Here is a 498,248-nt window from a genome sequence, read left to right as displayed (position 1 = left end):
CACCAGTAACAGTGTTACACACATTAGTAGCTGTAAACACTCAGCATTAGAAAAATACATACGTTGGTTTGGTGCTTACATAAGGAGTAAACATTTATAATCATCACTTAAAAGTTACATACGCTGTTTTTGGTGCCTGTTTGTTTCCCAGATATATTAGTGTGTGTGTGAATGGGTACATAAGAGACATTAACTTAAAGGACTTTGTAGAAAGGCGCTTTATGAAGTTCAGTCCATTTCCTTTATTAGTTTACGGCAGATCTGCCTTATCCATATGGCGGAACCGTTGACGTATCCGACCAACGACCAACCCGCTCAATGCGGCGTCTATGTATATATGTCTATGCTAACGCTGGCCCGGCTCGGTTACTCACAGTCTGGACAGCAGCCATTGAACGGCATCCTGCAGATCCCACAGTTTTCATCATTGGCCACCCACAACCAAGAGGCCACTCCGCTCCACTGGCGGATCTTCACCTTCATCCTCCTCCGAGTCTAAGAGAGCAGACACACGAACAACAACTCCACATGAACCACGGGAGCTAATGTCGACAGATGACTGCTGCAGCTTACAAGAACTTACAAGGCAGCGCCTCCTTCAGATATGCAACAGAGTTCAGTTAAAAATGTTTCCCTGTCAAATATAAATCATGTTATGGCCGCTTTGCTGGTAGTCAGCAACATTAAGCTAACGTTCAGCGAACATTTCAGTAACCTGGGGAAAAATCTGTCTTCTTCTTCTACTACTGAAAGTCCGGCTGTCTGTATGCTGGGAGGAGAAACACTGCCATCTACAGTCCGTTTAGGTAAAAGACTAAAGTTTAAAAATAAATAATGTTCTAATATCTGTAATGTCTCACAGTTATTATCAATAAATTAAAGTATTTATTTTGAACAAGTCAGAGAATTTATATCATTTACAGTTTACATATCATTAATATGAACCCCAAAATGTTGAGAACCCTAAAGTTATATCAAAGATGCCTTTCAAGACCGTGTCCGGTTTTATATCAGAAATTAACATATGGGTTCCCAGTATTAGCATTATTGCACAATAACATATGGACAACCTTTCATCACATTTTTGGGGTTTTAGAGGATGCTGAATCCATTTCTGTTATTTTGGCCAGGATGATATCGATGAAATTATTCAATTTAGAATGTCATATCTTAATTTCAGAGTCTCTACCTCAAATACTCACGTCTTCACACAGTTTAGCCTATTTTCTGGTTATAAAATTAACTGGATATAATCCATCCTTGCTTCTTTAAATGCCCCTGCAAAACACCTAATTTTACCAGTCATCGAACATATTCAATGGCATAACTTCGCATTTACATATCTGGGCATAACTGTAACCAGTTTCTCAGATATATCACAGGCAAATTACAATAAACTTAAAACAGAGATTGTATCGGACATTCATAGGTGGTCTGATCTCAAGATGTCACTGCAAGGCAGAATAGCGATACTGAAAATGAATGTACTCGGCCGACTGAATTTCCTGTTTTCTATGATCCCTATGCCTCCACCACCTAACTACTTTGATGAACTACAGTCGCTGACTTTAAATTCTATGGAATTAAAAGAGCTCGTTTTTGCCTACGCACATTACAGCGACCAAAACACTCTGGAGGCTTGGCAGTACCTGGTGTAAAGAAAACGTTGTCACACCCTGGCGTCAGATAGAGGAAGAGATGGTAAAACCACATAGGATGAAAGACATACTATTTTGTGGATTGAAGCCTAGATCTGTATGTAGAAAGTTTAGGCCAATTATAGGCAACTCCTTGAGAATTTGGTCTGCTGTCCAGAAACATGGGATGTAATGTAAAGCTCTGTGACCGCTCTCCTATTTGGCACAACTACAATTTATTACAGCATGGTGGTCCCTATTTCAATGACAGGTGGGCTTCTGGAGGAATTCACACCCTCCAAGATCTGTATGACAGAAATGGTTTGATTTCACTCCAAGAGCTTAAAGAACGTTATTCTCTGCCTGGGTTTCCTTGGTTCTTGTATTTCCAGTTGAGATCTGCAATCCGTGCCCATGGAGTTCCATGGGATTTACCTTTACCTTCTCATCCGTTGGACACTTGGATTTCCGCTCGACACCCGCTACAGGTTTAGTGTCCGTTATTACAATGAACTGCTATCTAAAGGTGTTGAACCCTTGGGAGTAATCAGTTCTTGGAATCGTGAACTTGAGGGACAAGGTTATGATCTGGACTGGGACAATATTCGGACCAACACACCATCTCATCAAGGAACCCAGCACATCAACTTATTCATTATAAGTTTGTGCACAAATTTTATGACACACCATACAGGCGCTTTACAATGAAACTGACGGACAATCCCAACTGTACAAAATGTGTTCAGAACATTGTTGGCACATACCTTCATATTTTTTGGGAATGTCCCTCTGTGTCTGGTCTCTGGTCCAGGGTGCATAGATGCCTCGAAAATATTTTAGGATTTCCCATTCCTATGCACCCCCCCTATTTCTATTCAATGATGACTCCGCTATTAGTGGCAATATCAGATTGGCACAGAAGAAAGTTATATTTGCAGGACTGCCCCTAAGAAGACTATAATACATTCATGGTTTTCCCCGGACATCCCATCGGCAAAGGAATGGCTAATCATTTTAGGACATGTCTGTTTTAGAAAGGTCATTGGCTGTCATACATAAAGCACGAGCATCTACTGTGCAGGCCTGGGATGCTCTTATTGGTTTTCATTATGACATAACATTGCTTGCTCGTATATAAGGTGTTACTGGGAATTATGCTGTCTGACTGCAAAACACTCTGACTTCTAATGCAATGAGTCCTGAAAATGCCCCTCCTTACTTTAGCTTTGTAGTCAGCATATCTCCTATCCTTTATATCTCCTTTTGCTATTTACCGAGGTGTACTATGTATATGAATATATGTGTGTATGTATATATATATCTTATTTTTTATATTTTTCCTTTAAAGGTCCTTATGGCAAGACAATGGTGCTATGTTTGTAATAATGTTCAAATTGTTCATAAAAAGTTTGTCACAAAAAAAAAAAGAATGTCATATCTTATTATCTTTGCATAACATTGTCCATGAGAAAAGGTGCTGAAATTAGTGCAACTAGAAAGTGACTACATATGAGTAGATGAGACACATAGTTTTAGGTACCTGTACTTTACTAGTGTAGGTTGTTTCCAATAGATTTAGGGGAAAATATTATATATATATATTATTTTTTATTCACTACAGATCATGACTGCAGGTTGCTTTATATTTATTTACCTATACATACTGAATCATGACATCTATTACATCACGTCAGTAACTTCAAATGAATGGCATACAGCTTCATACAGTATACAGTTTATCTTCAATTCAGATAACTAAGACTGATAACATAAAGTTTGGTTATTTAACATAACCTTATTTCTTAGACTAATATAAGCGAGGTGTCTCGCTATGGGATGCAGCCTCCTGCAGCCCTGATAGAAGCATTTATCTCAATCCGCCAATCTTGATTGGCCGGTGAAGGTGTTCATCCACGCCACACCCAGTAGCCCCACCTACTATATACAGTGCGCACAGATAAAATTCCCTCAATTCAATAAGCAAACCTCTTCTCCCCGCCCAGCAAGAAGGGTCGTCTGGCAAGACACCTCGCTCATATTATTCTAAGAACTGAGGTTATGTTAGATAACCAAACATTCTTCTTCATAATATTCTCTCGTGTCTCGCTATGGGATTGGTACTCCCGTATTGCCAGACAGCTTCTCGAACAGTACTGGCCAATGGAGAGGGTCCATGGGTTCCAGTTAGGCTCCAGGACCATGCTTGCCACGCACGGCCCTGACACGTCAAGCATGTAGAACCGGACAAAATCAGGGCGGGACCAACTCGATGCTGAACAAATGACCTGAACACACACTCCCCTAAATAAAGACCAGTTTAGTCCCTTTTGGGGTTCAGCCCAGGAGACAAACAGCTGATCGCTCCTCCTGATGTTCTGTGTCCTGTCCATATAAGAGCGCACAGCTCAAACTGGACACAGCCATGTGCGCTCGTGCTCCACGGGAGCGGTGAACGCTGCGAGCTCAATCGGGGAACACAAACCCACCACCTTAGTACAAAGACCGGTTGGGCTTCGGGACCATATGCGGATTCCCTGGGGCGAACTGAGTGTACCAGAGATGTATAGTAACGAAGTGGAACCACTTAAGTACTGTACTTAAGTACTAAAATGCAGTATCTGTACTTTTTTGGAGTATTATTTTTTCCCCCAACTTCTACTTTTACTGCACTACATATTTTTGATGAATTTATTACTTTTACTCCGATACATTTTTCATGTGCTGAATCGTTACTGTAGCGTCCAGCCGGACGCGTGATGAATGACAAGGCGATATTGAACAAACCTGCATTTATTGCTGAACGGTTTGGTTCCAGGACTCGGAGACTGTCGGCCGTAACCACACCAAAAAAACAGGTACGCGCTCTCTCACCTGCTCCCCCGACCCCTCGCTCTAGCATTCATTCAGACGCATTCACAGACCATGGGAAATCATAGAACTTTACAATGAACATTGTAACACTGTAACTTAGAAGTTGTGCCTTAATAAATATTTGAAATAATAAACAACAGTACTTGTACTTGTACTTTTACTTTTACTTTCAGTACTTGAGTAGCAATTTTTTACATACTTCTACTTGCAATACTTAAGTACAAAACATTTTGAATACTTTAGTACTTTCACTTAAGTATGGTGTTTAAAGAACACTTCAACTTCTACTCAAGTCAGTTTTTGATATATAGCATATGTACTTCTACGCCACTCCTTTACTCCAGTACTTTATACATCTCTGGAGTGTACGCAGGGCTCACAGAGAGTGCACGCAGGGCTCACAGAGAGCGCATGGATATCACTCAACTGCTATGCAGAGGCGAAAGCCACGTAACAGCACTGTCTTAAGGGACAGGTGTTTGAGACTCGCTCGCAGCAATGGCTTAAATGGGGGGCCTTTAGGCCCCTCGAGAACCACCGCTAAATCCCGAGGTATTAGTGGTCTCGAGACAGGGAGCCTGCACATGCCCCTCATAAACCGGCACACCAAAGGGTGTTGGCCTGCTGTTTTGTCCCCAAATCCTATATGGCAGGCCACTACAGCGCCCGTAAGTTACTGTGATGATAAATATTGAAATATTTATATTTAACATGTAATCTGTGTCTATAATAACCAGATCCTGAAATGTAGATGTGACATGAGGGTTTCTGAATAAAGAGCATTACACGTTAACATATATATATATACACACACACACACACACACGCATATATATGTGTGTGTGTGTGTGTGTGTGTGTGTGTATGTGTGTGTATGTATGTATGTATGTATGTACACGTTAGTGCTCTTTATTCAGAAACATAAGGAGTAAACATTTATAATCATCACTTTAAAAGTTACATACGTTGTTTTTGGTGCCTGTTTGTTTCCCAGATATATTAGTGTGTGTGTGAATGGGTGTATAAGACATTAACTTAAAGAACTTTGTAGAAAGGCTCTTTATGAAGTTTCAGTCCATTTCCTTGTATTAGTTTACGGGCAGACCTGCCATTTCCAATATGGCGGCGACGTCGACGTACGATTCAGCGCTCAATGCGGTGTCTATGTATATATGTCTATGAGTGTTAGCCTTCATACAACACAGGTGTTATCAATGATACTAATTAAGGTCCCGTTCCATTCAGCTCAAACAGGGTCAGCGTGCTGCTGTGTTGCTCACTGCAAAGTCTCTGCTGCAATGAATGGAACTGAACCTTATTTAGTATCATTGGAAACACCTGCTGTGAAAAGGGTCTATTTATATTAAAATAGAATTACCACCACTCACATAGCCATTAAAAAGGTGCATACTGTACGTTCCCCATCTCCATTCTTCTACTATGTTTGTCACAGGCTGAGGTTTTTGGAGTTTTAGTTTGCAGTAACCTGAACACATCATGTGTTTAATGACTGAATTTTAATCCTTGTGCATTTCGTCAAAGGTTATATACACAGGGTATAAATAACAGTTAAATAAAACCAAAACAGTGAGATAAAAGCCAAGTAACAGTAAACTATATGATATATAAATCTAAAACCTTCAAAGAATTTAGTGTTAGAGAAATAGACACTGATTGTTTAAAGTTAAAAATTACACTTATGTATTGCACAAGCAATTACGATAGCTACTGGACTTGGAGTGTCTGATATTTTGAGGTGCCAGCAGTCTCTGACTGAAGGTGCTTCTAAGTCTGTCCAGCACCTCATGGAGTGGGTGGGAGTCATTGTCCAAAATAGCCTGCACCTTAGACAGCATCCTTCTTTCAGCGAGTCCACCTGCACCCCCACATCACTGGCCTTACGAACAAGTCTATTAATCCTGTTGGCTTCGGCTACCTTCAAACCGCTGCCCCAGCACACAACGGCAAAGAAGATAGCGCTGGCCACCACGACTCATAGTCATAGCTATCTTCTTTGCCGTTGTTGGCTCAACTCAACACTAATACAGTAATACTGTCATCTTGGAAAGCACATAATGTTAAACCACAATTAACAGGACTGTAACACATACTCAACACATTTCATTTTGACAGTAAACAAACAGAACAGTAAAATAAATGAGCAGTTCCACTGCTAACCAGGATAATGTTGTTAAAACTAAGAGAGAAGAGAGAGTTAGTGTGTGAGGAAAGAATTAAGCAAGTCACTTTGGCTCCTTGCATCATCAGTAATCTTGAAGTTTTGCTAAATCTTTTGAAAGCTGAGCTGCAACTGTCGCAAAGTGATGCAACTCCAGTTAATTTAGTTAGCAGTTAGTTTGTTACCTATCATTTTATAACTGTTATTTTCAAATCTAATAAATATTTTCTTTTCATTGCATTTAGTACATTGAACTGTAATAGTTAAACTAATATGATGCAGAAATGAAGTCATAATACACAGTATAGTAACAATTAAAGTCCATATATGTATTGATGGTCTTTTCTCAGTATGTCTTCCAGTAAATAAGTAAGAAACACTGAGTTGTAGCTGAGATACAATTTTAAACTTCTTCTCCAGGTAAAGTGCCTGGCGATGACTGCCCGCTGGTCTGGGGTCAGTGCTCCCACTGTTTCCACATGCACTGCATCTTGAAATGGCTGAACTCGCAGCAGGTCCAGCAGCAGTGTCCAATGTGCCGACAGGAGTGGAAGTTCAAGGAGTGAACCTGTGGAGGCGGCGCTGCTGTACGCCTGCAGACCCTAACAGAGAGAGAGATGCCTGTGAATGGACTACTTTTTTATATGAGCTGTAAATAACTGTTTTTGTATTTCTCCATCTGGTGTAATGCAGAGGAACCTGTTGTATTATGTTATTAAATTAAAAAGAAAAAACTACATCCCATGCACTGTATGCCTCTTGCTTTGCATGGTACATGTGAGTGACATGTCGATTAACCAGAAGACTCTGTGGAAGCAGTTCTGCAGCATGTGACCTGAATTTCAATGTACGGTTGACTGATTCTGACTTTAATCTCTCTTAATGAGGTTATACAGTTTGTTTTGTGTGTCCAGTAATGGGCCTCAAGAGGCTCTTAATAAGAAGTTTATACCCGAGTCCAATGATTCCTTTGAAATGGAAAGTTTCTATATTTGATGTTTCTGGCTCATATTTCTATTCAGACTAATCTTTTGTATCTTTAAAGCAGCAATAGTTGTTTTGGTTTTTTTTGTTTGCCACAAACACAACACTGACATTTTCACCTCATCAAGCGGATCTTGGCAAACAGTGATTTGCTAACACACTTTAATAATCCAGCAGACACAGTAACATGAGCATTAATTAATTTGAAGCCGTGTTTCTGACTGCCTAATGAAATGAAAGTCAAATATTCACACTCCCCTTAGCTCTGTTTTAGCCTCTATCTGAGGAAAAAAGCGAATAGATTCAGCACTATGTTTAGGTAGTTGCTGCCGGTTTTGATGCTGGATAGTGTACCATGTTTTGGAGCCTTTTCTTATGTTGGAAACAAGGTTTATGAAAGAGGTGTTTGTGGACAGAAAAACAAAAAGTTGCTAAAAAAATACGGAAGCTCTAAGCGGCCATACATTCATATATTTTATTTACTCAGTTTTCTCATGGTAACAAGTTAATTTGATTTATTTATGTCATTATATCCAGAAAACCGCTTTATTACCACTTATTGACCTGACATCATGCCACACTGTCCTGACGCTGATTGATGGATATGATCAATAAAGTCCTGATCCTCTGTTGTTATTCTGATGTGCTCGACCACGGTCTGACAGCCGACCAGGAAAGGTTAAGATAAAATTGACTCTACACTCTACACTGGGGAAATTCACTTGTTACTGCAGCTCACAATATACAAGGTGGATAAAAAAATACTAATAAATGTCCTCGGTGAGTTCATTCAGCCACGTCTGCCTAACTTAGTGATAGCTCGTCCATGCTTTCCATGTCCATGTTTTCACAAAATGAATGAAGACCCCAAAAAATTACTAAAAACACAGAGCTACTGAACTGGCAGCCAACTACACGACGCCATGACAACAGAGCAAACACCAGGCAAAGTCTTGTTATCTCCAGATCTTGAGAAAATTAACTTGGGAAATAAAAATAAAATGTATGAATACATGACTGCTCAAGGGGTTCTGTAAAATAAGGATCTGCAGACAACAATTTGCCCCTTTTCACATTGCTCATAATTGTCCTCAAAAAATGTGTGCAGTTCATCATTTCTTCTGCACAGCTGGTCCACTTAAACAGAAAGGATTTGAGAGCGTTCAGAATTTTGTGTCAAAGATTTACTTTAGAGAGCTTTTCAATGACTTTGAGTGTTTGAGGATGAAACCTAGCCTTTGCAGCATGGACCAACATATTGGCCACCAGTTAAGTTAACCCCTTTATAAATATGGTGGAAGGTTCTGTGTTTAAGTCTGTTTACTTTGAGTTTGACCAGGAGCTGAAAGTGATTCTCACTCAGATGTTTATTCTTTGATTGCTCTGAAACTGTTGGGACATAAAGGAAGTGGAAGACAAACTTAAAAAAATATTGTCTATTGATAAACTTTATTTCAAAAAGTATAAAAATAGTAATGTACAAAACAAGTCATGAGTACAGGTAACTAATAATTATAGATATATGATGGAATACAAAAACTTCTGATCAACTGGCAGTCAACACTGTTTCATCAACACAAAGCCATATCATAGAAAACCTTGCAACACAATACATGGTTTTTCTAATTTTAGCTGTCAGAGAGGTGCTAATAAGCTGAGTAGTTTTAAGTTTCACAACATTCAGAAGCCCTTCTGATCTCAGCGACATGCCAAATAAACTCAACACCTTCAAATCAAATAATTCATTCAGTTCACTGCAGTATAAAAAGATCTGTAGCTCTTGCAGGATAAATCTATACTGCTGGAGATGAGAGGCCAGCCCCCACCAGCAAACTTTCACTCCAATCGGGGGGGAAGCCAACAGGCTCCGTCAGCTCTCCTTTCACCACACATCCATGACGCTTTACCTCAAGAGCTGAGGCAACTCACAAAATCTGGATGCTGGACTGGATGTGGCCGTTTCTGTCCTTCCCTGCAAAACAGTCTGGGCAGTAGGCTTCATAGTTGTGTGTCTGTTAAAGAAAGCCACATGTTCTCAGTCATTGACAGCCAGCCCGAAGAGCTCCTGCAGCTCCTTGTTGTCTGTGTCAATGAGGTCAGCCGGTTTCTCCCCGCAGTCGTTCTCCAGTTCGGGGTCGGCACCCAGCGAGAGAAGGTAGCTGGAAAAAAAGCAATAAATCCTTGTTTACTAAAGGGGGTTAAATCTCGCTGGTTTGCCACTTTGGCAAACATGTTATGTCAGCTGCGTCCTACCAGCTATACTTTGAAAGAAATTATAAGTAGGATTGTCAGTTGTTGTAACAGTTATATAGTCTCACTCTGAAGTGAAATATAGCATTGATCATCCGGTCCAGTTTGTGTAATAGAAAAATGAAAGAGCAGATGCTCACCGTGCAATATGAGGGAAGCCGTCACTGCAGGCCATGTGCAGAGGGGTCCATCCCTCCTCGTCCCTCTGGTGGATATCTGCTCCGGACTGGACCAACAGCTTCACACACTCCAAGTTCCCAGACAGGACAGCTTCATGGATGGCAGCCATGCCTATGCAGAGAGGCAATGAGAAATAAGTACAGCACATTATAATGTTTGTGGTTCAGTAAACAAGATTTGCATCTGCAGAAGCGTTTCTAGAGTCAGGGTGATGCAAAAGTTTGAGCAGCTCTCACCAGAGTGGTAAATGGTGTCCAGATTGACTCTTCTGGCTCGGATGAAAAGTGCAATCCTCTCCAGCTCGCCCTGTCGTACATAGTCCTGGAAAACAATGTCATTTGGGAAGTGCACGCTGCGGATTGGCTTCAGAGAAGCAGAGCTCTTGCAGCTGACTGGGACACTACAGTCCTCGGTGTAAGCCTTGATTCCCATGGTCTGGGACATGGGGCACTGATAGTACTTCATCCTGGTCAAAGTTGAAATTTCCTCTGTTCTTGCAGAAAAAATGGTGAAAACAAGCAAGCACCCTTAAAAAGATTAAGTCTGTCCTCAAGTCTTAAAAATCAGAACAGATTTCTGTTCTCCTGCAGCAAGATTGGGAAGCTCTTCTTAGTGTGGTACCCCCTGTGCATCAACAGTGGATCTGTTCCTCTGAAGACCAAGCCTCCCTGTCTGCCTCTTTATACTCTCTGTCAGGCTATTTTAAGACACAACACCTCACAGATCCAGTGGCAAGATTTGGAAGATGAGTAGCTCTCTGGTCACCTCCCTTCCCACTAGCCTGTCACAAACCTCTGGTACAGCCCACGTCTCCAGACATGACAGCCAGTAACCTCTGCCTCTGTTGTCACCCACACGTACCCAGATGCTTGTTGCTTAAAGATAGCAGTGACATCCCAAGGGGGGGTGGGTGGTTTGTTGGAGGCTTCTAGTAAACACCGGGCTATTTAAAAGTGGACAGGATAAAAGTGGTTTACTGCTGGAGTGTGTCAGTGCCAAATGCAGGGGCATGGAGAGGTGAAGTGCCAAGTGTAGGCTGTTGACCATTAAGTGCTCTGACATAAACAGTCAAGACTGGCTGCTGTCTTCATAGTTATACTCTGTCTTCATCATTCACATCAGTGAGTAATAATCATTTCCGAATGACTGCATGGTTTTCATCATCCTCTAATACTGGTAGGAAATCAATTGCACTTTAAAGATTGTTTGAAAAGCAGGAATATTAAACACCATCTGGTCCAAGGCTTCTCAGACATTAAGATTTATTTCATTATGTTCTTTTTCATTCTTGAAAATTTTGATTGATGGTAATTCTTCAGTATTTTCTGACATTTTATGTACTGATGGTTGAAAAAAGATCTAAACATTAACTGAAAAATTACTGTCTCAGCCCTAAAGTGTCATGTCCCACATGGCCACTGTAATCTTATACCCATATAACAGTAACATTAAAGAAGGCCTTGTTGTTCCTGCAAGTGAGGACAGTTAGGTCACGTCCTAATCATGCCTGTTGGGATCTTTTGAGGGTTTTCCCACCCAACTGTTGCGTGGGAGAGTTACATGGCAACTATTTTATGGCTGCTCTGAGTATTTTTAGATTAATTATCTTTAAATTTTGCACATTTTAAGCCAGTATATAAATGACGTATTCAGTGTTTCTTCACTATAAATTTACTCCTGGCATTTTGGAGCTGGAGTGAATATTCAAAAACATCCAAATAATTACAACATTTTAGAAACCTTTTTGGTGTTTGGCAAACCATTTCTGAAGTAGTTATGATTGCATTTGGAGGCACTTTGTTGCATAAATTTCAGAAAAATCTAAGATCATGGGTCAATCTTTAAGCTGCTAACTGCTAATGTCAATGTGCTAATATACTGATGTTTCACAGGTTTTAAGTTTACCATGTGGAACATCTTAGTTTTTAGTATGCAGAGGATGATGAGAAGACATCATTATTAGTCCTGCAGGTATTTGGTCACAAATCGATGTATTGGACAAATAAAGTAAGAGATCACAAAAGGCAGAAAGGTTCATACTCTGGGCACTATGAATGTCTGTACAAGGTTTGCATCCATGAACTTGGTTGAGTTTTGGTCTCGACCAGCATGGACCAGCAAGCTTTCCATGCTTTGGGCTCTGGGAACTTTGCATGGTCATTTTTTGACAGTTTCATTACATGTTATACATTAAATATTAAGGAGTAAAAGTTTAAAGTAATAAGAGCCCTGCAGAATTGTGTTTGAGACAATTTAGATCTTCTGTAGTCTCCATTTATAGCTGCAACATGGTAGTGTACACATACTAAATGCAATGGCAAGCTTCCTTGTAAAGGCTGATGCATTTTGACAACAAAAAAGGATGAAGGCATTTATATTTTTATATTTTTTTGTTTATTGGCCACCATTTCACGTTTTCCACATCAATTTGGATATGATGGAATGCTTTGTTAAGTTTCCCCCACCGCTGTACAGCTGTCAAACCCATCACCTTGCTCTACTCAAGCCTCCCTTCCCTGCCAAACACACAGTACATTCACTCTTCCTGTTCATGGACAACCAGAAAACATGAACATTTCTTTTTTTTAATCCAACATTCAGACAAAACTATTCACTCACACAACAAACACACATTCACACAACTGCTGTGGCAACGAGGGTGTTGGGTAGAGCTAAAAGGGATGCAGGAGGTACAGTATGGATCGAGGGGTGGGGCTGTGCAACGGTTCCCTCCACGCTTCAGATATAATAGACACTTCTCTCAGACCAACCTGACCATAAGACTGTACCAATCTCTGGGTCCTTTAGTAACCACAATGAATCTCTGAATTAGGCATGAATGCAGTGCAACCTATCAGAACTGGCTCCAATAAGAAAAGAAGAAAAAAAATAATAAATCATCCCAGGTCTGAGAGTGTGTCCAAGGGCCAACTCTGCCCCAACAGGGCCAACTGGCTACAGCTGGGCACAACGGTACATCATTAAAAATGACAAGTCCTACGTTAAAAAAACAAAAAGAACCTAATATTGAAAGCAATTAAATAAAATAGGATTTTCCCCCCAAAAAACGTTAACCTTTGTTCCTTTCAGAAAATAGTCAGTAGCCGTGCTGAAATGAAGAGCCTGAACTGAAAAATTGGGAATGAAATCTCCCACCACCCCTCCCACCCACACCAAAAGAAAGAAAACAATTGGTCTCAGCTACAGATGAGGGGGGCCCCTTTGTGCTACACTGGATGAGCTCTGTGGGGTTTACTTTAGTGAAGACATTACAAAATAAACACATCTATAGGATGGCCCCTTGTCCCCTGAGAGATCAGTCCTTACAAAACCACCACACAAGACTCTGCTCCTCTGGATTTCTATCAGAGGGAGAAGAACATTGGCAGCCCCCCCTTACCTGCAAATACAGTTTACAACACTCATTTAGCTCATACCCACAGTGAACAATGGCAAGAGGAGGGGAGCAAGAATCATCAGGGAAAGACAAACATGGTTTCAAAACTGGATCTCAATGCCATTTTTTTTTTTACATTTGGTTTAAAATATACAAGGCAAACAGTTGATGTGGAGCTTTGTAGAGAAGGCATTGAGGTCTCCCATAGAGGTGGTGTGCTGTTCCACAGAGTCCCCCCAAGGTGGGACAAGACCAGTCTGACCAGAAGTTGTGAGGTTGGACATGTGGCTGGCAAAAAAACAAAAGGCTCTGCCACGCCACTGATGGACTGACTTGACTAACTGGCGGGCTGGCTAGCAGGCCGGCTGACTGACTGAGAGGCAGTTAAAGGGGAAGTATTAATGTTCACAGGACAAGGAAGGTCCACAAGGGAAGTGAAGGTGGTAATGGTGACTGGTTGGAAGGGTTGGGGCGGGACTCGTCTCCTCTCTCTCCTCCTTTCTCTCCTCTGCCGGCTCTTACAACTCGTCATGTCCATCGTCATCCTCACCATCAGAGTCCTCGTCCTGCCCTTCTTCCACATCATCTAAATCCTGGTGAGCAGAGGAGGAGAGGGTCGGTTATTAACACAGAACATTTCACATCTGACAAGCATGCATACTGTGAATACAGCCTCAAGACTGGCTGCATTACAATGTTCATAATGGTAGCACAGGAGAAGTAAAATCTCGGCTTGAGGTTCTTGAGGTTGTGAACAAATCATTTGTCACTCAGCAGATCGGCATACAGATGACGTCTTTGTTCTGCGTGGCCATTCCTTCATGTCTACTTCGGAAGGCCGGTGGGGTGAGGGGATGGGTCAGATACTACCCTAATGTTGACTGCAGCGCTGCACGTGCCACTCTTCATCTGGAGCCCCCAGGGCAAAGCCCAGTAAAGAGCTACGGCAGCTGCAGACGGCTTTAGCAGGCAGCATTTGACTGGGCTGCAATTAGACTTCTGAGAAGAGGTGTGTGTGTGTGTGGTGGCAATAATGGAGTGGAAAGGTGCTACTAAAGAGGATGGATAGATGGATGGAGGATAGCAGAGCTGCAGCCCACTAGAAGGTCTGGGAGAACTTGTCATGCAGCCTCTGCATCTTTAATACAACACTTGCTTGGTTTTTAACATTAAGCAATAAGTTTAGGAAACGTTTAACTTTAGTTTCTAAAAATAGCATGGGCATTTTCTTAGCTTGGCTGCTACATTCTGGGTTATGCCCCCCCACAAAGAAAAAAAGCCAAGTGGGTCACCTCTAAGGTTACAGCCTTGAATCCTCACAGGAGTAGGTCCTGTGGACCTATCCTGAGTACAGACATGATGTAAAATACGCCTCCAAAAAACGGTTTCAGTGAGAGATGTGCGCATGCACCGGGATCTGATGACTTGACTGTCAGAATATCCAAATAATGTTAAGAATAAAGCTGCACATTGAATAACACCTAAGTTTAACACATTTTAGGGAGTTTTTTTGCAATATACTGTGGGCTCAAAATGTTGCTTTGTTGTCCATGATTACTGAAGTGCAACAGATTGGGGAGCAAACATCCCCTCAACACCAGTGATTCATCAAACGCCTCGAAATCCTCACACTGCAGCAGCCGTTGTTCTGGTTTCAGTTTCTGCCATTTCCAGTTTACCTTATTTGTGGCTATCTCTTTAATATGTCTGTCCTCACTGGAGACCAGCAGAGCACTGCATACACAGATTTGTTTGTTTTGTGGTCTCCAAAAGGAAACTAGAAGGAGAGCCACTACATCAAGATGATTAGTCTCAGCCTGAGGGAGTTTAATGAGCAATTTGTGTGCAACTGTTGGGTAAGGGGGCAACAGGGGCAGCCCTTTCTATTCTCTCATTGTGAGGCTACAACTGTGCTGTAAGTGTAAACTGTAAGCATTGCTCTCAGCTGAGATGATCTTACATCTGCGTCCAGTTCCTCCTCGTCATCTCCTGCAGGGGCGCCGCCCTCCTTACCGCCACTCTCCAGGAACTTGGTAAAACCTTCCAGTGTTCTCTCACCGTTGTAATCAATCACCTGTTGATCAAACATCAAATTTGATTAAAATAAATAAAACATTTTTTTTGTCTTGGGGCAAGTGTCTTATCCCCACCATTAAAAAAAAAAAAAAAAAAAGTGCACGCCTGCATGAATGCATGTGTTAAAAACAAAAATATGACTGAGCGTGTGACACCTGACTACACCAGCCAATAAAATTTGGCGCTACGTCTTCAAAAGGTTGCCAATAAGTTGTCCAGGGGGTGATCTATGAGCAGTGACACAGCAACAGGCCAGTGGGATGATAGCTAAAATAAGGTTGCATATAATATGTACAATCAGAAGGATCTCTGCAAAGCAACTAATTAAATTTTTAGTAATTTAATCCGGCAATAACGACCTGCTGCACAGCCCCTGACACTGCAGCTCCATCCTTTTCTTGACCTCCTCCTGGGTCTTCTGCATGCTTCAGCTAAGGATCATGGGCTAATCCTTCGACTTATATCACTTATTTAAGATCCCTAAAGTGAAGGCTGGCACATGAAGGCCTGGTCAATAAAGAGCTATGGAGTGCAGGCTGAGCAAAGAGTGTGAGTGAAGTCATCGAGTGGGAATCTATAAAGAACCAAACGCCTACATAATGGTGCAGAGCCGTGCAAGGCCAGCGAGCTCAGGTTTCTGCACATAGTTAACGCTGCTAAATCAAGAGGCCGTAATGATACTTGGGAAACCAGTATGGCATGAATTTGGATCCAAATAACCACCCAGATCACTATAACTCACAACTGCAGAGACGTGTAATGAATAAGAAGGTGAAAGCAATTATCACAGGCGAAGAAGAGACCCAAGGACCACACACACACACACACACACACACACACACACACACACACCAAAAATTAAGATGTTCACCTCAAGATAAGAGAGAGGATACTATCATGGATCAAATGAGAAGAGACTAAAACTGAAAAAACACTCACCTTGCGCTCATCTCCTGCAGGGAAAAATTTAAGAGTGGGGAAGCTGTGGACTTTGACTGTCTCGATCTCGTTGGCTGTGGAGTCCATCTTTGCAACAATGGTGTCAGCGCTGTCCTTGTATTTCTCTCCCAGCTTCTCCCAGATGGGAGTCAGCTGTTTGCAGTGTCCACACCAAGGTGCATCTGGAATACAACATAAAAGTTTAGTGTATATAGGTTTTGCGTTGACTTTAACTGACTTAGAGACTGACCAAAGAACACACTTGAAAACACAACATCATGTTTTCTTTTATTCCATTAAATGATGCTCTAGATGTATGCATGTACTGGAAGACAGAAAAAGCAAAAGTCCACTATCATGTCACGTGCAGCCTTTGTCTGGCTCGGAAACCCGTCCCCCCTTAAGTGTCAGGGAATATGGGCCTATCCCGCTGTGCACGACTGGCCGTAAGCTGCATTTAACAGCCAGCGATGGAAAATTCCTTAGAATAGAGCTGTGCGAACGTATGAAAATAATCCAGTGGCTATATTTAACCGATTGTTTCAGCTTCAGTAACAAACTAATCTGCAGAGAGTCGACTGAGAGGACACGAGTGAGCCCCTGGCATCAACTCTTAGGTATTTGAAACGGGATTAGCACGGGCAAAGTAAGGAAGGGGAAGATTAGAGTTTCAAATACTGAAACTAGAGGCTTTACCAACTCTCACCTATGTGTAACTGAATTTTGACAAGAAAACACAGGTGAACCTCTTTACCACCTCAAAAAGATTCTTCAGAAATGTCTGCTGATAAGGAGGCTCTTACAGAATTCCACAAAGACGTTCTTAGAGGAATCGAAGGCAACTTCCTCGAAGTTCTTGCCGACCAAAACCTTGACAGGGTTTTTGTCCCAGTCTTTAGGGATGTCCTGACTCATGAGGTGGGGCTGTGAAAGAACAAAGTAAACACAGAAAATGTGTCAAATCATTTAACACGCACGATCAAGGGTTACATTACTCAAATCGACAGCAGGAACGTTCAAATACATCTATGACACACCTTGAGTTTGCCCTCAGTGAACAGTGTGCAGAAACTGGTGATGCTTTCTGCTGTGATGGCGTCGCTCTCTGGCTTGTACTTGGTCATCTCGTCTTCCAGGGTGATGAGGCGGATGGCGGGGCACTCCTCTTTCTTCAGGCCAAAGAACTCCAGGATGCGCTGGTTGTCGTCAATGTCGCTGTCGATGAAAATGAACAGGATCTAGAGAGGGGAGACGACGGAAGAGGTCAATATTTGATTTGGTCTTAACAGGATTTTTACAATATCCTGGCTGAGCAAAGTTCAAGACTTACAGCTGTGCGTTTAATTTATAAAGAAGTGAAAGTACGTGTGACAGTTTAAAAGAAAAAAAAGGTGTTTTCAGACAGTTCACCTACCCGACCCTTGAATCCCTCTGCGGCTTTCTTAAACTGGTCCATTTTGTCCTGGAAGTCTGAAGCAGCTTTGGGCAGGAACATCAGGATGTGGGACTTGATGTCTCCACCAAAGATTTTAGGGGCGGTCTGCAGAAAAAAAGAAACATACAGTTTGATCACTTGTTGTGAACAGAAGTGTGGAGTGGGGAAAAGAGCCATAATGGTCTCATTGAAGTGCACGGCCTCAGTCATTACCTGCTCAGTGAACTCGATGACCAGAGGCAGCTGGTTGGCCTTGACAAAAGCCAGGAGTGCTTCTTTCGTCAGCTCTCCATCAAAGGTATTGCGCCCTTCATCAAACTGCAGAAAAAAAACATGGGGACATTTGGATACCGATATTATTCACCCTTCTAGTCTGCCTGTGAACACTAAACACAGATTTACCAAACAAACCACTTTGAAACAGCCCCGGTAACCCCCGGCTGACAAACGAGCCAGCAGCCCCAAAGGACTTTTATGAAGTGTTAAGAATAGCACTGCCAAGCAGTTCTTACTGGCACACAATAGGAGAAAAAAGAAGGGCATTTGACTAGTGGCATGCCGCCAGTCTTGCGGCCACTGACTGTATCTATGAAACCTCAACCCCCCTGTTGCAATAAACAAGTGAAAGACCTCAGCTGTTTATCAAGACTGAGCCCCTGCTCAGGGAGAGTTTGCCTAGCTGTAGGAGACGAGCCCACATGTCAGCCGTGTTTGTGTCGGGGTAAAGTTACCAACACGGCTCAAAAGCCTGACAATGGCAGAGGACTGAATCTTGGTTCATGTGCCAGAATGAAAGAAGATCATCCGTAACTCAGAGATATTTAGAGTTTGTTGTTTCTTTCTGAAGCAGCTGGTGCTGCATAATCTATTGCAAACATATGATGTTAAAGAATGAAGCTCATCACAGGGTACCACAACAGAAAGTTGTGTTTTGTTGTCATTCTGATGCTTGATACATTTCACAAAACTGACAAATCATCCTGTTCATATGGCGAATTTCTTGGCAAACTGCTGCTCAGTTATACATCTAGCAGATATGGAGCAAAACGAGCTCTGCTGTTGGTACTGAGCTGGTAATGTACAGAAGGTTTTCAAGCTTTTTTTTCTGGAAGCATCTGCCTGCTGTGGACAAATGATGCCATGAGAGCGGGAACAGTGAACCAAAACTGAAACTCACTATAGATCCAAAGAGAGCTTCAACTGATAACTGGAAAATGTGCGAGATGTATAGTTAGGAGTTGAAAACCCTTGAGCTCTTACAAGAACATTAAGAGATGTGATCATATTTAAGCATCTCTCTGTAGGCACAGAGAGCAAACAGTAGCAAAAGTAAATCCAAAAAGAGCTTGGAGAATGAGAGGGTATTTGCTGTCTTAGGACTTAAGAGTTAAAATAATTGAATCACCTTCACATGACTCGGTGGGTTTTTTTATTTTATTGACAAAAGAGAAAGCTAATTGATCTCTGGCCTGTTCTGGTTGTGGGCAATAACTCGGACACAGGACAAGCATCACCTCTGTGAGAGTAGACAGCAAACATCTGAAGGAAAGAAAGAAGGAAAGATGGCCTACACAGAGAGCACACAGCTAGCCAATGGGGCTACTCCAAAGACTTACCATCACCTAATACAGCTCTTTACCATTCACCAGCTCAACATGCTGAAGTCATTCACCATGTGGGTTGAGCAACAGGGCCCGAAGGCAGGCACACCTCAGACGAGCCGAGATTAGCAACGGAGAGCGGATACTGTGAGGTTGGCAGCATCACATTACCAAGGTGTAGATCAAAAACACCAGGTTGTCTTCAGCAGCCTGTCTGCAAATGCTTACACATGTGACAGTGTGTTTCATAAGCTGAGCAAGGCCACTAATGACCTATTTACTATAAAGTTTAATTAGACCAATTTGGACCTGTACCTTATCAGGAATGAGCTGTAATTACAGGACATCTCATCTTGTGCCATCTAAATGACTTATTATGGACTAGTGAAGAAACAAATTTAAGAACGTGAAGTCACCTTTTTAAAGAGGACAACGCTGTCCTTGGACACCTCAAACTTGGAGTAAACAGCATCATCGGAGGTGATGGCGAAGGGAATGTCATCTACGGCTTCAGCAGCTTTTTCGTAGGCCTTGGCACCGGCAGACTCTGCGTCCTACAGACATGAAAACTTCTTTAAATATAAAGCACTGCAAATGATCAACAAAGAGTAAATTCTCCGTTTAAACATTTATACTGCAGCGTGGCTCCTTGGATGCTTTGAAAGCAATAAAGCGTAATGACAATGCTTACTCGACAGCTTAAAATGTATTGATTTGCTGTTGACATGACAAATCGTTAGAGCTTCAGGATGATGATGCCAGGCAACAAAACAAACTGAGCAAATGCACTGCATATAGAAATATAAACAAAAGGAAGGACGCTTTATTACCAAAAAAAAAAAAAAAAAAAAAAAAAAAAAAAAGAGCGAGAGAGATCAGAATCATACCTTAAAGAATCCGATAACTGCCACTTCATTGTCAGCGATCAGGGACTCCGCCTCGGTGACTCCAGCCAGGGGAGTGACGGCCGGGCCTGTGCGCTTCTTCAGCCAGTTGACGATGTCATCGGCCTGCCTGCCAGCTGCAAGACAACAAAACAGAATAACTCAAGTGCTTCTGTATTCACTGATGGAGTTGTAAAACGCAAATCTTTCACAATTTAAATAAAACACAGACAACGTGCCATCAGTTACCAGGCTTTGTGCGCGTTAGGAAAGTAGGAAATATTTTTCTCAGTATTTGAAGAGAGCCAGCTAGAGATGTACCTGACCTCAATTTCAATACTACAGTGCCTCAGGTGGATGTGCTCTGCGTCTACTGTGACAAATTGAAACTTCATACATTTTCTGGTGTGAAAGTTTTTCTGGGAGGTGAAAATATGTCAACAGCAAAAACAGACCACTTCTGCATTTCTGAAACCTCAGGCCAACAGCTTATAAACTGCAGTTTAAAGAAGCAGCTCATTTGATTTCACGCTCAAATTCAAGCATGTATTAAACATAAATTAAAATTAAAAAAGTATTCCAGTTTTGCAAGGTTGCCAGAACATGTTTAACTTTCTTTGGACTAAAACTGCAATTAAACTGGCCTTAAGATAGACCTGGCTGTCAGACTGAACCAGTGATGCAACTCGGTAGCAACTTCACTGAGAAACACATGTTGATGATACAGCACGTAGTCTTGGTGCACTGCGTGTCTGACGGGTGTTTCTAGAAGCTGGACTCAAGTCAGAGTAGTAATTTCCTCCAAAAAAATAACCATCTTCCCAACCCACCCTTTCCAAACCGAGCCTCCCCCAAGAAGAGGCGACGTGAGGAACTGCACATATCTCCGCTGGTTTAGAGTCAGCATGAGAGGAACGTGCAGGGAAAGGCCCAGCCCACATTTAGTCACAGGCATGTTGTTGAAAGCTGATTGGCTGACTCACTGTTTATGCTGCTGTGCTGATCATGTTACTGGGCTGAAGAACGTCTATATGACTTGCCTCTGGATGTTAGATCTGATTCTTTGGAGCATTTCATAACATAATTAAAACTATATTCACTCTCTCCACTACAACAAGAAATTACTCAAGATTACATCACTGTGAAAAAAAAAAATCCCATTCATTAAAAAGCTGCACTGGGTAGAGAAAAACAGAGTTGTGCGAAAGAAAAAAGAATGTTATAGGATGTAACTCAGGACATGAAGAGTATAATAATAATAATAATAATAATAATAATAATAATAATAATAATAATAATAATAATAATAATAATAAACAGAAACACTCCATGGACAGACACCTGTCTGGAGTATATAAATAGAGCCAATTCCCCTCCACCGGCTCTATTGTCTAAGCAAACTCTATCTCACGCATGCACCTCTTAATGAATGAAAATCATCACTGATGCTCACCAGAGTACTCTTTGGGTGACTCCTTCTCTCCACCCTTGAAGAACTTGATGGTGGGGTATCCTCGGACACCGTACTCTTGGGCCAGTTCGGTCTCCTCTGTGGCGTCCACCTTACCCAGACGGACAGCTGATCCCTCGGCCTTCAGCATGCCAGCGGCCTTGGCAAACTCTGGAGCCAGGGCCTTGCAGTGACCGCACCATGGGGCATCTGTAGGAGAGTCAGGGAGGAAATTTAGCAGTTGCAGGAGGTCTGAATTGTTGCTGGTGATGAGTACACCTGATAAGGGGAGTTCAAAATCCATTAGGATTTTCTCTTATAAAACAGTTGGGGGTGGAAACAGCAACATGACAAAGACAGGACAATTCTGACAATGTGATGAAAATATTGATATTAACGATTACTCTTTACATTTCTTGATTTGTCTGGACAACCAAAAAAAACAACCAAAAAAAACAACAAAAAACAAAACAAAACAACCTTATGAAACTAAACCTTTTGCATTTGTACAAAAATAAATGACTGAAATTAGTTTTTAATCATCAAATTAAACACATTTTCCAAACCTATTCAAAAAGACACTGCCCTGCTGTACCACAGAGCAGAATATATTTGTATGGAAATTAATTGAATAAATGATTAACCGTTCAACCAGTCGCTGCCACTTAAACGTGAGGATCTGCTGCTTGTATTCAACTGTAGTTTTAAAAATGTTTGTGGTCAGGAGGAACAAGCGGTTTTAAGGAAGGGAGGTTTATATAAAAACTCAGCAATATCTACACACTGATGATGACAATAACTAAGTTAAAGCCACATTTTGATATGTTCAGGACAACTTGTGGAAGTTTGAAAGAACTCCTTTGAGGGTTATGGACACATGTCCTAATGTCTGGAGCAGACTGCAGTAAAACTCGGCATCATGTCATTTACAGATGTTAATTTGTAAACCATGGTGTCCAATTGCACATGTACAGATAATCAAGCTTATTGGCAATGACACGTCACATATAACGACCTGCATTGCATCACCTTGACTTCTTAACAAAGAACAAAACTTCCTTGTTCCACGACGGTCAATACAAAAGGCACAGATGAACTTTTGTAAAGTACACGTCAACCTAGCTCCACATACCAACTGAGAGATCCCGCCCAGCTGAGAAATACGTGAGCAAACCAGCCTCTCATCCCTCCCCCTCCTGAGCTCATTGGAGGGTCTTGCCCCCACGACCATCTCTGACTGGTTCATTGATTTGTCACACAGTATGCGAACAGGTCAACAATCTGACAAAAAGTGTAGCGGGATGGGCCTGCAGGCTACGAAGAAGAGGCTCCTGAAAGCTTTCGATAGCGCATGAAACTCAGTCCTGCTTTTAAAATGGAGAAAATAAACGACCACAAGACGAAAGCTGCTTTAATATGCCAGTTAATAAAACGTCTGGGCTTTACCAGAAATGAAAGTTACGATGTGAAACTGCAACATGCTATCGAAACTTAATAAGCCCGCACTTTTACTGATCCACTCACGGCCATTAGTGGCGTTAATAGCGGGGTTATTACAGCGTCAGCCCCGCGGTGAAAGAGTTTACGCACGGCTCGGCCGACTTCAACATAAGCAACATAAAGCGCTGCTGTAAGCTAATCAAAAACACGACGGAGATGCAGCTAACGCAGGAATAACGCCAAACACAAGCTGCAATATGTTAAAGGTTACTTCTACAACTAGTCGGGGGTTGCTGAGTTGCATATCCTGGTCACAAGCAGTCAACACTTCCGAGGATACTCGGTGCTAGCTAGTCCAATTTAATAGGAAAGAGTGTGACAAAGAGAAAACGCAGCTCCAGTTTGAACTGCGGTGAAATAGCTGGAGGGCAACTAAGTGAAACGGAGTCACGGGTGGATGCAAAATGAAGCCCGACATCAGCAACTTGTCAGAAGTGTCAAAGTTTAATGCTAACATTAACCCAGGCTTAATTTAGCTAGCTAGCCGGGCAGCAGTGGAGCTCCTGAAGCAGCTCGCGTTAGCCGGAGAAGTTTTCTAGATGTTGTTACTTACAAAATTCAACCAGGATGTGAGGGTGAGCTTTGAGAGCCTCGTCGAAGTTACTTTTCTTCAGCACCAGGACATCTTCTTCCTCAGTGATCTCAGCCCGGCTGGCCACAGCCAGTGTGCAGATGAGCAGAAACTTCAACATAGTTGCCGTCGAGTCTTCTTCTTGACAGAGAAAACGAGAGCTGCAGATACGGTCGGCTACGGCTCAGCTGGGGGAAATAGCTCTTGGTTTTGGTCTGTTTTTCTTGTTAAGGGCTGGGAGAGTAGCTGGTATTTTGTGTCTACCGCTACTAACGTGGCATTGCACGCAGAAACCGGAGGGGTCAGCCCTAGTGCGCATGCGCATTTATCAGGCCGAAAGCGTTCGTGTTGAAATGTGACTGGACCGCAGCAGACTGCACCTGGAAGTGAAAGAGCGGCGCTCCCTGCTCCCTGCTCTGTGATGGCACGTCTGTCTGCACATCAGCCCCGAGTGATAACACACAGAGGAACACTCGGATCATGGAAAACACCATTTTCAAGCACCCACGCCTCGTTTAAATCATATTGTAGCTACATCATGAAATATGATTTTTGATGAGCCCGATGTGTAAAATCTTTAATAAGTGGATTATGTAAACTCTGTTGTAGCATGGTGCATTTTCCTGACTCTTGGCTGCGGGGTGTATGTATGTGTAACTGATGCAACTAGGGGAGGTGTTTGGAAATATTGGTGTTTTTTTGTTTGCAAAAGAGACAACGGCCAATGTCTGAATGATAAGTAACACTCATACCGTATGTCACATGTTTTTCTAACAGCCCTGCTCACACTCCAGTAAGAAGCTTATCATCTTATCATATATTAATTATTGCTATTGATATGTCCTGGTGAAGTATGAGTTAAAGGATGGGTCACCCAAATGACCAAAAATTAAACCTTTTCTCTGTTCCTTCCTTTTTGTCTGGTAGGGTGTTGTCATAGATGAATTTATTTCTAGATTTTTTTCACCTTTTTTGGTGTATTCAAAAACATAATTCCCAAAATATCCCTGTTACTCTGAAAAATCCCCAGAACACTCATAAAATATGTTAAAACTCTAAAGTAAATGTTAGTGAGAGTGAAAAGAGTCATAGTGACTGACAGAGACATGTTAATTATGGGAGTTATTTGACATATTTTGGCTTTCTTTTTTTCCTCCACTCTGTTGGTGTTGTGCCTCGTCACATTTCACTGTGGTGTGCTTGTTCTTACTGACTTACTTTAGTAAAGGCAGGAAGTGAGTCTAACCTGAAACTGCTTGGAAAAACAGTTAAGAGGACATTTATTTCCGCAGGAGTCACAAACACAAGTTGCTACCTGATGAAGATAAAGAGACTTAGACTTCGTGTGACATGAGGTGAGGACCTATTTGAATTGAACATTGATCTTGTGGTGTCAGGGTAATGTGAGGGATTAAGCGACCTACATCTTTTATTAGCTCACTTTATCTTGACAGAAGAATTCTGCTGAACAAGTAAATCTGGTTCTGTGTGAGTGCAGGGATGTGTGCAGACATTTTGAGAGGCTGTTGTTTTAACCTGAACTTGAAAATAAGGAAATTTAACTAACTGCAGATCATTTTTATGTGAAAACATGATGCAGTCCTGTCAAAAATAACTTTAACAGTTATCAGTTACTCATATTTATGTAGCCGCAACAGCAAAAATCAAACTTTTCCAAAGAGAGCAAATGGGCTGTTGCTCAGGCTACTTTCGACCAGCCTTGAGAATGTCCTTATGTAAGTGCCATTCATCATTTGATGTATCAAGAGGTGAATAAGGAACCCAGGAAGCAATTCAGCAGTTACAGTCAGTGCTCACATCCAGTAATTTTGCATAGCAGGTGCAACCGGTGCAGGAAAGTCAAGGAACCAACAAGGAAATAAAACTAGTTCATCTGACCACATGTAAATGAGTGATGTCTGTAGGTGTTAGGTGTAGGCTAGTCAAATCATAGCCCAGGACCTCTAAAAATATCCAGACATACATACTCAATTGCCAATGAGGTACACCTCTGAAAGTAATGCTCTACATTATGAAGGTTATAATACTGTAGAGAGGTGTTAATTAAACTGTATGGTCATTAGGAGGCTGCAGATTGTGGCACTGTTGACTTGTATTATACTGACAGGTGTTCAATCAATGGTGGTTTAGGCTAAATAGCAAAAACACCTCTCTGAGGCTCTCAAGAGTTCGACAGTCCTGTAAACCACGGCCTCCGAAATTATCATAAAGTGTTCTGGTAATAATCAGCTACTTAAATGATTTCTAACATGATAACATTCATGAGACAGATTCAAAAAGTACAGTTAAAATGTAGCCGAGGACAGAGATATCCTGACTTTTAGTCTCTATATAAGTCACTAGACACCTTTAAAAACATTTAGACAAAATACAGATTGCTTCTCACTTAAAGTAGAGTAGAAGATTATAGTGTGGAGATGCAACCAGCTTTTTTAGACTTTTTAAGGGATAAACGCACAACCAAGGTCAGAACTCACAGCTCACTCTGGATGTTTTAGTCAGAAGGTTATCCTCACACACAACTAAATCCAGTAAGGTTTGTTTGGTCAAATTTCATGCAAAGTGAGATTCAGGATCAAAAGTTGGTTCGGTTTCCTGGCAACAAGCTCCTCGAACCGAGGCAACAACATTAGGGCAAATTAGTATTCATCCTCAGCTCTCTTTTACATGTTCACCATCTCTGATGTTGAAACTAAATTAGAACGTGTGATATGATATGGTTGCCATAGACTCATATTACCTAATCAGTCCAGGTTGCTAATATTACGTTAACAGTCTCTGTACACAAGGTGTTCAGGAAATGGCAGCAATACTCTGTGGATTGGTGTTTGCTTTAGTTCGACTCTATCAATATTTCACAGAGCACAACAGATTTGTTGTGTGCTTATGCAGTAATAATGTTTGTAAAACAAACACTGTTTTACTACAGGGCTTTAATATTTCAAGATTTATGTTTTCTTTCCAACAAGAACAAAAAGTCAAATGCACCTGCCCCCTAGAATATTAAGCATACGTGTCACAAACTTTGAGCACTTCTCAGTTTGACAAAGCACTGAGCTGTGTGAGCTGATAGCCTGAAGCAGTTTGACAGTTTGTCACTTGGTTTGGCCACATCCTCAAAATCTGTCACAGAAAGAGAAACCAAAATATCTTCATGCCAAACTAATACAGTTTAAATTATAGCCGGTAATTCTGGTGAATGATGAAGACAAAGTCACAATGTTGTATCTCCACACACCCCGTTTGCAGCTGCGCCTTACATATTAACAGTTTCTGCAAGATATGAAACAATTAAGCCGCTGGTGAAAGGAGAGGCTATCTGTTTATTTTATCAAGGGCAGTATTTAAATGCAAATATTGCTGACTGCCGTTCTGCCAATTCCATGTCATTATTTGTTTAACTTTTATATAATCAGGCAGGTCGACTCAGTGCTGTGCTCTGTGCTGTGTAATGATGGCAGATTAATTAAAAACAGATTCAAATAAAATGGCCGTATGTTTTTTACACGTTAAATGTTTCATACAAGGTGCATGGAGAAGACAAACCTTGATGTGACCTAAAGCCAAAAGCCAAAGATGTCAGACTCACAATAAAGTTGGGTTTTTAAAGTGCTGCTGGAGTCTTGTCAGAGTGGTCTGCATGTTCAAGTGAAGGCCGTTATCCTAATTATGTCTATTTACCTCAGTAAATCTAAAATAACAAAAGATATGTAGTGTTTTTTTCCAGCTTTGAAGCTACTCGGTTGCTCAACCCCATGTCAGAAAAATGTCTACCAGTCATTGACGGAGAAGTACTCAGATTGATTAATCAAAAGTAATATGTTATTAAAAACTCACTTACTCATTAGCAAACAGTTCACTATTAAAGCATCCAGCATATATTTTGAGTCCAATATTTACTCTCCTTTTAGCTCTGTTTCTCCATCCAACTCCTGAGGAAAATATATTGCTCATCATTAACTTTGTTTCTCTGCTGTTTGGCGCTGAATAGGTAGTGTGCAGACAGTGCAACAGAGGCTGATGTGAATGCCATTTGCTTTGCAGGATTTCAGTCACAAAGCAAATAAATGAATTTTTAATTGATGATGGCACAAGATGAAAAGTTAAGTTCATCCAGAGAGGGGAAATAAAGTCAATAAAGGGATCACCAAAGTTCGTAGGATTCATCTTCTTGGGCCATGAATTTCAATCCATGCGCTAGCTGTTGAAACATTTTGGTCTTGTGTTGTGGACAGACTGACAAACAGACCAACTGACGTTACCCTTCCTAGAGTCATGCTGCTGAAAATGCAACATATTTTATAACATAATTATATGTTTTTCAGGTAAAATCTTAATCTCCAAAGTAACTAGTAACTACATCTGATTTTAAAGTATAATGACATAAAATGGAAATACTCAAGTACTAGACCAATGCAGTACTCGAGGAATGTACTTAGTTACCTTCAACCAGTGTGTACTGTAGATAATAACACCAGAAGAAGTATTTATTCTGTATTAACTGTTGTCATTTAAAAATTATGAAAAACAAAAATGACAAAAAATGATAATGAAGAACACATCTCTATATATTAAGAATGATTCATCAGCTCTCTGTTTTTTTCTCACTGTGGATGAACAGCAATGAACAAGGCGGACGTAAAAAAATGACAAAGAGGACATCTAATTGTTCATATGAATGACGAGGAAGTTCAGTAATAAGCGGGATGAATTCAGAGCAGGAGGACAGAATGAAAGATGAAGACACGTTGATTGACGTACTCTGAGCTTGAGCTCATGTTTTGCCATTTGGATGAATTCCAGTCATTAAAGCTTAATGGGATTTTAATAAGGATGAGAGAGGGAGAGAGAGAGAGAGAGAGAGAGAGAAAACATTCACCTTTAAATACATTTATTGAAGAAAAAAAAAAGAGTCTAAGTGCAGTTGCCATGCCAACGCTACCAGTGCAGACCACTGGAGTCCTTGAAAGCAGGACATTCAATTAGATGAAGCTCTGTGAGTTCATAATAAACAATGTGGATGCTGATGTCATAGCCGATAATAAATGCCCGCTGTTTTCCATTCATAATATACACAATGTGAGGGGGTACCATTTAAATGTATCTTTAAAAAGAACAGTGGTAATCAATGTGTCCTTATAGGATGAGCTGTTTTCAGTACTGTAGTACCCTAGTAGTACTAAGTATTAATGTTTTTTTTTTGTTTTGTTGAAATATTAATATATTTATAAATGAAATTTCTGACAGAAAACAGACACAACACAATGGCGGCATGAGTATACACTGTGTTGGAAAGCATCAGAGGTTGTGTTTTCACAAATTAGACATACAGAGAACACCATGTGGAGTCTCAGTCATGTTGTACTGTACACTATATATATATATATATATATATATATATATATAGATCTATATATATATATATATATCTCAGTATAGTATCAGTGTATCAGTATATATTCATTTAGTCATTTGACCATCACTATATACTGATGTATATCTTTGGGCTTCTTCTACTTTTTGCCTTGCGTTTGCTTAATGGCCTTGCGTAAATAACAGAACAGTGACATGGCAACGTGGCAGTGTTAGCGTCCTCTGTTAGTGACGTATCAGCCTTCTGCTACATTACCACTAAAGTTTCTTTGTTAACAGCCATTTTACCATCATCTTCTCACTTTTACTATCACACAGATTGTCCTCTGTGTGTCTGTGTCACCTACAGTAATATTGTATTTATACCTTAATTGCTATGTTCAAGTAGGACAACCAAATCCCAAAACATATAGACATATTATCACATTATAAAGTTGTTTTGGTGAATGTGCTAGCCAACAGAGCAGCATTAGAATTCATCTGAGTCATGTTTTTGGGCACCAGGAGATTGCAAGGCAAATATTTACCCTCCATTTGGCTTTGTTTTGAGTTCCACCACCCACTGGCTCTTTACTGCTAAATGTTCCACTATGTTAACCAGATAGTTGTTAGATTGATGGAAATAGAGCTGGAAAGCCAAAACAGTGAGCTAAAAGCCACTAAAAGGCTTTGTACAGCTACAGAGTTGGGTGATAACTCTACTTTTTACGTTACTCTACAGAGGAACTCTACAGAATTACTCCATCTTGCAGTAAAAAAATTGGCCACAAGATGGATCCCTGCTCAAACCATAGAAACACTGACAATAACGCTGACGTGAAGGGGAAGAAGATCGACTTGTTCTATATTATTGGTGCAATGACTCCCCCTAGTGGTGAATACTGGAGACATAAGACTGTTGAAATATACAGAAATGCTTAATGTCTTGATCACAAAATATATATCCTATTAAAGTTGTGTTCTTTAAGCAGTTACCATGACTCGTCAAATTCTCTCCAACATAAGACACATTTGGATGGACAGGTTGTGACCACAATGAACAGAGCAGATGGTCCAGAGCAGCTCCTTTAATCATGAGTGATTCAACAGCAGGATATGAGTTTAAGCATGACGTGTTTATTGACCAGTCACACGTGTGCCACGTGTAACACACAGCATTATGAAAGATAAGATTTTGATCAAAGCTTAGGAACTTTTACACATTTACTCATGACCACTCTCTATGTGTCATTTTTCCATGAGGTGTCAAATATACTGCCCTGTATGTTTTGACTTTTATTATTTTTATTTCTTATTTCCCAAGTTTCCTTTAATGCCATTCAACATTTAAAAACACTGGATGTAAAACAGCCTTTCATTTGGTCTATTGAGTCTATTATACCAGCACAAACTTCTATTTCTGCTTATTTTATATTGGATTTCTCCCTGTAACATTATGAGCTAAGTTCTCAAACTATAATAGATCTTTACCTAAATACTGATGTATTTACATGATGGTAGATAGCATTTGGATAATTGTATTTTTCCATACTATACTGTGTATATCATCCACTATCCATTGTAATTAATAACATAGAAATGATGAAGGCAACTGCAAATGTCAAGGCAGTACAAAATGTATAATGCATAAATATATTCATGACCCACTGTGCAGTCTTTGTGGTGTCACGGAGCATGACAGCATGTTAATTGCTTAATTATAGCAGTGCACCTGTGTGTTTTGCAAGCTTTTCTTTTGATTGTCACCCTTCTGCATATTTACATAACTTCAGGAAATGGAATCAACTACAATGGTCTAAGATACAAGATTTGAACACACACACACACACACACACACACACACACACACACACACCAAAGGCACTTCATATATACTATACATAAAGGTATATCTATTTCAGAGGCATCTTTCTTACTGCATCTTTCACTGGTTGTTGAGAGAAAATGTCCCATAAACTTCTCAACATAATGGACAACAATTCACACACCCTGTATGACCTTCTGATCAAACAACAGAGCGTATTCAGTTTGAGGCTCCTGCAGCTCCACTGTTCAAAGGGCCGCTACAGGAAGTCATGCCCACTGCCATTAGTTTCTATAAAGAATCCCCTCTGTGCAGGGAAATATTTGGATATGGACTTATAATAACTAAGGAACCAACACTGAAAAGATGATTGACTCAATACACTACAGTGAACACAATAAGGATATAGGACGTGCGTTTATTGAGATACAAAGTATTTACACCTTAGCAGTCAATTATTTGACTGCATGAATGTAGAGCTGACCAACAAACAGAGCAAAACTGAACTGTGTGAAGGTAAGAAGGCTGCAGTCACTAATCCACTGGCTCCGGCAGGTCGTGGAAGCTGTTGACTTCTGGACGGTAGTGATTGATCTCTGGGTGTTCACCGTTGAGCTCAGCGTACTCTACCGAACCCTGCTGACACACACAAAGCAGAGCCATTAAACATACGGCTGATTCATTTAGTATTGTGCTCCTTAAACCCTGGCACACAATACAAAGCAGTTAAGACTGAAACAATGCTATGAACGTGAATCATCGCTACGTACGAGGACTGGAAGGATGATATTTAAAAGCATTTAAATAGGATAGGGTTAAAATAAATTAGTAACAAGTAATACCAAGTAATAATTCCCCATGAATTAGTTCTGTCAGACCAAATTGTCCGTAATCTGTCATCAAGAAGATACACTGATGAAAGAATCAGTCGTTTTTAGATCATGATGTCACATCCTTAGTTTATTATTTCAAATTCCTTTCTTCAGTTGACTCCAGCACCATGTAGGGATAAACAGTGCATTCATGAGCAGCAGTGATTAAGGCATGCTGAGGGACAGTATTTTGGCTGAGATGGGCTTGGAGGTAATTTGACTGGGCCATGGCCCTGATCTGAGTGAGCGATAGGGAAGGAAGCCCCAACCCAAATGCCTTTGTTCTTGTGTGGAAACTCTGACAGACATTTCCCTCTCACAGGATTATCGGCCTGCAAACGGTCACTGTGAATGGGAGGCAGCTAATGCAGGGACACCAGGAACGTTTTTATTAATTTAGTACACAAATAAAATACATGCTCATGGATACCACTGTATAAAACTTTATTTAAGTCATTGTTTAAGTTAAATTGAATTAAATTAACAGCTTGGTCAAAGGGCTTTTATATTATGTACCATTCTACATACAGGAGAAGTTAAACAGAAAACTTGTGACAATGTATGACAAATGTATGACAAGCTATGAAAACATTTCCTGTAGAAAAGGCTGCAATTGGCATGGCACAAATATGGACTAGCAGGATTTCTTTTATAAGTTTATAATATACATAAATACCCCTTGAAGTATTGTCATACTCAAGATTGGTCTTGGACTCAAGACCACTTTTTGAAGATTTAGGTCTTGCCTTTTATTCCGTCTTGTCTCGATCTCAAGGACTGAGATTGGATGTAAAACTTCCTGCTTCAGATGCAACCAATAGATATAATGTCTTGGTTTTGGCACACTCTGGTATTGGACTTTTAAGTCATCTTGATTACAACACTGGCACATTGACTTTAATGTATTAGTTTAGTTATATATGACTAATAGTAGTATATATAGTTATATAGACTAACAGAGTAACAGTACATGCCATTACATTTTAAAAGGTGTAGTTTTTAACAAAAGCTGTGTTGTTTTTTTTGACTTATCAATACAATGAGACAGGGCAGACTTATATTAAATAATATATCATTAGACTGTGAATTGTGTAATCTTAATAAAATTTGCACTGCATAAAATAGCTTAGATATCTACTGTCAGTGGGATTGATTTTAAAACATAATTATTTGAAAAGTTATCAATAAGAAAAGTCATCGTAACCATCTAAGAAAATAGGCAAATTTTATATGCATTGTTTTGATGACATTAAACAAGTGTTCTTGGAAAAATTAAATCTCAATGAATCTATTATCTTGTGAAATGCAGAAAATTTTATAACATTGTTCGTATATATCAGGAATATGCATACAGTATATGAACAATATATAAAGTGCACAGGCGATCAAAAAGGAGCACAGAGGTATGATGATGAACATGAGTGTGATAGTGCTGCTAATTACTCACATAGTCATGATGATCAGCAGCACCTGAAGGGAAAAGCATCACAGGTTAAACATGTGTCGAGTGTGTACCCTGCTCACTCGCTGGCTGACCTCAGAGTTATTCATTAGTCATTTGACAATTAGGAAGGCGTGGCCGACTTTGCTGACTCACTTGTTCTGCAGAGACCTTTGTTTTAGCCAGTCCCTGATTGTTTAAGTCCTGTCCCTGATGTCTGATTTCAATATTTATAATATTCCCTCTCACTCTTACAAATGTTTCTATCAACAACACAACAAGGATTCTTTCGTCAGTGTTGAACAGGAAGCATTAGGACTCTGATGGACTGCTTGATAGAGACATCCACTGTCTGGCTGCTGTTCTAATAACAGGAAGTTCCTGCCAAGAGTAACAAGATATGGTCATGGTTCTCTAGCTGGCCTGGGTAAACTATCCTTCCATCCGTAATCTTTCCTTAGAAATCACATCTGGTGTAATCTCGTCCTGATACCAACAAGTTGCCATAAAAGTATTTAAAGCTGTAATAACTTTTTTCTTGCCACTAGGGGGCAATGCAACAAGTGACATATTATCGCTTTGTAGGGTTGAGTTGGAGAACATAGCAAGGCGTATTTCTGACCACCAGTCTTAGTCCTGTTTTGACTCTCCTTTTAGCTCTGTTTAGGTTTCCACCGACTCTTAAAGAAATTATTGGACTGCTAAATGTTCCACTATGTTCATTAGCTAGTCGCTAACTTTGTGGGCAAGTAGTGTACGTAAGTAAGTTTTATCATAGCATTTTCACAGAATATAGCTGCCCGTTGTGGCTAGAAATGCAGCTGATGAGACCAATGTGACTGAACCAAAACAGTAAAGCTCTGGGCTGGAAAACCAAAACAATGAGCTGAAAGATGCTAAAACACTCTGCAGCGCGTGTGGTGTTGTCACTGTGAGCATTTAAAAGTAGTCATTTAATCCATTTATGATGAAAAATATTCACCAGTGCAGCTTTAAAGATGTTAAACTCACCATGTGGAGAGTTTTGGAGCTCGCTGTACACTGTGTCTGTGCCTTTTCTGACTGGGACTGTTAATGTAAGAAGCAACACATTAGCCTGCTTGAACATCAAAAGACAAAGTTTAGTAGATACTGTCTGTTTGATCTGTCAATAACACAAAACTCAAATTAGGCAGGTTGCGTTACATTCTGTAACCGCCATCTGCGGCCCGTTGGGACCTTGAGCAGAGGACCATAACAAGAAGGGGCCAGTATCAGAAACCAGCCTGGCAATTAGCTCAACCCTTCCTGTTTATAAGGTTTGTGATGGCTGTGGAAATCCCAGCAGTTATGCCTGCAAACTTGGAGATGTGTTAATTATGGGTAATTAGGCCCCTCCCAGGATGTGTTGGTCTGTTTTATCAACTATAAAGGAATATGGGCAAAGCGGAGAAAAATGGTTTTGGTGAGGATGTTGAAAATAGAAATGGAGAATGTACAGAATCAAAAAAGATGGACTCCAAACAATATAAAGTTACTGTACATGTGAGTGTTTTTACCTCTGTTAGGATCTACTGGCTGGGGATGCACCACCTCTGTGTACTCCACATCAGGCTCGCTGTTCACCACGCTGCTTTCCTCATCATCGACTACATCTACAAACATGAACAAAAGCCTCTGTAAAACAGCCTAGACATTCCATCTGCATGGCTTCAGATTATTTTAATGAGGGTATTGTTTTCCTGAACATTCACAAAAGCTACTCTGACTTGCTTTAAGTAAAAAAACATGAAACTCTCTGAGGTTATGTGCTCAGTTCTCACTCGTTCCACTAATGGTAAATGCTCATGACAGGACAATGTACTGTATGACATTTTCAGGAAAAGCATAAATATATTGGTACAAGCCCAGCTCACCATCTTCAGGTGGTCGCTTGCTCCACACACTGACTGTAGCTTTGTCCACTTTCACTGTGAAGCACACAAAGACACACATCATGACATAAGGCAGCTACCAAACTCAGATTTTTTAATTAAGTTGTAAAAATCTGCTCTAATTAGAATAAAAAACATACCTTAACAGATAACTAGCATTAAAATCACACATTATGTATGAATATCAGCTACGTTTGAGTAATTTCTAAAGGAACAATTCCACTTTTGGGAAAAATACTTATTCGCTTCCTTGCTGAGAGTTGTATGAGACAAATAACACCACTCATAAACTCACAAAGACTGGAAACAGCTAGTCTGCGTCAATCCAAAGGAAGACAACATAGCCTCTACACTTGCTAATTAACATGGGTTAATTACAGTGATTAAGCTTGTTTTTTTAAGTCATGCAAAAAAAAGAGGAAAGGTTGCATTGTTACAGGAGGGTCATTTCTCATTTTTATACTTAGAATTTTTTTAAACTTCTGGACAGAGCCAGGGTAACAGTTCCCCTTCCAGTGTGTATGTTAAGCTACTCAAACTCTTAGCAAGAAAGGAACAAGTGTATTTTTCAAACTGCTAAATAATGTCTGGATATCTGACCAAAAGTCAGATATCCAGACATTAAAGTCAGATATCACTATAAAAGCAATAACAGAGAGACGGGAGACACTTTTTGTGCCACATCTCTACAATTTGGCCTTCAGTGGATGCTTTATTACTCTTAAAATAAAACCAGAAACAAAGGAGCGGATTTCAAGTCTTCATCTGGTACATACAGAAATCTTCCGCTGCCTTGTGCACAATGGGCAGTTAATTCAGCAGCGGCGGCACAATAAGTTCTGGCAAAAACAACTTCCCAGTTGGTAATGTAATCTCATACACAGCTCAACCAGGCTCATGTGATTAATTTCCTCCACCTGCTGCACCCTTCCAAACACCACCAGTTTTATCAACATTGACCCCCCCCCTCTCTTCCACCAACATAGGAAGTTTCTTGTAGTCTCTGTTGTTTCAACTTTTCACGGAAGTCTCTGCTGCGTGTTCCGTTTTAGGAAATGAAATGACTTCATGTTATGTTGGTATTATTATTATTATGTTGGACCTGCGCTTAGAATGGTTGCACCATCCAGCATACACTATGAAGGGAAAATGAATGCAGGCATGATAATGATAAACACATTCTCGAACATTTTGTGCACCATGAAATAATTTAGTATAGCCTAAGATACAACAGCTGCAAAATGAATGGTACTGACACACTTCTAAATAAAACCAATGCCTTTATTCTATATATGTCTCTTTCAATCAGTCAAGGGATCAACCAAAAATATATACACACATTTCCTGCTATGGTGATAAAATGTATATGCAAATCAATCTGTCACCAAGCCCAGTTAAACATGCACATCAGACAAATGAGCAGTGGCAACAATAAAGGACATGAGATCACACAGACATGGTGAACGAAGAAACAAAGGACAAAGACAGTAACGTCAAAGATAAAATCAGAGGCCATCTAGATAGCAGGAGGAGGGGAGAGGGAGCAGCGGGTTTATACAGTTTCCTCCTTTTCACTGAGAAAATGTCCAAGTCCTACATCACAAACAGGATTACTGCTCTCAAAAGTCCTTTCTTAGAGCTTCCTTTCCTTTGAAAGTTATTCTATAAATTTAAATCAAGTCCCGCCCACTGTGGGGCATCTCTACACTGTGGCTGGAATACTGTAGCTGCTCCTGTTGCTGAAGTCAGCGGGAAGCGATGCCGCGCTATCTCGCACCCCATTGGTCACTCTCCCCTCTGTGCCATCATAGAGTGGCGCTGCGTCTGGAAGAAGATGATAATGGCTCTCTAAGCAGTTTGCAACAATTGACAATTAATGTCATGTACTATGCTTGAACTACTTAAGCAGCTTCTTCCTGCATAAGCACAACTTGTACCTCAGAGAATTCACTTCCTACAACACTTGTATCAAAAACATCCTACTTTTCTGCCTCAGCAATATATACTTGGACACAATGTACATGCAAAAAAAGACAAACGAAGACAATATGCTCAAATGTTTGAGGTGCATGCACATAAACACTAAACAGGATATCTACAACTGGAAAGCGACATAGAAAGTTACATAAACAAAGGTAGCCAGGTCACAACAATATGAGTCCTGCATGCATTTTAGAACATAGATCATGGGATGAAAATGGATTGCTGTGGCTACATCAGGAAACATGTTATGACTGTAGAGGCAAGAGAAATGACTGATGGTGGTTAAGAAGGTCGTGAATGAAGACAGTCAGTGAGGAATATAGTAAAACCAAGCTACCTGTGTCTGCGTTATAAACCTCTGTGTCGTGGGTTAGATTCACTGTTAAAGAGTCATCTGATTTAGGGCTTGAAGGCTTTCTGAGAAATGGTGAAAATAAAGTCAACCTGTGCAGCGGTAAAGTCAAGAAAAAAATCTACTAAATGCCAAAATGTTCTGAAGCAATTCTGATACAAACTAAAACTGCTCCTCAATAAACATACTGGTGGTTTTGCATGTTCTATAATATGTAGTAGCAGCCTGCTGCAGCAGCTTGTGTTAAAGGCCTCCTCATGTTCCGGTGAGAAGTTTAATTTGTTTTGAAGAAACCACAGTGTGTGTGTCACCCACTAACAAATATGCTGAGTGAATTACCTTCCACAAAAAACATTTGCAAAGGATTTTTTTAAGGCTAAAACATGCATTGTTTAAACCATGTTTGCTAGCTTGCAGTCTTCTTCCCTGTATTTTACTGGGAAATCAGGTTCATTCAGGGCACCTTTAACCTTTTTTATTAAATGTGTTTTTTTTATTATATGCATTTTATTTTTTATTCTTCCAACTTTTTATGTATGATACATTACACCCCTCTACCAGTGAATATATACATAAGGTGTAGTTCTGTAGTAATATCCAAGGAGAATACTGCACCTTTAACATTATCTGATGGGGCTATCGTAATGCTAAAGAGATGAATGAATTACCCTAATTATATTATTTGGAGGAATAGTTTGTCATTTTGGAAAATGTGATAATTTGCTTTTTCGCTATATTAGATGAAAAATCAATACCTCTCTCGTACGTATACAAAAATATGAAGCATGAGTCAGGACAAGGAGAAACAGTTAATGTGTAATGTGCACCTCTAAAGCTCATTCATTAACACGTTATATCATGTTTAATTGATACAAAAATGTTTTTATGGAGTCTTGTCCTCCAGCAACCAGCAGAGACTCCTCAAATACAGCTTGTGAATGAGACATATTTCAGCAGCCGTGTCTTAAAATTGTCAATGTCAAAGTGTGTGTGTTTTCAATAGGTCTCCATTTGGAATAGCACTAATGGAGATTACATGACAAAAAATAAAACACTTTATCTCAAGTAAGTTCCAGGTCTCTGCTAATATTTAACTAATTACTACCCAGAAGGTAGGAAATGAAGTGATATGTGATTTTACTGTACAAACATGCAAAACAACCTGTGTGGTTCTTTAAAGGCTATAAATAACAGAAACGACACTCACTCAGCCGTCTAACCCCACTAATAAAACTAGACACACTGTCACTAACTTCTGCAGAATTTGTCACATTCAGAGGAAGCAAGTAGTTGAGCCAACTCACACTGACAATTCAGCAGGTGCTTCTCTTTTACCTACAATAAGAGAGGAGAGGTGAGACGAAGAGCACGAGGGAGAGCGCGGGGGAAAGTTGGTTTTCATACATAGTTAGACAGTTAGACAAAAGAGGTCTGACTTGCTGGAGGACTGTAGGTCTCTCTACCTCTCTTGGATTTGAAGCACAGAACACACACCACCACCAGTACTGACAGCGCCAATAGACAGGACCCTCCGATTAGAGCTTTCTTCCATATCGCCATGCGCACTATGGAGAGAGAGAAACACAGAAAAAAGAGAAAGTCAGTGACAAACAAAAAAAAAAGGGAAAGAAAGGAGAGTGAATAAAATGGGAAAGGATGACAATGATTGTTGAAGACAGAAACAAGAAGAGAGGCAGCAGCAGGACACAAAGGTCAAAGTAACAAACAACATTTCTGCTTCATTTTTTTGCAAAGCTTAATATATTCCCTAATTAGGCCTAAGTTCTGAGGGCATGACACCATAACTTGTGGTCTACAGTTTGAGTGTCAGAAACCTTTTTTTTGTCCCTGCTAGCAGCATAGCATTAGGTATAACAATGTTGGTGTGTAGGCCAGTTGGTCAGCTGGTTGAGCACTTTGATCCAGAGTGAAATATTGGCACAGGCATTAATGTTCCCCACAGCATGAACTGTAACTTATTTGATCATCCCCTAACTTTTAGTGCAATCATCAGATTCATCTATTTTTTGTAACCACCTGTCCACATCAGGGTCACCGGTGAGAACCCATGCAGACACTGCACCACCGTGCCGCCCACCATCAGATAAAAATTTTAAATTAATTTTGTTTTTTGGCCAAATACCTGAAAAATAGAATGGCATTACTCTCAATTGCCACTGGACTTTTCTGGGATTAGTCTAAATCAGAGCTGGGATACAAACACGCATTTTCTATGCTTGATGTAGATATTATGTGAAAATCGTTGGTGCACTAAACTCTGTAGATTGAAAGGGAGCCTGTTAAACTTCACTATGCACTTGTTGCACTACATCACTTCACAGGATGATGGAAGAGCAAGCAAGACAGTGGGTAAAATAAAGATAGCCTAATCTGAAGTTGGCTTAAGAATTAAATGACTCTCCCAAGTAAACTACCAAGTGTTTGTGGCTTAACTATATTTGTCTGCCATTTGTCGTTGTTTAATCTAAAGTAACAGTTTCTTTTGCATGCCTCAGAAGTTGTCTGAAATCACGGTCAGTATAGCATGTCTGTGAGCAGGTGGGGTCCCTACTGAACATAAATAGGTGTAAACACACTGTGAAGTCACCCATTGTTTTGTGGACAACCATTTGGCATTATAGACATTGCTGCTAGAAATGACCATATTAGCATGAGACTATGGGCAGCACTTGATTAGGACTCCTTTTGTAAAAAAAGAAAAAAAAATGGTGGCCTGCCTGGTCACAAATATTCTCTTCAACTAGGTACAGCTAACTGGGACACTAAAATAGATTATACATTAACAGAACCTTAAATCATTTTTGATTAGCACTGCTTAATTTGACGGTTTGATTTGAGTTTCGGGAGCCCGGTGTGTGTTCAGCTGGATGGGCTCCTTAAGAATGACTTGTCAGTCACAAGGTCTCCGCTCCCTAAAGCATACCCTGCTTTATCCTCTATTTTACTCTAAAAGACACCATAATTTACTAAATAAGCATCATGCTTTGTGAAAGAAGGCTTGCACTGAGACCATAAACCTATTAGGAAATTGAAATCGAGTGAGTAGGGTCATTTTTCCATAAAACTCTGTACAATCTGACCCTGACAGCCAATGAAGCTGCATCCTGTTAGAAATAATGCAGAATTAACACAGCAGCATCAATTCATAGACCCAAAAGCTCTGGCTACTAATTTTATACTGTCAATAGAAAATACCCATCAGTCTCACCCTCTATGTTGACCAATTCAGTTGAGACAACTTGATGGGCGTGGTTGTCAGCTTCGCAGAAGTACTTGCCACTGTGCGCTTTGGACAACCTGGGGACCTCATAGCTTGTGTGGTTCTCATTGGAAGTGGTGGTATGCAGTGGGTCTTTGTTGCCTTGTTGGTAAAACTTAAAAGTAACTGGAGGGGTGCCTGTTACTGTACATATGAGGGAAAGATGGCCTCCCTCAAAAATTTGTTCCACTTCGGGAATAACGATCAGAGCTGGGTTCTTTAGAGGCTCTAGGAGAGGAAAAAGTGGAGGAAAAGAGGTAAGATTAGGCCACACTGTCTCATTTATAAACTGATTGTGTCATTGCTGTATGCATTCATTGCTTCAAGGAATAGTTTTGGAAAATGTGCTAATTAGATTTCTACATAAAGTTAGATGAGAAGATCAATTCTACTGTCAGCTTTGTACGGTGAATATGAAGGTACCATGAGCAACTGGTAAGCTTAGTTTGCCAAGACTGCAAACGGGGGAAACGGTAAACAACTAGTAAACAAACTAGACATAAGTTTTTACTTAGAACTTGAGAGGTTCTAGGAGGAGTGGATTACCATCACCATTACCATTGGACGAGCTGTTTCCAGTTCTTATGCTAAGCTAAACTAATCAGTAGCTTGAGATTGCTCATCTTACTCACCATAAAGAAGCAACAAAATGTCAAACTTAAATCAAGGTTATATTATTACATGGTCATGTTACATGGGAATGTTTAAAAATACAGTTTCTGAATTTGTGATGTGCTCATAAAGCTTATTGCTGTGCAGAGGCTATTTACCTGTGACAAAAGCTCTGAGTCTGTCACTGCTCTCGCTTTGCATTCTACCCTTAGTATTGTCTGCTTCGCATGTGTACTGTTTTATTTCATCAGCCCTGTTGATGGTGACTGTGAAAAGAGCTTGTTGAAAAGAATCCTTAACGCTGATTGTGTTCAGTGCATCATAACCCTTAAACAGAGTGTAGTTTATTGGCAGGCTGCCAGAGTCCGACTGACAGAGGATTGTGATGGGCTGTTGTATGATTGCCCTGCCAATCACTGAGATCCTTGGACGTGAGGCACGAACTAAAGAGGAGGAAGAAAAAAACAGACTGAGTACCCGTGGACAAATCTTACAGTATAGAACAAAAACAAAAGGTCTGTTCAGACATAATACATAACCTAGCTAGTTTAGATGATTTCATTGCTCACTGCTTACTGTGTGTTAAAATTTGCATCTGAAAGAGGCATCAAGTAAGCACCTTTAGGACGTACAGCCAGGATTTCACTTTGTTTCATGAGATCCCTGGCTTTAGCTATACAGGTAATGTTGATATCACGGAAGGTGGCCTTGACAGAATATACTCCTTTCCCGTGCTCCTGTAGGTTTAGAGTTGGCTCAAGACTGTAAGTCAACTCTTCGTCTTTGAGTCTTTGAGGAGCATAGTTCTCACTCCTGCAGGTCAGTGTTATAGCGTCCCTTTGAAAGACTTCAGCTGGAGACATGGTGAGAGTGGGCACTGAAAACAGCTCTGTGGATTTTAAAAATACAGCAAATCATCATCTGCACCGATTTCACTTCATAGTGTAAATGTTGATAGATGTGGAGCCCCAAAACTGACAAACAAAATAATTTTATAATTATTTTAATTATGTATCACTCATTAGCTCATTTTATTCTTCAATTCTCTCGATTTCTTTTTCTTGTCTTTATCCATTTTCTATTTATTCAAAACAACAACAAAAAATATTTGTAGAGGGGTTTCACGTGTCTATCAGGGCGTTAACAAACTCAGATTGTCATGATCTGGCAGCTCTGACAAGCTAACATGGCACTGGTCCAGTGAGGAAAGGTAGCAGTAATAACACAAATGTAGCTCTACAGGACAAAATTGAAAAACTGTGTACCAAAGCTCCAACGGGCAGCATGGGTTAAAAGGAGCCTGACATAATATATTAACTTCTATATGTTTGCCTGCTGCACAGATTAAGATGAATCATAATTATGATAATTAAACAATTAATCACCAAAGTATTAAATCTGACAAATGTTTTACACGATTCATTAAACAGCCATAAACGGTGTAACGGTATTTGTATTCGTTCTGAACTGTCACGGTACGGACATCACGGTTCGGTGCACGTCTGAGTGAGTTTTAAAAAAAGTCGAGTCCTCACTTTAAACCAGGTGGCGGTAATTAGCCTAAAAGCTGCCAGAAATCATTACAGAAGAAGAAGGAGTAGTTACAAAAAAGGACGAAGAAGACATCAGCCAGTCTGTGGTCGCTGCCATTTACAAGCGTGCATGGGCAGTGGTGGAGCATGAGCTGTCTACAAAAAATAAATAGAATAAAACATAAAACAAATTAATACATGTGTTTTATGTTTTATTCTATTTTTTATTTACTTTCATTACAGGAGATGATTTTTGATTTGCAGTCAATTGGTGTCTGTTCAAAATAAATGAGAAAAAGCTAGTCTTTTATATGTGATGTTTAAAAAAATTTTTTCCCCGTTGTACTGAACCTGTACCGAACCGTGACCCCCATACCGAGGTACGTACCGAAACGTGACTTGTGTGTACCGTTACACCCCTAGTATATAGCATTGGCAATGCATGTTTAGTTTGTCTCTTCTGGGCTAGAAACATGGAGGTTCAACCTGGCGAACTCCGTGAAGAGGAACCGTGCCGTCTGTAGATATAAAAGGCTCTAGGCAATAAAATACAATTCTTCTTCAACAATTCTTATTTTCAGGTGACTATGCACAAATTTAATAATAGTTATGAATATTAAATTTAATTTCTTCCATATTCTGTCAATACATTGCTAAATCTGACTCATTGGACCTAAACTGAAAAGACTGCTGCCTGCTTTTTAATCAAGTTACCAGGCTTGTTATTCATACTTCACTATACTAACCGCTGCATGTAATATCATATAATACGTATGTTGGCTAGCTTTGTATTAAATAAATAAAAGATAAATATAAGAGTAAAATAAATGTGCACGTCTTTTTTTTAAAATTGATTAGAGGTTAAAGGAAAGATTAGATATAAAAGTAAATTTTGTTTATTGAACTGAATATGAATTATTGAATGTTTTTTAGTTATTTCACTTGTTTGACAACCTTTTAATTTGTTTTGTTAGTTTTGGTGCTCCACAAAAAGCATATATAACATACGTCTTTTAATACTTTTATGATGCACCCACAGGTCACATTCGTCTGTCCACTTACCGGTTACTGAGACCTTCTTTGTGGTGACTTTTTTCACATTTCCCATCTCCAATCCGCACTCAAACAGCACAGAGTCTTTTGCCTTTATTATCATGCTGTGAGTAAATGTGGTCTTTTCCTCAACTTTGAGAATCTTGTCCCCTTGACTCAGGTAGAGGTTGGACTTGTAAGATCTTTGTGGAAAGTTGATGACACTGCACGTGATGTCAATTTGATCCCCCTCATAAATATTGTGCTGAGGGGAAATGTCCAAACTTACTGCGATCGAAAGCTCTAAGGAGACAAAATCAATGAAAAAAAGCTCTGAGGCAGACTCGATGCTTTGAAAAGTACATACATGTCAAAATGCTACTTACCAGTGACTGAAACTTTGAGGGTGTCGCTTTGCTCTGATTTGAAGACGAAGGGGATTACGAGGACAGCATATTCACAGTGTATTATGTGGCTACCAACGCTGTTAATGGAAAGCCTGGCCTCTGCCTGGTTGGAGCTGGCCTGCATATTATGGATCTCTTTGGAGTCCTCGTAGAAGTAGAAGTAAAAGGAGCCTCTTTCGCCGGGAGCCATACATGTGGCGATGACCTCCTCCCCTTCACTAACCATACTGTTGTTAACATGGAGAACTGGTTTTGACAGTCCTGGAAACCCAAAAATGTGAGAAATGTACTCAGATTTAACAGAGCTTTAAAAAACAAAGTAAACTGTTGCTGTTGTATATAAAAACATAATTCCCATTACTGAGACTTATTTTTTATTAAGGTTAAAGTGTATAGGCAAGGGGCGGTCGGTAGCGTAGTGGGTTAAGCAGCCGCCCCGTGTGTGGAGGCCATAGTCCTCGCCGCAGCTGGCCCCAGCTCGAATCCCGCATCAGACGGCTAATTTACTGTGTGTCACTTCCCCTCTCTCTGCCCCCTGCTTCCTGTCTATCCTCAGCTGTACTATCAATAAAGGCATAAAAGGCCAAAAAAAAAAGTGTATAGGCAAAACTCGCAGATCTCAGTTGTTTCTTCACCAAACTCCATAAAATTTTTAAATATTTTTTGGAGTATCCTGTTGGCAGATATTTTAAAGCGTATGAACCTGAACTTCTCAAACCATATCAGGTAATACTGAATCCATAGTAACAAACCAACCTGTTACTGTGAGTTCCACGTTTTCGCTGGTCTTAGATTTGTCCTTAATCCTGATTTCACACTTATATTTGCCGGTGTCGGAGAGTCTGGCGTTGGGTAGTTGGTGCAGAAAATCCTCTGAGGTGCTCATGACCTTGTTGTAGATTCTCTCCGAGCCCTTGTATAAAGTGTACTCACGGCTCAGTGGCTCCTGGCCTGAGCTGCTGATGCTAGCATGGCATCTCAGAGTCACAGAGGTGTCCCTAGTCACATTAGCACCGGGCTCGATGGTCAGGGTGATGGCCCTCAACACGAAATCTAAGGAGTGAATTTAAAAAATGAATTAGACTTCATGTGCAAGCTAATCTACCTTACTGAAATAGAGTGGGCTGTTGACTCTGAAGCCTTGTGGTTGTGCTTTAGAACATTTTTTATAATAGTTTTGCCTCATTGTATGTTCATACCCTAATTGACAACTTCTTTTTCCATTGTGGGTTTCCTTACTTGATCACATCCATCTCTTTATTTTCTACCTAAACATTGGTTTTAATGTATCTTATATTGTATTGACATGGATGGATTCATGTATTTTCTTGCAGAAAACCTCACTTACTCACTTCCTTGACTATCCATCCATTTTCTGTTACCGCTTTTTCTCATCAGAGTTGCAGGGAACTGGAGGGGACTATCCCAGCTGACTTTGCAGAGTAACACCCTGGACAAGCCAGCTCATCAGTCACCAGTCTAAGCTGTTAAGTGTATGTTTTTGGACTGTGGGAGGGAGAACCCACGCAGACACGGGGAGAACATGCAAACTCCACACAGAAAGGCCCAGGAACCAGAAAAGTTATTGCTGTGAGGTGACAGTGCTAACCACTGCACTACTTGGCTGCTATTCCTAGACTAGTGAACTGAAATCTGTATTTTGCATCATTCATTTACTTTTAGTTATGGTTAGTGTGACACTTACAGCATGCCCAGGATGAGACTAAAAGAGACATTGCATCCACATCTGATCACATCTGGCACTTGTAAACCTATACTTGATGTCTTCATTTCCCAAATGAAATATTTTTTATGATGTCATAGTATGTGTTGTTACATATGGTTGTTCATTTTGACATTTTATATGTTTATATGTAAAGGTTTAATTCGTTCATTCAAATTGGAAATCTGGTCTGTTGACGTTTGGTACAAAACTAAATTCCAGACATATTGTCTTATGAAAAAAAAAGTGTAGAACCATATGCAAAGCAGTGTTTAGTGTAATTAAAACTAGAAAATGTGTGCACAACTACAGTATGTTCAGCAACTCCCATGAGCTATAGAAATGTTTTATGGCTTCCCTAAAGATAATATAAGATAATAATACGTTTGTTATGTTTGAGTGAAGACAAATCACATTTTAGTTTATAATATTAAAGGAAGAGTTTGACACCTATTAGCTTTCGTTACGTGAGTTACTTTGTGTGGAGCTGTGAGCCGATTATGTGATATTAGCAGCTAAGAGTTTAGCACATAGCTTCCTGTCAAACCAAAATTTAACTTACATAATGTAATGTTACATGTAAGGTTTTAACAAGGAGATAACAGGACACAACAACACAACAACAACATTAATATACAGGAGGTCTGCACTATAGTCATGCTTTGCCCCCCTTTCTTTGAGCGTTTACATCCTCACAAGTAACAGTTTGCAACAGTTTGAAATCCTGTTAACACTCCTGAAAAATGAGTCACTCTGCTGGCATATTTGAAATGACTGCTGCTGAAATTTCTATTACAATTGCCATTAAAGAGAGTAACCAGCTTGGCACTCAGGAAGCTGATGTATCACCATGGAATTCTATCATATCGGTGACAGCATCCTAACTGGGCATGTGACCCACACAAGACACAATGAATATAAAGTGTTACATTTTTTGGTAGTGATCTGATATTAAGAAAATTACAGTAATGCCAGAAGTAAGAGCACTCTCTCAGGAGCTTGTTGTCGACACAACAGCTTCAGGAATTTTGTCTTGCCAACACAATTTAAAGTTTGTTCTTTGATCGTCATGAGTCACTCATTTCCTTTTTCTGAAATCTTTTCCAGTCTATTCATGGTCATGGTTTACCTTCAGGATGCTTTTTTAATTCTCTGCCTCATTGTCTCTGGATTGATTACAGCAGCTGAACTGCGTCATTCACATGGCCATGTGTGAATGCTTTGATAATTACCGGAACTCATCCCAAAGCCATGAATTTATTCAAATGCTTTATCCATATTTGTTGTCAGTTTCATGGATGTAGTAACAACTAAAGTGTTAAAGTGTTCAGTCCAAGACTAAACACTTAAAAGTAGCTTTTAGAAGTGACAGCAGTTTAGTTTTGTGCAGCGTCACCAGAGACAGAAAGCATCTGCACATACGTCAAGCCTCCTCATCACATCACCCATATGGTCGAGTATTAGAGACAACAGGCTGCTGTTGTGACTCAGGGTGGGGTGCTGTGGGGCAGTAAACAAACCTCGAAAACAAATAGAAAAAAAAGGACAGGAAAAGCACTTTGTCAGACAAACAGGCCACTCGGGGGACCTTTCACCATTTCAGAGCCTGCTGAATCTGGCCCACACCCAGCATCATTCAGCAGGAACTGGCAGGCCTGACGATGAGAAAAATCCGACATGCAGAGCAAAGATTTGCTGTGGGCTCTTGACACGGTGTGTGAGTCATGGACATAAGCACAATTTTGAGGTTGTACTTTTCACAACATTTGAGAGAGAAATATTGCTGTAGTCACTCTTTAGATTAACATTGTACAATAAAAACATTTGATAAAAATACTTCCCTGGTACTTATCTAGCACATAAGTTCTGTTTGTATTTTAGATTTTTTTTTTCCAATTATGTCAGATGTCCATGGTACAAATATTACACCCCGTCCACTCACTGCTATTTAGGAATGCTACCCTGAGTTTACTAAAAAGAAGTTGAGTAGTTTTTGACTCTCATTGCTCATAGATGCATTCTCCATTACTGAAAATCACCTAAGCCATCAGAATGATCTTGGTGGACAAATTGTCCCTGAGAGCATCAACTAAGAAACTTTACATTGCATGAGTACCTGTTCTCTCATATTCAATATCCCATTGCTTGAAATGCACTTTCCTTTCATTTTGTATCCATTATGTACTTAAACTCTTTAAGATCCTGAACATATATAATGATGTATTTAAGCTCTATATTATATATATGCCACACAAGTCCACCAAATGGAGGGGAGCAGTTTTTATGATTAGAATTTTTTTTTTTTTTAATTATTATTATTTTCATGATTATTTCTACATTGTCTATCTGTATTTGTATCTGTATCTCAGTTTCAAAAACTAGAAAACTGGACATTTGTACTTTCAGATGCTGTGTAAATATGCAATATCCTAATAAAAATAAAATAAAATACAACACATTGTTAAAGTTTCAAATGTTTTGGCTTGAGGAATTACCAAACAGCAGAGTTATTAGTTTTACCAAAGAGGGGTGTCCCCTCTAAACTATAAAAATGGTTTCATTTTAATAACCCAGAGATCAAATTTAATAAAAAATAGAAATATACAAAAAAACCAGAATCAGACCTATTCGGGTCATTAAAAGGCATTTTGATGTAACAATCTGGAATGGAGACATTTAATAAATCATGTCATCATGTGCAAAGCAACCATAATATCCAATGTGGGAAAAACACTAATAAAAAAAACAATCAAAAAACGTTTCTCTCTTTAAATCTGGACCTTGGCCCTGGTTCACACAATGCCTCCATTTCTACTACAACTGATCTGGCCTGATTCATGCCTTCCATTAGCAGCCAACAGAGGACAGGGAGGCGTGTGACACTGTTCGTTAACATGTTCCCAACGCTTCCTACCACAGCTTTTCCACCATAACAGACACCAACGATGACAAAGCCCTGATAACACTTTCCACTGACTGACCATGTGTCTCTCTTGGCTTTTAGTGGCTGACCACTGATTGAAACCCTATTTAACCCTAACCCTACCCCTAACCTTAACCCAATAACTTTGCAAAAGTATGGCAATGATGCTCCATATACACTGGGCCGTTTTTAAAATTCCAACCAATGACAATTCTGTAGAAGATACTCAATAAATTGTCTAATTTATCTAATCCTCGGTGTCTAATTAATTTGAGATAATACTTACATGGCTCTGCGTTCACCACTATCCATGGATGGAAGTCTTGGGGCAAGATAAGAAAGTAAAGCACCACATTAGATACAAATCTATCAATCACCTCCACAAAAAGAACTCCAAAGAGATTCTATAGAGAAGAAGACAAAACGTCAGCAGTCTTACAGCTGGACAGGAGTGTGGAGGTAAACAGTAGTAGGAGGCCCATCCTGTCTCAGGGACACTGAGGCTCCCTATCTGCTGGCTGTCCTGGAGCTTAACAGACTTGTGACTATTGAGGCTGCCGGGCAATGTGTAGGGGGTAGATCTGATACTGGTAGGCGGGAGCGGATACTAAGGTGGTGCTTTACCTCAGCCACTCAGTGGTCAGCCAGCAGTGGCGGTTATCAACCCATGCAGCCGTCGTCTTGGCTTAATTTGCCAGGAAGTGAGTGTTGTTTCCTCAGGATGTTCATGCCGCCCGGCTCTTTGCTGTTGTGGAATGTTCTCCTCTGCTCTGTTGTGTGTGTGTGTGTGTATGCATGTGAAATGGTAGTCACAATATTGCTGTATTGCTTGGGGTGCAGTTAGTAGTCGGGTCTTTCACCTCTGACCTCAGCTGGCAGGGCCGCAGGTAGAAAGAAGAACATGACGGGACAACATTCTTTGTGCTGCAAAGCCCATTTCCTGAAGTGAAAATAATGGTTTAGTTCAGCTACTGAAAACTGTTCTTACTGACATAAATCCTAGTCTGGCTCTCAGGACACATGTAGGTGGAACCATTTTAACTGGTACACATACTTTCCATCATAACTTATACATAAGCGAGTGAACTACTGGCCTTGATTCAAATTCAAGACGTAAACTGAATAAAATCATCTCTAGATAAACTGGAATAAAGCCCAATGTTAAATAAATAAATAAATAGGACATTGCATACTAAAAAAATATTTCACCCTTTGCTTTGTGTACTTTTCCTTTCAGCCAATCACATCTGCCCTCATCCTCCCAGCAGAATATGCTAAATGATAGATTTAGCTAAATCCAATTAACAGAGAGAACACAAGTGTGTGAAGGGCAAAAACACACTGTGTTTTTCTGAGGACATGCTTTGAATCACAAGACTGCAGAGATGACTCTAAATCAAGCGGCAATCTCCATGCAGGGAAACGAAGCCAGTGCTAAAAATGTAATTCCTCGAGCAGCCACTTGAGACAGGTTGCAGAAGTGAGACAGTCTCCATATTAAAATGTCCAACTTCACAGCAGAAATAAACATGTTTAGAGCCTGGTACAAAAAACTGTTTTGGTCTCTGTAGCTAATTTCTCCGTTCATGACAACTGTGAATGGTTTGATTTTTTTTTTTTTAACTCACCTGTTCAAATGATATTAAGATGATAACGATATTATGGCTTTGACAAAGAGAAACAACTGTGTGAAGAGCAAAGAGTCTTTTTCTGGGGTCACTGTCGGTGTATTTTACAGTAGCAGCTAGTGGTTTTATGTAGTATGACTGTAGTATGAGTGTTATTGCTTTAGCTAACAAGAGCTAGCTACCTAAATTTAGGCATTAGCTGGCCAGCCTGTTAAGGGGCATGTGGCTGGCTGAAATGGTGCGTTGTCAACACCTCTATGGTCATGAAAAGTTCAAAGTTACTTGGAAAACTATGGCACTGTAAAGGAACTGAAATTTAATTTCTAGTTTACTTTCCACAGTAATTAACTGAGTTAATAATTAATGATAATTTAAAGGACCACTATGTAGAGGACCCGAGGTGGTAACAATGTATTATTATTTCTTTTATTCTCCACAACCATTTGGCAACTCTATGAAATTCTTACGACCCAGGTTGAGAAATGCAGTCCAAAGCTTACACACTGGACCTTTAATTATTCATTAAACTGCCTCACAATTAATTTGCATTTATATATTCAACTCTAGATTTAGTTATTAAAAAATGTAATACTGTGGGGCTCCATAGCACAAGTGGGAACACTTTGTTGTGTCATTTTTGAGTTTTGTTTAAAAAGAAATATGTTTGAATATCAAATAATGCTACAATGGTATTGAATAGCAAATAACACGTTAGATCTCGAGTTACCCCTGTACTGGGGGTACTGGACCAGCTCTCTGATTAAAGGGTCCGATCCTCTAGCCTGTGGGCTACCCTACCAGGTCTCAGCAGAGGACTGTTTAAGCTGGTGGCGAGGAGACACACCTAGCTTCTAACTACCTTCATCCGGACACCTACCCTGCTCACTCTAGCCCTAGAGTCAAATACTACACTAGCCACAACCGTTCACGGCAGCTCTCCAATCATTGATCTTGGCACTTGGTATGGTTGCTAGAATAATTTTTAGTGGCTCGTACAGTAAGCCCCAAGGGTCTGTTTAATTTGCTTTGACTAGAGTAACCGGTTAGAACCTTTCTCAGCTGCTAAACTATTGGTTGCTGTTAAAACTACAGACTTTGTCCAAAGTCCAAAAAGTCTCTAACCAGATCTGTCTGAACAAAAAGAAAATCCTCAAAAATCAATTGGAATCTTTCAGCCGGGTGGAAATGATTAATCCTCCTCCGCACGACACTCTCATTTCGGCTGTAGGTTGTTGGATTCCTCTTTCGGCGATAAGCTCTCGGCTGTTCATCTGCTCCATCTCTTGAGTTGAAGTTTTAAGTTCAAAGATGAGATGCCCCAATATGGTCAATCGATCAGCATGCCCTGAACCTGAGAGCTGACCGAGGACCAATCACGATCATCCTTGTGTGACGTCTTTTATACTGTTTACTTTTCATGGTGCGTACATGCCAACTAGCACCAAGTTGTACATTGTGTAATTAACCTAAATCTCCTCCAGTCCATCCAGATGTATTCTTTGACTTTTGACCTTATTTTTCTTAGTTTCTAACTTGCTTTCATGCATTCATAATCATTAACAATCAAATAATCAGTTCTAATAATATAATCATGTTTCCATTTGTAGGTTTCCATCTAATGAAGCCATAGTTTGACACTCTATCATTCCTCTCGTACGAATCCGAATCCACAAAAATCCAGGAGACCACTTGTAAATTCTTTACTTTAAGTCAAAAAAGCTGATACAAAACAAAATCTTTTCCACTTACTTAAAAATGACAAAATTCAATATACAGAAAAGGAGAGAAAGAGGGAGGTCAAAAAATTGTGTGGCTCCACTCTCTCTGCTTGCCTGAATGGCTTAATTACCTCTCAGTAACACCCTTAAACTCCCCTCATGTGAGATCATTAAAGGTCCAAACAAGTTCTAACACAGTCCAATCAATTACAAACAAAATGTACATATTTTAAATTATAACCACACATTTTCAATCTAAGGAATCATACAATTAACATTGCATTACTGTAAATATTTTAATTACTTAATAATCAATGAACTGTGTAATTTGAAACAATTACTCAAAAACTTAATTTAAATGGAAGGAGCTGACATACTAAGCTACTTAGCTAAAGTTAAATTATCTAGAAAAATCTTATTCTCTTCTTCCCGTCCAAACAGGTACTTCTGATTTAGTCCAAAATTGTCTCTGCTCATCACAAATGAAGACTTAATTTCAGAATAGTCCATCAATTATCCTCAGCTTCCTAAAGAAGACATAGCTTTGTTACTGGGTGACAAAGCTCATTGGTCTTGGTCTTGACTTTAACCTGACAAACAAAGCCATTCTTGTCAGGAAGAGTCTCCGCAATTCTTCCAAGTGGCCATGAGTTTCTGAGTGATGTGTTGTCCACAATTAGCACCACATCACCAACACAGAAGTTTATTCCAGGTGTGGACCATCTTTGACGTTCTTGGAGCTGTGTGAGATATTCTTTGCTGGTCTGGACTTGCTTCCATCTGCGGTTAGCACAGCGCCGGTCCTGGCCACATTTTGGCCCTGGCGAACACCCCCCCCCCCCCCGAGGCGAACATTTTCTCGTACGCCATAACGGCAGCCCGTGCGCCCCTGGATGTGCCGTGGATGCGTGCGCCCCCATCGGTCTGTCCGACGCCCCCCTCTGCCTTGTCAGCACCCCGCTCCCGGGGCGTCCGCTCCGCTAACTTAATGAGCGGTATCGAAAATTACATTGCCCATAGCTAGGACCGGCCCTGGGTTAGCATATTGGTCATCCTTGTTGAATACTCCTGGTGGTAACTCTGGTTTGACCTTAAATAACAGCAAGTGGTTTGTTGTTAAGGCCTCCCTAAATCATTGAGGTCTGAAGATGCCTTTGTGATGGGCCTGCCTCAGCTCACACAGCAAGGTCTACCTCGAAAATTTGTTCCTTCACTGTAACGTTCAGAATCTTTCTGACTGAACGAATCAGCCTCTCCAAGCTCCCACCATGGTGAGAACCTGCTGGAGGACTGAAGTGCCACTGAACACCTCTCTGTTGCAAGTCTTTTCCAATCTTGCTGGTGTTCCATTCTTTGATTGATTTTTTTAATTCACTGTCACCCGACCGAAAGTTGGTTCCATTATCTGAGTACATCTCTTTGACTTGTCCTTTTCTGGCAAGCAATCTCGTGATTGCATTGAGACACGCATCAGTGTCAAGTGAAGATGCAACTTCTACATGTACTACTCTTATGGCGAGACATGTAAAGATGACACCGTATCTCTTCACTTGCACTCTTACTTGTTTCACTAGGAATGGGCCGAAGATGAGGGTGAGCAGGGAAACAAGCTAACCGCCATGCTAGAGATGGCCATGGAAAAACGGCAAGAGTTTATGGTGACACAGTTTTCAGGGCTAAATGGAAGGCTCGCCGAAATAAAAACTGAGATATCTTGTTGCACTGAGGATGTTGCTAAGCTACGTAGTGACTACAGCGACCTTCACAAAAGAGTTGACAAGATGGAGAATACCATCAAGAGCAACAAAGCTAAGCTAGCGGACTATGAAACTAAGCTGGCAGACTTGAACGACAGAAACTGGAGGGACAACGTGTATATATTGGGCATCCCCGAGGGTGCGGAGGAACCCAACGCCTCCCAATTCATCTCCACAAATCTCATGAAATGGTTCCCTAACCTGGGTGAACAACGGATGGAAATCATGCAAGCGCACTGCGTCGGCCCTCTGGCTACTGGTAACTGAGGTCCTTGGGCGCTAATATGCAAAATGCTCCGCTTCACAGACTGGGACAAAATACTCCAAGCTTCGCGGAAAACGCCTGTCAAGCTTCAGGATTGAGAGATTTGCTTCTCCGCTGACTTCAGCAGCTACACGGTAATGCTGCAGTGAGCTTTCTCCCCGGCCATGGAGGAAGCAAGGAAGCAAGGTCTCCAAGCCTTCCTACTTTACCCGGCCAGACTGAAGCTCATCCGCGGGCAGGATCAACACATTTTTAACGCAAGCACCAAAGCCGAGAATTTTCTCAGTATGAAACGAGTGAATGGAAATGATGGAACAACCACTGGACAATAGCTTGCTGGATGAACATGCCCAGGACTGATGGCAGATCCCACCTGTTCAGTTTTAACTAGGCCATCTCTCAGAATGTAAGTCCATGAATGCGGACGTATATTATTTGATATAACCATAGCTCTGTAGTTTGTTGTTTTTTCCTTATAGTGGCCTAGCCTTCTTGTTCACTGCCAGTCTACAGTGCACGCAGAATGTTGACTTAATTCTATCTAACATTGTTATGTAACTTAACTTTGAAGGTGAAGCTAATTATTGTAGCTAAGTTCATTGCCAATTTTTGTACAACTTCTACAGCTTTTATAGCTTTTACAATTCAAGGTAGTTCATTGTACTGTCAGTATCTGACAGCTATTTTCTTTAAAGGGGGACGGGCGGATTCGACAGGCAGTTGCCTGCTCTCTCAGTGCCAAGTGCCTGATGTTTTTTGGGAGAGATGTTTTTCTTTTGTGTTTTTTTTTTTTTTTGGTTCCTAACTCACCTTGTTTTGGTGTGAGTTTTGGGGTTGTTGGCGACAGGGTATTGGGGGGAGCTAGAGCTTATCTTTATTGTAACACAGCTATCATCATCTCTATTTGTGTCCATAGTACAGGCCTACATGTTTGGACTCAATTGCTTAATACACTGCACATTGCTTAGCCCATTCAAGCCCTATAACTGAACCATTATAACTTTACAGTTAGCTCGTTGGAACACGAACGGATTGAACAGGCCAATTAAATGTGCGGCTTGCTTGGATTTACTCAGTAGAAACCACATTGATATTGCATTTATCCAGGGGTCCCATCTTAAAGCAACTGATGTACAGCGATTTGCTAATAGACAATATTATGTGGCAGCATCAGCGTCTGTCTAAAACCTGTGGCTCTCTTGTTGTTTTGAAGCGCTTTCTGACCAAAACCATACCTGATAAATTTGGCAGTGAAGATGGCTGCATTTCTTACATAAAAACTATAATTGCTGGTCATAAACTAGCATTTATGTCAGTGTATGCACCTAATGGATTCGATCCTATATTTTTCACCACACTATTTGAGATTTTATCCGAGATGTATGATTTTGCTGTAATTATGGGTGCAGATATGAATGCGGTTATAAGCCTAAGACTCCCTGAACTCTGCTGGACACTGTTCTCACTCTCTCTCTGTCCAAATTTATATCTGACTTCAGCTTAATTGGTGTATTTTGTACTATTAGTTAAGCAATATAGTTTCTATTCGGGTAGACATAAAACCTACTCTCGCATTAACTACATTTTAACCTCTAGCTCAGTCTCCGAAATCCATAATGCAGTGCTTTCTCCTACTCCATTATCTGACCATAGCATCGTTTTAGTCAAACTTACCTTACCAAACACAACTACCAGAGCAGCTCGCTGGAGTTTTAACAAGACTTTGTACAAGAGTGAAGAATATTGTGTCTACTTCTGGAGAGAGTTAAGCAGATTTGTGGCTAAGAATACTGATTCCGTTAATGACCCTTCAATATTCTGGTACGCTCTAAAAGGATGTATCAGGAACACCTCGATAGCTTTTGCCTCACTTAGTAAGACTCGGCTGGCCAAAATAAATAACCTTGATTCTAATCTTAATTCTAAACTTACTTCCCTTACTTCCCTGAAGCCAGGAAACAAATTATCAATGTGACAAAAACAAAGGGCCAAATTTTTGATTCACAAAAACAGAAGGACATACTATTTCCACCGTCCTAGACCTAGTCACCTTCTGTCGCTCAGGCTCAAAAAAAGTGAGAAATTTGCCAACATAACAACCATCCACTCTGGGTCATCACAACAGAGCCAAAAGCTATTAACACAGAGTTTTGTGACTTTTACTCTAACCTCTACACTTCTGAGGTTAATTTGGACAGTGATAGATGTAGAAAGTTTATATGGAAGGCAAATCTTCCAATCTTAAACCCAGAGGAAACAGATGACCTGCAGAGGCCTATTTCACTGATAGAACTAAAAGAGGCCATTTAGCAGATGAAAAAGGGGAAATCGCCGAGGTGGGACGGAATACCCCCTGAATTCTATTTGTTTTTCTGGGAGGAGCTAAGTCATTTCATGCTGAATATGATCTACATAGCTGTGGATAAGGGCTCATTTGACCAGGACACTAACTCTGCTATTCTCACCATTCTCCCTAAACCTAATAAGGATCCCTCCCTCTGTGGCAATTACTGACCCCTGTCACTTTTGAATTCAGAAATAAAAATATATGCTAAAGTCCTGGCTTCATGGATTGAGACACTCATGACTAAATTAGTACATCATGACCAGTGTTGGGTATAGTTATTTCGGAAAGTAGTTAATTAGGTCACAACGTTACCATCGATTAAACATAATCTGTTACATTACTTTCGGTCTTGGTACTAACTATATTAAGATTATTAAAGCACTTTACTCTAATCCTTCAGCTATGGTCTTTTCAGGCAACAGGTTTTCCTCCCCTTCCCAGTATCAAGAGGCTCCTGTCAAGGCTGCCCTCTGTCTCCTCTTGTTCACTCTCCTCCTCGAACCTCTTGCGCAGACAATTAGGTGTCACCCCTCTCTCTCGCCCATATCCTTTTGTAAGACCACATCATATATCATTATTTGTGGATGACATTCTGTTATACATAAATAATGCGCCAGTGTGTATTCCGATAGTATTGGAGGTGTTTGTGGTGTTCAGCACTCTCCGGCTATAAAATTAACCAGGCAGTCTTCACTGATGCCCCTTAACTCATCTCTCGACACTTCCACATTGCCAACACAGATACCAGTGGTTGGGAGCTTCCAATACATGGGTGTGGATGTCTTCCCTTCCTTGATCTCCATCTCTAGCAAAAACTTCCAGCATATAATAAAACGGGTGGAGGGGGACTTGGAGGGGTGGACGTGGCTCCCAAACTTCTTACAAATGCGTGTGTCCATAATCAAAATGGATGTCCTTCCTAGAGTGAACTTTTATTCTAATATGATCCCCTTTCCCTCGCCCAAAGGCTACTGGGACAAGATGCATAGTATAGTTTATCTGGGGTGGGGGACGTTCACGCATTAAGCTAACCACTCTTCAGTGCAATAAACGGAATGGGGGTCTTGCTGTCCCTAACTTTAATTTTTATTCTTGGTCTTATGTGCTGCATCCGCTTTCCAATTGGCTGGACCCCCAGATACAGTCATCAGGGAGACCTATAGAAGAACATTTGGAGATTTAATACACTCAGGCCTTCCCATTAAATACTCCAAATTAAAACTGGGCCCCATTATGTTGTTTCTTTCAACATAATGGGGCCCAGTTGACCCAGTTGGTGGAGAGGGTGAGCAACTGGGTCAACTCTGGGTCAGCTCTAATGTTGAAGTGGCATGCACTCCTATTTTTCATAACTACTCTCTACTTACTTTTCCTTCAGGGAGTGGAGTGAGATGTCTGTGATGATGGGGGTCTGAGATTGTTTACTGATCTACGAAACACTTATGATATACCAGGTACATCTTTTTTCCTCTATTTGCACCTAAGATCCGCAATGCGAGCGCATGGTGTGCCCCTGGGGTACTCTCCTCCCCACTCACAAGCTACATACGCTGTTAGATGTAGGAGTAAGGTCGAGAGGCCTAGTTTCTGCTCTTTACTTTTTTTTACATCCTCTTGTGGACCCCTGGCTGTTCATCAAGTATGGATGGGTGACCTTAATCTACCCAGTGGCGAAATATGTTGGTTGACTGTCAACAATTTAGACGAAACATCAAAGAACCCTAAAGAAAACTTATACACTTCAAACTCATACACAGAATGTATCCAACTCCAAAAAAAAGATACTTCATGAAACTATACTTTTGTGATCTATGCTCTCTGGGTCATGTGGGATCATTCTTACATATGTATTGGGAGTGTCCTGATGTGGTGTCCTTTTGGAAATCGGTATCTTCCACTTTATCAGGCCTATTGGAGGTAGACATACCGTGTTCTCCTACAATAATGCTTCTAAATGACACCTCATCATTGAACCTGTCCTCTACTCAGACCTGCACTCTATTAGTAAGGGTGACTGTAGCTAAGAAAATGCTGGCCTTGCGCTGGAAGCCCCTCCCACGCACCCAGTGGTTATAATCATTTTGGCGCATACTCTACATGGAGTTGTCTGTAGCAAGAATGCATGGAGCAAGACAGAAAAGAATCCGAAACTGGACCTACTGGAAACTGGAGTTACATACGTTGTTTTTGGTGCCTATGTGTTTCCCAGATATATTAGTGTGTGTGTGAATGTGTGTATAAGAGACATTAACTTAAAGCACTTTGTAAAAAGGCGCTTTATGAAGTTCAGTTGATTTCCTTTTATTAGTTTACGGGGCAGATCTGCCACATCCAATATGGTGGACGCGTTAACGTAACGCAGCAACTGACCAACCTGCTCAATGAGGCGTCTATGTATATATGTCTATGGTTTTCTCCACAACACTTCCAACCTCATCCAAGTCCAGATCTTGAAACCCTTGTGCTCTTTCCTCTTCGGGAATTGAACTGAACAACTTCCGGCTGCTATATGCCCATTTTGTCAGTCGAAACCCACCTTTTGCCAACATGTTCTTCAAGTCAGTGCAAAGGGTGATTGCTGTGTCTTCATCAGCAGTTGACTTAAAACAGTCATCCATGTAAACGTTTTTCTTCCCTGTTTTGGCAGCTTCTTGTCCAAATGTATGTAAGTTGTTTCACATTTATGAAGTGCAAAGGTTGCAACACTTGGTGTTGATGTTGTTCCAAAGATGTGAACCAACATCATGTGTCCAGCTCTTTCAAATAATTCCCACCAGGCCACCAGAGAAACCTGAGGAGATCTGTGTCTTCGTCACTGACTCTGACCTGGTGGAACATGGCCTCCACATCTCCCATAACCGCCATGGTCTCTTGTCGGAACCTCATGAGGATTCCCACAAGTGAGCTTGGTAAGTCCGGTCCCTGCAAAAGCTGATGGTTCAATGATGTTCCCTGAAAGCTTGCTGCGCAGTCAAAGACGACACGCAGTTTTTGCTTGACTGGATTTCTGACACTGTGGTGACGGAGATACTACTTTCACCCCTCAGCTGGCTTGTCATCCATAAATGCAGCATATCTGTGTGATCATCCTGTGTGAGATCTGTGTGTAACTTGGCATCTCTGGAGAATCCTTTCTGTAAGTTCAGTACACGTTGTTTGGCGACTGATCTGTTTGGCATGCACAATGACTTGTTCCTTACAGGAAGACAAACACTGTAACGATCATCCACAAGTATCGAGGATCGAGACACCATGCTGATAAACTGGTCATCATCCTTTGACATTTCAATGTCTTTGTTTTGTCTAGCATCAGGAAAGTCCTGCTTAACTGAAGTCGCCAGAGCTCTTCCAGTCTGGCTACAGAGATTTGATTTGCAGTCACTTCTGTAAGTCTGTTTGTTTCCATCGTATTATTTCCACCTCTAAAGGATCCATTCACTGTACAGCCTAATATTGTTTTCACAGTGAATGGTCCATCATCCACACTGCGGATGCCTTGAAGTGGCTCCATTACCTTGGCAACATTAGCCCCTATCAGTAATCCAACCTCTGCTTGGATAGTGGGAAGTTTCACCTCCTTTAGGTGAGGCCACTTGTCAACATCCTTTGGTGGGGAATATTATCTTTGGTAACTGAAAAGTTAAATCAGTTACAAATGAAATTTACATATTTTAAATTATAACCACACATTTTAAATCTAAAGAATCATACAATTAATCTTTTGCATTACTGTAAATATTTTAATTACTTTATAATCAATGAACTGTGTAATTTAATCACTTAAACATCAACAAATGCTTTTAGACACCATTACTACACCATTGTTACATTTATCGCAACATCTTATTTTTTAATACAGAATCAATTTCAATCATTATTTAGCTTTTGGATATTATAATATCTGTGCAATTCCTCATTCAGACAGAGTGTCCCGTTCTTAACGTTTTAACTGTCATTGACGATGGAAAGTCCCCTCTTATCCACTTTAGGGCCTGATTGAGAGTGGTTTTAGTGGATCAGGGATATCAACTCTTTTGACACATGACATTATATACTGTACATACATTAGTGTATTTGAGTGGGGTACAGTTGTTGTACATAATGTATATTTCAGATTCAGACTTATTTTCCATTCAACTATTATAATAATGGAAACACAATGCTAAATCACTGGAGTGACCAATCAGTAAGTAAGTAAAAGAAATTTAAAGATAGTGTAAAACCAGTTCTTGACATCTTGGTGTACATGACTGGTTCCAACGTTGACTTAAAGACTGCATCATATTCATTTGACCTTAGTGTTCACAGCTAGAAACATTCAGTCTTAATATTTGAATTATTAAGTACTGTTTATAAGTATATAAAGCAGATATAGACAATATATGAGCAGTATAACAATGTTTCAAATGAAAACAAAACAAAGTCTGGTGTTGTATTTGGTTTATTTCATTGATTTCATCTCCTGTCTTAAAACCACAATCAGCAAAGCAGTCTTGCAGTCACAGAGACAAACCTGATTGTTTTCATTTTTCCTTTCTTACTACTTTGTTAAAGTCTCTTCTTTTTCTTCAGATCTAAAATCTTAAAACTCAAAGCAGGGGTACGCTGGCAGCTGGTAGAGCATGTGCCCCCATGTACCAAGGCTATGTCTTTACCACAGATGGCAAGGGTTTAGTTCCAGCCTGTGGTGTTGCTGCATGTCATCCCCAATCTCTCTCTCCTGCATTTCTTGTCTCTCTATCTATTAAAGGCTGAAAAGCCCCAAAAATGAATAATAAAAAAACAAACAAACAAACAAAAAAAAACTGCTTAGAGATGAATGTGATTCTGTGTGTGCCAATGCCAAAATGCACTGTTTGAACTGAGCCAGTGAACAGTTGAGGTCTGCTAAACCGCAGAGAGCACTAAAGACCTCAGTGACGGGGTAATGCTGGGGACTAATGTGGTGACTACAAGTGCAGTCGCTTATACAGACTGTATGGTGTGTGTGTTACCAGTTCATTTTCAGTCCACAAGGTCATTCCTCCGGCAGGGAAAAGCAAAGCTTGGGAAAACTGATGCAGGCTGAGGGGTTAGGTGGAAAGGAAAGAGAAAAGGCAGCAGCTATCGGGGTTGGTTGGCAATGAAGGGGGGCCGGAGCAGTGAGTGTGAGGGTCAAGCTGTCACCAGTTTTTTTCCGCTACACCTCGCGGAGGCTAAGCAGAATAAAAACAGAAAAATTACAAAACAGAAAGAGAATTTTTAAAAAAAAAAGCTAAATAAGCAAAGCTGCAGCCCCAGAGAAGAGGCACATAAATGGTAATTCTGCACAAAAAAAAGAAAAAAGAAAAATTCAGAGCCCAAAACAGCATCACAATGACATTTGTCAACATCTTCCATAATCTCTGGAGTGACACGGCAGCAGGTCACGTGACTGAGCACACCAGCCCATCACGCTGCAGACACCAGCAAGGCGGTTGCTCGACCTTGGTTTGAGGTGACTCATTAAGTACCTGAGCGAGATTTAGGACGCTGACTAAAACTTGACACGGTGAGCATGTGCAGGTACAAAGTTAAAGAGTGCCACGGCTCTGATGGGTGCCATTAACATGCAACTCACTTTATGCCTCCAACTCCAAAAAAAAAAAAAAAATCAAACCAAACACATTTGGCAATAAAATCAAATTTAAAACTCAAATATGGGGAAAGCTAGCAAAATAAAATAAGAATAAGAATACAAACAGGTTCAAACAGTGGGTGTGATAAGTCATGACCTAAAAGTTCTCTAAACCTACAGTGCCATGTGCTCAAAGGGTGTTTTGACTGCCTGGAAATGAGAAAAGAGCCTCTCACTGTGATTAGATGAGCAACCTGGGGTAAACCTTCTATTCATATTTTCCAGAAGCCATAAAAAGATGGACTGGACATAGGAAACATTTCATCTGAAACAGGTTAATAACATATTTCCAGCTTTTTTCGTTATCTTTTGAGCCCACATAGGAAGAATTTGGATGTATTGATAGCAGAAAGTTTAGACAGTCACAGAGAAATCAATTTAATTGACATCTTTCCTGTAACTGGTGTGAGTAGATGGGGTGAAAACATACCCATCTGGTACTCTAACAATAAAAAAAAGTATTACACTGCTATGAAATAATATAGTGTGTCTGTATTGCTAGGCTAGGGCTCTGGGTGCTGCAGGTCAGGTCCTGGGCAAGTACAACTGTCTTAGCTGTCAACAGCATGTGATGCTGCTATCAGCTTCAAACTGAAGTGATGAGGAGGAGCTTGAGGCTGAATCATGGGAGGTTTTTATTGCTTTGCGAGCAGGTAGGCAGGTACTGCACGCTCCCTGTAGGACTGGGTGCTTAGCTTTTACCAATCCAGACCTCCTCTCACTGTGCTAGACACAAGGGTATATCATTGGGGTGATAGAGGTTTTCCCTTTTTACAGGTGAAGCTTAAAAAAAAAACAACAGAAAAAAACACCTCTTTGAGCCACAACAAAGGGGCCTGCATGGAAAATATGGTCACGTTTGGCACGCTTGGGTTGGGAAGCAAAAAGTAAAGTTCTAGCATAGGAGCAGGCATCTTTTTTTTGGGCATCATTGAAGTCCAAGGCTATGAGGGGCCCACTGTGGGGCACATCTGTGCTATAATCCATTTTACACACACACACACACACACACACACACACACACACACACACTCTCTCTCTCTCTCTCTCAACACATTTGCCTGGTCAACGTTACAGGCAAGAATGAGCATAGTCCACCATCTCAGGGTCCATCCTTACAAACGTCTTTCCAGCAGTGCAGCAGAACTCTGTGTCCTTTGGCTGCAAGACAGTCATTAAAATTAATTCATAAACACACCAGGTCCAGCGGAGGGTGAGGCCATGTTTTCTGCACCAGTGAATGTGTTTCAACAGTGTGTATTGTCCTCTGGGCGACCCCCCCTCCCTCTCTCTTTGCGCCACTTCACTGGGGGCACAGTTCATTCAGGTAGTGATGCCGCTGTGTGGCGAGGAGGAGTCCCAGTGATCGGTGGGTACCACTTCTTTAAAATAGAACCTCTACTGTATATGCAATTTAAATATACACACTCCTCAGCACAGCCAAGTCTACAATCATTAGCTTCATAATAAGAATATGACTAAACAATGCGAATTAATAAATATAATAATAATATATATATCGTCGTTTGTGCATGAGTTTTTGTCAGCACCTCACTAGAACATTCAGGGTAGTAATTGCATATGTACAACAAAAACATCATGGCCAGGTCACTCATAAAAAAGAGATTTTAATCTCAATGAGACTACCTGGTTAAATAAGATATATATATATATATATTATATTTACATCCCGGAGTGTGAGGCTCGGGTCGAAGTCATATATGGTTGTTTTGTGGGTTTTGTTGGGGGGGGGGGAAATGAATGCTGGTGTGTTATCTGAGCCTCTTCTCGGCTGAATAGATGGACATGTAGTAGTCGTTGCTGCCAACGGCCAAGTGAGGCTGGAGGGAGACAGAGAGGGTAGGCAGGTTAGACAGTCTGATGTGTGTGTGTGTTCACAAAAAGTGAGTGTGAACTGAAGAAAACACAACATGTTGAGCCGACATGTCGAACATAGTCCATGTCAGTGTGCATGTCTTCACAAATGCAGTGATAATCTAGTAAAGCTTAAAAGCCTGCTAATGTAGCAATACAGCGTTATCTAATGCTCGCTTAAGTGCCAATGAGCTCAAGTAAAAGACTTGAGTTCCTTTAGCAGAGAAGCTAATGTGTTTACTGCATAGAATGCCAAGAAAAAGTAGTTGATATCAGTCTTTTAAAGATGTGCAGTCATTGTACACAACCACGCCCCGTAGTTATTGAGTGTCTAAGAGAATCAACAGCTCTAACTAAACTAACTTACATAATAGTGTTTGTGTGCTTACAGCTAACAGTTAGATGGCTAAACTGAGGTAAAATGGCATATTTGGAGTGCTAGAATTACAGATGAACAAAAATGCTGACGCTATAAAAAGAAACTGACTCACTGAAGATGGTATACTTTAAGCTGCTGATGTTGGCGTGAAGCAATAGGGCACAACATTCATGACGTGCTGCTCAGAAATGCACTTGTGTACTTGCTAATTTTGCACTTGCTACCTTCATTTGGAATTTAGATTTTCTGGCCAGCTTTGTGAACATTCTCTCTTTTTGTAGCTCTGTTTTGGTCTCCACCAACTCCTAAGAAAAATAACTGACTCTTTAGCTGATAAATATGCTGAACTATGTTTACCAGCTAGTCACTAACTTTTGCTGTCTGCTGTTTGGCGCTGAGGCAAAAAAAATGTAACAGCTTTTTTAGCTGCAAAAAGTTACACAGTGCTGCTTAAAAATGAGTGAATTAGCATACTTCATACTACATTCCAGAGGGAAACATTATGTGACACCATATATGACAACTATTCTGTAGCTTCTAGTTACTTAAATACCTTCAAACATATTTAATTCATAAATTATCCTGCATAAATATACACTTATTGCTACAAAATTCTAATTAGTTAATTCTGAAATGTTTGATAACGACTGCTCAGTGAAACATAAGTGTGTGTTTACCCAGTAAGGATGGAAGGCTAAACAGCTGATGGCCCCAATCCTTTGTCCCATGAAGCCGTCATAGTACTTTATGTTGCTGATCACATCGCCATTAGCGTTGTAGACTGCTATGAACTGGTTCATCGATCCACTGCAGGGCCACAGATAAAACAGAGAGTGATGAGTGAGTTGTGGCAGAATGGCTTTGGCTTTAAACATCACATCCATTATAAGTGTGTACAACGTTGGATTTCTGTTGTGCTAAAATGTAACTTTCTGGGTGGATTTCACGTGTGTTTTTATTTTGTCTTTGTCAACTCAAGGATGGAACCTCTACACACAAGCAAACTCACCATGCAAACAAGTTGGCCTGCGGGTGGATGTCCAGGGCTGTTAACCCCTTTACTGTCTGCAGCACATTGATGGAGTCTGGTGTCCGAGGTTCAAAGAATCGAACGTCTCCATTAACACTGGTGGGGAGTGTCAAGGTCAGTACAAAGAACAGTTTGGTTTCGTAAATCTTAAGAGACAAAGAAAGAGCATACCTGACGCTGATAATATGTCCGTCTGTCTCCTTCTGTAGATGAGCTTTGACCACCCAGGCTCCGTGCTCCCTGTAGGTCATCACCCGACTGCACAACAGAGAGAACAAACGTCAGCTAAGGTAACAAGGAACACAAGGGAAATAACACCAGAGTTGTGAGACTGAACATCATCAGCTCTAGTGTGCTCAGAGCCTAAAGCACAGTTATACAACTATTATAAAGCTAAAGGATGTATTATAAATGCATCTACTGACATTTGATAAGTACATAAAAACACAGAAACAGTAATGACAACAGAATAGAGCCTAGAGTTAGCCCACACTGTCACCCTAAAGCATTCAATTTCCCTGTATATCTGTCATATGATTTGTATTTGTGTGGTAAAACGTTTTCTAATTCCAAACTCTAAAAGGTACATGACCCATTCATATAAGAGCTGTAAAACATTCCTACAAAGAAGTCCAACTCTGTTACGCCGCTGATCAGCTGTCTTAATTGGAGTTTCAGAGGGACAGCCAGAAAAACACAAGTGCCAACTTTAAAATCTTTACAAACAGGATGTTTGATTTCAGCCTGATCTTTCTGACCCAAACAGCTGATCTGCAGTGTAATACCGTGTGCAGCGCAGTTGTATGTTCTACGGTTAGAGACAAAGAAAACTTTCTGACAGCAAGGTAAAGCAGTAACATATTTCTTAATAGCGTACACTTGGATATTAATTTCCTATCACCTCCTACTACCTCACTTCTAAAAAACCCAAACTATCTCTTTAATGGGAGTGACAGTTTTCTTTAAATAGTTTTATTTATTTTTTTTGCTGTGATGAGCTACATAAGATTATTATTACAGATACAACATTGACAGTATTTACTATCAAAATAATGTGAAAAACACTAATGAGAAACTATTACAGTGACTAACATTGTTAGAACTCGGTGAACGCCCTGAAACCTTTCCTCTCATATGTGGTATCACATTCTTATTTCATGAAAAAGCTTTAGAAAACACACACGCATGTCTCTGTGCTGTAACACGTAATATAGGTGGAGAACCACTGGGTGGCACCATGGGATCATGACTCAAAAAAGCAGCACTGTCTCCTGGTGAGAGTGAGATGGCATCAAAGCTGAATATGAAAACTCTACAACAAACCAGTAGAACTGGGCTGTCCCTTATTTACCCAATTCCCACGACGCACTCATTAAACTTATTCAAATACATCCTGACTACAGGTGTGACAGGAAATGAATTTAATCTCCCTAAATTTCAAGTACAAAACATTCGAAGCAAATTTGACTATTTTCTCAGGCAGAAGAAGAGGATTTGAAGCCTCCACAACACAATTTGCACGCTGCTGCACACACGAGGCATACACAACACTTCACATCAAGAATACTCCAAACATGACCTGTATGTGCTGGTCCTGGATTAATCTCTGGGGGAGCAACATAGTTGCTGTAAGATGTAACTTGTGCCTGAGGAAAACTATTAAATTAGCTTTCCTTAAAGATTTATGGGCCACTTCATGGTTTAACTGCTTCATTTTCCCCTTTGGGAGCAAAATTAAAATAATGTTTAACCAACTGGGGGGATATGGTGCCACCAGGGTCCATTAAAAGAGGTGGTAACCCCAAAGGGAGATTTTTACAGCACATTGCATGTAATAAATATAGATTAGAGAAGTGAATAATGTAGGACTGTGTAGGGGTTAATGCTCACAGAAAGTGCTGTGTGTGTTCTTTAATGTAAATAATGGTGAGACAGTAAAAGAAAAAAAAGGAGCCGGGAGATTAATAATCAATTTAACCTTCTGTGTGATAAGAGAGTGTTTTACCATTCGTTCGGACCCATCCTCCTGTCGAATACACGTACGGATCCGTCACCCAGCCCAGCGACGATGAGTGAACGCTGGGAGTCACAGGAAAGGCTGGTCACACAGCTGTCTGCTCCTGTTGGGATGTCCTGGAGGATGAGGACGAACGGACGGACGGACGGACGGACGAACACACACGCACACACACACACACACACACACACACACCTTCATCAAAAGGCTTGTAAAGACACCTGCCGAGGTACCACTGTCATTACAGTGTTCATTTCACACAAAACCTTCTTTGAAATCATCAATCATGTGCTCTGTTGACTGTAGGCTCATTTGAAGTTGGACCCAGCATCAATATGCAGCCACAGGCGAGGCTGGGCCATTTGTACTTGTATTAAGTCCATCCAGACAATGATTAGCAGGCCGAGGACCATTAGATGTGTAAAAACAAAGAAAAAAAGAAAAAGAGGAAACCATGCTAATGATGCCCGCTCTGCCACAGATTCCCATTAGTTCGCTAAAACACAAAACAGCTTGAGTACAAGTGCACATGAAGGAGGGATGTGAAAAACCATCACAGACCTGATTTATTGTGTGAGCTATTTGCTCTGTTTTTTCAGATAAGCTTGGATCAATAATCCATCCACACGTTTACTGGTACCGTCTCTGTCTAGACAAGTTTACCTTTAAGTGTCGTATCACATAGATTCAGGATGCTGCTCCAGTTTCAGTCCAAACTTAAATTACATGAGTTTTTTTTGTTTGTTATTCTTCTCACTTTGTTGAAAAGTAAAAAGTATCTCATCTAGTATCTAGTATAGAACACAACATTAATTCATGACAATACAAATTAAGAAGTAAAGTAATGAATGATTATTTTCAAATTAGTTTTAAAAATGTTTTCCTGGATATTCAACCTTTCAGCTTTGACCTGAGCTGTATAGCAGAACGTGCAGCAGTGTAAAGTCTCTGGCGTTCTTCTGATAACACTCATTGACTTCTTGCTTCTTTACTGAATGTTTTGTTCTTACAGCCCCTGGCGTTTCGTGGAAACCTGCAACGGATAGCACAAATGCTTGTGTGCGCATCTGTAGCTCACACAGCAGCAGAGGCCCATGGCAAGGTGTCTTCTGCGAGCACAAACAAAGCTTAAAAGCTCTCTGGGGATGTTATTGAGGACAGTTTGCACCTACTCTTTTTGAAAGAGCCAATGGCCATTGGGGTAACTGTGACACTTGACTTAACGATGGTATGACTTCATCACTCACACAGATTTTTAGGTTTATAGTATTCCCTGTTTTGCTGCATAATCCCCAAAGCTGGAAATAATGACAACACTTAAGTCTCAAACATCTCAGACCTTCAGTATGTTCTTTACAGAAAACAAAAGGCATCAAACTGAAGGAAAGAAAGGCCTAAGAACTAGAATGAAGGTCTGTCTGGACATCATTTTATAGGATCATTTTAGCATTATAGCATCATGTGAACACAACAATCTTTAGTGCCAAGTTTCTCGCCAGCTAACAAATAGTTACAAAATGTGAGCCTTCAGCTGATGCACCAAGCTCCAGCTGGATTCATTGTGACCACATTGAACCATTTCAAACAAACATAGGTGTAGTTTGTAGTACCTGGACCTTCATCTCCCTGTCAGTGTCCCAGATCCTGATGACTCGAACATCTCCGGACGTCATAAGTAGACCCGTCTCCTGCTCCCAGTCGACGACCATACCTGCACCTTCAACATAAGATGACACAGCAGTTGCAGTTAATGCAGGGCGTGTACAGGCAAACATACATCAACACGTGGCCATTTATATACAGCAGTGCTGTGTGTTGTCATTCAATTAAAACAAAACAGAAGATGACTTTTAGCCACAATTTAAACTGAAAGTGTGTCCAATCTCTGACACGAGTATAAAATATTAAATTACTGATGGTAATTTGTACACAATATGTGAACTGCAGTGATTTAATTTATGTTTCCTGAACAGAGTTTAATTTAATTTGTAAGTGAAGCCCCACACATCCAAACACACACATACACAGCTGTTAAACACACAGAGCATGTGTTGATCTCCCTAATACACAACACACAATCTGTTGGGAGGTTTCAGAAGCCTCTTGCTGCCACATGTAGCAAGTCGAAGGAGAAGATTAGTGCAACAGCTTCCCGCACCACTGTTTAACTAGTAAATACACCACAATGAATTCAGCAAAACCAGAAACACACCGAAAAACCAGAGGTGTATAAGTAGAAACCTTTTATGTAGATTTCTAGTTATATGTCTGTGTTTTTGATTAAAGTTCCACATCTCTCAGTGCATACACGTCCTTTGTACAGATGGAAGAGTGGATTTTCATTCTGCATCCATCCCAACAAGACGACCCACTGGGAGATGCAAACACTGACCCTGGAACTGAGCCTGTCAGCAGATTCTGGCATAGATGAGTCAAATGCCACTTGAGTGAGAAAGTGAGGTGGGAAGAAGCCGAAGACAGCAAAGCTCTTCATATGTTGGCAGTCACAGCAGGAATCAAGTGAGCATCAGTGCTATGTCAGCCACACTTGCCCTGCTGGCTCAGTGATGCTTGGCTGCAGCCTAAAGGTACCAGTACACCTCAAATGAAGTTTTGTTGATCCTAGAAAAACATCTAAAACCCTGTCCGATCAAACCTTTCTGATGTCGGAATTTCCGAAACTTTTTTGAAAACAGATGAAGGGCCGAAAGCGATTCTTACATAACTCAGGTGATAATGTAAGCAGATATGATTATTTATTTCCTATCGCAGAAGACCAATTGTTGGCAAATATCTTGTGATAATGGCCAATGCAGCGGGATGGTTTGTTTGCAATCTAGCGAGTAGCTGAATTGTTAGAAAACAACGTGTGAAAAAGCATCCTACAACATTCTTCAGCAATTTATCTGAGCTTGTGCCAAGAAGTCCTACTGTATGTTTGTTTTCTATCTGTAATCTTAGACAATCAGGGACATCCTACAAACTACAATTAACTTCCTGTTTCTTCTTTTCTTGGCAAATCTCCGGAAACCAGGAATTTCACCAGGGGCCAGGTGCATAAATAATGCGTATGTCTTTTCCCACCTTAAACTGGTGCCTCACACATATTTCAGATCAGGTGTACACGTGGTTTTCTTGATAGCTGAAGGTGAAATGATGAGGTGAACCTCAATGTCACTGAAATTCACATTTATAAACTTAATTTTAAATGATTTATCAGCTGTTTTTTGGAGCCATCTTTGGAGCTAAACTTTCTTTTTGATTCTGAACTGTAAAGCACTTTATAAAGTCTGTTTCAATAAGAGCTGAGCTCTATAAATAATCTCTGATCATCTTTCTTATGTTTAATAACGATGACTGAGATATTACTGTGACAGGTACATGTGATGAATTAGTGGTATGAGACTGATGCTGTTGGAAAACTTACAATTGTACCTTTTGTTCTCTGCTGTTCTTCTCATAAACAGGTGTATTGAGTGGTGGAGCAGGCACAAATTTCAATATAATTTAGTTCATCTCTACATTTATGGGTAACAGAACAATGTGTATACAGATTTTGGTCTTTGTGCGTACACACAGTTTTAGTTTTGAATCTACATTCAGTCATCATCGAGTTTAATACATCTGCCCCCAGGGGTGTACCCCAAATGAATAGGGGGCAAGTTTTAGATCATACTGCTTTCAATGTATCTTTACAGTAAAATGTTGTGCTTTGTGTGCCTTTCAGTGTGGCCTTCCAGAATTAGTATAAACACTGTTCTGACAACACTTCAAACAAACTCAAACCCAGACAGAAATGTTTCTGAAACACTTCAGGTCAGACATGCATAAAACTGTGCTGTTTATCTTTGTGCACTTGTACATTAGGTGTCTGGGTGTCACATATGACTTCTGTAAGTGGGTATTCATTCTTGACCTTGGGAACAGAAGCTGGACAAAGAAATTCTCAATCAATTAATAAATAAAGTACTCCGCTTATTAGCTTTATCCGAAGCTTTCAGCGTATCAGTATATTCAGTATACCATAGTCTTTGAAGACAGTTGAAAGCTTTGTGGATGGACGCTCCCCTTTTAAAAGTATTTTTTAGTCATTCTTTTTCTTCATCGACAGACAACAGTAAAAAGATGACAATGGAAATGAGGGGAGAGAGATAGGGGATGACACTGAACATAGGTCCATGGCCTAACACGAACTGGGGTTGGAGTTCATGGCCGCACTGTTGAAAGATTCAGATAAATCATTTTGTAAAAAAGTACATTGTTGTTTGGATCCTAGAGGCTGCACATATGTGCAAGTATGATTTCAGCTTAACTGGACAGCAGCAGCAGTTGGAGAACCACATTTCCCACCACAAGACTGCAGATGCTCTTTTGATAATGGACGTTTATATGATGAAGGAGATGGCATAAAGGGGCAGGCTGAGACTCTACCCATGAAAACACTCATCTTTCTCTCATAAGGATGCTCTTACCGCAGATGCTACAGAAACAGCATGCTTTTCTCTTCTATTGGAAATCATCACACCATGCATCATTTCCTTCCTTTCCTCCTCCTTTTGCTCACTTAGTCACCTCACACTTCTATTTTTTTCCATAATCAATAACCAAGGATAAGGACTCCATTTCTTTGCTCTTCCCTGGCCTTGCAGAACAATAATGTGTGTCCTTTGTGATCCTTTCCACTGCTACCACCTGCCTCCTTTATACGTCGTGACTTAACTTTCTTCGACTGAACCATCTGTGAAAGGGCTGTTCCACTTGGCTTGGATTGTTAGGAATACCCAAGCCCCATGTGGCGGCTTCAAATCCTTCGACATGACGTCATCCAGCCTGCTCGAGCGTCACAGTGACGGTAGTGTGGGCAAATGTGGGGGAGGTATAATGCAGGGAAATTCACTTCACAGGATCTGTCTCAGTGAGTGCATGCGAGGACGCTTGATGCTGGCTCATTTCAGAGACTGCGAGAAGAGACAATTCATTCCCTTTGAAGCTGGCAGCTCCATGATACGGAAATCTGGGTTACAATGAGAGGGGGGTTCCACTTGCAATATATTCGCCAACACACAAAAGCGCAAACATGCATTTCCTCTAAGATATGGAACACACCTGCCACCAAATCCTCATAAGATTTAGTTTTGGATTAATCCCTCTTTATGCATCATTATCCTTCCTTGTGTGACCCCATGATGAGAAATTCATTGCAGATAAAATATACTGTGTAGGAGAGAGAATTCCCACCATACTAAGCACTGATATGGTCTAATTGTCTGTGTTTTGGTTTCTATTTTAAGCATTGCTGGATTAACCTGTTTGGGAGCTCTGGAGCAAAATTAAGATGCCAAGCCTCTGTACACCCCACTGTTCCTTCCACTCTGTACAATCTGACCAGTTTTTCTATGCTGGAAGATTGCCTGGCCCCATGTTTGCTGTTTTCTGTGAGGTTCTAGGAGAAGACAACATGAAAAAAAATTGACTTTGACACACTGGTCCTCAAGACGGGGCTTCCAATTGAAGGACAAAAGCTAGTGTATTACAACTAAGCTCTTACTTTTGTGGGTCTAGCCATTGTTTCTATCAGTGATAACAACAGCAAAAAGCTTCCTTCAACTCTGTTCACAATGTCTGACTAAAATATATCAGATAGCAAGGACACAGCTCAATACCACTGTAGCAAAAAGGACAATCCTTGTAGGTTGTGGCGTCCAAAGTATTTTAAAACCATGGACATACACACCAAATTTCATTGCAATTCAATGGTTGTCAGGGCATTTCACCATGACAACCTTCTTGCAGCCCTAAAGGTTAGATTATTCATTCTCTAGGGACCACGACTCTCGGTTGAAATATTCATAGCAATCCATCCATCAGTCTGTCCACAGTCTCCTACCAGTTTTCCAGTCTTCCAGGTTCAACTTTGACACTTCATTGTTACCAACAGTGTTGGTCCATTCAGTCTGACGTCATGTTCCCAGATGTCAGCAATTAGATTAGATTAGAGATACTTTATTAATCCCTGAAGGGAAATTATATTAAGGCTGGCAGCTATCTTGCTTGCGCCAACCATTTACTTAAGAAAATGCAGTTACAGGCAAGGACAATCACAAACACATACGACATTCTACAGTGGATTGGTTTACATGAGGTGTCTTTTTTGTTGGATCACATTACAGGAGAGAGTGAGTACAATGGTTTCATAGCAAATAGAAATGATGGGCAAAACTATGACTGCAACAATTCTAGTTGTAATGTAGGAGGAGGATCCATCTGGCCCATACCATGTCAGTTGATGAAATGGTGCATATTCTCAAACAAATAGTCAATTAAATTTGCACAAACCACTTGAGATGAACCCAACACCCTGGCGCTAAGGGGGCCCTGGAGTCCTGGGGACGAGCAGTGCCCCCTTATTTAGCCTTTCTATTTGTCTTTCTATCTCTTCCATCAATCTGTCTGGCTCTCCATTCAGTTATCAGCTTTCTCTCACCTTACTCAACCCAGCTCACTTCATCCTTAATATTTACCTTGTTATCTCCTCTTCTCCACTTCAGGTGACTAAATCCTCCCTGAGTCCAATCAAAAAGTTTACCACGAGTTTAGGAGGTCAAAGCTCACAGATCTGCAATCGTAAACCCTGAGCCTTCAGTTTCGTCTCTCATGGTCAACACTCTGTTCAAAAACAGGTTGAAAATCTGAGGAAACCTTTGTGGGCCTGAGCGGATCTTAGTTACCCACACAGAAATCAATACAGACATGGAGAAAAGAAATGTGAGAAGGGAGAGCAGGAGCAAAGGAGTGTGGGCAATATTTCCTCAGCAGTAAATCTTAGCACCTTACAGAGGTGGAGGCATAGATAGCTTCAATATACATGTCTCTCTTTAAACCTCGTCTCTTTCCCTTCCTGCTTGAAATCAAATGTTCTCCCCCAATAACAATGTCAAAAACAGCAATGATATTGTTAGCAGAATGGCTTTTCCCTTTGTCGAATCTTTGGCAAAGGGGAAATAAAACTACTTTTAACACCACCGCTAAGTTGTGGAAGATCATCCTGCTCCTGTGCCAGTGTGCCCAGACAATCCCTAATTTGTGATATATTTATCTATTCTTTTGCATAAATATCTTTGTTTCACTCCTCTTTCTCCCTGGAGAAGGCGTCTTCATCTGCATTCTTACTCTGCACCATTATCACCAGTGATGGACTAGCTCTCCCACACACTGCAGCTCATTAAACCAGTTCCAGCTTTGGCCTTCCTGGTTCTTCTCTCCCTCAATACTGTCTCTTCCCTTCATCGTGTTTGCTTTGAAAAGGTCCTCTAGGAAGCCGGTAATAACGTTTCTATAGGATTACCAGGGACTTGCCCGGTCTGAATGTGCCTCTAATAGAATATGACATTATTTATGGGAGTGCTCTGACTGGCAGCAAGACTTCCCATCATCTGTTTGAACTTTGGAGGCTGGGGTTTGATAAAAAGCTTTGACTTGCCTACTTGACAAAGACCTTGTGCAATGACCTACAATAGCACTTAGTTGTTATTATTGTGGAAAGGGAAGTCGCATTAATTTCTTAAATCATTTTATGTTATTCACAACAGGGGACATCCCCAAGATTTGAAACTTAACACAGGATTTCATGTTGTGATCTTATTGAACCCTGCTAACATTTGAAAATTGTAAACATATCTTTTATAAAAAATAATCTTAAAAATATTCTTTTACGTGAGCTTCAGTTTCTCTATACAAAGGATAACAATCAACAACTGTTGGTTTTGGGAAGATGTATATTGTCTACTGCCATCCTGCTATGATCATGTTTCAACAACATACGTGTGTAAGTCTCTGACCTACGCTATACAGAAACTCCAGTAAGTAAAGGCGGCTGACAAAAGAAGTGAGTCTGCCTGGAGGCTTTTTGCCTAATTTCCCTGAAACTTCCAAGTCCTGTGCCTCTCTTCAGTCCCGGTTCTTGATTTAGCAAGTTCCCAGAGCCCCGATGTTAACAAGGTACCAGGCAGTGGAGCCAAATGTAGAGCAGGACACAGCGTCTGCCTCCCTAAAGCCAAAGAGGAGAGGGCTGCCCTAGTTTCACTTATGCAGTCAAAAGAAAAGGGGCGAAGAGAAAGAAGACAACATTGGAAAAAAGAAAATCCATCTCTAATCTTGAGCAACTGCAGGGGTAGGAATGAGTAGAGGGAATGAAGGAGAAAAAAAAACAAATTTAAACATTAACTGCATGTAGATCAAAACTTAATTAGATCGGCTCTCAATCTAATCTGCAGAGGTGTGAAGTCTGTGTGCTGTGCAGTAGCCGTAAGAACAGTTTCCCCAGTCTGTGCCAGCAACGGTTCTCTAATTTCACTGGTTCCTCTGGAGTTTAACAGGCAAACCCCCCTGTGAGACGGTCTGGGTGGCTCTATGCTATTAAAATCACAGCAACGACATGCTCCCAATTAAACACTGACACTTTGGGGACCAGCTCGAATAAGCGTTTTTTTTTTTTTTTATACATGAGAGAAGCCATTTTGAGGTGAAAATTCGTAATGAGGGCATTGCTTGTTTAAGAGCATAGCCGTACTAAAGGCAAAAGCTATTTTCTCATTTTTTAAATAAGCACATATTTGAATGGACTTTTGTATGTGGATTTCAGCCAAATACCCAAATGTGCAAATTTGCTCTGTACTTTACAGTTTGCTAAACCCCTCCCCAAAACAGCATTTGTCCAGTAAGATTTTAGCAGAGCAACTGTAACTAGACATGGCAGGTTTGTCAGAAATTCTCCACATGATGTAGTGGTGTTCAGTAAAAGTGATACTTGACATTTAAAGTTTAAAAAACACAGGAGCAAAAGTGCATGGAACGTGTTTATTTACTGTCTGTAAGCTTCAAACGTTAGCATGTCCAGCTTAGTACCTATAGTAGTAACAAAAAGTTACTGTATGTTACACTAAGTTTGTGGTGTTCAGTTTACACCTCAGTTTGCAGCCTGCACATCCACCGTGTAGTATGTACTCCAAGACTGTTCCTCCAGGATACTAGCCGCTCTATTTAGATTTGTGGAACTTATCACCAACAATTTTTGACAACATTCCCTGACATTAGGGCAGGGCAATATGGACCAAAGGTCATATCTTAATATTTTTTATCTGAATGGCGATACTCGATATATATTGATATTTCTAATAATAATTTCATACGTCTATTACTAATGGCCCACCAGTAACAGCTGACACTCAGGTCAAGACCTGTGCACCACCTCTCACCCTGCTGCTCTGGTTGTTTATTGACACACTAAATAGTGGTCCAGTGTTGACAACTCAGCGACTTTTCAGACCCTCCAGCGATTTGTTTCTAATCTAGAGACTTTTTCTGGAGTTATTGGAGACTCTGATGTGACAACATGAATGAGCAGTGGGAAACCTGGACAGAGGGAGAGGAGAAAAAAAAGGGAACTGGCGGCTCAAGGAAAAAAATGTATAGTCATTTTAATGCAAAATAAACTATATCGATATAAACTAGAGATGTTCTGATACCATTTTTTCCCTCCTGATACCGATTCTGATACTTGTGCTGTGGGTATCGGCCGATACAGAGTACCGATGCAGTATGTTCTAAAAAAAGTATCATACTATGCCTGCATAACTGTGATATGATTATCATTGTGGTTAGGCCTGGCTCAGGTTAAAAACATAAATAAATACAGCAAATTCAAGCAATTTATTTTTAAATAGAACAGTATAAAAAACAGTAGTTTGTTTAATTTGCAATTTGACTAAATAAATCTAGAAATAATTATTTAAAAAAAAATAAAGTGCAGCTACAATATTAAATAAAAAAGGCATTTAAATAGAACAGTATAAAAAACAATAGTGCAACAGCAACTTAAATAAATAAATCTAGGAATAGATAGATAGATAGATAGATAGATAGATAGATAGATAGATAGATAGATAGATAGATAGATAGATAGACAGACAGACAGACGTGTCTTCGGGTGTTGCAGATAACTAGCTAGTGCTAGTTACTGGTATCAGAACCGAAACAACTCTAATATAAACAATATGGTCTCATGCTATATCGCGATGGAAAATATATCGATATAGATTAAAATACTGATATATCGCCCAGCCCTACTGTACCTGACAGTTATTCAGTTATTCCTCAAACTCACAGCCTTTTTTTCTTGCCAAACAAGGGTATGTTAGACTGAAATAAGAGTCAAATCTTACACTTTTCCCTATTATACTAATAACACTAGGACTAACTCGCTCTACATTGCAACACAAGAAGAATGTGGTTTCTCTAATTACATGTCTTCTACATGGATCATTAACTGGTGTGACTTTTTTCCCTTGGACACGCAGATTTAGCCTTTAGCCACAAATTAATGGCCACTTTTACAGGATTCTCATTTTAAAATGAGCCACTCGGAAACATGAGAAATCCAGCCAGGGAAGGATGTTTTTAAACGACTTATGGAGCTACATTTTTCTTAATTAGCCAGTTAGCTTCAGCTGATTAAATCTACCACTGACAGTTCAGCCCGCTTTTGTTTATTTTGGTTTGAAATGAAGGACCTGCTGTTTCAAAAAATGAGTGCTAATGTTGCATTATTATGAATACCAACGTAGCATTCAAGTGCTAGGACACTTCTACTCTCATATTGCTTTTAATATTTGGGATGACTGCCAGGGATGAAGTGATGGAGCATCACCACACAGATGAAGGGATGAAGGGTGGTGGTGGGGGGGCTGCTGGCTGTTTAGTGCAGCACCTTTGCTCTGGGAGTGAGGGAGTATAAGAGAATGGCGACACTCACCTCCTTGCTTACTCCTGTCAAGATAGATGGAGACCCTTCTGGCCAGACCTGCGAGCAGGGGGGAGGAAGCAGATGGAAGGGGGGAGGGGAGGGAGAAGAGCGGGAACGCGACAAAGCAAGCAACAAATTAGCAAGGACCTCCCCAGTGCATGCAGACTCACACAATCACGCGCGCACACACACGCTTAAGAGTATGACCTTATGAATACACTCCACATGCATTCAAACAGAAGAGGGATGAACAAGGCGGCTCTCCCAGGTGACTAACAGTGATATGGTGGGATCAAAGAGTGAAAGGAGAGAGACTGAGAAAGACGCATGAGCCTCTCTGCTGCCTCTGCATAACAAAGAGGTGCACAGGTCCCCAACCTTCAAGCCTGCAGGACACAGAATTCAAAATCCCTTCACCATAATGCAAGAAGCTTGACTAGCAAGGTCTCTGGATGTGCATGGGAATGAGAGTTTCAGAGAGGTCAGTAAAGAGGACAAAATAACAATTCATCTGGGTTGAAGGCGTTGATTAAATAAATCTATTAATACATTCACATGAAATGAAGTGTGATAGCAAGATTTGTTCCTGTGGAGGTGTACTGTACGCTGTGGGGAAAACTGCTTGCTGCCTTGTTCAGCCTCTTGAGATGGGGGGGGGGGGGGTGGGGGGGGGGGGGGGGGCGACAAAACAATATCAAAGAACCAGCAAAGTAACAATAAGCCAGACAGACGGAGTCTATAGAGATGGTTCCCTGCTGAAAAACAGCACAAAGCATGTTATTGGACAACGGGGACGGGATGAGTGAGGACAGGTTGTGCGGTGATGGTGTGTATGAGATGGTGTGTGTGTGTGTGTCTGCCAGCATCACCCTGAGAAACGTTCTTGTAGCAACTACCTACAGAGGTAGAGCTGATTTTTTTGGCAGCCCAAAGACAGACTTGTGTAATATTTCATCGACTTTTACATTATTAATGCCACTGAGGCAATGCTAAAAATCTAAAACTTTCAAAACACAAACATATAATTATTGTGCTCTCTCTGAAAGATGTTTCAAGCAATGGTAATAACTCTAAACTGGTTACTGGGCCAGGAAGTGGTGTATGTGAATGCAATAGGGAGAAATATCTGTGTGTGTGTGTGTGTGTGTGTGTGTGTGTGTGAGTGAGAGATAGAGAGAAAGAGAGAGAGAGTGAGAGAAAGAGATAGAGAGAGAGAGAGAAAGAGAGAGAGATAGAGAGTGAGAGAGAGAGAAAGAGATAGAGAGAGTGAGAGAGAAAGAGATAGAAAGAGAAAGAAAGAGATAGAGTGAGAGAGAAAGAGATAGAGAGAAAGAGAGAGAGATAGAGAGTGAGAGCGAGAGAGAAAGAGATAGAGAGAGAAAGAGAGTGAGAAAGAGAGAGAGAGTGAGAGAGAGATAGAGAGAGTGAGAGAAAGAGAGAGAGAGAGTGAGAGAAAGAGAGAGAGAGAGAGAGAGAGAGAGAGAGAGATAGGGAGAGAGAGAGAAAGAGAGAGAGAGAAGATGTTTTTAAAGTTTCCTTCTAAGTTTAAAAAAAAAAATGAACACCACGAGCTGAAGCTGGACTCTTCAGTAAAACTTTTTCCCAGGAAGATCTCTGTGTTTATATTAAAACTGATGCCTCCACTGTAGTCTGAATGCAGAAGCGACACAGCGACTGTCACTAACGATACATTCAGGATAACAAGCACGCCATTAAATGTTAAAGTCTTAGTCAAAACAAGGCTGTGGCTCACTGCGGGAGAGTCCTCCGCAGGGAAAGAGTCTCTCAGGGCGATTTGCGCCGTGAGACAGACAGACAGTGATGCTAGTTAAGTGTGTTGCCTCTCCGCGGGTTGCCACGGAGCTCTGGTGACACTGGCTTTGTAATGATGGAGGCACATATGTGCGCGCATTGTGTGGTCCACAACTCTGCACAGATATCGAATGAGCCAGACACCCTGACAGCTCTGCCCTCGCTGCTACCAATTAGCCATAAAATTAGCCTCATTCTACATGTGTTGGAAAGACACCATCTGAAGGTTGTCCACCCACACAGTACTGTCGTCACGTGTTCTCAATACACTGGGTCAAAAATCATTTAAATCTTTCGCAAGACAGACAAAAGTGTGGTCGTTAATTAGTAGATTTATCGGAGAGGTTATCAGGTATTCGTAGGAACATACAATCATTCCTATGGCCGACAGTTTACAGGCAAATAAAATGTGTAGCACTGGAGAGTGTTGAGAAAGAGAGAGAGAGAGAGATAGAGAGAGAGAGAGAGAGAGAGAGAGAGTAAGCTGGCACATCACAGAAGTGGGAGGATATCTTTGACAAGTGTCTGCTGTGGGTGTCAGGCCTGGTTCAAATATTTGCGAATAACTCTGCCTCACAAATTATGGAAGTGTGTCAACACAGAAGGTAAACATGGCAGCGAATTCACCACCGTCCGCAGTCCAAGTTTAAAATAAACGATACTCATGCAGAACAGACGCTGAGCAAAGAATGACTAATAATCTACCTGTTGCATTTTATGTTTAAAGTTTGTGTTCTTAAACAAGCTGACTTTGAGTGTAGAGGTTAAACTTGCCTCCAACTTTTTGAGATTTGACAGGTATATGATGGATATGGCATGTGTGACAGGGAATGACAGGTGAGGGTGAGAACTGGTTTTAAGCCAGTGGTTTGAGTGATGGAACTAAATTTAGACACCTGTGAGTCTGGTGTCTGGTTTTATCCAAAACCTGCCACCGATGTGGCAGAAAACATCTACAGCAGTGTGGAAGGAGAGTTGAACTCAGCCCAGCTGCATCAGGTCATCTCAGTTATTGTTAAGACCACTACGTGACATCTTTTCCTGGAGTTTAGTGGTCTGGCCTGTGCATGCTCACAAATACTGACAACACTGACCTGGTTCTTGTGATGATGCATCACTGACAACTTTATGTATCACTAAAGAATTCTCTACTTTAAGTGCACATGTATTGTAATTAAAACATATACTGTGTTATTTTGTGAGCGAGCATCATACTATGGCTGGATTTGGTGAGGTGGTGATCTCTTCTAATAACTTTAAGAATTGTATCAGTGTCACCTTTCTTTCAGAGACTGAATTCTTAAACCTTAAACTAATTTACTCGACAATAAATATGTACAAAAGTTTGAAAGAGATGCTGATTCAGCTTTATGGTCAGTTTTGAGACTGTAGCTTGTGGTGATGTTTAACTGTATCGTCGTCCAGTGGATTTGTAAGCTGCCCCAAATAACTTCACTGAATTCTTTCAGGTTTCTTGTGTAACACAGGCCATTAATATTCATAACTTCTGTTGCATGATTTAATTTTCTCTCAGTCAACACATTATGTAGCAGTATTAAAGAGCAAATATAATTGTTATTAGTAGGATAATATGAGCTATTGCTACACCAGGGCCTCTCGCTGCAGTGTCACCACAATCTTAATACTCCTCAGGTAAAGTGTGGTTCAGTTTCTATGAATATTTGCAACTCACTTTCATGCAATTTAAAAGACTATGTAACTTCAAAGAATATTCTTTTCTTACAAATAAAAAAAAGAATTCATGAGCAAAAAAAACTCACTTCAGGATTTTGCTGCTCCAGCCTTACCTCTGATATGACTGGTAGCTTATTTTGGCTAATGTTAGGTATGTAGATATTACTGTTAAACCGACCTTATCACTCTCTGTGCCAATTTGATTTTACCACATTAAGTGACAAATTTCATCCTTTTCACTTAAAACCCATTCAATATCTTACTTACTTTTGTCTCCGAAAAGCTACCACAGTTAAAAGTTGTGTAGCTCGACACTGTTTGGTTCAATAAAAATGCTGTAAAAAGAAAGCACAGTAAACTCTATCCTACCTGTAGCTGAGGAAGTGTGGAAGTGTGACTGGGATGGCGTGAAGTGGGGCATTCGTCACGTTACTACAGGAAGTACTGTATGGGTGGGTGGATGGGGGGCAGATAGTAAAATAGAGCGTTGATCTTTACTGTGAGCGCTGGTGGAGGGCTGACCTCTGGTAGTGGGCAGCATGTCGGAAAGGCCCTGCCACGCCGTCACCATCTCCGGGTTCTTCTGATCAGCAAAGTTCTTCCAGATACGTAACGCTCCATCGTCTGCAGAGAAAGGAGGTGATAGAGACAGAGACAGAGAGCAACGAGTGTGAGCCAAGACAGGATTATGGATGAAGAGATGAAACGAGGAGTAAAGTTACTCATTTGTATTCTTAATAGCTTTAGAAGTGCAGTGTTGAACAGCACAGAAGATTTGATGAAAACGTTCAAGTCAGGCTGTTTCAAAACATGCAACACACAGAGTGATCATGCACACACACAGACACACACACACACACACACACTTCAATCAGGAGAAGGTAGAGTAGCATCTTAAAAGGCTCTTAAAAGCGTTAGCTGTCAGTGAGAAACAAAGTGAGGCACGAGTCTCTAACTCTGAACACAGCGACTGAAACACAGCTAAGACACCGAGCTTAACATAAAACATGTCCATGCACTCTTATGAGAGAGCTATAACAACCCATAAAAGTCTCCACTTGATTTACATTCTGCGTTTTACTTTTTTAGCGCTGTATATTTTTTATAACTAATATCCTCCCTGATATCCTTCACAGCATGACTGATGGAGAAAAACCTGAATAAGTGCACATTACATTTTGATGAGATGGAATTTAAATTTATTAATCCCTGAGCTTTTATCAAGGTCTCAGGTGGTGTGCTCTAAAATGCGGCTTTCATTCTTCGTGTAATGTTGCTGTTCATACTAAACTAAATCAATGTGTGTTTCTGTGTGTGTTTTAATGTAGCGTGGTCGGCTACAGTTCCTCTGGGTTATGAAGATAAAGCCATGTAAGCCATAATTGCTTTGTTCTGTTGATGAATAATGATGTATACACATGAGTGTGTGTGTGTTTGTGGGGTGGGGGAAGAGTCAAGTGTTTAAGGCTCGTTGCTGCTACAAATGAGTCTCGTTGCGATTTCCACTCTGCTGGTGGGTGTGGACATTTGAGCTGCTCACTTGAGGAAAATCAAACAAATTTTTAATTTGGGTTTAAGAGTGTATTTGTATGTGTGTGTGTGTGTTTCAAACCTGTTGCAGTGAGCAGTAATGAACAGTCATGTCCATTCAGGTACTCCATGGCCGTGATGCGAGTGTAACGAGGGTTTCCGTTGTAGAAGTAGTCCAGCCTCTCGCCCTTCTCCCAGTCCCAGAAGCTACAGCAAACGCACACAAGCACACATGCTCATTAATCAATCTTTTTACGTTCAATCGTTTTACATTTAAAACCATGTGAAAGTGAAACATTAGTGAAGCTGTTTTATAGCTGATTTGTGTGCGTTCTCCGTCTCTGACCAGATGCTGTCCTTGTCGGCCACGGCGATGCAGGTGTTGAAGGGGTGGAACTTCACAACAGACGGTACTCCAGGGTTTCGGTTGATGAATATTTGATCGTCCAGACGGGAAACACCTGTAACAGGAGGGGAACAAGCCAGAATGAGAACAAGTGCAAAATGGAGAATTTCTTAATTCATGCTGGAGAGCCTTATACTAAACATAAACAGGTTAACACGGGAACATTCAGACTTCTACAGCAAAGAAGAAAACCAAAAAAATCTTCTCTGGAGCCTGCAAACATACACACTGCTTCCAGAGTCCAACACTACCAAAAGCTCTCACCATCTCCTGCTTACTCGGCTTTTGTACGTTACCAAGCAATCTGCCTGAAGTCCACTTGGTCCAACAAAGTCATAAATCTTTTTAAAAAATCTGTAATTTCCTCAAACAGCTGGGCACTGTAGTTTTTAGCAAACATACTTGACGTAATCCAGCTGTGGATTCATAAACATTTGTCTGCTAGTGAGTACTTGAGGCAGCAGGACGGTCAAAATATATTACAGTGTCCTTATTGATGGTACTGAAGGAACATGTCTCCCAGTGCAATGGTGTAGCTCCAAGGGTTAACTAAAGGGATAACATGTTGTAAGACTTGTTTTTTTCATGTGATTTATAACAATACAGAGTTCATCGTCCATCGCACATTATTTGCACTAATTCTGAGTGTGTACAAAAATGGCACAAACCATCCCACAATGCAATGCGCTGAATTTTATAGATGCGAAAATACTACTGAGCAACTCTACACCTCAGCGAGGAGGCGAAATGATGATTATTGATGATCTCAACTATTGAGTGTCTACTGTGCAGGGAGGAGTGAATGAGAGAGGCTGATTCCAGACAGCCACAGAAAATGTATGAATGCAAATCATGAATAAAATATTTAATACTTCATGAATACACTGGCTGTGAGCAGGCAGGTTCCACCTCAAAGTTTTTGTAATTGAGGATGCCTAATTTAAAAATGCTCTGAGTATTTGTTGTTACAAAATGTGTTCTCTGAATTCAGATGAAACTTGGGATAGTACCAGTGGGGAAACTGAGAATTTGTAGCTGCAAATAGGACACGACAGAACAGAGGAAAAACAAGAGGAATAAATAAACAGCAACTACGCCTTCATAACAGAATTTTAAAAACCAGAACATACTGGAATGAATGACTGAATACTAGAATGAATGACTGACGACTGGAACAAGGAAGGATTGCATCGATGCTAAGGTACAAAATAGCAGCAGGACATGAGGCAAAGCAGAAAAAACAAACAAACATATGGCAGTATATGGTAGAAGGGAAAAAACTCCAGTGTGTGTGTACCCCTTCGGTGGATTTTGGTGGACTATAACTCATTGCCAACATGCTGATACAACTAATAACTTCTCTGCCTCACTATATGTGGTCATGGCAACAACCCCTATCAGTTCACCATCCTGTACTTGGTTACCTCAACACACTCTTGAGATGGCCATAATGAGATAAAGAAGAATGAGGAAAAATCCATCATGAATTCATCACAGGAGCAGCTGTGTTGGACAGAATGTAGTTGGAGGGGAAAACAGATGTGAGTTCTTTTGGTTAAAAGCTGAGAAAAAGGATCATCATCGATTTGCTGTTTGACGGCACATTCGATATGGAACTACAGTAAAATCTGAAACTACCCCGAGGAACAGAACTGCATCGTGATGAGTGTAAATTTTGCATCAACAAGAAAAGAAAAGAAAAGAAAAGAAAATCAAGTTTACAGGCCAAAATATTTCTCCAGCGCCTTTTTTCTTTCTTGCCTCCTTCTCACCTCCTCCATCCTCAGCCTTCCTCTCCCTCTATCCCACCCTCTCCTCCTTCCTCCCTCCTCCTCTCTTCTTTTTTTCTCTCTGGTGGGAAGAGACTGAATGAGGGCAATCCTACTACTTCTCTCTCTTTGAAAGAAACTGAGTATGGAGGGGAATTCAATGATTTAGTGAACAGTCAGAAAGAGAGAAAGAGACGTGCGTTAGCTGAGGCTCTGACGCCAATTGCCTCGTGACTGAGTGTGTGTGTATGTGTGCAAGTGGTACCAATGTTGGGGGAGATTTTAGCTATTCTCTTTGAGCTCTGACTTCACTTGGGGAGTCTATGTGGATGCTGAAAACCTGGGTGCTTTAATGTGTGGATGCGTGTGTGTGTGTGTGTGTGTGTGTGTGTGTGTGTGTGTGAGGGAGGGAGTCCTATGACTCATAAGGGAGTTGTTTCTGACTATGGATCGATTTCAAATCAATCCCCTCTCATCACTGCAAATCATCTGCTCACTCACTCAAACGTCTGAAACAAAGCTGCGCCGGCTACATCTGCTGTGTGAGTCTGGGTTTTCGCCCAGATTCTGCCCTCATAAAGGCAAAAAATATTCAATGAAACAGGATTTCTGGCAAAATCTCAGTGCTGCTTATGCTCTGTGATCTTAGCACTGTATTTGATGGCTGAGCAAAGAACTACTAATCATAAAGGACTGTTCTAAATCAGAAGAATGCTATCATTTCCAATGGATTATTTTTTGTTCATCAGTACATCAACATGGCATGTGGAGTACCTCAGGGCTTAATTCTTGGACCCCAGACCATTTGTAAAAACCCAAAACAAGATCAACCGCATAAATATGCAGTTGTTTTTCCATTTTTTTTTATATCTTTAGCTGGATAGCTAGCCATTATCTTGCTTCTTTCCTCATTAGCTAGGTGCTATTTTTGTCTGTTGTTTGGTGGTAGGCAGGTAATCATCAGTGGCGCCTTTTCACTGAAATCATTTGTCTGCTGTTAATGCTGGAAATGGTTGCTGAGAGTGGAGACAGTACAAAGTGTTTAGTAAAACCAAAACAAATGGCTGAAACAGGCTAAAACGCTCAACAGACCTACAGAGTTGGTGCTAATTCAAACTGAACTCAGTAATTTAATTCACTATTTAAAAATATCGATACATGTGTAATGTTTGTATGTTTGTTTTTTAACCATTTAAACATAATTTTCCTCATTTTTCAACAGAACTGATATTTTACTTCTTTAGTGTTTTCTCATGCTTCTCTGACTTTATAATCTCTGTGATTTTGATGCTCTGTGCATTTCTTAATCATTTTGATTTGCATATGAAAATGTTCTCCATAAATAAACTTGCCTTGCCTTTTATAAGATGTGAGTCTGGTCACGTAATGCCAAAGTGATTAAAACCTAGGATGACATTTTGATAATTGATTCAATTTAATTTCCAGTGATTGCAAATTAATTCTGCATTTAAAGTGAAGTCCAGAACTCCTTCTACCTGTAAATAAGTAAGAAGACTCCTCTTGCCACACATAGCTCTTAAATATAAATGGATTTCCAGTTTGGGTGAAGATGATACATACTGTATCTGCGAAGAGGCCAACCTCTAACCCCCTCTGGCATTTCAAGAATAACATCACCTGAGCCCTAATGTACATCTGGGGATACATCTGTGAGTGTCTCTAACCTCTTTGTGTGATGCCTCGGCTCTGTCTTCTCACACGGGTGTTTCTCAGGAACCTCCACTGACGTTCCATCCTCACCTGACTCTCCAGGTCGTGCTCCTCTGGGATCTAAAAGGGTGAATGAAATAAAAGGAGACACAGAAAGAGAGAGACATTTACCAGATCATTGCATTTGGAACATTTCTAGGAAATAGCATATGGTTTCAATATATTTCAAACTAGATAAAAATACAGAAATTCAATGGATGTGTGAGATATTTCAGACATCCATTGTTTCTAGAGGCGTTGGGTATCACTCAATGAAACACTGCGACACATCGGCTCCAAACCTGGTTTAAACTTGGAAGGCAAAGAGAACAATAAAATGAACATATAGTATTATGGGTGTGAATGTCCAGAGGCAGATTACAGGAAGCAAAGTCACATATGAGAACAAGTTACAAAGGTTGTTCAATTGTACTACATGAAAGAAATATAAGCTTCTGGCCAAGCAGATACACAGACTGTCTTGATGCTGGTCCTCTTCTTGTTTTCCTCTCATTTATCCCTCTTTCCTCTCCTGTCAACATACTCTCTCTTTACTCTGGGTAATCAGTGTTCATTTGGAGGGGTCTCTGACAAATGCGAGTGTGATAAGGAAAAAAAAGCAGAAACAAATAGTTTAATTTCTCTGGGATATAAGGAGAAATTAAAGAAGGAGCAGATCCATGGTATATGTCAGCGAGGCAAATATTTAGTGATGTGCAGATTTAAGAACTGTCTCTCAGGGTATAATATTGAGTTTGGTCTGACTGTTTCTCTCAGAAATACAGTAAACATTAAGGTTGCTCTATGGAGTTTTCTTGTAATGTTTACATTCAGTGTTTCTCACCACAACACTCAACACTGTGTGTATCCTTGAGACATAACAGATGTATTGAATGCATTTCCAACCTCAAAAAACATTTGCACAGCCAGTTGTGTGAACATTTTTGAAATCGACATTCATGTTTTTGTTGGCTAGCGGTCAACTACTACTACTGTAACCATTTCTTAACAGATTATCTGTCACTTTGAACACAGAAGTGCTAGCAGACAGATTTCGGTTGCCATATAGAGTCAATCACCAAGTCACTGTGCCCAGCAGTTGTTTGCCAAGAAATAGTTCTAGCAAGTAACTCCTGCTAAAACCACAAAAAGGCATTTTTACCTTTGTGCTTGTGTATGAATCAAATAAATGAGACACAAGGTGTTAATTAGTGAACTTCAGAGATGTTGCTCAGCGTTTTTTCCCCCAATTTGGGCAAAGACATGTCACAGTAGCTCTTTCTCCCCGCTTCTAGTCTTTATGTTAAGCCTGGATATCTTCGCCCTAACTCCAGCTCGATAATAAACACATAAGATTAATATTCACCAAAAGTAGGCAAATAAGCAACATGTTGAACTATACCTTTAAGGCTCAGAGTCTGGCTGTCAGGTCATAATGTGTTGCCCAGACTGCACCATTGTGCTCACTGACAATAAAAAAAGTTTTTTCGGTTCTCTCACCACGTTGCAGGATTACTTTGCCAGCTATAATGTTAAGCTCAAGCGGTTACTCAGATAATGAGTCAAGGTGTCAAATTGACTTCACGCAATCAAATCTGATCCGATGAGCCGAGGTCAAATATGAAAAAAAAGTTAAGCTTCATTAAGGCTTATGGCCCCCACAGATTTTGTGCAGGCTGTATTTTAAGAGAACAGAATGACTGCCTTTTTTAACATGACATTAAATATGCAGAGTGTAATATAAAGCTGATTTATATAATTTTTCAGTTTCAAATAATAAAATCGTAAATTAAAAACTAAGACTTTGGTTTCAATCTGCATATCTGATGGATGAATACATACACAGAATGTAAACAACAGAGGAAAAACTGTAATAGTGTGTGTTTTGAAAGGCTGGTTGCTTATTAAGCACATTTCTACAGCGAGGCCTCCCACACCCACTGAATACTAAATAGCCTGACACACACACACATTTAGCTACAGTGCCATGTGACTACTACTGTGTGTAATCAATATTCCTGTGATGTCTTCACTCTGTGCATGTTGCTTTAGGGGTAGCACAGCGCACATTGTAACGTGTCTAAGTGGAGTTTGTGAATAAATTTATGTGTATATGAGACGTTGTATGGTTTCTGTGAGTGTGCAGTCAAGTTTTATCTGTATATCATATACAGTGTCTCTGGGGGTTTATGGTTTCTTAGTCGAGCCTGAGAGGAGGCAGATTTAGCAGTCACACTGTGGCGGACATATTCCCACAGCTGAGACAAAGTGAGTGTGTGTTAGTGTGTGTGTGTACCAAGGTAAGAGCCAGCTGATACCGTGGTTCCCAGGGTTGTGGTCCTTCACTGTGTCAGCTGCTAATGTAACGTATAACGAGACCCTGAGGAAAAAAGATGATGTGCGAGACAGGACTCATACATTATGGATATACTCTAAAATCCTTTAAGTATATAATCCATTGTACTATATTGCCAAAAGTATGTGGACACCCACAGATTATTCCCATATGTGATTGAACATCTCATTCCTAAACCATGGGTGTTAATATGCAGCTGTAACAGTCTCCACACTTCTGAATGCTTTCCACAAAGATTTCAAACTCTTAGGTTGTTCCAGTTCAGCTGAAAATGTGGGAAACTGACATTGAAGTTCACATCAAAGATGTTGAAAGGGGGCACCCTGGTAGTGCACATACTTCAGCACACTCCCCATGTACTGAAGCTGAATCCTTAGTACAGGTCACAATATGATCCAAACCATGGCCGTTTGCTTGTCATCCTCTCTCTCTACCCTGCTTCCCATCTCTTCCAATAATAATTTGGTAGCCCTGTCCAATCAAAAGCATGCGTCATTATGTAAAAAATAAGTCACTATAGCATCACAAGCTCTAATATAACTTCCAAAAATATTAATTGAAGGGGCTAAATAAAAAAATAAATTTTTCAAGCTCTCGCCTCGTGTTCCAGTCTTAATTATTCATTTGAGACCAAATCACTCTTTTCTTTTCCCGTAAAACATAAAAATATTTTTTCTGTGATTCAGGATGACCTGCTAACCCCATAGCATATAAAACAAAGCTAGACTGATATGCACTGACACCAGCTTATTGCAGATATCAGTATTGGGGTATATGTCAACCAATAAGAACCAAGAAAGGGCAGCACAGTAATGATGAAATATTTGAGATAATTGAACTGATAATCTATCACCATGACATAGTTGCTTAGTAGTTTCTAAAGAAGATAATTATTTTTTTTATTAGGTCATGATTTATTAATTTAACCCACCTTCTAATCTAATGCTGCACAAATATAAATAGTAGTAGCCCCTCATGAAACTGTAGATCTGTGTCTTGCATTGTTGCATTGAGCACCTAATTTACAGATGCTGTGTTGGGAGATGCATACTAACGTATGTTCAGACTAAGTATGACGTCAAATTGAGTATGTAGTATGCAGTAGAGCCTTTTTGGGCTCTGATTGGACAACCATACTACAAACAGCATAGTTCAATTCCTGTTGCAATGGTTGTTCCCAAGTGCAGACTAGCATAGTACATGTTGTTGACAGTTTTAATAAACCAACAAAGACAGCCGAGTGGGCAAGACTTGCACTCCTCTAATGCTGCTGCTGTTTTTTTGTCAGCTGATTAAAATGAGCGCCTGGTTGTTGCTCACATTGCATCAGAAGACATTTGCAGTGTTTCTCAACTTTCCCTGACCCAGCTTTTGAGTTCGTATGTGTGTGTGTCTGTCTGTTACAGGTTGTTCACACGACACTGCAGATGAAAGGAGTGTGTGTGGAGGCCAACAGCCCATTGTGCTGCCTCTCTCACACACAATATAAACCGCTATCTGTGGAAACATTTTTTAATCACACTCACTCTCATGTGAAGAGAGCCTTCAATGTCCTTGCTTCTCACGTACCACTAAAACTGTAGGCGTGGACGCACTCTGAAACCAACACACACACACTTTGCTCATGCTGCTGACACAGTGATATGATAACCTGTGTGCACACTTTGAGGTGTACTCACACACACAGCTTTGTAATGGAGTGGAGTTTTATGGCAGCACTCAAAATTGTGCCAACACAGCGTTCTGATTTGTGCTACGGCAAACTCCCTCTTTCCTCCGTCTCTGCCTCCTCCTCCACCTCCTCTTCTTCTTCTGCCTGCTCCTTCACTCACTCTTCGCTCTTCCCATCCAATCAACTCTCTGCTTCTCATCACCTTTTGTTGCCACTTCTGTCTCTGTCTTGCTTTCATCCTGCTGGCATGCAGCTTTACTTCACTTTCAACACGTCTGTTTTTTCCTCTCCTCTCTCATTCTCCTGCACTCTCCTTCCACCTCCATCTTCCCCTCGGTGTCGTCTGTCCTTCTGACATTTTATTTTCATCACTTCTTACTTTTTCATTTCCGTGCAGTCTATCTCCTCACTCTTTCTGCCTCAAATGTCTTTTTGTTGTAAATATTTAATTTGACTAAAATCTACTTTTCTCTTCACTCTCTTTCAGTATCAGCCACTTTTGCACTCATGCACACACGAGTGACTGAGACTTTTCTTACTTATTTTTCTTCCCACACTCCCTAAACTTTAGATTTTCTCCTCTATTTGACCGTCAAGCTTGACTCCATTTTTTAATAAATCCCTCCTTCTTTGTTTAACCTCGACAAAATGTGCTGACTCTGTCTGTTTTACCTTTTCTTTTCGAGGGAGGATGAACTATTAAGAGTGTTTAAAGAGACATCTTGATTTAATATTACAAAATTCAGCACCAACTACTGTGCACTGTAAAAAGACCTTCTTTTAATCTTAAATTTCACTCAGGAGGATGTTAGCTTATGGCGCACAGAGAGTTCAAAAATTCAGTGAAGCCATCTTCGACAAGCAGTGGGTATTTCCTCACACTGTTCCTGCCCTGCTGTTTTCCATAGGACTTCATTACTTTGGAAAAGACATCATACAACATAGAGTTCATGTCCTCGGATGGCTCAGTCACTCCTGAAGCCACGAGTTGTAAAATGCATGACGGACATGCACCTGTGCCTCCACTTCACATAAATATTTAGCTGAAAATGGAAAATTACCCATCATATCACCACTTCTTTGTTGCCTAGCAACCACTTTAAGCTGCTGTTCAAGAACTAGAATTCTTGGTGGAGGAATAAAAGGAAGATATTGTTCACGTTGCTCACATCAGCTTGTCATTAAAGTCCCACAGCTGTGTGTCCACTTAAATGTTCTCAAGCGGCTTAACATGAGGGACGGCAGGACAGTAAATAATATGACACCCCCTCAGTGGAACTATGAACTGCTCTGTAAACGTCTCACATAATAAAGACACATAATCCACTGAAGTCTGGACCACAAAGCTTGGCTGAATGATCAACTTAAATCGTTCTGTAGGGCTCCCACTGATAGACGTGGTTCCTCTTGGCTCAGGCATGGTTCTCCTCTTTTACTGTCCTCAAAAGGTTTTTATAACAAACACTTGAGCTTTTGGATGCTGCTGGTCGAGCATGTCCATTGTTTTAGGCTGTTGTGCTTGTACTGCGTTATAATCTCATTTTGGTCATGAAACAGGATTAAATTCAATCCTGATTAAAAAAAGATGGATTTCCTTTTTTCTTTTCAATTCAATAACGTTCTACCTACATTTCTTCTCACAGCAATATGTCAGCCGACATGTTGCTTTAAGCTGGTTAAGTGCAACCTCCTGGCTCACTATTAAAAAACAAACAATACACAGACACATAAAGGATTGACTCACACTGGCAGACGGTAAAAAGGAACAACGGATTGGAAAAGAGCAGGCAGACGGTGACACTACCTTCATGACAGGCTGAGCGAAATACTTGGCGCTCCAATCGCACAGGCCCGTCTGGAGGGCGGCACTGATGTAGTTCCTGTGACCGCCCGGCTCGTCACCATCCTCAGCCGCCTGTACACACACACACACACACACACACACACACACACACACACAAATTCAAAGAGTTAACTAGACAAACGGATAAAAACAAACAGATTTTTTAAACCAACTTAAACCAAACATTTCAGCTGCTGATCATTTATTTTAGAGTGTTCCTTTACCTGCTCCGGTCCCTTGTCAAACATCTTGCGAGTGCGGGGGAACTGGTGGGAGTGGGGCGCCTGTCCTCCCAATGTGGGTGTGTAGGGAGGCCGTGTGGCCGGCTGCTCTCTTGCTGGGGGTTTGGGCACCTCATTGGTCAAACTGGAGCTGCTGGTGCTGGGCATGGGAGGAGAGCCACTGGAGGAACGGAGAAATTAACATGAGGACAAAAAACAAAGAATACCCATAACCTAATTTATATAATTAATATTTAGCCTCTTATCATATCCATGATATATCAAATCATATTTATTTTTAATTTTAAGATTTTGTGTCTTTTTTCTATAGTATATCACATGTTGTTGTTCAGTCCACAACATAGATATTTTATGAAATGTTTTGTGTTCTCTCTCTGTGTGTCCTCTCATTTTGTTGCCAGCCATTTGTCTTGAAAATGAGATTAAGCTTTTTAAGAGGTTTATCCTGCAAGCAATTGTTTTTCTAAGAAGTTAATATTCCTCAGCTGAAGGTTCCTCCTGCTGCCGAGTTCATTACATGAAACTGTGTCTGTGAGCGTATGTTTGCTGCGTATGTTTTGGGGCTTTGCTTTGGTGAGTTTTCTGTATATCTGGTTGTTTATGTGTTTGAGAAAGCTTTCCTCACCCAGCCTGGTGGATATGCATGCCCTTGCTGGTGGGGCTGGCTGGGGCTGACTGGGTAAGAGATCCAGAGTCCAGGATCCGCTGAGGCCGGGCATTCATCGTTGCCTGCCGACAAAGAAACTGTGAGTTAATTCTCTGATTTTCTCTCATCTCATCAGGGGATGTAGCAGGATTAGAGGTGATACATAAAATCCTCCGACTGTAACAGTGTGTGAAAAGTGAAGCACTTCACAAAATTTCCTTAAATCTCTAGAACTTTATCTCATTAAGACGAGCAGGTAATATAACCTCTTCATTGTGACTTGTCTAATGGCTGCTCACAAGGGAGGGGTAAACTTAATAAAGACATAGGAGGAAAAACATCACTGATGAATAGCAGAGATGTTGTTTACTCAAGGAAGGTGGAGAGAAAACTCTGCGCAGTGTAAATCTAGTTAACACAGGCAAATGCATTTTTACTACCTGGGATTGCCTTTGATTTGATTTCTATGCTAATTACAAGATTGCAGTATTTTTGCTGTGTGTGCGTGTGTCTAACAGGCTGAGAGAAAAGTTTTGAATACAAACTTTACACACATACAACCCGATTGGATTTGTGATGGGGAAAAAGACATCAGTTACTGGGGTAAGCTGTTAGCGCCTTCATTAAGAGGCAATTGGAAATGAAACAAAACATCAGTAAAACCAGCTGAAAGGGTTATTATGGAAATACCTCGGCCACTAATCTAAGTACCTTTTCTACCCAAGTGCAACAAACTCAATATGAAGAGGAGGACAAAAAAGAAAATTAGTTAAATAACTTGCAGATATGCTGATTTTAGACAAATTGAAAGGGTGATGTATAGAAAGACGATGGGTAGCAGCTTGTGTCTATGAGGGCAGACACCATGCAGTAGAAGCAGACATTTCTAATGGTGAAAATGATCTCCACACTGCAGCATTAAATCTTTCTGGAGTTAGGAAAAGTACAGCTGTACACTAAAAGCCCAAACAAAAGGAAGCAACAGGTAGAATAAGTGGTTATCAAGTCTGTCCTGCACAAAAAGGTCACAGGCTTTATTCCCTCAGCAGTCAGCGGGAGTCCATTAGCAACCTTGTATCTTGTTGCCAGCCACCAACCTCTGCTTTACTACCCTTAAGGAAAGAGAACTTTCTGAGCACCTTTCACCAGATGCTGGTATGAATGCTAAATCGCAAGCTCATCAGATAAAATTAGTCAATTATGCAACATGTTCATGGATTATTCATTCTACAATCGCAGATCATCAACATGTGGTAAACAAACATCATGCGAACGCGGGAGGCCGTGCGTCTTATCTGCTGACGAGCTCTTCAGTAAATGAGATATGCAAAACTCGACATTAGCAGGAAACGTGGCGTAATCGATTCTACCAGCTGCTTCACTACACGCCACGAAACAGCTTGCTCTCTGTTTCAGCCCGCTTCTCCTCACTAACTCCATCATTAATTGACTGGAACGTGAGTCATGTGAGCAAACAAGTTACTGTGTACTGTACACAGATAAGGCTCTGGTAAGGACACATATGATGGCTCAGAAAGATGTTCCTGTTTAATTATTGAAAGTGCTTCAGAGATGTTTAGCTGGTGGAGAAAGTGCCAAACACCGTCTTCATGTATAATGCTGACATGAAAACAGTGAGAGGGGATTGGTCAGAGATGCTTGACTGATCGGCGAAAAGATATGATTGGAGTTTGCAACTTGGAGCTAAGTGTGTGAGAAAAGATATTTCATGTGAGAAAAAATTCAAGCCTCATAGTCATAACATTTGACTATGACCACTCATTTCTTATCAAGTAAAAGAGAAGGATAAAGTCCATCCAAAGATTTAAGGACTTGCGTCATGCGTTTTTTCATCACTTCTGCTTGTCAGGTGAAAAGTCAATCAGATTTCAATTAAAGTGCAGTCGAACTTGAGCAGTGAGTGAAAAAAGTGGACACACGAGTATATTAAGAAAAAAAAAACATTAAAAAAACATTTATTGCTTTCATCATCTGAGAAGCAAATACATTTTAATTAGCTACTGACCTTGTTCACTTTGTTACAAATCAATAACATTTGACATTTAAAAACCTAATTAAAAGAACTGGATTCCCAGTGAGTCTAATGTTAACACTTATGAACCTTGGCTGAATGCTCTCTGATTAAACTGTCTCTGATGAAAACAAAAGAGAAAAGTGGACTCCATTGATGATGTAACTCATTAACTTCTAAGGTGTTTAGATAGTTTTTTTTCCCTTTTGTAAATGTCACACTGCTCTTTGTCTTTTCTTTTCTGGTGTGCAGGCAACACAGGAAGAGCTTCAGTCTCTCAACATCATACAGTTTTGTCGGACTCATTGCAAGGTACACTGTGATGTTTGTGTACAACCAAAGCCAAAGAGGAATGTGTGATCTCAAAGAGATGCTTTTAAGGCAATCAAAACAAGCCCACGGCTCATGTTAAACTGAGATAAGCTCAAGTGAAGTCAATTAAAACCTCAAATCAGCCAACTACAGTCTGAGTCAAATATCAAGTTGCCCGAGACAACTCGGGCTTGTCTCAGTTGACATAAGACTTCTTTGTCAACTGAGACAAGCCCAAGTCAATTATCAATTCAATCAAAAACAGTTAAAGTTTCAACTTCAACTTTCAAGCCAAATTAAATGATTTCCAGGTCAACTGAAACAAGCGCAAGTCAAGTCTCAAGCCTATTGCAACAGGTCTCAAGTGAAGTTTCACGTTGACTGAGGCAAGCCCAAGTCAAGCATGAAGCCACTCCACACCAGGCCACATCAACTTTAAAGTCCAATTTAATGATTTGCAAGTGAAGTATCATGTCCTGGAGAGTAGGTTGAGGTGCAAGTATCAGTGCAGAGCATTAAAATGATACAGCATTTGATGCATTAGCATAGGCTGACTAATGAAGTGCTCAACCTGTGTGGCAATGGAAGGGCCACCTCTCGCTGTCTCTTTATTGTTGATTCACCAGGTCAAAACCCGACAACTGAATGTTTTTCTTTCAGGTTTCGAGCCTCCAGGCAGTGAAAGCTTGTGTCCTCATTTTTATCAATCAAGTCAAGACTTGAGTCACATCAAGACATTGAGTCTAAAATCTACAGCTCTTCTATTAACAGAGCCCCAAAGATGAAGCAGGAGGTCTGGGGTGGAAGTGCAGCTCTAGATTGAATTGTCTTCTTGTGTTCCTGCCCTGGGATTAGAGCATCGCTGAAAATTAGTTTGTTAGCTGTCAGTTTTTATAAAATGTGACACCACAGTTCGCTCAGTTGACTTCAGCTCTGCAGGTACACAGAAACTGATGCTACAGAAGTGTGTTGCGGTGCCACCCAGACAGCACAGTGCATTAGCTGGTAGAAGAAGTCTATTGCATTATATTATAAATCAAGTCCTGTTGTTTTTTTTATTACAGTCCAGTGGGGAGTCTTACAGCAGAGACACAACTCGTCTGAAGGTAACTGAGGGGACAATTGGTCTTGGTGGTAGGAAATACAAGAAATTCTGCCTAAGGGTGAGGATGGGTGGTGGGGCTATAGTGCTTATTATGACTCCTTAAGTTACGGCAGCCTCTTTGGCTCTGCTCTGCTCTGCCAAGCCTCAGGGAGTCATTGGCCCTTAATTGCATTTGCACAAAAGTAATGGCTTTTTGGAGGAAGTGAATGCCAGTGGGAGGGAGGGGCGTGTGTGCTGGAAACAGTTCTTTTTCACTCCATAACCATGTGGTGACATACAGACACAGAGGCAAAGAGTAAATCCTAACAACCCCATTACGTTACACTCTGAAAAATGAGCTGATGCACATCTCAAAATGACTTTTAATGAGCATGATACAACCACTAAAACAGCACAACTTAACAAGTCTAACAACCCCTGAGCTCCTCCTTGAACGCTGGTTCATGATGAAGACACAAGCTCTAAAATGTACCTTGTATGCTATGCTGTTAAGGACCTTCATGGCCAGATCTGACACCTCAGGGAAGGGGTCCGCGGCGAGATGCAGCAGCACTCTCCAGATCTGAGTGTAAACACTGTTGAATGACACACCTGGAAAGACACGCAGAAGAAATAAAGTTCAACATATTTGAAAGTTAACACACAAATCATACACATGTACATATATCAGAGAGATGACTACACACACTCTGACATAAACATCTCACTCTGGTGTAACTCTCACCACCCCCCATCCCAGTTCATTAACACAGCAGCTCTAACAGCTAATGCACAATTCATCTCATTAGCATCATGCTACAGCCACGGGTCATTTTCCTCTCCGGCAGTTGTTGGGTGTGTTGAGGTGGCAGAGGGAAAATGACCTCCAGTGTCAGGTAATGTATATCATTAAACAACACATATACACACACTCACACACATACTACAGGCCGCTGGCTCTCTGTTGTGTTTATCATGAATACAAATGAACAAAGTGTCTCCTTCTGTCAGGTGGTTTTGTTCATCGCATCTTCAGCGTTGTCTTTCCAGCTAAAGTTGACAATTTTCTCATTTTCACTCTTCAGTTTGTTTGTCATTTTTTAAATGTTCTTTTAAAAGCCCCTGCCTGCTTGTTTGCTCATTTGCCATCCACACCATCCGTCTGCTGTCGTTTCCTTGAGATCTACTTCCTGACATGACTTTGTTTGGGGCGTCAACGTGCCAGTCGTGCATCTCCCGGCGTTAGCATCCTTCCTTGCCGCACACCCTCCCCCTTTCTTTATGCTCCCGGCTCCCGTTGTCTCTGCAGTGCACCGAACCTCCCATCCCCGCTGCTGTGCCTTTTCTGCTTTGTCTCCCACTAAATGTTCCTTTGTCTGTCAGCTTCAATCTGTCGTCTTTCTCTTCTCCCTCGGTGTCAGCCACAGGGACGCTGAGCACTAATAGTCTCCAACTGTTGCCGTTTCTCATTTTGCCTCCACTGCTCTGTCTCTCCCTCTCTTTGCTTCTCCTCCTCACATCTTCCCAAACATGCAGGTGGGTCATATGAACTTGACCCCTGAGGATGACCGCTCTTATTTCATTTCCTTTTTATCATCTCCCTGCTTCCCTTGTCCCTTTTTCACACGAGGTGCACAGGCCGAGCCCTGGAGCTGCAAACTCCTTAGGGTGCTGTGGAAAAGCACTGACTGAAACCTTGACCCTCTTACAGCTCAGATTCATCCCCAGAGAGAGCCAAGATGGTTCAATGGTTGCATACTTCAAAGACAGGAGACCAAGAAGGGATGATTACAATAAAGAAGAGAAGGGGGGTGGATGGCTACAGCTGGGGGAAGGATACGACTATGGAACAAGGAGGAATCTGGAAAAGGTGTGGAGCAAAAAGGTAGGAAGGTATAAAGATGCAGCAAAAAAGGACATTTCAGAAGCCTATATACTGGCTTGGGATATAGTAGGGATGGGTCAGAAAGACAGAGTGAGGGGAGGGAAGAGAAGAATGAAGAGGAGAGGTATGTAAAGATAGACATGGCATGAGGAGGAAGAGGAAGTGAGTGAGGAAGTTAAAGAGGTGATTAGGGTGTAGCCTGAGGGCCAGGATATGATTAGTGATGGCTAGCCAGCGTGCTACCTGCTGCCGTAAACAGCCAGTTGATAAATGTGAAATATGGTTCCTCTCCCATTCGCTGCGCTACATTATGGGTGCGCACAAATTACTAGCGCACCGCCTCTACACAGTCCACATGAGGGAAGGTGACGGCTCACATTACTCACTGGCTGAACGCTGCACCAGTGACTTGTCCTGACTTGACACTTGTGTCATTTGAAGACTTGTGCAACCAGAAATGGATGTACAGTAGTAAAAGATGTTAATTATTGGCTAAATGAACCACTGCATCACTGTTTTATGGCCTCCTCAATTCTGGCCGATGACATAAAATACTTTCAACACTGCATAGCGATTTTTGGAGCTGTAAATGGTTGAGGCATAAAACATGCATCAGAACGTTTGAAAGCAGAAGAAACTCCTCTGTGAGGCATATTTTAAATGTATTTCACAGGGAGATGTAAGCAGTGTAAGCAGCACCAAATCATATCTGTGAAGCTCTTTAAACGCCTCAAATACACTGACACAGGTAGGAGAGATTTTCAGCCCTTGATGTGACAAAATATAAATGTCACCGCAGATTCAGCAAATGTTAGGCACGGTGATACCTTACACGCCTTTGTAAAGCTTTAAAATGTTCTCTCTCATTCACACACACATACAAACACACACACACATACAAACACACACACACATACAAACACACACACACACACACACAGATGACATTCATGATTCCCAGAGGATGAATCCCATGATCCTTTGATCCAACTCCACAATGAGACATTCTTGGTTTCCAGTTAAACATCTCGATAACTATTCGATGCACAGCCATGGAATTTGGCATGTTATTGAAAGCCCAGAGAGGAAGTATGACAGCGATGGCTGAGCTAAGTGCTTTGTGTTACAGAGGCAGATCGCATACCAGATATTGTGCAGAGTTGGACTCCTCCGAGCAAAAAAAGTCGACCAGAAACAATGTGAAATATTAATAAGCTTGGTAAGTTTGACTTGGAGTGAGGTAAAAATGCTGCCAAGGATGGGGGGAAATTTGAAGCGGCACATCCTTTAGGATCCACTGGGATTAAGGCATGAAGGCATGAACAAGTACTGTAAATAAGGAGTAATCCTGATGGCTTCGCTGATCCACAATGACCATCAGGAGGTCAAAACGTTCATGTATCCAGTGAAAAATCTACATCTACAAGATGAATTGTCGCAGAATTTTGCTCATCATTTTGGTGATCCTTTAACACCATCATCGGATTAAAAGTTCAAGTTGTCCAATACTATGGTTTATTAAAAATAAAAAATAAATCAAACCTACAACACAGGCATGAACCGCTGTGGACACGGACAGAGATCACACCTTCGAATACACACTGCAGTCAGAGGTCTGAGTGTGTAGACATGTTAAACATATGCTCATGAGAAAACAAGATGGCGACCTCATGACAGAGAGAAGAAGACGAGCTCCTTGTTTTGGTTTTGCTGACCATTTGTGTGGACAACCATGTAACAAGAAAGGAAGAACAAAAGGGGGATACAGCACACTCGTAGCAGAGAAGAGAAGCATGTGCAGGTTTTCTTTTTTTTTTCCACTACAGACTCAGAGAGATGCTGCTGTGATTTTAACAATGTAGTAGGATTTGTACAAATTATAGTAAGAGGGCAAAGACAAAAAAAGAGAAGAATGAATGTTTCAAATGTAAATCAATAAATCACTACTGGAACTCTGCCCTAACTCCCACACAGCTCTGGTATCTTGCTGGTTTACTGCAGGCTAGTGTCCAGCAGCTGCTGCATTTATGGTTTCACTTGGTTCTAAACTGCTACACTATAATATACAAAGCACTTCACCTCTCAGCATTTTGTTTCAGTGTGTTTGTTTGTTTGTTTGCAGTGTTAAAACAGATGTAATAAAGCTCAGGATGTATGCTGCTCTACACCAAAAAGGAGAGAAACAAGTTAATAAATTTTTCAGGTGAGATGAAAAATAGAGCCCCGGGAGTCCTAAGGAAACAACTTCAAACTGAACAAAAGACAGAAGCAAATGAGTCAACAACAAAAAAGTCAAGATGACAAGTGAAGTCTCGGCGGAGTTGGATAACCAAATGTAAGTGACAACAGAAACATCAAATTCATCTGCGCTCAGGCGTGTATTTCAGCCTTTCCTTTATGCTATCAGCCACCTATTCATCTGCTGCGCCCTGCCTGTTTATACATGCAGCACACTGCGAGGTAATAAACAAGCGTGCTGGGAGGCTGGGACTCTTTTCAGCCGTGGCGGGGGCACAGCTTAGTGGGCGAGGGGCCAATATGTCTTTTAACCTGTTTACACAGGGACCTCACAGCGGCATTAAGGGCCCACAAGCAGCTTGAAAAAGGTTTAACCGGACATCGAATGCTAAATACATCGGATAAAAGGGTAATGAGAGCAAGTGCTGCACCGGGCTGTTTATATTGTTGTTGTTTTTCATCTAACAGTCATTTCCATGCTCTGTGTCCCATGATACCTGTGTCCTAAAAAGAAGTCTTACTAGTGCAGCTGGCTCACAAGGGTGAACTTTAGTTTGGGTTTGATTAAATCTGGATTATTTGTAAAATCTCAGATTAGAGGATCACCTGAGGTGTCTTCTCATAGTAAAAATGATAAGATGCATTTTGTCTGTGAGTGTTACAGAGGAAAAATGTGCATATGAGTTCAAAATGAAGTGTGTACAGTGTGTATGAGAGTGTTCAGATTTACACAGCAGATTGTGTTAAACTTGAATTTAAGAGCAAAGGAAATTGGACTGTTCCCTCATAGGACCGATATGAAGCCTGACTGAGTCAGGTGGTACACCTAAAATAAGGTGGCATTCATTTAAGGAACAAATCAAACCGAACACGCTGAAAAGGAAATTTCATTATAGTACCTGAACCTACTTCCCTGCCAAGTCAAATTCACCATTCTCCAGAGCTCAATTTACTTTTCCATTCGATTTCCCATTTCGACTCATTTTCCACTGTGCCGTGCAAAAATCACAAGCCTGGACATGACAGGGCGGCTCGGAGATTACAATAGGGTTTGTAACGTGGAATGCAACATGAAGAAAACAATGAAAGAAAAGGAAAAATAGAGGGAATCCCCTCTCCCCTTTTTCCCTTTCCCGAGGGCGGTGAGAGTGAGTAAATGGTTTTCCTGCTCGCACACAAACAGGCTGTCAGGGCGCATGGTGGAGCCCGCCAATCACCTGAGAACAGAGGTAACTGAACAGGTTCACATTCAGTGTTTACTAGGAAAAGCACTTTAATGGCCTCAGGTGACTCGTGGGGTCTTATCCTGCCCACCCCCTCTGCTCTGCCGTCCTTTATACATCTGCAAACTTGATTTATTCTTGGGCTTTGAGCTTCCCTCTCTGTCACTTCTCTTGTTCATGTTGTTTCACCCTCTCTCTGGCCTGTTGCTGGCTCATGGAAGGGCAGTTTCTGTGTGCAACACTGTGCCAGGTCCAGTGATCTACAGCACTGACTCTAGAGGCATGGTTGGTATACTGTTCACAAAACAGATACAGTGCGCAAAATTTATATCATGATGATGTCATGAATAGAAAAATAGATCCTCACAGTTCCAAAAACAACACATCTATCAGAAAATGTCTGTGGGTTTAACAGTAAAATGTATCTGCATTAATCAGCCTTTTTGGCCACTTGTGGCCAGAAGTGAAAAACACACATTTCACGTGTTAAGAAATTATTAAACTTATATAGCTAAAGTGTCAGTGAACTGGTTACACATGTAGTCACCACAAAGCAATGTCAGAATTTGTGTTCGTGGGATGCAATTGATCATTCATACTCCTTTTAGCTATGTGCTGCCTCCAGCACCTCCTGAGAAAAATAATTGGGTCTTCAGCTGCTAGATGCTTCACTGTGTTTGCTAGTTAGTTACTAATTCATCCATCTTATGTTTGGTGCCAGGAAGGTATTTAGGTCTTGTACAGGGGGTTCATTTGAGCCTTTCTGCTGAAAACAGCTTCCCGCTCCAGCTGGAAACAAAGTTCGTCACGTGAACCCAAAACACCTAAACGGGTCATGCATAGTCATTTGACCCAAAAGAGTGCAGCTTTTTTTGGTTCTATGTTTTAATTGTCAAAAAAGAGAGAGATTTTAATTGTAGGGGACTATTTTGACTCAAATTGGAAAAGGACCCTACACTTCCCATAATGCAGCTCACTAGTGTCTCTTCTTTAGATCCTCCCTTTCTGGTGCCCATGTCTTACCAACGCCTACCTTTATGTGCAAAAAAAAAATAATAATAATACTAAAAATTTGGAATAAAACACAGACAGGCCCTGCAGAGCTGCAGTACAGGCTGTTACCTATGAGGGAGTTGAGGGAAGAATAGGAGGACACCCTTCGCATTTTGTCGATGGTCTCGAAGGAAAGAATGTACTCGTCGTTGTCGGGGCTCCCCAGGGTGCTGCTGGCACTGCTGCTGGTGCTCAGGTTTCCAGGAGAGAAGGCCGCTGGTCCACCTGGATGAAGGAAAACACACATACACACATATAGCTTTAGATCCAAGCAGCAAAAAAAAAAAAAAAAAATCATGAGCATCATAAATGTAATATGAATTGAGGAGGAAGAAGAAGAGGCTCTTATTTTGTTTAGAAAGCACTTTGGCTGCAGTAAAAGTGCTATATAAATAACATTTATTATTATTATTCTTGTTGTAAAAAGACAAAAACAAAGCCAATCGCCAATAAGGTGTGAGGAGCCTTTACACTTGGTGGCTATATGCCAACACTGGAACGTGCTCATAACTTAATTTGAGCTGTCAGGCTCAGTCATCTCCTGCAGTAGCTCTCCTTATCACCGAACATTACTCTGACTCATGCAAAACCAAACGCCATGTATCCTCCAAAGCCACTGCAGGCTGAAATGTGGAAATGGAGATTGGTTGAGAATGGAAATGCGTTCTGATCTGTGCTTATTGATGATAAACACTGCTGCATATTGGAATAAGCACTGAGAATGTGAATTAGAAATGGTGTCAGCAGTAGGTTACGTGCTTCACCAAGTGCCAGTGATTTAGCTCCACTCAGGGCTTATGCATTACTCAGTCTGGGAGCGTTAGACAAGAGGGCGGTCGGTTAGTTTTAGCTGTCTGAGCCACGAAGCAGTGACAGAAACAGGAGGTCAAGAGCTCAGAAGTGACAGCAAAGCTGCGGACACAGAGGTTAGGATAGCTTAAATTATTACAGGATTATGATGCTGAAGATTATCTATCATAATTCTGAATCTATCTCTAGATGTAAACTAGTTCTCCTGTCATAAATTCACAGTTTAACTTGCTTCTTTTCCACACTTCACCAGGAAAAAAAAACTCTGAAAAGTGCAGATTTTTAACTCAAACTAATCAAAGACATTTTCCCATCTTCAAACAGAATGCAGCTGCAGGTTTCTTGAGTTTTTCCTCACAGCTACGACTGCTTGAGAAGCAGATATAATTGCAGCATGCTTGAAAACAAATGCCTGTGATTGATCAGATAGGATCAATCTCACTCTGGCCGCTACACACCTTCCCCACCTACCCTGCATCTATTAGGGACATATATTAGGGGCCATATCAAAGCAGCAAAGTCCACAAAAAAATGCCTTTTTCCATTTTTTTTGTGAAAATAAGACATTACTTTGTCAATAAATTATTTTCAGTGTTACTTTCCATAAAAAAAAACATTTGAAGAATATACATCTGTGTTTTGGTGTGTAATGCATCTACAGGAACCACAAAATATAGTTTTCTTAAGAATTGATGAGTATCCATGGTGACAGATGTTTCCTGCTCATGATTAAGAGCCTGGACTGTGTCTAACAGTGAAAACCTTCCTGAGCCAGTCTACAGTTCAGCACCATGGACAGCTCACAATTGCAAACCAGAAAAAAGAAGATTAGAGTTTAGAGTCTGAGCATCAATGAAACCTGTGGCCAATTTCAAAGTGGAGCTTAAAAACAGAGAACCCAGTTCTGATTTATTAAAGGGATACTGAGGAGAGTCACTTCATAAAAACTGTACTGTACAGGACTATGACGGAAAGAATGGGGCTTCACCCATGCTCAGGACAATTTGAACCCCACCATGAAACTGCTAAAATTAATAACATTCTCAGGAGACATCAGCCAATTAAAAAGGCTTTTGGAGTTTGAAGCAGAAAACAAAAACCTTAATTCAAGTAAAACTGACAAATTTAACTAAAATTGTTTTTTGATGGGTCCTGCTGCTTGACCCCCTAAAGTGGAGTTCCTCCCAACACTGCGAGCTTTACTTTTTTTTTGTGTAGTGCCAGTGGATAGGGGGCGCTTTGGGAAAGAGCCACTGAAGAGGCAGCATTATTTTGGAAGCCAGTATCTTGATAACACTTATTACACAACTACATCGTGCAGCACAACATACACGTGTAGCACATGGATCACAACAATGTTGAGCATTTTCCAGTTACTTGTGCATGTGGGAGCTAGATTGGAATAAATATCCACACACCACACAGTGAACTATTCTCACCGCTTGGCAAACTGGTCACAACCTCTTTGCTGGATGTGAAGATTGTTATTAATACTCACTGAGTCAGTCTCGGGAATGAAAAAGTAACCCTGAGGACTGTTACATCCATAGTCCTCAGCTGATATAAAGGGAGAAAACCTAATGAAATGTGCTAATGGTCTCTCCTTGGGTTCATTTCTTTCATTCAGCTGACTCAATCATCTTCTTTGTCTTCATTTAATTTCTGTTTTATCTTATTTATCTCTCTTTAATCTGCCTTATTTTCTTTCTTGCTCCATTCCTCAGCACTCCTTCTCCCTCTTACCCTCTTCGTTGAGGTTGAGGTTCTGCAGGCTCTTGTTCAGGTTGCGGGCAGTGGTAGCAGCTCGGATGTTGGTGTAGGAGTTGACTGATCGCAGGCGTGGGATGGCAGGGCTGTCTCTCACTGGAGTCAGGTTACCAGGCTCTGGACATGAAAAGACACAAGAAGACATACGTCAAGTCAGTGTGAGGATAATCTTGCATTAAAAAAAAAAAAAAAAAAAAAAAAAAAAAAAAAAAAAAAAAAAAAAAAACATTCGACTGTGATAGAGGCATGTATTTGAAGGGATAACTGGAGGTGATTCATTGCACAAGGTAGCGTTTTATGCAGATGACCTTCTCATATTTGTCAGAAACCCCACATTGTCAATTCCTTCTGTTCCACATAAAATCTGGTCACAGTTTAGGAAATTCTACAGCTTACAAAGTCCGTTGATTATGGCACCCATATTTTCCCACCATCTTTTTCACCTGGCACTGACAGATCTGTCATTTTGTGCCAGTTCAGTCCAGTAAAGATGGATTTTTGCATCATAACATATTTCTCTTCCATTAACATTTGAATGAGACTTGGAGAGCAATCCTTGAATCTTTGTAGACATGGTTTCATGCAATTTAAGACTGTTCACTGTAAACATTTAACATTTTGTTAAACGTTACAATGTGCTGTGTAAGAGTTAAGGGAGATAAATTGTTGTACATAGTTTCAATCTGTATCCAGAGTCTTCCTCAATTTTGGTCTGCTGCATTCTTGTTCTAAAATCCAGTCATTTTAAAAATACAAACTGTGTGTGTGTGCATGTGTGTGTCTACATTACCGGCGGTGTTGGCTGGTGACGGCACTGTGTAGTTCTTCTCTTCTTCTATAAACTGGAGGGCAACTGTACAGAAGTTGCTCTCATACTGGACCACCAGGTGACTCAGTGCTACAACCAGCTCCTGTCAAACATAGAAAACAGATTGATCGTTCAGCTCCAGGTATAACAGTGACAACTGAGTAATAAATCTCTAATCTAAACATTGTTAATTATCTCTTTAGTGAACTTTTTTTGTTTGTTTTGTTCTTTACACCTCATTGCCTCTTGCAATGTTTTATCCCAGAGAACTACTTTGCATATTGAACAATTTATTTTGAACCCCAAAAAATATTTCATAGTTTAGGTTATGTGCTTTTCAAAAGATCCCTCATCCCTACATACTAATTTATTCTCTTCTTTCTCACTCAAGTTTCTCTCCCATCTCCTTCTGATACAGATTGACGAGTTCTGTATTCCACTGTATAACAGTTACATTAGGTATGCATGAACGTTTTAGCTAAAATTACCACCTTTCACTTGTTTAATTTATTTATTAAAGTAATCTGTGATCTGGAGGTACCCAAAGAGATCTTGAATCTTTCCAATCCAAATCCAAGTGCATAAAATGCTTGTCATTACGCAGAATACACTGTGCTGGTGAATGGAACTGTCTGTCTTTCCATTGCACTGATTAATCTGTATGTCCCCATAACCTCCCACTTTTTTCATACATTTTGTAACGATATCTTCTACCTATACATTACATCTTGCAGTGTACTGGTTTCTTTGTTCTTACTGTCACATAAATATAATAACACAATAAACTGTTATGTATTTTCTATGTGTGGGTGGGGTGTGAGTGTTCCAGTGACCTTGCGGACCACAGGGCTGCCGTCGTTGATGAGTTGGGCCAACATCATGGCCACATTGTGGTCGATGGTGGTGGAGTGGTCCGTCCTCTCTGCAGAGTTTCCCACAAACGTGCCCAGAGCAAAAACAGCTGCACATCTCACCTGCAGCGAGACAAACACAGCAATGCTTTCAACTCTCTTTCCCCTTGGTTTAATGAAGCAGTTATGACAAAAAAATATTTAATGCCTTTGCCTGTTTTATCAATCTAAGCTGTGGTCCCTTGTCCTGAAACCCAAACATTTACTTGCCAGACTTATTCAAAATGTTCTGAGACCAGTGGAAGCAAGCTATAGAGGTAATTATGGTTCAATTTTCTCTTAATGTATCTCTATGAATTGCACTGGAGATTATCAGTATTGTTCGCTCCTGTGAGCTGCTTTTGGTCACTAGAACTCATTACTTTCTCTGCCTGCTTCATTGGATGTTTAATCCAAATTTGCCATCGCACAGAAGGAATATTTCCATGAGAGATTGGTTTTACAAACTGAACAAAATTATAGCCTAAGAATGAATATTTGGATATATTGTTTGTTGTGATGAAAGAAAATATTTGGGGTTTTTTTCGCAGACACCAGGATGCGTCATCACAGCCACTTTTTAATCTTGTGATGCAGCTTTAGTGATGCTACAACCCACAGATGTTGCTTTGATGTGGTTTGCTCCGATTAAAATGATCAGCTGAAACGTTTCAGATGAACATATTGTATTTTTCTTTCTAAAAACCGCAAAACAAAAACTTTTAATAGTACTGTGGCTTTAAAGGAAATTAAAACATAAGACTGTAAAGAGAAACATCTTCACTAAGCCCTGTGTATTGTCCTTTATAGGCTGGAATATATTGGACTCAGAATACCATGAACACCGGTACAATCTATTACAGTCCTCTACAATAGTCCTTCAATTCATTTTATTAGATACACTAAAGTGTGTCTGCTTATATATAATGTTTTCCATTTTTGAAGCTCTGTGATAATGTTGTACTACTTAGCCTTATAACACAACTCACTACTAATCTTTGGATTTTTTGAGTAAATGTTTCTTCAAACAGCAGAATCTCAAAAATAACCACAAAGATCAATCAACAACCGTGTAACACATGAACTCATTTTAACACAATAAAATGTGTTTCTTTCAGTTATTAAGAATCAGTTAACTGCTGTGCCTGTGTTTTTAATTTGTCTTCTCTGATTTGTGTGCAGCCTGTGTTGTTTTATCAGTCACTATGGTGACAGAGGGGCGACATATTTTACTATTACTGTATGTACATCTCCAACCCACCTGCACCCAGCAATGACCTGAAAACTTTGTCTAAAGTAGAAGTACCAAAAAGATACTGCAGTGTTTCTGCAAAGGTGGGTTAGCCTTTACAGCATCTTCTCTTTTCAGTTTTTCACTGTTGAACATGTGCTTTCTTTTGTTTCCAGAGATGCAAATTGAAAATATGCATCAAAGAGTTAGATTTGAGTGTACCTACTGTACAGTAGCAACAGAGGTACACATAACAAACTTATTCTGTATATTTTATTGGATATTTTTTATAGTATATTTATAATTAGTTTTTCTGCCTTTATTGATAAGAGACGGACGGCAAACAACAACCAAAAAAGTCTGCAACTGAACATCTTTGATCCTTTGAATCTATGAACTTTACAAAGGTGGCATTTGTCACAGAGCTGTTCTTTTGTTTGCCTTTGTTACTGTAAAAGGTGTTGCCAGATCCAGCTCTCTGTCCTGCCATCACTGCACTAATCGATTATCAGTATTGTTATATGGACAAAAAAAGTAAATAAGTCACAAACCAAAAACACATTTTTTTTTATAATTTCTTTAAAATAAGATAAAAATCTCCTTTACAAGAGAAACCTGGCCAAGAAGGCAGTATAAAAATGTTTATACCAATGTACATACCTGTCGATATGAATGGATCCTTTAAAACTGACTTGAACTGACGTGTGTGTGTGTGTGTGCTGTAGTGACTTGCAAACTATGACTTAACAACATCGTCATTTGAGTTGTGTCCCCTATGATCTTTCTTTTGAACTTCATTAAATTGCTTAGTCACTGATCTCTGCTCCTCCCTTCACTTTCTGTCGCAGTTCAACGACTCATCACTTTTTTCACTCAACTTCACAAGGCTCTGGGGGGAACACACACACACACACACACACACACACACACACACACACACTCTTGTAGCAGACCCACACAGGCTTTAAACCTGGACCTACTGTGTGACAGAACAGAATGGTAAGCATCTGACTGGGTCGTGTGTGGACCAGAGGGATGGCGAGGCAGAGTTTGCCCTGAAGTTCACCCAGATACTCGCAGCCCTCACTCACACATATTTACATGCATTCACACACACACATGCATACACACAAGCAACATCTGTTTCCAGAAGCAACTTCCTCCTTCCTTTGGACAGACAGCTACTTTGGCCGAAGGGTTGAAACTGAGGTCTGCAGACACATCTGCCTGTGCCCATAGACACACACACACAAACACACACAAACTTATTTTTGCTGTATTTCCAAGTTATTCATTTATTCTACATAAGATGTGTGTGACACACACTGACTGATCATAACTGATTGCAGCAAATTTTTAAGAAACCGCACAGACAGAGATAAATGACCGTGTGTGTGTGTGTGTGTGTGTGTGTACATAAACAGTTCTTTAAAACATGTGTGTATGCCAAAGGATTTCTCTTTTAGAACGAGTACAAAACAGGATTTTATTTTGTTACTGGTCAGGACCTCCAGCTGTTAACAAAGACTTCACACTCTGTGGGCCTTATTTTCCTGTTGGCACATCGACCCAGTGTTAGCAACGTTCTGACCATTTGGTATTTTCCTGATCTTGAGATTTGCTTTGCTGGTCTGTGCGACATTTTAGTGTTCAGTGCAGAGAAGAGGTGTAAACAGGTGGGAGGTTCATTGAAATGAGGTGGCACAAAGCCAGTTGTTGATATTTATATATTTATGTGTCTCAGATGTTGTGCTGAAAACAGGCTTCAATCACCTGCTAACATGAAAGCTTTAACAACAAAAACGAACAAATACTTGCAGCAAATGTGAGCAAATGTGTCATTAAAATATATCTATATGTAAATAACTTTACATATAGATATATTTTAATGAAACACTCTAGCCATATGTTTAAATCTGCATTAAAAATAACATTTTATGTGGTGGACGCAGGAACATTTATAAATTAGTCTGTATTGATCCATAAATATATGATTTACTTTTACAGTATCTTTTGTCCATGGCTGCTTCATTTATTATATAAATGCAGGAGTGAAAAGATGAGCACACTCATTTCCATCAAAGAGTTTGTGGTTTTGGATTTTCTTGCAGCATTATATAAAACCCTTCTTATTTCTATGTTTGGGTGTGGTGGTAATGTGATATTGGAGAAGTTCTGTCCATAAAAACTTAAAATGCTTAATTTAGCTTGAATCAAGTTCAGAATTTTACTCCAGATGTGACCTTCTTTGTTTCCTTTCTTTTAGGACTTTTAGTTTTCTAAACAAGGTAAATATTGTGTCATTTTGGCAAATTTGGTAGTATAAAAAAAGTGGGTCATCGACACAAGATAAGACTTGACAAAACACATCTGTCCTCAAAACTAGTAATAAAGGTTGGTATGTGGAGTTAAGTCCTTGAAGCAATTGAAGAAGATTGAGCTGAAAACCGCTGAAGAAAATATTGAAAATGTCACACAAAAAAATCAGCTCTTTATCTGAAACAAGTACAATCATATAATTTAATGCAAATTTTACTTGACAAAATTATTAATCTTAGATAACCAATTCATGATTTAATCATTTGCAAAACAAGATATTAGTGTTTCTACTTCTTTTTCAGTGCAGGAAAACCTCTCCTCTAACTTGTATCAAAATATACCCAAACTCTAGTATTAACTTCTCACCTCAGGGATGGGATCCGACAGCAGGGTGTAGAGCTTTTCGTGGGCACTGTCCCGAACTCCGCACCAGCGGGCTGGGTCAAAGTTCTGCCAGATGCGGCCCAAGCAAATGGCCACCCACTGGCGGAGCAGAGGGTGGGGGTCTGACAGCTGCTCCAGGCAGTTGGCTATAAGGTTGCCCTGCAGACAGGCCTCCTGTTGTTGGGAGAGAGGAGAGTGAGAGGAGAAGTGATGCAGAATGATGAGTGTGAGATGTTCAAATGTGCACTTTTAGGTTTTAAAGGGGAAGAACATAAAAAGATTTTCACAATGTAAAGGTTATTTGTTGCCATCGGTCACGAACTATTAAAAGTGTTGTCCTCTATGCACAGCAGATACGGGACTTGAACCTGTGGTAGTCAACATGGACCTGCTAGTATTTTATTTTCAATAAAATAACAGTATGTGCATTATACATCACTGGGAGCTGCATGGAGGCTCCTGGCCGGGAGCAGAGTTGTACCTCATTATCCAGTTAATCACCACTAACTCTCACAGTAACCTCACACAGTGCGATGGACAAAAAGATTACCAGCTCTGCAGGAGTACAACTTATTCCTTTGAACCCTTCAGCCCTCTTCCAATTTTTTATTTTATTTTTTATTTTTTTGTGAACAAAAGGTAATTGGTCCATCAAGGTTTGCGGCAGTCTTAAGTATGATACGGAAGAGCCAGTATCCTTGATTCAGAATACTTTTAAAGTTTCTTCTTGATTGATTTATTTTGTGCAGAGCATTCTCAAGTACTAATCAGGTAACACCAGTAGTATCACAAAAATAAAGTACAGGCCTGGTTGGACTTTCCTGTACTACAATGACTCACACGGTAAAGTCAACTTAATGTATATTTCAACTCCCTCAGAGTAATGTTGTATTCACCCCGCCGCTACTCTCAGTTTCGCAGTAATACTGTTTTGATACTCTTTGACTTGAATCACTCCTACTTTGCCATTCGTTTGTTCGGTGTTAAGCTGCTGTCAATAAAAGGTAACACTTCCTGCATCTGTTTTACATTAAAAGATTATTGGGAAAAGGAAGGGATTATGCTCTTTGAGACACAGTTCAATTCATTCTAATCTTGTCTGCTTTGCTTTTTTCTTTGGATAACTGAAAGTCATTAAAGACTTCTTTGCATGACTGCAGTGAGTTGTAAACTAAAATTACTTATTACTGACATTCTGACCAAATTAATAAAAAATGGCCTTTCTTCATGGAGTAAAAGTGGCTCAACAAACCATCCACTGTTCTAAAATTATCATGAATCTCGAAAGGCTAACATAAAGTCATGACATTAACAGAAAAAATGAATTTTTAAGTCTGTGGAACGCTCCTTTGCAAATGTATGCTGATCAATACCATTTTTTCTAACCCTCTACTCAGTATTTTTTATTAGCGGATCAGACTTGTGCTTTTGACTGCTGTCAAAGCACCACCTTTCCTTTGGTGATGATCTCACACACCCACACGGGGGAGTTAGCCTCTCTGAGCCGTTTAGCTACAACACAGCCACTAGTTTAGCTCAAACTTTTACAGACAGTCGTGAAGTGCTTCTTGTGACTGTCAAAGCTCCAGCTGACTCTCTCCCGCTCATGGCTGGTTAGCTCCATGGTTAACTGGCTTGCTGTTCCTTAAAGCAGTCAGCCGGATCTGAGGGTGCAGTTACACTTTAACTGGGGAACAATGAGCAGGAAGTGTTTTCTAATTTGCTAAGTAATTACAGTCTGTTCCATTCCGATTTTTTGGTTCAGCGTTAAGCAAATGAAAACATCCGATACAGATGTTTTACAGTCAAACCCTGGCAGTAGCTCAAATGACACGTTCCCTCAAAGTGGCTGAAAAACTAACCTCATGTGGAAGTGACTTATCGATCTTGAATATTCTGCAGAAGACTTAAATAAAGACAAGGACTTACAGTACATGTGTCATTATATATGACAACAACACGATAGTCATGTGCGTCAGTGCTCAGCACTCCAATGACAACCAAAGCCTTTAATGCAACACCACATGAACCATAACAAATGGACCCGTTTGGTGTGCCGAGAATCCTTGTTTGTCTCCTGCAGGCATCATAACAAGAAATCTTTTAGCAGCATTGACACAACATGCTCCGTCTCCTCATCGCTCCCCCTTTCTCTACCTACTTCAAGTGCATCAGATTGCAAGTGCGTCGCTCCCTCAGCTCTGATCCAGCCTCCCAGCTGAACCCTGAGAGCCGGAATATTAAGACGTTCTGTGACATGTTCGCAACAGCGATACAGCAGTAATGAGCGCTGTTGTTGAAAGTAAGAGGGATAAATAATGGAGACGTGGAGCAGGCAGAGAGTCTCTCTGTAATGTTGGGGATCATCTATTATTTACAGGCCTGCTAGAGAGGTAGGAGCATTAAGGAACCGTGGTATGGAAGAAGAATGGATGTTTCTGAGCTTGAGAGCACATATAGCTTTTATGATTTGTCACATTTATATAATGTTGAGAGAGAGAGAAGGTAGTGAAGGAAAAAATGAATGAGTCAAATAACATTAACAAGTAGAAAAATAACTGCAGAGAGCAGGAGAGTGGGAGCAAAAAGGAGTGATGGTGGAATATTTATTTGTGGAAGAGGGCGTCAAGCAAGTATGTGCGTGTGTGTTTTTCGTGAAATGACGAGCTACATCATCCCAACATCGCACCCTTGGATGTTTGATCAGTGTCAGGCACAAAAGGCTTCTGGGATTGAACACCGGAGGCCAGGAGCAGGCCGAAGTGACACTTGTGGTGATAAAGTGTCACCATGGAGGTGGCTGGGACGGAGACGGGATTATAGAGGTGACTGTTGGTGACAAAACTGTCACATAACCAATATCTCCCGGAAATACACAATGGGCGATGAAGTAATCTCTCAAAGTGACGCCTGGCCCCAAAACAACCTGCTGAGCTTCTGATGAGTAAATGAATAATATGGTACGTTCTCCCTTTGGGCTTCTGGGAAGCAAACCAAAAGCAGTGCGGAAGTACACACGTATCCAAATATGCTCTCTCTCTCACACACGTACGTACCTGTCCTGTGTTGTAGCTGTTGACGATAACAGCCAGTATGAACACAGCCATGGTTCGATGTTCAGCCTGCGGGAAAAAAAGGACCTTTTCAGTGAAGTTAAGCATCATAATCAAGAGAAAGGAAGGCGTGCATCCTTTTAAAGAAAATCTGAATTATTTTCACAAAACAGGGTTGGTGGATACTCACCGGCATGTAGCTGTCTGCCAACACAGACAGGAAGTACTTGTGCCCGTTGTCTTTCACCAGGTCAGCTTGGCATGACTGCAGAGACGGACAGAAGAAGAGGAAGTAGAGGTTCAATTTGGTCCACTCATACAACATACACAGCAGTCCTGTCATAAGGAGTTTTTGCTAATTAATGAATAATAGTGATGGAAATGTTGTATGTAGATGTGTAAGAAGATATTTTTTGTCTATGAATCTGATTAAAAAAATTTTTTCTACCATATGCTTTAAGATGACTTATGTTTTTATTCAGCTGCAATATGAAACAAAACTTTCAGTTAAGCTCACTTTATGAAAGAGTCTATTATGAAAGTTGTTGTTTGAAACTAACAAAGAAGTGTGTGGGAGTACACCGATTTCTTTTTTATTAAAATGAAAGTAAATGCAGTCATTTGAAACATATTACTTTTGTAAAAATGAAGCAATATTTCATCATGCAAAAACAAAAACACTTGCACTAATCAAACTGGAGCATCTTTAAAATTTACGACAAAACCACAAATCAACATTAAGTCACTGCAAAAGTGTCAAAAAATGTTTATATTTAGGTTCCTAATATTATTAAACACACACACACACACACATTGGTTAGCATCAAATACATTTAACTATAAAAATGTCTGCCTATTCAAACTTTTTCTTTCATTCCTTCTGTGGGGGTCATATTCAGAACAAATCAGGCTTTGCTGCCGGCTTTCTTGATACATTGCTCCCTCTCTCTCATTCACTGTCTACATCGCTCAACCACTGCTCTCTCTCTCAAACCATCAGACACAAGCCAAAGGAAACTTTTTCATGTCACTATTTCGTAGCATAGACTGTGAGCCTGATGTAGATATAGGTAGATAGTAGTTTAGTCTATGAATTTCACCTGGATCAGTGACATCACAGGCTGACTGTAGAGCAGTTTGGCCGGTCTGATCATCTGTTTGGCCACCGCAGCATAACATTAGGCTGAATCTAGCTAACTTCTCTGCTGCATGTTACTGCTTTATATAATATTTTTTCAACAGACCAAGTGGCCTGCAAAGCTATAGCCAAAATGCAGCCACCATTCAAATGAATGGAAAAACCTGCATATTCACAGCAGCTCTGAATTTGGTCTGATTTGTCTTTAGATGTTATGTGCAGAAGACAGAATAGATGTAATGACAATAAACTGTTTTATGTTTTATTGAAAAAAAAAAAAACTTCCAGACAATAGGGGTTTAGAAAGGATGAGGCAGGATGATTTTAATGTTTGGGAGTGTTTTACATAACTTACACTGTCCACAGCGAGGATTTTAGCCCAGATGAAAACCAGCAGTGGCCGCAGCTCTCTGGCTGAACTCTGGAGCAGCTTTAACACATAGGGGAAGATCCCAACAGACAAAGCCTGGAAACACACACACACAAACACACAGAGGGCCTGTGTTTATGGAGCAGTATTGATATTACAGTTATGTTTCAGGTCTTGCTGCTTAATGTTTGTCCAACTTTGACCACCGAGACTCACCTGTAGTCTGAAATATAAACATTTACACAGAGAGGGATTTTAGATGAGCTGGTATGATAATTTGGACTTCACCTCAAATGTCCTTTGTATCAGCTTTGACAGTACAATGAGCTTTGGAGCTTTCAGTAAGCTCCAATCTTGGACTGTGAGTGACAGCACAGGCTGTAAAGGCTGTAAGTGTCACAGCGTTTATGTCAAATTCCAGGTAAAGAAAAGATTACTCTGAATTTCCAGGTTCCAGATTTCCTTTCAGGATGTCATCATAAAAAGGCCCCAAAATATACAGCATTTATTTTTAAACCATAAAAAAAGATAGCTAGATTGACTGACACAGGAGCCGAAAGGAGAAAGGAGCGTCCGATAAAGCTGCTTTGGTGTAGTATCACACTGTGCTGCTCATCCTACCACTAGTTGTGTTCCAAGCAAAATATGCACCTCCTGGTTAATCTAAAAATAGTAGTTCTGAGGTGAGTTGAATGAAGCCTGGTTGCTCAAACAAGCGATGTGTAACAGCACCCACCTGTCAATCAAAGCAACCATGCTCTTAATTCTGTATAATTAAAAAGGTCCAGTGTGTAAGATTGTATTTTCAGAATAAGGCAGACATGGAAAATAATATTCATACCTATGATTTCATTCATGTATTGATCACCTGAAAAAAAATCTTTTTGTCTCCTTTTATATCTACAGTGAGAGTGGGTCCTCTTCCATGGAGGCCGCCATATTGAGAGATATACAGAGAAACTAAATCCTGACTCTAGACACTCTTATTTCTGCTATGAAGCTGGACATTTTAATATAGGGGCTTATGGAGTTTGAAATGTTCTGCAGCCAGACTCGAGAGGACTTTGTGTAGCTGCAGTTTTTGGCCTCGCTTCACTTCACAGTCACAGAGGCTGCTGCTTGCCTATGTACGGTGTAAAAATATATTCCAAGTTTATTTGTTGCTATTGTGAGGCTTCAGTAGTCAAAGACTTTCTCGTATAAAGTCCCTCTTTGTGTTTCCATGAACAGCGTGTCTGTGTTGAGCTGCAGTGGAATGTTAGTCTTTAAAATATGAATATACTTCAAATGAAGTCATTTTGGAAGATCCCTCACTTTATTTGTCGAAAGCAGAAACCTCACATTACCTGCAGTTACATTTAAATACATTTTTTCACAGAATGAGGACTGAGGTTTTTGAAAGCACATTAGGAATGGATCTTTTATTGGATACTATGGTTCGAAAGAATGACTCAAGCAAGAAAATCTTTTTCAAAAAGTACCGGACTAGAATTTTAAGATAAACTTTAAAAAGATGGTGGCATCCATCTTTTTACTCTTTTCAACTCTCAGAACAAAAACAAATTATTATTTTTTTCTTATTTGTCTTACAAAGTTCAAAACAGCCATCATCAGAGGACAGATACATTAACTATTCAAAGATGAACTCTTTCAGACTTTTTATTTCTAAAACAAAGTTTTAGTTTTTCCTGTTGACTTTATTGTCTTGGAGAGAGAATCTTGAAGCAATTAGAGCATCTCCACCTTAAGAGTTGGTACATCCAAATTAGTAAAAGACATCCTTTCTCACTTCCCTTGTCTCGAACACTGCTAGAGAGTTTTCAGCTTTATTGGATGAAATTTTGAGAAATAAACTCCAACCCTTACACCAAAACAGTCATGGTGTATTTGTTTGTGCTTCTCAGATACTATGTCCTTAGTGTGTGTGTGTGTTGACAAATTACATTACAAAACTCAACCATATGTCATTCCTGTAAACTGTCCCTGGATGATTGCTGACCAGCAGTTCTTGCAAACTGTTCACAGTCCAGTCTGTGGATCATCCACAGTAGTCTCTATTACTGTGGATGACTGTTCCTGGTAACAGCTGTTGTTGAGATGTAGTTTTTATCGTTTTAAGTGTCACAAACAAGACACCTTTCACCTTTATCGTGTTGAGTTTTAAGGCATAAATCTCTGCAAAACTGCAGCACATAAAACTGAAACCACCTGCACAGCTAGATTTGATACCATTCAACGGCTTCAATTTTCAGCCAAGGTTGTTGCTGCTTGCTGTAAATATGATCCAGCTATATCAGACCCGCCAGGTGCACACAATATTCTGCCAGTTAAATAATTATTTGGTTAGCGTCTGTCTGCCTCGTCATCCAAAGCGTGGAGAGTTCTTGTCAAATGAAACCAGTATTTTCAAAACAGACACTCTAATCTGAACATACCAGACTGACAGCCCAGGGACCGAGATCCAGAAACCGTCCGAGCAGGTCCAGCGCTCGTAGCCGGTGCACTTGACTGAGGAGGACCTGAAAGATAGCAGGGGTCAGAGGTCAACTGTGCTGCATCCAAGCCAAGAGGAAGCCTGAGATTAAAGGAAGTGGGAGGAGGAGGAAGGACAGCAGGAGAAACGGCAGAGAGGGTAAGGAGGTGGAGGGAAACAGGTGGCTCTCTCACCACTACTGCTAACACACTGGCATCAGGTTGCACTTGTTTACTTTGCGAGTGTGTGTGTGTGTGTGTGTGTGTGTAAAAGAGTACAAGAGTGGGCGCTTGGGTGCGTCCTCTTGGCTGCTATCTTACTTTGCTTCATCAGGAGATACAGGTTTATGACAATACCTGTGTGTGTGTGTGTGTGTGTGTGGTATTGGGTTGTGTTGTATATGGCCAAATACAGAGATCGATAGTCGATAGATAGATAGATAGATAGATAGATAGATAGATAGATAGATAGATAGATAGATAGATAGATAGATAGATAGATAGATAGATAGATAGAGAGAGAGAGAGAGAGAGATACCAGTTTAGGCCAAGAAGAACTATTTTAAGGAGGCATATGGTACGTGCTAAAAATGTATATATGTGTGTGTGTAGTTTATGCAGCATTAAACACAATGTAACACACACTGAGTCTATGGATACCGGTCCAACCCCATGTCCCACTGTGTGTGTGGGAACAAGCATATGGAGGAGTCCAGGTCCACACACACACACACACATATAATGTATTATTAGTGTTCTCCGTGACTTTAACCTGGTGAGCGTGACCACACTAACAGAAGGAGGCTGGGGAAAGACCAGTCCAGGGTTACCTCCATCTTTAAGGAAGAGCGTGGGAACATTGTGTGTGTGTGTGCTCTACAGGAATAAGAAGCTAGCAAAGATTCAAAACCTGATCTGACACGTCAGTGAATATTTTCTGCACTGTCACACACGATTCAAATACCACATTAACATACATGTGCGCCTGAATCATAGCAGGGATGAAAATATAATCTCTAACCGATGCTGTCACCTCAAAATACACGAGAACGAGTGTGTATGTGTTTGTCTCCTTTCCTTATTTGCATAACACCATGACTCCAATCTCCTTTAGCGCGATGAGTAAGCACTTCCCATCAACCCGCTGTGTGTACGAGCGCTGACATACATGTCGTCACGTTATTATGTGATGTACGCCTTAATCACTTCACTGACACCTAAAGCCAGATGTGTGTGTGTGGATGTGAACACGCTGCTGTTGCTGTGACACCACAATTTAGAGACACCGTAATCCATTTGCAAAATCTGTTAATCCCTCCCGGGTGCAATGGCTGTTGTCAAGACAACATCGCACCGTATCTCTCCTTCCTGAGCTCTGTTGTCCACCCTTTGCTCTTTTCATTAAAGAGCATTATTGATGGAGTACTCTCTTTGCCCGTTTCTTCACGCTCTTTGCATCTTTCAAATGGAGCCAGATGATATTTTGCCATCAAATCGTAAATCCTCCATGACTCTTATGCAACTGTGTGCTTACAGTAAAAGGGGACAAAACCTGTTCATGTGTCCATCCGTTACATCAGGGAGTATGAAGCCTTGAGATTACTTTGCCCTCACGCTGTAAAGCTGCATAATGTTTTGCAATCTTAAAGGCTACTGCTGCTTTACTTCCTCGCCCTCCACATCGACAGCACACACACATGCCTTCACACACCATCCAGTGCTCCTCCAATCACTCTGCCTTCTCCCCGGCTTTTAACGGGCCCCGACAGAACTGCTGTATGGACGGGCTGCGGCTCGCAGTGCGCCGAGTCAGCAGGAAATTACCATTCAACGCGGACAGCGGCGCTACTATGCTGTGATATAATACAACACCACAACTGTACGGCCCCACGGGACACTGCTGGTACTGGTTGGGAGAGGGAGGGGGAGAAATATTCCCACTGCTGTAACTCAAGAGCAGACGCACACTACAAGGTTTTAGCAAGATTTCACCCCAATTAAAGTAACCCAAACAAATTTAACACCACTACAGGGAACACAGCAGCCACACACTGCTGTCACAGGGGTTGTTGTGAGCTTGTAATGAGGAGAACTGGCCTGCAAACGCTGAGCCCAAATTACAAGAATCAGAGTGCAGTGCATATCTCACTTTTTTGCTGGCTGATCTAAATTGGCGACCTGAGTAAAGAAAGTACTTTATTAATCCTTCATTGGAGTATTACTTAGATAGCGGACAGTTGAAAGGTGACAGGGAAGGAGAAGAGGGAGGGGGATGATGAAGATGAATGCAGGGAGGGTGAGAGGGGAGGGATAATATTCCATAATGGTAATATTCAACACTAATGTTGGACTCTTGACAGGTGTGTGTGTGTGTTTTCAATCATGGATTAAAGCAAAAAAAAAAATTCTGTTGGTTGAATTTTTTTCAAGCTGCAGTCAAGTCAAATTCCTCAATTACAGGTTACATTACTTAAGACCTGTTAAAAGATAAGATTTCAGCCCCTCTCCACTCATAACTATGTTCTCTAATGCACCTAATCAAGTTTAAATACTTAACCAAAACAGTGTTTTACAGGAGGATGACCTAAATAACTATTCACACTTTTCTTTTTGTCTTTTCAATGTAATTTTTAATATATAAAACCAAACTGATTTTTTGCCAAGATTGTCTCAAGTTTCATCTACAGAACTTTTCACTACTGTACGTTATTTTTCTACTACTTCTTCTTATCACCATCATTATCATTAATTATTATTATTATTATTATTGTTTCAAGTGAGCCTCTAATCGTTCAATAGAAAAATACATAATAAAACAGCACCAGGACTAAATAACAATAAGAGAGTTTCAGTCTGATGGTGAGCTCGCACCTTTCTGCCATGAGGTCAACCTGAGATATCAAACTGATGTAATTGATAGCAGTCTGACAACCTTAGGTCTGACCTCGAGAGGGAACACAAGCAGAAGAAACTCCTGCAAACAACTTATGAGGAGCTGCAAGAGGCACACAAACTGAAGTTCTCTGCTGAGCTTCATGCAGAGACGGAGAAGAACAAGATTCTCAAGCAAGATCTGGACAAGATCCACACTTCACACTGCGAGATCAGCCAGAGGTATGAAACAGATGTCATTATGATGAGACAGCAGGATGACACCCTTTAGCATGAGCTTGATAAGGACATCATGTCTCTTGCAGACTCAGTGTCAGATAGATACACATCCATATATATCTATATTTATGCAAATATATTTCTATACTCTTACAGCACTGCTTGCTTGTGCATATCAAGGTAGAGGAGAGCTCTTTCACGAGCTGCATCGATTATGGACCTGCCTCATTAAACTTATTTTGCAGCTCAATATTCATCTACATGGCTAAATTAATGACCATTATGAGTGCAACAGACAAGGGACTCACCTCCAGGTCTCACTAACAACTCTCATTGATGTCATCATTTATTAGATAAATCAAAGAATTCTGCTGCCTGTTTGATAATGTGAGATAGTGCCCGAGAACACTAGTGGACTCAGCAGGGGGCAAGGGGTTACAATCGCCCCTCCTGGTGCCTCCATGTTTGAAAAATTGGAGCAAAAGTGTCCCACTGGATGCCCCTATGGTAGATAACATGATAAAATGCCCACTGTGACGCAGGGTATAATATGTATGATGTATGTGGAGAGAAATGTGCAGCTTGTGAACACAAAGCTGATGACAGTGTACACAAGATATGTAATGATTTGAATGATTTTCTTCCACGTTCACTCGAAACGTTGTGTGAGTAAAGCAAACAGAAATTGGGATTCTAATCAAAAGGGAGAGAGAGAGAGTGTGTTTGTTTGACAGTGTGTGTGTACGACTGTACCTGCAGTACAATCGGGAGCTGCTCAGGAGGATTCCTGTTCTCTACGCCCATCGTCAACCATACCTGAAACGCTGTCAGCTGCTCGGCGAAGAAAGGACTGTGCTGTGGACACAAAACACACACATCAGGATTTTCACACACCCACACTCACGTGCGGTAATGAGCCAGTCTGCAGTGACTAGCTTATCATTTCATAAAACCCCTGACACAATGAGCTAAGAAGTGACACTGCACTGCAGCAGTGACATAAATCCTGATCTATCATCATCACCCCCACCTCCACCCCTCTCTCTCACTGCTGCCATGGCAGTTTGCCTGATTGATTGGTTGCCGGCCGCAGAGTTTTTGATCACGCCGAGTGTTAATATTGCAGCGGGAATTACGACAGCGTTGTGTAGACTGTTGATGGATGTAGAGCGGGGAAATATCAATGCTGCGCGGCTGGATGGCTAAATTAATTTGTGCATAATCAAAGCTTAATAACTCCATGCTCACACTCACTGATACATGAAAGACATGGGTGTAGGTGTCGCTCAGAGCTCCTGTGTTTGGAACACCTCAAACAGTGGTATTGGCATCTTTACTACAAACACTGATTTACTGATTTGATTCATACTCAACCTCATAAGGCATTCTGCAGGTTCACCAGGTTACAAGAAAACTTTTAGACATTTTAATACCAAACAGAACACATAAGTTTTATAATCATACTAGCCAAAGTATGAAAATCTGATGAAAGACCAGAAGATACAATATGTCCTAGAATCACTTTTTATCATTTTTCATTATTTCCCAACAGTATATGACAATAATTTCTAATGATATATATAATTAAATTAATATGCTAGTATAGCATATGCAGCAGAAGAGGGATAGATGGAATAACCACTTTTTGTTTATAACTTCATAATATTACTTGTGAGCGTAGAATTGAAAATCCAAAACATTTTATAACTAATATTACAGCCTACGGCATGAGAAAATATTTACGACTTTTAGAATAATAATGAATTTTCGATGAACCTTTCTAATGGCCTCTGAGGAGAGGCAAGACACAGGGCAAAAACATCTACTAAGCACTCACTGAGACTCAGGGCAAACTATGAACACTCCTGACATCTTCAAGAGAATAAAAGCTGCATAAGAGATGTTCTTTCATTTTTTCACTCAAACTGCAAACAAACAAAAAATGTGATTTTACACACGTGATGTTGTGAAATCAATGAATGCATTATGCATATTATAAACCTGTTTATTTCCCTCAGCCTATAATTGTACCTTTAAAGTCCATGATGGTCGCATCTGTAAATAACCATGCACATTAATGGAGATGTAAAATGATACAAAAATACTAAATACAAAAAACTGTAATCAATGTTTTTTGCTATGTACTTGTATTAATAGACACGGGGACTTTTTCTTATGATGATGAAGGGGAATGGATCCTACAATCAGGTTTGAAAGACACGCTCAAGATTTAATTATTTAGTAATTAGAGTAATTAGATATTTCTTAAACCGAGAATGATCAATATTCTGCCATTTATGAAAAGCATTGTGCAAAGTATGAAATGGAAACAGGAGATGATAGCCATATAAACATTTTGTATTTCTTTTGTAAGAACAAAAGACCAAATAGTAGCTGTGATGCTAATCTCTGTTTCATGAAAAAGGCAGAGCATTATAAAATATGTTTATTAAAAATACAGTTATTACATAAAGAACCAAGCACCATTATTAGTTATTTCCACTTTGAGCTGAAAACGGATTTTTCTTGTTGGTTCTTATGTCCGTATTCCTCAGTGAAACAAAAACATACACGTGTGGTGTTGGTATTAAAGGGTGTAGTAGGAGGTTAAACTATTACTAGAAAATAAAACCAACAGTTTGGAAAATCTGCTAGGCACTGTAGTTTTTCCTGGAGCTTTAAACTTGGTTGTGACAGTTGAGACCAAGAAAATGAGGTAAACAGCTGCAGCACATCAGAGAGGAATTAAAGGCTCTTGAAAGAGGGAGCAAGACGGAGAGGGGAGATCTCCTTTAGTAGTCCTGAGAGGCTCAATTACGCTGCCGGTAAGTGTTTTCGGCCAGAGCACAGAAAAAAAAAGTGGAGGATTGAGGATGGAAAACAGCTCCTGGGGGAGCGATGGGGAAGATGCCCACCTCCGAGGGGCCAGGTGGAGGAAAGGAAAAAGGCCCAGATAAAAGTGCTAACCACGCTCTGGTCCTATTTTGGCTTGTTTTTGGACTTTTCTGATTACTTTGCATTACAAAGCACATGTTGCTATTATCTGCTTCCTCCAGCATCTTGTGAGTGTGTGTCTGCTCACACGCGCACTCATAAAAATGTCTTGTGTTGAACCCCGATATATTACGTCATCATCAGTTCAATCAGCCTGTCACAGTGTGTTTCCATTACACTCAGCATCTCCATCACAGTCTCCAGCCGGGTCAGTAAATACAACAATAAAGTAAGGCTGAAAGTGCCGGGCTGGTGGTTTCACAAACTATTTTTTATTTGACGCTCACACTTGAATTATTAGACCTGACGTTTTACAATGTTATCCACTGGGAATGAGTGTGTGTGTGTGTCTGTGTGTGTGTGTGTTTGAAAGATTACTATAGATGCTGGTGGTGGAGAAGTTGCAGTGCAAACAAGAAGTGTTGACATTTACAGGTGTCAGTGGTGGACAGAAGCAAGAGAGGAGCCATCCATCAGTGCTAGATAAACAGTAACCACTAACCTACAAACACACGCACGCACACAATTATTTGCACAAACAAGCACCATTGAAGTGAAGCTGAAGAGGTCTCAATACTTGTTTTTCTCTCATCTACACACACACTTACTCTGAAGGCGGTGCCCTCCTCAATGATGGTTGGCAGCTGAGAGAGGCAGATGTCCACAGCCAGGTCCCATGCTTGCCTGTAGAGAGGCACACACACACACACACACACACAGCACATTAGAATTACATCATACATTACAAGGAAAAAACCCAAAATCTTATTATGAGCTGAAACAACAGCAACAAATGCATTTCAGCAATAATGTCCGTGGCCATGGCTCTCCCGCTCCATCTCACACCCCTCAGCTCACGTTTCCTTCCCTTGCACATTTGCCTCATTTAAATTCCAAGCCCAGAGGTCCTGGAGAGGGCAGCAAGGAGCCTTTAATCCCCCTCTAAACACCAGCATTCTCTTATGGTCATCATATCTAATTCATGGGGTTATGTAACTCACAACAAACCTTATAGCAGCTCCCTGTCTGTCTCCCTTTCCTTCCACTTTCATTTTTTCTCTCAGCAAATTGAGCTCAGTTAGCATGAGTTTGGGGTTAAGTCATGTTCCCAGTAGATGTATTGCAATGTATTGTGATGCTGAATGAGTGACACTCTCTGTCTGAGACTCTTTCTGCTGCTTAAACAGGTTTCCCCCATTAGCAGGGAGCAGTGTAATAGAGTTGCACTCGGTGGGTCGACCGCACAGTGCTGCTGTCATGCATGTGCAACATGCAAACATACAGTACAGGATGTGGCTAATTAGTGAACTAAGAGGTGCATTTTGGCAGGGGGTGTGCTCGCTTCATTAGCCACTGAAAGTCAACAAAAAGGCAATTTATCCCAGCATTCATGTCAGTTAGTAAGACGTTTAGGCTAAATGGGAGAATTTATGAATTCAGCTGCTGCTGTGGAAGGCAAAATATTTAGCCTTCCAGTAAAAATGTCAACAGTGCAAAACAGACATTACTGCATTATTAAGAACAGGTGTTACTCATTTTACAAGGTTTCTGCTGCCTGTCTGATTTTAGAGAAACTGAAGTGTGTGAAATTCAGATTAATGGTGTACACGCTCAACATATTTGAAGCAGACCTTGGCTTGTATTTGTATGTATGTTGTAAAGTAAAGTTGGCTCGCTGTGCAAAACTTAAAATTAGACCCAAGGACACAACTTCATGATTTCCAAAAAGCAATTTAAAATGTTGACTAGTCAGACCACAGGACACTTTCACTTTCTGTCAGTCCATCTCAGAGGAGTTCCGGCACGAACAAAGTCAGCGCCGTTTCTTGATGTTGTTGATAAATGGCTTTCTTTTTGCACGGCAGAGTTTTAACTTGCATTTGTAGATGCTGCGACAAACTGGCAACGACAGTGTCAGCGAAGGGATCGATGGTCATGACTATTCACTGTTGGTTATGGTGTTGTAGATGGTGAAAGCAATTATGTATTGGGGAAGATTGTTCTTTAACCGTTTACCCCCAAGTTTCTCATTAGGCAGTGAACCTCGCCCCATCCTTGTTTTTGAAAGAAGTTTATCAGTTTGAACAGTTTAAATGTCTCGTCTTTGTATGTAGATTACATACTTTGTATGTGTATTACACACATCTTTGATTTTTCCAAAATAATTTAAGACTACAAAACATTAAGGACTGGCATACTACTATTGGATGCACATGTGAGTGTAGTATTTTTAGAGTTACTTTTGTTCTATCAAACTCATTTGCGTAGCATCTGTTGTAGGTATACGGCACGGTTTCAAAATCACTAACATACTGATTGACTCCAGTCTAAGTGGTAGTTGTTAATTGAGAGGAAAAGTAATTTACAGATTGGAACCTTCGTTTGGTAGGTTTATTGTGCAGGAACACATAATCTCATGAGCTCTGAGTATTTTATTTTTACATTAATATGTCTTGATATTCAAAGATATTCAGTAGTCTGACATTCTCTCTCCACCACACTGGATTTTTCTGTAACTACTTCTGGAGTGTTCTCCATGTTGAAGTAACGGCCATCCCAAATCATCTCATAAAACTGCTGATTGCAGTTGAACCTTTTTTCTCTTTGTAAAGTCTGTATAATGCTGTCTCATCTGATTTTGATTCATTTAATTACATGAGCTCCTTTCTTTGTTTCTGGGGCCCAGTATCACTTTGTACCTTTGGTTTCAGTTATCTGTTTGTTTTAGTTATCAGTGTTTGAGAGGAAACTAACTTTTTTTTGTCCTAATGCACCACGGTACTCATTAAAGGTAATTTTTAGGTTTCATAACTTGAAGTTCTGGGCTTGGAGTCTGTGTGGAAAAACAAGTATCTATCCCTGCTGGTGTTTATATAATCCAACAACGAGGAAGCAAGCAGATAGAGCAGTCTAATCCATGAAGACATGTTCACAGGGAGGAGGCCACTGCACCGTTTGAGATGACAGCGTTAAATCGTACCATGCCAACATGAATGAGTAACTCATCACCAAAACCTGTGTGTGTGTGGCGCGTGAGAAGAGGGGACGGCCGACAACAGAGGAGTGTAGGGGACCAGTTGGCGGATGACTAAGCTCTTTTTTTCCTGTTGCCTGCAGAGTGGTGCAGCGACGCGCACTCCCAAACACACACGCACACACATAAACTTACAGACACATACACCCACACTGAAACTGCCCACAGGGGAGTAATCAGCCTTGGGTTTATCTGTGCTCCCCTATTCTGCTCCATTTGAATAACAATTGCTGTTTGTGTTCAGGCACCAACATCGATCAACAAGCCCCCAAACTGTTTAATTCCCCCTCTCCATCGTCCATCCATGCTGATCCAAACTTTTATTTTTCTACTGGCCTTTTATCTCTGGCACCTCCATTTTTTTTTATCACTCCCTCACTCTTGTTTCCTACGCTCTTAAAGCACCTCTCTGTCATTATTCTGTCCTCCTTAATACTGCATGCGCTGCTGTGAAACAAAGTGCAACTCCCAATTTCTTTGGCGGTAAACAGCGCAATATACCCCCAATCTAAAATAATAGGCCTCTACGAGCGAGAAAGAGAAACTATTGCTTGATCAAGGAGCAAGGAGCAGTGTTCCTTACAATAAGTAATGCCAGGGTGTTACACAACAAGTCGCTCCTCGAGGCAAAGAGAGTGAGAGAGTGTTGTTCCTTTTTTTTTTTCTTTCTCCAACATGAGCCAGATAATGAGTGGGAGAGATGGAGGGAGGCATTTATAGAAGACCAAGGAGAGAGACAATAGATAGTGGGAGAAGTGTTTGTGCAACTAAAGGGAGATAGATGATGGGATAGTGTTACTTACACACTGTGGAGGAGCATGTAAAGTCAATGGACAACAGGAAGGCCTCTGTGTGCCTGTATACAGTTCTAGTAACGAGGAAATGTGGAGGTCAAATCAGTAAAATGGTAGAAATTGTAAAACCCTGCAAGATCTCCTGTCTCAAGCAGCGTGAGTAAAAGGAACAACACTGTTAAACTCTTGGATTTGTGTAGTTTAATAATTCAAAAACGTTTTCTGTTGGACTGCTCATGTTTTTGTGAAACCGCTGCTTTTAACCTTAAATCTGTCATGTCTATCACAGCTCCACAGCTAGAGACGTCCGACATGTCCCACAGAGGCTTTTAATATGCTCAAGAGAACAGGTGTTATCTCGCTGCTTTCAGTCAAAGGTGGGGGTTGTGTTATGTTTGTGTGCGTGCGCATGAGTGTGGGCGATTGAAACAACAGTAGCAACAGTGCTCGACCGCCTACACCACACACAACTTGTCTCATGTCTGTCTGTGCGGCGTTCAGGTCAACCGAGGTGGCTGTCAGTGAATGCGCTACTGAATCTGCCGCTTCATATGGCAACAACTAAAAAAAGAGTCAACATATAGAAATATCCTAGAAACACAATCACGGAATTAGCGTGAAATGAGGTGTATGCATATGCTGGAATGCAGAAGCAAATAAAAACACCTACACCTACGACGCCTCACACTTCCTCAACAGGCTTTATTTTGAAGTGCTAATTAAAGCATTTGATTTTGTTTTTCTGTTTTATATGATAAACGTAGGTCAAATTATGTCACATACACTGTAAGCTGGCCTGTATAGAAAATGAATCCATCAGTGGTTGTAAATGAGAATAGCTGAGCTGTGCTTTGTTGTCTTATCAGGCTAACTTCCCGTTAGCACCCTACAGTAACAGGTAGCAACAGGGTGCAGAAACAAACATGTTTGTTTGCTTTATTATTCAGAGTTTGTTGAAATGATAAATATCCTTGTCATCCATGTTAATTCAGTAAAGAGATTATTATAGTCTATCTTAACCCAAACAACTGGACAAAGGGAATGGTTAGCTTCTAGGGAAAGAGGAACATGACGTGGTTCAACCGTTAAAAATAGCATTTTTCAAGTCATGTTGAAATTTGTAATAATCAAGTTAGTCACCAAACCATCTAAGAGAGTCCTGGGTTTTGTTCAGAAGCTGACTGTGAGGAAAGATACTGAGACACTGCGTGTAGCAACCAACATCAGTGGCTGTTCATCAGTAATTATCTCCAGTGAGCCAACTCCTTGTCAAACCACAGTGTGCTATCTTCCATTTCTACCCCATGCTAAACCCACAAGATGTAATGTGCACAATGGAAAGCACAAGTTCAAATTATAATTGTCACATATAATTATACAGGTAATAGAACAACTTTAGAGCTGTCGGAAGGCACCTTTGATTAAACAAGCTAGCTGTTAGCTCCAGTCTTTGTGCTAAGCTAGACTGCAACAACCTGTAATAGATTTCCTTCTTTTTAACAGCTAACAAACACTTTTCCAAGAATGTTATCATATTTCTTGGTCTGTAACTCTCTAGTAGACCAGCTAGCAGAGCTAGAAATATCACATTGTGGCAAGACTCGGCCTGTTTTTCCAATTAGCCTACCTATGGTAATAAGAAAAAATGTAAAAATCAAACAAATGGTCACAAAAACACAAAGTATATTCCTGCGAGCTGTTTTAAGAGTGGAAAACTGTTTTAGAGAGGAGTTTTCACTTAATGAGCCCATTACTTTTGGGCAAATAAGCCCTGAGGCAGATTTACAATTTGTGACCAAGTTGATAGCATTTTGTTATTTCTCTGTGGCTTTTTAAAAGTAACCATATGCATTCATTAAATATAGATACCATCAACAACACAATACTGTCTGATGTCTAATCAAAGCATTTATCTGTTAGAAAGTCCATCCTAACTTCAGCGTGTTGATTCCTTTTCCTCTTACTGTCTGTTCTAAACGCCGAGGACATCTGTGTGTTTGTGTGCATGAAGCTCATTTTGTGTGTGTCTTACCACATGGCGTGCATGTATGTAGGGGGCAGGCGAGGACTGCTGACCGGTGTGCAGTTGTACGACCTCATTATCCTCTCAGCTAACAGGAAATTGCGGAACAAGCTGGCCACCAGCAGGTCCTGACGAAACAACTTCTGGAACAAATCTGAAGACACAGAGAGAAATGGAACAGAAATGATCCATCAAGTTGGAGACGTAAGAGGGGCAGTGACTGAAAAAAATGAACACAAAGATGTGATTATGAGTGTGGAAAATGTGCCGCTGAATGAGTGACTGGAAATCAAACTATGGAAGAGAAAGAAGTTTAATGAGAGCAAAGTGGCCACTTTAGAGACAAACAGGGAAGCTTGTGTGTATGCTCACAGAATATCGAGGACAGTCATATGCAGATTAAAGTGATGAGTTGCAGTCACATTTCCATCAGCTCATTAATGTATTCTCTAATTCACATTAATGGGGGCCGGGCCATTCCCATGCTAATCCCTGGCTTATGATTGTGAGTCCCCTGTTTGTGTGAGGGAGTGAATATGTGAGCGTGTTGGGGATATTATATGAGCAGCAGAGTTTGACAACTTCTGTCCCCGCTGTTAATGTTCTGCTGGTAAATGCTGAAATGTTTGTGCTACAGTGTGTGTGTGTGTGACTTGGTTTAGGTATGCGGTGGCTTCATTACAGGGATTCTCTCTGATGTGGGCTGCTTCATTAACAGTAGAGCCCTGAGGGTTTAAAAGGCTTCAGCAGCCATCAGCATTGTCACATTGCTATTCTAGCTGAGATACAGTTCGTCTCAGGGGACTCTCCGTGTGTGTGCGAGTGCGTGTGCGTGTGTGTGTTGCATTCAAGAGACAGGTGAGAAAGTATATGTGCACACACATGTCAAAAAAGAAGACTGAGTATTTTTCATTTAGCCAAGCTGAGCCTGTGGCTAATGGTTGATGGCTGTGTGTGTGCGTGCGTGCGTGGTCACATACAGTTTTGCTGGCATACTTGCTTTTATGCTCTCCAAATTATGGTTAAAACGATATCCCCAATAACTGGGCTACATACTCTAAACACAATTAATCTCCATTTGAGGAGTCAACCTGCACTTGAGGCACCTCTGGCATTTTGTATCAACATCTTCGCTATTTTCAACCACTGGGGATGTTCTCAAAGTTTTAGTATTGCTGATGCTTCACTACTGCGCTGGATTTTATTAGGTGCCTTAATTTGGGCTCCCTGAGCTGAAACACATGGGTCATTTCATTTTTCATCATTGTCTAGACATGCTGAAATAAAGATATATATTTTCTTTTAACGGTTACACAGCTTTAGTGTGCCATTAGCCGTCTTTACAAGTTTGTCTTTCCACCACCTTCAACACTAGTGAGGAGAGTGTTTGTTTTTTGGCTTTAAGGGACAATTCTAGTTTATTACATCTTGAGACCAAAGATGTGATAAACTAGAATATTGTATTAGTAGAATATACTATTGTCATAGTGTGTCCACTGTTTTTAGCAGATAATATTGTAGTTACCAAAGAGATCACCAGGTCAGAGAAATCTACATCAGAGTCCCACAGGTTAAGAAACCTGAATAATTAACCATTGGCTAGGCCTACCCACTTAGTTACTGTTGCTATGTATGCCAAGCTTTCTGTTCTCACACGAGAGATGTGCAGTTTACAAAAATCGTACACACTGAAACAGTAGGTCGGTGATTTCAGTCTTTGGTCTTATTCAGATTTAAATGACAAGTGTCATTGACATATCATTGCCTTGTTTTGGTTGCTAGGCTATGATTGGATAATCGTTGTTAGCAGGAAGGGGTTGGGGAATTTTTAACTTTTTATTAAATGTCATCAATAACTTTGTTGAGTACAATGTTATCAGAATAAATGGGAACGAAGGCCAAAACTACAAATATATGACCCAAGTTATAATAATCTGGAATGATTCTGTCAGTATGGTAAGCATGTGAAATGAAATCAACTTGTTTTATCATATCTGATGAAACAACAAGTTGAACCGTGCCCCCCTAATGGAGCGTCTGTGTATGTACAGCCTCACCTCTAGGCAGCACGTTCCAGGCGATCGTGTCGGTGATGGCTGTGAAGATCCAGTTGAGCTCTCCAAGCGGAGTGCGTCTGTCATTGAGCCTTCCCGGGATCCTGCACCAAACACAACATAACACAGATGGCACTGTGTCAGCCGCGCTCTCTGTATGTCACATAAGCTGACTCAGAGCACAAAGTGGCAACTGCTCAGTAGTATTATCACAACACAACACATCTGAAGGAATTTACATTTATAGGCACGTGTGAGTGCAATGAGTGCAAGTTTGAATATTCATGTTTGCATGAGAGACACACAGAGCAACATCAGGCACGAGCAGAGGAAGAATGGAGCATTATGTTTGGATTATATGTGTGTGTGTCACTGGGTTGTCTCAACAGAAGTAAACACATGGGAATAAATTTGTGTGCTGATGCACCCTGCAGACTGAGTCTCCTCACAGACATCTGATGATTATGGATGTATTCTGCACATGTTGAACTGGTGACAGCCTCTGCTACCGCTATGTGAAATATATTATATATTTATGAGATGAAATTTTAGAAACCAGGGGACACCATTTCATATAAAGTACTTGTACATATAAAGTACATGTTTGTGTAAAGGTATCATTTAAATCGTCACATAGCAAACAGCACCGGGTAAACAGAAGAAGGATGACTGCAACTCTGCCTGGCCAATAACATTTAGCACGGTCGTATCTAGATGGCAACCATAGTCTTGCGAAACTCCAGAGATCTGTATGGTTCGGTTTTGCTTCAAAATATTCTAGTCTGTTTGAAACACATCTGCAGTCGTACAAGGACTAACTCTGTTGTTTCTAAAGAGGAATAAATCATTTGAACAAGCTGGTTTGAGTTTGACAAAGCCTTTAGGTCGTGGATGAATGGATCACACACTGGATTTTCACCCAAAAGAGCGAGGTTCCCGCATGTCCCACATGGAAACAAAAGCTGATGTTTTTTTAGATTTAGACTTAGTCGATTTATTGTTATCATTTGTTACTCATATTATAATTATTTCCACACTACTTGGTTAGGTTTAGGAAAGGAGGTTTGGGTTTAAATAATAAGTCAACGTTGTGGTTTGATGCGGGACATAAACAGCAGTTTTCTGGCAGTGTTTCATTATAATCAGTTAATAAATGAAATGTATTCAAATGTTTTTTTTTTTTTTTAGATGTATTGAATACATCTGCAGCTAAATGATACTGTAAAAAACTTGAGTTTGTTTGTTACTGGGGCAATAGCTGCATTCTCATAAAAGTTAATGCTTTTTAATGAATCCAAAAACAACTTGAAGTTGGAAGAGGTTACAGAAGAAGCTAAAACTACCAAAACATGGTCACAGTTATTCTGGCTGATTAGAAGTCTGCTTGGGTTGAGGGGCAGAGCTGCGCTGGGAATTATGGAGCAGTAAAAATGAAACAAGCATTATACGAGTCACATTTTTCTTGACTATAGTGAAAGAACGAAGTCAGTGATTGACATGCTGAAAGTTGTCTGAGGATATAATGTGTATTAAACACTGCAGCACAGTATCCACACGGCTGTGTATCTAAAATGTGTATTAGAGGAACATGAGATGTACTGATGCACCATACATCTGTTTTTACAGAATCCCCTCTACTCATTATCTGCCACTGCAGATTCTTGTTATTCCTTCCATGGGAACATCCATGGAAATGAGAGCTGGAAAATCTCTTTCAGACAGAGCCCAAGACGACGTGACAGCGATCACTGTAGCAAAACTGAGAAAATTACCTTTTACCACACTGAGGCGCCTGCCTTTTAATGAACAATATGTAAAACAGTGTGAGAAGATCAGGGCAACAGATATTATAGTTAATATGAGCAAGAGAATCGTTTGTGTTTGAATAAAGACAAATGTGGTGAAAGCACTTTCACAACTCAGAAAGCAGTACAGCTTACAAATATACAAACAGGCAAGGTTGTTTGTATGTGAAAAAGACTACAGAAGACTGTGAGGGTCATTTATTTTGTTGTCTAGGAGGAGGGATTCCCTGCTCTGTGGAGATCACTGTGCACTCACCCACTCTCTTTACCTCTAAAACATGCTCAAACCTATAGGTCATAGTAGATTTAGTTTCAGTGTATATATTAAGGTAGGCATGCAGTGTGTTTTAGAGTTGTCACAGACAAAACATTTCAAAAGAGAAACATTGTAAAATCTAATGTATTTGTTCACTGTTATTTATTTATTTCATTAAAGTATATTTTTTTGGGCCTTTTATGCCTTTAGTTGATAAGACAGCTGAAGAGAAACAGGAAGCAGGGGGCAGAGAGAGGGGGAATGACATGCAGCAACGGGCCGTCCGATGCGGGATTTGAACCGGGCCAACTGCAGCGAGGACTGTAGCTTCTACACACGGGGCGCCTGCACAACCCACTATGCTACCGACCACCCCAAGTTCACTGTTATGAAGAACACTGGAGCATCAGAAGGCATTATTGTGATTATTGTCTTTATCATCATTATTATTATGATACTAGGTAACTGTAAAATGTGTGTAAAATGTAAAACCTAACAAAAATTTGCATGTTGCTGCTGAAAGTAAAATGCATCATAAAATTTTTTAGGGGAAAAAATCTCATCTTCTTTAAAAATTTCTCACAAAAACATGATGAATTTAGTATTTATGGTGTCGCTGAAGCTGTATCATTTTATATGATTAGAATGATTAGCACAGTAGCTGTGTCACAGTCATAAACAGCTCACACAATAAATAAAAACACTATTACACCAGTCTATTGCCTTTATTTTTAAATCAACTGTGTCTACATACAACAGCCACTAACCCTAATGATGATATGTTATGAGATATTTTCAGAAAATGACCTTTTGTTTCCACAAGTTAACAAGATAATGAGCCAACGTCTATGTTAAACTTGTGATTATGAGAGAACTGAAAAAAACTAAAATAGACTGTCTTTAACTTTTTATTCTAAAATAATAGGGGCTTTGCAAGACTGGGTCAAAAAATGTTTGCATTCATTGCACGACATCAACATGCTGAAGTGTTTTCTTCCAATTTTCTCCCATCCTAGAAATGTCATCACACACTGTCACTGCCAAACATTTTGTTTCCACTGTGGCTTTATCATCATTAGCTGGAGCGCTGCCAGGAAAATGTCTTGAGAAAGAATGAAACAGTTATATACATTATCTGACAATAAATGACACTTTACTACTCTGCACTAATATATCATATACTAAACGTTAATCACTTAGAACTGATGTACACGCTAAAGTCTGGCAGCTGCCATGTAAAGTTGATCAGCATCCCAACAACGACCTCTAGCCACATCCAGTGTGTGACCCTTTCTGCCTTAAACCTCACATTTTCACCTCGAAGCCGCTGTGAGGCTGTTGGCAGGTACAAGCCTGTTGTATAACCATGAAGGCTGGCCAGCTCCTGAACACTTTCAATGTTTGCTAAGAAGTGTTCAACGAGTCAGCACTAAGGATGAACACTCAGCAGTTTCTATCCATGCTCTGTATCCGCTGTAATACATTTGAGGAGTGAAAAGGTGTGTTGGTGAACGGACTGACAGATAGATGGATGAACTGTTGAAGAATGCTCACAGAGGTTTGTGTCAGGCTTGTGTCATCAATCAAAATACCATTTTAGTTGTGCCATGATATCCTCTTTTATTAATATTTACAGTGACACTTATTTAAAGGATTATATTTTGTAACGCACCTTGCTATACTCGTTGAGTAGTTCTAGTCCTCTGATTTATTACTATCTATTAACCAGTGATACAGTACATTTTTGTGTGAGGCAGTTACTGAGACACGAAAACTCAAACTAGTTGCTCAACTTGATGAAGTCTTCAAAGTCACTAGCCCTTTTCACACTATCTAATATCAGGCGTGTTCAGGATGAGATTAGCACAGTGTCAAAAAAGAAGGATAAGAGAGAGATAAAAAGATTAATTTCATACCAAAAAAAGGGAGAAAAATATGCTGAACCGGGAACAGATTTTGTCACAATGTAATGCAACATCATCCAGAGACACACTGTGTCAGCAGTGCATTCAACTTCAAATTGTAGGTAGATTACAGCCAAAAAGCATCCAGCATGCATTTTAATTTGATTCGATGAGTGACCAAAGATGTCCCTGAACGCAGTGAAGGTGTGCATATAGCATAATAAACACATTAAAAAATCTCAAAAATGTTTTTTTCATAAAAACATTAGTGCATAATCATCCCTGTTGTCGTGTCTTGGCACTTGACTCAAACATTAAAACGTAATAACGTCATGCTTACATAACAGTAACGTGACTATAAATGTCTTCTGACACACTGAGCAACAAGCTGGAGCTAGTCTTTATTCCCTCTGGAAATGGCCTCTGCCTTCTACTCCAACTTAACAATGTGAAACAAAATGAAAGAAAAGCCAATCAATGCAGTCAACGGGTTCCCCATGTAGTATGATATAATAAGTTACCACCATATATGTAATATAGTAGTATAGATAAGAAAATTATAAGAGGGAGCACAGGGCTCGAGAAATAAACTACTCTGGCAGTGTCATGAAAATGGGGGAAAATAACTGTTCGATCACAGCTGAGGAGGTAAATGATGTGCGCACCCAGGGAGCCTCCTACCATGTGTGAGCAGGTCATTAGCGCCTATTTTCCTCTAATTTATGTTGCGATATGTACTGTTGATAAACAGCCACGCTAATGAACATATCTAACTAGTGGCGGGTTACACTGTAAATGATCAAAGCTGTCCATGGAAACTCGCCACGTGAACTCTATGTGAGCCGCTACAGAACAACTACAAAATTACAGTAAATCTTTGAATTAAATGACACGTGAAGCCACAGAGCAGCTCTGCAGTTGAGAGTTTAATGATGTGTAAGACATTAAGCAGGAATGTACCCATGTAAGTCAATGGAACCTCCACTGAGCTGGTTCTATTGTAACGTCTTAATTGAGTGTGCCTGCAAGGCACTATATACTATTCCCACGCGCGGGTTACTAGTGTGGCCCAGAGGGCCATTTTTTTCCATCCTTACATTTTTTGGCACTGAACTACTCCCACAAATCCTGTCCTACAAACTTACTTAAAAATGATATCACCAGATGCCACTCATTCAGAACATGATGGCTATTACTTTACAAATCTCTCTATTAATACTGTACAAATTATTCAAAATTTTCTACAAATTTCCCACCATAAGAATGCATACACTTTAAACAACAACTGCTACTGCATAATTTGTACTACAGACTTTATTCAAATAACTACTTGTACACAAGATCTTAAACTATTAAGCTGGTTCAATTGTAACTACTGATGAGGCTTTGCTTTCAGAGGTCTATATTTCAAGAGCAGAAATATAGAAGCTTTATAGTGCCTAATGCTTAAGTCAATCTGCAACCTCACCTGGATCAAGAGATCGGAATATGTCTGAATACAAGAGTTTCCATGTAAACAGCCTCACAAAGCCCTTTAGAAATAATCCAATACCATGATAAGCCTCACAAAGCCCTTTAGAAATAATCCAATACCATGATAACACGGGACTCACACCGAACGCGGAACAGAAGCGGAACGGAAGCGGAACGGTACTTTGCCCGGTGTCAACTCACACCGGACGCGGATCAGCCGCGGAACGGCAGCGGAATCCTGGACATACCCGAGACCCCGCGATAAACAGTGTATAAAGAAAACAACAACAACAAACAGCTGACTTTGCTTCTCCGACGTGGAGGAGATTATAAAAAACATCTGTTGTGTCATAAATGATTGTGTGTTGTTCCACTTCAACAATTAGTCTCTCGTTGAGACCCTTTGATCGATCTTTGATCACCTGGTGCCACCGGTCATGACGTAACGTTGATGTGAAGTTGTAAAAAGCTACATGAACTGAGTATTGTGTTTTATTTTGAAAGGGAGCGGAAGTTTATTACGTTGATTCAAGGCCCGGTTTCCTGTCTGGTGCGCAGTGCTCTGTTGAAATTTACGAGGTTTAGCCGCGGCTCGTGGAAGAAATAGAAATCTTGCGGAAAGCTCGCGCCGTGGCGCGGAGAGCCGCTTCTGGGACGCTTCTGATCCGCGTCTGATCCGCGCCCGGTGTGAGTGCTCTCATTGACTAGACTGGATTCTATTTGCTACGGTGACCGCGGCGGTGCCGTTCCGCTTCCGTTCCGCGTCCGGTGTGAGTTGGCCTTAACCCTTGTATAGAGCAGAGCCACAGCTCGTCCACCTTGAATGTTGCTGCCACGTATCTTCTCCCTAATGTCTCTGTGGAGTGAGGGCATAAAGTATTTCCCTACAGGATCAATTAGGTATCTCCTCAGAATATTATATGCTGACATGCCATCACAGTGATATGACTCCTTTAATAATGAAATCTAACTCTAGAGAGAGTGAGAATCTTTGGCACCCATGTCATGAGAGATGAAACAAGCAGAGACGCTGTCGCCTGAGAGTATATTGGATACAGGTAATATCCACGTGCGCTCACTGTCGTGACTCTCTTATCTAAAAGGCTATTGTGATTGGATGCGGCCAGAATGTGTGTTGGATGTATGTGGGAAGAGGAGACAGAAGGGTGCACAGATGGAGAAGAGACAGTGGACTGATCAAATTAATAAACAAATCAGCAGTACAGAAATACTCAATGCTGACATTATGTTGAATAGATTTTGAAACAAATGCTTGTAATATTTCAAGGCCCATGAGTGTCTGCTTTCCAACCGTGTTTGACCTTTAAAGCGGTGAATACATACCCCATGAGTGGACAATGAGTGTAATGGCCACTGGCCGCTCGCTCATGTCCACGTGTGAAATTTGGATGAAGCAAAAATGATCAAAGAACAAAAGCTGCTCTGAATACTACTTCTAAATCATAATGTTAAAGGCTGAACAATAACAGGCTGCTGCATCTCAGCTGCTGTGATTTTAGGGTTGTTGTTGCTAGGATACCACAAGGTCAGCTGACAAGTAAATGCTATTACAGTTACAGCAGTTGTGCTATAGTAGCTATGACTTAGCATGACTGACTATAAAGATTTGGTTGCCAAAAACATATTATGGTCATGCATATGGTCGTGAAGCGGCTCCAGAAATCGGGACACTGGTGTGTTGAAATGAGTTTCTGAAATATATCCAGCATAACAAGATGTTTACACTCAATAATATCAATTCATAATGGTCGATGTGTTCCAGTTTCTACTGCTTTTTGTGGTGCACCACATTCACTTCAATTTCTATACTTAACTCATATGTAGCTGAAAATGTCATGTCACAATGTGCACCTATGTTCAAGGACAATAACAAGGTCCCAAAGGTGCAGGTGACACTGCTAATGGTTGTGATTAGTCGTCTCCTAGTGTAGCTTACTACATATATACTACTTTTTAAACAAAATATTGGAATTATTCTGTTATTATTTTGTGAGTTTAATTTCTTTTAATTGAGTTTGCCTGAAAGGCACTATATACTATTCCCACGCGCGGGTTACTAGTGTGGCCCAGAGGGCCATTTTTTTCCATCCTTACATTTTTTGGCACTGAACTACTCCCACAAATCCTGTCCTACAAACTTACTTAAAAATGATATCACCAGATGCCACTCATTCAGGACATGATGGCTATTACTTTACAAATCTCTATTATTACTTTACAAATTATTCAAAATTTTCTACAAACCACCATAAGAATGCATACACTTTAAACAACAACTGCTACTGCATCATTTGTACTACAGACTTTATTCAAATAACTACCTTTAAACAAGATCTTAAACTATTAACCTAGTACTCAACTTTACAAAATCTCCCTCACAAGCCAGAGGGAGGAGAGAGGGGAGCTATTTTCACTGTTTTTAATATAATACAACACTTTTTTCAGCTAACCTCACACTTTGTTAGAATATTCTACAAATTCATACAATATTTCAAAATATCCTACAATTCTATCTTTTCATACAAATTTCCACATATGCATCAGGCATTTCAGCAGAGGGCATCCACACTGTATTTCCGCAGGAAATGCAAATATTCTAGTCTATTCTAGCCCATTTTTTGGCACACTACTCCTCCCACAGTTCTAGTCGCACATACACAAAAAAAGGTATTAAAAGGTGTGGCTCGGGTGTGTGTGTATTGCGGAACCTTCAAGAGCTGCAGTGGATTACATCATAACTAGAGTGGAGAGGGAGAAAAAAAATTTGTCGAAAAATAAATCCGGAAACTGCGCTCGAGTCCACGAATGCCACGCTACAGAAATAATTGTAATCCGATGGGGTCACAGTGATATCACTGCTGAAGCTGTCAGACTTATAGTTTTGGCATGGGACACAAAGATGCACCAGCAACACCCATCCACAGCCTCATCTACTCCAATGTACACTGGAGAGAAGAAATTTCCAAAAGGAGCAGGGAGCCCCTATTCTTTCTCAAAGTCCTGAGGTCACAGTTTTTAACATTTCAGCACAGAAATAGTCGACAAAATGACGATGCTCACAATGACTTCAGCTTGTGGATACGCCACACTGTTTGGTATTTGTGGCCACCTGTTTGAGGGAGTTCATTTAGAGATTTTCTGTATCTCTCAGGAGTCAGAGAGAGGGAGAGAGAGAGAGCATGCACAGCTGCGCCCAATTGCTCTGGCCTGACCCTGGTTGCTTGGCAACCTCAAGCCTGCCTTTGACTAACTTTATTGAAGTCTCTGTGCTACTGCAGCGTCAATAATAATGTATGCGTGTGACTGGGCCACAGTCAGGCACACTTAAAATTTCTTTAGATATTTTCTAGTTCATTTTTTAACGTGTACTTAAAACTGCACTCATCTTTTTTAAAGGAGGCCGAACAAACAACGCAGACACCATCAATACTGATCAAATCTGATAAAGCTGTTATAGTGAAGATGTTAGCTTATCCACACATCCAGAAGACAAAGAGCAACTTTAGCTTTCATATTTAGTCCATCTGACAGGTATTAAGTCAAATACTAAGTAAAATTGAACTCTTTCACTGCTAGTCGTTCCACTTTGCTCACAAGCTAACTTCGTCTGTCTGCCTTTTAGTGTTGGTCAGGCAGCGTGCAGTCAGTTTATCAGAGCTTGTTTGCTGAAAACAGCTGCCTGCTGTGACTGGATGTAAAGTTGATGGGAGCGCCGTTTGTGGGTCAGAGGACCAAAATAATGAGCTACAAGAGGCTGAAGCGCTACATCGAGCTGAGGAGACTGCAGAATCACCGTGAGCAACATTTTTCATATTATACAGCTTCTTATTATAGAAAATTATGATGCCACTGATGCAGCTTTAATACAATAAAAATGTCATCATTGTAATAATGACTGTACTCTTCTAGTCACAAAAGCTGCTGATCCTGTGATATTTCCTGTGATGATGAAGCACCTCTTGAGAAATGTTTGACTTTGGCACTTGACTTTAGTTAGAATGCTGGCCCAGCTTCACAGCGCGGAGAGGTGAGATGGCAAATGGATTTAGTTCCATTTTTCTTTTATGAGCTCTGAGACCATCCATTATTGAACTGCGAGGGACATCAGCTGAGTCAACATTTAGCCCTCTGGACAGCATGTCGGACATGCAATGAACCAAAACCGCAACTTAAGCATCAGAGATTCCACCAACCCTCTGCCGATTAAAAAACGAAAGGCCCTGTGTTCTGTCATGTTTAGGGCTGCTGAAACATCAAAATGAGACGTATAGGTTTTATGTTTTACTATTTTTAAATGACTAATCTTCCATTTTCTATTTTTTTCCTCATATGAAATGAATGCTTTAATATTGCCATGCCTATATGTCAACTCAAGGTCAAATATCTCTATCTATGAATTTGATATTTGTTTTTCAATATTGTTTGATATCGACAAAATCTCACATTCAATTTCTGTAGAGCATACAGACTAACACAGAACAGGTCAGCACTTAGCTGCTGCTGAACTCTTAAATCTCTTAAACTTGCTAAATGGCTTGCACAAAATCCTGCTGTGTATGTACCCTATATGTTTGAAGCACAACGCTAACACGATGTATGACTGGTTCACCTCGCAGCCTGAAAGGTTTGTTGTGGCCGTATATATTGAGAGGCTGTTAGACAAATCAAACCTACTATATAGTGGAATTAGAATTGAGTGTTTCTTTAGCATGCATTGGTGTACAGCTGACTTCATTCAAGGCCTGCATATGATTGATTACTGACTGTAGCTTTAAAGTCACATCACAGTTTGTTCGTCTTTGACAGAAACTGTTTCATTCGGCGGTGGCGCCATTGTTAAACTGTCCTGTCTTTGATGTTCCTGATCAGTGTTTTACTCATGCCTGACAGAAGAACGAGATCAGGTTAGAGGGTCTCTGACGTAAACTAGTGTGACTAATATTTGTGGGTGCTACAGTAAAACGCCCCTCGAAGCACGCGGGTCATAAATTTGCCTGTTCTTTATTCCGGGGAGACAAGTGATAAAAGATAAAGAAAAAAACATGGGAGCCCGAGCAGGAACGCAGAGCTTCAGTGCTGTCAAACACATCCACTGATGTCGGTGAGGTTGAAAAGGCAGAATGTACAATAAAAGCAAAAGACAAATGGAAAAAAAAAAGGGCTTATTTCTTCAAAGGTGTTCGTCATAGCACTCGCGGGTTCTCATCCTGCCTTGGGAGTTACTGGGCAGTAGCTGTACATACAGTACTAGGGCATTTCCTGCGTAATACTTATCCACAGGAGAGAAGTCGTGACTGACGTAGGAGGAAAAGGAAATGGATGAAAAAAAAGATGAAAGAAGAAAACTGTGAGCACGTAAAAAAAAAGATAAATTGCTAAATTTAATCAAATAGTAAAGAGGACGAGGGACAACCGCAGAGAGGTGAGGACATGTTCAAATTATGGTCAGTCCTTATTAATCTTGTAGAAACATGGGAAACAAGCTGATAGTGAACACCCCACTGATCCACTTACCCACTGGACCAGTTAGTGTAATTTTGAAAAGGCTTGAATCATAATAAATGATATACATATATACATCTGTAGAAGAACAAGTTATGTCACATTCACCAATCAGAAATTCAAAGGTTTTTTTTAATCGGTGTAAAGGTATTAGCATGAAACTTCCTACAGAAGTTTTAAATTAAATGACATAACTCTAATGTACTGTCCTAACTATGGAACTAATTATGCTAAATTGGCCAGGTTACATTTGCATAAACAGCTAATCAAAATGGGTTAGCTGTCTCTAATAAAAAACCTGTTTGAGGTAAATAAAGGCTGCCATTTGAGAATTAACATCACTATCAAAACCACTTTTGTTTGCCTGACTGAAGTTTAATCAGGAAAGTAAAAGTGTGTCATTGTGGGACAGCTCCTACTCGCTCGAATCCAAAACATCACAAACACACAAACACAGTGGAAATAGCTCTTGAGGACACACACGGCGTCTGCACAGACCCTCAGCCAAAAACTAATTAAAGTCTAGTGGATAACACAGATGTGCAGGTACTGTGTGTTCATGCACACACAGACTATCTGCGGCACACTGTATTCATAGTTTGAGCATGTGAGGCACCTCTGTAAACATCATTAACAGAGCGCTGCGACACTTTAGCACCTCGAGGTGCTTTCCAGAAAGATGTGTTTATGTCTGCTGAGATATGACAGTCTGCTTTTAGGTTACTTCATACTTCTCAAACCAAGTCACCTCAAGCAACTTAGTTTATGGGTGTCATTTTATTCTCTGCGGCATGTAAAGAGGGGAAAAAAAGAGAAAAACACCTCTATTACTAAAACTTTAGATATGACAACCATACAGTACTGATCGCTAATATCTGAAAGTGTGTGCCTAAGAGCAAGAGATGTTCCACGCAGAGCCGCCTGGCACCCGCAGGTTTATTAAAGATATGTGGAGCTTTAAATCTGCCAAACTACTGCCGCTTTGGCTGTGCGAGGGAAACAAAGGCAGAGAATTATACCTGCAGGATGGAAAACAACAGAGCGAGGGCTGACAATAAGGAGGAGAAAGCAAGAAAGACAGACAGAGAGACAGACAGGAGGAAAACAGAATAATTATCTCTCTAGACTGCGCCCTCCTGGGAGAGAGAGACAGTAAGAGGGAAAGAATTGCGACTGTTATTTTAGGATGGCGGTGGAGTGCCACTTACTTCTCGATGAGGTCTAACGTCACCCCTGGCACCAGCTTGGCACTCTTCTGCATGCAAAACCTGAAAAAAAAAAAAAAAAGTAGGGAAAATATGCTGATAAGAGTTGGAAAGGAAACAATAGGTGCTCACAGACTAGACAAAGCAATAAAAATATTTGGCCTCTGCGGTACAGATTTTACGACCTACGAGAGACACAATCAACGGATAAAACACTGAAATGAAAAATGAGAGCTTCAAAGATTACAACCACTGAACACTTTGATAAGTGTATTTTGGCTGAGTTACAGTCAAAGGGGAGGGGGCAGCCGGTGGGAAACGCAGAGTCATATTTCTCAAACGTGTGGCATGGGGGTTATTGTTTACTGTGCGTGGTTAGCTCCGACAGGTTGGGCCAGCTGTAAGTCACCGCAGGTTGGCGCTGAGAGTGTTGACAGATGCACGGCTTGATGGTGGAGCTCACCGCAAGTCATCACACACCTGGAGGAGAGCAGGGGTGTGTGTGTGTGTGTGTGTGTGTGTGTGCACATACAGTATGTAAGCATCAGTCACACATCAACTGCAGGGAACAGTGCCTGAGATTACACTGTAAAAAATAAAAAACATAAAATATGTCCTGTAGTAAATAGTTTGTCTGGTTTGTGTTAGTTGTTCTAATGCAAAGTCACTGAACTTCACTACACAAGCTGCATTCATTTGTCTCACTTAAACTGTCGACTGTCTGGACGCTCTTTGGTGCTGGGCAAGTGTTTTTCTTCTTTTGTTTTTTGCTGAAAACAGCCACCTGCTGCTACTAACATGGTTAAAAGAGACTGAAGTTGTGTTCTACAAAGCCAAAACAATAAAGCTAAATAACACTCAATAGACCTGAGGGGAGTCATCACTTTGGCGACACCCTTCATATTACTTGTGGTAGCCATTGTTCATATAAATATATTGATCAGTGCTTTAACATTATAGACAAAAGATTGGTTGTTTTGATTTTTTGACCAATTATGTCCGACAGTGAATTTTTTAATTTTAAAAAGGTTAATATTAAAAGAGATTACTAAATAATAATAATAATAATAATCCTTATCATCATCATCATCATCATCATCATCATCATCATCATCATCATCATCATCATCATCTAAAAATGGGAAAAGACATGGATCATGCCTGGGAGCCAGTCTGTAAACGTGGACTTTTAATTTTAACATGGCGGCTTATGCAGGTTGAAATGTTCTGTAGCCAGCCTCAAGTGGCTGCTTGAGGAACTGCAGTTTTTGCCACTTCTGCATTGGCTTCATTTCCCAGGCACAGAGGCTGGTGCTTGAGACAGACACATAAACCAAGACTCAATCAAATTAGGAATTAATAAAGTAGTGGTGTAAGAAAGTAGAGAACAAAGACAAAAGGTCAAAGCTACTCTTTATACTTAAATCTTCCTCATTCAGCCCATCATGTACAGTGATCAAGTATTAGTGATTCTATTTTCTCCACCGATGACTGAAACTCATGCCTAGAAGCGAATTTAAGTTCCAAAAGGATAGAAGTCATACATGGACTGGGAATTTGTATCCTACAATTGATCCATGCTGACTGTGACGTAAGCTTCCTGATACTGGAGAATAATGAGATCCCTCATGACACCAGCATAACTCAGTGTGTCTTTAAAGAATAGCACGAGCCTTGAGTGTGCCCGGCAAGGAACAAAGAGAAGGAATGACAGACCCAGTACAAGTTGTTCTAAACTCCTAATGATCAGCAACTTTTTGAATGCAAGACGTGATGGTGTGCATAATGTGCATTGGTACCATATGTGCCAGCACTTTGCGTTTGTCGGGAAACAGGTATATCATTGCTTCCCCAATACAGCGTATTGTGGTTCTACATTTACTTTTGAAGTTCTTTTGAAGCACAGATAAAATATTTTGTCTGTTTGCTGCAAAAGGGATATTGAGAATCCCCACACATAAACCGAGACGATTAAGTAAAAATGGAGCTGGGCAGAAACAGACAGACGGGCCAAAGTAAACAGCACAGACCAAGCTGGAGGTTGCATCAGGGAGAGCGTGTTTCCACCCAACCCCTGCACACCGAGATGTAAAAATCCCACAGGCATGGAAAATAGGACGAGATAAGAAAAGCAATACAAGGAGAGGAACATTTGGTCACTGTGTAAAGTAATCCTTATCCTCAACCTCCATGAGTAAAAACATGTTTATGCTCCTAAATGATCAAAAACAGATGACAACATTCTGATCACACACTACATCTGGAAGAGGTGATTCAGCGAGTGCATAAAGATCACAATATAGGAACCTGAACCCTGAATCTTTTCCTTCTGGATTGTTTATTTTTTCTTATATGAAACCCCTGAATCTACCACAACGAGTAAACATGTTTCCTGCTTTATCAAAATGGAACGCATGATATTGCTGTAAGAAGATAGGTATCAATCTACAGGTACGTACGCAGTCAGCAACAAACTTTATCCCTGTGACGTGCTCAAGAAGGCAATCAGACAGGTGACGCAGATGGTAATAGACAGGTGTATTTTAATCCTGACCTTGGCATATTATACAAACTAAAACTGGTTTGAATGAGGTGTGGAGTGGAGAGAAGAGATCCTAAAACGGACTGGTCTTTGTAAAAGATCCGCTGAATGCACTTCAGCCAGATGACACATTCAGCCTACTATTTTCTAAATGGATGCGCATTAACACCATTCAAAAGGAAAAACATATCGCATCAGGGGTCTTTTAAGTGGGACATTGTCAAACATAAACAATAATTATCCCGGCCATGACGCAATTTTGGAAAATAATTCTAAAAAGCGTCAGTCAGATGGACGCAGCTTGGTTTTGATTTAAGATAAAAAAAATAAAAAATATTTCCTGGTGTTTCTAGTCATGCATGAATCACATGATTTGAAAGAAGTCTAAATACTCTGCTTCAGGGGTCAGTTATCACTAAAGTAAGACTGCAGGTAACTGAAGTTTAGTGTGAGGCTCCATGTACAGTATGTGAAGCAATGCAAAACAGCTGGGCAATGTGAAATCTAGATCAGAGGGTGATATAAATCTGTTCTCAGCTAGTCAACAAATGGGAAGATGTTTCTTTAGGAAATGTTTTATATATCATTTTTCTATTCTTTGCAATCGGCCACATTTGGCTCTTTAACAAGACCGAGGCTGCATCTGAAATCATTCCCTTGTTCACACACTAACTGCACCCTATATAATAATCTCACTCAATAGTTTACTAAATAGTGAGCAGTAAATTGAAATTTCAGACAGTTATGAATCATCATCATCAAAATGACATTAAAGTAATGCATTTAAGCACCTATAAAATGGAAATGTTTGAGGAAATAATATATAGTGCATGCACTTTGCACACTCAAACAGTAAATATGAAGCATTATGTAGAAAATAGAGTGATTTGAGATGATTCGAAATGAGCCATGTTAGCAGTACCAATGCACAGAAGTGCTTTGAGCTAAATGCTAAAAGCATGCTAACATGCTCACAGTGACAATGATATTGTACTGATGTATAGCAGGTAATGTTAACAATATTAACCATCTTTGTTTGGTGCCTGTGCCAGCTATCCTAACATTTGCTAATCAGCACTAAACAAGTACAGCAAAGGCTGATTGGAATGTCATTTGTTTTGTAGATATCTGGCTCTCGACCAAAGTATTAGGGACAACTTTAAATTTTGACTTGAAGATGGCGAGAGATGAAAATTTAAGGAATCATTTTGGACCAAAGCGAAGAACCAATCAACACGGCCATCCCTAGAGACAAGTCTGCTATTGCAGCTGAATATTCTCAGCCCAAAAATCTCAATGTTAACAGTCAATATGTTTCAGTAGAAAATACAGTCATCCTTTTTGAGTGTGACTCCTGGATAAAACACCAGCTAATGCTTCCAACTAAGTGTTTGGAATAAGTTATGACTTGGTGCAAAAGACAGACAAAAAAGCAAGAGGGAGGATTTGAAGCCAGTACAAAGCTGATATAAAACATACCCATAAAAACAGACGTTCGTGGTGAGCTATACTATTTTATACTTATTTTCAGTATGGATCAATTCACCTCTAAACCCTTGCAAACTTGTTCTGTTGTGACTATTAGTCAAAGTGGCTGAACTTTTTTGATGTACCTGCAGCGTTCTCTGGCAGATTCATTGTTCCTAACAGAGGAGAACGCAGGCAGATCAGGTAACAGAAGAACAGCAGTGAAGAGAAAATTGAGGGAATATTACAAACAGAGTGAGGTTTAAAAGTTTAATTGCATAAGAGAGAGAGAGCGTATGGACGCTGGGGGGTGGTATGAGTGGGCATGTACATATTAAACTTTGAGAAAGGAAATGAAGTGGATTGCATGCGTGGAAGCTACTATACAGGTCCTGGGGTGGTTGGTTGGAGGAGGAACGGGAGAAGCAGTGTGTCTCCTCATGTCCCCACAGAGCTGGCTGTCTTCTACAGCTCATTACTCCTTCAATCAGCCTTCCTGTCTCGAGTCACTGTATGTATCAGCCATGCACTGGAGGGACTGCTGGGTGATTTCAAACCACATTTGCTCTGTCACTGACCTACAATATACATGAGTATACTGTACATCACACTGAGTATGTGCTGTGAAACCACCTAAATTGTAACTAGTGAAAGTTTTGATCAATTGCTTCTGTTTTCCTGTTAATATGATAACAACAATAGCTGTATATTGAGGTTTAACTGAGGTTTTACTGTATGTGTTCATTTAGATAGTAAAACAGTTATTGGTGGGGTGATCTTGGGATATGCAATCTACAAACAAACAAAAATGCACACCCGGTACTCACGGTACCAAAGTTTTTAAAGTTAGTTCGTCAGTCAGTCAGAGTCGGACTTTGCTCCACTGGAACCGGCATCTCCCGACTCCTGAGACAGCTGATCCGACAGGGAAATAAACACATCCAACAGGCAATCGTGGCAGCGGTACTCCAGCCACGAGGATTTAATCCAAAGGATGGCTATATCGTGGAATACAACACGCTTAAGGTCACGGACACTCTTCTCCTCACGGACTCTCCTTCTTCCTTCATTCTTGCACTCATCATAAATGCTCTTCCTGGAGGACGGATTCAAACTGCACGGGGATCAGTGGTTTATTTCCATTGGAGTAGGAGATGAATGTGGGTGGATGACGGAGGAAGCCATGGATGGAGGTGAGTTTTAATGGAAAGGTGTGTAGCAATGTGGTTCTGTCTTTGCGGCGCTACACTACATATATGCTAAAACCCTTCAGAACTCCACTGGAAATCTTGCCAGCATCAGTAAAGTTTGTAGTTCCTTCACAGAGGACAGGAGGTTTCTCTTTCCTTTAGTTATCTAGAACTTTGCGTCAGCTGTCTCCTGTTGATAATTCATGCGGCCAGTGTTTCTCATTTTTGCTGATAACTGTTATAATATCACATGTCGTCTACGATTAACTTCTTCATCTCGTCTCTTCTTCCTCTCTATGAATACTCTTCACTTTGATGTTTATATGTTATCTGCTTTCTCTCCAGGTGTCTGTCTTTTTTTTTTTCCTAGTTTTTGTTTCTGCCTTGAAGAAGGTCTACAGTATGACCAAAAGCTTGCTCAATAAAGGTTTTTACTGAGCGTGTGGATGCTTTTCTCCATTCAGTTTCATTGTCTATAGCTACAGCACATCAGTTAAGTCTGATACAGGATGAACCGTGTATTTTCTTTCCCTGGTGGTCCAGGACCTGCCAATCCAGGTGACATCTGGAAGTCACTTGACATCTTCTTTGATCCACATTCTTTATATGTTTGTAATTCATGTACCTTATATCATCACTGTTCCTTAATCTATTTCTCAATTGTTGTTTTTGTCTAATTGCACATCTGTCTGTCCAACTTGGAAGATGGCTCCCTCCTCTGAAGTTTCTCACTTATCCAAATTGATGACTTAAAGATAGTGTCGTATCTTGTACAGATTGCAGATTTTAGAAGGCAATTTGTGATTTGGGGATATAAAAAAATAAAATGACTTGAAGTGCCTTGACCTGAACATTGTCACTGTACCAAAACATGTTAGACTGGCTTTCACAGCTACTTTTCATAACTTTCTACTGAGTCATCACAGCTCTGAGGCTCCACCAGAAATATCCTGTGATTAATTGGCATAATGAAGACTGGAACTTTTGAAGAGTGGAGAAGTAGTTTGCAAAGTTTTTTTTATGTATGAATATGGGTGTATTTTAAGCTTTTCATTTGCAGTGACTGCAGGTGACCACTGGAATCCATTGTAACTGTTGTCCTGTTACACCTTAAATTACAACTTGTATACAGCGTATCCAGACCTGCTGACATTTCTGTCGCTATCTTCCATGGATGTAGCTATGCAGCTAGCTATACAAGGAATGTCATGTCTACATTCCTAATCCTGCTTCGACCCTGCTCTAATTGGTCAGTGGTTTCTCTAAGATTCAGAGCCCTGGAACAACCATACTGTGAAGGAAAAAGCTGGAAAGTCAAAGCCAAATGTCAAGCCTACAGTCAGCAAGGAGCTGACACTGAAATTATTTTCAGTGGCGTGTTCCTGTCAATGTTGCATAGCAAAATTCCTGCAGCTAATGAACACAAAATGGTGTCTTGGCTTCAAAATGGTACATGGGCTGTGTGTGTAAAATCCATTTATGGGTAGTATCTATCCATACAGAGTGAGAACAAAAGGATATGGCATTTCAACTGCTTCTTACCAAATTTCTCACTGTTACATAAGCTCTCAACACACTGCTCATTAAGTAACAAAGGGCTCCCAAGCAAGCTCGTTTCAAAGCAACATTTCAAATCACCCATTATGATTAATGTGCTTTTTCATCACTAATAAGACAAATGTCTTGACTGAGAGAGCCCTGCCCGATCAGCATAGAAATATGCTTCATTACTACTATCGCTTTAAATCAACATCAAAGTGTGGAGCTAGTAGTATATTGGAAACATTAATGACTGACTGCTAATGAAAAGAAATATCCTGGGCATACAGTACAGGGGCGTTGATCTTGCATGCGGTACAATTTCATTTAAAGACAAAAAAAAAAAAAATCCAACCTGAAGAATTTACATATGTTATTTCCTATAATATAACAACTCCATTTGAATTTGTGAATATTAACAAGACAGACTGTAGTGGTGATGTCACCATGAGACAAATCCTGTTGCGGCTCTGACAGTGAATAATGGACCAACTGTTGAGACACTGTGACACCAGCCATGGTGGTTTTACCATGATAGGAGCACATTTTCTGTCTCACAGCTGTAAAGGATGACAACACATTTGGATGTACAGTAATCAGCAGGTGTCACCTAATGACACCTTTACAGTAGGTGTATGGTATATTTTGTATGCCTCATTTAACTATCCATAATAACCTGAATATGTTTAGATGACAAATTAAAGGGGGAACCTGATGGGAAAACCATCATGTGTTATGACCTTCATAGTCTCCAGATGTCCAGCTATTTTGACAGCTATTTCTCTGTGACAGCACTCTCCACCTCCATCATCAATCACTTCATGGGGAACTGTTTCTTTGCAAATGTGTTTTTCATCCCTCCAGTAAAGCTCCGAGAATCAATACCAAAGAGCATTGAAGCTCTTGAGGAGAATCATGGCGTCTCACACTATTGTTGGTTCTTCCATTCGTACGTCACCTATCAGACTCAAAAAGATGCACCGCCAGTCATCTTTGTTCTGTTTTTGTTCATTCTGCAGAGCTAATGGATTCATGGTTTCAAATACTTTGACATCAGTAAACATGAAGAGGCTCACATGAAAAATGGGATTTTTGTGATGTATTCGTATCTGTATGAACAATAAGCCTTTAGCAATAAATTGCTTTAACACAGGGATTTACCATTTCACAACTCTGAGCAGACTTTCCCAAGTTCCTGACAAACAACGTGTGAAATTGAGTGCTGAAAACTTTAGCGAGTCATCTTGAAGAAATATTACCACAGACTACAAAGAGGTGATGCCTTCAGTGTGTCCATTCAACACACTTCCAAATCTCGCTTTTTTTGTGAGGTTTACAGACTTAAAGAAAGAAGCTAGTGAAAGATTTAACACTGATCAATGATTAGGGTAGGTGAATGAGTTTAATAGATGTATCCAGCTTTTGCACTTTCTCATTAAGTGTAAAAGCTGCTTTAGCTACTGACGTGCAGCAGCATGAAGCATACTGCTGATCCGGGCACAGAGTATATTTTTAACCCGCTCAAAAAAATGTGGTGTGACAGCCCAGGACAGAGGCGAGCTATCAGATTTTGCTGTCAGTATGTATGTTTGATGGGGTTTTCTGAGGTAACCTGCTCCTCTCTTCAAATCCACAGTCTCCAGAAAGCTAAGGCATATGCAGTGTTATGTAACAGTTCCCTCTGTAGTTCACCCTACACCGAGACAAGAGGGGGAAGACGAATGTGTCAACATTTTTTCAAGTAATTTCCACTTCACTTCACTTATTAAAAGTCAAAGCAGTGTTGTGCATGTGTTGAGGGTAACCAATACCAATTCTTATTATTTAAGTATTTAATACTCCAATATGAGCTGGAAACAAGGAGAAGAGAGATGCAGCTTTGTTTGTTCTCAATGAACATACAGTAATGAGGCTGTGGTGCGTGCGTGCGTTGTCACGTGGGCCAATTAATATCTCATCTGTATTCCTGCTCTTAAAGGTTTGCATACTGTTTACAGCATACTCATGTGAATAATGGGATGCTACATGAGGTCTTCATCATCAAAGCTGAGCAGTAAGGTTGAAAGGCTTACATCGTCATCAGCATTCACAGCATATATACACTGCCTGTGTGTACGTGCACACATGATCATTTACACATACGCAGCACCCTGGTTGCAGGGTCGGCAAATGTGGAGCCGCTGGTATTGGTGTAATATTGACGAGACAGGAGCAAACACTTGGTTAGGAGTTGGCTCAGTCTGAATTTGAATTCCGCAGAGGTCCAGCACTGCTGCATCATTCTTCCCTAAAGCGCTGAATTACAGAGGTGTTGCACCCTTGTATTTTCCTGGCAATGAAGTTCATCCAAGAAAATCTTTACAGTCTTTAAGAGTGCTCTTTGAAGAGTCTTCAACCATATTTGCTCTAGGAGGCTTCACTGTACTGTAAATGTGCTCACACATGATAAAACAACAGGGATGTTTAGCAAGTCATGTTACTGTGGTTGCCTCCGCATGTTTTACCTAAGCAGCAGCCTCTGTGGCTGTCAAATGCAGAAGTGCCAAAGACTGCAATTTCTCAAACGGCATCTTGAGGCTGGCTACAGAACAGAGTCAGTCTCCATGACTCCCTGTAATAAAATGTCCAATTTCACAGCAGAAATAAATATGTTTACAGCCTGGTACATACATATGATATTAGGGCTGCCATCACAGGTGTACTGTTTAAACACCCAGGTTCCATTCAGCCCGGCTCAGCTGCACTTCTTTGCCCATTTTTGGAATAGGTGGGCACCGGCAGTGACCACAGCCACCACACTCAGCTTAACAACAGCTCTTCAGAAACCTATGAGTGATGTCACGGATAAGATGTCCATGTTTTAAATGTTGTGTTCCTTGTTAAATGGAAGACAACTACCTTGTTGTGCTGAACAGATATTTAAATGCCAAACCATTTGAGAAGTATTGAGGAAGCGTTTTGGATTTGACACCATGGACTGAAAACTGATGAATACAAATAAGGCTGTTTGCTGACTTGCAAAAATGCACCTGCCTGCAGAAACATTACGTAGACAAATCAAAGCCACGTGTCAGTTTATCATTCAAGTCAGTGGAGCAACTGCGAATCAAGGATCTATGTCACAGTGTAGTATAAATACAGGCTACATGGGCTGTGTTTCCATTAATTGGAACAAACTGCGTAATAGTCCTTTCATCTAAGCTTCATTTTTTTTGTGTCAGCACAACCCTAGTGAGGGGAGATGTGGAGATTTTTTACTGGATAATTCAGAGCTTTGACCTGCTGCTGGTGTTAGATGGAAAGTCAGGGGATCTCGAACACTGTATCAAATTTCATGGCAATCTATAAACCAATGGTTGTGGTGTGTCAATCTGGACCAAAGGGGTCGAGCACCTGGCAGACCAACTGTACCATCAGCCTGAATGACCATACAGCCCTGCTTCCAGCACTGTTAAAAATTTAATACACACCCTGAGTTTTTCTTTCATCATCCGTTGTTTCTTTTTCTTCCCTCCCCTGCAGCCCCATGGTGTTCCGTTCCCTCCCTCTCTATTTTCAGATGCTCACCTCTTCCATCCCTCCCTATCCGTCGCAGCAGTGGGGAAATCCCTTGAAGATGGTGCTCCATCAGTAATGATTTTCTGCTCAGCTGAGCAATGAAATATACACATGCACTCACTCTGCCTCGCTCTCCCCAACACATTCTCTCTCTCTTTCTCTCTCTCTCTCTCTCTCTCTCTCTCTCTCTCTCTCTCAACCCCATCATCCATCCCTCAATGCATCTCATTAAAGTTTTAAAGCCAAGGTAAGCCAGCACATCAGTGAATCCCTCCAACCACCCACTCTAAACCTGCCAAACTCCACCCCATCCCTTCCTCATTTAGTTGCTATTTCTCACTCTGGGGCTGTATGAAATTAAGAAGACAGCTCGGCGTGTCTTTATTTAGAAAACAATAAACAAACAGGAGAGACAGGAACTAACTATGCAGAGATCAGGAGGTGGGAAGAAGCAGTGAGAGGGAGCAGCAGCAGCATCTATGGAGACTCGTGGAGAGTTCAGGGTCTTATTGAAACCTGGAGGGAAGGTTAATGTAGATGCAGGCCACAGCTGACATGTTTAATCTGGTGTGGAGGTTTCTCGAGCACTGGGACTCACTTCTCAATCAAATAGTAATTCTCGACCTAACCTGGCAGGAGGACACCGAGCAGCTGTATGTCTGGAATTGATAATCTCCCTCCCAGAGGCACATGGTGTTTTCCTCCAAGGCCTTGAGTTTAAAGCAAGTTTATGTAACAAGTGACAATTATGGGATAGTGGTGATGTCTGAGTGTAACGGTGCTGCAAGAAGAGAAGACAGGATGAAAGGATGTATCGTTGTGTTTTATTGCACATGAATTCAACTGTTCAAATATTTATAGTTGCCCTTCTTTAATCAAGCCTACTTTTTTAAATTAAGTTTAAAGAAGGAAAACTGATTAACAAAATTAAAAGTTTGGATGTGTGGGATGCGTTTTTTTTTTTAACAGTAGATATAGTTTTTGTTCTTATTGGTGATGTTGTTCATAGTGTGTTATTTTAATTAATAAATAAAGGCTGAATTAATTAATTAATTAATTAATGAGTGATATGTTTAAATATTCTCTTTTGGAGCTTCTGTATTCATGTAACATTTATTCTGAATTAGCCTATCAATCTCAGTGAACTACATGAAGGCCTTATACAGGAACATATATAATGCAAATACAGCATGTAGTAAGACATGACCAATTTTCATTACGGACTAACAAGTTGAATGAATACATACAAACCACTGAAGCTTGACCTTAAAGGGTCATTAAGATAAAAGATATGTTGCAACGGTCCCCTGCAGGCCACAGCATCCATTTTTGGAGGCAGACGGTATTAAGGAATAGTTCAGTCAATATTATCCAGCAGGGCCTGAGCAACTCGTTCTCCGAATGGAATGTTGGTAAGGGATATCAATATTAATGGCATAATACTGAGACCTCATTATACTGAAGGTCATGGCGAGAAGTGGATTTAGAGCGGAAGAAGATAAACGAAAATCTTCAACATCTCTGGCAGAGAAAAAACATTGGGCTAGCTGTAAGACAAATCCTGAAGGCGACCTGTCATTCTCACTTACACATTAAAAAAAAAAAAAAGTTATCTGCTTCTTTCATATTTTTAGTTGAAAATGTGTTAAATCCTCCCTGCGACTTTTAGTGTGTGCAAAGTGAATTCAGTCATTAAAATGCATAAAAATCAGTGTGGGTAAGTAATGATTTATGGAACCAAAGGGACTCTGTATACTACAGACAGCACACACACTATAGAGCTTTTCCACTGCATAGATTTTGACTTTCCATAATGGGAAAATCATAGAATAGTCATAAGAAAGAAGTATGAAAGAAAAAAGGCAGATAGGATACAACAGATCAAGTAGAATTTTAAAAATGATACAAACATTTGTGAGGTAGTCATGACTCAGGTGTACAGTAGAGAGTGAGAGTATGGGTATTTTCTAATGCGGTGGAAAAACAACATATTCCCACAGATTTGCAGATTATCACAGATGATGTCCCTGTAGTGTAGCTCCTATAGGAATACGACAATGCGTAATGTGTGCAACAGGGCAAGTGGCAAATAGTGAAAGTGAGGGGTGCAGAGTTCTGCAATAAGTTGTCGATGACTTAATAAACACTGCAACATCAGACCAGGAAAAGTTTTGGACCTTTAAAGAGAGGTGTGACAGGGCTTTAAGATGACCCCAGGGTTAGATAAAACATGATAAAGTGCTTTAGGGTACCCCACCACTGCAGAAACGTGATGCAGTGCACTAATTGATGTCCAAAAATGTTTATATTTTCACCCCTAATTACTGACATGAGCTGGGTATAATTTGAATGTTGCAAATTCCAGTGCTATCCTCACTGAGTTCAAGTACTGACACCAAACAAACTGTTTTTAGACTCTAAACATGTTTTGCTTGTAAAACACAGTCTAAAAAGAAGGCTAAATTAGCTGACTTCCTGGTTTAAATTAGAGAATATCTGATCAAAGAACAAATAAAGTAAAAGAATCTGACCAAGTATTCGAAGTTAACTTTTCCTACATACTTTTGACACTCTCTAAGACTTGTTGCTCCTGGCACATTCTCAAAAAGCGAGGTCTGATATCCAGTACAACGCTTATGATGGCCTCATTTAGTCTAATCAGCTCTCAGTCCTGTCAAAAATAACAGCCCCAACATACAGGATGTGGAATTACAGTCCATGTGTAGATAGAACATGAATGACATAATTATGTGTGTATGTGTGGGTGTGTGTGCGTGTGTGTGTGTGTGTGTGTGTGTGTGTGTGTGTGTGTGTTTGGTGTTGACAGGGGATGGGAGGTGATGCAATCACCTTTGCCTGGGTGTGCAAGCCCCACACACTCACTGTGCCCCACACACAGCAGACTGGCTGATGTAACCCTGATGTGCTCCTGTGGTTTAGCTCGAAGCTCCATCAGTGCAGTCCTCTGAATGATGCAGCGTGCTGCATTTACATTAAAGCACTGTATCAGCCGAGCCTCCCAGGCGGTCACATTTTGCCTGAATATCTTTCACCTATTTCAGCGGAGCCGTCTCTGCACAGATCATCAACTTCACATCACTGTGATTAATGCCGGTTTACATTTTTCATCATAGCTGAATATTTCTCATCATGGCTGAATACCGAGCAGGGTCACAGCTCAGAGGAATGTTTGCTCTCTGCACAGGACATGTCGCTGTGTCCTCAGCGTCCAAGCTCTGATCCAACCAGGCTTCACAAGTTAATGACTGACACGCAGCCTCCCTGCACGGTTCAGGGTAAAATGTGTGTTCCTTTGTATGATTTTTACAGATAAATGGAGCATTATCTGGCAGAGGATGAATCCACAATCTTAGCATAACTTTAAAAAATATTACCGTACAATTATAAATTATAATAACCTTTAAACATTCCTCTATTTTGGTCAAAACACATTAAACAGGATATGTGAGCCAAAGGGTGAATAGTTCACATTTTTCCTGCTCCTGTGTATACACTGAAAAATTCCTCCTCCTGCTGTTTTAAAGGCTGTTTGGGCTCATTAATAAAAAACACTGTTTAAATGTTAACAGTGAAATCCCAGCTACTCTATTACTTCAGCAAGAATGTAGGACATACCCTGAATGCACCATCTGGAATTCCTCAATTTTTCAGACTTTTTAAATGGCGTCAGAAGAAACTACTGTGGCAGAGAGAACGAGAAGAAAGTGAGAGAGAGAGAAACGTTACCATCGGAGGGCGATCTTGATCGGTGTGGTGAGGCAGGAGGTGAAGAGGTCGGCCGGGAGGTCGGGGTTCATGGGCAGCAGCTCGCTGGCCTCGCAGGCAGCCAGCTGGATGCAGTTCTTCATTGAGGGCGGTAGCGGCATCTGGGCGAGCGGGTGGCTGGGATTGATGGCCGCAACCTGGACAGACGAAACATGGCAGAGTGTTCTTCACAACTGTTTTACAATCTACACGTATCTCTAATTTTATCATTCAAATTTTTAGATACCGTTGGTCTATTCATCATCCATTCTTCTATGCTCTTCCTGAAGCATCTTGGGAAACTTTTCCTTATCCAAGCTCAGAGCGTGTATGCTTTGCATATTATAAAGCCCCCACAATACTGGACTTTATAAATAAACTTTACTTGACTACAGCGTTTCTCGCGAGGACCACTTGAGTTACATCTAGAAATATGTGAACTTAACTACATTTTTCCCTGTAGAAGAACAATTGGGTTTCAGATATCAGGAGATATTTTAAAGCTACTACAAACAGAGAGCGGTGTCAGTATGAATCTGGATTTCAGATCCAAAACATTGAATTATTGAGCTACCTGACATATTGTCTGGGGTAAATGAATGACAGAGGGACAGAAAGAGAAGAGGAGTAGGGTGACAGACAACCTGACTTTAAAGATACTTGAAACTTGTTTTGTGGCCAGTGCTCGTGTCTGTCAGAGGAGGCAGCAGACGCAGACAGATCTAATTGTTGACACACATTCATTGAAAAATAAGATTTGAGCAAAGCTGCTGCCATTTTGGAAAAAGAGTTTCGCTTCGACGCTGCTGTTCTGACTGCTTGATGGTTTTTTTTGTTTGATCTGGTATTACAGTAGCAAGAAATTGAAATGAGCATTGTGAGAAAGGCAAACCTCTGGTACTGTGGCAGCATTAGAAGGATTAGAGTGTAGATAAAGCAACAGGAGCAAGAGGTGAGAGGACGACAGAAGCAGACCGGATGATGAACTTGAGCTGAGGACTAGATAAGACATGAAATGAAAGGTCAGCGGCGGCTCAAGCCTGATACAGACAGATAAGTAGTGACGGAAAGAGACACAGAGAATAAAGGAGACTAAGAAAAGAAGCAAACCTTTTTGATATCTTGATACTTAAAGTAAAAAACAAGTTAGAAAACTGAAGTCTAATAGTCAGTCTGTGCCAATGTACAGAAAAACCAACAGGTGAAGGCATCGGCGCCCTGTTACCACCTACACAAGCCTGCTCTGGCTTGTCATGATTGTTGCAAGCTGTTTGCGCTCATCAGATTTGGCTCCATCTCACCGCTCGAAGAAAACTTTTCCACAAAGGCAAATCTACTAATCACTTGTCAACGTTCTGCAACAGACTTTGCTAAGCCAGAATTTCATGAGTGAGCTCATGCTCATTTAGAAGTGTTGAATTTATTCCCGGCTGAATGTTGTCCATCATTATGCTGCTGTGTTGTGTGTATCAGACTGAAATATGAATCTCACAAAAAAAACTGAAAGAGTCCAACTGTTTGCTGCTGTTATGGACAGCAAGGGATGAGCAATAAAAGTCATATTTTTGTTTTATTTTCCCACTGTTGCATGGAAACAGGAAATTTGACAGCAGAAGATACAAATCAGTGCTTTTTTTCACCCATTTGCCACCATTTGCTTCCAGGCAAAACATTACAATTGATGCAGTGCATGAGACATTTTGAGAACGTAATGATAATGTGATAGGTTATTGATCCCAGCATGGAAATTTTCCTCTTGCTTGCCCCCTTAGCAGGCAGTCTTCACTAGTACAACAAGTACAACGAGTTAGTGTGTTATTTCCACCCTGTGGGACGGCTCAGTCGATACTTTCAAACATGAAAAGTGGAGGAGGCTTGCATATGATGTAAAACTTTCATTATATTTGGAGCTCCTGACTATTTGTGTGCTCAATGTGCTGTTGAACCGTTGATTTGTCTGCTGGGAGTTCAATATGGTTTCTGTCTTTTGCTGAGTAGACTTTAATGAGCTGTGTGTCTTAATGAAGGCAACAATCCGAGACTTCTCTTTATCATCGCTGACTGCTATCGGTTGCTGCTTTCATTTTGCAGCTCTGCCTAATTCCGGTAACAAGTTAAAGAGGGAGATTATTATTATTATTGCTATTATTATTATTATTACAACCACTATTATCGCGTCCTTTCTGCAAAACTCACTGTTATTCCAAGAAACAGTGCATGATGCTGCTCATCCATTTTTAAGTGATTCTAAAGATTATTGGCAGCACAACAGCTCTACACCTGATAACCGGAAAATCATTGTTGGTGCTGTGGTGAGTGCAGTCAAGACTTTTCTGTTCTTCCAATGACTACAAAACGCAATCAACTCAAAGGCCTAATATTCAAATAAATAAAGAAAAAAGGAAACCTAGTCCCGCTGGAATTAAGAGCCAGATGAAACTGGGGTAAGAATCAAAGATTTTCAGAGTAAATATCTGACATATCACCTGTCAGGCCCAACTTTTGAGATTAAAAATGGATTTTAATGCCACAATCTTCCAACACACACCTAAACACACACACTCTGATCATGTGATGTGATCTCCAAAACATGTCAGAAATGAAACTTCAAAATATGGAGAACAATGAGTGACTTTCATTTGTGGGGAAAATCTCAGCAGAGCAGACAGAGCTACTGGTCAAACACTGGGCTGTTGGGTAATCACTAGCTGGACGTGTTTCACATATTTCTGCATCCAGTCTCGCTCTGTTTTTTTTTTGTACCTCTGACTTTTGGAGCAGTCTGATTCGATTCACAAACACTTTCTCATTTTCTTCTACTACTTGAGGTGGCAGCGGCTCAGTCCGTAGGGACATTGCTCTGGAAGTGGAGGGTGGCTGGTTCAAGTCCAGGATGGAGCAGCCAGCACAAAGCGTGGACTAGAAGCTGGGTATTAATTGCAGTGTGTTGATTTTGAACCTGTTCTGTCGTTTAACAAATCCAGCCTATTATTAGTTAGAAGATGCTTTAACTCATTCCGATGCAGAACTCCTTCCAAAAGTTGCAACTTCAGTTTGATCCGAAACATTTGTGTCCGATAAATAAATAGGCCGTGACCATATATTGGACAGCTGTCCTTGTACACTGTAGACAAGTGTGGCAGCAAATATATAAGAGCTCTTGAAGAGGCGCAGACTCCCTGAACAGCTGTTTACTGCAGCGGAAAATGTCGCTTTGAGTGCTAAAACTCTTTCTGTGTTTGCAAACACTTTTGGGTCTAAAGGCACGAAGACTGAGCAGGAGAGAGAATGTGGGAAATCTTCAAACTGTCTGACACTGAGTGTTGGAACACACTAAAAGCTCTGTCATATAAGCACACAGTCTAAGAACATACACAGACTTAAATATGGTAGAACAACCAAAGAACAAACACGCAAGAGGTCCTAGATGGAAACTTGGGCCTCCCTTCCTTGTCACATGCTGTTGTACCCTCAGCTTCTGATGCAAGTTGGGGTAAACCCACATGACCTGAGGCGCGCACTGAGGGAATGTGATGTTTTTTCTGTGCCCAGAGGGTGAGTTCAGTCAATTAGAGGATAAGAGGAAAGAACAAATACAACAAAATGATCCGGCAAGAACTGTGGACCTTGAAAAAAGCAACAACAGAAGTCAAAAAAGCATCTGTATACCATTCACACATCTGCCATGCCCTGATTGAAATGTTAAAGCCTGATTCCTGTTAAGCTAATCAAACTGTAGGTTTATGTAATACTTCCTTACTCCTATATACTGCACAGCCTCCCCGCTCTCTGCTAGTCCAACAACTCATTAGCTAACTCTATAATAAGTGGTGGGAGAAAGGCGCCAGCCACTGAAGCTCAGATCTTAGTATTTACAGAGCTGCTCTATAAGGACTATAAAGATTTGCACACACACATGAATAAACCATGATATTAAAAATACAGGAGAATAGTTTTAATTAATGTGGGGGAAGTATGATAGCATATGTAACGTATGTGCATGTGTCTTTTTTTTCCCCTCCTATTCATATTTCATTTCTCTTTGAAAACGCTCGCAGGCATGAGTGGGAGCCCGATTGTTGCCGCGCTGACGGATCTGTGCCAATCTTCTTGCAGCATAATTCCTCTTGTCTCGCTCTCTCTAATGAGGAAAATGTTGAGTCGCTCGCAGTGACACGCATCGCAAACAAAGCAGCGCGTGTTTCTAAAGCCGCTCGTTGTGTCAACCTAAGAAGAACACTGTCTCCTGAAAGAAGTTTGGAGGGGGCATGCGTGATGGCGTGCTGCACCAATCTACACGGTAAATACGAGAAACATTGCCAGCAGAAGTTGATTAATGCCAAGCATCCACTGTAATTATCACATTAGCATATTGTAATCTCGCAAATTACCATGAAAATCACCATGACAGCTTTCTTTTCTCTCTTTTCCACTGGGGATACCAGGGTACAATTTCATTTCAGAGAATTCTTTTTTTTTAAAGTGACACTAATTTATTAGACTAATCCTACAGAAGGATGGGGGGGGCAGAAGAGCGTAGTCACTCACGTGCACGAAAACACAACTCTAGTCAAGCAATACATTTTACAGCCATGCATTAATTATTCATTAAAATGATAGAAGGAGCTGGTGGAGGCTTAATGTGAACATCCTGGAAACACAAACCTATGCCACAACACACACACTATAGTCCAGAATGCCCTAGTTCTGAATGCTGCAGGGTACGTACACACACACACACACACACACACACACACACACACACACACACACACACACACCTTTCAACCCTGTTGCTAATGCACTGAGCATGTTTGCTGAGTGCACCCAGGAAGTGATGAGATATTTAAAAGGAAGCAGGTGGCCCTATAATAGAGCAACTCAGAGCAGACACCCACTCACACACACACTCACACACACTGGCTGACTGACTGACTGGACTCCAGTAGGAGGTTGATATGGTGCTGTGGAGGAGTGATAAAACACCTCCTCCTCCTTTTCTATCTTCCCTTCAGCCCATTCGTTCATGCTCTCATCTTCATCACCGCATCTCCAAACAATACAGTCCCCGGTGAGATCAGGTCTGTCGTGCTATGTCAAATGGGTGCATGTGTCAACGGTGTGTAGGCCTATTTAGGGTGAGTGAGTGCGTGTCGACATTGCACGATTCTTCTTGTGGGCCGCCCGTGTCCATGAGTGTCGCGACAGAGGGATGTGGATGGAGGAGTGAGTGGGTGACGTGTGGGGACTCCCCGCCTGCATCATCTCCTGCATGATTAAAAAGTCTTCGCCTTTCTTCTTATCTTCCATTACCCTTTCCCATTATACACTTCCTGTGTGAGTGGGTGAGAAGGGCAGGCACTCAGGTGGAAAAGTGAAATTACTTATGGATGTTATGCAACTTCTCCTCCATTTACTATGGGACTTCCTCAGTTTATTTCCCTGTCGGAACCCTAAAGCTCCCACCTTTGAATAAAGGTCATTTCTGTGCAAAGATGAATGAAGTACTGCTGTGAAAAAGTCAAATAATGTCTCCAAAAATGACGATCAAGTGTTTGTATAGTCTTGCATCAGCCACACAGCATCTCTAAGCATATGCCAACCATAGTCACTTCACAAGCTTTCATCTCAGGCCTTAAAACCTAAGGTTTGGCTGGAATTACACTCGACCGACAACAGACAGCAGTAGCTAAAACTTTTATCTCAGCTATAGCCTTGGGAGAGCCCCAAGTGGCCCATTACTCAGTAACCCTTGTACGAACTAGTTAGAAGAACGGGGAGTTAGTGCTCCCTCGACCTCCTGACTGGCTGTTTAAACTTCGTCCTTCTACTCCTTTGTGAAAGCCTACCATGCTCTGATTTTGGCAAGAAAGGTTGGAGGGTCAATTCACTGTCGATATGCAGTCCTTTGGCTAAAATACAAAGTAAAAGCTCAGTTTGTAAGAACAGTTCCAGGCATATTTGGAGGAAAACTTTCCAAATCCGTCATTTCAGCCCTGTCCATATTGTGTCTCACATGCAATTAAGCTTTATTGACCACTTTTGACCAGTAGAGGGTAGAATAATTCATCTTAATCTTAAAATAGTTATGGCTGAAGTGTCAGAAGTACCAAAAGCAGGACAAGATAATTCTTCACAAGTTGTTTTACTAGCAGTTTTACACTTTGGACCTGTGGTTCTAGTCCAACTTCTGCAGCAACACTTTGGATGTAGATATGCTATAACAGGTGCCACCTACAAGCAAAGAAAATAATTGCTGCTGTAATTTTTGGTATTTGCCAAAAGAGTTCAAGTTCTGCCAAAAGAAAATAGGTCCATTAAGCTTTGACTTTAAGTCACTACCCAGTTCATCTGAATATTATTTACATAATTGACAGCAGAATATATTTCTTTTCTTTTTTTTTTTTTTACAATACTTCACTTCACTCATCTGATGATTGATTCAGGTTTTACACTTGTAGAAGCTATTACTTTCATTGGATATTGGTGATGCAGCTTTCTTCCCCTACGGGTGGTGTAAACTGGTCCTAGATTAAATGTACGACTAAATTTGAATGGGTGACTTCAGGTGGTAAATTACAAGTCAGATCTGAGAACAGAGAGAAACAACCGTCTGTCCTCTCAGAGTCTCTAGAGTAAGCAGTCTGTCTGAGTGTACAAACATATCTGCAAAGTAAGAGACGAATAAATCATTTTCTTTCAAATATAGACCATGAAGAATAAAAATGTGTAGTGCAGAAAGTAAAAGAAAAATGAGACTATGCAGATGATCTACTATGACAAATAACTACACTGAACAAAGTCTGCAAAGGATCATTAATTACTTCTGGCACGTCAAGAAAAAGAATCTTTGTGATATTTAGCAAAATAAGAGTAGTGACTTTAGACCTGACAGTGCAGCCCTAACATGACCTCTGCAAACTTAAGCAGAAAAGAGCATGAGAGGCTGAGGGCTGAGAGACACTTGTGATGAGTTCTGTCAAACACTGCGGCAACTCAGCAGTTTAGCTGCTGCCTTCACCTTTACTTTAACGGGCAACGCAGCGTTCACAGCAGCTCTCCTCCGCTCTCGCTCTGCCTCCCGTCTCTCTGCTCGGTACTGTTCATCCTGTACCTTCCTCTTTCTCTCCCTCACTCATTTTCCAGCTAATCTACAGTCTGGCTGAAACTTCTCCATGAATAATTGAGATGAATGACAGCACCATCTCATTAGGGATTCACATAACATGCCGTAGCCGGGAGAGGGAAAACGTAATAAAAAGATGAAGTGGTGAAAGGACTGGGGGCTGGCAGTGGTGTGTATCTGTGGGGGTGGGGAGGGGGTTCTCCCTAGACTAAAGCAAATTCAATGATTTACAGTGAGCTGCCCCTTTGATTGGCTGAGAACATCCTGGATTTTACAGAGAGGATTCCGGCAGAGAATCATGACTCAAGACTCACTTGAGTCTCCCTTGTAAATACAGTATATATGAGTGATTTTCTGTGCATATGACAAATCACCAACTTTGCTGCCAATAACTCATATATGCTCATATATGCCCCCCCCGGTTTGCCTGCGTTTGTCTGTGCGGCTGCCCACCTCCAGCTCTTGCTCTCTCTGCAGGGCAAACTGCTTAAACGACTTGACAATTATTCCCGCGTTGGAGCAGTCGTAGACGAAAATGGACGGGCTCCCCATCCACGTCTGCAGGTCATAGATAGACAGCGGGATGTACTGGGTGTAGTTCTGAAAGAGAAAAAAAGATGAGAGCGTAGATGTCAAGGCGGGGGAATGAGGGAGACGGTGCATCATGTTATTGCTGATAACTCACTTTTTTAGATTTGTGTTTAATTATTAACTTGTCATCTGTTTGATGAAGAGTGTGAGCGGAGAAGAGGAACAGTTGAAAAGAAAATTATAATGAGCGGAGAGTGGGAGAGACAGAAAAATGAGGATGATGGGAACACGGAAAGAGGCAGTGAGATAGAAATCTAATAACCGTGCTGCTATAAAGGCGTGATTCCCGATACTTGATGGAAAATTTGCTTCTATGCCACTTCCCCCTGACTTTTGCTTCAATACCAAATCCCCACTGATCTCCTGTTTCAGCAGTCAGTGACACAGCAGCTTCAGTTTATAGGAAAAGTAAAAGGAGTAATGTGTGGAGGAAAAGGAGGGAGAACAGAGGAGGACATAAGGCCCGAGGGTGTACTGGGGACGTGGAGGCAACAACTAAGCCCAGACAGCAGCGGTGCATCATTTTGAGTGGGTGCTTACTTATGGGACAAGTCGATGAACAACTACAAGATTTTATGTCTGATTTACAAGTGACTGAGTTTCTACATCACTATGGAGCTTGACCCTAGGACCACAGCATGCAGGTGGACTATCTATGAGGCATTCATGTTCGGTTGTTGTTGTCATTGTGTGCTTTTTAGCCACTTTTCAAGAAGCCCAAGTACTCCCTGACTTCACCTGCATCTCGACCACCTGACCCCTTTGGAGGCAGTGGCACTGGTGTGTAGGGTGTCACATACATGGCATTCCGGAAAGTTAAGCTCATGTTGCGTAGAAAGATGTATCAGCATATTACTGATTCCACCCTAACTTGAAATTACAATTTTACAAACATTAAAACCAGCTGTGGACATTCCAGCCATACTTGTTCATGACTCCTCGCATGAGTTTGACCTCACTGTTTTGCAATGCACGACTGCAGAAAAACTGGAACCAGTTCTCAATTTTCACCCCATCTCATTGAGGACACCAGGATGTCAGAATATCTCTCTTAAAAACATAGAAGTGCATGATAACACTCCAGGAAGTCACTATATTGCTTATAAAATCATGGCAACAGCAACAGATTCTTTTCACCTTTGCTGTTGGGTCACATCAGTGAACAGAATATAGAAACATTACAATAGAAAAGACCTGTTACTTGTTGTTATTATCATCTCTCTAACAGAGTCCATACTGCAGTGCTTTATGTGACACTGTGAGGCCTTCAGTGACTTTATATGTGTCTACTGCAGTGTTCATGCTCTTTGTGACTCAGAGCTTTACAGCACAAATCTAAATGTTTACACGGGCTTTGCTGTCCTCATTATTTCATTAATCACATCATAACTGATGCTTGTGTAAACGAAACCTGTGACATCTTGCAGAAGATAATTAAGTCTTCACTGAAACCTTGGTGCAGTAAATCTATAGAATGTTGTGAATGTGAACAGATTTCTTGTTTGTGCGCGTGTCAGACCTTATTAAAGACCCAGATTTCTCCATTGACGGTGGGCCGTGGCACCCCGTGGCCGTTGTAGTGGAAGAGGACTCGCTCCTCCTTGGCGTTACGCCTCAGCGATGTGCACAGCTTCTTCACCTCGTCCACGGTGGGGTCCAGACTCTGCTTGTAACGTGCCTGAAAAATAGGAAAGAAAAGAATATCTTCTAAGCCTGATATTTGGCCATTTTGTTCACGTAACAAAAGCATCACAGAAATATGTATCACAGATAAGACTTAATGAAACAAATCCATATAAAATCAAGACTTCAGAGAAGAGTAGACCAACCATTACATCCCACAATCTCCAGTACTAGCAGGTATTGCATCATTTATCATGATAAATTGTGCAATACCTGCAGGCATTGCATTGGTGGGGGTTAAATTATTGTAACACACAGCAAACAATACTCTGGGGAACAACAGATGCTTGTAGGACATGTACATCTATGAGTAGATAGATGACCATATGGGGGACCATGGCGCTGCTTTTCATGACATATTTCTTCGTGTTTATGAGTCACAAAGCTTTGTATGGGAGATGAACCAAGTGCACAGTCTCATGGTGCTCCAACAATGACTTACATAGACAAGACTCAGTGCTGTTCAGTTTAATTAGAGATGGTTGACAAGTAAAAAACAAGCAAGAGAACCAACAACAACAACAACAACAACAGAAAACACACTGTTCCTTACATCATGGTCATGATTTATACTTGATATAAACAACTTAGATTGGAGTTTTAGTTTTCACACGTCATTTTATATTTTCTAGTTTGGTACAGTTTGACATTAACTGACCGTAAAGTGGTGGGTAAAGGAGACAGCTTGACATGTCGAGCTAACCTGCATGTGGTTAGGATGTTTTTCTTGTTCAAGACATCTGAAAATTCAAGAAATCACCACACAATACAGGATAGAGCAAACCAGAGCGGACTCCTACAGTAGCACTAAGCTGACCTTAAAAAAACAAACTGCAGAACAAACAAGGACATAAAGTAGTTTCCTCACAAAAATGAAATAACTTCTCTTCAGCTCTTCAAATTCTATAGTTTACATCAACTTCAAGCCTGTGGCAATATTTAATGTTCTTTTTTATTTGTAATCAGGGAAAGATGGCATAACAGGCCCTCATCTAGAACCATTCTAAATAGACCTGCACAGATCAGATCAGATGCTTCTATACAGGCAATTAACATCCCGTCATGCTCTGTGCTATGTACAAAATTACTAAGCAGGCCCTGATGACCTCAATTTTCAGTCAAGATGGAACCTGAAAAGATCTATGCAACCTTATCCTTCAATGAAAGAGCTCTGAAGGAAGTGGTCTCACCACCCAGGATGACATTGTTTCCATTCATAAGGCATGAAGGGTCAGTGAATGATTGGATGAGTATGTAAATGATGTGAATCATACGGATTAGTCACTACATCTCAACCCGGTTGGACACTTTTTCGGAAACGATAAACATTAAGCCTGATGTCAGGCATGAATTGGTCGACTACTTTGAAAGTTTCTGCCATATGTGCTGTTGTCTGAATGTATGTACATCAGCTGATGCAATAAAATAACATTTGCAAATACATTTCTTCTGATTTTGCATTTAAATGAATAAAACTTTATTGGAAAAATGGGTTCTGTGTTTATGTTCAGTGTGAGCTCAAACGTTTTGAGAATAAAAATTGCATGTTTTTGCCGTGCAGAAAGATTGGTGAAAACTTAGTCTGAATTCAAAGAATCAAGATCAATAAAAATGTCTGGACTCTGTATCGACAGCTTTAGACAGAGCTCTCCACCACCATCAGAAAAACAACAAATGACAGAACATGTCTTGGAAGAATGATGTTCATCCCGATTTCTCGTTGTTTTTCAATGAATTTGCCATTTGTTTGTGTTCATTAGTTGGTACCAATGTGAAATAAATATTTCACCAAGAAACTATAGTTATAAAATATTAAAACATTGAAGTTTGTTTATTTGTTGCCTGAACAAACTTATCCGTAACCAACCGTAGAAACCTTCATTCTTATTCTTCATTATGAACAGTTCCACTGCACATTATTCAACACACTAAGGTTTAGACATTTTCTCACATTTAAGAGAAAATGTGTGCATTTGAAAATAAGCCATTTCGTGTGGGGGTAGATATCATCTTTTCATCTAGTCGGTTTTGAGCAGCCCAAAATTAAGAATCTGAATCAGAGCTGGCAGACCTGATGGAGATATTTTGTTTGCAATGATCCAGAATGATATTGACTCAAACAAAGACGTTTTGCTTCAAACGATGGCAAATGTCCATGTTTTTGAATGCTAGATTTTAGCTGGAAAACCTGCATCAAACCACGGGACTGAGAGCATTTATGGGAATGCTGGAACAACAAATGCTACAGTGTAATTTGTGGGTAAACAAGCAAACTCTATAGTGTTTTACACCTTTGAGTGTGAACTTTAAACAATCTGTTGATAGTAGGAAGGAGTTTAAAATAATATAGTACCAATTCTGCAAACCTCTTGTATAATGCTGTTGTATAAATCAGGCACAGAGATGCTTTTTCAGTGCAGATTCACAGCAGGATATTAAAAGCAGAACTCTACACATAAACAAACTGAAAAAAAACTGAACGCTGAGTTTGCTTCTGTTGCTTTATTGCTGTCAACTTGTTTTCTCTGCCACCTTTTGCTCACTTTAGATCATACTTCTCCAGTCGGCATGATACTTGTGCTTATACTGTACCAGTGTGTGTGTGTGTGTGTGTGCAGGTGTGTGTGTGTGTGTGTGTGTGTGTGTGTGTGTGTGTGTGTGTGTGTGTGTGTACCTGCACTGACAGGTGGAGGTGAATTGTTGTGCTAATATGACAGCGAGCTCGCACACTTGAGGAAGCTGCTGTCGTCCCATCGAGTACTTCATGTTTTATTGTTCAGCCACCTCGGTGTGTGTGCGTGTGCGTGTGTGTGTGTGTGTGTGTGTGTGTGTGTGTGTGTGTGTGTGTGTGTGTGTGTGTGTGTGTGTGTGTGTGTGTGTGTGTGCAGTGTGGAAAAAGCTGCTGGAGAAACTTTAAAAAGGAATAAAAGTAGAAGACAGAGGACACGTGCATTGTTTGTGCTCCTTCACTTCATTAAATAAAGTGTTTGTGTGTGCGTGGATGGAAGGGACACAGAGGTGTCAACTAGTTACGCAACAGAAAAGTGCTCAGTTTGACTGGTCTGAATCATTATCACACTCGCCAAGGCCCTTCTGTTACATAACGAACATGCCTTTTACCAAGCAGCCTGCCTCCTGTCAAATGGCTTTGAATCACAGGAGAAGTCACATTTTAACCTCAACTTCTCGCAAAACGTTCAACTATTCAAACAGATGAAAAAAACACGAGAAAAAGACGCAGAAGTCTCGACAGGGTTAGGTGTGAGAGAACTTTTTTTTTTGGCCTTTTTGAGCTTTGACAGAGACAGCTTGGAGAGTGACAGGAATGTGAGGAGAGAGAGATGGGGAATGACATGCGGGAAAGAGACACAGGTCGGATTTGAACCCTGGTCTGGACTGAGCCTTTGTACATGGGGCAACACCCCTGTGAGAGAACATTTACCTCAACTGCAAAAACAATTTCTTATTGGAAACACACTCATAAGAGAGAGTATGTTACGTTTCTATTAAGAACACTGTTTACTTCTAATACAATTTAGACAGTCTTGATAACTTCATTTAAATATGCATGTTTCAAGCACTAATATCATCAGTACATGTCACGTTGCCACTCTGCCGCTTTGAATTTCTCTCCTCCTGTTTTCATTCATTCTATTTTTTCTCTTGATCGCTGTTACACGATGATGTGTCACATTAAAAGCCTTCCAGCCCGCTCTCGCTCTCTCCCTCTCTCTTTGTGATAATTTTATTAATTCAGTCATCTCTTCTCGAAAGCAAAACAAACAAACAGCTAATACATGTTTCATTCAACAGTAATCTAGCATGTCATGCTGCTTTACAGTCAACCCATTGACACCAATGACAGTGTCAGTGTTACATAAGAACAAAGGGAAGAATAACATACTACAATTCTACACCCAACTTTAACCGAGGCCTACAATGATTGTTGAACCTTGCTGAATCAACCAATTTCTTTTCAGTCTCTTCAATCTTTGTACATGTGTACATATGTGACGTGAGTCATTGTAGTCCAGTTTATACTTCATTAGAAACCAGCCTTTATTTGTTATTGAGATTATTTGAGAGTCAGACATTATCTTCATACCTTTACTTGAGAAGTTACAGTATGTATACTGTAACTTAGCTTACACCTTATGTCCTATTTATAGAATTCATATAATACCACTAGTAGCTGATTTGGAGTGATTGATTTTTACCCATCATGCAGCCTGTATTTATGACTCTTGGAGCTATATAGTAATTTATGATCCTTGGTGTGTAAGTGTTACAGCTGTGTGATCATTACCATACTCTGTAATCCTAATTACTAATTGTGATTCGCTGCCCTAATTTGCAGAATAAAATTATCACTTGCTCATTGTTCGTCACATCACACATCCTACAGAGGCTGAACTGAACAGCCCTTGATCAAAGATGCCACATTTCTGCTTCCCGTATCTGGATGAGCTTGAATTGCAGCGTGATAGCAGAGCTGCTAGGCTTGATTCAATTTGGGAATAATCAGATAAGAGCGTCTGAATGCTGAGAGACGCCACGCTCATCCTGAAGATATCAAGTGGTATCTGAATGGCATAATGGTGTTAGTGAGGGACCTGCAGTGATGGAGGTATAGCATTTGAAATCAGAGCTTGTGAAGGAGAGGGGGGTCGGCGGTGGTGGTGGTGGTGATGTAACTTTGAAAGCAGACGGCTGAAATAAATGAGGAAGAGGAGAGAAAGAGAGTGGAAACAGACAGGTGGAACAAGTGTTTACACTTACCTGCTTGTAGTTGTGATTTCACATGAATCCCAATTGTATTTAAAGGCTTTAGCAAAGCTGTTCATTTACATTCATGACAGTCAGGCATGTTAAATTCAAGTGGCATAAAGAGATTGAGACAGATTCATATGTATGAGGAAGGCGCCTAGGAGAGTCCATTTAAATATACCAATCACAATTTTCGGGATGTGTGTGTGTGTGTGTGTGTGTGTGTGTGTGTGTGTGCGCGCGCGCGCGTGCGTGTGGAAAAACTCATCTCCTAACATTAACCACCTTGACCTGAAGGAGGAGCTCCAGTCTCCTGTGGGCACAGACTGTTCTCCAGAGGCAGAGGTTGACACAAACTGTCTGCTCGTTGCCTCCTCACCTCACACCACCTTTAGAAAACATCTCCATTATTATCCATCAAGGCCAGCGGGAAACAAACACTTTTTAAAAAGGTGTGTTCTGTGCCGGCTTCATTGCCATTCATCATCATGTCACTTCCTAAGAACAGGCAACCTTTTCAAAGTACTGTGAGCATTCAGGATGCAATTAGAATACAGACTGTTAAACTGTGAGGTGCAGTAGGAGCCACTTTGGCTGTCACACACACACACACACATCAGGCTACATTTTAGACAACAAAAAAAAGGCTAAAAAGTTTGTGATGATGGTAAACATCCCGATGCAAGTTAGAAAGTCGTGCAACATTTCATTTCAAGTTCATGACAGGGCGCTTGCCTCAGTATGCATGCATTTACTCTCTAATTCCTAAACTGGAGACATAGAATACACCAGTGAATGCTACAATGAAAACTCCACAATATGTCCATCATCATTATGTATCAGCATTTCTTACAGCAAATCTTTCAATAGCCTTAAAGTGTATGATGTATTAAAAAGGGATGCAGTGAAATGGCAATCTGTTTAAGCTAAAGGATAAAAAAAAGACCCCTCAAAGGACACATTAACTCGGAAATGAGGAAAGTCGACCTCTGTTTCCTCAATCGCCAGTCAATCAATGTGTGAGTAGTACCAGGCTTGTTTAGAATGTGACATCCAAAGGAACAAAAACATGAAGAAAGAAACAGAAGAAAGCGAAACAGGAGGAGAAATTTAAGATCGAGTGGTTCAAAAGATTCAATGCTGTTGCTGCTCTCACCTGAGGAGATCAGGAAAACTGATTTAAGTGATAAATGTCATTGCTGTAGCTAATTGGCATTTCTGTAAAGGCGAGGTGTTTAACGTGTTCTCTGGGACTGCATCTAACGATCATTTTCATGATTGATTTATCAATTGATCATTTTTTCCATTAATCAATGAGTTTTTTGGTCCATAAAATGTTTGATCACCGTTTCCTGAAAGCCAAGGTGACGTCCTCAAATGTTTTGTTTTGTCTACAACTCAAAGATTTTAATTTCCTCTCATAGAGGACTAAAGAAACCAGAAAAAACTATCGATTAATCAACTAATCATTGCGATGTTCTCTGAGAGCTGATGCCTTTCAAAATTAGTTTCTGAGTGAGAAGAAACATATAACACATCATACAACACAAATCTAATAAGTTTATTCTGCCAGCAGCTGGCAGTAAATCATGCTGAGCTTCACTGCGGTTGAAGGATTTATTTATCTTCCGTAGTGGTCACGAGGAGCTCAGGCAGAAATGAGCATTATTCAAGTCTGTAACTGGACTTCATCCGTCAAAAATAACGATGGAGGTCTGAGAAAATACGTCCGGCTCTGCAGCATGATGGCGGGAAACTGTCGCCATGATCAGCAGAGAAATGGGATACATTTGTTTAGTTTCAAATACATGTTAGACAATACATCAACGTCATAAATGGTGTGGTTCGGCTGTCACCACACAAAAAAAAAAACACAACAGAGTTGCCTTGGAAAAAGAGACTCAGCCTTTGAGGCAGTCTCACTACATGCACTACACAGAGCTTCAATGACAGATTTCTGATTGGCACGATGAAACGAGGGTTTAGGTGTGAACATTGCCTCAATGAATTTCTGCACTTTGTTCATGCTTTGGCTCAAGAGAGGCTATTCAAATTCTGGCCAAAAGGTTTGGGCAAAGAGACAACATATACTGTGAGATGCCTCTTAGATGCATCCTTGTGTGGGTGTTCTGGGTACGTCCAACTGGGCCGAGATCACATGACAGGTGCAGAACATACTTGAGGGATTAAATATACCATCAGGTCTGGGAATGCCTCGAGACACCCCGAGAAGAGCTGGCAGACGTAGCTCGGGAGAGGGATGTATGGGCCTTGCTTTAGCTTGCTGCCGCCACGACCAACAATGCGAATAAGCAGCTAGAAAATGGAAGGTTTTGTTTTCAGTTTCCTGTTGCAGTTTTTTTTTTTTTTGTCCTTATGTCTTCTCCACGACTAGTCAATATTGTTGTGAAAAGATATCTTTAAAAAAAGGTTAGAACAGTGAGGACTAATAGAGACAGAGATGCTCTCCACATTTGTTCAATGTCATTTCATAAAAATAATTCTGATAGCGAGGTGAAAAGAGAAACTCGAAACCCTAACGATTCCAAAAACACTGATCTGCAGCCAGCCGTGAGACCAGGAAAGGGGGAAAGAAAAAAAAGACAATTCCTCTCCAGGGATCAATAAAGTACACTTCAAATTTAGCTGAGACAGTAAAACCAGTTTGATTAATAGCAAGGAGCGCTCAGGTTAAGTTGGCCTGCGTGGCAGTAGTCATTTCCCCAGTGACAACAGTCCTGCTGGGGCCAGTGTGCCTGGGCTGAGTCAGTTCACAGCAGGTCGGATGGAGCAGTGGGAGAGATGACACGTCTCCGTCCTTCTGCCAGCACACACCTCCTGTCAAGACTACATTACCCACATTAGGTGTAGACGATTGCACTTTTGAGGAGTTATAGTTTAAAAAGGGAAATAATCACCAAAGGTTTAACATAGTGCTGCAACTATTATCATTATTGATTAATCTGGACATCATTATCTTGATTAACAGATTGGTTGTTTGTCAATAAAATGGTGAAAAATGTTGATCAACATTTCCCAAAGGCCAAAGTGACATCCTCAAATGTCTCATTTTGGCAAAAATATAGAGTTAGCTGTCAAAGAGATCAAGCAACACTTACATTTGAGAAGCTGAAATCAGAGAATCAAAGGGATTAAGTGATTATCAAAACTGTTGGAGATTAATAGTTAAATTAATTAAAATAATTAATTAAAAGTTACGAAGAAGGAAACAAATTGACCTCGTATTGCTAATAACTTTGTAAAGCCATTATGTGTCCCAAATGGCAGGAATCTAATTGTACGGTAAGAGTCATGATTTCATTTCTCCTTCATCTGTTCTTGTGTTTAGGTCTGATGCTGAAAAGAGAGCAGCAGGAGCCAGAACACTGCTGCCACAGCTGACTAAGTGACATGGGTTATGTAACCGGCAGAAGGTCCAAACGCATCAAGCACAAGTGATCATCTGACTTTTTGAAAACCATTATTGAAGCACATCTTTCCTCCATCTTCTTCAGTGTTCATGCCTCTGAGTCTGTACGGAATATGAGCTGGGAAATCAATGAGGCTTTCTCTCTCCTGACCATAACAAACCTCACTTCCTGAAAATCTTTCATTACTGAGCACCCATCCACACTTACTTTCCCTTCCTCTACTGGCATTTTGTTTACACATCCAGACATATCCTTGTTTAGTTTTTCCCCCACATGGACCTTCACTCGTAGACACTTTTCCATATCAGGGTCATGTGGGAACAAGGTACCCAAAACATTCCCATATTTCTGTCTATTGGAGATTACGTCCTGTGTTCAGGTCTGGGACACACTGCATGTACTGTCTGCTTTTCAAAAGCAAAACATATTATTTCCCAATAATAATAATAATTATTGTGGCCAGCCCTGATTGCATTGCAACATTTAACATTCAAACATGTTCACAATCAGCATATGTGACTGATTCAGTCACTGATATCAGATACAGGAAGCTTTAAAGGGTGTATTAAACTAAAACCTGTATGTTATGTGTGCCTGTGCGCATGTGTGTGTAGCAGTACTAAATGTGTGTGATAGACAAGGGGCAGAGAGACCTCCAGAGCACCAGTTCAATTAAAAGCTGAGCAGCTTTCTGTGCTGTGCAGAACTCTGTGTTGTTTGTGTGTGATTAAGTCATTTAACATGGGGGCAGAAGGTGATTAAACCTGAAACCTGTCTTTGAGCCCTGGCACATTATCTGTTGCTTTGGCTCTTTTTTTGTCACGCCACTAAATTTTTCCAGATAATCTGCAAAACAATATCGGCTAAAGTTACAGTTACATCAGCTGTCATTAGAATATGGCAGGAGAAGAGAGCGCGGAGAGATGATGTAATTAAAAAAGCATTAGTCAAAACACATGAAAACAATGGGCTCCTCATTATCTACAATGTTGTTTCGTTTCATGATTTATTCACAGTCCCTTTCCATTGTCCTTCACTGAGACATTTTTTTCCACCTAAGCCAAGCATATTATCTTTCTTTCCAAGACAGTCAACAATTCTCACTGAATTAATTAGTTGATCAACAAGAGCCTTCTGATATGTATGAAATGTATTTTGATAATGGCTGAATAATTTCCTTCATTTTTCACACACAAATATCAAATATTCTCAAATGTGAGGATCTGCTGCTTCCGATGTCACTGTAAATGAAATATCTTTAAGTTCTGGATTGCTGGCCCAGATAAAAGTTTTAAAATTAAAATTGAGGTCTGAGAAATTATGATTGACAATTTTAAGACATTTTGTAGACCTAACAATCAATCAACTAATCAAGAAAATAATCCAAGTTGCACCCCTATAGCCAAATATTAATGTATTCAATTAGTTTTGGTCTCTAAAAGTCAGGGTATGAAAAGATTTCTAATGGGTGACGCTGTGACAAGAGTTAACTAGATAAAGTGGAAGGACAATCAGCAAATCAGTTGTGTTCCATTAAGCATCAAAGTGCCTTAGAAAGAGCAAAGTATCCTCATGGTGATGTGATTTTTAAATAAGACATAAGATTAAACTGTATTAGCAGACAAAGTCAGACAAAGTGTCCTTGAGCAAGAAGGTAAGAACCAGATATACACACCTGCAATACATTTCTACATTTTTAGTCTATTAGACTTGTAAAACTGTATAAACAAGGCCAAATCAGGTGCAGATGGAAGCACTGAAGGCTCGTCTCGGTAAGTCACAGTAACCTGTGGTCCGACAGATGCACCGAAGAAGCTATTCTTGTCCCGAGCAGCCAGCTGCCTATTACGGCGCCCTCCTCTGCTCTAATCAACTGCTGCCCTCATTTCCAGCCACCTGCAGGGAGAGTTACACCAGTTGGTGATTGAGGAGGGATTGGAGCGGGCAAGAGTGCCACAAACCATTAGCCTGCAGACAGAGCTCAGGGACTGCTGCTGTCTGTGACTCTGTGTGATGTCGTGACTGAGTGTGTTGAAGTACTTCTAGTGAGGGGAAAGTCAAAAGTTTTATTAAAAAGCTTTTCATTATCACCCGGTGTCCTGATTCCAAAGGGCTCATGGTATGCTGGCCTGGGCCAGTTATGGATAATAAAGTTGAATCTTCCTCACAGAAACGAATAAATTATGGAGTTAGAGTAGTGATTTATTAAAAGTAGTGAGCATGTAAATATGGGTCATAATGCAAAAACAATTGGTCATGTGTTGTTTTGGCTCAACATCCATTTGTGTTGTGACACATCCTTCCAGCTCCAGGTACAGTAATGAGTCACTAATGCTGATTAGGAACCCAAACAGTGTCTCCAGACTGAGCAGCGCAATGTCTGATAAATTACCTCAAGTGATGGCTCAAGTCAATGTCAGCTAGGGTTGAAGACAACAAGTTCAAAAATAGGGATGCGGAGTGACACCACCTCCTAACTGGACGTGATGTGAGCATCAGATTTATTTCGTTTTTCACAGCGATATGTCCTAACCTGCTCCGTGCGTCGGCAGGCTGAGCGTCGTGTCGTTCGCCCTGGCTCTATTTTTACACACTTGCTCCACCTCCACCTAAAACCTGCTAAAACTAAAAGTCTATGTGAGACTAGTCAGCAGTTGACACAAGCACGTCAGAGAAGTTTCTGCCAGAAATGACGCGATATTAATTTATTAAGTTGAGAGGCACCACATCTTATATGATCCACGGCACCCTTTTTTTAGGACACCCCAAAAAAAGGACGAGTTTGGAAGAAAGTCGGGGAGCTATGAGGAGTTACAAGAAAGTGAACAGTCCTCCAACTATACAGAAACAAGCCTGACAAAAGGTTGTCACCGCAACATCGCCCGCAGTATATTTGGACAATATTTCAAGCTCAGAGTTCTCTTTTTCACTTGCTGTATTTTAGGGACCGTTGCTTGAGTCTGGAGGCTCTAGGAGCTTAAAGAATTTTTCCCCAAGATAAAAATGAGTGCCAAAATGATTAGTTTGTTGATTGATCAGTTAATGATCAGAAAACCCAAGTATCAATAAGCAATACCAAACATTTGCTCAACTTTTTTTTAAATGTAAGGATTTGATGTGTGTTTTCTAGCAATTCTTGTGAATTGAGTATTTCTGGCTGGTCTGTCGTTTGGACAGAACATGCAAGGTTAAGATGTCCCCTTGGGTTTTTGAAGGGAAGTGTTGGTGTATTTTAGACATAAAGATTATCCATCAGCTTAAAAAATGAGTCAGCAAATTAAGTTCCAGCCCTAGATAGTAGGGAGAATAAAAGTATCTGGTGAAAGTAAAAGAGGACAGACCACAAGAGTAGATTTAGGTTTCAGGGTTAATTTTAAAATGTCGAGCAGTAGGGCAATGAGAGGAATAACGCGCAAATGGAGCCCAGGATGGGACGTAATCGATCCACTTCAGTTCAGAAATAGCTGGTTACCCTGTACACGCCACCAGGGATACAACCGGACATTACACACACACAAACATATTCATGTTATTTGAGGCGCACAGAGGATGTCTGTCAGGTCTGTGCCTCAGTAAAAGATGCCTTTTCTCAATCCCAGGAGTCATCTGGAGTAGAGTAGGGTTTCTGTGACTGACACACACAAACACTCATTCATACATGTGCACAAAGTACACCCAGAAAACTGCAGAGGGAACACAGCAACAACAGTGTCTCTCTCTCTCTCTCTCTCCTCATTTCCCAGTCTGCATTGACCGCATTAGTTTCTTATAATAACTCAGCAGTAGCGCCGAGGGGTTTCACGAGACATATTTATAACTGGAGTGATGGATCTATATCTGCAGAGCTGGATGTAACATATTACCTCCATGGAAGTGTGAGTCCAAATGTGTGTATATCTGCACCCGTTTGTGTGTACTGCTTTTTAAAAAAAATTTATTATGCAGGTGCGTCTTATGCTCTGTGCCTGCATGTGTGTGCACGAGTGGTTCCCCAGTCTCCTCATTAGCGCTCACACTCTGCATTCATCATGACCTGAGGAGAAGGACCTGGACACTAGCCAATAAGCTGTTTTTCTTGTGCGTGTGTGTGTGTGTGTGTATTTGCCTACATTCAAGTTGAATCTGATAATAAATCACTTGTTACCCTCTCACACGATGGATGGATAGAAGGAGTAAATTACAGTCCTGTGTCTGACTAATGCTCTGAAATACATCATCAATTAAAATTCTTCTATGCTGAAGCTGTACTATGATATGAAGTCAGCGATGTGTTATCTGCATACACAACCAGATGTCTGCATGCCAGCTCAGTTCACCACCAACACAGGAGCCGTGCAAGAAATCCTGGTTTTATGTATGTATGTACTGTATGTAACACCGTACGTTACATGCATACAACATTTTTTTTTAATTGAATTAATTATCAATTATTAATTATTGTGGTTTTGGCCTGAATGAGCAGGAAGCCAGTCAAATAACCAGCTCTGCCCTGTTGGTCTTGCCTTGCAGAGATATTGTGTTAAGAGGTGGCATTATTAAACAATAAAAAAAGAAAAAAAAAAGTCATTGGTGTTGTGTAATAAAAACAGACTTTGGGAAAAGGACATTTGAAATATGAACTACTGCCCTGGTATACATTAATGCTCCTGCATGTGCTACTTTACACTGCTTTACTGAAGCTCAGTGCCTCGTTCAAAAGCACCCTGATCGTGATCATAACTGAAGACTGTCAATGAAGTTGTTAGCCAGGTTTTTTATCCAACATCTCTCTACTTTTATGAACGTACATGTCTAATATCCAGCCTACGGATAAAAACACACACTCTCTCACAGAGGTTAGTGTCCTCGTGAATTCTAAGACTTTTTAAAATCCTTCTATCACCATTTTCTCCTCTGCAATTTTTCTGGAAATGATTACAACATCTTCCTCCTCCTCCCCCGCCCTTAAAACAAGCTGTATTTCTTGCTTTAGCCTTTCCTTTTTCCTTTAATACTTAATACAGAGGGGAAAAAAAAAAACAAAAACAAAAAAAAACAGCCTTTCTCCACATGCTCAGTCAGTCAGTGTGATATTAGGCATGCACAGTAAAGCCCTCAGCAAGGCCACAATACCTACTTATTTAGTGGGGGGTTTAAATAACACCTCTAATTGTGGTGCCCTTGTGTCTGCTTAGTGATAATATATGTGTGTTTGTGAGTGTGTGTAAGTATTAGGATGTCGGGTCCTCGTTGCTTTGATTAATTAACTAGCTGTGTGTATGTGTGTGGCTGCGACTCCAGCCCTCAGGGTATTATAGAGTCCTTTGAGCATGCTTAGAAATGACCTTCCTGTGTGTGCGTGTGTGTGCGTGTGTGTGCGTGTGTGTGTGTGTGTGTTTTTTACATGTGTGTATTCATGTTCTTAAAGACTAAAAAACACTTCCATCCACCACCCACACCTCCTCCCTCCCAGACCTAAAAGCACTGAGAAATTGACACTGGAGTCTATTTTTGGGGCCTGCTGTTTCATTCCTGAAAAACTCAGGGAGGTATCCGTGGCTAAAAATAGCCCCAGCATCATTAGATCTAATAGGCTTTTTGGTTGAAGCTATGGTGTTTTAGCAATGAGTAAGAGAGCGTCTCTCTCCATTGAGAGGAGTAATGGCTGCACAGGAGGCTCCATTCATATTGCATTAAACGTAATGACTTTGAGCAAGAAGCTCAAGATGGCTTTATTAGATTGGCACTGTGCTATGTCAGGAAAAGGAAAAGACAAAGTAGGCTGAAAGCATTCACGGGAAATTTTTGACATTACTCATGATGACTTGTTCGGTTTCCCATATTCGCAGGGCTGTTATGTTGCACTTGTAAGAAATCCAGTTGCAAAACTCCCGTGGTATCTCATATTATCCAGCTACAGGGAGGCGAAATTACCAACAGGAGAAACAGAACATCAATAACACCAAAAGCAATGCACCGGCATTAAAAAAAATAAATCACTTGATGCACACCTAATGTGTGTTTGTTTGATATTTCTCATAAGGCCAGCAACAACACTGCATTTCTGAATGTTTGATTCACTTTTTTAATACATGACTCACAACAACAAAACAGGAAGACGTCCTCCTCCGCCCCCAACAAAAAAAGAAATATAGTAACTAAGTACTGGCTGAGTTGCAGCTCATAAAGTAACCAAGCAGAGCAAACGTGGAAGTGAAAGTGTATGCAAATGAAGCCACAGTTCTAATTCTGATATTCTTACAGTTTGGACTTGACAGCATTCAAAACAGCAACATTTAGTGCAAATCGCTTTATTTGAATGGAGCTACAGTCAAGAGGATCCACTTGGTGAACTATGAAGGTGAATCTTGACATGCAGCTTTTCACCACTGACCAGCAGCAAAGCAGTGCTGATCTGTGAGGGGATAGAGCACTGGAGTCCAAAATAAAGGAAGCTATCACAGCCTCCCAATTACTTTTATGTAACACTTTTCTGCCAGGTCATAAACTGCTCCATGAAACAGAAAAAATCTGTCAACTTAATGTCCCATTAGCAACTAAGCTGGCTAGCCTGTTCCCGGCCACCTATTCTGTTATTATTACCATACGATATGATAGTAGCGGTCTGATGATCCACAGTTTTTCACCTATGTCTCAATAAAGCAGTTTGTTTTTTGTAAAAAAAAAACAAACAAACAAAAAAAAAAACTGTAAAACATTTCAACACTGTAAATTCACACACACACACACACACACACACACACACACACACACACACGACAAACTCCGGCAAGTGGCCCGCCAAATAATCTTCTTAGGTGTTTAAATATTAAAATGTGTCAAGTCAAAGCTGTATCTGAGCTTAATGGGTAGTGAGGAGAGCATTCGCTTGACTCAACAGCATTATTTATCTACAAAATGGGGTTGACTTTCTTCTTTCTCTATTTCTGTTCAACAGAGACGTATGTGAATGTGTGTGTGTGTGAGAGTTTCTGATCGTACATTCAGTGGAACATTAGGACTGAAAAAAATGGATGAAAAGGAAGAAAAGAGAAAGTTGAGAAAGATAAGAGCAAACTACAAGGTGAAGAGGAAAATGAAGTGGTGGAGGGAGGGACTGAAAGAGAATAATCATCGTCCTCTCCTTCCGACATCCTGAAGGAGAAAGCTGATAGTCTGCGAGGATGAGATGATGCATTTAACCGGTTGGGAGAGGAGAGTAGGAGGGAGATGGAGAGGAGGCAGGACCGTATTAGATAACAAAAAGCTCATCAGACGGCAATGTGCAGTTATTGCATTACTGATCCCACAGTGTGTCTCATTTATCTGATCAAACACATTTGAAAGTCAGCTAAATATTGAGCTGTATTAACACAATGAATCAATCAATAACTGGAGAAACTGGAAATGGAGAAACACAATTAAGGATTAAATTTAGCTTTCAGTTTGAGAAGTTTAACTTGCAATGACATTTAAAAGTTGCATCTATGGTGTCATTTCCTGCTTGTATAAAGTAACTAAGTATGTTAATGTATGATTTATTTGGATATTATCGTATGTACTGTATAGAATAATTAGTTAACACAGATGTATTTGCACCACTGACTCCTGTCTCATAACTGTCTGAATCAATTCCTCCTTTGTGGGGCAGTTTATGTTTAGCAGAGCAGCTTCCTCAGTTTTAGACTTTCTGGCTCTCTGTTTCCTTAAAAGGTCAGCACTGTTGAGACAGTCTGTTCCTGGTTAAAGGAACAAATTTACATGTCAAAGTTCACCAAAGCTGAACTTGACGCAAGAGGTTCTCGTGGATTTACATCGCCCAACCCTGATTCTGGAGATTCCAGTAAAATTAGCCTTTTATATCTAAATACATCTATGTCCATAATGAGTTTAATCAGCACCCTAGTGCTCATGTAAACATACTCGATGAATACTAAATAGTAAGGGTCAGCTCCAGTTACAGAATTATTATGACTTTTTGTGTTATTATTCTCCTTCCCCAGTGTGAGGTGAAGTCTTCACCCTGCTTGCCCACTGCAGAAGTCTGAGCAGTGGGTCACCGCAGCATATCGCCTTCAGCCGATGAGAAATTTGAGTGTCTCACCGAGCTCCATTATCCGCAATGAGACCATGAGTTCCTGCCAGCCCATGGGACACTATTGTGTACCTGACCCTGAACTCTGACCTCTCTGTGAAATGCCAAAACAGCATTTCCTCTTGTCTCACCATACAGTATCACATGACACCAAGGACGCTCAGATATTACAAAGATCATCCTGTAAGCCATGTCCTGTGACCTTTTCTAAAATCTCTCCACTGTGTCGAAGCAGTTGGCTAATTTTGTTGTGATCTGAACTCTCACTCGAGCGTCAGGAGGCTCGAATGTTTCACTATAAAGCTGCTGCTTTTATTCAGAGCAATTTATAGTGAAAACTTAAAGTTAATCAGCAGTAAGGGATCATGATGGTGATGGCTTTGGTGCTCTGACAATAATCATTTGACCTACACATTATGCTGGAAGAGAACCACACTCTAAAAGGAATGAAGAAAGATGAAAGGAGAGAGGCAGAGGAGCTGATCTGAAGTTTGTCTTGAGTTTTTCGCAGGAGATAAAAGACTATTTCTGCTTCTCAGACTGAAGTGACAAGGTCGATCCACCACTGGGAGAGAAGAGGCGAAAGCGAGACCTGGCGTGACACTTTAGTCTAATTAAGGTGTTCATCCAGTCACTAAATGCTCCAGATCAATCTCCTAACATGTGGCCAGTGTGATTCTAATGGTGGGACTGCTTAATATAGAGATAGGCTTCTCATGCTGACAGCTAGAACCACCATCTGTCTTCATTACGCTGGCTGCACTCGTCTATTGGCTGTGATAAATGGCTTCCTCTATACTGTTTTCCTTTCTGTTTCTTGCGCACACCTCCTCATTTTTTTCTATTCACTTTCATTTTTGTGAATACAACCCCGCTGCCTGTATGACCATCACAAGACAAGACATCCTTTGATCACCTTGCTGACAGATGGAATCAATGTAAATTCAGCATGCTTGGCCAAGTAGCATATTCTGAGGTTCATGTTACATATCCACAAAATATTTGCAGGGTCATGATGTCTGACGTGCTTGAAATTTCACACATGCAAAGGTGTTCCAAAATTCATGCAGCCGGTGGCAAAGCTCGAGAACACAAAACATACAGTATTTGCAAAATAGAAGAAAGTAGGTACATTGGGCACACGGGTTGTACATTACAAGATGTAGTTTGTTTATGGCTGTGCATTCTTGTTCAAAGATCATATATCTTTTGGTTCAAGTGCGGTCTCAGATTTTGGTTTTAGTCTTGGCTCTTACGTCTATGGATTTTAGTTTTTAAATGTAGGCCACACACATACTGCTGACAGCAATATTTCACTGGCTGGACTGACGTGGTTGATGAGGCATCTTGCAAATGTCAAGCATGTTTGACAAACGAGATGTTGCGCTTGCACTGCTCGGGCAGAGTTGGGGCTTTACTTCTCACACAAGTGTAACAACAAGGCGAAATATGTATTCCGACAGTTTGACTTGAGTCCATCTCAAATCTGACATGAGTTAATGCAGTCTGTGAATGAACGTCTATCCATGAAGCATGGCGGTGTTTAGAGCACTTTGGTCATTAGTGCTGTAGAAAACAGTATGACCTCAGAGCCACTTGCGCCTTGTAACTTGTAATTTCAGTCAATAGAACTTTAACAATTTAGCATAACTGCATAATTTAGAACAGAAACTGAAAATTAGCTTAATTAATAATTTTAATGAAAATACCTCTGATAATTATTGCAATAAAATAAAAGCATGATATAAATGGAAGTGTCATGTCTGCTGAAAAAGCCAACCTCTTCTAAAATAAGTCCACTTCCAAAGGGAAATGTGTTGTGAAACAGTTTCATTTGGTCAAATTGCCCGGTCCTGCCAGTGTGACACCCCTTCATCCCTCTGTGCCTCTGTATAGCAATGCTGTTTCCACTGACGAGCTATGCCATGGTCTTGTCAGGGCACTGAGACAACATGACATATCTGTGGCAGCTTACAAACACATACACAATTGTGTCACCACACTTATGTGCTGGTTAGACAGTCATGTTTGCCGTGGTAGCACTTCAACAGCTCCATGTCTGCTTCACTTACTGACACCGAGGGCATGAAGTGTATCTATGGTGCGCCCACACATGTCAGGTCACAATTGGAATTCTGTATGAATTAGTTGCTTTATGCACAGACAGCCTGGGTAAAAGATCCCACCCAGGCAAAGAAGAGAAGGAGAGCAGAGAGGAGGAGGAGGATGATGCAAAAGAAAGTTGCACCAGCAGATTTGTTTTAGGGCAACTTCTAGAGTTGGATGGGCGGATGGTCGTGGTGGGAAGGGTGGGGCTAGCTGGGAGAGAGGAGCAGTAATGACTGGCCCATTTGCTTTCATATTGTCTGGAAGAGCTGTCTTTCATGATTTATAGAGCTGGTCATGTTTTTTTCCAATGTGATGTCGACTATAATAAGACCAATCGATCGCATGATGTTTAGTACTTCCTTCTGTTCTACTTTATAAAGATGTATTTCTTGGCAACACTTAAAGCATTCAAATTGACTTTGGGAAAAGTGATAAATAAGTCCAGTCAGATTTTTAGTCATGTAGGGCATAAAATTGCATTGCAGTTAGTGATATTTTGGGCACCTCTGGTTCCTGAAGTAAATGGCCCATTCATTTTTTCCATACACAATGTTATGTGACTCATTGTTGAAGCTCTACTGCTCAGATCAGCCCGAAACTCTCCAGGTTAATTCTAAGTACACAACTGCATCTGAATATGTTCACTTGAAAAAAGTCAAAAAGGTACAAGCCTGTTTACATAAAAACTTCAAGGTAGAAGTTAACTATGACCCTCAAGGTGCATTTTGGTGAGAACCCAAGTCCCACATTTCTATGTCAAGTTACATTGAGGACATTATTAAAATAAAACATTTAAATGGGAATACACATCCGGATAGACAAACAGATTTGTCGTTTTAGTCTTCTGAAGGCAAAAAGAAGGTGCAGTTGCCTTTGACCTAGTACACCTCGACAACAGTGATGTATTTCTTCAAGTATTGTACAGGTGGGCAGCTCTAAATTGAATGTAAGTAATGATCAACAGTATGAGAAGAGTTTGTGCTTTTGACAGAACTACTTGGTGCAGAGTTTTCAGTGTGATATGAGCCCTGTAAATTACTTAGTACGGAATAAACTGGAGGTTTGAGTTTCCTGGTGTTCCAAATGTGTTCTTATACGTTAGGGTACAGAAGTTAGATGTGTTTGGGAGAGACTATTGAGGTTTCAGCAACTGGTTCTGAATTAACAAGAAATTCACAAACATCATGACACCTGCCATGAGACTTGTGGTTCTTTTTGGTGTTTCTCTTCATTTGAAGTAGCATGCATACAATGCATAAACAATCCCGCTCATCACTACTACTATCTTGTTGTGATAAACCAATCAGGTCTTTGTAATCATAATGCTGTGTACATTATCTTGTCCTAAAACAAAAGCTCAGGGAGCCCTGTCGATGTTTAAGATTCACGTATTGTTTAACGAATGCATCTTATTAGAGATCCAGAATATGACATAAAATGAACATAATATACATAACTATGTTTTCATTAGTGCACAATCACCTGATAGTAATAGACATTGCATTTGTGTTACCTTGGAATGATCGTTTGATATCTAAAGATGCCGGGGTCCACCATGTTGAACTGAGGCTGACTCTTGTTTCAGCATTTTTCTTATGTTTTGTGCATTTCGTACCATCATAGTTTTTCCTTCACCTTATGGATGGCGAGCCACTAAATGCTACACACTGGTCCTTTAAAACCTGTTCTACAGAAAGGGGAAATAATGGTACAGTAGCAGGAGATGGAGGAGAGATGGCAGATAAAAGAAGACAATGAGACAAGGGGAAAAGAGGGAATAGGTGAAGATAGCGCTGATAGGAAAGGCAGAGCGATAAGGTTTTAGTGTGGACATGGCCTAAAAAAAAAGCACAGTGAGTAGAATGGGGGACAGAAAGTGGAGTGGTGGAGTGCAGAAGAGATGTATAATGATCAATTGTCCACAGCCTGAAGCAGTCTGCAAACCCCTCTAATCCTGAAAAGACTCTCCCTTCCTTTTAATGATGCTGAGGGACAGCGAAGAAGAAAGAAAGGCCGTCAAACTCCGCATGGCTGGGTTTCATGGTTTTTGGAGGATTTTCCTGTCTCTCTTATGTTAGAACGAGTTGTAATACAGTTCACAGACTTTATGTGTTCAGGCCCTTCAGTGGTTTCCGTTTCTTTATGTGGTGACAACTTTTGTCAGTGGGTGTTACAGTGAGAACATATTAAACTCTATACATACTCAGCATTATATCCAGAAAAGGCATAACTTTCCAGCCATCATGGAGAGATCACAGAGGCTTAGATCAGCCACAGTAGGGCAGCTGGAGAATCAAGGCCATGCATGACAGTATTACAAAAAGAACAAAGGCTCATCTAAAGCTCACTGTTTCCTCACTGCTGTATTTCAGTCAGTCAAAAGAGACGAGTGAGTCAGAGCCTGTTCAACATTTCAACACATCATCTGCAGTGGTATTTCTTTATCTTCTTTGATGAAAATGTGGTTGCTTATTTCAAAAAGAGAGAACTGACACTATAGAAACTTTAGATATCAAATTGTAACATTACAGAATCACAATACATATTGAATCTCCACCTTAAGAATCAATGTAATACTGAATTTCATCAGCAGAGCCTTGCAGATTCAAGTCCACAGCTTATGTACACAGTGAAATGTTTTCGACTGTGGGGACTTAATGACCCATAACTTAAAGGTGCCTCACAGAGTTTTCTTGTACATCCAGTGTTTTTTTGGGTGTATCCCCGAGGTCTAATAAGTGTGAGTACACTTCCTTCCTTCAACATTTTCAGAGCAAATCTTTTCAATATTTTACTTTGTGATTTGTTTACATCCATGTTTACTTGCAAGCAGCTGCTTGTGTTGGTGCATTGCCACATTTGTTGCTGCCACAACTGTCTATCAGCAGAATAGTGAAAAAAGAATGGAAGGAATTATGACGGTGATTCCAATATAGGAAATAAATTTTTTCTAAAATACACTCTCAGGATGTCCTGATGTGTGTCTTATTGACCGATCAGTAACTTAGGCCAAAAAAGTCACTCTGGATGCACAGATCTGCTCGTAAAAATGTTGCTCCATAGCACTCCTAGTGGCTAAAAGCTCTACAGGGTATCTTTAAAGTGCATCATGTCTACTTTTGTTTCCACTAAATTTTCCTCAACATAAATTCCAGCACCTCTCAAGAGGTGATCAGTGTTAAGCTCTCAGAGGGATAGAGCAGCTCATTTGCAAAACAATAATGCAGAGGTGTGTTAAAATAAACACTCCCAGAAGGGGTGTTTCATTATAGAGGAGATATTCTGATTCAACAGGGATTTTCATTTGTCAGCATAAAGTAGATTATTTGCATAGAGGTGGAGAATACAATAATAATTTGATGACATTTTAGTTATTGTGAAACATTTCTAGAACAAAAAAGTAGCGGGGGTGTGTTGACCTTTGCTGTGTGTTTTTTTTTTTTTTAAATGGCATATATCACAAGCAGCACATTCAAGATCAGGGATAAGAAGCTCTAGGTGGGGCGTTGTTTAGCTCAGTCAGTAGAGCAGCCGCCCCATGTATAAAGGTTCAGTCCTTGCCGCAGTGGCCCAGGGTTTGAATCTGACCTTTGGCTGTTTGCTGCATGTCATCCCCCCTATCTCTCCCCACATTCCTGTCACTCTTTAGCTGCATCTATACAACAAAGCTTAAAAAAGGCCAAAAAATATCTTTAAAAGTAGATGTAAAGTACATCTTAAGTTTCTGTTTCTGCAGTAACCACACGATGCTGTCATCTTTTCTTTTGCATGTCTTTGTACTCACTAAAACCTCTTTCTAAAAGTTTCTAAAATCTGTTGTTTTTTATTCATCAACATTACAATGTGTTCCCAAGCGTTTGAAACTTCCCTTCCTCAAACAAATTAATGAAGTACAGAAAAGCCTTTTTGAAATCCTTTAGAGGGGGATTAGATAAATTCAGAAGATGCCTTATCATACTACAGGATTATGAGCCACATCATCGAGCCAGATCTCTCAGGTGAGCCTGGCAGTATATAGATGAGGAGAACCGACATCAAAAAAGGATCTTTTGCAGATCCCACATTACTCACATTAAAATACAAAGGATCAGCATTAAATTGTTCATTTATTCCAGTGAGTTGCTGCTGGAATAAAACAAACAAAAAAAAAAACATACAGAGACTTTGAGCATCAGCACTACACAAGGAGACTTGTCATTTAATTCAATATTTCCCAGATGGGCGTTTGATTACCCTCATGGAAAAGGTAATGAAATCTGCCTCTCATCATCTGATCTTCCTAACAAGCAGTGGCCATCTGCCAGTGAAAAAAATACTTTTTTATATCAGGGTTAAGTGTGATTATATTTAAAGATGGACAGCTAGGCAGAAATCATGTTAGAAAATGAGTCCATTAAAAGGCCACCGCTGGTCAGGTCATTGATACAGATATCCCACACTGCCTTGAGACAGAGAAACCATGAGAGGCGAGGCAGGCCATTAGAGGGAGAAGGGGGGACAGGGGAGCCATTAGGTGAAGACTGAAGGGGTGAAGGGGGACACTAATGATCTATACAGACAGCTGTCCTACTAATTAGTGCAGAGTGAGAGGAGCAGGTCCTCACATTCACTAGCAATCAGGGCTTAAATGAAGGACTGTAGAGTCGACTGACGGTGGGAGAGAATTTGGAGTGAAGGATGCTGGGCAGCAGCTGATAGTTGTGACATGAAGACTTTCTATTCTGCGCTAATGAGAACGGGGCCATGAAGACTGATGTCACAATCTGCTGAATGCATAATTGGAAGACCTGACTCTTTAATTGAAGCCACTTTAAGACAAAATAAAGGCTTAATAATTAGTAGACTGTGCGACCTGATCATTTTAACTGCTGTTAAAAAGAACAAGGAGCCCTCTGCACATTTGTTGTATCGATAGTAATTGTGTTTACAGCAATAAAAACAGCACATCAAGCTCACTGACAAACAGCTCATTACAATTCATTAGTCATGCTTTTCAGGGCCGAGGCTACTTCTCAATTCTTTCTCATGTCTTATTGAAGAGCAGAAAACAAAAAGAAAACAGGATGAAACTGTGACCAATATTCACTCTACGGCGTTGCTGTATGCATACAGTAAACTGACACAATGTCACAAACGCTTGTATGTCACTGCAGCAAGGACACCAATACCCAATAGCAGTGAACACTTGCTGCAGCAAACGGGAGCACTTTGCAGAAAAATAGAATTGTGTTGAGTGTTCAAAAGAGTAGGCAAACATCATTCAACGGCTTAGATAAATGCTAAGGAGCAATTTTCTAGTTCTGCAAGGTTCAGGCAGAGGGTAAAAGAAAGTGAGCCACAGATAAGTAACCATTAAAAAATGGTTCACCAAAAAACTCCTTTCAAGCCTGGTCACACCAAAAATGACACAGCAAAATTCACCCACATGTCCTCGTGACTTTCAGTGGTAGCTGTGGGTGTTGACCCGGCCACTAAAGTGCTCGCCAATCGGCAAACATGCAGGCAACAGTCAGTCGAAGCTAAAGCTATCAAAGCTAGCAGGCATGCTCACAAAAGAAGAAGAAGAGAAAAGGAGTGAACTAGCACCCCTCCAGCTACCAGTCCACCTTCCATATTTTGGTCCATGCTGGACCCCCCCCAGCAAGCTAGTCGCTGACCAGATGCCAAGTTCACTCGGTTTATTGAAAAAAAGAATTTATACCATCGACAACTGTCAGAGCATGTAGTCTATGGTTTGAAGTTTGTATGTGCAGCAGGCACTTCATCATACTTTCTACAATAACATACATGAGGAAGATCTAAAAATACAGGACATGAACATTCATCCAAATATTTAACAGATGACTCTGTGGTTAATGTACAGACATGACCACCAGATGTTTTGAATACTGGTCAAAGGATGCTGCATTACACAGTGAAATATAACATATACAGTATATTATATATTATAATTATTAGTTATGATGATCTGGAGAAAAACATTTTGTTACTGCATTTCTTTCAGTTTTGCTTTGATGTTGAAAGTTCAATATACCATTATATGACTAATATGCTATTCATAATTCTTCTCAAAGGAAGGCTGTACTAAATCTGTGTGAATTAAGAAATACAAAAAGAATTTTCATTGGCTGTTCTTCAGGGGACTGGACAATTTTAACGGGAACTTGAAGGCACAGCACAGAAGAAAAGAGCTTTTGAATGTAATATCACAGCTAAGCCTGGCTGGAGAACAGAAACATGCAGACCATAGTCTCCGGTTAAACAGTGTATAGAGGAAGAGGCAGGGAGCAGGCAGCGAAGTGACTCAGATGACTTGCAAAAGGCACAAAAATGCCTGCAGGGATGGGCGGTCTGTCATCCAGGACGCTCTGCTCCTCCACAGTTGAGATTTAGAAAGTCAGATTGTGATTGGTTCCGCCCCCAATTTGCACCATTGTCCTTCAAGCTGCCAAAGCACCAGTGCCCACTCTCCACTCAACTGGAAGCTTGTTGGATTGGCTCGGACGTGCAGTCACAGCCAACACACTTTTTAGACATCACTGGAGTTAAAAACATAGCTAAATTAATGGTGGGCGGTGTATTTTTAATCTTGTTCGCTGAGTCACATCCTGGCCTCCTGTGTTGTCCCCTCCTGCTCTGCATCCGCTCCGGAAGGTTCAAGCCAACACATGCTCTCACATATAATAAGGTCTTCAACACATGCACATAGAGACACAGTGTCACAATGTAATAATAGTAGTGTCACATTCGCTGTTAGTGTCTGAGCACAGGGGACAGTGAGGCTTGTTGATTGTAGACACAGAGAGGTGAGTCACAGTGGACACAGCAGCAGCATGGCTAAGAGCAGTTTATTATACAGCTGCATGGGACAAACAGGTACATGCACCAACCCACTTCACTGACACGCTGCTCTTACTCCATACTAGTTCCCTAATCTCTTTTAGCATCTTTCAGCTCAAGGTTTTGGTTTTCTGATCTACAGAAAATCCATTGCTTTGTTGCCTTGTGTGTCTGGACGTGTGAACAGGCAAGTGCTGTTTAACATGTTTTCTAGACCAACTTAAAAAGCTGATTGAACGTGTATGTCAGCTTGGTGAGGTGAGACTATGTAAGGGGAAGAATGTACAAATGAAAAATTGAAACACAAAAAAAAAAAATACAGAACTTTTGCTCATTACTACATTACTCAATCTGCTATAAGCAAATCTTAGCTAATACTCATAATTCCTAATTTCAGTGAAAAATCACATATAGTGTGTCCTTTTCCTACAGTCAGTGTTAGCATGCCTCTTATCCCGGCTCTCTTGCATCTCGTCATGGGGCAATCACAACACCCGCCATGATGCCTGGTCCAGCTGATCAGACTGGGTGGATCATCTCTTAAAAAAGGTCCACTGGTCTTTAATTCAAGCAGCCATTCTACATGCACCGTTGCCATGAACTTTTGAACACACATTTTCATTTATACTTTCTTTCCTGCTTGTGTCACACTTGCAAATGTTAGTCATGTCCGGTGTGCTGTCTCATCTCTCATGACTCGTCAGAGCATTCGGACATGCAGACGGTGGCGACAGGTGGTCCTGGTGACACGACTTCAGACACAAAATTCTAAATACTGGCTGGTGATTATACCGTACTGTATAATGTTAATGCCAAACTGAGACTACAGTGCCTCGTACAATACTCAGATGTGTAATCGTTGGAGGTCTGTGCATTTACCTTGATAATGTGTATTTTACACATCTAGGATGGAGGATCTATCCCTTTAAAGTCATCTCAAAGCCATTTCCGTCCCTTCATCAAAGCAGGATGAAGAACCTCTGCTTTTACTGAACACAGCTCAAAGCAAATGAAAGCACACATCACTTAAAAAAGAATGAGAGATTAAGTCTCTCATCCTGGGAGCAATGATCAATGAAACACATTACTGCTTCGCTCGTATGAGGACCCGCTCGCCAAACCCCTGACTTAAAGCATGCACCTCTACTCCGTTACATTAAGAACAATAACTACTCTGCATCACCCTGACATCACCATAATCTGGAGTTAATCTCCATCTAATCGTCAACATAAGATGGTTTGAGGTCTCCAAGCTGTCGTTCAGTGGGACATATACAAGATGATCATCAGCAGTCAGAGAGCTGATCAATAAGCTCCCTCTCTCTGTGACCCACAAGGATTTGGCAGCAGTGACCTGTAGCCTTCCTCATAATCATCATTGTTTATAGATGTATTGGAGGGATGTCCATAAGTCTTCCAGTGGACTAATGGTTTTCTCTGTGGCTCTTATTGGACTGAGTGCATGAGGAGAGGCGAGGGGAGATCATTAAGATGGTTTCCGCAACACGTTATTCACTCTGCAGCTTCCCGCACACACTGGTTGTCAACAGGACTCAAATGGGATTCGACTGATTTGGCAGCTGTGAGGGGTCCTCCGGGGGATTAATGTAGTGGGCGGAGTGGTGTTGGTTAATAAGTTGTTAGTGTGGAGAGGAAGCACTGATGGCTCTATAACCACCAAAGCCAGGAAAGGATCAACTTGTTTTTACGGAATCAGCCAAGGTCAGTTTTTTCTTTGCCAAACGGAAATTAGAATGTGTGAAAATGATCCATGTCTACTTGCCAATCTTTGTTTTCACCCTTTGAATTTAGTTTAATTTGATGACAGTGTGAGCTCTCATGTGACCAAACCACATTTTTCTCTACTGCAGCCCACACATGAGCTGCGCAAGACCACGCATTATTATCCTCACATGATTCGGGTTGTTGTCATTATGCTCACATGATTCTCTTCCACCTTCTGTAGAGACTTCAACCAATGATCGTTCTCACTTGCGAATACAGGCATGGGAAATTCTTCTGTTGTTGTGAAACTGTTACAACTCAACAAAAAGATAACACCCTTTACAGCACATAGAGGATGAAGTATAATATCCCTTTAAAAAATATAATAATAGATGCAATTATTGCTACAGAATCTATGGAGAAGTAGTTAAAATAATGCAGTTTTTGTAGTATTACACTTTACAATTACAAGCAGCCATTACACAGTCTGTCTTCCTCCCTTTATGCCGCATTTTCAGCTACACACAGTTAATCACTGGATCCACTGTCCAAGCTGGAGGGTCAATACACACTTTGCCTGTTGTCAGTGTGTCACTGAGTGTTCAGGGCAGTTTCACAAACTCTACTAAACAGGAGTTGCCCCTAGTCACATGGTTGCGTCACTGCTGGAATTTCCCTTGCTGGTTCAACATTCAAATCTTTTCTGTGCAGAATGTGAAAATGCAATTTCTTCTTCAGAAGAGAAAAATCACAAAAATAAATCAACTGATCTTCATACAAAACAAGTGACTCTTCTGGCAGTTCAGTCAAGGCTTGTGAACGCTGTCTGATAACACTGTTCCATCCACACATACAAACTACAAAATAAAAGCTGAAGCATTCTGTGCAGATACTTTATTTAATCTAATTCTGTGGAGTCATTCAATTGAAGATAAATATTTGTACATTAATTTATCAGGAATTATCAGTTTGCCTACATCAAGCCATCCGTTCATGATGATGTGTTTAGTGGCATTGTGCAACTATTTTGTGTTTACATTTTCGGATTGTAACTTTAGTGGACAGCTTAAAATGCTCTGAAGAGTGTGTTAACAGTAGCAAAACAAATAAAGTCAGCAGGTGGAAAGTCTACAAAACATAGATACTCATTATCAGAAAAACAACTTCATAGCCACTTTACAAAGCAGCATCAAGCGGTATTCCAGACAAAATCAATGCAGATAGGTAGAGTTATCTTCATTTTTTGTCACTTGTAAGGCTAAAAATCCTAAATGCTGCCAGTTTCAAATGCATCCACCCAGAAATCTGATTAAATATGAACATCACCATTCTTTTTCTCCTTTCTACATTTGGTGGGAGACAAAAAGACCAAAGCACAGAGCAAAATCTGTCATCTTGCTGCTGTTATGGAAATAATATGCAGATGATGTTACTTATGTGAGTGGCATAACTCTGAAAACATTTGGCATATCAGCTGCCCCACTGACTCATGTTCATTATGTTGTTACTGAGGGATAGTGAAAAGGGTGCCTGACAAAAATGTTACATTAGCAAAGCTTTAAAAGTGCATTGCATCATTGCAGACCACACTTTGATTGTACACGTCCCTTATTGTACGGTTTGGTGTTTCTAGGATGATAAAGAAAAAACGTTGTAGCTAATCAGTAGCATAGTGTTTGAGCTGCAGCTTACTGATACATAATGCAGAGACAGTTGGTGGAGTGGACAGCAGTGGTTCACAGGCTGCAGCCAGGCAGGAGAGCTAGACACAGTGAGAGCAATGGACGACACCACAATGATACAAACTGAAGGAGAAATGACAGTTATGCTGGCCAGAGATGAGGTGTAAACCTGTTTGGCAGTTGCAACATATCCAGCAACCGCGTGCCTGTCGACAAGACAAGCATGCCAAGTTTCATCCCAATAACCACCAAATATCTGGCAAGCCAAGCCAGATTCCCAAAGATAAACCAGAGGACTGAAAGAGAAAGAGTGACATGCAGAGAGAAAATGAAAGAAAACAAGTGAAGTTTGAAACAGAGAGGAGGCATGTCGGAAAACAGAGAGAAACTGAAAGCCAAGTAAGGTATCTCAATAAGGTCTAGTTTCTTCAGACGTCTGTGTGAAGAAAAAGCCGTCCTCAGTTGAATCCAGTCTGGGCTCTAATATGAAAACAATACAACCACACTCGATAAAAGCACAGACAGTGGAGAAAAGACCATCTTTAAATGAAGCTCAAAAACAAAGACGGCTATTGATGCTGAGGAGTATACACACTGAAGGGATTGCACAACAGAAAAAGTCTGAGAGAGGCTGGAAAAGCTGAGAGTTTGTAAGTGAGGTAAGGACACTGAGATACATCTGAAAATATCCAACATGGATGTAAGTCAGAGCACGTCGAAATCACAGGATCAACACTCCAAAGATGGAATGAATGAGTAGACGTGTGTTGGTTTGTGCTGTTGTCCACAAACTACTATGGAGGAGTTTGATCTGGTCTTCACACAAGAACCACATGTTGCCATCATAGCCTTCATGTTTCTGGTTCCCACCTGCTGGCCAGAACTGCAACAGACTTTAATTATGAATCGAATGGTTGTTTGGTCAAAAAAAATGTCACAAAGGGGTGATAGCGTCTTGTTTTGTCCACAAATCAAAGACACACAACCCATCTAATGGCCAAAGAGGACTAAAGAAACCAGTAAATATTCACATGAGAAAGAAAAACATAACTCCAAACACTAAATATATTTTACTAATCAATCAATCGACTGAGCAGCATGAGTCACATGATCATTCATTTCTTGCAAACGCAAATGCAACCACATACACAGCCTCAGTACTTCTAAGAAGGAATAAGATGCCCATTACCGGTTCATCAATAAGACACTGGATACATTATCAGGCAAAACGACACCAGACTGGAAAGCTGAGCCACGACGAGACAATAAACTGAAAAACAATTATATCTGAATGTGTTCCGAAAAGGAAAAATCTAAATATGTAGAACCTGAGCATGCAATGCTTTGTTTAGGTTTTGTGACAGAGTGTGTATGTGTGTCCACAAATACACACAAATACTGTACACAGACACACACACACGGCAGCCATCAGGTGTCACTTTCACTTAAGCTCTTCATCTGCTATCATACCATCATAATGCTACGAACAGAAAACAAACAAAGAGAACCCAATTGAACTGATGGAAAGAGCTGACTCAGACTGTCACTGGTTATAGCTTCTTAAATTTTAAATCTTAAACCTTTTTTTCTTTTCTTTTTTTTTTCCTTTTTAAAATGGAGGCTCCGAAACCCGGCCGCAGTTTTGGTTCGTCCTGCATGCGACTTCAAACCCCACCGGGAGCATTTCAGAAGCAAGCGCCATTTTCCCAGTGTATGTTCTTCTAAATATGCTTCTACATGTGTAAATATGCTACGTAGTTTCGCTTTTGTCTGTTTTTACGACCGGCAGTTTGCACAGGGTATTTTATTTTGAAAATCCACCTGATGTCTGGCTTCCGCCTGCTCAAGGTTCTCTGTGTAGATTGACGCGTGCTGCTTGCGTCAAGTGTCAAAAATAGAACAGTATTCAATGCGTAGCTGAGCGTAGAGACGCTTCTGGGACGCTTCAAAAAAGATTCAAGTTATGCAGTTTGCAATACATGTAACAGAGAAAAAACATCGGCATTGGCCAAGTTGTTATTTTAAACATCGGTATCGGCCCAGAATTTTACAATCAGTGCATCCCTACTGTTAACAATGATGCTCAACAATGAACTTGTTTTCTGCATCACGTCTTCTACATGCATGCACCATTTCCATTGTGTATGGGTATGCAATTTGGAAGCCAAAGGTATACTAACAGAGAGGAAGTAAAGATGCATAGAATGCACATATACATTTAGGTTTGTTATAATGAAAATGTGAAGCACTGCAAACAGATCAGGTGTTAATATGCTGACTGCAATCAACAATTCCAGATAACACGTCATCCGTGTCACGCTGTGATTTGCACCAACAAAAGTGTACAAATGAACCATTCGAGCTTCTGGTGCTATGTAGATGATCTGACTGTGGTTGACTGAGCTAACATTGCCACTGGTTGCTCAACAATATGTTGGATCAACTGTATCTACTATCTCTCAGCTCTGAGCAAACAAGAGGCTTCATCACGTCTTTTCTTCTTGTAATACAGAACAAACACACACAGGCACACACGCACGCACGCACGCGCGCGCGCACACACACACACACACACCAAATCCACAAGCAAAGAAGACTGATACTAACACAAAGAGGTAAAGTAAGGACAGACACATGACAGCTTTGATGGACAGAAGTATCTCTCTGTGATGAAAAAGAGAGAGAGATTAAAAGTAAGAGAAAGTGAGTGAGCAGCAGCCAGGACCGTGTTCGCCTTTCTCTGTTTTCTGGACATGAGGGTTAATGTAAGAGTACAGAAGCAAACAGGGAAACGGATCTGTGACAGCCAGCTGGCACAACTAAACTCTCTGGACAGCTCAACAGTAACGGACACCACTCTCAGATACCAACACCACAGGCAGCACACAGGAATGTGACAAATCGGATTTTAGATTCCCTCGTTCGTCTGGTGTTTACCAGCTCTACCCATTCGAAATGAACTCATTATAAGACTTCTCGTCGAGGTGACAAAGTAGGTAAATAGCTGCTGTGTAATTGATTGCTTTGTCAACAGTTTATGTAAGGTGTGTTGGCGAAACGCTGCTCTGTGGTGTTGGTGCTGCAGAGCTGTGAATCCTCAGGCTGAAAGAAAGAAACAAAAAAACAGCTTTCTCACCCTCCCACTCCTCCTCCTGCACTCCTACCACCATTTGCAGCTGACCTCCAGGGTCAACCGAGCCCAAGCCTACATTCTTTTAGCTACTCTCTCCTAGGACATCTCTTCTTCCACCTCCTCTTACCTCGTGTTTTACTTCAGTACTATCTCACCGAACATGTTGCCTAAAAGAATCCCCATCCTCCCCAACCTGTCCCTCAGAGGCCGCGTTCAGACAGACAGCTGAAATTGAATTTCTTTTTACATATCTGAGGCCAAACAGACATTTTCTTACAAAGTCTCAACAGACCATAAAAAAAAAGAGACATGATCAAATCCAATCCTATTGGACCGGATTTAAAAGCATATTTTGCACATGGTTTGAAATGCAATTCAAATCCAATATCTGCAGATGTAACTCAGCCCAGCCGCTCAGATCAGATTTCAAGTGTTTGCTTATTTTTGTCCATCGCTCCCTGCAGGACACGTCTTTGACATGGGAAGCAAGACTGTTGATTGATACATAACTGAGCAGATCTCTTCTGTTTTAATGTGTTTGTGGAAGATAGCTGCTGTCTTTTATTTAATCTATACATATGTGTTGTGCTTTACTCTGCTTTTAGGAGTCCGCTTATTTAAGGTATGTAGCCCAACAATGCTTCTTACAACCGCCACTGCTTTTTTCATTTATAGATTTAAAGATCTTTTCTTTTTCTAGACTTTCAGTCGCCTCATGTCATCAGGGTCCTGTCTTAACGCAGAGGGAGTGTTTTAAGGGGTGTTTTAGTAGTTGTAGGGGGAGGGGAGGGCGGCGGGGTCTGCCATAGCCATCTGCTCCAGCACAGAGGCTCCAATGCTGGGAGGCTGCTCGAGGAGGACAACAGACTGAGGCACCTCTGCAAAAACACGAGAGATAACTGCCACTGCTGGCAATAACACGAATGCATGTACACACAACCGCCGAACTGAAAAGACCACATGATGCATCTGTTTAAAAAAACAAAAAAAATCACTATGAATCACTGTCAAGAGCATGTGGGTGTTCTGTTGACACAGTGCATAAAGGAAGTGTATTAGAGCTGACACAGCGAGGTGTCTAAAATTAACCACATCCGCATCTTACACATTCAAATGAGCACAAAATGTAAACAGTGAATTACCATGCCTGTTACCATGACAGCGTGACTGGCTTTTCATTCTCACATGCATCAAGGCTACGGTTAAGTACATGTAGTCATGTAGAGTAAAATGTTTTGTCACACAGTGAACGAACTCGTTCAGCAGCAGCTTTACGGAGTTTTCATCCGCACAAGAAAGGTGTTTGATGCTTTTGAACCTATCACAGAGTAGAAACTCAAGTTTTCTTTCACTGAAAGAGTGATAATGATTTATAAGAACTGCATACTGAACAGTTCCTCCTGCTGCAGCTTCATATTCAAAGCATTTAACTGGCGAAACATGAGTTGACTTTTATTATGAAATAGTCACAGATTGAAATATTGCAGGCAGTGATAGAACAAGACGGCTCAGCCACAGTGAGCTGGTAGATGAAGAGCTACAGGCAACAGGCTGCTCACCGTCAGGTACCCAACTCCTTTCACTTTCACTGTTCACACTCATGCCGGATGTGGCATGAAAACCAGTTGCTCACAGAATGATAATTAAAACAATACAAATAGTTTGTTTTGCTGCCTCCAGAATTCTGGGAGCTGTAGTAAGCACATTTAATAAAATCATCTGTAACCAGGTGTCACTGAGTCGACCAGGACTGAAATCAGCCATCTTGCCACTTTAAAGTAACACCCCAAAAAACCTGTCTGACAGAGCACTAGGAGGGCTGACCCACATCAGTAAGGTTCACAGAACTGGCAAAAAGCTGAAAGGCAGTCTGGATCCTCAGTACAGTCTGCCAAAATCTATAAACCGATCTTTGAAAATAACATGAATATTGCTTAATGGATGCCAAAATCAATCAGTAATAATATGATATATAATAATAATAACAATAATAATAATAATAATAATAATAATAATAATAATAATAATAATAAGACTCAAAGTGGTCAAGTTTTTGAGTGCCTACAATTCATTTTATTTCTTTTCTAAGTATTTTATGGGGTTAGGGTTATTTGTTTCAACTGTGTACCAACACACAGTGGTGTGAATTCGCCGGAGGGAGGCTGGTTCATGTGAACGCACTCACCCTGGGTTGCCAGTTTTCGTATTGCTTCTGCAGGTTGGCCCCGATGGTCTCCAAGGCCTTCTGAGGACTCATCGACAAAGGATCTGGCGAGAAAAAACAAGAGTGTAAACACGCTGCGATCACACACACATAGCACACAACAGCTCCAATCTGGAGCTGACAAACCGACCGTAATTAGATTATTCACTGCAAACATTTACATTGCTGTCAGTCTCATCCAACATAATGATCGTCACGATAATCCAAACATGAAGACTAACGTTATTTAACATTCAGGCAAAAGATACTTCTGTGCCGTGATTACACAGGCGAGTTATGGTTTATGATTTTGGCATCAAAGAAAACTCTTCTTGCTAAATCAAAAGCAGGGTTTGGGAAAACAGCAGCAGCCCCTCAGGTTGAAATATGGATGAAGGTGAATCAATATGGCATGAAGAATAGCAGAATATAGATTGAGGACAGATCAAATTGTGCTCAGCAGAGAGAGAAGAATGTATTGGCAAGTCTGCGGGACATACTGATATCCTTTATGCTGAGAATAAAAGCACTGGCCTCCTGATGAGGCTTACTTAAAATGCAACATCACAACAACAACTAAAAGATTTGATGTTTGATGAGGAAAATTATAACTCCTTGTTTACTTTATTTCCCTAGAGGAAACTTTAACTTGTGAGCCATTTTAAACCACTTTAAAATGCAAACTAATGACTTTTTATTGAGGAACTTTATTGAGGAATTAGAATCGTGGTAAAAGGCCTGTGCCTACATACATACCGATCCCCTTACAGCTTTTCACAACTTTCTGTTATGACGAAGGTGCCAGTATATAAAGGACGTTTCACACATAACCCTGAAAAGCACATGTAAGGCCTGCAGCATGTGTCAGAACTTAAACACCATGCATCACCTCTGCCTTTACCTCTTAATATTCCCAAACACCATCTTAAAAACAGGTCTGAACAATGTCTAAACAGTGATGTCCTCAGAAGCCGCCCCAAAAAGTTGCAGAAACTTTAAGACCTGCGTTGACTCTTTAATGTGCTTTCCACACTCCTGAAAGCAAAGCAGTCTCAGGGGAGCCAAACAATGGTTTTGAGGTTTCCATCCAACAGGGATGGTTCTTTTGTTTTTGTTCTGTGTCACGTCCTGTGATTCTGATGGGGGCAGACTTCTTCATCCACAGTTGACAGGAGTCTTATGAATTGTGCTCTCATGGGAATGACAGAGAACGTCCCTAAATGCTGCGAAGTAAAAGCTAAATTTTTGCCATCAAAGTTAAAGTTGACACTAGTTTTGAATGGCTTAGCACTCTTTCATAACCCTACATCTGTTATTTACAGGTTTTTGGCATAATCACAATACGTTTTAACTAGACAGGCCTTATGTAAGAGTTATTTTCAGGATAAGGTGAACTCCTATGGCTGATATCAAACTGAACTGTCAGCTCATTAGAGTAGATTCAAAGGTCTGGACCCAGACAAGACCTACATAGAAATGCCACCACACTGAATGTAAAGACTGCAGTATCTCACGACTCTATGACGTTCCATCTGCTACATGGTTTTGTTTCTCCATACCTCTTCATACCCCACCAGGAGCGTTTCAGTCCTTTTTCTGCTCAATTTTGTCGATTTGCCATTTCTTTCCTGGATTTTGTGCTAAAAAAAATAAGCTACGTATTTAAATGTTACGTTTTAATTATATTGTTTATATATGATCAGGATTCTGCACAGGTTGACACACAGAAATCTAACGGTGGCATGATGAAAGGTTGGGGGATCACAAGTTTATGGATGGAGCAAAACAAAAACAGTGACTATTCATTCAATTTTGTCATTCCTACTGTATATGAGGTCTTTCTCATTTCTATCTGGGTTTTTTTTGTAACTACAGTAAGTATAATATGGCCACAGCGTCAGTGAGTTAGCTTCAGGCTACACATTGATATGTTTGCAACTTTGCATCATGGTCAGTCATGCAGATTTCTGGTTGAACAGTAACCATAGATAGAACAGATAACAATCCCTGCATTACTTCTAATAATGTGGAAACCATCTAAATGTGATGATTATTAGACAAGAATATAAGAATACAAATACAGGAAGGATTTCTGTGATCGACATCAGAGACACAATCACACGAGTCAGCATGTCTTTGATATCTGTATGTTCAGATTTGAATTATGAGTCCATTGGATTGCTATTTTTGACTCTGTCTGTGTATAGTGGGTTTGTGGCAGACAGCATAGTTTTATAGATCATATTTAGGAAGAACCAACTTTATTATATCCTACATGTTTTACTGCGTTAAAGCACTTGTCCACTTTGCTTTCCTGTTTGAGTGTCTGTGTGGACTCACCTATCCAGCACTCCAGTCTGGCACAGGGAGAGGTCTTCACCACATCGGGAGGGTCCACTCCCACGTTGAGACACAACACCAGCGCTACACTCACAGTCTTCATCTGGGGAAAAGACACAGAACTCTACATTATTTTCACATCACTCATAAGTGCTCAAATCAGAACAGACTAGTGGATTTATTCGCTCGCACACACACACTAAATCTTTCAAAGTGAGCACACATGCATGTATTCAGGTCCTCTCTGGGAGATTTCCAGTAAACCACATTTTGCTGCTGCTGGCCACTGAGCGCTCAAGGTTAAGTGCCTCGCCTGGGGGAAACTCAACAGTAGTTACTGAGACAGGAGTTATTCTCTCTCTCATGTCTTACACTGAAGCTAATGTCACCACATCATGGAAGTCTCAAAGGTTTGTCACTGTCAGATCAAGCAAAGGCACGTCCTTCAATAAATAAATGTCAAAATGGGAGTCTACAATCATTACAACAGACTGAAACCACACAAGGCAATGAGCCATGACACAGAGGACCACTGGGGCAAGAAGTGAGCGGAAGAGAAACAGGCCATCTGAAATAGAGCAACCATTGATCCATGGGTTATGTGGCAAGTCCTGACACACACTGGCTTCATCAGGCAACACAGGTGTCCGACAGTGCAAATAACACATTGCAGAAACAGTGGGCCATTATTCCATCTCTACTGTGAACACCTCAAACACTTTTCTTTGCACATCACAGCACATGCAAGCCTTTGTGCCACTTTTTGCCCAACATAACAATGTTTCAAAGAGTTAATGCGCTTAATGGGAGATGGAAACCATTTTTTCCCAATTCCCTTTTTTACATACCCACTTTGACAGTCTCCTCATCGCTCCCATGGTTCTATAATACATCATAATCGCTCCACACAGATATGATGTAACCCTCAACACATGAATACTTGAAATAAACAGAAATGCTGTGTACCATCATGTCTGTAGTGTTTTTCACTGTTTGAGGTTCAACTGGTGATCTTTATTCTGTCACCTTGTTGTCCCTACTTCTTCTAGAGTCATATGGTTTTCTTCCTGGACGCACTACTCATTCCAATTACTAATAATCGAGCAATGGCAGTAGACAGAAACAAGCATTCATCGGCTGATTTACTCACAAATGTTGAATACATCTGGATGGAAAGTCAGCTTCTGGCACAATGAGCTGACCTGAGTGCCAGTTAAGACATACTGCTCAGTTGCCTTAAGTCTTAGCTAACCTAAACCTCAGACCATGTTCAGAGAAAACTCCTTGTAGATAACTTTGTAATGTGAACAGCATATTCCTTCTGTTTACCTGGTAATCATTACAGTAGATAGAATAATTGCAGATTGTAGTAAAAATCCTGTCCCAGAGCATTATAAACAGCTGTGCAGTAATAATGATAATCAAGTACAACTGGACTTCCTCGGTTGTACTTCATGTCTCTAAACACTCGCTAATCCTTGCTAAGTAGGAGTAGATAAGAGGGTGTTGAGTTAAACATCCCCGATACATTGCCTTTCTGTCAAAATCCCAACAGAATGCTTGTCCTGTTTAAAACAAGTATACAGATACTTGAGAATAAAATAATCAATTCAAACTTGGTTTTCTTCTCCCAAGATAGAGATCATTTCAGAAGTGGACAGCTGATGCCAAGTACACCAGGCAATTACTGACTGAAGAGAAACATTGTAGTTTTTAATATGTGACGATGAAAGACTGCTAGTACTGCGTCTCCTCACAGTCACCAGGCTCAGTCTTTGCACAAAGAAAACAATTATGACCTTCATTAAAACACATACAGTAGATGGATATTCTTCCCATTGTCAAATCATTGTTTTCATCATTTCATGGATACTCATGAATATATTCTTTGAACAGCACAAAATGTACATTGGTGACAACATAGCTGGTTTCGTAAGTGGACATGAATCCTGATTAAAAGCAAGAAATGTTTTTTTTAAAGAGTATAGTGAAGTAGGGAAGTATTCTTTAGGTTTGGTTAATAGGTTCAACACATTATGGAGAGTCACTGGATTAGTGGTCGATAACTTTCTCATCTCAGCCACTGATACTGGCCATCGACTCGGCAGGAGAACTGTTTGTTAAAGGCACTGCTCGACCTGAGCTGACCGGTCACTGTGTCATCGTCGTGTCACTTTGTGAATCAAAGTCTGATGGCATTTACTCTGGGACAGATGGCGTTTGAACTTCACAGGGCCTTGTATGTCCACCTGGCTCCAATTAGCCACAGGTCAGCTTTATGCACGGTTCCCAACAGGGCTCATTTCTTTCTTGCAGCTCCTTGGTTACAGTTCGGAAATCAGGTCAAATCAAGCAACCTGCTAAAATATATTATTTTGATGATTGTCTGTCTCTGTAAAAACTAGTAGACAGACCACTGCTATCCCTAAAGCCACACTGCTGAGTTAAAAATTCTAGATGTTACATTCACTGTCCATAAGTTAAAGCTATCTCAATGATGGGATACAGAAATGACAATACACATATATAGTGAGAGCTATACCCATCTGATAGTTTGTACACGTGCCGCATTGTCAGGTAGGTCAATGCAACCATGTCAATTGACCTTTAGCAAGTGCTGTAGTGTTAGACACTGTATCTGTGTGTAATGTAGTCCTATGGAGCTCATGTTGTGAGTATACAGTGGCTTACATGATCCCATACCTGAGCAGGTTAGGAGGGCTGTGTTGTGAAGGTAATTAAGCCCTCCCGGCTTTCCCACCTACAGAGTAAAAGGTCAGTGTGCTAGTGGGACTCGGCAGGACAAGATTCTGCATCACATCACTTCCTTCGCTCATTTTCACCTGACCTCCACGACCCTCGCCCTTTTTCAGCCTGTAAGGTATACATCCCTATGAATGGACACTGATGCACATGTTTTCTGCTTGGGTACACAACTATATCTCCACAAGTGTGACTGTAAAAAATGAAACCTGTGTTCTCTCCTCTAGATAGATCTCTATCACAGAATTTACCGTGCTTACAAATCTTAGAGTGTACAGCCATGCTAGTGCCTCTGTAATAATGTTAACATAATGTTTACCATGTTCAGCATCATAGCTTAGCATGTTAGCATGCAATATTTGCAAATCAGTAGCACAATACTGGCCAAATCAAAAATCTGTCCTGATGATGACAGGGGATGAATCATCATGTTTAGGATCTCCAAAGTTATTACAATTCAGCTTGAGAGCAAAAATGAATTTCTGCAATACATCCAGTACATATTTTAAAACCAGACCAAAGTGGTGGACCAGGAGGATGACAAGCACATTGTCATCTGTGGAGCGTTGAGGTGGTTTGGCAATGAAGCCCCTCTGGAAATATTTGGATGTAACATCTTGTCTGAATCTTGGCTGTATCTATCTATCCATCATGACTTTCAGTGGGTATAGCAAAACACACAGCTACGGTTTGCTAGCCAACTACATGTTAGATTAGAATACCACACACCACTAATTATCTCAAATTAAAGGACGAGTTCCCGCTCAAAACAGATCTACACTGCACAAAAAAGACAGAGCTGAAGTGAAGGACATATACAAGTTCAAACCTTATGTGCATGACACACCCTGGTGTTATTGCTTTGTGCAACCCAGAGTTCTACATCTGTCACTGTGTAATCCATCAGCAGACATTTGCTATCAAAGTTGTGGATTTTTCCAATGTAGTGACTCACATCGTGAGGATTGTTCACTCCATATTGGCAAAATGTTCAAACCTTTACTAGACAAAGTTGAGCACTGACTGATTGCTGTCGTGTGTGACTTATTCTTGTATGCTGGTGTCTGTTAGCTGAGTCACAGCTAAGTATCCCTGAGATCCGCTCGTTTTTGAAGTCATGTATGGAGCAGCACAAAGATCATAAATGAATTCATGATTTTAAACTAAATGAGCTCAACTCTGGACGGTAAGGTAAAGACAAGACAAGGTTATGAAATGAGAAGATCAAATGAGAGATTATATTGTTCACTTTTACTCACTTTTATACATTTGCTGAATTGTTTTATATTCTATTGTTAGATTCATCTTTATTTAATTTATTTATCTGTTAGCTTGGTTATGGAGCTAGGCTGTGTGTGTGTGTAATTATGTATGTGACAAAAAACTTGATTTGATTTGATGCTAATTCTGTGCCCATTAAGTGGCAGGGGAATTTGTCAGGCTTTTTCAGGACACGCATGACATTGGACAACGTCAAATTCATCACTAACCCTGTTTCTTCTCATTGACATTGTATCTGTCAAGTTGTAGGATGCATTTTCATAACCAAATGAAGGAGACATGGAAATAATTGAAGTGCAAAGTGACATTGAAATGCAAGTGAGAGCAAAAGGATTGCAACTTTTGAAACAGCAGATTTCCTCTCCTCTGCTTCTGTGCACTGAAGGTCAAAGCCTCCTTTGGCTCCACTTGTCTCTGTGAGATTGCCTTTTCACAAATGAAAATGATCGAAACAGCACAAAACCCACCTGGCGGACAAGCAACGTACTGATTGTGTGAGACCAGGTGTCTTTTTCTATACAGCACTGACAGATGGTGTGTGGTCACAGCCATCGCACTGACTGTGGAGAGGATTTTCAGCATAGGCCTTAAATGCTTTTTTATTTTCCTTTTGTTGTCATGTGGCATTATGCTGCTTTCTTTACCTTGTTACATTACATTGCATTTCATGTACTGTATTCACTCAGCCTTCTAGGCTAGTTTTGGGAAGAGGTGAGGGTCTTTCAGTCCATACAGACCCTTCATAAATCATACAAAGGTCATATTCAGGTTCAAATGTTTTGGTTGTAAAAAAAAACACATTAAAATAATATCCATCCAATATTTGTGGAGGTGCTAGAGAAGAATCATTGGCTCCAAAGTCAATTGGTCAATCTTCGGGGGTCTACGAATGTATACAAAACAGTGTCTATCCTGTGGTAGTTTAGTCTGAACAAACCAACTGAAAAAGCTTAGAAGTGTTTGAAGAGGAATAAAACACCCACCGTTCTGACTTCACCCTTCAAAACATCCAAGAAGAGCTGATCACTAATAAATAAAAACACATAATATTCTAATATTAGAATCTTCCAAATTAGCACTATGAAGATATCACAATAAGACAGACATGCCTGGGGAAAGCCAGACGATGCATCAAATACAAACTTGTCTGTTGCCAATTTGTGGATCTGTACTCCAATGATAGTTCAAGAGGCGTTTCATGAACACTCGAAAGCAGCTAAAAGCCTCCCTAGTCACCAGATCTAAAACTCAGTGAGGTTTCATGGGACACACTGCAAAGATTTTCACTTCTTTCATCCTTCAAAGAACTGGAGGCTTTCCTTCAAGAATGATCTAATGTCCCCTGACACACCGCTCAGGACCTCAGTGACAGAAAATTCAATGAAGGCTCGAGCTGTCTGGAAGGTAAAGGGTGGCCCTGCTGCTTATTAAACACCTCTACTGTATGAGGCGTTTCCCATTACCTCGACCAAACTTCTGCATTGCCTCCTCTCACTCTGCTAAGAAAGGTGCCATGCAGTTAGATCCTGTGTTGACAAAATGAACAAGTTTCAAGTTATTTTATTCCATGTTGGCTCAAAACAGAAGTGTGATCTTAAACAATACACAAGCATAGTGTCTTTTACATAAACACCGAAATGGTGTAAATATCTGATTTAACTGTTAATGTGCATGTAAGTGTGCAACATATCTACAACAATGTCCTGGGAAAAGACATTTAGAGCTAAAAGACAGACAGATAACACACTGGGAGGAAACACAGCAGGTTTGCCCTTCAAAATACAACAGCTGAAATGACAGCCTGCTTTGGAGACGTATTATTGCATAAAGTCCAGAGAGACGGAGAAGATGTAACTGTCATGGAGGGGAAAATGTCAAAGAAAACTGTTGACTCTCTTGAGGAGATGTTAAACTATCATTTTATTTTCTTAAGTCAACAAGGACCAACATTTGTTTTTTTTATTTTTTTGGCCTTTTATGCCTTTAATGATAGTACAGCTGAAGATAGACAGGAAGCAGGGGGCAGAGGGAATGCCACGCAGTAAATGGCCGTCCGATGCAGGATTCGAACCGGGGCCAGCTGCAGCGAGGACTGAAGCCTCTACACACGGGGCAGCCACTTAACCCACTACGCTACTGGCCGCCCCCCAACATTTGTTTTTACTCAAACGCCACAGAGGTTACCAAGTAGTAGTCAAACATAGCACCTGCAGTCATGTCATTACAGTGGAATCACCTTAGTGTTGATCATGATTCCAATTAAGTGGTTCAAGATGGCGGGATAAATAACTTCCTAATATAAATCTGATGAAATTGTTTGTTTTCTCTCCACTGTCCAGTGCCGGTCATTTCTAATACACTCATATTCATAAAAAAGAAATACAGATGAATGTGGGCCGTTGTTATTCTGTTCCAGGTCATCATTGTGGCTGCCTACGAGGAGAAATGCCGGTGAATCTGTTGGGCAGGAAATAACAATCTGCCCTGGAGGAAATGGTATGACCCTAAACCTTTGTTCATGTGGTAGACCTCATTAATATGAAATAAAGATTAATGAAAGCAGACAGGAGTGGAGTGGACTATATTAACTGCCTATGCACCACTGAAAACTGAGAAAGAAACATTCAAGAGCTGCTTACTTGATTTTTTGGGAAGGGCTTTAAACCGGATCTTATGGTCTTCATCAGGGAATGGTGTTCATGTGACTAATGTATGACCCAAGTGGCAACCTCCATGGCTGTGAAGTAAAGCCAATGCAGCAGTGCCAAATAGCAAGTGGACCTTCAGTTAAGTTTTGGGGGATTTTTATGTTTTTATCAAAACCAAACTTTCTCTAGACTTGAATTCCTGAATTCTAGAATTCAGGTTGTGCTTGTGGCTAGTTCTTGTTTTAAAGCACATTAGTGTGCAACACATCCCAGTGTCAGCCTTTTATCATCACAGTTAACTTGTTCTTTGTTCTTCTGCCAATTATTTAAACCCTTTGAATCTTTTGACTTCCTGTAAGTCGTGTCTTGCTACTTCCCAGGAGCTAATTAGCACGCCACCGAACCTGGAATGTGAACTGTGGAACATTGGACACTACAAAATCTTTGACTGTTTGTTGGACAAAACAGGAAATGTGAAGGAGCTTGTCACTGGCTTTTTCACTATATTTTAACTATTTCTGATCAATAATGATCAAAATAGAAAATGCACAGAGAGGAACCAGGACTGTAATCAAAGCAAGAGAAGGGTAAAGATAAGATGAAAGAGTGAAAGCCAAGCAGGGTGGAAGAACAGCAGGGATACCAAAGCAAGCGTTCCCACTGTGAACAAAGCACCTTTTGACCCATAACAAGTAGCTCTTTATTAAAACGGTCGGCCCTGGCCTGTGAATTTGACTGTTAGCGTTAATCAGAGGGGAGAGCCTAAACAACATTTGATTTTGAAACAGGCATGCTGAACCTCATGGATTTCAAATAATTAACTAATCTGTGTGAAGACAAAGAAGAGACTGGAGGAGGAGGAGGAGGATAGAGACAAAAAGACACAGATTGTGACAGAGCATGTTCATTAACAATACTTTGCTTCCTCATAGACAAAGTCTGAGAATGAGAGAGACAGACCACAAAGATAAGAGATAAATTGTGTGTATCTGCATGCAAGTGTGTGTGTGTGTGTGTGTGTGTGTGTGTGTGTGTATGTATTTCCTTCTCTTTAGGCCTGTGTGTATAATTGGTTGCTATTCTCTCATTAATAACTGCAGGGGGACTCTAGGGGACTTTTCCAGCCTTCTCCCTCTGCGCCCTTTTAAGACTCCCATGCAGCCCCCTGCACCGCTCGCTGCATCGATCAATGGCCCCTGATTATTCCATTTGTTAGGCCTGCAATAAATGAAGGTTATTAAAATGGTGGAGAGCATCGATCTCCTCCGGGCGTGCCATCACTAGCTGGCAGCAACAGGTCAGATAATGGACGCTTCAGCTGAAGGACGGACAGAGTTGCGCATTTGAACTCATTTAGCCATGTTAAAGTTATATCAAGGGTTCAGTATGCTTACAATAATAGTCACACTCAAAGTCAGGGCGAAAAGTCTGCATCACTCCACAAGCTTTCTCCAACCACTCTTTGGACTCTTGTTGTCTTTTTACATGCAGATAATTAGGGTTGAGTAGTATCAATACCACGTGTTTAAAATGATATAGTCTCTGTTCATTACACATCTGATAGTGTCTAAAGTACAGACATTATGAAAAAATCTGATCTACAAACAACGTCCTCCACGATCAATCTACGCTACCTCGCACTCCTTCTCCTGTGCAGTTCGACTGCCAATAACACACCTCTGCCACAGACACACACAGAGATGTTATAAATGTAAATATAGAACACAGTGTTTATTTTATGAGCCTGGACCACAACAGTAAACAGTGAACACACCTGATCGGTACCACGTTGTTTCAATCTGCTGCATCATTAAGAGCAAGCCTCCCTCACACGCGGCTCACCTGCTGCTGTGAAAATGGAATCGTATGAGGGGAAAAAAAAAAACACACAAAAAGCGAGTTTTGTTTGTGGCCAACTTTATAAAAATATAATATCATGTTCTTGTTCCTGAAACAGAGAGAGGCGGGGTGCGCAGGTGTGTGTGCAGTAAGGTGTAAGTGTGTGTGTAAGTGTGTGTGTAATAGAGAAGGATACGCAAGGTAAGCAGATTAAAGTGAGTAAAAAGTAAAATAAAGTGAAGGTATTGGAAATCGGGATGGGAAAAAAATAACCTACGAGAAATATGGTAATGTATTCAAAGAAAATATAAACTCCATCCCAGTTATGCTGTCACTCTGTGTGAAACACTGCAGCTGGTCCTCAATATGTGTTCTGTATCAGCACTGTGTGCAGGAAAAATGATTCTGTTTTGTGTGCCAAGGACAATCAAGTACGTTTTTTTAATATTAGTACTGTATTGAAGTTTAAATTTGTGGTACTGTGACAACCCTTTGAGAAACTCCATCCTGTCGAAGAAATTCATGGCATTGGCCCAAAAGTGACAGAAGCAGTGGTCTGAAGAGTGACAAAAGATCAAACCCTGTCTACTTTTACTGTACACTTCTGTGCAATGGACCAATCACTACATAAACTGGCTGTGACCCTCAAAAGTTACAAACATGGTCAAGCAAAGCCTCCCATCATCCCTCCTTCCTTACAAACGGGAGTTTCAAAAGGTGTTCAATGCTCAGGCAAAGACTTTATTTTAAGCATACTGAGGCCTTTAGCTGTATGGGACAATACTGGTGTCATGTTACCACTAGAAGCCTCACTGTATGTGTGTGTGTGACTTACTGGACGTACTGCAAACATGCTGTCACTATTTGTCGTCTGTCTGCACAAGCATTTGAACCTTTATTTATATAGGGAGGGACAACCTCTTCAAACTTCTACTTTTCCAGCAACACCCTGCTTCTTTCTCACGACCTCGTCTTCAAAACTATGCTGCAAATGAGTAAAAGTTTCACTACGATTGCTGATCAAGAGGCGTTTAAACGTCTTCCCAAGGCTCAAGGCAACTTAAACCTTGAAGAAATGAAGTGATGGATGAATAGTGACAAACTTGTGTTCACCGAATCAAAAAATAGAGCTGTATTTAAAAAAGCTGAAAGAGGCTGAACTAGGACACTGAACACAGTCTATACTGAAACATACAATAAAAGCACTTGATGGGGATACAGGTGGTTTGACTGCGATGACGAAGCTTCCTACGAGCCTTGAAAACACAAGTAGCTCTCTACATGACACCATTCACTTACCAAAATCTCCACATCCATCTCTACTTGAAGACGGAGAGTGTTATTGTACATTAATCTTCATTCCCAATAATAACCATCAGCATTATCCTTGCAGTAATTATGATGATACAAAGAGGAAATGAAAGATGATGTAAACTGAGGCAGGCGGTCATTTCCATGCAGATAATGGGCTCGATAAAACAACACGAGGATTAAAAAAAATAAAACATTTAAAAACGTTCTAATCTGAGCCTCCTCTTTTTACACAGGGAGGTCTGAGGTCAGGTCCAAGTCAGTGTTTCTTTAGTATCTTTGCTTGTGGAGGCTTCTGCAGCTCCACACACTCGCTGCCATAATTCAACACAGATATAAAAATCACTGGAATGTAATCATTTCTATAGCCGTGTGAATACATTTTGTTTTCATGCCTCTGTGGCTGAAAGTCTATATGCTTCCTAATGAACTGTGCACATTGATTGAACTCAACTAATGATGCAGAGGAGAAAGCGGCACAGAGCACCTGTCTCGTTTCCTCATTATTACAAACAGGCTTGCTTATTGATAACTTATTGATTTCATTATTCCTAAGTTGAGAAATCCAGCAGGCACTGCATGTGTGGAAACCAGCTGGGAGGGATATGAGAGAAATTTAAATGAATCTTGTGTGTGTGCACATGTGAGTGTGTGTGCATGTTACAGATCATCTAGCAACCATCACCATCTACAGCGGCTCACTCTGACTGCACAAACCAAGCTCCTCATAATAAATAACAACTTCTGTTCAATATTTAAATAAAGTTAGTCCTCCTAAAAAAAACTGGAGCGCCCTGAGCTCTTTGTGAGTCCAAAGGGAGGTCACGTCAATGACAAATGACCTGATATGTTCAATTTTGGAAATCTCAGGAAAGAGCATTGTTTCACAAACGCCCGCAGGCTGTATTCACACAGCTACAAACTGCTTTGACGATTCAACACTCTGCTGTAACAAAAGTGTTTCAGCAACAATGCGCTGTCAGTGTGTTAATTACAGTAACAGTGCTGTGGGCAACAGGGAAGATAAAGGCTGCGACTAGGCAGCTGATGACGAGTACCAAAATATTGTGATAGAATATCACGGAGGACACGGTGAATCACGCTTACAGTAAAGCCCTGCTGTCAAAGCGTGTCTGATGGGGAGAAGAAAAGAATATAATAGTGCCAGTAAGAATGTATACAGACACAACAGTGTGACAGTTTTATCCTGGTTTTGGTCATTTTAGAGATATGATGCTTTGATAAAACAAAGAGAAACTCAAAAACTGATTCAGAGGTGCATGTTACCCTTACAGACTTCACAGAGTGGACAGACACATTTTTTTGTTTCCCTGTCTGCTAACATAAGTGGAGATGAGGAAGCAACAGCTCACATGACACACACTGATCAGAAATCTGGATCAGTTGTTTCCAACGCTACGATTTCTATCTGGCACTAAGAGAAGTATATCAGGCTTCTCGAAACCAGAGCGTTTTACGTGCACTTGCACACGATACTCCAAAATCCTAAACATAGCGAGGATTCCAACTCTGCCTTTGGGTTGCTCCACTCGCTGAGCTGAGTCCTGGTTCTCTAAGTTCAGCTTTCACTACTTCAGTAGCTTTTGTAGTTTGAAGTTTAGCTGCACACTGTACTCACTGCATACTTATTGCTTTATATGATGCAAGCCGAACATTTTCTTACTGCTGCTTCAAAATAAAAGCTTTCAGGTCTTCTGCCGGAGGGAGGCTTTTACTGTGAAGAATCTAATGAAAACAAAACAGGTTATTTCAGCAAAGCTTTGTTTCTTTGTTTTAACATTAAGGAGAAACTACAGTGAAACATGAAACACACAAAAAAGGTAAATGCACCAAGTCAGTGTGTAGTGTGTCCACTCATGTAGAAGCATGGCAGTTTAAGATGGCGGACTCTGTAGATCTAAAAGTCTTATTCTAAGGTAACAAAGACATTACAATGCATATTTTCAGGTAAATAAACACTAATGAAAACAGAGTGATGAATATTATATTCTGTAAATAGAGCGCCCTAAATCTTACACACTGGAGTTTTAAATATAAATAACTAAAATATTTTTATTTGTTTTAATCAGAATGTCTCTGGCGCCTACATACAATATGTTTTTGCATAATTAAATCATCTCAGAATGTTTTTCTTAATAGATGTTACAATAATAGGACTAATAATAATAATAATAATATTAATAATAATAATCATCATAATAATCATAATAATAATTGGGGTTTGCCTCCCATGATGCCTGCTGAGTATCTTAAGAGTGTTGATTAAACATGATTTTATTTATTTTTTTACTAGTACTATTAATTAGCCTGCTCTCTTAACGGGACTCTTAATTAAAAGGCAGGAGTAATAGAGAGGTTAGTAAACCCACATTATGCATGTTGTGTGCGACAGGTGCCTCATTACAGCGATCATGATAAAGTTCTAAGCAGATCAAGGCTCTTTCCAAAATAAAGTGAACAAAGTTAAATTATCACAGAAAATGTTGATGATTTCCTGAGTTATGTATTTGATCAAAATGCTCAGGGTGCTCACATGTTCAGAGTGTTTATTCCACACCCTCCACCACCCTCTTGTAGGTCACCCGTCTCCACAAAACCAGAAATTCCTCTTTGTTTTCAGTGAGCAAAATCAATTCATCACATTCAACAAACTGAAGAGCTCCAATACGCACACACTCCTAAAAATAAGCCTTGATGACGCCATTTCTGTGTCAGACAGGATATCGGGCCGGGGCGAATGGGCAGCAGAGGCAGACAGGGTTACAGACTAAGAAGGGGTGGACATAAAAGTTTGCGTCAAAGCACTCTGACGTCACGCAGCTTACAGCTCCACGGGGGACAGTGAGGCGTAATAGGTAGGGGGAGAAATGCTTTTGTCTGTAGGTCAACATCCATCCAGCTGGGATGCAGCGGATCTGTTATTCAAAGCAACATTTAAAGCCACAGGAGCCAGAGGTTCAACACTAACACTGTGTGTACTCAAAGACAGAGATGTGCAGAGGCATTCTTTGTCCTCAAATTCATAAAGCATGCACGGCTTCTTTTGTTTTAGAAACCTTAATCATCGTGCATACACAATCCCAGCTTGCACAGACAGACAGACAGACAGCTTTTTTTTATTTATTTATTTATTTATTTATTTTGAACACAGCAGACATTTTCCATTTACCGCTTCAGTTTCAGGGTCCTTGTACTCTCTCGCTGACTCACTGTCACACTGACATTGTTAATGTTATTAGTGACACCTGTGCTTTTCCTACTGTGACAAGTGTCTGCTATGAAAAAGATCTTCTGCACACTCTGGCAATTTTCTAATTAAAGCCAGCAGGCGTCTGCGTATGATCATTTTATTGTTAATTACCAAAATAACGCTTTGTGTTACTGACCTAACCAATGAAAGACAGTGAGACGCTGTCGTGTTTTACTGCAGAAATTCTAATCAGTGAGTCTTATTATTTTGATTTTGGTTACTGCTGTGTTTTTCCACATACATAATGCATTTAAGCTGCATTCACATGAGAAGATTTGCTCACCTCGAAGTAGAGCGCAAAGCAAAATGCTTGCAGAGACAAAACACAGTGCGGTCAGCAGAAATAGTTTCTTCATCACTGAAAAAAAATCTGAATTTCTATCTAACAACATGATGGGATTTATTGTTGCTTAGCTAACTTTTTTTTGTGCAATGTGAAATGAAGCATTTCCACTGTCACGGTCACTTGGCATAACTACGTACTTTTACAGCTAAGCTACCTTTAGCTTTGGATTTAGCAAACTAAAATCAATAAACTAAGTGCCCATTCACAAAGCTGTTGTTTCCATCTGATGGATCATGACATACATTATAACACTGAGTTGAAGGGGGGAGTTACATTTCTTCCATCACTCTATGCTCTCTACCTCCCCTGCTTGTAGTATGGACTTTCTTTAGCGTGGTGAAAAAGCAGCACATCCCTGCAGTACTGGAGTTTACCGTCAGTGATTAGCCCAATGACAATTGGTTGGTGGACAATTCTTTGATTTGAGCCTGTCGACCAATCAGAGGCTGTGTTTCTGACATTCAGAGGCGGAGTAGGGTGAGTCTTTGGAGGATGCCAGTGGATTTGCGTTCATGTTGGTAATGAGCTAATATATGAAATAATTTGAACTTTGAGCACAGTGCTCTGTACTTCGCCTGTGTGGAGTGTGTTACTATCAGCCCTTACAACAGTCAGAAGGCCACATAATCAAATATGATATGACAAGTTTAACCCAATGTTGAGAATCACAGTATCCATTTCCCAAGGTCTTATGTTTTTCTGCCTCTTTAAATATCACTCCACTTCTTTCTGAATAGATGTTGAAAACCTACGGTCTGTGGTTATAATGCAATCTGCAGGGGTCTGTAATACATTCTAGATATAAGATTCATAGGAAGTCTCACTATTCCAGCCTTTGACTTTGTTACAACCTATAATGTCAGCTGATATTTTTACCCTGATAGCTCACAAACAAGAGTACCAGCCGTGGATCAATAGTGGTCGGAGCCTGTACTGCAATCACTTATCTTATCAGGTCGAGGTTCATGTTTGTTTGCTATCAATATACAGGTGTCGTGTTAAATGTTTAGCATGAAAATGGGGTGAAAAGCGACGGCACCTGTTCACTGAATTTGTCATTTTTGTTTTGTTTTTGACAATTAGGGATTATTTTCCTTAAAGAAACAACCTGTCGCCTGAAGTTAGCCTTGACCCGACTATTCACGTAATCTGTGATGTGAAAGCTGTTATCATGATTCCACTTGGCAGATACAGCAAAAATGGACACACACACACACACACACCGCTGTCATTGGCCCAGCGGGGGAATAAACACAGCGTTTTGACCAATGGGCCTTGTAATTGTACAGCCTCCCTCTCTCCTCCTGAGTTCATACAGAACACAACTCTAAGTGAGAGAGTGAGAGAGTGTGTGTGTGTGTGTGTGTGTGTGTCTACATGTCTCCGAGAGCAAGACCTCTGATTTCCCACAGTGCAGAACATCATTTACAGCCCACTGATGAGCCTCATGCTGCACGCTTCTCTCACCAGGCTTAACTGTTCGCATTCCGACTCGCTCAATATCCTGACAGCAAAATATACCGTCCATCCGCTTATCTGCCAAGTGCTGACTGTGATCACCCGTGAACAACTGAAAAAGAAAATGTACAAAGCTGCAGAGTAACAATCTGGCCCCTATTTCGTGACTAGTGTGAGCAGCGCTCCGACCGTTTGGTACTTTTCTAATCTTGAAATTCGGTTTGCCAGTCTGTGTGACATTTTGTTGCTCGGCACAGAGTGCATGGAGCACAGGTGGGAGGAGAGGTGCAAACAGGTGGGAGGTTCATTCAAACAAGGCAGTTGAAATCCAGTGGTTGGTATCTCAATAACTTCAAACTCCCTTCAGCTAGTAGATGCATTTCAATCAGCATCAGGAAATGTGGTGGAAGAAGGAACGTCTGCATTGATCTTGAAATGAATATGAGTAACTCGTCCACAGCTGCCTCGCGCTGTATGAAAAGCTTCTCCTTCGTTTCATTAAATCCCTGCAGCCTTCTGAAGGCAGCAGGACACACACATGTTGATAAATCTGCAGCCTCTGATTAGAGAAGTGCAGCACCACAGTGACCGTCCGCCATGTTCACCTTCATTAAATCACATGCAGACGACACCAGGCTGTTACAAAATAACCACACACATCAGACGGGTGTGTTGTAACTCTGTATTCTGCCTGTTTATGCAGGACACATCAGCTAATTGGGACCTCATTAGTCTTGCGTGTCACAGCCTCCTTTCCAACTTTGGCAATTCATATTCTATTCTTGAAACGCATTATGAAGCCAGTGCTGCTTTAAGATGTCATGTAGCCATTTACAAAGTGAAATACGCTAGCATTAGAGTGTATTTATGAATCACTACACCCACCCATCTTGATTCCACTTCACCCGGCCCTTTTGCACTCTGATGAACCAAAATAACAGGGGCACTTCAGACAGACATTCACAGTCCGGCACCCAAGACCTTCCACTTTGCACGAACAGTGTCACATTTTCGATCAACAGCAGGATCGGAGAGTTTCTCAGTTTTGAAGTGTTCCCTTCTGCGACCCAGTGACTCTTTTTGTTGTTCCCTATTTTAAGTTATTTAAATAAATTTGAAAATATGGTAAATGTGATATATATATATATATATAGATATATATATATATATATATAAATAAAAGTGAAATGAAAATGTGGATTTAAAAAGCCCATTGTATAGGATTTAGTCTTGCTGATTGTGACCAAATGAATACCCCTCTCCTCTCTTTTAAGCATGTAGGAGAACCTATAAAACACATACGGCCCTATCTAAAGCCAGTGTTTAGTTTGTCTGCTCTGTGCTACTGTAGGCAGACCCCATGGAAGAGGTCGCTCTGTAGATATAAGAGGGTAACAAAAACACAAATATATTTTTAATGAAAACATCATGAAAAATGTATTTCATCTCTGCCACATTCCGCCAATAAATCCCTCTAAATCTCATACATTGGACCTTCAAAGAGTCATGACAACCCTACTTTGAGCTGAAGTGATTAAAGTAGCTCCTTCATGTATGCCATGCGATTATGGCACCACTAACTTACTGGGCTTCATTGAATAGAAACATGACAACACAACTGAATGTTAAACTACTCCCAAAAAACACCTTACTAATGAATATTTGTGCAGAAAACTAAATTAAAGTTCACAAAACTAGCTGCAGAAAAGTCTGCATCCATTCATATCCCAATGACATCATTCAGTAAGAGATAACTTTTGAAAAAATTGTTCCAAACCCATCACTTTGCACTTACTTCCTTACATCCTAAAAGATGGATTTAACCCCAGGGCCAGTGATACATTCAAAGGCAAATTCTTCCTGCATAAAACACAAAGAGCTGCTCCAAGCCCAGAAATGTGAAGGAACACATTCTTCTTACGAGTGTACAAATGAGGGTCTGTGGCCGGAAAACACCCTGAAGCAATGAAAAATGTTACACGGTTGATTTAGCATGACTTTCTGATAGGAGTGCCCATTTCAGCCAGCTCCTATTACCTCTTTTAAATCAATACCAGAGTCGCAGTTAATGATGCCTTCTAATTCAACACTTTCCCGAAGCTTGACACTTCAGCGGCCACTGCACGGTAATTCCACTGATGTCCTAACAGCAGCGAGGGGTACATTTTCATTTGGGAGAGTTTCTACGAAGGGTTTGTGAGGGTTATGTATGATTACGCAGCATTTGCCATCATTATAGCGGCAGAGCTCTGTAGCCAAGAGGCACTGAAACAATCAGGAGGGTAGTGCCGCAGTGGATCAAACGACGAGAGCTGAAATACAACGTGGACATTCATAAGGGAAAGCTTGGAGGCTCTTCTGTCAAAGCGTAGCACGGGCAGCCTCCAGCAGAATAAAATTAATTGGTTCGATAATAAAGACAAGGGTAGCCAATGATTTGCTGTTGTGTCCAGGCTCTTTAAAGACAGATGTCTTCTCAGAACACAGTGTGGAGCATCGGCACATTTGATTCGTCTCTTTAATGGATTGAGATTTTGAGTAAAACCAGCACCGTGGATGGTCAATTGGCCAAACCTCAGCACCAATCACAGCTGAGCCAAAACTTGGACGACCTCAGTCATCTTTCCGCTCTGGAGCCTTGGCTGCCAAGTGCCTACATGATCATTACAAACTGCAAGAGACTTTTTGGTTTGAAGTTAATGTTAAAGAAATAATTTGGGAAATGTGCTCATTCATCTTTCTTGCAGAGAGTAAGATGAAAAGTTTGACTTCATAACTTTATGGTAAATATAAAGCTACAGCCAGCAGCCAGTTAACTTAGCTTATACTGAAGATAGAGGGAACAAGCCAGCTTGCCTCTGTTCAAAGATACGTGCTAATTTTCATATATTGGTGCTGACAGGTGGATTTTGTTATTAGTGCACATAGCCCAAATACTATTCATTCATACTAATGTTGTAATTTATTAGTCATCACAAATATATTGTTTGAATTTGAAAAAAAGGCTCTGTAGACTCCTAAAAGCTGGGCATTTTTGGCAAATGTTATTCAAACAGCCAGTTTGGACTTTTTTTTCAGTGGAGGATGAATACACTTTCAGTGTCTTACAGAGGTGTGGACATTTCTAGATTAAAAGGGAATTTGCAGCATTCACTAAATTATAAACATATTAATGCTAAATGTTTTCCAGCATCTGCTGGACAAAGTTGTGAAGTTATGTTGCATCATGGATTCCTTGCTTTGAATTGTGGATGGAATGTTGTGCAAAAAGAGCATCATGCCTAACCAACGTTACTTTTATATGTTGTGAGATGTGACATATGGAGGCACAGCTCAGTAGAGAGTCATAAAAAAACACACACAGTATTTTCAGAGCAAACATCTGGGTACATTTGGGATTTTCTGAACTTAGTGGGAAGGACAAATTGGACAAGACCACCCTGTGCGTAAAACCATGTTAGCCATTATCACCCTGAGCTAACATCTGTAACCATAAAAAATACAGCGAGCAGCTAATCAGCCAAAACTTTGAACTCTAATCTTTTACTGTACAACTCAGAGAGAAAAAAGAATCACCCAATCTAGGGCACATAGTCACTTCACAGAAACAGTGATACCAGTGCTCCACAGTGAAACCAAAGCCCAGATAATGGAGTCAGTGAGGAAAGCTAGTCGAGAAGCCATTATATGAGATTTCAGGTCTTCTGTCATGACTGACTCTTATACAGTAACAACAATAGCAGCAAGAGTTATGTGCATATGTACTGAAGAGGGTCACACACATCTGACAGCTTATAGACAGTTGTAGTCGTGTAGATTTATCTCTCGGCGTGTATTCATTGATAAACAGAGGGGTGTGCAGTAATCTAGGAAACTGAGGATGCAATACATGCACGCATCTAGAATTGTTGTACATTCAAGTCATTGACAGGTGAATTATAATCAAATCGAATTGTGAGGCCTGAGAAGAATCACGTATCTAATGTGCAAGTACTTACAACAACAGGATGATGTATGTGAGGTCGACTCAAACTAAACAACAATGGAGCTCTATGGTACAGAGGAAGAAGATATATCAGCTTTGACAACTTGATAGGATTTGTTGACAATAGCAAAAATATTCCTAGGTCTTTTAGCTAACAAATTGTACTAACCGGTCCTGAATTTCCTGTTGTATTAGTTCCATCTATGAAAACTATCATGTGACATGTGAAAATGAAAATCTTTTTCTACAAGCCTGCATGAGTTTATCCCATCAACCTCTGCATGCACCAGATTGACAGATCTGCAGGAAAAAGAGCCCCTATAGGAACTCCACAGCCACAGCTCAGCACAGGCAGCATCCTTAACCTGCTGAATGATTCCAGACATAAATGAGCAGCAACATTACCCTGTCCTTCATCCTCCAGCTCTGCGCTAAGGCCTTGGAGCCCTCAATCTTCTCCGAGTGACGTTTCTTCATGAAGGCCAGGGGAAGTTTCCAGTCATTCATGTCGGCCTCCTCTTCCTCCGCGAGGCCCACAGCCGGCGAATGAAGCAAGTCTGAGTCCATTTTCATCAGGGCCCTGCAGAGGAACATGGATTTGATTTACTGTTAATACTGGACACTAACACTAACAAAATCATTATCGTCATAGCTGGAACTGGTACACTGTTATCACAACAACATTAAAATTGGCTAATAAATGAGTCACTTCCTACTGAACAAGAATATTTTTAAATAAAAGATTCCAGGCACTGAAATTCACTTGGAGGAATTAGAGGAGAAGTTTTGTCCAACATGAAGCAACCTCCATGCATGTGTATGCTAAAACCAGACACCAGACCAGCAGGCAAGAGGAGGACATTGCACAATACTGGCAGACCCAAAGAGTCTGTGCAGCCATGCTACAGAGATTCAACAAACATGAGACAGAAATATAATTCTTCAGAGTGACGGATCAAAAATAATAAATGCAGATATAGAGAGTAAAAGCACAACATCTGCACAATAGAGCTTGTGCATCAAACCTCAATTTTGCAAGTGCTTGGCACAGAACCAAAATCTAAATATATCAAGTACTGACAGAGCTATAGTAATCTTGTTAAATTATGATTTGATCTGGCAGTTTCTAATTTTAATCATAATGTTGCCAATATTAAATGAGTCCTTCTCTGGAGTGTGTGTTTATACAACATGTAACTTTTGGCTCCTTTTGTTAAATAGAAAGAAAAGTTTGAGAGAAATGTTTCTGATCATCAAAGTAAGATATAAAAAGAGTTAAAGTATTGTCACTACTATAATAACAGTTCAAACAATACAAGGCCTAACTTCCATCTGAAGGGCTTTATGCGCAATAGTGATGTTTAAAGTAAGCAACTCTTCTTCCAGCGAGAGTGGAAGCTGCTGCAATAAAATTCCTTCAGCAGGATGAGCCCAATGAAGTGTGCAGATTGTCTTTTCTCTACTACCATGATGGCAGTGATGCACTTACTTAGTGGCTGTAAAAAAAAAAAAAGACAGCAGTGGACATATGCTGGACACTAACAATAGTAAAAAAGTGAAGGCTGCCGTGTTTCAGGGTTTATGACATGAAGGCAGAGTTGTGTTTGTTGATGGGGTGAAGGGGATGAGTCATGTTTAATGCACTGCTGTGAATGTGAAGGGAAACCACAACAACAACTGAAACCAAACACACTCACATCTGGATTCCTTCACATCAGCACTGAACTTTATACACACACACACACACACACCTCCTCGGAGTGATATTCAGGTTACAAGCACACTTTCACAGAGGGGAGCACCTGGATGATGTCATGGCGGGGTTCCAGCTGACCACGTGAACACAGCTCGAGCCCTGTATGAGGTGCTCGTTGGGTTATGTGTTATGTGAAATCGTGTTAACACGGCCTCGCTGTGCTGAACTTCACTTCCCAGCTCTCTGCTAGCGAGCAGCTGCCAGGACACTTAGCAAATAAGCCGGCCAACTAGCTCAGTGCTAACTAAACTAGCGCGGCTGGTCTGACAGCTCTGCGCGGAGCTATCGCTGTCAGCTGTCAAACTGTGCGAGAGGCTAGCGCTATTTAAAGCCTTTCTCCAGGTTGCTTGCGACACAACGTGAGCAGAGGGATGAATGAGACGGAGCAGATGTGCAGAAATGGCGCTAGTGGCGGCGAAGCGTGCAGATGCGTGCAGACCTTGGTGCGGTGGGATGATCAGCCCGGTCTGAGGAACCTCTCCGTCTGCGGACGATGACAGACACGGTCGCACAAACAATCCTGGTCAGAAAATTGTAGGGCAGCGTCCACAGCCTGTAGAGTATGTCAAAGCCGTCAAATCCGAGCTGGACGGGTGCGTGCTTGCAGGGGAATCTGCGGCTCCTCTCCCCACGGCTCTTCGCTATGGGAAGGGGCTGGAGATGAGGCCCATCTTCACACGGACAGTCTGCCACAGCCACACGGAGCACCGGCCACGCTTATCGATGACTGGGGTCGTATGGTGGTCTTCTTCAAAGAAGCGAGCCCGCTAGCTGACTCGGTGCGATGGTTTTGGCGGAAATCACACACAATCCCGAGGAGAGCCACTTCTTCAGCACTTCTGCAAGGGCGCAGCCATCTTGGGTTGGACCCAGAATGCACTGTTGGGGCGGCGAGGCTGTCCTGAAACGTCACCACCGCTGATCCTGTCACAGCAAAACATAAACACACACACCAGTTTACAGCAAACTAAATACATATGTCTGTTTTTTAAATAAAACACTAATCTATTATATTGTTATGTTCTCCTTCTCTAATATGGAAGTCAACTGTAGGTTGTTGTTTTTAAATGAACCACTCATATCTTTAACTTTTGTACTTTCATTCTACATTTTTTGGTAAAACAGCAATAATCTTAATGGGTCATTTTTTTAAATTCCCGAAATATTGATTTAAAAGAGTATTTGAACTATTTTCCTAAAAGACTTACAGTATTTAAACAGTAGCATTCATACAAATAAACTTTTTAACTGCATTCGAATGTTGTGTTTGGGTTTGTTGCATCTCTTGAGAATCACAATTGTAAATGTTACTAATCGCTATACTACAAATTTGCATATTTACATCATACATAGTTATTTTGTCAAAAACACAATGAGGTGTTTCATAAATGAAGATTATGTGTTAATCCACACTTGCTTCACAAAATCCCTTTGTTTAAACCTGGGCCAGTTTGTTAGTCTTACTCAAGACAGACTCATCATGACTTTATTGGCTGTTTTCATCTTCTCTCATATCATCGACATGGCTCGCCAAGGGTCAGACACAAAGTATGAACTGAACTGAACTGATCATCTTGTACAACAGTATTGCTGCTCTCTGAGGATATACTGTGTAGTTTTTGACACTATGTCAGAGAGGTGTCGATTCAACTTTCTGGTCATTTCTGAATCCATTTGTGGTGGTAAATAGCACTAAATAATACTATTAGATAGTATTATTACTATTAGATGGTATAGTATTATTAGTACTATACCAAATAGTACAAATAGAAAATAGAAACTCTTTAGAAGTCCCATAATCAGAAAGCCGACTTCAAACAAAAAATTGTGTAATATCTGGGAAAGGTATCTGGGTCCATCATGAGACACTTTCAAACAGAATGTTTTGTTTGATAGCATTACTAAAGAGGCTTCTTCATTAAACAGCATGATATTTAACAAAATATCTGTTCTGATCCTATTCCAATTTTTTATTTTGTTCACTTAGACCAGGCATGTCCAAAGTACAGCCCAGGGGCCAATCACAGCCCGTGGTCAGATTTTATGTCGCCCGAAGCTTCTCTGGTTGACATAATGAAACATTTTAATGTGCTAAACATTAACCTTTAAGGACATAACTGCTGGTGTTATATATCAGTAGATGTGACACAAAATATTACTTTCTGAATGATTTTTTCTCAAAGACAAGAATAAGATTGATATGTTTTAAACTTAAATGTTAACAGACTTTGCATTACTCATAATAAGTCATGTTTAGAATGAACATGAGGTTAAGACTTGTATAAACTGCAAGTTTAACGTGTTCCATACAATTTATTCTTTGTTATCTGACTCCAGATGTGAAAGAAAGGAAGAACTGGTTTTTAGATTTGTTCACTGTTGGCTAAGATTTGGTTACATTGTCATTTTTTAAATTATTGAGATAATGTTGATAATTGTGACAATGAAAACAAAATTGTTACAGAACAGTGCATGTGTATGTAACTTTTATAATTTTAATTTTTAAATGTTAGTATTGGCCCCAGGGCATCTTCACTTTGTCATATCTGGCCCTCTTTAAAAAAAGTTTGGACACCCCTGACTTAGACAAACAAACAAACAAATCAATTTTTTAAATAATTGATAACTGAGCTTAACCAACTGATGCAGTGACATACAGTAGCACTGTTATAATGTAATATGATCATTTATATCATAAACATAAATTCTAAAATGTATTCATAGAACTTTTACTATAACAATATCAACAATGTCAAAGTGCTGTAATGCTGTACAGAGATGCTAAAAATATATATAGAAAATTCAAATTAGTAATTAATAGCGTTTGCATTTAATTTTTCCAAGGTACACATGTGCAAATGTCTTCATTTGTTTCTTTCAAAAGTATCAATCGTACTAATCTCCCAGAGTACAGAATGTACTCCAATTTTGTCATGTTATTATTGCTGCTAATCATGGAAGAGCAGTGTCAATGGTGTACGGCAGGGGTCATCAACTACACCATCAGGGCAAGATGCTCTCATAAAATTAAATTAATATTGTATCCTAAGTAATATATATATTATATTTTTTCATATATCAATTTGCCATTGAAATGTATGTTATTTTTTAGCCTTTGTCAGTGTTAACAGACTCATATTACCTGTACAGTAGCAAAGTACTAGGGGGCGAAAACGATATTTTAGGCTTCATATTCGTGAAGCTGTCAACTGCTAACGTGGGGAAGGTGATGCAGCTGGAAGAGGCAGCTAATAACAGTGAACTGATTGACATTCAGGCTTCTCTCCGTGGTGCTGAAAGCTTGAGCGCCTTTTGGCTGGCTTGTCCTCAAAAGTATGACACACTGAAGACATTGCCCATGTATGTGCTCACCATGTTCAGATCAACATACACCTGTGAAGTTATGAAAAATAAACTAGGACTGCAGGCACATAAGGCAGGCATAACAGCTGTTAAGCCCAATTAAAAAGATAGTGAGGGGAAATGTCACTTCTCCCATTAACCAATCATTATGAAATGAGGCATCCTCTTAAGACATATATAGTTTATTGTGCTTGTGTGTGTGTTTTTAACTGTGCATGTTTTGTATGACTGTAGTACTTATTTTGTTACATGCATCTGACTGCATATCTAGATGGAGCCCTCACAGCAGATGTATCATATAATTTTCACTTTATCCATACAGAATGTAAGTTTTCTAACAGAGAACAAACAATGGCTTTACTGTAAATCCTTTCCTGTTGCCCTGTAGTCAGAGCCCGGTCTGATCGACTGAGCAGCAGGCCTTTGATCGCTGTTCGTCACTGCGCACATATTAAATATGCTTTTTTCTCCATAGAAAAACACTGTCCCTCTTAAAAGTAATGATCTCATAGTTGTGGTCAAATGTGATCCCTAGAGTGTAAGGATTTAAAGCAGTGTGATGTTTTCCTGGCTTTACTAAATAGAGTATAGTAAAGCCAGTGAAGATGTGCATGACATCTCCCCTCTGTGTGCCAGTTCTGATAGCTGCATCCATCAAATAATAGCAGGGGGAGCATCTGTTCTAAAATCCCTCACTGCATGTGGGAGTGTTTTAAAAGTAGTCTGTACTGTATTCATAGGTTCATAGATGTGCCCGTAGAATGGTGACCCACTTGCACCATATGTATGAGAATGGAGAAAGCTCGGATTTTAGCAACTTTGACATTTTTATGATCTTAAAAAATGCAGTTTTGGCCATTGACACTTTAAATTCACTTGAGTAGCACAAACAGCTTGTAAACAAATATGGCAAACCCATTAGTAAACCTATCCAGCAAATATGGAGCAACATTATGCTAGCATATATTTGGAGACATGTTTCTAGACACCTAGCAGATGAAGGTCAAAAATTCACTCTGGAAAATGTCTAGCTCTTTAGCTGCTAAATGCTCCACTGTGTTTACCAGCTAACCTTTAAACTTTGTCCATCTGTCAAGGAAGTGTGCAGTCACTTTTTTAGCCATGCTACCGTAATGTTGGTCTTTCAGACAGTCCATCAGTTCACCATTTGAGTCTAGACAGAAGTAACTTAACAGCTATTGGACGACTTACCAAAGGCGGGAATCCTCATGACACTGGTGTGTCCTGGCTTTTTCAAGTTGCCGTGAAGTTTGGTGCAAACATTCACACAATAGCTTTGGTGACCCCTTTAATATTTCCTTTAATTTCACCTCAGCTGAGGTAGTAGGTAGTAAGGCCAACACAGGTGTTTCCAATGATACCAATTAAGGTCCTGTTCCATTTATTGCAGCAGAGACTTTGCAGTGAGCAACACAGCAGCACGCTGACTCTGTTTGAGCTTAATGGAACGGGACCTTAATTAGTATCATTGATAACACCTGTGTTGACCCTACTATTTCAGGTCAAAATGGCTGCTGTGACAAAGATCTATTAGCAAATGTATTCATGCTAACACATTGAATTATTTGAAGCATTATACCTGCTAAGAATTAGCATGTTAGCATAGTCACTGTGAAGGTAAATAGTATGGTATACTATTGTTAACGGTTAGTTCAAATTATCACTGTGCATGCTAACATATTTAACTATGATTGCTAAAAATGAGCATGCTGCTAAGGCTGTTGTGAGTATTTTGCCATACTTGTGTTAACATACTTGTGTTAGCTGTTAGCTCAAATTATCACTGTGCATAAGTAAAGCCTCACAGATCTCTCCATGTTACTTTAAACTTTCAGTCTTGTTGGTGATATTAACAAGTAACATTGAGCTAATCAGTGAGCTCACTAAAAAGCTTTATAAAACAAACAGGAGCTGCAGATTCAGGTAATCATTCTTTATAGGTCGCTGTAAGTGACCCTGTACACACTGTCACATTGTTCTTACCTTTTACATTGATTTTAAATATTGATTATAGCCAGGAGTGAAGTGGTAAACACATTGTTTCCCCTCATTGATTCAGTTTAAAATAGATGTGTGGAAGAGATGAATAAACCGAATTTACTTGGGTTTAACCCCACTACACCCCTAATTATAGCCATATTAAGGACGTGTATATTCAGAAACAAAAATATGAATGGCAGATGAATACTTTGAATAATGTGGTTTCACTTGATTTAATTGTTCTTGTTGAACAGTGTGGTGATGTTTTCTGTGCACAGCCTTGCTTTTTCTGAGTACCTGCAGGAGTCATGTGTAGTTACACACGTGCTATGTCCTCAACATCCTTTGCTGTCAGGCTTCACACTCATTTCTCAAACAGCAGGACCTAAAGGTTTATTTTTGAAAGAAGAGTCACAGTAAGAAAAAGCTGTCCCATCTGTCCTCTCGAGTTAAAATCTAACACCAGTCTGCGTGTAGGCCTACTCACTGAGACGGTCGTGACATTGCTGAAAGATGTTTAATTGGGAGGATACAATCAACATGTTTACCAGTTTGTTCTTGGAATTTGCTCTTAGACCTTAATGACCTAGATTAAGCACAACACATCTGTCTTGGGCATAAAGGACAATGGCATGCTGAGATGACCAACAGCTTTCTCTGGGCTGTCAGCTCATCAGAAAACATGAAAATGCTCCACCAGATGGATGTTGCATGGAAATATCCCTCTCAGTGCATTTGCCAGCGCAGCAATCATCACCACAGCCTCTTGGCTTGCAGCGTTAACGGTGCAGGTTCAATCTGGTGTGTAAGACGCACAAAGGTACATCTGACCGAATTTGTTCCTCTCATCTCCCAGTCCCAGTGTCCGCTGCAGGAGAGACACCAATCCAATCTCCTAGGTGTGATAGAGGTTGGGACCCTGGGATAGCTGATAGCAAACAGAGGAAGGACAGGAAGGAGGAGATTAGTCTACTTTTTTCTCCTCATTCGCACTTCCATCATGTAGGGCCCAGGTTGACAAGATCAACTCGGCTGGATCCTGGAAGCAGGAGCTGGTCTGGGCGCTAAATCGGGAAAGGGCTAAAAATCCTCTTTCCAAGGACTGATTGCAACAAGCAAAAGGAAAGAGCAAGACAGAAAAGAGACTGATGGATGGATGGATTCAAGGAAGTGAGTGTTTCATAAGAGGAAGCTTTGCTATCATGTGATCCTCCAATAGAAAGCAGATGGACCAGTGACCCCTTTTAAGAAGGAAACTGGAGACACAAGAGCTGGAGAGGAGCATTAATTATCTTCTCTTGTGCTATACATATTTCAGAGGAGCTTTCTCACTCAGCGACTTATCATCTCTCACCACGGTTATCCATCAAGTTTGACAAGAAATCAAAAAAAAACATTTTTACATTTTAATTCTTCTGGAAACACCACCCCATTCAAACTCTTCTGTGTGAGCTTCAAGTAAGATAAAAGTTTGTTCTAACCTTTTTTATTTTGTATTCAACAAAAAAAATGACAGACTCTCTGTCTGCCCTAATCATGCATCCTATTGCTGTTTTCAAGCCAGGTTTACAGAACATCAATAAAAGCAGTACTGCCGTGATTAATGCTTTGTTCTCCATGGCATAACGATGATCAGAATTTACTCTCTGAGCAGCTCCAGTGAAAGCCTCAGCCTTCATAACTCACACTCAAGGTTGACTGCGAAGACGAATTGTAAATCTATCAAGTCCCCAACTGAAACTTGTAAGACGATGATTGCTGCAGCTTTGGGCTTTGAACAGTATTCACTGGAGGTTGATGTTAAGGTAGGCATCAAATTATTTTCATGACTGTCACAAGCTGCAGGGAGATCCTGTGATTCAGATTTGAGTTTAGATGGATGCTGCAGCTGCTAGCTGTAAGTTGTCAGAGCCTGTAGGTGAAGGCTGATGGAAATAGATCGGAGATGAGGGTCGTGGCGCTGTTGTAAGCTTGGGTTAAAGCAGGTGGAGGCAGGGTGTCCAAGCAGAAATCACTGTAAATGATGGCTGGTCCTGGAGCTGTCATGGTGGCTGCAGAGGGGTTGAGGCCAATAAAGGAAGTGAATAGAACTTTGTTTGTGCTGCTTGAAGCTGTATAATTCAAGAGCAATGTGTCTTTCCAAAGCCAAAGTCCCCGTATTTCTGGAAGATCCACAATGTGAATTGAGTTAAGAACTCAGTTAACTAAGTTAAATACTTATGCCTCTTGAATAAACAAAGATGATCAGGGCTGAGTTAATCAAGTTAGTCTAGTGAGTTCTGAACCACCCCCACAACCCCTTAATTATTGTGCTATCTGCCTAGGACCAGAGGCATTTGGTAAAGAGGGTGGCTGATGTGTGGCTGTAGATGCTAGGAAAGGCTGCATCCAGCAACTGGACTGAGGTACTGTGAAGGGCATGGGTGTAGACTGAAAACAGCATCATGATCATTAGGTATGTACAAGAGGCTGTAGGCAAAGGCGGATGTTACAACTGACTGCTTTTAGCTGCAGGCGAAGGATGGTTCTAGAGTCAGATGGTTCAGACAGCAGCTGCAGATGGAGGGCTGGTCTTTGGTGGATGCTGTGGCTGCTGGAAGTAGCAAGTGGAAGATGGCGTAGAACATGGTTTCTGGAACTTCAATGCAGACACTGTGGCTGCTATTTGCTAGTCTGTGAGTAAAACATTGGCTGCAGATGGCTGCAGATGGCTGTCAGAGGCTGGAGACAGTTCAGCTCTGTTGGGGTCATGATGGCAGGAGAATCAGGTTGATGCACAAGGTTGTCACATGCAGAGCAGAGCAGAAGTAGAGGGTGGATCAGGCTGCTGAAAACTTTCTGTGATGCTAACAAGATGGCTGGAGTCGTAGCTGACCCCTGTAAGATGTTGATGGAAAGCGGAGGACACCGGCGGCCGAAGACGTTCTTGGAGGTGTTATGGATAATTTTGCTGATGGCTGAAGCAGCAGCTAGCTGCACAAGGGTTAAAACAAAACTTACTTTTGTAGTTTTCAGACAGGAGCTGAAGCTGAAAACTGAGGTGTGAGGGTGGGGTTCAAGTTGGAAACATCAGGTTTTCGGCTTGAATCCTGAGCTGGCAGGAGGATCTTACATGGAGACGCTGAGTGGTACTTGTTGGCTATGGCTGTAGGCTGATGTTCAAGTTGCAGTTTGCTGCTGGAGTCTGGAGTTTGCTTGACTCATGATGATTAAATGCATTAATTAATGCCAGATATAACATGAATTCCTGTTGCTCAGCACTAACAAATATTAGGATAACATTATCAACATAAGCTGGACCAAACTGGTGATCAGATGCAAAGATTTTCATAATAAACGCAAATCCAGAAACATGAATAAACTTTTATGTAACCAAAATCCAATCAGTGCATTACATTATCATGAGTTATGCATTTAGATATCAATTATGCATATGATTTTTTTAAGCCTTTTTGTAAAGTGAAGTGAAAATTGATCTAAGCAGTGTTTTTATAAATTTGATTATGATTTCATTAAAGCTGCACTCATTTGGTAAAAAAAAAATAATAATAAATTAAATGATTTATGTTCAAACTGGGGAATGTCTATCAGTAATTGACACATTACAGAATGTAATCAATACAAATTTAGTATCCTAATTTATCATTTTCATAATTCATAACCCACAGAGTGGTAGACCTTCTGATATTCTTCGACAGAGTAACCCTGAATCCTCTGAAGTGTCTCTCTCTGTGGAACGTCATGTTCTGGGTTACCAGCAGGGCTCAGCTGAGGGCTAGAGGCCTGGGAAGTGGGATCCAGTCCATTGAATTGAGGGTGTCAGGAGAAGTAGTTCAGACTTGGGTACAAGTTCTTAAACCTTACAGGTTTAGGGGTAGGCTGAGAAATCAGGGTCAAACCTTGGTAAACCAGAAGGTGAAGAGCACATGGTTGCTGTTAGAGAGATATCAGGCTCTGCACACCTTTAACAGCGTAGTACTACTTACTGTAATTTTATATCAGATACACTGCAGAGCTGGATTGTGTCAGATTAAAAGACCCCTCACAGGTTGTGTCCATTTTACAGGTTTTACAGGTACAGCCATATATGACATCTGTTACAGTCAACAAACTGTGTGAGTCTGTTTGCCTGTCTGTTACTTGAGTATTTAAGTCGAATTTGTTTGTAGGGATGCCACCTGGATGGAGTGCGGGGTTGGTTCACAACTTTTGTAAGAAATGCTTAACCAATGATGTCAATGTTTTCTATATGGAAAAATGATAAATAAAGTTGTAAAAAATAACATTTGTCAGAGTACATGAAAGTGCATTACATTTTCTAGTTTAGTAATTCACTGTGAAATATGTTCAGGACAGCAAAAGTGATTGTATACCCGGTTACAGCATCTTGATGGTTTTCCCTGAAACAGAGTGACTCATCCTCCAAGCGAGTGTGAAGCGAGTATTTTGCTCTGAACTGTATGAAACTGGCCTTTATAATATTTATCTTATGGAAATAACTAAATTGGCTGTAGGTGTGAATGTAAGTGTGCCCTGTGATGAACTTAGACAGCTTAGATAGGCTCCATCCCCACCGTGACCCTGATGAGAATAAGCAGTTACAGATAATGGATGGATGTATCTTCTGGAAATGACGAAATAACATACTTCATTAGATCAGTTTGTTTTCACTGTCTGCATCACTGAAGCGCATTAGAAATCGAGATGGAAGAGAAGACCTGCACATGGTTTTAACACCCCATATTGTAAAGGGGCACTGAGTTAAGTCTACATCTATGGATTCTAATATATACTTCGATTGAGCCTAGAACACTTGATAAACCTAATTACTTAATAAAGAACTAAAAACTAAATAAAATTATCGCAAATATTAATTACATTCATAATGTACAGAGAGGGGTTAATAGGGACCCACAATAATTATAGCCTATGGGTCCTTCCATGCATTTTGAAAAGTGACAGATGGTCTTTGACAGAGATCATGTGAAAAAAAAAATCAGTCAGTGGATATCTTTTTTTGGAGAAATCATTGAGTAAAAATCCTTCAGATCCATTTCAGCATGTCAACACTTCAATCAAACTATAATCAAATGTTTCATCCAAACCATCAGACAGTTTTTCTCAAGTGACTCTGAAAGTTATTTGTTCAAAATGAATTTCACTGCCAAAAAATGAAGAATGAAATCAATCTAAGTAAATTAAATTAAATCTCAACACAAAGTTCAATTTACTGTCAGAAGCTTTCGAACACATTTTGTGGATACTTCTGTGGATACGTGCAGTATTTTTAAAGTACTGGTACACCTAAATTAAAATATCAAATATATAACTTACTTTAGGAACGTCCATGAAGCTGTTTGTCAATACAGCATCCACACTTTAGGGGAAAGTGAAATGAGGAATAAATAAATGTATGACCTGATGTGAGACAACCATGATCCAGACTGTAAAAGAAGATCAAATTTTCCTTTTTGAAGAAGCATATAATACGATTAGGCAGAATGGCAAGCTGCTAAATTACTGAAAGAGCAGAAATGAATATTTAAAAACATTTGCATATTGAATAAATGAGGACTATAAAAATAAGCAGAGCTAGATTATTCAATTTGGGGGCCCCAGGGCAGAAATAAGTTGTGGGCCCCAGGTGGACTCCTCCACCTGTTCCAGTGTATGAACATACTTGTTGGTAATTCATGACTGGTCTCTGATAAGTTGAAATATGTATTATGTATGACATCAGCTTTGAAAAAGCTTTTGATTATAACTCGGCCCTCTGTAAAAGACGAGGCCTCGGGTTTAGGAAATGATGCAGGTGTTACCTTAAAGTGGGTACAATAAAAAATGTTATACTCATCACTGATTACATGACTACTTGTATGCAAAATTGTTGCACTAAAAACGTTCTACATGGTCCTGCATAAGTAACTCACTTTTGCATTTACGTAGTTGAATGCAACATTAGCTAATAGGTTATCAAATATGTCTATTATCTTGAAACATGTCTAGATGTCTGTCTGGATGTTCACTATCCATTGTCCTTTTAGTTGCTGATCAGTCAGGATGCCTAGTGTTCATGGGATTTGCATGAGTTCATTTGAGTTTCCCCTGCTGACCGTGACGTCAGAGGAAAATAGCCGCCATGCGAATATGGTGCACATCAATTAATGTCAGTGCTGTGTTTACAACTTTACAACTTTTTTCAGCCAGCCAAATTGGTTATTTCAAGGTCATTATCACTTCACTTGATATCATGCTTTAATGGTACCAAACAAATCTGCAGTTAATCCATGTTTCACAAACCAACTGTCAAGAACATGAATCTTTCATATTTGCGGGTCCATGGTCCCACGGCAGTTGCCATTCTTTGTCTCTTGGTAATCCAGCCTTGGTAATGAGATGCACCACAAATTTGCAGTATAATTTTTCAGCTCCATGATGTTAACAGTTTTCTGCACAATAACGAGAACACTGATTATTACACGATGACTTTGATGTCGCACAGTGGAATATTTTAGCAACATGCAAAAGCCAGAGAAACGCTTTAATTGCAGATTTTAAATAATAACTGTGTGTGACAACTGCACTCTTATTATAACCTAGCAAACAGCTTCGTCAATAATTAACTCTGAGAGCTATGTAAATTATCCCAGTGTTCATGCAATTCCTCTGTAATCGTTAACAGCTTTTCCTGACAAGATAATCGATAGCCACTTACACAGGTAGGCATTCATTCATGACCGTACAGGCATCATGGAGCACGTATCCTGCAGACATGTCTCTATTTACCCTTGATCAATGAGTTCATATTAGACTAGACGACACCCAGTCAATTGAATGAATGTGGGTGTCTACCTTGTGTGTCTTCCGCCCAGCAAAATTAATGTGTATGACGCTCACTGAGAGATTACCTGCCATCGCGTCAGCAGGTTCGTAAAGAGAGGTTTCACTTTGGCAAATCATGGTTTTTAATTCATAAGCTCAATTCAGCTTCCACTGAATAAAAATATTTTACTAAATAGAAGAGTTAATAACATGCGTACAATTGAAAGAGAGACGGGTAGAGTGAGAGGAGTGAGGGAGGAGAGGAGGGACATAAGGGCTGATTGACCTTGACCTTGAGTTTTGAAGTGATGTGTTCAATAATGGTAATGTCACTTTGTTTTTGACAGGGCGGACACTGAAAGGATTTGTGACACTTCAGGTTCAGCTCTTGTCACAGACACAGAAAAAGCAACACACACACACACACACACACACACACACACACACACACACAGGCTGTTGTTGAGGCCAGGGCTCAGGCTTTTGTTCCTTGGCGAAGACTGAAGCCACGTGTTCGCACTCATTAGGTGAACAAGCCCACACTAAAAGCGTGAGGAGCATTTCCCCTAACACTGAACAGCAGCTGCCCAGCTTCCCAAACACAATGAGAGGTGGTGGGTGGTGTGGAGTGCCTGGGTCTGAGAGCGAACCAGAACAGACCACTTCAGTTCACTCAGATGTTGTCTTTTTTTGTTTGATGAAAGGCCAGGCTGAAATCATCACCTGAACAGAATGGATGTTATGAAGCCCTGTGACATTATAGTTCATATGTAAATATGCTGACCATCATTCATTGTGTACTTTTGGTAATTACAATGCTTTGTTGAATACTCTATTCTGATTAGTCATTTGAAGCATTCTACGGCCCGCTATCTCTGTATAGCCCCTATGAATAACAAAACATTGTTCTGAAGGAGCACAGGCAACACAATAAAAATCATTTTTAAATCAATATTTTGAGTCACATTATTGATTTGTGGTGATTGATGATATGATGATAATGTACAGTGAGCCGGTCATTTTTGTGGAAGCTGTTGAACTTGAATTTGAGCCTACGAGCTACAAGTCAGTCTGGTGTGACCGGCAACTCAGTTTCAATAAGTAATATGAAAACAGCTTAAATAATTCTGTCAAATGAAATTAACAACAAAAGCAATTACATAGTCTGAAACCACTAGTAGTTCACCACAGTGAACAAGTCTTTCAGCACCATGGACAGCGCTCTGCAGGTCTGGAGAGTAAAATGGCAAGAGACTGAGAGACAGACAGACAGACAGACAGACAGACAGACAGACAGACAGACAGACAGACAGACAGACAGACAGCTAACCCTAACAAGACAGACAGACAGACAGACAGACAGACAGCTAACCCTAACCCTAACAAGACAGACAGACAGAATTACCTCAGTTGAAATCTGAGCTGACAGAGGCTACTGGAGTTTAACCTCAGATGTGTCTTGATGACCTTCGGGTAAGAGAAACTCCTCACTACAGTCACAGAGCAGTAAATATAATATAGTAAATAAACTATTGCTGTAAATGTGACTAAGAATCTGCAAGCCTGTGGTTTCTTTGGCAGGCACTGACTGCAGCTGACACCTTGTATAAAAATATATAGGATTTTTTAAAAAGTGGATGAATTATTCAGTCAATTGAAATGTGCCTGTTTCAATAGTAACAAGTGAGACATAACTAAGGCCACCAATGCAGATGTAGTCAAGGTGGATGGTGGGAGACCGGGGTTGACATTCTGATCCCTGTCTGTGGTTCTGCATTTTGGTTAGGGAAAGATAGATGTTGATGATCACTTTTCATAACCAAAAGCAAGAACAGTTAATATATAAATATAAGCATAGGCTGTAGTCTCAACCAGCCAATGTATTGCAGAAAAACAAATGAAAATACATTGTAAATTGAAATTTCTTGATATGTTCAGCATAAACATGCTCGCAGATATACATCAACTAACAACATTTCCTGATTTTGCATGATATTTCTTTAAAAACATATTTGCAGTTGCAGATTAGTTGCATATTAATGTCATGTCTAGCAGACATGTGCTATGTGTTCTACACATGATTCATCATCAGTGTGCATCATATGCTGCATCTCATACTCAACTAGTTTAACTTCATTAACCTCTATTCTATCACATCGGCGGATGCCAAGAAGAATAACACCAATGGAGCTTAATGAAATTAAATTGCGGAGGAGGAATCAGTAAAGATAAATTAGAAGTGGGTAACGAAGCATCCACAGTAGGCTGTACTCTGACTGGGCTTCAGAGTAAGCGCCTTATAAAGAAACCAGGAGTCTAGTGGCCTTGTGCACAACATCAAAGGTAGCCTACATGATTATCCCAGGCTGATTTAAAGGAGTTGCTTCGGAAATTGACATGACACTGGCTCACTTGTAGTTCTCCAAGGTCTAAAATGCTCACGCATACAGAAAATATAGCTGAACACAGAGAGATCTAACACACGCTGCATTCGAGTGTAAAAAGAAGGGAATCTTTGTAGAACTGACACAAAGTGGCTAAAAGGGATTATTATAATCAACAATCCCTGAAGGTGCGATTCTGATGAAAAGCGAAGCACCTGGAGATCTCACTTTATTAGTATTTAAAATGAAAAGACACTTTAGTTAATCAGCCGTGGGTTTGTGAGCCCAAATGTGCCTACAAACGACACGAGCGCTCATCAACACACCCTCTGCATCTGTATTATTGATGCGCAGTTCATCTCTGCTCCTCATTTGTTGTATATAAATAAACTGTGCCGTACAACAGTGAAATCCCTAAGCTTTGCTCCATTATAAATAATGTAGACCTTTGAAAAATGAACCCGAAGCAAATGTGAATGATTATGACACTGTGCTTTTAATTAACTGTGGGGCTAATGTGACATCTCTCAAAACACTGGCACACTGAAATATCTCACTTCCTACCGAAAACACAACTGAGAAAGACACAAAAAAAAAGCATCAATCACCAACACGACAGAAAAAAATGACACCTACGAGTGCTGTGGCACTAATGTGAACAGAATAAAGAAACAGGAGTCACATATTTGCCATGTTCGGTTCACTTGCAAATCAAGAAACCTGAAGTGTTGATGAAATAACTTTGTTTTTCCCTCTCTGTAAACCAGGTTCACTTTAACCTCAGTCAAAATTTAATCTCCTTTTGGGAGAAATAACAGAGCATAAAGGCGAGCCCGTGGAAGAGAAAGTTGTATTTTACAAGGACGCTTTGGTCACTTGATGTAATTGAGAGGGGATGTGCAGAGAGCTCACTCTCCCTATTACTCTCTTCCACTCCAGACCCTCCTGCTTTACAGGGTTTCATCTTCACAACGTTATTGAGTCCTAAAACACACCTGCTCCCACAGAGCCACAGCCTCGCTCTGCCACTAAACACTAAGTGCTTCAGTTTGTCTTTAAGACCCTGAGCTCTGTGGGAACTGTTGCTCCATTACAGTACAGTATACATTTTTAGAAGGCTTAATGTTTATTTCTGCCTGGGTGGTGCTGTAGTACACCTCAAAATGGGTCAGATTTAGGAGTGTGTGTGTTTTTTTTTAGCTACCAGTAGTCAGCATAGACGGTGGCATTTTCACAAGCAAGGAAAAAGTGACCTTTCTGAAGCGAAATACAACGTGTTGCGACGATGTTACAAGCCCGCTTCACATGTACACCAAGGCTGTAAGACCTTATAGTGCCGCTTTAAATTCTGCATTAATCCATTGTTGCAATAAAATTAAATATTGAACATGTTTGTGTAAACTATGTTCAGAAGAGAATTTATGAGATCAAAACCATAACAAGTTTATCTCTAGCAATAAAAATAAATAGTCTGTTGGATTCAGACTTAAGGCTCCATAAGAAGTGTTTGTTAGATCATCTTACAACTTCTGAAACCAACTTTCCTGATGGTGAACAACATCTGTAACTCCAACTTTATGCAGTGACTGCTCAGGGGTGCAAAGGCAGGATTTGAACTTTTTATGTGAACAATCAAGTGCAACATCATTGATGCCTCTAACAGGAGAGTCTGTCTGAAATATCTGATCCATACAATTCATTCTGTCAAGACAGACTACAAAGACACACAGAGGACAGAGGTCAGAGATGCAGATGAATGCAGCCATTTTGAACCTGTAAAACAATTTAGCTTTTACACGCACACAAGAAATCAGGTCTGAGAGTGTGTTTACATTCACTGTCTTAACCTGGGTACTGTAGATCCTCACATACATACAGCAGAAACCAGATTTCTCTGTTACCCTCTGTATTTTATATCACCTCTAGCTGCAAGACATTTAATTTGGTTTTAGTTTTAGTTTGACATAAATATGAATCATAACATGTAATGACTAAATGGTTGATTCCTTTCAACCCACCACTGCATTGTTCTTGTCTGAAGTCCTGTGCAATTGCTACATGTAAAAAAAAATCTGATTAGAGACCTGGCTTCTTTTACCCCCTCCCCTGTTGATGAAACCGTGTTTCACATTTACAGGCTAGTAAGATGTTACACTATTCCCTTGCGGTAAAGAGCAGTGTAAGGGATTAGTATGAGAAATTCAGTGATTAAAGTTACAGTTACAATTACTGTCTACATTGAGGAATCAATTGGTTGTGTGTGAATCTTACAACTTCTGTGTGCACTCACTGGGGCTAATGTTGAGCTAGCTGCTGGTGATCATGACTTACATACATTATCTGTAACCACTTATTACCTCACCAGGGTCTGGAGGGGCTGGAGCTTATCCCAGCTGACACTGGGCAAGAGGCAAGGTACACCATGGACAAGTCACCAGTTGGCAGTTTGTTAAACCACAATGTCTTCTTTTGTATTTCCCATGTTAAAACTTCACAGCAGAAATAAACATGTTTACAGTCTGGTACAAAAAACTGTTTTGGTCTCTATAGCTAATTTCCCCGTTCATGACACTGAGGTGGCTACAGGTGGCTTGTTTGAGCACTCACTCCTCACGCCTGCCTTGCCTCAGCTCCACCCACCCTCCATGTCTTTGCTCATTTTTGGATTAACCTGGAGCTGGTGGAGGCAGGACTGCCATAATGGCATCGGCCAGAGCCACCAGACTCTGAGATTCACATCAGTGGAAGATTTGGAGCTTTGACAGAGCTGGACTGAGTAATGACATGTCAGTAACAAGTAACCTAATTGATTATTTTTACTGATCCGCACAGTAATTATTTATGTAAATTAACATTTTCAGTAAGAAAGCAATATGAATAATTGATACTATATATAACTTGCCCAACAGCTGAGGAATGATGGTCAGACAACATGTCATAGGATAGTTCATTTGAAGCCTTTAACATCTTAAAACCTGTCTCTGCAGTAGATACTGTATAAATCTACATGTTCTACGTGTACTGTATGATAGCTGTCACTCACATCTTTCACACAGGCCTTCTGGAAGACAGAATCATCATTTCAGTCAGTCTGATGTTAAAGACAAAACCCACTTCCTCTTTTGGACTCATTTTGGCCACAAACTAGCTGATACGAGAGCTAATGGGGAAAATGTTGTTTCTGGAGGGAGTCCAACAAGGCCAACACAAGCGGCTTGATGAACAGTGCTGTCGTAGCAAAAGCGTTAATGTGCAGGCTTTGGAGAATTATGATGAGGTTAGTGCCTAGCGGAACGCATAATGCCACCGATATTTGTTTATGTCACTTTGGGTTTTAATGAGAGGGGAATAAGTTAGTAAGTGATTCTCTGGTGTGGCTGGACATCGATAAAACAATGTTCCAGTCTGAGAAGTTATGAGCAATCGATTATAGAGTTGCAGGTAAAGGCCGCATCATTCAGTCCTGTGACTCACCTACATACACTGACATGTGGAGGGAAATAATGGCCCTAGATCAAGTAATTCACAGTGTTTGTGTGTGTTTGTACATGACGCAATTCGACTTAAGCGTTTTCTTCTCTTCTCCATTCCTCGACTCTTCCCATGCTATTCCCAGTGGGAATACACGCAGAGCTGCACACTGCTCTACACCGCAGGCATCCCATTGGACAACTCCCTCCTGACTCCCCCTTCATCTCCATCTCTGTGGGATGGTTTGAAATGGAGAGGTCAGTGCAGCAGAGACATTGAAGCTGCTGTGCTGAAGCTCCAGTTACCTGGCAGCACATCTTAATTCTCAGCAGTCGGAAGTGAGGCAGTGAAGTGTGTACAGAGGGAAAGTAAAGCTTACTTTGTGGAACCTGGGCAGAGCAAACAGAGGAAGCTAAAACCACTGTTCCTTTGAACTGTTAAAGGAGAATAAAAGGGGATTCTAATCAAAGGAAAGCAGGATTATGTTTTTTTTTTCTGTCGCACAGTAGTGAAAATATAAAAACAACGATTTATGGTGGTATTTCTTTAGATAAACCAGATCTAACTTACTCCAAAGTACACCAATATACTGCCTCTGCCCTGACTCCAACCCCCCTTTTTTTCTTGTTTTGTTTGTGCCCAGCCCTCCTTCCCTCCATCATCTCTTCCCTTTGCTTTTGCAGATGCTAGATATATACGCAAGCAGTTTGCTGCCAGTGTGTGAAATTGTTCTTATCTATCTCTGCCATTAGAGAGTGGGTTCTATTATAAAGCTTTGCATTATTCAGTGAGCCTGAGAGACTGATCATTATGGATTTCAACCCTTTTCCACACCGGCCCCTGGAGTCCAGCTCAGCCTGGCAGCTGATGCATGCACAGATCTGACCTTGCGCTCTGACCACACACTGAAAAGGGGGAACGGGTCAGCTCGAGACTGTGTGTATTCCCCTCTGCAAAACATGAAAGCAGAACATACCATAAGCTGGCTGCACATGATCAAGTCCCACCACTATAGTTTGCACGGATAGACAGAATCACTCTGTACAAATAAAGTCGACCTTAACAATATGCCTGCAAGAGTGCCAGTTTCCAAAGTTCCGGACAACAAATTAAATCAGTTACACTCTAGAAAGCTCAGTAAAAGCTGATTGACACCTAATACAATTTTTCTCAGTGTTATGGCAGACTAAGTGGCAGGCACATGGTGAGAATGAGAAAAAACATGGCTGAACATATGGTGCTGCAGCACTTTTTAATGCGTGGGATAGGAGATGAATATTGAATATGTTGGAAGCTGCTCCTCTCTTACTGTTACAGTTACCTGACTGTATCAGAGGTGGGCTGTCTCCCTGTGGGAAGCACTGCTCAGCTTGATCATCAACATTAAATTGTGCACATCAAAAGCATTGAAAGGTTCTTCATTTGCTCCCATTTGGTAAATGAACATTGTATTGCTGTTGGTCTGCTGAAGATAATTAATGAAGCTTTGCTCGTTGTTTTGCAGCCGTTCAGACTATGAGTGCTAATGACAAGTATTGCTTGGTCTTTAGTGCATGTGCTGAGATAAGAATTTGTTACATGACTGTCTTGGCCCTGGCAATTACACTCTGTCATTAACCATTTGTTATGGGCCCTGTCCGCTGTTTCTCGCCTTCAGCTTGGCACCTTGCTGATTACAATGCGTTGGATCGATAATTAAACAAATTAAGGCAGACTGCTGGGTCAATTTCCATCCCATCTTAGCCGGTGGCTGCCTCTGCGTCATGCACAAGTCTAAAACCCCTCTTGAAATGCAACAGAACAAAATTAAAGACCTGCTAAAAATGTTTGGAGTGCACATTTGTTTCCTGGGTTCTGCTTGATGGCACAGTTATACACAGCGCTCTGCCACGCTGATGCGACAGGGAGGCAGAAGTCATTTTTCTCAAAGCAGGCGGTAACTCTTCAGTTGGCAGCAAACCTGTGACTTTTATATAAAGACTCCATTCTGGGACAAGCAGTGCAGTGGTTGATGACTGTGAATATAACCCAGTGTTACTGCCGGAGGTGCAAAAAGACAATGTACTAGATGTTCGACTAAGTGATAGAGACTCAATCTTAGAAGACACTAAAGAAGGGAAATTTTTCTTTGGGGTAATTTTTCTATGCTACTTTTTACTCAGAAGAGGGTTGAAAATGAACTAAAATTATACCTTCTATTTGTGCAGCCTGTTTTAATGAGTTTTAATATACACATGTATATAATTTAATTTTGAAAAAAAAAGACAGTTTAAAGGAGTGTTTATGTGGTTTTATATACTTGTGTAAAAGATGTGGATACTTTTCTCATCTCTAACTAGTTGGTTATCATAATAAAGACCACTGTTTATATAAGCTAGCCTTTTTAGGAAATGTAACTCCTGTATCCAATTTGAAAAACTTGGATGAAGAGTTAAGATGCCATACATGTAGCAAGATAAATTAATCTCTGTCTCTCTGCTAGGGGTGCAGGGGTATGCTCAGGGTGGCCTCAGTGTGTCATCGAGTCACCCTTTAGGACCGCCCACAAAATCCTGGACGAAAAACAGTCTGAACCTCTAACTCCACAATTCAGCAATATATCATTCAAAGTCTTTTCGCATGTTTTCAGCAACTATTTTCCAACATATTTAATGTATTTTGAAAGAAATCTCAGTATTGCCTTTACATTGACCTTAAAGTTTAAACCTTTCTGGCTCGTAATTCTTAAAAATAAACAATTTCGTGTCTTGTCTTATGAGCAATGAGACAAAAGTGCTGTTTTTTGTTTAATTTGAACATTTTTATTTTCTTTTTAGGCAAACAAAAAAGAAAGAAGCAAACGCTGAAAACAAAGAAAAAAGTAAAGTAATATACAGAAACATGAAACATATCATTTTTTATTTAATTAGCTGCATTATGGTAAACATGGTGATGAGTTTCTCCCAGTCTGTGACCTTATTTCTTCTAACACTTCAAATCCAGCTCGAGTTCATCATCAGTTGACTTGAAGTGAAGACACGCTGTTTCCACGCAGCAGTGGGCCCTTCCTACGTCAGCGCAGTCACTGATGATCTGTTTTCCCGACATGATCTGTCAGACTGTTGGAGCTCTTCCCTATTTCTTATTTATTAATGCGTGAGCCGCGGGGGGAAAGTTACGCAACAGTTTAATTATTTGAAAAAATTTCACTTTCCTTTTAGCGCCTCCGTCTCTTTGTGGAGGGTTTAACACCAACTGTCAGCACATGCGAGGAGCCCGAAGGCTGCCTTCAACTACCTGTCTGTCTGTCTGTCTGTCAGTCTGTCTGTTAAACGTGGAGTTAAACGGGAAAAATAATATTGGATAGTATAATCCGAAGTTTTATGTGAGTGTCCGGTTGTACGGCGACCTCACAGACAAGCAAACATTGTAAACCCTGTAGAGGATGTACGGTTTACGGTGTGTGTGTGTGTGTGTGTGTGTGTGTGTGAGAGAGAGGTGGCGGTGTGGGGACCCTGACCGTGGGACAGCTCCTCTGAAGATGGGCACCGGCTTTCATTTAAGGTGGACTGATCGTTTTCGCCACATAACGGTGCTGTCGCGCGCTCATGAACAGGTTTAAATGGACTCTGTTAAATGTCCAGATGTGTGTGTGTGTGTGTGTGTGTGTGTGTGTGTGTGTGGGGGGGGACTCAGCACACACGCTCTAATATCGTTCTTAAAACGTTCCCGTGTAACCTTCACTGAACAGTGGCTACAAGCGGCGATTACGGGATGATGGCAAAACACTCAAATGCACTTTAACAGCAGCACAAACAGAGAAAAGTCATGTAGAAATCTGACTTTGTAGAATTACACAGCAATACTTATGTTAACTAACGTTTGTTAATTAACATTAACCACCATGAGCTACTGGTCATACCAGACCATGTGAGGCTGCCGCAGCAAAACTCCTCCGTGTATTGAAGGGAGCAAGGTGCATTTTAATGTTTCATTTCTACGCTCAGAATATAAATACTGTTGCTTTAACTATGATTATGATTAACCTTGTTTGAGAATTTTCATTTTATACTATCACTCCTCGACATTTTAGAAAGAAATACTGCATCCCACTGTATTTATCTGACAGTTATAGCTATACTCTTTTCCATATTTTGGAAATATTTTTTCATAAAAGGTCAGCTAAAATATTGGATTATTCAGAGGAGAAGAATTCCTCCTATTATCAGGAAGCCTAAAATTAGTATTAAATTGGAGTCTTTTAAATGTTACAACCTACTTTTAATTCCGTGTGCCAAGACACATCGATAAAGAACCTCAGTCCTCCATCACTGATACTCTCATAAATGATATAAAGAGGCCAGGTGATGGTGTAATGTGTCCATCTCCGCTGCAGGTTTAGTATTTCACTCTTTGCTCTTACTACTGTACATAGACGTGGTGTAGACGCTCTGTGCTACGGTGTGGTTGTTTCGCAAACAGTGAGGACGACCTTAAATAAGGGGCTGGACTCTGTAGGTACAGCAGAAACTGCTGCCTCCCCTCAGTGATGCGGTGAATCTGCGCTGCGTTATGTGCGCTATATAAAGTGCACACAGGCAGCAGAGCTCACAGCTTCAGTGGTCCTGAAACCTCAGAGACAGCACACACTCACTCACACACTCAAAGGCTGATACATGACTGGAGCCATGGACGGATTCTCGTGGAAACTTTTTCTACTTTCTTGTCTGGTTGTTGTGGAGAGCTCCGCGCAAGACTTCGGACAGACGCAGTTTATTTGCACGTCGGTGCCCAAGGATATGGACTTGTGCACGGCCACGATGCAGAACAGCGGGCCGGCGGAGGACTTGAAGACCACGGTCATGCAGCTGCGGGAGACCGTGCTGCAGCAAAAGGAGACCATTATGAACCAAAAGGAGACAATCAGGGAACTAACGTCCAAGTTGAGCCGCTGCGAGAGCCAGAGCCTCCCGGCGGCTGGACCCGGCGGGAGACGGCCGGGGTCCAAGAACACCATGGGGGATGTATCCCGGGGCACCACGGACACTCTGGCCCAGCTGGGACAGACTTTACAGACGCTGAAACAGAGACTGGAGAACCTAGAGGTAGGCAAGCAGTGGAGGGCAGATCATCAGGTCAAAAGTTAATTAAATGAACCTTTCTGGTTGTTAATTAAAAAGAAGGTTAATGTGTTAAAACAGTGCTGAAATATTGGTGTGGCTTTGTGCACTCTGTGCTTGCAGCCACATGTGTTTTAGTTCATCTTTTTCTTGACAGACAGAAGCATCATGTAAAGTAAAACAAGTGCAGGGTAGCTGCCTGGATAATGTGCCGCAGAGCGCGCACACACACAGACAGACACACGGTTAGGACATGTGTGTATGTATGTGTCATATGTGTCAGCAGGTTTAATGCCACACAGTGTGTCCCCATGTAGTCCTCTAACCCCAGTGTGTGTCTCCCTCTGTCCGATGCAGCAATACAGCCGAGGGAACAGCACCGCGCAAGCCAACAGCCTGAAAGATCTGCTGCAAAACAAGATAGACGATATGGAGAAGCAGGTTCTGTCCCGGGTCAACACGTTAGAGGAGACCAAACCGGTCAACAGGAATGACACCGAGCAGCGGAACAGAGTGGAGTCCACGCTCACCTCTCTGCACCACCGGATCACAGACCTGGAGAAAGGTGCGTTTGGATTTTTAGGGCGAAACGGGAGTGCGCGCATAGGACTTTGAAGGCATTGAATGTGCCTCTGCAGGAGTTGTCCACGAAAGTGTAATTTAATTCATTTTTAAGCTCAAGAGAATCTCAGTCTTTCGAAATAAAGCACAGATTTTCAGTGCGAAATCGTTTACAACGCCGCAACCATCAGATTGCGCACAGATAGTGTGAGGGAGGAGAGGAGAGCTGCATTGCTTTGCATATCTCAAAACCTGTTTGCACTTTTGCTTCGCTGAGTTCATGTTTTTCACAGCCAAAACCTGACTGTCTCACTTGCATATGAGCCTGTATGCAAAGAAGGGGGGGTGATTTTGCAGAGGTCGCAGGGGTGCGCCTTGTTGGCACTGGCGCGTTTTTGGAGGCTCGTTGGCTTTTATACGTACAAATGCGCGTACGTACCATGTATGTGTGAGAGAGGGAGGAGACTAAGCTCTCCTACACAGGCTGTAAAAACAGCGTTTCGTATAAGAAATAGCTGCAATTTCAATCTTGTGAAAAAATCTATGAACTTTTTAGACGAGCTTTGTTTTTCTTCCATGAACGTCTCTAATCATACAAATCCCATAATCCTCATCATGATTTGGGGTTTATGAAGCTTTAACCTCCACCTAATCTCTAAATACATAAACAAAATGTAGACAAATGTGCTTAAGTACGACATGTCATCTACAGGTAAAGAAACCAGGCCAACAGATAAGTTTCAGCTCACTTTCCCCCTGAGAACCAACTACATGTACGCCAAAGCCAAGAGGAGCCTCCCTGAGATGTACTCCTTCAGTGTGTGTCTGTGGATCAAGTCCAACGCCTCACCTGGGGTGGGGACGCCCTTCTCTTACGCTGTCCCAGGCCAGTCCAATGAGCTGGTTCTGATCGAGTGGGGGAACAACCCAATGGAGATTCTCATCAATGACAAGGTAATGGAAAACTGATTATTATGGATAAAGACTGATTTCACACTTTTATTACCTTTTTGCATTCACGTGTATGATGTTAAACACCTTACAGTGGGCGCAACAGTAGGATAAAGTTGTACTACCTTAGATACTTAGATGAGTCAGAGTAACCTGACATCTCCTCCATGCCAGAACTGGAAAATGGAATAAAAATAGGTGTTAAGATGATCAACAGAAAGCCTTTTTATAGAGGAGATGATATGGGGCAGGGGAAGTGATTCAGCAGGAAGAAGAGAAGGTGTGGAAGGGATGACTTCTCAGGCGGGGAGTGACTCTGATACTAAAGTGTGAAAGGGAAATTGTTAGAGAGAGAGAAAGACGTGACTAATATCGATGTCTGTGCTTCAGGTTGCGAGGCTGCCGTTCCTCATCAACGATGGAAAATGGCATCACCTCTGCATCACATGGACCACCCGCGACGGCATGTGGGAAGCCTTCCAGGACGGGGTGATGAGGGGTAATGGAGAAAATCTGGCACCATATCACCCCATCAAACCAGAGGGAGTGCTGGTCCTGGGACAAGAGCAGGTGGATAGCCATTCTTTGATTAATTTATTCAGTTTTGGACAAAGATTAAACATGTGAATATTTATGAGATTAGATTGTGCAGTCATTGAAGAGGTGACCAATTAAGGCTTTCCAGACAAATTAGTGTGTGATTTATCATCACGTCATTGAAAGAAAATAACAGCGATTCATCCTTTTGGCCTGAATTATCACAGGAAAACAATGTTTTAGATTTTTTTGTTGTATTTTTGAACAAAATATAGCAAATTAGGTTTCAGATTAAGTCATATCTAAGTCCTCTTATGTGAGATTTACAACAAAATCTTATCATAAATAGTCTTGTTCTGAAATGCACTTCAAATTAAGGGCTCTTCACAGGTAAAAGTGTGGAGTGCTTTGTTATTTCAACTTCAAAACTTCAAATAGGTCTGCTAACACTTGACTTAAAGTTTTGATGTGCACTTGTAGAACTGACAATCAACACTTGTCTGCTTCGGTTTACAGGACACGTTGGGAGGAGGCTTTGATGCCACACAAGCTTACGTCGGCGAGCTAGCAAACTTGAATATCTGGAATAGGAAACTATCTATCGCAGAGATCTATAACTTAGCCACCTGTAACAGCAAAGCACCGGCTGGCAACGTCTTCTCCTGGACGGAGAGCAACATCGAAATATTTGGCGGAGCGACCAAATGGACCTTCGAGCCTTGCCGTTCGCTCAACTGAACTGCACTTCACCGTTCAAGAAAGGCCTCCCTGTATTTCTGAGCTTTTGTCGTTCTTGTCTTCATTTGACGTTTGTTAGAGACTACTTGAGTTATTGGTAAGCTTAAATCTGGGATTTCTATCATTCTTAGGTATTTATGTGCAAAACAACACTTTTCATCACAAGGGGGAAAAAAAATGAATTCATCTCGGAAACCTCCGGTGAGAAAGTGTCAGTATCTGTTTCTCCTTTTTTCTTTTTTTTCCTCGGACGTTCAGTTGAAAGCACACCTAAGCTTTTCGTTTGGCTTATTTCGTCTTGGACTGGCAGCTGGCAATCTGCTCCTTATGTTTGGACAATTCACAATCCAAGTAAGGAATTACATAACCACTCCCACCCCCCTTCAGTTTGGAGAGTGGGAGATTACACTGTCCATCCAATTCTTGTGAGTGTTTGGCGCTGTGAAGTGATGTCTGATGCGATACAGCTCCTTGCAAACCCCTCCCCACCCAACACCCGCCGACCCACCCGCCCACTCTCACCACCGCCCCCAGCCTCTCCTTCCCCTCCTTCACTCTGCCCCACCCCTCCCCTCCGGAACTTGCACTGTGACTGACGAAGAGATCGCCAGGAGAGGAGGGAATGTTGAAGGACACTGCAAAGTCAGACTGTGGTACAAGTCAATTTGTAATTGTTGTTCGCTTCAAGTGTTTCTGTAAGAATGTCGTTAAATTGCCAACATTGCTACAAAGCCTGGGTGCCTTGGGCTGGTACAAATATTCAGCACATTCAGTATGTTATAAGTTGCAATTTTAATGTTTATTGGTTTCTGTTTTCTTTTCTGAGCTGGGTTGAGTTTCTTGTTCCTCTGGTAAATGTAATTTAATTACAGGTTGTTATCTGACATGACGTGTTTTGGCAGGTGTTTGTACTACTCTGTATTAGGAATGTTACAGTATTTGTATAGTAACAGCATGAATGACAGAGTGCTGTGAAAGCATTGTTGAAATCTGCTTTACTATCTTCTCTGGGTCTGGGTTTTTTACTGTATTGTTATATGCTCCAAGCATGGCAAAACTGAGAGATGAAGAATTTAATTTTTGTAATAAAATTGTGATACTTAATGTCACAGTGCATTCCTGGCTTTGGTTATGTGTATCAAAACGTGTGCGGTGGAAAAAGCATGAGGGAAAGGTGATGCAGTCAGATATACCAATTTTACCAGAAAAGAGGTGCCAAATAAGTGAAAGATCCAAAGGCAGTGAAGGTCACAACGATGACACCGTGTGTGTGTGTGTGTGTGAGAGTGCATTGACTCTTTTTAAGCTGACTGCAGAAGATAACCCGCTCGCTACTTCGTTGTTGCTGCTGTGAGATGCAGTGCCTGCACTAAAGACAAGCGAGGCTATCGGAGGAGAAAAGTGCTTCGTCATATCAACCTTTTCGATGGCCCAGTTCAAGTGCAGCCCAAACTAAAACTACAGCACTTTAGGCTCAACATCAATTCACTCAGAAGACCTGTTGCTGTATCACCAAGATAAGACCGTTGACAGTTCCCGCATTTCAATTAGACACTTACTCAAGCGTCAAGTGGTGGAAGCAATACATCAGAATAACATAATTTGCTCCGCTATAAGACCACCTCGGTCTATTGCCGTGACATATCTCAGAAAAGCTCTTCACAGAGAGCAGCTATTATCTTTGTTTTTCAACTAGTATTTTTCTTTGTATAGAAAAACCCTCCGTCTATCACATCATGCTGAATTATTTCTGCTCATATATGTCTTTTTGTCCTTTTATCACACTTTTATCTGAAGACGTTTCTGCTTATAAATAAATTCATTGAGCCTTAAAATATTACTGGGGAAAGATGAGGATTTCGTCTTAAGCTTGACTTTGTGGACATTCTTTAGCTTTCTTTTCTTTGTTTGCATACAAACTGACAGTTCAACTGCCTTCAGGGCTTAAACCTTCAATGGCTTTCAGATCTGACACTTTAATGAACACTTCAAACGTTTTCAGTGCCTCAAATTCAACAATTCAACGACTTTCATCATTCATCTGTCAACTGTCACTTCAAATGCTGTCACCAGTTATACCATTTATAGTGCACACACTTCAACTGTCTTTGGTGTTTGAACTTCAATGGTAATTTAACTTCTTGTCATTGTTTCCAGTCCAGCTGTTTTTCTGTTTTTTTACACTTTGATTAACAATTTAGCGGCTTTCATCACTTGGCCTTCAACTGATGGTTCACCTGTTTCCTCTCTTTACCCTTCAATGGTTAGTTTAAATCAGTGACTGTATATAATAAGTGGACAGAACTTATGGATCCGTGAAGTGAAGCTTAATGTCTTGGGTGTCTTAAACTTGCATTCTCATTAATGGCCAGCAGGGGGCAGTGCCATTGGACGCAATACAAAGGTCTGATTTAGTCTTATGGAGAAATTAGCCTACTTCTCAGTTGATTTATTGCCTTAGTAAACAGTTTTTTCAGGAGTTTATGGTCTCAAGGCTAGTTTCAAGTCTTCTTCATGCAGCATGATGTAAATTTCGCAAACGATGGTCCCTTTTAGATTAAAAATAGACTAATAAAGTAGGGTATTCTTTAGGGAGTGGCTACCTAATGATGAGTCTGTCAGTGAGCCCATCCAGTGCAACACATCAGACTCAGATCACTGTCAAACTAGGCAATGCTGATCAAATATGAATCAAGACTGCGTCACTGCATTGCCAATTTCTCTGCTCAACATGGGTGATGTCACGGTGGGTATGCACTTCAAATACATTAAATACAAATGACTTGAGGATTTTAATTGAAACAAAAATGTTTACACTTCAAACCATTTCAGTGCTTTGAATTCTGAACAGCTTTAACTAAAACTACAAACTCAGACAGCATCTTGCATGCAAACATGTACTGTTTTAATAATAATCTTGATCTATTTCCAATGTATGCTCATCCAAAAGAAATGCACCAGAAAATTTAGACCTTTTTTGTCACCACATTGCATTTAATGGAATGAAGTTCTACTCCTCAGAGTCGCTAGCTCATGAATAAATTCATTGAACCTTGACTGAGACATTATTGGGGAAAAACAAAGTTGTAGGTCCTTGCAGGTGTTTCTGTTCAATAAATTTTGGTCTTAAGCGTGACCTTGGAGTGGATTTTCTTTAGCTGAGAGAGAATCTGCATCACCTTAATCTCCGATGATGCACAGCAGACAGCAGCCAGGGTCAAGAGCCTTTTAAAAGAATGATAAGGCTTTAATACAAAAAGCAAATTCCAGTAGTAGCTGTAAGCACACACACACACACATACACACAGGACAAAAAACAATTTATTCTGTCCCTTAGCCACACTGGCAGATGGATCCCAAAACACTTGTGTTTATCAGCCAATTACATTTATAGAAAATACCAGGACAGCTAAAGGATGACTGGGTACTAGCCAAAGTAGCTGTCATTGTAGAAGGACTTTCCAACCATATTCATGATTTATCACAAAGTTTTGGATTAAATAAAAGTGTTAAAGTAAAAGAGGAATGCCCTTCGTTTTTATATTTAATATGCACATAATCAAGGAATCCACACATTATAATGTAACCGTTTAGACCTGCAGGTTATTCTGTGATGTTGAGTGAAGACTGACTCAGGTATTAGCAGCAGGGTGGATGAACCATGGCCAGATAAGCCTATCTCTTATCATGACGCCATCACTTCCAACACCCATCAATGGGCACACTGTCATAATCACCAGGACTGCTTACTACACTCAGCTAATACCCTGCTAGGGGTAATACTGCTTATCCCTGACAGGACTGTATTGCTGCAATGCAATTGCATTTGTGCTCCAGACCTTATTTGTAGAATTGAAAGCAGGCAGATTAAAATAGATCCATGATCTTATATCTTGTATACATAAGATCAAGCTACCTCTACATGAACAATCTCAACTGACATTACACAATGAAGTGGTCAGGATTATGTCTTCCTTTGTTGGCACATGTCTATTGATTGCAATGTAATTGCTTTATACAGCCTTCACATAAGCTCTAAGGAAACCACATGACTGAAGGACAGTGAGCGCAGAGCAACTTCTAAAGGCTGTTAGGAGTTTTTCTGCTTATTAGGTATGCTAGTTTACATAATGTTTTGCTGGCGGAGCACATATTCTAGGGCACGTCCTCACCTGGCAATGTAAACAGATGCTATAGTTCATACTGGAGATGAGGAGTGGTGTCCTACTTTTATTTCTTACGTTTTTTTAGATCACCTTATATCTTTGTGTTTTAAACAAGACTAAGATAAATATTAACATTAGCGTGCTAACTTGCCCCTAGTGATACAAGCTCTGTTCTCTAAGAGCTCGTACAAAATGTATAGCAATTCATTGAGTGTTCGTTGAGCTATTTCAGTCTGAGCCAAAGTGATGGACTAACTAACTGATCCACTTACACAGAGTCATACCGCTAGCATGGCTAAAACTTTGTATTCAGGGACAAGAAAGAGGCCATCAAGTAACAGGTGACAAGAAGTTGAAAGAAATAGTTCAACTTCCATTTTCAGAGAGGCAGAAGATGCTACTACTCTCATGTCTGTACACTAAATATAAAGCCAGGAAATGTTTAGCTTAGCTCGGAAACATGGACAAAGAACCAGCCTGACGCTGTCCAAAATAACAAATTAATTCATACAAATATTCAAGTTAAAGAACAACAAATGACAAGTTAGATAAGTTAGATAATGAGCTTCAGAGGTGCTAGTAAATAGATTTGTTTTTACCTTAGGACAGAGCCAAGCCAAGCTAATTGTTTATGCTAAGCTAGGCTGGGTCTCCTGGCTATAGTGTCATATTTAGGATACAAAAATTAGAGAGGCATTAGAGAGGAAAATTCATTTCCTTGGCAGTAACAGAGCAAACTCACACAATGAGCATTGACAACCAAACACTTTTGTCAACTCACAAAGGCCAACCAGACCACAAATAGAAGGAAATACATGCAACACAACAGCCAAGTGAGCCTGTTTTTTTGGCCACAAACAATATACAGCTGAAATTACACAACCCCTAAATAACTCTGCATACACACATTTCAACAAATCCAATCTAAATCAGTAATTTAATTTGATTCTGATACCAAAATAAGTGGCTTGCACTGATTTATTCCTGTTTCTTTCATTCCAGATGTATCTATCATAACAAAACAGAAGGAGCGAGCATTTTTGGAGATAAGGCCCCCAGAGTCAAGCCCCCAGAGACAGACAAGATTCATGGTGTTACGTTATATCAATTCTTCCATGGAGGTTGTTTTTTTCTTTTGGAGAGATCGAGTGGATAAAGACGTGACATCTCTGCTGACATCTCATTAATTCATAAGCTGTCCTCCCGTGGCAGAGGCAAGACAGGAATAATGTTTCAGTTCAGAACTGCAGCAATTTCTCTTGTTAACACTGGGGTGACAAAGCAACACCATGTAATGAAAGTTTGGGGTGCTATGCTCAACAAATAAAACCAAGGACAATGTCTGCTGAAAGAGCATGTGTTCCTTCAAATATCAGTAAAATGGTGAACCCTTTGGACTATTGACAGGCTTGCTTATTCCTGCTACTGGAGCTGTTTAATGTTGAGCTCCAAGACTTGAAATAGGAAAAGGGATCTGACTCACAACAGATGCCTGGAAGTGGAGTGCCAACATCAAGCTTTCTCCTCGGAGGAGAGGCAGAAAGAAAGAAACAGACCGTTGTATTCTTCCTCTGCTCCTCTGCATTCTCCCATGGTGAACACTCCCAGAGACAGCAGGGAGTGGAACTTGTGGCATTTACTGATCAGCAGAAGCTTCCAGGAAGGATGCAGGGAGGATAATGAGGTTTCCTGGGCAGGCTCAGATCAACGTGGATGCAGACCACACCAGGAGGCTGTTCCACTGGTCAGGACCAAAAACTCTAAACTAAATGAAGAGCTGTCTAAACCTGTACAGTGAGGCTGTACTCCTGTTTTAGTCAGCTACTTCAAGCAACTATGGTGTTATTCCTCTCTCTATCTATAGTCTGAATATCACACGCTTGTCTCAGTGGGTATCACAAACCCACAACAGCAGCAAACCAGTCCGAGAAGAAAAAATATCAGAAAAAACCTCATAACAATTGCAACAAAGTCTACTAAACGCAAATGTAGCAGGCTAAATAAATTGTATTTTCACATGCTCATTCTAGAAACATATCGGTTCAACATGGCGGACTCTCTCAGGTAACAAAAAACTAGCAGTTCTTATTTTCGGATTATACACTAATGAATCCATATCGTATTCAATGGAGCAACATTATTATTCCTTAATGGTTTGTTTTTCTGAAGTCCAATAGTGACTTTTGTTTCAACTCTGTTTTGGTCTCCATCAACTCTTTAGGGAAGTGTATGGCTACCTGCTAAATGCTGCACTAGATTTCTTTCTTTGCCGTCTAGTTCTTTGAGTGTCCTGAGACAATACTGAAGAAAACTGTGACACACACACACATAAAAGTATAAAATAAGATAAGATAAGATATGATAATGATTTTTTGTACAGGACGTCTGTGTTGTCCGTCCGACCAATGTGGTTTATTGTTAAGGTGAACACGAAGGTATTTGTTCCCATCATCTCAGTATCCAATCGCTGCATGTTCTGATTCTCTGATATGGTTATAACATGATTTTATAAAAACAGATTTTCCTGATTTATAAACATCTAGGTGAGCTGTTATGAAAGGCTGCAGGAAGGAGAAACACTTGCTAGCTATTAGTATTAGCACTAAATAGTAATTAATTACCTAATTGAATTAGTCTTGTACTGTAGACAGTTACAGTAGTCACTAGATCTACAACTTTCTAATAATTTTCCTGTTAGTAAGAGAAGACTTTACTGTGAGGTGTCACTAGCTAAACTGCTCACTGGACTAAAATATTTGCTGTGGAGCTGCAACCATTGTTCCCCTCCCTTTAAGACTGCTATGCTGCGAGGTAATTAGCCTCAACTGTCCCATTAGGTTTCATTAATGCGGTCTCATCTGCTGTTGTTCAATAAGAGACAGTAAGACCCGGGTCTATGGCCTGACAGTAAGTCAGGTCATAAACTGCTTCATTGTGCCAGTCCTGCTAACTTTCTGCATGTTTATAATTTCTTTTACTCAGTACTGGAAATTCTGCTCTTATCTGCATATTTTCTTCTATGTTGATCTTGTTAGAGTGATGCCAACCTTAACAATCAATTTCTGGAAAACTGAAGAGCTGTGGAGGTGCTCAGAACATGTATGACCCAATCTCTAACACAGAATCTGAACTTGCTACGCTGAAATGCATCATCACTCACTGAATCGGTATCTTTTAGCAGTGGAGCTCCCCTCTCTAGTGTCTGAAGGCACTGTGAAAGCCAACTCTAATGTAATAACCAAGCTGCAACTTTTGTGTCTGTGAATTGAAGCCAATGTGGAAGTGACAAAAACAGCAGTTTCTCAGACAGCGACTTGAAGCTGGCTAGAGAACTAGTCAATGTCCATAAGGCCCCATATTAAAATGGTCTCTATAGCTAATTTACTCGTTCAAATTATATTAAGACTTATAGTTATGCATAACTAAGAGCGTGGCAGCTTTGATTGACATTCCAGGTGGCTTGTTTGAGCAACCAGGCTTCATTAAGCCCACCTCAGGTCTGCCCACGCTCTACGTCTCTGTCCATGTTTAAATACGATGTCCATTTTTTGTACTGTATATGGTACAACTCAGTGAGGCATATACGTGGCTTCTTCAGATCTGATTCTCATGGTCAGAATCAACAATGTGACACCATGAACAGTGATGCGCTCACTTACAGTTGTAAGTTGTATGTTGAACAAAGATTGATTGGCTTAGAAAAATGTGAATGATCTATTTAGACAGTGACTACAAATCTGACCTGAACAAAATGATCATTATCTGCAAAAAGATTCAGAATTTACACTTGTAGACAACTGCCCCAAGGCCCCAGAACCCGAGGTTCACCTCTTGTTGGTTGTTTTTGTTGTTGCACAGAAATGGAAATTTTGCCCAAAGGCCCCCTAACGGGGTAACCCCGGCTATGCTCATTCATGAATGTGTCTTTAATAAATGCATTAAACAATAACATTAAAAAACAATATTCAAAAAGAAAAAACTTAAAAGAGAACAAACTGAAAACAGAAAAGACGTGGAAAACAGTTTTCCACGTCTTCAATTAATTAATCAGTCAAAGGCACAGCAAAACAAAAATATTAAATTTATATTTAAAGGTTGTTAAATCTGCAGCATATTTTAGATTACCAGGAGACTAGTTCAGTCTGTGAGCAGTGTTGTAGCTTCACTGTGTTGGTTTCCCGGCCACCATTATAAAGTATCCTTGTTTGACACCAGAGCATTTATTTATTGCTTTGACTGAACTCAACAACTCGCATCGTATCGAACTGGTTGTGTTTTTACGTATTAACACTGTTCACATACTGCTGCATGGGCTTGTAGCTGTTTAATAACCCAAAAGCAAACTTTCTGAATGAATAATAAAAAGCGCTTTGAGATATCGGTATCTATGTGAGGTTGTCTGCATCCTAAACAACTTCGGACAATCCTGACAATTCCGGCCGTTCTTTGAGATGCGGAAGCCTTTTGAAGTGTGCGTTTGATCTGAGACCCTGCAGCGTTATAGCCCAACCCTCCACAGATGGATGTTCTCGCCTGCAGTGCTCAGGGCTCTCAGGTGTTTCCTTTGTGATGAGTTTTTCCCAGGTGATTCCAGGTTACCTCCTGGTCACTGTACCTCTCAGTAAGAGCGTGTTTTTCATGAATGGGTGTTTATTCCTCACTGCATTTTGAAATTTTGTTTTTTTTAAGCATACATAAATCAAACATACATGCATGAATGTAAAGTTTTAGTTCAAGAGAAGAGAAAAAAACACAACAGCATCAGCTCTGTATGAAATCCCATCATGCCTTTTCCGATCTGCTTTGATTTATTAATGTGCCTACCTTTAACCTACTGCCACTTACCCCTCGCTGAATCCTCAATGAAATATGTATGGCTGACGCACGACAACAGGATGTCAAAGAGGAAGCTGGGGGAACACTGGGGAAGGTGAAGGGGAGGAGTCTTCATCGACAAGAGTCCTGATCTCATTTGAAAGGTTGTCTCGGGTGAACTCCCCAGCGGAAATCAGAATCTATGAGGCAGACAAATGTGATCACATCAAAACAAGAACTAGATGAATGCTTTATTATAAATATATATTATAGGAATAATATAAATAACATATTTTAATAATGAAGGCAGGAATGTTACTCAATTAAGATTTAGTAAAGAAATTTTTATTGAGAAACTTAATAAATAAGTGTTTAGAGGGGCTCACACAAGTCTTTATAACAAAGTAGTATGTGTGCCTTCTTGTTTCTCTTAGTCTTGTGTATGTATGATGATATCACATTTATAAATTGTCTCTATTTATGAGTTGAAATTAATGGCTTTATTAATGGTTAACAAATCATTTGATTTATTCTTATTTATAGGCCATAAATATGAACAACTTTTGGGTTGCCAGCTGGGGAAGAATAACTCAGCCATCAAGGCTGCAGTTATAAATGTTAGCAAGCCATTAATAAATGCACATGGCTTCTCGCTTTTTAACAATGTTGTGTAACAAGTCATTAATAATACATCATGACTGTCTCATCTTCTAATTAGCAACAAAGTCTGTATTTCTACTAAGTCATTAATAAAGGGCTTTTTACAACAGTACATTAGTTTTACTGTTATAATGTCAATAGACTGGTAAAACAAGTGGTTTGAAGTGGGAACTTGTATACATACGGTACACACACCAATCAGAATTTAGCAACTTCGCAATCAGAATCTGACGACAGCTGGTGGGACGCTTGGTCACAGTCTAATGTTGTCAAATCAGTCCTGATTTTTCCAGTCCTGTGTTTAATCTGGCGGCCCCTGAGGACAAAAGTGGTAGTGTTTACTGTGCCTCCTGTCGTAATGATCTTGATATTTCTCGCTTGTGCATTCATTTTGAAAGCTTATTCTTCATACTGTTTTTCCTTTTTAAACACAGCGGTTTGCAGCTCGGACAGATGATGTATTAGCTATCTATTACAAGTTTGTAAGATTAAAAAGAGAAATATGACTTGTTCTGTAACTACACAGCAAAAATGGATTTGAAATTTCAGGGTTAAACATTTCAGAGTTGATTTCTACCGAAGCATATTGCTGCCATAACAGAAAAAAAATATCAGAATATAACCTTTTATTCATCTGATTAACCGGCTTTATCGAGGCGCTCGTTCACTCTCTCTGACTGTCTGTGTGTCTCTCAAAATATTGGACACAAATCAGATTAAATCTTTGTGTCACTGTTTTGTAGCGTAAATTGTGAGACAGACAGATTTAGAAGCTGGTGCATGAAATAACCAAAGTAAGAACACAACAGGTAGAGTACCAGAGTGAAAAGTGTCACGTTATAACGTGATCAGCAAATAGGGCTCCACGAGCCCGAGGTCATGCTGCGGCCTCCAGTCAGATGCTGGGATTGGACAAACCTCCACAGTCAGCATGAAATGTCAATGACAGTATAAATATGTCAATGAAAGGTGGATTCAAAGAATAAACTCTTATAGTCTACCTGTTGTGACAATGTTGTTGTTATCAATAAAGCACAGTAAACTTGGACAAGCAATATTTTACAGTTACAAATGTAAGAAAGAAAGAGTAACATTTAAACATCACAGGTGCTTGGGGGAGTAAAACATGGAATTACAAAGAAAATAAAAGACAGACAGAGCAGTGGTGAAGTGGTAGGTACCTTTAGTTTCCAGAAACTGGTGCCAAACTTGTATTCTCTATGGAAATACATGTAAGTCTTGCGTCCGAGATTGAGCAGGTTGTCAATCACTGGACCCTGAGTTTCCACTATGAACTTCATCTGAGAATATACACAATGTTTAGTCACACTGAGAGTCCAGGTTGAAGATTTTAAGTGAGTTTAACTGATTCGTTTCTATTTTAATTTTCATGAACAGCTGAGCAATAGTTTCTGTTCAAGGATTGTTAAAATGAATGATAAGCAAGTGGCACGAAATCTGTAAAAAGACTGCAGATTGGAAGAAATATAAGTAGATAACATACTAAAGCCAAGACAATTTTATGTATGTAGTCCGGTATCATAGTATAAATTTGCCTCAAGGGGTTTACATTATGTAGAGCATACAACACAATCTATGCAACCCTCAATATGAATTATTCACTATACACACACACAAGTAAATCAGATGGCACTGGTTATTTCAGTAAAACATGAAACCAAATTGTGAAATTGAAATATAGAGTAAACTTCAAGTAGTACTTGCCATATCATATTCATTGAAGTAGAGTATACTGTCTAAAGAAGCAGTCATGCAGCCAAGTGATTACATGTCAATGGCCTCTGTAAATGGAAGCAACAGCAACAGTGGGGACTTTTAGCTTTTTTTTTCTAGGGCAGACAGGGCAGGCAGCGACATACTTTGACACGTCATGCTTGGCATTAGCCCACCAGAACCGCTCCAACACTCTGAAGAGGGTTTGGCGGGTGCCAGGATGACATGCTTTCATGAGCCCACTTAATAACCTCCCGCCGGAGGGAAGGGGGAACAAACAACCTGTTCATGGGGGTCTCAGGGGGTGCTGGAATTGCCCTGAGAGCCTCTATACCACTGCCTTATACACTCCAGGTGAAGGCTCCCACGCTGCAGGTTTTAGGGAGGATGGGTTCTGGATCTGAGGAGTCTGACTCGGGTGCGATGAATACGTGACATGGTGTCAGGCTTTGTGTTCTTGCTTCCTGGACAATATGACAGAGTGAAATTAAACCGAGAAAAGAAAAGTCCCCACCTGGCTTGGCGGGCAAGTGAAGTGAACACAGAGACAAGACTATCAAAATAAAACAGGAAACTGACAAAGACTATCAAAATAAAACAGGAAACTGACACATGACAGACCCTGACAACTGTGAGACTTCAGTCTGTGTGCCATACATAGTTTGATATGATTTTGAGGGGGATCGAACCCAGTGCCAGGCATCATGATGATTGATTGATGATTAACTATATATCACGGATAGTCTTGTTTGCTCATGAAAATCATAGATCAGAGGAGTCAGTATTAAATGGAAACTATTTCATAACCAGTTAAAAACTCCTTGTAGTAACTTTATCTATGATTGATGTTATAGAAAAATACCTACTGAAGACACATTTTCAAGGCTTTGGTCTCATATAACTGATGAAAACTGAATTAGTAAATGTTTCAATAACCCATAATAAAGCAGTTACTTTTAACCTATAAACTATTCATGAAGAGTGGTAGCACTGAAACTTCCATAATGACAATTACATAGATGTGTACAGTTTAAAAGATTTATTGACACAGCTTTTGGTTTCTCCAAATGTTCCTCAGCACACTGTGTTCTGTACTTTCAGACTTTATATGCCCATCACTCTCCCCCTCCAGTCTTCTCTCTCATATTCCCTCCTCCTCCTTCATCATCTTTATTTCTCTCACTGTGAACCCAACTAAGCAGGCATACGCTCTTTTTTATTTTCCCCTCCCGCATGTTCACCCTCCCATACTCCCACATTTCTCTCTCTCTCTGTCTGTCTCTGGGGAGCCAGTTAGAGCCCATATTTCACAGAAACGAGCCATCCACCAGAGGAGGCCAGTGATTTCCATAACGGAAAGGAGGGGGGCTCACAGTGGTCTGATGTATTGAGAAAACCCATAAGAGTAAAGGGTGTGGATGAGAAGATCACAGAGGGGATGAAAAGTAAAAACACAGGAGACAAGACAAATTGGGTACCTGGAGACAAGCAGGTCAAAAGGTCCGAAGATAGGTCCTGGACTTGTCTTTTACAGCCCCAGACTCCAAAGGGGCTTGTGGGGTGTGGGATGAACTGTAAATGGGATGATGTAACTTCCCTGAGGGGGGCGTAAGTATAGAGAGTAATCACGTATTCAAGGTCAGCAGTATGAGCGCTATAAAGTGTCCTTGAGTGAGTTTGCAGTCTCATCCTGATTAACACCGCGCCTCTGCCTTGACTTGAGAAGACTCTAATGGTTGGGCTCGTCCTGAGATCCGGGTCCTGAGGAGGAGGATAGGGATACAGTGTCATGCGGGAAGAGGTAACGAGGAAGAGGGTGTGAGGAGAGGTCTGTAAATAAAGCAGATAGAGAGCGACAGATGAGGTGAACAGGAAAGAGGCTGGAAAAGGGAGAAGGGGGGAAAAGCAATGAGACGACGTGAAAGAGAAAGACAGATCAAATGGAGTAAAGTGAGGCAGACAAAAGACACAGGGAGAGAAAGTAACCAGAGATGGGAGAGGTTATGAGAAGCAGTGAAACAGAGTAGATGCTGCCACTGGGCGCACATACATATTCCATCTCTAAAGCTGCCTTTCTTAGGAAACACCAATACACTCCCCCCTCTCTCTCCTCTTCCCTTTATTTCTCCCTCTCACTCTCTCTCCCTCCTTTCCTTCACTGCCTCTTTCCTCCTCTCTCTCTCTCTCTCTCTCTCTCTCTCTCTGTGTGTGCCAGAGCACCGCAATAGCAGTATGAATAATTGAACGAGCCTGAATCGGGACTGAGAATTTCTGTTGCGGTTGTGTCTGCTGGTGCGGCAGGCAGGCAGAGCAGTCATGACAGAAACAAAATAAAAAACCAAAAAAAAAAACCCCACACAAACACACAAACACAATCTCTGACTTTCCTGTGTGCTTCAGTATAAATGTGAGAATACACTCGAAGACACATAGACACACACTATTTCTCATACACACACACGCGGCTAGAGTTCGCACTCAGTAGCCCGTGTTGCCGTCTCACTGTGGGGATTTAAGGAAGAGAAGAATATTCAGCTACAGATGTACTGGAGCCTTTCTCAGCCTTGTATGACATTGAGCCGATGTTCAGAGTCAGAGTCTGAGAGGAAGCGAGAACAGGCGATGTTTGATATGAATATTGCTGAGCAGATTTCCACTGAAGGGAAATCTATTCAGGATGGGATCAATCAGTTTTCCCAGAGGAGGAGGAGAAGAAAAAAAGCACACGTAAAGGACAAAAGTTAGAAATGTACTGCAGTGTCTGTCTGTGTGTGTGTGTAAGCATACAGTCTGTGTGTGTTTATGTGGACACAAAACAGACTGAGTACCTGCTTAAGTGCCTGTAAGATGTGGAACAGAAGGGAAGTGTGTCTGTGTGTGTGTATTAGAGGGCGGGAGGCTGCATCCACAGCGTGTTCTCAGGTCGGGGAACAGCTACATCTACAGCATGTGTGTATGTGTGTGTATCTGTGTGTGTGTGTGTGTGTGTGTGTGTGTGCACGTATAAATTTGTGTATATATGCTCCAGTTCCAGCTTAATTGGCCCAAATCTGCCATTCAGCAAGGCCGCTTCCTCGCCCCTCCATGTGGCCTCCTGGGAGAAGAGGAACATAAGTGACACATTAAACTAGCACTCTCTCTCTCTCTCTCTCTCTCTCTCCCTCTCTCTCTCTCACACGCACACACACACACACACACACACACCTGCCCACTTGCCTTGCCTTCATCTGGGACCAATGCCAACGGATGTGCAAAGTAATGAGGTCAGCTGTGAACTGTTTAATGCATATTCACAGGTATACTGTACACACAAACAGACACACTCTTTCATGACATAACATTTTACCTGCGCACATTTAAAACTGACTGCTTGACAAATTTTACCTGATGAAGTTGAGAAACTTTAAGAAAGAGAGAGTTCAAGTGGTCGACAGTGAGCAGGATTCCTGGATTTCTTCAGTCATTGTTTTTGATCCTACACACGTGTCAAAAAGACATTCTGGTGTCACTCCCCGTCAGCATGCAAAGATTTACTAATTAGCTCTGAGGTTGATAAATGTCATTACTTCTGAAGGCTAAAACACTGGAAAAAATTAGACATTTGACCTGATGATGGCAGGCAAGGCAGGTCGTAGCAGTTCATCATGATGGTAAAATGAATGTCTGGGGGCAGTTGGTAGCGTAGTGGGTTAAGCAGCCGCCCCATGTGTGGAGGCTACAGTCCTCGCTGCAGCTGGCCCCAGTTCAAATACCGCATCGGACGGCTAATTTACTGTGTGTCATTCCTCCTGTCTATCTTCAGCTGTCCTATCATTAAAGGCATAAAAAGGCCAAATAATAATAATACTCTTAAAAAAAAAATTAAAATGTCTGAACCAAATTTTATGGTCATTTATCCACAGTTGTTGAAGTATTACACTAAAAAACAAAAATCTCAACCTCATGGTGGTGCTAGAGGGAATGTCAGAAGATCATCAAAGTCATGGGTTTCATCCTCTGGCAACCATTAATGTCTGCACCAAATTTTGTGCCAATCTATCTTGTAGATTTCAAGATATTTCACTGGATAACTGAAAACTTTAACCTGCTGATGAAAAGTCAGGAGTTCAGCAAAGGGCTAACGATTTATCCTCTGGGCACTGTGAATATCTGTAGATGAAAGGTCCACCAGAGTCAGCAGGATTCACCCTCTGGGAATTATGAATGTCTGTACAAGATTTCATGGCAATCCATCTAGCAATTTCCAAGACAATTCAGTCTGGACCAAAGTGGTAAGCCAACCGAGTGACCAACTGATCGTTATTACCAAAGCATATGGCTATACCCAGTTTTTCTTTTTTTAATTTAAATTTTATTTAAAAGTGTTGCTTATAATGTTAGTGTCTGCCATTGAATTCTGCATAATTGCATTGTAAGATTATTCTCCTAAATCTCAGTATTTTGAAACAGACTGTCTTTGATTGTGAAACCCCCAATTATCTGTCTGGATGTGTCTCACAGTTTGGATTTAAGACTAAATATTTTAGCATGTTTCTCTCACAACTGTGAATTGATGTCTGGGGATAACCCAGAATTACAGTGTGTAGAGGAGTGGGGAAAATCCATGCAGCAGATAGAGAGATATCCTAATTTATACCAAATCTCCTGGCTCCTACATTTCCCATGATGATGGCTTCTCTTAATTAGACCCCGCCCTGAAGAATCAACAGCCGTCTTTCAAACTCCATGCTCCATGAATCTGTTGTGAATTTGATCAACTGTTTATTTTCTGTACATTTATGTAAATTCAATTTAGGCATTTTAACTGAACAGAAGGTGCTGCATTAAACTGTACAGCAACAACACAGATGTTATTCTAAATTGGACATGTGTTGTATTTAAATGGTAAGTAGGGCCAACAGTTTGGGAGATGAAAGCAAAATCCTGCTACTGAATGAGCTTGTAAGCTAAATCAAAATAGCAAGGACCGAAAGAGGTAGCCAGTTCACCAGTGCAGCTATAATGATAATGAATGCCCACATGGTAATAAGGAACACATTGCATTCATTAGCAGTGAGGACTGTTTGCTTCACGATTCATCTGTGCATAAAGCCTTACTGGCAAGGATATTGTTTTGAGTGTTGCTACTGCAGCAAAAACATTACATAATATAACATATAAATAAGTTGGAATTACATAAGCAAGCACAGAGAAGCAGCAACTTTTTCTTGGATCAGTGGCGAGGGACTGAGAGCTGGCGGATGATGGAGGGAAACAGACAGATAGAAGTGAATCAAAGCGATGATTCAGCAGCTGAGTGAAAGCCAAGAAGAAGCCATGTGGTTGCGAAACTCACAATGACAAGGCAAAGAGAGAAGAGAGTCCAAATGCAACCCGGAGGAAAGGTTCCTTTAGGTTTTTCTTGAATAGATGAGCTTCATGCCGACATACTGGGAACATGAGAAGAGAGAATATATAGAGAAGATGAGACACAGAGATGAGGGAAGTAAAAGGAGAGAGCAGTGTTAAAGAAGGAGGATATACAACGAGACATTCCATACTGAGGTCTTTCTAACAACCTACAGAGAATTGATCTTACCAGAAAGTACTGCCTGTGTAGCCAAAGCCGGATATAACTTCTTCTTCTGAGCTACTGAGCTCCATTGTTCCAAAAACTATTAATGACACATCAGTGAGTCACACTGTCAGAGTGGGTGCTCATTATGAACATAAAGGAACCCATATATAACATGGGCACTGAGTTCATCCTAATCCTGTCCTACTGCCATAAATACTAGCAAATCAAATGTATATTAATCCACTGCAGAAAATAGTCCACAGTGATTTTCCACAATTAGCTTCTGTTAAGTCATGTTTGCTAGAAACTGTTGTTTGACTGTTTGTTTGCCTGACTTTGAATACTCCCAGCGTCAAGAACTAAGAAGTGTGTTTGAGGGCTCAGTACAACAGGCAAGCAAGAGAAGTTCAAAAGTATTGAGAGCCCGACTTTTATTCTTGGTATACTATATGTTTTAAGCATTCTTCTCTAGAGTATAAAATATGGACATTGTATCCATGATGTCACTCAGGTTTCTGAAGCACAAAATATGTGGCTCTGGTTATTGCCATCTTAGCAGTCCTGCCTCTGTCACCCCCCATCTCATATTATATTTATATTATATATATTTTTTTAATATTAATGTTACATCGCAATTTTGCCAAAAACAAGAGTCAGCTTCTTACCCACAGCAATGTACTGTGTAAAAAATGAATGAGCCCTAGCAGGATGACAAAAATGATTTAAAAGTATTTTTAATGCATGCATGAATTTCAGATTAAAATCAAAGGGAATAAAGTAATAAAAACGAGAAAAAACTTCCAGTCATCTTGCAACTGTCCTTCAGGAAAAGAAGTGTTTTGATGCTCTGCAGCAGAATATGACCTCATGGAACAAAGACAGCTCCATGGGGGGTGAAGGCCAACCAATTCTCTGTTGGTTTCTCCCTGATCCACTTACCAATTACTGCACTGATGTCCCACAGAAAGACAACTTGAGCCCTATGCACACTACAAAAATCCCATGCCTCCCTCTAAACACACACAGGTAGTTCACAGATTCATTAAAAATCTTTTTTCTGGACTTCTCTCGTGTGCACATCTCCCCTAAGGGACCTCAGAGAATCTCTTCTCATCTTTACTCCACTTAAATGGGCCTAAAACTGACCCTCATGTCGATGAGCAAGCAAAGGAGTCTCCTTATGAAGGTATTCACCACCATTCAACACACATTTTGTCACGTACTGTCTTGGCAATGAAGATAGTTATTGCAGCGCACTCTTTGATGGGTAAGAAATAAGTAGTCTTGGCAAAAACCTAAAATGCATGATCACAGAGAAGGAGAGACAGTATTAAGTCCGCATTGTGTAACTTTTCTACCATGAAATAACAGGTATAAAATGATTCTGATGTTACATACTGACATATAATCAGGTGAATGGTGTCTGACTCTGCACCTGTACGTCTATTTCTGCACTACCACTAACTGTTTCACTGATTTTGATGAAACTGGATCATATTTTATGGAGAAAATGTTTTCTGGTTTTCTGATGTCCTCCGGCTGCCTCGCATTAACTCTCTGTGATTTACAGAGTTTCCTGATAGACAGTAAAGCACTGTAAACTATAGCTTCTGTTAGCTAATGTTAGCCCAGTTTGTTAGCTGGGCTGCCCAGACTGTGGGTTCAGAGCACCGGGGGAGTGTTTGTGTTTGTACCACGGGGGTTTTGTACCACCAGGAGGTGGTACATAAGAGGTTTTAATACCCAGGCATGGGAGATGCTGATAGATCTAGCTGACGTAATTGGGCTTAGCAGCCTCTGAGGACATAACGACAAAGTTGAAAAGACTGAAGAAGACTTGACAGAGGAAGATAAGAGAAATCAGTGGCAAGCATTTTCCACAATTGACGTTTTTACCTGTCAACACAGGTGAAATTATTAATATTAATTACCTGCTGTCTGGCTTGCTGAGGATTTCTGTGTGGAGTTTGCATGTTTTCTCCATGCATGAGTCTCTCTGGGCGCTATGACTTCCTTCCACAGTCTATGTAGGTCAGTTTAATTGGCACAAATGCCCGTAGGTGTGAATGTGAAAGTGAATGTTTCTGTCTCTATCTGTCAGCCCTGTGATGGACTGGCAACCTACCCAGGGTGTACCGCACCTTTTACCTGCTGTCAGCTGGGATTAGCCCGAGCCCCCCACCTGTGACCCTCCAATGGATAAGCAGGTATAGCTAAGGGATGGATGGACGAATGTGTTCTATTTCAGTAAGTTCTAGGACCCTGGTTTCTGCATATGCTGCACTCATTACTTAGCTAACTGCTATGACATGTCAAAATGTCTGACCTGAAAAAGGTCTGTTGAGTCAGGGATTAGTCAGAAACTGTCGTCACAAGAAAAACAACAGTTGCCTAAAATTACCTTTCTATACCTGATGAGCCCCTAAAGCAGTTGTATGAATTATGACCATTGTCTGTCAGAAACAGAGATGTAGTTCGAAGTAGTGGGTTATTACTATCATAAAAGGTCAAATGGAGGAGGTTAGGGTGGATGGTTGGGTGTCACAACTTGAATACCATCTGTCTTCATTTGATCATGTTTTCTAACCTTCAAATTTTTGTTTAAACCTAACCGAAGCTTGTGTTGGATTTAGTGGCATCTAGCAGTTGTTGTGGAGAAACTGCTTAAGTCAAAGGTCAATGGTGAGGTCAGGAAGGAAGAAAGTGTTCAGGAGCCTCTGATGTCTTATGCTGTATTATTTATTGACGCTTGATCAAGGAGAATTAGAGACACTCTCATAGTATGTCTTTGGTGCTTGAGTCAATCTCACATTCTGCCGAACTTGTGCTGGTAGATCCACTCTAAACCCAAAGATAACACCACAAATACTAACGCCCAGAATTAGTCAAAGAGAATGTTTTTACCCATGGAGGTGTTATTGTCAACACATTCTAGTCTGGAGACACAGATGTCTGTTTACGCAGATTGGAACGTCAATGGCCAGCTCTCTATTATGTCTAAGAAGGCAGCATCAGGCCTCTTTGACCCTGGCCACCACAGTGTTGAGACATGGTGCCACCTAGTCAAAGAAAAACAACTAATACTGCTGAGGACCTCAAGGTCCACACGTAAACTTCGTGCTACCTGAGGATAGAAAATTCTATAACAGCAGTGTAGTTGGTGATAGTTGCAATCCTTCACCTCAGCCTCTGTTTCCCAGCATTAAAAAACTACAATGGCCACAAAACATGCAAAAAATCTCCTATGTAAAGCAGAGAAGTGTTTAGTTGCCCATTCTGAGCTACTGAAACAACAGTTTCTGTTCAACATGGTGAACTCTGTAAAAGAGGACATGCGGCATCTGTAGACATAAAAAGATCATTCTGAGGTAACAAAAACATAATGATTATTTTCAGGTAAAAAAAAAATTAAAACATAGTAATGAATATTATATTCTATTTCTGCCATATTCTGTTAATAGATTTATTAAATCTGTAGAGCTACTTTATTAAATATTTTTAACAATACATCAAATAACTATGTGTATATGAAAGGTGTAGTAGTGATGAGTCCAGCTGAAGTGTCCTTGGGCAAGATACTTAACCTCAAATCGGTGTGTCAGTGGGTGAACTTAGTATTATTGTGAGTGTTTATATGTATCTGATTATGAGCACTAACATGCCATTCATCATTGTATGAATGGGTGAATGTGACAAGTGTTGTGTAAGTACTTTGAGTGGTTGATGGCCCTGAAGATCGTGGTATGGATGCAAGTTTACACAGCAGGCAGTAGAGCCCTGATACGTCCTTCACCAAACAAAAGACAACACACTAATAGTTAGAACAAGAAAGAACATATTTCCATCAGGAAACAGAGCTGAAAGCAGAGGGCCAGCAACAGAACTGGATGCAAATGTTGGTAGTGGCAGATCTGTGATGTGATTTGGGACTTTGGAAGAACTAACCAATGCAACCCCATCACCAGACAAGAATACTGATATTTGACAAAAGCCTTGGAACAGGTTCAATGTTGTTGTAAAGATTCTTGCACATACAATACCTGCATGTGGCCACTATCAGGGAAGGCAATTAACAACACTTGATTAAGGCAAAAATCATTAAACAGTGAACAAGTTCGATTCTGGTTTACTGCATGCCCATCTATCACCCCCAAACCCCACAGCTTCTACATCACTGAAGGGCATACCTTATCAATCTGATGTAAATCAGATGTAAATTATTGTCCAGAATTCATCCAATACGGACATAATTCAAAGAGATACAACTAAACAAATCATAGCATCCTTCTTGATGCAGGTGCCAGATCAGAAAACATTCATGTGGGTTATTTTGGTTGATTTGTTTGGAGGACGTCTTGTTCTGATCATGATTAATGAAGAGAACATTTCAATATATTTCCAACACAATGTCTGCCAATTTTTGGATATCACTCTGTGAAACACAGTGTAGCCTCAAATTACACTCAAATAAGTGGTAACCAACAGGGTGTCAGCTTTACAGGGGTAAAGGAGGAGAATACCAGGAGACAGGCAAGTAGAGGACAGAGTCAAACAGATGCTAAACAGAATTCTCTTCAAGAACTCCTGCATGTTACCTCGTGGGTTTTCTCAACCACTGCAGGCTCACACAGTAATAGACATGAACACGTATATTCACCTGTACATGAGCACACAGTGTCCCTAATGCATCAAAGAGTGTTATCTTCAGTCAGGAAGGTATGAAAAGGAGAAGGTGGGTTCTCTCTGTTCATCTTCTGTGTTACTCTATATGATGTGTGATTTGTGTCTTCACCCCTTTAATTTTCATCCAGCTGAAAACCACCAAGAGGTCAGGTACACTGCAGCCTTTCCAAAGGTGGGAGACACAGATAGACATGAAGTTGGTATTTCATGTCTGTAGAGACTTTTAGCTCAAGAATAGCATTGGACCATGCAAAACATTGTTTGCTGGTTAAACTAAGTAGTGAAATATCAGTTGGAGGAAACCCCTGGGATAAAAGAGACTGAAAACACTTTGTCTCTTCATTGTCTTGGAAGTCCTCCATCGTTTTGGACCACAGAAAAGGAAATCTGTAGCCTCAGTCCCTGTGAGTCTGTGCAGTTGAACATCTGTGACAGTTTGTCTGCTTACATACTCACCAACATGTTGAGGATGCCGTTTGTGTTTCCTGTAAAACTGATCAAACCAAGCAGCAAACACAGAATGGAAAATCTGGATGTTTACCATTGTGTTAAATAAAACTAGAGACCTAAAATTTAGAGACTGGAGTCAGATATCGGTCTCAAAAATTAGGACTTAGGACTTGATTAGATCTTGACTACTCTGAGCCTTGACTCCCAAAAGAGTCAAGGCTCAGAGCAGAAAAAGAGTTTTGATCTGGTAAAATTCTGGAACAAGGTCAGTCTGACCTGCATAGCCACACAACTTGAATATAAAATTATGAGGCCTTCTGTGCTGAAAGGGTTTGGTTTCAGTTTTATATAAAAGGTCCATAAGGAAAAGGAAAGGAAAAGCCATCATTCAGAGGTTTAAAAGACATATAGTACATATCAACATTCAGTTTGCTTATAAAGAAGAACGAGTGTTAAGTGACCTGACTTAAATTTGTGTCCAATTACTTAGACTTGGTTCAATTTAGTGACAATTTAATTTGGATTTGACTTGCTAGCTTGGCTTGAATGACTTAAAGCTGGACTTGAACTTTTTTTTTTTAATGATTTGAGACTTGATTTGAACTCCTGTTGATTGAAATGAGATTTCACTCATCTTGAACTTTGTTCATCAACGTGAGACATGGGACACCCTGTGCAGCCTTATCTTCAACTTTTGTAGTATAGAAGTAATATCCACCCTAAAACACTCATCACTGTACATTACTGTTTGTGATGCTTGTTACCTAAAATAACATATGTTGTTTTAGTGTTGTGCAGTTGTAGAGAGTCAGACCAATATCTTCATGCAAAGCAGAGTTAGCTAACATATAAGCTATATAACCATTGTAGGTTTTCTAGTAGATATCAAGTTGTTCTGTAAGAAATCACAGGCTGATGCAGAAATAGATGAAACACGTTAATACTCAAAGGAAGTGAACTGCAGTACTGATTAAAAATACCTTGTGTAATTCATGTGCTTTTTCTTTAAGCTCTCCACTGCATCTCCACATTGTTGAAGACATTCCTTAGACTGCTGCAGATGCCTCTGCAAACCCATCGACTCCAATCAAAAGGGAACTGAACATTTTTCTCTTGGCCTTTCTGTCCTTTGTTTAGCTTTGCTGCAGAAACATCTCAAGGGCAGTTACGCTTTTGGGTGTCTTCTCATTTTTCCTGGTCAGAGTTTCAAGAGTTCAGAAAACGTCTTAAACATTTCTTTGAGTCTTGTTCCTTGCTTTTATAGGCATTTTTCACTCATGACGTAGAGTATGATACAGAGGGGAGATGTCTCTGCTTCCCATGTTGACAATAATAGTCATTGCTGCATTGATTTCTACAATTTCTCTACTTTGTTTTCTTTCTTGCTCTACTCTCTCTTTGCACAGGCCTTGAGGGACTTCATTGACTCTTAGAACATGAATGAAGAATTTTGTTTTTATTTGAGAAAGCACATTGTATTTTGTTTCCAGCTCTTATGTTTTGCTATGATTCCTTCTGTGTAGATGTAGCAATAATTTAGTAAGTAAAAGTTGTCTTCCCTCAAGATTTTGAATGATTTTGCATTGTTGAATTCATGAATGTTTTATCTATTCACAAAAATCTAATTTATGTTGAACTCCATGAGCCAGAAAGTAAAACAAAACAAAAAAAGTTGTATCAAGTATTAAATAGCTCTGAATCCTTTTTACAGCAAGTTAGAGATCAAGGCCAGAGCCTTGTAAAACACAACAGTGGAAATTCAGCCACAAAAGGCAACAAAAAAATCATATTTTTCAATACTAAAAAGAGGGGTAGGGAAGGGGGAGGAGACGTGACAATTTCAAAACTGAGAAAAGTTTGAATATCATTTGAATAAAGGAGGTTATAGTTGATGGTAAGCCAACTTTTCAACAAAAAGAATGGAGACTGAAAGGCTGCTGAACAGTGGCAGAGCTGTCAGTGAAGGACCACAGGATCGCTGCCCTCTGTCAGAGTCTTCATGCTCTAAATAACGAAAAAGCAAAGATATCCACCAAAGTTTCAACTGCTCAGGGCCTCTGAAACCTGAAGAGTGAAAGGGGAGATGGAAAAGAAGATGGAGGGATTGCAGATGGGAAAACTGTGGAGCAAAAAGAGAACAGAGAGGAAGAGGAAGCTGAGGCAGCTTTCTCTGAGTGTCAGTTTGTTATAGACCAGTGAGGAAGTTAATTAGAACAGAGATCCAGCCGAAAGGTCTACTGAACAGGTAATCTATCACAATGTAAATTTCAGTGGCATTAATACTCCTTAGTCATTAGTTGTAACTTGTGTGAATAGGTAGAAAGTTTTATGTCAAAAACAGAGTATGCCAAGAAAGTGAGTGTTTGACAATACAACTTTTACAGATACATTATGGTAACTTCCTGCTATGGGATGATACAAACGTTGTAAAATTGTGAAAAAATAAAAGTTTGGCTTTGTCAGATGAACACATTGCTAGTAAAATCTGCAACTGTTTGAGCATGTCCAGCTGAATACTTACAGCAGAAACCTAGTGTTTAAAAAAAACTCTGTCAGAAATCAAGCATGCATTGTAATGAAACATTAAGAATTTGGAGTGGTAACTCAGCCACTGTTATAAGCAATAGTATTTCTATGTACACATGCTTGATTAAGGTGGAACAAATTGAATGATTAAATGATGATGTCTGTGAGGTAACATCATGACGAAAACATCAGATATATGTGCTGACTGCTGATCAAGACTGTAACCTACCTCAAATGAATACATGAAAGAAAGTATGCCATTATGTCATAGATCACAATATTCACATAACAGTAGCAGATGAAAAGGCACATAAATAGAATTTCCTTCCAAAAAAGCTTGTTCGAAGGCCAGTTAAAACTTAATAATTCCATTTTAGTAGAGAGGAATATAGAGTACTCAAATGTTTTTCACTGTTGCTGTAACAAAACATTTAATCCCTGTTCATGTCCATGAACAAACTGGGGTATTTTAGCACAGTACGAGTATGAAGAGTCCAGCATGCGAAAACCTGCATCCATACTGTGTCTATAGTATTTTTCCTACACTGCGTACATCGCTCTGACGTGGGACGAGTGTCCACCAGCTTATCCTCTGACCCCTCCTGCTGATCAATACTGCCCCACCTGACCGCTTCTATTCCTGGCCTCCATCCCTGCAGAGTCAGCCCCCTTCCCCCCTGCCCTTTGTTTCCGCTCGCCTCGCCTGGACCGGCCTGGCACAGCGACGTCCACTGCCAACTCTGACTCATTTGGAGATGCTCAGTGACGACACATTATACGCAACATAACCCATGACTCTGCATATGTGTGTGTTACATTGTTTGCTCAGTTCTGTATAATTAAACATAAAACATTATTCACACAGCCCGCAGATATTAACAGATGACCAACGATGTGAAGCAGATCAGGGACATATGATTTATTTACAAGGCTCCCAGTGTAAAAAGCTGAATGACCCAAAAATGTAATGAGAACAGTGTATAAAAAGAGCCTCTGACCCATATCCAGTTTAAATATGGAGTGAGTGCATAAAAAGATACAGTTAATCTGATGGTGTTTTGGCCCAGACTAAAACAGCTGCGCTTTTAAAAGCACATGAAAGTTACAGAACACACTCACTCTGTTTCTAACACACACACACACACACACACACACACACACACACACACAGATAAAGTCTTCTGTAGTCGCTGGTGTTCAGAGTTCCTGAGATCCTTCGCTGCATCATTTACAACCTGAAACAAGAGAAGAAGAGACAAAGAACAAACCTTTTTAAGCAAACATAATACAAAACCTATTTCACTGCGTCTACAGTATTCAAAGACAAATAAAGAACCACGCTGGAAAATGTCTCAGAGTAACTGATGGTCACCTGACAATGGCAGTTATTTAGCATTCAGCAGTTGCTCTCAGCTCAGGTTGCGGTTCAAAAACATCAGAGATGCACAAAGTCCAGCCTGGGTCCATATTTATCTCAGAGTCACTGTGAGAGTCACGCTGACTAAAGCACTCCTACCTCAGAGTAGGACTTGAGAGTTATTCACAAAGCATCATACACCTGCTTTCAGCAAGAAGATGGTCTGAACAGCGGTAACTTTTGAAGTGTGGAGATAATGCCACTTGTATTCAGATGATATTTGTGTGCAGATTATACAAACCAATGTTTCCAAAAAAGCTGGCATGCTGTGTAAAATATAAATAGAGACAAGATGAGCTGATACATGGAAACATGGAAACCCCACATTTAGGGGACTTAATAAGACAACTTATCAAATGTTGAAACTAAGAATTTGTATTGTTTTTGGTAAATGCTATGCCCATTTTGAATTTCATGGCAGCAACACATTTGGAAAAGTTAGGACAAGATCATGTTTCCCACTCTGTTCATCACCTCTTCTTTTAACAACACTCTGAGGAGACCAATAGCATTATCTTAAAAGTCAAATGTTTTCTCATTCTTGATGTAGGATTTCAGCTCTGTTCATCTTCTGTGAACGTCTACTTTTTAAGATAAGATACGTGCCAGCATGTTTTGCTCCAAATTCTGCGTTCAGCATTAATGGTAAATGTGCAGGTTACCCATTATACCACCCCCATACCATCCCAGATGCTGGATTTTGAGCTGTACACTGATATCAAGCTGGATGGTCCCTCTCCTCTTTAGCCCAGAGGAGGCAGTGTCCATGACTTTCAAACAGAATTTTAAATTTGGACTTGTGAGACCTCAGGACAGTTTTCCACTTTGTCCCAGTTTATCTTAAATGAGCTTGGACTCGCAGAAAGTAGTGGAGTTTGTGGCTCTGGTTCATATATGGTTTTGCATGGTGGAGTTTCAGCTGTCATTTGTGGATGTCGTGACACACTGTGTTCACAGACGATGGGTTTTGGTAGTGTTCCTCAGCCCATGCAGTGATGTCCATGACAGAATTGTATCATGGCCATCCAATATTGGTTTTCGGCCTTATCCCTTCTTATGATTCTCTAAATCTTTTAATGATATTATAAACTGTAGACAATGAAATCCACAGATACTTTTTAATTTTACATTGAGAAACATTATTCTTAAACTGTTGCACAAAATTGGTGTATCATTTTCCAAAAACAATCAAATTTCTCAGTTTAACATCTAATAAGTTTCTTTGTGTTCTTTTCAATTACATATGGGGTTTCATGGAAATGGGGTTATATAGTGGAAAACTGAAATCAGTCCCATCCAATCACAAGTTTTACACTTATAATTGTTCCAACAACTCCCTGTGTTAACTTGCCACACATGAGAGGACCATTTCTTCTATGTCACACAATCTTGGGAAATACACCATCACAGTATGAACATATATTGTTACAATGCATCCTCCCTGAAATATTATATCCCTGCTATTATTTGAAATAACCTAATTAAAAAATAACAGGATATAAGAACCTATAAAAATATTTTACCGGTTGTAATTAAATTGTGATATCTTTCATTACTCAGCTGACATCCAGCCAGGGGGATATGATTGTGTTCAAATAAGTTTTAGTCTGCTATCAGCGAGGACCCTCCTGTGGACATTATCTTTATGACGAGCACAATCAAAAGTTGATTTATGATAGAATTGTCACTGTTGCACAGCAGTATTTTCCCTGTAACAGTAAAGTGCGACACTGTGAGGACATTGGTTTCTGCAGAGTCCACATTTTACACTTTTTTACACTACATTTCAAGGTCAGTCTCTTTTTTTTCCAAATGATATTTCAATAAACTTATTGAACATTAACATCTCTTCTTTCATAGATTCTCTCTGTCTGAACACCAAGTCCTGGCAACTCCTGACATATGAGCAGATAATGTCGCTGAGAATGACTGGTCAGTTAGGAGTGAGACGCTTGATAGATACGGGTACAGATTCATAACTGGAAAGCCAGACCTGATTGTATAGAAGATCTATTTTAACCAGGGTCAAAGTAACACATATTTTCTCTTGTTACTGTAAAAGTTACAAGTTGTGCCTGTATTTTTAAAAAAATCTATAGTTTTACTTAGTAATTTTTTATAATTAATTAATTATTGCACCTAGTGACATATCAAGACGTGTGTGTGTGTGTGCGTGAGTGTGTGGCCGCAGGACACACCTTCAGAGAATAGATGCTCTGCATTCAGCTGACACACATGAAAACACACATGTTGAATCTGTACAGGCTGAGGGTCTGGGTGGTGTGAGAGGTGCAGAGCAGCGAGCAGTCAGTAAACAGAACAAAAAACAAACACACAATCCATGACTATGCAACGAAATGATGGATGATGTCATTACGTACAGTGTGCAGGACTCACAAAATAATGTTCAGAAAGGTGATTACAATAACAATCTTATTTATTATGGCAACTCATCGCACAGATTAGTGTCTGCAACCAGTGCGTTGCTTGGCAACTCACCGTTGTATGTGTGTGCACTACACAGTGCGTAAAAACTGTACAGTCTCTGCAGACACTGTGGAGTTTATATTGTTCACACATCTCTGTGTTGTCTGCTTTGGATCCAGTTCAATTAAATCCAGTTTTATTTATAAAGCACCAAATCATAACAGATGTTATCTCATGACACTTTACATATAGAGCAGGTCTAGACTGTACTATGTATACTATTATTTAAAGAGACTCAACAGTGCCCTCCATGAGCAAGCACTTTGTGACAGTGACAAGCAAAACCTTTCTTTAATGATGTTTTATTCTATAAAAAGTGTCAGGATATATGGTTTAATAATGCTTGTTGAACCCGTTGTGGGTCCATATATTTTAGATTTATTATAATTTTTATTCAATTTATTCGCTGCTGTTCTGTTTTCTTGTTAATTGCAGCGAGGCTACACTGAGGCAGAAGGCTGTACATTTATAAATGATCAGTACAGTCAGAAATAGACTTGAGTACAGTATTCTAGTGACTTAGAGGTGAGTTTACACCAAGGGGCTTCATCAACACAGTGCTGAACACATTATACTATCATGCCACTGCTATTTCTGTGTTGTAACAGCAAAAATCTGGAGCCCTAACAGTGAGGCCCATTAGCAGCTTCCTTCATTATTTTCCCCCAAACTGTAGAGGCCTCAGCCTGCCTCCCCGGTTCAGTTAGTGTGGGCCCTACAGCATCACAACACAAAGCAATTTGCTCTGAATAGCCACCCAGGACATTTTCAGTGCATTATAGAGGCAATCAGCATCAGCAAGTAAACTGGAGGAGAGCGACACTGAACGACAGAGCAGCAGAGAGGAAACAGAACCAGGAATTGTGTGAGAAAGACGGATAAAGAAAAAAACAAGAGGCAGATGGAGAATGAGACGGAGAGATGTTATCACATTACAGACGGCCACAGAGCCGGTCAAGGTGCTGGAGGGGCAATAAAAGGACAGCATAACACACTGTAATGGCAAGAGAGTGAACATTACATACGGCTGACTCAGGGTCAGTGTTGATGATAAGGCCCCCGCTGTGTCCACAGCCTCCATGAGGCGGGGGTCCTCAGTGGACCTGATGCTAATATACTGTGCATCATATTAGTTATTAGATAGGAACACATTATGTCATGGCTAGTTATTATGGAGAAGTATTATTAGTTATGTTAATGGGATTTTATCTGCATGTGTGTTGACCCAAGCAGCCATATTTTTTCTGCAAACTCATCTATGCAGGTGAAGATCCATAAAACACACACAGTACCCCAGAGTCTGTCCTAACAGGACGACCCATTCTGAAGTACCACACTTTGTTTCTGCCGAAAGTAGTGGTAGTTAGTACTGCGTTACGATGCAGCTCAGTAAGTACTGTACATCAAGGTCCTGACAAGTCCTGGATAAAGGACTGTTCCTGTTGTAGTTCAGGCCATCATTTCTATCAATGATTTAACACCGTGCTCACTAAGTTCATGACTCAGTTCTCTGGAGCGTGGTGACAGGAAGAAACCCTCTCATCAAACCCTCAGGATGACCAAACTTATTCGAAAGAGAAAATGAAGATGATCATTCAAATTATTCCCCAACTTTAGAGTTAAGAGTCCAGTTTCATCGCAGACTAACATGCAGCTTCATCATCTTGTGGTGAAATGTCAACAACTGAGCTGATGGTCAAAGTGAACTCATGGGGATGGTAGACTGGGTTGTTTGAGATCATCAGAAGCCCAAAGCTTTGTGAGAAGGAGGAGGAGAGATTTGGGTTTACACCAATTGTTGTTTATCAGGGAACAGACTCCACCACCTTTGGTCTATTTTTTCTTCCTTCACATACACAAATAGAGATGATTGGGTGGTTTGATCTGGTACGTGATTGGGTCAACCATGTCAAGATTAAATAGAGGATGCCACAATTTTTTGCGTGATTCATCCCGGACTGTCGGTTACTGAGCAGGGGTGGACTTGGTCTTGGGCTGTCAGTCCATTCCAAACAACAGCTCGTCTTCCCAGACGTCTTGATCAACTATCTTGATCAACGAGTATTGCGTTATTATAACCAAAACTATAAGTACTGTACAAGCAAAAACCCAAGCTGTAATAAACATGAATTATACTTTAAGGCCTTTGTTGTCACTGTCACCACAAATGCTTCATGAACAAATGGCATAAATGGGATTTATGCTGATGAATAAATAATGAGGCGAATTGCTGTTTTGTAGTGGTTTCCCCAAACACTTCCTGTTGCCACAGAATGAAGACACTGATCTGAGAGAATACATGGAGGAAGGAGAACAAAGAGGAGAAGTAAAGAAGAAGCTGTCATTCCCTAATGTTCCTCATCAACATGAGCCTGACAAAGAATGCAGATCACAGGAAAAAAAAAGTTTTCCATCAGACCATTTCATTACCATGGCTGTGCCAGATGGTTTGTAACACAGAACCATTTGGGAAGTTCCTGTTGGAAACTGTATGAAAAAGGGCAGACGCTTTCAAAAAATACTTGACAGTTGATTCGACTGTCTTTCTATCACCATCTATCATGAACGTACTTCAATCAGATCAACAAACCACATAACGTATTCAAACTCTTACCGAAGCCAGTTAGGAGAAAATTGGAAAGATCTTTTCCATCAAGAAAAGCTTTCAGTGCTGTTCATTGTTCTTCTTTAAATAGGAAATACTCTCCTGTTCTGATATATTTGACTACTGTGGTTAGGACACAAATGCATACGTAACTCGAAGCTTGGCAATATGGATCCTCACATGATTTTGGGATCTTGCGAGTGCAGCTTCTCAACAAAGTTAACAATTTATAGAGGAACTACATTTCTTGTTTTTCTCAGGCATACTTGTTGCAAACCTTTGCTCTTGGCACAGACAATGTCAGATTGACACTGATGAGTTGAGAAAATTAAAGTGACCTAGTCCAATTTATTTTTCCATTTTCCCACTGGCCCAGCTCGTCTTAAAATACACACCACTTATCGTAAAAAAAAATCCTCAGTGTCAAGTGTGGCCTTGTTTTTTACGCACATGCATGCAGTGACACATTCTGATGGTGCATGTGTTGCTATTGAAAGCTCATTGTTTTGGGGTTTTCTTTAAGATATTTCTTTGTCCTTTTCAAGCTTTTTTTGATAGAGACAGCTGAAGAGTGACAGGAATGTGGAAAGAGATAGGGAATGACATGCGGGAAAGAGCCACAGGTCAGATTTAAACCCTGGGCTGCCGCGGCAAGGACTGATCCTTTGTACATGGGGCGGCTGCTCTACAAACTGAGCTAAACGACACCCCTGAAAGCTCATTGTTGATAAAAGACAAATCAGTTTTGGAACACCTTCTTTAAAATGTACAGTAAGGCTGTGATGGATTATGACTCAGGCAATTAGAGTTGGGGAGTGTTACTCTAATAGGCTATTATGCATCTTTTCTAATTAGATATAAGACATGATGATACATGAGGGGGGTATTAAAGGGATGCGGTTCTAATTATAAACAGGGAACTTTTTAATTTATATAAATATACTCAAGGATTATGGATTTACAAACACATGTGAATGTTAGTTAGAGAAGTTTTTCAGGTCTAATGAAGGGCAGCAACAAAACGACAATGAATGCTTCATGGTGTTTGGCAGGCTTTCTTTGTATTCAGCAAACAGCCTTGGGTTTTTCGCTCCAGTCCTCCATGCTCTGCTGTGAGCCACACCAAGAGCTGTGTGTCAAGCGATATAGTACCTCTTCAAAAAGGATGAAGGGAGTAGAAATGTACTGCGCCCCAAATTATTGATGCTATAGCTACAGGTGACCTCTGATATAAAATAGGAACCCAGAGTAAACAAGTAATGGAAAAATGCCAGCTGGGCCGCATTGTCCTGGCAGAGTTCACCTCATTTTGAATCCGAAAGCAACAATATACAGCCACACAGTGTTCTGTGCCTAATAAATTAAAAGAAACACAATGGCAAGTACCACGGCCAAGCTGGAATGAATTGAATGAATAAAATAGATTTTCAAAGCTCATTTAAAATGCATGAACAAATTAAAAATGTAGCTGATCTGAACTTCCATAATCCCATTAACATCACCACCAATAAAAACTATTTCTTTGTAGTACTAGTCTGATACTGAAAACTACCATGCTGAATGTCCCTCTTAATTAATTTTCTTACTAAATCCACTCACACACTGCAGCTCATTAGTCATCTTCAGAAACCTGCACTGAATATCTGTTATTTTCAGTACTCAGGATTCAATTTGAGATCTTCCTTGTGTCCAAAACTATTAATAGCTTGACCGGACACCACATAGAGATGGTTTATAAAGTAAGGGTAGTTTATAAAACCAGCAGATCTCTCAGGTGTCAAGGTACCAGTGTCCTTCATCTCCCTGGAGCTTTCTCCAGAACTGATGAGAATTTATCTCCGAGCATACAGCAACTTGCAGCAGTGTTGTTAATCTGCCTGATATGTCTCATATTTTCTCCAAGAAAGCAATTTTAAAGGCTCAATTTATTTTACAGTTCTTTTCGATCCTGTTTATGAAGAGTATGAGCTCCTTCCCTGTGGACTGAGAATTGGACTATAATAGGCTAGTTAGTATGTAGAGTATGTATTTTATTTTGGATTATGCTGAAGTTCATTGACACTTTTTATTCTGTTTATTGGTCTCATAAAGCACTGTAAGCATTCTTATTCTTTTTTTCATTTTCTTTGTTTCTGGTGCTCTTTCTAACTTGAAAGATTACATAGGTGGCCTTTCATTAAGCTGTTCAGGAGGCATGTGGAAGCAGAGAAAGAGATGATGATGACCTTTGACCTTCAGCAGCTAGGTGCACCACCATCTCTGGTAACCTGTCTGAACTGTGTGTCTGCACTGGACAGCCAAGGCCAACTTTGCTTTCATCGGCCTGCCATAGTCAGTCAGTCTGTCTGTCGGACACATGACATGGACATATAACAGAGAGCTCAGAGGGAGCAAGTAAGGATCTGTGTGTCACTGAAAGACAATGGAACATGCACCTGAAACTTTTTTCCTGGTGTTATGACTGGTCATTTTTTTGTGTCGTAGTCTCTGTGTTTTTTGTGTGCCTTGCGTTTTCTGTCTATTTCACATGCAAATAGGATGTGCCATCCCCAGGAGGCGATTGGTGGACTAATTTTCGGTCCTAGCCCGTGATTGGCTGCAGCTGAAAGCACCTGAGATATAAGGAGCCAAGATGGCGGCCGTCAGGTGGACACTGGCACTTCCTCATCCTCCTCCTCTCCCAACTAGCCACATGGCCTGTTGTGAAAACCTTTGTATGAACTTAGAATTAGCTTTTTGTTTGAAGAGTATTCTGTGTTTTCTCCTGTTTTTCGTTAGTTAGGAAGGTAAGTTTATTGTGATTTTGATTTCCTGAAGAAAGAGATTTATTTTCTAGATAGTTTGTTTTGGTTGTTGTCTCGGCCTGGGTCCACCCTGAAGATGATTCCTTAGTTATAGTTGTTTGATATTTTGAGTTTTGTAAATAAACCAATTTTCTATTGTACATAACACTTGTTTTAGTGGCTACTTGGGACTCAGGGAAGATTGGGACACTTATGTCGTGTTATGCTCTAGGCCCCTAGACTGGGGCATAACACTGGTCTGCTGATTTCTGGTGTTCTGTCATCCTACAGAAAGCCACCTCATAACTCTGTTAATAGCAGCACAACAACTGAAGCTATAGCATGAGATTGGGATGAGACAAAACATCCTGATATGTATTCTTCACTGTCAGAATATGGCTTTCAAATGGCGCAAGCAGCTAATATTAACAGACCACAGCAGCGACTGCAGAGAGGTTGTGAACGCTGGTCTGAGGTCAGCACATCAGAAAACCGCACTGATATTGAACTGACAGAGAGCAAAGAGTGTCTTTTGTATTCATGCTAATAAGTTTAATACTATACTATACACACACACACACACACACACACACACACACACACACCCACAGTATATTGTGCTTCAAAACTAGTGCTTCTCCTTCTGTCTGACACATACATACATCTGACTGTATTAACCACTGAAACTGAGCTAAAATGAGCTCTTTTCTGCCCATGGCTGAAACTGAGACCATAATTCACGCCTTTGTTTCACCCAGACTTGATTACTGTGATACTTTGCTGTCTGGTCTGCCACATGCTGGTACAAAAAGGTTCAGAATACTGCAGCCAGAAAATGTGACTGCATTATACAAATTTTAACTTCACTTCGCTGACTTCCTATCCACATCAGATCAGGCTTTAATGTGCCTCTGATGACTTCTAAAATTGTAAATGGTCTTACCCCTTCATATCTGATCTCATTATAGCTTGTATCTCAACCCGTGCTCTATGCTCTCAGCATACTGGGCTCCTGTGTGTCCTCAGAGTTAGAAAGGAGTCAGCTGGCTGCAGGACCTTTTCCTATCGTGCCCCTTTCCTTTGGAATAACCTCTCTGTTGCTATCAGACAGTCTGACTCTGCTGAGGTCTTTAAATATAAGCTTAAAACTCCTCTTTTCACCCTAGCTTTCAATTAGTGCTCATCCTTCGATACCTCGGGCCTTGTCCCTGTAATCCTTACGATGGGTCCTCTCAGTCTCAGTGAATCTATTAACTTCGTCTCTCTCTCCTGGCTGTGCATGTGTTCTGTGTTTGTGTCTGCCTGTCTTATCTGTGTCAATGTTGTGCTGCCTCTTCTCTGTTTGACATCCTTTCATCCTTCTATTTCTCAATGGTTGAGAGGAGGTCATATAGCTCAAGTTCAACCTATCCGGCAACAACTAAAGTTGCACAACGTCCTCCTGGATCTAGACTCATATGTTTTATGATATACATCTGTCTGTAGTTTTGGCAGCAAAACTGTAATTTCCTTAGCTGAGGATGTTGTAAGATTCTAAAACCCCTTGAGGTAAATTGCGATTTGTGACTCTGGAAATAAGATTGACTTGATTTGACTAACTAGCCATTGTTATTCATGTTGGCCGATTTAAATTTTCCAAGACTTGATGATATTCCCATCAAGCTAAACTTTGTGTTTAGTGCTAATTAGAAAATGTTATTATGCTAACATGCTAAAACAAGGTGGTGACAATGGTAAACATAAGACATTGTCACTGTCATTATTAGCATGATGATGTTAGCATTCAGATTTCAGCCTCAACCAAAACCACTGGCATAATTATAAACTCTTTACCCTGTTTATTTACTTATTTTAATATTGTTACTTTCTTACAAATCTATGTGCCGTAACATTTCAAGTAAAATTCAAATCTCTCTAAGCTGCTAATAATAAGGTGTGATAAGGTAAATAATGTTATAACCTGCACAAACTGCAATCAAAGCAGCTGTTCTGAATAAAATTGTTATGCTAATTGGCAGAGATTGGTGAACTGCATGCAATCATGATATAGATGACCATACCCTACAACTCATTAAGACATAATGAGACTGACCCAGTATCATTTACATGATATGTGCAAATAGGATTTCATTTAGATTAGCATATAAGGGAGTTTAGCTGAGAGCACGTTTTGCTGATCAGCAGTAGCATTATGATTTTGTTCATGTTTGGTCATTTCAAATGGACCTCTGCTCTGGTTTGTCATGTAGAGCCAACAAAGAAACACTGTACAGGATACTGTACTTCAACAACAGCTGGCATCTGGCATTTTTTGATGTGGAAACATAAATTTACACATCATGGCACACCCATAGCACACACTCAGGTACTTCTACAAACGCATGCATACAGAAGCATTCGCACACAGAACTCCCTGAAGTCAGCACATTTCTAGATGGCAAACAAGCCTGGGAGCTGCTTAGCCATGCTGGTCAGGCTTCAGGCATTACCAGTGCACATAACATGAACCTCCCCACACACACTCACAGGGCTGTAAACATTAGCAATATTTTCCCGTTTCCTCTGCAGGGCAGACGAGAGAGCAGTAGATCTTAAGGAGGGGCTGAACCCTTCACTGGTAATAATCTCCTTTACACTTCACACTGCCAGGGAGATGAATCACAATAGAGGGTGTCACTGTATGTGAGAGAGGGAAGGGGGCCCTGATGTGCTATGTGAAGGCTAGTCTTTATGGTCTTTGTGTGTGTGTGTGTGTGTGTGTGTGTCTGGATTCTGGGGTGCAGAGAGAGTTCAATGATCGTCTTCAGATATGGTCAGCAGACCAGGGGTGCAGAGCTGCTTTTATTAATACAGAGTTTTAATTACAACTACAAAGTGAAAGAAAAACACAAAAACATACTCTGCTTTTACCCACCTTTTCAGGCTGATACTATACTTTTCTTTTTTTAGAGATAAGGTAGGCAATATGAGAACACAAAGTGTCAACACAAAAATATAGTATGTTTAAAAAATAAGATGAATACACTGAACTTTCTTATTCCTATTAACTGTACTTTGATCAAGGATTTTATTATATTTATATTATTATTTATATATATCTATTTATATATATATATTATATATATATTATATATATATATATATATATATATATATATATATATAGTTTATAATGCTTGGCAACAGTAATTTAATATAAAATATTTATTTAAGAGTAAAAGGGATTGACAGGAAACGATGGAGCATAGTGTTCCTGTTTTAAATTTTAATGTCACTGCTGATGCCCTCACTGTTTACTGTTCACTCTCCAGTACTACTAATGCCAACCCATTTTACACATTTTTTACTGCTGTTGTTTCACATTTAAAGCGTTCAACTAACAAAACAAGAGGTGGCTTTTAATGTGAAGCAGTCACAGGAAACACAACGCATTTGTCAGTGTGGTTTGCATTGACTCATCAAAAATGGGTCTATGAAATATTGATGGTGATAAAAAAAAAACTTTGATCAGTTTTAGGCACAGCGGGGAGTAATGGAAGAAGCAAATGCAGTGAGCTTTTACACATCTGAACAAAAATATTTTTTTGGAATAAACAAATGAGATACAATGTGCAATTCACAATTCATGCAGTGATCTCGAGAGGTATTTGTCTGTCTGCCTGCTGGATGTAACCCCATATTTAACGGGCAGATAAGAGTAATGTGATAAATATCACCAGTCGTCTACCTCTCTATAAGACAGTGAATATGTGCATTTCCCAAAATGTCAAACTATCTCTTAAAAATTAAAAAAAAAAAAGAAAAATGCATGTGTGCCTTGCAAATGTCCAATTAAATAACCAGTTTGTATTCTCAGGGATCAGTCAGCATAGTTTTATTAACATTTTCCTACTCCTCTTGCTAAGATAACACGCATGTCGCATGTGTACTAGACAATTGTTTGTGTGCTGATACATCTCTGTGCTGTTTGTGAGTCTGAAGTGGTAGATATAAACCTTCCACCTCATAGAAACTTTTTAAAACGTGTACACACACCATGAATTGACCTCATGGTCTTTTCATTTCACAAAAATCCAAAACATTTCTAACTTCATCAAAGTTCACACTTTTTTATTCAGCCTTAAACGAACCAAATGAGTTGAGTTAACCAAACTCATATTGAGCTACTTCTGTGCTCAATATTTTTTCATGGCTTCATCTGAGAGCAGTCTGATGAAACAGAATCTCATTAAAGTGCAGACGGCAGGTTTGGTCACATATTCTCATATTTTCATCGATATTCCATCGTTTTCTATAACAGTATTATTGCTATTAGTCTTACCTACTTTCTTAATAACATTAAACATGACATTGTAGGTTAAGTCATGAATGCAGACAGAGAAAGACGATGAAAAACTCTTGCTTGGTCAAACCTTTGAAATAACTATGCATGCAGATTGAAGTGAGGGGACTGCTGAGACCTGAACCATGATAAAATAGAATTTCAGACTATATTAGATGATGTGGTATTCGGTCTAAGCCCTACTCAGTGTGACGTTAGCAGTGACCTGACTGATGAGAACATGGCATCGTGACAGAGACAGAGGTACCTGTCATCGAGCCCAACCTCAGGAGACACCTACGCAAAGCGAGCTGACCGACTTCTGGAGAAAACAGAAACACCAAAATTTGTGAGCAACATCTGTGGTGTGGTGACAGGCCGCAAGTCAACATCAGAGGGTGAGTTTTTAAGAACTGGTGCCTTCATGACTCAAAATGACATCCAGAGCATGTGTTAGAGGAGCTGACATTTCTGCCTATCATTTATGACACACACTTATGGAAGCAGTAACAGCCAACGTAACTGTAACTCTAAGTAATGAAGTACTACTAATATACTTCTACACTACATTAATTTGACAGCTATAGCTATTTACTTTGCAGATTCTGAATTCACATCAAAACAAAAAAATTATGAAAGTATGTATTTTTATTATCCAACATATAGCATATACAGGGGTTAAATTATGCTAGCTAGCTGGAGCCTGCAACATTGCTATGCATTTGTATTATATACTGTGAGCTCTACTCTTATTGATATAAATGGATTTAACACAATATTAGAAAGATGTTCCATATTCATGGGAAAGGAGACTATTAATATAATTTAGAATAATGTGTCTTAATTCTGTTTAATTAAAACATTTTACTTAAAGAATTTAACACCAGGAAATCTTGTTTTTGCTGACCTCCATCAGTGGAACTTCTCACTATCTACTGGTGTACTACAGGCTGTGTCAGTACACACAGGTAGGACTTGTAGGACACCTGTAAAGGACTATTTGACATTTTGCTTCTGCTACTTTAACTTAAATACAGGCTCTAAATACTTCTTTGACAACTGAGTATCAGTATCAGAAACAGTTTTTTGTGTATTAATATTTATTTTCATGCTCACTTTGATTTTGTCACTTTTATTGCTTTTTTTTCAAATGTATTGTGTCAGAATTTGATGCTGGTTTGTGTTTTTCTTTAAAGACGCAGTGTGTAGGATTTAGTGGCATCTAGTGGCAAAGTTCCAGATTGCAAACAACTAATTACTACTCGCCTCACCCTCCCGTTCCAAACCTGAAACTACAGTGGACATAAAACCTGCAAACTGCAAAAAACATAAAAGGTCCTATTTAGAGTCAGTTTTTGATTAGTCCCGCGGTTCTCAAAGCAAAATGGCAGACTCCACTGAAGAAGACCCTCTCCCTCTGGAGATATAGGATGCTAACAAAAACATAACAATTCTTATTTTCAGGTCAATATAAACTAATGAAAACATAGTTGTGCTTTTTGTATTACATTTCTGCTAATAGATCCCCTTAAATGTTATACACTGGACCTTTAAGTGCCCCATAATAGTTTAGATAACATAAGTACTTGTCAGGTCCTCCTTGAAAAACACTTAATAATAGTAATATTCTGTGAACAATAAAATATGTTCAATGTTAGTATCAACACTAATATGTATAATGGCAGTCTGTTAGTGGAGTGGAGTGTCATTACTAACACAGAAAAGAGTAATAGCAGTTGTAGTAACAATAATGCATACATTACAGTGGGAGGTTTCTCGTGAAAGACACTTTAATAGATTGCACAATATTTCAGACCAACACAGCAAACTCAAAGTCAGCAGCAGAGACCAAACACTGCTGGCAGTGTTAACATCAACAGCTTGCCTACTGAAGCCCACTGGCTCCTTCCCCCAGAGAAATTATTTGCAAAAAATCTAATATTGCCCTCTCTTCAACCAGTGGAAGTGAAAAGGAACAGGCTGCTATTGTGGTGGTTTACGGGCACTGGGGGACTTTGTACTTGGTTTGTTCCTTGTATGCTTTATATCATATTTTAAAGGTTCATACTACACACCCTCAGCGTGCCTTCATTTGTTTTAAAGTGTCACCCTGCTCTCATCATCTCCCACTGCCCATTAAACTAACCTTCATCAGAGCCATTTCTTTAATGACATCTACTGACTTCAGATGGAGTCAGTCTCATTTAACTGTCCCTTTAAAAACACCTACAGCATCTAGACTAATCAGGAATTCCAAGCAGAGAGAATCAGTGAACAGTGAGGAGTTCAGTCCCTGTTGCCTCTCTTCTGTCTGTCTGTCTCTCCCTGGTTTCTGCTCCAAAGCAGCTGCTTACCAATTGCCAACAATCGCTTTGAAGAGATGCCCCCACCCCACCCCACCCCCCGCCTCATACCGAATTCTGATTGGGTCAGTGCGATACGATTCAGTGCCATGTCTGACAGCTGTGTACCAGAGTGAGAAGGTGATGAGAGGGAGGCAGGGTTAGAGAGAGAGGAGACAGCCCGGCAGGGGGGAAGAGAAAGAGTAAGGTAAAGGCGAGTGAACAGGAAAAAAACAAAGGTGAGATGACAGAAGAAGTGGACAAAAGTGCTGGGAGAGAAAAGAGGAAAATGAAGAACGAGTAAAGGGATGTCAAGAGAGGGAGAAAGGGAGAGTGGGGGAGGAAGAGAGAAAGACGGAAATGAGACATACACAGACTTACAAAGAGAAAGACAGGATGTTTGAAGCTGCCTGTCTGACATTAAAGCAGGCTTTATAAAGCAGCTGAGCATTGACACTGAAGAGTAGGATGAGGATGAGGATGAGGATGAGGATGAGGAGATGAAGGCTCCTTCTGTAACCCCGTCAGTGAAGAGAATTGACATAACGAATAATGCAATCTGTGCACCTAACAACCTGCACCTCTGTCTATTCGACAGCCCAGATTTAGCACCGTGTACAGTATATGTTCTGTAACTGTGTAGCGTTAAGCCATAGTGTCAGTCATGAATTAATGATCATAGCAGATGTTTGCATGCTCAGAGAGAGAGAGAAAAAAAACACATTTGTGTGACATATTTGAGTTTGAAGTCAAATATTTATCACTACTCATCTTACCAACAAATCACACTCTTGCCTCGTCTGTAGTAAAACACCATATTACTCTGATGCAAATGAGCTGTTGTGGGTGTGATGCATGGGATTGGGTGCAGTATCTTCGGGAAAACATGCATGCGATACAAGCCATTACCACTCGTGTTGATCTACTCAACACCAACATTACGCCTTATGAATGGTCTGGAAGACAAGGCATTACGGTGGGCTGCGGTGAAAGAGCCCAGAGGCCTCAGGTTCTTTATAGTGAGTAATGAGGTGTGTGAGTAAGAGGAGGTGTTTGTGCGTAGGAGCTTGTGGTTTTTCCCACAGTAACGAATGAGCGTGATGGTAAAAGAGAAAAGAAAAAAACACATACTCGTGATCACACACATACATGCACAGAGTATCTCTTGGGAACGGCGCGAAACGTGAGCCAATAAGAACACATGTGTGAGAGGGGATAATGACGCTGGAGCTACTGATGAGAGGATGATGCTACAGATCAACGCGTGATTATTTCAGGGCTTGAACCTCAGAGTTTATGTAAAATGCGTGGGTGTATCTGTGGATAAATGTGACAGACAGATGGCTACAGAAAAAAAGGGGCAGAAGCAACTGTAGATAGAGAAACAGCTAGACAGACAGACAAACAGACAGACTGCTAGCAGGGCCATAACCAGGGCTTAAGAAATACTGAGGTCATGAGCCTCTTCTTTCCCCCATTTAATTTCCTAAAAAAAATACTATATAATAAATAAACATAAACAATTGTGTAATTTACTACTAAATACAACAAGTACTGAAGTACTCCCCTTCTGTTTATAAAACTCAAATTAAAAACAACAAATTGAAATAGAAATGCATAAGATATGATAATTATGACCCTGACAGCTACCTAGAATGCTATAGTGAACTGATGGAGATAGACATAGCCGTTGTGTCTGTCTGTCTTCGTTTGACTGGCTTTTGTGTGCAGATACAGATAGATAACCACATAGTTTTAATAGATAGTTACAGGACATATAATCAGGGTTTTACCTTTACCTACAATTTCTACTAGTTGTAAGGTCTTGAAAAATAGTATTGTGATAAATACTGATAAATAAGGTAATACTATGTGCAGAGGGATTGTAATTAATCTAGTGTTTGCACATTAACTTCAAATCTGGATTATATATAAAATACAAGCAGAGACTACTGCACCAATAAGTGAGTTTAGTACTCAACTAGTTGAGCAGTTAGTTAAATGTCCACTGGACAGACAGAATAGAATTAGAAAACCAGACAAATACACAGATCTTTATTCAATGAGGGATGCTTGGCTCGGTTCACTGTGATGAGGTGCAGTGAAGTGCTTTGGGCAGATGTCTATCTAATGCTCTCTGTAGGATTATTAATATTCATCAGCATCAGGCAACTGTGATCAGCAAACACACAGACACATAAACATATGCAGAAAGTTAAACAAACAAAACAAAACAAAAAAATCATCTTTCCAGGTATTATTCCCCGACTTCTCAAGAAAGGATTGATGTGAATGAGCCTTCACTCCACCAGCGAGTTCAAAAGCTGATTACCTTTCTTGCGGCAAAAACAGAGTAAACAGGGCTGTGAGCCATCGTAATGGACCATGTTGTCTGAATATTTTGAAAGGTGTACCATGGAATAAGAAATTAGTTTCAGGGAAGGAGGGGGGGGATGAAACATTTTCCAAGGCAACTAAGAGTATACTGTAGACTATCATTAAAAAATGGAGACTTCATTAAACACCATTAAGTAGACAACTATATTGGGTGACCCCACGGGATACCCAAAAAACCACAGGTCTACTGTGCAGCAAGTGGTCTGTTGTAATTCAGTTGTAACGTATGAAGCACTGAGGCTCAATATCAACCGACACAAAAAGGCCTTATGCTGCATTCACGTGGATTCAGGCAGGTGTTAGACGACAGACAGACAACACCTTCTGGCCGACATTGGAAAAATAAACTAAATGTCTGATGGTATGGCAGGTTGGCTAAACAAAACACACATGATGATACGTTGCTATGGTGATGTTGGATTGTTTCGTGTTTGTAATCACAGCAAATCTGGGCTGATGTAATAAGTCAGCACAGGAACACAAGAACAGAGCTGCCCAGCGTCCTGAGATTTACATCCATAGTGAACGATTCTTCACCTTACAATTTACATCCAGTGTCAATCATGTGTGCCAAAGCATGACAGAGTGTGTCCTCAATGTAGTGAGGCAGAAAGTCAGGGTATGCGGGTCTGGGTGATGGATGGCCGTGTAGGAATCTGGATTTCATGTCCTGTTACAGAAATGCAATTAATGGTTGTAAACCCTAACTATTATCTCTTCTTAACCTTACCAGCACTTTAGTTACCACGTGCATATACTGAACACAGGAATAATTTGAAAATGTCTGAATGTAATTTGTCATTTTGCATAATCCTAAATCAATCTTCTGGTCTGACATTTGGGTTTAGGATTGAACGGGGAAAGATATTTTGGGGGCACGGCAACTCGTTTTTGCCCCAGGGCTCACAGCAGGTTAATCTGGATATGGGGACATCCAACTCAGGACTATAATACTGTTGAACTGCTGCTGGACTAATGGCCTGTCGATATGCCTTTTTGTTAAACTGCACAAACAGTGAGCTTGTACAAAAATGAATTTAACACGACGTTCCTCTCAGTGTCAGATTGTGAATGTTTAAGACTTACTTTGTTCAATAGAAGCACTTAACTACCTGGGGACTGGGGTGATGTATCGATTGCACACACACAGAATTCTTCTGTTTAAAATCACTAGGTTTGTGCTCTCTCGTCCAGCAGCTTCTCATGGATCATGGCTGCTGCTGTGGTCCTGCATAACGTCCACTACATATATTACTACTGTCATTATTGCTGCCATATCTCCATTACAGTTTATAGTTAGTTTATGATTTGCTGCTGCTGTGCATCTGTGTCTCTCTATCTCTATCATAGGTTCCACTGCTACTGTAATCATTTTATCATTCATTGTAATTGTACAATATGTTTGTGTTGATTTGTTTTGTACACGTGACATCTATTGCACGTCTGTTTGTCCTGGGAGAGGGATCCCTCCTCTGTGGCCCCTCCATGAGGTTTCTTCCACATTTTTTCCCTGTTAAAGGGTTTTTGTGGGTTTTCCTCACTCAAACCGAGGGTCTAAGGACAGAGGGTGTCACTCCCTGTACAGATTGTAAAGCCCTCCGAGGCAAATGTATTTTGTGACTTTGTGCTATACAAATAAAATTTAATTTGATTTGATTTAGCTTTAGAGGCAGTGTTTTTATTAAGTTAAAGTAGATAGTGAGGTTTTTCTTGAATTTTTTTTTGGTTCCTTTTAGAAAGTTAGGTTAGGTTAGGTTATGTTTATTTCTTTGGTTTGAGCAGCATCTACAAGCCCTTCTGCCCTTGAAGCGTGCCTCACTCATTTGTTATATTACTAATCTGAGCTCCTGGCAACAAATAATAATTTTACCAAATACATCAGGTTTTATGTTGCTTCCTTTTCCCCGACAGTAAACAAGCTGGATTGTAACACTGTTCATAGGTACATTGGACCTCTTGAATAGTTGAACACATAGTTCAACACTATATAACAAAGCTAAGGTGGGAATCTCACTAATGTCTCCTGACAGTGGGAAAGGCTTCTGAGAGCACTAATCCCACTCCTGATGAAGCTGAGCATCACTGCTGACTGAAGCACCTTACAAGCAGGAGTGCAGAGCGGCCCACTGGCAGCGACGATGGAGTTACTAAGCTGGGGTGGACTTCACATAACAGCCACTCAATGAAAACAAAAGCCCTGGCCCTGTCTGCTGAGCCTCTCTTCCCTCGTCGGAAAATCTAATAACCGATGTTCACAGCATCTCCTCTGCCTCGTCCAAGGCTGACGCATCCTTATTACAATAGATCGGCCTCAATTGATTTGTCTTTAGAAGCCTCAGGGAAACAAAAAGCTCATTGATTTTCTGGTTTACAGCGAGGGCATGTAAGAAGTTTGAGCTTGTGGTGAAGTGGATGGCAAAACACCTGGACGCCTAGTGTGTGCACACAAAAGGATGCAGGGGTAAGGACACACAGGTGTGTGGGATGTTAGTCTGAGTGGGTGCGCTTTGTGCCGGGGCTTCTATTGGAGATAAACAAGGCCATTTGTCTGATACTGCAGCAACCCACCTGTCATTATAACTCAAGTGCCAGGCGGTGTCAGCCCGGTCATCTATCAATCACGCACACGTCAGGATGCCACAACAGAACAAGATGCTGCTGACAACGGTGGAGATATGGTACAACGCCACGGTGACACTTTCTGTTTGAGAGTGAGGAGAGAAAGCAAACACAAAAAACACACAGAGTGCTTCGGTTTGGATTTAACCTTGCAGAAAGTGCTTTGAATGTCGTACGTGGATGAATAGATGATGAGCACCATTCTGTGCCTCTAAAATACCTTCATCTTTCTCTCCAAACTAAACTAAACTAAACTAAACTAAACTAAACTAAACTAAACTAAATGAATAGTTTAGTTGATGAAATCTTCAGGACAGAGAAGTTGGAAAAAGGGCTGCGGTCCACCTATCGACAGCTTCCCTGCACCAAACTGCGGCCCATTTAATGTTAGACCAACCCGTCTGATTTGGGGTTATAGGGTTCCAAAACTGTCAATATGCCACCTATACTTTCAGGCTGGTGCAGTAAGTGTACCCCTACCCCCACCTTTAAGTGGATCCATCCATATTTCATGTAAAGAGTGGAGGCATGTAATGGCGTAGCAGCCGCATGTCGTGAGTGCTTTGTCTGCAGTAAAACAGGCAGAAGTTGGCGCCGTAATGTCAAAGGTTTATTTGAAGAATCGATTATGAGCATCACACACTCTTTTTCTAAATGCCAACTTCTTTGCTTCAGCCAGGCGTAAAAACCTTTTGGCAATATTACAGCGTTTTTTCTCCCAAATTTCTGGGATTTCTTTTTAGACCGAAATAAACACAGATGGGGTTGGCTTTGAGCTATTCTTGTACTGGGCGAGCCAGCAAGAAATGCTGAACGTGGCAGAAACTGCAAGTAAATCGTGACATACATCCACCTTTTGTTTATAAAGGTACTAACGCGACCTTTCCACTCGATGAATTGTAAGAGTGGTTCAGTGATGTGTAAAGCTCCTCGCAGCAGGAAGAAAAAAGTCACGGGGAAAAAGTCAATGCGTGATGGGAACACAGAAAAAACAGACGTGAAATATCTATTGATTAACTCATCTAGTTTTTTTTTTTTTCCTTTTTTTTTACAGCCTTGACTCACCTCAGCATCTTTCTCCTGCCATAGTGGTGCCAGGAACACGGCAGTATGTCACACGAAGATGTCGTGACTCAGGTGTGATTTACAGTCACACGAATGTGGGAAATGATGACATCGTTACGACGACATGTTTGTGGGAAACAGAGACACTGTTTAAAATCTAGAAACTTTTAAGTTTCCCCAGCTTTTTTGTGTTGGAGCACAACTTCTGCAGGTTACTGAAATCTGAATGTGATCTGAAGCCACAAAAGTATCTGTACAGTAATCTGTGTATCTCAACAGCACTGACGTCTGTTTTAGCTTTATCCAAATATAATAAACCCTTCAGTGCACAGTGATTCTGTCAATGGCAAACTGTCTCTACATGTCTGTAAAAAACTAAATAAAACAAAGTTTGCTGCCACTTGTTTTCTTCATATGCCCTCTCCCCAGGCCCCACCCACTTATTCCTCCACCCAGTTGCCCTCTCCCTCTGTCTTCCCATCTCTCATTTCTGAGGCTCAGTGATTGTTCTTGTTATCACTGAGGGGTGCATGGGGGCTTTGTGTCAGTGTGTATGCGTTTGACAACGAGGTGGCGACGCTGGTGAAAAATGAGGCAGGTGGTGGCAATTTATCAATACTTGAGTGGCGCATGGCGGCATTCTGGCAGAGGGAGGCGAAGCGGCACAAAGCGCGACGCTGAAGGTTTTTCTGTGTGAGGCCGGGCATGATGAAATGGATGCGGTTTCTCCTCCGCTGCATCAGACAGACAGTAGGGAGGATGGATAAAGAGAAGAAGAGGGAGGGGAGAGGGAGAGGGAAGGGTCTTTCCTCTATCTGCAGGCTTCCACATCAAGCATCGGCTTTTCCCCCTCAGCAACTCCCTCCACATCATTCCCATCATGCTCCTCCTCCTCCCAGGAAGTCAGTCTTTAAGGATTGGAAATGTGCAACGTGCACCCTCTCCCTTTTTCCTCTTTCCTGTGCAATTTGTATCTGTTGCCGTGGAAACACATGACAGAATGCCGATAGAAACGGGGAATAAACAGACAGAGAAAACTCTTTCACAGTCCAATGATGTCAACTCTCCCTCTTGCTTTGACCAAGCCTTTAACTTTCCATCCATCTCCTTTATTAATCTCACTCCCTATCATCTATGCTGTCAACCCCCTAAATCAGCATGCATGAACAGACACACACACATTCCCTAACCACCCTTACTCTTTTTGACCTTTTTGCAATTTATCTCCTTCCTTCCATCCTGTCATCTTTTCTCCCAATCCCCCCACACTTCAATGCATAACACACGAATACACACAGATACTGTATATACACACACTGTTACTGTATGCCAGTATCGCTCAATGCCTGCAGCTGCCTCAGGCACATTGTGCAGCTGTCTCCACTGGGAGGAACGTGTGGAAGAGAAAGTCACACCAAGGCGATGGAGGGTCAAGTGCAGCAAAAAGCAGCAAAAAAAAAAAAAAGAAAAAGAAAAAGAAAAGATTGCCAGGGAGTGAATTAATCAAAACAAAAAAGACAAAAAAAAAAGAATATGAAAAAGAAACTAGCTCTTGTCTCTAACTAGTTCAACATTACTAATGATTCCATCTGGTAAAAAAAAACCCTAAAAACTAAACATAAAGCAGAATGTGCCAATGATTTAATCTCACTGCCAGATAAGAGAGAAGTGGCACAGCACAGATTAGAGAGGGCTGAATATATACAAATAAATACAGTCAGTCAGTGAAACTGGAACAACCGAGGGGACAATAAGTGGCGGTGATAAAACAAGGACAAATAAGAAAAGGAAACAAGACAACAACAGAGGAAAGGCCTGGGGAGAAACGAGCAAAAATGGCTTGCTCATAACTCCAGCTTCGATTTTGACATCAAATTGAACGGGGAGCATTTTCTGTTTTATGTTCCCACACATACAAACAGAGGGCAGGAGAATGACAAGACAAACTGTGGAACAAACAGCACAGCAAACAGCTATAACGCAGTGACATTTAAATTACTTTGCACTTTACAGAGACAGGATGTAATAAAAATGTATTTCACAAGAGGTTCCAGAAGTCTTTGAAGAAAAGCAGAATGGAGAAGTAGGATGTTCTATAAGCTGGGCTGCAGATTTGTAGTTTGTTGATGAATCGTACAAAAGAGGTTGATTAGATTTTTTGACTTAATCTCCATATATTTGTCTTTTTTTAAATAGAAGATACTTCATTTGGCTGAAAGTGAGCAATCACAGCAAACATCAACAAGAAGACACTATCAGTAGAGCTGAACATATCACACACACACACACACACACACACACACACACACACACACACACACACACCTCTGACTTATAAAGTTGTTTTGGCCAAAAATGACCTGTTCAGCAGACACAGCAACATTAGTCTTTATTTACACCCATGCCCACCGCCTGAGGACCTAAGCTGCTAAATGCTCCATATGCTCACTAGCTGGTTTCTAACTTTGTCCGTCTGCTGTTGGTCAGGTAGTGTACGGGGGGGTTTATCAGAGCTTTTTTTTTTAACCCAAACAGCTGCCTGCTGCTGCTGAAACAGGGTTGATGAGAGGAATGAAGCTAAAACAGAGTGTTAAAAGAGGCTAAACTGCTCCGTAGAGCTGAGGGCAGTCAGAGTTTGGCGGTAATTCTCTGTAGGTGTTATGATGGAGGCTTTTTGTCTTCTCCCTTCTTAATGTTTCCTGTTGGTTTTCCCTCCCTCCTGAGTCTGTCTGTCTCTCTTTGTTGCTGGGCGAGCCTGCGGATTTCCCCTCACCTGCTATGCACCTCTCTACCTGTGGCTCATTAGCTAATCAAGCCTCACAGTTTATAAGACTGGTCCAGCCTTCCACATCATTTTGATGTAGCCAAGTGAACAGGGGTTACTGTGTTTTTGGTGTTAGCTGGGCCCCAATGAAATGTGTACTGTCACTTTAAGGCCAGCTAGCCTGAGAATCCCATGAGAACTAGGAGATCACGCGAGAGTTGCTAATAAGCGCGAAATGTGACTGAAGACTTTTATTTATTTCTCGTCGGTCGAGGGTTGTTTATTGTTGTGGTTGTGTGTTGGGAGCCGCCTAGACGACCACGGGTCAGCGTGAGTGGCACATAGAGAACTGAAATCTTAGTTAGTTATATTTTCAGTGTTACGTGTTGTTTATAAAACTGTATATTGTTACCCATGTAGAGGGGAGACAGAACTGTGTATGCATGTCGCATCCAGGTGAAGCGTGAAGCTCTCAAGCTACAAGCTAAAGTAAGTGAGCACATGATTTTGTTTTCTGAATGTACTGAGTTCGCAGTAAAAGCATATTTTTCAAAAGGATGTATAAATATGTACATTAAAGTTAATTCATGGTGTTTATTAATTTAATTCATGAAGTTTACTGAGTTAAAAACTGATGTTGTAAGATGTGTAAATGTGTAGAGTGGCCTAGAAATGTATTAATGTATTTTTATTTCCTGTTTACAGTATATAGAGAATAGGGCCACTGCTGTTGTTTGTTTCTGCTTTTGTTTGTTTGTGCTGCTGTTTGCTAGCACTTGCTTTTGGTTTGTTTTGTACTAGGACGTCAGAAAGTATAAAAGGAAACAATTGATTTTCTGTTTTTTTTATTTTGTTGACTGTAACTGTCATAACTCAAAATTAACAAATTAATGCTGTGCTCGCTCGAGGGCAGTCGGGGTATTAAAGATCCTACAAAAATATATTTTCTGTGTCCGGTCTCCTCCTCTGTTGACCTGGCCACATTGACTACATAGTAGAAACTACGCACCGCTTACTTTGTCCCTCCACCCGCACCAGAAAAATGTGTCCAACCCAATCCTGCACCATTCCAAGCCACGCGACCAGTTTGTGTCACTGTCACTTAAGCCATCTTCAGCCTCACAGCCCCCTGAGTATCTGTCAGCACTGTCAATAAACTGATTCTGGTGTTTGCACTTTGGGTCTGAAGATGTTCATTACAACAGTAGGTTCATTACTATAAGTGACCCTGTTCACTTCACATGTGATTTGATGAACTGTTAACACAAAAATATAACATAAATAATCCTGGTTTAATGTGGAAATCATTTTTGTCTCTTTCGATATCACCAAAGTAATTGCTGAGATTCACAAAGTCCGTGAGGTAAAACAACAAAGGTGGGACCAAGTCATTGTTTGTCAAGTCACAAGTAAGTCCAGATTCCAGAACAGATTCATGGTGCTGGTTTTCTCGCCTTTGAGCTAGGTGGGAAGGTATCAAATATTTTCTTTTCTTAGAGTCTTTTTTGATTTTGTTAAGTCGAGTCTAAAGTCATCATATTTGCAGTCAGTAAAACACCAGTGTTTATGGTTTGACTAAATTATCAAAATCACTTTATTTGGAGGTAAAACTTTACCTTTTACTTTATTTTGAAGTCTGTCTTATTGTCTGAAGACAGACTCGACTCTGTGCCTTCCTTTTCTGAACTCACTGCACATGTGTGTGAGAGAAAGAACCAGAGCAGAGAACAGAGAGCCAGAGATGGATGGAGAGAAAAAAAATATCATTAAAGCTTTGTGCCCCTGAGTCACCTAGACATGTTTTATTTACTGTCCCTTAGAAGCAGAGTTGGCGTCAGAACTGTTTGCTCCACAGTCTGGGTCAGTCTGGGCCGGATGCCTGGTACACACAGCCAGAGGTTGCGATCCTTCAGGACCAGAGCCACACTCACATACACATGATGATGTAGCAAACCTTGAGATACTGGTTCGACCTGTATTTACTATTTAACAATAACAGATCAGATCAACACTATCCTTAGAGGAGCAGTGTGTAGGATTTAGTGGCATCTTGTGTGCTGATTGCCACCCCCTGCTTTGCCCTCTCCTTCCTAGCATCAAAAAGAAGTTAAAGTGCCCGTGAAATGGCAAAAAATAAGAAAAGCCCTAAAAGAGCCAGTGTTCAGTTTGTCTGTTCTGTAGAAACATGGTGGACTTGAAGGAGGACCTGCTCCCTCTGTATGCGTTGTCAAAAAGGATAGAAAAACGGACAGTGACGAGAGAGGATAGATTTCCTGCGGCTTGCTCAGCCTCAAGAATAGAAAAAGCAACCACAGATCATCAGAGAAAGGACTGAACGTGAAAAAGGAGAAACTCAACTACAAAAGGTCCAGAGCTCCAGGCTACACTGGGGAGATGTCTCCCATACCTGAATTACCAGCTGTAGGAAACACACCAACCAACCAACCAGAACACTGAATATTGTATATTAAACATATTATTTTATAAAAACTGCATCAGACAATACAAATATGTGCATTAAAAAAAAAAAAATCCCTCCTGACACCGGCCAGCTTCTGCAGGACTCAAACTGGAGCGATAAAGTTTGTTCTTGACTGCAAGAACCATCCAAAGTCCAACATGACACGACCTATGGCAAAAACACATCCGCAGACACCGTCATCCCATGGCACAATTTGTCGATAAATCAACTTTAAAAGGTTAAAGTCAATTCCTCTAAAGTGAAGTGGTGGTGTTTAAAAATGTCAGACTCAGTCAGTGAAACATGCTGGTGTTTCGGGTAAGGAAGAGTGGTATGGGCGATGAAACTGCCTCTGCGGATCAGACCTCCAGTTAATACTCAACTGAATAGTACCTCCAGCAACAAGCTGTGTCCTTGTATCACCATAACTTTTTAATGAGAGCCTCTGCTCCCAACAGAGCACATCGGCCCAACCTTGGACCGACTGCCTCCACAACATTTTCCATGACATTTTAGAAATGTTTTTGAAAAGGCCAGTAAAGTTTGTATAACAGCATGAAGTTGATTGAAACAATCCCCATAGTTTTATTTTCCTGATGATTTATTGATAGTTTGGTACTGTGTGACAATGGTATTCAAATCTCAGATAATAAATCATGAAGAACTTAATTTTAACAATAACAATAATTTAGGTTATTGTTTTGGGGGCATTCTGTTAGTCATATGGATAAGACACATACTGAAGCTTTGTTTCTTTGTTGCATATCATCACTTTCTTTGTGTATCTTGTCTCATTATAATGTTATACTATCAAATAAAGGCAGAAGTGCCTTAACAATATTTTTTCAAAGTAATATTTCAATATTTAATTAGTCAAAGATGACACTGCCTGTCATTGTTCAACTGACAGAAAAACATCCCTATACAATACAATCAAATATAGGGCACAGGCTAGTTAAATACATTACTTCAAACTAAGTTTTATATTTTATTTTATCGGATATTTACTTGGACTTATGTTAAAAAAAAGTCTACATTGTGATGCCAACATGTTACATATGTTAGTTCAATAGAAATCATATTTTTACGGTAAATTAATACCTCTTGTCTACGTCTTGTCTACAAATAAATCTTGCTCTTCTAATTTTTTTCCCCCGTTGTTTAAATGCACATCTAACAAACTGAAGAAAAAAGAAGTGTTAAATGACAACTTCTCAGTCAACATTAACGGTCCAAAAGCTTTACCCCACTGTTCATTCTGTCAAAAAAAACTGATGATCTTTGCAGTTTTCCTGTATTACCTCATAATTTCCAGTCACAATATTTCCCATACAAGGGATTAACCAGACAAAACAAATATACCAGTATAAATCAAGAAAATGCTGAAGTATCAATAAGTACTAAAAGGTTTTCAGTAACTTTACAGATCTTTGATTTTTCTACATATGATTCTTTACTTTGTGCTGTTTTATGATGAAAAGGACAAATTACATAACAGAGGCACCGAAACATCAGAGAGCGAGGTAGAAGCTATCTGCCACGTGGAAGGAATAAGATCAGTTGAAGTTTTTGTTTTCTATGGTTTAGGTATCACACTGCCGTTCTGCAATAAAAGAAATCAGTAGCAGCAGAAGAAGTTAAATCCAGCATGTCACTCCATCATGCCAACCACTGATAAGTTTTTATCCTCTTGCCTCGGCTCTTTTCTTTTGCTGTCTTACACAGGCATTGATTTTTCCACACTCTTCCATCCCTCTGCACCCCTGTTGTTTCCCCTCCTCTGTTCGGATCTCTTCATCTCCTCTCCCGCTGCTCAGTCTTTCATGTCTCCCTCCTCTCTCTTTGACAGAGACAGAAACTCTATTTCTCTTCCTCTGCCACCCAGGGGCGCAGACCTCAGTCCGCTGTCGAGTCACTCGCCTATCTGCAGGTGAACAGTGGAATGAGTTCAGCCTGTTACTTTAGAGCTCGGAGCTACAGTAAAGACGGATTTCCAGCCTTCTTCTGTCTTGACAAGAAAAAGTGTCTTAAATCACAGAGAGCTGGTACTCTGTCTGAAAACAAGTTAATGCAACATTGTCTGGTTGCACATATTGAAGGGCCCATGAGGAAGATCTGAGGTGACAGACAAAACAGATGTCTTTAAAGGATACAATGATTTACAGTTAAGAAACCAACAATCTCAGACTTTTTGAAACTCTTTTATTGGGGCTTCATCCAAAAAGTTTCAAACTGTACTGAAGCTGGAGAAGTTTGGATGACATTTGCAGGAATGGTGATTGTTTCTTTAGTTAGAAATGGGGATGACTAAACCCCAAGTATGAAAATTGACTTTTTATTCCACATTTAGCAAACTGCCTAAATGACTCTCAAACTTGCTAACATAACCACTTAAAATATGACCAACAGCAGTCTGAATTACTGTAGTATCTGGCACCTGATACATGTGAGGTGTCTGCACATAGATGCATAGTTACATATTAACAATAGTACTATTATATATATATAGATAGTTTACATTAAGACACTTATTTGTGTAGATAACTGGTAGTCTAAGGCCATCTAGACTTTGGGGTTATTTGGATAGGAGTACCGGAGAGCCACCAGCCTAGTATGCTGTCAGGTGTGCTTTATTTTAAGAAAGGTGAATGGAGAGGGCAGGTCAAAGGTTAAGACCCATAGATGGGGTATCTTGGGAAAAGAAGTTCTTTTAGCTATCTGTCCTTAAATGTCCCCTGTCTTGGGTTAAGTTATTTTTGATTATATGCTTTGGGAGCATAACCTACTGTATATAAGGGCTTGCCCTGCACTGTTCGAGAGAGTGAAATGTACAGCTCACCAGCAAAGGTACAGTGCTTCTGATCGAATGCGCCTGTGGCCTGTTGAGAGTGAGAGGGTAAAGTTGGGTTAAGGCCGACAGGGAACCTTCTACAGCCCTGCCTACTCAGCACAAAGCCTCTCTCCCTGTCTCAGTCTCTTTGTAGAGTGGCTGATCAAAGAACGGAGCGCGCTCAGAGGATTCACCGCGTCAGGGAGCTTCTGAACGGACATCCCATTATGTGTCCCAGTGGGGTACGCCGAGGGATGTGAGAGTGCACACACCCTTGCGTGCCTTCCTGTGAGCAACTGTGAACAAACCTGTGAGTGTGAGCTCGGAGACGAGCAGCTGTACTCCACTGCAGATTGTTTGATTCTGTGCACGTTTGAAAATACTTTGGGGGGAGTGATAGCGAACAATGATTCAGTTTTCTCGAAGCATATGAGAATGCTAACGGTTGGCGGCTTTGATCGGTAATGAGGAAGGTAGGGGTCGAACTGAGCGGTGCTGGCTGTTATTTCAGATGAGAATCACAGGATCAAAGGCATTTTCTCTCCTCTGTTTCTGCCTGTGTCTCTGCTTAACCTCAGCCATCCTTGGCTCACCTCTGCTCTGTCCACCACTCTGAAAATGCAGATAACTTGTCAAAGGCTCTTAAAATCTTAAACTCCCTTCTCTGCTGCAGCAGGATAGAGGTGTGAACCATCACTGAAACAGGATGCCTGGGCTCAAGTTATCACCGCGACAAAATGAATCCCAACCAGCTGCAGGACTGCTGCTCTGTTGCTGACCTTCGGCCTGTCTGCTAATTGAAGATAAAGCTAAAAAATGAACGTGTGCCTTGTGGACTACAACAAGTTTGTAACGTATGAGTTTAATTTCACAGGTTTTAAACTATTTTCTTGTTTCATCCGTCCTTTGCCTCTATTGTGCTAATAAGGCAGAGAGATGAAAAATACATTTTTTGGCAAGTTTGGAAACAATCCTCCATTTTCCAGAGATACCAGAATGCTTGTCCTCCTCCAAAATTAATTTGCTTAATTTAAACAGCAAATTAGATCAGAATGATTAAGCTTTCTACCAGGCTTTACTTTAGGATTTGGGGAAAATCCTCGGTGAGTCACTTGCGGTGGCTTTTAAGCCTATTTTAAGACTGTGTAAATCACTCTTCTCTCACCGCCAAAGTAGCACACATACAAGTTATTTGTGTGTGTGTATGTGTGAGTGTGATCACTGTATCTGAGTGTGAAAACCCTCAGTGTATGATGTATTTTGTCACTTACCTCATTCTGTGATTCATGTATCTGCAGCTGGGAAGTGTATGCGAAGGTATTCTCTAGAGCGGCAGTCGGCCTGTGAAAGACGACAGGGAGGACGAGGATGGAGGGAGTCAGAGAGAGAGAGTGAGAGAGGAAAAAAGCAGGAAATAGAAAGGGAGAGGTTCCACATTTAACAGGTTGTCACTAACTGTTCTCAGTTGATCAGCCGCGTGAACAGAAATGCCCTTACAGGCTGGATGTGTTCTTCTGAAGTTTTAAATTAAAATAAAGTGCCTTGATCCTGACTTTACACTGAACAAACTGAGCTCTGCTGTTTGCTGCCAAATCTGACAAACAACATAAATCACTGTGTGACACAATCGGTTGTTTGTACAAATGTTTGAGACAGCTCTGCCTTCTAAACATCATTAGGGTTTTACTGTGCTCCAACTCTAATCCCAGCATTTGAAAACTCTTTTTATGATTTCCTTTGTGGCTTCTCAAATGACAAAAATGCTTCCTGAAAGTGTTGCTGTGGGTTACTCTCTGTGATGGTTCTTAACACACCGAAACTCATGCTTCAAGATAGGAGGCTCAAATAAAGGCAACATGGCATGATAGTTGTGAAAGTAGACCATGGGTCAGTCTGACAAATGCCTTGACAAATGTGCATACAGCTTTAATATACATTAAGCATGGGCTAATACAGTTTAATGAACTACGTGGTCTACATTACTCCAAAGTAAAACTTTCCAAAATATATCCTTGTGTATGATCAATGTAGACTGGTCCCTGCTACTCTTCTGGATCTGTCCTCAATAATCTCATTACTGGAAGAAAATTCTCTCAGATGTTTTTGGGCAGGTGATAAAACCTGATGTTGGATTTTGTAAACTGACTTGTATTTATATACCTCTTTTCTTGTCTACAGATGACTTAAAGTGACAACCATTGACACATACATTCATACACTGATAGCAGAGACTGCCATGCAAAGTGCCAACTGCTGATCAGAAGCGGTACATCACTCACAATAAGCTCATACACACTTTTACACCGACATCACATCCATTAAGAACTATTTGGGGTTCAGTACCATGCTCAAGGACACTTCAGCTAGACTAGGGTAGCTAGCAATAGAACTGGCAACTACTCAAGAACTCGCTAAGCCAAAGCTGTCATTAGGACACAGGTCATTTTTCTAAACCAAGAGCCTCCCAACTATATTTAGTGATTAAGAGATGTCATTCAGCACTTAAAACTAGAGAAAGTCAGGTTTATACGTCATTGTTCTGCTGAAAAAATGTAACGAAATGTGATGTAGCTCCCTTCAAATAACTTTAACCTCATTTTTTATATATTTATTTTGTGTTCTGTTTTTGATTGTGTTTAATTATGTCAAACATAAAAATGGTTTGCATTGAACTTATTAGTAAAACTAAAAACCAATAAAAACTTTTTTCTTTTTTTTTTTGAAAGTGAAGCAACTTGGACAGCTTAATAGCTCCACATGAAAGCCTCTGGAAATGTGTCTTGATATAGTGAACATGGATATATGATATTAAAGTTGAACGTCTCACTGAGCATCCACAAACATCTGAGAAAAAATAAACATTTATAACTAGAAAACCTTGCTATACAACAGTTAATTTTGCTGTTTACACCACTTCTCAAGACTGTGTAGGAGTGGCAGATTTTGTTTTGATCTCTTGCAGGAGTACAAGCTATGCAATATACTGCTGTGGATGGGAGCATCAGCAAAACATATTTTAGATATCAGTTTAAGTGTATGCTATATTTAGAACATTTTCACTGCTTTCTGACGTCAGACAGCCTTTTCTGACAGGAACTGAAACCGTTATCTTTGTGCTCTGCAAAGCTGTTCAATTCAAACCAAATATCAGGAAGGTTTCCTAAATTACATAGTTAGAAGGCTAGTGTAGATTTGGGTTTCCAGTGGCTTTAAGAAAATATAACACAACATCATTCCAATAATATTTTGTACATTAGTCCTATAGTATTTTGTACCCTCTCTTTGGAACAATGTGAATCTGTAGTTGCACTTCTACTGATAAAATAAGTAACCTATCAACTGACAGCAGCAGTCCAGAGATGTGGTTAACGTGCAAAATGTCACTAAAAAATGCAAAACGACTGTTCTTGAAACTCAAATCTATTCTGCTCACTTCGCTCTCCGAACCAAATCTGAAACTGCTGGCTCCAGCTTTATTTTGCAGTCAGTGATTTAACGGAGTGCAAGTGGACACTTGAGACACTGAACAGCTGTCATTCCACGATTTGACTGTATACCACAGCTATCTTAAATAAAGGAAGCGAGTGGGTCACAGACAAGCAGAAGCCAGCAGTTTTTATGACAGCAGTCATACGTCCCCAATAGACTGCACCCATAGAGAATGTGTTGTGCAGTGTGAGTACTGGGTTTATTTAACAATAAAAAGCATGGATTGAGTGTGTGACAGAGTAAAAAAAAATAGTGGATGTCTGAACTTAAATATAAAAACATTTCTTTCTCTTTTTTGCACCCTTGATGACCGCCTGGCATGCCTATGCCTAAGAGCATCCCTGAGCTGCAGTGAAATGCAAGCTTCTGCTGTATGCTAATGACTCTGCATTACACGCTTCTGGGAAAGATATTTGGAAAGTTGTCAAGTCAGACATACTGAAAGATGAGATGCTGAACCACTCACATATTATTTACATACCAGTAGTTTGAAGTTTCTGTTTCACACAATAGGCAGATCTTTTAAGAAACCTCTTGTGTCATCATTAATACAGTGCTATTTTGATTATCTCTGTTCTGCTTGATATAGTGGTTTGATGGCTAAATTTAGAAACAAGTTACAAGTAATGTAAGGGGCATCATTATGCACCATAGTTCATAAACAATGAAGTATAGGACTGCTGACTGTACAGCTCAGGGTAGATAAACATAACTTATTATGTACAATATCATCAATGGTCACACTCTTGAATATTTGTGTTCACACACTTTTTTTTGCATACTTGTGCCATACTAGTGATTCAATGCCTCAAAGGTTACCAGAAGATGTCATAAACTTTGGATGACAGCATCAATTTGCATAAAGCTTTGTGGTCATGTTGTTTTGCAGTGAAGAAGAAATCAGCTGAAGTCATACGAAATGTTGATAGAGAAATCTTTTGCAAAAATAATTACAAACTCACTTTAATATTTGATTTTTTAAAAATCTACAAATGGAGGAAGAAGATCAAACAAACTATTTAAATATTTACAAGCTATAGGAGCATGCTAATTCAGAGATCCAGAGAGAAAATGTGAGAGAGGTGTAAAAGCTAAAAGAATATCTTTATTAAGAGTTAAGGAAAAAGTGAAGAGTCCGATAGATGTCTCTGCTCAAACCTGGTGCTCCACACACCAGACCTACTGCTGCTTGTAAGCACTGTGCAAAAGGAGACATCTGAATATGTCACTAAATTAGTTCCTCGTCAGTTTTCAGAATTAAGTAGCTACAGTAAGAGAGTCTGAATAGTTGCTAAATCTAACAGAAAGTCAGCAACGGGGCGGTCGGTAGCGTAGTGGGTTAAGCGGCCGCCCCGTGTGTAGAGGCTTCAGTCTTCGCTGCAGCTGGCCCCGGTTCGAATCCCGCATCGGACGGCTAATTTACTGTGTGTCATTCCCCCTCTCTCTCCTTCCTGTCTATCTTCAGCTATACTATCATAAAAGGCCAAAAAAATAACTGACCCTAACCCACTGCGTTTTTATCTAAACCTAACCCTAATAACTGTGTTGGACTGACATTAAAGGTTCTCCATGTAACATTCAGAAAACCGTTGTTAATCAAATCTAGATAACTAGCGACTCCCCTCTTATCGAATAGATTAAACTAATCACTATGGCCAGCAGGGGGCAGCACTATTGGCTGAGAAAAAAAATCTGATTGTATTGAGCTTTATGAAGAAATGACCCCACTTCTCACTTCACTTACTACTGTAGTGGCTGCAGCGATGAGTCTGGAGACAGGTACTCTTTTATATAATATAAGTTTATTACAAACTCATGCAATTTCAGAATGCAAATGACGTGCTGTCCTAGACCTGCCCGATGATCCTCAGCCCCCTTTTATATCTCTCTCTCTCTCTCTCTCCTCAATATGTGACTTGGTGCACTGTGGACACACTCTGGCTCTTACTGCTGTTACAAACAAAACAACACAACAACAATATCTCAGTTACATAATGCCATTTCACAATCTCTTCACATCACATAACTGGAAATGACCAGATAAGATCAAGATGCAAAGTTCTGGAAAGTCAGGAACAGATCTATTTCAATCCAGAACAACCAGGCTGGAATGTCCCAAACACACACTCTAAACCATAAAATAACCCTTTAATCCTCTAACTCTTTTTGCCACTACACTACCTCAGTGAACATTTTTCTAATAGGTTTGTGCTTTAAGTCTTCTTGAGTGAGCATCATGTTAATTTTGTAAGTTATGGTCCTGTTTAAAGTAAAACAGATGACAAAGCAGAGTGACAACCTTGATTGACAAGTGACTGTCAGTGAGCCGGTCAAGTGCAACACACTGGGCTCACAAAACTAAGAACAAACTCTTAAAAACTAAGCAGTGCTGAACAAATATGAATCCAGATTCTGTGACTTCATTGCAGATATCTCAAAAGTTTGCAGAGATACATTTTTGTGTCCTGTTTAGCTGACTAGGCAGGTTTCCATTTCTTCCTGCTTGAAATTTGAGTCAAAATCAAGTGCAGCCCAACTCACAGTATGTCACACATCATCCAAATATGGTCACATCTGGCTCCAAAAAACCCAGATGGCAACCTCTACAATGCCAATCAGTTGTCCACAAACCAGTGTGTGACGTCACAGTGGGTTCACATTTATTTGAGATAAAACAAATAAAAATCAATACACACATACAGAAACTAACTGAATCAACATTTCACTTCATGGCAATGTTAAGTCATAATTATTATGTATGTCTGTTTAGACCTCTACATATAAAGTGCCTGTGGTGAGCAGAAGTAGCGTGGCAACCAGTGTTAACCCTGCAGTGGCTAAAAAATTAACCTGCTGCAGTTTCCTGTCCCTGCACAGATATCTGCTCTCTGCCTGGTGGGTAAAAATACTCTGAGTTCAATGGCAGATCCAAACAGCCGATACAGCTGGGGAAATGTCAGAAACCTAAAAACAGAACTGAACAGAACAGCAGGTTTGAGACTGCTTATATGTATTTACATAATCACATAAAGAAAAGTGTGCTTGTGCTGGGTTTCACATGTAGACACACAGACAACAACAGTAACACCAGGCCATCTGTCTCATATCTATTACTTGCTGGAGCAACACAAACCTGGAGATGATCATTTGATCTGTGTCCGCAAAACTATGATATCCGTGAACACTGGATCAGCTTTTAGCCATGCTCGCAACTATTGCGGTTCGCTGGTTGGGTCAACACTTTGTACTCTCTGTACGTTAAAAAAGATTCCACAGGTGGCAGCGGTGGAGCGCCGGTGTCAATCTTCACGGATGTTTCACCTCGTCAGTTGTCTGACGTGACTGTTTTATGGCTGTGTAGGTGTCTCCTTCTCTCACTTTTTCCTCGAAGACTTCCACTAAACACAATGTGTTATGTTGTCCTGGCAGATTCAACTTCATCATCTGTTGTGTGTGTCATTCCATCTTCATTAATAACCAGTACAATACAGAAGCCCACCAAATACACATGCCAGTTACAGTAGATCAGACGATCATCATGAGACGATATTTGTCCCTTAAATATCAATACAGCCTGCAGCTGGTTAGCTTGGAGAGTTAATTACCAAGCTTCAGAGATGCTGGTAGGTGGATTTTGTTGAACTGTTGCTTTACAGCAAAAGAAAAACAGCTAGGAAGAAATCTAAAACTTAAATGCTTAGACTTTTGTTTTTACAAAATCCTCTACACTGGAAAGCTTACAAAACTCTGTCCAATAAACCAGCTACTTATAATTAGGCAGTGTAAACCTAAATAAACCTTAGAAAAAATGCAATAAAGAAAACTCTGGTTTAGAGCACCATAAATTATCTCCCTGTGTGTACCTGACGATGAGATGTGGTAAATTGTAAAGTCTGTGACAGCTGTGTTGCTCCAGAACAAAGAAAACCCTCAACTGAAGTCTCATCAGTTCAGAGCTGGTTTCCTCTGGCTACAGTTCCTGGCAAGGTGGGGATGCACAGGTGAACAGATGTGCATTGCTGGCTCTCTGCATGGGTTGTTGGTAAATCTAGGCCACACACACACACACACACACGCAGAGGTGTCTGAGTTCTGGCTTTGGTCCAGTGGCCTGGGGCAGGTCTTTATCGTCTAGTCCCCCAAAGTCCCTTAAGCCCTGCAGCTATGCCAGTCTGCCCTTCTTTCTTTTTACATCCCTCCTTTCTTTTCCAAATCATTTGTATAATTCTTCTTCTCACTGGAGTCCACCTCCCCCCACTAGTTTTTTTCTTGGTGAAATCCTTTTTGTCACTCTAATCATTAAACTTTTTCGTCCAGATCTCTGTGCCCCATTCTCTCACCTGTCATCTACACATCTCTCTCTCTCAAATCCACCCCAGGGCTGCTCTTTCGACTTTCTCCAACCTTCGTCCAATCTCTCTGTGGAGGTCCAGAGTCCAGTAGCTGCAGCACCAGAATGTCAGACAGCCATATATTAACATTTAGACAGCCTCGGGGCCTGAAGGGGAGCTCCACTTTAAATCAGTCGCATCCTCTCTGTATGTTAAGAAAGGTTCCACAAGCCGACTGGTACAGGTGGCACCAGTGGAGCGCTGGTGTCAATCTTCATGGATATTTCACCTCGTCAGTTGTCTGACGTGACTGGTTTATGGCAGTGTAGGCATTGCTTTCCCTTACCTTTTCATCGAAGACTTCCATCAACTTCCACTAAACACAATGTGTTGTGCTGCCATAAGTGTCAAGTCAATGTGACATTCTAGCAGCTCCACAGAGAGTCTGCTTTTAAAAGAACTAATGGGATAATTTCTGTGTACCATTGCTATTAGTGTGGCTGGAACATAATTATTATATTATTTCTATTATTCTTTTATATTATTCTATTATATTCATAATCTGTTGATAATTTCTTTGGATCAATTTTCTACAAAATGTTCAACAAAATGTGAAAGAACTATGAAAAATAACTATCACTGTTTGCCAGAGCCCAAGGTGTTGTCTTCAAATTAGTTGTCTTGTGTGACTGACGGTTCAAAACACAAAGATGTTCCATTGACACAGATATAAAAGGGTAAGGAGCAGTGAATCTTCACATTTAGGAGCCTCAGGTAATGTTGGTCCACCACAGTCCAGTCTTTTCATCCCATTCCTTTTCTCAAGAGCTGTGGTAACCACAACAGATCTAAAAGGAGAGTGAACACTGAACTTAATTTTATCATTATTGCCATTATTCCAAATGATTGCCAACATTGTTCCATGTGTGCTGACTGTTTGACATTCACCAACTTTGTGAGGTGATGTTGTTGTCTAATTGTCTTGTTTCTCCCAAAAAAGAAAAAAGATCATTGATTGCAGCTTTAAAAGAAGTCTTTGTTGATGCCTGTTGAAGTCAGTGTTGTGAAGCGCAGTGGCTGCAGCGGAGCCTGGAGGTTTTATGTACTGAAATGTGTCTTAGTGTTGTCTACAGATTTCAAGCTGGCCCTGGTGTATAAATGTGTAGTCTTTATCTTTGCTTCAAAAGTCAGTGTGTAACATGTAGCAGCAAAGCATGTAGCAAAGTCCCCTGGCCAATTTGAACATGAGGCGTTGTGTCTACATGGTATGACCTGCAGTGCTGCCCTTGTGATCCACAGCCTTTTTGTCTACCAAGATTCTCTTTAATCAATTTCCTTTAAAGGTCCAGTGTGTAGCATTAAGGGGCAGATGGATGGAATATAATATTTATATTAACTATGTTTTTATTAGTGTAAAATCACCTGAAAATAAGAGTTTTTATGTTTTCATTAGCTGAGAATGAGCCTTTTTATAGCTACAGATGCAGTGGTTCCTCTTCCACAGGGACTGCCATATATCTATAGTAGTCTAGAACAGAAAAACTAAACACTGGCTCTAGATAGGGCCTTTTGTGCTTTTTGCATTTCTTCGAGGGGTATTCAGCTAGTTGCAATCTGAAACTACTAGCCCATTATGGCTATGTTTCAGTAACTGCCTAAACACAAAAACAATAAACGTGAAGATGGATCCATGTGACCAAAAAACACACAAATTTTATCACCAAACTTTGTCTAACTTTCCTGAGTTAGACAAAGACACAGTAAAGTGAAACATATTATTATTCAATGCTGGGACAGCAGAGCCGAGACAGGGTGGAGCACAGTGATGGTGTGAAATCCCTGTAAGGATAATTCTTCGTACTTAGCAGGTCTCAGCGGTCTTGCAGAGTCTGGTACTTTTCTGTTGCTGTTTGTGTGAATCAGGGTGTGTGCGCGTGCTAGCTCCGCCGCATGCATACGTGTGTATGTGTGCGTGCTCACTGGTATGGGTTTTGTTTGTGTTACTGCAGAGGTGACAACAACCAAAAATACACTAGCTCTGCAGGCCTGAATTATTCAGAGAGTGGCGATGGAGCAACGGGTGGGTGGGGGTGGGGTGGAGATAGATGGATGGATGGATGAGAGAAGGCGGCGAGAAGAGAAACACAGTACAGCGAGGACGAACAAAGTCGAGGAGAACAACGAGGTGAGAGGAAGTTGAAAAAGTGGGGACTCGTCAAAAGCAAGCAACATGCACCTGACACACACACGCACACACACACACACATACAGAAAGAAAACATGCATTTAATTATGGCCTACTGGGGTGCAAAAAGAATTCTTGCATCTGCAGACTGCAGCGCTAAAAACAAATAACAACAAATCCCTGCCCTATATATCCTGCTCTTCAATATCTGCACACAAACACCTACATCAGCAATATCTCTCTCTGAAACACAAAAAGCAGTCCTCAATCTCTTTTATTCTATGCATGCAGGCTCCCCGTCACCTATCAGTCACATTGAAATTCCATCTGTTTTTGCAATCTGGGAGTGCAGCTGTAGAGCTGTCCTGTCTTCCTGCATGAGGGGATGTATGGAAACCCAAAATGGAGACTGGAGCGTGGAGCCACATTTATTGAAAGTGCACATCCGATATACAAAGGCAGAACAGAACTGAGAAGGAAGATGTATTTTAGCATGGCAAGCTCTACGGGGAAATTGTTTTGATGCTGCCATGGAAAAACTTCAGCTCCAGTCAAACCCCTCTGATGATTCCAGGAAACAGTGTGTTAGAAAGGTAGAAAAACTTTGAACTACACAGAGACTTTTTACAGTTCTGTATGGAGTGATTTTACAGACACACTGGGCAGCACAGAGAGCCAGCAGTGTACAGGTGATTGTTGTTGGAGGGGCTGGAAAATAATTAGTGACTTCCGTTCAGTGCAAAGCACTCAGACAGAGAGGAGATCTCTGGAAAAAGGCTGTTACTGTACGTCTCAGGCAGCTCCTCAGAGTCCTATTACAAGTGGATGTGTTCCCATCAGTGTGTGTGAAGTAGGAGGAAGAAGAGGGGGCTGGAGAGTGTTGGATTTAAGCCTGGAGATAATGACCATCGGACTTCATGTAGCCGGGGACTACACACGACACAAACCTGTACAGATTTTAGCTCTGAAGATGTTTCATCTGTCCATTGAAATGACAAAGCATCTTAAATCAGGGCTGGAGTTTAAGTTTTAAGTCTGTTCTTCATCTAAGAATCAAAAAAATCTTAAAATCTAAATATTAAACAGCAGCCATCGTCCATCGTGGCCCTTTTGTTTTCCAAGATCGTCTTTAATCAAGGTCCAGTGTGTAATACCTGTTGTGGAGAAATTGCTGGTCAAAGGTCAATGGTGAGGTCAGGAAGGAAGAAAGTGTTCAGGAGCCTCTGATGTCTTATGCTGAATTATTTATTGACGCTTGATCAAGGAGAATTAGAGACACTCTCAAAGTTCATCAGAAGTGCCTGAGTCGGTCTCACATTTTGTGCTAGTGGATCGACTTTAAACCCCAAGGTAACACCACAAATACTACACGCCCAGAATTAGTCAAAGAGAATGTTTTTACACATGGAGGTGTTATTGTCAGCATATTCTAGTCTGGAGACACAGATGTCTGTTTATGCAGATTGGAACGTCAATGACAAGCTATGTATTATGTCTAAGCAGGCAGCAACAGGTTTCTTCAACCCAGGCCACCACAGTGTTGAGATAGACTGGCACCTACTGTTCCCAATCAAAGCCAAACTAATACTGCTGAGGACCTCAAGGCCCACACGTGACCTCGTGTGACCTAAGGACAGAAAATTCCATAACAATACCCATGAAGATTATTGGCAGAAATATAATACAATATTGTCTAGAATTACCTGAAAATAAGAATCTGTGTGTTGACCTGCCAGATGAACAAGCCGACACACAGGCAATACAGTAGATGGGGACTGCATGTTTTTCACAAGCTTTTCATGGCCACTTTAGTTTGGCCTAAAGCTTGGAACAAGGGGGTGACGTGAGGGGTCTTTAGTTGGTTGCAATCAACAACCTCACTGCTAAATAGCACTGAATTCTAGACACTGTTAAGAGACGTGACTGAGTGGAATGGGATCACAAACAGGAAACAACAAAAATGAGTTTCACTGTGTTTACTTACAACTACACTAAAGATAAAACCAGTGAAAAATGATCCATGACATGTTCTAAAGCCAGAAAACAGTTAAAGTAAAGTTTGAGTGTACTGAACTGATTATGTTACAGTGTGCGATATTTCCCAAGACAGTTAAAAAAAGAGATGCTTCACTGAAACTTCCTGTATCTGTGTCATGTGGATTTAGCCACTGTCACTCCCCTATAGGAGAGGAGTAGAAGGTCCTGAGTCTTTTGACTGTAATGGGAGAAGTGAATGAAGAAGAGTCACTGAAGTAAATATTGGATTCATTTTTCACAGCCCACATATCTTCCAAACAAACCTGTCTCTGTCCCAGCAGCAACACACGCTGGCAAGATCTGGCAACACAGATACCTTTTCTTTCTGTTGGTGCTCTATAACAACTGGACTAAAACTTTCTAAAACCATCTCTGGCACAGCACAACCTGGTTTATCCATCCACACAACGTTCACACTTCCAAATGAGGAAGATCAGGGGCAAAGAGACACCACCCACTTAGGAAACAGGAAGTATATATCATTTCATAACACTGGCGGAGTTTGGAGTTATTTTGTGTTATAGAATATCTCTTTTTTATAAATTCAACACACATCAAAAGTAATCAGACCAATTCAGCTGATCCTGAACAGAAACTGAATGTATGACAGACAGAAAAACACGACCACACATGGGTTTATCTCCTTTGAGCCTTTTGCGGGACACAAAAAAAAATGCATGCAGCTAGAACTACTGACAACAGACAACATCTTAGAGTTTGTGTGTAAATACTGATGACCACATATAAAGTCATGACCAAATATAGGCAACAGTATACTTGTTCTCATTGTAAGAAAATCTGTTTTTCAAAGAGGAGGAAGTATCTGAAGCTGCTAAATTCAAAGGGCATTTATCTGCAATCCATTTTTCTTTTATTCTTTAGAGCCAACAGACACGCCTGTTAATTTTAAGTGAGCATGACTGACAGAGGAGCAGTATGTTTGTCAGGGAACATTAGCTTAGAGAGAATTAGGCTTCAGTAATTCAGCTGTCCATTAGAGCTTTTAACTGACTGCTGAAGGAAAGGAAGGAAGGAGATGTCTTGTGGGAATTTGTACAGGCTTTTATGTGTGTCTGTGGATGAACTGTGTGTACATGTTTTGTGTATCTGTGTATAATAGGTCTGAGCAGAAAGGTCAGGAGAAGTTGCCTCTGACCGCAGAGTTGCATGATTCATGGTTGAACACGGAGGAGGGAAAAGAGATTACTCTCTTGGTAATGCTTGATTGTTTGTTGATAATTTCATGAAAGCTTCTGGTAAAAAAATTGGAAGTTGGTAAGAATTAAAAGACACTGGAGTCCTTCAGGCATGTCTTACACTTTTATCAGATGTGAATAGAGCAATACAACAACATCTAATCCAGACATCAACTGCAGACTGTCTGACTGAACAAAACTATTCATAATTTAGGTATCTTAATATTTTTATCTATGAAAAGGCCTCTCTATGGCTGAAGCTAAAAATCATTTTCATTATCGTTGAATCAATCAATCTTTTAGTCTGTACAATGTTAGGAAATTATGAAGAGTTCAGTTTCTCATGGCTTACTCAAGGTCTTGTTTGAGAAAGCAGAGAAGAAAAGACTTTTAGTTTAAAAGGATACTGAACAGTGAAAACCAGCACATTTTCATATTAGCCAGCAAATATTTGGCATTTTTGCTTGGAGAATGGTTTAAAAGATCAATTAACTCTTAAAATGGTCCCATAAACTCCATACAAAGTCTATAGAAATAACTTTTATGACGTTTGTTATTGCAAACTTTATTCTTCATATATGTTGTCTGCTGGTCTGCAGACAAATTTGTTTTTTTGCATTACATTATGCAGCCTTGGCAATATTGAACTCTCTATTTTACATATAATTGTTCCCAAAATAAGTTCTTTCTAGGAAGATTCCTAAGAAACTATAAGGAAAATATGGACCTGTTATGATGGATAGTTACCTCAACAGAGCACAGATGCTGTCTGTAGAACCATAATAAATGAAAGGTAGGATTAAAATAAGTAGAAGCATTAATTACCTGAAGAGATCTGAAGTGTGTGTATTCTACGTTGAGAACAACTTAGCCCATTTTCAACAGTTTTCCTGGATCTTTTGTCCTTTTGAGATTTGTAGTTAAATATGCAAATGTGAGGTTAATGTTATTATCACACTGCCTCAAGATTAAAGTCAACTCTGCTAATCAGCATTAACACATGAACACAAGAGTCGGTCCCACCTCAGGTGATGGCAGCATGCCAGTAAAAACCCCAGATAAGTGTGAAACACTGCCAAGTTTTGAGACATTAATTTCTATGAGCAGAGACAATGAGCCAAAGCCCACAACGAGTGTCTGTAGGGACCGGAGGGGCCACTAATGCAACATCCCCGTGATGTTTCAGCTCCGTCTGCCTGACCTCTGGCCATCACTCTCTCGTGGTCACGCTGACCGCAGAGATGAGCCGAGGCAGGTGTCTGCTTGCCTTCTACATCCCATCACGTTTTCTTTTCTTTATCGAATATACCGTGTGACACAGATGGAGTGTGAGAATTTAATGGTGTGAGGGAGCACGACCGAGATGGGGCGTGAATTAGTTTGAGCTGGAGGTATATACATGATTCTGCTGCAGTGCTTTCACACATGAGCTTTCACTGCAGAATCCAACCATGATGTCATCTTTTCCTTTTCATCTGTCTCTCTCTCTCCATACCTCTGAAACTGTGGAGGGAGGAGTTTATCTCAGTCAGGATGTAAAGTGAGAGGATCTTATTAGATAGTAGAGAGCTTAAGGAGAGGGGAAAGGAACCAGAGCAGTAAAGATATGATTTCTACCTAGTGTTTTTGAAAATGAACACCCAGCTGCTGTGATGCCATGAAGATGCAGATCGCTTTACATCTGCAAGTCATGATCGCTGAGTATTAAAACTTTAAGTAACACCTGACACCCTGTAAGAAATCAAAACATCATTTGTGCCTTCTACAAAATCAAAACAACTACAAAATTACTTTTTCTGAAGTTTCTCAATATTAGGATTTGTCTTTTGTTGATAATTTCATAGAAACAGAGCAAAAAATTCCTGCACAATGACGCCTCACTGTATTAGGGATGTTTCGTCCTGACACCTCCATCGGGAAAAATTCATGGACACAAACATCTGAATCACCTCATATAGATCTGAAGATGAAACACCATTAATAAAGTATAATAAGGAGAAGCCTAGTTTTGTTTTTTGGACGTACCTATCAATAAAACCCCCTGGTGTACAGAAATTTTGTCCTAATTATCTTTTTCTATTTCTATTTACTAAGCAATTTCATAGTAAATTGAATATTGTTGAGCTTTGGGCTGTTGGGTGAACAAAAGAAGCTTTGTTTTCAAAAAAAATAACTGGGTTTTCAATTAGTAATATGATGAGAACCTGAGAGTATTTGGGACATTTTATAGACTGAATGAAGCAGCACTCCAAATACATAAAGTTTATAAAGTAAATTGTGAGGCTGTAATCTGTTTACTCGTGGAATGTTCCCATCAGGTGGTTTTGGGTGGTAATTTTCTGTCCCAACTTTTTAAAAACATGTTGCAGTCATTAAATTCAGAATGATTGAATATTTACAGGTGTTTATCAGTATAAACATTACATATCTTGTCTTTGTACTATATGCAGTTGAAGGTTTTTGAAATCTGGGTTGTAGTTTGGCTGTTTCCAACCTGGACAACAGCAGCAGCTGCAGCAGTGGCTGCAATACACAGCTCACACAGGCCATTAAAATACTTGAAGTGTGGAAATGAAGCAAATTTGTGATCATTAGAACCCCTGACGTGTCTTTCAACTTCATGCACACAGTTTGTAATGCAGGACTTAAAGCTCAGGAGTGTGTGTCACAGAGCGCTGTGGATTGCAGTGATCTACAACTAAACACAAACCACAACACAACTTTTTGTTAGCAGGTCTATGTCGTGTGTGTGTGTGTCTGCGTGTACACCATGAGTCTACCATAATGAGTGTCTGGACAAAGAAGCAAAATACTGCAGCTCCTCTTTTTGTATCTTGAAACTTCAAAAACACAACTGTTATGTAACCCCGACTGTCTTCCTGTGAGATTGACAGCTTTTTGATCTCTTCTCCACAACTTGTGACTGAGGTTTCACAGGCCTCAGGGACATGAATCCTGCTCTGCCCACGAAAGAACGACGTAAACACAGAGTTCAACTCCAAACACGACGCTCACCAGAGCTGGATCTACAAGGGAGTTTTTTTCTGTGATGTCAGCGATAGAGAGAATAGAAAATATCTGTGTTAGAGAGGAGAGGGGGGAGAGAAAACAGGGCAAAGTGGGAGATGGAAAATAAATAAATGAATGAATAAATGTAGGAACGTGGAAAGTCAGGGAGAGAAAGGAAAACAATTGGACAGAGTAAAGATAAAGATAGAGGTACCAGTGGACAGAGGAAGGTGAGAGTGTCCCCAGTTCTCTCTGATGTCCACATGCTGCTCCCGGAGCTTCCTCCACCTCCTACTCCTCCTACCAGGTCAACACATTCACTCACACTTTGATGAAATAAACACACACACAGGAGGGGATGAGTTAGCTGCTGCTACTGCAGCTCCCCTGGAGAAAAACTGATTTTGAGATGCCCGTGTGTGTGCATGTGTGTGGATGTATGTTTGTCAGTGGAGGTAAAAGCACAGCGAACAGCAGAAGCACAGCACAGCCTAGTGGCAGAAAGAAAAGGAGCCCGAGGATTGAGTTCAGGTGAAGTCAAGTTTTTTTTTTCCCCCCTCAAAACATCTTGTGATGATGACGTTTCTGAAACTGAACTTTCAGACTTTCTGAGACACTGTCACAACTTTGTCATTACTTGTTTGACTTGCATGCACTCAGCGACACACCTAAATCACTGAAATAACTTGGCAGTGGAGTTGTACTTTGGATAATGTGTTTCAACTTGATGAATGACATCTGTTCATGAGTAGGTGCACATTTTATGAGATTTGGCGAGTAGTATAACTTATGTTACTAAACTGCTTTTTGAGGCTGCCGGATTTGTTTCATTCATTCATTTATCCAAAAGTAAAAAAGAAAAAAGGAGTTATGAAGATTATGAAGTTTATGTAACTGTCAAAAAACAGCTACTGGACTGAGACAAGTATAGAATTGCTGGAGTAACAAAGAAAATTCCAGGTTTATGCCTCTTAAAAGGAAGTTTCTCCTCGCCAACGTTGCCAAGTGCTTGCTCATGGTAGGAATTGTTGGGTCTCTGTAAATAATATTATAGAGTACAGTCAGACCTGCTCTGTACGGAAAGTGTCATGGGATAACCTTTGTTATGCTTTGGTGCTATATAAATAAAATTTAATTGAAATTGACTAAAAATAGTAGTAGTTTCATGACATCAGCAAAGAAGAAAGGTAAAAAATAAAAGATGAATGGTGTGTTTCTATGCTTTTTTATGTGAGTAACAAAGCATAGAGTCAGTCTCCTTGATGTAATCCTTCACAGTTTATGCTGCTGCAGCCTGAATTCAAAGAACATGTCACATACACCAGGAATCTATATTTCACTGATGCCCATTCGAACCTGTGAAAAGCGACAGGGTTCAAATGACTCAATAGGATCCATAAAATGTCTTAGTGATGTGTTGGTTCACCACAGGCTTCCAGAGCAGCTTCAATGCTCCTTGTTTTTTATTGTATCAGTCACTACTGGACGGATGAATCATTCCTCCTGATGATATTCCCTCATTGTGGTGGTTTGATGATGGTAGTGGAGACTGCTGTTTAACATGTCACTGTACAATAACCTATGGGTGTTCAGTTGGGTTGATGTGATGATTATGAAAAGCAATAGCATCTGATATCTTTAATACTCAAACTAGTCAGTATGGAAGCATCGGCATATGTTATGTTGCTTCACTCATTGATACGGGTTTCTCTTTTAATGTGTCGTGTGTATGTTAGATATGAAAACATCAAGAACTGTTCTTGTCATCTTGTTGTTTATCAGGCACTGAAGTGTTGTACGAGCTGCTTTTTGATAGGGTTAGGGTTCTCTGTCATTCCCACTCTGTGCTTGTACATCTGTTTCTACACTATCTAACTTTGTACACTGCGTACAACCACAAGAAATACTTAAGGCTTTACGGCACTAGGTCACACAACAGCATCCGTTTCACTGATTTTGGTAAAACTACATCATATTTTATGGAGGAAATGTTTGCAGCTTTCCCTCTGATGCCCACCGGCTGCTCTGCCTGACCGCTTCAACTCTGTGATTTACAGAATTTCCTGATGGATAGTGAGTAGCTAGCTCAGTTTGTTAGCCGGGCTGCCTGGACTATGAGTTCAGAGCACCAGGGGAGTGTTAGGGTTTGTACAACAGGCGCTTTGGACCAACACGACAAGGAGGTTTACGGGTCCAGGATGAGTGGGAATGCTGATGGTGAGTGTAGCTGTTGTCAACCAGAGTTACGCTAGTAGGAAAATGCAACAGGGCTCAACAGCCTCTATAGACATATTGGCAGAGGGGAAGAGACGGAAGAGGACGTTGACGGAGGAAGCTAAGATGAGAAAAGGAGAGTGATGGAGCAAGAAACCGTTCTGGGACTGACTTTTAGTCACTGGTGAGTTTGGTGAAATAAAAGTCTGAAAGACAGACGCCGAGCTGGGCTGACTGCTACTGGACTAGTCAGTAATATTAGCTGCTGCTGTGTCTTGTGTTGTTGCACTCGCTTGATGTTTGGCTGTTGACTCGCTAGTTTTTAGATCATAAGTAATAAAATCATAAGAAATACTTGTGTACAGCTGTTTATATTTACAAGAGTGGTATTACACTCTCAAACTGGGGTCTCTAGATTACAAAAATATCAGTTTCTAAATAATGTCACTAAAAAACACACATCTGAGAACCACTACCTGGGAAACACAAATTGGGCACCACTGACATTTTGTGTAAAATTTGCCAAAAAATGAAATACTTTAAATTTAAAGGAACCATGTTAGCAGGTTTCAACCTGAACTATCATCTGCAACCATAAAGAACTGAGAAGCTAATCAGCCAAGAACTGAAGAGGTGCTGTCAACTCAGAAAGAAGAGATACTGGTGGTAAACATGCCGCTTTTTAGATTATAGACTGCTGCAGTCTGATTTATGAAAGCAATTTCTGAATAATAAGAGAGTTCAGATTTATCTGACTGCTTGTGCTAACTGATGAAAAAGCATCTACGATCAGTAATATAGAGAACTGAGTACTGATACGTTCTCAGGGTTGGAAATTAACTTTTTAAAATGTGAACATCTGCCAGCCTCTGAGATAATGTGGTGTTCAAATTCACCAGCCTCAATAACAAATCATTATTTTGTGTCTGAAATCTACCAGGCAGCATTTCACCAGCGTTTGGCTGCTGCTTATTTCCCAGATTGTCATTGACAGGTGAGTCATAATCGAATGATGAGGCCAGTGATTTGCACACTGTGCTTAAATAAATATACAGTAAATATATGTGACCAACAAGACGTTCTCAGTCAGTGAGCAGAACATCATGATTATTATAAGCATTTTCATGATACCTTGTCATCAGTGCTGTCAACACACCTTCACAATGCTGTCAGTGCAAACACATTTTTAGGACAAGGACAGCAAGACAGTAAGAGAAACAGCATGGGTAATAAGATTTTTAGCTCCAAGGCAAACAAAAAAATTGTTTGCCTTGGAGCTAAAAATCTTCACTGTCACACAGAAACAGTGCAGGACCACTCTCTGACAATTAACACTGCATAACTGGTTTTCTGCATTTCTACTGTAATTTTTTTTAAAAATACCCTCAAAGGTCTGAGTATTGCTGGGGTGTGGTTTAGCTCAGTTGGTAGAGCAGCCGCCCCATGTACGAAAGCTCAGTCCTTGCCGCGGCAGCCCAGGGTTTGAATCCAACCTGTGGCTCTTTCCCACCTGTCATTCCCCATCTCTCTCTCGCCACATTCCTGTCACTCTTCACTGTCTCTGTCAAATAAAGCTCAAAAAGTCTAAATGTCTAAAAAAAAAAAAGTCTGAGCATCTCTAATTTGGTTTCATACATTGTTCCCTCTGGTTTGACAAATCTCGCAGTTTCCACTGCTGAAAAGCAGCACACAGCGTGATGCTCACACCTCCTCGCCTCGCAGCAGGATGCTGTTACACAAGTGATGGGATCTGCCTCACAGCTGAGGAGTTTGTTTCATCTGGTCACTGAATCTTTTGCTCCTTGCTCTTTTCTACAGGATGTCATGATTAGTGGACTGTCAGTGAGTGTGTGTGTGTGTGTCTGGTGTGGTGTGTGTGTGTGTGTGTGTGTGTGTGTGTGTGTGTGTGTGTGTGTGTGTGTGTGTGATGGCTCTGGAACTCTGTAGCGGCAGCAGGAGTGTGTGAGGCGTACAGCTGTGTCCACACTAATTTTGTGGCCGACGGACACGTACACCGGCTTAGAGCTCTTGTCAGAGCTTCGCAATGCCTGGACACAAATACAAACATCAAGTAACTTTCACACATTCGTCTCTCTGTTATTGTTATTGTCATACACATTTTGTCCAGTTTGACTTTTCGTGTGGTGTTCTTTGAAGCCAGGAAGCAACACAACAACCCCTTTGTTAAAAGTATTTGTATCTCTTTTTGTGTGTCTGTCCTTTGCCGCACCTTTCCCAGCACTTTGCCTGAGGCGGCTGTGAGTGGGAAGCTGTCTCCTCCTTTCTGCAAAGCAGCTATCTGTGGAGGCAAAGAAACAGAAATCAAAGTCAAAAAAGATGTACAGCTGGAACAAACTATTAACCTGCTGTGGAGGCTTCTTACTCTGATGGGATTCTTTAAAATCTGTGCGACTTTCATCTCTGCTATGGTTTGTTTCAAACCTCCAAATATAGAACATACTATTTTTTGGAGGATGGCAAATTCTTGATTGACAACATGCATAGTGTTCCAACAATATTATCAGTGAACTGCATTACATTACACATCACATTGCAATGCAAAAAAGAGCTGAATTTGCCATCTGAGTAGGTCAGAGGTTTTTCTCATTACAACACTATGGCGGCAGATTTCACTGATTGGAACAACCAGCTCAAACTGCCTGTGCTGTGGAATTTGATTAGGATAAACAACTTTCTAAAAAGTATTGAAAGTGTCAAAATGTTGTTTAAAATAAATAAATAAATAAAAGTCAAAATGTTTTGAAAATGTCCAGAAATCAGACAAAAAAAAAGTTGTATCTACATTTTTGCAAAACTTTGTAAAATAGTAAAAAGAAGAAGAAAAAGCAATAAATGTCTTTTTTCCCACAAAAATATTTTTACCCCAAATTGTCAAATTTTAAATTGTGTCTGGAAAATCCCTAATACTTTCAAAAAACAGCTAAAACTACAAACAACCACCCAAGCTAAACAAAGTAACTTAAAATCATGATGGTCAATAATAATTCATCCATGGGGACATTTTTAACACTTCGATTTTGTGGATAAAAATGTTTTACATTTTAAATATTTTTTTCTTCTGTAACCTGACAAAGCTCAAAATATAATAGACCTTTTTCACAGCAGCCATTTTGACATAAAATAGTAAACACAGGCCAATGATACTAATTAAGGTTCAGTTCCATTCATTGCAGCAGAGACTTTCCAGTGAGCAACACAGCAGCACGCTGACTCTGTTTGAGCTGAATGGAACGGGACCTTAATTAGTATCATTGATAACACCTGTGTTTACTATTTCATATAAAAACGGCTGCTGTGAAAAATGTCTATATTTCATAAGCCAACACTAACTGTTGAATTTGTTCCAAAAGCTCTGCTGTGTATAACTTCTGCAGAGACATTTTATTATTAAATCCAATCCTATATCTTTAAATTATGAGCTGATGGGGTTTGTTACATATTCTAAAGCATCATATGAGTAAATCTGATGCTTTCTTTGCTGTGTTTTGTCAACCTCAGTCTGCTGGTGCTGCAGCATGTACTCCTGTATGACAGTAGGGCTCTACAGGTGAAACACAGGCCAAATGTCTGACAATGTTTAGATGCTGCATATTTTTGTTTAATTTCCAGGTGCACTGGGGTCACATTTTCTGTCCGCCACAAACAAAGTGGCCTTCATTCTGCTCGGCTACAGCTGACCCTTGATCGTTTCCCTCATATGTTATTCAGTCTTCAAAGATGGTGAGAGAAATACCAAGTATCTAATAATTATCGGCTGCAGAAGTTCCAGGTGCAGGTCAGCAGAAGCGCAGCAGAATGAAGGCCACAGTTTCTGACACAGACCATCAGAAAAAAAAAAAATGACCCTGCCGTGCCTGGAACAAAAACATGCAGTGTCTAAATATTGCCAGATACCAAACCTTTTCAGAACCCATTTTAAAGGCTGAATAATATTAATAACAACAACTTGCACAAAGTAACAGCCATGCAATAATGCCCCCTGGGGAATGATCGTAGCTTTCACCAGATAAAATGAAAAACACAGTGGCGACAGATTTATTGGTCTAAATGAAACTGGGCGATCTTGGTGGCTTCCTATTAGTCTAGTATTAGTAGCCAACAATAAATAAGTCAAATCAAACCATAGCTCAGATGTGTGATTAGTGGATGGACTCAGGTTACCTGCATTTTAAAACCAAGAAAGAACTAAAAGTTTTGGTCACACAGTTGAAGAGACGGTGCAAAGTCAGACATGGTGATGTTGGCTGCTGTTGACAGGTGTGCTGTGGGTTATGGGGCAGAGCGATGAAGGGAGCTTAGCCTCCATGATGGATGGTGTGTCTGCTCTTGTATGACTGATTACAGCAAGCAGCCAGAGGAAAGACAGGAGGGGCCGCACAGGGCCTCCGATCCCGGCTGGGATGAGGCCAACAGTGTGTGTGTGTGTTTGTCTGTCTGTCTGTCTGTCTGTCTGTCTGTCTGTCTGTCTGTCTGTCTGTCTGTCTGTGTTGTGTTTGTTCTGTGTGTGTGTGTGTGTGTGTGAGTGAGAGAGAGAGAGAGAGAGAGAGAGAGAGAGAGACAGAGAGACAGAGACAGAGACAGAGACACAGAGACAGAGAGACAGAGAGAGAGAGAGAGAGACAGAGAGAGAGACAGAGAGACAGAGAGAGAGAGAGAGAGACAGAGAGACAGAGACAGAGACAGAGACAGAGAGACAGAGAGACAGAGAGAGAGAGAGAGAGAGAGAGAGAGAGAGAGAGAGAGAGAGAGAGAGAGAGAGAGAGAGAGAGAGAGAGGTTTGGCTACTCTAAAGTGAGAGCAGGCCTGAAGCCAGAACAGCAGAAGTCAGAAAGACAGAGCAAGTCATCAATAACACACTAGTTTGAGTTACAGCCTGTGTATCCGACAAAGAGAGAGAGAGAGAGAGAGATTAGATGGGAGGAAAAGAAAGTGAGAGGGAATGGAGTCGTAGAGGAAGAGGGATACACTGTAGGTGAAAAGAGACAAAGAGAGGAGGGAAAGACAAATACACAAGATGTAAGATCTGACAAGAAGGACACTGAGCAGCAAGGAACAACAAGGACTTCATTTTCCCAAAGTGTACGGAGGACAAACAGGAGGAAAAGAAACATTTTCCTCCTCTTCTATCCTTTCTGTTCCGTCTCAAAACACCCAGCACTCCCTTCGCCTCTATTCAATCACAGACACATTATATTTACATCTGAGCAATCAGCTCCAGGTAACAGATGGACTGAGCAGGTAAAGAGGATTGCTTCCTCCTAAAGGATGCATACATCCTTTAATGCACTCACTGGCTGTGGAGGGAACTGAACATTTGTTTTCATCTGATTTCTTTCACGACTCAAGTGTCATTTTCCTGCAATGGAAAAAAACTAAAACTTTTCAAACTACAGCTTCATTCAGAACATGAACAGGAGCCGCGAGTCTAAGAAGCCAGTGGAGGGAATATAATACTCAATGCCACTATCACACTCGTTAATCTTGACTTGTTAATGGACTGCTCTTAATCTGTAACTGCAAATGGGGCAAATTGAGGCTTATCAGAGGTCCAGCGTGTTAGGTTTAGAGGGCTCTACATACAAAAGATGGCAGAAATGAAATAGATAAAAATAGTGATATAGCACAACTACATATTATTTCGTGTACAGTCACTTGAAAATAAGAATCATCGTACTTTTGGAACCACCATGTTTCTACAGTAACAAACTAAACACTGGCTCCTAATAAGGTTTTCACGTTCTTCACAAGTTTCACAGCGTTTCCCTGTCACGCTACAGAGTGAGGCGACAGGGTTGGAATCTACACTACACCACTAGATGCCACTAAAATCCTACACACTGCTCCTTTAAATGATGTGAGTACAGTGCTAACATCGCAGGTAACTTCCCAATCCTGAATAGAAGAATGTTTTCGTGTTCTTCTCAGTCTGCCGACTTTGTGGCAAAGTACAGGGTTAGAATCAAGATGTGGTTTCTAGCTTAGCATAAAGAGTAGAAGCAGGTAGTCTGGCCCTCTCCAAAGCTCTAAATATGTCAAAAACTCCAAATCTCACAAATGAACATGTTGTATCCTGTTCATACACAAACAGAAAGGAATTGCAAAAGCAGGAGGTTGTGTTGTCTTTCCTTAATCTTCATGCTAAAGCTAGGCTAACCACATGCTGGCTCCAGATATATACACAGACACAAGTTAAGTCTTCAGAAGAAAGGAAATAAACATTTATGCACATGGTTTAGAATTCTTCTAAAGTATGTACATGCACAATTGTACCACACCACTGGTTATAACAAGACTGAAGTTGCTGTTCGCTGACCACTAACTGCTTACTTACTCCAGGTTCTTACTCTATCATACACCCAGACAAGACAGTTACATCTGCTCATCTTATTCTTAGAGAGAAACCATATGAGGATAATCCCCGCTGAACTATTTTAAAGAAGAGTTTGAACGCTCAATATAAACCTAAATAAAGTGAGTTTTGAATTTAAGTTTTGAAGTTTGTTTGCAGTATTTTTTCCATGCGACTACTTTATTATTGTGCCACAAACGTGCATCTGTGTTTGTACTATACATGCACGCAATATCTTAGCTTCAAAGTGTATTTTGTTACAGTAATACCTTCGAGGATTTGCGCACCTGTGTCCTATAAAGACATACACAAACACCTTGACTCTCAAGGCACGCACATTTAATTACAGCAACTGAGAGAAAGTTCTCTCTGTAACCTTCACACTCACTGCTCAGACTGCATATTGCTTTCCGAAAACTCTCAGTGTGTTTTTGGAAACTCTTTCTGACACCTAATTGAGTATGGCAGCATATTGCTCGACAGTGGTACGTGCAGGTGTTCCTGTAGACGCTAATTTTATTTCTTAACATCTCATGTTTTGAAATTTTGTATGGAGCATGATATGGCTTATGTTTCACAGATTACTTCCCAGCTAATTTTCCCACCAAGCACTCAAACGCCAAAGCTGGTGTTGACTCAAGGCATCGCCATTCTGTGCGTGCCTGTAGACAAATTAAACAGAGCCCCAGAGAGTGACAATTACATCAGTATTGACGGGTGGGGAGTTCTAAAATTTCATGCAACTGAGCAAAGCTAATGTGCTTCAGCCCAAAGATGCGGCATGGGCGTATAATGCTGATGCTACCCGATACTTGAAATGAACATGCCCAAGCCACTAGGATCCTGGCGCGGAGATAGCATCAGTAGATATGTGAGACTGTATCCTCAGAGGTGACCATGTTCTGTGTAAACAAAGAGATCAGGTTCCTCCCTTCAGCACAGAAAACCAACCAACAAGACGAAGTGACGCCAAAGCTGGGGGAGTTGGCTACCCTTCTGTAGAGAATTGAATTAGCGTGTTACACTACTACATGGAGACCACTGAGGGTTATAAGCAGAGAGTCTTTTGACTGCTTGAGAATTGAGTTAGCAGTGGATCGGATGATCATCCATGCTGCTTCCCTTTGAAACTTGTCAGCAGCATTACAGCAAACGCTCATACTACTGTCTGCAAAGAATTTGCATGATGATATTTTCCTCAGAGAAAGCACTTGAGCTCAGTTATTATCACTGTCATCTCAGAGCCCCCCAAAAAATTGGGCTTCAAAACACTGAAGATCCAATTCTAAACCAGAGGGTTGGCAGACGCATTAACAACATAGTGTTTGTTTACGCATCCACAGTCCACATGTATGCTAATGTACAAATCTGATCAAAAAATGAAAATATTGTAATATAATTCATTAGCACAAATGCACAGTGTGGCAGTTCAATAATCTTCTGCTTCTCACATCGAAGATCAAAGCAGCAGACACCACAACTTGTCTTTATCTTCAAATCCCTCTAAATTAGAAAAAGAGAGACAGTTTCCTCTGTTTATCCTCTTACTTTAGACTCCAGCCAGATGCCTGTTTATCAGGCAGATTTAACTTCAGTTTTCTTTTATTTTTACCTCACAGGTCACTGAGGCTCCAGACTGAAACAAAATGAACATTTGCATATTAATGAAATCCAGTTTTCGCTGTCCCATAGGTATGCTTTGACCAATAGGCATTTGCTCCAGCTTGATTTGTATTCAAAAAGCCACATTAGCATTAGCTACACAAGGAGGCCTTGGCATGCAGTAAAAGTCACACTATCAAAACAGTACACACACTAACACACACGCTCACATCTGCGTACAGACAGAAGTGGAAGTGTGAGATCCACGCACGCCCATGCACACTCAGTGTGTAACTGAGGATTCTGTCCTTTGCTTCGTCCCTCTCTGACATTCCTTTGCCTTTTTTTTAGAAAATGCAGTGAGCAACAAACATCAGAAAAAAAGTGATTACACTTTGATAACCTAACTTGAATAATTCATCTATTGACTCTTGTCAAGGATGGCGGCTCTTTTACAGAAACAGCATTGGTACACGGCAAAAAAAGAACACAAAATGTAACATAGTACGCTTTACCTTAAAGTTCTTTAAGCTGAAACTCAGTCACAAAGCTCTGCAGCACAGAAGGTACGGGGGGGGGAATAAAAAGTGAGTTCACGTCTGGTTTAAAGGTCTAAAATTTAGTCTCACCTGTGACTGGTGTTCTTCATTCTTGAACACACCCTGCACCTGCAGCAGGTTCTTGGCCACACCAACACATGGCAGCCCTGACAGCACTCCGAGATGACATGCCAGGCCGAACTCTGCAAGGTCCGAACAGTGACATCATCAAATCTAGACTGAATCTGGATACAAATCACTGTAATACATGCATTTCTTAACCATGTTACCAGTTACTTACTGAGACACTTATTGACGGCGATTGATATGACGGTATATCAATGTTAGGCTGACATGAACTGAGTCAGTTCAGTATGTGGTGCAAAATAATTCATAATCATACTGAATTGTAAAAACTCACATTTGTCATTTGTCATTGGATTTGACTCATTTTTCTTAGTTAATACTTACCTCACTGAATTATATAATTTTGTCAACAAACTATTTGCAGATAGCAGGAAATGCACCAAAACTTTTAGTTACATGTAAATCAAATCACATATTAACATTAACACAATAGATAGAGTTCGTTTTATAGGAGCTATGCAGTGTTTGCTTGTGTGTGTTTATGTGACGTGACTACAAGGTTAGCACTACAGCTAACTACAGCCTGAATGATGTATCTGTCGGCTAAGATGATTTAATTTAGAGTTGTTTATGATTCTTAAATTCCCAGTGAAGTTTACAGTTTCAAAAGGTGCCACTAAACGCATCCTGCCATAAATCAAAAAAAGCTTTACTCACCTCTGTAGTGAAAGAGACCATTCCCATCCACAAACACCACCTGAGAGGACACAGATACTGAAGGTAACTTTTCTATACTACAAAACAAAGACACAGCTGTTAAATAAATAGCAAGGCAAATCTGATTTCTTTAAAGCTCTATGAGTTCTGGGCTTTCACATTTTTTAAGTTTTTAGGCCTTTTGTACAGCAGACGTTTTAACAAGGCATTGTGGGAAACGCACAGGTATACTGAATAATGTTAATCATGGCTGCCCAGATGTTGATGTTATTAGTTTCACCTGTGCTATGAGACTTCATCTGTAGTCTACGACCTCAGATGTCAGACGCAGAGTGTGAGTTTTTACCCTGAGTTTCAAAAGTGAAAGTCAGTCAGAGACAAGATCCTCAAACTGATATTCTGACTCTTCCAGCTCCAGCACACTGATGAATCCTTGAAGCCAAAGGTGACTGTACAGACGCTGAATCATAAGTCACAGAGAGTAACTCACTTCAAAGGTTGAAGATAAAGGGAGCAGTGACTGCATCGGTCCAGGGCTAAATGTCAGTGGAAGTGAAACTGAGTGTGTGTGCACGTCCACTACGGTGTACATGGTATGTGTGTGTGTTTCTATACACACACACACACACACACACACACACACACACACACAGCGTGGGAGAAGGCGAGGGAGGCATGTGTGACAAACAGAAGTGAGTGGGTGAGGATGAATTTGAGAAACAGTGAGCGAGGAAGAAGAGAGGGGAAGAGCTTTGTCACAGTAGCTGCAAATCATTTAGTGTGTTTTAATGAACATGAAGTGAGGTCAGGTTTACACCATCCAAACAATAATGTCAGTAAGTTATCAATCAGTGTGTCAGTACTCTGACTATAACTCAGTCAACAGCCTTTCAGTTCATCCTGGATACCTCAAAAATGAATGAGCAAAACCCACAGCCTCGTCTGTACTTCAAAATTGGTTAGTCAGAAGATGAGGGTGAGGTGAGGGGTATTCAGCTGGTTGGAATCCTACATGCTGAACCTTTAAGATTAAGGCTAGCACTGCAACCTGAAATGCTTCATCGTTCCAGCTTTGTTATCACAGACATGACGGTGGTATCGATCTTCCTATCTCACACAAGTGTACTTCCAAAAATGTTAAACAATTTGAAATGAAGCCAAATTTGAATCTAAATTACACTTGGAGTGAGTCACTGCTAGCATGGCTGAAGACTTTCACTGTGTCTGAGGCTGTTTTATTCCAAGCAGCATGAAAGAATCAAAAATGAAGAAAGAAAATGGCGCGCATCAAAACTCAGCTCGGGACCAACTTATCCTCATTTCAAACAATACAAAGTGAATAGAGAGTGAAAAAAGCAAGAAGTGTCCTTCAATGGATCCTTTAATATGGGAACAAATGACAGGTGTGAGATAGAGGACCAAATCATGTTAAGCACCTCAAAATGTTATTGCAATTACATTTTTACAATTATTAAGTGCCTGAAGTCATCTGAGGTACTCCTCTGAATTAAACATGAAACATCTTATTCACTCTTCTACTTACAGAACATGTTGGGACTACAATTATAATAGTCCATAAACAGTGTGTGTGTGTGTGTGTGTGTGTGTGTGTGTGTGTGTGTGTGTACAGAATCTGACCTGAGGCAAAAGTTTGGGCTGATTTTGCTCCAGCCTCTGCAGAGCCTCCAGGAGGAAGGGAGTTTCTCTGAAAGCCAGGAAGCCAGCTATGTAGGGGGCTGTCAGGGTCACCATCTGACTGTCCTCATACAGCACCTGAGGAAAGGCGAGGAGAAACACTGCTGGATATTTAATGACTTATTTTTCTAGGCAACGAGGTGGCTAACCAGTTGTATTTCTTCATCTGTCCACAAATGCTGCATCTGTGATCCTGAATGCAAACAATGACAATGTGGATCAGGTGTGCATGCTTCAGACAAATGTATCCATCCCAGTGTATACAGTGGATATAAAAAGTCTACACACCCCTGTTAAAATGCCAGGTTTTTGTGATGTAAAAAAATTTGACAAATATAAATCATGTCCAAACTTTTTCCACCTTTAATGTGACCGCAAATGTGAACAATTCAATTGAAAAACAAACTGAAATCTTTTAGGGGGGAAAATAAAAACTTACAATAAGCTGGTTGCATAAGTGTACACACCCTTAAACTAATACTTTGTTGAAGCACCTTTTTTGGGTAGGAGTCAATTAGCATGACACATCTTGACTTGGCAATATTTGCCCACTCTTCCTTGCAAAAGCGCTCCAAATCTGTCACATTGTGAGATCACCCCACAGATGTTCAATAGGATTCAGGTCTGGGCTCTGGCTGGGACATTCCAAAACATTAATCTTCTTTTGGTGAAGCCATGCTTTTGTTGATTTGGATGTATGCTTTGAGTTGTCGTTGTGCTGAAAGGTAAAATTCAGAACAGAAGCCTTGGTTAAGGCCCCGGTTCCAGCTGAAGAAAAACAGGCCCAAAGCATGATGCTGCCACCACCATGCTTCACTGTGGGTATGGTGTTCTTTGGATGATGTGCAGTGTTGTTTTTGCGCCAAACATACCTTTTGGAATTATGGCAAAAAAGTTCAATCTTAGTTTCATCACACCATAACACATTTTCTGATATGCTTTTAGGAGACTTTGTGTTTTTTTTTTTGCTAAATTTAGCCGGGCTTGGGTGTTTTTTTTTTTTTTTTCGAATGAAAAGGCTGCTGTTTTGCCACCCTATCCCATAGCCCAAATGTATGAAGAATACTGTTCTCACATGTAGTGCACAGCCAGTACTTGCCAGAAAATCCTGCAGCTTCTTTAATGTTGCTATAGGCATGAGCTTACACGTCTGCTCTGAAAATCTATTGTCTTAGAAGAGGTTTGAATTCAAAGACATTAAACATGATTAGTGATATAGTATATAGTACAGTATTTATATGAAGTACAAAAAAAAAAGATTTCTGACATTTCCTAAGCTCATACTCAGAAAAAATCATCAGAAAATGATACGATCCCAGTGGTTTGGTGTATCTGTGGTTTCGTGCATTGGGGACTGCTGTTTATGCACCATTATAAAATTAGCATAATCTATGTAAAGTTGTAAATATAATCAAAAGCACATATTATTTATGTCAGAAATGAACTTCTGAACTTTATTCAGAGGTGGGAAAGTCATTTAAAGTCTTGAGTCAAGTGCAGCTCCCGCATTTGGAAGTCATTACAGGATGTGCTCATCCAAAATGTTTAGACAGTTCGTTATAATGTGGAAATGAATTTGGTTCACCTTCAGTCAGTTTGATGAATTAAAAGAAATATTAATAATATTAATATTACTCTCAAGTGAAGTTTAGAACATGTTAAACAGTATGCCTTTGCATGGTATTACTTTGCAGTTCCAGTGAATTTCTGAGCTGAATATTTTCATGACCTTTGACCATATTATAGTTCTAATAGGTGCTAATCTCAGGTCCAAACATCCATCCATCCTTCCCTTACTCTTTGCACAACATGATTGGCTGCTGTCGGGAAAATTAAGAGTTGATCATTGCACATTTCAAAGTCAAAAGACTATGTGATGTTGAAATTGCAATCTTGCAATTGAAGCCTTTTTATTTTATCCAGACACGTTTAAAGTCATCAGTTGAGCTTGGCTCAAGTCCTGGTGATATCTGAGTCCACAGTACTGCTGTTTGTCAGCATGAACGTGGATTTCACAAAAGCTTGTTTCAGTGAGATGACTGAGAGGACTACTTTATAATTTTTGAATAGTCTTTCATGCTTCTTGGGTTGTAGAAGTTGTATTTCTGAATAGATGTTCTGTATGAACTTCTGAAGCTGGAGAGCAAAACGCTGTACAATGCTTCAACCAGACTGACAACTGAAAGGGCAGAAAGACACAAAGATCGCTCCGAGCAACAGTGAAATAAGAATAAAAGAGATCCCCAGTCAATCGTAAAAGAAAAAAACAGGAGCAGCTTCCTGCTTCAAGGTCAAGTGCACAATAATGTCTATAAAAGCTGGAATTAACAGGCGCGTTGCTTTATCAAAGCTGTTCTCATAGAAACAGGAGGTAGCTCTAGGGTTAGCACTGTTGTAATTCGATCACTGAACATATTATGGACTGATAAATCACAGTTTAAACCTTCTCAGGTTAACCAGTGAGTAGATTGCAGAGCTCCCAAAAGACTTGCGGTTCAATAAAGATGTCGGGTCACTTACACTTCTCTGGACTGGATTCAAAATTGAAATATTCTGGAAAAAATGGTCACAACAATATTCTTCTGTGTCATACAGCACAGGGACATTGACTGAATGGAAGTTTTAATCACTCTTCTTTTGAAGGCACAACTATCTCAGATGTAATTTATTTTTGTCTGAACATGACAGGCGACACCAAACCTTTGAACTGTAGTGTAGATGTAGATATAAACCAGAGGGACCAGAGTGAATCTAAATATGAGACCCAGTCTGTTGAGGTAAAAGGCTCTGAACTGAAACTCTCATTGGAGTCAAGTTCCCAAAATGACTCCATCTTCCTCACAAACCGTGGTGCTGTGATGTTCAAGCTGTCACCAGAATCTGCTCACAATGAGAGGATGCACTAAGGTTGTAACAGCAGCGACAAACACCTTTTATCAAGTCCTACAACAGAGGCTACAAATAGATTACAGCAAGAGCTCTTGTTTGTAAATGAATGCAAGCCCACAAGCGTCGGCACAAGAACGTCTTGTGAATAGACTGACAGAAATAGCTACCATTCAGGATATGTCAATGTCATATTTTTGACTGCAGTGACCTTCAGTGGTGATAAAGCCTCGCTGAGTGTTATGCAGTGAGAATTACTGCCCAGAATTTCAACAATACAATAAACCAATAAAACTACAACATTTCTGTCTTTTTTTTCTGTGAAACTTCACAGCAGTGGACACGCTGTGCATCATGTTATCCATATTACTTTGTGTCACAAATGGCCTTAGGTGGCAGTGTTGGAGTAAATTGAAAGTAAGCAGGGAACATAATCCCATTATTGGACAGCATTTCTGAACAACATTTCATTAGCCTTGTTGGGTCCTTGTATCAGCGGCGCAGGGGTGACAAATGTCATTAATTATAACGGGTTATATAATAAGAAGGTGCCAGCAGTCCATGTTAATGTACAGATAAATAGCAGGAGCGGAGAACGCTTGTGAAAGGCTGTATGAAGAAGTAAATGAGATGAAAATAGGGAGTGCCAAAGTCCCTTCAACAACAGTCAGTTTAACAAGACTCAACCTTGAGCTGTATTGTATATTAAGCCTCGGCTCCCCAGTGTATTAAAATTGCCTTTTATGCTTGGAAAGTCCACTTTGAGTGCTTAGGTTGGCTTGAAAAATGTAGTTGGATTAGATTAGACATCCAACACTTTTATGATAAAGAATATTAAAATTCCACACACTTTAGAGAGGAGGAACAGGTTAAATGATTAGAAGACCTTTACAAAATGAATCGATAACATTCAAAGGTCCCTTTGAGTTGGAAAGATGTTTTGACACAAGGTTTGAGAAATAACCACTTTCTGATGTTTCATAGGTAATTCATAATTCATAATAATTCCTTTATGATACTGTAGAGTACATTTACATTTCTATAGCATAATGTTAGAAGCACAGAGTTTTATCAAACATTTGTGATGATTCTACATTGCTGTAGAATCTTTAGATAGAAAAGTTTAAACTTCAACTCAAAATAATACAATATAACATAATATATTGCCTGATGAGTTACAGGTTAAAACTAAAGAAGCAAAATTGGAAGCCAGGCTGAGCAACATCATGGAATCTAGATGTTATTATAGATCTATGATATCAACTTTATAAAGTGATGACGTTACCATTTTTAAAGCTTGCCTCCAAGTTGCCAAAAAAATATAATATATTATTATATTAATGAACTTTATTATTTTGTAATATAAAATAATTATTGCAGGCTTAAATATAAATTACTATAAGCTAATGTGCAAATGACCAAAAATACAAGAATTACTTTGAACATTTGTTTGACAGAATAATCTTAACTCATCTCAATCTGTTGTCATGGAGATAGCTCAGCTGTCATCATGTAAGTACCTACCTCAGTTCATACATAGCACAGTGAGCAATCGCACCAAAATGTCAGGTCAAGGTCAGAATGAACTTCTGTAAGTGATCTTATAGTTTGTAAAATGTATGATTTGCTTACTTGTTAGTACTGTACACTATTCCCAATGTACGCGAGACCGCTCCTCTGTAAGTCGCTGTCCTCCTCTGTAAGTCGCTTTGGATAAAAGCGTCTGCTAAATGCAATGTAATGTAATGTAATGTAATGTAATGTAATATTATTCTTGATTTGAATGAATGAATTGATTCATTTATTTTACACTAAAAATATGTTGAGTACATCTGGCCAATCTACTTCAGCAAATAAGAATATGAAATGTTCACATTGTTTGTTTAAAAGAACAACATCACATGAAGATTCACTGTTTTTCTCTATGTATCTACTCAATCTGGTCCAAGGATTGTGTAGCTATACAGATAGAAGAACAGTGACTCATTCCGTACAAATTTTAATAAATGTGTAGTACGTCATATTTTAATGTTGTGTATCCTCCTGCATATCCTATCCTATCCAGTACTGCTGACACTGCTTTCTAAAAATCTCTTGAGACTATCAAACAAGTGGAAACAGACACAGGACATAAAAAAACAATAGTTCTAGGGGTTACACATGGAGGAAATTCATAAAAGTAGAAGCAAGATCACTGGACAGGCACAACCACAGATTAAATATCTGTCTTGGAGGTTCATGATCAGAGGATCGCAGTCAAAAACCCATAGGAGAAATGATCAATGGTGACAGTAAAGCATTTCAAAATCACTTCACAGTGGCTGACAGACGCAAGCAGACAGCCTTGGCGTGTTCACAGTCATCACAGACACAGTTTTCAGGAGTCGTACAAAAGCAAAGCAAGAGTAATTAAACTACAGAAAGACGAGACTCCCTCTGACCTTGCATTCACGACAACAATAAAGTTAGCAAGACTATCATTTAAAGGCAAATCACATATTCTGGTAGTCTTTTACATTGATTTGTTTGCATATGTTCTTTAGAAGTGTTGAATACATTCTGTGATTATTCTTCTTGTCTTGTCTAAAATGTGGATATTTCTGACAAACTCAGCCTTCTGTTATGTAAGAGGCTGCCAGACTTGGCAAATTAATTCTGTCAGTGCTGCTGCAGTTCCCAGCTGTGACCACTAGAGGCTGACAAAGCTCATCTCTAATCAGCAGGTGTAAAGAGGAGACAGCTCACCTCCAGGTCTGGGTAGCTGAGGACCACAAGCTGGGCACAGGCGTTGACGTCATCCCCTTTAATGAAGGAGAGGTCCACTCCGCCGACTCTCTGCAGGCCTGAGAAGTCCGGGCTCCTCTGCCAGTCCTCAGTGTCCTCCTCCACCACCTGCTGTCTGAGACGGGCCTGCTCACTGCACGGAGGACAGACGACTGAGTGTGACAGTGCAAACACAGATACTCCTATGAGAACCACTTCACTCCAGAACTATTGAGAATAAACAATCTGTAACACTAAGGCAGACAAAGGGAGACTGACAATTGCTATCAGTCTCATGGTTTTCAATGTTACACTCTTACGCTGCGGGTATCTGGACCCATGACCTCAGTACTTCTAAAATCCTGTCTACGGCCCTGAGAGGACACTAAGCACTTTTTGTTAAGCACTCCTACTGCTGCAGCTAAGTATATACAAATTCTTTAAATTAATGAATGTGGCATTTTGTAAATGTCAGAAAATAGTGAAAAATGTTCATTATAATTTCCCACAGTCCAACGTGACTTGTTTTTAAACACAAAGCTCCGACGCTAGCCTACAAAACCATCTCAGGATCTGCCCCTGCCTATCTCAGCGTCTTACTAAAGGCTCATGTCCCGACCAGGGCGCTACGCTCCGCTCATACAAACCATCTAGTTGTACCCTCGCCTCTCGCAAAGCGAGGTCACTCTAAACTCTTCTCTGTGGTCGTCCCCAAATGGTGGAATGACCTACCAACGGCTACTAAAACAGCAACATCCCTTTCTATCTTTAAAAAACTTGTAAAAACCTTTCTGTTTCGAGAACGCTTCCCTGCCTAACAAAACTAACAAAACTAACAAAACTAACAACTACTCTGTGCTCCTTTACGCCTTTCTCAGCTTATGTCCTTCTCTGTAAGTCGCTTTGGATAAAAGCGTCTGCTAAATGCAATGTAATGTAATGTAATGTAATGTTTTAAACAGCCAACAGTCCCAAACTGTAAGATAATCAATGGATTATTAGACATGACAGAGAAAGCACGTTTATTTTCAGATAGACCAACAATCCAGAACATCAGATTATATTCAATTTATGTAGAACAATGTAAAGCACCACAGCAGACAATGTTTCTGAACAATGTTCCAGCAGGTTTTCTGTGAATTCTAAACTTTTTCATTCATTTCATCTGGACAGAAGTTAAACTGCTGTGTCTGAGTCCTGAGGATCTGTAGGTGGTGGACACAAGAACAGGTTAAGTCATAACTGGGTTGAGACAACTAGTGGCCTGTGTGTCTACTCAGAGCTCTGCACGTCAAACACACACACACACACACACACACACACACACACACACACACACACACACACACACACACACACACACTCAGCTGGAGATGGCAGGCAGCATAAGGACATAATAAGGGATCATGGCGTCATCACTGGCCATGTCATTACAAACTCTACAAATCTGCTGAGGATGGGTGGCACTCGTCCAGAGCTGCTGGCAGAGAGTTCCAACAACACATGGACACAGACAAGCGCAGCGACATCTCTCACCAACCTCCACCTGATCACACTGACACTGATAACAAGCAGCTGCACCGTGGACTAAAGGTCACGTGACTCGTGCTGTCTGTGTGAGGTCACTGTGTGTGGCATCAAAGTAAGAAGAGCACGCTGACCTCTCCCACTGCTTCACCAAGTCCTGCGCAGGAGGAGCAGACATCTCCGTCAGCCTGTCGGAGTTTTAATGAGGAGAAATGAACTGACGTCAGAGACGCTCGGTGCTCACGGGTCCCTCACAGCACAGCCGTATTCACGCGAGATCACGCGAGAATTCCCAATGTACGCGAGACCGCGAGATCCCGCGATAAACCGTGTGTATAAAGGAAACAACAACAAACAGCTGACTTTGCTTCTCCGACGAGGAAGAACTGTTGATCTGGCCATATATCCTCAATTTTCTGCTTTACCATGGGTACGTTTGCTACACAGTTGATATATTTGTCTGGTTTCATGAGTTTGATCGTAGTTTCATTATGTCCTACTTTGTTGTGCTGTATTGACACTGTAATTAGTTAATACTTGTAAAAGTCCAGTTATGAATGACAAGACATGGAACAATGATTTGTGGCTCTTGTTTTGTTTATAAAACCATACATTTCATTCATCATAATTATGTCATGTGTACTGTTCACATACAGTGCCTGTCAGCAGAAGGAGAACACTTGCATTAGTTCTCTTACTTGAAGGACTGCAGAGGAGGGGAAGAGGGAGAAGAAGCCGAGTTTGGGTTCATCCCTTCAACCAGCAGAGAAGACAACAAGGCGATTTTTACCATCTGGTGGCTGAACTGAGGCTGGACAGTCAACGCCACTATGAGTATTTCAGAATGAGTGCAGAGCAAATGGACGAACTTCTATCCCTCATCGGCCCTGAAGTGACCAGGCAAAGCACAAACTACAGAGCTGCTATAGAACCTAAGCAGAGACTGGCTGTAGCACTAAGGTAAGCCACAAACAAATGAAATCACAACATCACAATCACAACGGAAGAAATATATTTTAATTTGAAAACTTAACCAAAATAAAAACCTACATACTAATAAACCTAAATACTAAAATAATAATAAAAAAAAAAAAACAGTAAAAGTAACAGTATTAAATGTTCAGTCGGGGTAATATGGCCCCATCACATTCGGATTCAGGATGCATCATTGCTCTGAACGACTCTGATTGTGGTGGTGGGGTGGGTGAATTGGTTGAAAATGGCTGGAATGTCCTGGAGTGGGGGGGAGGCAACGGTATTCAAGGCGGTTGAAGTTGTAGGGGGTGGGATGTTCATCCCAAAGAGGGGGGAGGTTGTTGTGAGGTCTGGTCTCTCTCGTAGTTATACAGTAGAGCCAGGATCTCAAGTTTGGCCTGTTGCAGGTTGTCCTTATTTAGTCTGTGCAACATTGGCACAATGCTCAAGGCAAAATAGTATGCCTCGTCCAGCTCCCCATCAGGCATATGAGGTTTTGGCACCGGCTGCTCCAGCAGAGAGATCAGCCGCTCCCCAATATCTGTGTCTGTTGTTTGGCCTCTTCTGCTTTCCTGGGGAGCCTGCGCTGCAACAGCCGGTCTAGAAGGTCTGTCCCTGGGGCTACGGGACCTGGAAGTGGATGCTGGTGCTGATGCTGATGCTGATGGAGCCTGGGATGTGAATGGTTGTTGAGGGGTGCTGGACCGATCCTCAAACTCTGACAATGATTGAGGGTTACCCGACCATTCTTCAACATTTTGTAGCTGGCTCAAGTTGATTTTTGAACTATTTGAAAAGAAAAAAGTTACACATACGAACAATTTGCATATGAGCATAACAGTTTAAGTTCTCACCACTTTGAAGATGCATTTATTACAACACAAATACTGTTGTCAATATTGTTTGAGGCTTCAATAATTGCATGAAATTTACGTTTGTTTAAGTAATTTATACAGACCTTCTTGGTTGGATATAGGGCAAAAGGAAGGACATGATGTCTGTATATTTCCACTCCTTTTGGATGCCACCTACCAATCCACTTTTTTTTCTGTTTTTGACAAAAGAATCCCTTAAAGCCCTCCATCTTGCTTTACATGTGTCAGCTGAAACAAAGGAGACACAGGTGAATCAAAAATGTTCACATATAACTTATATTTATTTGCTTCTTCCCTCACAGGTACATGGCTTCTGGGGATTCACTAGTGAGTCTGGCATATAGCTACCGCCTGGGGCACAGTACAGTAATAAACTCAGTCCACATGGTGTGTGCTGCCATTGAGAAAACCATGATTGAGAGGTTCCTACCCAGGCCAACACAAGAGACATGGGAGGAAGTGGCTGATGGCTTCTGGAAGAAGTGGAATTTTCCAAACTGCCTGGGAGCAATAGATGGGAAGCATGTGAGAGTCACTCAGACTGGGAGTCAGTATTTTAACTACAAGAAATCTTTCTCCATAGTGCTTTTGGCACTTGTGGACTCGAACTACAGGTTCAGGGTCATTCAAGTGGGGGACTACAAAAGCACTAGTGATGGTGGTGTATATGCTGGGTCAGCTCTGGGGAGAGGAATGGAGACCAAAACACTTTATGTCCCACCCAGTACCTCTCTGCCTGGCGCTGCTCACTTGGGTGATGTGCCACATGTCATGGTGGGTGATGCAGCCTTCCCACTGAAACCATACCTAATGAGGCCATACCCTGGACTAAACCTCAGTCACCAAAAGAGGATATTTAACTACAGACTTTCAAGGGCAAGGATGGTGGTTGAGAATGCGTTTGGCATTCTGTCCTCCAGGTGGAGAGTACTGCTTCGCAGGATCAACCTGCGCCCACAACATGTGGACACCCTCGTTGTGGCTGCATGCATTCTCCATAATTTCCTGCTTGTCCCGAGAGAGGCTGTGGGCTTGCTGGCGGAGGCAGAGCAACAGGGGAGAAACCTGCCACCAGTACAGAACATGGGAGGAAACAGGGCCTCAAGAGAGGCCTGTAATGTGAGGGAGGTCTTCTCCACCTATTTCAACTCCCCACAAGGCAGTGTGTCTTGGCAGGACAAGATGGTGTGAAAGACAAAAGTGTGGAAAATGTATATATTTGTAAATATATGTCTTCTGTTATTCAGATGTTTTTTTTATCATGCTCATTAGAGATGTATTGTTCTGTTGTTCTAAAGATGGCATCATTTACTGTAAATAAAACATTTACACAGTCTGCTGTTGTATTCTTTCATCTCCCTAAGTGTGTGTGTGTGTGTGTGTGTGGGGACCATAGCTGTGTGAAATCTTGTCTATGTATTATTTTTTTTCCAGAAAGTTTAAAATAAAAGCAAATGGTTAAAAGTACAAAAGTTTAAAAAATATTTAGTCAAGTACAAAAAAACTGATATTTAAGTCATTCAAATGTAACTTTGCACTGATCAGAAATATAATGTTCTATATTAATACATTTAAAAAACATTTTACAGATATTTAAAGGTAGCTTCTGTAAAGTTCATTTAAAGGTTTGTACTCACCATCCACTTCCAAAACTTCTGCAATTAAATGCCAGGCTCTGTCCTTGTGTCCATTGTCCTTATAAAAAGGATGTGTTATGTCATAGATGATTTTGTGTTGTTCGACCTCAACAATGAGCCTTTCGTCATCCATGTCGCTGACCCTCTCGATTGACTGCTCACCTGGTCCCACCTGTCATGACGTAACGTTGATGTGAAGTTATGATAAACTACAAGAACTGCGTATTGTGTTTTATTTTGAAAGGGGGCGGAAGCGCATTACGTGGATGCTGTGTCGGATTTCCTGTCTGGTGCAGTCTGCCCTGTTGAGATCCACGCGGTTTTCCAGCGGCTCGCGTGGAAAATAGAGGTGCTCCGGAGTGATATCGCTGCAGCGCGGACAGTCGCTTCGCGGCGCGCCCTGTGTGAGTGCTCTCACTGAGCAGAATGGCAGCGATCAGCTCCGGTAACCGCGACGCAGCCGTTCCGCGGTGCTTACGTCCCCGGTGTGAGTGGGCCTTCCGTGTGTGACATCACAGCAAAGGCGGAGCCCTGCGTCTGACGTCAGTCAGTGTGGCGTTACGCGGGTACGTTATGCCATCTAGTGGCCAAAAGAGCGAATTACAGCAAAAGAAACACGACTATAAAAATCCTATTTTTTATTTTTTTTTAAATTAATTTTTAAAGTAAAGTATTTTTCTTATTGTCCTATAGCTGTCAGTGTCCTATGTCTCGTCAAGACTGTTTTCCCTCTACCATGTTCAATCTTTTAATTTTGTTTTCTCAGTGTCTCAGTCTTCTGGCCCTTTGCTATATATACTACCTTTAGTATCCTGTTTCAGTCTACTATATAAATAAAGTTATTACTATTATTAGTAGTAATTAAAAAAAAAAAAAAAAGACAACATCTGTGCTTAATGACCAGGCGGCTAAAATTAATGGTGACTAAATTGGACTGTGACAGTTTTAGAGCAGGTCACCTCAAATAGCATTTGTTACTTACTACATCTAAATCTGTCAACAGCTTCACTTCACTAACTCCGGAGACATGACATGTGACCACATGCACAGAGACCCCAGCAAAAAAATGCCACATTTGACTCCACTGGAAAAGCAGATGGAGTGGTAACATATGTTTTAGTGGTCCATAGACTAGCACGGGCTGTCAACAGGCAGGTAGGCTGAGAACGATTAAGTTAACACTGGAGCACAGGAATTCCCAGGGATTGCCTAATGGTAAAGGGGCGAACCACAGCCAAATACCTATGTTGCATATCATACGTTCTTCCTCCCCACACATTCCTGCCATTTGACAGTCAAATAAATGCAAAAATGCTGAAATATTTCTGTAAGATATGATGTAATCATTCATTTCATTTCTATGTGGATGATACTCTGTTATAGATAGTAGTAGATAGATAGATAGATAGATAGATAGATAGATAGATAGATAGATAGATGATAGATAGATAGATAGATATGATAGATAGATAGATAATATACATATAAAATATCAAAAAAGCAATAGTAATACGATAAAATAAAATAAAATATATTGTACAGAGGTATACAGCAAGTTGGCAGTGTTGATATGAAAAGTAGGGAGAAATGTGAGGTGACTGTAGATTGTAGATTATGATTTAGCTTTTGTTATACAGTGTAATAGATGTGGCAGGAAAGATTTCCTGTATCTGTGTCCCTTTGACAGCGAAGCTGTAGCAGCCTGTGGAGAAGCTGCTCCGCTGTCTGTCCACTGTGTGGTGGAGAGGGGTGCTGCTCATTGTCCATGATGGATAACAGTTTATTCAGCATCTCCTCTCCACCACAGTCCTCAAGAGACTCAAGTCTCAGTCCAAAAACAGAGCCAGCCTTCTTGATGATCTTATCAAGTCTGTTGTGTCGCTGGCTCTGATGCTGCTGCCTCAACAAAACAGCAAAGAAGATTGCACTGGCAACAACAGACTGGTAGAAGATCTCCAACATCTTGCTGCACACGTTGAAGGATCTCAGCTTCCCGCGGAGGAGAGTCTGCTCATCCCCTTCTTGTACACAGCCTCGGTGTTAGATTTCCAGTCCAGTCGCTTGTTTCGATCACCACTCCGAGGTATTTGTAGTCCTCCACCTCCTCCACACCACTCCCCTCTGATCCTTAGTGGCTGTGAAGGCGTCTCTTCCTCCCTGAAGTCGATCACCTCTCTCTGGTCTTGTGATGTTCAGTCACCTCAGGTGGTTCTGTTCGGACCACTCTACAAAGCTGTCTATCATGTCCTGTACTCCCCCTCCTCTCCATCTCCTATACACCCGACAACAGCGGAGTCATCAGAGAACTTCGGCAGGTGACGGACTCAGAGTTGTGCTTAAAGTCTGTGGTGTATAAGGTGAAAAGGAAGGGAGAAAAGCACAGTCCCCTGGTGGAGCTCCTGTATCACTGACCACCAATCAGACAGCCCACTGCCCAGACGAACAAACGGTGGCCGGCCTGTCAAGTAGTCAGTAATCCAGGAGACACTGCTCGCCAACACCCATCACCCGCAGCTTCTCACCCAGTAGCAGAGGCTGAATGGTGTTGAAAGCACTGGAGAAATCAAAGAATGTGATCCTCACTGTGCCTCCCCCACCACCAGATGCATATGGGCTCGTTGCAGCAGGTAAATGACGGCGTCATGACTCCTAAATGGGGCTGATAGGCAAACTGCAGGGGGTCCAGAAACGTCCCACCTGTGGCCTCAGCTGGGCTAGGACCAGTCTCTCCAGGACTTTCAAACATGGGATGTGAGGGCGATTGGTCTGTAGTCCGCTGGTTCGGATGGCCTCGGCTTTCAGGAGTGTCTTCCACAGCATCGGGACCTCTCCTTACCAGGCTCAGGTTGAACAGATGTCTCAGTACAGGAGACAGCTGGCTAGCACAGGTCTTCAGGATCCTAGGAGTGATGCCATCAGGGCCTGCTGCCTTTCGCTGGTTCAGTCGTTCAGCTGCCTCTTTACCTGCCTGTAGTCACCGTTGGTGGTTGATGTTTGTGTCCTCAGTGGGGGGAGGTGAGGAGGGGGGGCAGATGGGGAGGTGATTGTGTCCCCCATGCTGGGGGGTGTTTCCATCCATTTGGGACAGTGTAGGTGTGTGGGGGGCAGGGGGTGTCTGAGAGGTGGCAGGAGGTGAGCTAAACCTGTTAAAAAACTGGTTGAACTGGTTTGCTCTGTCCAGGCTCCCTGATGTCTGCCTGCCCTTCCCCTTCACCCCTGTGATGTGCTTCATTCCCCTCCACACATCCTTTACACTGTTCTGTTGGAGTTTGGCTTCCAGCTTCCTCCTGTAGTTCTCCTTGCTTGTCCGCAGCAACCTTATGTGTCTAAAAAGGCGCATAATCACAGCGGTATTAGGAAATTGGAGCCTGAGCTGACAGCTGGAGGGAAAAATGGTTATAATTTCCTGTCTAAATTCTGGAAATACTGGGGCAGTGTTTAGCTCAGTTGGTAGAGCAGTCGCCCCATGTGCGAAGGCTCAGTCCTTGCTGCTGAAGCCCAGAGTTTGAATCTGACCTGTGTCTCTTTCCCGCATGTCATTCCCCATCTCTCTCTCCCCACATTCCTGTCACTCTTCAGATGTCTCTATTGAAAATAAAGCTGGAAAAGGCCAAACAAAAATTACCTTTATAAATACTGTCATCATTGGTCCTGCTCCAGAGACATAATTTCAAACCAGATAACAGTATTTATTCACAAACATGTGCAATCTCACAATGTTTTTTCAGCCAAGAATTGATGTTTTATCTGTTGATCTACAAAGTCAACAGCTCTGCTTTTTTCTCCCCCCACACACAGTAACACTGAGTGACCTCACCCACAGCAGAACTGACAGTACTAGGAAAATTCAGACTAAAAACAGCCATTTGCAATGAAAGAGATTCAGGTCAGTGGGGACAGATTATCTTTTCTGATTATTATTGAAGTCAGTGATGCAGCAAACGCAAAATCCATTTTTATGATTTTCATTAAATATCAAATCATTATGTGAGTGCAGCCTGTGGCACAGTCATTACGAAATGCAGGGAGACACATTAACACAATTTTCAGCGATTCATATTTAGACGATGGGAGTTTAAAAGAAATACAAAAATGTTGGCAAGAAAGTGTGTTTTCAAATGTACAGGCTGTTAATTCAAAAGTAATTGAATGGGTCTAAATCAAATATTTTTTTGTTTTAGATTTGGAACTTATGTGCTTAACTTTAATCATCATATAAGTAAAAGCAGAAAAGACACATGCAAAACACAAATGGATCTGGCACGAGTGAATATATTCTCTCATAATTCAAGTTTAATGTTTTCAAAAATGTAAAGGCGCCATAATCTCTTTAATTCAAACATGTACTTTTTACATAATTCCTCACATCACGGTAAAGAGAAGATATGTCAGAAAAGGAAGCAGAGAGACGGACAAATGTGTTGAAACAGACAAGACAAACAGTTATAGCCCTCATTTGTCAATGAGATCTTGATGAAAAAGTGTAAGAGCTAAAGTCAGAGAGGCAGAACATGGAAGTTTTCTGGTATTTGTAATACTAAATCCAAGCAGAAATGAAACATCTGATCCAAGTACACTTCTTTGTGCCTATGGCTTCAATCGAGGTTCACTCTGCTATCTGTCATGTACACAATGAAAAGTGTTTGAAAGCAAAACAAAAGAAAATGGAGTGTTGAAGTAACAAAGAGTAGATAGAGAGAAAGACAAAAGGACAGGATATAAGAGTAGTCAGGTCTGGAACTGATGTTACCCGTTTCATCATCAGTCGAGCCACTAAAGAAACGCAGGAATAACCAGGTGAAGGAAAGTTAGTCGTGTGGTTTCAGACATGCTTCAGAAAGTGAGAAGAGGCCGAGTAGAGAAACACACCCGCCGTGACGGGCGGAGTGTTACGCACATTTTTACAGGCATATCTTTTATCTCCACCATTTCTAACATTCATTCTTTTACACCATCATACACACTTAACAGCCCACAATCAGAGAAGGTCCTTTTACTCAATAAAGCATTTTTCATGTTATTGCAGTTAATGACAAAGTTACCACATGTTAACCCTTGACCTTTCATTAATATTAAAAACAAGCAGTTTCATGTATCAAAAACAAGATGCAGGGCCAGTTTTTTCAGGAGTGTCTTTGTTTTTTTGTTTCCTTTTTCAACTTCACTCAGTAACCATGGCAATAGCATACAATGACTCCTGGCAATGGTGACCATTTCTGCCCCCGCTTCAGGGGAGTCCGATCTATGTGAAGTCATCGATGCTTATTAACCAAATAAACTGTGTTACAAAACTGTTACATGGATGTGTTGCATTTAGAAATGTTCATTTAACTCATAATCACTCATCTGTTACAGTGGTGACCTTGAAAAAACAAAAAAGAAGCATGTAAAAAGCAGGTATGTTCCTACGTGATACTTACGAAGGCTAAAATGGTATTTATTGACACATGACTCTTTAAATGGCTGTATATTAGTTTTTAAATAATAGATCTGTAAACCCAATCACCATGTGAGCATGCAGCAACACACCACACTGCTTCACCCCATCAAGTACTCACCTCAAAATAAACAGTAACAAACTCCAACCAACACTAGTACGTGTACAGTATCAATATGTTGTCTACTGGTGCACCGTCAAATGATAATCACAAAGTAACATTCATCCCTAATGCACACTGAAATCTACATCACTCTGAAAAATAGGTAATGAATGATGGCAGTTCTGCCCAAATACATCACAACCCTCCAGATTCAGGCATTTCATTGGCTGGCGAGAGCGCTAGCCAGTCAGTAGCACATTCACAAATCAGTGACAAGGCATCTTACCACATGATTTTCACTGGCTCCTTAAATTGTGCAGACACTGGACAGAAAGCAAACTAACTTACGGTTCATTCCGAGTGAATTAATAAAACATGTCCAGGAGAAAATCTGGCGAGTTATTTGTGTTTCTCTCCTGACGGAATGGAAACAGAGACAGGAAGTGATAATGTTGGTGTCACAGAATTTAGCGCTTCGCTGGCTCAGTTTGCCTGCCTTTGTCTTGCCTGCCTGTACACAAACTAGCAACAAACAAAAAGGTTGTCTGCAATCAGCACCCATGATTCTCCACGTACGTCTAAATGATCAATAGAAATATTTCACACAGTGGAAAGTCAAACTCGTGTTATTGCTTCTAGTGGATTACTTCGCCAAGAGTCAGACCCTGGGCTCAAATATTCAAATGCTTTTCAAGGTGTGATAAAGCCCTCGTGAGACAGACAGGTGGGGTTTGCCACATAAGACAACAAAATGAATGACAGGAAAGCTCGCACAGCCACGGGGGGAAAAAAAACTTTCCAATGTTATTTTCCCCTCAGCTGGAAACTTTGCTGACACCACCTTTGCTTCGTAATGATTCGGTAGGCTCCACCCACTCTGTAGCTCCACGCGGTCTGAATAACAAATTACCTGCAGTTGATATTCGACCCCAGTCTAGATAAGAGTTTACACTGCCCACAAACACTTTGACCTATAAACAATTCACCAGATTTGAACAAACCCCTCTGGTAATATGGCAAACACTGTAAATTTTTGCATGTCCTCAAACGTCCGTATGTTTGTGTGCATGTGCAGTGGTGTTTGTATGTAACAGCACATCCAGTTTTTTCAGCGAGCGCACAAGAATGAGGTATGCGTCGTCTCAGTACTGTATTCTGTGGGTGCAGATGTAAATGCATATATGTAACAGCGCCTCCAGTGTGTTCATTCGGTCCCGTAGCTCCCAGGATGAGAATATTGCTTCTTTCAGCTTCCACTGCCACAAAGGCAAACGCATCTCATCTCCCGACCTTTAACCTTCCCTCCCACATGAGACACGGCACAAACAAACATTCTGCTAATTTCTGATTCAAACTGCTGCCCAGCTCAGGTGCCAGGCATGAAAAATATATGACCTTTGTGCAAAAATCAGCCCTTTAAAATTGTACATGGTCTCCGTTTTTCTTTGTTTTTTTGCCTCAGATTTTTTTTATTCTTTGTCTTCTGTTTGTGCAAGCATGCTTCAGTTCTGTTAGAGACTGGCTGTGCAATAGGAACAGAGTCCAAAGACGTCGAGGAAGGGCAGGAGAGAAAGTTGGCTTCAGTTGGGGGGTGGGGGGGATTGATGATTCAGCTTCTACCTGGAGATCATCGAGCTGGATTGAGATTGACTGGAGGAGGTGGTGGCGGCGCTGAGCTGAGAGAAGCCGCTGTGACTCGACTCCAGGCTGGTCATCGAACCCCTGAAGGAAGAAACAAGAGATCAAGAGAAAATATGAGCGAACACGAACTTCACATATATGCAACACCAGAACATCCGCCGTCTGCCAGTGACTAACTGAATGCATTCTGTGCGCACGACTCGTGCTCATGCTGCAGAAACCATGCAGCCTGATCAAACCTACACGAGGGAAACTGATTCATAAGGCTCAGGCTCTGCCAGAGGCCGCAACAACCAACACAGTGTCGTAACTGTGAGAGGACATCAACATGTTTGCTTGTTCAGGTAGATTTTCAAACATACTATGGGAGAAAGGCTTCTTGCTGAAGTTCAGGGCAGTGTTGTTGTTGAGAGCAGGAGCAGATCGGCTCCATTTCATATGCAAAACCAAAAACACCTTTGGTGCAATGGCTTCCTTGCATATTCAAAGGCTTAGCTGCCTATGGCAAAGCGTGAAGCTTTGTGTGTCTTTTTATGCATTCTTTTTACATAAATCAAAATATTTTTTACTTCATCCCATGTTTATAAAGTATTAAACATACTTATATAATGCATGACAACACATGTATCAAGCATTCAAAGGACAAATATAGTCATAATACTCAGCGCCGGTCCTGGCCACATTTGTGCCCTGTCCTTTGTTAGGTTCCAAATACATTTTTTACAAACAACACACTTATAGTTTGCTTCTCTTATGCATACTGTATGTTTAAAGTTAAACATTTATGTTTTACAAAAGAAAATAACTTTCCCTTTATTTTCATTTCTATCTGTGGGGAAGTGATTACGAGCAAGGGTGAAACTTGAAATTAAAAAGTATTATTTGGAGCTGCAGTTAACAACCATTTTCATTTTCTGGCGCTTCGTATTTGACTATAAAGTGTATGATGAAAAAAGTCCAGCAAGAAGTTTTTTGTCAGACCAACAGTAGAAAACTGAAAATGATGTAACTGCTGTCCTATTACATTCTGAATGCTTGGCATGTGTTGATAGGTTGCTGCACAGGAACATTACAGACACAATGGACAAAAAGGTTACCTAAACTCTTAGTTTGTTTCAGATATTTAGAAATCTTATTTTAAACATGATGTATCAACTTCAGCAAAACATCCTGTTAAATGTGAGTTAGATGGTGATTTAAAGTCTGTTAAAACAAAACATCAGGTGCACTGAAAGCAAAGTGAGAATCAGTGAGCTGGTAGTACAGATGGATGAGTGCAGAAAAATAAGTAAAAATGCAAGGAAATGCCTCTGAAAGTGGATTCACAAGTCCATATGTAGGTGTATATTAAGTGTGCGTGTGTGTGAGTGTGTACTCTTGAAACAGCAGTACTTAACCCAGTCTAGAACTCCTGATATTAGTCATGCAAGCAAGGTGACTGAAGCCAGCAAGTGGATAGTTAGATGTAAGCTCCAGTGCGAGGATTCTTTCACTGTCAACAAGGCAACAACATCCTGTAAGCCAATGCTAAGGAAAGCCATGAGCAAGGACAGATGCAAAACAAGCATCTCTATGCTGCATCAGACGCGTGACTGCCATGAGGGGGCCGTTCAAATTAGCAGTGATGATGATGAGCTAGTGCTAAAGGAAAAAGGGGGCAAACACTGAGCCACTTACAAACTCTGCACATCACAGCAAGCCGTTCTTCACAGGAAGAAGACAGAGCAGGAGGAGGAAGAGGAGAAGGAGTGGGGAGGGGAGCAATAGAACAGGAGCAGATTGGACAGAAGAAGCTGGATTAAAGGAGTCTCCAAGGGAGGGAAGCATCCTCATTTCAAAACTGTGGGCTCTTAAGGCTTTCCATGGGGTCATTTAAGCAACATTACAGACTTAATTCATTCAAATATCAAATGTCATACGTGGCGCTATGTGGTAGGTTGTAGAAGGGGGAAACTGAAAGAAGGCAGTGGAAAATGAGCAGTCATAACGGAAGAATGTTTGAAATTAAAAACTTATCACAACATCATGGTCAAAACACCCTAAAAACAGCAAAAATATGAACACACGCATAAACGTTAAACATATAGCATGGACACAAATGTATGTATTTCTTTCAATCTCACACACAAACACTCAGAGCTACTAACCTGAAGTCCTCAGAGCCCAACACCTCGGTGTAGTACATGACTTTACACTTGTGCGAGGAGACCTGCAGGGTGGCCAGCACATCGTCCACTCGGGGCAGGTTGGTGGCCGAGCAGGCTGGCATGTTGTGGAACTTCCACTGGAGGATGTAAAAACCTGGCCACCGTGTGATGTGGGAGCCCTGAGGAGAGGACGCGTTAATAGTACAGATGAGCAAAAGATTAAAAACAAATGTTAGGACCATAATGCATCATTTTAAGAAGAACCTTACCTGCACGCTCTCGCCCTCTTTGCAGGTGAGCGGGGACTCCACCATGCTGTAATCCTGCCCCAGTGTCCAGGACTTGTCGATAAGCTGGACGTTGTTGCCTCCTGGGGATGTAATGCCATGCGCTCCCAGGGGATCTTTACGTGGAGGCTGGGGGGCCCGCTTGGAGTGGTAGATGTTGAAAACGACATCGCCTTTGCACATGTCGAAGTCCCACGTGATGACTGAGGAGGCGTCAATGATCTCAATAAGAACCTGGTTGGTAAAAAGTGGAGAAAACCCACAATGAAGTAATTTACAACATTTAACCACTAGATGGCAGAACTTTCAAAAAAAAAAAAACTCCACCACAGACATCATGCAGCTCTCTGCTGTGCTGCCCTACATTCAGTACTCATTTCAAAACATCACCCCAGGCTCTCCAGCTCTTCTTCTGACTTCGGTGCTTTGTGATGAGCCTCACCTCGTGCGGAGCTCCCTTGAAGACGCTGGCGCTTTGGTAGATCGTCTCAGTCCACAGGCGGACGTCTTCGTTCTCGAGCTCCTCGGCTGTGCGGTACATCGATTTGGGAACCAGGCCGCCTTCTGGTACCTCACACTGTGGAGGAGAAGCATGACAAACGCACACATAGAACTGGGTCAGTAAAGGAGATTTCAATGTGGGTGGTGTCATGTCACAGAAAGTTCCTATTCAGAATTAAATCATGTTCTCAAATGATAAACTGACACTCACCATACACTCTCCTCCCAGGAAGTCAGGGATGATCTCCTTGTCTATGTAGTCCACCAGCCCTCCAGGACCCTGGTAGTCATTGCCTGCATAGATGAGGAACTTCTTGCGGGTGTTTTCATCAATAAATGGACTCACCTAAGGGCAGAGGCACAAGTAGATATCAGTTATGGATACACACCAAATTAGTTGCATCCTTGTCGTACAATGGCAAAGTACGACAGTGTGTTTGTTAACAGGGACGTTTCAGTCTCATCTTTATTTCATACATGTCTCCATGTATGAAAATGATTGTGGAACACATACTACAAACACCTTTCTAATGAATATAAATTGATACTGTGAGAAGTGACTCCTCTTGGCTCTCACCAGTGTCCAGAGTACAGGGAAAACTCTGGGAGCTCTCAAGATAAGAAGCCGTCCCAGAGTCTCTGGGTAGTTGGCCTCCACGACCTCGATGATCCTCAGCAGCGCCTTGACTCCTGGTCGCCACAAGTGACGCATGTTTAGCCCCTCCAGATCTACCAGACATGTCCAACAGCTACAGAAGAGGAAAAGAGGGGATTAAAGTGTGGTTAAACACATGCCACAAACACACACACACACACACACACAACTGGACTACAGCTTCTTTCCGGTCACTTAGCACCTGTCATTCTCAAGTGAAGCTTACTATAAGAAGCAAAGGCAATGCTTACTAATTCTGGACCCCCTCCACTCCCTCATCATCATCCCTTTCCCCTCTGTCTGTTCTGGCTGAGGGCTGTGACATGACAGCCATTCATAGTTCACATGCCTTCCTGCGTGGCTCTTATCCCAGCCACCTCCTCCTGTTTCAGAGCTGACAGATGACAGATACCATCTCCATTCCCTCACTCTCACTCTCTCCATCTGAATCAGCTTCGCTCACGGAAGACTCTTGTGCATTCTTTCCATTTTGGGAGATAAATGCCCTGGACCCACTCGAGCTGTGGTTGTGTGCACCTGTGTGCAGACTACTACTGCTGAACTTGATCCATTTAGCTTGAATGCTGCCTCATGGTAAAAACAAACAAAAGAGTAATGCTTATTCAAAGCTTTTTTTTCCCCACTAAATCCTGCACTTACATTTATCTACAACCACATTTAAACCTCTAAAATAGTTTTGCTGTAATATTTGTATTGATCTGGGGCTACAAATGACTTTGATAATAAAGATTATATTTTGGATAATGGTTGTTGATTACTCATGAATGAACTCTGCCCTTTTACCTTTCTTCTCACGTTTAACACGCCGTCCTCCTTCTAAAAGTACATTTACTTATTTTTTTACCCTTATTCTAATTATTATCATTAATGCAATCTTGTCTTTTTAGCACAGCTTTAAAAGTATGTCACCCTACATACACTGCACAATTTATATCAGCATGTGACAAAAAAAAAAACTTTTTGAATATTCTGTTTAGTTTATAAAGTTGCTGAGTTTGTCCCACCAACAGTCCAACAATCTAAAAAACAATGTGTTCAGAGATATTTAAAAGAGAAAAAAAGGAATCCACAAATTTAAGAAGCTGGAACTCGAGGCTGCTGGCACATAAGTATTTTTTTCAGCTTTTCAACTTGTGGTGAAAATTTACCTGATGGGTCGACCAAACACCTTGGTGTTCTCCTCACAGCGTCTCAGACCCTCCTCATTAATAGACAGAACCTAGAATGACACAACATGAACTCAGTGGTCTATTGCAATCTGACATTTCAAACATTTAACTCTCACACTCGTAACCTGAGCAAATTTAAGTGGGTACATTATGAACCGGCAGGCTATTTTTATATGTACTGTATACTTCCTGCTGTTAATACACTTGACAGGACATGCCAGCCCACATCAGTTCCCTAACATGTAATCCAGTCACAAACTGCCTGACCTATAATGTGCAACCTACACTGATACACACAAGCTTTAAAGTGTGATGCAACTTGTGTTACATACATGTCTGAGCAGAGACTCCTCTCCGAGAGCGCGGACCAGTCCTTTGGTGTCCATCTGTCCCAGTCGCAGAATGTACAAAGGACGGCCGTCTAAAAGAATAAAACAAACATTTACATGATCTATCATACTATTTACATTCTGCAGGGCTTCACGTTACACGGCTGGGTTTGCATAGTTTGCCGGTCTGTTCTTCTGCTGTGTAGGCCATAAAGTGACTGTGTAGACTCAGAAATGCTTTCATGCTTTGTCCCCGTCCATCCATACAAACAGACAGATTCAAATAAGAGGACAAACTTGGCTAATGTGGGAACATAAAAGTCATTTAAATTTGATTTATATTGTCAACAGTCGGCCTTCGTTCTGAACGAGGAATCCACAGTACAGACAAATTGGCCTCATGTTTAATTCACTTGGAGGGCTGTAGGCTGTGGGCTGCTAAGAATGCCAAGAATGACTTTAGTACACGTGGTGTGTGTGTGTGTGTCTGTGTGTAATTTGAAACTGTATGCATGTTGGTCTTCGTGTGCATGTTTGAATGCCATTTTCAAGCATGGCTGCTTCCCTCTGGCAGGGCCTACCTCTGTCATGGTGGTGCCAGCCCCCGGTGTAGTAGTCCTGGAGGACCTGTGGTGAGCTCCAGGTCTCCAGCAGGTAGTCCACCTGGTGCTGCTTCCTCCAGGTTAGCGACTGGCAAAGGATCTCCCGTGCCTTGTCCATGTTGAAGTCCCTAGCGCGCAAGAAACGCAGTATGTGCTCGTCCTTAGGGATCTGGACAGAAAAGAGGAGAGCGTTTAATCAGTGCACCATTTGACAACGCTGCCAATTGCAAAGCTAAACAGAAATTGAACAGCCAGTTCACCATATTAGCATGTAAAAAGTAGCTGGCAGTACCTCTGCAGATATTCCTGATAATAATTACAATATTTGAGATGGACAGTAAGCCTTTTAAAAATATCTTCAGTTCATCGTGTCTAAAAATTCTTGTTTGATTTTATTCCATTATTACAGAACCTGGAAAACATTACCTTTCCTTTGTGCGTCTCCTGCAGCCATTTACGAAGTCTGATCAGACAGCTCTCCTGCAGGGGGGTCAGATCACCTAGGTAACGTTTGATATAGTCTGCATCCAACTTATCTGCAACACAAAAATGAAACACCCTCTGAATGAATATAATTCAATGAAATGCAAGACAAATTAACCTTCCTCTAAATAAATATGTTGTCATTCAGACCTTCAGGTGTACCAGCCACGATCTCTGATAGGCTGTCTGGCTGAAGCGCGCTGCTGTCCTGCTTGGTGTCCTGAGAGGCGCTGTCTTTAGTGTCGGTAGGCTGCGGGATAGAAACGGCTGGAGTAACTGCCATTTTGGGGAGGACTGGCGGGCTGGTGGAGAGACTGGTCGGCCTTGGGAGAGGCAGGGGAACGGAGGAGGGAGCCCAGCGTGGCACGTGAGTGATCCCTTCATCTTCTAGCTCCTTTAGGTAGAACTCGATGATTTCCTTTCCCTGTGGAGGAACACAAGTGAAGAGATGAAGAGTCTGAATGATGGCAAAATGTGACAATACTCCTGCTATACATCTTCATATGTGTCAAACCATGACAGGCTAAGGGTCTGCATATTGATGAAGCATTTCCAACGCAAGTGTCAGGAAATTAGAACAGAGGGAGAAAATAAAAAGAACATTGCCCACACGCATCCTAAATTAACACAGATGACTCACTGGGTCCACAGTAGAAGACCCCTGTCCACTCAAAGAGATTACACAAGCTTATTTGTGCAATTACAGCATAAAACACACCGATTCGTGCTCCAGAAACCTTGTAACACCAAAATACAGGGTAATTATGTAACTCTTTATCTGGTGGGACCTTTTGTGTCTGTGCGTGTACAGAAAATACAAAAGAAATGTACTTGTGATGATCAGGTTTAATGCACACACCTTTTTGATACTGCTGGCATACTGCTTCATAGCAATCTTTTCCACAGTGCTCTCGAAGCCGAAGAAGGACTTGATGTCCAGGCTGGCCGTCTGCTCAAAACATGTCCAGTCCTCGTTCTCCGGGTGAACCTGTGTAAACGCACACAAACACCATGTGCTGTGTATTAAACTGTATGTACGTGCAGAAACAAGATGACCACGTTACTATGGTAACCACACACCCAGCTTCGCTGGATGGTGATGCACGCAGAGTAATTTTCACACTGTGCACGGTGAGTGGGAGTGTGCGCGTCAGTCTGTCTGTGTAAATTTAGCCAGCACTTTACTCACAAACATTAGAACAGAGCTAAAGAGGACGGCACGCAGACATACAGGGACACACATGTCTCTGGTGTGTAAAGGTTATGAGAGGAAAGATGAAATAAACAGAGGAAAAGAGTCTCACAAGGATTAGCTGGTCAGTGTCAGTAATATAAAGTAATATAAAGCACTGTTACTTCCCACCTATCTTTCATCTCATTCTAGCACTGCTATGACAACTCTACGGGTATGTTAGAGATGAAAGGACAAATGTTTTTCTTTTTGTGGTATTAAATTTAGATTTTATAGAGATGTCACAAGCCGATCCTAAGGATCAGTATCAGGGCTGGGTATATTTTAATGAATGAATAAATGAATTTTAATCAAAACCCAATCCTTCCTTTACTGTCCACATCAGCTTGCTAATCTTGTAGCAATGGTCTCCTTTATGACAGCCAGGCTATTTACTGGGAGTATTTTAATACATGTAGCACGTGAATGTGAAAATGGATTGTTGCGCCGTCGACGGATTCTGTTCTAACACTCGGGTTGGCAAAACACAGATTTGCAGAACTCTGACATAAACAAATCTGTTATCTCTGTCCTCTGCAAAGATTAGTGTACAAAACATTCAGGTGACAGGTTTTTCATTTTTAGCGTGCACTGACCATCACGTTCATCAGTTAACATGACACGAGACGCCAAGGCACATCATATCAGCGGTCACTCATCAAAAAGTTTTGATCAGGACATTTACTAATGGTTTAAATCCATTGTGAGTCAGGCCACAGTGTCATTCTATTAAAAAGAAGTCAAGAGTTTAATGCTCTCCGAGGGCACTGCGTTGGTAGCTTCATTACCCTTGGCTACCAAAATATTTCAGCTTTAGCCAGGTCCATTAGCTCTGTTTAACTGAGCTGTCCATCCTGGTTACTGTTAGCACAGCGTGCTACAACACGCGCACAGCACACAATAAGAACCTCTGTGTGGCCTTGAACCTAAAATTAGCGCTCTAGTTGGTTGGAGGCTAATGCGATGTGCTTGACCTCATTAACTCAGAGCACATCCATTCGTGAATGTGCAGGTCTGAAGTCAGAGTTAAACATGCAGCGCACAGTGGTGCATGGAAAAAATGGAAGACCTGCTGGTTTCAGATCAGTATTTGAGAGTGTTGGGCCAGAACACTGAATTATTCACTGACTGAGTTGGGCTGAGATCGCTAGCAACACGCTTAGTGCTAGTCCAAACATGGCCTTCTGTGCAGGGTGGAGATTAGAGGAGGCGCAAACATTAACACGGCTGTGCTGTTCAGCAGCTGAACAACAGCTTTGTGTGTTTTCTCATTTGTCTTTGAGAGTATACATTCTGCATAACTCAATGGGTTGAGCATGTTCTAAAAACTACCAGCATCAGGGTTTGATTTACTCTCTGGGGCCATCTGTACTACAAATATACAAACGCTTGCGTGTTACATGCTGCTTTTGGTCAACAGCCTGCACTAAACGGCACAGGGGTGTGTGTATGCTACTGACCGAATAGCAGCAGGTTTCATGGATGATGACCCTGTTGGAGAAAGTCTCATTATGGGACTCGATGTGAAGTGTCCTCTCCTTTCGGTTCAGCGTGTTTTTCTGGATGAAGTAGACATAGTCCACGCCTGCAATCTGCAACACACACACACACACACACACTCATATTACGAGAAACTGACATGGGACACCAAAATGAAACTTAAGGTTGCAGTTTACAGTAAGTCGAGCTAAAAGCAGACACACTCAAATGCAACGTACCCTTTTGAGCAGGCGTGGAGCGTCGACATCGAGGGCACAGCGGCGCTCAACCCTTTGGAGGGAACCGTCCTCACTGGTCTCCTCATCCATTACGTCACTCGCCACAAACATGGGGATGAGATGACAGGTGGGGAAGCGGCGTTCATAGGCCTGGAAGAGAAAGAGGGACCGGATTTGTCAGAATGTTTTCAATCTGGGAAGTTCTTTAAGGTTTCAAGTTTCAATCTAATGATTGCAATAGAAGTTTCAATAGCTCCATTGTCATCCGCCTGTAGGTTGTGCAGACTACACTGATCTGACTGCAGTGCTTGAGACAACACCTTTATTAAAAGGGGGTCATTGTATTTGGTCTTTAGTGTATTAAGGAAGGAACAGATGAATGGCGCAGGGCGTAAAACTGCTTTCTCAACATCGTATTCTTATCAAAGGCTTAAGATTTTATTTAAAAAGACTATGCTGATGTTTATTAAGGCTCAAGATCAATTAATAATAAAAACTAATGCCATCTTATATTAAATTAATTTGAAAAAAGTTCATGTAATCCTTGAGAATGTGAGTATTGAGCTGAGAGGGCCTGAAGAATCTGAATAGGTGGGCAGAGAATAGCTCTATGCAGCAAACAAGTGAGAGGCTAAACAAAAGCTCCTTCAACTTCCAAACTTCTAACTCAAATTGAGCCACAACAAAAAAAAATGGCCTGACTCAACTAAAATACTTTTAATTCAGTTACAAAACAGGGCTGATACACAATGAGAGCCACTGTGCCCAGGGGCAACACTGAGTTTTCAAATTATGTGCTCTCATAAATGCAAAACACTGGCAAACCAACCAGCTGTTATGCAACTGGCCCTTACTGGCACAATGTGCAGCAGCAGCAGCGCACATTTGTTTCTTTATCACAATCATTCTCTGATTTTGGATCTGATTGGCATGGTTGCAAAACCGGTAAGTCTAAAACATTACACGGACTAGACAGTAAAGCCTGTGATGTTCATGATAGCATGCTGACACAGCCAGAGTTAATCATAACACTAAACTGGTCGGAGACTCTTATGTCATTTATCCTTGCTGCTCAAACCAAACCAACAGGGTATTTCCACATGTTCTCAGACAAAGTAAAACTACTAAGACTGCACGTCTTAGTAGTTTTACTTTCTACTTTGCGACCGGTCGCAAATCTACCACTTCATGAATTGGGATATAGACCAGAAAATAACAGTGCCTGAGGGATGAAGGCTGGGGCCGACCGTGCAGGATCAACAAAAATAGCAAGTGCCGCTCATGAGACTTTTGGTGTCAGCTGAGCCTTGCTGATAAAGGAGCTGTGTTCTCTGGAGCACAGGATGACTTGTGTCTTTGAGCTGCTGTGAAAACCATGACAACAGATAACCCAACAGAGCTTGAAATCCATCGAAGCCGAACAGAAACTACAGTTAGTCTATTTGCACATATCGATAAATGCTTTTCAACACGAGGGCAGGATTAGACTCTTTATTACGGTGACCGGCAGCCGTTGTTTTGCGTCTAAGTAGGCAGTCAGTAGCAGCTCCTGGTATACCACTGCTAGGGCTGCTGAGCCACTCAGCTGCCCACTGTCAAGCGAGTGAGTGAATGCTGAGCTCTGTTTTTCTGCCCTGACGCTCTGGAACACCGGGCGCAGGCTTTGTACTGCCGTCAGCACACTATCACCACCACTGACTGTAAACATCAGTTTCACACATTAAAAACAACCGTACCTCGACAAAAAAACTCAACCACAAATGCCATGTGCGGTCAAAAACACCACTACTTTTCACTCAAACAATAGGCTTACATACTGTACAAAAACATAGGGTTTCGCTTCACGCCAGACAGTAAACTGCTAAGAGGAACGCAAAGGCTCCATCAGAGCCGTGTGCTGCTCCATGAAAGAAAACGGATTCAATTAAACAAACAGGACAGCCTTTAGCTGCCCCTTGTGTACAGAAAATACCCCTGTTGTTTTAGTGTTAAAAACAGGAAACAGGAGGGCCATGATACCACACTATTCCTCAGAAAAGGGAATGTGAGGGCATGTTGCTCAGCTAAACTTCTGGTTTCTCAAAATGTGAACTGCTATAACTGAAAAATGTGCAAGTTGTCTGCATTACAGGTCGTATCTCAGTTCCTTTCTTGGTCCTTTGACTCTGTGATCAACAGCGTCAGCTTCAAACTTTGGTCAACAAACCTTGACACATTACAGTCCAACCAGGACCTCAAACAGGATCTACTTTACATCCAGCTCCCTTTACGCTCTACGAAACCTTCCTGCAGTCACGCCAGTTCATGTTGTGAAGTGTTCTGCAGGCATGAGTCACAATAGGCAGCTAAAACATTTGATATTCAGGTCGTTTGGCATTTATCCAGGCAATTACTCTAGTCTAATGACCTACAATTTAATATAGCAAACTGTGGTAGTGGAGAAGAGGAGAATATAATGAGAAGCTGTCTTAATAAAAGGCTCTTTTAAAAAGGTTACATACTTCCACAAATGGTGCTGATGATTTTGGGGATGGGATGCAGCCCAAAAAGCTGCAGATGAATCGACTTAATCCAACAATAGCTAATGAATTACATAACATTGCCAACATTGGCAGGTGTGCACTGAACAAAAAGCTATAGCTTAACACCCGCCTCACCCGCTCTTTCACCTCATTTAATATCCAAACCAGATTTCTACGTAACCTCTGAGTCAGCAGCACAAGCAGCGATTTAATGCCAAACATGTACCTGCCCTCTAGTCATTCTTTGGAATAAGGAGCAGACAATGATGACCCATCAACTCTTTCCTGGAAAGCTTGAACACAGAGATACAGTAAAAAGAATAAAACAAAAACAAATCAAAGTTTTAAAGTTTTCAGGATCGCTGAGACAACTGTGCAAGAACATCGTCCTCCCGTCTCCATGGTGACAGGATGTGTGTGAACACACCTCAACTGGCCAAGTCATGAGTAATGGTTGCAAGAATTTGGCTGGAGGTTTTATGTGCTTTCCATGCGGCGCATGAGAGAAAATAAAAAAAAACAATATATGGTTACTTAATCGCTTCCTGCATATTCAGAAAACATTTTCCCTTTGGACAACAGGCAACGTGGATAAGGGCATGGGTATGGAAAACAAGACCGATTTCGCTCAGGAAGGGAGATTCAGGAAATCCAGGAGTTCTGAGGGGGATTTATAATACATTTCAAGACTACAAAAGGCTGCATGGTGCAAAAAAACAAGAGTGCTGGCAGGCGGCCCAGCCATTATCTGGCCTGAACTTATGGCATAAAAAAACAAACTTAAATATAGCTGCAAGCACAATGCAAACAAATACAGGAAAAGGAGTTCTCTAGGACATAAGACTTTTTTTTAAATCCCAACTTAACCTTCAGCAAAGGAAGCGCCTAACAATTCAAGTACAGCTGAACATATTAGTTAATTAGTTGATTAGTTGAGTGGAAGAAAATTAACCTGGAACTATCTTGGTAATTAACCCTGTCAGACATTTTCCTGAAAGAAACGCATTATCTCATCGTTTCTATGGTACGAGTAACACTGGTGGTACATGACCTCCCTGTACTTGGAGGAATCTCTGCAATTTTTTTGTTTTTTTTAAATGACATAAATTCATTTAAAAACACATCATACTATACAAATTCCCCAAAATTTATAATGAAAGTTCTGCATTGAAGTTTTGCATTTCCTGAAATGTTTGGTTTCAATACGCTATGTAGTCTTGCCCGTTGCACACATACATGAGCTTGGATGTGACAAATTAGCTCTGGTTCCTGAACCGGTTCCATTATGGATTCAATAGTCAAAAAATAAATAAAAAATAGTTGCCCTATTAGTAATAAACCTCATAATGGTGGTACTTTCAAAGCCGAATATCTTCTGAGGTGGTACACAGTGAGAAACACTGAGTTGTCTATTTCCAGCTTCTCAAATGTGTGGAATTGCTGATGGTCAGTGTTTTATATGACTGTAAAGGAAATCTCTGGTTTTGGGAGTGCAATGGGAATTTTTCTTGCCATAAAACAGTCATGTTCGTTTTTTCCGCAATACTTAGAGTGATCCAGAGATATTAAAAAGGGAAAAATACCGAGTGATAAATAGTAAACACATTTAATTCTTTTCACTGTTTTCATAAAATTGCCCAACCCTAACCTTGACAAAATTTAGGAAAACTAAAATGAGCAGGTATGAACTTGCACAAGGCGTGTCAGCAGTTGACCTGGTTTTTCCTTTAAGGATTGAGAGCCAAAAATGGCACAGAACATCTCATATCAAATAGCAGTATCACTTTCTTCGCTAACAGTGAACGTACAGTAATATTTGCTGGTCACAATGGCACTGGGTGATATTGACAGCTACAACACTGTAACAATAAACACAGACATGCAGGACAAAAAGGAACCGATATTCTCGGCAAAGAAGAAGTGCAAAGGTGGAATTTACTCATAACACTGCACTTACTGTATGTACTATTTACGCCTGACAGAAAATATGTTGCGTGGTTAGAGAAGAGAGATATATTTCAATATGGTATGACAAAGTACTGGATGGGACGGAACGAAGAAACACCCTCAGCCCAAGGCAAAGCTGACACAACAGCTCTGATGCAATGTTTCTCTTTATTTGCAGCTGTTAGCAAGAATTAAGGGGAAGCACAAGTTGCAGCAGACATGAACTGACTTGATGGTTGTTGACTGTTCAGGTACATCAGGTTCCGTACAGCCTTTACATGAGTTTCTGTTACATAACCAAAAACAAATGTTTATCCTGTTGCTGACTGAACGTTTAAAAAATGTTTAGCTCCACTTTATGGCTGTTTTGCATCTTTGCTTATTTGCTTAATTGCATTTGCTTATCTAGTCAATCCTGAAAGTGAGATCAGTGAGGGTCAATCTGCTAATAGGAGAAAAAGGTAATAGGTCTGCTGAACAGGTAAGATTAGAAGTCTCGTCTCCAAGGACCAACACTGCAGTAGTCGTAGGGCTTATGAAAATGGTTGTGTAATAGAGACAGCAGCCACCCAGAGGTTAGCCTCTGCTATTTTTAAAACAGCTGGCTTCTCAGGCGGCTGGGAAAATGGGAACATTTTGGTCGGGGGTCGCTTTAAGGATTAGCATACTTGATGATGACGACGGCTTAGAGATGATGTCAAAACATACCGCTAAACAAAGGGCGGAAAAGCTGAGACACAGCAGCCAATGTGGCTGAATGCCTTAAGTATTAAGAGGAAATTCACAAGAAGAGTGAATGACTACAGTGTTGTAGAGGAAACACTTGACATTTTCTATTCATAGCCGCAATCATTCTAATGTTTTAGCTGCTGTTAAGGCAAACAGATGAGTCAGGATGACACAAATTTGGTCTCAGCTATAAACCAGAAGTGTACAACACATAGTACACAGAACTGATAACCGCATGTGTCAGCAAGTGTTTCCTCAGACACTCAAAATCGCCTTGTAACAGTTCAGTATCTCACACATGCAATCAAACTGATAAATGAGGCCCTGTCAACAATGACAGCATTCATTCATTTAGCTGCTGCTTACAATAAGTGCATTCAGCCATGTGGATACAGCCCAACATCTGCTAGAATCACAAGTACATCAAACATCTCCAAATATACTAAGTGCTACAAGAGTTAGATTTAAACCTAGGGTTGCCCCGAAAACGAAAGCACAAACTGACAGACCGATGCAAACAGAGGAAGGCGACAGAAAAGGGGGGCGCGAAGGAGGGCAGTGTGACTGCACGACATGAGACAGGACAGAGGCTGATCCGATGCTCTCTGCTCCGGTGAGGAGTGTCAGTGAAGACGGCTAGACCATTTTTTAAACCAATCTCTGGTACAACCTCCATCTGCTGTCCACTGTGACTCCGACAGCGCTGTCAGCAGCCCAGCATGAGAGACGCTCCGAGGTGCGCTGAGATTTTCTAACTCAACTATGAGCAGGACGCACACTTTTACCCCTCTGACTGTGAGGACATCTGATGTTTTCACATAACAGATGACGAAGAAAGGCTTTAAAACGTGAAGCCTGACACTGAACTAGGGCTGCACAATTAAATATTAAAATCATTAACACGACTCTGGCTTCCCACAATTAAATGAACATGATCGACTGCAATATTGATGTATAAAATGTGTCCTCCATTCATACAAAACTTTGCTCCAGACAGCTACTGGGGGCAATAGACTTGGCTTCACTTCCAGGGAGTTGTCCTGCCGCTTAACACCATTCACCTAGCAAAAGCCCTCGATGTTGCAGCTGGACTCCAGAATAGAAAATTAGGAAACAGAGTAAACAGGCAAAACAAAAATTAAATGTCTGGAGAAGGTGAAGCGATTCTCCCTCAAAACGATCACTGGATTGTACATTAGCAGAATTGTAGCACAACATGGGCGTGTAGTGGACGGGCTGAGGTGCCTGTTTGACCAAATCCTGCATGAAGGATGAGCCTGAGCCAACAGACAGCCAACAACTTGGAATGACGCAGGGGCGTGACGTCATCTAGCCCATGTTTGGTGGCAGAAATCATTACAAGCTCCCACCCACCACCTTAGGCAATCCTGACCCCTGACCTATTGGGAACATCAATACAGGGGGTGAGATCGGACACTAGTCCCGGCACATAGTTGTATTTTTGTTAGGCGCCGTCTACAACGTGCCAATCTGGACTGGGTCATGTTCGATGTTCGTAGCTTACAGAGAGGATGCTGTCTGGTGGACACATGGGGGTCACATTTAAGACACCACTTGGCCTCCAGATAAGCCGTCCACTCCTGGTTATCACTGGGCTCTAGCAGGATGCCGGCACTGTCAAATGACAGATAATGTCACGTTCATTCATGAGACAGGCTGCCGCAGATATGCGTCCTGCTTTTAAAAATAATGGACCTCGGTGGCATTTCCTTATATAATTTGAGGTGAAAAAGTTACACAGAGTGAGGTATAGAGAACGACATATGGAGAGGAAAATTCCTTCTGGTTTTCATTTCAGAGAACAAAGCCATAAACTCCAAACTAGGTCATCGACAAAGATGGGAGCAGAGCCGGAGGAAAGTTAGTGAGCAGACAGCTTGAAAATTCTGTGTTTCTTCTAACTGACACAAATACACACTGAAGAGTGAAAACAAAAAAACACTGGTGTTAAGAAGAAAGAATTAGCAGGCTATAATTCAGACAGGCTTTACTGGTTGATCAGGGTACTAGTGATAATCGAGAAGAAGGAAAAGGTCTTATCCATTTAACAGTGAAAGCAAGAAGAGAGAAAACTTTCCAACAACCTCTGTGATTGGATTCTATTTCATTTCCTGACATTTCATTAAGTCGATTACTACAATTTCTCCAAAAACGTCTGGGTTATCTGATCCGGACACCAAACCTATTGCAATGACTCTAAGTTATGTGTTTTTTGGGTTCAGAGACCAAGCTGATTTTTTGAACAGCAGTGCTCAGACACCAACAGTTTCTTGGGCTGTCTTTAAAAAATGAAGTGTTTGCTACGTGTCAGCATAGGCTGTGTAGACATGTAAAGTTTAAATAGTTTGAAGCTATATTTTAAAAAAACTGACATGGGCTATTAACTTGTTATATTTAACACACCCCAAGGATATTAGGTATGTAAACAATTTATATAACATAAATATATATATTTAAATAACAGGTTTTATGTAAATTAGATGCCGCATTTTTAAGCACTATCAATATTTCAATTTGTCAATATTGAAGAGTGATTAACTGACCAGTGATATTGCATTATATAGAGCCAATTCTCCTTGTGACCACTTTTGGAGCCCAAACAATGGCGGTAGGATGATAGTACTAGTTCATTGAGATTCTCGACAAAACTGGTTTCACTCACGTCAAGTCGCTTTTTAAAAATGTACATATGATGCATTTCAATAAGGAGCCTCTCTTATGAGCTTAAAGGTGAAAGCACTATTGGAATAGTATCCTATAATGTGCCAAAAGCCCATGTCCCTGTTCCCGTCATAGCTGGACCAACCAGTTAAACACACTGCAACACGATAGAGATGCTGTGGACTCAGCCTCCAGTGTTGATATAGTACAAATGTATTTGTAGAGTGCTTAACGCAGTGTTTGCTAAGCTTCAACAGCCTCAAAGGTTTGGAGCTGGTGTCACGTTAAGGCAGAGAAATGAAGAATGAAGGTCAGTGTGATGTTCGTTGTGGCGAATCAAGGGTAATCGTAACGCTACCTATCGACAGGCATGATGAAAGGTTCATCAGGTCTGACAGCATCCAAGTGTAGGTGTAGACTGGATGTGGGGTAGGAGAGGGAACAAGCTCCTGATTGAACAGATGTAACAATAGAGCCTTTGGTCTCTGCATGCCATAGCACCCACTTCTTTCCTTCCAGTGATCTCACTGCTACAGTGTGCATTGTAATGGCAGAGCTGCCTGGAACTACCAACTCGGAGAGAAGAGGAGGACAATCTGCCAAGTGCACAGACCTTATATAAATGTAAGGCCTTAATTGTTTGGTTAGCCATGCTGTATGCTAAATTGCAGCTCTAGGGTTATGCATGCATGACTGGATATATATGCACACCGGGGAATAGAAAGCAGCAGAACGGCCATCTGTCAGCTATCAAAAAGTCATCGCTGTAAGAATAAGAAATGTTGAATTGTATCCATTTTTGCTGCTGTAAGACATAACTTAAGTCTAAGTTTTAACTCTGTCCGCTCATTGAAAAACGTACAGGACAATAATGCTCCAAAAAGACTAAATGGAGCGATGACACTTTTTGGTGGGCTTCAGTCACATTATATCAAATCTGAATCCAGCACAGAATCTGCTTATTGAATACGAAACCTTTTCCCTTCTCAAATCTGATCAAATAATAACATAAAACATAAACATCCATTAGGGGTCTAAAAAGGAAAATAGGTAATACAAAAGTCATGAAAGCCTCAAAAGAAAGGATATGGAAATGTACTGACCCCAAAAAAGCAGGTGATGTATGGCTGGACATATTATGAGATATGTTAACCACTTTGGCAGATTTCAACCTATTTAAAGAACATTATAGTCGCATAGCCTGTAATGTGAACATTTTAACGTGATGAACTGTGTCCATACCTGTGCAGCACCTCTCTTCACTCTTACTGCATTTAAGTCGAGGAGAATTCCTCACAAACAACGGGTTACAGGAACCTGCAGCATTATTGACATCCTGCTTTACAGTAAGGGAAAGAGAAGTGCTGACAAAGCATATTCACCGCCTGTTCTGCCACATCTATTACAACATTAATTTATTTTTTATTTTTTTTGAATGGTTTTCAGTAAATGCTGGTGGATCTGAGATCACGGAGCATATTTTCCAGGAAAGCTTGAGATAACAGCGGTGGACAGAACTGAGGGGGAGAGGGGAGAGGGGTGTATCTGATCACTGCACTTTAGAGATGAATGGACTAATGGACTTTAGAGAGGGATGGCTAATAAAGCTGGATGTGGGCTGTTTTTGTCACCTACCATCATTCACACTGTGAAAAATCTGACTGCAGAGCAGTCCTGTCTCACAAAAGGCAGAGTTACTTTTTTATCTTGACAATGTTTTTTTTGGAATAAATATTTTTAACTGACCATAGCAGCAGGCGCACACATAAATGCAAAGACTGCCACAGTGCACTATACACATCCCTACTAACGTCACAGAGCTGCCGCATAGAACTGAGTCACTGTCCACTGCCACACTGTAGCATACTGGCAGTGTAAAATACGCTAAAGGGTCATTGTGTAAGACTATGTGCGTACACATTCATCTGTGTCGAGCAGAGCGAAGCCGCGTGGGGGAGGGGAGGCGATGGAGCAGCATCTCGACCTTGCAGCAGGAAAAGAGGGTGAATGAGTGTGCCGGTGTTCAGTGAATGAAGTCGGCTCCAAGTAGGGGGGGAGTGGTACAGTGCTCTTTTAATGCTGTTTGAAGCAGCACACCGGATGATAAGCTCCTCTCCCCCATGGCAGACCATAACTCTTAACTGTTTTTTGGCACGCGGCATCCAGCCGCTATAGTAAGTGAATTACACACTGCAGGCAGAGCCCTGACAGATTCATTCAGAAGAGTGGATGGAAATTCTCTGAATCACAACGGACAGAGGCAATGCTGAGAAAAGCGTACTTAAACAGCTAAATCGGCAGACATCTCACTGGAACAGGAATACTAAGTTTCCTTTCTGATATTAAATCTCTCTCGAGGGGCTCTGTCTGAATAACTAGTACGTATGAAGTGTAATCAGGTTTCTTTCTTTTTATCCGTGCTCTCTTTTTCAGTGCACTGTGTTGCCATGCCAAAAGACAGTGTGTAAATCCAAGTGAGTGAATTGATAACAATGACCCCATTTCTCTGTTGGGGTAAGGTGAATCTTTGCTAGTGCAAGTAAACGCCTCTAGACGTGAGACCATTAGGACAGACAAGCAAGTAGCTCACGGGCGGATTAAAAACAGAATAACACCAGGGATGTTTCTGCGCCAGGGGAATTGGGCTGCACAAGCCTTAACCGGACCTGGCCATAAGTGGGTCAGGACGTGGTAGGACAGGATGTCACCCTGGCAGGGCTGTTCTGCGCTCAGCCAGGCTAGGCAGAGAGAAGGGGGACAGCAGGATGAGCCGATTTTAGAAACACAGCAGTGATCATAATAATGCGCTGGTGAGCCGACACTTGTTAAAACATGCTAGGGATGATCCACATCGACTGTTACAGGAGGAACAAGGAGCTTGAAGTAGTTCATGGGGCAAAAAGCAAAAGAATTAGCAGACTGTGCAGGATCTGAGCTCCCGGGCACAGCAGCAATGATCTCTGCAGAAAACCAAATATCTTCAGCTCTTTGTAGCATGAACAACCTGAGCTCTTGTCTCAAAAACAGCTCGAACCAACCAACCGGCACCAGACATATACTGTCTACTGGCGGAGGCGCTTCCTTTAAAAAAAAAAAAATGTTTCTGTTTGCATGGCGAAAGCTCAGGTTGACTTTTAAACGTCCTGTTTCTTTCACCTGCAGAAACACCTCATACACAGTAAGTGAACTGTGACATCAGTTTGTGGATTATAGGAAACAATCGTTTTCAGTAATACGCGCGGGGCCTCATTACTGAGGCTTTGGTAACAACTTGTTATAGTGCAAACAACAGGTTCCAGTCTGTCTGAGGCGGAGGTGTTTGCAGTGCACTCTTGATCCGTTACTTTCACCTGTGTTGAACGGGCTGTGTGGGCCCCACCATAAAAAGGAAACACTGAAATTCACACACTGTGAAGTTCCACTGTTGCTCAGAGACTACAGTGCTGGCAGACAGAGCTAAGCCTAATAAGTGGCTAACACAGTCTGGGTCACTCTGCCACTCCCTTTCATTCTCTTCCATTTCGTCTCCCTTCTTGTGGTTTTTCTGCGTAGTCCTTTAAGTTATATTTATTGCTGTTCTGTTTCCTCATCTTTTGACCAGTTCCTTATTTGCCTTTTCTACAAATTAAACTGCTTGTTTGCTTGGTTTTGAGTCACTTTTTCAACATTCCTCACCAATGACTCACTTCAAAACAGTGTAGTTTGTTTGTGCCATGCACCCTTATATCTGAGGCATGCATACTTGCTAATGTTGTTGCCAGTGATAAAGGCAGCAGGCATTACAGTAGCATGGCACATCCTGTTCCTTCCCTGGGTAGAAACTCTGCTGGGACAGGGGCAGGACCGAAGCGCTTTGTCCTTGTGGATTAGCTACAGCGCCATACGTTTCCATGGAGCAGGTTAGGCTACGATAGGCTTCAGCTCACTTAATACCCCTCTCTCCGCAGCATGCGTACTAATCTGGGTGGGTTGGGGGGGGGGGGGACTTTAGGGATTGCTGTTGTCTTTTAAGCTAAGCTATGAAAAGACAGCGTCAAGTTAACAATTATTTCCTATTCCAGGGTCAGCCAGTGTTTCGTTCTCTCTTGTGACTACCGAAGTCATTCTTCATCTGTGGGGTGTGTTCCAGAAGCAACTGTCCCTTCAGGCCTGAAACAACAGCGAGAGGGGTATTGTGTTTGTGCTTTTGACATTCCTATGTGACTCCCCGAGGACACACTAGAGGCTGTAAGACTGGACTGCTGCGATAATGGCAGCGACAGCATCAGCTATGTTTCCTGTTATTGAGATGCTGCAGCAGACTCAAGAGACCGCTGTGGCTGAGGATGACTTTAAAAAAAAAAATGCTGCTCTACTTTAAACCCCTAAACAAACAAAAACAAGCCGACTTTGTGCACCTATATCAAGGTCAATACAACACAGATGTTTCTGTACTTTTGGGCAGACAAACCCAGTCAGCTGTTGGTCGATGGGCACGGCTCTCAGAAGGATGAGACTGTTGCTGACTAAGTTACTGTTATCTCCAAAAGGAAGTTCACAGTTTCCTAATAGGGTACGTACTGAAGGTGCTGGCTGTGGTGTGCGTTTCACTCTGGCGCCGTTCTAATCTAGTCAGTGCTTTCAGAAGCCAGCCTCTTAAGTGACATGCAATCCTCACACATCAGGACCCTCTGCACTAAATCACTTAGTGGAACATTACGGCAGAATCTTTAATTAAGTGTCATCTCTAGTCCTGTCATGTTTATTTGTATAGCCGTTAATCGCTGTTACAATCATAATGCGTTTCACAATACCCCCCAAGTCAAACTCAACACCGCCCAATGAGCACAAGGGTTCTGGCGTAACTTGAGCGCCATCAAAGTCAACGCCAGACTGGTTGGAGTACGTCCTAATAATAATACTTTCTATATGTCGTAATTGTTAAGTGTAAAACCTGCCAAAAGCTGTCAACACCAGGAATACTGAGCGTACCGTGTTCAAAGTGGACTACAGCAACCACCGCAGAACAAAAACAGCTGAGGGGCATTCGAGATCCAAGGCTGACTTATGCAACAGCACATTCAAGGCACAGCAGTGTGAGCCAGAGGTTTGAACTACTTTGATAGTACCTGTCAGTGGCCCCGAGTGAAGAGAGGCTGTATTCCATCTAGACTAAAAGAATGCATTTAAAAAGGCTTTAACTGAGGAATGTAGAGCACTGAGGTCTGTTTTATTTTTTTACCCTCGCAAGAGTAAACGGGTATTTCAGAACTGACAGTATCCAAACAACAAAGTCAAGTGGAGAGAGAGCACCAAATTCCTCAAAGCAAAATGTCAAATATAATACCCCAACAGAGGAAAGGGAGAAGCTATTACTGGCAAATATTTCAGAAGCCTCTAAAAAGAGGAACTGGAGAGAGGAATAACAAGAATGAACTAAGCTCAATATAGTAATGTGCATATCATTTGAACTAATCTGCATGATGCTTGGCCTGCTTGAACACACACTGAAACTAAAAGTAGCCTTGTCATTGAGACGCTGATTTTTGTTAGTTGACAAACAGTGCAGTGCTTCCTGATGGTTTCCCACAAACGCAGGATGTTGCTACACTACTGTACTGGTGACAGAGCTGCCATAGAGGAAGTGAACGGGTTGAAATTTCACTGGGTTTTCAATAAAATAAAAAAAAAGGAGGCAGCAAGTGTTGTGACGCACCATTAAGTCTGCTCTGCAGTGTCTGCAAAAATACTCACTGCAGAGGAAATAATCCAAATGCAGCAAACTCGGCTTCTAACCCACTGAAATGTACATTTTAGACACGTGTTAACTCAGAGATCACATCGCTGTCTTATTCAATATATTATACAACACAGAGCAAACATTTTTTCTGTATTCCACTTTTAACATACACCTTATCCGTTGCTGCCCTACTTTAAAAACAAACCCAGGGCTACTCCATTAATTCTCCAAAAGTAAGCCTGTCCCATCTACGAAAAGCCTGTGAGATGGGTCATCTCCAGCTTACAAATCATGTAAGTCAGCCTTTCTATTATCACCATTTCCCCCTTCGACTGCATGTGAAGACCCAGGTGAAGGTACGAGCCCTCTATTTATAGACATCTGTTTGCCCAGCCCTCAATCCAGCCTCTGCTAAGGAGATTTAGTCTTCCTGCATCCCCCTTTTTTTTTTTTGCCGGTTTAGAAAGCTGATTTCCATTTAAAGAAAACAGCCTCTGACTGGAGCCTCTGGTGACAACACGTGACAGGCTGCTGAAAAGGAAGTCATTCTTAACCAATTTCCTAGTGATCTTTGGTCATTCAAATTAATAAAGCAGGATCGGTCATACGTTGCATAAAGCATCTTTGACTAGTTAGACTGTAATCGACAGTTGTATAATAAGGCTGACTCTGCACTGCACTACTAACACACGGCACCTGAAGTGAAAACATTACTGAGTAAACCATCCACCCAGTGTTTGATTAGCAGCTGTAGCTTGTTATTCCCATCTTTTACACTGTATTTAAAAAGACTACATTACACTTAAATGATAGACAGGTGTGAAAATACAGGAAGAGACACTACACTACAGGGACTCGATCAGTTTAGTGTTTTTTTATTCGGTGGCTGCTGGAGCTTTAAGCCAGTGAATCTTCCACCTGTCACCTCTGTCCTACAGCACTGAGGTACAGACAAGGTAAAAGGTAAATTCCAAAACTCAAGGAGAGAAAGCATGGATGCTGAGAGGGACATGCGAGCCTACAAGTCTCCCTCTGCACACGACGCAGGCGCTCATGCTTGAAATCGAACGAAAAACACACAGCGAGGAAGTCGCTAAAAGCAACGCCAGGTGATTAATTTTTTACACTGCAAATGGTCTACCACTGGAGAGTCTGTAGTGGCTGTGCAAACCCTGTCCGACATAACAGCGCAGCCGTGCTGCATGTTCGAATGCTGAGTGTGCAGATGTGCGGCACCGTGATTCCAGACCTCAGTGAACAATGAACAGCTCTTAAAACCCCGAGATGACAGCAAGCTGGATGAGTCTGTAATTTCAGGAGCCCGCGTGATCTAAGAGTGTGTGTGTGTGTGTGTGTGTGTGTGTGTGTGTATGTGTGTCTTAAATACACAGTTAATGCTCTGGATGGTTAATCACTGGCCTGTTTTAGGCTGCTGCCAGAATGACGAGTGCTGACGACTAGTCTGTTTTACTTTTAGACATTCTTCCAACTGGGAACATGTTTATAAGTTTATGTTGACTGTGTATTAGAATTCACACTCATGGTCGCGTCGCTGTACATCACACACATTGACAGTGCATCTCGCAGGTACCTACCTTGAACTATTCGGGGACATTTAAATAGTAAATGTGGGAACACCAAGTAAACTGCCCTGAGCGACAGCATTTTGAACATGTGAACCAGTCGCACGCAAGGTGTGCAATTCAGTGACTACTTTCTGAGGGTGACCTCTGAATCGCCCACACGCCGGCATTACATAACTCTGCATCTACTGGATGCAATATTCATGTGGACAGAGGGTTGACTGCGAGTACAGGTGTAAAAAACAAAACAAAAAAACAAACACTTACCGCCATCACCAGCTCAAAGGGATGCTTGTACACCCGCACGGGTGACTGATACTTCTGCACCATGGTGGGGGTTACAGTGACACCAACAACCTGAACGAGAGTAAAATCAATGAGAAAAAGAACGAATACGCTGTGATCAAAGACAAGAAAGGAAAGGCTGAGACGTGGGGCTGCAGTTCATCCACTTTTGGCATCATTACAACAACCGTGTGCCGAGTGCCAAGATGACAGCATTGTAGCTGCATCTGGTCCTACAACAGGAGACTCAGTGTGTAATTAAGTAAAGGTGTGTTTTGGCTGACTGCTTGAATGATACCAGGTGCTTTGTGCATGTGTGAGAAAGAGTGTGTGAGAGTGTGTAATAGTGTGTGTGTGTGTTGGCAAGCAGCCGTATAAACTAGGAAACGGTGTACAGCGATGGACTGCAGGCGGGAACTCTCCTGAGCCGTGACCGAGGATCTCACTGATCAATGGATGCAGCATTTCCCGCTCATTCATCAAACAGAGACTGTACCACTGCAATGGGCTCTTCACTGCAAACTACTGGGGATATACCTAAGCCAAGTCCATCTACTGTCTCTGCAGGAGCTCAGGTCACAGCTACACATTACAACACTGCAATGATGAAAAAAAAGGAGGCGCAAGGACAGGAGTAAAAATTATGTTTGAATAAAAACCAAACAGGATTTGGGTTACTCAAGGACACTTAAAAGTGTCTTGAGCTTCATAGTCTAGCATGCTCATACATGTCTGTAACTCCTGCTATGCAGTGATGGGATCATGGCTGCAAGGAGGGGTGTGTGAGCTAACGAGAGAGGGATCAGGGCAGGCAGACTAATAATAACCGGGCTGAGACAGACAGACAGGATACAAACAGTATTCCTCTCTAAAAATCAACACACATCTAAAGTTTGCTACTGTAATCCATCATTACCGTCATGCTTCAGGGTCTGTCCGCAACTTCAGAGACACGTCAAAACAAGACAATGATGTTAGTAACAGGGTTTGTTTTCTCCGTGAATACCTACAATAATCACGTCCGAGAGATTATAGGACATGTGTTATTATCCGATCTGATTTGAAACGTTTGTGTGGGACTTGTTTTGGTTTGGTTTTCTCGGGCTTTCCTGTTGGATCAGTTCACTGAGCCTCGTTATGTTTCACTCTCGTCGTTTGTTTTGGTCTTTGACGTCTGACGTTTAAACCGAGCCACGTCTTCAAAACGACACACAAGTGTTAAAGTCCGGTTAGAAAATCACAGGAGACCCAGTGACACACACTTTTACTTCAACACGGGGTTGGACATCACTCGCCACGCCGACTTGTTAACGTTAGCTCACAGATCAGTGCTAAATGAGACTAGCCCGCGAGCTAGCGCTAACTTTACAAACCGCTGTTAACTTGACAGAAATGTAAAAAAAAAAAAAAAACTTACCGGTGATAAGAAGAACTAAATAAATCTGGGTTGGTTTACTCTCGTTAGTCGCTGTTTCTTCCGAAAGGGCTATCCGAGTAAACTCTTGCCATTCCCCTCCTCGGCTCTTCACTTCGCCGGGTCCGGACTGTGGCTAACGAGAGTTAGCTCTATTGTGCTAGCTGGACATGTAGCGGAGTGAGTGAGCTTCACGGCGGGACGCCTCGACACAGACAGGATGAGTTATGACAAACTGAATATCCTACACAGCGTGCTGTTAAATTACGCCTAAGCAGATGAAGTGTCGGCACAGGAGGACAGCGTCCCTCTCTCTCTGTCTGTCTCTCTCCTCCCTCCCGGTCATGCCTGTGAAGATGATGATGATGATGATGCTGCTGCCGAAGCTCCGCCCCGCTCTCTGTGCTCAGTTTTTTTCCACCTCTCAGGGCAGCAGCGCAGTGTCGTGCTCACAAAAACCAAAGCTGCTTTTTACGTGAAGGACAAACACTCAGTGCGAAATAAAATGTAGCCTTCATGTAACGACATCATCGTTTTATTTTCAAATAATATGCCATGAATGACGCTGTCGTCATCAGTGATCATGTGCACAGTTTAATTCTGCAACCAGCTCATCAGCAGTCACTAGATGCACATCATATGTTTCCCGTGCTGTGTAATGAATGTTGCGTGACTCTTATTACGCAAAACCACAGACGCATTCGGTCACCAGGGGAACACTGTGTTACATTAAAGCCTGACATTTTACAAAAAAGACTGGCCTACATACAGCACACCAGGTTCGAGTATTAACACTGGTCTACCTGCTGATTGTGTTTGATAAATTTAAAGACTCACAAGAGGCATTTTTGAACAACAAATAGAAGCAACAGAGAGATAAAGGTCTTATATTTGAGCTCTGAGTACATGACAAGTTCCAAATGTGCAGAATCCTACATTTCCCATCATGCACCCAATGGCACGTCTTACAAATTCAAGACCTCCAGTCGTTCTGTCTCTTAGTACACTGACATGTGGAAAATGGTGTAGATTTTCTCCAGTGTGCCATATTATTGTTTATGCAGATCTAAAAGAAAAAAAAACAACCTTATTTGTTTAGGTCTTTTATTAGAGGATGCAGTTTTAATTACTGCTAAGCTTTTAGGTGTTTTGAGAGGATGGAAAGTGGTGTATCTTTACCCAGAGGAGTGTCTTTGGTTTCATCCACCCTTTAAAAGTGTGTGACCATGGCGAGCCGCCAAACCCCTAAATACCTTGTGTAAATGAAGACAGTGTAAAGCATTTTAGGCCATCAGTAATCAGTGCTGCTGTTGGAATCTGATAGTTGCTGTATCGCTGACATGTAAGACGAGCATTGTAAACAAATGCTGATCCTTTACATGAGCCAGCTAATTTACACTTGTGAAACATAAGACCTCTGCTAATGTAAAACTGTAAACAGGAGTTCATTGTAAAGAGTAACCTTGTAAGTAGCCTATGATAGTAAATGTCACATTTTAAAAGACTAAGTTGGAAACACTTCATCCATCAACAATCACATACAGAAGTACAAATATTCCTATGTACAAATATGTTTTACTGAAATATTTGTCGATAAATTATCTTCATTTCAAACCTGCGTGTTTCATACACAAGTGTTTCCTTCCTTTATCTGTTGTTGCACAAATATGTCTGGACTTTACTGTGGTCTATAAACTTCTGTGTAGTTCTCAGAGTTAAATACACTCACATCCTAATTATGTAAGAGGTTTGGCAGCGATGGCGGTGGATGATAGCATTAAGGCCATTGTGTTTCATAGGGCAGGCTCGTTGTGTTTGCACGGCTTACACCACCACCACCACCACACGACACCAAATGTTAAAGCACAACTGCAATTATATTAAAAAAGTAAAACAAACACAAAACATGTTATTATACGGTCACATAATGTTTGGTGGGAAAATCTGTTGATGGAGAATGTGATCCAATGTGATTCCTTTAGAACAAACTGTTCACACCCTGACCATGAAAACAGGAGGTGCCAGTACATATCACAGCTTTGGTTCAGTTAGAATCAAGGTCAAAATGTCATCATGTTGTGTGTTGTTCAGTGGTTCAGCTTGAGTGAATGTCACCATTAGAGGGCAAAAACATGACATTACATGGGGTGTACTGTGGGCTAAAGGCAAACGTAAGAGAGACATCCCAGGTTCATGTAAAGCTTGGGATTCTTTCCTCACGTCCTTGCATTTCTCTTCCATTTACTATCTGCATCTTATTATCATAATAATTATTACACTGATAATGATTATATATCATATTTCAAATAGATAGAGTAACCTGCTTGTGTCTTGTGTGTTTAAAATGTGTGAATTGAAAGCGTTCAGAGGGGCTTCCAAAATATGTATAGAGGTTTATTCATGTACTGCATTATAAATACAGATGGATACATCTGTATATTCTTTCATAAGAATCATTTAGAGAGTATAAAACCTGTATGCAGATGCTTGTATATTTTGCCGACATGAGCATGTACTCTTACTAAAATAAACAACAGTAGTTTCTATTACAAATTGTGTCCCATATGTCGCACAGGAACAATAAACAATAGATATTGTATGTTTTTATGGAACAGGAAGTGATTTACTAAAGAGTCAGGTATGAGACTGTGGACCTCACCTCAAACAAAGCTTGGAACAAGGTGCCCCATCACCCTCCACAGATGCCATAAACACGCAACAATAGAGCCAAGATAGTCTAACATTGCTGTTTTACATTACTTCAGACTACAAAAAGGTGTATCTCTGATCTACCTATTGAACCAAATCACACACATTGCAGCAATTCTGTATGGTCTCTATGATAACTACTGTGTTACTTTTTCACCCTGAAACTGGAGAACATTTAAATGAAGTGTGCAGTGCCCTCTAATGGGCAAAGTCTGCAGTTACAACAAAATGCAATGAGGAGGCATGCAAGGTAACCCAGACTTAATTATCTCTTTTCTCCTCATAGAAAAAGTGGAATAAATCACATTGCACCGAGCTGAAATTATTATAATCCAAAAACTAAATGTATTACTTTCCAAACAGATGACTATCATTACAAACCCGATCTTATTTTATTGTGTGAAATGAAGCTTTAAGCCCAAGTTCAACTGTCTGCTTCTTTGTGTCACCTCTCCACTGTGATCCAATGATTTCTGTGTGGAAACTTTGCTGTCAAGTGTTTTGACAAGGACCATGCTGCTTCCTGAAACATAAAACAGTGCAGAGAGGACTCAATTAAAGTACACACACATTACAATACAAATAAATTCAAATACAAAAGTTTAAGTGAAATGTCTTGACAACTATTGAATGTATTTGCCATGAAATCTGGTGCAGATATTCATGTTCCCCTCAAGATGAAAAAAACCTAAAAGCTTTGTCGATCCCTTAACTTTTCATCAGGTCAAAAGTTTAACTTAGTATTCTGTTTGTGACTTAATATCTGCATAATTAACGAGAGTCATACAGATAGACAGCAGCAAAGCAAATATAGGAAGTGAACTATCAAATTCTTAAGCAATATTTTATCTCCAATCTATGCAAGAGAACATTGCATAGAAAAATGAGAACATTTCTGATAAACACCATGGGTAATTTCCCACAGCGCAGCATGTTTCCTCTGTCAAATTTTAATTAATCAGCAACTTTTTATTCGCTAACTTGTTTCATTATCTGCCCATAAAATAACTGATAAATCGATTTATGTACCGGTGCACATTTTTAGTACAATATCAATTCAATACCAACACACAGCCACCAGAGGGACTCAATAAAACACGACATAAAGTAACTTCCACTATCCCCATGCATGCAATTATATACAAAACAAAACAAAACAAAATGTATGCATGTATGAATGTTTGCATGATTTTTAGATCATCATGTCAAGCTTACTTTGAAGTGTAAGCACACAAGGCACAAAAAGCAGTTTTAAAATAAGTAGTCAACAGGCCTGCTGTTTATAAATTTGAATGTCTAGATTCTAGATACAACATGGCATGTCCTGCAGTGGCATCAGAAAATTGCTGTCCACTTATATTTTACCACTTGGTAACGGCTGTGGGGCACAGAAATACCCTGCAGGTGTGTAAGAGCAGAGAGCAGCATGTCTGCAGGAAGTGGTTTTCAAAGTGCGACAAACTGATCTCAGTAGGAAACGCAGTCTCGCTTTGACAGGAAACTGATCTTAACAGTCAACAGCCCATACTCCCACAAGTAGTTGATAACAAGTGGATACTGTCACTATTTTACTTACAGACTGCTTTATTGATCATGGTATTAGTAATAGTCAAACAGCGTATATGTATATACAACTTGGTTATTCACACATTACTAGTAAACGTTTTTAAACCATTAATTTATTAAAGATTGATTTATTCATTAAGTACATTGATAGATATTCTAGTTCATAATATAGGACAGACAGAGAAGTGAATAAGGGATGGAATGTAAGTTGTATACTTTTATTACATTACATTACATTGCATTTAGCAGACGCTTTTATCCAAAGCGACTTACAGAGGAGGACATAAGCTGAGAAAGGTGTAAAGGAGCACAGAGTAGTTGTTAGTTTTGTTAGTTTTGTTAAAACTCCATCATTTAAATGAACTCTATGTAAAATGCAAAACCACATTTCTCACACTTATACTGTGACAGACCAAATGACTTGAAAACTGACAGAAACAGATTTTTGTTGAAGTGAAGTATGACCTGCATTGTGACTGGGTGCTATGGCAATAAAAGGCTGATTTCTTTATAACATCCTGGGCCATGTGTTTAAGAGGGCATCAGAGATGAATCAGGTACTCATTTGGAGAAAAACCTTAGACACCAAAGCAGAACAGGAAGTGAAAAAGAATGGGAAGTATTAAGTGAAAAAATAAAGAGCAGAAAAAAAGTGCATGATTTCTGTAAATAGGTGAACTTCTCTGTGCCATTTCATGAGGAAGCAAGTGGCCAGTGAGATGAATTCGGAGCTGTGGCACAGCAACCACACTCAGAGCAGCTGCACCTGCATGTTGTTGCCGGATGATGCAAGACAGGAAACGAGAGAAGCAGCAAGACAGAAGACAGAACCAGTGAAGGCACGGCTACTTCGTCATACTGAGCACTTCCAACAATCACCACACTAGCAGAAAACAGAAGGGAAGCAGGTGAGGTCTGCTATGCAAGCATTTAAATTTGAATTTTGATTGATGCATCATTGAGAGGAGACACAGAACTTAAGTCGCACACCATAAATTATCTGAAATGGGCACTGAGGAGAAAGATTTAGAGCCTGTGGCTCAACAACCACCAAAGGAGCAGGGATCACCAGAGAAAGAAAAGGAATCTCCAGTGGAGCCCCCTCAAGGACAAACATCTGAGACCACCGATCCACTCACCACATACAAGTGGCACACTGGCTCCAAGGGAACGCTTGATGAGGTGAAAGAAGAAGGGGAAGGAGGAGCTGCTTCTTCCACATCTACCATCGAAAGGATTCAGAAGGCCTCCACCAACAAATGGAGCAAGATGCAAAACTGGCGCAAGGCCTTGAGCGAGGACACTGGAGAGAAAAATGCATCCAGTGGGAAAAGCGGAGAGGGAGCCAAGCCAGATAAAAGTGGAGGAATCAGAAAGAACCCCTTCAGAAGGGCCTTGTCCGAGCCTCCTGGGTCACTGTTTGCAGCCCGGTCACCCACCTCCAACTCTGCCAGCTCAGCTCAAGCAGCTTCATCATCAGCTGCTGCAGAGGCCTCAGGGGTCTCCTCCACAGACCCTTCACAGAGAGGAGGTGGAGGGGCACTCTTAAAAAAGTACCTGAGGACTGTGTCCCAGAAGCTCAAAAGACCCAAGCTGCAGAGTCGGAGTAGCACACCAAACCTACTGCCAGGTAATGCCACGTAATCTATACTTATACTTATTACTCCTTCTTAAAATGTAATGTTTAGAAGCGTAGTTGGCGTGATAAATATTAAAATTCTATATTTTTAGATTGTTTTCACAAAGAAAAATGGGTACATTTGGTGGTTCAACCGTGATTTCCGTTTACAGTTTGTAGGAACATGCAGTGACACAAAACAGTAGGTGGGGTAGGTGTAACTTTAAGTGTTTCTGCATCTAGTGCCTAGTCAACAAACAAATAATAAATAAAAAACACAGTATAAGAGAGCTTACAATATTATGACCTCAGTGAGGTGAAGGTGTGATCGCACCTGACAACAGATCTGAGCATGGCAACCAATCTGTGTCAATTACTTCAAGAATCTACTAACCACTACAAATAGATAGGATATCATTTTCACACACAATTAAATAATTGATTTTGTGTGAAGATTATTCCCTAAACCTACAGAGTGCTATTGGAAAAGGAGAAGTTAATAATATTTTTTAGGTTTTAATTACATGAGAACAACAAAATGCAGATCAAAACATAAATAATGAAGTAAATATAGAGTTCTGTGTAAATGTGTGAATTACAAGTAGGGTAGTTAAGCAAGGATGTGAAACCAGCCCTACCCTTGAAATTATGCAAATGATGTATGTGACCATTAGTGGACACAGTATCAACAACTGCTTAGTGTTGCCTTTTTAAAACAGAGAAGTATCTATTATATGCAGACAATCGGGTTATTTCATTTTCTTTCCCACCGAAAAAGACAGGCAGAACTGAGACCTTCTTCATCAGTACTGTCCCATGACATGACAAAGAACAAAAAAAAGAAGTTCAAAACTGCAGAGAAATGACCCAGAAATCAAATGCAGCTGTAAATGAAGAACAATAAACCAATAGCTGTGACCTACCTATCTAGATTTACAAACCACTCCCACAGGAAACTGCTCTGCTGAGAAGGAACTAAAGGCTAAAGCCATGCAGGCTTACTTTGTAGATTTAGAGAACATGGCAAATGTAATTAATTTTTTTAACCAACTGCACTGTACAGTACTGAGGTGTGAAGTTCATTATGAAAGAAGCTACATAAAAAAAACAACAACATAAAATTAGGACTGAATTAGATTAATATTCTTTATTTTAAGTGCCTATAATAGATAAAAAATCTAGAGTCAGATTTGAGTACTGTGGTTGGTTGGTCCTTCCTCTAGTGGTGTCAGAAACTTCAGTCTACATCATGGCCAACTTTGAGAAGCAATTTGAACCTAACCAAAATTTACAAGAAAACTAAGTACATATTTGGGCCTTAACTGACAGACTTTCTGAAACAGAAACTGAGAGAAACAACGGCAACACACAGCCTGAGCAGTAATCATCCAACTGTACAAGAGCTTTATCTCTTTCATCCAAACAACGAGAACATCTCATTCATTATATAAAATTTCACCTCCCACATTTCTCTTCTTATTTTTCCTTTTAGACTAACATACGTTTTATTGTTGCTATATTGTATTTTCTATCAATCCCAATTTCTTGATGTGATTACTTGATGTACAATCCTGTACATCAAGAAGAAACTACCGAGAAACCACAGGATGTGCGCAGCTCATCCTGGCGTGTCATGAAAAGAGAGCGATAGCATCAGTAGCTCCGCCATCTCCACAATAGCAGTAATGTGTGTGTGTGTGTGTGTGTGTGTGTGTGTGTGTGTGTGTGTGTGTCTGTGTGTGTGTGTGTGTGTGTCTGTGTGTACATGTTTGTTTGTGTACCAGATGTTGGTGAACAGGCATCAGCTGCACCCACAAGCTGTAGCCTCCCAAGGCTACAGTGGGCCCCGCCTCAGGAGGTCCCTTTATGGGACATTAGCAACTGTATCCTTGAAGATGGACAAATTCTCATTTCTCCAGAGGAAGAGGTATATGGACACACACACCAATCACCAACTCACAGGGTTAACCAAAATGTATTACACCTGCAAAATTAAAATTAAAGGAAAGGTCAAAGCATAACACTTCCACTAACATAAGAACAAACATGCTTCAGAGTCATTTAAATACGTGTGGGTGTGTGTGCGTGTGTGTACGTGTGTGCGTGCGTGTGTGTCTTCCTCAGCCTATGATGTGGACCCGAAACCGTGTCAGCAGTTGCCTGTCAAACCTCAGTATGCAGAACCTTGTAGATATCGACACAGGTTAATACAACTGCCCCACCACACACATACACACACACACACACACACACACATACACACACACAGCTTATATATAAATAAATGAAGCAAAATATGTATGTGTTGGGTTGTCAATTAGCTCAGTTGGTAGAGCATCCGCCCCATGTACGAAGGCTCAGCAGTGGCCCAGGGTTTGAATCTGACCTGTGGCCTTTTGCTGCATGTCATTCTCCATCTCTCTTTCCCCACATTCCTGTCACTCTTCAGCTGTCTCTATCAAAAATAAAGCTTAAAAAGGCCAAAAATATCTTAAAAAAAATATATATATATGTGTTGTATGTATTTTGAAAAGCAGTGAATACTATGAAAAAACCATCAGGAATTCGGACAAGTATGATCAGCGTAACAGCTGATAGCAACACTACATGATAATGATTCTGCAGACAGTCGCAGAGGAAATAGCTGAATGTTTACGCTTGCGAGTTATTGTCAAATTGCTTCCTCTACGTTTCTGGTAAAGATAATATCAAGCTTGGGTGTTCTAGAGAGAGCGAGAGAGAGAGAGAGAGAGAGAGAGATAGAGAGAGGGAGAGAGAGAGCATAGTTAATATCTCCTTCAATTCAATTTTGGTGTTTTGCTTAGAAGAAGCTCTGAAGCTACAAGTGACTGCCTCTGTATTGACTTTGGCGAGTTTGGTGAAACCATCTCCATATGTTAACAAAGAGAGGAAGGCAAATCTTGACAGGACAGAGACAAAGTAACAGAACTGTGGTGGACCTTCAGACTAAATGATGGGATTTAGACGCTGGTTTGTTTGTGGCGGGACTTTAGGTAAGAAAAAATCTCTCTGACAGTAGGCTATTGTATGTTGTAATTTTGTTGTAATTTACTAATTTTATTTTATGTCAATCTTTAAATGAGTTCCATTAATAGGAAAAAAAATTATAAACTTGACTCTGTTAGTTGCAGTTCCAGCTAAAAACCACATCCTGTGTTGAAGGTATTTGGTAATCTTACAGAGTTGACTAATGTTTTGAGTACTTCTGTGTATTTGTTAAAGTAATGAGTCAGAATTTTGAGCTCAGAGACAACAGTTTTAAATGGGAATGCCAAACATTTGGTTTTACAATTTGATGGTTGGAAACAAATTATTCAAAATTTAATAGAACCATGCAAAGTATTAACCACAAACCAAAAGGGGAGAAACTATATTTCCACATGTATGATTGCCTTACATTAACATGCATGTTATATTCAATAAATAAAAAACACTGACTAAAAATTACATTTTTAGTTAATTAACAATACCATGGTGTTCCTTCTGTTCCTATACTTAGAATGTAGCCCTGATCACATGGACTTGCCAGGTGGGCCTCGACCAAAGAACCAAGATGGCGGTGTGAGGGTTAGTATTTTACACACCAGAGATAATCTTTCTGATAGTCCTGCATTTCCTGTTGACGTAATACAAAGTTGTTTACAGACACCATGCTTGCCTTTTTCACCGTTAGGCACTGATCAAGCGACGTCTTGAGAACAGGGCCAAGAGGAATAGCAACACACAACTAAACCCAATTCCACTAAGCAAAGGAAACAGGTAAAGTCCACTATAATGTTTGTGAAGGCAAAGACAGTGAAGTCCATACGTATTTGGATATTCAAACATTTTTGTTGTTGTCCTGGCTCTGTACTCAAGAACATCAGATTTGAAGTGAAACCTTGGATAAGATGTTTACAGCTAGGTTGTAATATATTTCAGAAGCATTTCATAAAATTCTCTCTTACATATCTATCTATCTATCTATCTATCTATCTATCTATCTATCTATCTGTCTAACTAACTAACATGTACATACAGTATATTCAAGTAATCTTTGATAGTACCAGCACTTAGTGAAAGTTCTACATAGTGCTACTGTCCCATTGGCATAACAATGAGTAGTAAAAGATTAAAGTTAATTTCAAGTAAATTACACTTTTTTTTTTATCATTTTCATTGTGGCTGACTTTTTCTACTCTGTTTATTTCTAAGGCACTATGGTTCTCGGGAGTCTGTGTCAATTCCAGTCAGTGCAATGGGCAGTCTCGATCTGAGTGCAGACACCAGCACTGTCATCAGACCAGTCCACAGCTCCATTTTGGGGGAGAAATACTGCTTTGAGGTACTATTTGACTTTGCATTATGTCTATAATGGACCCTGCATTGTGTCAAAATAGACTCTTCCTATCCCAGTGAGGCTAACATGATTCTGTTTTATTCAATGTAGGTAATAAACTCTGAGAACACCCACTGCTTCGGCTGTTCCTCAGCTGCCGAACGAGATCGCTGGATCGAAGATCTGAGACGGGCTGCCCAGCCCAATAAGGTAAGCCGATAGCCATTTACTCCAAAAGACACTCACATTTTGTCATACAAAATTAAAATGATCATAAATACATAATTATTCACAGGATAACATTGAGCGCACAGAGAACTCCCTGAGTCTGTGGGTAAATGAAGCTAAGGATCTGCTACCCAAACGACGTTATTACTGTGAGGTACACCTGGATGGGACCCTGTTTGCCCGCACCACCAGCAGAGCTGTTGTCAAACCTTCTAACAACTCCAACCTGGCTGGAGACAACTCTACTGGGTCTTCAGGAGGCCTAGGGGCTAGTGGAGGTGTGACTGGAGGGTGCCAGTTATTCTGGGGTGAATTCTTTGAGCTAGACAACCTGCCCTGCGTCTCCCAAATCACCCTACACCTCTTCCGCGAAGAAGACCCCAAAAAAAAGCGTCACTCCCGAGATGAGTCCATCCTTCACCCACTGGGCAGTGTGACCATACCTTTAGCTGAGATCAGAGGGAGGACCTATCAGGAGAAATGGTATCCCATCACTCCATACAAGGTGTCAGGCACAGCGGGGAACAAAGAACTGCTTGGGTCACAGGCTTCACTTCGCATCAGGGCCCGTTTCCAGAATTTGCAGGTGTTGCCAATGGAAAAATACAAAGAGTTTGCTGAGTATGTGACCGTGGATTATGTGGAAATGTGCAGAAACCTGGAGCCACTTCTGAATGTGAAGGAGAAGGAAGAGCTTGCAGGAGCACTGGTCCATGTACTGCAGAGTATTGGCAAAGCCAAGGTAGAGAATGCGTCTCACAGAAATGCATACAAGCTAACTGCAACTCAAGAATGTGCAAGAATAACCAGATGTTTTCTTAACTGAATGTGTTGTTCCAGGAGTTCCTCATTGACTTAGGCAGTGCAGAGGTGGAGCGTCTTGGAGAGAAAGAGGCACTGATCTTCAGAGAGAACACACTAGCCACTAAAGCCATAGACGATTATATGAAGCTAGTTGGCCAGAAGTACCTCATTGACACACTAGGTAGGATAGTTTGGTGGCTCATTGTAAATGGTATCGGTTGGTATTCTGTTTTACCCAACTGTGTTTTCTTTTTAACTGCAGGGGACTTTATCAATCGTCTTTACACTTCAGTGGAGAACTGTGAAGTTGACCCTCGTAAATGCCCTGCATCTGACCTGTCAAACAACCAGAAGCACTTGAGGGAGGCCTGTGAGGAGGTGGTGCAAAAGATTATTAAGATCCATGGGTGAGAGCAGTTAAATCACCATAGAAAATATATATAAAATAATATAAAATGTTGGGTCAGTAGTATTTGAGTTGCTGAAAAGGTTCATAGAACTGATGTTGTCATGTTTCCTGCCTTCAGACCCTTTCCTGAAGAGTTAAACAAGATCTTCTCCCGCTGGGTGGAGCTGTGTGAAGACCAGGACAGACCAGAGATTGGTCAACGTCTCATCTCTGCATCCCTCTTCCTTCGCTTCTTATGTCCTGCGATCCTCAGTCCTTCTCTTTTTGGTTTGACGCAACCTTATCCAGAGCCAAGCACCCTGCGTACCCTCACCTTAACTGCCAAAGTCATCCAGAATCTGGCAAACTTCACCCTGTGAGTGGATTTGTGTATTCATGCATTTTTAGCTGAGAAAAGCATTTTGACACACAATAAAACATGGCTCTAGGGATAAAAATATACATTTTCTTAATGTACTTAAATTTAAGTAAATGAAATATTTTGTTCTGATTCAGGTTTGGAGAGAAGGAGGAATATATGCTCTTTATGAACGAATTCCTGCAGCAACACTGGGATGGGATGAGGGGCTTTCTACAAACAGTTTCCAATTCAGACACTGAAATCCCAATGACTTCCTTCGATGGTTATGTGGACCTGCCTCTGCGCTTGGCTGTGCTGCATGGCCTGCTGGTAGACATCATCTATCAGAGGGACCAGGTAGGACAGTAAACCAACTGGCGTGAAGGTATAAAGACACTGACTGTGTGCCTAAAGAGTATACTAAATGAAACCTAACATGCAGTTTGTTTCCTCTTCAGGATACAGTTGACAAGCTGAGCCCTCTGCCTTCAATTCTGAACCAGATATCAGAGTCTCTGGGCCCTGAAGCACCACGGATCATAGTTAGCAGGTATGCTTAAGGCCTATATCTTATTTGACTTGTCATCAACTTGTTATGTATTACAACACTGAACATGGTGATCTCATATGTAAACACTTTCTTGCAGCCAAAAGGGACAAGCCAAACCAGTGTACGTTCCTCCTAGCAAGTTGTCTGAGTACAGCCCTCACCAATCATCCCTTCAGCAGCTTCCTGTAGACTCCAAAGGGCTACAAGAGGGGTATGATAGTTGTCTGTTACTTACTTACTTACTTATTATCAAAAACTAGCAGGTCAACAACTTTGCTAACAGGCAAACATCAAGCAGGTGCAACAGCCAGCTAGTAATACTTACTAGTCCAACAGCAAGATGTCTGTCCAGCCCTTTACTTCACAAAGCTCTCACAACAACTAAAAGCCAGTCCGAGATTGTCCAGTGGCCTCTAGCTCAGTCACTCTCTAATTTTCATTTATTAGCTTCCTTTGTTGTACTCTTCAGCCTCCTATCTCTCAGCCATTATGTCCATAGAGGCTGCTGAGCCCGGTTACATTGCCCACTTGCCCAGCTAGGGGCTAGATATGATGCGAGACATCTGTACATTACCCAGATTCTCTTGGCAACTCCAGAAGTACTCCCAGAGTCAGATGGCAGTTGTAATCCCATGTGCACATTCTGAGTCAGCCCATTGGTCTCCTCAAAGTTGTACATGTATCTACAGGCTCATCCTTTTGGTCAATGTCCAGAGCTCATTATCATATATAGAGGTAGATTAGATCAAATAGTAATCAAGGCCTTTTTAGAGTATAACAATCACTTTGGGCAACTTTGTTTTCATTCCAAACAACTACAAGTGATAATTCTCCAGAAGAACCTTTGACCATTTAGAATATCATATGCATCATGTGCAACAGAAGTTTCTGATTGAGTCAAGTTCAAGTTTCAAGTTTCAGTTTTTTTGTCATGTCTAAGTTAACACAGGGTCAACAATAATGAAATTTGTTTAGGAGAAGAGGAACCAGTGAGCTCAGCATAAGAGCTCTAAACAGTGTAACAGTACTTCAGATAAGAATAGAAATAAGCTAAGAATAAAATACAATAATATAAAGTTCTAGGTAAAAAGGAACAATATAGAAATACAAAGTAAAGATACAAAATATAAAATATACTAAAATAGAATATGAAAAATCAATTATTAATACATTAATTCATTCTTATAACTTGAATGTCAGGACTCGAAGGAGAGAGAGAAAGCCAGTAGCCAGAACTCAGAGTGCTCCACACAGACGTCCCGGGCAGGCAAAACATGCAATGAAGAGGCAAACAAGTTCTGAAACTTTGCCGACAGCTGAGCAGCAATCTGAACAAGAGATGGAGACCAACCAGCCATGTATCTCATCGCCAAATCCTGTGAGTACAAGAGAGCATAACTTGACTATTTTGGTTAGATCGTGTGCTTTTGCAACTGAAAGAAATACTTTACCTTGTTCTAGTAGACTATATTGAAATATTGAAATGTTGAGATTAAAATTTTTTTATCATTAGGAATAAACATATTTTGGGCATGTATGTTAACATAGTGGCTCAGTTGGTAGAGTGGGTTGTTTACTGATGGTTACTGGCAAGACAATGAACAAGCGAGTGTATTCCTAATTGCTGGACCCAAACCTGAATGAATCGGAAGGGTTGTGTCAGGAAGAGCATCATCAGATCTATGCGCAAGGGGGTCAGGCCCCAGTTTGTCAACAAGATGAAAAAACTGATGAAAATGAACAGAAGAAACTGCTAACAGGGAGATAGTATAACTGTATGTGGTTAATTGTTGTTGTTACAGAATACCAGTATCAAACGGCAACCTGCACCAGTTCCCTGGATCAAAGTTCCAAAATCCAACAGGGAGTCAAGTGAGATAAAGACTGAGAATGAAGAGTTCAACTTACTGGATAGGGTATGTCAAACCTCCTAAAGTAACATAATTCTGGATGCATAGTGTAAGATATCATTGTTATATCATGAAATGTTAATTTGTATGTCACATACCAGCATGCTCAAGAGCTGTCAGAGCTTCGCCTGGGAATAGAGCAGGTGACAGAGCGTGAGCTGGAAATGGCAAAGCGACTGGAGGACTTCATTATCCAAAGCCAGGACCAGAATGCAATGCTGCAGGCTGAGGTGAATGAACTCCAAAATCTGCTGGCTTTAAGAGAAGAGCAGCTCGCCAGCGCCACCTTCAGGTAAGATAGTAGAATTAAACAGTAATGTGCATGTCCCATTTGTAATCACTTTGCAAATTAATTTTTTTATTAAAAATAGCTTTTTTATTTTATTTTATTTTGCCTATGCTTGTGGATATCTGTATTCCGTCTGCATACTGTAGAAAGCAGTATGCTAGGTGGTATTCTAATTGTTATTTCTAATTATCAGCAAATTATTTCTTTTTAGTGTTTTCATATAATTTGTGGCTGAGGCCTGCTTTGCCTATGTAAGCATCTCTTCTGTGTCTGTCACAGGCTGGGTGTGATTGAAGAGGAGCGGGAGGAAGATGAGAGGAAGCTAAGTGTTGCCATTGCAGCAGCTGAACGAATGAACATATTGGTAAGACAGACATTTTATCTAATTATCCATCTTTGTTAAAGCAATAGTTCACCTCAGATTCACGTTGTATCTATTCACATTTACTTTGTTGAACCATCAAACACTGAGCAATAGTTAAAAGTTAGCCTGTGTATAGTGAACTACACACAGGCTAACTTTTAACTATTGTAAATTACATTTATTTGAGAGCCCATATTGTTGTTATTAGTGCAGATGCAATGCATCTTTTCGACAAAACTTTTTTTTTATTTACTGTGGAAGTACTGTAGGTGAAACCCTGTCATTGACACTCTACAGCAGCTGAATTGCATACATGTGTGACTCATAACTGTTTTCTTTGTATTACCAGGAGGAGCAGTTTGCAGGTCTGCTGAAGGACCTTCACCAGCTCAGTGAGACCTGTAATAAGGCCCAAAACAACATACAGCATCCTGAAAAGCCACGGATCAACAACAACTGAACCCTGAAAATGAAAAGATTTTAAGCTGCGGTATCACAAGTTTGTGTAAATACATAGAAACCAGGTGGAAACCACTGCCTGAAGTCACAGTTATGGTTTCCTGATCAGGTGCCTGCCTTTTTTATGAACCTATTCATAAGTGATGTGAATGGGCAAACTCCGACTGAGGTGAATATGACAGCTGCAGGATTTGTCTGCATTTCAGCTTTTACTGTATCTCAGCTACAAATGTATTGTAAACTTTTCTGATAAATAAAATGAACTACAACCTAAAATGTTTTTTTTTATTTGTGTTATGTTTTTTCTCTGTTACAAAAGTTACCTTGTTTTCTGCTTTGTGTTTTGTGCTGAAGAGAGCACCCCTACCTTCTCATAATATTAAACATCTTTAATTTTTTTTTGGAAGTTCAAAACAAGAAAACGACTGTCAATGGACTCTTGAGTATGTCGTATATTCAGTGGTGATGCAGTTGAAGATGAAAACTCAGCCGACACTGTCTTAGTTGTATAGCAAATTTATTACAATAAGTTCATTATCGTAGCAAGTAAAGCGTTACTTGGAGAGCCCCTGGCCGAATGATGAGACTCTCTCGAACTATGCAGGGCAAGCCCTTATATACTATGAAGGTAATTATTTCAAGACATGCAGTCAAAATAGACAACAGTATACTCTTGTTGTTTAAGAGAGGGAATTTTAAGATGTGGTAGCAAAGGATGGTTAGATTAGATTAGATCTAACCTAATAAGATCTAATCTAATACCAGGATGGTGACCTTTCAGCATCCCTATCCAAATGACCCCAGATATTAATAATTTATATATATATATATATATATATATATAAAATCTACTTCTCACCCCGGCGGGGTGGTATCCGTGTCATCCTCAAGCTCGGGTCCCAGAGGCCTGGGAGTTTGAGGGTTCTGCGCAGTATCTTCGATGTTCCTAGGACTGCACTCTTCTGGACTGAGGCTTCGGATGTTGTTCCTGGGATTTGCTGGAGCCACTCTCCCAGTTTGGGGGTTACTGCCCCAAGTGCCCCCACTACCACGGGGATCACGCAACCCTTGACCTTCCACATCCGTTCCAGCTGCTCTTTCAACCCTTGGTACTTCTCAAGTTTCTCATGTTCCTTCTTCCTGATGTTGGCGTCAGCTAGGATCGCCACATCTATCACCACTACCCTCTTCTGCTCTTTGTCCACCACCACTATGTCCGGTTGGTTAGCCAGGACCTGTTTGTCAGTCTGGAAGCTGAAGTCCCACAGAACCTTGGCCCTGTTGTTCTCAGCCACCTTCTGTGGTATGGCCCATCGGGATTTAGGTACTTCTATTCCATACTGCTTGCAGATGTTCCTGTATACTATCCCAGCCACTTGGTTGTGCCTCTCCATGTACGCTGATCCAGCTAGCATCTTACACCCTGCTACTATGTGCTGGACTGTCTCGGAGGCTTCTTTACACAGTCTGCATCTTGGATCTGGTCTACTCTGGTAGATCCTGGCCTCTATGGCTCTTGTGCTTATGGCCTGTTCTTGTGCTGCCATGATTAGTGCCTCTGTGCTGTCTGTCAGTCCTGCATTATCCAGCCACTGGTAGGATTTCTTGATATCAGCCACTTCCTCTATCTGACGGTGGTACATGCCATGTAGGGGTTTGTCCCTCCAGGTTGTCTGTTCCTCCTCCTCTGCACCCTCCTCAGGGTTCTGCTGCCTGAGACACTCACTTAGCAGTTCATCCTTCGGGGCCATCTTTCTGATGTAGTCTTGTATTTTCGATGTTTCATCCTGGACCGTGGCCTTGACGCTCACTAGTCCTCGGCCTCCCTCTTTCCGCTTAGTGTATAGTCTCAGGGTGCTGGACTTGGGGTGGAACCCTCCATGCATGGTGAGGAGCTTTCTAGTCTTGATATCTGTGGCTTCTATCCCCTCCTTTGGCCAGTTTATGATGCCAGCGGGGTATCTGATGACTGGTAGTGCGTACATGTTGATGGCTTGGACCTTGTTCTTACCATTCAACTGGCTTTTCAGGACCTGCATTACTCTCTGGAGGTATTTGGCTGTGGTTGACTTCCTTGTGGCCTCTTCATGGTTTCCATTAGCCTGTGGGATGCCAAGGTACTTGTAGCTGTCTTGGATATCACCTATGTTGCCCTCTGGTAGGTCAAATCCCCTCAGTCTGGATCATCTTGCCTCTCTTTGAGACCATCCGGCCACACTTGTCCAATCCGAATGACATCCCTATGTCATCGCTGTAGATCCTGGTGGTGTGGATCAGTGAGTCTATTTCTCGCTCATTCCTGGCATAGAGCTTGATGTCATCCATGTAGAGCAGGTGGCTGATTGTTGCCCCACTACGGAATCGGTACCTGTACCTGCTCTTTGTAATGATCTGACTGAGGGGGTTCAGGCCTATGGAGAACAGCAGTGGTGATAGCGCATCTCCTTGGTATATGCCGCACTTGATGTTGACTTGGGCAATGGGCTTTGAATTGGCCTCTAGGGTTGTCTTCCACATTTCCATTGAGTTCTGGATGAAGGTCCTTAGGTTCCTGTTGATCTTATACAGTTCCAGACATTCCAGTATCCATGTGTGTGGCATTGAATTGTAGGCTTTCTTGTAGTCAATCCAGGCAGTGCACAGGTTGGTCTGTCTCTTCTTACAGTCTCGGGCGACTGTTCTATCAACCAGTAGCTGGTGCTTGATTTCCCTGGTGTTACTGCCAATTCCTTTCTGTGCCTCACTCATGTAATGGACAACATCTTAATCATAAGATGGGCCGACAGAGCCTTCCATGTTGTGTGTATATTATATATATATATATATATATATAATAATATATATATATATACTATTGTTAGTATGTAACTATGCATCTATGTGCAGACACCTCAAGTACTCTTAAAGTCCATGACACAAAGTATATAGCCTACACAAGGTAGCTGATGAGTGTTATGGAATTTTCTGTACTTAGGTTACATGAGGTCATGTGTGCGCCTTGAGGTCCTCAGCAGTATTAGTTGTTTGTCTTTGGTTGAGAACAGTAGGTGCCAGCCTATCTCAACACTGTGGTGGCCAGGGTCAAAGAGGCCTGATGCTGTCTTCTTAGACATAATAGGATAGCTGGCCGTTGACGTTCCAATCTGCATAAACAGACATCTGTGTCTCCAGACTAGAATATGCTGAGATAACACTTCCATGAGTAAAAGCATTCTCTTTGACTAATTCTGGGCATATAGTATTTGTGGTGTTATCTTTGGGTTTAAAGTCGATCCACCAGCAAGAGTTCGGCAGAATGTGAAACCGACTCAGGCACTTCTGATGTACTTCGAGAGTGTCTCTAATTCTCCTTGATCAAGCGTCAATAAATAATGCAGCATAAGACATCAGAGGCTCCTGAACACTTTCTTCCTTCCTGACCTCACCATTGACCTTTGACTTCAGCAATTTCTCCACAGCAATGAGCTAGTGCTCATTATATGTTTATGTTTCATGTGTTGCTTAGCAAGAGGGCAGTCCAAATTCATTTGCAGAACTACGTATTTATGTTGGCGGAACCAAATAAATCATTAACTGAACATATCATAATCTCATGTCACTTATTACTATCAACCCATAAATAGTGCTTGTTGAACGGTTATATAAAAGTAACTGTTATATAAAAGCAATATCATACTCAGGGTCATGCACTCTGTCATTATAAACCAAATCAGAGCGTGATATTCAGCATGACCTAAGTACATTGTAATGTTGTTGTTACCAGAGTGTCAAAAGTAAGAGGCACACTCAGGAGTTGGTGTTTTAGTACCCTTGGATGGACATTTATTTCAGTGCTTCCAAAAAAGTGTGAAAAAAACAACAACAAAAAATATTTACATAGGAACTGAGGACAAAATCATCTCATACCAAATTAAATTAATAGCACTAGCGGCTCTCTCCCCCCTGGCTTCTAAAGACAACTGACTTATATACCATCTTTACCTGGCCCTAGGCTCACCTGGACTAACCCACCCTGCCTGCAGGTGGTAGTCTCCCCAAATATTTTATTAAGTTACAAAAATCACAAAACGTCATTATTATATATAGCAACAAATAACAAAACATAGATTTTCCTTGGTGCTAGAAAGAAACACCCAGCTCTAGAAAAACAAACCTAAATAACCAGCACAGTCCCCCCTTTAACGTTGTATCTCCGTGACGTAATTGATAACGGCCCCCTCCCACACAATGGCTTGACTTGAATAATTAGGACTTTATGCAAAGGAACAAGTGAGTTTGGGATGCATCCCCTGATCGGATCCCATCTGAATCTCCATGCCGAATTGCTGATCCAAATTGTCCAAATTGTCCCAAATTGTCCCAATTCTCCCTCTTCTCCCGGGCTAGCTTTTGTACCCACAGGAAAAAAACATGGTCAAACATTCAGAAAATGTCCTGTCCTTTAAGGAACCAACTTCTGTTGTTGTCTTTCATAACTTATGTTACGAGATTTTTTTAAGAAGGACCCTTGAATAAGGAGGACTGGATTCAAAGTATCAAAGTTTAAGTTGAATTTAATATTCTTGTACAAGAGGGAGCGTTTAACAGTGCAACACACAAGAGGGTTAAAGAGAAAAGGCTCCCTGAGGAGCATTATCAGTTGGTTCAACAGATTACACACACACTCCCTATAAGAGTTAAAACATCTGCAGCCCAGTACATTCCTAATTTTTATAACAACTTACTTTACCACATCTGTTATCACTCAGAGAGAGAAAGGTGAAAAGTTCAGCAGAACCTCTCACCATTTTCCCAAGAGAGATCATCAATACTATAAAATGTTTATTCTTCACTTAGAGAGAAGTCTTTGCAAATTCTTACAAACATGCACTTCACATTTAACTGTAATCTTAGGAGAGATCAATGAAATGCTATGAAATGCTTGTAAGAAAATATACCACAGACCTCTCTCTCTGCATGTAATGTTCTGTGTCCTTATTTGGTAAAGACATGTATGGCAAAGTCAGCTATGCAAGATAAATAACAGAAGTCGGTCCCATAAAGAGACATTCTCAGAATGTTTATTCGTTTGTCTGTCTGTGTTTATAAAAGCTAAACCAGGAGAAGAGGGGTTACAATTTGGCATGAGGGAAGTTGGATCAAGTGATTGGATCAGGGGATGCATCCCAAACTCACTTTTTTCTGTGAATAAAGTCCTAATTATTCAATGCAAGATGAGTAGCAGTTCTTTTTTTTTTCAAGCAAATCCAGAGACCGACTTCAGCAGCCACAAAAAAATCACAACAACAGCAAATCAAAAACTGTTTTAAAAGTCACAAGTTTGACTTTAAAAGTCATATTTCTAACTTAATATATCATTCCGTGTTGTAGTGGCAAAATAGTCCGCAGATTTGAAGGGTTATTTCATATTGGCCAAGTTGGTTGTTAAAGTATATCTATTCCCGGCAAAGAATAAGAGCTTTCCAGAACTTTGCCTTTTGACTTTATCTGGTCATCTTCGAGCTAAATGATGCAAAGAGATTGTGAAAGGATGTTGTGTAACTGAGATATTAATGTTCTTATTGTGGAAGACATGAGTGCCAGAATGTGTCCACAGTGTGCCAAACCAGATAGGGATGGAGAGATTGAGTGTATATGTCACATTTGCTGGTAATGGAAAGGAGAACCCAAAAGCACGACTCTGAGCCAGACAAGGAAGATCAATTTATTTAAATGAAATTATTAAACAGGCAGGGTCAAAACCAGGAGATCAAACAGGCAAACAAATCCGACAAGGGGCAGGCAGGTCCCCGAAGTCCAAGACAGACAAAACAGGGTCAGAACGAGAAGTCAAAAACTGGATTGCTGGAGAGCTTGGCAAAAACTGCACAAGACAATCTGGCAGGGATCAAGTGGAAATGGACTAGTATATATATATATATATGCTGAGGGGCTAATGAGCAAATGGACTACAGGTGAGGGGATGGGCAGAGAAAACCAGGTGAGGGAAATGAGCTGATTACATGGAAGAAAGGTGTGATCTGAAATGACAGGAGAATTAGTAATGACATGGAACCAACAAAGACAAACTAGTAACTTTAACTATGTTACAGTATAAAAGAAAGAGGTGAGGGAAAGACAGAGCTAAACACACATGCACACCATGTCATTTGCAAGTTGCATTCTATTGTACTATTTCAAATTACTGTGTTGTGTAATACTGTGTAATATTATCTAAAAGAGTACCTGTCTCCAGACTAGTCGCTGCAGCCACAATGTATTTTTTCTTTTCTTGGCGACATTGAGCTTCCATAGTTTGGACAGGACCGCTGCATGACGTGAGCATTTCACAGTGCACACACAATATCAAACAGGCAGAGCACTGAGAGGAGGAGCACTCAATATTACTCGTCTGGAACCAGTCGACATCAGACCGGGATATTGATATCAAACTGCACGGAGCTCAGGAACATTATCGCGGAGTAATCACCTTTGATTGTCGGAGACTAGAGGTACTGTGGAAGATTCAGTCTAAATATATTTAAACTTTTTACTTTCTGCATTGTCTGTTCATGTTTGTAAATGAATGTCAGTATGAGTGTCCAAGTCGCGCATGATGAAACTTCGTCTTAATGTATACTTATATTATTATTATACTATATTTACACCGACACTTTTCTTTGACACTACTATTCTGATACAAAGTACGCCAAACTAGAATAAAATCGTCGAAACTGACATTAAATTTTGCTTTTTAACTGAATAAAGAGCAACTCTTTACTTTCGCTTTTCTGTTTCTTGGTTAAGTTTCGTTTCTCCCTCGCAGATCAGACAGGACTCATCATGGCTACCATGGACGAGAGTCCGTTTTCTCTTATAAGTCTGGAGGATGAGCTGAGCTGCAGCATCTGTCTGAGTCCCTTTAACTGTCCGGTGACAATCCCCTGCGGGCACAACTTCTGCCAGGACTGCCTGCTCGCCACCTGGAAGGACTGCTACAGCTGTCCGCAGTGTCGGACCGTCTTCGCAACCAAACCGGAGCTGAAGAAAAACACGGTCCTGAGCACCGTCGTGGAGACCCTCAACTCGAGGTTGACCAAGAGTGGAGCCAGTGTGATCCCAGAGAAGAGCAAAGCCAAGAAAAAGGATGTCATACGTTGTGATGCATGCATGGAGGCAGAAGCGTCCCAAACCTGTCACACCTGTATGGCCTCTTTCTGTGAGGAGCACCTGCGTCCTCACCAGGAAAACCCTGTTTTCCGCGTCCACCAGCTGACTGCTCCTGTCAGCAACCTGTTGGAGCGGATCTGCACGGACCACCACAAGCTGATGGAGTTCTACTGCAGCCAACATGCCCGATCAATCTGCAGCATCTGCCTCCAGCAAGTTCATAAAGGATGCTCCTTCATCTCCTCTGAGGATCAGAGGAACCTCAAAGAGGTGTGTGTGTGTGTGTGTGTGTGTGTGTATTTGCATAAGAAGTTTAAAGGGTCAATTCACCTAAATCAAGTCATCCTGTAGCTGTAACTAGTTTAGGTGTAACTTAACTAGGTTTTGACACATCCACCTCTTGGGACTACACCCTAAGTTAACCAACCAGTAATGGATCTTTGTAAGACAGGGCCGTGTGCACTATGAATGGACTATGATTCACTGTGAACTTTGTGTCTCTCTGTCTGAATCACCTGATTGTGTCATTGTATTTGTCTGTTTGTAGTCTGACCTCAGGGGCAAGTTGGGTTTGCTGGATGGGAAGATTACAAAGAACGAGACTGTTGTCTCTCAAATGAGGGACATGCAGAACAAGTTAAAGGTAAGTGCCCCGAAAGAGGAATGAGCTTGAATTAAAAAAAAAAACAAAACAAAACAAAAAAACTTTGAGGTTATTTGGGTAGGAGTACCCAAGTGTGTTAATGTATGTATTACATGTGTGTTTCCTTTGACGTGGTTAAGGGAGAGATCAGGTCAAAGGTTAAGGGCTATCTGTTGGGGCATCCTGAGAGAGGGGCCTCTCTTTTCCTCTGTCCCTCTCTTACACAGAGTTATACTATTAATTTTGACTGCATGTTTTAGGAGCATAACCTCTACTGTATATAAGGGCTTGCCCCGCATAGTTCAGGAGAGTTTCATTATTCGGCTGGAGGCTCTCCAAGTAACGTTTTACTTGATTACAATACTGAACTTATTGTAATAAATTTGTTATACAACTAAGACAGTGTCGGCTGAGTTTTTCTTCAAACATCTTTAACTGCATCGCCACTGAATATACGACATTACCTATTGATCCAATGACTGATCCTCTCATGATATTCCACTAGGACTCAGCGACCAAAAGAATGAAGACGTTGTCAGCTGAGTATGAACAGATGCGGGTTATGTTGGCTCGAGATGAGCGTGATGCTCTGATGGCAGTGGAACGTGAGCTGGAGAGTGGTCAGGCCAAACTCAAGGGTCTCATGAAGAAGTTCACCGAGAACATTGATAGCATGAGCAAAGCTAAAGAAGATATCCACAGTCTTCTGAGTCAGTCCCAAACTCTGGGCTTCCTACAGGTGAGATAGCTGTGCAGAGAGTCTCTCAAAGACTGTCCTGGAGTATATGTTGTACATCTTACATATAAATTGATAGTATTTCTGAGTCCATCTTGTTATGAATATTGCAATATATATCATGTCGTGACTCTAAGTAAAGGTCACTAACAGAGGGTTACAAACATCATTTAAAACAGCCTATAGTCATAGAAAGACACAAAGCACTCTCCTTATTTCATATATTATTGTTATTTATACTATTTTAATGGAATGTAACATATTAGCCTAAACCCAAAAACTTGGCTCTTTTTTTTTTTTTTAGGAAACTAATTCCTTCAAATTCTTCAAATCTTCCTACAGGATCAGGTCCTGTTGGGCTCTGTGCAACCACAACTGTTGTGGACATCTCATGTCATTTGTACTAAATGAAACATTTAAAAACAGCAGCTCTGTCGTTCAGTAACCTGCACTGTTTGAGTTTCAAGTCAACAAAACTAACCGTGCATATGACGAGTACAGAGCACAGTGTGTCTTCAGTCTTAATTGCTCAGTATTGTGTGTTAACTTCTCTCACTTTTGAAACGCATGGCATTTGATAATAAATTCCTCACAAACTTTTAGGATTAACATGATTTATAGTCTGAATATTGGATCACATACATCTGTATACAGTAATACATGAGATGAGATGACTGGAAGGAAACGCAGGAATAGGTCAGATGATCCTGCAAATTCTTTTGTACGTTTAAACCGTCACACTGCAATCTGACGACTTTATGCTTACATCATTCCACTGATTATACATTATAATTTTACCTCATTTTTAACCAGCAATTGAAAATAGCATGTTGTTTTTGTTTTTCACAGGCTTCATATAATCTTCCCCAAAATACAAACTTTGACCCATACACCCCTCGAATCAACCTGGACTCCAAGAAGGTGATAGCATCGCAGGCCTTTGCTGCTGCCCTGAAGGAACATCTGGCAGAGATGTTTAACCAGCCCTTCGAGGCCAGACAAGTGATGCTTAAACCAGGTGAATGTGCAGGAATGTTTTTAGTGGAGGATTTTACATGTGGAAATGTTTTATGTGAGTATATTGAAGCCAGTCATGTCCTCTATTGCTGTGGAACTTAACACTCTCACTGTTGCATCTGATGGTTGATGGGGTGTTTTGTGGCGGTGGACTAACTGCTTAAAATTCAGAGTAGATAAAATTCTTCTCTTTGTGTAAACTTTGTACCTGGGATCTTCAGGGACTGCTGTAGCTCAGCGGGTCTTTCACTAAATACAGGGTTGGCGGTTTGTTCTCCAGCTCCTCACATGTTGAAGTGTCCTTGAGCAGGGCACAAATGGCTCTAAGAGAGGCAAATTTAAAAACAAACTGTAAATGCAGTCCATTTGCCATTTGCAGAGAAAAGTGCAGTTCCTGTTTCAGGAAGTACTGGATCTCAGCCAGAATCTGGTATGTTCATCTCTATAAAGGTATTATGGTAGCAGCGTTTGTACCTGTAATTACATATCTGCCCATGTGTATGAAATTGTGGATTTTTGCTCATCATTATGTGTGCGTGGTGACTACTGCTGAGTTGCTGAAGTTTTGATAATATGCCTTCAAACGTCTCTGTCGGGGTAATAACTGTAAAACCATTTGACCAGCATTTTGTAACACAAAACTCTAATTTCTCCATCTCTGCTTTAGAACAATCAGATCTTCAATGGCAGAGAAGAAATCCCAGATCCCACAGTCCTGGCCGTTCAATCATGCAGCCATTCATCCGGCCCTGGAATCCAGTCCAGCATGCACAGGGTAGGTCACCATGCTCTTATAGGGTTCCTCCATTTATGTCAGGACAAAAGAAACATAAGTACCACATAAACGTGCAATCTAATTGTTGTATTTATCATGACAGTATTATTAAGAAATTCACTATGTGATGTGTTCTTAGCTTCTGCTTCAGGATTTAAACCTTTGAGCCCTGGAACTATGGGATTGGGTATGTTCGTCTCTCCAACACATATGATTGATTATATATGTAAAAAATAAATGACAAGGGGTATTGGTTGGCTCAGTTGGTAGAGCATCCGCCCCATGTACAAAGGCTCAGTCCAGGGTTCAAATCCGACCTGTGGATCTTTGCTGCATGTCATTCCCTATCTCTCTCTCTCCCCACATTCCTGACATTCTTCATCTGTCTATGTCAAAATAAAGCCTGGAAAAGGCCAATTTGACAGTTTTTTTGTCCATTCACATTTCAGAGCCGCAGTGGGGTCTTATGGCCACACCCCAGGGTTCAGGTTCTCCACCCAAAGCAGTCTCAAAGAAGAAAGTTCAAAGTAAGAAAATGTCCTTTCTTAATGGATTGATAGATGGCATTTGGCTGCTATTGTATTAGGACAAGGTATAATATTTTGTCTACCACATTTATATGAATGAGGGAAGACCTCACTCCCTCTTCTTGTTTGTTGTTTGGTGCAAAACAAATATTCTTATTTGTCATTATCTTTTAGAACCTAAAAAGGGACAGAAATCCACTGAGGACACCATGGGGAATGAAAATCTATCCAGTTCAATGGAAAACCTATTGGAGTTCAATGGGAAAGAAGCTGAATCCAGAGAGCAACCAGGTAGACACCACCCACCATTATTTAAAAAGAGCTTCACTGATTTAACATTGCAATGTTGTTAGACTCCTGTGTGTATGGATTCACATACACACAGCCTCGAACTCCATGGCAAATTTCAGCCTCCCAGGGTGAAAACTACCAACAGAGTGTGATTAAAAACACAGCGATAAAACTTGTCCTTTTGTCAGCATGTAGACAGTTACTTTTTTTGTCTTCAGTTGCAGTGACTTCAGACATTCCCCCCAACATAACATCTTCAGAAAAAAGAGGCGAACTTCTGAAATGTAAGTGTTTGAGTGTAGCACATATGTATATGTGATAATAACCGTGTTTGTTGTGAGTGAGCTTGTTTTTCTGTCCCTACCAGATGCCACAGTACTCACATTGGATCAAAAGACGGCCCACAAACGCATCGCACTGAATGAAGGCTTCACTAAGGCCTCTGTGTCAGATGAGCACGAAAACTACCCCGACTCCCCTGAGCGTTTCACTGTCTGCTCCCAGGTGCTCACCTCCAAGGGTTTCTCCAGAGGGCGCCACTACTGGGAAGTGAAATTGAGCAGCAACAACTTCATTGGCTTAGGTTTGGCTTACAAGAGCATTGACCGCAAAGGTCCCACAAGTCGCCTGGGACGCAACGCACAGTCCTGGTGTGTCGAGTGGTTTAACGTCAAGCTGTCAGCTTGGCATAACAGCAGCGAGACCGTGCTGGTCAATCCCAATTCAAAGCGCGTAGGTGTGCTGTTGGATTGCGAGGAGGGCACTGCTACGTTCTATAATGTGGCAGGCAGGGCATATCCCTTCCACTCCTTTGTGTTCCCCTTTACTGAAGCGGTGTATCCAGCTTTCTGGATTTTCTCAAGTGGCTCGTCCATTTCTTTGTGCAAGCTGCAGGATTGAGGAGCATATGCACATAAATGATGCATATGACAATGATTTTCTCCGCTATAAGTCTTTACTGATACGTACCCTTTTGTTAGGTCTGCTTTATACGACTAAAATGAAGGAATAGATGGTGATTGGTGCTTGAAGAGTTAGCATGCATTCAGACAGGGTCAGGTGCTGCGGCAAAATGTGGCAGGGTTTTGCAGTGTTTGGCTAAGGGCTGAGGTGGGTTGGTGGAGGTGTGTCTATATGTGTTGACATAACCGCTATGAAACATTTAGGAAATATGTGATTAACTGGCTTTACTGAGGCAGGCACTCGCTCACTCTCATTGACTGTCTATACCTCTTGACCAAAGCTCTTTCTCTTTCAAACAAGCAGACACAAATTAAACTTTGTGTCTCTATTTTGCAGCATGTATTGTGAGTCAGACATAGATTTAGAAGCTGGTTAAATGAAATAAACAGAACAGAAGCGGAAGACAACAGGTAGAGTATCAGGTTTATTCCATGAATCCTGATACTCTACCTGTTCCTGATGTCACACTCCGGCTGCCAATCAGCCGGAGTGTGACGTCTTGGATCTGGCTCAACTTCCCTGTCGCATGCCAGAACTTTTTTTTTTTTTTTTACTGACACCCTGGTGGCGTGGACTGCCTGAGCTGAAATGGACGACTTCCACTCATGAATCTAAAAATTTCAGTTTCTGCCGCAGCACCAGGTCCTGTCTGAATGCAGCCTTAAAACTGAAATTGAGGTCAAGAGTTAATGGCATAGGTAATGTCATTAACTATGACCACAAAAAATGACACTGGCTTATCAAACCAGTGGAAAGGTTTGATAAGCAAGGTGGAGTAATTCAAGTCTCTAATCTGAATCCCATGTGATTGTGACCCACATACGAGTCCCAGTCAGTTAAAAACAAGATGAAAAATATGTTGCATTAATGAAGTGAAGCTGGGAGGAGGGTTGCTGTTTCTGGTCCTCAATGTTTCTCTATGATTATAACAGAACACACCATAACACATACTGTACACTTACCGTACAGTGTGTGTATGTTAGTGTGTCTCCTGTATTACTGTGCAGATTGTTGATAAGACACTGTAGAATGGTGGTAATTGTGACTGGATAAAGAAGTGTATTAATCACTTTACTCTCCAACATATGTACTGCGTTTTTGATATGATTGTTTTGGAGTGTGTTGGAGGGAAGCCATTAAGGTTCTAAGGCTGGGTGATACGACATCAAGTTTTTTTTTTTCTTATTGGTCAATATCAATATGTGTCATAATGTGAATCATTTCAGGAGATTAAGTTTAATATTTTACTATAGTGGATTCAGGATTTTAGATTAAATTCCACCAGGTGACCTCCAACCATAAAACAAAACGGAAACAATTTAACTATGTAGCCTATCTACTAATGATAGACGCACATAGACCACCCTTTGCTGGCCCTCGAAAGCTTCCTTTATGTTTTCTGTCCACCTGTACTGCTTTTGTTACCTAAGCAATAGCAAATGTTGTGTTTAACTTAATAAACCAGCCCCATTAAAATGGGTGGTACATTCTTAGAAGACTGCCATGTAATTGGCCAAAAGCAGATTTGTTCATACGATGTGATTGGCTCTTCAATTTACAAATATAACAGTATATAACTGTCTCTTTTTTTTTTTTTATTGCAGTAGGTTATCACTTGTATCACCCAGCCTTATATGGTTACTTCCTCAACTCTTTGGCTGACTTCGCTGATGAGAACTGAAGTCATATAGACTATGTTCTTATGAAGTTCTTTTTTTTTTTTTTTTTTTATGGCATTTTGCCTTTACCGGTGAAGGGATGACATGCAGAAATGGTCCTTGGCTAGATTTGACCCTGTGATGTCATGCTTGCACGGAATGCCCCATAGAAATACAGTGTTATGCTGTTATATATATATCTATGGTAGGCACATTAAAACCAACAGGCCATCAGAATGCTCTGTTGGCTTGTTGGTACAAAGTTTACTCCGGCCTGTAAGGTGTTGCTGAAGCACGCTGTTTCCTGTTGGGAATACATTGGTGGGTGGTCAATGTGCCTACTGATCAGTTTATTCAGATTTACCATAAGCATGCTCACCTTGCAGGTACCACGGTGTGATAAACTGTATGGGTGTCAAGCAGTAGAGATCTGTCTACACAACATACAGTACATTAACAGTGAGCCTAAATACTAACCTCACTGCATTTAAGGGGGTTCACAAGACACTGTTATCCAGAGTGACTTAACTGATAAGCTGGTAAAGGTTCAGAAATGATGACTGCTGCAGTGAACTGGTGTTTAAAGTGGAAACAGACAACTTATTATTAAGTAAATGTTGTAACGCAGTGTAATTCTCTAGAAGAATAACTGTCCGTCTCTGTTAAGATCGGTTCTGTATAAGCCTTGCCTTCACTATACACAGTTTTATCCGAATTTTTCTGGGAACATGAAGGATTTTGTTCCATTTATATGACTTGTACATTGACTAAATGCATGAACAAACTTGCATTTTTTCTTCTAATGTTTTCTCAACATTAACATTACTTTCTACTCTGTCACGACGCCAACCCCTACTGAAGTTCCTTGTTTGTGCAAAATAATAAAGATACTCAAACTGTTATTACTATGCAGTGCACATTGCTACAATAGCTTTTGCCTGCCCAAAGTACAATTTCAGTGTACCTTTCCTACTTCTCTCTAGTGTTGATCATTTCTTCACGGAGCTAGAAAACACAAACAGATCCGATCTTAAGGAACTTGTCTGTTTCCACTTTAAGTGAAAAGAGCGAGGCATTTCTGCCAATGCACTTCAGGTATAAACCTTTATTTTTAGGTGATATACCAAAGTGCAGTATGTCACTGCATGTAAAGTCTGAACCTGTACAGTGAAATCTGCTGTTTTCACTATTAGCTTATCATCACACTGGAAATTATGGTTTGATACATATAGCTTTATGAAACTGTTAACAGCTTTCCTGTACCATGAGTGTCGAAATACTGATTGTTTGCTTTTATTGCCAACCTCAGATGACATAATGGGTCAGAATAAATAAAAGAAACATTTATTTCATGCAACATTTAGCTTCATTTCTTATGGCTGTCTGTTTTTGTAAAATGGCTTGAAGATCATTTTGTTGATTTTAGTGTTAGTTTGTGCATTTAATATCCTCATGGGTCCCAGTACATTGGATTTCACTCACACCAAACCAACTTTTGTGTAATGCTTCATATGTGTGTTTCATTAAGTGCACCCAAGCAGGAGATATATGAACATGTTATGTGTGTGATAAGGCTATAGATCTCTCTCGCAGACGCACTTTTTTTCTTTTTAAGCCACAAGTGATTTAAGGAGCAAGTCCAACATTTGGGTAAAATCCCTGCACATCAATATCAATGACACTGATCTATTTGTTACTCTCATGAAGTGTTGCTTGCCAACTATATTTCTTAAAATGTCTGTTGCTGATGACGTCTTATGAGATGTTGGCTTATGAATATGAGTAATAGCTTAAGAGAAAATGTGTGCATTGACCAATGTTATTCCTGCCCTCCATTGTTTTCACTAGTCAACTATTTGACCTCCTTTCAAGATCCTCAGCTTTATAGTAGGCTACAAATAATCAATTGAGCCCGAGTCATATTACCCACCGCTTGCTTTTCCGTAATGACTAAGTTGTAAAATTACACAGTGCACTGTATATTAGTCTACATATGGCAATCATTAATGAGAAGTGTTTTGAAAAAGACAAAGACTAATGCTTCAATTGTCCAAATCAAAAGCTTTATTTTTTTCTTTGAATTAATACAGGTTATGGATGGCTTTTTGTCCTAGATTTAGACAGGATAAATCAAAATGCCCACGTTTGGGCTCATGCGCAACATAAAAGGAAAACACGGAACAAAAACGACAAACAAAACAAAAGTTTACTATATAAATAGTTATTAATAATGCTTACTATGTTTTGTCACGTGAGAGAACTTGGGAAAGTTGCATTTAAATTTGAATGAAAAAAAATGTTATACATCTTCTTGAATTGGAATCCTGTATCCTGTAATATTAATGCTGGTAATCAATAATGTCAGAGGACTTACAGAATATTATTGTGTTGCTGAAACGACTAAACACTGTGGAGTGGGTGGACTCAAAATTCTGGACCCAGCCCAATCACCCACACACGTACACACAGTTGTGGTCATGAGACATTCAGTCCATTCAGTCAGCGACATTCAGGCCTGGGATTAAGTTTAGTGAGCTGCAGCAACACAGAAGGTACGTGGGAGCCAAAGGTATTTATACTTGTGTAATGTTAGACAAAGGTCCAGCATAGTATGCAGCTTTGTAGCAGGTTTTATGCATGTTTTTCCCCCGTTAAAAGGTATTTCAACAGCAGCAGGGTGTTTGTATTCAATACAAATGAATTAGTGACGCAGCAAAGAAACGTTTTCCTCTTTGGTTATCATAGGTTTCGTTTCTCCCTCAGCGTCACAATGGCCGACATGGACGAGAGTCAGTTTTCTCTGATGTGTCTGGAGGATGAGCTGACCTGCTGCATCTGTCTTGGTACTTTTAACTGTCCGGTGACAATTCCCTGCGGGCACAATTTCTGCCAGGACTGCCTGCTCGACTCCTGGCAGGACTCTGACTACAGCTGTCCGCAGTGTCGGACCGTCTTCCCCACCAAACCGGAGCTAAAGAAAAACACGGTCCTCTGCTCGGTCGTGGAGACCTTTAAGAGCAAAAGCGAGGTTATTCTGACCGCAGAAGATAACAAAGCCAAGAAAAAGGATGTCATACGTTGTGATACATGCATGGAGGCAGAAGCGTCCCAAACCTGCCTCACCTGTATGGCCTCTTTCTGTGAGGAGCACCTGCGTCCTCACCGGGAAAATCCGAAATTTAGCGTCCACCAGCTGATTGAGCCTGTCGGCGACCTGTCTGAGCACATCTGCACGGACCACCACAAGCTGATGGAGTTCTTCTGCAGCGATCACAGCCAAGCCATCTGCAGCCTCTGCCTCCAGCAAGTTCATAAAGGATGCTCCTTCATGTCTCCTGAGGAGCAGAGGAACCTCAAAGAGGTGTGTGTGCGTTCACCTGATGTGACATAGTTTACTGGGCAAACAGACCTTTTGGCCACACGGCCATTTTGACATCAAATAGTAGGTAAACACAGGTGTTCCCTATGACACTAATTAAGGTCCAGTTCCATTCAGGTTAAACAGAGTCAGGGTGCTGCTAAAAAATGTTTTTGCTGCAATAAATGGAACAGCGCCCTAATTAATATCATTGGAAACACCTGTGTTTGTGAGGTCAAAATGGCTGCTGTAAAAAAAGTCCATTAGTCTTATGAATTGATCATTTGACATTCTTCGAGGTGCTGGTAGGTAGAGTTTGTCACCTTTGGAGAGAGCCAGGCTAGCTGTTTCCTGTGTTTTTGCTCCTGCTATATGGACTGTTAGAAGTGTTACTTGATCAATCCTATCTGTAATAACTTTAATGACCTTCACTTTAAGGTTATTATAAACCTGGCTAATCTAGCTATCAAGGAAACTAAAACTTCTTTATATAAGCTTAACATAAATGTACAGTACAATGAGTTATTTCGACTATTACACTAGGATCGTTATAAATATGACTTTTTTTTTTTTTTAATTGTTAGAAAAGGGACAGTCTGTGCAGCTATTTTAAATACATGCTATATAAAATGCATTGTTTGGTTTGGAAAGACTATACACTGAGGCTGTACAAGACATAACATCATTTCCTTTGGATCTGTTTCAGTCCGACCTCAGAGACAAGTTGGGTTTGCTGGACGGGAAGATTGAGAGGACTGAGACGGTTATGTTTCAAATCAATGACACACAGAGCAAGCTGAAGGTAACATTTATTTGTTTGATTTCCAGTTTTATTAATAATACTAAACAAATGAATTATTTATTATTTGAAGTAAAGGGTGAAGTTACTTACATGAATTCAGTTTACTTGTCCTTTAATTTACTGTATTTATGATTCCTCATTATCTTTGCATAGGATGCAGCAACCAAAAGGAAGACAGCATTTGCTGCCGTGTTTCAGCAAATGCATGATATGTTGGCCCAAGTAGAATGTGAGGCCCAGCATGTGGTGGACTGCGAACTGGAGACTGGTCAAAAGAAACTTTGTGACTTCATGAAGAGGTTAACTGAGAATACTGAGAACATGAGAAAAGCCAGAGAAGATGTCAACAATTTGCTGAGTCAATCCCAAACCCTGGCTTTTCTACAGGTAGGGGAAAAGATGGGAGATTGGATGCATGCCATGTTTCAGCCATCACAATTCAAAATCAAAGACTGGGCATGCCTATACTGGACGATTGCTTGTCCCCTGAAAGTGCTGCTTATCCAATGTCCATGTCTACCAAATGCAAAAGTCCAAAGTTTAATATAAGACCTGCACCACATTCAACACTGCATTTTTCTGGGTCCTTTGAAATACACCTGCTAAGTGCGATGATCAGATGAAGACAGGCGTATACACGTACAAACAGATTCCTCGCTTCAGAGTTAAAAAGCTGGAAGGATTAGTCGAACAACAGTATTGTGACAAGTTTCAGCTGTAATTTTAACAATTCTATACTATCAAAAAAAGAGAACAGTGCAAGCTGGCACGGACTACACCTGTTACATCTTAAATAACTTAAATAAAAAACACACATCTCGTTCATTTCTTAACTTTTTCATTCATTCCTCACAGGCTTCAGTCGACTTGCCCCGGGCTGTAAAGTTTGACCCATACGCCCCTCGAATCAACCTGGACTCCAAGAAGGTGATAGCAACGCAGGCCTTTGCTGCTGCACTGAAGGAACATCTGACAGAGATGTTTAAACAGCCCGTTGAGGCCAGACAAGTGATGCTTAAACCAGGTGAATGTCCTCGACTGTTTTACATGTGGAGATGCTTTATGAAGCCAGTCATGTCCCATTTTGCTGTGGAACTTAACACTCTCACTGTTGCATCTGATGGTTGATGGTGTGTTTTGTGGCGGTGGACTAACTGCTTGAAATTTAGTGTAGATAAATTTCTTCTCTTTGTGTAAACTTTGTACCTGAGATCTTCAGGAACGGCTGTGGCTCAGTGGGTATTTCACTAAGTGAAGGATTGGTGGTTTGTTCTCCAGCTTCCCACATGTTGAAGTGTCCTTGGGCAAGACACTGAAAGCCAAAGTGCTCCAGATGGTAGCACTGGTACTTGCTGCCATCGGTGAGTGTGAATGGCTGAGAAAAAGGCAAAGTTTAAAACAAAATGTAAATCCAATCTATTTACTATTCGCAGATGAAAAAGCAGATCCTGTTTCAGGAGGTGCTGGATCTCAGCCAAAATCTGGTATGTTCTTCTCTGTGGTATCATTGTTGTAGCATTAAACCTGAATATAGTAGAATCAATATCATCAATATGTGTGTGGTGTAAGAATTGTAAAACCATTTGATAAGCATTTTGTTACACAAAACTGTTCGGTGTGATTAAATCAAAATGTCTTTCAACATCACCATCTCTGCTTCAGAACAACCAGATCCCCAGCAGCAAGGGCAGCCCATGTCCCACAGCTCAGGTTTTCCATCCATGCAGCCATTCATCCAGACAGTGCCTGTACCTGTTTACATCGGAGGACATGGAGGCTGGAATCCACAGTACGGACGTGGCCAGTCAGCAGGCCCTAACAGGGGTCCTCCATTTAAGGGAGGACAAAGGCCAGGTACGTATGATATAAACGTACAATCAAATTGTCAAATCGATAATGACAGTACGATTAAGAAATTCAAACAGTGTAAGAGACTTACAAGATATATAAACTCTGTCATAGATACATGAAGATCCACTAGTAAACAAATACCATGTATATCACTGATTGTTTTTTGTTATCAGCGATAGGGCTGGGCAATATGGACCAAAAGTCATATCTCAGTATTTTTTAGCTGAATGGCGATACTTGATATATATCGATATTTTTTTCTGTGATTTCATACGTCAATGGCCCACTGGTAATTTGCACTCCCACCACTCATATTGCAAATCCCACAATGCACTGCAATAGCTGACACACAGGTCACCTGTGCACCACCTCTAACCCCGCTGCTTCGGTTGTTTAATGACACACTAATAGTGTTCCAATGTTGACAACTTAGTGTCTTTGTCACTATATTTAGTGACTTTTCAGACCCTCCAGCGATTTGTTTTTTTTCCCAAAAAGCGACTAGTACCAAATCTAGTGACTTTTTCTGGAGTTATTGGAGATTCTGACGTGATCAAGGGGAAAAAAAGGGAACTGGCAGCTCAAGGGAAGAAATGTATAGTCATTTTTTAAACGCAAAATAAACTCTATCGATTATAAAAAGCCCATCCCATATTTTTACTGGAAATAGGTCGATCATGATCAGCATCGACCTGTGCATCCCTACAGTTGGATTCAGTTTGTTTTTCTTTTTCTGACAGCCATATTAATTTAATGAATTAGGAGTTCAAATAAGCACTTAGATGTTGTAGATGGTTCCATATGATTCCTTTTTTATTTTTGACATTTGGCCTTGCAGATAGTGTTGGTACTTCTTGTCCAGGTTGTGAGATATCTGTCTCTGAGGTTTCTGCTGACACTGGAATACAATATGAGATGACTGGAATTTTGTGAATGGTGCTCACAGCATTGAAAAACAACAGATGGATATCTCAAAACAAGTACATTAAAGCTAAGACTACAATATGAATGTCTAGATATTACAAGGTGCATGCTGTTTTGTTATTTGAGTCCACTGGCTAAACACTAACAGTCTATTTATATGAATGCAATGAATTAATTCTTGTCTTCTTTAATAAAACAAATGTGTTTCATGTTGCTGTTTTCATTTTTCTGATACAGACAAGAAAAGTGATGGCGGTCAACAACACTCCCACAGTACGTCATTTTCCTTAAGTTCTTTTGCACACTTACATTTGATTTATGAATGTTACCAGCTCTGTCTATTTCTCAGATCTTACATCTTAACCAGATGTGATTATGACATGGACAAATAAGAAATTCAGTGGTTTTGTGGGTAATAATCAAAGCTCTTTTTGTTGTTAGATGTAGGCTTGTGTTCTGAACAGAAGCTGTTTTAGTGTTTTGACTCTCAGATGTGTCACACAAGTAGCACCTGTCTGCCTGCAGCCTTCAGGACAGCAGCTGACTGAAGTTCACAAGGAATTTTCCACTATAAAGCTATAAAGCATGTAGCCCTTCTTATATACCTATACCACCTAAATTGCTTGTGGCTGCAAGAGCAACCTCCTTCAGTAAAAAACTACATATTCAGGTGTTCACATTATTTACACCTATTTAGCTCGACAGAGTTCAAAACCTTGTCAGTTGTCACACTATGGCAAACTCCTGAAGACACATTTTGTGTTTTTACTTCAGAACAAGACAAAAAGCCCCACAGTGGACCGGGAGGACATCAGCCAAGTGGAAAAGGATCCGACTCCACTAAGAAGGACAATCCCAGAAGCCACCCTTCAGGAGGGAAACCAAATAAAAACCATCCAGGGCCTCATAAAAAATAACTGGATGCAGCTTTTTACTTAAGCCATTTGCTCCTCTCGGGAGCATAGGCCATTGACAAAATTGTCATTCACTTCACTCAGTTGTTGGTGGTTCTTTCAAAAATGTTCCTGTATTTTTCTTGTTGCTTGGTGGATCCAGTTCAGGGCTTGTAGGGTGAGATTTTGTCTGAGTGTCCAATCCAACTCAACTTTCCTTTAATTTTAAACCTTTGTTTAATTATTTAAACCTGACATACACATAAGGAATTTATGTTTGCAGCCTGTTTGTCGTGTGCTTTGTTGTTCTGCATGTTTCAGCTCTATACACCATATGTACTTTGGTGTTAAGATGTGTTTTGAGTTTCACATCGTCCACCCTAGCTTTTCTGATTGTGCTTGCTTATAGATGTAGCAGATTAATCATTATAGAGAAGCAAATACAACAAAACAAGGAGAGACTTGGTGAATTAAAATAAGTCAGTCACATGACAGGGAGTGACACTATTCTATTGCATTCTAAATGCCTAAATAAACAGTTTTTGCACGATGAAGTTTATCTGTAAATGAAGGGCGGTAGCAGTTGCTTGGAAATGAACACGACATTTGACTCATTTGTTAGCTTGTTTAATGACTAACATCCAACTGGAATGATGTCAAGAACGTGGCTGCTGTGATCTCTGACTGTGGAAAGCAGCAGCTAGCAGTTAGTAGAGAAAAATTAAAACACAGAGACACAGTATCTATCTGAAAATATTTATGGGAATGTCTTCAAATTACATTCAGTTCAATCCAAATCTGGTTGTCATCTGTAGTAACAACTTGACCGAACCCTCTTTACCACTTTTGTAAATTGCTGTTATATGATTATTACCAATAAAAGCTCAATCTCACACACTTTCACTTACTTTAGCAGAGGCCACATAAGGCTTTCTTTCAGGATCGTTCTGTACGTTCGCATCAGCCAGGATTCACTCATTTATACAGATATTTGACAGCAAAGAATAAAGCCTATTCCAATATATATTAATTAATGATAGCATTTTGGTACAAACAACATCGTGAAATCTGCCTTCCCAAATTGAGTCGATATAAATACTGTTTTATATCCGCCAAGCTTTGACAATTACAAACTACTATGAATTGAGAGCATTCAAAACATCAGTCACCATACCCCAAACCCTAGAACAAGAAAAACGTATTTAGCCACGCTAGCAACATGAGGGATAATAGTCATCACATACCAGGGAACAAATCCAGGGCAAAAAAATGTTGGCACCTAAAAAATATAAATGTTATGTAACCAAATGTTATGTGAATCAATAGTCATTGTCCGTGCTATACTATTTATGGACAATTACATCCAATCAAACCCGCATAACCAAGTTGCTTACTTACACAAATCAAGCTCAACATTTTAAACTTTTCACATAATAGCCAAACTTATGCATCTAGGAGAAAAGCATAGGTTTGAAGTCATATTTCTGACAATCTGACAGCTCTAAAACACAATGTTTACTCTTGGTTTAGCTCAGTTTTGGTCTCTAGCATGTAGGCCTCTCTGGCCACTAAGCTAGCACACTAGCCAGCTACTATTGTATCTGTGTGCGTTTTATGTTAGGCATAAATGTGTCGTGGCTTTGTCTGAAAACAGCCAACAAATATGGCTGGAGATTCAACTCAAATTTTAAGTTTGCAAGACATGAAGCCAAAACTGTGAACTGAAAGACCCTAAATTACATCTGAGAGAGAGAGAGAAAAAAAAAAGAGTTGGTGTTCCTCACTTTGAGTGACCCATTTCACATGACATGGCTATTTTATTTGTATATTTTCAAATACTACTAATTACTATTAGAAATAATAACTCTTCACATATTTACCAGTCTAGCTTTAAGCTGCATTTCTTATTTTATGCTAATGTTTAGCATCTCCCATTAGAGAAATCTGTCTAGAACTTAAGTGTTTGATTGATTTGACTTTGACCTGCCGGTGATGTTAAATATGTGGTAAAGGATCTAAAAATGATTAGGATTGTATTTCTCTGGGGGACCACCGATATCTGTACCAGATTGTGCCACAATTCATCAAAACAGTGGAGGTATTTCACTTGTAAACTGTTTTCAACTAGAGCCAAGCTGCTAGTGTGGCTAAAAACCAGCCAACAAACCACAGTACATTTCAGCAAATTCAGTGCAACATCACACACACGCGCACACACAAACTGGTAAACATGGATAAGGTAAAAGATCAAACAGGTGTCCTTGAGCAAGAAGACATTCACCTAACAAATACAGGGTGATGAAACCATGCCAAGGAGGTGCATATTCCAAAAGCATAGGCATCACGCGGCTAAAAACTGATCCCTGTTCAGCCTTATGAGCAGCAAGTTGGCCCCCGGTTCCTAAGAAAGTGTCAGCAGACTTTTCGGATATGGCTGTGAGCAACAGGCAATTACTTTGTCGTTCTGCAATGAACAGGACCACCTCGAATGGCTAAATGAAAAGTCTCTATAGGTAAGCTATTTGACAGACAGAAACACAAATTACCTCTTGCACACATTATGTGGAGTACAAGAAAGATGCAACCAATGAGTCACCTGAACACAACACAGACAAGTACATGCAAGAAACTGAGAGTACTAATATTGAACTGCTCAGGATAAGTAGAAGACCCTGTCTACAGAAAACACTGTCTTTAGTCTGCCACCTTGTGGCAACTATTTGGTAAAACACAAATGATGAAAATGCAAGAGGACGACTTGAATAATGTAAGATCACATGGGACATCTTAATCTCATCAGCAGTTATCACAATCGGCAGCGACATAACATCATGGCGTAAAGTTCGTCCTCTATCCTAAGCAGTGAGACATATCTATCAGTGTAAGTGTCAAAACAGTGCAGCACACAATATGTAAACAGGAAGAGCTATGTAAAGAAGAGGAAAAACAAAGGTTTTACATGTAGGCAACACAAGTCCTCTCAACAACAGTTACTTGGCAGTACTTTCAAAGTAAACAACTCTGGCTGTTTGCTGTACCTCCTTCAGCAAAGTTAGTTTCAAGACTCTATCTTAAGAGTTTCAGTATGTCATGAAGTAAGCAAACCAGCATCCATGACCAGTGATTGACAACACATCTGTAACAAAGCCCACACCCCACCAAGATTCAGAGCTTTTGTCCAACACACACATTTCAAAGCCTGATTTTAGGTGACAGATGTACTAGACACTTGAAAACTTGTTGTGACGAGGAGCCGGAAAAGGGAAACAGTTTTATACTTCACCGACCATCGACTGGAGTCTACTAGGACTCTAAATCTTTTGCAGAAAATGTTTTTGCTGTTTGTTTGTGCTCTTATCGAAAAAAATAAAAATAAAATCATTAACGTGCCTTCAGCCAAACATCCACTTCACATCGATCGCGACAGCACTCTGTATTCTCTCCTGTGTTTCTACTCGACTGAGACATGGCTTTGAGGGGATTTGGTCAATTGAACCTGGGCGACTTGCTAAAAATGGCTCACTGATGCCTGCAAAGCTGCACTGGGCACTCAGTTGTATATACAGTATAATAAATACAGTATAGAGGACTATAGATATCTATGGCACAAGGGATCAGTGCAAATAAACAGCACTATTTCTCCGAAACATTCTCCTCCTCCTGACTCTCCGAGTCCCACCTGTGGAGGGGGAACTGCCTGAGCTCTGGGTTATAATATATGAGTGATGTGGAGATAAAAAACCCAAAACAAAGTGACCTGTCCAACCCCTGTGAGCTCTCTGAAAACATCTGAAATGATTACACAGGAAAACACCTATTCTCATCAACATGATTTGAGGATAAAGTGTGTTCAAATGAAGGATTAATAAGAAACCAGGCTGCATGAAGAAGACAGAAACTGACATAAGAGGAGCTTCACATCACATAATATTCAGGGTGGGTCATGCACGAGCAGAGGTCGGCCCCGGTGGCCTGGGTGAGTCTTGAGGGGTGGGACTCTCTGTCTCAGAGGCGCTGGATTCGTCGTCGTCATCGTCCGTCTGCTCGGCGCTGTGGTACAGCATGAGGGCCTGGGTCTTATGGGTGATGGTGATCGTGCAGGGACCCTGGGCCCACGGCTCCCCGTCCACCTGCATGGGCATCTTGGAGCTCTTGAGAACCAGCTAGAGAGGATAAAGATAACACAGACAGCTGAATATGAGAGGTACTGAGCAGGGGATGTGTGTATGTGGTCAGTGATGGTGGTTACCACCACATCTGGTGCTCACAGCTCCCAGCAATTCACAGACAGAAGCGCTGAACACATTGCCATTTGCTGACCTTAGTCTGTCAGGCTATGAGCTGTCTGACCACCTGACTGAAACAAGTTGGGGCTGCAGGTATGTCAGCAGACACTTCCTGGATGTTAGGTCTCTATCAATGAATCTAAACACTGTAGACTTAAAGACAGTCTATAATATAGGCCTAAAGACTAATTTAATGATAATGTGTACGCTTGAAGCTAAAGTATCTCAGAGTCTTGTTCACGAGTGATGGGAACATGGAGCGTGAGATGGACCAGCAGGTCGGTGCGGCATCTGCAGTACCGCGTACACTGTACCAGACTGTGGGTCCGGGAAAGAGGCAGCGGAGTCGGAAGGCAAAGCTCTCGATTTTCCAGTTGATCTATGTTTCAACCCTCACCAATGGTCATGAGCTTTTGGTAGTGAGTGAAAGAATGAGATCGGGGATACAAGCAGCCGAAATGAGCTTCCTCTGCCAGGTGGTCGGACTCAGTCTTAAGAGATAGGGTGAAGAGCTCAGACATCCAGAGGGAGCTCGGAATAAAGCCACTGCTCTTTCACGTCGAAAGGAGCCAGCTGAGGTGGTTCGGACGACTGCTTAGGAGGTGTTCCAGAGAACGTTCAAATGAGAGGAGACCCCAGGGCACACAGAGAACTTGCTGGAGGGACTATAAAGCCCTCTAGCCTGGGAACGCCTCTGGAATGGATTGTATTGCTGGGGAGAAGGACATATGGAGCCACTGCAACCCGACCCCAGATGGATTGATTCACAAGGTTCTTTTTTTTTTTTAACCCTTGATGTTGTGTTCCTGCACTTGGTTTTTCACCTTTAGTTAGCAACATTGTTTTGATGACATGGTAAGGCTGACTATGTAATTAACACTAAAATTGTGTGCTTTCATTTATTTATTTATACTTAGTCATCTTTTTGTCCTTCATAAAAAAACAGGATGATGTGTGAAAATGAGCAAAGCAACGAGAGCATATGCAGGCGGCGGGAGGTGTGCGCTTAATGCGATTCTGTCGAGGCAGATGGCAGTGAAAACTAATTTGACTCCCTTATTGTCTTCCTCCATACCCACTTATTGAGGTAAACAGGAAGCACTGTGGCAGAACCACAGCATGTGTGTGGCGTGCGTGCGTGCGTGCGTATTATTGTCTTACTCTGACAGTGTGGGCCTGTCCCAGCCGTACAGGATTGGCCAGCTTGACCTGGATCTGAGCACAGTGGAAGGAGCCAAACACGCCCACAACCTCCAGCAGACCATCATCCAGCCTGCGGGGCGAGACAGGAAACAACACTGCTGCTCACGCCTGGTTGCCATGGTAACCTGGGGCACTTGATATAAACACTTAAGAATACCAGAGTATAAAAACAAGATCGAAGTTCAGCTTATTCCTGATTTTCATGACTATAAACAGATCGTTTGATGCTCTCTTACCGTGTAGGGGGGCACGGCTCATCCCCCATACCCTCCCAGAGTCTGCAGCCTCCACCCCAATAGCCAATGTTACAAACAATGATGCCCTCCAGACTGGGCAGCTCCACCCTCTCCCCATCCAACTCCAGCTGTGGTAGAAAACACACACATACACACAAATCACAGTACTGACAATCACTTCCCCTCTGTCCTCCTCTGCCCTGGCAGCACTATGTCAGAGATGTCACACAGTATTTGCATGTTACTATCTAGAGCCGGAGTCCTAGGGGGGTCTTCAGAGTTACTGTGGGAGGGCTTGTGTAGCAGACCACTGCTATGAATAATGGACTATGGAATCAACTCTGATGATTAACTCTGGAGAACTAGAGCAGATAAAATCATTTTTAAAAATAAATAATTAGATGCAAAAATATGGATTCCTCTGTGTAAGAAGTTTAATGATGAATTTGCCATAAAAGAATAATCATAGTATCATGGTAGGTTACTCATGAGCGCTTGTGCAATCATGTGACCTAGCTATATAGGCCACCCTACACGTTATTGTAGGCCCAGTTTTATACAGGAATATAGTAGGGACCTCAGCTCTGTCCAGGTCCTATTAGACCTATGGAGTAGAGAGTAGATCTTGTGCACAGGTTAGAACCTGTACTTGATCTTTGAGGCTGATACTAAAACAACACTTAACACGTAACTGAAACCAACATTTTGATCCTTTATACTTAGTTAAGAAAGAGGAGGGAATGGGAATCTTTCACCCTGGGCCCCATTTTCCTGTTTTTTATGTCTAAGTATATAATGACCCCTACAATATTTGCAATTGTGCAACATCTGCTTTTTTGACACTGACAGGCTCAGACTGGTATGCAGAGGATCATACAGAGACGTTTTTGTTGTAGAGTAAGTTCCTTTTTGTTTAACCAGATCCAGCCGTTAAATGGCTCTGCTCAAAGACACCGAGCTTTACTGACAAAAACATTTTACGTTGCATAACGTAGGAGCTGCTGGTCTGTCCGAGTAACGCAGCAAGAAGCAGTTACTTTGTTTGTTTCCAGAAACAAGTTTCATCAACCACAAAAGCTTGTTTTCTTCCAGAAGCTCAGACACAATTGAGAAACTCCTAAAAATGTGCTATTATATTTACTCTTGTTTATTTCGGTCGTGTTGGAAAGCATCCCGATGTGGAATTTAGGGCAGAAGTTTGTGACTTGCAGCCAAGAATATCACAAAAGTGAAGGCAGAATTAAGTTCATCACATGAACAGGACTACCGTACCTCAATCCTCTTATCCAGATCCTTACATTCCTGCACTAAACAATCTTTGGTGCCATACAGGAAATAAACAGCCTGAGGGGAAAAAAACAAACAGGAGAGCATGTTTCAGTGTGATGTCTCGATGATAATTCAGAGGCTCTTTGTATTAACATTCAAATTCATATCCAGTAAACATTTGCACATGACCTATGTACTCAAATGAAGCGGTACAGACTCTCTGACCTTGTTGATGATGCGGCTAGAGAAGAAGGACGGCGTTTTCTCACGGTGCGTGTGGAAGTTGAGCGCCATCAGGGCGTCAGGTCCCACAGAGAAGTAGTTATTCATGGACAGAACCTGAGGAGGGCATGCAGTGTGTGTTTTATATGCACTGCCACGTGTGTGACACACAAAGACTGAATAACAACATATCCAAGTATGGATAAAACTGCAAAGAATCTGAAACTAAAGATCAAACTCGCCTTTGGTTTACGGAAGTAGAGGCCTTTTGAAGCCACCTGCACTTTCCATCTGAAAATCACTGTGTGTGTTATTAGCAGAACCAGAGAGACAAACAGGAGCATAGCTAGGATTTTAGAAATCATGAATCCAATGCTGACCAAGAGTTTGATACTACCTGTCCATTTTGACCACCTCTGCATCAAGGATGTTACGGAGAACCTGTTCCACAGGGATCTCTCCAGCGTACCCGGCACCCCAGCCTAAAGTGTTGGAAAGGTCATTTCCTGTCCCCAGGGGCAGGATGGTCACCCGTGGCATAAACTGGTCTTGGCCCTAAGATGGGAAAAGAGCAGCAGGTATGTTAGAAGTGGTGCTACACAGGTGGAGGTAACACTGCATCACGAACATAAAGAAAAAAAAAAAAAAAGATGCTGAGATATAAAGTCTTTTTTCACCTTCAGCTTCATAGTATCGATGGCATCCAGCACCCAGCCCACTGTGCCGTCACCCCCACACACCAGCACCCGGACACTCCCGGGAGGCAGCAGGGTACACAGCTGGAGAGCTTTGGAGGGATTCAGCTCAGACAGGTCGAACACCTGGAGGAAAGACCGGTTTACGAAATCTCTCTTTGGACTCACCGTGAGTGTTAAAGGATGATTCGTCTGTGAGAAAGTAAGAGGAGCTCTAGACTGACCTGTACAGGATTGAGCACGGTGCGAAATTCTCCCAGCAGAGCCTCCCCCATGTTATTACCGCTCCGCGTGTTAGCCAAGACCAGAACTGGAGTCCAGCCGCTGCCGCAGGAAGACGCCAGCTACAGAAACACAAACACACACACACACCAACGCTGGTTAAAGCAACTCTGGGACACCTACACCATGAGTCCACTGTAGCCACACACAACCCCGTCGCATCTTCAGCACCTTGCTGTACTCGTCGGGGTGCCTGCGGCGGAGCTTGTTGACACAGTAGAGGTAGTGAGGAGGGATGATGAGGCTGTGGAACTCGCCCAGGTCACACTGGTCTGCATCCTCCAGGCTGTCCATGCAGTCATCGTGCACGGTGGTCTGACACCACACACACCTGTATTAGGGACAGAAAAGCCTGTTAGACGGATCTTTACTGGCTGCAGGTGCTGGTCCTGGATCTGTGATGCATCATTATTAGCATTCATTTATGTAGTGATAGAGATTAATCCTGCTCATGTTGTGCCAACGCAGACAGCAGCAGTCAATTAGAGCAAATTAAATGACGTTGTAGCTCATTATGATATGACCATGGGTGATGGGTGTGTGTGCCTATCGTGTCAGTGTCTAGGAGCTCTTCATGGGCGCAAAAACAGCACAAAACAAGCGTCTTTTGCGCACAAACGCAGCTGCTCCACTGCACCTGTAGCACCCACCCACGCTTACCTGAAGTCGCAGAGCTTCGGCTGGGTCCCACACTGCTGTTTGCACACTGCACAGTAGCTGGCGAGGGGCACATTTCCGCGCACCCAGCGGTGCTCCATGGCTCCGTAGCGGCTGGAGGGGGCCATGATCTCCTTGCAGGAGAGGCTCCGGTCGGCCCGGCGCAGGCACTGCTCGTCGGCGCACACGCCGCAGCAGTCGCAGAAAGCCCCTTGGAGGATGTGCTGGGAGCACACGCAGCAGTAGGTGGGCTTGTTGAACAGGTCCGTGTAGTGCCAGCCGTGCTTGCTCTTGCGAAAGAAATCCTTCATGTGAGTTTTCCGCTTGGAGCGCTGGGCGCTGCACCACAGCGTGATGATGACCGGAACGACGACGGCCAGAGATGTCCAGAACAGCAGCGTCCACTCCTCCCGGGAGCCGCAGTCGTCCTGAGCCTCTTCCCCCTCCTTGTACATCTCTGCTGGGGTGTGATGCTAATGAGCGGAAATGAGTCCGGAGCAGAGCTGTGACAACAACAACAGGGAGCGGAGAGCGGACACACGCCACGTTTCCCCCGCGACGCTCATGTTCACGGACAGCAGCGGCACTCTGACTCCAACATGAGCTCAAATCTAAACATTTGCAGCTCTAACCAGCTGTAAACAGGAGGTCGACGACGTGACGTCGAACCAATGAGCTACCTCGCTACCTTTAGCTTCACCAGAGAGTGTTTAAATGTCGAGATGAGTCCGTTCACCAACGGGGGGGACGCACATGCGCACAAGCGTGGACCCTCTGTGCAAAGAGCATAGTGATGAAACAAGTATTATATCATTTTAATCCCTTAACAAAAGAAAAAGGATTAGTCAGATCACACTATAACACACTGCATTACTTTAGGTCCTCCATTCAGAACTACTTCCCCCAAATAAACAGATAGATAGATAGATAGATAGATAGATAGATAGATACTTTATTGATCCAGAAGGAAATTCAAGCATCCAGTAGCAGCATGCAAACATACATTAAACATACATTAGGATTAACCTATAACACAGGAGCCATACATTAAAATTGACCTGAGATAGATCAATATGTACAGATACATATAGTAATAAACGCATATGTTTATGTATGTTATGAGCAGGGTTCTGCCTGTTAAAAGGACGTTTTTCCTTGCCACTGTCGCCAAGTGCTTGCTCATGCAGGGAGTTGTTGCCTCTCTGTAAATAATATAAATAAAAAATAGTGTAAATACAGAGTACAATTTAGACCTGCTCTATATGGAAAGAGATAGCCTCTGTTATGATTTGGCACTATATAAATAAAATTGAATTGAATGTTATGCAGAATGCCTCCTGTCAGTGGTAGGGGGAGTAAAAGTACAAATTGAAAATTTACAAAAAATGTAAAAAATAATTTAAAGTTCTGCTCAATACACATACAAAATTATTATCAGCAAAATGTACAAAAATGTCAAAAGTAGAAGTACTTGGGGCACCCTACTAGAGCATACGTCCTGTGTATCAAGGCTAGCCTAGTCTACTGCAGCCTGGATCCTTTGCTGCATGTCATCACCTCTCTACCCTGAATGACTGTCTGTCTCCCCAGCAGTCTATAAAATAAAGCAGAAAATAGCAAATATTCATCGATTTTTTAAAGTACTCATTCTGCAGAAAAATATAATGTGCCTGATCTCCTGTTTTATATGAGATTGTTAGACTGATGCATCAGTGCATTATGTTGTTGAGGTGGAGTATGTTTTGTCTCTTTTGACCAGCGGTTTCCAACTTGGGCATCAGCACCTTCCAAATGATCACCAGATAAATCTGAGGAGTCGTGAGATGATTAAAAAGAAGTTAGGGTTCTCTTAAATCTTTACTCCTTGTACAATATTCTATAATTTGACCTCTGGGCATTAAACCGTTCTGTGTGCTAATAATTCATAGACATCTGAAAGATGCCTTAAAAATATGTGCAGAATTTTGCAAGGTTTTGCAATGTACTTAATGCAACTTAGTTTATCTTGTGTTTTTTGTTTTTTTATTTTATTGTTTATTTATTTCAAAACAATTAAATAAATAAAATTAAATAAATCTTATTTTGAAAAATAACCACAGCTGTCAGATAAATGTTGATCAAGATTACAAGTATGTCAAAATGTACTAAATTACTTTAGATAAATGGTACAATGGTCATGTACTCTGATACCTCTATATTACATTTATTTAACATTATTAGTGTTAATATTAATTTAATATATGTTGCCGGTGACAAATGTTTTGCAGATGATATTTTATATGTTCATGGATGACGCAACACAAACACACACAGTTTCTTCCTGTTTGCCTGACGTATTGAAGCGAACGGGGAAACAACACACGTCACATTTCAATTTTCATATCGTCTCTGATTTTGAGCGCCTGACGTGAATGCTGTTGATCCGCAGCGCGCATGCGCTTTACGCGGCATCGTGGTGCGTTAGTGAGTGTTGGATAATTACAGAGGATCAGAGCTTTCTCTCCCCGAGGTATTAATCAAAACAACGTTATCATTAAAGTGCGCATGGCACTGGAGACTCACGGGTAAATGCACAAAGGGGGCAGCAAGGAGCGGAAACGGAAAAAATGACGCACAATGACGTCGCCCCTTGGGCGTCACTGGCAGTGCTCCAGCATTGAAATAAAAAACAATAAAACATAAAAACCTTACAGGAGACAAGAGATTCCCATGAATTCCAGAGCAACCTGGCCAGGTGTGTGTACACATACAAGTAGTTTGACTCTGGTTTCACTTTGCTCAGATGTAGACATAAACACAGCTGAAAACAAAGACAACAGGCACGACAGGTAAACATAAACCACTACTATGTACAGATTTTTTCCCCCTTATTCTTATTACTTTCTACAGCACTTAAGGCATCACAATGAAATAACACATATATAATTATATGGTAAACAAGCCAAAATATGTTTTAGATTATAGATTGTTCAGGGTAACCACATTTGGTTTGAGGGCAGCTTTGCAAAGTCTTAGCATTTGCTGCAAAGAAACCACTACTGAGGGAGACCAAGTAAAAGAAACAAGAATGGACATTAGACCAGTAGAGACCTGTACTTTGGTCTGATGGGTCAAATTTGGGATTTCTGGTTCAGACCGATCATGTTTTTTATGACACACAGAGAAGGTGTGCGGATGATATCTACATGTGTGGTTCCCACTGTGCAGCATAGAGGAAGTGTGATGGTGTAAAGAGGATTTGCTGGTGGCACTATTGGCCATTTATTCAAAATTCAAGGCACACTTAACCAACATGACTACCATTGCATTCTCTGCACTAAACACCATGGTTGCACTTAGTGGCACAATCCTGACAATGACCCAAAACCCAACTTGAGGGTATGTAAGAGATATTATAAGAGTGATGTATCACCTGGCCTTCACATTCACCTAACCTAAACCCAATTAAGATGAGTCAGACTGCAGAGTGAAGGAAAAGCAGCCAATGAGTGCTCATCGTATATAAGAACTCCTTCAAGACTGTTGGAAAATCATTCCAGGTGATGACCTCATGAGCCTGAATGAGAGAATGCCAAGAGCGTGCAAACACAGCAAAAAGAGACGTGTAAAAAAACAACACACATGGTCGTGTTGATATCATTTTGACACATGTTGTGTAGATTTTAGCACACAATGTGCTATTTTATTCCCTCATGCCTCTGGACTGCTGAACTCTTATGCATTGTGTCATTTCTTTAGCAGATGTCAAGTAGTGTAACTCAAATTATGTAGTTGGATCTGTCTACAGTGTTGAGTTGACTGACAACTTCATGGGAGAGCAGCCATTAATATTACATTTCTGTGCTCCTAGTATGCCCAGTACACCGCTCCAACCGAGTCCCAGCACCAGTCAAAACTTTCACTGAATAAAAGCGTCAGCTAAATGACTAATGTAAATGTAAATGCCTAAGGGACTGACCGTAATTGACCGTTTTTTTACAGTGGGTTGATGGAAAGTGCTTACTCATCGCGCTAAAGGAGATTGGAGTCATGGTGTTATGCAAATAAGGAAAGGAGACAAACACATACACACTCGTTCTCGTGTATTTTGAGGTGACAGCATCGGTTAGAGATTATATTTTCATCCCTGCTATGATTCAGGCGCACATGTATGTTAATGTGGTATTTGAATCGTGTGTGACAGTGCAGAAAATATTCACTGACGTGTCAGATCAGGTTTTGAATCTTTGCTAGCTTCTTATTCCTGTAGAGCACACACACACACACACACACAATGTTCCCACGCTCTTCCTTAAAGATGGAGGTAACCCTGGACCCTGGACCAGTCTTTCCCCGGCCTCCTTCTGTTAGTGTGGTCATGCACACTCACCAGGTTAAAGTCAAAAGTGTGCTCAAGGAACGATTTATACTGTTCACACTCTTGAACAGCTCATAACTCAAACCACTTCAGAGCGACTAGGTTTTGCATTTGACAGAGTTCTGGTCTCTATTAGGGCTGGGCAATATAACCTGAAGTCCAGATCACTGTTTGTAATCACATGTACACATCCCTAGTACTGGAGGAATGCATTTATCTAACATCAGTATGACAGAATTTGGGTCGGTAAGAGAATTATAATGTCGACATCATGTCTCCCTATACCTCCATCATTGTAGCATGTTCCAGTTCCAAGTGAACGGGGAGGCCTGCAGTCTCTACTTCAAAGCAAAGCACCAGAGATACTTGAAGAACACAATAAAGGAGGACACTTAACACTTAAAATACAGTCAAGGAGGCTCCTTGAGTCACTTGGTGGCTCAAAAAATTATTGAACGACTTTGAATTGTACTTAATGGTCTTTGCCCTGACAGATGGCAGTTTTGATACTTAAGCTAAAATAGCAAAATTTCAGGCCTGAATGGAGTTGACTGTCTGTGGATTATATAGATATGAGAACTTTTAGCACCTAAAGTCTAACTTTTGTCTCAGTGTGTATTTTTTCTAAGGCCCTCTTTAGAGAACATTCATTCAAAATCAGCAATGGAGCAGCTGTACACCAGGCGTAGGCCATGGATATCAAAGTAGACTCCCACAATGGCTGAAATCTAAACGAATACGCTTCATGGATATGCCGAGTCTGGTAGGTCTCTCATTGCAGTTTAGTCATCATTCATAGTCATCAATTTCCTTTACTTACTTAAGATATTTTGATAGGCAATACAAAGTTTTGATATTGTTAGTAACACTGTTGATTTAGAATATATTCAGAAAATGTCTCTTTATGTAAGCTGGATATCAAGTTCTGTAAAGTGACAGACGGAAAGTCTGACCTGTTCATCAGATGATGGGAAGCCAGCGTCATTCCAAAGCTAAAAGCTGTGGCTGCCATGGAAAGAGGTGATGTTGCATCTTTTACGGAGGGGATGGAAGACCAAACAGATGGTATGTGTGTGTATGTATTTTTTTTCTTTACATACACACATCTTTGCATGTAATTGATTAATTATAACAAGTGACCAAACCTTTTGATTTGAAGGGTCAAAGCCTGAACATAACAACAGTGGTGGGCCATAGGCTAGTGTGAAATCTGCAATATCATTCCTACTGAAATTTGTATGTATTTTGTATGTTTTGTAAGAAATGTTATGTATACTGATGTTTAACACCTTTTTAGTTTTTAAAGATCGTTAATGAATTTCACAATACAAAATTACAAATACAGTATATTAAGCAAATAAAGTGCAACCAGTGCCAAAGTGCAAAGGATTGTTAAATTGTCGTAAGCCCAGTATGTGTCAGGGAACACCTGTGTGAAATTTATCCACATTTCTTCTCCAGAGGTCAGCAATTACATGTTTGATTACTGTGCTGCTGTCGATTACATTCTGCTGTTTTAGTAGATCTTGTTTTGCATCATTTTATATCACATAACACCTATAATTATTTGTATCTCTTCTGTATGTTTAGACGGCAATTTATCTTCCTTCTGTTATTTGCAATGTCTTACACCTTTTACTTAATGCAGTGTAGCATGCCAATTTAGACTTAAATTTATTTTTATGGAACAATCTGTGTCTTGACTGCAGACAATTTAGCTATGAGTTAGCTAAGAGTTAAAGAGGACTCCTGTTTAAATAAACTGCAGTATTTTCATGTTACAGAGAACACATGCATTGACATTATGCATGATATCCTTGAGGGTGTAGCCCCTTTGGAAGTGAGACTAAGGTTACAACACTTCATTTATGAAAAAAGGTTTTCACCCTAGAACTGTTGAATCAAATAATTTCCAGTTTTGACTATGGGTATGGAAATGAGAAAAATAAGCCAAGTGCTATTCTCAATCTGAGAACTTCTGGCAATGCAGTAAAACAGACTGCATCACAAATGTGGTGCCTTTTTCAGGTGTTACCCTTTTTAGTTGGTGATCTTATTGACATGAGGAGTAAACATTGGCATTTATTAATTTCGCTGAGAGAAATATGCAGCATTGTCTTTGCACCCATTGTTACACACAGGCTTGCTGTATTCCTGAAACAATTCATTATAGAGCACCACTCATTAATCGAGAAGCTCTGTGATCGAAATCTAAAGAACACCAAGTTGCAAGCACATGTATAGCTTCAGGTTTGGTGATGCTCTTTCTGAGAAAATTAGTGTTAGAAATGCATACCCTGTTACCATCAGCTCAATGAAAAAAGCAGATGTTGTGCTGGACAATCTGAGATCAACCTATGATGATGACTTGACTGAACAGCTCTGTCTATGTTGCCCACACTGTTAGTGTGCTTGGCCAAACTTACAGTACCAGCTGTGTACTGCCACTTAAAGTAGACAACAATGGCGAGCCTTTGTTTGGTGAAATAATTCATATTATACCACAGGCTGACAATGTATCCATTCTGATGTTTGTCAGAATTCTTACAGTGAAGTACTTTGATGAGCATTTGTATGCTGATGCTGTACAACAAACTAAAGAATATGAAATGATCAGCCTGACTGATGCCACAGATGTCAGGCCTTTGGACATAATGTTTGGTTTCAATACAGATGAACTATACTTAAACCCAAGGTCTAATATTGTCTAGCTTCTCAAGAATGCTGATTTCCAGACTGCAGATTGTCCTCATTTCCTTCTTGAAGTTGTAACCAAAAATATAATTCACTAATATACTCAAACTCAGTGATACGATCAGATAACCTATTTTGAGATTATTTTACATTAGGAAATGTTAATAGAAAACATTAAATCTGATGATTGTCTGGTGATTGTCAGTGATAACAATTCCAACATGTAGAGTTGTTGGTGTCTGATCTAAAGAAATTTGTATGTATATGATAACAAAAGAATCTGACTTTTTGTAATGAGATGAGTAGGATCCTGTTACGTCACACATCAGCTTCAACTGTGTATGGTTGTTACTGTTTTCCATGAACATCATGCCTGTTGCCTGAATATGTAGGCCAGAAGGAAGCTGAGTTGATTAAATTAAATTTCTTAATGCACTTTTGTGCGCTCATGCATTGTTCCATACCCTGTCAACCTTTGACCATTGATTACTGGTAAATGGCTAACACATTAAGTTGCATATTAACACATTAAGTAGTAGTTTTTGATAATTTTCAGTTACACATAATCAACATTTAATGTGTTGAAATTACACATTTTGTATGTTAAATCACCTGACACAATTTGTGTGTTAAAAAGGCTCACATATTTATTGTGTTAAATTTGACGTGTTGTCCCTGAGCACACTCACGTGTTAAAATTCTGCACGTGTCATTTCTAACACATCTCTTCTTGCAGTGAAGCTGTTATCAAAGCAAAAAGCGACTACTATGAAGAATCTAAAATATAAAACATATTTTACTTTGCCACATACAAACATCAATAATAATACCAATAATTGATGTCCTCAGTATTAATATACAATGTAGAAAATCTATCCATCCATCCATCCATCCATCCATCCATCCATCCATCCATCCATCCATCCATCCATTATCTGTAACCACTTATCCTCAGGGTCACGGTGGGGCTGCAGCCTATCCCAGCTGACTTTGGGAGAGGTGAATGTAGAAAATATCCAAAATATAATGAAAAGAGCAATAACATGTTGGAAGAATAAGAATAAGACAATAATTCTTAAACACAACTTTACTAAATATGGAAAGTTAGAAAGTTGGAAAATAAGATAATAACAGTGCTCATCTTTGTGGATTTTTAAACAAGTATGAAATGCTCCAAAAAAGTAGATCACATAAATGTTTATAAAACACTTCAAACAGGTCAACACTCTTTTTATTGAAATAATCCAAACAGCATTTAATGCCTCCCCTATTTAAATGCCTGTGTTTGCATCGCCATCTAGTGGAAGGCCTCCTACTTGCATCTGTAAACCCCTTATAGTAAGTGTTTTTACTTGTTCCTCCACGCTAATTAAGCAACTTTAGAGGTGTAAAATGAGGAGACATTAATTATATTTGCATGTGTTACCATAAGTAAATATATCATCACAAATGTGTGGTATATTGTGAATTCCTCCTCAGTAACAGGGGCAGGTATGTGACAGTTATGTGGGTGACGTGCAGGAGGAGGAGGAAGAGGAGGAGAATCCCCCCTTCTCTTCACCTCCTCTGGACTCTGGTCAGGACCTCACAGCACAGAAGGCTCAGGCAGGAAAAAGGTGACGACGATGAAGAAGCTGGTGGTGTTTTTGCTTTGCGTGGTCCTGCTGACCACCTACACAGGTAAGGAAAAGTCTGAGTGGACAGCAGAATATAAATTATGGGGTGATGTCTGAATCAAAAGAATAACTTTCATCAGAGGATTCAGGTCATTAAGTCAGATAAGGACACAACACAATAATAATGATCACATTCACGATAGTTTTGCATGAATTTGGTGCATCTTTTTTCTGTTGCATGAGTTTCTAATGTTTCATAATTATTTTGTCTGCATCTTTAGTTATTTATTTGCACCAATATTGTATTTTACAGCAATTCCATATATAATTGATGCGTGCATTCTTGCTCTGACCACAAAATAAGGTGCACAAATCTTCACAGACAAGAGGATCGCTAGAGAATGAGTGTTTTGCCACGTTGCTGTGAAGCAGCAGCAGGAGCAGCAGCTCTGGCCTTGTGTTGACAGAGCTGGGTTCATTCACAGCAGCTCCCTCTGGCAGCAGTGTTAGACAGAGCCAGCCTGGCTGCCTGCTGGGGTCACGTGCTGCATGGGCCGGGCTCCCTGGGGAGTGAGGAGGATGAATGGGCACTTTGTTACCTTCCTCCAAATACCCTGCCTCCCAATACAGGCCTGGGTTAGAGACAGGGAGACAGAGTGTGTGTGTGTGTGTGTGTGTGTGTGTGTGTGTGTGTGTATGCGCGCACACAACTCCCTTGGGGCTCGCGTTGGCGAATAAACAGCCTCACATGGACTAGCTAAACAGATCAGGTCAGCCACAGCTCACCAGCAGCAGATAGTGGTGAGAGGTTCATTCATGGGTCTGAACACAGCTTTCAGTGAGAGGAATGTTGTCCTGATTAGCAAATACCCAGCCAGCAAGAAAACAGCTGTTATTTTCATAGAGAAAAACAAAAACAAAATATCTGAGGCAGAGGTTAGACTCAGAGCAGACACTTCTCTTGGAAAGAGGAAGTAACAAACTGCTGACACACACTCACATCGACAACAAAATCCTCTTCTTCATCTCCTTTATTATGTTTAATGATTCTTTTCTTTTGCAGCAACAGCAGAGGAATTGTCTTGTATCACAAGACGTAAGAGTAAACATTTCATCTCTGTGCAGTCAAACTCTTATCTCTCTCTCTCTCTCTCTCTCTCTCTCTCTCTCTCTCTCACTCAGATGCCAACCCTATCATCAAGGAGAGCTTCGCTAAGCAGCTGCTCCGCACCAAGAGGCAGGACCGACCAATGAAGGCCGGCTACCCCGATGAGCCAATGAGGGTAAGGTTCAGTCAGAGCAAAGAGCACAGACACATTGCAGGAGCAAGGTGAAGATTGATTATTGACTATTGATCAGACTGAGTTCAGCTGTGTTCACACACACACTTCATTTGAACCTTCTATTTAGCTTTTATAAGCATTATAATAACAGTGAATGATAACACACTGTAATGTAGCTGCAGTGAGTATAAAGACATTTAAAATTCATGAAAATGAAACATCCATTAATGCTTTATAAACTGTTAACAAATGCTTCACAGCACACACATAAGAATTCATAGTGTGTTATAAAACACTTATGAAGTGTTTATACACACACATGCGGGTTGAAACTATATTTATTCACTTTATGCTTTTAAGCTTTATTATATTTATACTTATTAGGAAAGCTTCACATTGGGAGTTGCAGTTGTTTACAGAGGCATTAATAAATGTCTCATATGAGCTCACAGATTCATTATGGTGTATTAGAAATAATTGATTAAATGTTTATATTCTATTGCTTATAAATGTTAAACATTGGGGTAGTAAGTGTGCTGTGGGTTTACACGTCAGTGTCTTTTAAAAACAGAGAATTTCTTAATTTTATCGTTAATTTATTCATTTTTATTTAAATGATTGGTAACTTTTTAAGTGTCATTTGCAGTTGACATGCAAAATTAAAGTAACACGAGAAAACTAAAAAATAAATAAATAAACACAGAAATACAATTAAAATCAATAATAAATATATAGAAAATAATACAGGAAAATGAACATAAAAATAGAACAGAATAGATACTCTATTGATCCCTCGAGGGGAAATTCTTTTTTTTTTTTCTTTCACTTTTTACATGCATGTTTACAAATACAACCACACACAAAGGGCTCATAGACAAAAAGCTAAACAATTGGAGAGTATTGTGCAGAAACTTTCTAAAACATAACATTTGTTATTTAAATTTCACAGCCATCATGAAGGGTTTTTTTTTGTTTTGTTTTAACATACTGAAGGAGGACATGTACACCCACATTATGTCATCTGGACATCCCTGTCTTATCTTACAATAGAGACTTGTTCACTTAAAAACTCCAAATCTTCCAAAACAAAAAGTTTTTTTTTTTTTTTTAATTACAAATCTTTTTCCCAGTCTGAGTCACCTTGTTTCATTGTTCAGAGTAGGACACACAGTACACCTTCAGCCTCTGTTGCTGTACTTATGCAGCTTCCTCTGCAGCTACTCTGACCTGAAGAAAAATCTCTAGCAGTATCTGTAAAGTCATCTCTCGCCACACGTCTGTGCATTGTGATGCTTTTGAATGCATCCATTCATCATTGTGCAAGGCCAACTTTCCCTCTGTTCAGCTCCACTCATCTCTGTAATTTCACTTTGCAGTGTCATGCGCTGTTTATTGTGCTGTTGCTGAAGAATGCAAACATTTAAAGCAGAGCACTAAATGGTTCTGAGTCAGACGCATGCATTTGTGCAAATGTGGGAGGTGTCGTTCCTGTGTTGTTTCTATATTTGTTAGTACCTCCACCTTCATCTTATCACTCTCTCCCCCTCTCAGGAGCATCTGCTCCACATGCAGGCTCTGGATCAGAGGGCTCAGGAGACCAACATGGAGAACTGGTTGAACCCCAACTGCTACCCTCGCTGTGACAGGAACTATGGATACACCGTCTGAGGTGTCGCCACAGTTTTCCACTTTCACTTGACCTCAATTGCACACTGTGCACCAATGCAACACAACAACATAATCAGCACTGAGACACCAACACACTCACGTAAACATTTGGAATGACACATTTCTGTTCAACTCACAACTAAAGTCATTTCAAAAGGACACAAGCAGACAGCACCTGCTTCAAGGGCCTTGATGAAGTCTGAATCTCTCTATTGCCTGATGATGTCGGCCTTCATCTCTTTTGCATACTGAATTACATAATTTTTTCACTGCCGTTGTGTTATTTCTCTTCCTGTTTTTTTGTGATTTTATCACATCTGTTTGGCACAGCAGGAAACCTCAGAAACCTGTTCAACAGTTTCAGGGTCAAGATCATATCATGAACTTCATGAATCCTCACGCAGCAGTATTTCTTTGTTAACACTGTTAAGTTCAAACTTTGAGGCAGTTTTGATCAGAGCCACATCAACACTTATTTCACATTTCAAAGCAAAAGACAGAAATACTGTAAAACCAAGGCAACGCAATGGAGATTCTTTCATAACTTTTAATATCATCTTCCGTCATGCCTCATTACACAGTATGTATTTTTACATTTTGATAAACACATTGGTCTCATTAGACGCTCTGCCTTAAATGTTTTGTCTGATCTGTTCAACTGTGAATGATGGAAATAAAAATAACAAGCCTGATCATTTTACAATGTTTTTTTTCCCTTCACAGTAAAAGACCACGAATGCCAACATGGACTCAACGATGGCAACGCTGAAAAAAAAAAAAAGATGGAAAGATTCTCTCTCTTTCTTTTTCCTGAAACATGACCATGTGAATAAATGAATGGTCATGCATATAATCTGTATTACAGCTATGTAGTTTAGTCTCTACTTTTATTTTCTTAATTATGTATCATCAGTCAAATGTATTCACAGTGAAAAATAAATGCATGAGTGCCTGTGGGTAACAGTGTCTTGTGTTTAATTATTATTATATTATTATTATCATATCTATCATTATCATTATAATATCATTAGCATTACATTATTATTATTAGATTATCAAACCTTGACTTTCAGTCTTGGCCTGCATTGATCCTGGTTTTGGTGTCAGAGGGGATTTACCACATCAGATGTGAATTAGGAGCTGAGATTTGCATGAACTCATGTTATGTGTTCAGTTAAACCGTTAGTAATCAGCTAAGCGAGACAAAAAAACAAAAACAAAACATAATTATTATTATTTTTATTTTTTTTACCATGTTTTATCTCTGGCGTCACTTCCTGATGCAGAACAGAAGATCAGAATCAGTAAACTATTTATTTAGTCAGAAGAAGACAGCGCATGTGTGGAGGTTAATGTGCAGTCCTATAAATGTAAGGTGTGTCCTCCACCCACACAGACGTGATGTGTCACGGATAAATATGGCCTGATGTGTCACGGAAAAATAGGGCCTGCGGTAAAAAAAAAAAGAAAAGAAAAAAAAGTAGGTCCATCACGCTTCACATGCAGGCCTATTCATAGAAGACCCGATTAGAAAAATAGGCTATACTCTGAAAAATGTGTTTTTAAAGCCCAGCTGGCACATCCGCAAACTTGCTTCACGCTGGCCTATATACTGTTTCTATAGAACTGAACATCAGGCATCAATATAGAAATAAAAAGGCCGCGTGTTCTATTTATTCTATTATGAAATGACACAAATTGAATTTCAAAAATTAAATTAAATGGGGCCTTTAGAGTGTACAGCATCATTTTTATTTTTTTCATTTTTGACAGAATTTAAATTCCTGTAAAAACAGATATTAAAATGAAACATTCAGAGCAGCTCTGTGGAGTCACACCGTGCTGTGTTCAGGAGGAAGAACACAGTTAATTTTTCACAAAGCTCACTCTGAGCAGAAATGAACGAAGGCCCGCCATGACGAACCTGTGCTGACTCCGTGAGGCCTTCACGTTCTCCTGTACAACGCAACATACATGAGTCTGTCTAACGCGTTATTGCTTTTCATTCACAAAGACCTAAAGCTTATATATATATATAATAAAAAAATAAGTCTGATGGTTGATGTTGTGCATCGGTGCGCTCCATGAACGTAAAATCCATGATTTCATTTGAGTTTGTGTGTTTTTTTCGAGGATGATTTCAAAGTATCCAACACCTCTGAGACAATCAAACACAACGAAATGAGAAAATTCAAAGGGTTTATTGAAAAGCGTCTATAAAGCAATTTGACACCAACTCTGTAATTATATTATGACATTAAAGCTTCACGAAGGTCTCCTATGAAAATGTAAAATATACTATGTTAATGGAAAAATGCAGTTATATGCACAGAGTGTCTGTGTTGAATTTATTAATTTATCTTACAATTAGAAATGCTAGAGACATTACAAACTCAGTGTTTGAACACAACACAAACAGATTCTTTTTTTAATACTTTAGAATTCAAAGTGCTTGAGTCATTTTTTTATTTATTTAAAAAAAAAAAAAGAACCCTGTTGAATTGAACAGGGTGGATTCAGTCTAATTCAGTCTAAGGTCAGATTCTAGAGAAATATTCAATCCGCAGACTGACTTTAATATCTGAGCCTCACTTCTCACAGTTTGCTGGCGTGAGCTCAGGCTGGAAGATATGAGAGTGAAAAAATACGATCTAGTTAGTTAAAGTTGCAAAATAGTAAAATTCACAAGCTCTGTACAGAAAGTTGCCGGCTGCTGCTGCAGAGGAAACGTGCAACACAGTTCATGTTTAACCAATGCAAGGTGTGAAATGGACTTCATTTGATTTGGTCAATACATTAAACAGATGTCCGACTTTATAATATATACATACATACACACACACACAGACACACACACACACACACACACACACATATATGCACATTGTGTCATTTGCTTTTATACATTACATACAAAAACTGCTTTGCCTAATTATCACACTATGTCCTAGAAACTTCAGAATGATCCTGATGCAAGTCAGAGAAAGCAAAGCAAAAAACAAAAAACTGAAAAAACAGTCAAGTGATCATCTTTTGTCCTTAAAGAAACCTTTCGAAGTGCTGCTCTCCTTTATGGTGACGGTCAGGAAGTTGGTAGTCACGTCCGTCACCAGGATCTTTTCCACGTTGCCAAGAGAGGGCCTCCACGTCACTTCGTCCAAGTTGACGTCAAGCCTGGTCGGGGACGGCCTGTCCAGGAAGTAAGGCTTTTCCATCTGTGGAAGATCGGCCAGGCGACTCAGACTCTGGCCCATTTTGGACTGGTGTTTGAAGTGTGGAGGTGCCAGGTAGTTGGAGCTGTCCTTAGTCCTGTGTGTGTCCATGTCTGTTCTGTGCGGGTGCAGGCTGCGCTCTGAGTAGAACGGCTTGTAGGAGCCTCCACCAGAGATTCCCCGGTTGTGTGAGTGGTGATGATGGTGATGGTGGTGGTGGTGATGGTGGTGTTTGTGACTGTGACCGTGGTTCTCTGGGTGTCTGTGGGACATTTTGACCATCCTCATCTCCTCACCCCCCTGCAGCTTAGCCAGTTTGTGAGGGATGTGGTTCGCCTGCTCCTCTGCCCTTCTCTTGTGGGGCTCGGAGACCGCAGGGCCGCAGCTGCTGTCCTTGAAGCGGGGCTTAGGCTTCGGGCCTCTTTTTTTGGGTATATGGATGAGTCCGTCTGGACTGGTTTGCTGGAGGGGGGGCTGCTGGTGCTCGCGGGCGCAAATTTCCGACGGTCGGACACGTACGCTTTCTCCGCGGTTGACAGTGCTGGGTGGGAAGATGGTGGGAACAACAGCTCTCAGGCCCTCTCTGGCCCTGGGAGTGACGACCGGCTCTGGGGTTGGGTAGGTGATGTGCATCCCTCGGACTGCCTCATTCCTGAACTCATAGGACTTTGCTTTGACTTTAGCCTGAGCCTGTTAGGGGGTAAGAAAATGAGAGGGAAATTATTATTAAAAAATGCGCAAACAGACAACACTAATACAATCCAATTTTTGATTACTTAGTCGACTCAACAGGCTTTTTGACTTGCAGCTAAATGGAATTCAGCCATCATTCCTTTTTATGATTCACATCTGAACTGTGACAAGTCAAAATGTGTTTTTCTGATAAACGCTGGTTCTATTACTACGCATGTCAGACACCAGACATAACTATAACTGACTGTGTGACATTTTAAAATGAGTGACAGGAGCTGCAAACATTATATGAACAGGTGACTGACTCCCTCCAGGCCACCGTATTTATTAGTGTAAATCCCCGGGCCTGTTTTATCAACAGTCCTGTCAACAGAGATTCTGGTATTTAGTTCAGCATAAACTGTCGGTCATTAAACAATTATCACGCTTCGTTGTCCTGAAAGGCTGAAACCTGCCTGCTGACTGCATCAGGCTATGATGCGTTCACTGACATGTTTTTACATACTGAACTTAATGATGGATATAATTATTAAAATTAAAACATTCATGATGACATTTTTTTCAACAGGAGTGTCTGACTGACTGACTGTTAGGGCGCTTCATCACGAACCAACACACACTGCCATTAATGCTATTTAGTAATTTGCATAATTAGCGTCATTAAGGATTTAGTTTAAAAACTGAATTTGGAAGTGAGTCGTTAAGAAAGCTCAGTACACACGGGTTATACAGTGTTGTTATGTGATAAATGAAGGAGGGTGTGAATTTGACCTGATAACACCGTAGCGTTATCAGTCGCGTGCATGCAATTAATTATTAATAAATAATAATAAAAAAAACACAGACCTTGAGCAGAAACGTTTTGGGTTTTGGTCCTCTCTTTTTGGGCCCGTACAGTTCCCTTTCACGCTCCCTGTGAGTGGGGGGAAACACACAGTGACAGACACCCATTTTGAGTGTCACGGGAGCAAAGTGCACGGAGGACAGCGTATATTTATTGGACATGTTAACGCTGAGAGGCTGTGCCCGCAGAGGGCCAGCCCAGACATCTTACCTCTGCTCAAAAGCGGCAAACAGGCGCGAGTCCAAAATATTCTCCTCCGGTTCCCAAGTGCTGTACCTGTGAATTAAAAACATTAAGTTTAGACCGAGGAAGCGAACCGCTGTGAAGAACCGTAGCTTTAGCCTGCGAGCTAAAAAAAAAAAAAAAAAAAAAAATCTCTCCATCTCACCTCAGTTTTTAATCCGGTGGCTCTGTCTCGCTAGCTTTGGCGAGCTAACGACAACAGCCACAGCCGCGGGTTGAAAACATGCAAGCGACACACACACACACACACACACACACACACACACACACACACAGTGTAACGAGACTTACTTGGGAGACCAGCCCTTCCATTTCACAAGGTATTCAATCCGACCCTGCATGCCATCAGAAACAAACAGAAATTACTTCATTAGCTTGCAGGGCAGCAGTAGTATTACTGCTGCGTTATATTCAACGTTCTGGGAGAAAAAGGGGCACGTTACATCTCACGCCTACCTTCCTTATCCTCCGTTTGATGATAGACTCGGCGGCGAACACCCTCTCCCCGACGGCGGACAGCTCCATGTTTACACCAGTGCTATCTACCGTTAGCTCGGCGGACGCTAACGTTAGCAGAGCAGATATTTTTCCCCAGTCCCAGCCACTCTGAATTCCCGACAGACCATAATACTCCCGAACAGAATGGACGTCAGCGCAGTTTTTTTTTTTTTTTACAGCGTTGCTAGGGAACCGCAGTCGGTGGAACCTCGAGAAGAGCGCCTATTGGCTAAGGCGTTGCTACGTGCTTGGGTTGCTAAGTGAGGGGAGGAGCGTGCGCCTGTGTGAATTCTTGCGGGGGGGCGGGGGTGGAGGGGGGGGGTGGGCGAATGGTGGCTTTTTTTTTTTTTCCTTTTCCCCGCGCGCGCGGCGAATGAATCAAGTTATGTGAGATATTCGAAAATGCACGTGGTGCCACAAGGACTGTAGTTATATGCACGCGAACAGTATCGCAAATAAAATATAGAAAGCAGGAAATAAACGCTGTTTAATGCATGCGCCAGCGCGAGGAGCAGTATGTGACACAGCCCTCATTTTCGTTGAGTCTATCCAGCAACAGATCCATCAGCGGCGGACATTATTATTGTAGACATATTAGTCCATAAACACACAGGCTGTGAGAGTGTGTGTGAGGGTTTATTTCGTTTTCCCCTGCTGTCTCGGGCCAAGCACAAAGGATCAACGCACATGTCAGACAAAAATCTATTTATATTCAGATTATTTCACAAACACCCTTTGTAGTCCAGGCAAAGTTTAAGACACAGTCTATTTATCTAATGTTTGTAGTCATGTATTCATATTTGTACTTTCTAATATCGCTGCATTTAAATCCAAGGGCTGTCATCCACGTTATGCCGATGTGGGGTAATTGTGTGGTCAACCTTTTAAAAAATCTTTAGTCTGCGGGATTTCTGTCACCATTGTGTAAGACGCCCGGTGAGACAGAGAACATTTATAAAATGTTAGACGAACTGATGACAGGAGCCGAAATGAAGCAAGAGCAGGTCAGCTGATGTGTGCTCACAGCTGTCAGCTGTCAAGGAGGCTTTTCATATTTATGTCAATGTCCGACCAGAGTTACCTGTCACCCCCCTCTCCTCTCCTTCTGTTCAATAAGACACGGGGTGCGGTCTGCTCCTCACATCTCTAAACTAATAACTGCTGCTCTGTGGTCAGGCTGTGGTATGTTCTGGTAATAAGATGACTAAAACAAAATGATCTGCAAACGCGGAAACAGTCTGTAGCACGTCCATATAGGTCTTTTTTTTTTTTTTTTTATCCGCCAGCCGATAAACAAGAGAGCTGATAAAAAGAACATATAATTTTAGTTTATTAAACTCCCAAACTTTGATTTAACTAAATAAAATAGAATCACCTATCAAACTATCAAAACTGACTGTGAAACAAAAAATCATGAGTCATGACGTGGCTTCATGAATCAGATCCACCCTCCACAGGCCGATCTACAATTTTATGCTAAGAGAAATTAATACTAGTAAAAACATGTTTAAGACGGAAATGCAAAAATGTAAATAAAGACATAGGAGACAATAATAAATCAAATATTTAATTGTTTTTAATAAGAACAAAGCCTATTTACAAAGCGTAATAATAATATGAATTCAGAGGCAACAGAAGAGTTCCATAAAACATAGAAATTTAGCAGGGTGTTAATCCAATAATCCAACTACAAAATTATTCACAACACGCTATTGTTTTCTTTGTCAGAGGTGCGTGGGAACAATGCGCATCTCTATTGAACCGTAATCATTCTTCTTTCATTCATTATCTTGATTTAATTAAAGAGAAAACAACGGAGGGCGATAATAGATAGAGAGACAGAGAGAAAAAAATAAGCCTTAAAAATGCGACTTCTTGTTTCAGACAGAGTCGATGTCTGAAAACTGATTTTTGAACATTAAATCGTTCTTTGATCTGGACTCTGGACTTTTTACCTCATCATATTCCTGAAGGACTAATAACTACCGACCATGCTGATATCTTAAATTAAAATAGAATGCTGCTTTAATTAATTTTATTTGTATTTTTTCTTTTTTTGACCGAAGCGAGAGTCACATCAGGGTTAAAGTCTGTTATATCGATGCGCCATGCATGTCCACTGACGATTTACATAGAAAATAAAAGATGTAAATGTAAATACAGAAAACTCTTGAAATGCCTGATCTATAATACTGATAATAATAATGATAATAATAAGTACCAGAATAACATTTAATAAAGTGGAATATTTGAAACATGTATTTCTTTCTCTGTCTGCTGTGAGTGAAACTGGATGAACTTTGTGAATGAAACATCATCATTGTGTCGTTACGGACCAGAGTCACAACAATCAAATAGCTTCACCCTTTAATTAGTTTAAGATTATTAAATATAAGATTAAATTCAATTTCAAGAGACCCAATGAAACGTGTCCTTTCACTGGCTGATATGAGACAAGATGTTAGGCCTCGCGAACGCCTTTAGCGGGATTTCAAGACGAGAACAACCCGCACTGAAACAAATTGGGCCGATGGTTTAATTTAAACGAGTCATCCACAGGACAAGCGATTTATGAATTTATGGCTGTGTCTGCAAGCTGCATGGGGCCACGATGGATTAAATTAGATCAAAACAAGTAAATAAATAATGTAAGCTGTGTGATCAAACAGTTTTTCTGCTCATTTGTTTCTGGTGAAGGTGGGTCCCTTCAAACTGAACTCATGCAGGATGACAGAACATTCATTTGGAGGCCTAACGAAGAAGAGTCCAGTTCAGAAGAGGTGACACGGAGCGCAGACCGTCTGTTGCTTTCACAACTGGGACTGTGCGTGAACCCAATCAAACAGATTGTTTTCTTTAATCTACTGTAGCCTTGGATGAAAGGTCACAGAGAGTGAGAGTAAATCCATCTGAGGCCATTTAAACAAACATGATTTTTCTTTAAAGATATCAACCTTTTATAAAGATTTACTGCTAAACTGTGACTTAAAATGTTGCATCGGAATCTTTGGAGGGAAGCAGAGAAACACCACCACTGCGTAAAATTCAAACCGTCTATTCATTTCTTAATAAAGGACCAGGTTTGTCTGATCATGTTATGATTTTAGTATGTACTTTATGATTGCACTCATTTTTTCCAGTGTTACGAACACTCAGCGAGACAGAAAGGGAAGACGGGCGCACCTCAGCCTTTGGATGCGATTGGTCTCGGCGCGCCTGCAGTGCAGCAGTGCTGCCGCCGTTAAAACACCATTGGTTGGCTTGTATCCGGGCAAGACGCGGGATCCTGGTGCGCACAAACGGGAAACCCCTGCCACACCACAAAGGCAGTGATATGGAAAAAAGCAGTAATATGGAAAGAGGAAGATAGAGAGGGGGTTGAACATCCTCTGTCCATATTTAGCCGAATCTACGACGAGAGGGTTGATAATTAAAAAAAACAGATGAGGAGCGGCGATCTAGATCTGAAATGGCTGAAATTGAAGGGTATTCCTCTTTTTCTTTGTTTAGGGGTTCTCTTGCATCCCTGCCTGCCCCTTAGAGAGGTTTCATTCATTTTTACTCATTTATAGGTAATAAGCAGCTAATGGAAAGGTGAGGCATTAGGTGTCACGCAGGTAACCACCACACAGAACAGGTGCTTTCAAACGGGCTTTCTTTCTCCTGGAACCTGCTTAAAACAGGCCCTGTGTTTAACATGCCATAACATAACCCCACCTCTGCAACACCACCTTTCTGCACACATGCGGGCGGATGCGTCAGTCATCGCAGGATGATGTGTTCACCTGTTTTTTTTCTTTGGTTGTCATCATACTGGATACAGCTGGTTGTTCAGCAGCAGATTAGTCACTGTAAATGAGGCGTTCACCGTCATAATAGCAGACAGTGAACGCCTCATGATCTGTTCTGTTCTGCAACAATTTATTAAGGAGTTATTAAAGAGGGCGGAAACACGCAGGCCTGGTCGGTGTTGTGAATAGATAGATTTGAAATGTTGTGACATTGTGACAGTGGAGCTGTGTGATGGGTTTAAATGTTGTGACATTGTGACAGTGGAGCTGTGTGATGGGTTTGTGACCCTGAGAGGATTTTTGTTGTTCTTTTTCTAAACGAATAAATTCTTTCAAAATAAAGGAGTTTTGAAGCTCACAACAGTTCATAACTTATATGATTTTTTTGCAGGTGTGCAGAGGCTGTTTTGTGTGTTCAGCTCCTGACTCCTGAAATAAGGTTGCAAATGTTGTATTTAAGCCTCCTTCTTTATTCAGCTTGTGCGACTTAATTTAGAAAATGTGTGACGCAGTTCAAAAATCTGCACTTTGTATTCGAGGACGTGGAGTTAATCTGCACTCAGGCCTGATGAAGAGGACTCCGGAGGACAGGTTTGTCTCAGAGACGCCAGCCTTTCTCTGGAAAGACTCCCTGAATAATCATTTAGAAACGAACAGCTCCCTACCAGTTTACCGAGGCCTGGCTCAAGTCATGCATGCACAAATTCAACACGAGCTGACCGACAAGAGGAAGAGGAAAAGAGGGTGGATCGACTTATGTACACCATCTTATACACTTGTTGTGTTTAGGCTGTATCAGATGACAGAGGGCTTTAATGGTTTTATTTTGCCTATAAGCAAACAAGCTATATGATATTTACAGGAAATAATATGCTCTTAAATCCTGAGGGGGAATTTCCCGCCGCGGCTCTTTAGCTCGTGCGTTGTGGTAATTATTTGTCGGGCGCAGCAGCTGCGAAGCGCCTCGCGGAGCCTCGGCAGAAAAGAAAGTGGATGGAGGGAAGAGAGGACAGCCATTTTCTCTGTCGTTGCTCACATTAACGCGAGCAGAAAGCAGTTTTTATTGGCGGGCTGCAGCCGAGGAAATGGTCGAGAGCTGCCTCCTCTATCGTTTCGGTCGTCGAGTTACACACAAGTCACGTGTTCAGAGCGTCGGTGAAAGGCGGGTATCAATCATTTCATAACAGACAGCGGACAGATGTTAGCCGTTCAGATGGAAACAGGAGCAATGTTTCGGGAGGTTTATAGACGGGAGCTCCTCCGCACATCTCCCCTTTAAAGCACCCTGCAGTTATTCAGAGGAGCAGCAACGGTGTGTGTGCTTCAGCAGCCACACGGCTGGAATGTAAGACACGGGAAACCGTGGAAACGTGGAAATAAAAGCCTCCGTCCTGTTATTTAAGCTGAACCTATGCAAAGAAATCAGCCGACCTCCTGCTGCGTGTCCTCTCAGCGTGTCAGCAGGATTTATCAAAGCAACATCTGACATGAACAGCTGCTCAGGTCAAAATTATGAGCTTTAAACGACCAGTATCCTCTTCAAAAGACACGTGAAACCGGAAAGGTGGAGGGATTGTTTGTAATTTATGAAACAGAAAAGAACAAATAATATCCAATCATCACTATATCTTTCAGTTTCTTTCTTATGTAGCATATATGTTTAATATAATATACTGCTTATACAGGCCCCAATTAAACCCGATAGTAAACTACCTTTATCAGTAGCTTTGTTTCAGAAATTGATGTGAATGTTTAAATGAATGACCATATGTGGAAGTAAACCAGGCCTGACCTGCACGCATACAAGGCAAATAGTTGGTTCGGGTAGCCCATCTGAAAATAAACTCTCAGGCTCTGTAATAATCCTCGCGGCCCGCAGCCTACACACACACACAGCCACAAATAGAGCCATGTACAGATTTGGAAACTTCTGAGGTAATGTTAGCCAGTTACTCTTAACTGGCTTAGAGCTGCCGCCCTTTCCCCTTAAAATCTTTAATTCTCCGTGGGAAGCCAAGGTCACATGTGATGTAAGATGCCAGCCATCATGTTTAGTTTTTCAGAAACAGAGACACAGTGCACACAAGTCCATATACCACTTGCAAACAATTTTATTATTGCAAAATCTTTCATTGGAAGCCTTCATTTTTTTTTTTTTTAGTCTGCACACAAAACATCAAAAGTGCATCCAATCAACGTCCTGACAGAGCAGTTCAATGCACCTCAGATCACAAAGTGCTGGAAGGGATTCCTAAAGAAGGAGAGAGAGTGGGGCATGACACAAGAGGACATCTGATTATGACAAGTGTGTGCTTTCACATACTTTAATGACCGCTTTGCTGCAAAAGTTATTCAAAATGTGACACTGAGACAATAGTAACACCCGACATGTCAGGGTGCCAAACAACAGAAACATGAAAAAGTGATGCACAGAGCACCCAGCTGGTGGTACTAATCTGTTGGATTACACAGCTCAACTGGCAGTGTTAACAGATTTGTGACTGATATAATTCAAATGAATTTTTTGAGTCCCAAACATAAACTAAATAGTCACAGGGTTGTATATCAGCTGTCTTCATGGAAGTGACATGTCCTCAGTATCAGATCTTGAGATGCAGGACTCAAAGAAAACACTTTACCTTTGAACAGAAGTCAAATAAAAGGAGCATATATCAAACATTAACCATTAATAATATTTCATTTAAAAACCATCTCCCCTTTCAACAATGCAAATCACATTTATTGACAGATAGGCGCTTCATTTTTCTTTATCTGCTTGTTTAAGCATGCCTAATGGCATAATCTGTCCAAGCAGCATGCATCCTTGTTTAAATCTGTCCATCTGTTCACACACAATCACACACACACACACACACACACACACACACACACACACACACACACACACACAGTGTAATGTACCATGTTTTAATATAATTTTTCTCCCTTACAAAATTCTCCATATAGCCTACATTTTGTTTTGAGCATTATCTGAGATGCAGACAGTCGAGTGTATAATCAAATTACATCCAAAGAAAAGTGAAGAGTATTTACAAGTTAAGTGCATCTTCAATCAAAGTTCCCACATTTATTTGACCTAATTTTGCTTTTTAAACTACGTTTGAAATAGCTGGAATTAGATACTGCATGTGATAAAAATCTCCAGAAGTAACAACAGGTTGAGCTTATAAGAAGAAATATGCAAATAATGCGATAAAGGCTCTTTTTTTTAACTGAACTATACAAAATGAAAACAACATCAAGGGTCCATTTGTACATTCAAGCATCTGAAAATACAAATATATCTAATGTACATTTATACAGTTACACAGTTGGTACCCAGTTCAGTTACGCTGTGATGTACTCCTTGAACGTGACTGTTAGGCAGTTTGTAGTAATGTCTGTGATCACTATATTCCCAAGGAAAGGCTGGAAAGAAGAAAATGTATCCTCTTTTCTCTTCTCATGGTTAGAAACGGTCGATGAATCCACTTTCTCCTCCTCTGTAGTCTTTTGTGTCTCAGTCTGGGGCTGAGTTTCTGTCCGTGCGTCCGTCTGTGTTTGAGCTTGTGTGTCTGTTGCATCCTGTGTGTGTGTTTGAGCTTGTGTTACAGTTTCAGCTTGTGTGTGTGTTTCTGGCTGGGCAGGTTTAGGCCTGGACTTGACAATGCTTAAGTCAATAGGTTCCTCTTGGTCTGTGTACCCACAGTCCTGCAGTCCAATGTGACTCTGGTGTCCGTTTTGGTGGATGCTGATGCTTTGGGTGGGTGAAGATACTGTGTTAGGAGCGCTGATACTCCTGGAGCTCAAAAACCTCTTACTACTCCCATGCTCCACGTAGTCTGTGTCCGAGAAGTGTCGCTTTAGTCCTTGAAATCCACCTTGGTTTCCTCTTTTGTCCAGTGGGGCGGGAACTCCCCTATCCAAAGGCAGGGAGAGCAGATTAGGCTTGGTTGTCAATTGTAAAGGCTGATCCGCTGGAAGCTGCCCCTGCCCCCTGACCTCAACATGTTTATCCTGTTCCGTCACAGTTGGCTCCGTTTTGGGGGACTGTTCCTTTTCTTTGGGGCAATCTGTGTTAAATCCAGAACTGGGAACAGTTGGTTTGTCTTTGAGGTTTTTTGCAAATCCATTCATGAGGCCGAGCTTCTTGACTAGTCTCATCTTCTCAAGGTGGTTCTCTGTGCTGTTGTCTGTCCCTTGCGGCGCCTTTTCAGCACCTTCAGAATTACCATTTTTAATCTTGGCCGCTTGCATTCCATTTTCCATGTACTTGCTCATGACAATAACAATCCGCCCATTCTTGTTTTTGTTCTTGACAATCTTTAGCTTACTGTTGCTAACACCATTCGACTGTGCTAAAGCATCCTCTTTAGGTTTGACCTTCTCTGGCTCTTTGTGGCCATTGAGGTCTGCTGGAAGCTTCTTTAGCTCCATGGTGATATCCTTGACTTTGGTCAGGCAGCCTGAGTCCTTGTCCCGGACCCACTTTTGCTGCAGCACCGGGGGAAGGTTGTACCCCTTGTTAGCCAAATCTGGAGCTTTAACTTCCCTGGGTTTAGCAAATATGGGCTCGTGCACCTTGAGGTCCGGCTGGTAGTGGTGGTGCTTCTTGCTGTTGAGCTGATAGTAGAACTTCTTGCCGTTAGCCTGCTGCTCGTTCTCACGCTCTCTGCACAGCGGCTGGTACTGGTGGTGCTTCTTGCTGTTCAGCTGGTACTGCTGGCCCTGGGGACGGAGCATCGTGATGGGGCTGGTCTTCTGACAGCTCTCATCGTCCAGGGAGGCCTCATGAAGGTCAGCCAGAATACTGGATCTCCGGGCGAAAGAAGGAACCTGTAAGACCAGACAGTCATTTGTGTTATTAAAAAAGCACATTAACGCCAATCAGTATTACACCAAGAATTGGGGAATTTCTGGGTTTTTTACAGAAGTGTTTAAAGACAAAGGCGTCCTCCTCTGTAGGGCATTTGATTAATGGCTAAACTGTCTACAGTATCTATACATGTGTCTATGTCAAGGCTACAACAAAAAGCCATGGTTCATTGAGGCCCATGAGTCGCACTGAAAAAACTGTGCATGGAATGTGTAAAGGGGCTCTTCTGAGGCCCCAACGAGCATGCGGTTTATTTCAGGGGCCTTGGTCCATGTTCACACAGGCCTCCTACAGTTCCTGTGCAGCTCTCTCAGCCACCGGCCTGGCCATCACAGTGACATTTCAAAGTGTCTCCTGTGGCTGTGACCTCAGCTCGGAGGAATGTCACTGGCTGCTTTGTGTCCCGTCATTGACTTTATCCCATGTGTTACCACCAACGCCCTCCTGAGAGGAACAAAAGCCACTCCTCTGAGGGGTTCCCCTGGCCTTTTGGATCGGTGATTGATGCGCTAAATGTACGATTCACAGTCATTTAGCTACAACTGTTAGGTCAGGGAACTGGTCTCTATACAATGTAATAGAGATAATATATCCTTACATATTAATGAATTAATACATTTTTCCAAACACTCCAAAAGGACACTGCACCAATTTTATACATGAAAACCAGTTATCTCATCATTGGGGGGTGAAAACAGGTGTATGATGTGGTGTGTGGCTTTTTGAAGTCTGAGAAGGTAACTCGAATTATGTTATTCAGCTTTGGTTGGAAATTAATCAGTTTATAACAGAGACACATTATGTATCACTTTCTTCCTCACCTGAACCAGAAGGTGCTTGGGCTTGGGTCCTCTCTTGCGATATCCCATCAGCTGCTCTTGACGTTCCCTGTGGGAGAGAAAAACAACAGCCAATCAGTGAAACCATCTCACACAGATGAGTCCCTGTTGCATGGCAACACAACGTCATGGGTGTCCTCCTCAATTAGAAAACACTGAGTCTGTGTTACAGGTTGGAGTTACACTCCCAGATGCAAAGTGAAATCCATTGAACACGTCAATGGCGCACACTTTTTAAAATGTCATTATTGTGTATTTACATTTTCTCCTTGTATCCTGACGCACCTTCATGTTTAATACTTTTTTTTACACTTGTCCCTCACTGCTACAAAAAGCTTCAACGTGGGTTCAGATGAGGCATTTTTCACACAAAATAACACTCAGTATCCCATGTGATGTTTGTATCCACAGCTGAAGATAAAGACCAGTCCCTCTCTGACTTTCCTTAGCTTTCCTCAGTCTCTCTCCAAGGCAGTAACTCAATACCGCAGACAGGAGTGATGTCAGTCCCCTCCCCCACCCTCCTCCCTCACATCTAATTACAATGACGACTCAGTGTATTTTCATAGCCTGGCATTCAGACGATTTAGCTCCCTGGAGAGACACGCAATTAGTTTCAATAAAATCTCTCCTCTTTAGAGAGAGAGAGAAGTAATTGCAAAAACAGACGCAGAGTGATGTCGATGTTTTGCCTTAACGTGTGACCTGCACCTGAAACGTCGCTGTAAGCAAAAGCTGAGGGAGGCCGAGAGAAAAGCCAGTGACAGTTTAACATGCCATGCATTCAAAAAATTCAATTACACTGTCCTTCATGTGGCGCTGTCTGGTTAGTCACTCAACACACTATTTAGCAATTAGCCAAGCAGCTAATTTCTATTTTGAACCACAGAAAAGGAGTTCTTTACTAATAGAGAACATGAGGTTAGGAAGTTGGTTCAACTCTCGTTGGTTCTGGTTTATAACAATTATTACGCTGCTATTTAGTTCCCTGCTCACTCTGGTCTTCATTTTCTTCCCCCTTTCCACTACATCATAAGCAGATGTAAAGAAGGTTCCCTATCCGCTCAAAGCATATATTTTACTCTATTACTACACTTGGATGTTTGGGCTTCACTGTGCAAAATTGATGTATATGTAACTTTTGACACTAGAAGCCTGTTTTTACATTCACCTGTTAAAGGTGGAAAAATAATAAATCTGAGTTTAAGACATATGAACAAGACTTTGTGACATCACAAATAGTTTTAGAAACCAATGATGTAACTTACACATGTGAATTTGATTTGAATTAAAGTCTAAAAAAAAAAAAAAGTTAAATTAGAAATAAGCCAAACAGAACTTTTGGTAAGTTCATCATTTCGCACAATCATTAATCATGTGGAAGATGACACAGGTGTATCTGGTGACTGGGCGGTGGGACAGCAGGTAAGCCCTTTAGCATGATAACCTGATGCTGAAGCTCAAATAACTATCAGGTTACAAAAAGTCGATGCAGCAAAGTGTCACAATTTGCTCTAGTAACTCTGACCTAAATTTAACCCTAACTCAACCTTCTGATGACACCACCATTAACTCTCATCCTAACCTCAATGGACTGCACCTTTAACTGACAGATTATGCAGAGAGTGTATCCAACTGGAGATTATTTCTACTTCAAACACTCAAATCAAGAACCATACAGGCAACTCAGAACTTACCTGTCTTGGAAAGCATCAAGCAGCCTTGGGTCCAGGATGTTTTCCTCTGGTTCCCACGTGTTGTATCTGTTCAGAGGGGAGACAATGAGCAGTGAGGACACACTGGCCTGTTAGACAGTGACAGACATTACCAGGCACTGGTCTAAGGATAGAAGGTGAATTTTTGCACCAAAACGACCCTCAACTGGCCCTAACCTAATCCTGGACTCGTAAATCCTCCCATAGCTCATATTTGTAGGCATGTACATGTGTAAACAACATGCTGAGACACTTGGGCTCCCCGTGGATGCACGTGTAATAAATCATGAGTAACTTTTACGCACGGCTGTAGGGGGGTGGGGGGTTGGATACAACGGCCCAGCCTCCACTCAACTGTAGATATATGGGCATTTCTCAAACACAGGGTTCAATTATAGACATGTCTTCCTTTAATTGGCACACTGGGGATTGCATACATTGTAAAACCACATCCATCATCGAGGCCAACGCGTCGAGCGCCCAAAGCAAGAACGCGCAACCGCCCATTTGCGCGCCCACGCTCGCACGGATGAACACATTCACACACACACATACACACACTTGTGTTTTGAATGTTGTGTCACCACCATGAGTAATACTGTTGTGATTTCAAAGAGAACTTACTTCGGAGACCATCCTCGCCACTTGACCAGATACTCAACCCTCCCCTGTGAATGGAGAGAAACGGGATAATTAGCGTAACGTTACTTTACGCAGCAAAGCGCACTCTGCATTGCCATCGCAGTCATCTTAGAAAAATGATGAAATGAAAAGCAAAACACGTAGAAGGTGAGTGAAGGGGGGAGAGAGGTGATGCTCCTCTCCATGTGCATGTGTGTAAAAATGTCCTTCAGTGCTCTTGTGACGAACCTTTCTGCTGCGCTTCTTCTCGATGCTCTCCACCGCAAAGACGTGCTCTCCCGCGGCGGGTAGCTCCATTTTCCGATACAAGAGAAGCGGATCTTCTGTTTTTTTTTTCTTTCTCACTCTCTCTCTCTTTTTCTGCTTTTAGTATCCGACACCTTATCCTCTGTTTTCAGGCAGTTTTTTTTCCCCCTGCTGCTCCTCTGATGTGAAACACAAGAGCCCCCCTCCTCCTCGTATTCTGACTGCGTCTCTTCCCTCGCTTTCCCCCTCGGAGAGACTCGTTCTGCAGGCGAGTTGAAGCTGCAGCAAGAAAACACTTCATGCAAATAGTCGTTGGCGTGACGTCAGAGGAGGGGGAGGTAATCGGGGCGGGGGTTGTTCCCGTGCTGCGTTCAGGCGCTTTCGGAAATGGTGAAATCACGACTTCGGTCGCTTATGAACAATATGTAACAAAGCTGTAAATGATGATAATTATGATGGAGGTAAAGTCAGAGTTTTCCATGATAAGTGATACACTAAAGCGTGGCATTTAGTGAGGGGCAGGACAGCTGTTTGAAGAGATGGATTTTATTATACATTAACTGCTGTTTGAGCATCTCTACGTCAGGCTATTGGTGTTTCAACTCTTCTTCTTATTGAGACATCAGTTATCACATCTCTTTGCTATGCTATGGTAACATAAAACCACGACACAACACAACAGACAGACAATAATTCCTTCAGACTTGTGTTTTGTGTGCTTCAGTTCATATAAACGAGTCTTTCCCCTCAGACTGAGAAGGCGTACCAATGACGTCAGGCGCTGTTGTGTTTGGTTGGAAAGAAAAATCTACACACGTGGCAAAGCAATGGTCACACTAATAAAAATCACGCATAATATTCCAAAAAGTTCGACCAAAAGTCAGGACATTTGCGAGAAATGAACTGCAGTTTTACAATGTACGAGCTGAAGTGGGGGACCCTGAACGCATCAAGTCTCCCTCCTGTGTCGCTGCATGTGAAGCGAGATCCAACTGCAAGAGGGAGCTATGAAAGAGGAGAGCGGCTCACTGCGAGCCGCGGTGGCCTCAGTGTTTCTGCTCACTAACTCTAATGTTGCAGCTCGTCGAGGCCTCTTCGCTCCGTGCTGTGTTTTCAGTCACAACCCGTCAACAGTCCGGTTCGTTTGGGATGTTTTGCCGTGTATGCGCGCTCAGTATAACACCCACACAGCTGTGCAGCGTGTATTTATCATATCGGACACATGATACAGCCTTATGGACGAGTAATTATAACACAAGCTATAGAACAAAATGAGTTCTTCCACCTGAAAACTCTCGATAGGCCCAAGCAACGTTTAAGGCCACAGTCTGTTCGACACTGACTTATTGACTTATCGCCGCCTCCATAACAAGGCCTCGTCTGTTGCGGGGAATCCTGGTGAAATATGAAAACAAACTCCGACAGTCTCAGATAGAGCTCCTCTGTAGGATGATAATGCACCATGAATCATTGCCTGTGTTAAAGGTAAATTGCGATCAGAGCCCGGCCGCTGTTCTGCGCATTACAATGAATAGATTTCCATATCCTCTCTGAGTCAAGGTCACACAAAGAGATGACACTTGAGATGTCTCGGGGATTTTCTGCTGGATTTTCGCGGTGTTAAAAGATAGCCCCTGGTTCCATAACTGCCTATATAGGTCAGCATCCTCTAACCCCGCCGGCTTTATCTCCAGCGGGGTTATTTCTGACCGCGAAGCCCCGACAGGACAGGCACCAGCCGGTTCCGTTAACACTTGGCACGGTGCAGACGTGACTCATGGTATGAACCATCATGGATCTGACAGACTGAAGGCGCACACGGGCTCTAAACCTTTAGCTTTCGTCTGGAAACGCCAGCACACAATGCTGCACTTCAGAGAAAATGATTAAAGAAATGTTAAAGGACAACGAGAGGGTTACAAACACATATCCAGCTGTTAACTGCCTCTGGCTCATATATCCAGAGCTTAATAATCATTCAGAACACTTCTATCTAAAGCTCGTAAACATTTTCGATGTATTGCTTTCAAAATAAAAACGTTAAATTGTCCGTGAAGCCCTCATTGCATTGTTTGATACGGTTGGAGCAAATAAAATTCAGCAGTGAAGGGGTTAAAGTGCAGGGTTCCCGCAGGCTGCGGCGCTCGGCCTATTGCAGAAAGGCACGACTGTCTTTCCTTATAAGGCAATGAGCGCAAATCTGCGGTGTGCCATCACACGAGATGAAGCACCGTGACACATTCACACCGTCCGTGCGCTTCAAGTGGCGATCCACGCGCACGCTGCCTGTCCACACATCCATTATCCTTCACCGGGGTCCGTGTGCAGCTCGGCGGGGCTCGCGCTCAAGCAGCTCCGGCGCGCGCGCACACAACAGAGTCTGCTAATTCAGCTGCGTCATTCCTAAATTAACGACGAGCACGAGACACTCTGTGGTCAATTGGGAGCGGAGGGCGCAGGTGGAAGGTGTCACTCTTTAAAAACAACAACAACAAAAACAAAAACAGTGCCCACGAAGGTTTTATCAGGCGGCCACGCGCCCGTTCACATGTCACCTGTCTGCCTCCACACAACAACATGATGCTCACAAACAGATAACACTGTTGGTTCATTCTCATCACACATGCTCATATAAACGGTGGAACAGTGGTGGTATGACGGCCAAAGGTTCATACACAGAGCGCTCACGCGACATTTTTTTTATCTAAATGTAAAAAGCTTTGGAACATGGCACGTGCTCCAGAGGCGGATGGAATGTGATGCTATAGCACGTGCGTGTGTTATTAGTGGAGCGGCGGCACGCAGAAACCCGCACACCATTAAAATAAGAAACGAAAACGAAACGAGCTGTTTGTTTGTTGTTTGTCCAGCTGTTTGAAACTGTATAGAAAATAATTTAAAAGAAGCCACGCGAAACTCAAACACGTTACGCACAAAAAACTAAACAAAAAAAAAACAAGCAAATGTGGTATCTCTGTGGATCACTGATAATTCCGATGTAAAAAACAAAAACAAAAACCGCATTCGTCTTTATCTACATCAACACCTGGACCTCTTCCAGCGCAAGTACAAGTTCACTAAGTGCCCCGAGGCTACTGCCAAATTTCTCAGGAAAAATCTGAACATTCTTCTCTGCTTTCATTCTTCTATTCGTGGACATGAAATTGTCTTTTTTTTTCTTCCACGGAACAGGTTCAGGCTGCCACAGCGGTGAAAGTGACTTTAATTACTGCGCATGAAAGAAGTGCTGAACACGATCACTTTCCCCCTGTAAAGGAGACACGTGTGACAAGACAAAGCCACAGGGAAATGAGCTTATTTTAAACAGCAATTTGACTGGAGGAAATCTAACCACAAGCCCTTCTGTCCACAGCATCCACACTCCATCAAAACTATTGAGACAAAGGAGTAATGATGGAAATAAATCATCATCTTCATCATTTAGCATGCTGTTTTTTCACCTGCAGCTCTTATTGTTTGCAGAGTCATTTGTTAAATATTTAAACTTTACTCTCCACCTTTTTCAAGTTAGATAAGATGATGACGCACAGCATCTCAGCTCTTACTCATCTAAAGCACATGATTACCATGCTGGTCTTTATATCATTAAAGGAGAAGGGCAAACGGAAATAGTGATAATTTTCAAGCAGTGACATAGTGAAGGGAAGAAAGCAGATAACAATGACTGGACTGGAGGAGTGAAACACATGAAACTGGAAAGATTTAGCCTTCTTAAAAATGATCAGATCTGTCAGAGTGTTTGAGACAGATGACAGTTTGTCACAGATCATCATTTACAGTAAATGTGTTTAAGTAAATGACTCAAAGAGGAACTGAAAAGACTATTTGTGAAGTGCAATTAAAGGGGGGTTTCTGTTTGCTGCACACACAGTGAGGAGCAGGTAAACTGGAGAGCTGATGTTTATGGACAAGTGCTGGATCCCATGACGCCACAGCTCTCCCTGTAAGTGAGGACATCTGATTAACATGACATTTCCACGTAGGAAGAAATGACGGTGTGTGAGCGCGTCACAGTGCTGGACTGCAGGATCAAATGACAGCAGAGGAAAAACAGGAGGACGGAGGGGAGACAAGGTGTCATGAAACAAAGTCCAATGGAAACAATGTGATTAATACCAGCATATACATGCTCATAAGGAGAGCAGAAACACAGACGTGTAAATCATCAAGACTCGGAAGAAGAAAGAATTATAGAGGAGGTTTCCATAAAGCCCTCTAAACATTATGCTTCATTAAGAACTGAATATACTGAAGTGGCATTTATTAATTCAAAATAAAAAAACTTTCTGTTATAAGATCAATTATAATCCCTACAGGACAGTTAACAGCACAGACACACTGCAGACTAAAGAAAAGGTTCTCTCAGTACTAGTTTTCATAGAATTGATTCAATTAAAGGTTTCCTTAAAGCATTATATTATTTATTATAGTTCATTGTCCACATTCAGCCCCATATGATTTGAAGTGCACTGGAGAAAAAAAACACTGCATGATACATGTCCAAATGTTTCCCTTTCTTTTGTTGTGAAGAAGTACGAGTTCTGAAAATGTTTACAATCAATTAATCAATTTACAAAACAGATGATGAACAATAAATGTAATTTCTCCAATATATCTACAAAGTGTCTGGTCACATGTATTTCAGAACTGAAAACCATATATATTTTTAATTCCAGTGGGCCACAGTGGACTCAACACGACAGTAAAACAGCTTACCACAAACAACCTGACTGCGTATCTGCTGCAAAAGAAGGGATAAGGGACTTTAAGACTTTTTCATGAATCGTATTTGAACATCAGCTAAGAGAGTGCATAGTCCTCTACAGCTTTCAAAAAGTTGTTGGATAAACTGAAAAGGTTTCATGTGGGAACGAGGCAGTTTGTCTGTCAGCTCCTGAAGGTTTGACAGTTGATGTCACATGGAGTGCACTGGGGGTTCATGTTATTTTAGGTATTAAAACAGTGCAAAGGTTACAGTTGTGGTTTGTCGACGGCCACAGCTGAACAACCCAAACTGTCATCACTCCATTTCATTGTTCATTTTATTTTCAGCTGGGACTCGCACACACAACTGCTTCGGCTTTTTTTCTTTTTACAAAGATCAAACAGGTGAGTCATCACAGCAGCTCAGCCTGTGCTCATGACGTCTTTGAGCTTTTGGTAACAGTAACAGACTGAGAGAAAAAAAAGAGAGAACAGGATTATTATTGTTTAAAACTCAAAAGACATTTGAAACTTTATTCAGGCAAAAAACACATTGGTTTTCATTTTTTAACATAGCACCTGTAGAGACATTTTATCATTTGATGTTAAGAAGACTTTATTAATCCCTTAATACACATAATTCAAACACACACACACACACACACACACACACAAAGGGCTCATAGACATGTACTACCCCATCCTCCAGTTTCCAAACCAAGTCTCTACGAACTGGGCTACTGCCACTCAGTTAAATCAAATGATTAATGCTGATTTTTAAAAAAAAATAAAACGTCTGACAGTGAGAGTTACTTTTATTTTTGGGATTGATGGTTACATGTGATAAGTATAGGCTGTTGTGTGTGTAAAAGAATGACCGAATGACCACACGTGTAATGTTCTAAACTAGACACACACAGGTGTGTTGAACATGACACGATGTATTTTAGATAATAAACAGCAGCGGTGTGTTCAATGAACACATCTCACTTCTCCAGAGATTTGTCTTTGTGGCAGCCACAAAAGGAAAATGTAATCTCCAGAGCTGCCTCTAAAGAATCTGATTTCCCACCGCATGTTAGTGACTGACAAATGTTTTTAACCTGCCGAGGTGAGGAGGAGTCAATTCTTCAGGATTCATCAAGTCACACTCATTATCTCCTCCTTTGAGCATCATTCAAAAGGTGTTAGTGATGCACAAAACGAGAGTGACGCATGAATCAGCAACATGGAAAAAGGAGATTCAAGACGTGATGCTGACAATGAAGTTATTTTTATCTGGAGTGTAATGACGTAGAAGTTAATAGGTGCACATGACTCATGGGTGAACTGAGTCTCATGAGAGGTTTCTGCCCGAGTTCCTCGTGCTTACATCAACAGCGCCCGGGCTCACGACACAAGCTGTTCTTCTGTCTCCTATACATTTAGACTGGGGTGTGTGTGTGTGTGCATTACAGTGACTCAGACTCCTATCTAGACATGTAATTGATGAAGATGTGTGTTTCTGTGTGTGTGTGTGTGAACGTCAGAGGTAGCAGTCATGACTGACGAGCAGTGACCGCTGCACTCTGTGACTCACTGCAGCAAAAGTCTACATAATGGATCTTGCGCTGATAGTGACGTGGGTTAAGCCTCATTCATAGGCCTACATCTTGCACACACACACACACACACACACACACACACACACACACACACACACACACACACACACACACACACACACACACACACACACAAATTGAAACTACTTATCATATCAATGAATTTTCCATCTATTTACAGCCCATTAGCTGTACAGTGCCTCTCCTCCGCCGCTTGACTCACTCACAATCAGCTGAGTTTATGAATGTGAATATTGACTTCAGCGTTTGCTTTATGAAACCAATAAGCTGCACTTTCCATTACCAGCTCAGCTCCTGGCACAGCAAATGAAAACACAAAGCCAAGTGGACAACAACATGTTGAACCATAAACTGACGCTTACTGGCCTGTTATTACTCCACCAAATGACTCCCGGGAGATGTTGTTCTGCGCAGCAGCATCCGTCCGTCCAGGTTTCTTTGTCTGTCGCTCCTTCCCATTGCCAATTGTGCCAACGGAAAGCGGCGCAACTGCGCGTCTGGCAGGTGACGTGTGTTGTTGGTGGGGAGGCTGGAGGAGAGACAGAGACGGCAGCTGAGTGGAGTCTGGATTTTGGAGTGGACACATGGTTTCATTAGATGATCAGGTCAACAGGTCAAGAGGGGAGCAGACATGTACATGAGCCATTCAGACACACACATACACACAGTTGTGTCTAGGTAGAACAGGCAGGGAATTGATTTGGCTGGCGGAAATCCCAGGAAAATAAGGGCACGTGAGGAAGTTACACAGAGAGGTGCCAAGAACAACAGAGCTGTAGCATGTCATAACCAGACGGCCGATTGATTAAAAGCTCAGCAGTCTCAAAATAGTTTCTTATACTGACACAATTTTCCCAAGTCCTGACAACCTTTTTTTAACATCCATACTTTCTCCCATCAGTGTTAAAACACACTGACATAAAACAGCCTTCACAGCTTTAAGATCAGCATGTGATTCAAATTTCATCTCATGTTTTATACGATGATGAATGAACAATGGACTGATTTAACTTACAGATTTGAATTTTATGTCCTTCTTACCTAATGAACTTGATGAGGTTTGCAGCTAAGCAAACTAAGACCTAAATTAACGGTAAAATCATATTCCAGTATAACTTAAAACATATTATGGACACAAATTTGGTTTGTATTTGGATACACAAACTGTTTGAAATTGAGGAAATGATAGAAAAGAACAGCAAATTGTCCTGAAAATAAGACCTTTTGCCCAATATGTCATTATCATCCATCTTATTAACACTACACTTATTGATTATTTGAATTGAAACATTGAAACAAGTGATGCTGTAGCGAAAGATAATTACAACTGGAGGAAAGTCACAAAGCAGCAGCCACCTTGAGGGGCAGCTGAAAGTAAAAGAGAAGGGCCTCATGGACCTGCCCACACATCAGGAGAGAGAGAGAGAGAGAGAGAGAGAGAGAGAGAGAGAGAGAGAGAGAGAGAGAGAGGGAGAGAGAGAGCCAAAGGATGGAAAATGGAAAGAGGATCTGTGGAAAACCGAACGTGACACTCTGGAGACAAGCTTCCAGAGAGAGCTGGCTGCAACAGAGGAGGCGCTTCACAAAGCAGCTGGCCACCAGAGAGGAAGCCTTCAAAAAGAGGCCCTTCTTCAAAAGAGAAGAGAAGCTCCAAAAACAAGTTCACTGAAAAGCAGAGGACTATAAAAAAAAAGAAGCAGCTGGGAAGCATTTCAGAGAAGAGCAGACGGGCTAAGATTAGAGATTCAAAAAGGGGCCGAAGAAGATGAGATTCAGGTACCCTAAGAACAAGAATAACCACAACGGCAGGGAGGATAGACAGAAGAAGACTGTTCTCCCTGACATCCTCCACACCCACACTCCATCAACCCTTCCCACTCATCATACTCCCATCCCCTGGAAACTTGGAAACTATAGACTTTTTGGCACACAGCTCCATCAGTAGCGCAGAACAAGTTGCTCAGTTTGATGTGATGGTTAAAAGCGGATAAAACAAGAAACAGTCGTACGGACGGCAGCTGTCAGGGATTCAGATCAGATAAACACAACAGTAGAGTCCTGTCATCACCCAAAACACTGCAAGCGTTTTCACGTAAAATAGAAGGAGAAAAGGTTATTAATGGAGTACCGCGGCGATTTAAAAGTGTGTGGCTCATGAGACTCAGAGGAAAATGCCATTGCGTTCCCAAAATTGAAGCAGCAGCTGCTTAGATATCATAACTAGTCTGTGTCAAGCTCTAAAAATGCTGGACGCTTCACTTCTCATAATCCAACTTGATAGCATCTTTCTCTAGACCTCCCCTCCCTGGTAAATCCTCTTGTCTTTCAAGCGCCACACCTCTGTTTTCTAACAAAGGTTTTCTGTCAAATACTTAAATCTGTTAGTGGAGGACTTATGTGTGCTTTTTGGCCCTTATAGACTCCAAACATACCACTCTGTGCAATGTGTATGTACCCTGTACCCCTTAAAGATCCTATAAAGGAAGGAAGTCAAGTGCAAACAATACTTCTTAGCTGGAGCCAATCTGTGTTAGTTTGTAGTGATTTGATTTAACATGACTTTATTTAGTAACAACAGGGAGTACAACATCAACTAAAACCATAAGGCCCTTACAGGGCAGGACTCTAACACAGGGCTCCCACCTGAGTTAATATTTTATTTTAATGTGATAAGTTCCCAGGTAATCAAATTACAGAGATACATCTGACGTGCGGCAAACCTGGGCTTCACCAGGGGTTTATTTCTCACACTAGAGAACTCCTACAGAGTTTAGCCTCTAAGCACATTTCACAATTTTCCTCAGCGGACAAAGTTTGCACAGTTTCATGGTGAGGTGGTGATAGTATTTCCTGCAGTTGTTCTGTTGGGTGTGATACACCGCTCCAGTCATCCCTCACAGCGTGATCTTGTCTACCAGCATAGAAGGATTTTTACTTTTATCCTTCACCTAAAGTTAAAAATGTCACTTTAAACAGTTGGATAAATACAGACCCTGGTCTACTGACACACCTCTGAGTTTTTGTGCCGCTTTTATGATTTATATCCCCCCGTATATGAATGTTAAAGGTCACTGTACAAGTGTAGGAAGGAGCCCTGGTCTTTGATTTAGAGGGAGTGACGCAGGAACCTGACATTTCTTGTAAATGTTTAAAGATGCTGAAAATGTTTCCATTGTAGCTGCACTGCAGTGATGTGTGCACATCATGCTGTTTACACTTGACCAGCTACACACAGTCAAACAATGAAACAGTTCCAAATGGTGCAAACTGTGCTGAAATCTGCACTCCTGACACTCTAAACTAAAATTCTCTAACTAAAATTAATGCCAACCACTGTGTGTGAGTGTGTGTGTGTGTGTGTGTGTGTGTGTGTGTGTGTGTGTGTGTGTGTGTTTGTGTGTCTGCCTCAATGTAGACTTGACTGAAAGCATGCCTTGAGAGTAACCTTGAAGCGGGCCACATGAGAGGATGCTGATATAGGAGCGGCCTCCCTTCCGGCTCCTCTGGCAGCCCTCTCCCCTGTCGGAGTTGCTGGTGAGGCAGCTGGAAGCCAGAGTTACTGCGCAGGCTGATGAGACTCCAGCCTGGAGATAACGGCGGGAAGGCACCCGTGAGGAGGCGGAGGAAGAGAAGGAGAAGGAGGAGGACTGGCTCCCTCAGCCCTCAGGACACAGCCGCATCCCACTGAATCCATCCAAGGTGACAGCGAGGGAAGTGGTGGTGTGTGGTGGGCCTTGGGCAGGGCGGAGGGAGGGAAGTGGAGGCTGAAGGATGTGAAACAAGAAGAGGAGTGAGAGGAGTGAGAGTAGATTTTCTCACTTATTGCCTTGTGTTTATTGCGTGTGCGTGTGTGATCATGTGGTGTAAATGTTAAGAGCGGCCTGCAGCCATGCTGACAGTGCACTGCAGGGGGTGATTAGGGCTGTGCCATCCATCTCGCGGGCTGACTACAGCAGCAGCAGTAGCAGTAGCAGCAGCAGCAGTAGCAGCAGTGGTGGTGGTGGTGGTGGTGGTGGAGGGAGAGAAGGGGCCTGTTTGGAAGACATGACGGAAAGAGGGGGGGATTACTAGCCAACACTGATTAGCTGGCAGCTTAACGACACGCTGTGTTTTCCATCTCATCGTCAGCACATGACCTGGGGCTGATTTGGGGGAAATGAAATGGTATTTTTGATTATTTGTAGAGAGAAACAGAAAGTGGAGTAGGGCTGCTAGCTGGGACATGAATATTCAATTCAGGCAATTACAAGATGTCCTACTTGGAGAAGGATAAGTGATATGACACTTTACTGCCATGGATGTAGTTACTTTTGGGTCATTTTATATACAATAACTTGAATACTTGGTTCATGAGTATCAATAATTTCCTTATAATGTATTTCTTTTCAAATTTTCTTTTACATTCCATATAATTAAGGAGTCAAATATTCAAAAAAATGAAGCCTTTTTTTTGTTGACTTTTGAATAAAATCACAACAAAGGCAGCACAGAAAGAATTCTCTATAATTATAATAATGACCTCTCTGTCATGTAAGTTGTTTTTGAAAATGTCTTTTTGGATTTGTGACTGTGACTTTGTATGTTTTTGTATTGTGTCTTGTAAGCCTGTGCAGGCTTGGCTCCATAAATTATCAAATATGCACAAAACATTATTTATTAAAGCGTGGTATGAGTAAAAACATTTTTACAAACACAGAAATTATTCCCTTAAATCAATTTTGGTAAAATTCGATCAGGAGAGAGCCTCACAGCCTGGAATAGTCGCACAATCCCGATCCACATTGCTATTATTTCATATCAGTATGAGTCACTGCATTCAAATAGGCAGTTTTTATAATACCAGCGTTCTGCCATAGATTTTATTAAGCCGGCTCTATTCTCTCTGAGATGAATGTGATTGTGGTGTGGTGATGACTGAGTGTCGTGCTTAGGAGGATGAATGGCAGCGGCGGCTCTGCGTTTTCTGGCTCATTGCTTCGAAATGACTCTCCCAGTGTCATTGTCAACGAGAGCTGGGAGAGGGAGGATCTTTATCTTTTTTTTTTCTTCTTCCCTGCTCCTTCTCTCTCTCTCAGTAGTGCGGCAGCTCACCTCACCCTCACTCCCTGCCAGGCTTTCTTTCCATGCCTCTTTCTCTCTCTCTCTCCGTTCTCGGAGCAGGGAGCTCCCACGTCACTGCCTCCCTGGAGCTGCTCGAGTGGGGGATGGGAGGAAGGGAGGAGGGAGGAAGGAGGTAGGGAAGGAAAGAAGAAGGGAGGGTGAGCAGATAGTCTGCCAGGCTTGTGGGGAGGCGGTGGAATTCTGCAGGTTGCCACGGTGAGCCAGTCGATAGCACATTGAGCCACTTAGCTGCCGCATGCACAAACCCTTTCTCTGCCTCTGCCCTTCACCTGCTAGACAGAGGAGGAAGACAGGAGTGTGTGTGTGTGTGTGTGTGTGTGTGTGTGTTGTCTATCTGTAATTTTCACTAGGCCCCGCCTCCCTTACTGTTGCTATGCCTGTCAAGCTTTCCTTTCTAGCATGGCACACATGCTGCTTACAGTGATAACAGTGGCACAATTACCACGTGCAATAGTAACTTTTAGTACAAAAGGTCTTTGATTTCAGACTGAGGCAAATTTGTAGCCGGCAACTGTTTACTTTGACTAAAATGACAAGTGTCACAGGCAGATTTAATTAGCTGTAGGTAGCTACCTAATTATGGTTTGCTAAATGCGTTGGTGGCAAACTGTATTTTCTGATGTAGTCCCTTGTTGAAGCTAAATACAAAGGCCTCAGTACAAATATTACATTGAATGCTTCATTCAAGGAAAGACTTTAAAGATGTAGCCAACCATGTTTTGTGTAAATTCCATGAATGCAACTGCTAATGTTTAACTTTTTCTGCTAATATTACTATGAACTCTGCTTTTTCTATTTAACCCGTATGGCCAACACACACTGGTGGCACTTCAGAGCCCACTGTTATCTATGTAAGCCCTCACACTGACATTGTGAGTCATTATGGATTGGTGCCTTAAAGCTAATATTCACTGGTCATTGATGAGATGTTCTAGTCAATGTTTCAAACCCCACTGGAAATGTCGTGGTCCAGTTAAAACAGCCAAAAGGGAGACAATTTAACGATGTAGCATATTTACATATTTAGAAGCACATAAACCAAGGAAAATGAACAAATCTGAACGATGGACCAAAACAGCAACGCTGCCGCAACATGACGGAAGCATGCCCGTTGGGGTTTTGCGGTTAGTGAATTAGGATTGTCCTATTTCCCATCGCCAACATGCATCAACTTTATCACAGTCATTGCCCTGCCTAGAACATGCCATGACCACTTCTAATGATATCTCGGATGTGTGCTATGGGCACTAACTCTCACACATGAAGTGATGCTCCATGACGCACCATTACACATCAAGTGAGATTCTGTCTCTTGGTATTGGAAATAACACTAGATTGATTTGTAAGCTAGAGCAGATAAACACAAAGTTTGGGCTAAAAAAAATACATCAACCTCCAAACTCTTTACTCAATATAATGACACACACACAGCTTTAAAGGTGTTGCCTAGTTACGGTCACTAAGCTATGATTGGGCTGCTATTTAGAGGGAGGGGCTTAGCAATCAGTAAATTACACAGCACTCATCAACAAACTGATGATTTGGAGAACACACAAATACACACACACACACCTACAGACGCATGCGCACCAGTCCAAGTCTATTATCCACCCACCATCAGCAGCAGCAGCAGCAGCAGCAGACAGGAACCAGATCACATGAAGGCTGCAGTAAGTTGGATTAATGTTCAGCGGAAACTTCACATCTATGTGTCATAAGGATGACCCGCCTTTGGTTTTATTGTATCTTTTCCTCTCTCACTTTGTGTGCATGCGTGTGTGAGAGAGAGTCCACGTGTGCCAGCATTATGCCTGAATATCTTTGTCTTTTGTGTGTTTTGTGTGTGATCATAATATGCATGCAATTGTGTTTGTGGCTGTGTAAGAGAGAGAGAGAGAGAGAGAGAGAGAGAGAGAGAGAGAGAGTCTATCTGCAAACTCGTCCAATGTCATGCAAATTACGACCCGTGTTGAGGGAACAAGGCCATTGATTGGAGTACCTTGGACTGTTGCTGCGCACCACTCAATGGTGTCCTGTGGGGGAGCAAATTTGCTTATTATGATTGAATTGAATTATTTTATTTTTTTTAAGGGTGCTAAATAATGTGGAGGAACAAGACTGAAGGGAGAGAACATGGAGACAAATGACTGAATAAAAGAAGAGAGGTATTTTGAGAACCATTCTAAGAAGGAGTAACACTGAGCTAAGCTGTAAACACTCATTAATGAGGCGAATGTGTATCAATCCACCTCTATAAACAGTTCCCAACAAATACACATTTTTTTCTTTTGTTTGAGTAATGATCGCTGAAATCTACAGTGCCCAGCTGTTTGAGGAAATTACTTTTTAAAAATGAAACTACATTTATGAACCATTTTTAAAATTCAATATCTTCATTGAGAAGGAATGGGCAGGATAAGTCCAAACACTGTTGGCTTAGAAAATAATAATTCCAGCTACAACCTTTAAAATATTGTTGTTTCTTTATGCAAATCAATAAAACACCTTGAGGTTGGTTATTATAAACAAACAACGCGTTTACACTCAATGTATTTATCTGCAAAATTACAAAGTGTATACGTTTCTGTGAGGGTTTTCAGGGCGGCAGCATCAAAAGCATAGATCTAACAAAAATGAAGTTGCTCATAAAACATTAATAGACAATAGAGAAGTGCTCTGAATGGATATTTCATAGAGGAAATAAAGGACAAAGCAGTGCAGTATTAGTTCCCTGCTCTCAGTGCCCTTTCAGTGCTGCCGCCTCTCTGCTGCTGGTATTAATCACCGTTCTTCACAGCTCTGCCCTCATCCCTCTATCCTCACCCACTGTATTCAACTTGACCTTTTCCTTCTCTTGGCTGCTTCCACTCAGAACCCAGGAGCCTTTTGATATGTGGGAACATTTTCTCTGACCAGACATCTTGCACCCTTGGTTACACAGTGGAGGAGAGGATGAGGGGGGGTGTAAGTAAAGAGACAAAAAGAGAGAGTGAGACGGAAAACAAGGGAGAAGAAAGAGAGAGATGACAAAGAGTGCAAAGGAAATCTTCCAGAGATGTTAGTTTGAATTTGAAACTTTCCTTTTGGGGAATCATTTTTAGGCTTCAGCCTCAAAAATGCTGAATTTTAAACAATAAATTAAATTTAAATGATATTCATCTCATGCAGTGTTTTTCCAAAGACAATTTCCCTTCCTCTTTCAACACGTAATATTTAAAATTCCACTTGTCGTACTGCTGGGGGAGCAGAGATGCATAGATAGGAGAGGAATGGATAAAAAAAGAAAAAAAGGAGAGATCACCAGAGAGAAAATAAAGCATCAGATCTTTTTAAATACACATTAGTGTTAGAGATGGTGAGAAAAATTAGATTTGATCCAGTGGAAGATTTTAAAATTACACTTGAATTTCACTCTGAGTAAAAGAGCTGCAGAGAGGTGGAGGAGAAGGAAACTGGATTAAAGCATTAATGCCAAATTAGCAGGAGTGGACCTGAGAGAAATTAGATTTTATTCAGAAGCCGAGGGAGGAAAAATTAGAATTATCCCTCAGATCTGTGGAAAGTACTGAGTATGAAAGAGCGAGAGATGGAAAAGGGAAAGAAAAAAGGAGAGGGAGGGAGAGGGCTCCGCGAATGAGAAGGAATTTTGAAAAGGGAGACGGAGAAAAGCTGTTCTGCTTTGGCACCAGCTCTGTTGAATGAGCCGTCCTCTCCACCCAATGCTCTGCTCACCTCTCCAGCCCTCCTCCCTGTCCCCTCAGTGTGTTAAAGACCCCATAAATAACTCGCCGTCCCATCCAGACACACAAAAGACAACAGGACGCTCTCCTGCTGCTGCTTCATTTCAATGCTCTCTAGTCTGTGCTGCTGCATGGAGTCAGTTAGCGGCTGAAAAACGTCATTAAAAACCAATAGCCTTCTTTTGACGTGCACTCCATCCTACGCCCCCCCACATTGTTGTGTGTTAATCATGTTAAACAACATGGTGTTTGGCTACAGCACGTTCCCCCATAAGGCCCAGAACAGGTGGCCATTAACGGGGGTCAGGCTCATTTGGGGATCAAAAGCTCGTTAAGTGCGTGCTTAGTGTGTGTGTGTCATTGAGGCACATAAAACCGGCATGAGCGAGGGGAAAATGACTGGAATAAACATCAGACAAAGACGCAAGTGCACAAAAGACTAACATGGAAGTATGCAAACAAAAATGCACACACATAACACACACATAACACACACATGGCTGAATGCTCTGGCTGTACAAAAGCCAAGTGGTGGAGTGGAGAGTTTCTGAGGGGCCAGAGAGGGAGGGCTGTCTGCAGATTCATAACTTAGAGGCCTTGTGCAAGTCCACACAGACCAGAGAGAGAGAGGGGGGGGGGTATCTGGCAGCGAGACACAGCAGCACACATTCACTGGACACACACGCGTGTGCACGCCCTCAACGGACACAGATAAACGTGCACAAGCTTGTGAGAGCACACGCAGGAATGAGCATTCAGAGGCAGCCATAAATATGGACAGAGACGGGGGGGGGGGGTATCTGGCAGCGAGACACAGCAGCACACATTCACTGGACACACACGCGTGTGCACGCCCTCAACGGACACAGATAAACGTGCACAAGCTTGTGAGAGCACACGCAGGAATGAGCATTCAGAGGCAGCCATAAATATGGACAGAGACACTCTTGCAAACACTTTAGACACACACACACACACACTCACACACACGCACGCACACACACACAGGGAGAGAGGATGGCGTGGGACCAGGAGGTCTTGGCCGTGTCTGCTCCACGTGTCTGAGCTGTCCTTGGGTTTCCGGCCCTCTCGGAGAGCCTGCTGATTTATGACACAAATCAGTGTGTGTGAATGTGTGTGTGTGTGTGCGCGTGTGTGTGTTTTAGGTTGTTTGACAGAAAGAATATAGTGTATAATGTAAAAAGAATATACACTATATGGTATGTGGAGAGAGATGATTATTTCCATCTTTGACTTTAGGCTTTAGTCTTAAAGGATAATTCCACTTTATCACAACTTATCACAACTCAGAGGCTCCATTCAATATCAAATCCTGCTCCTGCTCAGCAGTTAGACCTCGACTTGTTTTGTTTTCCATCACAAATTTAGTGTCCGAGTAATCATGACATGAGTATTACCTCTTTTCTATCCCACCATCCAAATACATCACAAATGTGGATTTACACGAGATGTGTATGACATGACTCCAAAATAATACTAAAATAATTCAATAAATATAGAAATATAAAATCTAGTAAAACACAATTATATATTAAAAACAACAAAACCAAAAACAAACCTACATAAATACCGTCACAGAATTTCACAGTCAGTTGAAGAAAAGAAATCACATTCGTAGTCAGTCAGTGTCATAGTTACATGTGTTTCTCTTTATTCAGTGCATCTGTCGGTGGTGAATTCACGTTACAGACAAGTTTTCGACATGAGTAATATGATGATCAGGTTTTTGTTATTTCTCCTCTGATTCACATAGAGCGCTCTGAACTGTCTCCAAGTTCAACAGTAGCATCACTTTCTGGATCTACTGACTACAAGTAGGACGACTCCTTTCATTTTAATCAAGCAGAATGAGGCAGCGAGCAAGTAATTGTGCAAATGCAATTGCATTTTTATGGAGCTGAAACAGCACATTACCATCTTTGACTACATCAATTTCTGCAATCAAATTGCAGTTAGAGGGTTAGGAGTAATTGTTTTATCACCTATTGCTGACAGTGATGAAAAACAGAAACCAGAAATGGGGCAGAGACTGTCAGGAACAGAACATATGACCGAGGGAGACGGGGAATACTGACATCTGGGGCATATTGGGCTGACGTTAGAATATAGCTTGGCTACTGTCTACTTAAATTGAATTAAACAACCATAATACAGATAGAAGAGGTGTGTATACGTGCCCAAATTTCCACTGGATTGGTTTCTCCAAGATCACTTTCTCATGAATTTTTTTTTTTATCCCTTGTGTTCGGATTCCTGTTTTGAATTATATTATATATTTTGGAAACTGCACCCTTATTAAATGGGAACTGAATATGTTACGTCTTCAGGGGGAGGATTGGGATAATCTGAAAAATATTTAGCAACAAAGCCTGAAGATATCTAAAGTAATGAGACTTTGGCAAACTGATGGATCTCAACTTTGAAGCCAACGTGGATAAGAAGTCATGAAAGTGTTCTATCATTTCATCACAACTGACCTCTGTTAGGATATTGTTTTAGTTTTGGCATGTTTGTCCATCATTTCTATCAGTTATGACAATTATGGAAATTTGGAAACACAGCAACACTGCTAGAATTAAGTGTGCGGCCAGAGGATCAGACAGGTTGTAAACAAGCACTTTAGTCAGATTATCTAAACCACTTTATTTGGAGGTAAAACCAAAAGTATGCACAACCAAAATGTCTGTAATTACCCTGTGTGCACACGACTACAGGAAGTGCAGTGGGTCAAAGTTGCACTAGGAAGTTGGTAAGCTATTGTTTGCAGATTTCAGCAATCAATTCGGTTAGTATAGTATAATGGTGAAATAAATTGGGAGGGAGATGTAAAAGAGGTGTTGTCATCTGACAGGCCTGTGCTTTTCCAACTAGAGCTGTGAAAAAGGCCTATCATTAAAATAATATGTTCTGAGTAAATGATTTAAGACAGCATGTATAACCTCTATTTAACAGTGAGATTTATTATCATACAAGGGAGCTATTTTGTCAGATTGTCCTATTTTCGAAATATCACTCATGTTTATGCGGTGAGCTGGGAATTCATTTTTCATACATGCAACAAAAAGAACTAAAAGAGCAAATTATCCTTCTACTCACAGAAAAAAAAACACACATTGTGCTTTGAACCAGTTTGTTGTGAATTTCTTTGGGTGTACTGAATTTCTCCCAAATGACCTGCACACCCAGCAGGTTTGGACAGACTTTACATGAATTTAAATTTGCGTGCCATGGATTTCTCTTTGATATACTACTATTTCTCATGTGCAGCATGTGTCAGTGGAAATCTTTCTCTCATTTGCATACAGTATCATTAAAATATGTTTTCCCGTTTTGCATAGAGAATCATTAAAATGAGCAACTATTTGCATAAGAGTGTAATGTGTGGTGAGTACATGTAAATAAGATGTGTGTCTGGAAATGTGCGTGAGATTGTGTGTGAGTGTGTGTGCGCCGAATAATGTGTTTGTTAGTATTTTTCCACAAGGGGTTTGCATCTACATTCAGGTCTCTCTCCCTTTCTCTCTCTCTCTCTCTCTCTGTCTCTCGCCCTTTCTCTCTCTCTCTCTCTCTCTCTCTCTCTCTCTCTCTCACACACACACACACACACACACACACACACACACACACACACACACACACACACACACACACACACACACAGAGGCCTGCAGAGGGAGAAATGGTGGGAGACGAGAGAGGGAGAGGAGCAGTGAAGCGTGAATTATGGATTTTGAAGGATTTCCCATTGCTGCAGGAGTGTGGATACACTGAGAAAGAGAGAGAGAGAGGGAGGGAGGGGGTTTGAGGCAGATAATGAGGGAGAAAAAACAAGAAAAGAAAAATACAGAGACAGAGGGGAAGTGGAAAGAAAGCAAATGTCCATGCAGGTTGAAAAAAACCTGGAAGGGAAAAAAAGCGATCCTGTGTATTTGCTTTAGGGAGCTCTGGGGGCAGGTAAGAGCGAGCATGGAGGTGAGGGCAGGCATGCCTGACCAGTTCAACACTTCTTTTTCCACAGCTTGGACTTTCTCTTGCACCGCCTCTCTCTGTCTTTTTCCCTCAGGCTGCTGTGTGAAACGAAGCAGAGTCAGGTGGTGAATGCTTAACCATGTGTGGCAGCGGATCAAAACATTTTTCTGGTGGAAGCGCTTTAACACAGGCTGTAAAACTCTGGATAGTTGATAACCTCCATGCACGTCTGCTGCGCACACACACACACACACACACACACACACACACACACACCTGAGCTGGTACCGGTTACAGATAAGATTTAGTGCCGTATGTTAACTGCCAATCTAAATACATTCCACTCCTCTCTGTTGTTCTCATCTCCTTCACTTTTCTTTATTATTTTCTGCAACTGCACCTCAGAAACCTTGCCAGTACACACACACACACACACACACACACACACACACACACACACGCGCGCGCACACACACACACACACGTCTCTCCTTACGATTACGCTCAAGGCCTGGCAATACATCAGGGTGTCACTGCTGCTCGATCCCAGCAGGTTATCCCCTAGACACACACACACACACACACACACACTGAGCCTGTGAGGATTCTTTATGTCCTTAACAGCTGTCTGCAGGCTTTCTGCATATTTTAGTAACTGTCCATGCACGTCTTCTACGGGACAGGTAAATTAAATATTTTATTTCTGCAACAGGAGTTTGTAGCAGAAAGTGAAATGAGCGATTAAAATGAGGGCTAACTCATCAGCTGGAGGAAGAGTTAAACTCTTTCTAACTCAGTAATGACTTTCATGCCATATTTGCATGCAAATGTGACAATGTGAAGTGAACTAAATCTTCCTTGTTCATTAGCACCTGTGCTAAAAGCATTTCTCATAAAACCCTGAAAAGGAACAGGAATTCAGTTTAGTGGCAAAACTTTGCTTAAAGGAATGATTCAAACTTTCAGAAAATTTGGCTTATTTGCAGTACAGAGCTGGACATGGGACAAGGTTAGTCTAGCTTACAGGTGCCCTGTGGAGTTATCTTGTGAACAAACAAAAGAATGCATAGTGTGTAACCTTGAGGGCAAACATGTCATGTACACTGCCAGCACAGTGTTTTAAGTAGTTTAACTCGAGAGGTTTCTTCAACATGGAGATTAGACACGGGAAAACAGCTAGTTAAGCTCTGTCCAAAGAAAGAAACAGTCACAACTCCCCTTAAAATCATAAATGTCACTTGTAGTTTTTAAGTTTTGTGTGCAGATTAAACAAACAAAATACAACATGTTCGTTAGTGAGCTGTAGAGGTGTTGCTAGGTCTTGTTTTAAACTCTAGACAGAGCCAGGCCAGCTGTTTCCTCCTGCTACCAGTCCTTATGCTAAGATAAGCTAAATTGCTTCCCAGCTCCTGAGTGATATCGATCTGTTGTTCTCAAAAAGGAAACAAATTACAAACTAACTATTAACCAGCTTGTTGGCTTTGGGGCAATTATGAGGTTTGTTTGCCCCTGGGCTCGCCACCAGCTGGATCCAGTTATCTCCAAGTAAACAAATTAAACTCAACTTAGTTATTTGATCAGCTGATTGACAGCAAATTAAAAAAACAATTTTGATAATCAATCAGGTAAAAAAACCCAAACACTTCTTCAGATGCTCTCTCTTTTATTGCTCATTGAATATATGGAGCCCAGCATCATCAGTTCAGGCAGAGCGCTGAAGCTGAAGAAACTGGCATCAGCTTTTTCATTCACGCTTTACAATCAGCAGCTCATTCATCAGCTTTTTTATTAATATTTTCATAATCTTCCTATGTGTGTGTTTATTAAAGGGGGGTTTGCTCTCTCAGCAGAATCCTCGTTGCTGCTGGGATCCTTTGAGCTCGAACAGCAGAGTCTTTTCTGCCGAATCTAACTGTATGACCATTAACTGTAAATGGTCAATTCCTCAAAGCATGTGTCTCTGACTGGACTTCAGGGTTTGGACTGTTTGCCTGGTTGATAATCGGGCTTAGCTATGCATGAATATCAGCCTGACAAGTGTAGAAACTTACACACACATTCATACCTAGCAGCTGTAATGGTGCGCAAATCTGCAAGAAAATCCTTCCATATTGTTTTTCAGTGGTATTATTGTTGGAATGTGGCTTGACTCTCACCACAGTGTGTGCAACTGCCGACGAACCTGTTAGCAGACAGGAAATTGTAACAGAGAGCTTGTGAAAATATATTCCTACAGCCTCTAGTGAGTGGCACGGCATACGTCAACATCAGCAGGTGTTGTGTCATTTCTGCCAATAGTGCTTTAGTAATACACACACACACACACACGCACAAACACACACACACCGAAGCAGCCAGAAACACACAATGTTTGTTCTGTTAACAAAGCTGAACTGACAAAGTGTGTCACCATCTCCCACTACTGATCCAGTGCCACACACACACACACACACACACACACACACACACACACACACACACACACACACACACACACACACACACACACACACACACAGTGAACATAACATACTCCATGGCTTATGCTGTTTGTCCTATTTAATGACCTCTTAAGGGAAGATGTGACTAATCTGTACCTGACCCTGGGGCACTTTGTCCTGAGGACATTTAGTTCTTCTCAATATTGAGTGGACAACTAAATATTTAGAAACCTTCTGTCTTTACACAGGGAACTAATATTGATTTTGATTTTGCTGAAGTTTAATACAGTTATTCTAATTAATTTAATTTCTATTCTGACTCTATTCTGATTTTTTAAAACTCTTCACACATTCAGCGCAACAGAAGTCAGCGTGGACTAAACTGTGGATTACTTTTGAGACTTGTGTGCCATGTAAAGAAACAGCATGGAGAACATTATATAATCACATAGGACGATATGGCGTTTCACTGTTATCTTTCAATAACACAGTGGTTTACAGCCCATCCCAAGATGGTGTCACCTTTCCTTCCACCTTAATCTCCATTCCTTAACCCCATATGGAGGAGGAAAGTTTATGACCACCGGCCACATGATCAGATATCCCTCTTGGATGCAATAAATGCTGGATGTCTGGACAGATCTGCAGCAGATTACCAGGAATGGTTCAGACATGCACAAAGATTCTTTCCCAGGTGAATTTCAAGAAGAGGACATAAGATGTGATGTGGATGGGAACTTATGGCCCAATGCAAGTGTTGTTGATGAGCAGTGCTGTATTTCTTTATGTAGTGAATATGTATAGTTTTATATTGCAAGTTACTTCACTTTCATTTTGTGCACCCTTTGCAAGGAAAGAAGCCTATTGAAGCATTTTTTTTTTTAGCATTTATGATTCAATTCTGTGAAATAAACTGTGAAGTAGCTCAATTCATGCAATCATTGTAATCATGTAATCTAAATCAATAAAAATAAAAACACTTTTACTTTAGAAAGACCATAGTGCCACTGTTCTTGTTGTCAATGATATTTATGGTCATTATATAATGAGTGACAATGTGTTCAAATGTTGTCAGTGTTCTGGTACCAAAGTTGATTGAGATATAATTATTTTTGGTGCATTTTGGACATGATATTGAGATAATGATGATGATTAAGTGTTGTGTTGAGCTGCATGTTGGTAAAGAGAACTGTGTGAGAGTTTAGAAAATTGAACTCAGTATAAAGAAATGTTAGCAATTGTAAAAAAAAATGTTTTAGCAAAACAACAAAAACAAAAAACACCTCCTATACAGCTGAACTTTCAGCTGCTTCCTGTTATGAAACCTGAATGTGAGATGACATTTAAATTTCTTGATATTATGTTTGAAAATGTTCTTTCTCTCTTTGAGTCACAGGGTAAATCTGTGACATCCAGAGGATTTTTTTTTCATGTAAACACACTTTAGCCCACAGCAGTTTCAGAGTTTATGTAACATGGTTTTCTGCCACCCATGAATTACATTTCTGTCGAGCTATAAAGAGTCAAAAGAGTCTCTTGATGTCTTTGATGCAGAAACCAGACAATAAATCATCTGTCAAGCAGACTAAATCACATCAAATGAATTCATTGGCCATGTACATTTCTCTTTAAACATGCTGGATTTATGTCTCAGTTTATGTATGAGCAAAATGACTGTGCCTCGAGTCTAGCTAAAGAGCAACTTTGTCTACAAAATATCACTTCAAAAACATTCCTAGCTTATTTTAAATAACAAAATATAGATATATGGGAAGATAACATGTAAATTATAACATGTAAATACAGGTATGACAGCAAAAAAGGATTCACAGGCCAGAAGGGAAAACCAGATGTCAAGTTTACACCAGAGTCATGTGGAAGAATGGAAAATGTGCAAAAGCTCATTAAAGCAAACAGTGTTGGAAATGTAATTTAAAATGTGAGATGTGACAGGATATAAAAATGAAAGTGAAGCTGTGATTATGAATGTAACATCAACAAAAAATCCCTTATAGAGTGTGAACATGGCTGTGGAAATAGACAGTGAACTACCTGTGTTGTTTTTGTGTTGAGTATTCTTTGTCTCATGAGTCCCTGAAGTTAACAGAGCTTATATATATATATGTGTGTGTGTGTGTGTGTGTGTGTGTGTGTGTGTGTGTGTGTGTGTGTGTGTGTGCGTGTGTGTGTGTGTGTTGTGTGTGGCAGGTAGAACGATCAGTGGAGCAGAGAGTAAGCACAGGTCTGGATCAAACTGGCCTGAGGCAACTTTAAACCGCACTGAGCAGAGTCATCGACTGCAGCCTTCATACTGGATGAGTCCCCAGCTCGACTGAGGCTCTCCAGAGAAGAGTGTGTGGTTTGTGTGTGTGTGCGCGTGCGTGTGTGTGTGTTATGGGGAATAATAATCATAGCCCCTTAGATACACTTCAAACTCAGCCAGACGTGACATCTCTAAACCACGGAGAAAAGTGTGTACACGTGTGCGTCTGGCTGTGTATGTGTTTGTGTGTAAGGACATGATAGTGGAGGCAGAGAGGAGCGTGAATGCCGTTCAGCGTCTCTCTGTCAGAGTCCCTGGGAGAAACAGGCTGTACTCGCAGCTGGGGAAAACATTGGACAGGTGTGTGTGCATGTACGTCCGTGTGTGTGTGTGTGAATGTGTGTGTGATTCACATGTGTCCTCCCTCCTCCCTCTCTGCTTTGTTTACTTCTCTCTCTGGGCCAACACATCATCCACAGAGCTGGAGCCAAATGACTCTGCTGGTTGGAGTCCATGGCGAGTCAACACTGACTGTTATATAAACCTCATGTGCAGTGCGTCCTTATCTCAATCAATTCCCTGTGATAAAAGTTTTATCACGGCGCTGCACCATGCCTCGCCCTGATGCTGTGCATAAATTTGCTGACGCTGCTGACTGGAGGTGTAAAGGTGAATGACATGGAGGAGGATCCGGGGACAGGATGGAAGGGCAGAGGTAGCAGTGTGTTTTTGATTTAATGTGCTCAAATAAAAAAAGAAATGTAGGGAAGTTTTGTTTCCACGTTAGCACTACAGTGTCTCTAGAACCTGCAGGGAGTCAACCTGATTTCACCCCTCTTATCATTTAAAAAAAAGGAATATTTTAATTATCCCGCCTCTTGTCCAGTGTCAGCTGGGATCGGCTCCGGTGTCCTGTGACTCTAATAAGGATAAGTGGTTATGGAAGATGGAATATATTTATAATATGAAATGAAATGGATGTTTTGACTTCAACAAAAAAGTAATGTGAATGAATTCACATTTATATAAAACCTGTCCATGAAGGAGCATGCTTTCTCACAGGTGACAAACAGAGGCACAATTGATTTTCAGATATTTCACCAGTGTGTAATGTAAAATATAATATTTTAGGAGGAAATATGAATGTCATATGTGTGAAATATAAGGCGAAATGGAAGATGACATTTGAATGCAGCGTATGACAATACAATTCTAAAAGATTTTCACGCGTTTGTTTTGGATGTTTTGTATAAAGATTGTGTTTGAAGATTTAGTTGACTGTATGCATAACAAATTGAACCTTGACAAGTAGTAAATGGCATATTATATTCCATGTTTGAATTCTCCAAAAACCACAAAAAAATGGACCTCTTCTTCGTGGAAATGTCGCATTTGAAGCCAGATGATGATGTTTGAAAGGTTTATGTCATGACACAAAAATAAACTAACTGAAGTTACTGTAGCATCAAATTGTAATACAAGTTTCAATAATAATATTTTTGGGAGGCCAAACGACATGTTAATTTTTTGTAAATATGGGTATGATTTGTATCATTTATATGCATGCATGTAGAAATCTGTGTGTTAAGAGTGAGTGGACTGTCTTATTAAGGTAAGAATTTTGCAAAATATAATTTACAGTCTTCTCAGTTTACATCATCATCAGACATGATTTTGAAGTGTCAGATCAGATATTTTCAACAATATTTACTCCTCAGCAGAGGCTGCGTTAGACTGTTTTTGCCGCTTTGACAGACAGTGTCATAAAAATGCTTTCATAATCTATTATTATTATTATCATTATTATTTCATTGGCTGGTCACAAAAGTGAGTCAATCCATGTTAAAATGTCCAACTTCACAGCAGAAATAAACATGTTTACAGCCTGGTACAAAAACAGTTTTGTTCTCTATAGCTAATTTTCCCGTTCATGACAACTGTACTGAGGGTGAATTTTTATATAACTCACCCGTCAAGTTAGATTAAGGCTTAAAGTTATGCAGAATTAACAGCGTGGTTGTTTCTTTTATTAGTGACACCTCAGCTTTCTATACTGTGGTGAGACGAAATATTTGCTGTGGCTATAAGCAATATTTGTTTTGACTCAGAGCCAACTAATCAATGTGAGTCAAATAAAAGTCTAATTTGAGCTCTGGTTTGGTCTTCACCAACTCCTGAGAAAACATATCTTAAACTGTTAAATACTCCACTATGTTCACAATCGAGTTTGGGGCAGCAGTAGCTAGCTCAGGACCATAGTTATGTGAAAGGTGGATTGGTAGCTGAAGAGGTGCTGAGGTGCCCTTGAGCAAGGCTCCGAACCCCCCCAAATTGCTTGCAAGGCTTCGTGGCCGCCTCTCCACCACCTGTCTCCACATTGCATGTCTATGAGCCCTTTGTGTGTGTGTGCGTGTGTGGTTGTGTTTCAGAGTTAAAATGCATGTAAAAGAAACTGAGTGAAAAAAGAACCCCCCCCTTGCAGGATTAATAAAGTATCTCTTCTTCTTCTTCTACTTCTTCTAGTTACTGACATTGTCCATCTGCCACTTGGTCCCGTGAAGGTAACGTCATCTTTATAATTTCCTGAAAACACAACTTCCTGTCTGCTGCAGGCATTAATGCGGCTAATTAGACTGGAGTCTAAAAACAACTGTAAGAGCTATAAAACAAGTTATAAGGGGAAAAACTTCTGCACAGCTGCACAGCGGGTCATGATTCTGTGTGGACCTTTCATAATACACAAAGTAAATAGATCCAACGTAAATACAAAAATATAGATTAGTGCAACTTTAACTTTAAGCTCCGGGATGTCCGTCATCTTTCTTTCTTTCTCATGAATGCAGCTGACTTTTAGACTTGATGGGTGATGACTGCATAAACAAACACTGAGTGTGCTCAGTGGTAAATCACACTCAAACACATAAACACACCCTCCATACTGCGGTCAGTGCAGAATCACATGTGCACTCTCACACACTTGTTTTCTGAAACAACACTGATGTGTGAAGGGAGTCATGTTTGACTCAAAATCACATTTCTATCCCTCCATCGCTGTAAGTCATGACTCAGAGGAGCGGTGAGTCACTGCACCCTCCAGGTCTCACAAACACACACACACACACACACTTACACACAAACACGCACATGCACACACACAACCTTTAGCACCCTTCTTTCCTTTTACTGGAAGCAGGTTCCCCCTTTTCAGTCAGAGAAATATTTTTGTTTTCCTTCTCTGGTTCCCTTTGCTCCTCTGGACTCTCTGGGGTGCTGTGTATGTTTGTGTGTGTGTGTGTGTGTGTGTGTGTGTGTGTGTGTGTGTGTGTGTGTGTGTGTGTATGTGTTAATTAAAGTTGGGAGGAGAGCTTTGGAGGAGGAGAGAGTGAGCTGCCAAAGGCTGCTGCATAAAGTAAACAGGCAGACGCACAGTCACATGCAGGCAGCACATGCACACACAGTCACACACGCACACACACACACACACACACACACACACACACACACACGTACAAACTGCAAACTTCCTCCATGTTTTAAGCTGTTTCTCTAAGTACTGTAAGAGTATGATTTTCTACAGTGGGACAGTTCAGATCAGTTATAAAGTGTAAAATCCTTACATTTCCTCTTTTTATCAAAGTGTTACTACACTGCTTACGTCCCTCTGACCCTGAAACACACTTATTTAGTCATTGTAGGATAAAATATGACAACAAAACAACAACAGCTCTCCCACATCCAGGGCTGTCCCCGCTTCCTCCCCTTTACCTCATTCCGGAAGAGTCAAACTTGATAAAAAACACTGAATAACAACCTTTGGTGTGAAGCATTTTTAACATTTCCTGGCAGACTAAAGGTGTAAACTTTTGCTCTGTGGCAGTTATTCGACAGTTACAGTTAAGCGGTTGTGCTATAACCACGCTTGCACCAGTGCTGCAGCTGTTCTGCCGCAAATGTTTTTAGAGGGACGACTTTTCAGAAATCTCCGTCCTTAACATTTTCCAGCATGGAAACTCCATCCTGAAACTATCTGCAGTATCTATCCTTAAGAAAAAAAGTGCACCTCTTGGAAAAACATGATAGCTAAAACAACCCGGTTGCCAGAGTTAAATCACTTCAACCATGAACGACAGACAATCAGCCAACGCTCCCTTGAGAAGCGATTGGTTTGACCACAAACCTCAAAAATGTTGGGGTAATCATAACGTGTAAACCATTTTAATCAAATCTACCACACCAAACACCCATATATCACAGACATGCCGAGGGATCTTAACCTCAAAATAAATCTTACAGAAAGCAGTTACGTGGTGTGATCGCAATTTTGAACGCAGCACAAAAAACTCTGCCTGTGAATCTGGTCATTTGCATATTTTTACTTGAGGGCTCGCTGAGTAAAGCAAGCTTCAACATCTTGGCAGAAGCCTCAGTGAGTTCCACTCAACTGATGTGGTACCATTTTCGAGAATGTGCCTGCTATAAATCTGAAATAAAATATGTTTTTTTCTTAATTCCTGAAAGGATATTAAAGGTATATGTTTTTTATCCGACACCAGAAATTCCCCTTCTCATGTGTCTTCCCTCTGCTCTCACTCTCTTATTTCCATCTCACCCTGCAGGCTTTCAGCCGTTTGTTTCAAAATGGTGCTTCATGTACTTGGACTACAGGTTCGAAAGAGCGTGATTATGCATTCAAGCCCTGTAAAGAGAGTGTGTGTGTGTCTGTGTGTGTGTGCATGGTGAGGCACTCTGCTTTCAGTGAGAAAAAGAAGGAGAGAGCGAGAGAGAAGGGGGCTTTAACATGCAAATCCCTCCTGCTGCTTTATCTACCTCCTCTCATATCGTCCATAGCAACACGGATATGGGCCGTAATGAGGAGGACACACAGGTTAACAGCACTGAGCTGTCTCAATGGGTGTAGTTGACACGTCCTTCATTTGAACACACACACACACACACACACATACATACATGCACACACGCACACAAACAGCAGTGTGTTATCAGAGAGACATCAAGGAGGTGTATGTGTTAGCTTAAAGCCATATACAGATGGCAGCAGGACAGGGCGATTCAGTTGATAAGCCTAGTTGGACTGTTGGCAGCCTGAGACTACACACTCGCTTACACACACACACACACACACACACAACCTCTCTCCCTCTCTTTTATTTGACACTGCCGGGCTGATTTCGATTTATGAGCGTATTAGCGCCATTACCCGAACACGTGTCAAGGCGCTGCTTTACTAAGGAGGTGGAGGGTCACGTTCGGCTGCACTAACACACACACACACACACACACACACACACACACACACACAGCAGTTGGGGAGAGAGTGAATGGTGTTTTTATTTGGATTGATTGCGGCTGGGTTGTAAAAAGGCCAACAATATGCCAGGCAACAAGGTTATTTTCATATTTTTAACAGTTATTTGTGTGTGTGTGTGGGTGTGTGTGTGTGTGCAGTTAGACTTTGACTAATTTTAACTTAGTGCAAACACAGTTGGGTCTCAAGACTAACAAGGAATGTACTGTATAAGTCTCAATTACTGTAAGAGAGACGCAGCCCGAGGATTGTGTTTCACTGTGTAAGTAGTGCTCATGTATTTCTGGTCATCATTTAATGTGTTCAAACTATAAAGAAAGGTCCTCATTGTTTAACAGGACTTATTTACATCTCATTTACATCTTTGCTGTATTTGCTGTACTGTATTCACTTTGTGTGTTGTCAGTGTCTACAGAGTCATTGAGTTCTTCATTAATGAAGGCCAACAGCTTACATGAATTAACAGAGGTGTGATGTAAGTGTGCTGGACTCAGCCAAAAGGCTAATTTTCTCCTTGAAGAAAAGATATTTCCAAATAAAATTACTCATTAATACTCACAAATATGAGAGAGAAAGTCACAATCTGAAATCATCACTGTAAATCTTTTGAATCCTTGAATTCGAGTTTAAATGCCTTCAATACCTTCACTTAATATCTAATCATTTTCACTTACGTTGAATATTTTTGATTTTTGTCATTTTCTTTCTATGTGGAAATTGGCTTCCATATAAACCAGATCAAAGCATGCATATAGCACGGTGAAATACGACCTAAATGAAAAGAAAGCAAATAAAAGCTGTTCTTAAACAGACACTCGCAGGCAAAATAACAGTTACAACAACAGACTAAACATCACAAAGGATTCCAGAAATACGGCTGCATTAAGCAAATACTACAAGGATATAGCACACGCAAGACGGGGTGACAAATATATCACATCACATACATAGACATCAAATATATAATAATTATTTTGGAACATTGTGTTGCTATCGGTGTTGTTTCGCCAGCAACCAAAATGTTTGGTGCTAAATGCTTAGAAAAGAAAAGGCTGATTAGATAAATGAACCTTTCCTTCTATCAGCAGCCCCAGTGTGCCTGCCTCTGGTTTTCTCCACATATTCTGTCACAAAGAAGAAGATCCTCTCCAAGCATAATTTAAAATATAAAATACTTTGATATAGTTTTTTCACAAAAAAGGTTGTTAAATTGTCTTGTTAAAATTCGTCTATCTACTCTTCTCCTTCACTGAAAAATCCAGAATTGCTGAATATGAAAATATTTCTCACTTACAACAGTGAGATTTAAGGTGAGTGCAGAGAAACTTTCTCCCTTCAGCAGAAACACGTGAAAACATACTTCTTTTATCAAACTGAAACATTCAAGTGAAGTAAAAATAAGCTAAACACATTTTGGAGTGGACGGAGACTTTTAAGTATTTCAAAAGCTGGAACGTGTTACCTTTATTTTGAAGGTAATGTTCTCAGGACATATGCATGTTTTTGCATGTTAAGTACTAGTTTTATTTATCTACCTTTAACAAAAGTGCTGCAGGTGGAAACTACAGTAAATGCATCATTTCCTGTGAGCCACAGACGATTCCCAGAAACCCCACTCGTGTTTAAACCTGTAAATTTTATGAGACATTATATTTACTCATATGAAAAGGTTTTGGTTTATTACTAAAAGAATTTGGATGAGTTTTAAAATTCAGCATCTTTTCTAAGCCTCATTGCTGAATGAAAACACACTGACTTGAATAAAGCTGTCACTTTTTGCAGCTCTGAGCACAAACAAGCCACTCTGATGCTGCTGCCTCCAATCAGACACTGAAACATCAAACATCCAAAAGATGACAGGCGCACACTAGATACACACCGCACACACTCAGACGCCTGCGTGCTAAAACAACAGTGTGGCAGCTAGCGACCACCATGCTGGTAATAATGAGGGCGCAGAGTGGCGCCTCGGGCCGTCCCTCCAGCCTTGAGGGGGGGAACGAGGTCTGGCTGTGGCTCCCTCGGTGTGTGGGGATGCATCGCTGGAATCATTTAATTCATACCGTAAACGTGACAGGGTTAATGAGTGGCAAAGAGAGCCTGGGGACCAAGGGGGGGCTTAGTGGGGGGTAGGATGTGTGTATGTGTGTATGGATGGATGGACGGGATGGTAGTGTGTGTGTGTGTGTGTGGGTTGGTGGGTGGGTAATATTTGTGTGTGTGTGTTTATAGTAGGAATGGTGCGAACATGATAGGCTGAGGCCAGGGTGCTGTGCCCTGCAGTTCTAAACTAATGCTCTTTAATTCTGGATGCAACGGCTTACAGAGAAACTCCTGGAAAATGGCCGAATGGCAGCATTAGTGGTACATTTGGGAGTGTGTGTGTGTGTGTGTGTGTGTGTGTGTGTGTGTGTGGAGAGAGGTAGAGAGGGAGAAAGAAACCGACAGAGGTGGTTCAGGAGTATCAGGTTTACGGGGAGACAGATGGTGAAGGCTGGGTGTAGTTTTTGTTTTTCTGGTCATCATTGGTTTTAATTACCAACAGATTCCAGATACACACACACACACATCAAAACAAAACACACATACACACTTTTTACATGTATTTGAAACAAGCCAAGCAACAGACTGCATACACACACCGAGACAGAAGAAAAACAAAATAAAACAGCACACACAGAGCCGCCATTCAACGCCCTCTTCGACAACAGACTGCTCAAATTTTTGCGATCAGACACCGGCAGAGAGGAGGAAGAGAGCCGGTGAGAGAAAGGAGTGAAAGAGTGGTTAGGACGGAAGACAAAAGCGCGGCGCTCTGCGGAGGAGAGAAAAATGAGTGAGGGCTAAATTGGCTGGGTGGAGTGATGGAAGACGAAGGGGAGACGAGAGCGAGGGGCGATGGTGATGGATGAGCAAATGGTGGGCGCCTGATGGGGGAATGAGGGGGCTGAGGGAGGGAGGAGGTGATGTGATTCGCAGGTCGAAAACACCAGAAACACCCCCCTCCTCCCTCCCTCCCTCCTCACCCCCCAATCCCGCCACCTCAAATCTCCCATCCTTGCTTCTCCATTAACACACTGTGCAGCCTGGTAACACTAGCACTTATTGTCTGTGAGGCGTGCAGTTTACACTCGCCTTTGCCCCAGACAATTAAATCTGGCATCAACACACTGGATTGCTTTCACCACGTAGGTGCACATGATGCTTTTCCTCTCCTGCAGGAGGTGTCCGTCTCTGTCAAAATGGCAGAAGGACTGGCTTTGTTTGTGTTCGCATCCTCCACTGCAGGTAAAAATCTCAAATAAAAGAAGAAAAGACGCAAGAATTATGACTCTGAATGTTTCATAAACTGGATGGATCTCATTAATCTACATATGTCCATGTTCGTCTTCAAGCTGGGGTCACAAAAACAGCTTGTTTTCTCCATCAAAGCTCTGGCTGCGATGACATTCAGGCCTCCAGTCGAAAAAACAAAGGCCTCCCCCTTCACTTCCCCCCTCCCCAGCCTCCCTCGCCATCCCTCCATCCCTCACTCTCCCCAGGGACGCTATCAGGACATGGAAAGGTCAGGGGTCTGGTAGCAAGCAAACACACACACACACACACACACACACACACACACACACACACCAACACTGAATGTCACACAAGTCTACCTGCTCCCACAAAGCACCTGCAGACAAAAAACAATCATCTCTGCCGTGTTACGCCGTGACTGATCAATTAAAAAGCCCTCATTTGAGCCTGAGTGATAATTCAGGCGGTTCATCAATAAGTCAGTCTGACCTTTTAAATGTGTTTTTCTGCAGTGATGGCAAAATGATTACCAACATCATTTTAATTGTATCTATTTATGTGCTTCAGTTGAATTTCCAATCCTAATTTAGTCAACAAGGTTGTTTATTTAATGGATCTTTTTCAGCATGCAAATTAACACTTTATTTATACTTTATTGATTTATTTTATTTATTTATATGTTATTATTTGACATGATGATGAGTCTTATTTAATTTCTGTTTGAGCAACATTACTCCAAAACAAGCAGTAAGTCAGGGACTCAATACCAAGCAATCTTCGCAAAACCCAGAAGTTCATTTAACAACTTGAATCATTGTTCTGAAAGTCTTTCCAGAAACCTCAAACTCTGTTAACTGTCTGGATGAAAAAATATATTCCATCCAGCACACAATAAAAAACATTTTTATCATCAATATAGACAAATATAACTGATGATAAAACTAATTCCGTCGTACAAATTGGATAAAGGCATATGTCATTTCTGGCCACTCGTTTGGAACAAGTAGCTGCATTTGGCAAAGGGATTAAAAAGAGAGACTGAATTTTCTTTCATGCAATGGTTTGAAGAGCTTTGTGGAAATACCTTCAGAACAACCGTTTTTTTGTTTGTTTTGTTGTTGTTGTTGTTTTTAAAGATTACCAGAAAATCTTTTTCAGAAAATCAGATGCTACATGAGAGGCACAAATTGGGACAAGGTCTCCATTACCTCTTTAAAGAAGGCCAGGTGTGTGAAATCTGCGTCTCCCGTCTCAGCTTTTCTTTTTTCCCCTTTGCCAATTTTCCTAAACCAACACAGCTTATTACTTTCAGGACAGTGGAGAGGATTTTAGAAGAAGTCGTCTGGAAACTGGTCATTGGTTTTTACTGTTTTTGATTCATGCCCACCGTACAATAAAATGTCTGCCTGTTAAAATGTCTGCCTGTTGCATCCATCTGATGTTTCTGTGTTTCTGTCTCATAAACAACACGACTTTATTGTTTCAGCATTGTGTCACAGTGGAGCTTTTTGTTGCTTCAACATGAATGTCTTTCACACTGTGATGTACAGTTATTGAAAGTCTTCATTATAAAATCTATTTGTGTAGTTTTTTTTTTCTTGTGAAACCATTAAGTGTGTGTGCTTGTGTGAGATTAATGTTGATAAAATCCCCCTGTGTGTGTGTGTGTGTGTGTGTGTGTGTGTGTGTGTGTGTGGTGTATTGGCTCCAGAGGAACAAGTCCCCCCCTGCCTGATACAGTATCTACTTAAATAACACATCTCATTAAGCCTGCTGACTAATGAGGTGATTAGCCCCGGCTACCAATAACTAGCGTTAGCCTAGCGTAGCGTTAGCGGCTCTCTCCGAGGACTTAAGCACAGTGGTTCAGATGGAATGGCTAATATGGCTGCTGGTTCGGGCTTTTAATTGCCTGAAAGCTATTAGAACTAATGTGCAGATATGTGAGGGACAAATTACTTTAATTAGCCTCCGTTAATGTGTTTGCTCGCAGAAATATTAGCACATAACGTCGGCAGGAGGAAACACGGAGCAGCAAAGAAAGGCTGGATGCCCTGCTTTGGATTAGGGGTGGAGAGCCTCAGTGTGTGTGTGTGTGTGTTAGTCGCTCTTTGGGAAGGGCAGGGGGGCCTCAGCAGCAGTGAAGTGTGCCACAGCTATTTATAGGCCCAGTTGATTGCAGATTTATTCTCCTGGGAGGCAGTAACTCGGAATAGTGTGTGTGTGTGTCGTGGGGAGGTGCAGGTTATGAAGAAGACCCACTGTGGGAGGAACAGCTGTCTGTCAGGAGGAATCCGACGGTTAATTTCCTTTGGGGAAGAGGCAGAATTGAAGGCTGAGACGAGACTACAAAAGCTGATCGTTTGTCTTCTTTTGGTCAAATTAAAATCAAATGATTTTTCCTCTGGGTTCCAAAAGAATTTCATTTTCATTTACTGCTTGATCCGACTTTCAACTACAGAAATGTCAAATCACACTTCTGCTTTTCAAACTGATGACTGTGCAAATTTTAACAATTATCAGGTGTTTTACATTTTACAAGTCAGAGAAAGCCAACATGTCTGTTACATTCAATTCAAGCTCCTTATTAAACTCAAACATTATGTCTTTGTACATGATTTGACAAAATAAGGCCCTCCATGTTCATGAGAAATAGAAAAGATGGTTAAAGAGACCAACTTGACCTCGAATATTCTTGCCATTAATGTCTAAAAGACAAGGAGGAGAATCTTCGAGACAGCTGAGACAAACATTACTCTGAATGAGCTCCAGCTTAGTTAGGTGGTGTTACCACTGTGTTCCTACACAGATTTGTGTTTGTCTTCGCTGTGGTCAGGGCTGCATGTGTACATCGAGGAGGGAGAATGAAGCAGCAGAGTAAACAAGGAGGTGCATGGGGCTGGATACGGCTTTTGACAGGGGGATGGGAAATACTGCGGCTGGCGCTGTGAATTAGATGAATTCCTGACTGCTGGCATTTATGGTGCAGACAGCGGTGGGCAGGATAGGAGGGGAGGGAAAAGTAAAGCTGACGTTGACACGGCAAATAAAAAGCAACGTATACACGGGCGGGAACACTTGTCAGTGACACGTTCATGGTGATGTGAATATTACTCTATGGTTGCGTGTTTCTGTGAGGGAGCCTCTGTCCTCCCCGCTTGTCCAGACGGCCATATCTCTCACTGCTTCTTATTTATTTCTCTGCGGATTTAAAAAGCCGATCTGACAGAGACAAAGAGCCAACAACAGCCTCTGAATTGTTTGGCTGCTTTCAAAGCGGCTGAATAAAAAAAAAAAGAAAAAAAAAGTGTTTTCAGGATTAACCCCGTCTCTTCCTGAACTCTGCGGACCGAGTGGCAGACGGACGGTGCCAAAAAATGTGAACAATGCCAGTGAGCTCAGTGCTGGTTTAAATGAGCCATTCAGGGAGGACGGAGGCAGTTAAAATTAAAGGTCTGAGCCTTATTCACAGTGTGATCCGGCACAATACACTCTTTTGTACTGTTTTACAAGAATGATTGAGGTTTACTTCACAATGAAATTAATTGGTTTAGTATTTGATACAGACAAGTTATACATATACTTTGATTTTGGATGGTGAGGAAGCTCTGAAATCTTTACTTTCGTGCTGCTAAACATTTTGAAGAAGACTGAAGAACACGTGAGCGCACAAAAATGTAGATGTGATCTTGAGTCAGTGAAGGTTGAAGTTGCAACAGTAATGAGCACTTACTGGCCTGTAAAAACACACACCACTGTGGTTTGTGGGAGGACAAAAAGAGCGCTGTTTACAGTGACAATGAGATGACTAACGAACAGGGTTACAATGCTAAACACACACACACACACACACAGACTCCACACCCCTGATGTTGTCCCACAGGACCAGGCCTGTGCCTGGGTGCAGGATCATGTGTGCTGAGGCCCGCCTGGCATCGATGCTGGTGATGGATAGCGTGAGGCTGCCGAGGCTGGCAGAGGCTCCTCAGAGTGGAGCGATATGCCAGGCGACCGGCTGCCAACAAAGGCAGCGTTACAAATACCTCACATTAGGGGAATTATGTCTTTATGCGCCATCCAAACGGGCGCAGGGGGAGACAATGGTGTGAGGGAGATGGCGTTTCCGTTACAATTAGCGGCATGTTAATCTGTTTTTCCTCATCTTTTCCTTCTCTCTTTCTCTCTTCGTGCCTTACGGGCCTCAGTGCACAAAAACAGAAACAGTGCGGGACAACGAAACTGCAAGAAAAACAAGACCAAGGCATTTTTGTGAAAAACAAAAAGGCTCTGTAAAACAACATAAATCTGTTTTATAGAATGACTTCAGGCGAGAGATGAGCAGATACTGAGCTGTGTGTCTGTACACAGTGTGTCTGTAACATCCCCTCAGTCTTAGAAATGTCTGGAGATGTTATCTTTTCAAATGTCTGAAACTCACTCTTTCATTAGCTTTAAAAGAAACTACGATGTACTAAAATAACACATAATGGCACACAAGATCTTCCCCAACAGACAAGTGGAGGTGAAGCTTTTTCACCCTTCACTTGAGTAAAAAAAAAAAAAAGAAAAGACCTGCTGCCCTTTAAAATGCAATTTCCTGAAACAAGACACATGGACCAAATTGTGCCGTGTTTTTTTCCTCCTCTGCCCGCCTATTACTGCTCGTAGAGCTCTGTGAAAGCCCTGGCCAGGCTTTCCGCAGGCACTTTGGCAAGCATGAGCATCCAGTCTATTTTTCTCGGATAAGGAGGGGAGGGGGCGACTGGAAGAGGTGGGGGTGGTGGAGGGTGGGGGGTGGTGGTGTTTTTGTCTGCCCGTGTGAGAAAGAAGGAGGAGGAGGAGGAGAGAAAGGAGAGGAGGGGTGGATATAGAGAAAGAGGGAGGTGTGTTAGAGGGAAAAGAAGAAGATGGTGCAGCAATGTGGGAGGGGAGGTGGGGGGGTAATTGTAGGAGAAAGAGACGTAAACAGCTAATCAATCAACATAGAAAAGAGACGGAGGTACAGACAGCGGAGCAGAGATGGAGATGCACACATACTGACAGATGGGGACAGGGAGGGCGGGCCTCGTCGTCCTCTCTCTGCACAGCTGGCTGTGGCTGGCAGAATGCACCGCTGTCCTCTCCCCTCTCCCTCTGGACATCCTATCTGCATGTCTGGATGTCTGAGCCTTGGCAGGGGATCTTAGTGGTGCTGGGACATGAGCTCAAACATCCTCTGTGTGGTCAGACTACCACCCAGTCCCCCCCCCCCTCTCTCTTCTCTCCCCTATCCCCTCTTACCCTGCAATTTGAACTCCCACTGGAGTCTAACCGTGGTTATGTTTATTTTTTTCTTTAGACTGAGGGTCTCAGTGGAGGGACGGGAAGGGCCAGTGAGGAGAAATGAATTCCCACAGCAGCTCAGGCGCTCCCCACTGACAGACAAACACACCTCACACACCTGTGTTTGTCTTATTTCATTATCGATGTGACGCTTTCTTACAAATTCTGAGGTTATTCGATAGAAAAAACATCATATACTGCATAAGAGCCCATCAAACATTTTTTTTATGTTTAAAGGGGTTTAAAAGGTTTTCTTTAGTCAAGAAGACATGACCTTTAACATGGCTGCATCCTCTCCTGCTGCTCTCAGAGAACACATAGACGGAAAGCCCAGTGGACCTTTATCGCCTGCAGACATTCTATTTTTGCAAGTTAAATTAGGAAGCCAAAAATGGCATGAGAGGCTGTATTATTGTCCCATTTTTCTTTTCTTGATGTTTCTTCTTTGTCCTTTGAAATTTTGAAAATGATCTTAAAGTTCACTGATACAAAACATCATTTATTCATCCTTAATCTCAAACTGCAGTCCTGCTTAGGCTGTGCAACACACATCAGAATGTACCTGACACTACTTCTCATTTACTGCACTTGATGAGAGAAACAATTGTGATCCTGAAGAGGCCAAACGCTGCTGTGTTGCACACATACTGGGAGATAATTCTGTACAGACAAAGTGCAACTGACACCTCACACAGTGCCACGCTCAGTGACTCAGCAGGAAATTACCTGCACTTCAAGTTTGACTTATTTACACGAAAACTCAGCCTTGTGAGAGACCACGCCTTCAAAGGTTTGCTTCCAGTGCTGCAGACAGATTCGATTAATACCTGTAATAAATATATGTAAAAGGTGTGCTACCTTACATATTTAGACATATATAGTTTTTGCTTGATTAATAAATGATGATACACTGTTATTTTTGAAGTCCTCCAATGAATACATTAACAATGAAAATAATGTCAAGTTACATTGATCTATGGTATGTAATAGTATGTAATAAAGCTGCAATAAAAATGTTTAAAAGACAAATAACTTGGGCAGGATCAAGTAGACCAAAGAAAAGAAAAAAGCAACCTGAGCAAAAGGAAGGTGAGACATCCTTAAAGCCTCTTTAAACATGTAGTCATAAAAAACTTGAAGGTTTAAATGAAAATTGCAATACCAGTGCAGCGGTTCAAGGTTCAGCTTTATTGTCATTATAAAAAACAGACGAGCCTCCTCTAAGCTACACGGACAGAATGTACAAACAAATATTCAAATATTTAAATTTAAACAGTACAAGAGCAAAGCATACAGAAGAAGCACTAAAGGGAGGAATAAAAAGGAAAAGTCGATTCTATTTACAAGGAAGACATACAGTTCGGTATACAAACATATACAATCCATATGCTTGGTAGATGGGTACCAATCATGTTCTGGCTGGTTTTAATCACCCGCTGCAGAGCCCTCCTGTCCTGAGCTGTGCACAAACCATGCCAATTTGTGATGTTTCCATTCAAGATGTTTTCTATTGCTCCTCTGTACAAATTATTGAGAACTTGGCCCAAGATTTTTCCTTCAAAAGTTTCCAGAAGAAATACAGCCATTCCTGAGCTTTCTTGTGACGTGAGATGACCACACTGTTCACCTGCTCTACCTCAGCTCCACTGGTGTAGACGGGGGTGTGTGTCTGACTTTTCTTTCTTGAAATCAATGATCAGCTCTTTGGTTCAGTTGACATTCAGCATCAGGTTTTTTTCTCTGTGCACCATACTGCAAGGTTGCTGATTTCCTCCCACTGTGAATTTGAATGATGATGGTGGTGTCATCCACAAACTGTTGTGGATTGTTGTCATAAGTGTACAGTGTGAACAGGTGGGGGCTGAGAACATAGCCCTGGGGGGCTCCCGTGTTGAGCACTAGATTGTACAATATCCAGGTGCAGGAAGTGGCCCAGAGTTGTTTGCCAACCAGTTTCATGGAGCAGTACATGTTGAATGCTGAGCTGCAATTAAAAAACTACTAGTGGGTGTCGTTTAGCTCAGTTGGTAGAGCATCAGCCTCATGTACAAAGACTCAGTCCTTGCCACGCCGGCCCAGGGTTTGAATCTGACCTGTGGCTCTTTCCCGCCTGTCATTCCCCATCTCTCTCTCCCCACATTTCCTGTCACTCTTCAAGCTGTCTCTGTCATATAAAGCTCAGAAAGGCCAAAAAAAAATCAAACTAGTGAGGATACAGGCTGGCTAGCATATTGTCTCTAATGTGTTAGAAAAAACAGTTTTGTCAAAGTGCTTCATCAGAATTGAGGTGAGTGCCACTGGGCGGTAGTCATTTAGACTTGAAACTCCAGACTTTTTAGGTACAGGGACGGCAGTGTCTGTCTTGAAGCAGTTGGGAACACTCTCCTGTGACAGTGATATGTTAAAATGTCAGTAATTACTTCAGCTAGCTGGTAGGCACATGTTCTCAGTACACAGCCAGAGATGTTATCAGTCCCGGCAGCATTACTCAAATTCACGCTCAGCAGGATTCTTCTCACATCCTGTGTGGATACTGAGGCTTGGCCTCTGGAGACGGAGTCGATTTGGCATCTGACTCTTTGTCGAGTCAAAGGACATGAAATTATAATTTAATAAGCTTTCTATCTCATCCGCTGTAGCCTTGAGTGGGGTTCAATCTAAAACTCCAATCTAAAAAAACCTGAGCTCTATATAGCTGGAGGTGCATTATTCCCTAAGAAATTGTCCAGTTAGAAAGGCTTGAATGGATGTAAAGTCATGGACGGGAACCCCTTGTTTTGTCCATATGAAGCATGAGGATGTGGGAAAATGAATGGGAAAAAGCTTCAAGCACCTGACTGTCAGGAAGAGTATTATTCTGAATATCAAACTGACAAAGATACTGGAAATGAATTCAGTTAATACATACTGAAGGGTAAAACCACCTTAACCCACTTTACCAGCAGAGCTCAATTATTTTCAGTCTGAGATTTGCGAATGTCTTTGTTGTTTGGTTTTTCATAATGTGGGAGTGGCGAACCCTTTTGAGGCTCTAACTGTGAATACAGGCTTTTCAAATAAAATCTGAATTTATTCCACATCCCAAGGACTTAGATATACATAAACACTAATCTAAATGTAACACACCTTTCTGATTCAGTCTGATTCAAGGTCAGGCTTTACCCACGTCTTTATCTGCCACTGTATCACTGCACCAGAGGAAATTTACAACAGGTGGAGCAGCTTGTTTTGGCCTAGCACGGCACCCAGTCAGGTTGACGGCACATGTGACATGTGACAAAGCAGTGTGGCTGGCTCTTGGTCATGTTTCCTACAACACGTTTCAATTTGCACAGAGAGTGAAAACAAACATTTAGTGGAGCCTCTTCATGTCTGCTCATTGCATCTTGGATGGTGTCACCCTGATAATATTCCTCCACATGAAAATGTGCCATCACATTGCCCTGTGGCTGTTATAGCTTTTTTTCTAATTCAGTAATTTACTTGTATGCTGGTGCAGAGGCCACGCTTATTTCTGTTTATTTTTCACATTTCCCCTCCAGGAGATATTTAATGTGTCTCATCTCCTAAAAGGGAAAAATAGGACGTGATTGCAGGCTGCATTTTAGGAGCAGCTCTCATCTGTCATGCAGTGAAAGGACAAAAGGAAGCCCTTCACTAGCTGTCCTGTTGTGCTTTGCACTGCTGCTATGATGGCATTTACATGTCAACCAAATAAAACAGGCTATTTACATGAGTGCTGCTGACATAATGTCATGTGGCATCTCTTTATAAACACAGTAGGCAGGCACAGTGATTTATTGACTGCATGTCCCAATAGGCAGCAAATAAAAATCTTTATTTCATGTAGGATTATCCGTCCTTAATCTCAAAGTGCAGTCCTGCTTTTTCTGCACAACATACATAAGACTGTACCTGACATTTTAAACCGAGACAATCTTGTTCATATTTACTGCATTTAATGAAACAATCCTGATCCTGTAGAGGTCCTGGGGAGACTGAGAGAATTCTGTACAGACAAAGTGTAACTGACACCTCACCTAGTGTCACATCCCACTGACTCAACAGGAAATCTTTTGTGCTCCAAGTTTTGACTTTTGACGTTTATTTTTTGGGAAAAAAACTGCAATTGCAGCTGAATTTATTCAGCATGAAAAAAACAAATAATTCAAAAATATGCAGCTTTTTCTGACTACTAAAAACACTGTTAATTATTCAGGTAACTTCAGCACTGTCACTCTCATTAGAAGACATAGAGAAAGGACTCACTCATTAACTGCCACCTTCAATTTTCTCAGAAATCACCAGGACGCCCACCTACATACTGTACTGCACATGGAACTGACAGGCGAGCACACAGAGCCAATATGGACGCCTACAAACACACTGAGCTCAAAATGACTTAACTATAACCCTCCATTATTGTATTTATTTGTTTCATATTTAGAGAATTAAATGTAAATTTTAATATTTTTGAAAGCAGTGAAAACATGGCCATAAAAGCAACGGCACAACAAAAAGAAAGAAGTAATGATACGAAAGAGCGGGCACACTTTCAAACGGATTAGCTGACAGCTTCAAAGATGACCCACTCAGTAAATACAGACACTTATTGTCTGTAAGAACGCACTCCCCTGTGTGTGTGTGTGTGTATGTTATGTCTATAGGGGTGTTTGTGGCGGATGTGTGTGTTTGAGGCGTGGGCTGCAAAGTGAGCGAGAAAATGACATGAGAGATAAAAAAGATGATGAGGGGATCAAGATGGGATGGCGAGAAGGGAAGAGAGAAAAGGAGAGGGAGGGATGGTGGCTTTTCTTTTGTCTTGAGCTGCAGCCTGTTTCATTAGCACACCAGCCAGCTCCCCTCCTCCTCCTCGCTGGCTCCCCAGCCCCAGACGGAGAGCCCGGTTACTGTCCTAATGGCAGCTCTGTATTCATTATCACCTCCGCATACGCCTCCACCCCCCCACTCTGCCCGGGATGGGGGGCTGCCGTAATTGATAATTAAAGAGCAATAACACAGCGGTCAATGCAATCTCACCACAGGAGCGCCTGAGACCCCCACCTCATGCACACACACACACACACACACACACACACACACACACACACACATACAGAACCCAACAAAAAGGTTGCACTGATCATTGCGGTTAACGCACAGATGA

At 41.0% G+C, this 498,248-nt stretch overlaps 17 protein-coding genes and 1 long non-coding RNA gene across 47 annotated transcripts; 7 read left to right on the top strand and 11 right to left on the bottom strand.

Moving 5' to 3' along the window:
* The first annotated feature begins 5,154 nt into the window (after nt 1-5,154).
* On the top strand, nt 5,155-7,424 carry LOC109140182 (anaphase-promoting complex subunit 11). Its single transcript, XM_027282620.1, has 2 exons — nt 5,155-5,176; nt 7,096-7,424. Exons 1-2 carry the CDS (start codon nt 5,155-5,157, stop codon nt 7,251-7,253), a joined length of 180 nt encoding a protein of 59 aa, XP_027138421.1. The 3' UTR covers nt 7,254-7,424.
* Nucleotides 7,425-9,101: 1,677 nt separating this feature from the next.
* On the bottom strand, nt 9,102-10,778 carry ppp1r27b (protein phosphatase 1, regulatory subunit 27b). The gene is made up of 3 exons (XM_010734104.3): nt 10,338-10,778; nt 10,062-10,212; nt 9,102-9,830 (listed from the first exon to the last, which is right to left on the bottom strand). The coding sequence occupies exons 1-3, from the start codon at nt 10,564-10,566 to the stop codon at nt 9,707-9,709; spliced, it is 504 nt and encodes a 167-aa protein (XP_010732406.3). The 5' UTR covers nt 10,567-10,778; the 3' UTR covers nt 9,102-9,706.
* Nucleotides 10,779-12,476: 1,698 nt separating this feature from the next.
* p4hb (prolyl 4-hydroxylase, beta polypeptide) lies at nt 12,477-24,277 on the bottom strand. The gene is made up of 11 exons (XM_010734105.3): nt 23,937-24,277; nt 21,887-22,093; nt 20,437-20,570; nt 19,966-20,103; nt 18,162-18,266; nt 17,928-18,053; nt 17,551-17,751; nt 17,317-17,437; nt 16,514-16,695; nt 15,459-15,572; nt 12,477-14,091 (listed from the first exon to the last, which is right to left on the bottom strand). The coding sequence occupies exons 1-11, from the start codon at nt 24,073-24,075 to the stop codon at nt 14,017-14,019; spliced, it is 1,542 nt and encodes a 513-aa protein (XP_010732407.1). The 5' UTR covers nt 24,076-24,277; the 3' UTR covers nt 12,477-14,016.
* A 7,288-nt stretch (nt 24,278-31,565) lies between these two features.
* On the bottom strand, nt 31,566-49,801 carry pecam1b (platelet and endothelial cell adhesion molecule 1b). 12 transcript variants are annotated; one of them, XM_027283104.1, is made up of 16 exons: nt 49,662-49,801; nt 49,509-49,544; nt 45,333-45,629; nt 44,556-44,837; nt 44,200-44,472; nt 42,225-42,494; nt 41,764-42,048; nt 40,943-41,221; nt 39,177-39,278; nt 39,018-39,048; nt 37,699-37,778; nt 35,361-35,414; nt 35,004-35,099; nt 34,477-34,533; nt 33,472-33,494; nt 31,566-31,791 (listed from the first exon to the last, which is right to left on the bottom strand). In XM_027283104.1, the coding sequence occupies exons 1-16, from the start codon at nt 49,702-49,704 to the stop codon at nt 31,687-31,689; spliced, it is 2,313 nt and encodes a 770-aa protein (XP_027138905.1). In that variant the 5' UTR covers nt 49,705-49,801; the 3' UTR covers nt 31,566-31,686. The 12 variants fall into 12 exon arrangements, 11 of the variants coding, with proteins under 11 accessions (XP_027138905.1, XP_019129468.1, XP_027138906.1 ...); XM_019273923.2 differs by having other exon boundaries at nt 31,566-31,788; XM_027283105.1 differs by lacking the exon at nt 34,477-34,533.
* Nucleotides 49,802-61,362: 11,561 nt separating this feature from the next.
* On the bottom strand, nt 61,363-260,999 carry rptor (regulatory associated protein of MTOR, complex 1). Of its 6 annotated transcripts, none has more exons than XM_027283102.1 (37): nt 260,983-260,999; nt 226,484-226,968; nt 224,694-224,868; nt 205,387-205,489; nt 203,029-203,111; nt 168,919-169,077; nt 167,262-167,408; nt 159,665-159,840; nt 145,625-145,684; nt 133,459-133,559; nt 131,411-131,555; nt 126,159-126,234; nt 123,310-123,411; nt 119,409-119,492; nt 116,959-117,069; nt 115,656-115,730; nt 115,469-115,534; nt 112,395-112,586; nt 108,422-108,562; nt 107,571-107,691; nt 106,757-106,897; nt 104,273-104,428; nt 98,298-98,416; nt 94,356-94,459; nt 93,713-93,890; nt 93,450-93,560; nt 87,593-87,698; nt 84,079-84,193; nt 83,815-83,939; nt 82,701-82,826; nt 78,705-78,752; nt 69,505-69,611; nt 67,883-68,010; nt 66,049-66,135; nt 65,857-65,973; nt 65,525-65,654; nt 61,363-64,434 (listed from the first exon to the last, which is right to left on the bottom strand). In XM_027283102.1, exons 3-37 carry the CDS (start codon nt 224,859-224,861, stop codon nt 64,366-64,368), a joined length of 4,077 nt encoding a protein of 1,358 aa, XP_027138903.1. In that variant the 5' UTR covers nt 224,862-224,868; nt 226,484-226,968; nt 260,983-260,999; the 3' UTR covers nt 61,363-64,365. The 6 variants fall into 6 exon arrangements, with proteins under 6 accessions (XP_027138903.1, XP_027138902.1, XP_019129444.1 ...); XM_027283101.1 differs by lacking the exon at nt 260,983-260,999 and adding an exon at nt 230,620-230,743; XM_019273899.2 differs by lacking the exon at nt 260,983-260,999 and having other exon boundaries at nt 226,484-227,183.
* LOC104921545 (neuronal pentraxin-1) lies at nt 248,622-253,087 on the top strand. The gene is made up of 5 exons (XM_010734113.3): nt 248,622-249,169; nt 249,542-249,749; nt 250,458-250,699; nt 251,087-251,266; nt 251,750-253,087. The coding sequence occupies exons 1-5, from the start codon at nt 248,741-248,743 to the stop codon at nt 251,969-251,971; spliced, it is 1,281 nt and encodes a 426-aa protein (XP_010732415.1). The 5' UTR covers nt 248,622-248,740; the 3' UTR covers nt 251,972-253,087.
* A 16,467-nt stretch (nt 261,000-277,466) lies between the features above and the next one.
* On the bottom strand, nt 277,467-343,585 carry LOC104921546 (endonuclease V). Of its 5 annotated transcripts, none has more exons than XM_027283115.1 (9): nt 343,435-343,584; nt 341,756-341,927; nt 336,068-336,202; nt 334,430-334,469; nt 333,716-333,828; nt 327,345-327,413; nt 327,040-327,162; nt 307,925-307,999; nt 277,467-277,797 (listed from the first exon to the last, which is right to left on the bottom strand). In XM_027283115.1, the coding sequence occupies exons 1-9, from the start codon at nt 343,476-343,478 to the stop codon at nt 277,678-277,680; spliced, it is 891 nt and encodes a 296-aa protein (XP_027138916.1). In that variant the 5' UTR covers nt 343,479-343,584; the 3' UTR covers nt 277,467-277,677. The 5 variants fall into 5 exon arrangements, with proteins under 5 accessions (XP_027138916.1, XP_027138919.1, XP_027138915.1 ...); XM_027283118.1 differs by lacking the exon at nt 277,467-277,797 and adding an exon at nt 303,540-303,991 and having other exon boundaries at nt 341,756-341,946; nt 343,435-343,574; XM_027283114.1 differs by lacking the exon at nt 277,467-277,797 and adding an exon at nt 303,552-303,991 and having other exon boundaries at nt 343,435-343,585.
* A 38-nt stretch (nt 343,586-343,623) lies between these two features.
* On the top strand, nt 343,624-346,775 carry zgc:194221 (protein ALP1-like). The gene is made up of 3 exons (XM_019273816.2): nt 343,624-343,730; nt 343,957-344,260; nt 345,453-346,775. The coding sequence occupies exons 1-3, from the start codon at nt 343,727-343,729 to the stop codon at nt 346,339-346,341; spliced, it is 1,197 nt and encodes a 398-aa protein (XP_019129361.2). The 5' UTR covers nt 343,624-343,726; the 3' UTR covers nt 346,342-346,775.
* LOC109141865 (transcription factor Adf-1-like) lies at nt 344,258-347,398 on the bottom strand. Its single transcript, XM_019273817.2, has 4 exons — nt 347,050-347,398; nt 346,788-346,959; nt 345,234-345,378; nt 344,258-345,061 (listed from the first exon to the last, which is right to left on the bottom strand). Exons 2-4 carry the CDS (start codon nt 346,918-346,920, stop codon nt 344,593-344,595), a joined length of 747 nt encoding a protein of 248 aa, XP_019129362.1. The 5' UTR covers nt 346,921-346,959; nt 347,050-347,398; the 3' UTR covers nt 344,258-344,592.
* A 3,659-nt stretch (nt 347,399-351,057) lies between these two features.
* On the bottom strand, nt 351,058-380,361 carry si:dkey-237i9.1 (SEC14-like protein 1). 2 transcript variants are annotated; one of them, XM_027283108.1, is made up of 17 exons: nt 379,996-380,361; nt 378,561-378,650; nt 363,112-363,261; nt 362,854-362,985; nt 361,022-361,150; nt 360,313-360,586; nt 360,106-360,215; nt 359,659-359,848; nt 359,081-359,169; nt 358,728-358,798; nt 357,481-357,652; nt 357,115-357,249; nt 356,845-356,979; nt 356,385-356,636; nt 356,116-356,294; nt 355,646-355,672; nt 351,058-354,049 (listed from the first exon to the last, which is right to left on the bottom strand). In XM_027283108.1, exons 2-17 carry the CDS (start codon nt 378,621-378,623, stop codon nt 353,944-353,946), a joined length of 2,214 nt encoding a protein of 737 aa, XP_027138909.1. In that variant the 5' UTR covers nt 378,624-378,650; nt 379,996-380,361; the 3' UTR covers nt 351,058-353,943. The 2 variants fall into 2 exon arrangements, with proteins under 2 accessions (XP_027138909.1, XP_027138910.1); XM_027283109.1 differs by lacking the exon at nt 355,646-355,672 and having other exon boundaries at nt 379,996-380,360.
* A 4,614-nt stretch (nt 380,362-384,975) lies between these two features.
* On the top strand, nt 384,976-395,853 carry rasal3 (RAS protein activator like 3). Of its 2 annotated transcripts, XM_010734116.3 has the most exons (19): nt 384,976-385,897; nt 387,670-387,812; nt 388,010-388,088; nt 389,406-389,473; nt 389,580-389,665; nt 390,101-390,230; nt 390,336-390,434; nt 390,520-391,194; nt 391,293-391,437; nt 391,519-391,663; nt 391,784-392,020; nt 392,161-392,362; nt 392,464-392,555; nt 392,653-392,766; nt 393,756-393,933; nt 394,358-394,471; nt 394,567-394,757; nt 395,034-395,118; nt 395,468-395,853. In XM_010734116.3, exons 1-19 carry the CDS (start codon nt 385,273-385,275, stop codon nt 395,576-395,578), a joined length of 3,519 nt encoding a protein of 1,172 aa, XP_010732418.3. In that variant the 5' UTR covers nt 384,976-385,272; the 3' UTR covers nt 395,579-395,853. The 2 variants fall into 2 exon arrangements, with proteins under 2 accessions (XP_010732418.3, XP_019129396.1); XM_019273851.2 differs by lacking the exons at nt 384,976-385,897; nt 387,670-387,812; nt 388,010-388,088 and adding an exon at nt 388,402-388,899.
* A 5,812-nt stretch (nt 395,854-401,665) lies between these two features.
* On the top strand, nt 401,666-410,782 carry trim25 (tripartite motif containing 25). Of its 5 annotated transcripts, none has more exons than XM_010734118.3 (12): nt 401,666-402,068; nt 402,364-402,996; nt 403,274-403,369; nt 403,875-404,108; nt 404,955-405,123; nt 405,502-405,552; nt 405,790-405,897; nt 406,037-406,084; nt 406,347-406,424; nt 406,599-406,715; nt 406,934-406,999; nt 407,083-410,782. In XM_010734118.3, exons 2-12 carry the CDS (start codon nt 402,400-402,402, stop codon nt 407,613-407,615), a joined length of 2,097 nt encoding a protein of 698 aa, XP_010732420.3. In that variant the 5' UTR covers nt 401,666-402,068; nt 402,364-402,399; the 3' UTR covers nt 407,616-410,782. The 5 variants fall into 5 exon arrangements, with proteins under 5 accessions (XP_010732420.3, XP_010732419.3, XP_010732421.3 ...); XM_010734117.3 differs by having other exon boundaries at nt 401,674-402,068; nt 402,383-402,996; XM_010734119.3 differs by lacking the exon at nt 406,037-406,084 and having other exon boundaries at nt 401,676-402,068; nt 402,383-402,996.
* Nucleotides 410,783-411,433: 651 nt separating this feature from the next.
* On the top strand, nt 411,434-418,057 carry LOC104921552 (E3 ubiquitin/ISG15 ligase TRIM25). 4 transcript variants are annotated; one of them, XM_010734124.3, is made up of 9 exons: nt 411,434-411,888; nt 412,082-412,697; nt 413,401-413,496; nt 413,650-413,883; nt 414,352-414,520; nt 414,930-414,980; nt 415,159-415,350; nt 416,509-416,544; nt 417,046-418,057. In XM_010734124.3, exons 2-9 carry the CDS (start codon nt 412,107-412,109, stop codon nt 417,186-417,188), a joined length of 1,512 nt encoding a protein of 503 aa, XP_010732426.1. In that variant the 5' UTR covers nt 411,434-411,888; nt 412,082-412,106; the 3' UTR covers nt 417,189-418,057. The 4 variants fall into 4 exon arrangements, with proteins under 4 accessions (XP_010732426.1, XP_010732427.1, XP_010732428.1 ...); XM_010734125.3 differs by having other exon boundaries at nt 411,434-411,905; nt 412,100-412,697; XM_010734126.3 differs by having other exon boundaries at nt 411,434-411,905.
* dgke (diacylglycerol kinase, epsilon) lies at nt 417,909-426,802 on the bottom strand. Its single transcript, XM_010734121.3, has 11 exons — nt 426,018-426,802; nt 425,529-425,688; nt 425,300-425,419; nt 425,058-425,201; nt 424,778-424,935; nt 424,623-424,671; nt 424,384-424,497; nt 424,162-424,233; nt 422,890-423,017; nt 422,612-422,723; nt 417,909-421,327 (listed from the first exon to the last, which is right to left on the bottom strand). The coding sequence occupies exons 1-11, from the start codon at nt 426,467-426,469 to the stop codon at nt 421,106-421,108; spliced, it is 1,731 nt and encodes a 576-aa protein (XP_010732423.1). The 5' UTR covers nt 426,470-426,802; the 3' UTR covers nt 417,909-421,105.
* A 7,835-nt stretch (nt 426,803-434,637) lies between these two features.
* cxh17orf67 (chromosome X C17orf67 homolog) lies at nt 434,638-438,584 on the top strand. The gene is made up of 4 exons (XM_010734127.3): nt 434,638-434,745; nt 435,864-435,964; nt 437,516-437,633; nt 438,356-438,584. Exons 1-3 carry the CDS (start codon nt 434,691-434,693, stop codon nt 437,630-437,632), a joined length of 273 nt encoding a protein of 90 aa, XP_010732429.1. The 5' UTR covers nt 434,638-434,690; the 3' UTR covers nt 437,633; nt 438,356-438,584.
* Nucleotides 438,585-439,814: 1,230 nt separating this feature from the next.
* On the bottom strand, nt 439,815-443,289 carry cbx8b (chromobox homolog 8b). Its single transcript, XM_010734128.3, has 5 exons — nt 443,081-443,289; nt 442,916-442,959; nt 442,592-442,657; nt 442,384-442,450; nt 439,815-441,534 (listed from the first exon to the last, which is right to left on the bottom strand). The coding sequence occupies exons 1-5, from the start codon at nt 443,147-443,149 to the stop codon at nt 440,659-440,661; spliced, it is 1,122 nt and encodes a 373-aa protein (XP_010732430.3). The 5' UTR covers nt 443,150-443,289; the 3' UTR covers nt 439,815-440,658.
* Nucleotides 443,290-449,000: 5,711 nt separating this feature from the next.
* Nucleotides 449,001-455,542, bottom strand: LOC104921555 (E3 SUMO-protein ligase CBX4). Its single transcript, XM_010734129.3, has 5 exons — nt 455,214-455,542; nt 454,968-455,011; nt 454,326-454,391; nt 452,611-452,677; nt 449,001-451,749 (listed from the first exon to the last, which is right to left on the bottom strand). Exons 1-5 carry the CDS (start codon nt 455,280-455,282, stop codon nt 450,262-450,264), a joined length of 1,734 nt encoding a protein of 577 aa, XP_010732431.1. The 5' UTR covers nt 455,283-455,542; the 3' UTR covers nt 449,001-450,261.
* Nucleotides 455,543-461,953: 6,411 nt separating this feature from the next.
* On the bottom strand, nt 461,954-465,570 carry LOC113746642 (uncharacterized). The gene is made up of 3 exons (XR_003463008.1): nt 465,479-465,570; nt 465,027-465,345; nt 461,954-462,110 (listed from the first exon to the last, which is right to left on the bottom strand). It is a non-coding gene; the product is annotated as an uncharacterized LOC113746642 (long non-coding RNA).
* Between the last annotated feature and the right edge of the window lie 32,678 nt (nt 465,571-498,248).

This window comes from Larimichthys crocea, chromosome X, assembly GCF_000972845.2.
Source record: "Larimichthys crocea isolate SSNF chromosome X, L_crocea_2.0, whole genome shotgun sequence".
Lineage (NCBI taxonomy): Eukaryota > Metazoa > Chordata > Actinopteri > Sciaenidae > Larimichthys > Larimichthys crocea.
Note: the sequence above shows the minus strand (reverse complement) of the source record. Positions and strands in the feature narration are given on the sequence as shown.

Coding starts and splice junctions, on each gene's coding strand:
- LOC109140182 (XM_027282620.1), top strand. CDS start 5,155: ATGGCAGGCCACTACAGCGCCC. Junction 5,177..7,095: donor GGCAGGCCACTACAGCGCCC/GTAAGTTACTGT, acceptor TACAATTTTAAA/CTTCTTCTCCAGGTAAAGTG.
- ppp1r27b (XM_010734104.3), bottom strand. CDS start 10,566: ATGAAGTACTATCAGTGCCCCATGTCCCAGACCATGGGAATCAAGGCT. Junction 10,213..10,337: donor GGACACCATTTACCACTCTG/GTGAGAGCTGCT, acceptor CTCTCTGCATAG/GCATGGCTGCCATCCATGAA. Junction 9,831..10,061: donor GGCTTCCCTCATATTGCACG/GTGAGCATCTGC, acceptor CTTTTTTTCCAG/CTACCTTCTCTCGCTGGGTG.
- p4hb (XM_010734105.3), bottom strand. CDS start 24,075: ATGTTGAAGTTTCTGCTCATCTGCACACTGGCTGTGGCCAGCCGGGCT. Junction 17,752..17,927: donor CAGAGGGATTCAAGGGTCGG/GTAGGTGAACTG, acceptor TCCCCTCTCTAG/ATCCTGTTCATTTTCATCGA. Junction 15,573..16,513: donor CTGCAGGAGATGAGCGCAAG/GTGAGTGTTTTT, acceptor TTTGATCAACAG/GTGATTGATTACAACGGTGA.
- pecam1b (XM_027283104.1), bottom strand. CDS start 49,704: ATGGGCCTCCTACTACTGTTTACCTCCACACTCCTGTCCAGCT. Junction 39,279..40,942: donor TGAATTGGTCAACATAGAGG/GTGAGACTGATG, acceptor CTCTCTCCATAG/TGCGCATGGCGATATGGAAG. Junction 35,100..35,360: donor CAAGCGACCACCTGAAGATG/GTGAGCTGGGCT, acceptor TCATGTTTGTAG/ATGTAGTCGATGATGAGGAA.
- rptor (XM_027283102.1), bottom strand. CDS start 224,861: ATGAAAATGGACTCAGACTTGCTTCATTCGCCGGCTGTGGGCCTCGCG. Junction 167,409..168,918: donor AAATCTGGGTCTTTAATAAG/GTCTGACACGCG, acceptor TTTCTCTTTCAG/AACTACACCCAGTACATCCC. Junction 84,194..87,592: donor CCGAGGCATCACACAAAGAG/GTTAGAGACACT, acceptor CTCCTGTTACAG/GTGTTTCCCGTCTGGACGAT.
- LOC104921545 (XM_010734113.3), top strand. CDS start 248,741: ATGACTGGAGCCATGGACGGATTCTCGTGGAAACTTTTTCTACTTTCT. Junction 249,170..249,541: donor AGAGACTGGAGAACCTAGAG/GTAGGCAAGCAG, acceptor TGTCCGATGCAG/CAATACAGCCGAGGGAACAG. Junction 249,750..250,457: donor GATCACAGACCTGGAGAAAG/GTGCGTTTGGAT, acceptor TGTCATCTACAG/GTAAAGAAACCAGGCCAACA.
- LOC104921546 (XM_027283114.1), bottom strand. CDS start 343,478: ATGTCTGCTCCTCCTGCGCAGGACTTGGTGAAGCAGTGGGAGAG. Junction 327,163..327,344: donor CAGGCAAAGTGCTGGGAAAG/GTGCGGCAAAGG, acceptor ATTTGTGTCCAG/GCATTGCGAAGCTCTGACAA. Junction 303,992..307,924: donor TACATGAATCACAGAATGAG/GTAAGTGACAAA, acceptor TTTTTGCCATAG/GTCGTGTCATGTTGGACTTT.
- zgc:194221 (XM_019273816.2), top strand. Junction 344,261..345,452: donor AGACTGGCTGTAGCACTAAG/GTAAGCCACAAA, acceptor CTTCCCTCACAG/GTACATGGCTTCTGGGGATT.
- LOC109141865 (XM_019273817.2), bottom strand. CDS start 346,920: ATGGATGACGAAAGGCTCATTGTTGAGGTCGAACAACACAAAATCATC. Junction 345,379..346,787: donor AGAAGTTTTGGAAGTGGATG/GTGAGTACAAAC, acceptor CCTTTGTTTCAG/CTGACACATGTAAAGCAAGA. Junction 345,062..345,233: donor CCCTATATCCAACCAAGAAG/GTCTGTATAAAT, acceptor CTTTTCAAATAG/TTCAAAAATCAACTTGAGCC.
- si:dkey-237i9.1 (XM_027283108.1), bottom strand. CDS start 378,623: ATGGTGCAGAAGTATCAGTCACCCGTGCGGGTGTACAAGCATCCCTTT. Junction 363,262..378,560: donor CCTTTGAGCTGGTGATGGCG/GTAAGTGTTTGT, acceptor TTTCTCTTCCAG/GCCTATGAACGCCGCTTCCC. Junction 360,216..360,312: donor CGTGGCTGGTACACCTGAAG/GTCTGAATGACA, acceptor TTTGTGTTGCAG/ATAAGTTGGATGCAGACTAT.
- rasal3 (XM_010734116.3), top strand. CDS start 385,273: ATGGGCACTGAGGAGAAAGATTTAGAGCCTGTGGCTCAACAACCACCA. Junction 392,021..392,160: donor AATCTGGCAAACTTCACCCT/GTGAGTGGATTT, acceptor GTTCTGATTCAG/GTTTGGAGAGAAGGAGGAAT. Junction 393,934..394,357: donor GTATCTCATCGCCAAATCCT/GTGAGTACAAGA, acceptor TTGTTGTTACAG/AATACCAGTATCAAACGGCA.
- trim25 (XM_010734118.3), top strand. CDS start 402,400: ATGGCTACCATGGACGAGAGTCCGTTTTCTCTTATAAGTCTGGAGGAT. Junction 405,124..405,501: donor ACAAGTGATGCTTAAACCAG/GTGAATGTGCAG, acceptor TGCCATTTGCAG/AGAAAAGTGCAGTTCCTGTT. Junction 406,425..406,598: donor CTCAAAGAAGAAAGTTCAAA/GTAAGAAAATGT, acceptor ATTATCTTTTAG/AACCTAAAAAGGGACAGAAA.
- LOC104921552 (XM_010734124.3), top strand. CDS start 412,107: ATGGCCGACATGGACGAGAGTCAGTTTTCTCTGATGTGTCTGGAGGAT. Junction 415,351..416,508: donor TAAGGGAGGACAAAGGCCAG/GTACGTATGATA, acceptor TTTCTGATACAG/ACAAGAAAAGTGATGGCGGT. Junction 416,545..417,045: donor CGGTCAACAACACTCCCACA/GTACGTCATTTT, acceptor TTTTTACTTCAG/AACAAGACAAAAAGCCCCAC.
- dgke (XM_010734121.3), bottom strand. CDS start 426,469: ATGTACAAGGAGGGGGAAGAGGCTCAGGACGACTGCGGCTCCCGGGAG. Junction 424,234..424,383: donor CTAGCCGCATCATCAACAAG/GTCAGAGAGTCT, acceptor TTTTCCCCTCAG/GCTGTTTATTTCCTGTATGG. Junction 423,018..424,161: donor ATCTGGATAAGAGGATTGAG/GTACGGTAGTCC, acceptor TTTCTACCACAG/CTGGAGTTGGATGGGGAGAG.
- cxh17orf67 (XM_010734127.3), top strand. CDS start 434,691: ATGAAGAAGCTGGTGGTGTTTTTGCTTTGCGTGGTCCTGCTGACCACC. Junction 434,746..435,863: donor CCTGCTGACCACCTACACAG/GTAAGGAAAAGT, acceptor TCTCTCACTCAG/ATGCCAACCCTATCATCAAG. Junction 435,965..437,515: donor ACCCCGATGAGCCAATGAGG/GTAAGGTTCAGT, acceptor TCCCCCTCTCAG/GAGCATCTGCTCCACATGCA.
- cbx8b (XM_010734128.3), bottom strand. CDS start 443,149: ATGGAGCTGTCCGCCGTCGGGGAGAGGGTGTTCGCCGCCGAGTCTATC. Junction 442,960..443,080: donor TCAAACGGAGGATAAGGAAG/GTAGGCGTGAGA, acceptor GATGGCATGCAG/GGTCGGATTGAATACCTTGT. Junction 442,658..442,915: donor TGGAAGGGCTGGTCTCCCAA/GTAAGTCTCGTT, acceptor TTTAATTCACAG/GTACAGCACTTGGGAACCGG.
- LOC104921555 (XM_010734129.3), bottom strand. CDS start 455,282: ATGGAGCTACCCGCCGCGGGAGAGCACGTCTTTGCGGTGGAGAGCATC. Junction 454,392..454,967: donor TGGCGAGGATGGTCTCCGAA/GTAAGTTCTCTT, acceptor CCCTCTGAACAG/ATACAACACGTGGGAACCAG. Junction 452,678..454,325: donor CTTGATGCTTTCCAAGACAG/GTAAGTTCTGAG, acceptor TCTCTCCCACAG/GGAACGTCAAGAGCAGCTGA.